Source organism: Pleurodeles waltl, chromosome 2_2 (genome assembly GCF_031143425.1).
Source record: "Pleurodeles waltl isolate 20211129_DDA chromosome 2_2, aPleWal1.hap1.20221129, whole genome shotgun sequence".
Taxonomy (NCBI): domain Eukaryota; kingdom Metazoa; phylum Chordata; class Amphibia; order Caudata; family Salamandridae; genus Pleurodeles; species Pleurodeles waltl.
Window position 1 is genome coordinate 1168660760 of NC_090439.1, and position 472992 is coordinate 1169133751.

The 472992-nt window shown below is 48.1% G+C and overlaps 1 protein-coding gene across 1 annotated transcript; it reads left to right on the top strand.

Annotated features, from left to right (window-relative positions):
• The first annotated feature begins 156705 nt into the window (after positions 1-156705).
• Positions 156706-431544, top strand: CPSF1 (cleavage and polyadenylation specific factor 1). The gene is made up of 38 exons (XM_069221150.1): positions 156706-156809; positions 178471-178666; positions 179483-179510; positions 180183-180316; positions 181389-181469; positions 187832-187983; positions 188722-188868; positions 191310-191449; positions 191727-191837; positions 192848-192941; positions 196565-196652; positions 206810-206932; positions 208286-208340; positions 214227-214318; positions 228948-229022; positions 229570-229650; positions 231760-231849; positions 233239-233340; positions 253210-253351; positions 256923-257101; positions 258548-258684; positions 259732-259906; positions 276686-276892; positions 278921-279010; positions 280211-280357; positions 284678-284830; positions 287795-287911; positions 288889-288979; positions 291411-291495; positions 296979-297120; positions 331914-332066; positions 355796-355972; positions 368323-368389; positions 368524-368571; positions 415195-415350; positions 417643-417772; positions 419609-419747; positions 431270-431544. Exons 2-38 carry the CDS (start codon positions 178523-178525, stop codon positions 431315-431317), a joined length of 4320 nt encoding a protein of 1439 aa, XP_069077251.1. The 5' UTR covers positions 156706-156809; positions 178471-178522; the 3' UTR covers positions 431318-431544.
• Positions 431545-472992: the final 41448 nt, after the last annotated feature.

Sequence of the window (472992 nt, forward strand, 5' to 3'; positions counted from 1 at the left end):
TTGGAATCCAACACTTGCAATTTCCAGACCGTTGTTGACAGCTGTCAAAGTGGAATACACCCGGGTGTTCGAAGAGGAAAAGGAGTCAGCGGAATCCTGCAAGGAGGAGACAGAGCCATAGGTTGAGATAAAGGAAACCAGTAACTGCAAGGCCAGAATGGAAGAACAACTATCCCCTAGGTATCACCTAAGTACATGCATTGTAATCGGAAACACTCACAGGGAGATAGAAGACCAGGCTGCTCTAGGCACATAGGTTGGGATTTACACAAGCTCTCAAGGTATGTTAAAAATCAGGTTACTCTCGGAAATACATTACACTTGAAACGAGGTAAACTCAGAACTAGACTATACGTGGCACAAGGCTAGAGTTACCAACACTCTCAAGGTTGTACTCAATACATTGACTAAACTCAGGAATGAGATTACACATTGTAGGAGGCTGGCCTGGCTTATAGTGGGCAGCAATGGTACTTACACCTTGTGCCAGGTCCAGTTATCCCTTATTAGTAGAGTGTAGTAGTGTTCTAGCAGCTTAGGCTGATAGAGGTAGCTATAGCAGAGCAGCAAAGGCTGAACTAGGAGACATGCAAAGCTCATGCAATACCATTTATATCATATAGGTACTATATCATAAGAAAGACAATACTCATAGTTACTAAAAATAAAGGTACTTTATTTTAGTGACAATGTGCCAAAAATATCTCAGAGGATATACTCCCTTAGGAGGTAAGTAGCATACACAAAATATACACAACAAACCAAATCAGGTAAGTAAAACAGTCAGAAAGTAGTGCAAACACTGTAGAATACAATAGGATGAAATAGGCCTAGGGGCAACACAAACCATATACTAAGAAAGTGGAATGCGAACCACTAATGGACCCCTAGGCTAGTGTAGTGTGTAGAGGGTCGCTGGGAGTGTAAGAAAACACGAAGGGTGTAAAAGATACTCCACCCCAAGACCCTGGAAAGTAGGAGTAAAGTACTACTATTTCCCCAGAAACACCCTAAGGACTTGATAAAGGATTTTGCAAGGACCACAACAGACTGCAAAGCACTGAAGATGGATTCCTGGACCTGAAGACCTGCAAAGGAAGGGGACCAAGTCCAAGAGTCGCTAAAGTGTCCAGGGGGGCAGGAGCCCACTAAACCCCGGTTGTAGGTGCAAATTGTCTGTCTCTGGTTGGAAGAAGCTGCAGGTTTTGCAACAACGAAAGGAGGTAGGAAGTTCTTCTTCACGCAGAAAATGTCCCATGGTGTGCTGGAGGATGCAGAGTTGTTTCCTTGGCAAAATACCACAAACAAGCCTTGCTAGCTGCAAGAGTCATAGTTGGAGAAAAAGTGTGCTGCCCAGGCCCAGGAAGAACCAGGATGTCGCCACTTGGAAGAGGAGACAGAAGGGGCCTTCAGCAACATAGAGAGCCCTCAGACATGAAGGAAGCACCCGCAGAAGTCCTTTAACACGGGTTCAAGAAGTCTGAACACAGTGGTCATCTCAACACTGCAAAGAGAGGTCCCACAACACCGGAGATCAATTCAGGGAGCTGAGCATCACAGGACAATGTGCTGGGGACCTAGGCTCAGCAGTGCATGCAGGATTTCTTGGAAATGTGCACAGAAGCCCATGTAGCAGCAGATCAAGAGGTGCACAGGATTACTGTCTGGAGAGGAGCGACAAGGACTTACCTCCTCCAAATTTGGACGGTTGGACCACTGGACAGTCTGGGTCACTTGGGTCTATCACCTGTGTTCCACGGGCCACGCTCGTCAGGATGAGAGGGGACCCAGAGTACCGGTGAAGCTGAAGTTTGGTGCCTGCTGAAGCAGGGGAAGATTCCATCGACCCACAGGAGATTTTTTCATGGTTTCCAGTGCCGGGTGAAGGCAGGCAGCCCTCAGAGCATGCACCACCAGGAAACAGTAGAGAAAGCCAGCAGGATTAGTCGCTACAATGTCGCTGGTATCCCTCTGGCCACTTTGTTGCAGTTTTGCAGGCGTCCTGGAGCAGTCAGCGGTCGTTCCTTGGCAGAGGTCAAAGAGAGAGGTGTAGAGAAACTCTGGTGAATTCTTGCAAGTCATAATCTGAGGAAAAGCCCACAGGAGAGACCCTAAATAGCCCCTGAGAAGGATTGGCCACCTAGTCAGGTAAGCACCTATCAGGAGGGTCTCTGACGCCACCTGCTGGCACTGGCCACTCCGAGGCCTCCAGAGTGCTCTCGTACCTCTAGAAACAAGATGGCAGAGGTCTGAGACACACTAGAGGAGCTCTGGGCACCATCCCTGGGGTGGTGATGAACAGGGGAGTGGTCACCCCCCTTTCCTTTGTCCAGTTTCGCGCCAGAGCAGGGACTGGGAGTTCCCTAAACTGCTGTACACTGGCTTATGCAAGGAGGGCACCATCTGTGCCCTTCAAAGCAGTTCCAGAGGCTGGGAGAGGCTACCCCTCCCCAGCCCTTAACACCTATTTCCAAAGAGAGAGGGTGTAACTCCCTGCTCTCAGAGGAAATGCTTTGTTCTGCCTTCCTGGGACTGGGCTGCCCAGACCCCAGGAGGGCAGAACCCTGTCTGTGGAGTGGCAGCAGCGGTTGCTGCAGAGAAAACCCCAGAGAGCTGGTTTGGCAGAACCGGGGGTCCTTAGTGGAGCCCCCAGGATGCATGGAATTGGTTCCCCAATACCAGATTTGGAATGGGGGAACAATTCCAGGATCTTAGACATGTTACATGGCCATATTCAGAGTTACCATTGTGAAGCTACATATAGGTATTGACCTATATGTAGCGAAAACACGTGTAATGGTGTCCCCGCACTCACAAAGTCCGGGGAAATGGCCCTGAACTCTGTGGGGGCACCTTTTCTAGTGCAAGGGTGACCTCACACTTAGTAACTTTGCACCTAACTTCAGCAAGTGAAGGTTAGACATATAGGTGACTTATAAGTTACTTAGTTGCAGTGAAAATGGCTGTGAAATAACGTGTGCGTTACTTCACTAAGGCTGCAGTGGCAGTCCTGTGTAAAGGTTTGTCTGAGCTCCCTATGGGTGGCAAAAGAAATGCTGCAGCCCATAGGGATCTCCAGGAACTCCAATACCCTGGGTACCTAGGTACCATATACTAGGGAATTAGAAGGGTGTTCCAGTATGCCAATTGAAATTGGTAAAAGTGGTTGTAAGGAAATGGCTCCCTGTTGCAGTTACCCCCCACGTTTTGCCTGATACTGATGCTGACTTGACTGAGAAGTGTGCTGGGACCCTGCTAACCAGGCCCCAGCACTAGTGTTCTTTCACCTAAAATGTACCATTGTTTCCACAATTGGCACACAGATAAGTGCCTTGTAAAAGGTACCAGTGGTACCAAGGGCCCTGTGACCAGGGAAGGTCCCTAAGGGCTGCAGCATATGTTGTGCCACCCTCAGGGACTCTTCACCTAACACATGCACACTGCCAATGCAGATTGTTTGTGTTGGTGGGGAGAAAAAGGCAAAGTCAACATGACATCCCCCTCAGGATGCCATGCACACAAAATGCTGCCTGTGGCATAGGTAAGTCACCCCTCTAGCAGGCCTTACATCCCTAAGGCAGGGTGCACTATACCACAGATGAGGGCATAGCTGCATGAGCAATATGCCCCTTCAGTGTCTAAGTCTATTCTTAGACAATGTAAGTACAGTGTGGCCATATTAAGTATATGGTCTGGGAGTTTGTCAAAAACGAACTCCACAGCCCCATAATGGCTACACTGAATACTGGGAAGTTTGGTATCAAACGTCTCAGAATAATAAATCCACACTGATGCCAGTGTTGGATTTATTAAAAAATGCACACAGAGGGCATCTTAGAGATGCCCCCTGTATTTTACCCAATTGTTCAGTGCAGGACTGACTGGTCTGTGCCAGCCTGCTGCTGAGAGACGAGTTTCAGACCCCATGTGGTGAGGGCCTTTGTACTCTCTGAGCACAGAAACAAAAACCTGCTCTGGGTGGAGGTGCTTCACACCTCCCCCCTGCAGGAACTGTAACACCTAGCAGTGAGCCTCAAAGGCTCAGGCTTCGTGTTACAATGCCCCAGGGCACTCCAGCTAGTGGAGATGCCTGCCCCCTGGACACAGCCCCCACTTTTGGCAGCAAGTCCTGGGGAGATAATGAGAAAAACAAGGAGGAGTCACCCACCAGTCAGGACAGCCTCTAAGGTGTCCTGAGCTGAGGTGACCCCTGCCTTTAGAAATCCTCCATCTTGATTTTGGAGGATTCCCCCAATAGGAATAGGGATGTGCCCCCCTCCCCTCAGCCACCCTCAAGGACAGTAACCATTGGCTACTGCCCTCCCAGACCTAAACACACCCCTAAATTCAGTGGGCTCCCCAGAACCTAGGAAACTAGATCCCTGTAACCTGTCTCCCCACTTCAAGAAAAACTGCAACAGCGACGCGTCCCCAAGTCCAGCGACCTGCAAAGCCTCAGAGGACTACCCTGCATCTAAAAGGACCAAGAACTTCCGAGGACAGCGGCCCTGTTCCACAAAGACTGCATCTTTGCAACAAAGAAGCAACTTTTAAAGACCACACGTTTCCCGCCGGAAGCGTAAGATTTTCCACTCTGCACCCGACGCCCCGGCTCGTCCTACGGAGAACCAACACTACAGGGAGGACTCCCCGGCGACTACGACCCTGTGAGTAGCCAGAGCTGACTCCCTTGTGCCCCCACAGCCACGTCTGCAGAGGGAATCCAGAGACTCCCCCTGACCGCGACTGCCTGCTTAAAAAAACCTGACGCCTGGGAAACACACTGCACCGCAGCCCCCAGGACCTGAAGGATCCGACCTCCAGTGCAGGAGTGACCCCCAGGTGGCCCTCTCCCTTGCCCAGGTGGCGTTACCCCGAGGATCCCCCCCCTTGCCTGCCTGCATCACTGAAGGGACCACTGGGTCTCCCATTGAAACCTATTGCAAACCTGACGCCTGTTTGCACTCTGCACCCGGCCGCCCCATGCCGCTGAGGGTGTACTTTTTGTGCTGACTTGTGTCCCCCCCGGTGCCCTACAAAACCCCCCATGTCTGCCCTCCGAAGTCACAGGTACTTACCTGCTGGCAGACTGGAACCGGGGCACCTTCTTCTCCATTGAAGCCTATGCGTTTTGGGCACCACTTTGACCTCTGCACCTGACCGGCCCTGAGCTGCTGTTGTGGTAACTTTGGGGTTGCCCTGAACCCCCAACGGTGGGCTACCTTGGACCCAACTTTGAACCCTGTAAGTGCTTTACTTACCTCAAAAACTAACAAATGCTTACTTCCCCCAGGAACTGTTGAATTTTGCAGTGTCCAATTTTAAAATAGCTTATTACCATTTTTGCCAAAACTGTACATGCTATTGTGATGATGCAAAGTTCCTAAGATACCTGAGTGAAATACCTTTCATTTAAAGTATTGTTTGTAAATCTTGAACCTGTGGTTCTTAAAATAAACCAAGAAAATATATGTTTCTATATAAAAACCTATTGGCCTGGAATTGTCTTTGAGTGTGTGTTGCTCATGTATTGCCTATGTGTGTACAACAAATGCTTAACACTACCCTCTGATAAGCCTACTGCTCGGTCACACTACCACAAAATAGAGCATTAGAATTATCTCTTTTTGCCACTATCTTACCTCGAAAGGGAACCCTTGGACTCTGTGCATACTATTTCTTACTTTGAAATAGTATATACAGAGCCAACTTCCTACAGTGGTCACTAGCCCATAGTGACAAATTTGAGGTCAGAGAGAGCATAAGCACTGAGGTTCTGGTTAGCAGAGCCTCAGTGACACAGTTAGGCACTACACAGGCATTTGGGCCACAAACTATGAGCACTGGGCCCTGGCTAGCAGGATTCAAGTGAGACAGGCAAAAGACACTGACACACACTCACAAACAGGCCAAACGTGGGGGTAACCATGCTAGAAAGAGGCTACCTTCCTACACACATGAAACAAGATCATTCTTGGCATAAGGTTGGAGTTACTGACACAAGGTTATACTCTGTACATGACTAAACTCGTAAACAAGGCAATACATGAAACAAGGTTACTTCTCGGCACAAGGTTGGAGTTACTGACACCGCCGAGGTTGTGCATGAAACATTGTTTGGATTCATAGACACTCTCAAGTATGCCAGATGCAAGGTTCTGCTTGATACATAGATTGGAGTCGAGGGTAGTCCAAGTTATGCCAGAAAACATGATTACACTCGGTACATAAGTTGGAGGTATAAGGTTGGTTCAGGCGACAGTCTCTGGCCCATGAGCAACACAGTTCAGAAGCCAAGATTTGAAGAGAGGGTCCAGAGTCAGGATAAGCAAGAAGATAACAGACAGGCCTGCAAATACTACTAAGGATCAGTGCGTACTAACCTAGGGGCAAGTGCTCAGCCTGGACTAGCACTTTAATGGAGTTCAAAGACGGCAGGTGGGTGATTGTAAGAAGTTCAAGAAGATGTGGAATCGTAGCTCATGGAGGGAGACACTCGAGGCGTTGCAGAAATCAGGATCTTAGAGTCATCAAAACAGACATGGAAGACTAATACGCCAGAGGGAAGTTCCAGACTCAATAGAACTTCCATCCCCACGAACAGAGATTGACTGACGCCATACCAACCATTTAGATCACAGCAGCCCTGAGCTCATGGGCGCTGAAAACACAGATAACAGTTCTAATATAGGGAAACATCCCTGTGCTCCCTCCCTCGGCGCTAGATTCTTTGAATGGCACTCCAGGGAATAACTTAGGTATGGGCAACATGCGATGAATGTTATTATAGAACAGCCCCGGCTTGCACCTCCCTGCAGCACATTCCCTCTCGATCCCCGCAGACTCTGCTACTAAGGTGGAACACTGCGGGAATCAAGGGCAAATTAGGGGATCCTGACTGGGGTCATTTTGATGATGGCCACGATATATGTCTATTTCAGGAGACGAGGGCATTAGATCAAGTGAACAGGTGTGGTTACAAAAGCTATAGCGTCCCAGCTATTAAAGCTACTGCTGAACGCCCTTCTGGTGGATTACTAGTATTGGTCAGTTCTACCGTAGCCTATGCAGTTACGCCCCTTTACGTGGATTTCCCATATGATAATCCTCACCCGCCCCAATTCCTAGACCCTCGAGGTACTCAATGTCTCCAATCGAAGTTGCAGCTCAAAGCAGGAATCAAAAACACTGCAGCTACTGGATAGTGAGCTAGGTGACCAATCCAATACCCACCACATATTCATATCAGTGGATATTAATCTTACATTTGAGCCGAATAAGCTGGCATGCCAATTGTCTAGAGATGAAAACTCTTTCTGGGGCATCCGGATCTTGTTTGCCCAATGAGAAGACACCTTTCTAGAGCGGCGCTCCAGGTTGTGCACCTTACCCTATCGCATGGCATCCGGGCATGCAAAGGGCGATCCCCTTCAGACAAACAGCTTGCACCGACATTCAGACGAGGCTTATACTCGAGTACATTTGACTACTTTTTCTTGGACATTAGGGGGGTTATTACAACTTTGGAGGAGGTGTTAATCCGTCCCAAAAGTGACAGTAAAGTGACAGATATACCACCAGCCGTATTACGAGTCCATTATATCCTATGGAACTCGTAATACGGCTGGTGGTATATCCGTCACTTTACTGTCACTTTTGGGACGGATTAACACCTCCTCCAAAGTTGTAATAACCCCCTAGGTGTTGGAGCAAGCTTGATGACATGATGGTGATGGAGCGAGAGGAATGACCATATACCCTTGGTATTAAGGGTCAAAGAATCTTTGACCCCTCTCTCGCCTGGTAGCCTCTGAGCCTGTCTTAATGGCCACTAACACCAGGAAGAACATGGAATGGGAAACAGTGGACTGCACCCGAGGGCATTAGGGCCTTGTATGCAATTCTGGCCACTCACATGGGCAACCCCTACGCCAGCTGGAGGGACAGTAAGGTGATACTAGCAGAGAATAATGTGGCATTCGCTGAGGAATCTCCTCACCAAGGAGTCAAGGGGGTGCCCAAACCCAGCCCAGACCAAGGGCTGGTTCCATAGCCAGTGTAAAAAAGCTAAGGCAAACTTGCTTAAATCTATTGAAGATGGGCATAGGCAGGTTATAAGGGAACACAGGGCCATTTACCAGGCCACTTCGAGAGAAGCCATCCAGTCCAACCCACTGGACACTGCTATAGATAATGACCAGAGGAACTTTTGGGCACTGGTCAGCAGGAGCGATGGGAGGATAGGCAGCCCCGCTGAATCCTCCATTCTACCATGCGACTGGGTGCCCACTTTGGGTGTCTGTACTCTACTGTCCCCGCCCTCATGTCTGGCCCTGTTTATAGGGTCTACGACTGCGCTGATTCACAATCTATTTCTACAGTAGTTTTCACCATGGAAGAAATTGAGCAAGATTTGTTCGCACTTATGCTCAGGAACGCTCCGGATCTAGACAAAATCACTGCTGATGTGTTCAAGTTGGATCCTGGGGTGTGGGTCCCCTCTATTATTGTAGTTTCCAATGCTATTGCAAAGGAGTGGGTGATCCCTCAATCGTGGAAGGGGGTGGAGAATGCGCCCACCTTTAAAAAAGGGGTTCCCAGTCTGCCCTCCAACTATGCCCTATCAGCTTAGTTGACAACTTAAAAAACAATTTGTGCAAGCAGGGGCTGTTTTTTTTTTTAATTGGTGCGAGGAAAACCACATTCCTTCAGGGTTGAAAGCAGGGTTCAGGTTTAAGACCCCCCTCGGTCGACCAGGCCTTCCGCTTTCTTTTGGCAAAGAAGACAGTGGATCTGTCCAAGGCTGACCTTTTTGCGGCATTCACCATCTTCTGCGCTACATTTTATTTTTTGCCCAGAGGAGGCTATGGGAGGTGCTTAGGATGATGGGGGCCCCCCACCAATCTTCTCCAATTGATCCAGCTGCTCCACGAGGGGAACTATCCACAAGTAAGATGCAGAATCAAGAGAGAATTAACCGAGGCCTTCTCTGTAAATCAAGGAGTGCGTAAGGGATATGTCCTTTCCCCAAGGATATTCCTCCAATGTATTAACAACTGCTTTTCGAGGATGACACCTTGCTGCTGTCTAGAACTAGTAAGGGTCTACAAAAGTTGACTGATTGCTTCAATCAGTTTTGTAATGATTTTGGTTTTCAAATGAATACTTCCAAGACCAAATATATGATCTATAACAAGAGAGGCAGAGTTCAGCCCTATAGATGTAGTGATGATGCCAGTAGAGCCATCACCTTTGTGAATCCCTCTGGGGCAGATCTGAAGCTGAAGGGCAGAACTCGCTACTTGTAATGCTTTCCCAGGAGATTGAACTGCAGGAATCTTTGATGACCAAGCCGTAATGGAATGTGAAAGGACGCATCCGTAGGATCTAGTGTTACCATGATCCACCCTCTAGTGAAAGGATCGACTTCTTGACACCCCAAAGGTCTATCCCACATTTTGAACCCTACTGATGACCAGGAGAATCGCTTTCCTCACCAGCAAGGAAAGACTTTCAGACTACAGTGCTTCTTTCTTGACCTGTCTCTCGTAGTGTCTTGAGTAACTCTATCTGAAACCACTCTCTGACAATCCTCAACACCCACGAAGCTGACGTAGAAGCTTCCTGTACATTCATGAAATGTTACCTTCCTTCTCCATCTGGCCAGTCTAGGCCAACTGCAGGATATCTGTGTCTTCACTGGTGGCTGTCCTTTTTGTTCAAGTAGTTTTATTTTATAATTCCTGGTTGGTTGTTTCCTGGCGAACAAAGACAGACACTTACCTTAAGATCTTTTAGATGCCTGATGGAACTAGGCTTTAGAAGATGTTTGTATAGAAGTACTGGAAGAACCTGAAGGTTGTCGTAATGAAGAAGAATGCATCTTCTCTTTAAACAGATGGTGCACCTTTTCCTCTAGTTCTGATGCAAACAACTTAGCTTCTTCAAGAGGCATTCGAGGCACAGCATTCTTCTAAGCAAAATTGAGTATGCCAGTCCTCCCATGTATTCCTTCTGGCTGCCATGATAGTGTCGCATAGGCTCTCATTATTCTAATGAGACTACTGGATTTTGAGCTTCAGAATCGCCTGCGGTGTGGGGAGACCGAGTCTGACCCAGTACAGGTGACGTCTGTCACCCCATTCTGTTTTTTTGCTCTGGCTAACTAGCAGTGCCTCATCTCTACCAGGGAACAGGGATGATTGGGCAGCCGAGCGCATGAAATAACTGACTCCTCAAGGAAATCGTGGTGACTCGGGTCTCATCCGTTTCTCTCAGTTACAATAGTCTCACATACACAATGACAAACAGAGGCAGTATATGTTTCAATAAGGTTTTAATGAAGCGACTGCATCTTAGATAGCAAAGCGTGCACTGCAATAACCAGGATTATACTGCATGACGATTAAAATTGTGACAAGGAGAGTAAAGCATAGAAATAACGCTACCATATTGTCTCTAAAGTCAATAGACTAATTCCTACCTAGGCTATAATAGAGCACAGCATGTTAAGCTCTAATTCTGCCCTTCAGGTTCCCCTGGGAAGACATCATCCCCAATACCTGAGCAAAGGCCTGACGTTTGCATAAGCAGCTGTAGCGAAAAGTTCAGCAATCAGCATACAGTCGTGGTTCTCTGGCTGGAATCTCCCTCTAACGTGTAAGGGACAAGGACGTGTTTTTATAATAAAACAACTGATGTTCTGAGAAAATGTCCCTATGTAAGGATGTGTATTTTTTCATGAATACCAGAGACTAAACTTTTACCATGTTCACCGGCAACCTATGTCACTGCAGCCTTGAACAAAGTGCACAGAGTGAGCAAGAATGTTTTGTTTGAGAACGTAGTGCTGGCCTAGGCAAAAACAGTGAGATAGAGAGAAAATAAAACAAGACCGTAAAAGTGGCTACTGTTAAAATAATAAATTAAGCTGAATAAAATATATCTAGGTTAAAGTGCACAGCGGCAGGCCTAATGTGCTAAAATAACGTGCATGGAGCTATAACTAAAATGGCTACGCAACACCCTCCCCTTGTCGGCTAAAGGTGGTTCAAAGCCTCAAACATAAAGCTAAAAATGTTAATGGTGACAAGTTAAAAGGGCACATGAGCATATAAAAGAACAATTTGAAATGTTTACATGTGGCGTTAAAGGAAGCCGAATTTTCAAGATTCAGTGTCATTTTGAAAATCGCCAATTGGATCCAGTTCCCAATCGATTCCGGGACAATGGAGGACAGGAAATCTTCCACTTCGGCAGGTGTTAAAATTGGGAAGGCGTCCCCGAGAAGGACCAAGGAGCAGTCATGTTCCATAGCCTGAGCCTCAGCCAAGGCAGCAGCATTCCGTGGTGTGGCTTGTATAGCCGCATCCTCCAGATAGGGCAACTCATAAGCAGCTTCCTGCAGCAAACGCGCCCTCAATGTGCATGTCCGGTAATGAACCCTCAGCGAGAACATCAACTGATCAGCGTCCATTGAAAGCAAGTGCTGCGTAGAAAGGCAAACTGTCAGTGCATGTTCGAAAGAGCACCAGTAGCACCAAAACACGGCTGCAGACAATAAAAAAACGGTCTGAATGACAGAGACCAGTCACACTCCAATTACTCCAGGAGTGTTGCTCCAAAGTACTGCATCATGTGATCACGACACAGCTGGGCTGGTGGGAGCACCATCATTCCTTCTTGTTGCGGTGGGACAGCCATTGCGCAAAAAAAGTAGCATCAGCAAAATGCCAACTATTATAGCCAAGGTTACTGGAAATCCCCCCAAAATACTGGAGAACATTGAGTGGATGGCTGATGGTATCAAACCGAATATGGAGGAGAAGGTGTGAAAGAAACCAGAACCAACAGCCTTAAGGAAATTTGCTATTCCAGAAGTAATGGATGCATTAAATATTCGGCCCACGAGTTCACCAAAGTGTCTCGGAAAGTTTGTACTTAAAAGGCACTGTATCTCTGCTGACAACCTTGCCACCTGAAGTGCATAGGTCTCGAGTGCAGATGTGAGGGCCACATGTTTTTGAAACAATAAAGCTTTGAGTCTGCTCAATTTGTCAAAATTCACATTATAAGTAGCAATCTGAGGCCAAATGTCAGCTACCTCTTCCAATTTAGTGGGGGGGGGGGGAAGCACGTTCCCGCAGCATGTAACAATCTTAGAGACCGAAACAACATAAACTATTCCAGGTCACATCCCACAACAGTCTTCACCGTTGAGGAGAACATAGCTGCCGTTTAAAAGCACCTGGAATGCAGGTCTAATCAAGCCAAGTTTGCTGCAAACTCGTTACACGCCCCGTACAAGGACAGCTTTTTACAAACCATTGAATAACTGATAGAAGTCTCGCATTCACTACCGCTGAGAAAGACTTCTTCCCTGCCACAGAGACATTTGTATGAGAAGGGCAGCTCCCACACCTCATGGATGTAACTATCTCCCAGCCATTCATATCTGCCTACCGGAATGTGTTTTAAACAGGATGTGAATTGTAATGTGGAAATGGGCAGATTAATGACCCTGTGTTAACCATTCAGCAGGCGGTATTTCAGCCACAGTAAAAGGCAACCTTTCTACCTTTTCGATGTTTAGTGTGACATAAGTTACTTCTTTCTTAGCCATTAGTTGTTGTTGTCACGTCAAGTTAAATGTAAAAAATATATCCCTTGCGTTGGCGTGTTGCCAGGGAACGCAACCTGCCTTCAATGTTAGAAGTGTCCAACCCAACTGCATAATGGACCTTAGTTGACTCTGTCCATGGTGTTAGGAAGACATATCTGTTTGTATGACATCTATAGCAGAAGAGACGGTGTTATTTAAGGTGTATATCCGGTCGGACAGGGTATTGATTCCATTGTCTACAACAGCTAAGGCCTTCTGTAAATTAGCTTGGTCTATTTGCCTTAACCGGGCAGAGGCTTCTTGTTGGGAAAGCTTTCAAATTTCATTATGTACTTCGTAGAAGAAGTGCTTTCTTCGTTGTTTTCTGGGGCCTAACAAGAAGTCCTGTAAGTCAGTGTTATTAGACAGGAGGCTGAGGAGTTCTCTAACCGCATCAAGGCATGTACCACATTGAAAGAGATGTCAAACAGAAACTCTACCTATCTCAATGTAGTTTCCAAAAAAGTGGAGCATTCTGACCCTCCATAATAATTTTGAGAAACTCATTGAAATCCAATGTTAGAGATTGACATGCGTGGGCCCCATAAATGCCAGCTATCACTGCAAAATAAGTGCCCACATAACTCTTTTTTAAAGCTGAGTCTAGTTTCTTCGCCTTATGGATTCTCTTCTCTTGTAGTGCTTCGCCTTAGCAGACCGGTCACCAGAGACTGCAGTGAGACTGAATCCAATATTATGATAATTCATCTGCTCCAATGGATAGAGCTGGACATAACTCTGGGGACCTTGATCTTGTCTGGGTCTTACCACTCACTTTAAATTCCCTCCAACACATTCTGATGTAGAGGGAGACCCCTGAAGGGGACCACTGAAATCACCCTAAAATGGGCTCACATGAAGTGCTTGATAATACATCAGCTCAAAACCCCATGTTTGGGTGGGTTCTGGATAGAAGACCAGGCATCATGTCTTTATTAATAAAGTTCTCCCTTTGGACTGAGGCTTTGGACTCAGATCTTCTATACCAGCCTCCGAGGAGGATAAAGCATCCTCTGATCCCGACTTCTAGAAGCCGGAGCTGGAGTATGAATGGAAGACACAGCCTCACGGACAACCGTTTTTATTCTGGCCTCAAACAGTCCCCAAAATAATTCACCAGCCTCTGACGTTTCTCCTAGGTGGAGAGGCAGTGTCCGCAGAAGAGGAAGGCGAAGAGGAATCTTTTATATGATTCTTGTTTTTGTGTGTTTTGCTATTATTGAATAATCCCTGCCAAAATCACCTGGAATTTGCATGGAATACTAACCTGGCCAACACTCGCTGATGATACACTCTACAATGCAGGCGTCAGCCCTTGAGAGAAAATGAAAGGTGGCACATGCATGGAGGCTGCACACCATCCAGCCCTGCGCATGTCGTCAGCACTTCTGACTTTGCTGCTTCAGCTCCACAGGAACACTTATCTTCGTCGGTATGTGATAAAGCTTACCTTTTCCCCAGGTAAGGCAATCCCATAGGACCCGGGGGGCTCCATACCTGCATGCGTTGAGCAACTTTCTCCAGTGCCTGGAACAAAGTTGATCCCGGGACCTAATCCCTGCACGGTTTACACCTTTCTGTCCTGTCTGGAGAAAGCAAGCATTGGCAAAGTGTGAGAAAGTAGCCTCTTTCTAGCCTTGTTACCCCCACTTTTGGCCTGTTTGTGAGTATGTGTCAGGGTGTTTTCACTGTCTCACTGGGATCCTGCTAGCCAGGGCCCAGTGCTCATAGTGAAAACCCTATGTTGTAAGTGAGTGTGGTTGTTAAGAGTCACTGGGATCCTGCTAGCCAGGACCCCAGTGCTCATAAGTTTGTGGCCTATATGTATGTGTTCCCTGTGTGGTGCCTAACTGTCTCACTGAGGCTCTGCTAACCAGAACCTCAGTGGTTATGCTCTCTCTGCTTTCCAAATTGTCACTAACAGGCTAGTGACCAATTTCACCAATTCACATTGGCATACTGAAACACCCTTATAATTCCCTAGTATGGTACTGAGGTACCCAGGGTATTGGGGTTCCAGGAGATCCCTATGGGCTGCAGCATTTCTTTTGCCACCCATAGGGAGATCTGGCAATTCTTACACAGGCCTGCCAGTGCAGCCTGAGTGAAATAACGTCCACATTATTTCACAGCCATTTACCACTGCACTTAAATAACTTATAAGTCACCTATATGTCTAACCTTCACCTGGTGAAGGTTGGGTGCAAAGTTACTTAGTGTGAGGGCACCCTGGCACTAGCCAAGGTGCCCCTACATCGTTCAGGGCAAATTCCCCGGACTTTTTGAGTGCGGGGACACCATTACACGCGTGCACTGTACATAGGTCTCTACCTATGTACAGTGTCACAATGGTAACTCAGAACATGGATATGTAATATGTCTAGGATCATGGAATTGGCACCCCAATGGCATTCTGGCATTGGGGGTACAATTCCATGATCCCCCGGGTCGCTAGCACTGAACCTGGGTACTGCCAAACTGCCTTTCCCGGGGTTTCACTGCAGCTGCTGCTGCTGCCAACCCCTCAGACAGGTTTATGCCCTCCTGGGGTCCAGCCAGGCCTGGCCCAGGAAGGCAGAACAAAGGACTTCCTAAGAGAGAGGGCGTTACAACCTCTCCCTTTGGAAATAGGTGTCAGGGCTGGGGAGGAGTAGCCTCCCCCAGCCTCTGGAAATGCTTTGATGGGCACAGATGGTGCCCATCTCTGCATAAGCCAGTCTACACCGGTTCAGGGATCCCCCAGCCCTGCTCTGGCACGAAACTGGACAAAGGAAAGGGGAGTGACCACTCCCCTGACCTGCACCTCCCAGGGGAGGCGCCCAGAGCTCCTTCAGCGTGCCCCAGACCTCTGCCATCTTGGATTCAGAGGTGTGCTGGCACACTGGACTGCTCTGAGTGGCCAGGGCCAGCAAGTGACATCAGAGACTCCTTCTCATAGGCTCTTACCTTTCTTACTAGCCTATCCTCCTTACTAGGTAGCCAAACTTCCTTTTCTGGCTATTTAGGGTCTCTGCTTTGGGGAATTCTTCAGATAACGAATGCACAAGCTCACCAGAGTTCCTCTGCATCTCCCTCTTCACCTTCTGCCAAAGGATCGACCGCTGACTGCTCAGGACGCCTGCAAAACCGCAACAAAGTAGCAAAGACGACTACTGGAACCTTGTATCGCTTCATCCTGCTGGCTTTCTCGCCTGTTTCCTGGTGGTGCATGCTCTGGGGGTAGCCTGCCTCCTTCTTGCACCAGGAGCTCTGAAGAAATCTCCCGTGGGTCAACGGAATCTTCCCCCTGCAACCGCAGGCAACAAAAGACTGCATCACCGGTCTTCTGGGTCCCCTCTCAGCACAACGAGCGTGGTCCCTGGAACTCAGCAACTCTGTCCAAGTGACTTCCACAGTCCAGTGAGTCTTCAGTCCAAGTTTGGTGGAGGTAAGTCCTTGCCTCCCCACGCTAGACTGCATTGCTGGGTACCATGTGATTTGCAGCTGCTCCGGCTCCTGTGCACTCTTCCAGGATTTCCTTTGTGCACAGCCAAGCCTGGGTCCCCGACACTCTAACCTGCAGTGCACAACCTACTGAGTTGTCCTCCGGCGTCGTGGGACTCCCTTTTCTGACTTCGGGTGGACTCCGGTTCACTCCTCTTCCAAGTGCCTGTTCCGGTACTTCTGCGGGTGCTGCCTGCTTCTGTGAGGGCTCCCTGACTTGCTGGGCGCCCCCTCTGTCTCCTCATCCAAGTGGAGACATTCTGGTCCCTCCTGGGCCACAACAGCATCCAAAAACCCTAACCGCGACCCTTGCAGCTAGCAAGGCTTGTTTGCAGTCTTTCTGCGTGGGAACACCTCTGCAAGCTTCTTCACGACGTGGGACATCCATCCTCCAAAGGGGAAGTTCCTAGTCCTCTTCGTTCTTGCAGAACACAAAGCTTCTTCCATCCGGTGGCAGCTTCCTTGCACCCTCAACTGGCATTTCCTGGGCATCTGCCCACTCTCGACACTGTTGTGACTCTTGGACTTGGTCCCCTTGTCTTTCAGGTACTCAGGTCCGGAAATCTACTGTTGTTGCTTTGCTGGTGTTGGTCTTCCTTGCAGAATCCCCCTATCACGACTTCTGTGCTCTCTGGGGGTTGTAGGTGCACTTTACACCTTCCTTTCAGGATCTTGGGGTGGGCTATTTTTCTAACCCTCACTGTTTTCTTACAGTCCCAGCGACCCTCTACAAGCTCACATAGGTTTGGGGTCCATTCGTGGTTAGCATTCCACTTTTGGAGTATATGGTTTGTGTTGCCCCTATACCTATGTGCTCCTATTGCAATCTACTGTAACTTTACATTGCTTGCATTACTTCCTTTTGCTATTACTGCATATTTTTGGTATTGTGTACATATATCTTGTGTATATTTGGCATCCTCATACTGAGGGTACTCACTGAGATACTTTTGGCATATTGTCATAAAAATAAAGTACCTTTATTTTTAGTATATCTGTGTATTGTGTTTTCTTATGATATTGTGCATGTGACACCAGTGGTATAGTAGGAGCTTTGCATGTCTCCTAGTTCAGCCTAAGCTGCTCTGCTATAGCTACCTTCTATCAGCCTAAGCTGCTAGAAACACCTCTTCTACACTAATAAGGGATAACTGGACCTGGTAAAGAGTGTAAGTACCCCTTGGTACCCACTGCAAGCCAGGCCAGCCTCCTACACAAAGCCAATAGGTCCCGCCTATGCAAGAGTTATTGCTTTGTCAATGTGTTTTGGCCATATTGTGCACCAGCGTGGCTGCTGTGCAGCATGGCTAGAAGTGAGTGGCATAGAGGGGAGTGGAGTGTCGTAGAGTGGAGTGTTGCAGAGTGGAGACAAACTGTGGCATGGAGCGGCGTAGAGTGGGGAGGAGGGCTGGGAATGGAGTAGAGAGGAGTGTCATGCAGTGTCATGGAGTGGAGGTGCATAGAGTGGATTACAATGTTGTGGAGTGGCATTAAGTGGGGTATTATAGAGAGGGGCAGAGTGGCCTACAGTGAAGTGGCATAGCGAAAAGTGACATAGAGTGGCATGAGATAGAGTGGACAGTCGTACAGAAAAGTAGAGTGGAGTGTTGTAGCGTAAAGTGGCATATAATGCCCTACAGGGGAGTGGCAGAGAGAGGAGAATGCATGACAGCGCACAAATGATGATGTGTAGAAATGGCATCACCAAGTGTATCGATTTCTTTTGATCGAATTCAAATATTTGTTTACAGCACACCTCACAGTTACAAAAAATGTGCTTCATTTGTGCTTTCATAATTCTGATATTGTCTGAAATATTTGCACAGTAATTTACAGACATTTAAATTTTGCTATGTGCTAGAAAAAAGCCTTTAGTAAGTAGGTAAACTAAACTTGCAGATCGCACAGTACCCATAGCGCTACAAACCCAGAATCTGCGACGGAGGCATGGTGAGAAAATCAAAAGGTAAAAAAACTCTACACAGAATGAAAGGGAGAAACCTCACACCATTTCACACCCCAGATTGTCAGTTAAAGCCTTTCCCTGAAGTCAGTGAAAGAAAAGTAAACACCAAGCTCCATTGGAAGACGGAGCCTGGCGTTTGACTTTGGCCTTTCAATGCACAGCAAATGTGACAAGATAAGAAAACAATGTAAAGTTCCCTTAACAGAAAGTAAGCACTGGTGGAAGGATACAGGGAGTGATCATAAACAGGCTATAATCCACTGGACTTTCTATGAGAGGGACAAAGACATGGTGGCCAGCCTAAAACAAATCATGTCAGCAAACAGAAAGCAAGCAAATGTGAGGTACAAGCCACAAAGCCAATGGTAAGCAATAGGTGGAATGCACTCCTAGATCAGTTTTCAGAAAGTCCCCATTAAGTATTTAGTAATCCATACTTCTGGTAGGCTTCGACATAATAACAAGAACCATGGTTGGAAAGCTGGGGTCAATAATTACATCAAAGTAGGCAAGACTCTTTGGCACATACATTAAAATTGAACTCGTTCTGACCACATTCACCCCAGTCAGCTAGACATGTGTAGGTCAAGTGTAAGTGTATGACCTCTTGTATACTTTAGCATACTTCTCTTGTGTGCTTAAAGCCGTTTCTATTGTTTGCTCCAGTGTCCTTTAAAAATCATTGCTTCCAGTGGTCAGCTCTACCTCCTTTTCACTTTTCCTTCCTCCCAGGAGCAGGGACCAATTACTGTATATTTACGCATTGTTTTTTTTATCTGTTCCTTTGGGGACTTTTTATTTTTTATTTGTTTCCTGCTTGTGTGAATGCGTTGGCTGTGTTTCGCTTTGGCGCCTGTTTCTGCACGGTGGCATGGGAAGGCTCTCCTTTGCAGAGCTTCTCTGTCTGTCTTTTGAATTTAAGCATGTCAATCTTTCTTTTATTAGCATGGCACCCTCTTTAATGTTTAACCCGGCTCTCCCACCACAATCTGGAGGGCTCCAAGGCCAGGCCTGTCCAAGCATCGCATTTTGTGTTAAAAACATTTGTATTTCTTGGTACCCTCACATCTTTGTGTGACGGCAGCCGCACCTTCGACAAATGCAATGTGGTTTTATACATGAAGTGCTTTTCCCAAAGCTGCTTGGTGGGGACTGAACTCCATTCCCCCGCCCCCACACCTCCCCAGAGTCTTTTGCATTTTAAATAATTGTATTAAATTGTTCTGTTGTGGCCTACACAGGGGATGTAGTCATCCTGCATGTTCTTTCAGTTTTTATTATGAGACCTTTTGGCGTACTTGTAAATATAAAAAAAAATAAGAATGAAACCTCAGGGTTAAAAGGGAGGAGGAATAAGAAACAATGGGTGGGGCTGAAGAAACCATAGTAAACAAGCATTTGCAATGCAACGGGTCTCGCAGTTGCTCGAGTTAGAGCTATTAGCGTTGTAAACTCCTAACCGGATTTTTCTATGCCATAAACTAAAAATGAAAAGTAAAACAGTTTCACATAAGCGAGCCGACAGGCGCCATGAGCATGAAGGAGACACACAAAAGGAAACAGCAGTTCGCTCGTAGTCAAACGTATCCACAAAAGTGCAATTATCCATATAAACGGCAAAAGTGCAATTATCGATGTCATGCAAAGCGCTTGACTACTACTCAGTGAGATCTTGGTGTGTAGGAAATAAAAAGAAAAAGTAGTCCAGAAGGCATGAGGAAATCATCGGAAGAGGCATGAGGTAAGAATTTCTTTCACTAATGAAATCAAGCAAATTTTAAAAGGAAGCCCATGTATCAACCAAACCGATGGGCATGGTTAAAAGCCCACAGAGAGATTACAAAAGGGGCCAGAGCTCTTGCGCGCTCCACCCTAAAAATGAGCTGCCTGCCGCCCGCTCCTTGCTGGTTTCCTGCAGTGAGTTAGGAAATGGATGGTGGCCCCGGCTCTGGGGGAGGGGGACGCCGGCTCTGGGGGGAGGAAGACACCGGCTCTCTCTCCTCCCCGAGGCTACATGCATGTTTTTTTATTTTTCACGCTTTTCCTTGTTTTGCCTCCTGTCGCCCGTGCCCTTGCTGTTATTTTGCACACACTTGTTGGTTTTGCAGCAGGGACGCGAGGATGGCTGCATTTGTTTGTGTGTCCACTGCCGCTGCAGTACCTGCTACAAGCGCCTTCCAGCGCCTCATTTTACTTTGCATGGAAGCGGCTGCGCCGAGCCTAGGGTGACGCCTCTGTCCCTTTTACACGAGTCAGGGCAACTAACCCAGGCCAGCCCCTGTCTTCTGTTACATGCCCCGGATGGCTTTCGAGTATTTATGCAGTATTGCCTTTTAATACACGTAGGTCATCATACTCTGGCAAGAGCGCCTGTCTGTGCTGTTCTTTTAAGTGTCTCCTGAGGGGGCAGGGCATGCTCCCGGGTGTGTTCAACCATCCCCTTTCACGAGATTTCCCTGTCTGGGTCTTCTGCTGTGAGCAGTAAATAGTGCCACTGGCACAGAGCTGGCCAGCTGTGATGCTTTTTACATTGAAATCTTGTTGTGATTGCAGTTACTTGTTACACTTCCTGCATTGAAGTGTTTTTGGGGATTCGGATTGGCCCTGCATTAAGGACCCGCCTCTTTTCTCGTCCTGACTGTCATGGCGGAGGCATGCCCGGGGTGGCGGGGCAGCTTTGTGTATTCTTAACGGGGAATCTGAAAAGCAGTCCGCAATTTTATTCAACAGACAGCTCCCTATCCCTCTTGGTTGAGATGGACCTCGGTGAGTAAAGCGGTGTCAGGGGGTCGATCTCCAGGGGTTGAGATAAGTACAAGGGGGGCCCACCAGGCAGTACCAAACTTACACCCTTAGCAGAACAGGGGTGGCCGGATGCAGAGTGTCAACACAGCGTCAGGTGCTCAATGTTAACCAATGGAGACTGGGGGTGACCAAGGATGCGCTGCTCCCAGGTGAGTAAAGAGGTGTCAGGTGTCAATCTCCTGGGCTTGAGGTAGGTACAGGGGGGGTCCACAAGGCAGAACCAAACTTACACCCTCAGCAGCACAGGGCGGCCGGGTACAGAGTGCCAACACAGCGGCAAGCACTCAATGTTAACCAATGGAGACTGCGGGTGATCAAGGATGCGCTGCTCACAATTGAGTAAAGCGGTGTCAGTGGTCAATCTCCTGGGGTTGAGGTAGGTACGGGGGGTCCACAAGGCAGAACCAACCTTACGCCCTCAGCTGCACTGGGGTGGCTGGGTGCAGAATGCCAACACAGCATCAGGCGCCCAATGCAAGTCAATGAGGGAGATCAGTTTTGGAAAAAGGCTGCAGGCTCACTGTAGAAGGCTGAATGAAGAAAGTCCAGAGCTGCCCAGGTAAGTTTGGATGTTGAAGGACTCAGGGACACCGCCGGTCCAACTCTTCAAGGTCCAGGGGCTCCAGATGCAGGGGTGTCCCTTTATGTCAGAAAACAGCTTACTGGGTGGTCAGAGTCAGGGGGAGTCTTAGGATTGAGGCTGCAAGCTTTGAGGCAGAGTATGGCAGGGGTCAACCCATTGTGGACTCTGGCTCAGAATCGCTGGGGAACCTTCACAGAACTGGTGGGGCACTCAGACTCGGCCCATTGGCACCGGGTGCAGAGGTGGGTTGGGGTGCGGTTTCGCAGTTCCTCAGAGCAGAGTTTTTTTTCTTTAAAGTTGGTTTCTTCTTGAACAGGTCCGCTATTCTCTGAAAATCTTGGTCTTTATTGAAGGCAGGCAGTCCTCCCAAGGCTTTGGAGGTGACTGGGCTGCAGGACAGCTCGTCTTTTGGCGCAGGATCGTCGATGGCTGCGGGCAGGCCGGTAGGGCTGGAGGCAAGTCAGTTGGTGTCTGCAGTCTTCTCTGCTGGTGCGACGCTGTAGTGTCTGGCTCTTCTTAGGCCTTCAGGAACCTGAGTTCTAAGGTTCAGGGGTACCACCGAAATACTGAATTTAGGGGTGTTACAGGAGTGCCAGGTGCCAGCCAATGGGATACTCACCTTTAGGGTGTGTACACCCTTCTTATGACCACTTCTTTAGGAAAGTGGAACTAGCCCTAACCCTATTGGCCTAATGCCCTCCACACAAGATGGAGGAATTTGAAAGGTGGTGTCCACTTCAGCTCATCCTCCTCAGGGGTGGGACTGGCATGAAGTGGGCACTCCTCATGAACGGACTAATTTTACCGCCAGTCCTGCCACCAAGAGTGGGGTCAGGAATTGGGGGTTGGTCTTCTCTGCCATTTGGAGAAGCCTAGTTTGCATTCCAAAAGTGGCAAGGCCTTTGAAACTCCCCGCCCTGGAATGTCCATCCTTCCTGGGTGAGATGTTATCACCTCCGCCCAGATCAGGCCTTTGTTGTGAGTCCTCGAGAGCATTGGCTCTCACCTCAGGGGGCCAAAACACTGTCTAAGGTGGCTGCACTGGTTTGCACCAGTCAGTGACCACTCTAGGGGTTAGTAGGTTTTTAGGGGGCACCTCTAAGGTGCCTTCTGTGTGCATATATTAATAAACCCATTACTGGATTCAATGAGGGTTTATTAATACAAGATGTTTGATACCAGACATCCCTATCTTCAGTGAAGCCATCATGTAGCTGGGGAACTCGTAATGGCCAGTGTCCAACACATGTACTTAAAATGGCTTCACTGGTCACTTGCTAGCTCTGAGAATCGACAAAGACAACAGGGGCATAACTGCTCATGCAGCTGTGCCCACACATGTAAGATAAAGCACCCTGAATTAGGGGTGTAAGGCATGCTAGAGGGGTGACTTACATATATTGCATGCAGTTTTAGGGGACATGGCACACAGGCGGAGGGCCATGTCAGGTTTTCATATTATCGCTGCACCAAGACACGCAGGCTGTAATGGCAGCACTGTGTGCAGCTGGTGAGAGGGTTCTTGAGGGTGGCACGATCTGTGCTGCAGCCCTCAGGGGCCTTCTTCAGTGCCCATGCCCTACCTAGGGTACCAGGGACTTACAGTGGCAGATAAAGGGTTCACGAATTGGAAAACGACTGTGCAGTTTTGGGAGAAAGAGATCTGGCACTGGGGGCCTGTTTAGCAGGGAGACAGTGCCCTTTCAGAAAGTTGGGGGTAACCATGTCAAAAGATGCACATTCACACACATGTGCTTTATAGCACCTCACTTATTAGATCTTTTTGTACAAAGGAAATGTTTTACGCAGACAGGGCCGAGGTATTGTGCCTGCAGCCAGACGTGTCATTCCCTTGCGGGGTGTTGCATGTGCCTGTGTGTGTGATCTTAAGCAGCTGGCCAGGGCCTGGGTCTTACACAGTCTAAACTTATCCCATCAGCCTCTAGGAAGCAGTAATTAACTAGGACATTTAAAGCTCTCTTACAGGAGTGCCAGGTGCCAGCCAATGGGATACTCACCTTTAGGGTGTGTACACCCTTCTTATGACCACTTCCTTAGGAAAGTGGAACTAGCCCTAACCCTATTGGCCTAATGCCCTCCACACAAGATGGAGGAATTTGAAAGGTGGTGTCATCAGCAGTCGCACATGTTTACCTGGAAACAAATGTGGAGTCAGACGTAATTGAATTAATAAGCCGGTTTTTTCTTCCCTTTGCCACAGCCCAGCTGAAACAACAACACCAGTCAGACAACTTCTTCACAGCTATGTACCAGATCAGTGCCAGGAAACAGCGTAGGGAGCTGCAGGTGACAAGTGGCAGGGTGACTTCTTGGAGTGTGTAATATTGTTTATAAATCCTGCTCACAGTAATCTTACAAATATTTTAACTAAAGTTCACAGTTATTGTTAGAATTAAATGAGTGCTGGTCTTCAAGTTCGCGGAAACTGTCTTTCATTCTGTTTCTGAGGTTGGCAGAAGAGCTGTCGTGCTTAAAAAATATTGAAAGTTTTGATAATGTAGGTAAGTGACATAGATGTTCAGTAGCATTTTGATCGTCTGAGCCTACAGCTGTACTTTTCCTCTTATAAGTATAGACCTATTAGGTCCAAAATGCAAAGCGCAGTTGTGTAAAACATCAGAACTGGCTGAAGGTGTCACACAATGCCACAACAAACACATCCATGACACATAAATCCACTACACACAACACATTTTAACATCTCATGGTAACATAGCAACCAATTCAACTACACACACTTCTGCTCCACATCATTTCACTCCATGCCACATTATTACAAACCAATAAAATAAACTCCACATATTTTAACTCCACTCCTTGCCACAAAATTCTATTTCACATAATACCACTATGCCACATAATTACACTCCACTCCAAACAATGTAATTACACTCCACACAACAAAACTCAACTCCAGAGAATTCCACTGCACATAATTACAGTCCAACCAACATTTGCACACCACATATCTCCAATAAATTCCAAAACACGTTTACACTCCACAAAATAAATTCAACTTTGAAACATGCCACATAATTCCACACCTTATAATACTACTCCACACCATGCCACATAATACCACTCCGAACCATCCCACATAATTCCACACAACACCACGCAGTTCAGTTCCACACAATTCCGCACTACACAACATAATCACACTCCAAATAATACCACTCAGTGCCACATAATTACACTCCACATATTTACACTTTACCCAATACAACATAAAAACACCCCACATAAATGCACTCTATGCCACAGACCAGCAAACTACATAAATGCACTACACACTATGATACAAAATTCCAATAAGAACACGCAATCCCATGCCACACAATTCAACACCACACATGTCCAATACACACCATATAATTCCACACCAAACTACACATTTCAACTACACAACACACTACATACCTCCAATACACAGCACAGATTTCAACCTAATTCCATTTAACAGCACACTAGATAATTCAACTCCACAACATGCCACTCCACAGCACATAGTACCATTCCGCATAATTAACTCCATAACACACAATCTCACTCTTTATAATTCCACTGCAGGTAATACCATTTAATTACTATACACATAATTGCACAGCACACATGCAACATATTTCCACTACACAACTCCACACCACACCACATAATCCCACACCACACAATTCCACAATAAACAATTCCAATACAACCCAATTCTGCGTTGCACTTCCACCAACTCTGTCATCTCTACCCCACACACCCACTGTCCCCTCATATCTCCTCACACTCCCACTGCCCCTCATCTCGCAGTCCCACTGCCCCTCATCTCGCAGTCCCACTGCACCTCATCTCACACACCCACTGTCCCCTCATATCTTCTCACACTCCCACTGCCCCTCATCTCGCAGTCCCACTGCCCCTCATTTCACACACCCACTGTCCCCTCATATCTCCTCACACTCCCACTGCCCCTCATCTCGCAGTCCCACTGCCCCTCATCTCGCAGTCCCACTGCCCCTCATCTCACACACCCACTGTCCCCTCATATCTCCTCACACTCCCACTGCCCCTCATCTCGCAGTCCCACTGCCCCTCATTTCACACACCCACTGTCCCCTCATATCTCCTCACACTCCCACTGCCCCTCATCTCGCAGTCCCACTGCCCCTCATCTCGCAGTCCCACTGCCCCTCATCTCACACACCCACTGTCCCCTCATATCTCCTCACACTCCCACTGCCCCTCATCTCGCAGTCCCACTGCCCCTCATTTCACACACCCACTGTGCCCTCATATCTCCTCACACTCCCACTGCCCCTCATCTCGCAGTCCCACTGCCCCTCATCTCGCAGTCCCACTGCCCCTCATTTCACACACCCACTGTCCCCTCATATCTCCTCACACTCCCACTGCCGCTCATCTCGCAGTCCCTCTGCCCCTCATCCGTCCCTCCCACCCCCTGCCCCCTCCCCGCACTGCCTGCTCGCACATGCCCCCTTCATGTCCCTCCTGGCGCTCCTGCACGGGTCCACCTCTGCCCCCCCTCTCTCTACTGATGACAAAGATGTCTTCTTTTCCAACTGTGGTGCAAGGGAGTTACCAGCTGAGCTGTGAGGCGTGCGCCCCTCAGGGCAGTCATGTGCAAACGAACGGTGACCTGCAGTCTGGGTTTAACTAAATCCTTCTTTGGAAGGACCTTTTTGCGCATGCGTTAGCAATATATCTGACACTGTGTGTAATACGAGTGTAACATAATGACCTCCATGTTCTCACTGCCCTCCGTCCCAGGCAGAGCCCTCGTTGCACCAACGATACACAAGCCGCTCCTTGCACTGCACCAGCCAAGATTTGATTCCGTGGCTTCCTGAGTCCACCCAGACCTCTGCGTTACATTAACTAATGGAGGGTTCATGGCGTACAATAGTGCGCTGCTCACTGATTAACTTAACTTTTTAAAATGTATTTTTATTTTAAGCTGTAAGTCATTTTATATGTGGTACCTAAAGGGGAAAGGCCCAAAAAACCTAGAGAATATTTTGGTTTTTTTCGTCACACCGTTGACCCCGCCCCCACACTCACTGACCCCGCCCTCATTGCATGCAGCATCACACTTCCCATACTTTTTTGATGCCCTTCGACCGCTGCGTGCAAGTCTTTTTTGCTTCCCCCGTGACCTCCGTCTCCAGAAGTCCCCTTGTTACCACCCTCCAGCAGTGCCCCTCAACTCCCAATAGCCTCTCTCGGAAATACATTCCATTTTTTATAGCGTTACTCATAGTTCACTCACACTCAGTTTTGTAATCTGCTTGGAATACGTTATTTTCTCACCAGCAGGAACATTAATCACCAGAGTTATCTTGACATTTTTATTGTTGCCTGAAAACTGCTGGACATACAAGGAAGTTCACAAGGAGGTCGAGTTCGGGCTGGTAGCACTGTCCTGCCAGGGTGGGGAGAGGTTGCCTATGATGAAGCATGGCACATTATGTGAGTAAGGATTCCTCTTCCAAAAAGATTGTCCGAGCCACCATACCTCTATGCGTTTTGGGCGCCTGGGGAACAACGTCCACAGTGGTTCCCCGAACATGACTTCTTCTGGGAGCCTCTTGGAGCTGCAATGAGGCGTGCGTCGATATGTTCATTCATTACCTCTTCAATTCTTGATGTTGCACTGGCTTTGTTAAGGATGCACATTAGCCTCTCGGCTTTACCATTCTCCTGAGGCTACCTTGATGTTATCCTTCGATGAGGAATGTTGTCAAACATCAATCACTTTTTTAAGTCACTGCCATGAAACATTGGACCATTGTCTGATCTCACCGACCTGGGAAATCCGATCATGGCAAATTATTTTTATAACTTTTCTCTAGTGCAGGGTGGAATCCAGAATGTCCACCAGTGAGAATTTTGAATAGTCGTCAGTTACCACCGGCATGTGGCACCCACCAAGAAGCGACCCAGAGTCAGTACTGAGTTCTTGCCACGGTCCTTCGCTAATGTTGTCTGTCAAAAGTGGTGGCGGTCACTTCACACCAGGAACAGTCTGCCACAAGGTCATCAATGCTGCAGTCCATGCCAGGAAACCATACCTTGCTTCATAATCTAGCTTCCATCTTGTTCACCACTTGTTGCGTTATGTGGGAAGGCGTAGTGTGTATTGTCAAAGAGCGTGAAGGATGGTTCTCAAGGCCCCTGGAGGAGGACGCTATCACTTGTGATACTGAGCTCATTCCTCACTCTCCGCAGGGCTGCAAAATCTTTCTTGCTGCCTTGTCACAGTCGTTCACATTTCTCAGCAAGCCTTTCCTTTGACCTGGTGCATTGAAGACACGAGTCAGCTTGAGTGGCGTCCACTGTTTCTTGCAGACTGAGCACCTGAGGGTAACTTAAGGACTCTACCCACTCTAAACACTCGTCCACATCCCCATTCACACTATCAGAGTCCCGGGACAAATATCCCGCTGGATTAGTGTACCCTCGCTTTTAACCCAGGGTAAACTTTTTTTTCTGCAACTAGAGGATCCATTTATCAATTTTTGAAGGAAAGCCAGGTATTGACTGTGAGAAAGTAGCCTCTTTCTAGCCTTGTTACCCCCACTTTTGGCCTGTTTGTGAGTATCTGTCAGGATGTTTTCACTGTCTCACTGGGATCCTGCTAGCCAGGGCCCAGTGCTCATAGTGAAAACCCTATGTTTTCAGTATGTTTGTTATGTGTCACTGGGACCCTGCTACTCAGGACCCCAGTGCTCATAAGTTTGTGGCCTATATGTATGTGTTCCCTGTGTAGTGCCTAACTGTCTCACTGAGGCTCTGCTAACCAGAACCTCAGTGGTAATGCTCTCTCATTTCTTTCAAAATTGTCACTAACAGGCTAGTGACCAATTGTACCAATTTACATTGGCTTACTGGAACACCCTTATAATTCCCTAGTATATGGTACTGAGGTACCCAGGGTATTGGGGTTCCAGGAGATCCCTATGGGCTGCAGCATTTCTTTTGCCACCCATAGGGAGCTCTGACAATTCTTACACAGGCCTGGCACTGCAGCCTGAGTGAAATAACGTCCACGTTATTTCACAGCCATTTTACACTGCACTTAAGTAACTTATAAGTCACCTATATGTCTAACCTTTACCTGGTAAAGGTTAGGTGCAAAGTTACTTAGTGTGAGGGCACCCTGGCACTAGCCAAGGTGCCCCCACATTGTTCAGAGCCAATTCCCTGAACTTTGTGAGTTCGGGGACACCATTACACGCGTGCACTACATATAGGTCACTACCTATATGTAGCTTCACAATGGTAACTCCGAATATGGCCATGTAACATGCCTAAGATCATGGAATTGCCCCCTCTATGCCATCCTAGCATTATTGGTACAATTCCATGATCCCAGTGGTCTGTAGCACAGACCCTGGTACTGCCAAACTGCCTTTTTAGGGATTTCACTGCAGCTGCTGCTGCTGCCAACCCCTCAGACAGGTTTCTGCCCCCCTGGGGTCAAGCCAGGCTTGTCCCAGGATGGCAGAACAAAGGACTTCCTCTGAGAGAGGGTGTTACACCCTCTCCCTTTGGAAAATGGTGTGAAGGCAGGGGAGGAGTAGCCTCCCCCAGCCTCTGGAAATGCTTTCTTGGGCACAGATGTGCCCAATTCTGCATAAGCCAGTCTACACCGGTTCAGGGACCCCTTAGCCCTGCTCTGGCGCAAAACTGGACAAAGGAAAGGGGAGTGACCACTCCCCTGACCTGCACCTCCCCTGGGAGGTGTCCAGAGCTCCTCCAGTGTGCTCCAAACCTCTGCCATCTTGGAAACAGAGGTGCTGCTGGCACACTGGACTGCTCTGAGTGGCCAGTGCCACCAGGTGACGTCAGCGACTCCTTCTGATAGGCTCCTTCAGGTGTTAGTAGCCTATCCTCTCTCCTAAGTAGCCAAACCCTCTTTTCTGGCTATTTAGGGTCTCTGTCTCTGGGGAAACTTTAGATAACGAATGCAAGAGCTCATCAGAGTTCCTCTGCATCTCTCTCTTCACCTTCTGCCAAGGAATCGACTGCTGACCGCGCTGGAAGCCTGCAACACTGCAACAAAGTAGCAAAGACGACTACTGCAACTCTGTAACGCTGATCCTGCCGCCTTCTCGACTGTTTTCCTGGTGGTGCATGCTGTGGGGGTAGTCTGCCTCCTCTCTGCACTAGAAGCTCCGAAGAAATCTCCCGTGGGTCGACGGAATCTTCCCCCTGCAACCGCAGGCACCAAAAAGCTGCATTACCGGTCTCTTGGGTCTCCTCTCAGCACGACGAGCGAGGTCCCTCGAATCCAGCAACTCTGTCCAAGTGACTCCCACAGTCCAGTGACTCTTCAGTCCAAGTTTGGTGGAGGTAAGTCCTTGCCTCACCTCGCTAGACTGCATTGCTGGGAACCGCGACTTTTGCAGCTACTCCGGCCCCTGTGCACTTCCGGCGGAAATCCTTTGTGCACAGCCAAGCCTGGGTCCACGGCACTCTAACCTGCATTGCACGACTTTCTAAGTTGGTCTCCGGCGACGTGGGACTCCTTTGTGTAACTTCCGGTGAGCACCGTTTCACGCATCCTCGTAGTGCCTGTTTCTGGCACTTCTCCGGGTGCTACCTGCTTCTGAGAGGGCTCCTTGTCTTGCTCGACGTTCCTTCTCTCTCCTGGTCCAATTTGCGACCTCCTGGTCCCTCCTGGGCCGCAGCAGCGTCCAAAAACGCTAACCGCATGATTTGCAGCTAGCAAGGCTTGTTGGCGTTCTTTTGGTGGGAAAACACTTCTGCACGACTCTCCACGGCGAGAGGGATCCGTCCACCAAGGGGGAAGTCTCTAGCCCTTTTTATTTCTGCAGAAACCTCAGCTTCTTCTGTCCAGTAGAAGCTTCTTTGTATCCACAGCTGGCATTTCCTGGGCATATGCCCATCTCCGACTTGCTTGTGACTTTTGGACTTGGTCCCCTTGTTCCACAGGTACCCTAGATTGGAAATCCACAGTTGTTGCATTGTTGGTTTGTGTCTTTCCTGCATTATTCCTCTATCACGACTTCTATGTCTTTGGGGGAACTTTAGTGCACTTTGCACTCACTTTTCAGGGTCTTGGGGAGGGCTAATTTTCTAACTCTCACTATTTTCTAATAGTCCCAGCGACCCTCTACAAGGTCACATAGGTTTGGGGTCCATTCGTGGTTCGCATTCCACTTTTGGAGTATATGGTTTGTGTTGCCCCTATCCCTATGTGTCTCCATTGCATCCTATTGTAACTATACATTGTTTGCACTGTTTTCTAAGACTATACTGCATATTTTTGGTATTGTGTACATATAACTTGTGTATATTTGCTATCCTTATACTGAGGGTACACTCTGAGATACTTTGGCATATTGTCATAAAAATAAAGTACCTTTATTTTTAGTATAACTGTGTATTGTGTTTTCTTATGATATTGTGCAAGTGACACTTGTGGTACTGTAGTAGCTTCACACGTCTCCTAGTTCAGCCTAAGCTGCTCTGCTAAGCTACCATTATCTATCAGCCTAAGCTGCTAGACACCCTATACACTAATAAGGGATAACTGGGCCTGGTGCAAGGTGCAAGTACCCCTTGGTACTCACTACAAGCCAGTCCAGCCTCCTACATTGGTTGTGCAGTGGTGGGATAAGTGCTTTGAGACTACTTACCACTCTTGTCATTGTACTTTTCATAAGAGAAAAATATACAAAACAAGTTCAGTGTGTGTACACATTGCTAAAAAGTTTTGCATTTCCTCTTTTCACTCTTTTCTAAAGTGCTGAAAAGTACTTCTAAACTTTCAAAAAGTTCTTAAAAGTTTTTTTTTTCTGTCTTTCTAAAAAGTTCTGAAAACTTTTTTTTCTTTTTATATCACTTTAACTCTCTCTAAAAATGTCTGGCACAGGCCAAAATGTTGACCTGTTGTAGGAAAGTACCATCTTGCCTGGCATGTTACCCCCATTTTTCACTGTATATATGTTGTTTTAGTTGTATTTGTCACTGGGACCCTGGTAACCCAGGGCCCCAGTGCTCATAAGTGTGCCTGAATGTGTTACCTGTGTAGTGACTAACTGTCTCACTGAGGCTCTGCTAATCAGAACCTCAGTGGTTATGCTCTCTCATTTCTTTCCAAATTGTCACTAACAGGCTAGTGACCATTTTTACCAATTTACATTGGCTAACTGGAACACCATTATAATTCCCTAGTATATGGTACTGAGGTACCCAGGGTATTGGGGTTCCAGGAGATCCCTATGGGCTGCAGCATTTCTTTTGCCACCCATAGGGAGCTCTGACAATTCTTACACAGGCCTGCTACTGCAGCCTGAGTGAAATAACGTCCCCGTTATTTCACAGCCATTTTACACTGCACTTAAGTAACTTATAAGTCACCTATATGTCTAACCTTTACCTGGTAAAGGTTAGGTGCAAAGTTACTTAGTGTGAGGGCACCCTGGCACTAGCCAAGGTGCCCCCACATTGTTCAGAGCCAATTCCCTGAACTTTGTGAGTGCGGGGACACCATTACACGCGTGCACTACATATAGGTCACTACCTATATGTAGCTTCACAATGGTAACTCCGAATATGGCCATGTAACATGTCTATGATCATGGAATTGCCCCCTCTATGCCATCCTGGCATAGTTGGCACAATCCCATGATCCCAGTGGTCTGTAGCACAGACCCTGGTACTGCCAAACTGCCCTTCCTGGGGTTTCACTGCAGCTGCTGCTGCTGCCAACCCCTCAGACAGGCAGCTGCCCTCCTGGGGTCCAGCCAGGCCTGGCCCAGGATGGCAGAACAAAGAACTTCCTCTGAGAGAGGGTGTGACACCCTCTCCCTTTGGAAAATGGTGTGAAGGCAGGGGAGGAGTAGCCTCCCCCAGCCTCTGGAAATGCTTTGTTGGGCACAGATGTGCCCAATTCTGCATAAGCCAGTCTACACCGGTTCAGGGACCCCTTAGCCCCTGCTCTGGCGCGAAACTGGACAAAGGAAAGGGGAGTGACCACTCCCCTGACCTGCACCTCCCCTGGGAGGTGTCCAGAGCTCCTCCAGTGTGCTCCAGACCTCTGCCATCTTGGAAACAGAGGTGCTGCTGGCACACTGGACTGCTCTGAGTGGCCAGTGCCACCAGGTGACGTCAGAGACTCCTGCTGATAGGCTCCTTCAGGTGTTAGTAGCCTTTCCTCTCTCCTAGGTAGCCAAACCCTCTTTTCTGGCTATTTAGGGTCTCTGTCTCTGGGGAAACTTTAGATAACGAATGCACGAGCTCATCCGAGTTCCTCTGCATCTCCCTCTTCACCTTCTGATAAGGAAACGACCGCTGACCGCGCTGGAAGCCTGCAAACCTGCAACATAGTAGCAAAGACGACTACTGCAACTCTGTAACGCTGATCCTGCCGCCTTCTCGACTGTTTTCCTGCTTATGCATGCTGTGGGGGTAGCCTGCCTCCTCTCTGCACCAGAAGCTCCGAAGAAATCTCCCGTGGGTCGACGGAATCTTCCCCCTGCAACCGCAGGCACCAAAAAGCTGCATCACCGGTCCCTTGGGTCTCCTCTCAGCACAACGAGCGATGTCCCTCGAATCCAGCGACTCTGTCCAAGTGACCCCCACAGTCCAGTGACTCTTCAGCCCAAGTTTGGTGGAGGTAAGTCCTTGCCTCACCTCGCTGGGCTGCATTGCTGGGAACCGCGACTTTGCAGCTACTCCGACCCCTGTGCACTTCCGGCGGAAATCCTTCGTGCACAGCCAAGCCTGGGTCCACGGCACTCTAACCTGTATTGCACGACTTTCTAAGTTGGTCTCCGGCGACGTGGGACTCCTTTGTGCAACTTCGGCGAGCACCGTTTCACGCATCCTTTTAGTGCCTGTTTCTGGCACTTCTCCGGGTGCTACCTGCTTCAGTGAGGGCTCTTTGTCTTGCTCGACGTCCCTTCTCTCTTCAGGTCCAATTTGCGACCTCCTGGTCCCTTCTGTGCCCCAGCAGTGTCCAAAAACGCCAAACGCACGATTTGCGTCTAGCAAGGCTTATTCGCGTCCTTCCGGCAGGAAAACACTTCTGCACGACTCTCCAAGGCGAGAGGGATCCGTCCACCAAAGGGGAAGTCTCTAGCCCTTTTCGTTCCTGCAGAAACCTCAGCTTCTTCTGTCCAGTCGAAGCTTCTTTGCACCCGCAGCTGGCATTTCCTGGGCATCTGCCCATCTTCGACTTGCTTGTGACTTTTGGACTTGGTCCCCTTGTTCCACAGGTACCTTAGATTGGAAATCCACAGTTGTTGCATTGCTGGTTTGTGTCTTTCCTGCATTATTCCTCTAACACGACTATTTTGTCCTTAGGGGAACTTTAGTGCACTTTGCACTCACTTTTCAGGGTCTTGGGGAGGGTTATTTTTCTAACTCTCACTATTTTCTAATAGTCCCAGCGACCCTCTACAAGGTCACATAGGTTTGGGGTCCATTCGTGGTTCGCATTCCACTTTTGGAGTATATGGTTTGTGTTGCCCCTATCCCTATGTTTCCCCATTGCATCCTATTGTAACTATACATTGTTTGCACTGTTTTCTAAGACTATACTGCATATTTTTGCTATTGTGTATATATATCTTGTGTATATTTCCTATCCTCTCACTGAGGGTACACTCTAAGATACTTTGGCATATTGTCATAAAAATAAAGTACCTTTATTTTTAGTATAACTGTGTATTGTGTTTTCTTATGATATTGTGCATATGACACTAAGTGGTACTGTAGTAGCTTCACACGTCTCCTAGTTCAGCCTAAGCTGCTCTGCTAAGCTACCATTATCTATCAGCCTAAGCTGCTAGACACCCTATACACTAATAATGGATAACTGGGCCTGGTGCAAGGTGCAAGTACCCCTTGGTACTCACTACAAGCCAGTCCAGCCTCCTACATTGGTTGTGCAGTGGTGGGATAAGTGCTTGAGACTACTTACCACTCTTGTCATTGTACTTTTCATAAGAGAAAAATATACAAAACAAGGTCAGTGTATATACACATAGCCAAAAAGTTTTGCATTTCCTCTTTTCACTCTTTTCTAAGTGCTGAAAAGTACTTCTAAACTTTCAAAAAGTTCTTAAAAGTTAAAAAAGTTCTTTTCTGTCTTTCCAAAAAGTTCTGAAAACTTTTTTCTCTTTTTCTATCACTTTAACTCTCTCTAAAAATGTCTGGCACAGGCCAAAGTGTTGATCTGTCCAAACTTGCATATGACAACCTTAGCTGGAAAAGAGCAAGGAGTCTCTGTATAGCGAGAGGTTTGAGTGTAGGGAAGAATCCTGCCTTGGAACTGTTAATTAACATGCTTAGAGAACAGGATAAGGCCATAGGTGCCCCATCTGTTGAAAAAGTACCTAATAGTTCCCAATCTGATTCAGGGACTCCCCCAGGAAAAGATTCAGGAAAGAAACTTCCTAGCCTGCCCATTACTAGACAATCTAGCATAGATGGTAATGATGATGAGCCACACCAAATAAATAGTGTTGTCTCACATCATAGCAAAAGCATTTATTCTCACCATACTGGTAGTAATGTTTCTGTAAACCAAGCTGTTAAGTTGGCTTCTGTAAGGGACAGGTCTCCTTCTGTTCATTCCCATCATAGCTCTGTTTCTAGAAATGTCCCTCCCACCAACCCTGATGACAGAATGTTAGAGAGGGAACTCAATAAGTTGAGGGTGGAACAAACCAGACTGAAGCTTAAAAAGCAACAGCTGGATTTGGATAGACAGTCTTTTGAATTAGAGAAGGAAAGACAGAAGTTGGGTTTGGAAACCCATGGTGGCAGCAGCAGTATTCCCCATAGTCATCCTGCAAAAGAGCATGATTCCAGGAATCTGCACAAGATAGTTCCCCCTTATAAGGAGGGGGATGACATTAACAAGTGGTTTGCTGCACTTGAGAGGGCCTGTGTTGTACAGGATGTCCCTCAAAGGCAGTGGGCTGCTATCCTATGGCTATCATTTAGTGGAAAAGGTAGGGATAGGCTCCTTACTGTAAAAGAAAATGATGCTAATAATTTCCAAGTTCTTAAGAATGCACTCCTGGATGGTTATGGCTTAACCACTGAACAGTACAGGATAAAGTTCAGAGAGACCAAAAAGGAGTCTTCACAAGACTGGGTTGATTTCATTGACCAGGCAGTGAAGGCCTTGGAGGGGTGGTTACATGGCAGTAAAGTTACTGATTATGACAGCCTGTATAACTTGGTCCTGAGAGAGCATATTCTTAATAATTGTGTGTCTGATTTGTTGCACCAGTACTTGGTGGACTCTGATCTGACCTCTCCCCAAGAATTGGGAAAGAAGGCAGACAAATGGGTCAGAACAAGAGTGAACAGAAAAGTTCATACAGGGGGTGACAAAGATGGCAACAAAAAGAAGGATGGTAAGTCTTCTGACAAGGGTGGGGACAAATCTAAAAATGAGTCTTCATCAGGCCCACAAAAACACTCTGGTGGGGGTGGTGGGTCCAAATCCTCCTTTAATCAGAACAAGGAAAAGAAACCATGGTGCTATTTATGTAAAATAAAAGGCCATTGGACAACAGATCCCAGTTGTCCAAAGAAAGGCACCACAGCTCCTACCACTACAACCCCTACTGCTACACCTAGTGTCCCTACTAATAGCAGTGGTGGTGGGAGCAAACCTACTAATAGCCAATCCAAGGGAGTAGCTGGGCTCACTTTTGGTAATTTAGTTGGGGTTGGTCTGATTAGGGAGACCACAGAGGCTACTTTAGTCTCTGAAGGGGCTATTGATTTAGCCACTTTGGTTGCTTGCCCCCATAACTTGGAGAAGTACAAGCAACTAACCCTAATAAATGGTGTTGAGGTCCAGGCCTACAGGGACACAGGTGCCAGTGTCACAATGGTGATTGAGAAACTGGTGCACCCTGAACAACACATACTTGGACACCAGTACCAAGTAACCGATGCTCACAACATAACACAAAGCCACCCCATGGCTGTTGTAAATCTCAACTGGGGGGGGGTAACTGGTCCAAAGAAAGTTGTGGTAGCTTCAGATTTACCTGTAGACTGTCTATTAGGGAATGATTTGGAGACATCAGCTTGGTCAGATGTGGAGTTGGAGGCCCATGCAGCAATGCTGGGCATCCCAGGGCATATTTTTGCTTTGACAAGGGCTCAGGCCAAAAAGCAAAAAGGACAGGGAAGCTTGGATCCTGGAACAATGGACCAAGTGCTCCCTAAAGCTAGGGCTAGTAGAAGCAAACCACTTCCTACTATCCCTCCCTCTACAGTGGATTCAACTTCTGAGGAAGAAGAATTCCCTCCCTGTGCAGAACCTACACCAGAGGAGCTGGAAGCAGACACTGCTGAGCTTTTGGGTGAAGGGGGGCCTGCCAGGGAGGAGCTGAGTGTGGCACAGCAAACCTGTCCCACATTAGAGGGTCCCAGACAGCAAGCTGTCAAACAGGCTAATGGGGATGTCAGTGACTCTCACAGAGTTTACTGGGAGGACAACCTCTTGTACACTGAGCATAGGGATCCTAAACCTGGAGCTGCCAGGAGATTAGTGATTCCTCAGGAGTACAGAAAGTTCCTCCTAACACTGGCACATGACATTCCCTTAGCTGGGCATCTAGGACAAATGAAAACTTGGGACAGACTGGTTCCCCTGTTTCATTGGCCTAGGATGTCTGAGGACACAAAATAATTTTGCAAGTCCTGTGAAACCTGTCAAGCCAGTGGCAAGACAGGTGGCACCCCAAAGGCTCCCCTTATCCCACTGCCTGTGGTTGGGGTTCCCTTTGAAAGGGTAGGGGTTGACATAGTTGGCCCCCTTGACCCTCCTACTGCTTCAGGCAATAGGTTTATCTTAGTGGTAGTGGACCATGCCACAAGATATCCTGAAGCAATTCCTTTAAGGACCACTACAGCACCTGCAGTGGCAAAGGCCCTCCTGGGAATATTTTCTAGGGTGGGCTTCCCAAAGGAAGTAGTATCAGACAGAGGAAGCAATTTCATGTCTGCATACTTAAAGGCCATGTGGAAGGAGTGTGGTGTAACATACAAGTTCACAACACCCTATCATCCACAAACAAATGGACTGGTGGAGAGATTTAATAAAACTCTCAAAGGCATGATTATGGGACTCCCTGAAAAACTCCGCAGGAGATGGGATATCCTTCTACCATGCCTCCTTTTTGCCTACAGGGAGGTACCCCAGAAAGGAGTGGGCTTCAGCCCCTTTGAACTTCTTTTTGGACACCCTGTTAGGGGTCCACTCACACTTGTAAAGGAGGGTTGGGAACAACCTTTAAAAGCTCCTAAGCAGGATATTGTGGATTATGTACTTGGCCTCAGATCAAGGATGGCTGAGTACATGAAAAAGGCCAGTAAAAACCTTCAGGCCAGCCAAGAGCTCCAGAAGCAATGGCATGATCAGAAGGCTGTTTTGGTTCAGTACCAACCAGGGCAGAAAGTGTGGGTCTTGGAGCCTGTGGCCCCAAGAGCACTCCAAGACAAATGGAGTGGACCCCACACAATTGTTGAAAAGAAGGGTGAAGTCACCTACTTGGTTGACTTAGGCACTGCCAGGAGTCCCCTTAGGGTGCTCCATGTCAACCGCCTGAAACCCTACTATGACAGGGCTGATCTCACCCTGCTCATGGCAACTGATGAGGGACAGGAAGAAGACAGTGATCCTCTACCTGATCTCTTCTCTTCCACAGATCAAGATGCTCTTGTGGAAGGTGTAGTTTTGGCTGATTGTCTTACTGCTGAGCAGAAAGACAATTGCATAAATCTCCTAGGACAATTTTCAGAACTCTTCTCTACTGTGCCAGGCACCACTTCTTGGTGTGAGCACACTATAGATACTGGAGACAGTTTACCTGTCAAAAGTAAGATCTATAGGCAGCCTGACCATGTCAGGGACTGCATAAAGCAAGAAGTTCAGAAAATGTTGGAACTAGGAGTGGTTGAGCACTCTGACAGTCCATGGGGTTCTCCTTTGGTACTGGTAGCAAAACCCAATTCTAAAGATGGAAAGAAAGAAATGCGGTTTTGTGTAGACTATAGAGGTCTCAACTTGGTAACCAAAACTGATGCTCACCCTATACCCAGGGCAGATGAGCTTATAGATACACTGGCATCTGCCAAGTATCTAAGCACTTTTGATTTGACTGCAGGGTATTGGCAGATCAAATTGTCAGAAGATGCTAAACCTAAGACTGCATTTTCTACCATTGGAGGACATTACCAGTTTACTGTAATGCCTTTTGGTTTGAAAAATGCACCTGCCACTTTTCAGAGGTTGGTGAACACAGTCCTGCAAGGGCTGGAAGCTTTCAGTGCAGCATATTTGGACGATATAGCTGTCTTTAGCTCCAGCTGGGATGATCACCTGGTCCACCTATGGAAAGTTTTGGAGGCCCTGCAAAAGGCAGGCCTCACTATCAAGGCTTCAAAGTGCCAGATAGGGCAGGGTAAGGTGGTTTATCTGGGACACCTTGTTGGTGGGGAACAGATTGCACCACTTCAGGGGAAAATCCAAACAATTATTGATTGGGTTCCCCCTACCACTCAGACTCAGGTGAGAGCCTTCCTAGGCCTCACTGGGTACTACAGGAGGTTCATTAAGAACTATGGCTCCATTGCAGCCCCTCTTAATGACCTCACATCCAAGAAAATGCCTAAAAAGGTATTATGGACAGCAAACTGTCAGAAAGCTTTTGAGGAGCTGAAGCAGGCCATGTGCTCTGCACCTGTCCTGAAAAGCCCTTGTTACTCTAAAAAATTCTATGTCCAAACTGATGCATCTGAATTAGGAGTAGGGGCAGTCCTATCACAACTTAATTCTGAGGGCCAGGATCAACCTGTTGCTTTTATTAGTAGAAGGTTGACCCCTAGAGAAAAGCGTTGGTCTGCCATTGAGAGGGAGGCCTTTGCTGTGGTCTGGGCTCTGAAGAAGTTGAGGCCATACCTGTTTGGCACTCACTTCATTGTTCAGACAGACCACAAACCTCTACTTTGGCTAAAACAAATGAAAGGTGAAAATCCTAAATTGTTGAGGTGGTCCATATCCCTACAGGGAATGGACCATACAGTGGAACATAGACCTGGGAGTAGCCACTCCAATGCAGATGGACTCTCCAGATATTTCCACTTAGACAATGAAGACTCATCAGGTCATGGCTAGTCTTATTGTCCTTCGTTTGGGGGGGGGTTGTGTAGGAAAGTACCATCTTGCCTGGCATGTTACCCCCATTTTTCACTGTATATATGTTGTTTTAGTTGTATGTGTCACTGGGACCCTGGTAACCCAGGGCCCTAGTGCTCATAAGTGTGCCTGAATGTGTTACCTGTGTAGTGACTAACTGTCTCACTGAGGCTCTGCTAATCAGAACCTCAGTGGTTATGCTCTCTCATTTCTTTCCAAATTGTCACTAACAGGCTAGTGACCATTTTTACCAATTTACATTGGCTAACTGGAACACCCTTATAATTCCCTAGTATATGGTACTGAGGTACCCAGGGTATTGGGGTTCCAGGAGATCCCTATGGGCTGCAGCATTTCTTTTGCCACCCATAGGGAGCTCTGACAATTCTTACACAGGCCTGCCACTGCAGCCTGAGTGAAATAACGTCCCCGTTATTTCACAGCCATTTTACACTGCACTTAAGTAACTTATAAGTCACCTATATGTCTAACCTTTACCTGGTAAAGGTTAGGTGCAAAGTTACTTAGTGTGAGGGCACCCTGGCACTAGCCAAGGTGCCCCCACATTGTTCAGAGCCAATTCCCTGAACTTTGTGAGTGCGGGGACACCATTACACGCGTGCACTACATATAGGTCACTACCTATATGTAGCTTCACAATGGTAACTCCGAATATGGCCATGTAACATGTCTATGATCATGGAATTGCCCCCTCTATGCCATCCTGGCATAGTTGGCACAATCCCATGATCCCAGTGGTCTGTAGCACAGACCCTGGTACTGCCAAACTGCCCTTCCTGGGGTTTCACTGCAGCTGCTGCTGCTGCCAACCCCTCAGACAGGCAGCTGCCCTCCTGGGGTCCAGCCAGGCCTGGCCCAGGATGGCAGAACAAAGAACTTCCTCTGAGAGAGGGTGTGACACCCTCTCCCTTTGGAAAATGGTGTGAAGGCAGGGGAGGAGTAGCCTCCCCCAGCCTCTGGAAATGCTTTGTTGGGCACAGATGTGCCCAATTCTGCATAAGCCAGTCTACACCGGTTCAGGGACCCCTTAGCCCCTGCTCTGGCGCGAAACTGGACAAAGGAAAGGGGAGTGACCACTCCCCTGACCTGCACCTCCCCTGGGAGGTGTCCAGAGCTCCTCCAGTGTGCTCCAGACCTCTGCCATCTTGGAAACAGAGGTGCTGCTGGCACACTGGACTGCTCTGAGTGGCCAGTGCCACCAGGTGACGTCAGAGACTCCTGCTGATAGGCTCCTTCAGGTGTTAGTAGCCTTTCCTCTCTCCTAGGTAGCCAAACCCTCTTTTCTGGCTATTTAGGGTCTCTCTCTCTGGGGAAACTTTAGATAACGAATGCACGAGCTCATCCGAGTTCCTCTGCATCTCCCTCTTCATCTTCTGATAAGGAAACGACCGCTGACCGCGCTGGAAGCCTGCAAACCTGCAACATAGTAGCAAAGACGACTACTGCAACTCTGTAACGCTGATCCTGCCGCCTTCTCGACTGTTTTCCTGCTTATGCATGCTGTGGGGGTAGCCTGCCTCCTCTCTGCACCAGAAGCTCCGAAGAAATCTCCCGTGGGTCGACGGAATCTTCCCCCTGCAACCGCAGGCACCAAAAAGCTGCATCACCGGTCCCTTGGGTCTCCTCTCAGCACGACGAGCGAGGTCCCTCGAATCCAGCGACTCTGTCCAAGTGACCCCCACAGTCCAGTGACTCTTCAGCCCAAGTTTGGTGGAGGTAAGTCCTTGCCTCACCTCGCTGGGCTGCATTGCTGGGAACCGCGACTTTGCAGCTACTCCGGCCCCTGTGCACTTCCGGTGGAAATCCTTCGTGCACAGCCAAGCCTGGGTCCACGGCACTCTAACCTGCATTGCACGACTTTCTAAGTTGGTCTCCGGCGACGTGGGACTCCTTTGTGCAACTTCGGCGAGCACCATTTCACGCATCCTCGTAGTGCCTGTTTCTGGCACTTTTCCGGGTGCTACCTGCTTCAGTGAGGGTTCTTTGTCTTGCTTGACGTCCCCTCTCTCTTCAGGTCCAATTTGCGACCTCCTGGTCTCTCCTGGGCCCCAGCAGCGTCCAAAAACGCTAAACGCACGATTTGCGTCTAGCAAGGCTTGTTGGCGTTCTTCCGGCGGAAAAACACATCTGCACAACTCTCCAAGGCGAGAGGGATCCGTCCACCAAAGGGGAAGTCTCTAGCCCTTTTCATTCCTGCAGAAACCTCAGCTTCTTCTGTCCAGTCGAAGCTTCTTTGCACCCGCAGCTGGCATTTCCTGGGCATCTGCCCATCTTCGACTTGCTTGTGACTTTTGGACTTGGTCCCCTTGTTCCACAGGTACCCTAGATTGGAAATCCACAGTTGTTGCATTGCTGGTTTGTGTCTTTCCTGCATTATTCCTCTAACACGACTATTTTGTCCTTAGGGGAACTTTAGTGCACTTTGCACTCACTTTTCAGGGTCTTGGGGAGGGTTATTTTTCTAACTCTCACTATTTTCTAATAGTCCCAGCGACCCTCTACAAGGTCACATAGGTTTGGGGTCCATTCGTGGTTCGCATTCCACTTTTGGAGTATATGGTTTGTGTTGCCCCTATCCCTATGTTTCCCCATTGCATCCTATTGTAACTATACATTGTTTGCACTGTTTTCTAAGACTATACTGCATATTTTTGCTATTGTGTATATATATCTTGTGTATATTTCCTATCCTCTCACTGAGGGTACACTCTAAGATACTTTGGCATATTGTCATAAAAATAAAGTACCTTTATTTTTAGTATAACTGTGTATTGTGTTTTCTTATGATATTGTGCATATGACACTAAGTGGTACTGTAGTAGCTTCACACGTCTCCTAGTTCAGCCTAAGCTGCTCTGCTAAGCTACCATTATCTATCAGCCTAAGCTGCTAGACACCCTATACACTAATAAGGGATAACTGGGCCTGGTGCAAGGTGCAAGTACCCCTTGGTACTCACTACAAGCCAGTCCAGCCTCCTACACCTGTCTAAAATTGCATATGATCACCTTAGCTGGAAAGGAGCAAGGAGTCTCTGCATAGAGAGAGGTTTGAGTGTAGGGAAGAATCCTTCCTTAGAACTGTTACTTATCATGCTTAGAGAACAAGATAAGGCTAAAAGTGCCCCATCTGTTGAAAAAGTAGCTAATGGTTCTCAATCTGATCCAGGGACTCCCCCAGGAAAAGATTCAGGAAAGAAACTTCATAGCCTGCCCATTACAAGACAGTCTAGCATAGTTGTTACTGAGGTGGAGTCACATCATACAGATGATGTGCTCTCACATTACACTGTCAGCCAAGCTGTTAGGGTGCCCTCTGTAAGGGACAGGTCTCCTTCTGTTCATTCCCATCATACCTCTGTATCTAGAAATGTCCCTCCCACCAACCCTGATGACAGATTGTTAGAGATGGAACTCAATAAGTTGAGGGTGGAACAAACTAGACTGAAGCTTAAAAAGCAACAGCTGGATTTGGATAGACAGTCTTTAGAAATAGAGAGGGAAAGACAGAAGTTGGGTTTAGAAACCCATGGTGGCAGCAGCAGTATTCCCCATAGTCATCCTGTAAAAGAGCATGATTCCAGGAATCTGCACAAGATAGTTCCCCCTTATAAGGAGGGGGATGACATTAACAAGTGGTTTGCTGCACTTGAGAGGGCCTGTGTTGTACAGGATGTCCCTCAAAGGCAGTGGGCTGCTATCCTATGGCTATCCTTTAGTGGAAAAGGTAGGGATAGGCTCCTTACTGTGAAAGAAAGTGATGCCAATAATTGTACAGTTCTTAAGAATGCACTCCTGGATGGTTATGGCATAACCACTGAACAATACAGGATAAAGTTCAGAGAGACCAAAAAGGAGTCTTCACAAGACTGGGTTGATTTCATTGACCATTCAGTGAAGGCCTTGGAGGGGTGGTTAAATGGCAGTAAGGTTACTGACTTTGAAAGCCTGTATAACTTGATCCTGAGAGAGCATATTCTTAATAATTGTGTGTCTGATTTGTTGCACCAGTACTTGGTGGACTCGGATCTGACCTCTCCCCAAGAATTGGGAAAGAAGGCAGACAAATGGGTCAGAACAAGGGTGAACAGAAAAGTTCATACAGGGGGTGACAAAGATGGCAACAAAAAGAAGGATGGTGAAAAATCTCAAGATAAGCATGGGGATAAGGGTAAAACCAACGATTCCACTTCAAATCTTAAACACTCTTCAGGGGGTGGAGATAAAACAAATTCTTCCTCTTCTTCTCAACCTACACAATTTAAAAAGCCTTGGTGCTTTGTGTGTAAAAATAGAGGCCATAGGCCAGGGGATAAGTCCTGTCCAGGTAAACCCCCTGAGCCTACCACCACTGATACATCAAGCTCTAGTGCCCCTAGCAGTAGTGGTACTAGTGGTGGGACTGCTGGCAACAGTCAAGTTAAGGGTGTAGTTGGGTTCACTTATGGGTCCATAGTAGAAACTGGGGTAGTCACTCCCAAGACAGTTTCTGTCACACCTAGTGGCATTGGCCTTGCCACACTGGCTGCTTGTCCCCTTACAATGGATAAGTACAGGCAGACAGTTTCAATAAATGGTGTTGAGGCCTTGGCCTACAGGGACACAGGTGCCAGTATCACTTTGGTGACTGAGAACCTAGTGCACCCTGATCAACACATCATTGGACAACAGTATAAGATTATTGATGTCCATAACTCCACTAAGTTTCTTCCCTTAGCTATAATTCAGTTTAGTTGGGGTGGAGTTACTGGCCCTAAGCAGGTGGTGGTATCACCTAGCTTACCTGTAGACTGTCTCTTAGGTAATGACCTAGAGGCCTCAGGTTGGGCTGATGTAGAGTTTTATGCCCATGCAGCCATACTGGGCATCCCAGAGGAATTGTTCCCTCTCATTTCTACTTAAATGAAAAAGCAAAGGAGAGAAGGCCTGAAAACTCAGGATCCCTCTCCATCAACAGGTAAAAAGGGTATCACAGTATCCCCTAACCACCCTACCATTCAGGATACCATTCCTGTGGTGGGAGAAACCTCTCCTGGGGTGGCACCTGTTCCAAGGGAATCATCAGTTGGCAAAACTGTACTCCCTGAGGTGGAAGTACCTCTCTGTGGGATAACTAACATTGGTGACAAAAAGAGCACCATTTTAGTTAACATGGAGCATCCCTCCAACCCTCCCAGAGAAACTTTAGTGCAGAAACCCTGCACTGCCTCACAACACTTAGGACAGCATCCCTGCCCTAGTGTGGAGCTCATAGGACAGCATCCCTGCCCTGCTCCAACTCAAGAGAAACAGCATCCCTGTTCTCTCTTCCAGCCATATGGACAAAGTTTTTGCCCAGCTATGGCTTTTCTGAGACAGCATCCCTGTCTAGCATTTCCATCACTACAAATTGGTTCAGTGGACAATTCCCACTGCTCTAAACTAAAACTTACTGATAGAAACTCTGAGAATACATCTTCACATTGTTGCTTAGCTAAAAAACTTCAAACAGGTTGGTTTACATCCCCACAGGGAAGTAACCATATAGTGGATGATAAAGGGAGTAACCAGTCTATTGCAGAGCTACTCTCTACTTATCACCACTTAGACAATAAAGTCTCAACTAGACAAGGTTAGCCTTATTGTCCTTCGTTTGGGGGGGGGGTTGTGTGAGAAAGTAGCCCTTTTCTAGCCTTGTTACCCCCACTTTTGGCCTGTTTGTGAATGTATGTCAGGGTGTTTTCGCTGTCTCACTGGGATCCTGCTAGCCAGGGCCCAGTGCTCATAGTGAAAACCCTATGTTTTCAGTATGTTTGTTATGTGTCACTGGGACCCTGCTAGTCAGGACCCCAGTGCTCATAAGTTTGTGGCCTATATGTATGTGTTCCCTGTGTAGTGCCTAACTGTCTCACTGAGGCTCTGCTAATCAGAACCTCAGTGGTTATGCTCTCTCATTTCTTTCAAAATTGTCACTAACAGGCTAGTGACCAATTTTACCAATTTACATTGGCTTACTGGAACACCCTTATAATTCCCTAGTATATGGTACTGTGGTACCCAGGGTATTGGGGTTCCAGGAGATCCCTATGGGCTGCAGCATTTCTTTTGCCACCCATAGGGAGCTCTGACAATTCTTACACAGGCCTGCCACTGCAGCCTGAGTGAAATAACGTCCACGTTATTTCACAGCCATTTTACACTGCACTTAAGTAACTTATAAGTCACCTATATGTCTAACCTTTACCTGGTAAAGGTTAGGTGCAAAGTTACTTAGTGTGAGGGCACCCTGGCACTAGCCAAGGTGCCCCCACATTGTTCAGAGCCAATTCCCTGAACTTTGTGAGTTCGGGGACACCATTACACGTGTGCACTACATATAGGTCACTACCTATATGTAGCTTCACAATGGTAACTCAGAATATGGCCATGTAACATGTCTAAGATCATGGAATTGCCCCCTCTATGCCATCCTAGCATTATTGGTACAATTCCATGATCCCAGTGGTCTGTAGCACAGACCCTGGTACTGCCAAACTGCCTTTCCTGGGGTTTCACTGCAGCTGCTGCTGCTGCCAACCCCTCAGACAGGTTTCTGCCCCCCTGGGGTCAAGCCAGGCTTGTCCCAGGATGGCAGAACAAAGGACTTCCTCTGAGAGAGGGTGTTACACCCTCTCCCTTTGGAAAATGGTGTGAAGGCATGGGAGGAGTAGCCTCCCCCAGCCTCTGGAAATGCTTTCTTGGGCACAGATGTGCCCAATTCTGCATAAGCCAGTCTACACCGGTTCAGGGACCCCTCAGCCCTGCTCTGGCGCAAAACTGGACAAAGGAAAGGGGAGTGACCACTCCCCTGACTTGCACCTCCCCTGGGAGGTGTCCAGAGCTCCTCCAGTGTGCTCCAAACCTCTGCCATCTTGGAAACAGAGGTGCTGCTGGCACACTGGACTGCTCTGAGTGGCCAGTGCCACCAGAAGACGTCAGAGACTCCTTCTGATAGGCTCCTTCAGGTGTTAGTAGCCTATCCTCTCTCCTAAGTAGCCAAACCCTCTTTTCTGGCTATTTAGGGTCTCTGTCTCTGGGGAAACTTTAGATAACGAATGCATGAGCTCAGCCGAGTTCCTCTGCATCTCCCTCTTCACCTTCTGATAAGGAATCGACCGCTGACCGCGCTGGAAGCCTGCAAACCTGCAACATAGTAGCAAAGACGACTACTGCAACTCTGTAACGCTGATCCTGCCACCTTCTCGACTGTTTTCCTGCTTGTGCATGCTGTGGGGGTAGTCTGCCTCCTCTCTGCACCAGAAGCTCCGAAGAAATCTCCCGTGGGTCGACGGAATCTTCCCCCTGCAACCGCAGGCACCAAAAAGCTGCATTACCGGTCCCTTGGGTCTCCTCTCAGCACGACGAGCGAGGTCCCTCGAATCCAGCGACACCGTCCAAGTGACTCCCACAGTCCAGTGACTCTTCAGCCCAAGTTTGGTGGAGGTAAGTCCTTGCCTCACCTCGCTGGGCTGCATTGCTGGGAACCGCGACTTTGCAGCTACTCCGGCCCCTGTGCACTTCCGGTGGAAATCCTTCGTGCACAGCCAAGCCTGGGTCCACGGCACTCTAACCTGCATTGCACGACTTTCTAAGTTGGTCTCCGGCGACGTGGGACTCCTTTGTGCAACTTCGGCGAGCACCGTTTCACGCATCCTTGTAGTGCCTGTTTCTGGCACTTCTCCGGGAGCTACCTGCTTCAGTGAGGGCACTTTGTCTTGCTCGACGTCCCCTCTCTCTGCAGGTCCAATTTGCGACCTCCTGGTCCCTCCTGGGCCCCAGCAGCGTCCAAAAACGCCAAACGCACGATTTGCGTGTAGCAAGGCTTGTTGGCGTCCATCCGGCGGGAAAACACTTCTGCACAACTCTCCAAGGCGTGGGGGATCCATCCTCCAAAGGGGAAGTCTCTAGCCCTTGTCGTTCCTGCAGTATTCACAGTTCTTCAGCCTAGTAAGAGCTTCTTTGCACCAACCGCTGGCATTTCTTGGGCATCTGCCCATCTCCGAGCTGCTTGTGACTTTTGGACTTGGTCCCCTTGTTCCACAGGTACCCTCAGTCAGGAATCCATCGTTGTTGCATTGCTGATTTGTGTTTTCCTTGCATTTTCCCTCTAACACGACTATTTTGTCCTTAGGGGAACTTTAGTGCACTTTGCACTCACTTTTCAGGGTCTTGGGGAGGGTTATTTTTCTAACTCTCACTATTTTCTAATAGTCCCAGCGACCCTCTACAAGGTCACATAGGTTTGGGGTCCATTCGTGGTTCGCATTCCACTTTTGGAGTATATGGTTTGTGTTGCCCCTATCCCTATGTTTCCCCATTGCATCCTATTGTAACTATACATTGTTTGCACTGTTTTCTAAGACTATACTGCATATTTTTGCTATTGTGTATATATATCTTGTGTATATTTCCTATCCTCTCACTGAGGGTACACTCTAAGATACTTTGGCATATTGTCATAAAAATAAAGTACCTTTATTTTTAGTATAACTGTGTATTGTGTTTTCTTATGATATTGTGCATATGACACTAAGTGGTACTGTAGTAGCTTCACACGTCTCCTAGTTCAGCCTAAGCTGCTCTGCTAAGCTACCATTATCTATCAGCCTAAGCTGCTAGACACCCTATACACTAATAAGGGATAACTGGGCCTGGTGCAAGGTGCAAGTACCCCTTGGTACTCACTACAAGCCAGTCCAGCTTCCTACATTGGTTGTGCAGCGGTGGGATAAGTGCTTTGAGACTACTTACCACTCTTGTCATTGTACTTTTCATAAGAGAAAAATATACAAAACAAGGTCAGTGTATATACACATTGCCAAAAAGTTTTGCATTTCCTCTTTTCACTCTTTTCTAAGTGCTGAAAAGGACTTCTAAACTTTCAAAAAGTTCTTAAAAGTTTAAAAAGTTTTTTTCTGTCTTTCCAAAAAGTTCTGAAAACTTTTTTCTCTTTGTCTATCACTTTAACTCTCTCTAAAAATGTCTGGCACAGGCCAAAAAGTTGAACTGTCCAAACTTGCATATGATCACCTTAGCTGGAAAGGAGCAAGGAGTCTCTGCATAGTGAGAGGTTTGAGTGTAGGGAAGAATCCTTCCTTAGAACTGTTAATTAATATGCTTAGAGTACAGGATAAGGCCATAAGTGCCCAATCTGTAGAAAAAGTAGCTAATGGTTCTCAATCTGATCCAGGGACTCCCCCAGGAAAAGGTTCAGGAAAGAAACTTCTCAGCCTGCCCATTACTAGACAGTCTAGCATAGTTGGTACAGAGGTTGAATCACATCATACTGATGATGTGCTCTCACATTATGCTGGTAGCCAAGCTGTTAGGGTGCCCTTGGTAAGGGACAGGTCTCCTTCTGTTCATTCCCATCATACCTCTGTATCTAGAAATGTCCCTCCCACCCACCCTGATGACAGATTGTTAGAAAGGGAGCTCAATAGATTGAGAGTGGAGCAAACCAGACTGAAGCTCAAGAAGCAACAGCTGGATTTGGATAGACAGTCTTTAGAATTAGAGAAGGAAAGACAGAAGTTGGGTTTAGATACCCATGGTGGCAGCAGCAGTATTCCCCATAGTCATCCTGCAAAAGAGCATGATTCCAGGAATCTGCACAAGATAGTTCCCCCTTATAAGGAGGGGGATGACATTAACAAGTGGTTTGCTGCACTTGAGAGGGCCTGTGCTGTACAGGATGTCCCTCAAAGGCAGTGGGCTGCTATCCAATGGCTATCATTTAGTGGAAAGGGCAGGGATAGACTCCTTACTGTGAAAGAAAGTGATGCCAATAATTTTACAGTTCTTAAGAATGCACTCCTGGATGGTTATGGCTTAACCACTGAACAGTACAGGATGAAGTTCAGAGAGACCAAAAAGGAGTCTTCACAAGACTGGGTTGATTTCATTGACCATTCAGTGAAGGCCTTGGAGGGGTGGTTACATGGCAGTAAAGTTACTGATTATGAAAGCCTGTATAACACAATCCTGAGAGAGCATATACTTAATAATTGTGTGTCTGATTTGTTGCACCAGTACCTGGTAGACTCTGATCTGACCTCTCCCCAAGAATTGGGAAAGAAGGCAGACAAATGGGTCAGAACAAGGGTGAACAGAAAAGTTCATACAGGGGGTGACAAAGATGGCAATAAGAAGAAAGATGGTGAAAAATCTCAAGATAAGCATGGGGATAAGGGTAAAACCAAAGATCCCACTTCAAATCTTAAACACTCTTCAGAGGGTGGGGATAAAACAAATTCTTCCTCTTCTTCCCAACCTGCACACATTAAAAAGCCTTGGTGCTTTGTGTGTAAAAACAGAGGCCATAGGCCAGGGGATAAGTCCTGTCCAGGTAAACCCCCTGAGCCTACCGCCACTAATACATCAAGCTCTAGTGCCCCTAGCAGTAGTGGTACTAGTGGTGGGACTGCTGGCAACAGTCAAGCAAAGGGTGTAGTTGGGTTCACTTATGGGTCCATAGTGGAAACTGATGTAATCAGTCCCAAGACACCTAGTGGCATTGGCCTTGCCACACTGGCTGCTTGTCCCCTTACAATGGATAAGTACAGGCAGACAGTTTCAATAAATGGTGTTGAGGCCTTGGCCTACAGGGACACAGGTGCCAGTTTCACTTTGGTGACTGAAAACCTAGTGCATCCTGAACAACACATCATTGGACAACAGTATAAGATTATTGATGTCCATAACTCCACTAAGTTTCTTCCCTTAGCTATAATTCAGTTTAGTTGGGCTGGAGTTACTGGCCCTAAGCAGGTGGTGGTATCACCTAGCTTACCTGTAGACTGTCTCTTAGGTAATGACCTAGAGGCCTCAGGTTGGGCTGATGTAGAGTTTTATGCCCATGCAGCCATGCTGGGCATCCCTGAGGAATTGTTCCCTCTCATTTCTACTGAAATGAAAAAGCAAAGGAGAGAAGGCCTGAAAACTCAGGATCCCTCTCCATCAACAGGTAAAAAGGGTATCACAGTATCCCCTAACCACCCTACCATTCAGGATACCATTCCTGTGGTGGGAGAAACCTCTCCTGGGGTGGCACCTGTTCCAAGGGAATCATCAGCTGGCATAGCTGGACTCCCTGAGGTAGAAGTACCTCTCTGTGGGATAACTAACATTGGTGACAAAAAGAGCACCATTTTAGTTAACATGGAGCATCCCTCCAACCCTCCCAGAGAAACTTTAGTGCAGAAACCCTGTACTGCCTCACAACACTTAGGACAGCATCCCTGCCCTAGGGTGGAGCTCATAGGACAGCATCCCTGCCCTGCTCCAACTCAAGAGAAACAGCATCCCTGTTCCCTCTTCCAGCCAAATGGACAAAGTTTTTGCCCAGCTATGGCTTTACTGAGACAGCATCCCTGTCTGGCATTTCCATCATTACAAATAGGTTCAGTGGATAATTCCCACTGCTCTAAACTAAAACTTACTGATAGAAACTCTGAAAATACATCTTCACATTGTTGGTTAGCTAAAAAACTTCAAACAGGGTGGTTTACATCCCCACAGGGAAGTAACCATATAGTGGATGATAAAGGGAGTAACCAGTCTATTGCAGAGCTACTCTCTACTTATCACCACTTAGACAATAAAGTCTCAACTGGCCAAGGTTAGCCTTATTGTCCTTCGTTTGGGGGGGGGTTGTGTGAGAAGGTAGCCTCTTTCTAGCCTTGTTACCCCCACTTTTGGCCTGTTTGTGAGTGTATGTCAGGGTGTTTGTCACTGTTTTCACTGTCTTACTGGGATCCTGATAGCCAGGCCTCAGTGCTCATAGTGAAAACACTATGTTTTCAGTATGTTTGTTATGTGTCACTGGGATCCTGCTGGTCAGGACCCCAGTGCTCATAGGGTTGTGGCCTATATGTATGTGTCACTGGGACCCTGTCACACAGGGCCCCAGTGCTCATAGGTGTGCATGTATATGTTCCCTGTGTGGTGCCTAACTGTCTCACTGAGGCTCTGCTAACCAGAACCTCATGATTATGCTCTCTCTTTGCTTTCCAAATTGTCACTAACAGGCTAGTGACCATTTTTACCAATTTACATTGGCTTACTGGAACACCCTTATAATTCCCTAGTATATGGTACTGAGGTACCCAGGGTATTGGGGTTCCAGGAGATCCCTATGGGCTGCAGCATTTCTTTTGCCACCCATAGGGAGCTCTGATAATTCTTACACAGGCCTGCCATTGCAGCCTGAGTGAAATAACGTCCACGTTATTTCACAGCCATTTACCACTGCACTTAAGTAACTTATAAGTCACCTATATGTCTAACCTTTACCTGGTAAAGTTTGGGTGCTAAGTTACTTAGTGTGTGGGCACCCTGGCACTAGCCAAGGTGCCCCACATCGTTCAGGGCAAATTCCCCGGACTTTGTGAGTGCGGGGACACCATTACACGTGTGCACTATACATAGGTCACTACCTATGTATATCGTCACAATGGTAACTCCGAACATGGCCATGTAACATGTCTAAGATCATGGAATTGTCACCCCAATGCCATTTTGGCATTGGGGAGACAATTCCATGATCCCCCGAGTCTCTAGCACAGACCCGGGTACTGCCAAATTGCCTTTCCCGGGGTTTCACTGCAGCTGCTGCTGCTGCCAACCCCTCAGACAGGTTTCTGCCCTCCTGGGGTCCAGCCAGGCTTGGCCCAGGAAGGCAGAACAAAGGACTTCCTCAGAGAGAGGGTGTTACACCCTCTCCCTTTGGAAAAAGGTGTCAGGGCTGGGAGGAGTAGCCTCCCCCAGCCTCTGGAAATGCTTTGATGGGCACAGATGGTGCCCATCTCTGCATAAGCCAGTCTGCACCGGTTCAGGGATCCCCCAGCCCTGCTCTGGCGCGAAACTGGACAAAGGAAAGGGGAGTGACCACTCCCCTGACCTGCACCTCCCAGGGGAGGTGCCCAGAGCTCCTCCAGTGTGCTCCAGACCTCTGCCATCTTGGAAACAGAGGTGCTGCTGGCACACTGGACTGCTCTGAGTGGCCAGTGCCAGCAGGTGATGCCAGAGACTCCTCCTGATAGACTCTTACCTGTGTTGCTAGCCTATCCTCCTTCCTAGGTAGCCAAACCTCCTTTTCTGGCTATTTAGGGTCTCTGCTTTGGGGAATTCTTTAGATAACGAATGCAAGTTCTCATCAGAGTTCCTCTGCATCTCTCTCTTCACCTTCTGCCAAAGGATCGACCTCTGACTGCTAAGGACGCCTGCGAAACCGCAACAAAGTAGCAAAGACGACTACTGCAACCTTGTATCGCTGATCCTGCCGCCTTCTCGACTGTTTCCTGGTGGTGCATGCTCTGGGGGTAGCCTGCCTCCTCCCTGCACTAGGAGCTCTGAAGAAATCTCCCGTGGGTCGACGGAATCTTCCCCCTGCAACCGCAGGCAACGAAAGACTGCATCATCGGTCCTCTGGGTCCCCTCTCAGCACAATGAGCTTGGTCCCTGGAACTCAGCAACTCTGTCCAAGTGACTCCCACAGTCCAGTGACTCTTCAGTCCAAGTTTGGTGGAGGTAAGTCCTTGCCTCCCTACGCTAGACTGCATTGCTGGGTACCGTGTGATTTGCAGCTGCTCCGGCTCCTGTGCACTCTTCCAGGACTTCCTTCATGCACAGCCAAGCCTGGGTCCCCGACACTCTAACCTGCAGTGCACAACCTCCTGAGTTGTCCTCCGACGTCGTGGGACTCCCTTTTGTGTCTTCGGGTGAGCTCTGGTTCACTCCTCTTCGTAGTGCCTGTTCTGGAACTTCTGCAGGTGCTGCCTGCTTCTTCGAGGGCTCCCTGACTTTCTGGGCGCCCCCTCTGTCTCCTCATCCAAGTGGCGTCATCCTGGTCCCTCCTGGGCCACAGCAGCATCCAAGAACCCTAACCGCAACCCTTGCAGCTAGCAAGGCTTGTTTGCGGTCTTTCTGCGTGGGAACACCTCTGCAAGCTTCTTCATGACGTGGGACATCCATCCTCCAAAGGGGAAGTTTCTAGCCCTCATCGTTCTTGCAGAATCCACAGCTTCTACCATCCGGTGGCAGCTCCTTTGCACCCTCAGCTGGCATTTCCTGGGCATCTGCCCTCTGTCGACTTTGTCGCGACTCTTGGACTTGGTCCCCTTGTTCCACAGGTACTCTCGTCTGGAAATCCACTTTGGTTGCTTTGCTGGTGTTGGTCTTCCTTGCAGAATCCCCCTATCACGACTTCTGTGCTCTCTGGGGAATATAGGTGCACTTTACACCTACTTTTCAGGGTCTTGGGGTGGGCTATGTTTCTAACCCTCACTGTTTTCTTACAGCCCCAGTGACCCTCTACAAGCTCACATAGGTTTGGGGTCCATTCGTGGTTCGCATTCCACTTTTGGAGTATATGGTTTGTGTTGCCCCTATACCTATGCACTCCTATTGCAATCTACTGTAACTTTACATTGCTTGCATTACTTCCTTTTGCTATTACTGCATATTTTTGGTATTGTGTACATATAGCTTGTGTATATTTGGCATCCTCATACTGAGGTTACTCACTGAGATACTTTTGGCATATTGTCATAAAAATAAAGTATCTTTATTTTTAGTATATCTGTGTATTGTGTTTTCTTATGATATTGTGCGTTTGACACCAGTGGTATAGTAGGAGCTTTGTATGTCTCCTAGTTCAGCCTAAGCTGCTCTGCTATAGCTACCTTCTATCAGCCTAAGCTGCTAGAAACACCTCTTCTACACTAATAAGGGATAACTGGACCTGGTACAGAGTGTAAGTACCCCTTGGTACCCACTACAAGCCAGGCCAGCCTCCTACAGCCCTAGTACAGTGCACTCCTTGTGCCCAGGGCCTGTAAATTAAATGCTACTAGTGGGCTGCAGCACTGATTGTGCCACCCACATATGTAGCCCCCTAACCATGTCTCAGGGCTGCCATGGCAGGGCCTGTGTATGCAGTTTCACTGCCACTCTAACTTGGCATTTAAAAGTACTTGCCAAACATTAAACTCCCCTTTTTCTACATATAAGTCACCGCAAATGTAGCTCCTAGGCAACCCCTAGGGTAGGGCGCTATGTAGGTAAAAGGTAGGGCACGTACCTGTGTGTTTTATATGTCCCCGTAGTTGAAATCTCCTAAATTTGTTTTCCACTACTTTGAGGCCTGCTCCTTTCATAGGATAGCATTAGGACTACCCTCATATATTGTTTTAGTGGTAGATTCTGATTAGAAAGGGGTAAACAAGTCACATTTGGTATGGCCAGACTGGTAATAAAAATTCCTGCTTATTGGTGAGGTTGGATTTTCTATTACTAGTTTAGAAATGCCACTTTTAGAAGTGAGAATTTCTCTGCACCTAAAATCCTTCTGTGCCTTACAGCCTGTCTCTAATCAACATTTGGTCAGGCTGGTTGACAGCTTCCTTGTGCATTCCACCCAGACAACCACAAACACAGGACACTAAAACACATCTGCATTCATCTGCATACTGAATGGGTCTTCCTGGGCTGTAAGGGTGGAGGGCCTGACACTTACATTTCAAAGGCCAGTGGCCTGCCCTCACACAATGGACTGCCAAACCCCCTAGTGGGACCTTGGCAGACAGACCTGTACTGAAAGGGGACCTTGTGCACTCCAAAACCACTCTTTTAAATCTTCCCCACTTCAAAGGCATTTTGGGGTATATAAACTGGGTCTCTGACCCTACCAACTCAGACACTTCTGGAACTGAACCTGCAACCTGTCAATAGGAACTGCCTAGCTGCCCAAAGGACTCATCTGGACTGCTTTGCTGAGAAGGACTGCTGCCCTGCTGTTGCCCTGCAGCCCTCTGACTTTGCTGAGAAGTGCTCTCCAAGGGCTTGGATGGAGCTTGCCTGCTGTTTTCTGAAGTCTCAGGGCCAAAAAGACTTCATCTCTTCAAGGAAACTCCTTGTGCATCGAAAATTGAAGTACAACCTGCCTGACACGACGCACAGCCTGCCTTGCGATGAGGAAATCGCAGCCCAGACGAACCAGAACAATGCAGCCCTACTTCCCAAGTGAAGATTCGATGCAGCGCCTGCCTTACGACCAGATCGACGCACAGTTGAGCCGGAACAATGCAGCCCGACTTACTGAGTGAATAATCGATGCAGCGCCTGGTGTGCAGCAGAAAATTAGACGCATTGCCAACGGACCGACACAACGCCTGTGACGTCTTCCCACATGGCCAGGATTTTCCCCGCATCATCCCTGGGCGTCAAAAAGATCCCCACATCGCAGTGAAGAACCAAAACTGAGCAGGAAATCGACACAAAGCCCCTAGCAGCGTGGAAAGAAACGGAGCATCGTCTGTGCCGCATTGGAAAATATGACACACACCCTATTTTTCCAAGCATCTCCTCCTCTGCGGTCTTCGTGCATATTTTGACACAAACCAGGTACTTTGTGCAAAAAAGAGACAACCGTTGATTTCTAAGATTTAAGACTTTTTATAACCTTGCAAAAGTGATAACTCAACTTATGCTTTGTCATTTTTTACCTTAATTTAACCAGATAAATATCATATATTTTTCTAAATCTGTGTGGTGTATTTTTGTGGTGTTACTGTATGAATTATTGCACAAATACTTTACGCATTGATTTTAAGTTAAGTGTGACTGCTCAGTGCCAAGCTACCAGAGGGTGGGCACAGGATAATTTGAACTGTGTGTGACTTAACCTGACTAGGATTGTGGTCCCTATTTGGACAAGGGTGTGTACCCCTGCCAACTAGAGGCCCCATTTCTAACACAGCACAACACCTAGCCTAATAGAGCTGGTGTCAATATTCAGCTCCGATTCCTTTGCCAGGTTAAAATGCACCATTGTTGTGTCTTGTAGGAAGCTTCTTTTATGCTGCTGAGTGCCTGCTCCTCTCTCTCATCCCAACACCATATTCCTGACGTCTTGGTGAGTTCCCTCAGTGGGCCAGCAAGGGTGCTCACTTTGGGTTGAATCTCCTACAGTATGTAGAAAGGCCAACGAAAATCCTCACTTCTGATGGTGACGACGACGGGCCCGCTTCTCTGATGTTGATTAGTTTATCCGGGTCAACTCGGGTGCCATCCTCTGAAAATATGTAGCCATAGAACTTCACTCTTTGTTTTAAGAAATGACATTTGTTTTTGTTGAGTGTGAGACCCATATCTGCAATCTGCTGGAGTCTGACTGTGAGTCCCGGTTAATCTTCTTCAATAGACGAGGCATGGACAAGAATGTCATCGCATTTAAAAGGCAATTGAGGCCTGACAGCATTTTCTACACTGAATATTTTCACTATTGCTGAGATCCCAAAGGGGAAAAAACTATATCGGCTGACACCTACATGCATCAACATGGTAGTAATATAGTGACAGCCCCCGCTTAGTTCCAGCTGATGATGACCTCTGTTAAGATCGAGAGTCCAAAACTAATGGGCCCCTTTGAGATCATGAATCGCGTCATGAATCCGTGGCGTTATGTATCTTTCCCATCAAATAGCTTTGTTCAGCAGTCTCATGTCTATGCAGATGAATCAGGATTGTCTGGGCTTGTGAGCCACCCCCATTGGTGAGACCCAGGACATGGGGCCGGATATCTTCTCAATGACCCCTAGGTCCTCTAATTTTAGCAGCTCTGCTTCCATTGCCGTGCTGAGATGGAATTGTATTCTCCAATGTTTGAGGACAACACGGTGGCCAGACTTGTCAATGTGCAGGGATACAGGTGGCGCTCAAAACTTTCCAAGTTCCTGGAACAGTTGCAGAAACTGTGCTAGCACGCTGTTGACATCCCATTGCATGGATCGCTGCAGAAAAGTGAATGAGACTGAGATTTTCTTCTGTGGAGCAACTGAGCAGTGCCTCAGTACCACTGGAGACAACAAAACAGTCAAATGTCCTCTTGGGGGGAATACGTGTGTTGCCACCATAGGCAAATACTGGGGTTTAGCCGGGGAAGTGGCTGCAAGGGACCATATTACTTCTTGTTCATCATGTTAAACAATGCTCCTATGTCTATTAGGGACATTACAAGTGTGCCACCCACTGTGATGCAACAGGTGACCTTGGTCATCCTTGCAAGTCATGGCTCACAATCATGCAAGAGACAAAAACACCTCCTCATCTTCATCTGGATCTGGGCAGTCAAGTGAGTTTGGGTCGTCTCATCCAGGTAGAGTGGGAGCAGGTGTGGATGACTGTAGGAAAGCACCCTTTTTGGCATGGTTAGCCCCCACTTTTTGCCTGGTTTCTGATGTGGCTTTGACTGTTAGTTCACTGGGTCCCTGCTAACCAGGTCTCCAGGGCCAGATCTCTTTCCCCAAAACTGCACAGGTGTGTTGCACAATTGGCACGCACTTTAGCACCACTGTAAGTCCCTGGTAAATGGTACTCCTGGTGCCTAGGGCCTGGGATACTGAGGAATGTCCCTGGGCAGCAGCACCAGTTGTGCCACCCCCAGAGACCCCTCACCAAACCCACACAGTGCTGCCTTTGCAGACTGCTTATATTGGTGCAGGCTACATTGAAAACATGACCTGCCACACAACCCTGTGTGCCAAGTCCCCTATCACTGCATGTGCCAGGTGTAAGTCACCCCTAAGGCAGGGTGCATCAGGGGACATGTGAGGGCATATTTGCATGAGCAGATATGCCCCTGCTATGTCGATTTTGAGACATAGGCCCTCATTCTGACCCTGGCGGTCGGTGATAAAGCGGCGGCCAACCCGCCAACAGGCCGGCGGTCCAAAATATGCAATTCTGACCCTGGCGGGAACCGCCAACACAGCCCGCTGCAATAACACTCCGCCCGCCACGGCGGAACAAACAAACAGCGCGGCGGTCCCCGCCAACAGCCAGGCGGCAGACAATGTACCGCCCACCCTATCACGACCCACCAATCCGCCACCTTTTCCGGGGCGGGAGCACCGCTGATAAAAACACGGCGGAAACAGACTACGAACGGGAAAACGCTCACCTCCACATACTCCACGCGAGATTCAGGCAGTATGGAACCCGAGTTGCAGGTCATCCCCGCACTCCTATACCTGCTCCTGTACCAGGAGCACGCCCGGCAGCGCGGAAGACATCGGTGAGTACTGCACCTACGACACAGGGGAGGGAAAAGATTACCGGCACACACCCACCCACCCACACCCACTACAACACACACATCAATGCATTCCCACAGATCACTGTCACAACCCACAAACCCCCCCCTCCGAAATAATGCAAAGACCAAAAGAAGAGAACTTAAACGGGCAGATATATTGAAATATGGACAGCAGTAATCCCAATAAATAAATAAACTATGTACAAAATATATACAGCTACTAAATGTAGTCCAACCACTGTCCGTGGACCACAGGGGTCCTGAGCAAAGGGGCAAGGCCCAGTCCCACGACAAGAACTCCACGGAGAGAACACTGCAGGGGCATCAGAAAGAAAAAAGGACAGGCACCTCAGGGGGAAGGGAAGGGGGGGCACCTCAGCCACTTGAGTACACGACGCCAGATCCACGAGGGGACTCCATGACCACTGGCCCATCCTGGGGAGAGCAAAGCCACAGTCCATACAGTCCATACAGTGGGTGGCCTGCCCACTGGGCCATCCTGGGGAGAGCAAAGCCACAGTCCATACAGTCCATACAGTGGGTGGCCTGCCCACTGGGCCATCCTGGGGAGAGCAATGCCACAGTCCATACAGTCCATACAGTGGGTGGCCTGCCCACTGGGCCATCCTGGGGAGAGCAAAGCCACAGTCCATACAGTCCATACAGTGGGTGGCCTGCCCACTGGGCCATCCTGGGGAGAGCAATGCCACAGTCCATACAGTCCATACAGTGGGTGGCCTGCCCACTGGGCCATCCTGGGGAGTGCAAAGCCACAGTCCATACAGTCCATAACAGACTCCACTGCCACTGGAGGAGGCATGTTGGCCAGAGGACATCCTGCAGCCCTGCCCGAGACAGATCCTGCCCTGCCACGTCTGCCAAAGGGCCAGCGGTTCTTGCCTTGAAGGGCCCAGTTCAGCGGTTCTTGCCTTGAAGGGCCCAGTTCAGCGGTTCTTGAGACGGCGGTCCCCAGCGGAGCGGTGCTGGAGACGGCGGGGCCCAGTTCAGCGGTTCTTGCCTTGAAGGGCCCAGTTCAGCGGTTCTTGCCTTGAAGGGCCCAGTTCAGCGGTTCTTGAGACGGCGGTCCCCAGCGGAGCGGTGCTGGAGACGGCGGGGCCCAGTTCAGCGGTTCTTGCCTTGAAGGGCCCAGTTCAGCAGTTCTTGAGACGGCGGTCCCCAGCGGAGCGGTGCTGGAGACGGCGGGGCCCAGTTCAGCGGTTCTTGCCTTGAAGGGCCCAGTTCAGCGGTTCTTGCCTTGAAGGGCCCAGTTCAGTGGTTCTTGCCTTGAAGGGCCCAGTTCAGCGGTTCTTGCCTTGAAGGGCCCAGTTCAGCGGTTCATGCCTTGAAGGGCCCAGTTCAGCGGTTCTTGCCTTGAAGGGCCCAGTTCAGCGATTCTTGAGACGGCGGTCCCCAGCGGAGCGGTGCTGGAGACGGCGGGGCCCAGTTCAGCGGTTCTTGCCTTGAAGGGCCCAGTTCAGCGGTTCTTGCCTTGAAGGGCCCAGTTCAGCGGTTCTTGAGACGGCGGTCCACAGCGGAGCGGTGCTGGAGACGGCGGGGCCCAGTTCAGCGGTTCTTGCCTTGAAGGGCCCAGTTCAGCGGTTCTTGAGACGGCGGTCCCCAGCGGAGCGGTGCTGGAGACGGCGGGGCCCAGTTCAGCGGTTCTTGCCTTGAAGGGCCCAGTTCAGCGGTTCTTGCCTTGAAGGGCCCAGTTCAGCGGTTCTTGCCTTGAAGGGCCCAGTTCAGCGGTTCTTGCCTTGAAGGGCCCAGTTCAGCGGTTCATGCCTTGAAGGGCCCAGTTCAGCGGTTCTTGCCTTGAAGGGCCCAGTTCAGCGGTTCTTGAGACGGCGGTCCCCAGCGGAGCGGTGCTGGAGACGGCGGGGCCCAGTTCAGCGGTTCTTGCCTTGAAGGGCCCAGTTCAGCGGTTCTTGCCTTGAAGGGCCCAGTTCAGCGGTTCTTGAGACGGCGGTCCCCAGCGGAGCGGTGCTGGAGACGGCGGGGCCCAGTTCAGCGGTTCTTGCCTTGAAGGGCCCAGTTCAGCGGTTCTTGAGACGGCGGTCCCCAGCGGAGCGGTGCTGGAGACGGCGGGGCCCAGTTCAGCGGTTCTTGCCTTGAAGGGCCCAGTTCAGCGGTTCTTGCCTTGAAGGGCCCAGTTCAGCGGTTCTTGCCTTGAAGGGCCCAGTTCAGCGGTTCTTGCCTTGAAGGGCCCAGTTCAGCGGTTCATGCCTTGAAGGGCCCAGTTCAGCGGTTCTTGCCTTGAAGGGCCCAGTTCAGCGGTTCTTGAGACGGCGGTCCCCAGCGGAGCAGTGCTGGAGACGGCGGGGCCCAGTTCAGCGGTTCTTGCCTTGAAGGGCCCAGTTCAGCAGTTCTTGCCTTGAAGGGCCCAGTTCAGCGGTTCGTGAGACGACGGTCCCCAGCGGAGCGGTGCTGGAGACGGCGGGGCCCAGTTCAGCGGTTCTTGCCTTGAAAGGCCCAGTTCAGCGGTTCATGCCTCGAAGGGCCCAGTTCAGCGGTTCATGCCTTGAAGGGCCCAGTTCAGCGGTTCTTGCCTTGAAGGGCCCAGTTCAGCGGTTCTTGAGACGGTGGTCCCCAGCGGAGCGGTGCTGGAGACGGCGGGGCCCAGTTCAGCGGTTCTTGCCTTGAAGGGCCCAGTTCAGCGGTTCTTGCCTTGAAGGGCCCAGTTCAGCGGTTCTTGCCTTGAAGGGCCCAGTTCAGCGGTTCTTGAGACGGCGGTCCCCAGCGGAGCGGTGCTGGAGACGGCGGGGCCCAGTTCAGCGGTTCTTGCCTTGAAGGGCCCAGTTCAGCGGTTCTTGCCTTGAAGGGCCCAGTTCAGCGGTTCTTGCCTTGAAGGGCCCAGTTCAGCGGTTCTTGAGACGGCGGTCCCCAGCGGAGCGGTGCTGGAGACGGCGGGGCCCAGTTCAGCGGTTCTTGCCTTGAAGGGCCCAGTTCAGCGGTTCTTGCCTTGAAGGGCCCAGTTCAGCAGTTCTTGCCTTGAAGGGCCCAGTTCAGCGGTTCATGCCTTGAAGGGCCCAGTTCAGCGGTTCTTGCCTTGAAGGGCCCAGTTCAGCGGTTCTTGAGACGGCGGTCCCCAGCGGAGCGGTGCTGGAGACGGCGGGGCCCAGTTCAGCGGTTCTTGCCTTGAAGGGCCCAGTTCAGCGGTTCATGCCTTGAAGGGCCCAGTTCAGCGGTTCTTGAGACGGCGGTCCCCAGCGGAGCGGTGCTGGAAACGGCGGACATTCTATGGCCAACTGCTCATTGCCTGGTGGTGCCCTCCTGGGCAGCGGGGATGGTGCTCCTTCAATGCCCACCTGGGCTGTGGGTGGTGGGGCCCTCCTGGCCAGCTGGGCTGGGTCCTCCCTGGGCAGCGGCTATGGGGGTGGTGGGCTCTCCCGGGGCAGCTGTGCCGGTTCCTCCCGGGGCAGCGGCTATGGGGGTTGCGGGCTCCTCCTGGGCAGCTGTGACGGGTCCTCCATGGGCAGCAGGCCTGCTGCCTGACTTCTCCGCCTTGCTGCCCTTGCCCTCCTTAGTCGGGAGTCTGTGGCCCTTTCCTCCCTTTGGAGCTGTGGCTGTTGACGGTGGCTGGCTAGTGTCCTGGGGGGATATCGAATCCGGGCTCCGGCGGCGGCCCTTCCGCCTTCTGCTCCTCTTCCCAGGGGGTGGGCTGGCTGTCCCCTTGCTGCTGGGCGAAGATCCAGACCTGCGGGCTGGTGGGCTCCAATACCCCTGCACCCTTGTCAAGGGGGCTGCAGGGCTGGTGGTGGCTGAGGTGCTCTTTTTACCCCGACGAGAAGGAGGGGGGGGGCTCAGGGTCAGGAAAGAAGGTAGCAGTAGAGAGATAGAGTTTCCTGGGACAATGGATAGTGGTAGGTACAGTGGGTATGGGAGTGGAGGGAGAGGATGTGGTTGTAGGCGAGACAAGTTTGCTGTCTTTGGGTGCAGGTGCAGGAGCGGGAGGCTGTCGTGAGGTGGATGGCTGTTGGGTGGGTGGGTGGCTGCGTTTGTGTGGTGTGGAAGAGGGGGTGACAGACACAGTGGGAGAGGACACAGGGGACGTGTAAATGGCAGTGGGGGTGGTGACTGCACGTGTGCGGACTGTACTGGAGGGTGTGCTGGTGATGGAAACACTGGCTGATGGTGAGGTGAATGAAGGTGTGAGTGTAGACGTCACAGGGAGGGAGGAGGGAGACGAGGAGGTGGGGGTCACAGAGGTGGAAGTGACTGTTGGCATGTCTGCATCGGAATGTTGCTTGTGTGAATGTCTGCGTGATCTGTGGTGCTTGTGTTTGGATGAGCTACTCTTGGGTGTTGAGGTGTGTGCAGGCTGGTCTGATGGTGTGGGTGGGACAGGCAGAGGAACAGGAGACTGGGAGGAGGGAGTTAGTAGAGGGAGGCAGGAGACAGGGACAATGGCTGCCGTCAGTGCTGAGGCCAGAGCCTGGAACGATCGCTGATGGGCAGCCTGACCCGAATGAATGCCCTCCAGGTACGCATTGCTGCGATGAACCTCCCTCTCCACCCCGTGGATGGCATTCAAAAGGGTAGTCTGCCCAACAATGAGCGTTCGGAGGAGGTCAATGACCTCCTCACTGAGGGCAGCGGGGGTAACAGGGGCAGGGCCTGAGGTGCCTGGGGCGAAGGAGATGCCCGGCTTCCTGGCAGAGCGGGCACGGGGCGAACGCTGAGGGGCTGCTGGGAGGGCGGAGATGGTGCGCTGGGTGGCGGCTGTACCTGTAATGGCGGGGGCACGGATGGTGCCACCCCCGCAAGGGAGCTCCCTTCCGAGGACGTGTCCGTGTCGCTGCAGGGTCCAGTCGTCCCCGTTGTGGAGCTCCCCTCGCCCTCCGTCTCACTGGTCCAGTCAGACTCTGTGGCATGGCCCTCCTGGGCCATGTGAGATGCAGCTCCCTCCTGCCCCGATGCCACTTCTCCTCCGCCTGATGATGCTGATGCACACAAGCACAGAAAGACAAACAAAAAGGGGGGGGGAGAGAGAAATAAAGAGATTTTGAGTACATGGATCACCGGTACAGTTAGCGGACATGACAGACACAGATGCCCCCTGCACTAAGTTGCGCACTTGGGGTCCGCTACGCATTCCGTGGTACATGCCCTACACGCCTAGAGTTGACAACTGCACCCATGGATGACACGGCCCAGGGATGGCTGTACTGACACACTACTGAGGGTGGTGGCTGGGGACACAGGGGCTTACGGGGGTGCCCAGCCTACAGATATCGCCCTGGCCTAGGGGGACCCACAGCCCTCCTCCCCCACCCAGACACCTCCACTGCGCGACAACAGAGTAGATAATGCTTGTACTCACCCCCTTGTGTCTGCTGTGCTGCCCTCACACGCCCATCCAAATCAGGGTAGGCCACCGCCAGGATCCGGAACATCAGGGGGGTCAGTTGACGGCAGGCACCCCGCCTACGTTGGGAGGCCATCCCCAGCAGAGACTCGGCGGTCTTCTTGGTCCCGCGGCGGATGTCCTCCCACCTCTTGCGGCAGTGGGTGCCCCGTCGATGGTGGACCCCCAGGGTCCGGACTTCCTTGGCGATGGCACGCCAAATCCCGATCTTCTCATGGGCGCGGACCTATGTGACACGTACAGGGAGGGAGAAATACCACGTTCAAGTTTGTCTGCATTTTCGTTGCCAGTGGCCCAACGCCCCCCATCCCCGCCAGGCCCCCCGCCATGCCCCCCGCCAGGCCCAACATGCCCCCCATCCCCGCCAGGCCCCCCGCCATGCCCCCGCCAGGCCCAACATGCCCCCCATCCCCGCCAGGCCCCCGCCAGGCCCAACACGCCCCCCATCCCCGCCAGGCCCCCGCCATGCCCCCCGCCAGGCCCAACATGCCCCCCATCCCCGCCAGGCCCCCCGCCATGCCCCCGCCAGGCCCAACATGCCCCCCATCCCCGCCAGGCCCCCCGCCAGGCCCCCGCCAGGCCCAATGCCCCCCATCCCCGCCAGGCCCCCCGCCATGCCCCCCGCCAGGCCCAACATGCCCCCCATCCCCGCCAGGCCCCCCGCCATGCCCCCCGCCAGGCCCAACATGCCAGCCAGTGGCCCCAAATCCATATTGAATTAAACTCACTTGTTGGTCTGGAGGACCGTAGAGTAGCGCATACTGGGTGAGGACCCCATCCACAAGTTTCTCCAACTCCTCTCCAGTGAAGGCAGGGGCCCTTTCCCCAGTCACAGCAGCCATTGTCCCTTCCAGACCGAGGTCACAGCAACACTTGCAGTATAGGTCCTCTCCTGTGAAAGTTCAAGTCGCAAGTGGATAAGTAGATAGAAAATGGCGTACCGCCACCGCCGGCGCCCTTCGCCATTGGCTCCTGAAACCCATAGGCTTCAATGTTAACCAATGCGGCTTCGCGCCGCGGTCTTCGACCGCCGACCGCCGCGGTGTGCCACGCCAGCGCCTTGACCTCACATCCCATTGTCACACTTCACAGGTCAGGCAGCCGCCATTTCGAGGGTCCACATGGCTCAATTTCAACTGCGTCACACAGGCCTAGGCCTTGCATAGCCACTCAGACACGCCATTCACTGCATAGAGAATCGTTTACTGTGCAAGCTGTGAGTACGTACCTGTGGGTTGCTTGACTCTGTGCTCCATGTTGTCCTTCCTAGGCACCGTCCGCTGGGTTTGGCGAGGAGACGGATGAATCCACGCGTGTACCGACCGCTGGTGGACCTGTCGACAATGGAAGAACGCCACATTATCCTGACCTACCGGCTTGACCGTGCCACTATACATGAACTGTGTGCCCAGCTGGAGCCCGACCTGATGTCCCCCATCCGCCAACCCACAGGGATTCCCCCTCTGGTGCAGGTCCTGTCAGTACTCCATTTCTTGGCAAGTGGGTCATTTCAGACAACAGTGGGAATTGCTTCTGGGATGTCTCAGCCCATGTTTTCGAAGGTGTTATCCAGAGTGTTGTCTGCCCTGATCAAATACGTGAGGAGCTACATCATTTTCCCTGAGGTGGCCGAATTGGCTACAGTGAAGGGTGATTTCTACGCCCTTGGACATATTCCCAACGTCATTGGTGCCATTGATGGGACCCATGTGGCTTTGGTTCCCCCAAGAGACAGGGAGCAGGTGTACAGGAACAGAAAAAGTTACCATTCCATGAACATCCAGGTGGTGTGTTTGGCTGACCAGTACATCTCGCATGTAAATGCCAAGTTCCCTGGGTCAGTGCATGACGCCTACATCCTGAGGAATAGCAGCATCCCTTACGTGATGGAACAGCTAGAGAGACACCGTGTATGGCTATTGGGGGACTCTGGGTACCCCAACCTGTCGTGGCTACTGACCCCAGTAAGGAATCCCCGGACCAGGGCAGAGGAACGGTACAATGAGGCCCATGGGCGTACTAGGAGGGTGATCGAACGCACCTTTGGCCTCCTAAAGGCCAGGTTTAGGTGCCTGCATATGACAGGTGGATCCCTAATGTACTCACCTAAGAAGGTGTGTCACATCATCGTGGCCTGCTGCATGCTTCACAACCTGGCTTTGCGCCGCCAGGTGCCTTTCCTGCAGGAGGATGGTCGAGACGGTGGTGTAGTGGCAGCTGTGGAACCTGTGGAGAGTGACGAGGAGGAAGACGACGGGGCTGAAACAGACAACAGGGACAGAATCATTGAACAGTACTTCCAATAGGACACAGGTAACAATTCAAACATAATTTAGTAAATGTGAACTACTCTCCTGCATCTCTGCTGCCTGTCTATTTGCCCCAGTGTATGATGACTGAGTTGTGGCTTTTCCCTCCCTATTTCAGATCTGGGGTCCCCACTACGAGTCCTGTGCTTCGTTTCCCCATGGACTACAGCTTTGTGGCAGCTGTTTGTTGACTTCACTATGTACAAGGACATATTTGCACTGTCATGTCAATTACAATACTGTATTTTGAAATCACAGCCAGACTCCAGATAGTTTTGTGCTAAATGGGTGTTTATTTCAGTGCTCAAAATGGGATGGGCGGTTTCAAGTGGGTGGGGGCTATGGTGAAGGAATGTCCATGGCAGAGTCCAGAGTAACAGTCACACAGGTGCATTGTCCAGAGGCCTGTGGAGAGATGGAGCATGGGCAGTTCAAGGATGGACAGGGTGACAATGTGGGACAGTGGGATGACATCAGGTGGTATCCTTTGCTGGCGGGGGTCTTGACATCCTACTCTGTCTTCTTGCGAGATCTCAGGGCCCTCTTGCGGGGTGGTTCTTCTCCTGCAGGAGGTGGGGGTCTGGTGGGCTGCTGTTGTGCGGGGGCCTCCTGTCCACTAGCGCCGGCGGAGGTGGTTGGCTGTTCTTGCTCCAGGCTAGTGGCAGGGGCCCTTTGTTGTTGTTGAGTGTCCGTCCTGGTGTTGATGAGGTCCTGCAGCAGCCCTACCATGGTAACCAGGGTGGAGGTGAGGGCTCTGATGTCCTCCCTGTACCCCCGATAGTGTTCCTCCTGCAGTACCTGGATCTCCTGGAACCGGGCCAGTACCGTCGCCATCGTCTCCTGGGAGCGGTTGTATGCTCCCATGATGGTGGTGAGGGCCTCGTGGAGAGTGGGTTCCCTGGGCCCTTCCCCCCCCTGTCGCACAGCTGCCCTCCGAGTTGCCCTGTTTCCCTGGGCCTCTGCCCCCTGGCCGGTGTGCCCACTACCACTGCCCCCAGGTCCCTGTTGTTGTTGGGGTGGTGGGTTATCCTGGGTGCCCTGTAGTGGTAGACACACCGCAGATTGACGCGCCCTGGAGACAGAGGCATGGGCCCGCTGGGTGGGAGCTGTGCTGGTGTTCCCAAAGGGGTTTGGGTCTGTAGTGGCCTGTGCCTGTGTGAGGGGAACCGACTGTCCAGAGGTCCCCGATGGTCCGGGCTGGTCATCGGTGTCCAGGTCGACAGAGCTGCTGTCATCGCTGACGGCCTCTTGGGTGGGGGGTGTGGAGAATTCTGGGCCCTCCGTGGCGGTGTGTTGACGGTCGGGTCCTGCAGGGGTATAGAGGTATGGTTATAGTTTCAATGTGTGGCATATGGGTGTATCTGTGGGTTCCCGTGTCCCCAAGTGCTGGCATTCGTGTGTGGGGGCTTTGGTGAGGGTGGCTTGTGGGGGGGAGGTGTATATGCATTGGGCATGCTTTGGTGATGGGTGTCCATGCTTAGTGGACGCATGCAGGCCTAGGTTTTGGGATGTGTGGGTTGTGATGGTGAGACATTGGCAGGGAATAGGTGTGCTGGGGGTGGGGGTGGGGATGGTGGTGGGGGTGAGGATGGTGGTGGGGGTGAGGGTGGGGGTGAGGATGGGGGTGGGGGTGAGGGTGGGGTTCGAGGATGGGGGTGAGGGTTGGGGTATGATTTGGCATGCAGGTGGGGGGGAAGCAGTAGTGAAGCTTCAACTTACCAGTATCCATTCCTCCGCCGACTCCTGCGAGGCCGTCAGGATGCAGGATGTTCAAGACTTCCTCCTCCCATGTTGTAAATTGTGGGGGTTGAGGTGGGGGTCCTCCGCCAGTCTTCTGCACGGCGATGTTGTGCCTGGATACCATGGAACGCACCTTCCCCCGTAGGTCGTTCCATCGCTTCCTGATGTCTTCCCGATTTCTGGGGTGCTGTCCCACAGCGTTGACCCTGTCGACAATCCTCTGCCATAGCTCCGTCCTCCGGGCAATGCTGGTGTATTGGACCTGTGTGCCGAATAGCTGGGGCTCTACCCGAACGATTTCCTCCACCCTGAGTTCTTCGTCTGAGAAGCGGGGGTGTCTTTGGGGTGCCATGGAGTGGTGTGTATGATGTGTGGGGTGGAGTATGTGTAGTTAAGTGTGTTGAGTGTGGTGGTGTGTGTTGTTTTGTGTGTGGATATTGTGTGGGTGATGGTGTAGTGTGCCTCTGTGTGATGGTATTCTGTGATCGCTGCTGTGTCTCTCAGTGCTTCTTTCTGAATTTTTGGTCGTAGGGGTTTGTGGGTGATGTGGGTGTGTGTTTTATATTGTATTGTGTGTGTGGGAGTGGTGTGTGTATGTGTATCAGGTGTGTGGAATTCAAATCGGCCAATGTGGCTAAGTTTTGTTCGTTTGTGTGTATTCTGACCGCGGCGGTGTGTACCGCCAATGGAAAACCGCGTTTGAAAGACCGCCGCGTGGATTCGTGGGTCGTAATGGCATGGGCGTATTTCTGTTGGCGTGACGGTGGAGGTTTGGTCACCTCCACTTTTCCGCCGACCGCTGGTCTGGCGGTCTGTTGTGGCTGTCGGATTTTCAGAGGTTTGGCTGCTGCGGGTCAGAATGACCGTGGCGGGTTACCGCGACGCGGCGGAATTATGGAGGATTTCTGACCGGCGGTAGGCGCCTTTTACCGCCGAGGTCAGAATGACCACCATAGTATGTGAACAGGGAAGTCATTTTAGATTCATGTGCTGGGCACTGATCATTACAAGTTTCCTAGCTACATGGAGGCTTCTCTGAACCCTGTGGTGTTTGGTATCAAACATCTCAGAATAATAAACCATCACTGAATCCAGTGAAGGACTTATTAATAAATGCACACAGAGGGCACCTTAAAGGTGCCCCCTGAAAACCTACCAGTTAGTAGTCTGCTGACTGACTGGTCCCGACCAGTTCAGCCACCCCACACGTGTTTCTGGCCCCCCAAGGTGAGAACCAACCCTCTCGAGGGCCTCAGACAAAAGCCTGCACTGGCCGGAGGTATTACCACCTCACCCAGGCAGGATGGACGTTCCAGGGCGGCGAACTTCAAAGGCCTATGCTCCTTTGTAATGCGACCCAGGTCTTTCCAGATGGCAGAGATGACAGACTCATTTGTCCTGACCACACTTTTGGGAGCAGCACAGGCGAGAATATTAGGGAGATTAGGAGGTGTGCCCACTTCATGCCAGTCCCATCCCTAGGGTGAATGAGCTGAGATGGACACCACTTTTCAAATTCCTCCATCTTGTTTGGAAGGAATTAGGCTTTAGGTTTAGGGTTATGCCCACTTCCCAGCAGATGTGGTCATAGCAAGGGTGTAGTCACCCTAAAGATGGGCAGCCCATTGGCTACTGCCTAGCACTCTCTGTAATGCCCCTACATTGAGTATTTAGGTGGCACCCCTGAATCCTAGAACTCTGATCTTCACGACCTAAGAATACAAGGGCAAAGAAGAGTTGCACCTGCAGAAGAGGAAAAAGAAGAAGCAGCTGACCACGCAAGACTGCCTGCTGACCTCAAAGGACTCTGCCCAAAAAGCTGACTCATCCTGCCTTGCATAAAGACACAAGTCTCTCATGAGCAGGAGACCTGCTCTGCAACAAAAACTTAAAGAAAACTACTCTGCCGCTGCTGGAACCCCAAAGACCGGACACCTGAAGTGACCGCTACACCCGATGTCCATGACCCGAGGTTAAGCCAACCAACGGTACCAACGTGGTTCCCCATCTTGGACTCACCCAAGACGCCTGCAGCCTCTGCACACAGGTCCCCTCTCCGGCAGCCTTATGGTGAGAGAAAACCCGACACCTCCAGCAACCACTGCACTTGTCACCCCTGACCCTTTCTGAGGTGGGTCACTGGAACAAACGACATCCCCGGCTTCTAACAGCTCGAGTCCACCCTCGGTCCACCCCTGCCAGACTCCCCTCACCACACAGAACCCCCTGACCGTGAGTGCTCCCAGATGAGAAAACCCGATACCTAAGGACACCCCTGCATACGTCACCCCTGGGCACTGGAGAAAAGGACTAAAGGTGCACATACATCCCCGAGCATCCCAGGTCTACTACCGACCTGCTTGTTGTCCCGACTGGCTTCCTAGCCAGAGCCTGCAGCCTGTTTGTCACAAGGTCCAAATCCCATAGAGAACCGTTGGGCAGCCGACACCTTACTGCATCCGGCTGCCCCAGTGCCACCCGGTGTGACCTGTTGGTGTGGTTCTGATCAGTGCCCAGTATTTACATTTACTCCCCGAGCTCGTCCTCCTAAGTCGCTGTTAACCCTGTGTTTGCTGAACATTGTTTTTCTCTATAGGATAACAATGATAGAGCTCTGAGAATTGCATGATTTCTGCAAATGCAAAGTATTTATGCATAAAAGTCCACTTACCTGATTATGAGGTTCTTGGGTTTGAAACATATACATAAAAATAATTATTTCTTTTCTATATAGGTCTCAAATTTATTTATTGAGTGTGTGTTTCATTTATTGCCTCTTTGAGTACAACACATGTTTAGCACTACCCTCTGATAAACCTAACTGCTCACCCACAATACAACAAGATAGAGCATTAGGCCTATCTACATTTGCCTCTGCAAACCAACTGGGGATCCATTGGACTCTCTGCAAGGTGTACTTCTTTTTAGTTCACAATAAAGAGAGCCAACTTCCTACAATGAAACAATTCGAACCACTTGATGCATGGCCAAGCCTTTGGCAGGGTGCAAGAGGCCCCTCTGCAAACACTGGCATATTAATTTGGGTGTTGACAATTGGTGCACGTCTTGCCTTGCGAAGGTCAGTCTTGCAGTGTATGCATAGCATAGCCATAATAACCACAGTTTTATGTTTCGCCGACATGGCATCCAGCATCTGTGTGCACTGAGTGTGAAGTGATTGGTCTGTCTGTATCGTCACTACCATTTTGACGGGTGTGGGGCTCTCCTGCTCCGCTTTAGACAGGATCACAGAGAGCGCTGTCGACATTTGCTCCGCCCATTTATTGGAGAGTTCTGGGGGGCATGCTAATGTGAGGATAGCTCCTAGTCTGATGCAGAGTTGACTGCATGTGGTGGTTCAGGGCACTAGACGTGCAACCTTGGATTATCTGGGTCCTCACCTCCTTCTGTGGTTCATCGTCGGTGCACATGACACTTGTACGAGTTCACACAGCTGTGCATAGACAGCAGTAATAGATTCACCATCCTGTTGTTGGGTTTGACACAGTTTGACGTCAGGGTTCATTTGTGGGTCAAAATGCTTGTCAAGCGCTGCAACTGCCTTCTCGTCTGCATTTTTGGCACCAGTGTCTAGAAGATTATTGAATGGCTGGAAGATTTCTTCGCAAGTGTAGTGTGGAAGTAGTGATGTCTTTTCTTCGCCGTCGATGTGGCTTTAAAGTAGTTACTCAGTCAGACAATCTGGACACGCCAACAGGTTTCTGCTGACACAGGATCACTGAGTTTGCTGAGCGGTGGAAGTGGGTTGCTAGCCATTCCCCGTTGAATAACATGGGCCACCCACCAGATGGACCCTGGCCACTGTGTTGAGTTGTGTTGCTTGGTGTGCACGGCTTCTGGCTGTGCTGACATCCTGATTCGTGTGACTCATGCTCTGTGCATGGCACAGAACAAGATGCCATTAGCGCCAAAAAGGGTAGCAGGTTGACACTGCCCGTGCCTGGCGTGATGTGGTAGTGTGGGCGTGTCCAGCCTTATGTTTCTTTTGATTTATTTTATAAGGTGACACGTATAGGGTAACCCTCAATTACCCTAAGAGGTCGACACGGACCTTTGAGCTCAGATAGGAGTGAGATGGTTAACAACAATGAGATCAAATCAATAATTATCACTTTTCATATTGGAGTCAGTAATTTATACGCACCAAGACCCATGTGGCCATGAATCTCCACCCCAGTTTATTAAAGTTCAAACCTTTATTGCCCTTTAGATTAACAATGCTAAGATCATGTAAACCAAATGCAAGACCGAATGATGTAAGTACATAAATAACTCAGGCTGACCAAATCTTCCAAAGAATCTTAAACTTGACAGAATATTTCTCATTAAGTATTCAAGAACCATCATGCAGAATAACAACAATAACAGATGCATGAGAGACACAGAATACAGTTAGTTATTGCAGATGAATTATTCATAATTGGTTTACATAGAACAGTCAAATTTAGAATGTGGCATCCTTAACTATTACTCTAATCTGATAAGCATGTTTGGGCTTCATGAAAAAAAACAGAAGACAAAAATTCATTTGGAAAACATCTGATTATGGCGCTAACCAAAAATAGCGGTTGGGTTTCTAAAAGAGAAAACATAAAAATCTACAAGAAAGATAAATGCGTAATTTGGTTGTTCTTCTCCTAAATGGAATCAGCAGGCAGCAAAGGCTTCATCAGTGGAGCACCTTCTGGTCATTTTCATTGGTCGGAAACAATATCCAAAACAGTTCAGTAATGTTTGAACTTATTGCATCTGAACCGTCAGTGGCAGAAAGCAAACACATAGCACATTATTTAATAAAAGATCACAACTGAACACAGCCCCGATCAGAGAGGAACTCAGAGAGAACTGAAGAACTGCACTGATATAACCTTCACATTGGTATATTAAAGTCCTAGAAAGCAATCAGCCAGGCTCCTATTGGCCAGTCTATGGGGGAGTTTGAATCAGAACCAATTTCAACCAATGCACTTTCTCTGTTGTTTCTTTCTCCCATGTTCTTCATTCACGATTGGTTCATCTTCTCCTCACTGCAGTCACCAGTTTCCGTAGTAAAATACACTTGTTGCAAGCTGCACAAAATTACTATTAACTTATTGTTCTCTGCAGCACACAGTATCTCGCAGGAAGGTAAAGTTACAACATAAGGACTTTGCTTTTCCGCAGTGAACAAGTCACACAAGAAGCTTGGAGAAACATTTCAGTGTTAGCATTTTAATCATTGCTGCATTCTGATTAATGTGGGCCTTTTTAAAACAAATAATAAAATGTGCAATGCATAGCATTTCATAATATTTCAACTATTAATCAATTTTAGTATATTTTAATTTTATTTTAATGCATTCAATTATTAACACACAAAATATATTTCATTAGACAGTTATTTTATTATTATGTCGAACTAGATTATGGTTGCCACCACAGTTGGTCATATTTTCCAAAACACATGTTCATTTTAGTCTCACAATTTTATTAATAATGTTTACGCTCCAGCAGTATGCCTGGTGTGCCCGACTAGGCGTGGAACGACGTTCTCAACGTGAGGCACCACGGCACAGTGGCGTGATGCTGATGGCCCGTTGATGCAACGTGTGAGCTGTGGACATGCCATCGAGATGGGTCCAGCAGTGATACAGTTGCCAGTGCCGGGTGAAACAAGACAGCTCCTGGGCCGGCGCACCTTGGGTGCTCAGCTCACTGCTCGCTGATCGAAGGTAGCAACGCCTGTAAACTGATCTGGCTACTTGTGGTATCAGCGCGCTGGCCTTGTGGTGACTCCTGTGGCACAGAATGAATCGGTGGCCACGGTCTCCCTTGTGGCGTCACCAGCGCATGGCAGGGCCATTATGAGGAGGACGTGCTTGGAGCAGGGAGCTCCCTCGCTCCCACCGTAGGCCGTCGCCTCACAGATGCTTGCCTCCAGCGCACGGGACACAGTGGGGCCCAGATAGAGAGCTGTGATTTAAAAAAAAGGGCCCACTGGAGCTTAGGGGCATATGTACGAACACATTTTCCCATTGACACAGAATAGGAAAAACCCTTTGCTACATCTGGCCCTTAGTTTTAAACTAACTTTATTTAATCCCCGCAATGCTGCCCTCTCCGTTGCGGATGACGTGGATGCGTGTGTGCACGCATGTCCCCTCCCCTATGGTAATGGGTGTGTAACGCATCACACTACAGTAAAAGCCACCTTTCTGTCTGTGCATGCTTTTTCAAATGATTGAAGAAGAAGCAGGCAAATGAGTGACAACAAGGCCAACCAATCACATGCAATGGGCGGGCTGTAAGCTGTTTGAGTTCCTGGTAAACCCACAACAAGTCTTCAGCAACCGGCTCAGCTGTCTGGTAGGCTGGCCCTACAACCAGGAAGGGTAGGCAAGAGCAGCCAGAGGTGACTGGCAGGAGTGTGCACGTGGGAGCCCAGCAGAGTTCAAGCAGGCACTACAGATATATAGAGGCAGGTCACACAAAAATCATTTATAAGCCAATATGAAGGTGTGACAACAAGCCTACAAACCTGTAAGCATTGCAGATGAAAGAACTGTTCAAGAAGCCATGAATGTTATTAGTGCTGTAACTAGAAAGTGCCAACCATGTTACATGCTGTAGTCTGCTTGATGCACACAAGTACCTGGTAAAGTAGGCCAACAGTGACACAGCATAATCTCATCTCTAGACAAATCTGATAAAATGGCCTCCTAAGAGGGGAAGGTTTACTGAAATAAAACACAGCAACTCCTCATTCCTCAGTTGCCAGCTTTCGTCCTTGCACAAATTAATAATTGTAGTGCAGCAGTCAAAGAATTACAAGATAAATGCCCAGAACACATCATTATACATATAAACATACCCATTGATAAATAAATAAGTGAAACAAACACTAAAGACAACAGAAGAAAAATAGAACCCATCATCAGAAGGCCTAACTCTTCTTTCACCTAAGCAGAGACGCCAAGCTGAGGGGGATAAAACAGTGTGCGCTGGGAAAATAAACAGAATCAAGGTGACAGGGCCAAGCTGGTGACAACAGGAAGAAATAAAAGACCACTACTTTTTGGCAGAGATAAAGCAAACCAAGAGGTGTCAACATCCGGTCACGAGGCTGCTGAAGGGCTCTACTCAGTGACATTCTGCTGCCTTGAGGCCACTTTTCAAAGTCATACCAAATTATATTGTTCTGTGTCTTTTTTTAACATCCCACTTTAGCATTAATTACTGTTGATATAAAAGAGATGACAAAGCCTGAGTAACATGGATAAAAGTGTGATGGCAAAGCATAAATATGTGTTTAACAGAGGTGAAGAAAGACAGAAAGTTATAAATGTGACCCCAAATCGGATTCACCTATGTGGAATTTGTAAGCTTTCTGGTTTTCAATCAGAACCAATAATAACCTAAAAACACCACTGAAGGGAATTTTGATTTTCAGTAGAAACCTGAAAACACTGTTTTTTGCCATACCTTTACCACTATTGCTCCAACTTGTAGTGCAGGGCCTATCTCTAAGGACTTTTCTGTGAGGGATGCTCCGCCATGACCCTCTTGGACTTTGGTAAGCCACTTACTATGCCCTTGTGGTCATCTGCAGGGTGGTAAGACCACCAGGACCTACTTCCGCTCATATTTTGGGAGCGCGGCTCACATCAAACGCTTCAGCTCATTTTTTACTACATCTTGATGTGTCATGGGTAGCAGATTCACAGCTGAGCTCTCAGCAGTGTCTCGGTGATGGGCAAATTGGACCTCTAAGATGTTATGCTTGTTCACTTAGGGACAGATCTTTGGTTTCTGAAAGCCCAGGTAGGGGCTGTTGAGTAAACTTCGACTTTGGCATCGTCCTGCAAGGTTTGCATCCTCACCCACAGGTGACACAAGTGAACTCAGTTCAATGCACCAGCCCTGAATGTGAAAGACAGGTTGTTGTAGCTCTGCAGAACCCCACCCAATACATTGTTAAAGCAGAGATATTGCTTTTGAGTTACTAACATCCCTGTAACAGGATCACGGGCACCGTTGTAACAGAAACCAACCAGGTGTGTCATTCGCACTATAGCACATGCAGTGCACTATGAAGGATGAATCTGTTTCTTAGTACATCCAAAATGACTACACAGGATATCATAAAAACAGCAAGAGAACATTTTTTGAGCAACATGAATAAAATTAACATTTCTAACATATTTTAAATGTAATTTAAATCCTCACAACCTCAAACCTACTTCTATGCGCTGCACTGAGAAAGCATGGAAAATATAGCAACTTGTGGTCCAGTTTTGCTTTGGGAGCTCAGACGCATTGCATAGCTTGTTGACATCTAGAGCACCGGAACTTGGCTTTCACCAGCACCAGGCAAGATATAGCAACTTTGAAGTGCACTGGTAGTAGATTAGACTTTCCCTGGCTGAATCTCGTATGATATTCTGGGCGAAGGAACACTCCTGACAAGTGGTTGAGTTGCAGCCTTTATATTTAACCCTTATCAGCCATTGGAATTTCTGACATACGTTTAGGAATGGCTGACATTGATTATGTGCATCAAGGTGCGTTTCCCAGACGTTTCCTAATGAACATGTAAGGTGAAAGACTTTCAATTCAAACTACACTGTTTTGGTTATATGTCTGTATTTGTTCTTATTTGACCTTGACGTGGTGATAAGTAGACACTTGTCCTACACCGATGTCGCAGCGGGTGTTATATCTATGCCATTAGCCAAATGACCTGACTCTTTCACAGTTCTTAGACAAGGTAAGACGACATCTGTGTCAGTGGCAGACATGACAGTGATTCTGCAAAAAACGGAGGAAAATGGTGACTTCCGTTACCTAAGATGGATTCGGGGACCACTTAAAAATGGACTCAGACCTTAGGACTTTACATCAAGGGATGGTGGCATCAAAGTTCATTACACATCTGGATGCCTCCAGAGTTAATGCCTCCTCATAAAAGACTGCACCCAACACTCCTGGTCTTAGGCATACATTATGATGGTCTTAAAATCATGTCTATAAGGACCGCATCCTTTCATACATTCGGATTAGGGGCCGTATCATGAACAGCTTCAGTGCCTGTGCAAAGGCCGGTACGGAGACCATCACTGGTTTGGTGAAACTAAGCTACTTTTAGCACATACTGTACCTCAGAAAACCTATGAGTTAGTGTATGAGCTCTACCCTGACCCTGACGAATGCCCCAGACCTTCCAGCTCATTGCGTGGGCAGAAACATGTTGGTCCCTCATTTCTATACTCTATGAGTCATCATTCTCAACTGAGTCCTTACCATAGCTTTGACTCTTACCTACAAACACCTTTATTAAACTACTTCTACTTGAAATAGATGATTTGTAAGGTAATTTTATTTAATTTCTTATCTAGATCCCTGTAATATCCAGTCAGATTTAATCTCAGCACCCCCTCGGCAGTTCTTTTAACAACAAGGTTGAGTCTGTCCAGGGAGTATCATCTTACCTGGGTGGGGCTAGGTGGACAAATGGTGAAGCATGACACTATAATGTGTGTGAGACCACCTAGTCCGTTAAGGGAACTCCCTCCTAAAGACACACCCTCCAGTTACACAATAAAGCCCCCCCCACACCTTTAGTGTTTTGATGAGCTGTACACATGACAGCTCAAAAATATGAATAGACAACCGCTGCTTTGCGCTTCACGGTATGGGTTGCAGGCAGCGCCATTTCTGCGGAGGAACAGGTGCTCAGGCCCTTTCTGATCCTGCACAATGATATAGGATGTATTCATGACACAACCCCAAGATCATTCGCTGGAACTTTCATTACCAATGTCTCCATCTCAAAATGTAGCTTGGAACTTATAGTGCTGAAACAAGACTTGACACCCGGCAACCACAACGTACAAACCATAGGGAATACATTTAATGCAAACATTTTAATGTGATTGTTCCCCCAAAATGCACTAGAGCAAAGCACACTGCACAGAAGACAGAGGAAAAGTGCCTTGTGTGATTGGCACACATTTCCCGCAGGAAGACAGTCCACATTCCCATGTTTGGTAACAATCTAAAGATCCTTATGCTGGCTTTCAAATGAACACAAAAGTCCCATAGACATAACCAGTGAATGTAAACAAACTTAATTCACTGTGTGAACTGCACAAGCAAATAACCCAAAGCATCCTCCAGGTTACGAGGCTTCTTGAGTACCTCAGTCGCTTCTTCCTGCAGCAGCAAAGTTTATTGTCAGCAAATATCCTACAGGTAACAGTATTGTGATTCCTTAGCAGACTTCTATGACTATGTGAAGCAGGAATAGACCCAGTTCCAACAGTCATAATACATTTATTAGTAAAGTTCCTTCTTGGTGTCCCAAGGTGAAGAGCACATCAGTGTGACACTGGCTTGCAATAAGTAGGGACAGAGCACCCCACAATATGTATCTCCTGTCCATCTCTCCGAAGAACAGAGCAGCAGGACGGTGTGTTAAATACCCACTGTTATCCTTTTATCTGCTATAATAATCTTAACGGTGTGCAAACATATCTCCAGTCGTGCACATCCCTGGCGTGGGATAGAACTGGCTGCTGGAAAGAGGGATTTGAGTACTGGGAAATTAGAAAGGCAGATAGGAGAGAGAAATAAGGAAAAGTTATTAGAAGGAGGAGATTCAAGAACTTCGGTTTGAAGAAATTAGTTAGAAACAGCAAAGAAGCTAAGATTAATTAATTGCTAAAAGATATGAAAGAGGAAAGTAAGGAAATAAACACAAATGTCTTTTAAAACACTGGAAAAACACCATCCCTGTGGTCTTCTAAAGGGCAAAAGAGAACAATCACTGATACTGCCGTGATTGGAAACATTGGTAAACACTGGAAAAAACCCACCGGAATTCACAACAAATAGAAACTGAAAACAGGAAAGCCAAGGTATTTGTATACAAGTGGTATTCGTGTAGCGCAGACCTAGCTGAAAAGGTTTCAGAGTGCTGGACAGGTTCAAAGGCGAGCATACAGTCAACGAGTGATAGATGACATACATAGCTGGTTAATGGATATGTATGCACGTATGTCGCCCATTTTCTGTTAGTTTCTAACTTTATTTAAATCAAGCATAAAATTACTATGTTACAATAATTTGCAGGGTGTGTGGTGGTTTTGTAACCCTTTACTCTAAAACATTGCCGAAAGAAGATACACTGTCGATATGTTTGTTTTGTCTGATATAATTTATGTATCACGTAAGAGTGTTTTCAAAGGTTATGTAGCTAGATAATTAGCTCTGTGTCCCTTGTGCTCCACGCAGTCATTATTTATGCGGTGAATCTCAGGTTTTGAGACAGTAAATGGAGTGCTGAGATGCAAGCTCCACCCACAATCATCTGGGCACCATAAGAGCTGGCATTCCTAGTCTTCTTCAGTTTGTTTCCTGTCTTGGGCCAAGGGTGCGACGGTGCAAGGGCACTGTAAGGATAGGCCTTCATCTTGGTTACTGGTCTCTGCAGCCCGGCCAAGTTTCCCAGGTCCATGTGTGATGTGCTGCTCCACTCCAGGTTTTTTCTTTGAATTTTCGGACTTGTAACTTTGTTCATTCCATTATAAAACAGGACTACAAGTCCTGGAATTCAAAGGAAAAAACCTGGAGTGGAGCAGGCAGCATATCACGCATGGACCTGGGTAACTTAGCAGCTATGTCTCTTATCCTACCTGTTTGGGGCTGTTAGAAATGGGGTCTTTGGTTGGCAGTCAGGTTACCCCCTGTCCAAGCAAGGACACTCACTCTAGTCAGGATAAGTGTAGGAAGGTAGCCTCTTTCTAGCCTTGTTACCCCCACCTTTGGCCTGTTTGTGAGTATATGTCAGGGTGTTTTTACTGTCTCACTGGGATCCTGCTAGCCAGGGCCCAGTGCTCATAGTGAAAACCCTATGTTGTCAGTGTGTTTGTTATGTGTCACTGGGACCCTGCTAGCCAGGACCCCAGTGCTCATAAGTTTCTGGCCTATATGTATGTGTTCCCTGTGTGGTGCCTAACTGTCTCACTGAGGCTCTGCTAACCAGAACCTCAGTGGTTATGCTCTCTCTGCTTTGTAAAATTGTCACTGCAGGCTAGTGACTAATTTTACCAATTCACATTGGCATACTGGAACACCCTTATAATTCCCTAGTATATGGTACTGAGGTACCCAGGGTATTGGGGTTCCAGGAGATCCCTATGGGCTGCAGCATTTCTTTTACCACCCATAGGAAGCAAAGACAATTCTTACACAGGACTGCCACTGCAGCTTGAGTGAAATAACGTCCACGTTATTTCACAGCCATTTTACACTGCACTTAAGTAACTTATAAGTCACCTATATGTCTAACCCTCACTTAGTGAAGGTTAGGTGCAAAGTTACTTAGTGTGAGGGCACCCTGGCACTAGCCAAGGTGCTCCCACATTGTTCAGGGCAAATTCCCCAGACTTTGTGAGTGTGGGGACATCATTACACGTGTGCACCACATATAGGTCAATGCCTATCTGTAGCTTCACATTGGTAACTCCAAACATGGCGATGTAACACGTCTAGGATCATGGAATTGTCACCCCACTATATAAATGAAATCTAAAGGGACATTGCTGCTCAGCCTATACTTAATTTGTGCTTGTTGTTTCCGGTGCAGAGCACCAGCACATTTCTTCTGCCTCAATCATTTACTGCGAGCAAAAGACACATATGGGAAAGATAGAGGAAGAGAAAAACGAAAAACAGTCACAAAGGGAGAAAGGAGAAAGCTGCAAGAGTGAGCTGAAGGGGCAGGGAGTGGCTGTAAATGGATTAAAGAGGCCCGAGCGAGGTGGCTTTAGGATTACGCCTCAGCATTCCGTGCTCGCACAATTAATTGCAGCAGCCGCGTGTTTAAGAGGAGAGCTTTGGGCACCGGCACATTTTTATTTTCAAATTAAGCACTGCTTATCAGAAATCTCCTCCGGGGGCGGCTGGAATAAACCACTCTGGCTCTGCTAATGCACTCCTAGCTTCGTCGGCCCTCTGCTGGAGTGGAGCAGAGCCCCGCATCCTCCTCACCTGGGAATACACAGGAAGAAGAGGGTAAAGGGGGGTTCCTCTGCTCTTATGGTTTGCAGCTCGGTGCCACAGGTTGCCAGTGTTGTGACCTCTTTCTGGGACTCTTCCAATCTGAGAAATCCCAGTACATTTCAAAATACCACACGTAAAATGAAAACTGTTGATAGGTAAACACTATTTCTAGTCACACAAATAGCAACTTGGTAAGTTTCAGTTTGAGTTGCTATTTCTGTGATTGAACCGAACTGCACTCTTCCACTCCACACCTCTCCCCTGCAGCTCGCCTAGTGAAGCTGCTTCTGGACAATTCCTGATGCGCAAACACTGGGTACTGGCCAGGACCTGCGCCGCACCGAGCCCTTGTTAGCCTGTACACCAGCCACCCATGTCTAGTCTACAGCAGCTGCCGAGCCTTTGCTAGCCTGCGCACCAGCCAGCCCATGTTGTCTACAGCAGCTGCCGAGCCCTTGTTAGCCTGTGCACCAGCCAACCCACGTCCAGTCTACAGCAGCTGCTGAGCCCTTGTAAGCCTGTGCACCAACCAGCCCACGTTCAGTCTACAGCAGCTGCTAAGCCCTTGTTAGCCTGCCCACCAGCCCGCCCACGTCCAGTCTACAGCAGCTGCCGAACCTTTGTTAGCCTGCGCACCAGCCAGCCCACGTTCAGTCTACAGCAGCTGCCGAGCCCCTCTTAGCCTGTGCACCAGCCAGCCCACGTCCAGAGTACAGCATCTGCCGAGCCCTTGTTAGCCTGCGCACCAGCCAGCCCACATCCATTCTACAGCAGCTGCAGAGCCTTTGTTAGCCTGCGCACCAAGCAGCCAACGTTCAGTCTACAGAAGCTGCCGAGCGCTTGTTAACCTGTGCACCAGCCAGCCCACGTCCAGTCTCCAGCAGCTACAGAGCCCTTGATAGCCTGCGCCGCACAGTGCCTTTGTTAGCCTGCGCACCAGCCAGCCCACGTTGTCTACAGCAGCTGCCGAGCCCTTGTTAGCCTGCGCACCAACCAGCCCACGTTCAGTCTACAGCAGCTGCCGAACCTTTGTTAGCCTGCGCACCAGCCAGCCCACATTCAGTCTACAGCAGCTGCCGAGCCCTTGTTAGCCTGTGCACCAGCCAGCCCACGTCCAGAGTACAGCATCTGCAGAGCCCTTATTAGCCTGCGCACCAGCCAGCCCACGTCCATTCTTCAGCAGCTGCAGAGCCTTTGTTAGCCTGCTCACCAACCAGCCAACGTTCAGTCTACAGCAGCTGCCGAGCCCTTGTTAGCCTGTGCACCAGCCAGCCCACGTCCAGTCTACAGCAGCTGCAGAGCCCTTGTTAGCCTGTGCCGCACCGAGCCCTTGTTAGCCTGCGCACCAGCCAGCCCTCGTCCAGTCTACAGCAGATGCCAAGCCCTTGTTAGCCTGCACACCAGCCAGCCCACGTCCAGTCTACAGCAGCTGCCGAGCCTTTGTTAGCATGGGCACCAGCCAGTCCACGTTCAGTGTACAGCAGCTGCTGAGCCCTTGTACACTGTGCACCAGCCAGCCCACGTTCAGTGTACAGCAGCTGCCGAGCCCTTGTACACTGTGCACCAGCCAGCCCACGTCCAGAGTACAGTAACTGCCGAGCCCTTGTTAGCCTGCGAACCAGCCAGCCCACGTCCAGAGTACAACAGCTGCCGAGCCCTTGTTAGCCAGCGCACTAGCCAGCCCACGTCCAGTCTACAGCAGCTGGCGAGCCCTTGTTACACTGCGCACCAGCCAGCCCACGTGCAGTCTACAGCAATTGCTGAGCCTTTGTTAGCCTGCGCACCAGCCAGCCCACGTCCAGTCTACAGCAGCTGCCGAGCCCTTGTACACTGTGCACCAGCCAGCCCATGTGCAGTCTACAGCAACTGCCGAGCCCTTGTACACTGTGCACCAGCCAGCCCACGTCCAGTCTACAGCAGCTGCCGAGCCTTTGTTACACTGCGCACCAGCCAGCCCACATCCAGTCTACAGCAGCTGCCGAGCCCCTCTTAGCCTGTGCACCAGCCAGCCCACGTCCAGAGAACAGCATATGCCGAGCCCTTGTTAGCCTGCGCACCAGCCTGCCCACCTCCAGTCTACAGCAGCTGCCGAACCTTTGTTAGCCTGAGCACCATCCAGCCCACATTCACTCTACAGCTGCTGCTGAGCCCCTCTTAGCCTGTGCACCAGCCAGCCCACGTCCAGTCCACAGCAGCTGCAGAGCCCTTGTTAGCCTGCACCGCACCGTGCCCTTGTTAGCCTGCGCACCAGCCAGCCCACGTTGTCTACAGGAGCTGCCGAGCCCTTGTTAGCCTGTGCACCAGCCAGCCCATGTCCAGCAGCTGCCGAGCCCTTGTTAGCCTGTGCACCAGCCAGCCAACGTTCAGTCTACAGCAGCTGCCGAACCATTGTTAGCCTGTGCACCAGCCAGCCCACGTTCAGTCTACAGCAGCTGCAGAGCCCTTGTTAGCCTGTGCCGCACCGAGCCCTTGCTAGCCTGTCCACCAGCCAGCCCACGTCCAGAGTACAGCAGCTGCCGAGCCCTTGTTAGCCTGCGCACCAGCCCCCCACGTCCAGTCTACAGCAGCTGCCGAGCCCTTGTTAGCCTGCGCCCTAGCCAGCCCACGTTGTCTACAGCAGCTGCCGAGCCCTTGTTAGCCTGCGCACCAGCCATCCCACGTCCAGTCTATAGCAGCTGCCGAGCCTTTGTTAGCCTGCCCACCAACCAGCCCACGTTCAGTCTACAGCACCTGCTGAGCCCTTGTTAGCCTGCGCACCAGCCAGCCCACGTCCAGTCTACAGCAGCTGCAGAGCCCTTGTTAGCCTGCGCCACACCGAGCCCTTGTTAGCCTGCACACCAGCCACCCACGTCCAGTCTACAGCAGCTGCAGAGCCCTTGTTAGCCTGCGCCACTCCGAGCCCTTGTTAGCCTGCGCCACACCAAGCCCTTGTTAGCCTGCGCACCAACCAGCCCACGTTCAGTCTACAGCAGCTGCCGAGCCCTTGTTAGCCTGCGCACCAGCCAGCCCACGTCCAGTCTACAACAGCTGCAGAGCCCTTGTTAGCCTGTGCCGCACCGAGCCCTTGTTAACCTGCGCACCAGCCAGCCCATGTCCAGTCTACAGCAGCTGCCAAGCCCTTGTTAGCCTGCTCACCAGCCAGCCCACATCCAGTCTACAGCAGCTGCCGAGCCTTTGTTAGCCTGCGCACCAGCCAGCCCACGTTCAGTCTACAGCAGCTGCCGAGCCCTTGTTAGCCTGTGCACCAGCCAGCCCGCGTCCAGTCTACAGCAGCTGCAGAGCCCTTGTTAGCCTGTGCCGCACCAAGCCCTTGTTAGCCTGCGCACCGACCAGCCCACGTCCAGTCTACAGCAGCTGCCGAGCCCTTGTTAGCCTGCGCACCAGCCAGTCAACATCCAGTCTACAGCAGCTGCCGAGCCCTTGTACACTGTGCACCAGGCAGCCTACGTGCAGTCTACAGCAACTGCCGAGCCTTTGTAAGCCCGCGCACCAGCCAGCCCACGTCCAGTCTACAGCAGCTGACGAGCCCTTGTTACACTGCGCACCAGCCAGCCCACGTCCAGTCTACAGCAGCTGCCGAGCCCTTGTACACTGTGCACCAGCAAGCCCACGTCCAGAGTACAACAGCTGCCGAGCTCTTGTTAGCCAGCGCACCAGCCATCCCACGTCCAGTCTACAGCAGCTGCCGAGCCCTTGTTACACTGTGCACCAGCCAGCCCAAGTGCAGTCTACAGCAACTGCCGAGCCCTTGTTAGCCAGCGCACTAGCCAGCCCACGTCCAGTCTACAGCAGCTGGCGAGCCCTTGTTACACTGCGCACCAGCCAGCCCACGTGCAGTCTACAGCAATTGCTGAGCCTTTGTTAGCCTGCGCACCAGCCAGCCCACGTCCAGTCTACAGCAGCTGCCGAGCCCTTGTACACTGTGCACCAGCCAGCCCATGTGCAGTCTACAGCAACTGCCGAGCCCTTGTACACTGTGCACCAGCCAGCCCACGTCCAGTCTACAGCAGCTGCCGAGCCTTTGTTACACTGCGCACCAGCCAGCCCACATCCAGTCTACAGCAGCTGCTGAGCCCCTCTTAGCCTGTGCACCAGCCAGCCCACGTCCAGAGAACAGCATATGCCGAGCCCTTGTTAGCCTGCGCACCAGCCTGCCCACCTCCAGTCTACAGCAGCTGCCGAACCTTTGTTAGCCTGAGCACCATCCAGCCCACATTCACTCTACAGCTGCTGCTGAGCCCCTCTTAGCCTGTGCACCAGCCAGCCCACGTCCAGTCCACAGCAGCTGCAGAGCCCTTGTTAGCCTGCACCGCACCGTGCCCTTGTTAGCCTGCGCACCAGCCAGCCCACGTTGTCTACAGGAGCTGCCGAGCCCTTGTTAGCCTGTGCACCAGCCAGCCCATGTCCAGCAGCTGCCGAGCCCTTGTTAGCCTGTGCACCAGCCAGCCAACGTTCAGTCTACAGCAGCTGCCGAACCATTGTTAGCCTGTGCACCAGCCAGCCCACGTTCAGTCTACAGCAGCTGCAGAGCCCTTGTTAGCCTGCGCCGCACCGAGCCCTTGCTAGCCTGTCCACCAGCCAGCCCACGTCCAGAGTACAGCAGCTGCCGAGCCCTTGTTAGCCTGCGCACCAGCCCCCCACGTCCAGTCTACAGCAGCTGCCGAGCCCTTGTTAGCCTGCGCCCTAGCCAGCCCACGTTGTCTACAGCAGCTGCCGAGCCCTTGTTAGCCTGCGCACCAGCCATCCCACGTCCAGTCTATAGCAGCTGCCGAGCCTTTGTTAGCCTGCCCACCAACCAGCCCACGTTCAGTCTACAGCACCTGCTGAGCCCTTGTTAGCCTGCGCACCAGCCAGCCCACGTCCAGTCTACAGCAGCTGCAGAGCCCTTGTTAGCCTGCGCCACACCGAGCCCTTGTTAGCCTGCACACCAGCCACCCACGTCCAGTCTACAGCAGCTGCAGAGCCCTTGTTAGCCTGCGCCACTCCGAGCCCTTGTTAGCCTGCGCCACACCAAGCCCTTGTTAGCCTGCGCACCAACCAGCCCACGTTCAGTCTACAGCAGCTGCCGAGCCCTTGTTAGCCTGCGCACCAGCCAGCCCACGTCCAGTCTACAACAGCTGCAGAGCCCTTGTTAGCCTGTGCCGCACCGAGCCCTTGTTAACCTGCGCACCAGCCAGCCCATGTCCAGTCTACAGCAGCTGCCAAGCCCTTGTTAGCCTGCTCACCAGCCAGCCCACATCCAGTCTACAGCAGCTGCCGAGCCTTTGTTAGCCTGCGCACCAGCCAGCCCACGTTCAGTCTACAGCAGCTGCCGAGCCCTTGTTAGCCTGTGCACCAGCCAGCCCGCGTCCAGTCTACAGCAGCTGCAGAGCCCTTGTTAGCCTGTGCCGCACCAAGCCCTTGTTAGCCTGCGCACCGACCAGCCCACGTCCAGTCTACAGCAGCTGCCGAGCCCTTGTTAGCCTGCGCACCAGCCAGTCAACATCCAGTCTACAGCAGCTGCCGAGCCCTTGTACACTGTGCACCAGGCAGCCTACGTGCAGTCTACAGCAACTGCCGAGCCTTTGTAAGCCCGCGCACCAGCCAGCCCACGTCCAGTCTACAGCAGCTGACGAGCCCTTGTTACACTGCGCACCAGCCAGCCCACGTCCAGTCTACAGCAGCTGCCGAGCCCTTGTACACTGTGCACCAGCAAGCCCACGTCCAGAGTACAACAGCTGCCGAGCTCTTGTTAGCCAGCGCACCAGCCATCCCACGTCCAGTCTACAGCAGCTGCCGAGCCCTTGTTACACTGTGCACCAGCCAGCCCAAGTGCAGTCTACAGCAACTGCCGAGCCTTTGTAAGCCTGTGCACCAGCCAGCCCACATTCAGTCTACAGCAGCTGCTGAGCCCTTGTACACTGTGCACCAGCCAGCCCACGTCCAGAGTACAGCAGCTGCTGAGCCCTTGTTAGACTGCGCACCAGCCAGCCCACGTCCAGAGTACAGCAGCTGCTGAGCCCTTGTTAGACTGCGCACCAGCCACCCACGTCCAGTCTACAGCAGCTGCTGAGTCCTTGTTAGACTGCGCACCAGCCAGCCCACATGCAGTCTGCAGCAGCTGCCAAGCCCTTGTTACACTACGCACCAGCCAGCCCACGTGCAGTCTACTGCAACTGCAGAGCCTTTGTAAGCCTGGAGACCAGCCAGCCCACGTCCAGTCTACAGCAGCTGCCGAGCTCTTGTACACTGTGCACCAGCCAGCCCACGTCCAGTCTACAGCAGCTGCCAAGCACTTGTAACAATGCGCACCAGCCAGCCCACGTCCAATCTACAGCAGCTGCCGAGCCCTTGTTACACTGTGCACCAGCCAGCCCACGTCCAGAGTACAGCAGCTGCCGAGCCCTTGTACACTGTGCACCAGCCAACCCACGTCCAGTCTACAGCAGCTGCCAAGCCCTTGTAACAATGCGCACCAGCCAGCCCACGTCCAGTCTACAGCAGCTGCCGAGCCCTTGTTACACTGTGCACCAGCCAGCCCACGTCCAGAGTACAGCAGCTGCCGAGCCCTTGTACACTGTGCACCAGCCTGCCCACGTCCAGAGTACAACAGCTGCCGAGCCCTTGTTAGCCAGCGCACCAGCCAGCCCACGTCCAGTCTACAGCAGCTGCCGAGCCCTTGTTACACTGTGCACCAGCCAGCCCACGTCCAGTCTACAGCAGCTGCCGAGCCCTTGTTACACTGCGCACCAGCCAGCCCACGTCCAGTCTACAGCAGCTGCCGAGCCCTTGTACACTGTGCACCAGCAAGCCCACGTCCAGAGTACAACAGCTGCCGAGCCCTTGTTAGCCAGCGCACCAGCCAGCCCACGTCCAGTCTACAGCAGCTGCCAAGCCCTTGTTACACTGTGCACCAGCCAGCCCAAGTGCAGTCTACAGCAACTGCCGAGCCTTTGTAAGCCTGTGCACCAGCCAGCCCACATTCAGTCTACAGCAGCTGCTGAGCCCTTGTACACTGTGCACCAGCCAGCCCACGTCCAGTCTACAGCAGCTGCCGAGCCCTTGTTACACTGTGCACCAGCCAGCCCACGTCCAGTCTACAGCAGCTGCTGAGCCCTTGTACACTGTGCACCAGTAAGCCCACGTCCAGAGTACAACAGCTGCCGAGCCCTTGTTAGCCAGCGCACCAGCCAGCCCACGTCCAGTCTACAGCAGCTGCCAAGCCCTTGTACACTGTGCACCAGCCAGCCCACGTCCAGAGTACAGCAGCTGCCGAGCCCTTGTACACTGTGCACCAGCCTGCCCACGTCCAGAGTACAACAGCTGCTGAGCCCTTGTTAGCCAGCGCACCAGCCAGCCCACGTCCAGTCTACAGCAGCTGCCGAGCCCTTGTTACACTGGGCACCAGCCAGCCCACGTCCAGTCTACAGCAGCTGCCGAGCCCTTGTACACTGTGCACCAGCCAGCCCACGTCCAGAGTACAGCAGCTGCTGAGTCCTTGTTAGACTGCGCACCAGCCAGCCCACGTCCAGTCTACAGCAGCTGCCGAGCTCTTGTTAGCCTGCGCCGCACCGGAGGCTGGAGGAGTGTGAGAAAGTAGGCTCTTTCTAGCACAGTTACCCCCACTTTTGGCCTGTTTGTAAGTGTGTGTCAGTGTGTTGTTACTGTGTCACTGGGACCCTGCTAGCCAGGACCCCAGTGCTCATAGTTTGTGGCCTAAATGTGTTCCCTGTGTGGTGCCTAACTGTGTCACTGAGGCTCTGCTAACCAGAACCTCAGTGCTTACGCTCTCTCTGCTTTTAAATTTGTCACTGTAGGCCAGTGACTTCATTTACCAATTTCTATTGGCATACTGGACCCCCCTTATAAGTCCCTAGTATATGCAACCGAGATACCCAGGGCGTTGGGGTTCCAGGAGATCCCTATGGGCTGCAGCATTTCTTTTGCCACCCATAGGGAGCTCAGACAAACCATTACACACAACTGCCATTGCAGCCTGCGTGAAAGAGTGCAAGCACTATTTCACAGCCATTTTCACTGCACTTAAGTAACTTATAAGTCACCTATATGTCTAACCTTCACTTGCTGAAGATTAGGTGCAAAGTTACTAAATGTGAGAGCACCCTTGCACTAGCAAAGGTGCCCCCACATAGTTCAAGGCCATTTCCTGGGACTTTGTGAGTGTGGGGACGCCATTACACTCGTGCACTATATATAGGTCAATACCTATATGTAGCTTCACAATGGTAACCCCGAATATGGCCATGTAACCTGTCTAAGATCATGGAAATGTCCCCCCATTCCAAATATGGTATTGGGGAGCCATTTCCATGCATCCTGGGGGTTCCACCATGGACCCCTAGTACTGCAAACTAGCTCTCTGAGGCTTGCACTGCCGCTACAGTTGCTACCACCTCACAGGCAGGGTTCTGCCCTCCTGGGGTCTGGGCAGCCCAGTCCAAGGAAGGCAGAACAAAGCATTTCCTCTGAGAGCAGAGTGTTACACCCTCTGCCTTTGGAAATAGGTGTTACAGGCTGGGGAGGGGTAGCCTCCCCCAGCCTCTCGAAATGCTTTGAAGGGCACAGATGGTGCCCTCCTTGCGTAAATCAGTCTACACCAGTTCAGGGATCCTTTCTCCCCTGCTCTGGCGGGAAACTGGACAAAGGAAAGGGGAGTGACCACTCCCGTGTCCATCACCACTCCAGGGGTGGTGCCCAGAGCTCCTCCAGTGTGTACCAGACTTCAGCCATCTTGCTTTGCAAGGTGTGGGGGCACTCTGGAGGGCTCTGAGTGGCCAGTGCCAGCAGGTGACATCAGAGACCCCTCCTGATAGGTCCATACCTGATAAGTTAGCCAATCCCCTCTGAGGGCTATTTAGTTCTCTCCTGTGGGTTCTCTTCAGATTCTGCTTGCAAGTTTCCTTCAGGAATCGTCTGCAACAACTTCAGACTCTTCTGACCTCGGATCAACTGCAGCCTGATCCAAGAAACACTGTAACTGCAACAAAGTGTCTCTAAGAGAAACTTTTCTTCAGCAACTCAGCTCCAAGTCAGCAACTGCAACAGTTTCCACAGTGTGCACGCTCTGGGGACTCCCTGTCTTCATCCTGCACCAGAAGTACTGAATAAATTTCCAGTGGAGTGATGGAGTCACTCCCCTGCTCCAAGCAGGCACCTTCCAAGGCGATGACGGGTACCTTGGGACTCCTCTCACGACAACGAGCGTGCTCCTAAGGACACAGAGGGTGGACATCATCAACATAGACTGTCCTTAGGTCCTGCTGACACAATTTGGAGGAGGTAAGACCTTGCCTTCCCTGAGAACGACGGTACCCCTGTGCAATGTGTCTTCTCTCTCCTGAGGCCTCTGTGCACTCTTTGCAAAATTCCTTCGTGCACCCCCAGCACTCCACCCTGTGACGCTCAACTCGCTGAGTTGTTCTCATGCGGCGTGGGACCTTCTTTTGTTGTGCTGCATCAACCGCTTTTTGCACCTCCCTTGAACCCGGATTCTGCTGGTAAGCAGCCTGTTTCTGCCCCCCAAGGCACCGTTAAAAGGCAGCATGACGGATAAGTATTGTGCTGCATGAGATGAAATCAGAAGGATAGATAGATAGATAGATAGATAGATAGATAGATAGATAGATAGATAGATAGATAGATAGATAGATAGATAGATAGATAGATAGACCGACCTTTGGTTCTTTGGATAAATAGACAGACAGACAGACAGACGCTGCATTACAGCAGCAGAGAATGATTTTACAGGCCTGAAAACACAGCACATACGCCCGCTTCATGACTGGTGTTACCTACGTTATAGACAGTAAAGCAAGATCGTAGTTTACTAGGAAAGACTAAGTGAAAGAACGTGTGAAAAGAAAAAGCGTCATGTACCGCCCTCTTGTGGCAATGTCTATGAACTCTGTCTACTGCACGCAAGTGAGTTGGAATACCAGTACTGTTCAAAGGTAATTGTATAGCGCAGATTCTACCAAGCACGTGCCTATTTTCCACTTGTCAATCATAGATTTACTGGTGCCACCTGGTGCCAATTAAAATTGTAGAAAGACAATGCCCGACCTCCGGACCTTTACACACGTGCTGTGCACTGTCATGGGGGGTCCCAGGGGCTGTGTCCGGTCATAACGGGAGTCTGAATTCCTTGTGTGTCCATGAGGATTCAGGCAACAATAAAAATGTTTAGATAACTCTGGTGAATAATGATCCTGTAGAGCCAGATCAGCATTTGGATTACTGGCAGTTTTCACATCAAGCCAGGCCCTTGAGGAACATTCCCCAAGCTGCATGAGCTGGAGGGACATCAATCCAGGCCCTTGCTGCATGAGCTGGAGGGACATCAATCCAGGCCCTTAATGCATGAGCTCGAGGGACATCAAGCCAGGCCCTTGCTGCATGAGCTCGAGGGGCATCAAGCCAGGCCCTTGCTGCATGAGCTCGAGGGACATCAAGCCAGGCCCTTGAGAAACATTCCCCCAGCTGATGGAAGATTCCCAGTCCACCTCTGCTTGGAGGTTGTACCCGGCTGACTTCCGTTAAAGGGGGGAGAGAAGGGGGGAGGAGGGGAATGAGAGCAGGAAGAGATCTAGGACTCTGACTAGAAGAAGAAATAGGAAAAGAACTACGAAGAAAGGGATTAGGTCTAGGACTAGGAGGCGGAACTATGATTTTGAAGGGGATTAGAAAAGGGCCTGGGATTAGGAACAGAGAGACAACTAATGCGGAGTCGGGGGAGGACTGGGGCGCTTATAGCTGGGACTGGGAAGAGAAAGAAGACTAAAGAGAAATATGGATAGGCAGGGAGCTAGGAACAGAAACAAGACTAGCAATAGAAACAGGGATAGGATGGGAAATAGGGGTAGAAACAGGAATAAAACTAAGATTAGGAATAAGAACAGGAAGGAGGCGATAAATAGATATAGAAACAAGCCTGGGAATAGAAACTGCGATAGCTAGAGACTTACAAACAGAAACAGAAAGAAAACTAAGGTGAATGGAAACTGGGGTAGCTAGAGACCTACAAACAGAAACAGAAAGAAAACTAAGGTGAATGGAAACTGGGATAGCTAGAGACCTACAAACAGAAACAGAAAGAAAACTAAGGTGAATGGAAACTGGGATAGCCAGAGACCTACAAACAGAAACAGAAAGAAAACTAAGGAGAATAGAAACTAGGAGAGCTAGAGACCTACAAACAGAAGCAGAAAGAAAACTAAGGAGAATAGAAACAGGGATAGCTAGAGACCTACAAACAGAAACAGAATGAAAACTAAGGAGAATGGAAACTGGGATAGCTAGGGACCTACAAACAGAAACAGAAAGAAAACTAAGGAGAATGGAAACTGGCATAGCTAGTGACCTACAAACAGAAACAGAAAGAAAACTAAGGAGAATGAAAACTGGGATAGACAGGGACCTACAAACAGAAATAGAAAGAAAACCAAGGAGAATGGAAACTGGGATAGCTAGAGACCTACAAACAGAAACAGAAAGAAAACTAAGGAGAATAGAAACTGGGATAGCTAGAGACCTACAAACAGAAACAGAAAGAAAACTAAAGAGAATATAAACTGGGATACCTAGAGACCTACAAAGAGAAACAGAAAGAAAAATAAGGAGAATATAAACTGGGATACCTAGAGACCTACGAACAGAAACAGAAAGAAAACTAAGGATAAAACAGGCAGTATAGAATAAGCCCGGGACAGAGAGAGGGCTATGATTTGAACTTGGAATAGGAAGAGGACCAGGAGTGGGGTTAGAGATAGGATGAAAAGGAGGAGGGGTAAGAGTAAGATCAAGAGAAGGAGTTTGAGAACCAGGACCACCAGAGGGATAGCAGCAGTAGGACCGGACCCTCAGGAGGATCTACACTAGCGAGACCGCAACCTCGAACACCAGTTGTGGTTTCAGCCGAAGCTGCATGTATCAGTGTGTGAACCTCGTTTCAGAAGCCATGCATCTCATAACTTTCTTCTGCTTCCTGCCCCACACCCCTTGAGAGAGATCTCACTCTTTCAGCTCCTTCAAAGTGCTGCCTTTCATTAACTTACAACCGTGAATTTCTAGGTCACGGCGTGCATCTGCAGCCCAGTGGACGAGGTTCTGCAACCATGGCTGGTCCATGAAGGCAACAAGAAATAACTCAAACAATTAGTATTCGAGATATCACCAAAATGCTCAGCGATATCAATCATTGGTGGAACATGGTTTATGGAATCCTGTAGATACATCGAGACATTGTCCACGCAGAGGACCAGGAGAGCCGGCCACACACGTCTCCCTCTCCTTCAATCCTCAACGCTTCCATGGTCAGTTGAAACAGCAGCAAAGACAGTGGACCATCCTGCCTGGTGCCCCTCTGCTGTGCAAATGTAGCCATGCATCCGTGATTGCAACTATTGGCTTTGGTCTGGTGGGAAGCATTCCAGGTAAGTTATGTGTGGGCCAAAACAGAAGCACTGCGGTAATTCTAGGAGGTGCTCCCAAGCAATGGACTCAAATACACTCTTTGTATCAAGGGTTGTCGCAACTGCATTCCCTCCAATGATCTCTCAAGCATTACTTGGTCTATTCTTCTAGGCTGCAGCAGGTGGGAGCTTCAGGGGTTGATCTCACTTGCTCAGGGTGTACTCGTCTGCTCCTGTGGATGAGCAGCTGAATGACAGCTGTTTTCACAAGCACCTTTAATGCACTGTGTGAGAGCTTTCCTTCGGATCTCTCAGGTTAGTGGGTAATTTATTTTAGGCTTACTGTCCTTTTCCATTGGGGTCCTGCGACACAATACTATTATACCCAAACTAAATGGCCAAGTATTTCCATTTATCACTGGACTCCGTGAGGATGGCAGGCTCAGTTCTTAGTACAGGAGACGGCGTTGGTCATAAGCTCAGGATCACTGCGACATCAGATAACAGCATGTAACTCTGAATCTACTGGTCATAGTAGAGTTTTTCTGGCAGCAGGGCAGCCACATGGGATCAGGAGAACCACTGGGGGCCATGATGGCACCGGTAGCCACTAGACTCTGGCCCGGTGGAAAGGAAAGCTGAAAATTATTTCTTTCCACCCATTCTCTACCGTCCCCCCTGAGACCAAAATAGGTGTCCTCAGGGATCTATGTAATTGCTCCCAGAAAGGTGTGGGGGAGGGGGAGGTTACTCTGACAAGGGACACTTTGCTAGAATAAGAAGACCCAACTTGCTAACTTCTCCCAACTATCAGGTACAACTGATTTCAGAGAGAGGAACAGAGGCGTGTACATAGAGCTGCAACTTCTGAGAAGGAGATTTGTCTCTCGGTGTAAAGGGAACAGTTATCTTATGCAGCACAAACACACGTGGAGTTCAGTGGCTTTACCATTTACTTGTCCAGGCTCCAGGCGCACGTGTGAACCCAATACAGCAAGGTGCGACGCCCCAGACAAGTGTTTTTATTGGAAGTCTTCAAAAGCCAACCAATGATTTTTCCATTGGGTTGGGAATGATGTGCAATCCATCCACAGCAAGATCGTATTCTATATTGAAGTTTAATTCACCATATCAGTGTGTTATGATGTTAGTCCCTCACTTCTGACTTTTCCAGGACCTCAGTCCCACTCTTTAGAACTCTTGTGAGAGTTTAGTTTCTGGTTCTAGGTCTGTGCAGAGACTTTGGGGCATATTTATACTCTGTTTGCGCCGGAATTGCGTAGTTTTTTTTGACGCAATTCCGACGCAAAACTAACTCCATATTTATACTTTGGCGTTAGACGCGTCTAGCGCCAAAGTCCATGGAGTTTGCGTCATTTTTTAGCGTGGACACCTACTTTGCGTTAATGATATGCAAGGTAGGCGTTCCCGTCTAAAAAATTGACTCCGAGGCATGTGCGCCGTATTTACGCTCCCGGGCAAAACTCACGCCCGGGAGTGGGCGGGTAAAAAAAAATGACGTCCAGCCGCTTTTGCGTCGTTTTTTAGCGCCTGGTCAGGGCAGGCGTTAAGGGACCTGTGGGCTCGGAGGGAGCCCAGAGGTGCCCTCCCATGCCCCCAGGGACCCCCCCTGTCAACCTTGCCCACCCCAGGAGGACACCTAAGAAAGGAGGGACCCATCCCAGGGAACATAAGGTAAGTTCAGGTAAGTAATATATATTTTTTTTTTTGTGGCATAGGGGGGCCTGATTTGTGCCCCCCTACATGCCACTATGCCCAATGACCATGCCCAGGGGACAGAAGTCCCCTGGGCATGGCCATTGGGCAAGGGGGCATGACTCCTGTCTTTGCTAAGACAGGAGTCATTTCAATGGGGGTTGGGAGTCGGAAAAAATGGCGCAAATCGGGTTGAGGCGAAAAATTTGCCTCAGCCTGACTTGCCCCATTTTTTGGCGCCCAAGCTCCATATTCCCCTACGCCGGCGCTGCCTGGTGTACGCCATTTTTTGTGACGCACACCAGGCAGCGCCGCCGGCTAACGCCGGCTAACGTCATTGAATAAATATGGCGCCCGCATGGTGCTTCAGAATGGCGTTAGCCGGCGCTAATTTTTTTGACGCAAAACTGCGTTAGCGCAGTTTTGCGTCAAAAAGTATAAATATGGCCCTTTATTTGCTCGGTAAGTGGTGGTCTCCTCTGTGAGTTGAAGTCTGTCTTCACTTGTGTTTGCAGTTTAGTGACTTAGCCCTGGCCTCTGCTGGGAGATGGCAGTTTACTCCCTCATTGTCCTGATAGGAAAGCAAGACTCGCAGTCGTCATGCTTCCATTCAGTTTGCACTGGAATGATGATACTTTACCAAAAATACTCGCTGGTTTTTGTGACTTGTCATTGCCACAAAGTCTTAATACATTCACCTCTACATGTTTTGGAAATATCAGAGACATAAGACTACAAACAACATAACTGGGATGCCACAGTGCAAGATAGGGCTTTCAAGAGTGCAAGAGACAGGAGTTGAGCGAGAGAGAAAGAGGGCTACTCAGGAAAAGAAAATGTGCAACTGAGAAAGTAGCAAACAGCAATGGAGTCAGAAAGCAAGTAAGAGACAGGACTACTGAGTGTTAGACAGTGAACGAAAAGTATTGTAGGAAGCGGTCGTCGAAGCGGGGGGGCGTTCGTGTGCTTCGGCTGGCTGGGGCCATGTGTAGAAAAAACACCTGCAGCGCCCCTGGAGCTCAGAGTGCGCTTAGTGGGGTGTGAGGATGAAGGGGGTGTTAAGGGGGTTGTATATTCTGCAGAGTTTTCTTGGGAGCTCCTTGCAGCCCCAGGCCTCAGCTTCCACCCCTGCATATGTAGAGGTACTGGTTGCACTTACAGCCACGTATACCCATTACTCTGTATTATTCTGCCATCTTTCATTACAAACGTGTGCGTTAGTACTTCATATTTTGCATCTCGTCCACTGGTAATGGCTGGAGGTCAGTACAGGGATAAAGGCCCATATTTATACTTTTTGACGCTAAACTGCGCTAACGCAGTTTAGCGTCAAAAAGTTTTGCGCCGGCTAACGCCATTCTGAAGCGCCATGCGGGCGCCGTATTTATTGAATGGCGTTAGCCGGCGCAAGCAGACCGGCGCTGCCTGGTGTGCGCGAGAAAAACCACGTACACCAGGCAGCGCCGGCGTAGGGGGAAAATGGCGCATGGGCGTCTTAAAATGGGGCAAGTCAGGTTACGTCGAAAAAATCATCGTAACCCGACTTGCGCCATTTATTTTCGACGCCCATCCCCCATCAACATGACTCCTATCATTGTAAAGATAGGAGTCATGCCCCCTTGCCCAATGGCCATGCCCAGGGGACTTCTGTCCCCTGGGCATGGTCATTGGGCATAGTGGCATGTAGGGGGGCACAAATCAGGCCCCCCTATGCCACAAAAAAAAAAAAAAAAAATACTTACCTGAACTTACCTTAATGTCCATGGGATGGGTCCCTCCGTCCTTGGGTGTCCTCCTGGGGTGGGCAAGGGTGGCAGGGGGGGTCCCTGGGGGCAGGGGAGGGCACTCTGGGCTAATTTTGAGCCCACTTGTCCCTTAACGCCATCCCTGACCCAGGCGTTAAAAAGCGGCGCAAAAGCGCCGTTTTTGGCCACGCCCACTCCCGGGCGTCATTTTTGCCTGGGAGTATAAATACCACGTAAAGGCCTGGGAGTCATTTTTTAAGACGGGAACGCCTCCCTTGCATATCATTAACGCAAGGAAGGGGTTCACGCTAAAAAATGACGCACACTCCGGGCACTTTGGCGCCCGAAGCGTCTAACGCCAGAGTATAAATATGGCGTTAGTTGGCGTTAGTTCTGCGTCGAATTTGCGTCGAAAAAAACGACGCAAATTCGGCGCAAACGGAGTATAAATACGGGCCAAAATGTCCTCCTTGCGCTTGTGGTCACTCAGGGGAGACCTCACAAACACAAACCTGCACCCTGGCCTTTGGGTAATATGTGTGCATGAATTTAAGATGCTATAAGTGTTTAGCCTTTTGTGTGGGTGTGGTGAGTAGTTCTGGCTGATGTGATTGAGGCTTCCAGGAGAGGTACACCACCACACATAACGCATGTCCTTCTTTTCTACTATTTATAAAAGCCTACAGTGTTTACTACATTTCTCATATATTCACCAATTTCGTAATTTTACAGCACAATGGAGGCCAACAAATACAACAAGCTGCTAAATAATGTGTGTCGAGACGTGTATCCGCATGCAGCGAGTTCTACGTCGTCTTTCTAAAAATTCCACTTTTCAAGGAAAGTTACATTCATAGTGATTTTGTGTACTTGTATAATGTAAGTAAAATGTGTAACCATACTTGTAAGAAGCGGCAATTAATTAATTAGTTAATCCCTTTTATTGCTACATTGATATGTGTATGAATATATTCATTTGTAAATGGTAAGATATCAAATTATTCTTAGTGGTCAGGTTACTTCAAGGTAAGCTTTACTCCTAATCATTTTCATTTCATTCATAGTTGTTCTATATATGAAAGGGAAAGAAGGCCCAGGTTGTGGTTGGTGCTGATTCGGTGAAGCGTATTTTCAGTGACTTTCATTCATCACTTATGGGAGGTCATTATGATATAAATAAAACCAAAAAGAGTATCAGCACACGGTTTTACTGGCCGAACATGACGATCGATATTGAAGAATGGGTGAGTTATACATTGTAAATACTCAAAAATAAATACTAATGTAAATGTTTTCCTTGTTTTATGAGTGTAATAATGAGTTTACCAAACTATTGTTACAGAAAGTGCCATACTAGCAATCATTGACAATTTTTTTAACAATGTTTCTATAGTCCCATCATTTACTGTCCAATCTAGAATTTCGACATGCACACACAATTCCCCTAACCTTTGCATCTGATGGAGATTTATAGTTCCGCATTCTCTACGTTACATTTTCACCCAGGTGTCAGACCTCCACGGAACATTTTCCTTCGGGGAATACCGTTGCATGTTTTCAGGTGCTATTGGCCCACTCTGCGTATCGTATTATGTTGTAATAGTATTTATATAGCGCTTACTACCCCTGACGAGGTGTCGAAGTGCTTTTCGGTGAGTAGCACGCCACTCCGGAACCCAACAAGAATTAGTGATGGATTAGTATCGGGAAATATGAGTGCAGTTTTAGTATTATTATGAGTTACTTTGAGCCGCGAATATGTGAGTTTGTTAGTTAGATTGACTGGAGTAATGGAGGGGTGGAGGAGGAAAGAATCCAGAAGTGTTTATTGGGAGTTTATGGTAATAGGTTTTAGGCTTGGGATGAGTAAAGGGGGGATGGAGGACGGAAGAGTCTGTTGAAGGGTTAGGGAGATCATAGTAGCAGGGTGAGATAAATGAGGGAGAATTTACTAGGGTTGTTTAGGAGATCACGGCAGTAAAGTGAGGTTTGGTGAGATAGATGTGGAAACAGAGGGAAGAGCTTAGGCAGAGTTATTGAGGAGATGAAAGTAGTAGGATGGATTTGGGATGAGTCAGAGTGGGAATGAAGGATAGATTGATAGAGACATGACATATGGTGATGGGTAGATAAGTGTGATATAAGATGAGAGCAGGGATTCATAAGTATCTAGTATAACAACTTATCTAGGAGCTTGCAATGACCTATGAACATGTTAAGCATAGAATAACATACACACACACATATATATATATATATATATATATATATATATATATATATATATATATATATATATATATACACACACACACACACACACATACATACATACACACATGAATACTCACATATGCACACACATAGGTACATACATTTTGCAATAGTCTGGAGATGAACACCTAGTTATTGTACTATTTTTCCTGGTTGCATTGTTTGTCCTTTTTGATGCTGCTTCACTTGGAACTGGCTCTCGATTTCTCTTGTTGGAAGATGGAGCTTTGCCTCTTGGTCTGCCTAATCTCATTATCGGGTGCTTGCATGATATTTAGGATTTTGACAGTTGACACTAATGCTGGACTACTTTTCCTTGCTCACACCAGCAGTCCTACAGTCCTGTGGTCTTGTTAACACAAGTGGTGGAGAGGCACGGAAACGCTGGGGAAGCAACCAGACACGTTTACTGGTTCAGAGAATATTACTTTGTACCGCCTCCTCTCACTGAGCTCCCTCGCCGGGACTGCTTGTTGCACCACCTTACTCAGGTGGTACAAGGACTCAGGAGGAACGGGGGCACGAGCCCATTAGCGGTGCCGCCTCAACCTCTTGTGCCACTACAGGTGTCAGATCCTGGCAGATCCCAGTTGCTGGATGCTAAATTCTGGCTCACCGGGTGTAGGAAAGTACCATCTTGCCTGGCATGTTACCCCCATTTTTCACTGTATATATGTTGTTTTAGTTGTATGTGTCACTGGGACCCTGGGAACCCAGGGCCCCAGTGCTCATAAGTGTGCCTGAATGTGTTACCTGTGTAGTGACTAACTGTCTCACTGAGGCTCTGCTAATCAGAACTGGTAAAGGTTAGGTGCAAAGTTACTTAGTGTGAGGGCACCCTGGCACTAGCCAAGGTGCCCCCACATTGTTCAGAGCCAATTCACTGAACTTTGTGAGTGCGGGGACACCATTACACGCGTGCACTACATATAGGTCACTACCTATATGTAGCTTCACCATGGTAACTCCGAATATGGCCATGTAACATGTCTATGATCATGGAATTGCCCCCTCTATGCCATCCTGGCATTGTTGGTACAATTCCATGATCCCAGTGGCCTGTAGCACAGACCCTGGTACTGCCAGACTGCCCTTCCTGGGGTTTCACTGCAGCTGCTGCCAACCCCTCAGACAGGCAGCTGCCCTCCTGGGGTCCAGCCAGGCCTGGCCCAGGATGGCAGAACAAAGAACTTCCTCTGAGAGAGGGTGTGACACCCTCTCCCTTTGGAAAATGGTGTGAAGGCAGGGGAGGAGTAGCCTCCCCCAGCCTCTGGAAATGCTTTGTTGGGCACAGATGTGCCCAATTCTGCATAAGCCAGTCTACACCGGTTCAGGGACCCCTTAGCCCCTGCTCTGGCGCGAAACTGGACAAAGGAAAGGGGAGTGACCACTCCCCTGACCTGCACCTCCCCTGGGAGGTGTCCAGAGCTCCTCCAGTGTGCTCCAGACCTCTGCCATCTTGGAAACAGAGGTGCTGCTGGCACACTGGACTGCTCTGAGTGGCCAGTGCCACCAGGTGACGTCAGAGACTCCTGCTGATAGGCTCCTTCAGGTGTTAGTAGCCTTTCCTCTCTCCTAGGTAGCCAAACCCTCTTTTCTGGCTATTTAGGGTCTCTGTCTCTGGGGAAACTTTAGATAACGAATGCATGAGCTCAGCCGAGTTCCTCTGCATCTCCCTCTTCACCTTCTGATAAGGAATCGACCGCTGACCGCGCTGGAAGCCTGCAAACCTGCAACATAGTAGCAAAGACAACTACTGCAACTCTGTAACGCTGATCCTGCCGCCTTCTCGACTGTTTTCCTGCTTGTGCATGCTGTGGGGGTAGCCTGCCTCCTCTCTGCACCAGAAGCTCCGAAGAAATCTCCCGTGGGTCGACGGAATCTTCCCCCTGCAACCGCAGGCACCAAAAGCTGCATTACCGGTCCCTTGGGTCTCCTCTCAGCACGACGAGCGAGGTCCCTCGAATCCAGCGACGCTGTCCAAGTGACCCCCACAGTCCAGTGACTCTTCAGCCCAAGTTTGGTGGAGGTAAGTCCTTGCCTCACCTCGCTGGGCTGCATTGCTGGGAACCGCAACTTTGCAGCTACTCCGGCCCCTGTGCACTTCCGGCGGAAATCCTTCGTGCACAGCCAAGCCTGGGTCCACGGCACTCTAACCTGCATTGCACGACTTTCTAAGTTGGTCTCCGGCGACGTGGGACTCCTTTGTGCAACTTCGGCGAGCACCGTTTCACGCATCCTCGTAGTGCCTGTTTCTGGCACTTCTCCGGGTGCTACCTGCTTCAGTGAGGGCTCTTTGTCTTGCTCGACGTCTCCTCTCTCTGCAGGTCCAATTTGCGACCTCCTGGTCTCTCCTGGGCCCCAGCAGCGTCCAAAAATGCCAAACGCACGATTTGCGTGTAGCAAGGCTTGTTGGCATCCTTCCGGCGGGAAAACACTTCTGCACGACTCTCCAAGGCGAGAGGGATCCGTCCACCAAAGGGGAAGTCTCTCGCCCTTTTCGTTCTTGCAGAAACCTCAGCTTCTTCTGTCCAGTCGAAGCTTCTTTGCACCCGCAGCTGGCATTTCCTGGGCATCTGCCCATCTCCGACTTGCTTGTGACTTTTGGACTTGGTCCCCTTGTTCCACAGGTACCCTAGATTGGAAATCCACAGTTGTTGCATTGCTGGTTTGTGTCTTTCCTGCATTATTCCTCTAACACGACTTCTTTGTCCTTAGGGGAACTTTAGTGCACTTTGCACTCACTTTTCAGGGTCTTGGGGAGGGTTATTTTGCTAACTCTCACTATTTTCTAATAGTCCCAGCGACCCTCTACCAGGTCACATAGGTTTGGGGTCCATTCGTGGTTCGCATTCCACTTCTGGAGTATATGGTTTGTGTTGCCCCTATCCCTATGTCTCCCCATTGCATCCTATTGTAACTATACATTGTTTGCACTGTTTTCTAAGACTATACTGCATATTTTTGCTATTGTGTATATATATCTTGTGTATATTTCCTATCCTCTCACTGAGGGTACACTCTAAGATACTTTGGCATATTGTCATAAAAATAAAGTACCTTTATTTTTAGTATAACTGTGTATTGTGTTTTCTTATGATATTGTGCATATGACACTAGGTGGTACTGTAGTAGCTTCACACGTCTCCTAGTTCAGCCTAAGCTGCTCTGCTAAGCTACCATTATCTATCAGCCTAAGCTGCTAGACACCCTATACACTAATAAGGGATAACTGGGCCTGGTGCAAGGTGCAAGTACCCCTTGGTACTCACTACAAGCCAGTCCAGCCTCCTACATTGGTTGTGCAGTGGTGGGATAAGTGCTTGAGACTACTTACCACTCTTGTCATTGTACTTTTCATAAGAGAAAAATATACAAAACAAGGTCAGTGTATATACACATAGCCAAAAAGTTTTGCATTTCCTCTTTTCACTCTTTTCTAAGTGCTGAAAAGTACTCCTAAACTTTCAAAAAGTTCTTAAAAGTTTAAAAAAGTTTTTTCTGTCTTTCCAAAAAGTTCTGAAAACTTTTTTCTCTTTTTCTATCACTTTAACTCTCTCTAAAAAATGTCTGGCACAGGAAAAAATGTTGAACTGTCCAAACTTGCATATGATCACCTTAGCTGGAAAGGAGCAAGGAGTCTCTGCATAGAGAGAGGTTTGAGTGTAGGGAAGAATCCTTCCTTAGAACTGTTAATTAATATGCTTAGAGTACAGGATAAGGCCATAAGTGCCCAATCTGTAGAAAAAGTAGCTAATGGTTCTCAATCTGATCCAGGGACTCCCCCAGGAAAAGGTTCAGGAAAGAAACTTCTCAGCCTGCCCATTACTAGACAGTCTAGCATAGTTGGTACAGAGGTTGAATCACACCATACTGATGGTGTGCTCTCACATTATGCTGGTAGCCAAGCTGTTAGGGTGCCCTCTGTAAGGGACAGGTCTCCTTCTGTTCATTCCCATCATACCTCTGTATCTAGAAATGTCCCTCCCACCCACCCTGATGACAGATTGTTAGAAAGGGAGCTCAATAGATTGAGAGTGGAACAAACCAGACTGAAGCTCAAGAAGCAACAGCTGGATTTGGATAGACAGTCTTTAGAAATAGAGAGGGAAAGACAGAAGTTGGGTTTAGATACCCATGGTGGCAGCAGCAGTATTCCCCATAGTCATCCTGCAAAAGAGCATGATTCCAGGAATCTGCACAAGATAGTTCCCCCTTATAAGGAGGGGGATGACATTAACAAGTGGTTTGCTGCACTTGAGAGGGCCTGTGCTGTACAGGATGTCCCTCAAAAGCAGTGGGCTGCTATCCTATGGCTATCATTTAGTGGAAAAGGTAGGGATAGGCTCCTTACAGTGAAAGAAAATGATGCCAATAATTTCCAAGTTCTTAAGAATGCACTCCTGGATGGTTATGGCTTAACCACTGAACAGTACAGGATAAAGTTCAGAGAGACCAAAAAGGAGTCTTCACAAGACTGGGTTGATTTCATTGACCAGGCAGTGAAGGCCTTGGAGGGGTGGTTACATGGCAGTAAAGTTACTGATTATGACAGCCTGTATAACTTGATCCTGAGAGAGCATATTCTTAATAATTGTGTGTCTGATTTGTTGCACCAGTACTTGGTGGACTCTGATCTGACCTCTCCCCAAGAATTGGGAAAGAAGGCAGACAAATGGGTCAGAACAAGAGTGAACAGAAAAGTTCATACAGGGGGTGACAAAGATGGCAACAAAAAGAAGGATGGTAAGCCTTCTGACAAAGGTGGGGACAAATCTAAAAATGAGTCTTCATCTACACTCTGGTGGGGGTGGTGGGTCCAAATCCTCCTTTAATCAGAACAAGGAAAAGAAACCATGGTGCTATTTATGTAAAATAAAAGGCCATTGGACAACAGATCCCAGTTGTCCAAAGAAAGGCACCACAGCTCCTACCACTACAACCCCTACTGCTACACCTAGTGTCCCTACTAATAGCAGTGGTGGTGGGAGCAAACCTACTAATAGCCAATCCAAGGGAGTAGCTGGGCTCACTTTTGGTAATTTAGTTGGGGTTGGTCTGATTAGGGAGACCACAGAGGCTACTTTAGTCTCTGAAGGGGCTATTGATTTAGCCACTTTGGTTGCTTGCCCCCATAACTTGGAGAAGTACAAGCAACTAACCCTAATAAATGGTGTTGAGGTCCAGGCCTACAGGGACACAGGTGCCAGTGTCACAATGGTGATTGAGAAACTGGTGCACCCTGAACAACACATACTTGGACACCAGTACCAAGTAACCGATGCTCACAACATAACACAAAGCCACCCCATGGCTGTTGTAAATCTCAACTGGGGGGGGGGTAACTTGTCCAAAGAAAGTTGTGGTAGCTTCAGATTTACCTGTAGACTGTCTATTAGGGAATGATTTAGAGACATCAGCTTGGTCAGATGTGGAGTTGGAGGCCCATGCAGCAATGCTGGGCATTCCAGGGCATATTTTTGCTTTGACAAGGGCTCAGGCCAAAAAGCAAAAAGGACAGGGAAGCTTGGATCCTGGAACAATGGACCAAGTGCTCCCTAAAGCTAGGGCTAGTAGAAGCAAACCACTTCCTACTATCCCTCCCTCTACAGTGGATTCAACTTCTGAGGAAGAAGAATTCCCTCCCTGTGCAGAACCTACACCAGAGGAGCTGGAAGCAGACACTGCTGAGCTTTTGGGTGAAGGGTGGCCTGCCAGGGAGGAGCTGAGTGTGGCACAGCAAACCTGTCCCACATTAGAGGGTATCAGACAGCAAGCTGTCAAACAGGCTAATGGGGATGTCAGTGACTCTCACAGAGTTTACTGGGAGGACAACCTCTTCTACACTGAGCATAGGGATCCTAAACCTGGAGCTGCCAGGAGATTAGTGATTCCTCAGGAGTACAGAAAGTTCCTCCTAACACTGGCACATGACATTCCCTTAGCTGGGCACCTGGGTCAAATGAAAACTTTGGACAGATTGGTACCATTGTTTCATTGGCCTAGGATGTCTGAGGACACAAAGGAATTTTGTAAGTCCTGTGAAACCTGTCAAGCCAGTGGCAAGACAGGTGGCACTCCAAAGGCACCCCTTATCCCACTGCCTGTGGTTGGGGTTCCCTTTGAAAGGGTAGGGGTTGACATAGTTGGCCCCCTTGACCCTCCTACTGCTTCAGGCAATAGGTTTATCTTAGTGGTAGTGGACCATGCCACAAGATATCCTGAAGCTATTCCTTTAAGGACCACTACAGCACCTGCAGTGGCAAAGGCCCTCCTGGGAATATTTTCCAGGGTGGGCTTCCCAAAGGAAGTAGTATGAGACAGGGGAAGCAATGTCATGTCTGCATACTTAAAGGCCATGTGGAAGGAGTGTGGTGTAACTTACAAGTTCACAACACCCTATCATCCACAAACAAATGGACTGGTGGAGAGATTTAATAAAACTCTCAAAGGCATGATTATGGGACTCCCTGAAAAACTCTGCAGGAGATTGGATATCCTTCTACCATGCCTCCTTTTTGCCTACAGGGAGGTACCCCAGAAAGGAGTGGGCTTCAGCCCCTTTGAACTTCTTTTTGGACACCCTGTTAGGGGTCCACTCACACTTGTAAAGGAGGGTTGGGAACAACCTTTAAAAGCTCCTAAGCAGGATATTGTGGATTATGTACTTGGCCTCAGATCAAGGATGGCTGAGTACATGAAAAAGGCCAGTAAAAACCTTCAGGCCAGCCAAGAGCTCCAGAAGCAATGGCATGATCAGAAGGCTGTTTTGGTTCAGTACCAACCAGGGCAGAAAGTGTGGGTCTTGGAGCCTGTGGCCCCAAGAGCACTCCAAGATAAATGGAGTGGACCCCACACAATTGTTGAAAAGAAGGGTGAAGTCACCTACTTGGTTGACTTAGGCACTGCCAGGAGTCCCCTTAGGGTGCTCCATGTCAACCGCCTGAAACCCTACTATGACAGGGCTGATCTCACCCTGCTCATGGCAACTGATGAGGGACAGGAAGAAGACAGTGATCCTCTACCTGATCTCTTCTCTTCCACAGAACAAGATGCTCTTGTGGAAGGTGTAGTTTTGGCTGATTGTCTTACTGCTGAGCAGAAAAACAATTGCATAAATCTCCTAGGACAATTTTCAGAACTCTTCTCTACTGTGCCAGGCACCACTTCTTGGTGTGAGCACACTATAGATACTGGAGACAGTTTACCTGTCAAAAGTAAGATCTATAGGCAGCCTGACCATGTCAGGGACTGCATAAAGCAAGAAGTTCAGAAAATGTTGGAACTAGGAGTGGTTGAACACTCTGACAGTCCATGGGCTTCCCCTGTGGTACTGGTACCAAAACCCAATTCTAAAGATGGAAAGAAAGAAATGCGGTTTTGTGTAGATTATAGAGGTCTCAACTTGGTAACCAAAACTGATGCTCACCCTATACCCAGGGCAGATGAGCTCATAGATACACTGGCATCTGCCAAGTATCTAAGCACTTTTGATTTGACTGCAGGGTATTGGCAGATCAAATTGTCAGAAGATGCTAAACCTAAGACTGCATTTTCTACCATTGGAGGACATTACCAGTTTACTGTAATGCCTTTTGGTTTGAAAAATGCACCTGCCACTTTTCAGAGGTTGGTGAACACAGTCCTGCAAGGGCTGGAAGCTTTCAGTGCAGCATATTTGGACGATATAGCTGTCTTTAGCTCCAGCTGGGATGATCACCTGGTCCACCTATGGAAAGTTTTAGAGGCCCTGCAAAAGGCAGGCCTCACTATCAAGGCTTCAAAGTGCCAGATAGGGCAGGGTAAGGTGGTTTATCTGGGACACCTTGTTGGTGGGGAACAGATTGCACCGCTTCAGGGGAAAATCCAAACTATTATTGATTGGGTTCCCCCTACCACTCAGACTCAGGTGAGAGCCTTCCTAGGCCTCACTGGGTATTACAGGAGGTTCATTAAGAACTATGGCTCCATTGCAGCCCCTCTTAATGACCTCACATCCAAAAAAATGCCTAAAAAGGTATTATGGACAGCAAGCTGTCAGAAAGCTTTTGAGGAGCTGAAGCAGGCCATGTGCTCTGCACCTGTCCTGAAAAGCCCTTGTTACTCTAAAAAATTCTATGTCCAAACTGATGCATCTGAATTAGGAGTAGGGGCAGTCCTATCACAACTTAATTCTGAGGGCCAGGATCAACCTGTTGCTTTTATTAGTAGAAGGTTGACCCCTAGAGAAAAGCGTTGGTCTGCCATTGAGAGGGAGGCCTTTGCTGTGGTCTGGGCTCTGAAGAAGTTGAGGCCATACCTGTTTGGCACTCACTTCATTGTTCAGACAGACCACAAACCTCTACTTTGGCTAAAACAAATGAAAGGTGAAAATCCTAAATTGATGAGGTGGTCCATATCCCTACAGGGAATGGACTATACAGTGGAACATAGACCTGGGAGTAGCCACTCCAATGCAGATGGACTCTCCAGATATTTCCACTTAGACAATGAAGACTCATCAGGTAATGGCTAGTCTTATTGTCCTTCGTTTGGGGGGGGGTTGTGTAGGAAAGTACCATCTTGCCTGGCATGTTACCCCCATTTTTCACTGTATATATGTTGTTTTAGTTGTATGTGTCACTGGGACCCTGGGAACCCAGGGCCCCAGTGCTCATAAGTGTGCCTGAATGTGTTACCTGTGTAGTGACTAACTGTCTCACTGAGGCTCTGCTAATCAGAACCTCAGTGGTTATGCTCTCTCATTTCTTTCCAAATTGTCACTGACAGGCTAGTGACCATTTTTACCAATTTACATTGGCTTACTGGAACACCCTTATAATTCCCTAGTATATGGTACTGAGGTACCCAGGGTATTGGGGTTCCAGGAGATCCCTATGGGCTGCAGCATTTCTTTTGCCACCCATAGGGAGCTCTGACAATTCTTACACAGGCCTGCCACTGCAGCCTGAGTGAAATAACGTCCACGTTATTTCACAGCCATTTTACACTGCACTTAAGTAACTTATAAGTCACCTATATGTCTAACCTTTACCTGGTAAAGGTTAGGTGCAAAGTTACTTAGTGTGAGGGCACCCTGGCACTAGCCAAGGTGCCCCCACATTGTTCAGAGCCAATTCACTGAACTTTGTGAGTGCGGGGACACCATTACACGCGTGCACTACATATAGGTCACTACCTATATGTAGCTTCACCATGGTAACTCCGAATATGGCCATGTAACATGTCTATGATCATGGAATTGCCCCCTCTATGCCATCCTGGCATTGTTGGTACAATTCCATGATCCCAGTGGTCTGTAGCACAGACCCTGGTACTGCCAGACTGCCCTTCCTGGGGTTTCACTGCAGCTGCTGCCAACCCCTCAGACAGGCAGCTGCCCTCCTGGGGTCCAGCCAGGCCTGGCCCAGGATGGCAGAACAAAGAACTTCCTCTGAGAGAGGGTGTGACACCCTCTCCCTTTGGAAAATGGTGTGAAGGCAGGGGAGGAGTAGCCTCCCCCAGCCTCTGGAAATGCTTTGTTGGGCACAGATGTGCCCAATTCTGCATAAGCCAGTCTACACCGGTTCAGGGACCCCTTAGCCCCTGCTCTGGTGCGAAACTGGACAAAGGAAAGGGGAGTGACCACTCCCCTGACCTGCACCTCCCCTGGGAGGTGTCCAGAGCTCCTCCAGTGTGCTCCAGACCTCTGCCATCTTGGAAACAGAGGTGCTGCTGGCACACTGGACTGCTCTGAGTGGCCAGTGCCACCAGGTGACGTCAGAGACTCCTGCTGATAGGCTCCTTCAGGTGTTAGTAGCCTTTCCTCTCTCCTAGGTAGCCAAACCCTCTTTTCTGGCTATTTAGGGTCTCTGTCTCTGGGGAAACTTTAGATAACGAATGCATGAGCTCAGCCGACTTCCTCTGCATCTCCCTCTTCACCTTCTGATAAGGAATCGACCGCTGACCGCGCTGGAAGCCTGCAAACCTGCAACATAGTAGCAAAGACGACTACTGCAACTCTGTAACGCTGATCCTGCCGCCTTCTCGACTGTTTTCCTGCTTGTGCATGCTGTGGGGGTAGCCTGCCTCCTCTCTGCACCAGAAGCTCCGAAGAAATCTCCCGTGGGTCGACGGAATCTTCCCCCTGCAACCGCAGGCACCAAAAGCTGCATTACCGGTCCCTTGGGTCTCCTCTCAGCACGACGAGCAAGGTCCCTCGAATCCAGCGACGCTGTCCAAGTGACCCCCACAGTCCAGTGACTCTTCAGCCCAAGTTTGGTGGAGGTATGTCCTTGCCTCACCTCGCTGGGCTGCATTGCTGGGAACCGCGACTTTGCAGCTACTCCGGCCCCTGTGCACTTCCGGCGGAAATCCTTCGTGCACAGCCAAGCCTGGGTCCACGGCACTCTAACCTGCATTGCACGACTTTCTAAGTTGGTCTCCGGCGACGTGGGACTCCTTTGTGCAACTTCGGCAAGCACCATTTCACGCATCCTCGTAGTGCCTGTTTCCGGCACTTCTCCGGGTGCTACCTGCTTTAGTGAGGGCTCTTTGTCTTGCTCGACATCCCCTCTCTCTGCAGGTCCAATTTGCGACCTCCTGGTCCCTCCTGGGCCCCAGCAGCGTCCAAAAATGTCAAACGCACGATTTGCGTGTAGCAAGGCTTGTTGGCGTCCTTCTGGCGGGAAAACACTTCTGCACGACTCTCCAAGACGAGAGGGATCTGTCCACCAAAGGGGAAGTCCCTAGCCCTTTTCGTTCCTGCAGAAACCTCAGCTTCTTCTGTCCAGTTGAAGCTTCTTTGCACCCGCAGCTGGCATTTCCTGGGCATCTGCCCATCTCCGACTTGCTTGTGACTTTTGGACTTGGTCCCCTTGTTCCACAGGTACCCTAGATTGGAAATCCACAGTTGTTGCATTGCTGGTTTGTGTCTTTCCTGCATTATTCCTCTAACACGACTTCTTTGTCCTTAGGGGAACTTTAGTGCACTTTGCACTCCCTTTTCAGGGTCTTGGGGAGGGTTATTTTGCTAACTCTCACTATTTTCTAATAGTCCCAGCGACCCTCTACCAGGTCACATAGGTTTGGGGTCCATTCGTGGTTCGCATTCCACTTCTGGAGTATATGGTTTGTGTTGCCCCTATCCCTATGTCTCCCCATTGCATCCTATTGTAACTATACATTGTTTGCACTGTTTTCTAAGACTATACTGCATATTTTTGCTATTGTGTATATATATCTTGTGTATATTTCCTATCCTCTCACTGAGGGTACACTCTAAGATACTTTGGCATATTGTCATAAAAATAAAGTACCTTTATTTTTAGTATAACTGTGTATTGTGTTTTCTTATGATATTGTGCATATGACACTAAGTGGTACTGTAGTAGCTTCACACGTCTCCTAGTTCAGCCTAAGCTGCTCTGCTAAGCTACCATTATCTATCAGCCTAAGCTGCTAGACACCCTATACACTAATAAGGGATAACTGGGCCTGGTGCAAGGTGCAAGTACCCCTTGGTACTCACTACAAGCCAGTCCAGCCTCCTACACCGGGGATCTCTTAGCTGCACTTCACCCACTGGTTGCCCTTCTGATTATGCTGCATCTTGCTCTGAGGCTCAAGGCTCGGGCTCAGGGGGGCAACAAGCACACTGGCGGTGCAGACTCACCATTCCTGCGGTAACCCCTTGTTCCTTTGTGTGTGGTGTGGCTCAGGCGACAGGAACGTACAAGCACGCCAGAGGCAACGCCTCACCCTCTTTACAGTGGCCCCTTGTTCCTTTCCTCGTGTGCGCTGTGATGAGAAGACAATGCACCAAAGGATGCACCACCAGATACAGTCCTGTGTGTCTCCTTTGCATCACCTCACACCTCCTCATTGATCGTAAGATCATGAGTTCACACAGGTTACACAATACTCTGCACAGCCTTATAACCATATAAACCTGTACCCTTATTGTCACACCACACAGAGCTCTTGTGCACTTTCAGGTGCTTTCAAGTTGTTTTCAAAATGCTTTCAAAGTGCTTTAAAAAAAAAAAAAAGTTGAGTGCCACTTTCTAAGGAGATATATCATGTCAATAAACAACAGCCAATGTCAGTAGGCCACGAAGGAGGGAGGCTGACCAGGTCACATGCTGCACCCAGACCTGGCTGGGCCACTTCCGTGAGGACTAGATGCCTCAATGAATCGAGAGGCAGACTGGCTTTCTCTCTGCTGCCTTTCCCCGCTCCTCTGGCTCCTTGGAACGCCAATGCCACATCACCAGCGTGTGGCGGTCATGCAGCGGGCTTGCAGTAGTGAGAAAGTGGGCCCGCAGCTGTGGGAGCACGGTAGGAGCATGACCGAGTAGGACTGATCAAAGCCGCGCAGGTCGGTGTAATGGCGGGCCAGGACGACGACGATAGCAGGGCTAAGGCGGGAATCAGGCCAGGTCAGTGAAAAGGCACACAGACCTCTCCTAACCCCTAGCCCCTCAACCCCACCAGCCTGAATTCCCACGCTCCGCATCCTCAAACTCAAACCACCACAGATTCAAGTGGCAGAAACTCCGGAGGCTCCAAACGTGAAGTCCGCACCATGTCTGTACTACTGTTCTGACTCCGCCCCTCTCATGTACGTCTGTGTCCAGCATCGTTTTACATGAGCGTTCTAAATAAATGCTGTAAGCTCGGACTGCGCTACTAACAGTAGCCCCAGCAGAAAAACGCGTACCCACGTCCGCAAAGTTTAAAACACGAGGCCACGCACAATGCTCCCAAAATAGCTCTGTGTAAATGCAAACATCGGTGGAAGCTCCAATGCAAGACTGATGACTTCCTTACATTCAAAATAAAATGTTCACTAAAGAAAACAAATGTTTTGCCAAACCACTCGGAAATCCCAAGTACCATTTCATTGAAGCATCATCTAGCAAAACGTGTTTATGCCAAAAAATACCCACAATGGAAAGGCAGTCCAAACAGCCCCAACAAGACCATGGGAAACATGAACGCAAACAAGCACCGGCAAAGCCAACAGGTCCGACGCCGGTGGTCAGGCCTTTTCATCTTGTCAATGTGTTTTGACATGTCTTTTGTATAAAAAAAAAACATAATTGTTGTGGGAGCTGCTGGGCCCCGGCCAATTACATATATTAGCAGAAGGAAACATTTTTCGGTCGCTTAAAGCACATATTGCCACAGTACTTCCTGGCACTGAACTAAACTACTGTGTACGCTGATATGCTCCTTGTGAAAGACCAGATTGCAATCATTATAATGTAGTGTAACATGGATCTGTAGAGCGTGGGACTCGTCATGTGCGAGTGTATCCAGGTGATGAGTAGGAGCAGGTTCTGCAAGTAGGACAGTGAAGCCACACAATAGATGGATAGAGACAGAATTGTAATAAAAACAAGAGGTCTTGGCTAACACCAGGCCTAATTAGGGGCCAAATTCTTAAAGAAAGACCAACATGCAACAATGGAATATGCTCATGCATCAGTGCAGATTTACAGCTTTCATGAATTCTCAATAATTCAAAACTCAATCCTCAAAACTGATCTACCATACAAAAAAGTCACCCTGAAGCAAAATGTGCCAAGAACCAGAAAAGATGTCAGCAAAACAAGTGACTCAAAAACAGTGAAATAAAAAATGTGAGTATAGGACACTATTTCCTTCACCTGACTGCACTAAACGAAAGTGTCATGTCTTCTTGGTTTAAGCAGGATGGCTTCTCCTTTTCTTGGATGCTGGGAGAATCTCATTTTAGATGTGATACTAAATGGCCATTCGAGTTGCACCTCAAATGCTAGATCAACACTACAAACCCATGACACCCACATGAAGACACTTTAACCTACCCACATGGGTCCTGGCACTGATAAACAAGATTCTGTTTATTGAGAATGTAGCTACCATTTTCTAATCAAAGGATACATTTAATTGCCTTGGCCCTGGGATAAAGGCAAAATGTTTCACTCTCAACCATCAACAAAGAATTTAAAACTCCAGCACCAGCAATGCCCAAATACCTCATTCAGTTTACTGGTTTTACATTGAATGAGTCATTTTAGATTTTCAAATACCTCCCAATACCAAAGTCTTTAGGCTCTTACCAACGAGAGCATAAACTAAGCCACAGACGATACCAAATAAGATACTCTAAATAAAACCCCTAAATGTCAGGTATTTAACATCAACAGAGGCTACTTTTAAGACTTTACAGGTAACACCCTCAAGGTATTGGATCAAGATATTGTGAAGAACTGACTCTAGGGCTTTAAAATTACATTTTGGCATAACTACTCTATGGTTTTTTTTCAAATAACAGGTTTCAGAGCAGAAAAAGGTGATTCACTTTTAAAGGCAGCCCAAACCTCTGACTTTAAAGGCTGAATAAACCAACAAAAGATCTTCAACTGACTGAAAATTATGCAAGATCTTATAATATATATTACATTTAGATTTGTTTTAAACAAGATTGCCACGCCAATTTAATTCTATCTAACATTTTCTCAGTTCCCTTGAGCCACGCTTCATGGGGCATTACAATAATCAGATCGCAATGAAATGGTAATATATGTATCAATATAGTGGTTTTAAATATAAAGCACTATACACTAACCTTTCAAGCAAACATACAATCAATAGAATCTGTATTGACCAGAGGCTCTAGAGTAAGGAAAATGACACTCTTAAAACAGAATCCAAGAAGTTCTAAAACCTTATATCTCAAACTCAGAAGATGTACATAGTTAATTTTAAAGTAAGAAAGGCATAGTTCATTTTATGGATTCAATATTTGTTATTAAGATAGACAGCAGCTATATGAAGGCACTTATTAAAAAAAAAAAAAAAAAAAAAAACCTGTAACAAATTTACACCTGTACCCCAATCACACATCGCAATATGTTAACCAATTTTGGTTATTCACCAAATCCAGCCTGAGGCCTCCGACACCTAGAGGCTTTGCTAGAGCGAGGACATAGAAATAGAAAGAGGGGAGAGTGTTAATATAGAACGTATTTTGAACACAGGACCCCATCATTACTCAGGAATCTATGGCTTATTCAATAATAATCAACTCCTAACCCACATCTGACATAAAACTAAATAAGACAGATGATGAGGATCCAAGGGAACCAAGAATCGCTATTGGTTAAATAATAAAACAAGCATTAGCAAAGCCAATATGTCCGTCATTCGCTGCCGGTCTTTTTGCTTTCTCTTGTGGATATTTTGTCAAGGATTTTGTTATCAATGTTGGAAGAGATTCTGGGCCCTCACCATTTGTTTTAAAACACTGGTTACAACAAAAATAAGTTTTTGGGTGTCAAAGAGCACATTATCTTGGTAGTCACTGGCACCAGAGGAAACCACTTTATGGATGCTTTCCTAACAGCAGAATACTGTCACTCAAGAGTGAAGGTAGCCAGTGGCTGTAGCAGAGAAACCAACTGCCCCAAGCTGTCTGCTATAGTTGGCCGAAGAAAACTATGAATGACATGAGAAACTAATGGACGAAGAGGGCTGGCTGGAGGTCCCTAAAAGTAAGTATACAATATAAATTGTATACTCCGGTACGGATAGGAAATCAAAGCGAGATTGGCGGTATCCGAATAGCTAAGCTTGGTTGGGGGGGGGGTGGAATCCATACGTACTCCATCTGATCATGTACTGTGATTCTAAAACATTGCTGCACCAAAACTTTGCTACTATATTTTCTTTTCAACAGGGTCTTGGTGCTAAATCAATTATGAAATGATGAAATTTGGCTGTCTGCAAAGGTTTTTACAGACAGCACAGCCCTGCCCATATCATTGGTTTTCTTGGCCAGAACGTTGGGATTAACTGACATGCAGTAGATGAGGCAAAGGATTTGATTGTACAGACTGTGTTTTCTAGGAGACAGGCTTGGTTGGGACACAAAGCAATGCAATTTTGTTGCTGATGCATTCTAGTGCTTAATAAATGATCAGGAGAAGTACCTCTCCTATATATGCACATGGCTGCAGTGCGGACGTGCACAGCGCGCCGAAGGCAAGCCCGTCTGCACCAGCCCGCACTCGACCGCAGCTAGCACCAGCCGTTGTGGAAGATGGTGACCGAGAGATTCTCAAGCAGGACCTATACGGCGGCAAGATTAACAAGCATTTGCAATGCACTAGGGTCTCGCATTTGTCGGAGTTACAGCGATTCCCAGTTGTAAACTCCCAATCGGATTTTTCTTGCATTAAAAGAAAAAAACAGCACAATCGCGCTGCTACAGTTCACACATAATAATACCTATCGGCAAAAGTGCAATTATTAACGTAACCGGCAAAAGTGCAATTAACTGTGTAACAAGGTCGATAGTATGCAAAGCGCTCAACTTCTGCCCAGTGAGATCGCGCTGCGAAAATAGAGAAAAAGTAGTCCACAAACCTGAAGGGAAACAGCGAGCCTCGCATGTTTTCTGTACTTGGTCGCTGCGCTCGAGGAGGGCTAATCACCGGAAAAGGCATAACGTATGCGTGCCTTCCACTAACCATAGCAAGCGGATTCTAACAGGCAAGCCAACGTGCCAATGGAAGACACTGACGTGACGTTGATGGGGCTCCGAGCCCTTTTCTAATACCTAAAGCGTCTCGCTAGCGATAAGCATGCGTGAGCGCATGCGACGCAGGCTCGACCCTAAAAAGGTATGAGAGAGCAGACATAGAGGAGTGTTGTCCTTTTTTGTTAGGATGTGTGGATCCTACTTCATGTGGCAAATGCAGGTACAGCCTTTACCCCCTGAACCAGCAGTTCAACAGGAGGGCAGGCTTTAGGAGTCATCCACGGCAATTGAAGGCGGCATGGCATAATGTCTATTCTATGCATAAACACGCTCTGAACATTTATGATCTGCTAAAGGATGATAGTCTGGATGTGCTTTTTTGACAAAAAACTACCCGAATGAGGGCATTTATCCTGATTTGCATTTCACCTTTCATGAGATGTACGTCTATGTTCATCTAGACAGGGTGGGAAAAAGAGGGTCTGGGATTGCTATTGTTTATAAAAGGATTTATAAGTGCAAGCTTTCGAACTAAATGGGTTGATAGGAGCAGAAGCTTTGGGCTTTAGCAACTCCATTGGCGGACAATGTTCCTTTTCTGTAGCATTGGTCTATCATCCTCCGGTTATGCAGGTGATTTTTTATCATCCCTTGATTAAGCATTGGCCCTGAAATTTACTTCTTATGCCAACTTCACCATGCTGGATGATTTCAGCATCCATTTCAGGGGTATGGAATTTAATTTAATCTGTATTTGTCTATGGTACAGGTTGCTACATAATTCTAGTTGTCATGTAAAAAAAACAAAAAACAAATTCACTTCTGTTAAAAAAAAAAAAAAATCACTTGTTTCTTTGCTGCCATGTAATTCAGCAAAAATGTATGTCAGCAATCTCTTTATATAAGAGCTCCGATAGTAGTCCCTCTAACTATGCCAGGGCTCATACTATAGCAGTGGTTGGATTCTAGTTATTCCCGCATTTTGCCTCCTTTACATAGATCTACGTCCTGGGACTAGAGGAGCAGTAAGCAATAGTTCCAGGGTAGGAATGCACTTTGGAGACTGTGCAAACCTAACTTGCTTTTTCCCCAAATCCTTTTCATAATGGTGAGAGCCTGGCAGCTCCCACAACACTAAAGTTTTACAAAAACAATGTCAAAACAAGACATGCATTGACAAAACCAAAAGGCCGACCACCAATTTCATACATAATGGCTGTATCACTGATCACCGACCCTCAGGCCTCCCACAATCTTGCCAAAACTAGTCGCACCCACTTCCCGTCAAGAACAATCTTGGGAACAACAGCACGCATCGACACATCCCAGTAGATGACGCCTCTAGGAAAGGCCACCCAAAACTTCCAGTAGTTTAGTAAAACATATTTTCAACCCCAAGTTGCATTTTTGCAAACATTTAATTTGAAATCAAAGACTCACAAATCCTGCTCCCAAGCCTCCACAAATACTCTCATCCAATCAGATAGCATTCTGGGAGAATCGTACTGAGCCTAACACAGTCAAACCCTGCAAGTAAGTGTACACATTTCTACACTGGGGCCACTTTCAGCAGCGCAGTCCGAGCCCACAACACCTCCTTATAGCGCTCACCCTAATAATAAAGGATTTCCATTAATGAACCATAAATACAAGTTTGAACAGCAGTAACACATGGACACAGATATTACCTCAACCGCAGACAATGCCCTTCCCTGATCAATAAGGTGGTACTGTAAGCAGGTGGCTAAAGTGTTTGTGCTGCAGAGGATTGGATCTACTTGACCCCAAACAATATGTCCTGAGAGTAGGGCTATAGGAATTCCACTCACCTGCCCTTTGGACAAGGCAGAGGACCCTCCAGCTATGTGTCTGGTTGTAACGCTGGCCTCCTTTAATTTGGCTGAAGTTATTACAGGTCCTACTCACAGAGCTGGTCACACTACTGATGGCATATTATTGGATGCATTGCTAAAGTGGGAGACTCCCCTTCCAGTGCCATGGTAGGACCATTTTCTTTTGTTTTTTTCTTGGCAGTTTGACTGCTTAAAGGAACCCCGATCTCCTCTTCCTTGGAGTGAGGACAGGTGTTTGGGTAAGGCGTCTATGACTGATTTAAAGAACACCCATGTTGGAATCAAAACCAGTAATCTCAGACTCCGTTGTGGAGGGTGATAGTGTTATTAGCAATTGGCTTGGGAGGGCATCTGATTCAGTAGATCCGCTTAGAGCTAAAAAAAAAAAAAATATTGAGGTTTCCATGACCCGCTCAGTACACTGGTTTTGCAAAAATTAGCTCTGGAAGGAGCTGCATGCAAAAAACTGTAAAGAATATGGCGGTGTCACTGCTATAAAAGATGTCGGAAAGTAGCATCTTGCCTGGCATGTTACATGCATATTTCACTGTATATATGTTGTTTTAGTCTACGTCTCACTGGGACCCTGCCAGCCAGGGCCCCAGTGCTCATAAGTATATGCCCTGTATGTGTTCCCTGTGTGATGACTAACTGTCTCACTGAGGCTCTGCTAACCAGAACCTCAGTGGTTATACTCTCTCTGCATTCCAAATTGTCACTAACAGGCTAGTGACCAAATTCAACAATTCACATTGGCATACTGGAACACCCTTATAATTCCCTAGTATATGGTACTGAGGTACCCAGGGTATTGGGGTTCCAGGAGATCCCTATGGGCGGCAGCATTTCTTTTGCCACCCATAGGGAGCTCTAACAATTCTTACACAGGCCTGCCACTGCAGCCTGAGTGAAATAACGTCCACGTTATTTCACAGCCATTTACCACTGCACTTAAGTAAGTTATAAGTCACCTATATGTCTAACCTTCACGTGGTGAAGGTTGGGTGCAAAGTTACTTAGTGTGTGGGCACCCTGGCACTAGCCAAGGTGCCCCCACATCGTTCAGGGCAAATTCCCTGGACGTTGTGAGTGCGGGGACACCATTACAAGCGTGCACTATACATAGGTCACTACCTATGCATACCGTCACAATGGTAACTCCGAACATGGCCATGTAACATGGCTAAGATCATGGAATTGTCACCCAATGCTATTCTGGCATTGGGGGGACAATTCCATGCTCCCCCGGGTCTCTAGCACAGTACCCAGGTACTGCTAAACTGCCTTTCCAGGGGTCTCCACTGCAGCAGCTGCTGCTGCCAACCCCTCAGACAGGTTTCTGCCCTCCTGGGGTCCAGCCAGGCTTGGCCCAGGAAGGCAGAACAAAGGACTTCCTCAGAGAGAGGGTGTTACACCCTCTCCCTTTGGAAAAAGGTGTGAAGTCAGGGGAGGAGTAACCTCCCCAAGCCTCTGGAAATGCTTTCATGGGCACAGATGGTGCCCATTTCTGCATAAGCCAATCTACACCGGTTCAGGGACCCCTCAGCCCTGCTCTGGCGCGAAACTGGACAAAGGAAAGGGGAGTGACCACTCCCCTGACCTGCACCTCTCAGGGGAGGTGCCCAGAGCTCCTCCAGTGTGTCCCAGACCTCTGCCATCTTGGATTTAGAGGTGCTGCTGGCACACTGGACTGCTCTGAGTGGCCAGGGCCAGCAGGTGACGTCAGAGACTCCTTCTGATAGGCTCCTTCAGGTGTTGCTAACCTATCCTCTCTCCTAAGTAGCTAAACCCTCTTTTCTGGCTATTTAGGGTCTCTGCTTTGGGGATTTCCTTAGATAACGAATGCAAGAGCTCATCAGAGTTCCTCTGCATCTCTCTCTTCACCTTCTGCCAAGGAATCGACTGCTGACCGCGCTGGAAGCCTGCAAAACTGCAACAAAGTAGCGAAGACGACTACTGCAACTCTGTAACGCTGATCCTGACGCCTTCTCGACTGTTTTCCTGGTGGTGCATGCTGTGGGGGTAGTCTGCCTCCTCTCTGCACTAGAAGCTCCGAAGAAATCTCCCGTGGGTCGACGGAATCTTCCCCCTGCAACCGCAGGCACCAAAGAACTGCATTACTGGAACTCTGGGTCTCCTCTCAGCACGACGAGCGAGGTCCCTTGAATCCAGCAACTCTGTCCAAGTGACTCCCACAGTCCAGTGACTCTTCAGTCTAAGTTTGGTGGAGGTAAGTCCTTGCCTCCCCACGCCAGACTGCATTGCTGGGAACCGCGACTTTTGCAGCTACTCCGGCCTCTGTGCACTTCCGGCGGAAATCCTTTGTGCACAGCCAAGCCTGGGTCCACGGCACTCTAACCTGCATTGCACGACTTTCTAAGTTGTCCTCCGGCGGCGTGGGACTCCTTTGTGCAACTTCGGGTGAGCACCATTTCACTCTTCTTTGAAGTGCCTTTTCTGGCACTTCTGCTTTTGCTGCCTGCTTCTGAGAGGGCTTCTTGTCTTGCTTGACGCCCCCTCTGTCCCCAAACACAATTGGCGACATCCTGGACTTGCTTGTGACTTTTGGACTTGGTCCCCTTGTTCCACAGGTACCCCAGATTGGAAATCCACAGTTGTTGCATTGCTGGTTTGTGTCTTTCCTGCATTATTCCTCTAACACTACTCTTTTGTCCTTAGGGGAACTTTAGTGCACTTTGCACTCACTTTTCAGGGTCTTGGGGAGGGTTATTTTGCTAACTCTCACTATTGTCTAATAGTCCCAGCGACCCTCTACAAGGTCACATAGGTTTGGGGTCCATTCGTGGTTCGCATTCCCCTTTTGGAGTATATGGTTTGTGTTGCCCCTATCCCTATGTTTCCCCATTGCATCCTATTGTAACTATACATTGTTTGCACTGTTTTCTAAGACTACACTGCATATTTTTGCTATTGTGTATATATATCTTGTGTATATTTCCTATCCTCTCACTGAGGGTACACTCTAAGATACTTTGGCATATTGTCATAAAAATAAAGTACCTTTATTTTTAGTATAACTGTGTATTGTGTTTTCTTATGATATTGTGCATATGACACTAAGTGGTACTGTAGTAGCTTCACACGTCTCCTAGTTCAGCCTAAGCTGCTCTGCTAAGCTACCATTATCTATCAGCCTAAGCTGCTAGACACCCTATACACTAATAAGGGATAACTGGGCCTGGTGCAAGGTGCAAGTACCCCTTGGTACTCACTACAAGCCAGTCCAGCCTCCTACACTCCTCTATCAGGAGCTCAAGAGACGGCGGTGATGACCACGGTGAGTACTGCACCTACAACACAGGGGAGGGGGGAGGGAAAAGAGAGTGACACACATACGCAACATGCAACACCCCCACCCCCACCCTAACCCACAACACCATACACACAAATACATACAGCAACATTACATATACACCCCGCACCCCCCCTTCAATAACGCAAGGACAAAAGGAATTGATTTGAATGAATGTAATCAATAAAAATCCAGTACTCAAAACTCTAAATACAGTATATACAATTATGTACACCAACTACATAAGTCCAGATAGTGCACCAATCATTGTCCGTGGACCACTGGGACAAAAGTGCATGGGCGAGGCCCACACTCGATACCTGACTCCAAGCGGAGAGAACACTGGAGGGGCATCAGATTGAAAATAAACAGGCACCTCAGGGCAGGGGGATCGGGGGCACCTCAGCCTGATGAACGCACAACGCCACTGCTCCACGAGGGGGCTCCATGCCCACTGCTGTATTCTGGGGAGTGCAAAGCCACAGTCCCTCAAGTCTTTACAGTGGGTGGTTTGCTCACTGCTTTATCCTGGGGAGTGCAAAGCCACAGTCTCTCAAGTCTTTCCAGTGAGTGGTTTGTCCACTGCTTCATCCTGGGGAGTGCAAAGTCAGTCCCTCAAGTCTTTACAGTGGGTGGTTTGCCCACTGCTTTATCCTGTGGAGTGCAAAGCCACAGTCTCTCAAGTCTTTCCAGTGGGTGGTTTGCCCACTGCTTTATCCTGGGGAGTGCAAAACCACAGTCTCTCAAGTCTTTTCAGTGGGTGGTTTGCCCACTGCTTTATCCTGGGGAGTGCAAAGCCACAGTCTCTCAAGTCTTTCCAGTGGGTGTGTGCCCACTGCTTCATCCTGGGGAGTGCAAAGCCACAGTCTCTCAAGTGGATGTCCTTCTCCACTGGTTCTGGAGGGGGCTTTGTGCCCAGAGTGCTTCATCCTGCCAAGGACAGAGGTAGTGGCTGTCTTTCTCCACTGGTTCTGGAGGGGGCTTTGTGCCCAGAGTGCTTCATCCTGCCAAGGACAGAGGTAGTGGCTGCATCTCTCCACTGAAAGTGATGCATCATTGAAGCTGCCCAGGCTCCTGGAACTCACCACCAGCCTCGGACGACTGACCACTGGGGATGGCAGCCATGTCTGCCGTGGTGCCACTGGCTTAGGATGTTGCGGGGCCACTGGCGGTGCTTGCAGCGGTGTCAGTCGCGGCGGTGCTTGCGGCGGGCTCTGTGGCAGCGGTGCTGGCGGCGGGCTCAGTGGCTGCGGTGCTGGTGGCAGCCTCACTGACAGCGGTGCCGGTGGCGGGCTCTGTGGTGGTGCAGATAACAGTACAGGTGGCGGCCTTCACCACCATACAGGTTGGTGTCGACGTGGACAGAAGGTGTGATACTGGTCCTCAGTCGGTGCCACCATGCCCTCTCCTGACCTGCCGTTCACTTTCTGGACCTTCCCCACCTTGGATGGTGGCACTGCTGTCTTGCCACTATCCCCTTTCAGTTTCCCTGAGCCCTTGGTGGCAGGTGTTTTCGGCTTCTCCCTTTGGGATGTGGACAACTTTTCAAGTTTTGCAGGTGGCGGAATGTCCTTGCCCTCGTTCCGAGGCACACTGGCAGCCCTGATGGTTGGCACACTCCAATATCCCGCAGTTGCTGGCACCACTGTGCCTGGTGATGTGGTGACTGAGGTGCTGGGTTGGGACCTGGAAAGCCTGGCCCTAGGGGACGGGCGAGGGGGGGAGGTGTAGGGAAGAGCTCAATATTAGCCAGGAAAAGTTTTTTAGACACACTGGGACGGGTAGATGGAGGGGTTTTGGGAGTGGAGGAAGAGGTAGTGGTTGTAGGAGGTGTACGTCTGCTGAATTTGGGTGAAGGTGCATGGGCTGGAGGCTGTTGTGAGGTGGATGGCTGTTGGGTGGTTGTGTGCCTGCGTTTGTGTAGTTTGGGAGAAGGGCTCACAGACACACTGGGAGAGGACACAGGGGATGTGTGAATGGTAGTGGGGGTGGTGAGTGCACGTGAGCGGTGTGTGGTGATGGGCGTGCTGGTGATAGAGGTAGTGGCTGAAGATGTAGGGTATACAGGTGTGAGTGGAGACGAAACTGGGAGGGAGGAGGGAGACGTGGAGGAGGGGGACACAGTGCAGGTAGTGGATGTTGGTATGTCTGAATGGGTATGATGCTTGTGTGAGTGCCTGTGGGATGTGTGGTGCTTATGTTTGCCTGAACCACTTTTGTGTGTTGAGGTGTGTGCATGCTGGTCTGATGGTGTGCTTGGGATAGGCTGAGGTACAGGGGATTGGGTCTGGGTGGAGGAAGTTGGAGGGGGGAGGCTGGACACAGGGACAATGGCTGCCATCAGTGCTGAGGCCAGAGCCTGAAATGCTCTCTGTTGGGCTGCCTGGCCAGAATGAATTCCCTCCAGGTATGCATTTGTTTGTTGCAAATGCCTCTCAACACCCTGGATGGCATTCAGAATGGTAGACTGCCCAACAGTGAGGGATGTCAGGAGGTCAATAGCCTCCTCATTGAGGGCAGCATGGCTGACTTGGGCAGGGCCTGAGGTGCCTAGGGCGAAGGAGATGCCCACCCTCCTGGGTGAGCGGGCACGGGACACACACTGAGGGGCTGCTGGGAGGGCGGTGCTGGTAGGGGGGGTGGGGCTGTACCTGTGGATGTGGGGGGCACAGAGGGGTCGCCACCGCAAGGGAGCTCCCATCAGAGGAGGAGTTGCTGTTGCTGCTGTCACCTCCTGTCCCCGCCATGGAGCTCCCCTCGCCCTCTGTCCCACTGGTGGCTTCAGACTCCATTGTCTCGCCCTCCAGGGCCAAGTGGGATGCAGTTCCCACCTGCTCCGGTGCCACTGCTCCTCCGCCAGATGATGCTATTGCACACAAGAACAGGGAGACCACAAAAAGGGGGGGCAAGACAGAAGAAAGACATGTTCAGTGCATGCAATACCACTACCGTTGGCGGACACTACAGACACAGCAGACCTCAGCACTACGCCATGCACTAACAGTTCCTAGATTATTCACAAGGCCGTGGGGTACAAAGCCTATGCCCGATTGCTGCACACATGGAAGTCACAGGAGCCTGACTAGGTGTAGATGGCTCTTACCACTGGTGGGGTTGGGGTGCCACATAGCCTGTCTCACAAGGGACCTTGCCTACAAACTTCGCCCTGTCCTAGGGGAACCCACTGCCCACATCCCCCACCCAGACACCTCGTAATGCGCGCAGAGTCAGGTGAATGTGTCTGTACTCAACCCCTTGTGGCTGCTGTGATGCCCTCAAGTGCCCATCCAACTCCGGATATGACACCGCCAGGATCCAGAACATCAGGGGGGTCATGGTGTGACGGCCACCCCTCCCATGTTGAGAGGCCATCCCCAGCTGGGCCTCCGCTATCTTCTTGCTCCAGGGGCGAATGTCCTCCCATCTTTTCCGGCAGTGGGTGCTCCGTCAGTGGTGGAACCCGAGGGTCCGGACTTCCTTGGCGATGGCACGCTAAATATCCTTCTTCTGGTGGGCGCTGACCTAGAGGAATGTTACAGGGGAAAAGGTAAATCTTTCACCGTCCAGACCGTCATAGTCATTGGCCAACGTTCCCACCCTTGCCTGACGCACATACACTCACCGTCTGCACATGCAGGCCTCAGTCTCCCCCATGTATCTTCCATCCACACCACTCCAAACAGTCATTGCCCATTCAGCATGCTCACAGTGTACTCACCTGTTTGTCTGGAGGACCGTAGAGTAGCGTGTACTGGGGGAGGACCCCATCCACTAACTTCTCCAACTCCTCGGAAGTGAAGGCAGGGGCCCTTTCCCCAGACACATGAGCCATTGTCGATTCCAGACTGAGGTCACAGCAGCACTTGCAGTGTAAGTCCTCTCCTGTTGAAGGTCAGATATCAATTGAGTGAACAGAGAGAAAATGGCGGTCACGTCTGCGGCGGTGCGTACCGTCACTGCCGGCGTACATCGTAATTGGCTCCTGGGACCCATAGGGTCCAATGTTAGCCAATGCAGGATTGCGCCGCGGTCTTCGACCGCCTACCGCAACGGTGTAGAACCCCAGCGCAGTTACCTCATAACCCCTTGTCCCACCTTACAGGTTAGGCAGCCGCCATTTCAGGGGGCCACATGGCAATAATAATAACTGTGTCACACCTATGTAGGCCTTGCATACACACAGTAACAGGCACATTGCAGATTAATAAATGTGTGCTAATGACAATTTGTGAGACCTCAGTGTTGGCTGACTCTCTGCTCGCTGTTCTCGTCCATAGGGCACGTCCGCTGGGGCAGGTGATGAGATGGCGGCATCCTCCGGTGTACAGACCGCTGGTGGACCTGTCGACAATGGAAGTGAGACAAGTAATAGTCACTTACAGACTTGATATGGCAACAATCCATGAACTGTGTGCCCAGTTGGAGCCAGACCTTGATGTCAGCTATCCGCCATCCCACAGGGATCCCCCCTCTAGTGCAGGTCCTGTCAGTACTCCATTTCCTGGCAAGTGTGTCTTTTCAAACAACAGAGGCCATTGCATCAGGGATGTCCCAGATAATGTTCTCCAACGTGTTGTCCAGAGTGTTGTCTGCCCTCCTGAAACACATGCGCAGCTACATAGTTTTCCCTCAGGTGGAGGATTTGCCTACAGTGAAAGGTGACTTCTATGCCCTGGGACATATCCCCAACATCATAGGTGCCATTGATGGGACACATGTAGCCTTAGTACCCACCCGCAGGAGTGAACAGGTTTACAGAAACAGGAAGAGCTACCATTCAATGAATGTACAGATGGTGTGTTTGGCCGACCAGTACATCTCCCATGTGGATTCCAAATTTCCTGGCTCAGTGCATGACGCTTACATTCTGAATAATAGCAGCATCCCTTATGTGATGTGGCAACTCCAGAGGCACTGTGTGTGTCTAATAGGTGAGGACAAGGAGCCTATACCCTGTGAATAGTTGTCTGGGTTTCGGGTTGGCCCTACGGGTTAGTGTGTATCTAACAGTTGTCCCTCGACATTTGCAGGTGACTCTGGGTACCCCAACCTGTCATGGCTACTGACCCCAGTGAGAAATCCCATGACAAGGGCAGAGGAACGCTACAATGAGGCACATGGGCGAACTAGGAGGATTATGGAAAGAACCTTCGGCCTCCTGAAGGCCAGGTTCCGGTGCCTCCATATGACAGGTGGTTCTCTCTACTACTCACCAAAGGTGTGCCACCTCATCGTGGCCTGCTTTATGCTGCACAACCTGGCTTTGCGACGCCAGGTGCCTTTTCTGCAGGAGGATGGTCTAGCTGGAGGTCTTGCGGCAGCTGTGGAGCCTGTGGACAGTGAAGAAGAGGAGGCAGAAGAAGAGGATATCGACAACAGAAACAACGTTATCCAGCAATACTTCCAGTGAGACACAGGTAAGAAGATATCACTGCCTCTCACATCTCATATTATTGTTTGAACTATCATAAGTCTGTCACTTTCACCCAGTGTATGAACCCTGACTTGTCATTTTGCCTTTCCATTTCACAGATGTGGGTCCCACTGTGTGACCTCTGCTGTAATTCCTCATGGACTAGAGCTGTGTTACTTCGGTATGTTGACAATAAAATTGACATTGCTATATTCCATAGTTATTGTAAATACACATTTGTGAAAGCACAGACTGACTCCAGATTGTTTTGTGATTGATGTGTGTTTATTTTTGTGCAAATAAGTGGAGGGGGTTGTAAAATGGTCAGGGGTGATGGTGGAGGAATGTCCATGGCAGAGTCCAGTCTATTTGTTTCACAGATGCATTGTCCAAAGGGGCATAGGAAGTGGAGCTAGGGCAGTTTAAGGATGGACAGGGTGACAAAGTGGGACAGAAGGATGACATTCAGGGTGGTCTCATTTCCTGGTGGGGGTCTTGGCAATGTTCTCTGTCTTGTTCCTGGATCTCAGGGACAGTTTGTGGGGTGGCTCTCTATCTGCAGGGGGTGGGGTGCTGGTGTCGTGGTCCTGTGGCGGTGCCTCCTGTCCACTAGCGTCGGCGGAGGTGGTGGGATGTTCATCATCCAGGCTAGTGTCAGGGGCCCCTTGTTGTGCCACAGTGTCCCTCCTGGTGTTGACAAGGTCCTGCAGTACCCCTTCAATGGTTACCAGGTGGTGTTAATGGACTTGAGTTCCTCCCTGATCCCCAGATAGTGTTCCTCCTGCAGCCGCTGGGTCTCCTGAAACTTGGCCAGTACCGTTGCCATCGTCTCCTGGGACTGATGGTACGCTCCAATGATGTTGGAGAGGGCCTCATGGAGAGTGGGTTCCCTGGGCCTATCCTCCCCCTGTCGCACAGCAGTCCTCCCAGTTCCCCTGTTTTCCTGTGCCTCTGTCCTCTGAACCGTGTGCCCACTGCCACTGCCCCCAGGTCCCTGATTTTCTTGGGGTGGTGTGTTTGCCTGGGTTCCCTGTAGTGGTGGACACACTGCTGCTTGACGTGTCCTGGGGACAGAGGGATGGGCCCACTGGGTGGGTGCTGTGCTGGTGTTTCCTGAGAGGGGAGGCTCTGTGGTGGCTTGTGCCAGTGTCAGGGGAACCAACTGTCCCGAGGTCCCAGATGGGCCGGGCTGGTCATCTTGATCCAGTTGTACAGAGCTGCTGTCATCACTGTGTGGCCTCTTCTGTGGGGGGAGTGGACATGTCTGGAACCTCCTGTCCGGCGACGTTTGGTAGGGGTCCTGCAGGGGTGTAAAGGCATGATTATTGCATCTGTGTGTGCCATTGTGTGCAATGGGTGAGTGCCCCTGTACTCCAGTGCTTGCATTCATGTCTAAGTCCTTGTGTGATATTTGGTTTGGGGTCTGTGTGGGTATCTGTAGTGGACATGCTTTGGGGATGGGTGTCCATGCTTTGGTGTTGCATGCAGGGCTTGGTGTTGGGATGGGTGGTTTGTGATAGTGGGACATATGTGAGGTGTTGGAGTGATGGGGGTGAGGGTGAGGGTGGGGGTATGTGATGGCATGCAGGTAGGGTAGGGGATATAATAGTTAAGAGTTGACTTACCAGAGTCCATTCCTCCTGCTACTCCTGTGAGGCCCTCAGGATGCAGTATTGCCAAGACTTGCTCCTCCCATGTTGTTAGTTGTGGGGGAGGAGGTGGGGGTCCACCGCCAGTCCTCTGTACTGCAATCTGGTGTCTTGAGACCACGGAACGCACCTTCCCCTGTAGGTCGTTCCACCTCTTCCTGATATCATCCCATGTTCTTGGATGCTGTCCCACTGCGTTGACCCTGTCGACGATTCTGTGCCATAGCTCCATCTTCCTAGCAATGGAGGTGTGCTGCACCTGTAATCCAAATAGCTGTGGCTCTACCCGGACGATTTCCTCCACCATGACCCTGAGCTCCTCCTCTGAGAACCTGGGGTGTCGTTGTGGTGCCATGATGTGGTGTAGGTGATGTTTGGGGTGGTGTGTGTTGTGATGTGTGAGGGGATGTGTTTGTGTGTGTTGTCTGAGGTACGTGGATGTTGTGTGAGTGGTGATGTTGTGTGTCTGTGGATGCTTGTGTTGTTTCTAGTGGCGTCTCTCTCTGGCCTTCTTTCGCAATTTTGGTAGTAAGGGTTTGTGGGTGATGTGGGTTTTATATTGGATTGGGGGTGTGGGTGTGGTGTGTGTATGTGTATCAGGTGTGTGTATTTCGAATTGTCCAATGTGGTTGTGTTTTGTAAATGTGTGTGTATTTTGATCGCGGCAGTGTGTACTCCCAATGAAATACCGTGGTTGAAAGACCGCCACGTGGATTCGTGGGTCGTGATAGTGTGGGCGTATTCCTGTTGGCGTGATGGTGGAGGTTTTGTTATCACCAGTTTATCACTGACCTTTGGTGTGGTGGACTTGTGTGGGTGTCTGGATTTTGGCAGATTCTGAGCTGTGGGTCGTAATAGCTGTAGCGGATTCCTGCCGCCGCAGCGGTGTGTTGGTGGTCTTCTGCACGGCGGTAAGCGGGATTTACCGCCAATGTTGTAATGGGGGCCATAGTCTCTTCTTCATACAAGAAGGTAAGGAGCAGCCATATTGCATTCTAGGGAGTGACTGAGCGCGGACACTTTCTTTCACACACACACACACCAGTCCATGACTTCTCTCAGGTCAAGGGCACTTCTCCGACGTCCTGCACTTCCCCGTGGCTTCTGAATTTGTTATGGACACGTCTGTGTCCGACTGTCCTACCAATATTGTCATTCTACCTCCGGCTTTCAAAGCCTTTGCCACTGGTCCGCTTCTGATTAGAGGGGGCATCGCTTGGGATGCTCTGTGCTCACGCATCGGGGCTCACCCAATGTTTTAGGTTGCACTTTTTGAGTATCTTTTGTGGGGGTCGTATTGCCTCATTTTGCTTTGACCCCACCTGCCCCCACACCTGCTGAGCCTTGCTGTTTCAGCCCAACTAGCAGGTGATGGGCCTAAGAGAAATAGGCCCTCATTACAACCCTGGCGGTCGGTGTTAAAGCAGCTGTAGTACCGCCAACAGGCCGGCGGTAAAAAAAATGGGATCACGACCACGGCGGAAACTGCCAACACAGCCAGCCACTTTAACACTCCGACCGCCACGGCGGTATCAACAAATACTGCAGCGGTAACCACCAACAGCCAGGCGGAAAACAATGTACCGCCCACCCCATCACAACCTGCCAATCCGCCAGCTTTTCCAGAGCGGTACCAACACCATCAAAAGCACAGTGGAAACAGGACTTGGAAGGGAAACCACTCACCTCTCAACACTCAACGAAGAACCAGGACGCCAGGCAGCCCGAGCTGCAGGTTCTGCCCATGCTGGTCTACCTCCTCATCTACCAGGAATACGAAAGGCTGCGGCGACAACCTCGGTGAGTACTGCACCTAGTACACAGGCGATGGAGGAGGAAAAAGAGAGTAACACACACACACGCAACACCCCCACCCACACCCTCTGCCACAACACCATACACACAAACACATGCATCAACATTACATTTACACCCTGTAACCCCCTGGAAGAACGCAAGGACCAAAGGAATTGAGTTAAACAGTGATATTTTAGAAATAGGCATATATGTAATAAATAGAAAAACAGTATTTACAAAAATATACAATATGTACATAAGACAGGACATTGTCCATTCTAAATGTCCGTGGGCCACTGGGACAAAAATCATGGGCCAGGCCCACACTTTACTCCCGCCTCAATACGGAGAGAACACTGCAGGGGCATCAGGTTAAAGAACACACAGGCACCTCAGTTGGGGCTGGGGAAGGAGGGGCACCTCAGCCGGAAGATGGAATAACGCCACTGCTCCTCGAGGGGGAACCATGCCCACTGCTTGGTCCTGGGGAGTGCAAAGCCACAGTCTCTCTAGTGGGTGGTTGGCCCACTGCTTGGTCCTGGGGATTGCAAGGCCAAATTCTCACAAGTCTCTCTAGTGGGTGGTTTGCCCACTGCTTGGTCCTGGGGAGTGCAAAGCCACAGTCTCACAAGTCTCTCAAGTGGGTGGTTTGCCCACTGCTTGGTCCTGGGGAGTGCAAGGTCACAGTCTCTCTAGTGGGTGGTTTGCCCACTGCTTGGTCCTGGGGAGTGCAAAGCCACAGTCTCTCTAGTGGGTGGTTTGCCCACTGCTTGGTCCTGGGGAGTGCAAAGCCACAGTCTCTCTAGTGGGTGGTTTGCCCACTGCTTGGTCCTGGGAGTGCAAAGCCACAGTCTCACAAGTCTCTCAAGTGGGTGGTCTACCCACCGCTTGGTCCTGGGCAGTGCAAAGCCACAGTCTCACAAGTCTCTCAAGTGGGTGGTTTGCCCACTGCTTGGTCCTGGGGAATGCAAAGCCACAGTCTCACAAGACTCTCAAGTGGGTGTTTTGCCCACTGCTTGGTCCTGGGAGTGCAAAGCCACAGTCTCTCTAGTGAGTGGTTTGCCCACTGCTTGGTCCTGGGGAGTGCAAAGCCACAGTCTCACAAGTCTCTCAAGTGGGTGGTCTGCCCACTGCTTGGTCCTGGGGAGTGCAAAGCCACAGTCTCTCACGTCTCTCAAGTGGGTGGTTTGCCCACTGCTTAGTCCTGGGGAGTGCAAGGCCACAGTCTCACAAGTCTCTCAAGTGGGTGGTTTGTCCCCTGCTCAGTCCTGCGGAATGCAAGGCCACAGTTTTCCAAGTGGATGCCTTCTTCCACTGGTCCTGGAGGGGGCTTTGTGCCCAGTGTGCTTCATCCTGCCAAGGATAGGGTGAGTGGATGCATATCTCCACTGGTTCTGGAGGGGGGCTTGTGCCCAGTGTGCTTCATCCTGCCACGGATAGGGTGAGTGGATGCATATCTCCACTGATTCTGGAGGGGGCCTTGTGCCCAGTGTGCTTCAATTCTGCCAAGGATAGGGTGAGTGGATGCATATCTCCACTGATTCTGAAGGGGGCCTTGTGCCCAGTGGTGCAACACTTGGGGCATGGCAGTTCACAGTCCCTCACCTGGGTGTCTGAGGCACGAGATTAACATGGAACAGGTTGCATGATAGTCCATGGAGGCAGGGCTAGACTCCATCCTGCGGCGCCTAAGGCTGAAAACTGGTAGTAGTGCCGGTGCTGGTGGGGGTGCTGCCAGTGGTGGTGGGAGGCTCCAGCCCTTCTCCTGCAGCCTCGGACGGCTGCCCACTGGGGCTGCTGCTGCTGGTAGTGGTCCTACTGTCAGCAGCGCAGGTGGCGGTGCTTGCGGCGGGGCCTGCGGAGGTGCTAGCGGTGGTGCAGGTGGTGGTGCTGGCCGTGGTGCAGGTGCTGATGCTGCCAGTGGGGGAGGGCGGCTCTAGCCCTTCTCCTGCAGCCTCGGACAGCTGCCCACTGGGGCTGCTGCTGCTGACAGTAGTGGTGCTAGTGGCGGTGCAGGTGGTGTTGCAGGTGGCGGTGCAGGTGGCAGTGCTAGCGGCGGGGCTGCTGGCGGTGCTGGCCGCGGTGCAGGTGGCAGGGCTGGCGGTTGTGCTGGTAGCCACCAGGCCTTCACCTGCAGCCTCCGACAGCTGAAGTGCCTTGCCTGGTGTTTTCTGCCCCTTCCTCACCTTGGCAGATGGTGGTGTGACCTTGGGTCTGGCAACTGAAGTTTTTGAGGAGGCCTGGCTGGGTGGGACATGCTCTTTGCCCTTGCTGCATGCTGTCCCCCTCTTCACCTTGGCAGGTGGCAGAATGGTTTTGTCATGTGCAGGGGTTGGTGGCACACTGGCTGGGCTGACGGGTGCCCCCTTTGAGCCTCTGTGAGTTGCAGGTACCACAGCAGATGTCGACTTGGTGGCTGAGGTGCTGGCCTGGGTTCTGGACACCCTGGCCCAAGGGGAAGGACAGGGGTAGGGGTAGGGAAGAGGTGAATGTTTGCCAGGACAAGCTTCTTAGAGACACTGGGGTGGGAAGAGGGAGAGGATTTGGGACTGGAGGAAGAGGGAGTGGTTGTAGGAGGTGTCTGCTGAGTTTGGGTGCAGGTGCATGGGCTGGATGCTGTTGTGAGGTGGATGGCTGTTGGGTGGGTGGGTGCTTGCTTTTGTGTACTTTGAGAGGAGAAGTCACAGACACACTGGGAGAGGACACAGGGGACGTGTGCATGGATGTGGGGGTGGTGACTGCCCGTGAGTGGTGTGTTGTGATGGGCGTGCTGGAGGTAGTGGATGAGAATGTAGTACATGCAGGTGTGAGTGGAGACGGTACTGGGAGGGAGTTGGAACGATGAGGAGGAGGGGGACACAGTGGAGGCAGTGTATGTTGGTGTGTATGCATGGGGATGGTGCTTGTGTGAGTGCCTGTGAGATGAAGTGGGGTGCTTGTGTTTGCCTGAGCCACTTTTGTGTGTTGATTTCGGTGAATGCTGGTCTGAAGGTGTGCTTGGGATAGGCTGGTGTTGAGGGGGTTGGGTCTGGGTAGAGGAAGTTGGAGGGGGAGGTTAGAGACAGGTACAAGGGCTGCCATCGGTGCTGAGGCCAGAGCCTGGAATGCTCTCTGTTGGGCTGCCACGCCAGAGTGAATGCCCTCCAGGTATGCGTTTGTTTGTTGCAAATGCCTCTCGACATCCTGGATGGCATTCAGTATGGTTGACTGCCCAACAGTGAGGGATCGCAGGAGGTCAATAGCCTCCTCACTGAGGGCAGCAGAGCTTACTGGGACAGGGCCTGAGGTGCCTGGGGCGAAGGAGATGCCCACCCTCCTGGGTGAGCGGGCACGGGAAACAAGCTGAGGGGCTGCTGGGAGGGCGGTGCTGGTAGGGGTTGGCGGCTGTTGGGGTGGGCACAGAGGTATCCTCCACCGCCAGGGAGCTTCCATCGGAGGAGGAGTCGCTGTCTGTGGTCTCCCCTCCTGTCCCCGTCGTGGTGCTCCCCTCGCCCTCTGTCCCACTGGTGGACTCACCCTAGGTGGATTCGGCCTCCAGGCCCATGTGGGTTGCAGCTCCCACCATCACCAGTGCCCCTGCTCCTCCGCCAGATGATGCTAATGCACACAAGGAAAGGGTGACAAAACAGAAATGGGGGGAGAGACAGAGGATACACTTGGTCAATGCCAGCAACACCACTACCGTTGGTGTCCACAACACACAGGTAGCAGTCCCATGCACTATGCCATGCACTAACAGTTACTAAGATAGTCACCAGCCCATGGGGTACAATGCCTACCGCCATTAGCTGCACACCTGAAACCCACAGGACCCTTCCCAGTAGTAGGTGCCCACTAACAGTATTGGGGTAGGAGTGCTTCAGAGCATGCCCAACAAGGGACCTACCCTGCCATCTTCGCCCTGGCCTAGGGGCACCCAAAGCCCACATCTCTCACCCAGGTAACCCTTAGCGTGTGCAAAGTCAGGATTCAGAATCTGTACTCACCCCCTTGTGGCTGCTGTGATGCCTTCAAGTGCCCATCCAACTCCGGATAGGCCACCGCCAGGATGCGGAACATCAAGGGGGGGTCATGGTGCGACGGGCACCCCTTCCTCGTTGGGAGGCCAGCCCCAACTGGGCCTCCGCCGTCTTCTTTGCCCAGCGGCACAGGTACTCCCACCTTTTGCAGCAGTGGGTGCTCTGCCTGTCAAAGACCCCCAGGGTCCCGTACCTCCTTGGCGATGGCACGCCAAATACCCTTTTTCTGGTGGGCGCTGACCTGCATAGAAAAGACAGCAGAAAAGGGAATTAGTCAACCGTCCGGACCATCACACTCATGGCCCACCAGATCCCTCCCTTCCCTTTACGCACATACATTGACCACCTTACATGCAGCACTCTGGCCAGGACGCCTCTGCCCCCCCACATGTGGCTTACACACACATCACTCCATACATTCAAGGCCCATGCATCATGCTCACAGTGTACCCACCTGTTTGTCTGGAGGACCATAGAGTAATGTGTACTGGAGTAGGAACCCATCCACCAGTTTCCCCAACTCCTCCCCAGTGAAGGCAGGGACCCTTTCCTCAGACACATGAGCCATTGTTGCTTCCAGACACAGGTCACAGCAGCACTTGCAGTGTAGGTCCTCTCCTGTTGAAGGTCAGGTAGCAAGTGAGTGAACAGATAGAAAATGGCGGTTACGTCCGGGGCGGTGTGTACCGTCCCCACCGGCATACTTTCCCATTGGCTCCTGGAACCCATAGGGTCCAATGACAACCAATGCGAAGTTGCACGGCGGTCTTTGACCGCCTACCTCTATGGCGCACAACACCAGTGGAATTACCTCATTTCCACTTGTCCCCCCTCACGGGTCAGGCAGCCGCCATTTCAGGGGGCACAAGGCATGGCACCTAACTGCGTCACGGCAGACACTGGCACATCAACTGACTGTCGGATTCACATACTGGTTCTGTAAAGGAAAAAAATAATCATTACTGCAATAGATGTGTGAATATGACCCTCTGCTCACCATTTACTTTCATAGGCTTCAACCGCTGAGGCTGAATATGAGATGGCGGTATCCTCAGGTGTACAGACCCCTGGTGGACCTTGTGACAATGGAGGACAGACACATTATCATAACCTACAGACTTGATCGGGCCACAATCCAAGAACTGTGTGCCCAATTGGAGCCAGACCTGATGTCGGCTATCTGCCAGCCCACAGGTATCCCCCCTCTAGTGCAGGTCCTGTCAGTGCTCCATTTCCTGGCACGTGGTTCCTTCCAAACAACAGTGGCCATGTCATCAGGGATGTCTCAGCCAATGTTCTCCAACGTGTTGACCAGAGTGTTGTCTGCCCTGCTGAAACACATGCGCAGCTACATCATATTCCCCCAGGTGGATGATTTGGCCACAGTGAAAGCTGACTTTTATGCCCTGGGACATATCCCCAACATCATTGGTGCCACTGATGGTACACATATGGCATTTGTCCCCCCCTTACCTCCCAGGAGAAATGAAAAAGTTTTCAGGAATAGAAAAAGCTATCTCTCTATGAATGTGCAGATGGTGTGTTTGGTGGACAAGTACATCTCCCATGTGAATGCCAAATATCCTGGCTCTGTGCATGATGCCTTTATCTTGAGGAATAGCGGCATACATATGTGATGGGCCAACTCCAAAGGCACTGGGTGTGGCTAATAGGTGAGCCCAAGGTCCCCACACAGTATAAGTAGGTGTCTGGGTATGGGGTTGTCCCTAAGGGTTAGTGTGTGTCTAACAGTTGTCCCTCGATATTTTCAGGTGACTCTCACAGCTACTGACCCCAGTGAGGAATGGCAGGATAAGGGCAGAGGAACATTACAATGAGGCACATGGGCGTACAAGGAGGATTATTTAAAGGACCTTCAGCCTCCTGAAGGCCAGGTTCTGCCGCCGCCATCTGACAGGTGTATTCCTGTACTACTCACCCAAGAAGGTGTGCCAGATCATCGTTGCATGTTGCATGTTGCACAACCTGGCCTTGAGACGCCAGGTGCCTTTTCTGCAGGAGGATGTTGCTGGAGATGGTCTTGTGGCAGCAGTAGAGCCTGTGGACAGTGAGGAAGAGGAGGCAGAGGAAGAAGATATTGACAACAGAAGTAATGTTCTACAGCAGTACTTTCAGTGACACACAGGTAAGACACTGTAACTTCACTTAACTTTTCAGTTTTCAGTTGGACATTGTACATGGCAGCCTGATTTCCCTATGTCTATGGCCACTTACTGTACCCTTCTCTATTTTCAGATCTCTGTGGCCCACTCTGGCTCCTGCTATGTGTACTGGTGCCCACCAAAGGTCATTCCAAAGTATATTTAACTGTACATATGACTTGCAATGCTTTGATAATGTTGAACTAATACATATTTGAATCATTTGACAGACTCCAGATTTGTATTTGTTCCAAAGATGTTTATTTAAGTGCTAATAAGTAGAGGGGGATGTGCAATGGGCTGGGGTGATGGTGGAGGAATGGCCAGTTAGAGTCCAGTCTCTTGGTATCACAGGTGCATTGTCCAATTGGGCATAGAAAGGGGAGTATTGGCAGTTCAAGGTGGACAGGGTGACAGTGTGGGACACAAGGGTGACAAGCAGGAAATTGTAATTTCCTGGCGGGGGTCTTGGCAATGTTCTCTGGCTTCTGCCTGGATCGCAGGGACTGTTTTCGGGGTGGTTCTCCTTCTGCAGGGGGTGGGGTGCTGGTGGCCTGTTGTTCCTGTGGCGGGGCCTCCTGTCCACTAGTGCCAGTGGAGGTGGAGGGCTGTTCTTCGGTGTGGCTAGTGTCAGGGGTCCGTTGTTGTGCCACTGCCTCCCTCATGGTGTTGGCCATGTCAGCCAGCACCCCAGCAATGGTGACCAGGATGGTGTAGATGTGTTTGAGGTCCTCCCTGATCCCCAGGTACTGTCCCTCCTGCAGCCGCTGGGTCTCCTGCAACTTGGCCAGTATCTGGCCAAATGGTCTCCTGGGAATGGTGGTACGCTCCCAGGATATTGGTGAGTGCCTCCTGGAGAGTGGGTTCCCTGGGTCTGTCCTCCCTTGTCGCACAGCAGTCCTCCCAGCTTCCCTGTTGTCCTGTGCCTCTGTCCCCTGAACCGTGTGCCCACTGCCACTGACCCCAGGTCCCTGATCGTGCTGGGTTTCTGGGGTTGCCTGGGGTCCCTGTAGTGATGGACACACTGCTGATTGACGTGTCCTGGGGACAGTGGCATGGGCCCACTGGGTGGTTGCTGTGGTGGTGTTTCCTAAGGGGGGAGGCTCTGTGGTGGGTTGGGACTGTGGCAGGGTAACCGACTGTCCAGGGGTCCCTGATGGGCCAGGTTGGTCATCCTGATCCAGGCGTGCAGAGCTGCTGTCACTGTGGGCCTCTTCTGGGGGGGGACTGGATGTAGCTGGCACCTCCTCTCCATACGTTGAGTAGGGGTCCTGTGGGGATGCAAATGCAGTGTTAGTGTATCTGCGTGTGCCATCTTGTGCATGGGTGTGTTTCCCTGTATGATTGTGATTTCCCTGTCAGCTTTGCCTTGTGTGCATGGTGATTTTGTGGGCTGGGTGAGTCTCTCTACTGGGCATGCTGTGGTGATGGGTGTCCATGAAGGTCTGTGATAGGGGTCCATGCATTGGTGTTACATGCAGGGCTTGGTATTGGGATGAGTGGGTTGTGATAGTGGGGTATGTGTGAGGTGGTGGAGTGATGGGGTGAGTGTAGGGGTAGGAGTTTGTGATGGCATGCAGGTAAGGTGGGGGGGATAAAGTAGTAAAGATTTGACTTACCAGAGTCCAGTCCTCCTGCTACTCCTGCGAGGCCCTCAGGATGCATTATTGTCAAGACTTGCTCCTCCCATGTTGTTAGTTGTGGGGGAAGAAGTGGGGGTCCACCGCCAGTCCTCTGTACGGCTACCCTGTGTCTTCCAACCACGGAACGTACCTTCCCCCGTAGGTCGTTCCACCTCTTCCTGATGTCATCCCTAGTTCTGGGGTGTTGTCCCATGACGTTGACCCTGTCCACGATCCTCCGCGATAGCTCCATCTTCCTTGCAATGGACGTCTGCTGCACCTTGTAGGAGGCTGGCCTGGCTTATAGTGGGTACCTGATGGTACTTACATCTTGTGCCAGGTCCAGTTATCCCTTATTCATAGATTAGTAGTGTTCTAGCAGCTTAGGCTGATAGAGGTAGCTATAGCAGAGCAGCTTAGGCTGAACTAGGAGACATGCAAAGCTCCTACTATGCCACTTATATCATATAGCACTATATCATGAGAATCACAATACTCAGACTTACTAAAAATAAAGGTACTTTATTTTAGTGACAATGTGCCAAAAATATCTCAGAGGATATACTCCCTTAGGAGGTAAGTAAAATACACAAAATATACACACAAAACAAAATCAGGTAAGTAATCAGTTACAAAAGTAGTGCAAACACTGTAGAATTTAATAGGATGGAATAGGCCTAGGGGCAACACAAATCATATACTAAGAAGGTGGAATGCGAACCACTGAGGGACCTCAGGCCTAGTGTAGTGTGTAGAGGGTCGCTAGGAGTGTAAGAAAACTCTAAGGGTGTCCAAGATACCTGTAGGAAGGTAGCCTCTTTCTAGCCTTGTTACCCCCACTTTTGGCCTGTTTGTGAATATATGTGAGGGTGTTTTTACTGTCTCACTGGGATCCTGCTAGCCAGGGCCCAGTGCTCATAGTGAAAACCCTATGTTGTCAGTGTGTTTGATATGTGTCACTGGGATCCTGCTAGTCAGGACCCCAGTGCTCATAGGTTTGTGGCCAATATTTGTTCCCTGTGGATGCCTAACTGTATCACTGGGGCTCTGCTAACTAGAACCTCAGTGTTTATGCTCTCTCTGCTTTTAAAATTGTCACTGCAGGCTAGTGACTAATCTTACCAATTCTCATTGGCACACTGGAACACCCTTATAATTCCCTTGTATATGGTACCTAGGTACCGAGGGTATTGGGATTCCAGGAGATCCCTATGGGCCGCAGCATTTCTTTTGCCACCCATCGGGAGCTCAGACAATTCTTACACAGGACTGCCTCTCCAGCCTGAGTGAAATAATGTCCACCTTATTTCACAGCCATTTTACACTGCACTTAAGTAACTTATAAGTCACCTATATGTCTAACCTTCACTTGGTGAAGGTTAGGTGCCAAGTTACTTAGTGTGTGGGCATCCTGGCACTAACCAAGGTGCTCCTACATAGTTCAGGGCAAATTCCCCGGACTTTGTGAGTGCAGGGACACCATTACACGCGTGCATTACATTTAGGTCAATATCTTTATGTAGCGTCACCATGGTAACTCCAAACATGGCAATGTAACATGTCTAGGATCATGGAATTGTCACCCCAATACCATTCTGGTATTGGGGGGACAATTCCATGCATCCCCGGGTCTCCAGCACAGAGCCCGGGTACTGCCAAACTAACTTTCCGGGGTCTCCACTGCAGCTACTGCTGCTGCCAACCCCTCAGACAGGTTTCTGCCCCCCTGGGGCCTGGGCAGCCTGGTCCCTGGAAGGCAGAACAAAGGATTTCCTCTGAGAGAGGGTGTTACACCCTCTCGCTTGGGAAATAGGTGTGAAGGGCCTGGGAGGAGTAGCCTCTCCTGGCCTCTGGAAATGCTTTGAAGGGCATAGATGGTGCCCTCTCTGCATAAGCCAGTCTACACCAGTTCAGGGATCCCCCCGGCCCTCTTCTGGCGCGAAACTGGACAAAGTAAAGTGGAGTGACCACTCCCCTGCTGGACAAAGTAAAGGGGAGTGACCACTCCCCTGACCAGCACCTCCCAGGGGAGGTGCCCATAGTTCCTCCAGTGTGTCCCAGACCTCTGCCATCTTGGATGCAGAGGTGTGAGGGCACAATGGACAGCTCTGAGTGGCCATTGCCAGCAGGTGACGTCAGAGACCCCTCCTGATAGGTGCTTACCTTTCTCTGTAGCCAATCCTCCTCTGTGGGCTACTTAGGGTCTCTCCTGTGGGTATCGCACCAGATAACGAATGCAAGAGCTCACCAGAGTTCCTCTGCACTTCCCTATTTGACTTCTGCCAAGGATCGACTGCTGACTGCTCCAGGATGCCTGTATAACCACAACAAAGTAGCAAGAAGACTACCAGCAACATTGTAGCACCTCATCCTGCCGGCTTTCTCGACTGTTTCTGGAGGTGCATGCTCTGAGGGTTGTCTGCCTACACCCTGCACTGAAAGCCAAGAAGAAATCTCCTGTGGGTCGACGGAATCTTCTCCCTGCTAACGCAGGCACCAAACTTCTGCATCACTGGTACTCTGGGTCCCCTCGCATCCTGACGAGCGTGGTCCCTGGAACACAGGAGCTGAATCCAAGTGTCCCCGACAGTCCAGTGGCCCTTCTGTCCAAATTTGGTGGAGGTAAGTCCTTGCCTCCCCACGCCAGACAGTAATCCTGTGTACTGCGTGAACTGCAGCTGCTAGGGCTTCTGTGCACTTTTGCAAGACTTCCTTTATGCACAGCACAGCCCAGGTCCCCAGTACTACTTCCTGCATTGCCCAACTCACTGAGTTGACCTCCGACTTCGTGGGACCCTCTTTTGTTGTGCTGAGACGACCGCTGTGCTCAGATTTCTGAACGCCTGTTCAGGTGCTTCTGTGGGTGCTGCCTGCTTCTGCATGGGCTTTCTCTGTTGCTGAGTGTCCCCTCTGTGTCCTCCTCCAAGGGGCAACCTCCTGGTCCTTCCTGGGCCCTGGCAGTGCCCAAAATCCTCAACTGCGACTCTTGCAGCTAGCAAGGCTTGTTTGCGGTCTTTCTGCGTGGAAAGAACTCTGCATCCTCCAGCACGCCGTGGGACATGGTCTGACAAAAGGAGAAGTTCCTGGCACCTTCCGTTGGGTCAGAATCCTTGGCTTCTTCCACCCAGAGGCAGCCCTTTTGCACCATCATCCGGTGTTTAGTGGGCTCCTGCCCCCTCGGACACTTGCGTGACTCTTGGACTTGGTCCCCTTCTTTTGCAGGTCCTCAGGTCCAGGAATCCATCTTCAGTGCTTTGCAGTCAGTTGTTGCCTTTGCAGAATCCCCTATCTCGACTTTACTGTCTTTCTGGGGTATTAGGGTAACTTTACTCCTACTTTTCAGAGTCTTGGGGTGGGGTATCTTGGACACCCTTAGTGTTTTCTTACACTACCAGCGACCCTCTACACACTACACTATTCCTGGGGTCCATTTGTGGTTCGCATTCCACTTTTGGAGTATATGGTTTTTGTTGCCCCTAGGCCTATTCTCTCCTATTGCCTTTTATTGTGTACTACTGTGTTTGCACTACTTTTCTAAGTGTTTTACTTACCTGATTTTGGTCTGTGTGTATATTTTGTGTATTTTACTTACCTCCTAAGGGAGTATATCCTCTGAGATACATTTGGCATATTGTCACTAAAATAAAGTACCTTTATTTTTAGTAACTCTGAGTATTGTGTTTCTTAAGATATAGTACCTATATGATATAAGTGGTATAGTAGGAGCTTTGTATGTCTCCTAGTTCAGCCTAAGCTGCTCTGCTATAGCTACCTCTATCAGCCTAAGCTGCTAGAACACTACTAATCTACTAATAAGGGATAACTGGACCTGGCACAAGGTGTAAGTACCCCAAGGTACCCACTATAAGACAAGGCAGCCTCCTACATAGTATGATTGGCATCATGTGTTTGAATGCACGTTTTCAAACATTAACTTAAGTTATCTGCAGTGAGGAAAACAGTTAAGATAGATGTAGCAAATAGCCACTAAAACTGATTATTTGTGAAAACTAGAGGGGCCACAATTATTTCTCCACCACTGGATGGAGTTGGTATTGTGTGGATTGGTATGGAGAAGTGTACCATTGTGTGGTGTGGGTTTGCAGGTAGTGGCATTGAGTAGCTTAGAGTGTACTAGCGTAGAATAGAGTGATATTATGTGGTGGGAATTGAGGTGGGAAACAGTGTTGCACTCAGCACATTGGAGTGGCACTGTGCTGCATGGAGTTGCATTTAGTGGAGTGCATCAATCCGGAAACACGCAGATCACACATGAGGATGGAATTATGACAATCAAAATATCGATATTCCAGCCAAAAAAATGAAGGGAAAAGGTAAGTAATATCTTTATTGTTTAGTTAATAAAAACCACAACAATCAGCTCATAATATACCATATAAAATTCTCTTAAAATTCCAGAAGCTCTTTTACCATAAAAAACCTATCGTAAAATAAATTTTTATAGGCTGAAGTGCAGAGTGCCAACTTTCAGTTCTAAAAGAATTAAAATTCATTAATCAAGACTGTGTCCCGGGGAGCTGATTCACATCTTTAGTATCGAGGAGCATGCGCTGGGTTTGTATTTAGTGTCTTCATTACAAATTGTACTAATCGTCTCTATATTGCTGTTAAGTCAGTATATAAGTGTCGAACCTCAGCCACCGCCATATTTGCAGCCGCAGGATGAGGTGTATATGTGGCCAACAAAGGCCAGGTAGGACCTTCATTACTTAGTGGACCTAACCTTACTGGTAATATCGTATGGGGTAGGGCACCATCAAGCCAATTATTATGTTCTTGATAAGATAAAGGTGTCTCTAAATATGCGTACGCCCTGTATTGTCCAGGCGCGTTCGCTACTGTATATGTATGGAATGTATTTGTGTTCCCATCAACTGCTGGAAATGTGACCCAAGAGTAAAAAAGTTCTGTTCCATAGGCTGCGTGGGCGTCCACCACAAACGTGACTGGACCATCCTGGGCCGTAAGGCCGTGTGCTACCAAATGTGCTGTGAGCGGATGTCTCATGTTAAGAGCTATTTGTACAACCTGGAGATTCGCCACTAGAAAAGCACCAAGAATTCAAAGAAGGCACGCCAAGATTTTTTTTTTCCTTTTAAGGTTCAAGCTTGAACAACCACCCACTGTAAATAGGGTTACCTATACAGGAGTGGTGGAAGTCCTCAGTACCACGGACGTCTCCGTATACGGAACTGAGGAATCATTATATTATATGAGACCGAGATATACCGGTGGACCCGAAAATTAGAGCCTGACCAAACGTTGGCGGCGCCATGTCACGTAGGCTCTAATTATCCTAATGAGACTACTGGATTTTGAGCGGCAAGATCGTTCACAGTGCGGGGGAGTAAGTCTGACCCACGGTGAAGGACCCTTGTCACTCTAAATCCGGGTTTTGCTCTGGCTAACTAGCAGTGTCTCATCTCTCCCTAAGGAAAGAGACAATTGGGCAGCCGAGCGCATGACATCTTAATACTTCCCAGGGATGTCGTGGTCACTCAGGTCACAACCGGTTCTCTTATACACAGTGCGGTCTCATATATAAATGACAAAGGCAGTTTGAGTTTTAAAGATTGGTTTAATAAAACGACTGCATTTTAGATAGTAAAGCGTGAGCTGCAATAACCAGAACTACACAACACAGTAGGATTAAAATAGTAACGATGAGAGTGAAGCACAAGAATAAGGCTATCATAGTGCAACTAGATTAGGTTCTCTCTAAGTTATATTCTGAGCACAGCATGTAAAGCTCTAAACCTGCCTTTCAGGTTCCCCCGAGAGGACATCAACCCTCATACCTGAGCAAAGGCCTGTAATCTGCATCAGCATCTGCAACGGGGCAGTCAGCATCTAGTTGTAGGTTCCTGGTCGGAATCTCCCTCTGACGTGTACTAGGACTAGAAAGAGTTTTTATAACTAACACGCAGATTTTCTAAGAAAATCTCCCTATGTAAGAATGCGTTTTTCTACGAACACTAAAGACTAAACTTCTACCACGTGTACCGGCAATGTACCAGACTACAGCCTTGACTGAAGCACAGGGTGAGCAAGAATGCATTGTTTGAGAACACAGTGCTGAACTAAGCTAAACAGTGTGATAGAAATAAATAAAAACAAGACTGTAAAACTGATTATTGTAAAATAACAGTGCGAGGCTGAATAAAACGTATCTAGGGCAAAGTGCACAGAGGCCTAATATGTTAACCTAACGTGCATGACGCTATATTAAAAATGGCTACACTACACTCCTGCGATGTTCCAAGACATAATGGTGACTGCCAGCCTTTGGTCTATATCTACTACATTACGTGTGCTAGGTGTAGGAGGCTGGACTGGCTTGTAGTGAGTACCAAGGGGTACTTACACCTTGCACCAGGCCCAGGTATCCCTTATTAGTGTATAGGGTGTCTAGCAGCTTAGGCTGATAGATAATGGTAGCTTAGCAGAGAAGCTTAGGCTGAACTAGGAGACGAGTGAAGCTCCTACAGTACCACTAGTGTCACTTGCACAATATCATAAGAAAACACAATACACAGATATACTAAAAATAAAGGTACTTTATTTTTATGACAATATGCCAAAGTATCTCAGTGAGTACCCTCAGTATGAGGATAGCAAATATACACAAGATATATGCACACAATACCAAAAATATGCAGTATAGTATTAGAAAACAGTGCAAACAATGTATAGTTACAATAGGATGCAATGGGGACACATAGGGATAGGGGTAACACAAACCATATACTCCAAAAGTGGAATGCGAACCACGAATGGACCCCAAACCTATGTGACCTTGTAGAGGGTCGCTGGGACTGTAAGAAAACAGTGAGGGTTAGAAAAATAGCCCACCCCAAGACCCTAAAAAGTGAGTGCAAAGTGCACTAAAGGTCCCCAAAGAGCACAGAAGTCGTGATAGGGGAATTCTGCAGGAAAGACACAAACCAGCAATGCAACAACAATGGATTTCCAGTCGAGGGTACCTGTGGAACAAGGGGACCAAGTCCAAAAGTCACAAGCAAGTCGGAGATGGGCAGATGCCCAGGAAATGCCAACTGTGGGTGCAAAGAAGCTGCTACTGGACAGTAGAAGCTGAGGATTCTGCAGGAACGACAAGGGCTAGAGACTTCCCCTTTGGAGGATGGATCCCCCACGCCTGGAGAGTCGTGCAGAAGTGTTTTCCTGAAGAAAGACCGCCAAAAAGCCTTGCTAGCTGCAAATCGTGCGGTTAGGGTTTTTGGATGCTGCTGTGGCCCAGGAGGGACCAGGATGTCGCCAATTTCGTCTGGGGACAGAGGGGGCGTCGAGCAAGACAAGGAGCCCTCTCAGAGGCAGGCAGCACCCGCAGGAGTGCCAGAACAGGCACTACGAAGTGGAGTGAAACAGTGCTCACCCGAAGTTGCACAAAGGAGTCCCACGCCGCCGGAGGACAACTTAGGAGGTCGTGCAATGCAGGTTAGAGTGCCGTGGACCCAGGCTGGACTGTGCACAGGGGATTTCCACCGGAAGTGCACGGAGGCCGGAGTAGCTGCAAAAGTCGCGGTTCCCAGCAATGCAGTCTGGCGTGGGGATGCAAGGACGTACCTCCACCAAACTTGGACTGAAGAGTCACTGGACTGTGGGAGTCACTTGGACAGAGTTGCTGGATTCAAGGGACCTCGCTCGTCGTGCTGAGAGGAGACCCAGGGTACCAGTGATGCAGTTCTTTGGTGCCTGCGGTTGCAGGGGGGCGATTCCGTCGACCCACAGGACATTTCTTCGGAGCTTCTAGTGCAGAGAGGAGGCAGACTACCCCCACAGCATGCACCACCAGGAAAACAGTCGAGAAGGCGGCAGGATCAGCGTTACAGAGTTGCAGTAGTCGTCTTCGCTACTTTGTTGCAGTTTTGCAGGCTTCCAGCGCGGTCAGCAGTCGATTCCTTGGCAGAAGGTGAAGAGAGAGATGCAGAGGAACTCTGATGAGCTCTTGCATTCGTTATCTAAGGAAATCCCCAAAGCAGAGACCCTAAATAGCCAGAAAAGAGGGTTTGGCTACTTAGGAGAGAAGATAGGCTAGCAACACCTGAAGGAGCCTATCAGAAGGAGTCTCTGATGTCACCTGCTGGCCCTGGCCACTCAGAGCAGTCCAGTGTGCCAGCAGCACCTCTGTTTCCAAGATGGCAGAGGTCTGGAGCACACTGGAGGAGCTCTGGGCACCTCCCAGGGGAGGTGCAGGTCAGGGGAGTGGTCACTCCCCTTTCCTTTGTCCAGTTTCGCGCCAGAGCAGGGCTAAGGGGTCTCTGAACCGGTGTAGACTGGCTTATGCAGAAATGGGCACCATATGTGCCCATGAAAGCATTTCCAGAGGCTGGGGGAGGCTACTCCTCCCCAGCCCTAACACCATTTTCCAAAGGGAGAGGGTGTAACACCCTCTCTCTGAGGAAGTCCTTTGTTCTGCCTTCCTGGGCCAAGCCTGGCTGGACCCCAGGAGGGCAGAAACCTGTCTGAGGGGTTGGCAGCAGCAGCAGCAGCAGCTGCAGTGAAACCCCGGGAAAGGCAGTTTGGCAGTACCCGGGTCTGAGCTACAGACCTGTGGGATCATGGGATTGTGCCAACTATGCCAGGATGGCATAGAGGGGGCAATTCCATGATCATAGACATGTTACATGGCCATATTCGGAGTTACCATTGTGAAGCTACATATAGGTAGTGACCTATATGTAGTGCACGCGTGTAATGGTGTCCCGCACTCACAAAGTCCGGGGAATTGGCCCTGAACAATGTGGGGGCACCTTGGCTAGTGCCAGGGTGCCCACACACTAAGTAACTTAGCACCCAACCTTTACCAGGTAAAGGTTAGACATATAGGTGACTTATAAATTACTTAAGTGCAGTGTAAAATGGCTGTGAAATAACGTGGACGTTATTTCACTCAGGCTGCAGTGGCAGGCCTGTGTAAGAATTGTCAGAGCTCCCTATGGGTGGCAAAAGAAATGCTGCAGCCCATAGGGATCTCCTGGAACCCCAATACCCTGGGTACCTCAGTACCATATACTAGGGAATTATAAGGGTGTTCCAGTATGCCAATGTAAATTGGTAAAATTGGTCACTAGCCTGTTAGTGGCAATTTGAAAGAAATGAGAGAGCATAACCACTGAGGTTCTGATTAGCAGAGCCTCAGTGAGACAGTTAGTCATAACACAGGTAACACATACAGGCACACTTATGAGCAGTGGGGCCCTGGCTGGCAGGGTCCCAGTGACACATACAACTAAAACAACATATCTACAGTGAAAAATGGGGGTAACATGCCAGGCAAGATGGTACTTTCCTACACTAGGTCAATTACTTCTCCTCAGGTTTAAGGTCTGCGCCATCCATCTACATTCATCCTGTACCCCAATCCTTACAGATAGCCAGCCAGTTGAAGTTTCTGAAACATTTTCCTCCCTCTTAGTTTGGCACTGTATGAGTTCCCAAAAAATCTGGACCCCATCGAGGTTCGTGGACCTGTGGCTCCAGTTTTTGGATTACTTTTCCTCTTAAATTTGCCAGTAGGGGAAGAGGATAGCGCAGTCTAGTTGATTGAGATAACCGTACACCCCAGTTTTCAAATTGCTGCTTGACTGCCATAATTGATGTAACAATTTCACTTGTTCTCCACATTGTCAATGTTTGTTCCGGGTCGTTCGGCAAACTGCTGGGGAGGAATTTCACTGATGTTAGATCTGCGGATGTGATCTCCTTAGTTGATGGGAACTCTGCCAGAGGCCTCATGATGTTACCCCTGTTCAGGCTATCTTTCTGGCCCCGTGATTTAAAATACGGGGTTAAAAGAATCTGCCTTGATTCCCTGTCTTTTTCGATAACGTGAGTGAATTGTAATTGTTGGGAGTGACTCGTGTTGCTTTGTGACATTGGTCTGCTTGGCTTATCATCCCCCAGCTGGTTGTTATTTGGGACCCCTTTGTGCATAAGTGATTGCTTGCTTAAGGTGGCATGATTTTCAAGATCTATTTTTCCTATTTGCGTATTTTGAAACGTAACTTTATTCTTTACTCTGCCGTTGTCATTAGAAATTGTGATCTCCCTTGTGGGGTTGTTGTATCTTGGGCTTGATATCAAGTAAATTTCTCTACTGGTAGTATTAATTCCGTAGTGCGAGTCATGTAGTAAGTGAGTTGTTTTGAGGTTCTGACTGTAGGGCTGTACTTTAACCTCATTGCTATTTATGTCTGATTGCTGTTCATGATTCGACCAAGTTCCAGTCATTGTATTAGTAGGAATTGCTATGGTTTGCGCGTCGGCGACTTGGGTGGACAAACCTCTCCAAGGAGGCGTTTTGATGCTTGACAAGATGCCCTGTGGTAAATTTGGGAAGGTTGCTGTAGATTGTGGGGTGGCAATTTGTGCAACGGTAGCGTAAGAGATTGACCTTGGAGGCGTCAATTACTTCTTGTTCCTACCAGACAAATTGATTGCTGATGCCTGTCTGTGGAGCATATTTTGATCTTCGTTTTCCGAAGCTTGATGGTCCTGATGGAACTTTCACTGGTAATTGAGCATTTGGTTGTGTCACCAATTTTTTACTAACCGTGCATTTTTCTGCTCTTGAACCCCCCTGATGAGGACCCTCAACTCTGTAGTGTGCAGGTTTGATTGAACTTGCGGTGTTTGCTGGAGCATGCTATTTTTAGCTGACATTTGCAGAACAGCAAGTAAGAGGCCTACAGTTGGTGGTTGTCCTGAGCCATTGACTACCCCATCCCTTGTGATTTTTATATGATTTGGGGGCTGCGTGCTTTCTAGAAGCCCCGAAACCTGAGTTTGTGATTCCCGGAGCACTGAAAATATGGGGTAAAAATTGTCCTTAACAGCCTTGGCCTGTAGTTGTTTCCTTGCCTTTCTGGCTCGCTTTTTTTGTCTCTTGGATGGGGGTTTCAGTGTTGGGACTGAGTACTCATTTATACATTCAGATTTTGAGACCGCTGTTAGTTCCGACAGTGATGATCCGTCTGATCCATCTATGTGCGTTGGATTAGGGCACTGAGTGATTGCCTCTTTTTTAGCCGGACTGCTTGCCACAAAACCTAACGTCTTTTGGCATGTAACTTTGTCAGCTGACTCACAATTCCTGGGAATGGCTTTGTTGATTTTATTTGTTTTGACTTCCTGTAGAATCTCTATTAAAATATTTGGTTACATACTCAGTTTATCAATTATTGGGCCACAGTTGCAACCAGCTCGCTGGTAATTGCAATTTTGCTCTGTTGGCCGGATGGCCAGCAAGTCCAGCTTGTGACTGATATCCGCAATATGCGTGGCCATTACCTTCATTAGGTCTGTAGGAAGTTGGCTCTGTATGTGCTATTTCAAAGTAAGGAATAGCATGCACAGAGTCCAAGGGTTCCCCTTAGAGGTAAAATAGTGGTAAAAATAGATAATACTAACGCTCTATTTTGTGGTAGTGTGGTCGAGCAGTAGGCTCATCCAAGGAGTAGTGTTAAGCATTTGTTGTACATACACATAGACAATAAATGAGGTACACACACTCAGAGACAAATCCAGCCAATAGGTTTTGTTATAGAAAAATATCTTTTCTTAGTTTATTTTAAGACCCACAGGTTCAAATTTAACATGTAATATCTTGTTTGAAAGGTATTGCAGGTAAGTACATTAGGAACTTTGAATCATTTCAATTGCATGTATACTTTTCAAGTTATTGACAAATAGCTATTTCAAAAGTGGACACAGTGCAATTTTCACAGTTCCTGGGGGAGGTAAGTTTTTGTTAGTTTTACCAGGTAAGTAAGACACTTACAGGGTTCAGTTCTTGGACCAAGGTAGCCCACCGTTGGGGGTTCAGAGCAACCCCAAAGTCACCACACCAGCAGCTCAGGGCCGGTCAGGTGCAGAGTTCAAAGTGGTGCCCAAAACGCATAGGCTAGAATGGAGAGAAGGGGGTGCCCCGGTTCCGGTCTGCTTGCAGGTAAGTACCCGCGTCTTCGGAGGGCAGACCAGGGGGGTTTTGTAGGGCACCGGGGGGGACACAAGCCCACACAGAAATTTCACCCTCAGCAGCGCGGGGGCGGCCGGGTGCAGTGTAGAAACAAGCGTCGGGTTTTCAATGTTAGTCTATGAGAGATCAAGGGATCTCTTCAGCGCTGCAGGCAGGCAAGGGGGGGCTTCCTCGGGGAAACCTCCACTTGGGCAAGGGAGAGGGACTCCTGGGGGTCACTTCTCCAGTGAAAGTCCGGTCCTTCAGGTCCTGGGGGCTGCGGGTGCAGGGTCTTTTCCAGGCGTCGGGACTTAGGTTTCAGAGAGTCGCGGTCAGGGGAAGCCTCGGGATTCCCTCTGCAGGCGGCGCTGTGGGGGCTCAGGGGGGACAGGTTTTGGTACTCACAGTCTTAGAGTAGTCCGGGGGTCCTCCCTGAGGTGTTGGTTCTCCACCAGCCGAGTCGGGGTCGCCGGGTGCAGTGTTGCAAGTCTCACGCTTCTTGCGGGGAGTTGCAGGGTTCTTTAAAGCTGCTTCTGGAAACAAAGTTGCAGTCTTTTTGGAGCAGGTCCGCTGTCCTTGGGAGTTTCTTGTCGTCGTCGAAGCAGGGCAGTCCTCAGAGGATTCAGAGGTCGCTGGTCCCTTTGGAAGGCGTCGCTGGAGCAGAGTTCTTTGGAAGGCAGGAGACAGGCCGGTGAGTTTCTGGAGCCAAGGCAGTTGTTGTCTTCTGGTCTTCCTCTGCAGGGGTTTTCAGCTGGGCAGTCCTTCTTCTTGTTGTTGCAGGAATCTAATTTTCTAGGGTTCAGGGTAGCCCTTAAATACTAAATTTAAGGGCGTGTTTAGGTCTGGGGGGTTAGTAGCCAATGGCTACTAGCCCTGAGGGTGGGTACACCCTCTTTGTGCCTCCTCCCAAGGGGAGGGGGTCACAATCCTAACCCTATTGGGGGAATCCTCCATCTGCAAGATGGAGGATTTCTAAAAGTTAGAGTCACCTCAGCTCAGGACACCTTAGGGGCTGTCCTGACTGGCCAGTGACTCCTCCTTGTTGCTTTCTTTGTTCCCTCCAGCCTTGCCGCCAAAAGTGGGGGCCGTGGCCGGAGGGGGCGGGCAACTCCACTAAGCTGGAGTGCCCTGCTGGGCTGTGACAAAGGGGTGAGCCTTTGAGGCTCACCGCCAGGTGTTACAGCTCCTGCCTGGGGGAGGTGTTAGCATCTCCACCCAGTGCAGGCTTTGTTACTGGCCTCAGAGTGACAAAGGCACTCTCCCCATGGGGCCAGCAACATGTCTCTAGTGTGGCAGGCTGCTGGAACTAGTCAGCCTACACAGACAGTCGGTTAAGTTTCAGGGGGCACCTCTAAGGTGCCCTCTGGGGTGTATTTTGCAATAAAATGTACACTGGCATCAGTGTGCATTTATTGTGCTGAGAAGTTTGATACCAAACTTCCCAGTTTTCAGTGTAGCCATTATGGTGCTGTGGAGTTCGTGTTTGACAAACTCCCAGACCATATACTCTTATGGCTACCCTGCACTTACAATGTCTAAGGTTTTGTTTAGACACTGTAGGGGTACCATGCTCATGCACTGGTACCCTCACCTATGGTATAGTGCACCCTGCCTTAGGGCTGTAAGGCCTGCTAGAGGGGTGACTGACCTATACTTGCATAGGCAGTGAGAGGCTGGCATGGCACCCTGAGGGGAGTGCCATGTCGACTTACTCGTTTTGTTCTCACTAGCACACACAAGCTGGCAAGCAGTGTGTCTGTGCTGAGTGAGAGGTCTCCAGGGTGGCATAAGACATGCTGCAGCCCTTAGAGACCTTCCTTGGCATCAGGGCCCTTGGTACTAGAAGTACCAGTTACAAGGGACTTATCTGGATGCCAGGGTCTGCCAATTGTGGATACAAAAGTACAGGTTAGGGAAAGAACACTGGTGCTGGGGCCTGGTTAGCAGGCCTCAGCACACTTTCAATTGTAAACATAGCATCAGCAAAGGCAAAAAGTCAGGGGGCAACCATGCCAAGGAGGCATTTCCTTACAAGGTCCATTTGTAAATCTAATTTATCTGATTGCATGTCGAGAACCGCAGTTAAGGTATGTAGAGCGTTTAGAAGAGAGGCATGTAGTCGGTAAGATCTCCATCTCGCAGGTAGGGTGACCTGCATGTGCAGAGTTTATGGACAGAATATTTTTTTCCCTACTAATGGACTCCAAGAGGGTATTTTTGATAGATGTGGCAGTCGGATTACTTCTTATCATTGCTTCATCATCTGATTGTAGTTTGGTCAGACCACTAGAAATGTCAGTGATTGAGTTGAGAGTTCTCCCCTGTTGCAACATAGCAGTGCTACTTTTAATGATTCCCACCACCAGAGAATGACCCAAATGCTGGTCCTTAGGACTTAGTAGGACCAAGGTTTTCAAGTCCAATGCTTCACCTAGATCTTTGTTGTTTGTTATAGAGAGAGACTGCAGCCAAGAGTCTTCCAAGCTTCCTGCAGCTACTTCAAAGCCAATGTCCAATCTCTCATTGATCCCCCGGGTGTTGAAATTTAAGCACGGGATAGGGGTCGATTGTTGGCAGGTTTCCACGTACATGATTTTGTTGTGTACCTCTGTCATATTGCCAGCGAGGATTGGAGGTTCTGTATTACTTGAATTGATAGATAGGGCGTGTTGATATTCGCCTAGAAAAGTTTCCCTCTCCAGAGCATGCACCTGAGCCATAGTCACAATTTTTACCTCTTGCAAGTTTTTATGCACTATTGACCTGTTTGCATCCCTGAGGTTGGTTTGTTGTTCTTGGACCGAGCAATCATTATATTCTTCATGTTAGAAACTTCCTGGCAGGGATAATCCACCCCTGATTGTTGAGTCGGATTTGATGGCTCCTCAACCCCAATTGCCCTGGAGGCAATATTTGCAGAACCAATGGGGTTGGAAGACCTTCGTCGGTGTCGGGATTTGAAAAGAAAGCTGCTGCTGGATCTTTGAAAAAATCAGACTTATTAGCAACTCTTAATTTCTTAAAGTAAAGCTGGAAAGGAGTGAGGGGGGCTACTAGCTGGTCCGGTCCACTGCTTTGTAGCCTCTGTGCTGAACGATTTATTGAACAGTTTGCTGGACATTTTGCCTTCCATTGCGCCCTCCTTTGAGTTTTTGAAGGCCTGGTTTTGCCCTCTGCTGGAATCCTCAGTCGTCCCGACCTCATGGTGACTATCTCTTCTCCCAGATTACTGCAAGAGGCACACAGTTTTTCACAGTTTGCTTGAATTTGATACTAGTGATTGAAGGGTTGATGTTTAAGCTTGCAGTAATTGGTGAGCACCCGGGGCACTCACAAGCCGCACCCAACCTAGCGGGCCACTTCTGTGTGGCCCCTGTGCACTCACTCCTCGGCTGTTTACTAGTACAGCTGCGCTCACCTTGCCTGAGGGAATTACTGGAACTACTGGGAGGCTTCTTGACACTTGAATACATTCTAGATTGTCCGGAGGGGGGTGGGGGAGGAACTTTCCACTCTTCCGTTTGCCCTTTTACACTTGTGCCTCACACAACAGCAAGGTCAGGCTTGCTCCCAGTTCTTATGCTTAGGACCACTGAATTAATCTGATCTCCTTCGCCACCACTTCCTTCTTCTGCTCCTTTTCAAGTCTCCTGAGCCCGCGCTGTTCTTTTCCTCCTCTTCTCCGATTCTCCGTCCTCCCTCTAGTACTTGGCACTTTCTGCTCGGCCTCGTAGTTCACTGGCTTGGACGCCAAACACAAGCCACGCCGTATTTTTCCTCCTTCTTTCCTTTTGTGTGATCTTCAGCTTTTTTTCCAACCTTCTGTTGGTTCTTTTGTCACCCTTCAAAGTCCCACTTTTTCCGGGTCGCACAGTGATTACTTCCGGGAAGAACGAGACATCTTTTGTAGAAGGTGGTGGACGCAGCTGAAGTTGCCCCGCCTTTGGTACTGCTGGCTGACCCTCCGTGCTCGCGCTATAGACTAGCCTTCAGGTTTTGCAGCACTTTAAAGTCCAAAGAAAGGCTGAGGTGCACAGAATTTCAAAACCCTCTCACCGAGACCGGGAAGGTAAGTTGTGTGTCTGATGAAGGAGTACACCATGTACGAAGAAGCAATGCCAATTTGCTCGACTTACAGCTAGTAGCATTGTAAACTCCTAACCAGACATTTCTTGCCACGTAAATTGGAAATGAAAAGTAATACAAGGTCGATGTCCAAATAAGTAACCAAACCACCCCAAGGAGGAACAGTCGTAAAGCATTTACCATTAATAACAAAGAACTATGAACGAGCGATGGTGATGTGCATGGCTAAAAGCCCAAATAGATGACAACATGTCAGAAAAGCACCACTTGCACGCTGCTATGCTCGACCTCAAAAGGACTACATGTTAGAACTTGAATACAACACTTTCAAGGCAATGCAGCAGGATAATAAAAATGTGGAGACTAAAAGGTGAAGAGTGTGAAAGAAGCACACACATGCAAGCCAAGACACAACCAACAAGCGTCAAGTGATGGAAATGTACTGTCATATGGCAGGTACATAGTGCAGGTTAGAGTGGAGAAGAGAGGGGAATATAGTAGAATAGAATATACTGAAGTGAAGAATCCTTTGCAAACCTCAACATTTGTCTGAAAAAACATATTTTGCTCACATTTCAGTGATGCAAAGTTTGGAACTCTGAGGGAAGCCACAAACTTCCTTCCACCCAACATTTCCCGAAGTCAATGGTACCTTGCTTGTGTCGGTAGGCCAAGTTCCTGCAACAGGGAAGGCTGCAACTGTAGCGCTAAGTACAACTGAGGTGAGTGTACTAATTGAGCCTGGGCTCTGGAACCATTTATGCACACCTAGAAAACACAGTCAGTTCTAAAGAATAGACACCCAGGGAAGTGCACAGAGGTGTGGCTTGCATGCTTTCCACAAAGTATTTCAACACAGAATACCATGCAAAGGTATAATATTGAATAAAAGCACCTATCACTTGCAATTACTGTGAATTAAACTACATAAATATGCATGGATCCTTAAAGATCTTACCGCCTAGCATTCCCCAAGTTGTCTTGATAAAAACGCTATCCCACATGTGATCCTGGGCTTAGTGCCCATGACAGGAATGGATCACACAAGGGTCAATGGTAGTCCTTGCATGACGGCTGCTGTCGAACCTAGAGCGAGCCATTCGTAATGCATAGATTAGGCACAAGGAAACAAGAGGGTTGTGTTTTTATCATGACAAGTGGAAAAAGAAAAAGTTTGGTAGGGTTCTTGTAGATTCCTGCACATTCTTGTATTTTACGTAAGAGAATAAAGGAAAACTAGTGTTTCAAATGAACGTTTCACCTTCGCAGGGTATGGTGAGTAAGCTAAGTTTGTGGGATCCACAGACACCACACCTCTGTGGACTACCCGGTGTCTATTTTTCAGGAATTTCTGGGTTTGGTAGCTTCCCCTATATGGCGACGGAGCCAAGGACCAAAGGCAGGTGAACATCTTACAAAACCAGCTATTTTTGTGATGGTAATTTGTTCTCTCAACATTACATTTTGAGCCCTCCCCTGTCATGGTCACTTGCACATCCAAACAGGTGAGGAAACGTTCTTCTCTGGAGCCTTTGAGGAACGCTAGGTGGTAGGAAATTTGTGGCTGCCTGCAGATTCCTACACTTTCCCACGCAGAAATCCAGCATATTACTGCATTCACAACAATTTACTGCCACCAGACAAGGCCCCATCACATACATTCTTACACCACAGGACAGAATAATTAAGACCAGGAGCTTCATCCACCACTCTCACAATGTCTTAGGCTTCAGTTGTCAACAGGTATTGCAGTCATCAGCGTTGTGGTGGCTCCCAAGGCACCACATGCAGAGTGGGGGTCCATGACGACATCTGCAGAGCACATGACACACAGGGTTTCAAGCCAGTGGGCATATACACTGTTCCAATGTCACGAAAAAATACTGTGAAAAAAGTGAAGGCCAAAAATGGCCAGAGGAACTCCTTCTCCAGATCCACGTAGCTGCGCAGAAAAGAAGCTGATTCCAGAACATCCGGGGAGGGACTATATTGACTGAGTCAACATCATAACTCTGGAGTTGCACGACGTCCTCTAAATGGACAGAGTTACTGCTGAGGAAAACTTTCCGGATCCAGTCTGACGCCTTGGGGTTATTTGTCTCGATTACACACATTTTATTTTTCCTAATCATTACATGTTAATATATTGTTATATACATCATATTGATATGTTACATAGAAATGTCATATATTAAATGTGATTATACATCTTATTATATATCATATAGTTATTATGAACAAATACAATAATACTTTACACACAGGGATTCATGATAATCAACAATTTTCTTTCACTGTAGAAAAGTGGGAAAAATTGCATCTAACTATAATGTCCATATAACCTGTGTTTTTAAGGTAATTGTTATATTATTCAATAATACAATTTTTCCTTCCACTGTGGGAAGGAAACAGTTACTCAAACACAGGAATGCTTAATCTAATATTACAGTGCATACAAATGCATTTAAAGATACTGCTTGAAGGACTATTAATGCTCCTCGCATTGCGTGTTGGGGGAAAAGGGAGAGGAGGGGGACACGGGCAGACGGGGAGACACACACGTGCAGCTGTATGGCTCTGTCTCCCACTTGATCTCAGGGGGGACTCGCACGGATAGGCAGACAAACACGGTTAGCTTGAACAACGGCGCCTACCGTAGCCACTTCCAAGATGGCCACCGCTCACACATTGACTGCTTATCCCATCTCAAGATGGCCGCGCTTGCCACACTCCGAGCCCGCTTTGTCACTCTCACGCCCGAGCCAATATGGCCGCCACTCCGGTTGCTAGGCACGCCGAACCGGATATCCGGCTGTCGGGCCAGGAACCCGGAGTGCTCCATGCAGGTTTCTCGCCGGAAAGATAAAGTGGCCGGACCCGAACCGGCTGGTGGTGTGAGCGGGAGGTAGGGCGCCGCGTGTGGCCCCGGGGGGTGTGTGCACAGTGCGGGAGGGGGAGAGAGGCCTGATCTCCGCGGCCTGGGCATGGTACGAGGGTCCTCCCCTTTGTGGTGACAGCTTCTGCTTTCCTGCAACCCTTGTCACATCCCTGGCAGCCCCCCTGTCACAGAGGCCCCTGCTCTGCCCTGGAGGCTACTAACCCCAGCCTGGGGCCAGAGGACCCAGCTCTTCCCTGGAGACTACTAACCCCAGCCCCTGCCAGAGGGCCCAGCTCTTCCCTGGAGACTACTAACCCCTGCCAGGGGGCCCAGCTCTGCCCTGGAGACTAACAGCCCCTGCCAGAGGACCCAGCTCTTCCCTGGAGACTACTAACCCCTGCCAGGGGGCCCAGCTCTGCCCTGGAGACTAACAGCCCCTGCCAGAGGGCCCAGCTCTTCCCTGGAGGCTACTAACCCCTGCCCCTGCCAGAGGCCCCTGCTCTGCCCTGGAGGCTACTAACCCCAGCCCCTGCCAGAGGACCCAGCTCTGCCCTGGAGGCTACTAACCCCTGCCCCTGCCAGAGGGCCCAGCTCTGCCCTGGAGGCTACTAACCCCAGCCCCTGCCAGGGGGCCCAGCTCTGCCCTGGAGGCTACTAACCCCTGCCTGGGGCCAGAGGGCCCAGCTCTTCCCTGGAGACTACTAACCCCAGCCCCTGCCAGAGGGCCCAGCTCTGCCCTGGAGGCTACTAACCCCAGCCCCTGCCAGAGGCCCCTGCTCTGCCCTGGAGACTAACAGCCCCTGCCAGAGGGCCCAGCTCTTCCCTGGAGGCTACTAACCCCTGCCAGAGGGCCCAGCTCTTCCCTGGAGACTACTAACCCCTGCCTGGGGCCAGAGGGCCCAGCTCTTCCCTGGAGGCTACTAACCCCAGCCCCTGCCAGAGGACCCAGCTCTGCCCTGGAGGCTACTAACCCCAGCCCCTGCCAGAGGGCCCAGCTCTTCCCTGGAGGCTACTAACCCCAGCCCCTGCCAGAGGGCCCAGCTCTTCCCTGGAGACTACTAACCCCAGCCCCTGCCAGAGGGCCCAGCTCTTCCCTGGAGACTACTAACCCCAGCCCCTGCCAGAGGACCCAGCTCTTCCCTGGAGACTACTAACCCCTGCCTGGGGCCAGAGGGCCCAGCTCTTCCCTGGAGGCTACTAACCCCTGCCTGGGGCCAGAGGCCCCTGCTCTGCCCTGGAGGCTACTAACCCCTGCCCCTGCCAGAGGGCCCAGCTCTGCCCTGGAGACTAACAGCCCCTGCCAGAGGACCCAGCTCTTCCCTGGAGGCTACTAACCCCTGCCCCTGCCAGAGGACCCAGCTCTGCCCTGGAGGCTACTAACCCCAGCCCCTGCCAGAGGACCCAGCTCTTCCCTGGAGGCTACTAACCCCTGCCTGGGGCCAGAGGGCCCAGCTCTTCCCTGGAGACTACTAACCCCAGCCCCTGCCAGAGGGCCCAGCTCTGCCCTGGAGGCTACTAACCCCAGCCCCTGCCAGAGGGCCCAGCTCTTCCCTGGAGACTACTAACCCCAGCCCCTGCCAGAGGGCCCAGCTCTTCCCTGGAGACTACTAACCCCAGCCCCTGCCAGAGGGCCCAGCTCTTCCCTGGAGACTACTAACCCCAGCCCCTGCCAGAGGGCCCAGCTCTTCCCTGGAGACTACTAACCCCAGCCCCTGCCAGAGGGCCCAGCTCTTCCCTGGAGACTACTAACCCCTGCACGGTGCCAGAGGGCCCAGCTCTTCCCTGGAGGCTACTAACCCCTGCCTGGGGCCAGAGGCCCCTGCTCTGCCCTGGAGGCTACTAACCCCTGCCCCTGCCAGAGGGCCCAGCTCTGCCCTGGAGACTAACAGCCCCTGCCAGAGGACCCAGCTCTTCCCTGGAGGCTACTAACCCCTGCCCCTGCCAGAGGACCCAGCTCTGCCCTGGAGGCTACTAACCCCTGCCCCTGCCAGAGGGCCCAGCTCTTCCCTGGAGGCTACTAACCCCAGCCCCTGCCAGAGGACCCAGCTCTTCCCTGGAGGCTACTAACCCCTGCCCCTGCCAGAGGACCCAGCTCTTCCCTGGAGGCTACTAACACCAGCCCCTGCCAGAGGGCCCAGCTCTTCCCTGGAGGCTACTAACCCCTGCCTGGGGCCAGAGGGCCCAGCTCTTCCCTGGAGGCTACTAACCCCAGCCCCTGCCAGAGGGCCCAGCTCTGCCCTGGAGGCTACTAACCCCAGCCCCTGCCAGAGGCCCCTGCTCTGCCCTGGAGGCTACTAACCCCTGCCCCTGCCAGAGGACCCAGCTCTTCCCTGGAGGCTACTAACCCCAGCCCCTGCCAGAGGGCCCAGCTCTGCCCTGGAGGCTACTAACCCCAGCCCCTGCCAGAGGACCCAGCTCTTCCCTGGAGGCTACTAACCCCAGCCCCTGCCAGAGGGCCCAGCTCTGCCCTGGAGGCTACTAACCCCTGCCTGTGGCCAGAGGGCCCAGCTCTTCCCTGGAGGCTACTAACCCCAGCCCCTGCCAGAGGGCCCAGCTCTTCCCTGGAGACTACTAACCCCTGCCTGGGGCCAGAGGGCCCAGCTCTTCCCTGGAGGCTACTAACCCCAGCCCCTGCCAGAGGGCCCAGCTCTTCCCTGGAGGCTACTAACCCCTACCTGTGGCCAGAGGGCCCAGCTCTTCCCTGGAGGCTACTAACCCCAGCCCCTGCCAGAGGGCCCAGCTCTTCCCTGGAGACTACTAACCCCTGCCTGGGGCCAGAGGGCCCAGCTCTTCCCTGGAGGCTACTAACCCCAGCCCCTGCCAGAGGACCCAGCTCTTCCCTGGAGACTACTAACCCCAGCCCCTGCCAGAGGGCCCAGCTCTTCCCTGGAGGCTACTAACCCCTGCCTGTGGCCAGAGGGCCCAGCTCTTCCCTGGAGGCTACTAACCCCAGCCCCTGCCAGAGGGCCCAGCTCTTCCCTGGAGACTACTAACCCCTGCCTGGGGCCAGAGGGCCCAGCTCTTCCCTGGAGACTACTAACCCCAGCCCCTGCCAGAGGGCCCAGCTCTTCCCTGGAGACTACTAACCCCTGCCTGGGGCCAGAGGGCCCAGCTCTTCCCTGGAGGCTACTAACCCCAGCCCCTGCCAGAGGACCCAGCTCTTCCCTGGAGGCTACTAACCCCAGGCCCTGCCAGAGGACCCAGCTCTTCCCTGGAGGCTACTAACCCCAGCCCCTGCCAGAGGGCCCAGCTCTGCCCTGGAGGCTACTAACCCCTGCCAGGGGGCCCAGCTCTGCCCTGGAGGCTACTAACCCCAGCCCCTGCCAGAGGACCCAGCTCTTCCCTGGAGGCTACTAACCCCAGCCCCTGCCAGAGGACCCAGCTCTGCCCTGGAGGCTACTAACCCCAGCCCCTGCCAGAGGACCCAGCTCTTCCCTGGAGGCTACTAACCCCAGCCCCTGCCAGAGGACCCAGCTCTGCCCTGGAGGCTACTAACCCCAGCCCCTGCCAGAGGACCCAGCTCTTCCCTGGAGGCTACTAACCCCTGCCCCTGCCAGAGGACCCAGCTCTGCCCTGGAGGCTACTAACCCCAGCCCCTGCCAGAGGGCCCAGCTCTGCCCTGGAGACTAACAGCCCCTGCCAGAGGGCCCAGCTCTGCCCTGGAGACTAACAGCCCCTGCCAGAGGGCCCAGCTCTTCCCTGGAGGCTACTAACCCCAGCCCCTGCCAGAGGACCCAGCTCTTCCCTGGAGGCTACTAGCCCCTGCCTGGGACCAGAGGGCCCAGCTCTGCCCTGGAGGCTACTAACCCCTGCCTGGGGCCAGCTCTTCCCTGGAGACTACTAACCCCTGCCTGGGGCCAGAGGACCCACCTCTCCCCTGGAGACTACTAACCCCAGCCCCTGCCAGAGGGCCCAGCTCTGCCCTGGAGACTAACAGCCCCTGCCAGAGGGCCCAGCTCTTCCCTGGAGGCTACTAACCCCAGCCCCTGCCACAGGGCCCAGCTCTTCCCTGGAGGCTACTAGCCCCTGCCACAGGGCCCAGCTCTTCCCTGGAGGCTACTAGCCCCTGCCACAGGGCCCAGCTCTTCCCTGGAGACTACTAACCCCTGCCAGAGGGCCCAGCTCTTCCCTGGAGACTACCAGCCCCTGCCAGAGGGCCCAGCTCTTCCCTGGAGACCAATAACCCCTGCCCCTGCCAGAGGGCCCAGCTCTTCCCTGGAGACTACTAACCCCTGCCTGGGGCCAGAGGGCCCAGCTCTTCCCTGGAGGCTACTAACCCCAGCCCCTGCCAGAGGGCCCAGCTCTTCCCTGGAGGCTACTAACCCCTGCCTGGGGCCAGAGGGCCCAGCTCTTCCCTGGAGGCTACTAACCCCTGCCCCTGCCAGAGGACCCAGCTCTTCCCTGGAGGCTACTAACCCCTGCCTGGGGCCAGAGGCCCCTGCTCTGCCCTGGAGGCTACTAACCCCAGCCCCTGCCAGAGGGCCCAGCTCTTCCCTGGAGACTACTAACCCCAGCCCCTGCCAGAGGACCCACCTCTCCCCTGGAGACTACTAACACCAGCCCCTGCCAGAGGGCCCAGCTCTTCCCTGGAGGCTACTAACCCCTGCCTGGGGCCAGAGGCCCCTGCCCTGCCCTGGAGGCTACTAACCCCTGCCAGGGGGCCCAGCTCTGCCCTGGAGACTAACAGCCCCTGCCAGAGGGCCCAGCTCTTCCCTGGAGACTACTAACCCCTGCCTGGGGCCAGAGGGCCCAGCTCTTCCCTGGAGGCTACTAACCCCAGCCCCTGCCAGAGGGCCCACCTCTGCCCTGGAGACTACTAACCCCTGCACGGTGCCAGAGGGCCCAGCTCTTACCTGGAGAAGCCCCTGTTACGGAATGGTTGCAGTCCTTTCTTTGTTACAGTATTGACAGATCTCTTTTAGGGGGCGAAGCTTGTGTGCTGCCCTGTGGACAGGCCAAAAGTCCCCCGTCATGCAGTGGCTTTAGTCCGAGCAGAGCCTCGGCCCCTAGGTTCCAGGGTAGAAACATATTCCATGAAAGTCTTTCCAGTTCACCTATTGCCCACTCAATGTGGAACTGTCTCTTGGCTGTGTAGTCCTGGGAAGAATGTCTCTCTCCTCATGAGTGAGACTAACAATTGGCTCTGAGATTAATTGCTCACACGCAAGAGGCTAAATCGTACACCTGGTGAGAAGGAATGGAACCATAATTAAAATGTAACTTTGAGAAAACCTTTACAATGTTTTAAAACAGATTGAGAAAACAAAAAAAGCCGAAGCACGTCCTCTTACGATGCCAGAGGAGGGTTAATCTTGCTACACCTGCGTTATAGCTATATACTCCACACATTTAATGTTTTAGAACTCATATAGGCATTTGCACGTATTATTAATTTACTGTGCTTTTCGTTTTTTTTTTTTCTGCCTCTTTTAGTTTTTATTGATTTATCATTTATTTTGAGCGTTTTTATCTTTCTACTAAAGTGACTTCCTTTGATGTCTCCAGGGTCAACACTTATTTGGCATCACTTCCTATGATATAATCAGTATGCTAACTAGTTTTTATTCCTGAGAAATTTGAAAACTTGATAACGAATCTCTGAATTCCATCAGTTACAGAGATACTGGTAATTTGACCAGATGTCTTTAATTTAACATTCAAATACACGTTAATTTCAGGGAAGTCCAGACACTGTATACATTGAGTAGACTAACTGTTATAGTTTGACATAGATATTAAGAAGATATAGTTGAGCTAGGATTGATGGAGTACCGCCACAAACAAATTCTGACATAGGGCCTGATTTAGATCTTGGCAGAGGGAAATACTCCGCCACAAACGTCCGCCTATTACTATCCCACTATATCCTATGGAGATCGTAATACTGCAGATAGGTTATCTGGCACGTTTGTGACGGAGCATTCCATCCGCTGAGATCTAAACCAGGCCCAGAGTCTTGATGAGACCCATAACATTGAGACTGGGTCAAAACGTTGTTGGTATGTCTTGTGTTGTATTGTGGATGAGTAACTTTGGGGATCAGGCCTCGAGAAATCTATTCGCCTACTCACTATGTGGGTCAGATTTTATCAGGATGCTGTGTTTTTAAGGCCTACTGGCCCCCCAGGCGAGCTGACAAAGCAGGTCTTTTATTCACTCAGAAAGTGAATGAGCAATAAAAATACCTTTAAATCTTGTTTTTATCTTGTCAAATTTGCGGTGTATTCAAAGACATGGGTCAGATTTCAGCTTAGGTCTTCTTACAATTTGCTGCTTATTTTATCCTGGAGGTTGGTGTGTATTTTTCTTTCTCTGCCTGCAGAGTTAGAGGCTTTTGTAAAGTGACCTGTTTGCTGTACAACAAATCTAAAATGAAAGGCTGTAGGATGTTAGTTGTTTTATGTTCTTGTAGGATCTCAGATTTTTTTTTTAACATACAACATTTAAATAGTTTGTGAATAAACTGTACAAAGCATATTCTTGTAATTGTGATGGAAGCAAAGATTTGAATAGGGAAAAACAAATCGGAACACTTTACTTGGTGATATGAATATTTTTGCTGAAACCAAATTTCCACACATTCATGTTATTACACTCTGGTAGTATCAGTAGAACTACACGTTAGTGGGGCAGTTTGTAGCCATTTCAGTGGAAACTGTGCTGACCGTAAATTGCACCACCACATCATGCTTTATTATTTGTGAACTAAGAGGCAAATAAAGTGCAGTACCTTGTATACTGAGCTGCCTCAAGTTGTAATTTGAATGTATTCATTATAAATTGAACATAAAGATGTTAAGAGGTAAATCACGCGTCACCTGTGCCCTATATAGCACCAGATCCTTATTATGCTTGGAGGAAAAGTTTAGTCTATTAAATCAAACAAAATAATTTTTTCTACAGCAGAAATGCTGAACTCCGAGGTGCTCTCATTTGTGATAGCGAATACAATGTGACTGCAAAATAAAATATCTGCCTAGCATCATATAATTTGAGGCCAATTTACAGGCCAAGCCCATTACAGTTAGGTCGAGAAAATTATTCAAGTCAGTAGACCTGCAAGTCTGGTAACAGTCTTATGATTTTTGAGGCCTGCGGCTACTTGGCACTCTAGAGATCTTTCCCTCTTTTGGATAAAAAAAGCCTTTTATGATTTTAAGTAAATTTGTAAATATTTCTGTCACCATGAGGTTGGTGCATATAATAGAAATTGTTTGAATAGAGTGGTCTGACTTATATTTGATATTCATTTATTGTTGTTTATGCCAAGATACACCAAAGTGAAGTGATTAATTTGTGCCAGCACAGGTTATGAATTTTAACTTTTCAAATGAATCCCACAGGACACTAGTGAACCTTTTCTTGCTGCTACTCTAGTCTTGATTGGCTGTAGAGCGTCTGGTCAAGGCTGATGTTTTCTTGCTGGTGGAAAAGTGGGCTTGAACTCGAGCTATCACTGAAACAAATGACATTCTCGAGAGGCATTCATCAACTCCTTTCTTGAAAATAGAGTATAAGATTCTGTTCCAGGTTCTTGGTGCTCCACCTGAAAAGGATTGGCTAAGAGGTTCTTGGGAATACATGTTTTCTTATGTTTTTTCCAGTAGTGTGGTGCTGGTAGGTGCTGTTGTTGAATGATGCAGACTATCTGCCTTACGGTTGTAGCAAGTCTTTGGTAGGGGTGTTTTCTTATTCCAATAGCCCTTCAGAGTGTGGTGACCCTTTTCTTAATTTGTCTCCAGAATTTCGAAATGTCACTTTATGTGCACACTGTTTAAGTTTGGGTTGCTGACTTTGCGTCCATAGATTAGGATTCAGAGAAGTAACTGATGTACCTTTTGTTTTTGGCCATTAAGCAATTCTGGCATTTTCCTAGTCCACTGCAGGATGGACGCTTTCTTAACCTCTGCGACCCAATGGTAACTGAAGCCTCTTGCAATGCAGGACTGGTTTCAAGATTTTTGACAGAATTTGTTGTTTTCCAGACAGCCCTGTCTAAAATAAACCAGTTTGCATTTATTGGTATAGAGTGGACATATTTTGTGTAGCATTTTATTTGCTGCATGTGTGGTGTGTACTAATTCTGCACACATATTAGATTTTTTTTCTTTTCTGAAACAGAATGACAAAGGTCTTTAAAAAAAAAAAAAAAAAAAAAACTTTTCTGGAGTTTGCAGCTCTTCTTCCGTGGGTCCTAGGTTGACTAGATCTCTTGTACAAAAAGATTTGTTTTTTTATTATTATTGTTGTTACTTGTATCTCTATAGTATCAGACCTAGGTCCTTTTTGAGAGGCCAGAATCAATGGGTGTTATGTGTGGAGTTCACATTAAGTGCAGTAACCTTCATGGTATTTCATTGTCTGTCATTTAGTATCTGAAATCACTTCTGGACCACACCATAGACTGAGAACTCTTTCATTCACAAGCGATGTGCACATGAGATTATTTACATATTCTTGGCAGTAGGACAACTTTACTACACTTTTTTTTGTGCTCCTGAACAATGTAGTTCGGGCCACGAGGATCATTAGCTTAGAAGTGCACGATAACCAAATGGAGGTGCTGCTTCTGGGTCCCTTTATCTATCGACAAGCAGTCTACACATGAGTCTGCCCGCAATGCTTGTAGGCCTTAGTATTCTCTTATCAAGAGAACTTGGGAATACTTTGAGGGCAGACTTCAACTTGTTCCTCTGAGCTCTTTTGGGCTCTTCCCCACTCCCAGTTTTACAAAGTTCTCCCTGTCAGCCCCTCAGAACAACAGTGGGTGGTTTAAATCTTTAGAAGCTAGAATATTGAACTCCCTCTCAGTAGACCCTCCAACTTACCAATTGACTAAAGAGCAGGTGAACGAGACTCTGGCAGCTGCCTAATCTTTGGTGGATTCAGTTTGTATTTTATTTATTTTTATTACATAGCGCTGCAGACCAACGGTCAGTGAGTGCTTCACGAGTGAGAACACTTGTGTAACCAGCATCAGGATAAATTGCTTTTGAGTTTGGGTTTCCTTTATGGTTCTTGAATTCTTGGTGATCAGAGAGAAAGCGGTAAGTTTAGTGCCGTAACCGAGGCCCCTATAAGCCCTGTGGTGCAGGGGTGGGGGGGCGACCACCAGAGGAACACCTCAGCACAGGACTGGTCCTGAGAGTTCCTGAGTAAGTCTTGAGGCGGAACCCCTCCATGTACTTTGCGGGGGGCCCTGAAGTTTCGTTACACCACTGGTAAATTATTGTTCTTGTTTTCAATAGAAATTATGCCTGTATGGTGTATTGTGTAGTAATAATTTGTTTTGGATTATGGCCAGTGTAGGAGGCTGGTCTGGTTTGTAGTGGATACCACAGGTACTTAAACCTTATACCAGGTCCAGTTATCCCTTATTAGTTTAGTGTAGTCATTGTCCTGAATGCAGGCTCTCTAGGGGTAGTGTGGCTTAGTAGCCAAGGCCTAAGTAGGAGACATGGAAAGCTCATGCAATACCACTGTAGTCACACAGTACTTACACACATGAAAGAAAATAATCAGTGTTACAAAAATAAAGGTACTTTATTTTGGTGGCACAAATGCCAAAAATACCATAAAGACTAAGGTAAGTTATACACAAATTATATACACTAGTATTCAGAAATAGCTGTAAAAACAGTTAGAAAACAGTGCACTTGGTGAAAATCACAATAGTTAGAGATGGGCCTGGGGAAACACAAACCATATACTAGGAAAGTGGAATGCGAAAGTCGGTTTCCCACCTAGGCAAGTGTAGTGTGTAAAGGGGCGCTGAGACTGTTAGAAAACACCAAAGGTAAGTACTAGAACCCACCAGAGAGCCCAGGAAAGCAGGAGTAAATCACAGTAACCTTCCTAGAACATACAAGAACACAAGAAAGAAGATTATGCAAAAAACAGAAGAGACTGTAGGACACCATCAATGGCGTTCTGCACCTGAAGACCTGTGGAAGAAGGGGACGAAGTCCAAGAAGCACAGAAGAGTCCAGGGAGAACAGGAGCTCCTGCTTACCCAGATGAAGGCGAAAAAGAAGAACCACTGGTGAAGAACAACAGCCAGTACTGCACTCAAGAAGACTGATGTGGGTTCCTGGTTGGTGCAGATGATATCCCACGCCAGATGGATGATTGCAGTCTGTTTGCGTCACTGTATTCCGCCAACAAGCCTTGGCACACGGAAAGCTCACGGTTAGTGGAAAATGGCACTGCATGGGACTAGGAGGGACCTTGTGGACTTTACCCAGGAGGGGGAGGCAGAGGGGGCTCTCAGCAACTCAGAGAGCCCTCAGAAGATCAGGCAGCGCACACAGGTGTCCCACAGCACGGGGACAAAGAAGGTGCAAAAGGAGGCCCACACAGCACTAAACAAAGGGCTCCCACGCTGCCGTAGAACCATGCAGGAGGCTGTGCGTCGCAGGAAGAAGTGCTGGGGGCCGGAGCTGTACGGTGCACGAAGAAGTTTGTGGAAAGATGCCAACACGCCTTGGCAAAAGCAAAACACGCAGCACACAGGGTACTGTCTTGCATAGGGAGGCAAGCTCTTACCGCCACCAAATTTGGACATCAGGTCCGTTGGGACCACTTCAGTCCACCACCTGTGATGCTGGATTCATGCACTTCGTCAGGAGAGGGGACCCAAGCCACCGGTTGTAGCTGCAGAGTGGTGCCTGCTGAAGCAGGGAAGTGACTCCTTCACTTCAAGGGAGATTCCTTCGTTCTTCTGGTGCAGGCTGAAGACTGGCTGTCCTATGAGGCTGCACAACCGGGAAACAGTTGCAGTTGCTGGTAGGAGCTGAAGAGACAATGTTGCAGAAGTTGTCTTTGCTTCTTTGTTGCAGTTGTAGAGTTCCTGGAGGGTCCGGATGCAGTATCTTCAGTAAGAAGGCAAAGTAAAGGATGCAGAGGATTCCTGCTGTAGTCTTGCAATCTGAATCTGAAAAACCACCCAAGAGAGAGACCCTAAATAGCCCTGAAAGGGGGATTGATCAGCTACACAGATAATCACTTATCAGGGGAGGGCTCTGACGTAAGCTGCTGGCACTGGCCACTCAGATGCTCCCAGAGTTCCCTGCCACCTTGGAATCCAAGATGGCAAAACCCAGGGACCCTCTGGAGGAGCTCTGAGCACCACCCCTGGGGTGGTGATGGACAGGGGAGTGATCACTCCCCTTTCCTTTGTCCAGTTTTGCGCCAGAACAGGGACTTGCGGTCCCTGAACTGGTGTAGACTGGATTATGCGAGGAGGGCACCATCTGAGCCCTTCAAAGCATTTCCAGAGGCTCTTGGAGGCTACCTCTCCCATGCCTATAACACCTATTTTCAAAGGGAGACAGTGTAACACCTCTCTCCCAAAGGATATCCTTTGTTCTGCCTTCCTGGGCTTGAGCTGCTCAAGTAACAGGAGGGCAGAAACCTGTCTGTGAGGAGGCAGTAGCTAGGGCTGCCTGGAAAACCTCAGAAGTCTGTAATGGCAGTTCTGGGGTCCTGTAAGGAGCCCACAGAAATCATGGAATCATACAACCAATGCTTGGAAAAAACTTGGGGTATGATTCCAACATGTATGATACCAAATATGGCCACATTCGGAGTTTCCATTGTGAAACTGGGCATAGGTGGTGACCTATGTTCAGTGCACACTTAAAGTGGCGTCTCCGCACTCTTGAAGTCAGGGAATATGGTCTTGGTGGTCGTGGGGGCACCTCTGCTAGTGCAGGGGTGCCCTCACACACAGGTACTCTGCACCCAGCCTTTAAGGCTGGAAGGACTGCAATAGGGGTGACTTATAAGTGACCTGGTGCAGTGTAAATGGCAATGAAAAGGTGCATGCACCATTTCACACAGGCTGCAATGGCAGTCCTGCAGAGGCCTTTGCATGGCCTTCCTATGGGTGGCAAAAGAAATGCTGTTTTAACTGAAATGTTCACCTAACTATAAATTAAAGTCACTTTAACCTTTGTTTTTCATTGAATTATATTTGTTCTTGTGTGTGTGTGTGTGTGTGTGTGTGTGTGTGTATATGTGTATATGTGTGTGTGAATATATATATATATATATATATATATATATATATATATATATATCTCAAAATAAACAAGTCCCGGAATACCGAGGTGTAGCCAGTGGCGGTCCGACCATGGAACCGGGCAGTCCAAATATAACGGAAGTAATCAAGGCTACGGCTGAAATGCGTGGGGAGGAGTAATCTGCTGATAGTAAAGAATAATTTGCAACTTTCCTTGGGTGTCTGTACCTTTTCCTCCTATTGTGCAAGGATACGCTATTGCATGCATGTATGTATATATATATATATATATATATATATATATGTTTATTACCTAGTGGCAGTCACCACTGGGTAGTTAGAGTTAGGACCTAGTTTCTACATAAAAAGCATTTTTACTTGTTTATATCTTTGGCGTCGCTTGACTAATCTTCACAAAACTTTCAACAACAAAAAATTGCCACTCACGTCAGCGGCCGCCTGGAAAGTTTTGGGGTGATCAATCCAGGGGAACTGAGAAAAGGGGGGTGGGGTAAGTCCCAAAACATGTTTTCCCCATTCATTTTTCCTTAGGGATTTTGAACAGCGATAGCACCAAAACTACTGGACGGAATTACACCACATTTGGCAGAAAGGTAGGGATTGGCCCAGTAAGCAACCTTTTTTGTTTTGGTGTATTTCCGTCAATTAGTTTTAGAGAAATTAAAGAAAATCCATATTTGTGTATATATAAGGACGCAAAGGATTCGGAAACCCTCCCGATCTCGTGCAGAGCTCTGGTTGACTAATTACACTTCAACAACGAAGCCGTTGAGGTGTTGTCAGCCATCTTGGGACTCTGCTGAAGCTGAACTCAAATGTCTGTTTATCTAGCAAAGGTTTTAAACATAGGATCAGCACAGTGCTATCCACACCGAGCTAGATCAGGACAAAGTCTTTTGCTATTTGTACAGCAAAGTGGAGTGGTAAATTGCTTTTGTCATTTTACAGCTTGGCGAGGATGACACTGTGTCAATCCTATGCTTAAAGATTTTGCTGTACAAATGGCAAAAGACTTTGTCCCTATTGAGCTCAGTGTGGATAACACTGTGCTGCTCCTATGCTTAAAACTTTGCAAGATAAGCAGATATTTGAGGTGAGCAAATCTAGAGTGTCGCTAGTGTTGTAGAGTGCTCCTTACTGGAGCTGCTCTCCACCTAAATTTGGGAACTACCCAGAGTTCTCTCTTGTGTTTTGCATAATTTATGAGTCACTCTAACCCTGCAAGGGACTTGTGTTGAGAGATATATATATATATATATATATATATATATATATATATATCACTGAAATAAACCAAAGGTTACAGGGCTGTTATAGCTAGGTTCTGAATTTAGTCATACAAACCTATAGAAATTCAGCAGTTATAGTTGTTCTTTCAAGTAACTATAACTTGCCCCCTATGGTAACTATAACTCGGGCATCATGCCATGCACAGGTTTTCTTAAAAAATGTGACTGCTATTGTTTCATTTATAATTTTAAGGAAGTTCTCATGACTGCTGTAATATCTGGGGTAATTAGCAGTGCAAAGCGAGGGCGCCAGTTATTGTTACCTTAGGACACGAGTGAACAAGCTCTTAATCTTCGGAAGTCATTGTGGCCCTATATATATATATATTTGTTTTCCCTTTAATACCTCAAAAACTACTGAACGGATTTACACCAAATAAGCAAAAGCATATCTGCTTTCCAAAATTTAGCTTTCTGCCAAATTTGGTGTAATTCCATCCAGTGGTTCGGGCTGTAGTCGTGTCTAAGGGTCCTGTGGGAATTAACATGGAAAAATGCAACTTTTTTGTCCCTCCTCCCCACTTTTTCTCGGCCCCACATGATTGATCACCCCAAAACTTTACGTGTGCAACAAGAATTACTGGGGGCACTTTTTTTGGGAAATTTTAGTGAAGATTTGTCAAACGGTGCCAAAGATATAGGCAAGTCAAAAAATGCTTTTTCTATGGAAACATGGCCCTAACTATAACTACCTAGTGGCAAGTGCCACTTGGTAATATAATCACTTAACAGCGGTGTGGAATTTAATAAAATATCTGCTTGTCCATCGAAAAGTTGCTTCTTAAATCTACTTGTCCTGCGAAAAACTCTATTTGTCCCTTAGGTACCATGTAGTGCGGCAACAAATTATGACCGCAGTCTCTTTATGTAAGAGCTCTGATAATAGCCCCTCTGATTATGCTGGGGCTACTACTATAGTATGACTTGAATACTTGCAATTTCAATCCCTACTATACAATTTCCTTATTTTGCCACCTTTCTGATGATCTACATACTTGAGCTGGAGGAAGCAGTAAGCAATAGTTCCAGGGCTGGAAAGGAGTCTGCAAACCTACTAAATTACATGCTTAAGGATTTTCACCAGCTCTTCTCTAATCTTTCCCCTTAGTGAGAAAGGCTGGAAATGTACTTCTGACAATGGCCGAAGTAGAAGTTATTCCAATGTTGGGAAGAAGTTGGTTGGAGGGAAAGTGAACTTGTAAAGGCTCAGTAGATTTTCACATGAGCAAATCTACACATGAATAATTGCTCGGGCTAAAATACAGTTAACAAATATTTTCTAGGAGTATGATTTCCTGGTCAACTTACGTACGATTTTGTGAATTCATGAAAGCCACTAATTCAGAGACATACCAATGGTGCACTTTTGTGACTTAATTTACAAATTGGGTCCCTAATTAGGTTTGGCGTTAATACATTTTTTAAAAATTAAACTTCTATTTCTATCTCTATTGGCTGGCTTTACTCTGAGTGATTGCATTCTTCTCTTCCACAAGGAGCATATTGGCTCGCAAAGTAGTTTTGTTCATTGTCAGGAACTACTGTGGCAATTTGTGACGTAACAAAACTGGAGGTGCCTCAAAGATCATGTAGGGCCCCCCTCCAGACTCACTCAGGGCAGGTGCTGTGCTGAGGGGGCCCCCTGGAGGCTGGTTGTGGGGCCTTTGTTATGCCACTGGTAATGGTTTATTTTTTTAGACCAAAAACATTTTTTTTGCCAGTGTTTGTTACAATGGCGAGGGCCTGGCAGCTCCCACAATAATAAAGTGTTAAAGTCATGGTGAAACAAGACAAGTATTGATGAAACCAAAAGACTCACAAAAATGTTGGATCGGTTGGGTTGCCAGTGTTTGTTTATTTTCATGCTTCCCATAATCTTGTTGAAAATGGTTACACTGATTTTCCATTAGGAATAGGTTTTGGAAATACTAACATGCATCAACACATTTTTACTAAATTACGCTTCAAAAAATTGGCACATAAATGTCATAGTGGTGAAAAAAATAAATTCTGCACATTTTATTCCTAAAGCAAAGAATCATCACTTTTGCTTACAAGCTTCTGCAAACATTTGGATCTAATCGATGAGTAATCTGGGAGCATTATACTTAGCCTCATATTGTTCAACTTTTCAAATGTGTGTACACCTTTATTTTTTTTTTTATTTTTTTATTTTTCTTTTCCTGCAACCACTGTCAGCAGTGCAGTGTGACCTTAAAACGTGTATTTACAGCACTCACCCTAATAATGAAGATTTTCCATGAATGAACCATAAATACAAGTTCTAACAGTATTAACATATGGACACACATTACCTCAACTGCAGACCGTTTCCTTCTGTGTAAGCTGGCAGCCAAAGGGTTTGTGCTGCAGGGTTTTTGGCCTACATGTCCCAAGGACAAAATAAACATGAAAACTTTTTGCCAGTGACCCCAAACAATATGTCCCGGGCGTCGGGCAATAGGAATTCCACATCCCTGCTTAAAAAAGGTTACAGTGGCGTTCTAGTTCGCGTCACATTTTAGGCATTCAAAACCATAGAAATTCACCTGGTATAGTTAGCTATCTCAAACTATAACTTGTGCCCTAAGATAACTATAACTCGTGCCCTCGCCATTAACTTTTTTTCATCAAAATCATTACTGCTAATATTACATTGATATTGTCAATTATGTTATCACAGATGTCATGAGTGCTGTAATTTGTGGGATAATTAGCAGTGCATGGCAAGGGCGCAAGTAATTTTAATTACTATATGTTAATCCAGCCAGGCCCTGTGGCCAACCCCTTATAACCACCCAACCTTGCGCCGCGCTTGGCCTTTGGTCAGGCTCTGTGGCCAACCCCCCTAACCAACCACCCACCCACATGCTGTGCACAGCCTTTGGCCATGCACAGCAGGAGTTGGCTGCAGGTCTGCATGGCCCCCTTCCCCTGTCTGATTTTGGTCCCAGAGACCCCATCCCCCAGGGCCCAGTCTTCAAAAAAATTAAATTTGGGGGGTGGACCCATGCAGCCCCCCTCCCCTGGGCGATCTCGGCCCTGGGGTCCCACCATGTCAACTGGGTGCTCCCCACGGCACCCAGTCACCAGCATTGGGGACCGCAGGGGGAGCCAGAAGGCCCTTGCTGTTCCAACCGGCTCTCCCGTCCTGGGGGAGCAGGTATTGGTGTCACAGACTGGGAGCTGCTAAACATGCAGCTCCCTGTCTGTGAGAGCAATAGTTTTCTCTGTTTCCCTGCCTGCATCTCTGCAGTCATGGAAACAGAGGAAACCTCAGCTTCCAGCAAATGAGAGCTGCTTTACACTTGCTGAAACTGGTGGGTTTGCTGTAACTTGGCAGGAGCTGTCAAAAAGCCAAGTAAGAGCAAACCGCTTTGTCACGGGGGTCGGCACCCTGGAACATAGCAGGAACCGTCCCTGGGGAGTGGTGGTCTCCACGACCATTATTGGCTCCACACGCAGCTCTCCTCCAACATTTTAATTAACCCTAGGGAAGTGGTCCTCTGGGCCAGGAGTCTGCAACGGACCCCCTATCTTATTTAAAATTTTCCCCAGAGAGGTGGCAGTCCCTGGGATTGGGGAGGGGTGTGCCCCCTTCCCTTGCATTTCTTTTTATATTCTTCCCCAGGTAGATGGCGGTCCCTGGGGCTGCGGGGAGGAAGGCTGGGCAGCCCTCCCGCATTTAATTAGGTAGCCCCGGGGAGGTGGCAGTCCCCGGGGCGTTAGGAGGGGATTGCACCCTCCCCATCACATTTAATACTGTTTGGTCTGTGGAGGTGATCACACACATTTTTGACACATTTTTATCTCAGAATGCCCCAGGGAGGTGGCAGTCGTCAGGGCAAATGAAAGTCCAGGGGGGGGGGGTCATTTTTAAAGCCCCCAACGTCCCGGGACCTGGCCCACTTGGGGTCAAAAGAAAAGGGAAAAAAATTCCTGAAAATCAGCAGATATTCCCAACATTTTTAAAAGAATGCTTTTTAGCCGTGGCAGAGTTCATGAAGGACCCCTAGACCAAGGCTTGGTGCTCAGGGTGACCCTACCCAGGCCCCTTTTCTTTTTTGTTGTGGGTCTCGGCTGAAGCAGAGTCCCAAGATGACTGCCAACACTTCCTTGTTGAAATGTTGGCAGCCAATCAGATATCACCACGGGGACAGTTGGCTCTGCTGAGGATCTGCGTCCCTAGGTATCTATATTTTTTTTAAAACTGTTATATCTCCAAAACTACTGAAAGTTTTACACCAGATCACACACAGCACGTTTTCTGGACCAGGAACTAGCTTTCTGTTAAATGTGGTGTAATTCCATTTAGCGGTTAGGGCTGTAGTCGTGTTTGAAAATTTGAAAAATCCCATTGACATGGCATGGGGAAAAAGTGTTTTGGGACCCCCCTTTTTCTTGGTGGATCACCCCAAAACTTTCATATTACCAGTGGTGTTCGCCAATGGGTAGTTATAGCTAGGATCATGTTTCCGTAGGAAATTCCTTTTTGTGTTGCTAATAACTTTGTTGCTGTTTGAGGAATCTCTACGAAATTTTACAAAAAAGTGGTAGTTTTTAATTAGTTTGAATTAGTTTGCACATGAAAGTTTTGGCAAGAGGGAGCTGAGAAAAGGGGATGGCGGGGTCCCAAAATGCATTTTCTCCATTCGTTCTCCGTAAGAAATTTAGACAGCTACAGCCCAAACTGCTGAACGAATTTGCAACAAATTTGGCAGAAAGCTAGATCTTGGTCCAGAAAGACTACTTTTTGTGTTTTAGTTGTAGTTTTGTTGTAGTTCAAAAAGTTACATTTCAAAAAGATAATATATATTCTGCCATGAAGGATCCATAGAGCTGACCGATCTTATCCTGAGCTCTGATTAACTGCAGTAAACATACATACACACAGAGTCTGAATTCGCAGTCCCCAATAATCTACATCCACATTTTATGGGTCTTAAGGGTGTTCTCTTTCTCAGCTCATAATTGGATTCCAGCCTTTGTCCCCCCCCCCACCCCTACTGGGCCAAGTTAATTACTCTGCTCCCCAGCAAAGGGATCAAAGCTTTCCCCCACCAAAAATAAGTAAACTGTGATTGAGTCACTTCCCATGAAAGGAAAGGGTGAGGAGGAAATCTACATTTGACAATTAGCTTCTCATGCTGCACCTGGGATGGGACAATCTAGGCCCACTGAAATAAAGGAAGGAGCCTAGACCTCTGGAACCAACACAGTAGGAGCTAACCTTTTAAAGTTTTAGTGGGAAGGGATCCAGCAGCTTTTTTCAGCTAGGAGCAAAGCAGGGAAGCTCTTACAAAAGAAAACATGAACTCACCATTTGGATCGTCCCAGAATGCTGTGCAGGAGGGTTGGGCCAAGGGTGGAGAGATGTTGTGGAATTGTAGGATTTACCAGGGGAGCCTGGCCCCTAAGTCGTTCCACTCTACCTAAAAACCTCAGCACAATGCAGAGACTGTTGAGAAGATTTTAAACCTAGGAGTGACAACAGCAAAAGGATGCCCAGCTGAAAAGAGAAGCCACCTGTTGACCTGCAAGGATAGACCAAGGACTTTGACCCTAACTGACCCCCCTGACCAGAATACGTCTCTCCAGCGCCAGTTACGATGACCTCCTTGTTCGCTCTGTTGGCCAGTTAAAGGAAAGGACCCAGACTCCAGTGCCACCCAGTTGCCCTTCATAAAGCCATGAGAGACTCGGGCCTGGGAGTGTTGCAAGAACAGTGTTTTGCTGGCTGGCTGTAGCAGGGGAGGAGAAACGAGCCAGACACAGGAGAAGCTGATGTAAGGAGCCAGAAAATCCTGCTTCCCACAAAGAAACACTGCTTAGAAGATCTGCTTGAAAATATTCATGGAGGCTAGGATTTTCCACCTGGAACAAAACAAGCCAAAATGGAACAAAAGTGTCTGGATGGGGCCAGAGATATGCAGCGAGCAGCGAAGCACATGGCTCTCTGCCCAGTATTGGAGAATTCCTCCAAAGAGGCAATGTGCATTTCACCCCTTTACGGGGGTGTCTGTAGGCCTAACCCAGTACTCCTTTCCACCTCCACACCGCGCCCCCAAATCTCACTGAGGTCCTGCGCAAGTATTTGTTTTCTGTCTCAGAGTTACAAGTCGAAAAATGAACTCCCACCTAACATATAGCTGATGTGCAATGGTTATGTTTTTAATCATAGGGAGAATATGTACATTATACTCAAAATAGTCATGGATATGGTTTTAATTTCTCAATTTTTGTTTATGACACATAACATGTTCCATGTTCTCCACTGCCATGAAGAGGTTCCATGCTCAGAACGAAACGTGTTGGCTGTCTAGCTGTTCGAATAACGATTCTGACTAGAATACTGAATAAAGAATGAACAAAGGATTGAGAATACAGCATCTGCTTTTTGACTTTGGAGTGACTAAACTTATGAATTTGTCATGTAGAACATTTGTCTGAGTGTGCACTGTGGGTTGATTTTATATATTTGCCACGTAGCTCCAAGTAAGCTACAAAGGTAGATGGCTCTGTCAGTAGCTGCACCCAGTTTATGCACCAATTTGAACGGACGCAGGCTTGCAGTACCCTGGTTAATCCTAGCTGCTGGTGCAGATCTGTTGGGCAACACGGGGTATGCCCAAGGAGTGGTACTTCTCAACCAGGCCACATCACTACCTACACTTGATATTGATGGTTTATTCTTAGCAGAATCTTTGCCTTTTTATCTGCAGTCCATGATATGCCTACTAGTTCCCTCTGGTAAATCTGGGTAACTGGGTCCCGCATGAGTGTTAAGATGCATGGGGTAGGGATACTCATTTTGTGACCTGCTCCCTGATTGCATGTTGTACACTGCTCATTAAAGTTATCGGGGTCTGTACTGCTGTTTCCCCTTTCTCCCTCTGTGCCCCTCACCCATGCTACTCTCTGTATTTCACATCCACCCCCTAATAGAATTCATAATTTCTTTCAACTGCTGACCTAAAATTGTCAACTTTGGTGTGTGGTGGGGCAGTTGGTGGTGTCCCTGCAACTTGGAACATTCACGTTTGCCCCTTCTGGGGTCTTATTTGGACCTAAGGCCTCCCAATCTAGTCCTGCACAGACCTCAGGGAGACTTACTTGCCTTTACATCCATCACAGGATTGGAAGCCTTTAGGCAGTCTGAGGCAGCATGAAGACAGACCATGCTCCCAGTGAGCAGGTGGAAGACTGGCATCCTAAGTACCTTTGTTTGAACCCCGTATTCCAACATCAAGTGACATTTCTTTAGTCTGCAAAAATCTAGTGTGTTATGCAAACAATAACCTTGAAAGAACTCTCAAGCCATGACCAAAGGAGCCTTCTCTAATAGCTTTCATGAGCTCTGCTCACATATCTGACTTGCATACCATTGTTGTAGTACTCTTTCCATCTTCAAGCAAATTCATGCCAGTGGTTACAATTTTGACTTCCATTATTGCTGGCTGAACCCCATCTGATCTGGTGCTGTCCATTGTAACAAGCGCCGCTGCCCTAAGGGGTAGAATTAACATAGTCCTTCAAATGTGTTATGGGTGTTTCCCTTCCTTCTAACCATCGCTGAGCAGTAAAACATACCCGCTGCATCCGTAGTTTCCTCTGGTCCGTTAAGTTCCAGTAGATCACTATTCGAAAATAACGTTTGATCCATAGTACATCAAGCAAGTCTTTGGGACCCGTCTTGCCAGAACCCAATACATCCCTTTTCTTCTCATCCATGAACTTTTACCTTCCCCAGCCCTCCAGTCTTGTTTGCAGGTGTGACCAGGTAAGGCACAGATAACATGCTGGAAAACAGTTATTATTGGGTTCCGCATATTTCCATCATACAAAGTGTACTTCACTTTTATAGTATGCATAAAGATGGTGTCCAAGCCACTAAAATGCTTAGTTAGGGTGAATACACATCTAGAATCAAGACTGTCTGCCTGTAAACATGTAGGTTGTTGGCCAGGCCTGGACTGTTGGACTAGGGCCTGTGTGTCTGGTGTACAAGGGAGTGAAATTTCGAGAATGGGATGGTGTTCATCTGAGGACAGCTTGGAATGTGTGCCGATCTTATATATTGTGTTCACGTGTAGGGTGAAGTATGTTTCTGTGTGTATGCCTGTGGGTGTATGTGCAGATCACCTGGACACAGCAGTAGATTTCTCAGCTGGAGCATGAGTAAAGTGGACTCCGGACCACAGATTAGTGGGTTGCTGACACCGGTATACATTTGCTCTCTAGATAAGTGCATACTTGTGGGTATGTATACAGGTAGCGTCCAGCTGGAATGTGCGTAGATCCGAATTTGACCACTACTGTCCTACATGGATGTGATATCTGTTCCTTTATTCCCCAGGTGACCTTCCTTTCCCTCTGGCTGGGGCTCCTCGGCACAGCCACCTCCCAAGATGTATGCAGTTTACCGACAGGCTCATCCGCCCACCGGGATTGAGTTCTCCATATACTGCAACTTCTTCTCCAACTCGGAGCGGAACCTGGTGGTGTCTGGAACCTCCCAGCTCTATGTGTATCGCCTGAACCATGATGTCCAGGTATATTTTTTTCTTTCCTCTTCAGGCCGGTGCCTGTCCAATCAGTCCTGGCCCACCTGGATTCTGGTACTCATTAGGTTGGGGAAGGGGTGCAGGAGCTGTAGCAAGTCCGTAGTCATGCCCCAAAGTGGAGAGGTTGTTGAAGCATTTAGCCAATGGATCCCTGGCCAGTGATCAACTTTGTCGCTGTGCAGACATATTATTATTGGGTACTGGAGGTTCTTGGGCTTCTGGAATACCTGGAGCAGGAATTGCAAGTGAAATGTGACTCCTTTTGTCATCAGGGACACTCAATCTATTGACTTGTTTCACATTTGTCTGTAAATAACACTGTTTGAGTACATTTCATCCTCAGTTTAAGGCCAAGTACATATTGACTTGCCCATGAAGGCCGTTTTTGTGTCAGTGTTTCATTGCATGTTTTCAGCCTCTTCCATAGATTTGTATATGACGTTTTTTCCTAGTGTTTTACCATCCTCTGTAGGGAGTTTGTAATCCCACAGATGGTGGTTGTCCTGCTGTGTAAGACTAACACCACTTCACCACTCTGCACACGACAAAGAAGCTCCTTGTGTAAGGCAATCTCTCATTGATTATTATAATTTGGGTCATCGATGTGTTAGAATCCTACGACTGGGCCTTAGACTAAACTAGTGAGACCGGGCACAAAGCACTGCAGATGCAGCGCCTTGAGACCCTCACGGGTAAATAGCTGCGCTCTACAAATCCCTGATTAATTGATTGATTGCTGTTACAAAGATTTTTCCATTGGTAGAGTAAGTTATGCTCATGCTGATTCTTTATGTTTCCTTCCAGAGCTCCAGCAAAGGAGACAAAAGTACAGGTAACATCACCAGGGGGGCTGTATTCTTTGGGGTGTGGTAGAGGGTAGGGGACTGATGGTTCTGTTTGCCCACGCAGCTTTCCCTTATATAACCCCACTTACGTTTGCTTTGACTTTTGCTCTCCTTTTGCGGCTTGGTTTCTGCAGGCTTCCTGAGATCTCCCAATTCAAGCCTGTTTAAGGAGCCATAGAGTGGTGAACAGAACAGTTCCCCCTCTGTTTGAATAGTTTTGGGGCCCCCACTTCCAGCCGTAGACTGATACTGTGCTCAGGGGTGCCTCTCTGAGCCTCCTGCCGAGTTCAGACACTCCTTGTCTTCTGATGATCTTCCCACCTGCCAAGCTAAGGGTCACATGACATGGCCCATGCTGTTGGTGTCGAGCCACTCTCCGTATTCCTAAGGGGGTATCATTTTCTGCTAACTTAAGTAAACCCTAGTGCATGACCGTCTTCAGATCTGTTTCTTTCTGCTCAGTTTTTGCTTTCATCGCTGTCACTTCTTAGACGTTTCTTCTTCTCCTCCTTCAAAACACCCCCTCCTTTGTGGAGTTTTTCTTTCAGTGTCCAGCCATCTCACCTATTGTGTTGTTTATGCCTTAGTTTTAATCTTGTGTAGCACTCTTGGGCAGTGCCCTTGCTGTGGATTCTGACGTTGACTTCTCTTTTGTTTAGATAATAAAGGGCACAAGGAGAAGCTAGAGCTGCAAGCAACTTTCTCCTTCTTTGGAAACATCATGTCTATGGCTAGCGTCCAGCTTGCGGGAGCCAAGAGAGATGCATTGCTGCTGAGCTTCAAGGATGCTAAGGTACTCGGGGACGTTTCAGGTTCCTGCTTGTCAACACTGCTTCGCTTTGGTTGATTGTTATTTCATCCCTTCTTGAGTGCTTCCTATGCCTGATTTTGGAAATCGCTTTAGAGGACCCTCCAGTGCTTCTTGGGATCAGTCTTGGCTGAAATCATCCCTTTATTCCATGACTAGTGTCTGATTCCACAGTACTCTGCCTTTGATGTACAAACCCTCCAGCCACACTTAGTCCTCCCACTACCGAACTTTTATAGAGCCCTGTAACCCATTAATTTTTGCCTCCATGCCTGACTAGAGCGCATGGCCATAGCTCTACCAATCACTCCATCCATCGCAAGCACAGAGGTCTGTGTAATAGGGGACATTTGAAAGTAGTTAACATTTATTTAAGTAAGGGTATATTAATGGCTGGCAACAAATGTAATGAAGTCATAGGCACAATTTAAATGAACTCAAAACCACTTTAATGTCTCAAGTACAATGGTTCCTAGTTCATATGCTGCTAAGAGGGCCAGTTAAGTGCTCACTGGTTCTTTACGCCCTCTTGGTGCAGAGGAACTGGTCTGCAGGTAGACCCCAATATCTGTCTCATTTTGAGGCTTATTCTTCCTGACAGTGTTGCAGGTTTCCTGAGCCCTTCTCCAGTCTTTATCAAGCTACACCAGTCACCTTTATTTTGTTCTTGGGAAGAGAGAGGTGCTGTTTCTTGGCCTTTGGGTGGCTTATTGGTATCAAATTGCCCCTTTAGGGACTGTTCGGTGCAGTAATGATTATGCACTTCCTGGAACCTCTCACTCATGGTGTGTTCTTTTCCGTTCTGTTTCTGTACATTTTGCCCCCCTTCCTTATCATTTATAGCTCCAGGAAACCACAGATTGTCCAGGCACATTATAAATCGGTAACCAATTTCTCCTCTGAATTTTCCACTCCATATTTGAATTTATTTTCCTCTGGCTCCATGGCCAAAATTTGACCCCTTAAACTCAGTGTGCCATTGTTGTGTCCTGTTTTTCCTGTTTTCAATTTTGCTGTCCTAATTTCCTTCTCTTCTAATGCCTACTTTGTGTTACAGCTCTGCGTGGTGGAGTATGACCCGGGCACACATGACCTGAAAACTCTGTCTCTCCATTACTTTGAAGAGCCGGAGATTAGGGTATGTATAACTATTCCTATAGCCCAAGCATTCTTGGGGAGCACAGAGCACTGTACAAATCATTTGATTGACATAGATCTGATATCGAGAGGAGAGTTGGAATGATACAAGATCATATTCAACAGTAAGAGGACATAGGGCGGTGGTGATCTTGTTGCAAGATCATAGAAGTTGGGGGAGTCCTTATCAGTGGTCAATTTGTCACTCTCTGAGGTAGATGGTCTTTAACTCCTTTGTGAATTCCAGGAGTGTGGGAGAAAGTCTGGTGTGTTCATAGATGTTGTTCACTAACGCTTGACTAGCACCTGCTAATGCAAACATCAGCTACTTGGAAATTACTTTATTGCTTCAAGAGATTTACTCTTTTTGTGGCCTGTAGAGACCCTTTTCACCCTCGTTCTCGCAGTTCCTTCTGACCGAGGTTCTCTGAAACTGTAACAGCAGCAATGTCCCCTTGACAATTCCTCGTGATTTCTGCTTTGCTGTGACAATTACTTGTAGGTATATGGGGGATTTCCTTTCTCCACAAGATACTGTGTGGTCTAGGGGTTCCTAATTGATCTATGCTATGAATATCAGAGTAGATGGAGCACAGGATACACCCCATGCTGACTTCCTCAAAGGGCTCTCTAGCCACACAGAGCAAACCTAACCTTCTTGACATCTTTGCCACAATCCCCTCAGACTTGAGAAAGGTTCTTAAATGTCTGGAACAAGCTGACACCAAACTTCAAATGCTCCTTTTCTGGTCCTGCTGCAAGAACTACTACTTGTTTTTTCCACTTAATGGTTATTTAGAATGTTTTTAACTTTTCTGACTTTGAGGACTCTTCTGCAACCGCCATGAATGTGAAGCCGTCTGCACCAGCTGAAAAGGTGTGGGGCTTACAAATAGACGGATCACTTCTAGGTGGTATTTCCTGTGACTGGGAACAATGTCAAATGTATGAGCCACCTGCATAAGATCACAACGGAAGTCCAACAGTGTATTCAAGGTAGCCAGCTCTCAGTTTAGTAACTAGTTATTTGTGTATAACTGTGTGGTTTGGTTAGTAGGACCTTAGTTGTGCATGGGGCGAGGTTACTAGGTCTCCATGCGAGGGGGCGTGATCATGGTACCTTAACAGAAGAAGGCCCTTGTTAGTGCAAATCAATGAAAACACAGTATGTCTGTTAAACATGTTTGTGATGTTGCAATATAAGATAAGACCTACATCTTCAAGCTTCAACATTGTTTAGCTGCTACACGTTGGAGACAAAAGGCCTAATTTAGAGTTTGGTTGATGGTTTAATGTCGGTCAGGGCGACGGAGTACTTTACTCCGTCACACTGACAGACATGTCCACCAAACTGAGAAATGTCCGCTGGCCTGCAGACATCTCTGTGCATTGCCATTAACCACCATTCATGGCGGTTCCTGTCAGTGCTGGGAAGGTTGACAGATGACTCCATCAAAATTGACAAGCTACCAACAAACTTTTCCGAAGTTTAAAAAAAACATTTTTGGGAGTTAGGTTTTTGAAAAAAGTAAAACTAATGGCCTACTACACTGTGGGCGTTTTCTGAATTTTTACTGTCCCTCACTGCCAGGTTCTACTCTCTCTAAATTGCTTGGATGGTTGGATAGCTTAACCCCAAAGCCCGCTTTCCATTAGGCCATCAGAAGAGTATGTTTCACAAGGCTTTGCCGTTGACTTACTGTTGATCCACCTGACTCAAAATCCAGTGGGTGAACAGACAGGTGTAGAGTGTACTTCCCCATCGACCAAACTCTGAATCAGCCCCTAAGTTCATTAATGCCTGTTCTTTCTCAACCATACCATAAACACACGTGCACTAACTCCTATCAACATTATGTCCCTCTTGTGCATTTTCACTAAACTCTGAAAAACTCACAGTACAGACAAACAGTAGTAAATGCCTCCATCCTATGTCTCCTTTTAGGCAAATAAATCTCAAAGTTTTCCGAAGGTGCTAATTAAAGGTTGCAGTTTTCTTCTAATGGCCTTAACTGCCCTTAGAAGCCTCTTATCATGATATTCCTACTGGCAATTGCTGGCCTGCAATTGTGGGCCCAAAGCAAGGACACATACTTAGGAAAAAACCAATTAAGAGTTATTGAACACTGGCAGAATATGAGCAGTGTGATTATTCTCTGTCTGTCACCCTCCTCACCCCTTGCTAGAAAGCCATCACCTAGAAGCAGCAAAATATGCCGCCTGTCTCCATCTGCTGTTTGTCCCTTCCTCAGAGGTAGATTGAACTTGGTACAGCCATTTGGGACCTATAGGGTTGCCAGTGGCTTTAGCCATGCTGTAAAACCTTCAAACACAGGAAACAAGGGGCGAGAGGTACCACTCCTCTTTTGTCCTCCCCCACAAGTAACCTAGCACACAAAAAAGGGAGAGGAGGTAATCTTAGTGTGATTTCACCCTCTGTGGGAAACTAAAAAAAGTTTTAAAATTGCCCTAGTCACTAATAGTTGCATGCTTCATCATTGGGCGTGCTATAATACCTTTGTTCAGAGCAACGTTCGGGCGGAACAAAGGATTTCGTTTGGGTAATTTGGGAAGACAGACATTCAAAGAGATCCACCCTGCACACTATACAATTAAAACTACCTATGGGGTGTCCCTTTCTCCTGTTTACTTCTGGGCACCCTAGGCAGGATTAAAACATATCTCCTATGATGAATTGGGGAAATTAATGCCCCATCATCTATCTGCCGTCAGCATGTTCCAGCCTAGTTTGCACCCCAATGGGCCGTCTGGCCTTCTTCAGGGCTAGGATCCTAAGGCTCAAGCCCACCACACCTCATTCATAAAACAATGTTCACTAAGTGGTGGTGGAGTCTCTTAAGGTGACCTTACTTGCCACTCCTTGTATACATCCCCGGGAATTTCTCAAGTTAATCTCAATTCTGTCTGAAACCGGGGTGGGAGAGGGAGCGTCTGCCTGTAGTCACACAGTCTTCAAGGGACTGACACCGCTCAGTCATGCCACTTGCTGCCCTTCGTTGTACCAGGATGCTGTAGAGCTTCCCTGACGCTGTGCAACATGGCTAAAAAGAGGAATAAAAGTTAATGACTCGGCGGGTCGCTCAAAGTAATGCAAAGGGCATGCTGCTAGAGAGGAGCGCGGATTGGGGGAAGCAAGTGTTCAAAAGAGCGCAACGTGAAGGTGGAGAAGAAACGCACTGGTGAGAAATCAAGCAGTCGAGGATGAGTGCACCACGGGGCAGGGAGAAGCACACAGGTAGAGAAAGAGCAAGACGAGTGCAGTGGAGAGAGGAAGTACTTGAGGAGAGACAGCTGGAAAACATGCACTCTTGTGGACTGCAAAAAGTAGTGCCTCCAAAGTGAGCAGCAGATGGTCTGCGTCTGATGAGGGACAAATACATGAAGAGGAAGTAAAGCCCAAATAACCTAACGAACAAGAAGCAAGCAATAAGGGTGAAAAAGAAACCATCTAATGGTAAGCCCTAGGTGTCTTCTAAGTCTTCTGTGAGTTGCCAGTATGTCTCTCAGACAGCTCATGGTCTGTCTACTTAACGAGACCTAAATGGAAATTGAGCAGTAGGAGGATACAAGTAATGCGTCCATGCGCCAAGGGACGAACAAGCGCACAAAGGGCAAGTAAATCCCTTATAAGCTAACAAATCGAAAGTAGGCAAATGAGGGACAATGATTCCAACTAGTGGTAAGCAGGGGGCAGGATCTAAGCCTACTGTAAGCTGACAGTACATCTTGGAAACAGGGAAGAGCTAAAAAAAAAAAAAAAAAAAAACAGGAAGCTTTTTGTGAGCGCATACTGTATCAGTGAAACCTCTGCTTTCTAGTAGGCTCGCTCTAAAAACAAAATGTGTGGAAAAGGTGGTTAAACAGGAAGTTAAAAGTTTTTAAGTATAGAGAAAGAAATGTGAGAAACTACATGAAAGCTTTGTTTTTGAATGTAAAATGTTAATGTCTGTGTAACAGGAAAGGGTGTACATTTGCCACAGCCTATATGTCCATTCTTAAAGGTCCCGTAAGATCATGTATTAGGTGATGGAAAGGGAAAAAGTACACCAGAGTGAATTCAAAACATATAGTGGTTAAAAAGAAAACAAGAAAAGAAGCCATTGGTTGGTGAAGCAACAAGATGGGTTGCCAGGAGAGGGGGTTGGAGAATTCTCGTTGGAGGCAGGTGGAGCGAAGCATTACAGAGGGTGGATGGCGGGTGAAACCACATCGCTGGCCGCCGGTGAGAGAAGCACCACAGAAGGTACGCGGGGGTCGAACCGCCAAGGAGGGACTGTGGGGGGAGAAACATCACAGAATGTGTGTGGTGGTGAAGTATCACCAAAGTGTGTGGAACGAGAGGCATTGTGAAGGAAAGCAGGCAGGATGAGAAGCAACTCAAGGAACAGATTGAGAGAGCAGAGGCAAAGGCACTCAGGAAACCATTATCTGTAGTGTAACACTTTGGTTAAATAGGAAACACTGGGAACTACATGGTGAAGGGTGATATTTAATGAACACAGAGTGCATTGAAAAGGAAAATGAACAACTAGGGACACTATTTTTTATTATATGGAGGAGACAAGTGAGCGTGCACAGGAGGGGGGTGCAGAAGTACCATAGTGGGCGATCAGGGGAGAAGCTTCTTAAACAGTGAATGGGGGTTGAAACATCACAGAGGACAGGCAGGAGGGGGAGCGCAGAAAGGGAAGAGCACCACACAGGGAGCAAGGAGGTAAGCAAGAGAGAGAAGGAGGAGTGTTTGTTGAGGCTAACAGACAGCAGAGAGCACAGCATGGAGCTGCGGGAAGAAGATCCCCGGCAAGAAAGAAACAGGGAGAATCACACAAGGGTGAGCAAATCATAGGGGTGGGGGGACTAGATGAGGGAGCCAACTGGAAAACATAAACTGTTGAGGACTTTCACAAAAAGAAAAAAGTAGCGTCTGAAAAAGCGAGAAATGTGAGGACACAGTAATGCAGCCATGCTCCGAGGGAGGGACAAACACGAGAAGTGGAATGAAAGCCCACACACCCTAACTAATAAGAGGCAAACAAATGAGAGTGACAATGAAGTCAATAATTGGTAACCAGTAGGTGGGCTCTAAGCCCACTCTAAACTAACAATATATCTCGCAACACAGTGCATGTTCTGTCTAGTAGGCGAGACCTAAAAAGATCTTCTCTGGAAGATCCAGAGAAAAATATTTACTGAGGGCTTACATGACTGACAGAATTTTGGCCACTGTTGTTTAATATGGACTTGCTCTAAAATACTCAGTGTTCACATTATTGTTAGCAATGCAGTGTGTTTTTGGATGTCAGATTTGTTTTGCTGGTCTGTCTCACAATTTTCTCGACATCTTTAATGCTGTATTTAGTGCCATCCATTCAAATAAAACTTTGTTTGTAAAATAAAACAAATACTGCAGGCAAACGGATACTGATGTCTATAGTCTTTTGATTGGTTGAGATGGTCATGGCATTCCGTGGAGGATTTTATTGGGTAATGTTCCTTTTTGTCCCCAGTTCAAACCTGGCTTTGACCATAACTGCTCTGTGTTTTCAGACACTTTCACTTTCTCGATGCGATATTGTTTTAACTCTTTGATCATTCTGAATGTTGAGCTCCGAGTCCCTTTGCTCCTGTGCCCCAGTGAGCTGTGTCGCCCTCTTAGTGCTGATGTATCGATAATAGGTGTGTGGATTATACACTTTTCCCCAGTTGTGCTTTATCACATCACTGGTGGTGATGCTCACATACGCCTTGCAGGTTCCTGGTGCCTTTCAGAGTACTTCCTCATTGTAATTGTTCAAACCTGCCACCCCTCACTATGCCCTCGACATCCCAGCAAGTTCTTATGACTTTCAAGACCTGGGTGTTTGACCCTCCTTACCTGGCACCCATTGAGCTGCCCTGCTTTTCCTGATCATGACTCCTCTCCGTGTGCATACACGTCTCTCTTGGACTCCGATTGGTGTCTGCCCACCTTCCTTGATAAGGACTCTGACGTTACACAGCATGTAAAGTCGTAGTAGGGAGCTGTTCGTGCTTGAGGTTAGATGTGCTGTTCTTATCAGCTCCACATTGAGGACCTCCTTTCTATGGAATGCTTTTCTTTTCTCAGCAGAGTTCTCTCCAGTGGTCAATGTGGTCCTGTAGAAGGATGCCCTAATCACAAAAGTCTCCAGTGTAGAGAGTGGATAGACTTTGGGGCCTTCTTCTGTGCCTGGGACCCCAGTTTGTTCTGAAGTGACTGTGTGTGTGAATTGGTGATTTCAGTAGCATCTGTCGGGTGAGCGGAAGGATAGAGTAACAGTGGTTAAACGCTCACATTCATCTTTGCCCTTGTTTTCCACATAGGATGGCTTTGTGCAGAATGTCCACATCCCTAAAGTACGCGTGGACCCCGATGGACGCTGTGCTGTCATGCTGATCTACGGCACTAGACTGGTAGTGCTGCCCTTCCGGAGAGAGTCTGTGTCCGAGGAACACGAGGGAGTCATGGGAGAAAAGTATGGCCGGATCCTGAATTTGTGCTGTCCTCAGTGATGTTGATCCCTTAGCCTCATTGACTGAGATCTGAATCTAAGCTCTAGTGAATCAAGCAGTGTTAGAAGCAGGCTCCTGGCCTTTGCATGCGTGCACAGCAACTCTCCCCAGGCAAAGTGATGTGTTCAGTGAAACTTCCTGGCCTCTGAAACCAGTTCCACCAAGTTCTGCCACAAATCCTTTTCTTTTTGTCTCGCCCTGCTTTTCTCTCTTGGACCGAAAAGCCCTGTCCTGCTTCTGCTCTGTGTTAAGCCATCTGCGTGTTGCTGTAATGGTTTGGGCACCAGTGCATGGGCAGAGGCCCTTTGTGCCCTGTGTAGAGAACAGTTTTGTAACTACCCTGGTGTAAGTCAGTTGTCTACTATTGGTTAATGCTGTTCCATCAGAGACACGTGCTGCAGTTTGGAAAGGTTTGAGAGAGAGCACCAGGGATGATCTAGAAGGAGACTGAACCTGCTGATGCTTCCCAGAGGAGCCCAGCATAGCCCGAGAGGTGCTCGCTCACCTTAGTGCAGCAGTTATGCTCCTACTCATATTAGCAGGACACACAGGGTGCCACATCTGTAGTTCTGTAGTCATCTACCCAGTGCTTTTAGGAGGATTGTGTAGTTGCTACTCACCCACCCCTCCACTATGTAATAAAGGATCCAGCTCTGTTTCTCAAGTGTCTTATTTAATATATTGACTTTTCACTTTCACAGCCAGAAATCCAGCTTTCTTCCCAGCTATATCATCGATGTCCGTGAGCTGGACGAGAAGCTGCTCAACATCATTGACATGAAGTTCCTGTACGGCTATTACGAGCCCACTCTGCTCATCCTCTTCGAACCCAATCAGACCTGGCCCGGGTATGTACCTTAAACACATTCGACCAAGCCCAAGGCGTGCATCTACTTTAAACCCAACCAGACCTGGCGCGGGTGTGTACCTTAAACCCATTCCCTCAAGCCCATGGTGTGCATCTACTATAAACCCAACCAGACCTGGCGCGGGTGTGTACCTTAAACACATTCCATGAAGCCCATGGTGTGCAACTGCTTTAAACCGAACCAGACCTGGCCCGGGTATGTACCTTAAACCCATTCCATCAAGCCCATGGTGTGCATCTACTTTAAACCCAACCAGACCTGGCCCGGGTGTGTACCTTAAACACATTCCATCAAGCCCATGGTGTGCATCTACTTTAAACCCAACCAGTCCTGGCGCGGGTGTGTACCTTAAACCCATTCCATGAAGCCCATGGTGTGCATCTACTTTAAACCCAACCAGTCCTGGCGCGGGTGTGTACCTTAAACCCATTCCCTCAAGCCCATGGTGTGCATCTACTATAAACCCAACCAGACCTGGCGCGGGTGTGTACCTTAAACACATTCCATGAAGCCCATGGTGTGCATCTACTTTAAACCCAATCAGTCCTGGCCCGGGTATGTACCATAAACCCATTCCATCAAGCCCATGGTGTGCATCTACTTTAAACCCAACCAGTCCTGGCCCGGGTATGTACCATAAACCCATTCCATCAAGCCCATGGTGTGCATCTACTTTAAACCGAACCAGACCTGGCCCGGGTACGTACCTTAAACCCATTCGATCAAGCCCATGGTGTGCATCTACCTTAAACCCAATCGGACCTGGCCCGGGTATGTACCTTAAACCCATTACATCAAGCCCATGGTGTGCATCTGCTTTAAACCGAACCAGACCTGGCCCGGGTATATACCTTAAACCCATTCCATCAAGCCCATGGTGTGCATCTACTATAAACCCAACCAGACCTGGCGCGGGTGTGTACCTTAAACCCATTCCATGAAGCCCATGGTGTGCATCTTCTTTAAACCGAACCAGACCTGGCCCAGGTATGTACCTTAAACACATTCCATCAAGCCCATGGTGTGCAACTACTTTAAACCGAACCAGTCTTGGCGCGGGTATGTACCTTAAATAATTCACATCGAGCCACACTTTTCATTCTCTCTGAACCCACCAGCCCTGGACAGTTATGTACCTTAAATGTATTCTATCAAGTCTTTTTTTTAGACCAACCCTGTCCAAATTGTGGCCACTGCTTTATGTGAGTGTTTGCTGTTCAGTTTCTCACGTGGACAACAAGGTCACTCTATGATGGACCTACAGCCTCTGCCCTCCAGTATTCTGGTGATGCTGAACCGAGTGAGTGAGCATGGTTGAGCTGAGCATCCGCTTATAGCCAAGGGCAGCAACACCTTTGGGTCACATGAGCTGCCTTTGACTGTGCATGGTTAGGGTAGGGATTGTGCACCCCTAGCCTAGTCCTACAACAAAGTGTTCACTGGCCGTGTGCTCGCTCTATCTTTGCTATACAAAAAATCTTTACTGATTGACTTTGTGGCATATGAATGCCTGGCTATGCAAAAACATCTATTGGATCACGTTGTAACCTACTAATGCCTCCATTGAGTCACAGTGTGGCCTGTGAATGCCGGGCCGTACAACAGATCTCTTTTGACTTTTGGATACCGTTTCTTCAAAACAAAGCTTTTTAGACTGGCTTTGTGGTCGATTAATGCCTGACTGTATAACAAATCTTTATTGAAATGGGATATGTGGCCCATAAATGCCAGTTCTTACAACAAATCTTTATCGACTCACATTGTAGCCAATGAATGCCTATTGGTAGAACAAACCTCTGTTGACCCACATTGTGGCACATGAATTTCTGGCTGTACAACACATCTTTATGGGAAACTTTGTGGCCCACGATTGCTTGGCTGTTCAGCAAATCTTGGCCTATAAATGCCTGGCTGTAAAACGAGTTGACTCACATTGTGGCCCTTGAATACTGGCTTATGCAACAAATCTCTATTTACTGACTTTGTGGCCCATGAATTGCTGGATGTATGACCGATCTTTATTGAAGGGCTTAATGGCTCATGAATTACTAAATTGCTGAACAACAGATCTGTGTTGGTTTGTGGCCCACAAATGCCAGACCTTGCAGAAACTGACTTCCTGCCCTATGAATGCATACCAACTCAATACAACTGTATTAAGGAGGTTTGTTTCCTGTGAATGTCTAGCTTTATAGTGTAGTTATGTTGCAGGCACAATACAGAGCTGAAACTACTAATACAGAGATGTGTTGAGGTTAGACCAGTGGCCCATCGAGGCCTATTAAAATAAGGGTTTCCTGAGAGGTTTATATCCCATGTTTAGTACATCAAGAGCATTGAGATAGCATTCTTTCCATGAGTAGGTTATCCTGGGAATCTTTTCAACATATCACTCATTGTTCCTGCTTATTTTTTCTCAGACGGGTAGCAGTGCGCCAGGACACCTGCAGTATTGTGGCCATCTCTTTGAATATCATGCAGAAGGTCCACCCAGTCATCTGGTCCTTGAGCAATCTGCCTTTCGACTGCACCCAGGTCCTGGCGGTGCCAAAGCCCATCGGTGAGTGTGTCTTGGTAGGAGAGAAGATCTGGGTATGTAAAGAGGATGAAGTCTGAGGCTCTGACCATTCATTTCTGAATGAGCTTCTGATTCAATTAAGGGGCCTAAGACCTCTTTATCATCCCTCCTGTCTTCTGCTTCCTTCCATCGCTCTACTAGATTTTTTTTGTACAGATATCACTTGCTTTTGTTTTCTGGTTCCTCCTCTGTATCTCATTATTTAAGTGATCAGAGTTGGTTTATCACAATTTCTCACCTTTCTCCTTCTCTTTTTTAGGTGGTGTTGTGGTCTTTGCTGTGAATTCCATGCTTTACCTGAACCAGAGCATCCCGCCCTATGGAGTGTCTCTTAACAGCATGACAATTGGGACAACAGCTTTCCCATTGAGTAAGCAGCCAGAGAGTCCTTGCAAGGCCCCTGGGGAAGGAGGGCATCTATGTGTGATGAATTAGGGGAGGGCATTAGCTCTGTGTGGATTCAAATCTGATGATCCTGATGTTGCGTCTGTGACTGATACGCACCGGGTTACGTGCATGCTGTGGTGTATGGCACAACTGGCGAGTGAAACTGTGACGAATGAAACTTGATGCGACAAATGAAGCTAGGTCTGACTGTTATACAGTTGTCACTGGCGGTCCGGCTGTGTTTTCTTGCAGACGGTATACACTCTGACGGCTGATGCGCGCTTTTCTGGAGTGATGGACGCATTGCTGGTGGATGAAGCCAACTCCAGCTATTGCTTCAATTTAGTCTGGTGTGACGTAGCGGTTGCTGGTGTACAGTGTACACTCGAGTCAATGCAGTCATTCCTGGTGGATTATGCACACTCGGGTTGATGATGTAAACATTGTGGGTGCGATGATTTCTGTCAAGATGCGAGGATGCAGGAAGTCTCTAATTGTGTGGTATTATGACTATCCTCTGAGGTCAAAATTAAAATTTTATTGGGGAAGCATAGAAAATTGGGCTATATGTACAAATGGGTTTTGCAGTTGCAAACTCTCAGCTGTTAAAAAAAAAAAAAAAAAAAAAACAGTGTTTGAAATTGCAAAGAACATTGGTGTCTTCAGCGATTGTGCCCTTTCTGACAATTATCAGAGAAAACATTTAATGCTGTTGTGTGGTATGCGATTTTGAAATTTGTTGGGATGTACAGAAGTGTTGCTTGGAAGAGCGTTTGCATACATTGTTGGTGAGGGGCTTTTTGTAGAAGAGCCTATGTTGGTGGCTCAGTCAAAGATATGAAAGCAAGGGCTATGTATAAGGTATGTAGAACCCATCTGGCAAAAGTTTGTTAACTGAAAGCAGATGTTGGCATGGAGATTCTTCCCTGGGGTCTTTCTCGCTCCACTCATAACCCTATCACTAACTGCCTATGTCTCTTCTCCCTTTTACAGAAACGCAAGATGGGGTGCGATTTTCTCTCGACTGCTGCACAGCGACCTTCATCTCTTATGACAAAATGGTGATCTCCTTAAAGGGAGGTGAAATGTAAGAGCAGACTCTGACTTTCTAAGGAGGATGGGTTTTGGAGTATAACTTGGCATTCTGTGACGTAGAGCTGTCAACTTCAAATTTGGGAATTTTCATAACATTTTTAGATGACACTGTGCATGGTTAAAGTGTTGATAAGAATTTCAAACCTTCTGTTCACCTTTGTGTCTTGATATCTGTGGATTTAACATGTTCTTAAGGGAGGTTTCGGATCTCATCAGCAAGGTGGCTGTGCAGTTTATCGATCATCTGAAGGTCACAAGTTCTAATCCAGGCAAAGTAAATGTCATCCTTCCTTCCTTGTGAAGCTGGTGAATTGAATGCCATTAATTTGGCCATAGTGATAGTGGTTATTTATGCCACTTAGAAATGCCAGAAGTGCAGCTTAAAGCGCTATATTTAAACACACTATTATTCATTTTATTATTTTGATCATCATAGCGCTTTAAGTGCCTGTACAAGGCACCAGAGCAGTAAATAACTCGTTCTCTGCAAGGAGTTTAAGCATTGCCAGTCTGGTTTCAGCAGTACCCAGCAGAAGATATGTATTTAATTCACTTATTTAGCATTGGTTATTTCACACACAGTTTAAAATTATTGACCCTACAAAACATAACATATCCCCAAATGACCCTTTATCCATATAAAGTCGCCTTTTGAGCACTTCTTAGATTGGGGAAAATAAACAGAAACCGAGTTGAACAGTGTACTTTAGTGACAGAAGAGGATTGCAAGCTGGTTTACCTGGTAGCAAAGAGAGATATTGCCAGACACCAGTGGTCCCTCTCTGAACGACTGGATCGAGGAATGGGTTATTGCGCTAAAGCGGAGGAATAAGTGCACAAATCAAGGGGGTGCTTGTAGAAATATCACAGGATATGGAATATGTGGTGCAGCGATCAATAAACGCTACTTGTATGCACTTGTAATGCAAACTGAGATCTTCAAACAGTCCCTGTTGGTCCTGCACGGGCTTCTGAAATGTGCCATATGTTATACGTTACTTTGTGAGAAAATCAATAAAAACAGTTGTAAAAAATAAAAAAGCGGAAAAGAGGGATACACGTCGTATCCAAGGCCACAGGTGTATATTCCGGAGCCATGTGTTTTGCAAGAATGACTGCAGTATAGCAAAGTTGTAGGAAAATGCCACTGTTGGCATGGTCATCCCCCTCGTTTTGCCTAGTGTTGATGTCTGGTTTGATTGGAAGTGTGCTGGGACCCTGCTAACCAGGCCCCAGCACCAGTGTTCTTTCCCTAAAACTGTACCTTTGTTTCCACATTTGGCACAGCCCTGGCACACAGTTGAGTCCCTTGTAAAAGGTACCCCTGGTACCAAGGGCCCTATGTCCAGGGAAGGTCCCTAAGGGCTGCAGCATGTGTTATGCCACCCTAGGGACCCCTCACTCAGTACATACACACTGCTTTGCAGCTTGTGTGTACTAGTGGGGATAAAAGACAAAGTAGACATAGCACTCCCCTCAAAGTGCCATGCTCACCAACCACTGCCTGTGGCATAGGTAAGTCACCCCTCTAGCAGGCCTTACAGCCCTAAGGCAGCATGCACTATTCCACAGGTGAGGGCATAGCTGCGTGAGCACTATGCCCCTACAGTGTCTAAGTCAATTCTTAGACATTGTAAGTGCAGGGTAGCCATACTGAGTATATAGTCTGGGAGTTTGTCATTATGAACTCCACAGCACCATAATGGCTACACTGAATACTGGGAAGTTTGGTATCTAACATCTCAGCACAATAAACCCACACTGATGACGGTGTGGGATTTATTGAAAAATGCACACAGAGGGTATCCTATAGTATGTTAGCCCAACTGCTAGTGTAAGGCTGACTGGTCTATGCTAGCCTGCCATCCAGACAGATGAGCCCCCACTTTTGGTGGCAAGTCCAGAGGGATAATGAGAAAAACAAGGAGGAGACCCCCCCTCCCCCCCAGCCAGGAAGTGACTCCCTCCTTGAGAAATCCTCCATCTTGCTTTGGAGGATTAGGGCCGATAGGGATAGGGATGTGCCCCCCTACCCAGAGGGAGTGGGCACAAGGAGGGTGTAGCCACCCTCCGGGATAGTAGCCATTAGAAGGACTGCTGAGCTGAAAATGTCGCCGAGAAGAGGAGGAGACAACTGACTCAACCCCAGCCCTACCGGCCCGTCTCCCACTTCAAAAAGCTGCAAGTAAAGAAGCAACACATTCTGCAGGACCAGCAACCCCTGAAAAGACTCCAGGGGACTACCTGCACCACCAAGGACCAAGAAACTCCTGTTGACAGTGGGCCTGTCCAAAAAGAAGACAAAAGAAACCATCTTTAAAGGGTCTCTCACCTCACTCCAGAAGCGTGAGTCCAACTACTCTGCATCCAACACCCCCTGCCTGTGTCCAGAGAAACCAACTAGCCAGAGAGGAACCCCAGGTGACTCCAACTACGTGTTCACCCTGAGCCAACCTCTTGACGCCTGCAGAGGGAATCCCAAGGAGCCCATTGACCACGACTGCCCGGGATGAAGATATCCGTTGCCTGGAGAAGCACTGCACCCGTAGCCCCCAGGCCCGAGAGAAACCGACCACGGGTGCAGCAACGACCAGCAAGTGGCCCTCAACCTTGGCCAGTAGGTGGCTTGCCCAAGAGACCCCCCTGTACTGTGCCTGCAGCGCCTAAGTGACCCCCGGGTCCCTCCATAGAGTTCTTTTGAGAACCCAAAGCCCTGTTTGCACACTGCACCCGGCTGACCCCGTGCTGCTGAAGGTGTGGTTTTTGTGCCTACTTGGGGCCCCTCAAGTACTCCTCCAAATCCCCCTGGTCTGCCGTCCGACAATGCGGGTACTTACCTGCAAGCAGACCGGAACCGGAGTACCCCCTGTCTCCATAAGCGCCCACGTTATTTTGGCTCCTGTTTGACCTCTGCACCTAACCGGCCCTGTTTTGCTGGTGCTGAGTGTTTGGGGTTATCTTGAACCCCCCAACGGTGGGCTACCTATGCTCCAGAGATTGAATCCATAAGTTTGTTACTTACCTCAAAAACTGTAGTTTACTTACCTCCCCCAGGAACTGTTGAAAATTGCAGTGCCACTTTTAAAATAGCTTTTTGTCATTTTAAAGAAAACTGTGTACATTGTTGATTCTATTCAAAGTTCTAAATATTACTGTGCAAAGCACCATTCATTTAATGTGCTTACCTGCTAAATGAATCTTGTGGTTCTAGAAATACATTAACAAAAGAATATTTTTCTATATAAAAACATATTGGCCTGGAGTTAAGTCATTGTGTGTGTGTTTTCCCTTATTGTCTATGTGTGTACAACAAATGCTTAACACTACCCTCTGATAAGCCTACTGCTCGACCACACTACCAGAATGGAGAGCATTAGTATTATCTATTATTGCCTCTGTCAAACCTCTTGGGGAACCCCTGGACTCTGCACACTATATCTCATTTTGTTAGAGTATATACAGAACCAGCTTCCTACAAAAGTGTTCAAGGGTTACCTGGACATATTGTCATGAGCTGCAGGTAAGATTGTTCTGTGGTAACATAAACTGCAGTTTTCGCCATCTTTTTCCACTCTCACTTTTTTTTAATCTTGGTCTCTTTTTCTCTTTCCCTAGCTATGTCTTAACGCTCATCACGGATGGCATGAGAAGTGTACGCTCCTTTTACTTTGACAAGGCTGCTGCCAGCGTCCTCACGACCTGTGTACGTAACCTCTGCTGCATCTATGCCCTCCGTCTGAACCCTTGCCTGTATAATGGGTGAATTAAATTTCTTTGGCAGTGATTGCTGTGTGTACAGCGAGTAAGTGCGTACTGTGTTGTCCAATTCAGTGCTGGGACGTATGATCTACACCCAAAGGGAACAGTTGAAAAACATGGGGAGAATAGTTTAATTAATCTCAGCTACTGATATTTATTCTTTAATGCCCAACTGGAAATCTTTTCTTCCACTGTGTCACATCAGACAGGAAGCAGCCTGATGCTTATGCCTTGGTCCCCAGTAAGAACATTTTAGTTACAACTGCCCCACCACTTCCTCGCTGAACAGAAAACAAGCAGTCCCATAATGGTTACAACCTTACTAAGCCTCATCTGTGACTTGCAGCTCCAGTCCCAGGCAAAGTGAGCTATGGATCCCCACATCTTGAACTACCCTTCTCATTTAGCGCATCACACTGAAAAGTTATAATTTTCTTTATTCTCTCCACCACTATAACTGTGGAGCGCCCTTGTGAAATTGAGCAATGGTGCTCCAGTCAGAGCAAGCCAGTCTGATTTGCTAGGCCCCATCCTCCCGAACAGAACAACGAGCATCCACAGACCAGTTTCAGCCTTGTTCAGCCAGTGAAGTGCAGTTTGTGTCCTAGAGACTAGGGGACCAGAGTCCCTCCATACCTGTCTATAAAGAATGACATATTTTTGCTGTGGTCCCATCATTTATTTCCTTATCAGATTTTGCCGGCTGTAGAACACAGTGCTCTTTACCACTACTAAAGAGCAGCAAAGCACTTTTGTTACCCCCTAAAACCTGCCTTGTGAATTAAAGTGCCCCTTTTGGCCTGTTTACCTTCTCCGTTTGGTCATATTATGTTATCCAGATTTGTAGAGTCACCCAGGAGGATGACCTGCCTCTGAGCAGCTATGAGCCTAGCCATACCTCCAGCCCAGTGCGACTGCTCAGAAAGCAGGTCTTCATCCTCTTGTGGAATTGAAGAGATGAGGAGGAGGCTCTCACGTACAGCAGCATAGCTTTAGGAGTGATGTAGGAGAAGGCTCGACACCATAATGATCAGGATACCTACCATTAGCATGTCACTTAAGTCTTCTTTGGGCTGCAGCATGTATTTACATCACCCATATATACGACAAACACACGTCTTCCTGCAGCAGAACTGTGCTATGGCAGGCTTCAAGCTTAAAGGGGGTGCAGTAACGTTCTCAGTAAGATATGAAAAGAAAAGTGATTTTCCCTTGTAGGAATCCCGTTTTTATTTGTCAATGAGTTGCTCTTGAATTTGCCAGTGTAAGCCCACATGGGTGGGTGACTAATATCTACAAATGTAGCACACTGTATATTTAAAAGAGTGTCTTCTCACTGAAGGCTTGAAAGCGGTTTCAGTATGTAGGGTCATCTACATTTTCCGTTAAACAAGCCTAGGTGTGAGTAAAGTATTTCATTTTATTTCTGCCTGGCCTCAAAATCGGTTTTCATCGTGAAATCAGATATTGGAAATATTGAGGGTAAAATAAATTTTATATAAATAAACGTAGCTTCGGCTAACTGAGCTACCGCCGTCTTAAAACCGATTCTACCTGGTCACACGCCCTTGGCTGGGAGAGTTAACCCCCCGGCTCAGAAGCCCCTGGCTTGCTCTGAACCCAGGGAGAACCGGGTGGTAACTGCTGACCACTTAGGACGCTATCTGGAAGTGGACAGTTGTCACATCAAACAACATCCTTTTCACTGTCTCTGGAGATGCCCGGGAGGGCTTCTGCTTTTCATTCCCACAACCGTCCTAGACAGCTAGACTCCAGTAACAGTTGGGAAGAAACCCATTTTGAATCTTGTTGGAAGGGAGGAGAGCATGTCCAAGGTGCTGACGATGGGGTGGAAGAAGGGCTCCACCATTTTTAAACAGAGGTTCTTGGGTAATTTTACAGTACAGCAAAGAAAAACTGTTACAAAAGGAGATGGAGGACTGAGAGACCATAGAATTGGGTGGCAGAATTTCTCCAGTTACTGGCTAGTGCAGAACATGTGGCAGCTCAACCACTGCATCCTCAGAACATTCCTGGACCTGGAAAAACCCCACCCAAAGAAAGAAAGACTCCGGCTGTAAGTAGAGCACTCGTTCAACGACTCCCCCTGGGCCATGTAGTTGGCCCCTATTTGCCTTCTTCAGGGGCACAAAAAGCAGAAGGCCTCCTGACCCTCAGAGGTGTCTGCTGACCTCCTAGGACTAGATCCTGAAGGAGTCCTGTGTAGTGAGGGATCTTGTGCCTAGAAACCTGCCCTATGGCGCTAGGGACTACAGGACAGGCCAGGAGGAACTCTTCCAGCAGTTAAAGATAAGTGTGACCCGGTTTTCCACTTCCAAAGACCCAGGAAAAGGTGCTGATGCTTGAAAGGAAAGGCATACCACGGCATGCAAGAAAACTAGCTTTGTCCTGCACAGAGTTTTTTATCATGCTGAGAAAAGGTGTACCAGGACCTCACAATAAGTTTATCAGCCCTTCAAAAGCCTAGCCCCACCCGCAGGGTTTTGACTTGCAAAAGAGTGAATTAGAGCAAAGCTAAAATATTAGGCTTGGGCGAGGCAGCAAATCTCTCTGACTGACTAAGTACCCTTGACCGCTACCAAATCCAGATTTGTCCTAGTTGGAGCTTTTCATGCCAAAACCTGTCTTTTCAGTGGGAGCTTAACAGTGACTGACTTTGAGGGACTCTCGCTTCTTACAGCATTGGATGTTTTTCCGCTTCAGAATTCTAATTTCTGTTTCAGAGACTGCCAGACAGTAAAAGTTTTAGCCATGATAACCTGCTTAGTGTATTTAACCTCCACTCAATCATGCTTAGCCTGAAATCACACCTATTTCCCACTAAACCACACCTATGTTCAGTGGCACTTTTGTTTTCGAGGAGCCTTTTGGCTTAAAATAGTAAAAATGTATATCTCCGGCTTTTTCATAACGAACTTTGATGAATTTAGTCTCTTTTTGCCCATTACATCTTTTTCTATTTTTCTGCATTGGATTGGTAGTATTATTAAGCTTTCTTGACTTTGAAATTGTTGTAAGTGATTAATCCGAATGCGCCTTTCTCTGGGGATTGTCTTCTGCTTGTGGCAGAGGTACCGCAGTTGGCAAAGACTCTCTCAGATCTGTGTTTTGACTTAGCCAGATGGTGTTTAATAAGTTGGCAGGGGTCACTTTCTTCCAAATAAGTAACCCAGTGTTCGATGGCATCTGTCGCTGTAGATACACATGTTGTGCATAGCCCGCCATCTGGTGTTGGGTCGGAGTGTTACAAGTTGTTTTTCTTCGAAGAAGTCTTTCGAGTCACGGGACCGAGGGACTCCTCCTCTTTGTCTCCATTGCGCATGGGCGTCGACTCCATCTTCGATTGTTTTCTTTCCGCCATCGGGTTCGGACGTGTTCCTTTCGCTCCGGGTTTCGGAACGGAAAGTTAGCTAAAAAATCTGAAAATTACGTCGGTATTGTTGCGTTCGGGATCGGGTTAGATAGAATCGACACCGAATCGAATCGTGAAGAGCTCTGTTGCCCTTCGGGGTAGTTTTCGATCCCCCGTCGGGGCCTGGTCGGCCCGACCGCGTGTAACATCGACGCTGATGGAACGGACCCCGTTCCGATTCTGTCCTAAATGCCACAACAAATACCCATATACAGACCAACATTTGGTCTGTAACCTGTGCCTGTCGCCCGAGCACAGGGAAGAAACCTGTGAGGCCTGTCGTGCGTTCCGGTCCCGAAAAACGCTCCGTGACCGACGAGCCAGAAGACTGCAGATGGCGTCCACGCCGACAGGACACCGAGAGTTCGAGGAACAAGAAGAAGTGGAAGCCTTCTCGATCCATGAATCGGACTCGGACGAATTCGACGACCACGAAACAGTGAGTAAGACGTCGAAGCTAGCACACAAGAAAACTGACAAGGCCCAGGGGACGCCACTGCCAACAGGCCATGGCTCAACCCATAAAGTCGGTGACCGACCATCGGCACCGAAAAAGGCCGAAATAGTGCCGAGATCGTCCGACTCGGGTCAAGACACAGGCACGAAGCCATCTCGGGACTGAGAAAGTGCTGCCGACAAAGATCGACGCCGAGATAGCGGAGCCGAAGCTGCTCGACGCAGAGACAGCGGCACCGAGGAGGATCGACGCCGAGAGGGTTCGACTCCGAAAAAGAGGAAAGTCGCCTCGGAGCCGAAAAAGAGTACGGACATAGTTTCGGTGCCAAAACGACCCGCAACCGAGCCAAATACCGGTTCCTATTCAGAGGAGCAATCACTGTCCTCTCAAATGCGAAAACATAGATTCGAGGAAGAGTTACAATCCACCGAAGTGGACCACACTCAAAAACGGATTTTTATACAGAGTGGAACAGGGAAGATCAGCACCCTTCCCCCTATTAGGAGAAAAAGGAGACTTGAGTTCCAACAAGAACAAGCACCACAAACAAAACTGGTGAAGAAGGTAACTCCGCCACCCTCTCCTCCACCTGTAACTCACATTTCACCGGCACAGACTCCGTCACATTCACCGGCTCACACCACCATGAGCCAATATGACCAGGACCAGGACGCTTGGGACTTATACGACGCCCCAGTGTCAGACAACAGTCCAGAGGCGTATCCTACAAAGCCCTCACCACCAGAAGACAGCACAGCGTATTCACAAGTGGTGGCTAGAGCAGCAGAGTTCCATAACGTGTCGCTACACTCGGAACCTGTCGAGGATGACTTCCTTTTCAACACCCTCTCCTCCACCCATAGCACCTACCAAAGCCTGCCTATGCTCCCAGGAATGCTAAGGCACGCAAAGCAAATCTTCAAACAGCCTGTCAAGAGTAGAGCAATAACACCAAGGGTGGAAAAGAAATATAAAGCACCTCCCACAGACCCTGCTTTCATCACCTCACAACTGCCACCAGATTCGGTTGTAGTAGGGGCAGCTCGCAAGAGAGCCAACTCTCACACATCGGGCGATGCACCACCCCCAGATAAAGAGAGCCGCAAGTTCGACGCAGCCGGAAAAAGGGTTGCAGTACAAGCTGCAAACCAGTGGCGCATCGCTAACTCTCAAGCGCTCCTAGCGCGATATGACAGAGCCCACTGGGACGAGATGCAACACCTCATTGAGCATCTACCCAAAGATCTACAAAAAAGGGCGAAACAGGTGGTTGAGGAGGGTCAAAACATCTCCAATAACCAAATACGCTCCTCTATGGACTCAGCGGACACAGCTGCGAGAACAATTAACACAGCAGTAACCATAAGAAGGCACGCGTGGCTACGAACATCTGGCTTTAAACCAGAGATACAGCAGGCGGTGCTCAATATGCCATTCAATGAGCAACAATTGTTCGGACCTGAATAGGACACGGCAATTGAGAAGCTAAAAAAGGACACTGACACTGCAAAAGCCATGGGCGCACTCTACTCCCCGCAGAGCAGAGGCACTTTCAGCACCTTCCGCAAAACAACCTTTAGAGGGGGGTTTCGGGGTCAGGCCACACAAGCCAGCACCTCACAATCAACACCGTCCACCTACCAGGGACAGTACCAAAGGGGAGGCTTTCGGGGCCAATACAGAGGACAATTCCCTAGAAACAGGGGAAAATTTCAAAGCCCCAAAACACCTACAACCAAACAGTGATTCACACGTCACTCATCCCCTCCACACAACACCAGTGGGGGGAAGAATAAGTCAGTATTACCAAGCGTGGGAGGAAATAACAACAGACACTTGGGTCTTAGCAATTATCCAACATGGTTATTGCATAGAATTTCTACAAATCCCTCCAAACATACCACCAAGAACACAGAACATATCAAAACAACATTCAGACCTCCTAGAAATAGAAGTTCAAGCATTACTGCAAAAGAACGCAATAGAACTGGTACCAGATACACAAATAAATACAGGGGTTTACTCACTGTACTTTCTAATACCAAAAAAGGACAAAACACTGAGACCCAATCCTAGACCTCAGAACACTTAACACCTACATCAAATCAGATCACTTTCACATGGTCACGCTACAAGAAGTGTTACCATTGCTAAAGCAACAAGACTACATGACAACCTTAGATCTCAAGGATGCGTATTTCCACATACCAATACATCCGTCGCACAGGAAATACCTAAGGTTTGTATTCAAAGGAATACATTACCAATTCAAAGTATTGCCGTTCGGTTTAACAACCGCACCAAGAGTCTTTACAAAATGCCTAGCAGTAGTGGCTGCACACATCAGAAGGCAGCAAATACACGTATTCCCGTATCTAGACGACTGGCTAATCAAGACCGACTCACTGACAAGGTGCTCACACCACACAGATCAGGTCATACAAACCCTCTACAAACTCGGTTTCACCATCAACTATGCAAAATCACACATTCTGCCGTGCAAAGTACAACAATACCTAGGAGCAACAATAGACACAACAAAGGGAATAGCCACTCCAAGTCCACAAAGGGTTCAAAATTTCCCAAAAATTATACAACGCATGTATCCAACACAAAAAATACAGGCAAAGATGATATTACAACTCCTAGGCATGATGTCCTCATGCATAGCCATTGTCCCGAACGCAAGACTGCACATGAGGTCCTTACAACAGTGCCTAGCATCACAATGGTCACAAGCACAGGGTCACCTTCTAGATCTGGTGTTGATAGACCGCCAAACATACCTCTCGCTTCTGTGGTGGAACAGTATAAATTTAAACAAACGGCGGCCTTTCCAAGACCCAGTGCCACAATACGTGATAACAACAGATGCTTCCATGACAGGGTGGGGAGCACACCTCAATCAACACAGCATACAAGGACAATGGGACGTACATCAAACAAAGCTGCATATAAATCACCTCGAACTGCTAGCAGTTTTCCTAGCGTTAAAAGCATTCCAGCCAATCATAACCCACAAATACATTCTTGTCAAAACAGACAACATGACAACAATGTATTATCTAAACAAACAGGGGGGGACACACTCGACACAGCTGTGCCTTCTAGCACAAAAGATATGGCAATGGGCAATTCTCAACCACATTCGCCTAATAGCACAGTTTATTCCAGGAATCCAGAATCAATTGGCAGACAATCTCTCTCGAGATCACCAACAAGTCCACGAATGGGAAATTCACCCCCAAATTCTAAACACTTACTTCAAACTTTGGGGAACACCTCAAGTAGACTTATTTGCAACGAAGGAGAACGCAAAATGCCAAAACTTCGCATCCAGATACCCACACAGGCAGTCTTAAGGCAATGCCCTATGGATGAACTGGTCAGGGATATTTGCATACGCTTTTCCCCCTCTCCCTCTCCTTCCATATCTAGTAAACAAATTGAGTCAAAACAAACTCAAACTCATACTGATAGCACCAACATGGGCAAGGCAACCCTGGTACACAACACTGCTAGACCTATCAGTAGTACCCCACGTCAAATTGCCCAACAGGCCAGATCTGTTAACACAACACAAACAACAGATCAGGCATCCAAATCCAGCATCGCTGAATCTAGCAATCTGGCTCCTGAAATCCTAGAATTCGGACACTTAAACCTTACCCAAGAATGTATGGAAGTCATAAAGCAAGCTAGAAGACCATCCACTAGACACTGCTATGCAAGCAAATGGAAAATGTTTGTTTGCTACTGCCATCATAATCAAATTCAACCATTACACGCATCTCCAAAGGATGTAGTGGGTTACTTACTACACTTACAAAAATCAAACCTGGCTTTCTCTTCCATTAAAATACACCTTGCAGCAATATCTGCATACCTGCAGATTACCCATTCAACTTCACTATTTAGAATACCTGTCATTAAAGCATTTATGGAAGGCCTCAAAAGAATAATACCACCAAGGACACCACCCGTTCCTTCATGGAACCTCAACGTTGTCTTAACAAGACTCATGGGTCCACCTTTTGAACCCATGCATTCTTGCGAAATACAATTCCTAACCTGGAAAGTTGCATTTCTCATCGCCATCACATCTCTAAGAAGAGTAAGTGAAATTCAGGCGTTTACAATACAGGAACCTTTAATCCAACTACACAAAAATAAAGTAGTCCTAAGGACCAATCCTAAATTTTTACCAAAGGTTATTTCACCGTTCCACCTAAATCAAACGGTAGAACTACCAGTGTTCTTCCCACAGCCAGATTCCGTAGCTGAGAGGGCACTACATACATTAGACGTCAAAAGAGCACTAATGTACTACATCGACAGAACAAAAAACATCAGGAAGACTAAACAACTGTTTATTGCATTCCAAAAACCTCATGCAGGAAACCCAATCTCAAAACAGGGTATAGCCAGATGGATAGTTAAGTGCATCCAAATCTGCTACCTTAAAGCAAAAAGACAGCTGCCCATTACACCAAGGGCACACTCAACCAGAAAAAAAGGCGCTACCATGGCCTTCCTAGGGAATATTCCAATGCACGAAATATGTAAGGCAGCCACATGGTCTACGCCTCACACATTTACTAAGCACTACTGTGTAGACGTGCTATCCGCACAACAAGCCACAGTAGGTCAAGCCGTACTAAGAACCTTATTTCAGACTACTTCCACTCCTACAGGCTGAGCCACCGCTTTTGGGGAGATAACTGCTTACTAGTCTATGCACAACATGTGTATCTACAGCGACAGATGCCATCGAACTGAAAATGTCACTTACCCAGTGTACATCTGTTCGTGGCATCAGTCGCTGAAGATTCACATGTGCCCACCCACCTCCCCGGGAGCCTGTAGCCGTTTGGAAGTTATCTTCAACTTTGTACATTTGTAAATATATTATTTAAACCTTAAATAGGTACATACTTATTCACTCCATTGCCTGGGCACTATTACTAACACACACAACTCCTACCTCACCCTCTGCGGGGAAAACAATCGAAGATGGAGTCGACGCCCATGCGCAATGGAACCGAAGTGGGAGGAGTCCCTCGGTCCCGTGACTCGAAAGACTTCTTTGAAGAAAAACAACTTGTAACACTCCGACCCAACACCAGATGGCGGGCTATGCACAATATGTGAATCTTCAGCGACTGATGCCACGAACAGATGTACACTGGGTAAGTGACATTTTCATTCTGCCGCCTGCCACATGTGGCATCACAGTGAAGAACAAAATGTCGATAAGCCAAGGATTACAGATGTGGTCCCTGCGGCCGCAGTGATGTAGGACTCCAGTTGCATCTGATTGCTGAATCCCAGTGACTTTCGAAAATGCAATATTCTGTCATGCCACCTGTTACTGAAACAAGCATGAAACGTGTATAAAGAAATAAATGCCGATCATGCATATAGCTGAGCGCTCTCACGTCAGGTCGTAGGTCGCGGCAGCATCTCAGGACGCAGTGTAGTGACTGATTGTACGTTCATTGTTTGCTTCTGTGTAGCAAGGGTCGCAAACCCAGGGCGTCCAGCCTTCTGTCATTATTCTCTGGGACTTCCTTTGAACCAACACAGCGTGCAGTGACGTCCCTTCCGGTGTGGGGACTGGAGTCTTTTCTTTAGAAGCGTTAAGATTGGAACAGCCCCAGGCAGTGTCCAGGCTTCTTGAGAAGTACCCAAAAGGCACTGGTGGGGGACAGACTGAAGGATATCATGGACTCGCTATTGGGCTGTCCTAAGAGCTTCCTCTGGTTTGTAACTGAAGCCGAGTTTACCTGGATGGAATAAACTCCTGGGCTTTTACAAGAGAACGAGGTGCTCCACCTAATTTAGGGAGATTTGACAGGAACGTCCCAGAATGAGAAATGAAAGCTGTTAACGGGTCTGACCTTGTCTTGGGAATGGCTTCAAATTCAGCAGCAGATGTAGTGATGTCTGACTGTGGAAAGCAGAGGGAGCGTGGAGGTCTGGCCTTGGAATGGAATGTATGTTAGCGCACTGACTGCACACGAGGCAGGTCCTAGGTGAAGGCGGTTCTTGCATGTGGAATGAGGTGGTGCCTTGTTGCCTCTAATGGAGTGAGTCGTGTCATTAGGTCTGGTCTGGGTTTCAGTAGGACTAGACGTTAGATGTGCTTGCATTGTTCACAGTTGGGCACTCCTCCAACACCACTGCTAATTTCTTGTGTTTCTACCCTCAGATGATCACGATGGAGCCAGGTTATTTGTTCTTGGGATCTCGTTTGGGAAATTCTCTCCTCCTGAAATACACCGAAAAGCTTCAGGAATCACAGCCACCAGTTGCCAAAGACGCAAACAAAGCGGTAAGAATCCAGGGCAGTTTGCAAGAAAGAAAACAGTGAGTAATGCAGTGGGGCAGTTCTTCACTAGGGCAGCATGTGTAATATGAGCAGGCAAGCATGCAAAGGAGGAGGTAAGGATCAGGGCAGTTCTTCACTGGTGGAGTGCGCGTAATACCAGCAAACAAGCACGCCAACCAAGGAGTAATAAACTGGGGCAGTTCTTCACCGGGCAGCATGTGTAATATGAGCAGGCAAGCATGCAAAGAAGGAGGTAAGGATCAGGGCAGTTCTTCACTGGTGGAGTGCGTGTAATACCAGCAAACAAGCACGCAAACCAAGGAGTAATAAACTGGGGCAGTTTTTCACTAGGGTAGCATGTGTAATATGAGCAGGCAAGAATGCAAAGAAGGAGGTAAGGATCAGGGCAGTTCTTCACTGGTGGAGTGCGCGTAATACCAGCAAACAAGCATGCAAACCAAGGAGTAATAAACTGGGGCAGTTCTTCACCAGGGAGCATGGATATGAGCAAGCAAGAATGTAAAGGAAGTGGTGAGGGTCCAGGGAAGTTGAACTTCACTTGTGAGAGGGATCAATAGGGGCAGCCAGGGGTGCAAATGAAGGGGTAATGATCTAGGGGGCTTCGTCTTCTCTGGGGCGCAGGCGTAATTTGAGCGGAGAAGAATATGACCAACAGGTAAGGATCCACGGGCAGCTGGCCGTCGCTGGGATGCAGGCTCATCTTGTCCTCGTGCTCAGGTATCCCGGAATTGATGAGTGCCCGCTCCGATCCTCATGTGGTGACTCGCTCACACTCGCTGAACGCTGTTATCATGTTTAATTAAACATGTTGACAACATTTCTGCTTGACATACTGTGAAACAGACACATACGAAATGAATGTAAATCCTGTACCATCATTTACACATGGAGCTGATTGAGGTAGGTGCTTTGTCTAGTTTGATACATCCTCTCGGTTTCATCTGCCATCGCTTTGTGTGTCCTGTTGCACGTCCGAATACCTGTGATCTGCGCATCTTTGTGCACCACTAACTGAGACCAGAAATATAGGAGCAGCCATTGGTCCCATGTGCTGGGTCAGTGAGCTAAGTGCTCATGTCTGAGGCTGAGAAGTAGGATGTGTGTCTCAAGTTAGGATCTCTGCAGGGCCGAATCACCCATCCCTCAGTCATAGGTTGATAAATTGAGTAAATGAAGTTGACTAATTGAAGCACAGATTCTTCTACAAAAGCAGAATCTCTGGTAGTAACTGTAGTTGTAATGAAAACCAGTTTCTATGATTGGAAGATCACTAGTACATTGATGATCTTGTCACCGTGTCATTTTGTAAGAAATAATAGTCCTCTTTCCTTGCAGGAGGAGCCACCAAACAAGAAGAAACGCCTGGACGCAAAGCATACTGGGCGCACAGGTCAGTGTTTGCTTTCTTGAAAGTAAGGAAGGTAGATGCTTTTTAAATCACCTGAGCCTCTTAATAACTTCCGAAGAACTATAGTATGTGCTTAGCGGCTAGGAGAAACCAGGAATCCTAAGTGAGGCAGCAATGGTGGGTTGATTGTATTGTATCTTGGAGATTTAGTAAACCCCCTTGTGACCAGTATGGTTCGCAGGAGGTGGTTGCTGACTGATAGTGGCTGGTAAACTAGGGAACTGGTGACTGCTTCCTATTTTGCATGGGTTCCTGTTCGTCATTTTGCATGCGGGTCTGGAGGATGTGGCGTTCCACTCCAGGCCTGCGTCTGCTTTCTGAAGGCCTTCCAACTCTTGCAAGTGTGAACAAGATCTAGTATTTCAGTGGATAACTAGACCTATTCATAACCAGGAGCCTCACCCCCAAAGGCTGCAGTTTGAGGCAATTATATAAAATGTAGCTCTGTAGCCCTGACAGTGGAGGAGCAAGTTTAGCTGCCACTATTATTATACAGCACCAGTGGGGCAGAAGCTCAGTGGCCTGCCACCCAAATTGTGCACCAGGAGACCCACTTCTTTATATCATGTTTGCATGAGGTACATGTGCAAGTGTAGTTTGTTGCCTGTCCGCAATGATAAATGTAATTTGAGCTGGATTACATCCACATTTTGGCCCATCATAGGTAGACTCTTGTAGTGGGCAGCATTGCTTGGAGTCATTTTGCTGTCTGTACAAATGACAGGCATGTGGGCCCACAATGACTTCTTGAAAGCAATGAGGTTTCATTGTTTACCATCCGGTGTCCAGGTTTGCAGAATGCACCCGTAACCCCCTCTTGATTAACACTTGAAGCAAACATTTTTCTGGTGGAACAGTTCAGATACTGTCACTCTCTTAAGGCTTGCAGTGACTACCCCCAAGTTTGGGCTAGCGAGGCCCATTTCACCTTGCTTGCTGTTCTGCTTTCCTACCTATCTCCTATCGGAGCTTACAGAACCTCTCTGGAATGCACTTCTGAGTTCAAAGAAGACCTTTATTGTTGTTAATTCTCCCCCACCCACAAGTTCTTGAGAGACGAATTAGTAGATTTCAAGCACACGTTTAAAAGTAGTCGCAGCAATGAAAGCAAAATATATCACAGTACTTCTCAGTTGCAATGTACACAGCAAATATATAACATAACTGCAAAGCAAAGCATAAAAGTCAAATTCATCACTGTATGGGCAAGGCGGTAGGGCCTAACTCAGCTTCATCTTTCTGGGGTCTGCAAGTTGATGACTCCGGTCAACTGCGAGAAAGAGATTGTCTGCCCAAACGGGAGACTGGCAACTGACATCTAGCTCCAGCCTGAAGTCAAGCAGATTCGAATCTAACTCACTGTAGCCCAGAGTCATCCTTAAAAGTAAACTCAGTGTGAGATCCGAACAACCCTGGAGAGTGGCCAGTTCTCCTGAGTGTAGGAGGCTGGACTGGCTTGTAGTGAGTACCAAGGGGTACTTGCACCTTGCACCAGGCCCAGTTATCCCTTATTAGTGTATAGGGTGTCTAGCAGCTTAGGCTGATAGATAATGGTAGCTTAGCAGAGCAGCTTAGGCTGAACTAGGAGACGTGTGAAGCTACTACAGTACCACTAGTGTCACTTGCACAATATCATAAGAAAACACAATACACAGATATACTAAAAATAAAGGTACTTTATTTTTATGACAATATGCCAAAGTATCTCAGTGAGTACCCTCAGTATGAGGATAGCAATTATACACAAGTTATATGTACACAATACCAAAAATATGCAGTATAGTCTTAGAAAACAGTGCAAACAATGTATAGTTACAATAGGATGCAATGGGGAAACATAGGGATAGGGGCAACACAAACCATATACTCCAAAAGTGGAATGTGAACCACGAATGGACCCCAAACCTATGTGACCTTGTAGAGGGTCGCTGGGACTATTAGAAAATAGTGAGGGTTAGAAAAATAGCCCACCCCAAGACCCTGAAAAGTGAGTGCAAAGTGCACTGAAGTTCCCCAAAAGACAAAGAAGTCGTGATAGAGGAATAATGCAGGAAAGACACAAACCAACAATGCAACAACTGTGGATTTCCAATCTAGGGTACCTGTGGAACAAGGGGACCAAGTCCAAAAGTCACAAGAAAGTCGGAGATGGGCAGATGCCCAGGAAATGCCAGCTGTGGGTGCAAAGAAGCTTCTAATGGACAGAAGAAGCTGAGGTTTCTGCAGGAACGAAAAGGGCTAGAGACTTCCCCTTTGGTGGATGGATCCCCCTTGCCGTGGAGAGTCGTGCAGAAGTGTTTTCCCGCCGAAAGAACGCCAACAAGCCTTGCTAGCTGCAAATCGTGCGGTTAGCGTTTTTGGACGCAGCTGCGGCCCAGGAGGGACCAGGAGGCCGCAAATTGGACCAGAGAGAGGGTACGCCGAGCAAGACAAGGAGCCCTCTCAACAGCAGGTAGCACCCGGAAAAGTGCCAGAAACAGGCACTACGAGGATGCGTGAAACGGTGCTCGCCGAAGTTGCACAAAGGAGTCCCACGTCGCTGGAGACCAACTTAGAAAGTCGTGCAATGCAGGTTAGAGTGCTGTGGACCCAGGCTTGGCTGTGCACAAAGGATTTCCGCCGGAAGTGCACGGAAGCCGGAGTATTTGCAAAAGACGCAGTTTCCAACAATGCAGTCTGGCGTGGGGAGGCAAGGACTTACCTCCACCAAACTTGGACTGAAGAGTCACTGGACTGTGGGAGTCACTTGGACAGAGTTGCTGGATTCGAGGGACCTCGCTCGTCGTGCTGAGAGGAGACCCAAGGGACCGGTCATGCAGCTTTTTGGTGCCTGCGGTAGCAGGGGGAAGATTCCGTCGACCCACAGGAGATTTCTTCGGAGCTTCTAGTGCAGAGAGGAGGCAGACTACCCCCACAGTATGCACCACCAGGAAAACAGTCGAGAAGGCGGCAGGATCAGCGTTACAGAGTTGCAGTAGTTGTCTTTGCTACTATGTTGCAGTTTTGCAGGCTTCCAGCGCGGTCAGCAGTCGATTCCTTGGCAGAAGGTGAAGAGAGAGATGCAGATGAACTCTGATGAGCTCTTGCATTCGTTATCTAAAGTTTCCCCAGAGACAGAGACCCTAAATAGCCAGAAAAGAGGGTTTGGCTACTTAGGAGAGAGTATAGGCTAGCAACACCTGGAGGAGCCTATCAGAAGGAGTCTCTGACGTCACCTGGTGGCACTGGCCACTCAGAGCAGTCCAGTGTGCTGGCAGCACCTCTGTTTCCAAGATGGCAGAGGTCTGGACCACACTGGAGGAGCTCTGGACACCTCCCAGGGGAGGTACAGGTCAGGGGAGTGGTCACTCCCCTTTCCTTTGTCCAGTTTCGCGCCAGAGCAGGGCTAAGGGGTCCCCTGAACCAGTGTAGACTGGCTTATGCAGAATTGGGCACATCTGTGCCCATGAAAGCATTTCCATAGGCTGGGGGAGGCTACTCCTCCCCTGCCTTCACACCATTTTCCAAAGGGAGAGGGTGTAACACCCTCTCTCAGAGGAAGTCCTTTGTTCTGCCATCCTGGGACAAGCCTGGCTTGACCCCAGGGGGGCAGAAACCTGTCTGAGGGGTTGGCAGCAGCAGCAGCTGCAGTGAAACCCCAGGAAAGGCAGTTTGGCAGTACCAGGGTCTGTGCTACAGACCACTGGGATCATGGGACTATGCCAACTATGCCAGAATGGCATAGAGGGGGCAATTCCATGATCATAGACATGTTACATGGCCATATTCGGAGTTACCATTGTGAAGCTACATATAGGTAGTGACCTATATGTAGTGCACGCGTGTAATGGTGTCCCCGCACTCACAAAGTCCGGGGAATTTGCCCTGAACAATGTGGGGGCACCTTGGCTAGTGCCAGGGTGCCCTCACACTAAGTAACTTTGCACCTAACCTTTACCAGGTAAAGGTTAGACATATAGGTGACTTATAAGTTACTTAAGTGCAGTGTAAAATGGCTGTGAAATAACTTGGACGTTATTTCACTCAGGCTGCAATGGCAGGCCTGTGTAAGAATTGTCAGAGCTCCCTATGGGTGGCAAAAGAAATGCTGCAGCCCATAGGGATCTCCTGGAACCCCAATACCCTGGGTACCTTAGTACTATATACTAGGGAATTATAAGGGTGTTCCAGTATGCCAATGTAAATTGGTAAAATTGGTCACTAGCCTGTTAGTGACAATTTGAAAGAAATGAGAGAGCATAACCACTGAGGTTCTGGTTAGCAGATCCTCAGGGAGACAGTTAGGCATCACACAGGGAACACATACATATAGGCCACAAACTTATGAGCACTGGGGTCCTGACTAGCAGGGTCCCAGTGACACATAACAAACATACTGAAAACATAGGGTTTTCACTATGAGCACTGGGCCCTGGCTAGCAGGATCCCAGTGAGACAGTGAGAACACCCTGACATACACTCACAAACAGGCCAAAAGTGGGGGTAACAAGGCTAGAAAGAGGCTACTTTCTCACACTGAGCCATTCTGCTCTCAGACTGGATTGCGAGGTAAACACAAAATCTACGTGCTCTTATCAGCTAAGGTCTGGTGTGAAGAAAACAGCTTGGTTCATCTTGTGGAAAAACACAGCTTGGAAAAACACAGACATCTGTAATGTCTCAGCTGCAATGTCTAACCCCACGTTAAAGCCAATAGGCAACTAACCTAAACATCAAATGTAATGTCTAATGTCGTGTCAAAGCCAATAGGCAGCTAAGCTGAATATCAAATGTAATGTCTACTGTCATGTCAAAGCCAATAGGCAGCTGAACTGAATACAAAATGCAATGGCTAATGCCATGTCAAAGCCAATAGGCGGCTAAACTGAATACAGAAAGTAATGGCTAATGCCATGTCAAAGCCAATAGGCAGCTGAGCTGAATACAAAATGTAATGGCTAATGCCATGTCAAAGCCAATAGGCGGGTAAACTGAACAAAACATATAATGTGCTACTGGTGAACATTGAGCAACTAATATGTGCAGTGGTGAAACACAAAGTCATTGGTCAAACACAATTAATAGCATCACACTTGCTGAGCGCTCACTGTGTTTTTTGTAATTTAGCTACACTTTTGACTGCTCACATCTTTGAAAATGTAGAACACTCTGCCTCGAATGTAGCATATACTTTGTGACGCGTGCACAGTGACTCCAGGATTTCCCTTAGCTACTGCGGAAGAGATAGGAACTCTTTATAGGGTTCTTATCAAGGGAAGTTAATGTAAGCATTGAATGCAGGAGCAGAATGGTGAGGTGAAACCCTCACTTGGTGGACCAAAAAGTAAACCCAGGCGGCTGGAATAATGTACCCAGATTTAAGCAAAACCTCGTACCGCTATGCAAAGAAGCCAGCATCGCGCTTCTTCCCAGATCTATGATATGCTCTGTTTTATGTTCAGTCTATTCCCTACTCTGGTGAGGGTAGCATGGAATCCAAGGGCTAGTGCCCCATCTTTAATGATGAGAAGCGCTCATGTTTCACTTGAGTGTCCTCAGAAATACCTAGAACAAGGGTCGGTGGATGAGGGACGACACAGGACAGGTTAACAAGATACAGGAAGTCTTCCCACCTTGTAGCGCAGTAGAATGTATGATTCTTATATTTATATTTTGGTACTGGACGTCAGCAGTACTTGTCAATTGTAAGCAGACAAGTTCTACTAAATGACTGCGTTTAGTGTTCAGTCTGTGTACTTGTTCACTTTTCGTCACGTTCTCATCCTCTTCACTGACCTCTAGGTGTATCTCCAGTGCTCTCTGAGCTGCTGCTTATTGGTATAGTTTGCCTCCTCTATCCTCATTGGTTTTCTTTCTATTCTGATGCAGGCGGGAAGGCCATGCTGGATGAAGTTGATGAGATTGAAGTGTATGGCAACGAGGCACAGTCCGGAACCCAGCTGTCCACGTATTCCTTCGAGGTATGTCTGGTGGCTTTGTGCTTACGAGGGCATAGCAGGAGCATCTCCCCAGAATAAGTGTTAAACCATTCCCAACCTGCTCTTCGTTCCTCTTTTTGTCCGCTGGAAGCGCCCACTTCATGCTTTGTTGGCTGTAGATGATATCATGATTGATCGTAGACAAAATCTGAGGAATTTGACACCTTCTCCTCCAAACTAATGGAACCATATTGGAAAAAATATTGAGACATCAGAGTGTTCTTTCCAAAGTACCAGACATATGCAGGCCTTGATGCTTAATGTGTTTTTCTCTGTATCACTTGTGCGGCCCACTTAGCTTATAAAAATAATTAATTTGGGTTCACCAGATGGCCTGTTGCCACCATACTATGTAATCTGGTAAATGTGTCTTTCTGTACGGCATTGCTCCTTCAGGACTGGAGAGAGGCTTGCATTATTTCATTCCTGAAAGCCCTCCTTTGGTACCTCTGTTATGCGTAACTTTACACCTATCGCTCTTCTGCTGTATGACTTCAAGAGGAGAGGTGAATGGCCAGCTGTCCTTCCGAGGAAGCAGGCTTCAGGGCAGACGGTGGCGCCAAAGTCAATATTCAGCATTAACTGCAAATGATACTCCGTCTGCGTGGCAAAGTAGCACTGATGCTTCTTGACTTATCTGTGGCGTTCGCCACCATGTCCCCGACCATTCCTGCATTGCAGTGGGATGGATCTAAAGGTAGCTTTAAAATTGATTCCCTTTTACCATTGGGTCTGCAGTCAGTTGTGCATCATGCCATCCCCCTTTTGATCTGCAGAGTACCACATTTCTCTTCCCTGAACCCAGCTCTTGTCAACCTCTGTGACTCCCTAAGCCATAGTAGTTTGGTCGATAAACCTGTCTTTCGTGTGTCATGCTGATGAAGCCCAGCTCACTATGAGTTTGGCTTGGAAAACGGATCTTGCACACAACATTTTTCCCTGCTGTACCACAGAAGCCTGTTACTGGATGTCACACAGTTGTTTGAAACTGAACTCCAAAGTGTGATGATGAGCTTTCCTTTATGCCTCAGGTGGTTAGTGTCTCTAACTCGCGTTTTTCAACTCAGACTTCCGCAGAAGATTCTGCCGCTTTGCCCAGATCACGCATTATCAAATACTAAAGGCAGTGGTGAGCGAGCTCACATCTTGATTAACCTAATCCCTGTATTTAGGACTTGTAGCCACTGTCACCCATCATTTGCAACTGGTTAAACTGCAGCAGGTGATCTGCTTACTGTGCTATGCAGTGCCTCCATTTGTGGATATCTTAGTAGTTTAGACTAGCTCTGTGTATACAACCGCTGGATGTTCAAGGACATGATGTATGTTCATTCTTCAGCAACTTGAACATCATTCGACTCATCGCTGTCTGTCATGCAGAAAAGCTCTTAAAACCTTACCTCATTTATGGATCTCTAGGGCCAGGGCGCCCTAACAGGTATTTGTACTCTCTAAAAATTCTGTAAATACGCAGGTACTCCGTGCATCTAAGCTGGACGAATACTTGAACTCTAGAAAAAAATAGTAAGAAAAGTGAGTGATTGTTTCTTCTGTCTGCTCAACACCATTTTGGAGTACTCCGTGATCAATACCAAAGTTATTCTAACTGCATCAAGTTCACATGTATGTAAGTATTCGCTGTGCTACTTCCCCTTTCTTTATTAAGCTACAGAGGGTCAGTGGAGTATTTTACTGTTTTTTGGGGCTACATTTTAGGCAGGTCTTTTTATGCTGTGTTTCTTGTTCGGTGCACTATGAATTAGATCTGCCTCTCTCACCTGCCTGGGTTCAACTCGTTTCATCAGAAGCTCTGTTGTGCAGGGATCTGGATTCTGCAGACGTGCAGCTGACAACTAGGTGCCAACAATGCTCAAAAGTACTTTTCCAGAATCAAAGGATTCCCTTGTAGATAGAGTGCATGGCAGGGATGTGGAATTCCAATTGCCCGGGGACATCTTGTTTGGGGTCAAGGGCAACAAGTTTTTATGTTTACTTTGTCCTTGGGACAAGTAGGCCCAACCCTCTGCAGGACAAACCCTTTAGGTGCCTGTTTACAGAGAGTGGAACTCTCTGCAGTTGAGGCAATGTGTTTCCAAAAGATAATGCTGTTCAAACTTGTATTTATGGTTCATTATTTGAAAGTCTTCATTATTAGGGTGAGTGCTGTAAATAAATGATTTAAGCTCACACTTCACTACTGACGTTGGTTCCAGTACAAAACAAAAAAAAGTGTATACACATGTTTGAAAAGTTTAGGCTATGAGGCTAAGTATAATGCTCCCAGAATGCTCTCTGATTAGATGCAAATGAAGTGTCATTTAGTAAAATGTTTTGATGCATGCTAGTATTTCCCAAAAATATTTCTAATGGAAAATCAGTGTAACCATTTTCAACACGATTATGGGAAGCATGAAAATAAACAAACACTGACAAAGCCAACTGATCTGACATATTTTTATAAGTCCTTTAGTTTCATCAATGCGTGTCTTGTTTTGACATGGCTTTTGTAACACTTTATTGTTGTGGGAGCTACCAGGCCCTCAACATTGTAACAAACACTGGCAAAAAAAACCAAAACGTTTTTGAACTCTAAAAGCACATGTTGCCACCAGTGGCATAACAAAGGCCCCGCAGCCGCCCTCCAGGGGACCCCTTCAGCACAGCACCTGCCCTGAGTGAGTCTGAAGAGGGGTTCCTCCATGTTCTTTGCAAAGGGGCACCCTTCAGTTTCGTTACGTCACTGATTGCCACTGTTGTTCCTGACACTGAACAAAACTACTTTGTGTGCCAATATGCTCCTTGTGGAAGAGCAGAATGCGATCACTCACAGTAAAGCCATCCGAAAGAGAGAGAAATAGAAGTTTAATAAAAACAAAATGTCTTGGTTAACACCAGACCTAATTAGGGACCGAGACCCACATGTAGGTAGCTTTTTGCATGTCGCAAACAGCGACTTTCGCTGTTTGCGATGTGCAAAAAGCACATTGCGATGCACAAACCCAGTTTTGCGATTCAGTAACCTGGTTACCGAATCGCAAAACGGGTTTGCAACTCGCAATTAGGAAGGTTGTTTTCCCTTCTTAATTGCGACTCACAGTGCAATGTAGGATTGTTTTGTGACCTCGAACGCGGGCGCAAACCAATCGCAGTTTGCACCCATTTCAAATGGGTGCTAACACTTTCACAAAAGGGAAGGGGTCCCCCTGGGACCCCTTCCCCATTGTGAATGTCACTGTAAACATTTTTTCAGAGCAGGCAGTGTTCCTTTGGACCACTGCCTGCTCTGAAAAAGTAAAATGAAAACGTTTCATTTTTCGTTTTTGTAATGCATCTAGTTTTACTTTAAGGAAAACGGGCTGCAATACAAAAAAAAAAAACTGCTTTATTGAAAAGCAGTCACAGACATGGTGGTCTGCTGTCTCCAGCAGGCCACCAGCCTTGTGAGAGCCGCCATTCGCAAGGGGGTCGCAAATTGCGACACACCTCATGATTATTCATGAGGTGGGCATTTGCGAAGCCCTTGCGAATCACAGATGGTGTCAGGGACACCATCCTACATTCGGATTTGCGACTCGCAATTTGCAGGTCGCAAATCTGAACCTACCTACATGTGGCCCCAAATTCTTAAAGAAAGTCACAAAAGTGCACCCATGGTATATGTCGTACCCCTATAAAATATTTGTGAACTGTATTTTAGCATGGGTAAATACGCATGTGTAGATTTGCTCATGTGAAAATCTGTTGAGCATTTGCAAGTTCATTTTCCCTCCAGCCACTTTCTTCCCAACCCTGGAAGAAGTTCTAATTCTGCCATTGTCAGGAGTAAATGTCCAACCTTTCTTATTATGGGAAAATATTAAAGGGAAGCTGGTGAAAATCTTTAAAACATGCAGGTTAGTAGGTTTGCAGACTCCAAGGCATTCCAGCCCTGGAACTATTGCTTACTGCTTCCTCCAGCCCCAGTATGCAGATCTGCAGAAAGGTGGCAAAATAAGGAAATTGCTACAGTAGGGATTGAAACTGCAAGTATTCAAGCCCTACTATGGTAGTAGCCCTGGCATAATGAGAGAGGCTATTATCAGAGCTCTTACATAATGAGATTGCTGCCATAGTTTGGCCCACACTACATGGCACCAAAGGGACAAGTAGATCTTTTTACAGGAGAAGTAGATTTGAGAAGCAACCTGTCCCCTGGACAAGTAGATCTTTTAATAAATTCCACACCCCTGGCATGGCCATAGCCATTCCTTCATGAGCAAACTGGGCTGTCCACAAAGCTCTCCTTCTGCTTAACCTAGAAGTGCTAAACAGAGGTGTAGGAAGTTGGCTCTGTATGTGCTATTTCAAAGTAAGGAATAGCATGCACAGAGTCCAAGGGTTCCCCTTAGAGGTAAAATAGTGGTAAAAAAATAGATAATACTAATGCTCTATTTTGTGGTAGTGTGGTCGAGCAGTAGGCTTATCCAAGGAGTAGTGTTAAGCATTTGTTGTACATACACATAGACAATAAATGAGGTACACACACTCAGAGACAAATCCAGCCAATAGGTTTTTGTATAGAAAAATATCTTTTCTTAGTTTATTTTAAGAACCACAGGTTCAAATTCTACATGTAATATCTCATTCGAAAGGTATTGCAGGTAAGTACTTTAGGAACTTCAAATCATCAAAATTGCATGTATACTTTTCAAGTTATTCACAAATAGCTGTTTTAAAAGTGGACACTTAGTGCAATTTTCACAGTTCCTAGGGGAGGTAAGTATTTGTTAGGTTAACCAGGTAAGTAAGACACTTACAGGGCTTAGTTCTTGGTCCAAGGTAGCCCACCGTTGGGGGTTCAGAGCAACCCCAAAGTCACCACACCAGCAGCTCAGGGCCGGTCAGGTGCAGAGTTCAAAGTGGTGCCCAAAACGCATAGGCTAGAATGGAGAGAAGGGGGTGCCCTGGTTCCGGTCTGCTTGCAGGCAAGTACCCGCGTCTTCGGAGGGCAGACCAGGGGGGTTTTGTAGGGCACCGGGGGGGACACAAGCCCACACAGAAATTTCACCCTCAGCGGCGCGGGGGCGGCCGGGTGCAGTGTAGAAACAAGCGTCGGGTTCGCAATGTTAGTCTATGAGAGATCTCGGGATCTCTTCAGCGCTGCAGGCAGGCAAGGGGGGGATTCCTCGGGGAAACCTCCACTTGGACAAGGGAGAGGGACTCCTGGGGGTCACTTCTCCAGTGAAAGTCCGGTCCTTCAGGTCCTGGGGGCTGCGGGTGCAGGGTCTCTCCCAGGCGTCGGGACTTTAGGTTCAAAGAGTCGCGGTCAGGGGAAGCCTCGGGATTCCCTCTGCAGGCGGCGCTGTGGGGGCTCAGGGGGGACAGGTTTTGGTACTCACAGTATCAGAGTAGTCCTGGGGTCCCTCCTGAGGTGTCGGATCTCCACCAGCCGAGTCGGGGTCGCCGGGTGCAGTGTTGCAAGTCTCACGCTTCTTGCGGGGAGCTTGCAGGGTTCTTTCAAGGCTGCTGGAAACAAAGTTGCAGCCTTTCTTGGAGCAGGTCCGCTGTCCTCGGGAGTTTCTTGTCTTTTCGAAGCAGGGGCAGTCCTCAGAGGATGTCGAGGTCGCTGGTCCCTTTGGAAGGCGTCGCTGGAGCAGGATCTTTGGAAGGCAGGAGACAGGCCGGTGAGTTTCTGGAGCCAAGGCAGTTGTCGTCTTCTGGTCTTCCGCTGCAGGGGTTTTCAGCTGGGCAGTCCTTCTTCTTGTAGTTGCAGGAATCTAATTTTCTAGGGTTCAGGGTAGCCCTTAAATACTAAATTTAAGGGCGTGTTTAGGTCTGGAGGGTTAGTAGCCAATGGCTACTAGCCCTGAGGGTGGGTACACCCTCTTTGTGCCTCCTCCCAAGGGGAGGGGGTCACAATCCTAACCCTATTGGGGGAATCCTCCATCTGCAAGATGGAGGATTTCTAAAAGTCAGAGTCACCTCAGCTCAGGACACCTTAGGGGCTGTCCTGACTGGCCAGTGACTCCTCCTTGTTTTTCTCATTATCTTCTCCGGCCTTGCCGCCAAAAGTGGGGCCTGGCCGGAGGGGGCGGGCAACTCCACTAGCTGGAGTGTCCTGCTGGGTTGGCACAAAGGAGGTGAGCCTTTGAGGCTCACCGCCAGGTGTGACAATTCCTGCCTGGGGGAGGTGTTAGCATCTCCACCCAGTGCAGGCTTTGTTACTGGCCTCAGAGTGACAAAGGCACTCTCCCCATGGGGCCAGCAACATGTCTCGGTTTGTGGCAGGCTGCTAAAACTAGTCAGCCTACACAGATAGTCGGTTAAGTTTCAGGGGGCACCTCTAAGGTGCCCTCTGGGGTGTATTTTACAATAAAATGTACACTGGCATCAGTGTGCATTTATTGTGCTGAGAAGTTTGATACCAAACTTCCCAGTTTTCAGTGTAGCCATTATGGTGCTGTGGAGTTCGTGTTTGACAAACTCCCAGACCATATACTCTTATGGCTACCCTGCACTTACAATGTCTCAGGTTTTGTTTAGACACTGTAGGGGTACCATGCTCATGCACTGGTACCCTCACCTATGGTATAGTGCACCCTGCCTTAGGGCTGTAAGGCCTGCTAGAGGGGTGTCTTACCTATACTGCATAGGCAGTGAGAGGCTGGCATGGCACCCTGAGGGGAGTGCCATGTCGACTTACTCGTTTTGTCCTCACTAGCACACACAAGCTGGCAAGCAGTGTGTCTGTGCTGAGTGAGAGGTCTCCAGGGTGGCATAAGACATGCTGCAGCCCTTAGAGACCTTCCTTGGCATCAGGGCCCTTGGTACTAGAAGCACCAGTTACAAGGGACTTATCTGGATGCCAGGGTCTGCCAATTGTGGATACAAAAGTACAGGTTAGGGAAAGAACACTGGTGCTGGGGCCTGGTTAGCAGGCCTCAGCACACTTTCAATTGTAAACATAGCATCAGCAAAGGCAAAAAGTCAGGGGGCAACCATGCCAAGGAGGCATTTCCTTACAAGAGGTTATCTAGTTACTTGTCTAGGAATCTACGCCACTGAGAGATCTGCCATTGGCGATCATACCCGGAGTCCGAAGTGATAGTTATGCAGAATATTTCCACTTTTATACTTTCCACAACACTACACACTTAAATGCTGTGACAGCAATGTACCGTTTAAAGCATTCCTCCAGATTCCATGCACCGGGCAACAACCAGAGACCTTTTCAACTATGTACTGCGAAAGGCTAGAAACATAATACAAATCAAGGTGCTTTGCAACCCTGTCAGGGTTATGAAGCACTTGTAAATAACACAGTATAATACTGAGGTCTTTCTTCTCACCCATGTGGATTGAAGACCATCTAGCAATGTTCGGAGTTCGATGGCTAGCTCTTCTATTCCAGATGTCCTGGATTTGAAACGGTGAAATATTTGATCTTTTGCTTCGGTATTGTCCTGCTAGTAGATGTGTTTTCTTTGTTGTACAAAAGTTATCTCCTACAACCATTTCTTTGTCTGAATAGAAATCATTGGTTCATTGTAGTTCTGAAACCTTTGGTGCACAGCAGATTTTGATCCACAAGGTCGAAAGCTGCACAGCGATCAACAAAGCAGTGAAGCTTACCACCTTTATTTATTTATTGTTCTTCCTGCTAAGACCTTAAGAACAAAACTATGGTCAATTGTTGCCCTGTTCCCTAGGGATTGAGTTTTTTGCTGGCAACCAAACTTACAAGACCTTGTAGTACTGTTCTTACAAAACTCTTGGATGTGATGTCCAGCAAAGAAATGGATCTATAATTTGCTAGGTCGGTTTGAATGCCCTTTTTTAATATGGGTTTCAGAATTGCTCCAGAAATCCAGAATGGAGCTGTGTATTGTTAGCCCCAGAGAAAATGGACCTGATTAAAGATGCCTGCCATCAATAATTTGTTTTGAATAAAACTGGAAGGAGGCTGCCCTGCCCGCCTATACAAGATTGTTTTACATTCTCAGTGGCTTTGACCAAAGAGTTGGTTTCCAGCAGTTTTTATAAATCAGGGTCAGAGCTGTAAGTCCCATCTTGTGGACAATCACATGCCTTTTTTTAGGGTTGAGCCTGTGAGAGCATGCGTATCGCTAGCGAGATGCTCTTGTAGTCTGAAAAGGGCTTGAAGCCCACCCGTGGCTTAGCATTTGTTGGCTGCAGCACCCCTCTTCTCTGCAGACTTCTTAATTGGCCAGTGCTGGCCAAAGGTAATTTCTGTTCTGGCAGTGGGGCACTGTGATTGAGGTAGGTACCATTTCTTCTCCTCCCTCCCACTTCCCCGCCTGGTTGTTGTTTCCTGCTTGTGTGTTTTTGTAAAGCGCAACTACTCACCTGTGAGGGTCTCAAGGCGCTGGTGGTGGATCTGGGCTTCATTCGCAGAGCCATGTTTTGAGGTTCTTCCTGAAGATGGTAAGAGATGGGCTTTGTCAGAGGTGCGTAGGCAGGTTGTTCCAGCTCTTAGCTGCGAGGTATGTGAAGGATCTTCCTCCGGCAGGGGTTTTCCGGATGCGTGGGATGGTAGCTAGCGCCTTCAGGGTGGGAGCCAATGGAGGGTCCTAAGGTTTTGGGAGATCTGTTCTTGACGGCAGAGGTTCAGGACGGCATTTTGGATGAGTTGTAGTTTCCTGATATTCTTTGTTGTAGTGTACATTAAACAAGGACACGTTAATTTTTTGGTAGGCACGGGAGATTAATGTGCCCAGAATCAGAGGATGTTGAGCCAAAGTGAGACTCACCTGGTTTTCCAGCTCCAAGGCCAGCAACTGTAGCCATTATGCCACACCCTCACCCTCTAGCAGCGAAGTGAAGGACACAGCCCATGGATGGGCTGCTTCTTAACTTTTTGGTCTATGATCTGTTTATTATTTAAGGCTAATAGTCAAGCATACTACGGCTCCCCAAAACGATTGCATCTGTAAATAGTAGGTTTGTGCCACCCTTTCCTACCATATTTGTAGTGCTGTTGGAATGAATGGACAATCTGCTGGAGTTTTCTTGTATCTTTCTGAAGTTTGTAAAGTTTTTATCAATTATAGGCAACCGGTTATTTGCAGCGGTTCCCAGTTTACACACTTGCGCAGCTTTTCCTCACATACTGACAGCATTTGCTCACCTGCACCAAGATGTTTTCAGCTGGTTGGTGCTGAAAGTGATGTGCTGTTTCTGTGGCATGTTAACTTGGACCTCGCTTTCCTTATGAGTATCTTTCGGGAGTTTGTAAAGGTTTCAATGGTCTCCTGTTCTTACACTTACCATAGTGGCCCCTGAGTTGACAAGGCAAACACCGAGGCCAACGCATCCACATCTCTTGGCCCTACTTCTATTGCTGAGCTGCTGGTGACTGACACTTCACAGCATCCATTGCTCCACAGCTTCCTTTCTGATTGGTTGATCCACAGGTAGACCAGCCCCATTTATCACAAACAACTGGTATGGCAAGGAGCTGCTGATCGCATGCGGGGGATTAGGGACACAGCTGCTGGTGGAGCAGCTGCAGGCACAGTGAGTGTGCTGGGCTCAGTGCGCGTGACACACACATACACACACACTCACTCACCATTCCTCTGCACATGAGTTCTTATGTTCACTCACTGCACTCTAACTCTCCTCCTTATGTAGAGGTGGGCGAGCCATGGCTTGGCGTTAAGAGTCCTTGCAGGAACCTCACCAGGGAAATGTTTAGCAGTTAATTTGTGCAGCAAGCATCATATAAAATTAAGGAAAAACGTCTTCAATATTCCCAAAAAACAAACAACTAGATTGGTTCAACGTGTGAAGAGTCTCATCTTAGCACATCAGATGATATCACTGCATTAAGATCCGTTTATTAAATACAGAGGTGAGCCATTTGTTGTGTGCCGTATCAGCGAGCTATATTCTTATCACACTTGCAGCAAAGTTATAGTGTGGTAAGCCAAACCAGAGAGAGATTTATTTACACACCCTGAACACATTTCAACGTGCTGCGATAAGCAATATAAAGAAAAAGGAGGCACAGAGAAATAAAGTATTTTGATCCAGTATTTCTGGTTTCGCATTGTGCAATTCAACCACTAGATGGGTATCTATTTTATACATCAAGGGTCAATCCTTAATCTTGACTTCTTGGTGCATATATGAAGTTACAGTTTGAGTAGCAGACAGATACCATATGAAAGCTCAGCTCGTTTTGGGGCTGAGGGTTTAAAAGGGTCTCGAGCTGAGCCAGAGCCAAACAACTGGCCTGCGCCTTCAGTAGGTCGCCCACCTCTATGCTTGCTACTGTATCCTGTGGCTACAGGTGCCCTCCAGCCAGTAGTGTGAACTTGTGCCCCAGGCTCCCTCACCTGTTGTGTGGTTGCAACCCTTCACTACTCCGAGACCCTTGACGCTGCCACCTACACCTGAGGAATTCCCAGTTCACCAACTTGAATCACTTCTGTTGGTTCAAATTTCAGTGTGCATGTTTGTAGACTTTCAATATCATGGAAGAAAATCCAGGGCAGGCTGCTGTTAAAAAAAACGCCTGGTGCGCCAAACTTCAACCTCCTGTTGCAAAATGAAACTGGGAATTTTTGTATAGGGTTCCATTGATGTCCAAATCTCTCTCCTGCCACTTGATCCAGTTGAAACACTTTAGAAACCAGATGATATTGAGTTTTTACTGATTGTCCTATATGTCAGGGGACAGCTCCTAATTCTTGGACTTTTTTCATAGTTATTTGTTGTAGGAAAATGGTCCCTGTTGCAGTTACCCCTCACTTTTTGCCTGATAATGATGCTGACTTGACTAAGAAGTGTGCTGGGACCCTCCTAACCAGGCCCCAGCACCAGTGTTCTTTCACAAAAAATGTACCATTGTTTCCACAATTGGCACACCCCTGGCACACAGAGAAGTCCCTTGTAAAATGTACAAGTGGTACCAAGGGCCCTGTTGTGACCAGGGAAGGTCCCTAAGGACTGCAGCATGTGTTGTGCCACCCTAAGGGACCCCTCACCTAACACATGCACACTGCCATTGCAGATTGTGTGTGTTGGTGGTGAGAAAAAGGAAAAGCCGGCATGGCATCCCCCTTAGGGTGCCATGCCCACAACCCACTGCCTGTAGCATAGGTAGGTCACCCCTCTTGCAGGCCTTACAGACCCAAGGCAGGGTGCACTATACCACAGGTGAGGGCATAGATGCATGAGCACTATGCCCCTACAGTGTCTAAGTCCATTCTTAGACATTGTAAGTGCAGGGTAACCATATTAAGTATATGGTCTGGGAATTTGTCAAAACGAACTCCACAGTTGGTATCAAACTTGTCAGAATAAGAAACCCACACTGATGCCAGTGTTGGATTTATTTAAAAATGCACACACAGGGCAGATGCCCCCTGTATTTTATCCAATCCTTGCTTTATATTTTCCTCTTGGGGGACAGATTTATCGTGAATGCTTTAGTTTTCAGGACGTGAGAATTCCATATCAACCATCTTGACTGGATTAATGATGTTGAAGTGTTCCTCGGATAGGAAAGAAAAGCAGGTTATGGTGATTTGATGTCCAGGCCTAGAAGTTGGATGAGCAGAGCTAGCTTCAAGAAAGCGACCATTTAGATTCACTAAATTTTGTTGGGCTAACAACAAAGGTTTTTGCTGTGCTTTTAATGGACGGGCACAAGATTAGACTATTGTGTCGGGTATCTCAGATTCGAAGATTGTTTCAGCAAGCACATTGTCCAGGGGGCTTAGCGGAAGCTTGAGACTGACATCTCCTGAGATAAGAAACATTGCAATGGAGTGCTGAGCTCTTAAGTTGAATAAGTAACTATCCAGTTTTGTTAGCTCGTCTTCAGTTTAAGTGGGATTAGAAGGAATGTAAATGTTTAAATAAACTAATAAATTCCATAGTGCCCCAGGCTGCATACACTCTGAGTACACTGCTAATACCCCTTTGCATTCAGTAACTGGAGAGAAAGATTTCTTATGGTAGTAACTTGCACCAAGGAAACGAGGCCACCTGGACTCTGGCCTGGCCCCTGTGATACAGGTCCCTTTAAAAAAATAGATCATATTTATCATTCTTCTTAGTCAAGGAGTCAGAATGAATGATTGTATTCAACCTGTGGACAGTCCAAATCAATTTAGGGCTGCCCTTTTAGCTAAGGATTGGCGTTCTACTGATTAAAAGTCCGAGTTATTTGGGTCCCTCCAACTAGACCTTCTCAACGACGGACAGCTAGGAGCAGTGTCATCATACATGTAATACATACCATTGTTAACGTGAACAAAGATCCGTTTGCCACATTTCTTGTTCTTACTCAAGGAACCTTTCCGTCTGTGGTGAGTGAAATGCCAAGCAGCCTCGATTAGGCCAACTTGAATGGGTGCAATGCCGCCTGATTCCCCAGAAATGGTGCATCAAGTTTTAGACTGTTTACTCTCTTATAGTAGGAAAGGGCCCCTTCTTTTTGCCTATCTGATGCAATTTTGACGGAAAGTGCATTGGGTTCCTGCTAAGCGGGTCCCTGTCGCCAGATTGCTTTCCCTAAAGCTGTCCATTTGTACCCGAATAGGGCAAAACTTTGACCCCCGTATACGTCCCTTGTAAACGGTACCCCTGGTACCTATGGCATGAGTACCAAAGAAGGTCCCCTACTTCTGCAACATGTATTGTGCCACACTCAGAGACCCCTCACCTAGCACATGCAGACTGCCATTGAGGCTGCGTGTCTTGGCGCAGCTAAAAGTGAAAACATGACATGGCACACAGCCTGTGTGCAGTGCCCCTAACACTTCATGCAGTATATGTAAGTCACTCCTACGGCAGGCATTACATCCCTACAACAGGGTGCATTATATTACACATGAGGACATATCTGCACAAGCAGATATGCTCCCACTATGTCATTGTCGATTCTCAAACTTACTGAGTGAACAGGGAAGACATTTTAAGTTTATGTGCTGGACACTGGTCAGTACGAGTTCTCCAGCTACATGATGGCTTTGCCTAAAATAGGGATGTTTGGTTTCAAGCATCTCGTATTAATAAACACTCGCTGATTCCAGTGATGGATTTATTAATACATGCACCAAGAGGGCACCTTAGAGGTGCCCCCTGAAACCCTACTATAAACCCGTGTGCTGGTTTACTAGTTCTAACTAGCGTGCTACCATCATACACGATTCTGATCCCCAGGGCTGAGAGCCTTTGCTCTCGGGCGAGCAGAAGCAAAGCCTGCTCTGGCAGGGATTGTTAGCACACCCTTCCCTACAAAGAAGCCCACCTCCCTTTATCTGTAGGTCTGGCTTCCTTCAAAGGAGAGGATGCTGGCCCCCTGCCCCAGGGCCCATTTGGCACCTGGGCAGGCAGGAAAATTAGAAGTCAGAGAGGTGTGCCCACCTCTCAGGTCAGTCCCATCCCTAAGGGAAGCTGACTCATATGTACACAATTTTGAAAGTCTTCCATCTTGATAGCAAAACTAGGAACTCTGTGACAGGGTTGTGCACGCTTCCCAAAGGAAGTGGTCACATAGGGGGTGTAGTGGCCCCAGGAGTAAGCAGCCCAGTGTTTCCTCGCCACAGGCCCCCAGAGCCTCCAGAGGGCCTGACCCACTCTTCTCGAGCTTCCGAGCAGGAGAAGTGTTCACAATCAAACATCCAAGCTTGGCTCCTCCCCACGAGCCTCCAGAGGATCTTACCTACTGTGCTCCAGCCTCCAAGCAGCACAAATGTCCCACTCAAACAGCTGAGCTCTGCGCCTCTGCCTGCTATGCTCTGCTCCCACACAGGTGCTCTACTCTTTGCTCCATTTCAGTGTTCAGTTGGTAATGTTAATGATGATAATAAGATCCTGAACACAATTGCATTTCACTTGCTGTCTCTTTAAAGCACTAGAGTGTGTACGCTTGTGCCAGAATGAATCCTATGTAATTTGTTTTTGCAAAGATCCTACAAATTAATTCTCATCGTTCTCTGTCACTAGCCTGTAGATGCCCTATACCCTTGTGGGACAGTCTTTACTATCAGAAATATGCATTTTTCAGACTGGAACAGTTGCTTCAGAGCTGTGCGCATTGAGCCTTCATCTGTTTTTGAGCGATGAGGGGTAGCTCTCTTGACAATGGCCTGGGTCTTTAAAGGTCAGAGTAAGCTGAAGGGTTGTTCTGCTCTGTGATGCATGAAAACAGTTGGGCTTCCTGTAACTTCTCCCAAGAGCATGTTTGCAAGCCCCAATATAGCCAGTGTCACCCCACACTAAGGGATGACCTCGCTTTGTCCTCCTCAGCCACAATGTGCACCCAATTGTCCCTATAGAAGAGAATATTAGTAATTAGCTTTACATTGTCAGTGTTTATTTTTGGTGGATATTGATAAACATTACATTTGATGAGTGTGATCCGTTATTTACTGTTCTTTATAACAGCTGTGTTTTTAATATCATTTAAATAATAAATTGGATGGCAAAAGCTTTGCGTTCTGAATCCCGTTTTGTGATGGCAGACCAATGCATTTTATGTGTCCTAGCATGTCCCTGTTCTGCCTGCAAGAGCTGAAGGAGAGTTTGAAGTGTTCTTATTTTGCTGTTGAAGGGATACTCTGAAATGTCATTTGCTTTAACTTTTCAATTAAAGGTTTGTGACAGCATCCTGAACATCGGTCCATGCACCAATGCATCCATGGGTGAACCAGCTTTCCTTTCGGAAGAAGTAAGTGTTGTTTTTCACCCTTCAGATGGAAATATGTAGCATTTCTACTATCATTCTCCAGGGGGTGGGTGCCTGTATTTTGGAGTAAGCACAGGTTACACAACCTGGTGATATTTATTTTAATTTTTAAAACTCCCTAAATGCAGAGAGACAGATAAACAGATGCCTGCTGGAAGCAAAGGTCTACATGGGATGTGGATTGTGTGCCTGTAGGGTGGGGGCCCACAGCTGTGCTTTCAGATTTTAGTTAGATAAGTAGCTGTACAAACCTGCTCCATTCCCATCCATTCTGGAAAGGAAGCATCTGTGATCCTTTGTTGCATGTTTGTCTTTTTCACTGAGGCATGATCCATTCATCTCTGGTGCCTTCATCTCTCTCTGTACAAATGTTCCCCATTCTCTTTGATGCATCTCTCATCCTTTCTCTCTGGCGCATTTCTCGTCCTTCCTTTCGATGCATTTTTCCTTTCTGTCTCCTAGCCATTGCCTGATGCTTTTCTCTGCCTTACTGTGGCTGCCTAATAATCTTCACATGCTCCCTCTGCAGTTTCAGGAAAGCAATGAGCCTGATTTGGAAATAGTGGTTTGTTCTGGCTACGGGAAGAACGGTGCACTGTCTGTGCTGCAGGTAAGGACCCCATTACTGTACAGCTGTTCCCTCTCCTTGTTGTCTCCTTGTGAATTTGTTTTTAGCCCTCACCGGATTAGAGCGTGCTGCCCCAGCATACTATTCAGATAGACATAATTGAGATGACAGATCCACGTTTTCCCAGAAAGGTTACTCCTTAGGCGTTCCTGTGACATCAGAACCCAGGTTTGTTGTTGCCAAAACAATGAAGAACAGGGGAAGCACACACAGCGAGCTAGAATGGTGGCGAGGTCCCTGGGGAAAATGTCAGACCTGCCCAAAACACACACAAGGGCTTGTCAGCATAGGTGCACAAAACTGTGCAGAGGGCGCTTGTCCCGACAACTGTGCCACCCCACTACCTCAAGATCTGTCTACCTGCTGGCAAAGAATGGTAAGACATTGGGTACTGTACTTGTATGCCACTTTGAGCAGACTCAGGCTAAGCCAGTCACTGATTGCTACATAAAGACAGGGTTGGGTGAGTAAGACTGACACACATTGTGGGAGAATGTTTTTTTTTTCAATCTAGTGGGGCTCTAGAGCGAGGACCCCAGTAGGAATTCTTGATCTTGTGGTAACATGTCCTGATACTGTTCAGTACCTTATGGAAACAGCAGTGCTGGGGCAGAAGGTCAGTATCTGAGGAATGTGGGCTTGGCACTTATTAGGCCCTGTGCCAGCTAGGTATCTGCTCAGGTCTGGTACCAGTGCTACAGCGTCAGCCAAGGTAAACCAGAGCGGCTTCAGAGACCCCTGCAGCCACTTGTAGACACCGTGCAACAACGTCACCTGTGCAGTAGAGGTTTTATATGCAGCGTGGTCAACTGAGGTCCAGTCCCACCCACACTGTGCATGCAGCGTAGTCTGGTTGAGCAAAGTCCCTTCTGGGGTTTGTGGCCCCTGTGTTGAGTAGTATACAATACGTCTGTTGAGCCTCATCCTGCTTCTAAAACTAAACTAACATGGCTTCCAAAGGCTGTCATTCAGGAGATGGCACCCTTGTAGGCTTGATGACATCATGATAAAGCCCTGGCAGAAAAAGCTTTTGAAAAAATAAAATTTAAAGGCCCTTTCACATGCCTCTCAGCGATTAATTCCATTCCACCCCTTGCATGAAGTCCACCCCTTGCATGAAGTCCACCCCTTGCAAGAAGTCCACCCCTTGCAAGAAGTCCACCCCTTGCAAGAAGTCCACCCCTTGCAAGAAGTCCACCCCTTGCAAGAAGTCCACCCCTTGCAAGAAGTCCACCCCTTGCAAGAAGTCCACCCCTTGCAAGAAGTCCACCCCTTGCATGAAGTCCACCCCTTGCATGAAGTCCACCCCTTGCATGAAGTCCACCCCTTGCATGAAGTCCACCCCTTGCAAGAAGTCCACCCCTTGCAAGAAGTCCACCCCTTGCAAGAAGTCCACCCCTTGCAAGAAGTCCACCCCTTGCAAGAAGTCCACCCCTTGCAAGAAGTCCACCCCTTGCAAGAAGTCCACCCCTTGCATGAAGTCCACCCCTTGCAAGAAGTCCACCCCTTGCAAGAAGTCCACCCCTTGCAAGAAGTCCACCCCTTGCAAGAAGTCCACCCCTTGCAAGAAGTCCACCCCTTGCATGAAGTCCACCCCTTGCATGAAGTCCACCCCTTGCATGAAGTCCACCCCTTGCAAGAAGTCCACCCCTTGCAAGAAGTCCACCCCTTGCATGAAGTCCACCCCTTGCAAGAAGTCCACCCCTTGCAAGAAGTCCACCCCTTGCATGAAGTCCACCCCTTGCATGAAGTCCACCCCTTGCATGAAGTCCACCCCTTGCATGAAGTCCACCCCTTGCATGAAGTCCACCCCTTGCATGAAGTCCACCCCTTGCATGAAGTCCACCCCTTGCATGAAGTCCACCCCTTGCAAGAAGTCCACCCCTTGCAAGAAGTCCACCCCTTGCAAGAAGTCCACCCCTTGCAAGAAGTCCACCCCTTGCAAGCTTAATTACAAGGATGTACACTTCATCACTCTTCTCTTCGTTCCCGGTTCCCTAATTCTCTGTGTCCTGATTGACCATCCGCATCACTGATGATATTTTTCATTTGACTGAAACTCTGGTAATTGCCATCTATCTGTCTCCTCAGAAAAGTATCCGGCCCCAGGTAGTCACCACCTTCGAACTCCCAGGCTGCCATGACATGTGGACAGTGATCTCCTCCTCAAAGAAGGACGAGGTAGGTTCCTGCGGCGTTCAGCGGTACAGTTCCAGAGGCTCCAGGCAACCGCCTTTTTCTGGATTTGGTCCTCACTGGAGAAACAACGACTGTTATTTAGGTGTTGCCAAAAACAAATAAAGGAATAATAATTGATTTATGTTGATTTGGTTCTAAATGTTTTAGACATATAAAAATAAATGTAATGGCAAACAAGGATGGCTTTCCTATATACTATTCACTTACTTGTTCTCTATATTCATTAAACTTTCTGCTATTTATATTCCTAACCTAAAGGTACTAAACTTGAAGACTTTCAGTCCTGCCTGATGCTTGAGGATTCTGGGAATTGTAGTCTTGGCCACAGTTACACTCCAGATGTAATGGTGCAGCCATTAACCCCAAACTACACCATTTCAGTCCTAATCAGCTCCTTTGCATTTTGGCATATGCAGTTTTGTTTCCCAATTTCAAAGCAGGACTACAAGTACCAGAATAAAAAGAAATAAACAGGGTTATAGCACAGTTTCAGAGCACAGTAGCAATAAATTATAAACAAAACAAAAAAAAGCCCCAAGATTGGCAAAGTGATGTCAAGTGACTTGAAGTCATCTGTTGATCCTGTCCAAACTCCACCCTCTTGTCGGCGTATGTAAGCTGAGCCATTGTGAATATGAGATAAAGAAAGTGAATAGATTGGCACGTATGCACGTTGTTCATAGTAAATGGTATATCCTGTCCATCTCCAAAGATGCACCTGTTGAGTCTGTGATGTACTAGCCTGTGGTGCTGCTGCAATAGCCTTCCCTCTGATGCCCCTTCAATCAGTCACAGCATTTGTAAGGTGCAGCACTATCACCCCTAAGGGTATCTGGGCGCTGACACTTGAGTAGCAGAGGGCCGTTAATAGCTCAGCATAGCTTCAGCTCAGGTGCAGATGGGTTCTGCGTAAGGGTTGACAAGTCTGATCAGTTGTACAAGCTCACCGCTTCCAGTGGTGAAGCGAAGAGTCTGGGGAAAGCACCGCTTGACGGGGCACCATTTGAATGCCTGCATGTATTCCACAGGCTCTTGCAGCTCTCAAAGACAGCCGCGAGATTGACTCCAAGGTCTGATTTCAAAGCTGCTTGATCAGGGTTACCCGTGCCTGTTCACACTGCACTCTGCCTGGAACACAATGTGGGCATTGTGAGTAGAGATAGACAAACCAAAGACAACTTGAGCAGATTTAAATTGGCTTTAAGAGTCTAGAGTAAGGACAACTTCAAAGCTTAAAGGAGGAAGATCAGCATTTAATCATTTAGAAAATACACAGGAAGCCAGGCAGCTTGTGGAGAAAAAGCAGATTTCATTTTACACTGATGACTGGTTGCACTCTGACCGAGTTGACTGACATTTTTCTCTTTGCAGCAGCGAAAGTCAGAAAGTGAGAAAGAAAGCCCCGCTTCGGAGATGCTGGATGAGAGTAAGAGACATGGATTCCTGATCCTCAGCCGAGACGATTCCACCATGGTAAGAGCACTGTGTGGAGTGTAAACCCCCTGGAAACTCTCAAGTGATGCACCACTGCTGCCTACATGGGCATTCGAGTATCCAGTTACTCTGTGTGCATTGTGTAAATAAGAGTTTTGTCATGCTGTCTAACATCTTCAATCAAACTTTTTAGCCCCTGAAAGTCCTCGGATTACCTTCACTCAGTTTCATGTGGAAGGAAAATGTGCTCTATCAGAATGTGAATCTTGTACAAAGATATCCAGAACAGCTCAGATGCATAGGGAAGACACCAATCTGATATTAAACTCAAAATGACAATAACGGAAGTGAAAGAGTCAGTGATCGAGCCCTCCATTCCAAAGGACTCACAATGATTGAGATTCAAGGAGAGGAAAATCCAGGAAGCAGGGGAGAAGACAATATCAACACTTTTGACACATCACTGTCCGTAAAAGTCTTAGCCCTAACCCTAGAAAGCAGGATCCATCTGGAAGCCAATATCAAACCATCACTGTCGACTATCAAAGACGTTGTCGTCATCAAGACACTGTCTCTCCTCACAGTCTTGTCGCTGTCAAAATACTAGACATCAAGTTTCTTGATGTTGGCTCTTCACTCGACAGATCAGTGTCTACATATACGATGTGGACACCTTCAGTGGAGGAGATTGCAACTATGGCCCTGCTGGCATCCTGACACCAGCTGGGTCTTTCTCATTGTATTCAAACACACGAGAATTCCATCTCCTTTCAGTGCTAAATCTGCTGCTAATAGGGTAGTTACACTGTGCCATCATTTACAGCAGCTTCCATCACAGACACCCCAAGTGGAGTCCTAATGGTGGATGATGTTGCCACCATCCAGGAAGGATTGGCAAGAGGTGAATATAAACTTGGTGTACAAAGAAGTGTTGGCCATTATGGAGTTGCTGCCATCCAGAGCTCCAACAACACCTCTGCTTCCTCTCGTACCAGGGCTGTTGAAGACAATAAAGAAATAAATGTTGTACCTCAGCAATGATGAAATATGCTACTGTTTCACCAAATCTGACTTCGGACCTAGGTGTACAGAAGCCAGATCTTTCTCTAGAAGGCTATGTTTACTCAAGAGTCATAGTGTTGGCAGACCGTAAGCAGCATGTGTTAGCGCTTGAGACACTTGCTCCCCAGAGAGAAAAACCAAAACAGTGCTGCAGGAAAAAATGCAACGGCTTCAAAAATGCTAGTGCTGCAGCACATCCGAGACGGTACAAACAAGCCCTCTGGGAGTCCAAACAAAAACAAGAAAGCAGACCAAAGCAGTGTAGGAAGTTGGCTCTGTATGTGCTATTTCAAAGTAAGGAATAGCATGCACAGAGTGCAAGGGTTCCCCTTAGAGGTAAAATAGTGGTAAAAAGAGATAATACTAATGCTCTATTTTGTGGTAGTGTGGTCGAGCAGTAGGCTTATCCAAGGAGTAGTGTTAAGCATTTGTTGTACATACACATAGACAATAAATGAGGTACACACACTCAGAGACAAATCCAGCCAATAGGTTTTGTTATAGAAAAATATCTTTTCTTAGTTTATTTTAAGAACCACAGGTTCAAATTTTACATGAAATAGCTCATTTGAAAGGTATTGCAGGTAAGTACTCTAGGAACTTTGAATCATTACTTTAGCATGTATACTTTTGTCATAAAACACAATAAGCTGTTTTAAAAGTGGACACTTAGTGCAATTTTCACAGTTCCTGGGGGAGGTAAGATAATGTTAGTTTTAGCAGGTAAGTAAGTCACTTACAGGTTTCAGTTTTTGGTCCAAGGTAGCCCACCGTTGGGGGTTCAGAGCAACCCCAAAGTTATCACACCAGCAGCTCAGGGCCGGTCAGGTGCAAAGGTCAAAGAGGTGCCCAAAACACATAGGCTTCAATGGAGAGAAGGGGGTGCCCCGGTTCCAGTCTACTTGCAGGTAAGTACCCGCGTCTTCGGAGGGCAGACCAGGGGGGTTTTGTAGGGCACCGAGGGGGACACAAGTTAGCACAGAAAGTACACCCTCAGCAGCGCGGGGGCGGCCGGGTGCAGTGTGGGAACAAGCGTCGGGTTTCCTTCAGTTTTCAATGGGAGACCAAGAGGTCTCTTCAGCGATGCAGGCAAGGGGGGGACTCCTCGGGGTAGCCACCACCTGGGCAAGGGAGAGGGCCTCCTGGGGGTCACTTCTGCACAGAAGTTCCGTTCCTTTAGGCGCTGGGGGCTGCGGGTGCAGGGTCTTTTCCAGCCATCGGGAAATGGAGTTAAGACAGTCGCGGTCAGGGGGAGCCTGGGGATTCCCTCTGCAGGCGTCGCTGTGGGGGCTCAGGGGGGACAACTTTGGTTACTCACAGTCGTAGAGTCGCCGGAGGCTCCTCCCTGAGCTGTTTGTTCTCCACCAGTCGAGTCGGGGTCGCCGGGTGCAGTGTTGCAAGTCTCACGCTTCTTGCGGGGAGTTGCAGGGGTCTTTAAATCTGCTCCTTGTAACAAAGTTGCAGTTCTTTTGGAGCAGTGCCGCTGTCCTCGGGAGTTTCTCGTCTTCTTCGAAGCGGGGCAGTCCTCAGAGGATTCAGAGGTCGCTGGTCCCTTTGGAAGGCGTCGCTGGAGCAGAGTTCTTTGGAAGGCAGGAGACAGGCCGGTGAGTTTCTGGAGCCAAGGCAGTTGTTGTCTTCTGGTCTTCCTCTGCAGGGGTTTTCAGCTGGGCAGTCCTTCTTCTTGTTGTTGCAGGAATCTAATTTTCTAGGGTTCAGGGTAGCCCTTAAATACTAAATTTAAGGGCGTGTTTAGGTCTGGGGGGTTAGTAGCCAATGGCTACTAGCCCTGAGGGTGGGTATACCCTCTTTGTGCCTCCTCCCAAGGGGAGGGGGTCACAATCCTAACCCTATTGGGGGAATCCTCCATCTGCAAGATGGAGGATTTCTAAAAGTTGGAGTCACCTCAGCTCAGGACACCTTAGGGGCTGTCCTGACTGGCCAGTGACTCCTCCTTGTTGCTTTCTTTGTTCCCTCCAGCCTTGCCGCCAAAAGTGGGGGCCGTGGCCGGAGGGCCGGGCAACTCCACTAAGCTGGAGTGCCCTGCTGGGCTGTGACAAAGGGGTGAGCCTTTGAGGCTCACCGCCAGGTGTTACAGCTCCTGCCTGGGGGAGGTGTTAGCATCTCCACCCAGTGCAGGCTTTGTTACTGGCCTCAGAGTGACAAGGGCACTCTCCCCATGGGGCCAGCAACATGTCTCTAGTGTGGCAGGCTGCTGGAACTAGTCAGCCTACACAGAAAGTCGGTTAAGTTTCAGGGGGCACCTCTAAGGTGCCCTCTGGGGTGTGTTTTGCACTAAAATGTACACTGGCATCAGTGTGCATTTATTGTGCTGAGAAGTTTGATACCAAACTTCCCAGTTTTCAGTGTAGCCATTATGGTGCTGTGGAGTTCGTGTTTGACAAACTCCCAGACCATATACTCTTATGGCTACCCTGCACTTACAATGTCTCAGGTTTTGTTTAGACACTGTAGGGGTACCATGCTCATGCACTGGTACCCTCACCTATGGTATAGTGCACCCTGCCTTAGGGCTGTAAGGCCTGCTAGAGGGGTGTCTTACCTATACTGCATAGGCAGTGAGAGGCTGGCATGGCACCCTGAGGGGAGTGCCATGTCGACTTACTCGTTTTGTCCTCACTAGCACACACAAGCTGGCAAGCAGTGTGTCTGTGCTGAGTGAGAGGTCTCCAGGGTGGCATAAGACATGCTGCAGCCCTTAGAGACCTTCCTTGGCATCAGGGCCCTTGGTACTAGAAGTACCAGTTACAAGGGACTTATCTGGATGCCAGGGTCTGCCAATTGTGGATACAAAAGTACAGGTTAGGGAAAGAACACTGGTGCTGGGGCCTGGTTAGCAGGCCTCAGCACACTTTCAATTGTAAACATAGCATCAGCAAAGGCAAAAAGTCAGGGGGCAACCATGCCAAGGAGGCATTTCCTTACAGCAGGCCTCAGCACACTTTCAATTCAAAACATAGCATCAGCATAGGCAAAAAGTCAGGGGGTAACCATGCCAAGGAGGCATTTCCTTACAAGCAGGATTTCTGCAAAGTGATCAAAGAGGGCTCCCACTATCAAACCAAGTGATGAGCACAAGCATGGTTACTGCCTTGGGATTTTTGTCTCTGTGACATAAAACTTTAAAGTATGAAGCACATTTAAAGATCTTAAATCTGCACTTTTTGGGCGTCTCTTTGTTTAGGCAGCCTGCTGGAAGAGATGTGCAAGAGAGCACCAAAACAAAAATTCTATAAACTGTTGGGTGAGGGGAACTTAAAGAGGTTTTGCAAGTCCCATGTCTGTCACAAAGACTGCCAACCAGGACAGATAATTCAGTGCCCACAGTGGTATTGCCAGCCTCACCAGCTGTAGTAATAACAGAACCACAAAGGCATCACCATGAAAGGATGAGCACCAGATCGAAATCGGCCAATCAGCCCAATCTTCCAGTTTGGGTAGATGACCACCGTACAACTAACGGCAATGACTTCACCTTTCTAGTCTTGAAAAAAGACCTCAAGAAGGACTACATTAAATAATCCTCTGCTCAGGCAGAGAGATTAGAAGTATGTGGGAGATCTTCAGGATCCATACTTTCCCATTCCAGTAGCAACGAAAGACAGGAAGTGTCTTCAGTTAGTGGTGGGAAAGTCACCTTTCCGGGTTCTCCTTTTCTAATTGAAGTTGGATCCAGTAACTTTTTCCAAGTGTATGGCAGGAATAGCAGCCCACCTACACTTTCAGCAGATCTGGATATGTCCACACCCGGTGAGCTGTCGGATAAAAGCCCCAATCCAGTAGAGTTGAAAAAGGACCTTTATGTCACAATCTCATTATATCAAGTGATCCTTCAAGTCAATTTCCAAAAATAGACCATGAAGCCGGTCCAAACTGTCATATCTCAGAGCCACTCCAGACACACAAGGAGTAGTGTTGTCACCTTTAGAAATCTACAAACCCAACAGTTTGCCAGATTTCCTGAATCTTATGTTCAATGGCCTCTTGCATCATTATTGTCCCAAATGCATGACCATATATAGGACCTCTACAGCGGTGTCTCGAAGATCAATGGACACAACAACAGCATAACTGGGATGGCTCTGCAAAAAGCAGACCTCACTATCAAGGTCTCTAAATGCCAGATAGTGCAGGGGAAGGTTGTATATCTGGGCCACCTAGTAGGTGGAGGCCAGATTCATCCATTGCAGTAGAAGATTCAAACTATTTTGGACTGGATTCTCCCTACCACTCAAACTCAGGTGAGAGCCTTTTTAGGCCTCAGTGGGAATCACAGGAGGTTTCATTAAGAACTATGGCTCCATTGTAGCCCCTCTTATGACCTAAACTCAAAGAGAATGCCCAAGAAAGTCTTATGAACAGGCCAAGTGCTCTGTACCTGTACCTATTTTAAGAAGCCCTGGCTACTCCAAGAAGTTCATAGTTCAGACAGATGCTTCTGAGGTAGGGGCAGTGTTATCACACTGAAGTCCTGGACCAACCTGTAACTTTTATAAGCAGAAGGTTGACCCCCAGGGAAAAGCGTTAGTCAGGCATAGAAAAAGAGCCCTTGCTGTGTTGTGGGCCTTGACAAAGATGAGGCCATACTTGTTTGGCACTCACTTTCTTGTTCAGACAGACCATGTAGGAAAGTACCATCTTGCCTGGCATGTTACCCCCATTTTTCACTGTATATATGTTGTTTTAGTTGTATGTGTCACTGGGACCCTGTTCTCCAGGGCCCCAGTGCTCATAAGTGTGCCTGAATGTGTTACCTGTGTAGTGACTAACTGTCTCCCTGAGGCTCTGCTAATCAGAACCTCATTGGTTATGCTCTCTCATTTCTTTCAAATTGTCACTAACAGCTAGTGACCAATTTTACCAATTCACATTGGCTTACTGGAACACCCTTATAATTCCCTAGTATATGGTACTGAGGTACCCAGGGTATCGGGGTTCCAGGAGATCCATATGGGCTGCAGCATTTCTTTTGCCACCCATAGGGAGCTCTGACAATTCTTACACAGGCCTGCCACTGCAGCCTGAGTGAAATAACGTCCACGTTATTTCACAGCCATTTACACTGCACTTAAGTAACTTTTATAAGTCACCTATATGTCTAACCTTTACCTGGTAAAGGTTAGGTGCAAAGTTACTTAGTGTGAGGGCACCCTGGCACTAGCCAAGGTGCCCCCACATTGTTCAGAGCCAATTCCCTGAACTTTGTGAGTGCGGGGACACCATTACACGCGTGCACTACATATAGGTCAATACCTATATGTAGCTTCACAATGGTAACTCCGAATATGGCCATGTAACATGTCTAAGATCATGGAATTGCCCCCTCTATGCCATCCTGGCATTGTTGGCACAATTCGATGATCCCAGTGGTCTGTAGCACAGACCCTGGTACTGCCAAACTGCCTTTCCTGGGGTTTCACTGCAGCTGCTGCTGCTGCCAACCCCTCAGACAGGTTTCTGCCCCCCTGGGGTCAAGCCAGGCTTGTCCCAGGATGGCAGAACAAAGGACTTCCTTTGTTACACCCTCTCCCTTTGGAAAATGCTGTGAAGGCAGGGGAGGAGTAGCCTCCCCCAGCCTCTGGAAATGCTTTCTTGGGCACAGATGTGCCCAATTCTGCATAAGCCAGTCTACACCGGTTCAGGGACCCCTTAGCCCCTGCTCTGGCGCGAAACTGGACAAAGGAAAGGGGAGTGACCACTCCCCTGACCTGCACCTCCCCTGGGAGGTGTCCAGAGCTCCTCCAGTGTGCTCCAGACCTCTGCCATCTTGGAAACAGAGGTGCTGCTGGCACACTGGACTGCTCTGAGTGGCCAGTGCCACCAGGTGACGTCAGAGACTCCTCCTGATAGGCTCCTTCAGGTGTTAGTAGCCTATCCTCTCTCCTAAGTAGCCAAACCCTCTTTTCTGGCTATTTAGGGTCTCTGTCTCTGGGGAAACTTTAGATAACGAATGCAAGAGCTCATCAGAGTTCCTCTGCATCTCTCTCTTCACCTTCTGCCAAGGAATCGACTGCTGACCGCGCTGGAAGCCTGCAAAACTGCAACATAGTAGCAAAGACGACTACTGCAACTCTGTAACGCTGATCCTGCCGCCTTCTCGACTGTTTTCCTGGTGGTGCATCCTGTGGGGGTAGTCTGCCTCCTCTCTGCACTAGAAGCTCCGAAGAAATCTCCCGTGGGTCGACGGAATCTTCCCCCTGCTACCGCAGGCACCAAAAAGCTGCATGACCGGTCCCTTGGGTCTCCTCTCAGCACGACGAGCGAGGTCCCTCGAATCCAGCAACTCTGTCCAAGTGACTCCCACAGTCCAGTGACTCTTCAGTCCAAGTTTGGTGGAGGTAAGTCCTTGCCTCCCCACGCCAGACTGCATTGTTGGAAACCGCGTCTTTTGCAAATACTCTGGCTCCCGTGCACTTCCGGCGGAAATCCTTTGTGCACAGCCAAGCCTGGGTCCACGGCACTCTAACCTGCATTGCACGACTTTCTAAGTTGGTCTCCGGCGACGTGGGACTCCTTTGTGCAACTTCGGCGAGCACCGTTTCACGCATCCTCGTAGTGCCTGTTTCTGGCACTTCTCCGGGTGCTACCTGCTGCTGAGAGGGATCCTTGTCTTGCTCGACGTCCTCTCTCTCTCCTGGTCCAATTTGCAACCTTCTGGTCCCTCCTGGGCCGCAGCAGCTTCCAAAAACGCTAACCGCACGATTTGCAGCTAGCAAGGCTTGTTGGCGTTCTTTCGGCGGTAAAACACTTCTGCACGACTCACCACGGCAAGAGGGATCCGTCCACCAAAGGGGTAGTCTCTAGCCCTTTTCGTTCCTGCAGAAACCTCAGCTTCTTCTGTCCAGTAGAAGCTTCTTTGCACCCACAGCTGGCATTTCCTGGGCATCTGCCCATCTCCGACTTGCTTGTGACTTTTGGACTTGGTCCCCTTGTTCCACAGGTACCCTAGATTGGAAATCCACAGTTGTTGCATTGTTGGTTTGTGTCTTTCCTGCATTATTCCTCTAACACGACTTCTTTGTCTTTTGGGGAACTTCAGTGCACTTTGCACTCACTTTTCAGGGTCTTGGGGTGGGCTATTTTTCTAACCCTCAGTATTTTCTAATAGTCCCAGCGACCCTCTACAAGGTCACATAGGTTTGGGGTCCATTCGTGGTTCACATTCCACTTTTGGAGTATATGGTTTGTGTTGCCCCTATCCCTATGTGTCCCCATTGCATCCTATTGTAACTATACATTGTTTGCACTGTTTTCTAAGACTATACTGCATATTTTTGGTATTGTGCACATATAACTTGTGTATATTTGCTATCCTCTTACTGAGGGTACACTCTAAGATACTTTGGCATATTGTCATAAAAATAAAGTACCTTTATTTTTTAGTATAACTGTGTATTGTGTTTTCTTATGGTATTGTGCAAGTGACACTTGTGGTACTGTAGTAGCTTCACACGTCTCCTAGTTCAGCCTAAGCTGCTCTGCTAAGCTACCATTATCTATCAGCCTAAGCTGCTAGACACCCTATACACTAATAAGGGATAACTGGGCCTGGTGCAAGGTGCAAGTACCCCTTGGTACTCACTACAAGCCAGTCCAGCCTCCTACATTGGTTGTGCAGCGGTGGGATAAGTGCTTTGAGACTACTTACCACTCTTGTCATTGTACTTTTCATAAGAGAAAAATATACAAAACAAGTTCAGTGTGTGTACACATAGCTAAAAAGTTTTGCCTTTCCTCTTTTCACTCTTTTCTAAAGTGCTGAAAAGTACTTCTAAACTTTCAAAAAGTTCTTAAAAGTTTAAAAAGTTTTTTTTCTGTCTTTCTAAAAAGTTCTGAAAACTTTTTTCTCTTTTTCTATCACTTTAACTCTCTCTAAAAATGTCTGGCTCAGGCCAAAATGTTGATCTGTCCAAACCTGCATATGATCAACTTAGCTGGAAAGGAGCAAGGAGTCTCTGCATAGAGAGAGGTTTGAGTGTAGGGAAGAATCCTTCCTTGGAACTGTTAATTAACATGCTTAGAGAACAGGATAAGGTCATAAGTGCCCCATCTGTTGAAAAAGTAGCTAATGGTTCTCAATCTGATCCAGGGACTCCCCCAGGAAAAGGTTCAGGAAAGAAACTTCTTAGCCTGCCCATTACTAGACAGTCTAGTATAGTTGGTACTGAGGTGGAGTCACATCATACAGATGATGTGCTCTCACATGACACTGTCAGCCAAGCTGTTAGGGTGGCCTCTGTAAGGGACAGGTCTCCTTCTGTTCATTCCCATCACACCTCTGTATCTAGAAATGTCCCTCCCACCAGCCCTGAAGACAGATAGTTAGAAAGGGAACTCAATAAGTTGAGGGTGGAACAAACCAGACTGAAGCTTAAAAAGCAACAGCTGGATTTGGATAGACAGTCCTTAGAAATAGAGAGGGAAAGACAGAAATTGGGTTTTGAAAACCATGGTGGCAGCAGCAGTATTCCCCATAGTCATCCTGTAAAAGAGCATGATTCCAGGAATCTGCATAAGATAGTTCCCCCTTATAAGGAGGGGGATGACATTAGCAAGTGGTTTGCTGCACTTGAGAGGGCCTGTGTTGTACAGGATGTCCCTCAAAGGCAGTGGGGCTGCTATCCTATGGCTATCATTTAGTGGGTGGAAAAGGTAGAGATAGGCTCCTTACTGTGAAAGAAAGTGATGCCAATAATTTCCAAGTTCTTAAGAATGCACTCCTGGATGGTTATGGCTTAACCACTGAACAATACAGGATAAAGTTCAGAGAGACCAAAAAGGAGTCTTCACAAGACTGGGTTGATTTCATTGACCATTCAGTGAAGGCCTTGGAGGGGTGGTTAAATGGCAGTAAGGTTACTGACTTTGAAAGCATGTATAACTTGATCCTGAGAGAGCATATTCTTAATAATTGTGTGTCTGATTTGTTGCACCAGTACTTGGTGGACTCTGATCTGACCTCTCCCCAAGAATTGGGAAAGAAGGCAGACAAATGGGTCAGAACAAGAGTGAACAGAAAAGTTCATACAGGGGGTGACAAAGATGGCAACAAAAAGGATGGTAAGTCTTCTGACAAGGGTGGGGACAAATCTAAAAATGAGTCTTCATCAGGCCCACAAAAACACTCTGGTGGGGGTGGTGGGTCCAAATCCTCCTTTAATCAGAACAAGGAAAAGAAACCATGGTGCTATTTATGTAAAGTAAAAGGCCATTGGGCAACAGATTCCAGTTGTCCAAAGAAAAGCACCAAGCCTCCTACCACTACAACCCCTACTGCTACACCTAGTGTCCCTACTAATAGCAGTGGTGGTGGGAGCAAACCTACTAATAGCCAATCCAAGGGAGTAGCTGGGCTCACTTTTGGTAACTTAGTTGGGGTTGGCCTTGTTAGGGAGGCCACAGAGGCTGTGTTAGTCTCTGAGGGGGCTATTGATTTAGCCACCTTAGCTGCTTGTCCCCTTAATATGGATAAGTACAGGCAGCTACCCCTAATAAATGGTGTTGAGGTTCAGGCCTACAGGGACACTGGTGCCAGTGTGACTATGGTCATAGAGAAACTGGTCCACCCTGAACAACACCTACTTGGTCACCAGTACCAAGTAACCGATGCTCACAACAACACACTTAGCCACCCCATGGCTGTTGTTAATCTCAACTGGGGGGGTGGGGGGGGTTACTGGTCCAAAGAAAGTTGTGGTAGCCTCAGATTTACCTGTAGACTGTCTACTAGGAAATGATTTGGAGACATCAGCTTGGTCAGATGTGGAGTTGGAGGCCCATGCAGCAATGCTGGGCATTCCAGGGCATATTTGTGCTTTAACCAGGGCTCAGGCCAAAAAGCAAAAAGGACAGGGAAGCTTGGATCCTAGAACAATGGACCAAGTGCTCCCTAAAGCTAGGGCTAGTAGAAGCAAACCAATTCCTACTATCCCTCCCTCTACAGTGGATTCAACTTCTGAGGAAGAAGAATTCCCTCCCTGTGCAGAACCTACACCAGAGGAGCTGGAAGCAGACACTGCTGAGCTTTTGGGTGAAGGGGGGCCTGCCAGAGAGGAGCTGAGTGTGGCACAGCAAACCTGTCCCACATTAGAGGGTCTGAGACAGCAAGCTGTCAAACAGGCTAATGGGGATGTCAGTGACTCTCACAGAGTTTACTGGGAGGACAACCTCTTGTACACTGAGCATAGGGATCCTAAACCTGGAGCTGCCAGGAGACTAGTGATTCCTCAGGAGTACAGAAAGTTCCTCCTAACTCTGGCACACGACATTCCCCTAGCTGGGCATCTAGGACAAATGAAAACTTGGGACAGGCTTGTTCCCCTGTTTCATTGGCCTAGGATGTCTGAGGACACAAAAGATTTTTGTAAGTCCTGTGAAACCTGTCAAGCCAGTGGCAAGACAGGTGGCACTCCAAAGGCACCCCTTATTCCACTGCCTGTGGTTGGGGTTCCCTTTGAAAGGGTAGGGGTTGACATAGTTGGCCCCCTTGACCCTCCTACTGCTTCAGGCAATAGATTCATCTTGGTGGTAGTGGACCATGCCACAAGATATCCTGAAGCTATTCCTTTAAGGACCACTACAGCTCCTGCAGTGGCAAAGGCCCTCCTGGGAATATTTTCCAGGGTGGGCTTCCCAAAGGAAGTAGTATCAGACAGGGGAAGCAATTTCATGTCTGCATACTTAATGGCCATGTGGAAGGAGTGTGGTGTAACTTATAAGTTCACAACACCCTATCATCCACAAACAAATGGACTGGTGGAGAGATTTAACAAAACTCTCAAAGGCATGATTATGGGTCTCCCTGAAAAACTCCACAGGAGATGGGATATCCTTCTACCATGCCTCCTTTTTGCCTACAGGGAGGTTCCCCAGAAAGGAGTGGGCTTCAGCCCCTTTGAACTTATTTTTGGACACCCTGTTAGGGGTCCACTCACACTTGTAAAGGAGGGTTGGGAACAACCTTTAAAAGCTCCTAAGCAGGATATTGTGGACTATGTACTTGGCCTCAGATCAAGGATGGCTGAGTATATGAAAAAGGCCAGTAAAAACCTTCAGGCCAGCCAAGAGCTCCAGAAGCAATGGCATGATCAGAAGGCTGTTTTGGTTCAGTACCAACCAGGGCAGAAAGTGTGGGTCTTGGAGCCTGTGGCCCCAAGAGCACTCCAAGATAAATGGAGTGGTCCCCACACAATTGTTGAAAAAAAGGGTGAAGTCACCTATTTAGTTGACTTAGGCACTGCAAGGAGTCTCCTTAGGGTACTCCATGTAAACCGCCTGAAACCCTACTATGACAGGGCTGATCTCACCCTGCTCATGGCAACTGATGAGGGACAGGAAGAAGACAGTGATCCTCTACCTGATCTCTTCTCTTCCACAGAACAAGATGCTCTTGTGGAAGGTGTAGTTTTGGCTGATTGTCTTACTGCTGAGCAGAAAGATAATTGCATAAATCTCCTAGATCAATTCTCTGAACTCTTCTCTACTGTGCCAGGTACCACTTCTTGGTGTGAGCACACTATAGATACTGGAGACAGCTTGCCTGTCAAAAGTAAGATCTATAGGCAGCCTGACCATGTCAGGGACTGCATAAAGCAAGAGGTCCAGAAAATTTTAGAACTGGGAGTGGTTGAGCACTCTGAAAGTCCATGGGCTTCTCCTGTGGTACTTGTACCAAAACCCCATTCCAAAGATGGAAAGAAGGAAATGCGGTTTTGTGTAGACTACAGAGGTCTCAACTTGGTAACCAAAACTGATGCTCACCCTATACCCAGGGCAGATGAGCTCATAGATACACTGGCATCTGCCAAGTATCTAAGCACTTTTGATTTGACTGCAGGGTATTGGCAGATCAAATTGTCAGAAGATGCTAAACCTAAGACTGCATTTTCAACCATTGGAGGACATTACCAGTTCACTGTAATGCCTTTTGGTTTGAAAAATGCACCTGCCACTTTTCAGAGGTTGGTGAACACAGTCCTGCAAGGGCTGGAAGCTTTCAGTGCAGCATATCTGGACGATATAGCTGTCTTTAGCTCCAGCTGGGATGAGCACCTGGTCCACCTATGGAAAGTTTTGGAGGCTCTTCAAAAGGCAGGCCTCACTATCAAGGCTTCAAAGTGCCAGATAGGGCAGGGTAAGGTGGTTTATATGGGACACCTTGTTGATGGGGAACAGATTGCACCACTTCAAGGGAAAATCCAAACAATTATTGATTGGGTTCCCCCTACTACTCAAACTCAGGTGAGAGCCTTCCTAGGCCTCACTGGGTATTATCGGAGGTTCATTAAGAACTATGGCTCCATTGCAGCCCCTCTTAATGACCTCACTTCCAAGAAGATGCCTAAAAAGGTATTATGGACAGCAAACTGTCAGAAAGCTTTTGAGGAGCTGAAGCAGGCCATGTGCTCTGCACCTGTCCTGAAAAGCCCTTGTTACTCTAAAAAAATTATATGTCCAAACTGATGCATCTGAATTAGGAGTAGGGGCAGTCCTATCACAACTAAATTCTGAGGGCCAGGATCAACCTGTTGCTTTTATTAGTAGGAGGTTGACCCCTAGAGAAAAGCTTTGGTCTGCCATAGAGAGGGAGGCCTTTGCTGTGGTCTGGGCTCTGAAGAAGTTGAGGCCATACCTGTTTGGCACTCACTTCATTGTTCAGACAGACCACAAACCTCTACTTTGGCTAAAACAAATGAAAGGTGAAAATCCTAAATTGTTGAGGTGGTCCATATCCCTACAGGGAATGGACTATACAGTGGAACATAGACCTGGGAGTAGCCACTCCAATGCAGATGGACTCTCCAGATATTTCCACTTAGACAATGAAGACTCATCAGGTCATGGCTAGTCTTATTGTCCTTCGTTTGGGGGGGGGGGGGTTGTGTAGGAAAGTACCATCTTGCCTGGCATGTTACCCCCATTTTTCACTGTATATATGTTGTTTTAGTTGTATGTGTCACTGGGACCCTGTTCTCCAGGGCCCCAGTGCTCATAAGTGTGCCTGAATGTGTTACCTGTGTAGTGACTAACTGTCTCACTGAGGCTCTGCTAATCAGAACCTCAGTGGTTATGCTCTCTCATTTCTTTTAAATTGTCACTAACAGGCTAGTGACCAATTTTACCAATTCACATTGGCTTACTGGAACACCCTTATAATTCCCTAGTATATGGTACTGAGGTACCCAGGGTATTGGGGTTCCAGGAGATCCATGTGGGCTGCAGCATTTCTTTTGCCACCCATAGGGAGCTCTGACAATTCTTACACAGGCCTGCCACTGCAGCCTGAGTGAAATAACGTCCACGTTATTTCACAGCCATTTTACACTGCACTTAAGTAACTTATAAGTCACCTATATGTCTAACCTTTACCTGGTAAAGGTTAGGTGCAAAGTTATAGTGTGAGGGCACCCTGGCACTAGCCAAGGTGCCCCCACATTGTTCAGAGCCAATTCCCTGAACTTTGTGAGTGCGGGGACACCATTACACGCGTGCACTACATATAGATCAATACCTATATGTAGCTTCACAATGGTAACTCCGAATATGGCCATGTAACATGTCTAAGATCATGGAATTGCCACCTCTATGCCATCCTGGCATTGTTGGCACAATTCGATGATCCCAGTGGTCTGTAGCACAGACCCTGGTACTGCCAAACTGCCTTTCCTGGGGTTTCACTGCAGCTGCTGCTGCTGCCAACCCCTCAGAGAGGTTTCTGCCCACCTGGGGTCAAGCCAGGCTTGTCCCAGGATGGCAGAACAAAGGACTTCCTCTGAGAGAGGGTGTTACACCCTCTCCCTTTGGAAAATGGTGTGAAGGCAGGGGAGGAGTAGCCTCCCCCAGCCTCTGGAAATGCTTTCTTGGGCACAGATGTGCCCAATTCTGCATAAGCCAGTCTACACCGGTTCAGGGACCCCTTAGCCCCTGCTCTGGCGCGAAACTGGACAAAGGAAAGGGGAGTGACCACTCCCCTGACCTGCACCTCCCCTGGGAGGTGTCCAGAGCTCCTCCAGTGTGCTCCAGACCTCTGCCATCTTGGAAACAGAGGTGCTGCTGGCACACTGGACTGCTCTGAGTGGCCAGTGCCACCAGGTGACGTCAGAGACTCCTCCTGATAGGCTCCTTCAGGTGTTAGTAGCCTATCCTCTCTCCTAAGTAGCCAAACCCTCTTTTCTGGCTATTTAGGGTCTCTGTCTCTGGGGAAACTTTAGATAACGAATGCAAGAGCTCATCAGAGTTCCTCTGCATCTCTCTCTTCACCTTCTGCCAAGGAATCGACTGCTGACCGCGCTGGTAGCCTGCAAAACTGCAACATAGTAGCAAAGACGACTACTGCAACTCTGTAACGCTGATCCTGCCGCCTTCTCAACTGTTTTCCTGGTGGTGCATGCTGTGGGGGTAGTCTGCCTCCTCTCTGCACTAGAAGTTCCGAAGAAATCTCCCGTGGGTCGACGGAATCTTCCCCCTGCTACCGCAGGCACCAAAAAGCTGCATGACCGGTCCCTTGGGTCTCCTCTCAGCACGACGAGCGAGGTCCCTCGAATCCAGCAACTCTGTCCAAGTGACTCCCACAGTCCAGTGACTCTTCAGTCCAAGTTTGGTGGAGGTAAGTCCTTGCCTCCCCACGCCAGACTGCATTGTTGGAAACCGCGTCTTTTGCAAATACTCCGGCTCCCGTGCACTTCCGGCGGAAATCCTTTGTGCACAGCCAAGCCTGGGTCCACGGCACTCTAACCTGCAATGCACGACTTTCTAAGTTGGTCTCCGGCGACGTGGGACTCCTTTGTGCAACTTCGGCGAGCACCGTTTCACGCATCCTCGTAGTGCCTGTTTCTGGCACTTCTCCGGGTGCTACCTGCTGCTGAAAGGGCTCCTTGTCTTGCTCGACGTCCTCTCTCTCTCCTGGTCCAATTTGTGACCTTCTGGTCCCTCCTGGGCCGCAGCAGCTTCCAAAAACGCTAACCGCACGATTTGCAGCTAGCAAGGCTTGTTGGCGTTTTTTCGGCGGGAAAACACTTCTGCACGACTCACCACGGCAAGAGGGATCCGTCCACCAAAGGGGAAGTCTCTAGCCCTTTTCGTTCCTGCAGAAACCTCAGCTTCTTCTGTCCAGTAGAAGCTTCTTTGCACCCACAGCTGGCATTTCCTGGGCATCTGCCCATCTCCGACTTGCTTGTGACTTTTGGACTTGGTCCCCTTGTTCCACAGGTACCCTAGATTGGAAATCCACAGTTGTTGCATTGTTGGTTTGTGTCTTTCCTGCATTATTCCTCTATCACTACTTCTTTGTCTTTTGGGGAACTTCAGTGCACTTTGCACTCACTTTTCAGGGTCTTGGGGTGGGCTATTTTTCTAACCCTCAGTATTTTCTAATATTCCCAGCGACCCTCTACAATGTCACATAGGTTTGGGGTCCATTTGTGGTTCACATTCCACTTTTGGAGTATATGGTTTGTGTTGCCCCATCCCTATGTGTCCCCATTGCATCCTATTGTAACTATACATTGTTTGTTTTCTAAGACTATACTGCATATTTTTGGTATTGTGCACATATAACTTGTGTATATTTGCTATCCTCTTACTGAGGGTACACTCTAAGATACTTTGGCATATTGTCATAAAAATAAAGTACCTTTATTTTTTAGTATAACTGTGTATTGTGTTTTCTTATGATATTGTGCAAGTGACACTTGTGGTACTGTAGTAGCTTCACACGTCTCCTAGTTTAGCCTAAGCTGCTCTGCTAAGCTACCATTATCTATCAGCCTAAGCTGCTAGACACCCTATACACTAATAAGGGATAACTGGGCCTGGTGCAAGGTGCAAGTACCCCTTGGTACTCACTACAAGCCAGTCCAGCCTCCTACAGACCATGAGCCACTTCTTTTGCTCAAACAGATGAAAGGTGAAAATCCCAATCTTTTAAGGTGGTCCATATCCTTACAGTTAATGGACTATACAGTGGAACATGGGTGTGGGAGCAATAAGTTCAACGCAGGTGGACTCTCCAGATATTTCAGCTTAGACAATGAAGAATCAACTGGACAAGGTTATCCTTATTGTCCTTTGTTGGGGGGCAGGGGGTATTGTGTAGGAAAGTACCCTCTTTCTTGGCATAGATTCCCTCATTTTCATGGTCCGTGTGTTTGACTGTGTTCGCTGGGATCCTGCTAACTGGGACCCCAGTGATTATGCTCTCTCCCTTTAAACTTGGTTACTTGAACCACATACACCCCACATTTGGCATACTGGTGCCCCCATGTAAGTCCCTGGTATATGGTACCCAGGTACTCAGGACAGTGGGGGACCAGTGGATCCCTGTGGGCTGCAGCATGTATTATGACATTCATGGTGTAGGAAAATGGCACCCTGTTGCAGTTACCCCCCGCTTTTTGCCTGATATTGATGCTGACTTGAATGAGAAGTGTGCTGGGACACTGCTAACCAGGCCCCAGCACCAGTGTTCTTTCACTTAAAAATGTACCATTGTTCCCACGATTGGCACATCCCTGGCCCACCCTTGTAAAAGGTACCAGTGGTACCAAGGGCCCTGTGACCAGGGAAGGTCCCTAAGGGCTGCAGCATATGTTGTGCCTCCCTAAGGGGCCCCTCACCTAACATATGCACACTGCCATTGCAGATTGTGTGTGTTGGTGGGGAGAAAAAGGCAAAGTCCACATGGCATCCCCCTCAGGATACCATGCACACAAAATACTGCCTGTGGCATAGGTATGTCACCCCTCTAGCAGGCCGTAAAGCCCTATGGCAGGGTGCACTATACCACAGGTGAGGGCATAGCTGCATGAGCAATATGCCTCTACAGTGTCTAAGTCCATTATTAGACATTGTAAGTACAGTGTGGTCATATTAGGTATATGGTCTGGGAGTTTGTCAAAACGAACTCCACAGTTCCATAATGGCTACACTGAACACTGTGAAGTTTGGTATTTATTAAAAAATGCACACAGAGGGCATCTTAGAGATCCCCCTGTATTTTACCCAACCCTTCAGTGCAGGACTGACTGGTCTGTGTCAGCCTGCCCCTGAGACGAGTTTCTGACCCTCTGGGGTGACAGCATGACTCTTTGTCCTGGGACAGCGCACACCAGGTAGGTCTCCGGTTTCTGGACAGTACGACAAATAGTCATGCGAGTCCTAAGGTCTGCTTGTTCCCAAGGAACTCGTTCCCTAGGAGGGGAGGGTTTGCTTGTTTAGGCTTTTCACAGTGTAGTGTTCATGTAAGTAATTTCTACTCTTTAATGACCCATTAGAGGCATATAGCACAGCAGGAAGATTGTTGCAATTACTGGTCCTGGCGAAGCACCACACGATCCGTAGGGACACCAAGGGCGCGAAACATGTTGACCGTATATAAGTATATGACCATAATACTTAAGCTAAAGGAAAGATTGTCCCTACTAGCCTTCTCGTATTTTTGAGAGTGGGGGATCCTCATTCCTTGCCCACTCCTGATTTGTTTTTAATATTGACCAAGGCCCTCAATTTCAATAAAACTCACTGTTAGGAGGTCCTTTAGCCAATTTTATTCTGTTCTTTTTTTCTCTTCTGCTTTTTTGCTTTCCTTAAAGGGTAGGTTTGAATACTTCCCTAACCCTGGTTTTGGCACACGGTGTTATTGAAGATCTCTGGCTAAGTGCCCCCTCTGGGGGCCTGTCAAACATTGCAGCGCCGGTCTGGCGTGGAGCAGGCCCTATGATGAAGCATGACATCCAATGGATGTGTGAGGGCCTGTACTTCTGAGTATCAGAAGTGTCGGAGCTGAACCTGTGCCTTACCATCTGGTGTCTAGGAACTGTGTACTCTTTTTGATGTGCTGAGAATTGACAAAGAGATAGCAGAGGCATATCTGCTCATGCAGATATGCCCTCACTTGTGATATAATACATCCTATTATCGGGCTTTAAGACCTGCTGTAGAAGTGACTTACATATATTGTATGCAGTGTTAGGGGACATGGCGCACAGGCTGTGTGCCATGTTGCGTTTTCACTTTTGTCTGTACCAAGACACGCAGCCTATAATTGCAGCCTGTCATGTGCTTGGTGAGGGGTCCATTAGAGTGGCACAGTTCATGCTACAGCCCTGAGGGACCTCCTTTAGTGCACCTGGCCCTAGGTACCAGAGGTACCATTTACTAGGAACTTACAATGGGTGCTAAGGGTTTTGCACATTGGGGGAAACAACTGTGCAGTTTTTGGAAAGAGCTCGGGCACTGGGAACCTGGTTGCAGGAACCAAGTGCACTTTGTCGAAATCACATCATGTACCAGACAAAAAGTGGTGGGTAGCCATGTCAAAAAGGGACGCTTTCCTACAGTAACCCTGCCCGAATTCAACTGAAAAGCATCAGTGTCATATGTGCTTAACCACGGAGAGACGTAGGTTCTCTAAGTGCATTCTAGGTCAGTGCTTGGAGGTCATTTCACACTATGGCTAAACATATAAACATATATTGTTGTAAAATAACAATTTTACCATATTTACCATTGAAGCTGAGGTAGACCTAAAAATGCAGTCCATTGTAGGCTGCACGAGCGGTCTGACTGCCTTAAGTTGGCTGTGCCGTTTTCACAAGACTGGATGGCTCTATTTTATTTTAAAATACAAGTGAGCAGCTATTCTAATGCACTAATAATAACCATAGGACCTGATTGTTTCTAGTAGCAAAGAGCCTTGCATCTGTTAGTTCAGCAGCGTGCTTTTAATGTAGCATAGTCAATTATTCACAAGGCTGTTGGTGTGCAGCAAGTCCTTGACTTAGAGGACAGTGCAGGTTAAACTAACCCTTGTATGCTTTCTGCTGGCATTAGGTCTTACAGACTGGACAGGAAATCATGGAACTGGATACGAGCGGCTTTACCACGCAGGGGCCCACGGTCTTTGCAGGCAACATCGGTGATAAGAAGTATATTGTGCAAGTGTCACCGCTTGGCATCCGGCTACTGGAAGGAGGTGAGCGACCTACAGTGAACCAACCGAGTTTATGTTCACAAGATGTGTGTCTGTGTGCTCGTGCTGGAGGGTAGGGAGGCAGAATGTCATCAGGACAGGAACCAGGCTTGACAGGGAGAGGTGGTATTGGGTAGTATTGCAGAATAATAAAAACCTAACGTGGTCCAGGAAGAAGGATTTCGGAATAACAGGAACGTGGTGTTGTGCGGAGAGGCAGAATTTCAGCAGGAGAACAGGATTAGAGGACCCTGATGTGATGGGGGCAGTCAGGATCTCAGAACGATTACTCCATCATGGTATAAGAGGCGGGATTTCAGAGGGAGGGCAACCTGGTGTGGTGTGAGGAGACTGCATCGCAGATCGAGATGATCCTACTAGCATGGTACGATAATCTCTGAGGGATAGCAACCTGGTGTGAGGAGGCTGGATCGCAGATCGAGATGATCCTACTAGCATGGTACGAGAGTCTCTGAGAGAGAGCAACCTGGTGTGGTGTGAGGAGGCTGGATCTCAGGTCGAGATGATCCTACTAGCATGGTACGAGAGTATCTGAGGGAGAGTAACCTGGTGTGAGGAGGCTGGATCGCAGATCGAGATGATCCTACTAGCATGGTAGGAGAGTCTCTGAGGGAGAGCAACCTGGTGTGGTGTGAGGAGGCTGGATCGCAGATCAAGATGATCCTACTAGCATGGTATGAGAATCTCTGAGGGAGAGCAACCTGGTGTGGTGTGAGGAGGCTGGATCGCAGATCAAGATGATCCTACTAGCATGGTATGAGAATCTCTGAGGGAGAGCAACCTGGTGTGGTGTGAGGAGGCTGGATCGCAGATCGAGATGATCCTACTAGCATGGCATAAGAGTCTGAGGGAGAGCAACCTGGTGCGGTGTGAGGAGGCTGGATCGCAGTTTGAGATGATCCTACTAGCATGGTACAAGAATCTTTGAGGGAGAGCAACCTGGTGTGGTGTGAGGAGGCTGGATCGCAGATCGAGATGATCCTACTAGCATGGTACGAGAGGCTCTGAGGGAGAGCAACCTGGTGTGGTGTGAGGAGGCTGGATCGTAGATCGAGATGATCCTGCTAGCATGGTACGAGAGGCTCTGAGGGAAAGCAACCTGGTGTGGTGTGAGGAGGCTGGATCGCAGATCGAGATGATCCTACTAGCATGGTACGAGAATCTTTGAGGGAGAGCAACCTGATGTGGTGTGAGGAGGCTGGATCTCAAGTCAAGATGATTCTACTAGCATGGTACGAGAGTCTCTGAGGGAGAGCAACCTGGTGTGGTGTGAGGAGGCTGGATCTCAGGTCGAGATGATCCTACTAGCATGGTACGAGAGTCTCTGGGGGAGAGCAACCGGGTGTGGTGTGAGAAGGGTGGATCGCAGATCGAGATGATCCTACTAGCATGGTACGAGAGACTCTGAGGGAGAGCAACCTGGTGTGGTGTGAGGAGGCTGGATCGTAGATCGAGATGATCCTGCTAGCATGGTACGAGAGGCTCTGAGGGAGAGCAACCTGGTGTGGTGTGAGGAGGCTGGATCGCAGATCGAGATGATCGTACTAGCATGGTACGAGAATCTTTGAGGGAGAGCAACCTGATGTGGTGTGAGGAAGCTGGATCTCAGGTCGAGATGATTCTACTAGCATGGTACGAGAGTCTCTGAGGGAGAGCAACCTGGTGTGGTGTGAGGAGACTGGATCGCAGATCGAGATGATCCTACTAGCATGGTACGAGAATCTCTGAGGGAGAGCAACCTGGTGTGGTGTAAGGAGGTTGGATCGCAGGTCGAGATGATCCTACTAGCATTGTACGAGAATCTCTGAGGGATAGCAACCTGGTGTGGTGTGAGGAGGCTGGATCTCAGGTCGAGATGATCATACTAGCATGATACGAGAGTCTCTGAGGGAGAGCAACCTGGTGTGGTGTGAGAGGCAGGATCTCCAAAATAAAGAGGAATCTGGTGAATAAGTGCATCAGCCGCTTGGAAGAATAGAAGAAGTATATCAAATGAGGCGAATGCAGGTGTAATACAAGAGATGTTGAGCATAAAACATAGACACAAAAGGGATAATTTATAGGTTGGAGCAGTGGCCACAGTTAGTGCATTCTGGAGAATGCAGCTGATCATGATAAAAACAGCAGTAAACATAGACATAAGAGAACAAGTGGCCAATTCGACACAAGGGCAACACGCTCTTCACAGATGATGTGGATGAATGTCCGTACAGTTTGTTTTGTTGTGATCAATGAAAGGTATTTAAACGTTTTGTTTCCTGCGTGTGAGATCTGAATTTAAGAGGGCATTCCAGTGGTTGAGCACATGTTCAGCCGTAAGTGTTAGGTTTTTCAAGGTATATCTATGTGAAAAGGAACAGAACTAAACCACAAAAGTACAATATTGACAGACAAAACATACTGACAAATTTTAAAAGTAAGATTTAGCCAATAATACGTCACTCCATGATGACAAAACACGTGCCACCCAAATGCTAACCCCTGCCACATATCCCAAGACATATCCGTGCACAAAACTTCTCTCATCTCTGAACCCTCCCCCTAGATACTGACACTAGTCTTGAACTCATCCTAAGCCTTAATTGTTAACCTAACCTGCCACCTTAACCCTGGCTCTGATTCCTTATCCTACCTCTTTAGTCTTCTTTATTTGTTACCCCTGTATATCACCCCTAAATCTGGCGTTTCCCTTGCCTTAACCCAACTAAACTGTGAACTCTAAACCTAACCTGACTTCTAACCTGAAGTACCATTCCAGCCTCTACCCTAACCAGAGTGACCGTGTTTACCACTTTTAATAATTGGTACATGTCTCCTCTTTAAACATATTGCTAATGTAAGTTTTTATTTTTTACCTAAATGAGAAAAAAGTAACTTTAGCTTTTTCACGTTTTGGGTTCATTTTTATTTAATATGATTTACTTATTTGTACATGAACTAATTCAGGGTTCATGAGTGCTTTCCCAAGCTCCTTCCACAGCGATGCCTTTGGGTGACCTGGATCAGTGTTCGCCCCTTTGTCCTCAAGACTATGGATGGAGGCTGATACTGGGAATATTTAGGTTCTGTTGTAACACTGATTTATTGTCGGCAGTACTTTCCATACACTGTATGCGAGCATGTTGAAACAGAATCTGTATACACACCCATGATTATGTCCCAGTAGCTCTTCCGATAGCCACCTTTCTTTCGTAGAAGTGATACTTTAATTCTTCTCTTGTCATGATGCTTGTGGAAAGTAATCCGATCATGGTGAAGATATAAACTTGCAACATGGCTGTTGGAAAAAAAAAAATATGTATTTTTCAGTATCCCTACGAACTGCGGGTATTTTGAAAGCTTATAGGTCAGTTCAAGGTAGCGTGCTAGAGAACCATTGCTACAGGCAGTAACTTTACTTGGATTGTTGGTTTCTGCCATAGCTATACTTTGTGATTTTATTTTTTGTTTGTCTGTTCCAGGAGTGTACTGTCACACATTGTCCACATTGTGTAGTGCTATGTAAGAGCTCTTGCTGTGACCATGAGCTGACCACTCTTCTTGACTTTTGCAGTAAACCAGCTGCACTTTGTCCCCGTGGACCTGGGCTCTCCCATCGCTCACTGCTCTGTGGCCGACCCTTACGTGGTGATGTTGAGCGCTGAAGGCCAGATCACTATGCTAGTGCTGAAGAGCGACTCATATGGAGGAAAGACTCACCGCCTGACCATGCAGAAGCCACCGATCCAGGCCGTAAGTCTAGTTCTACAAGCGTTGACTTCTCTTTGTGTGATGTGGGAGGAGAACACATCACATCTATTTTGGGACTCTGTTGATAGACCAGGTTGAACCTGGTCCTACCACTGCAGGCTGACAGCTTTCAGTGTGATGGGCATCTTGTACAGTCAGCTGTGCAAGCCACACGGTTGTGAAGCTCAAGTTACTTCTCCTTCTGATCTGCAGTAAAGCATAAATACCCTGGATTTGTACAACACTCACTTGCATGCACATCATAGAGGTGAACCATGCACCTGTAGTAACCGAAGACTTAAATACATCCGTTTTGAGTTCATTTACAAAGGTTTTTAGAATAAAACAAATATTAGGAAACCTCAGACAACTTAGGGCCATATGTACGAACACTTTTTCCCATAGACACAGAATGGGGAAAAACCTTTGCTACATCTGGCCCATAGTGTCTTTGCTTGGTAAAGACACATGCAGAAGAAAACTTAATTACCTTGAGCATGGAGTTGGTCCTACTTTATGCCCAGCTGTGGAGAGCCCACCAGCAGGCTGATTACCCAGACCTTTGTGAAACCAGCAGCAGAAGATGTGCGTTCATGGACTTGCAGAGTATTTCTTTCAGCCCGTGACCCTACTGGATTTCACCTGCATCTTCAAGGTTATTTCCCAAAAAGCTAATAAGAGTCTTTTGATGAAGACCCTATTGCCTTTGATCTTGGTCTGACCGCTCACTTCCCTTTCCAGGGTAGCAGGAGTTTGGTGTAAAACAAACAAGGAGGCGCCTCCTCTATCCACGTCTGTCAGTTACATAGCAATCCCTTCCAAGATACGTCCATGAACTGTCTCAGGCCGAGGCAGACCGCACACAGTCCTTACACAGAAGCTTTGCCCTAACTGCAGTGGATGTCACGTTTCTCACTGAAAACACATTTTGCTACCTATGTTTTGTGACGCCTTCCTAGGAGAGGCGGGGTCAGTAAAAATATGTGAGGTAGAAGTGTGTTTTGGCTCTGTTATAAGAAACTGGGGTATTAATTGAGGTGATTAGGTACCAATCTCGGGTATTATCCACAGTCCTTGTTAATGTGAGCTCAGCCCCATGGTAGCTGTGGCACAGAGCAGACAGGCCTAACTTGGAGGCAACGTGTAAAGTATCTATGCGGCACTGAAACAGTAATAAAGCTGAACTATAGATAATGGTAAAGAGGTTTTTGCTCTCACAGGGCTGTAGTGTGTGTGCAGCCGCCACGTACTCTGTGTTTCAAGCGTTGCATGTGGTACCTATTTGCTATTGATGTCTTGTAAATACATTTCTGGAGATCTTCCTGATCTCCGCTTTCCAACCCTCAGGTTGTGCTCCCAGTTGTGTGTGTTTCACTGCGTTTGTGGGATTGAGGCCATAAATAAGGAACTTGCAAAGCTGTAACTGTGAATGTTCTATCTCTTTTGCAGCAATCAAAGGTGATAGCACTTTGTGTTTATCGTGATGTCAGTGGCATGTTTACAACGGAGGCGCGTACTTCCACTCCTAAAGATGAGACTCCTGTAAAAAACCATTCGGATGGGGAACCAGCAGTCCTGGACCTGAGGTATGGGCTAGAAAAGCTCCTTAAGTTAATTGATCTACTACTGTGTGATATGCCAGAACCCTGAGATGTATTATACATCATAACCCGAGATGTCTCGTAGACCTGAGGTTTTGGAGTACATGAGCTGGAGATATTTTGAGTCCCAGGCCTGTGGGGTGCCAGAGCCTGCTGGCCTGTGGTGCTCCTGAGCCTCCCTTTGGCCTGTGGTGCTCCTGAGCCTGCCTAAGACCTGTGGAGCGCCAGAGGCTGCTGGCCTGTGGAGCGCCAGAGGCTGCTGGCCTGTGGAGCGCCAGAGGCTGCTGGCCTGTGGAGCTGCCAGAGGCTGCTGGCCTGTGGAGCTGCCAGAGGCTGCTGGCCTGTGGAGCTGCCAGAGGCTGCTGGCCTGTGGAGCTGCCAGAGGCTGCTGGCCTGTGGAGCTGCCAGAGGCTGCTGGCCTGTGGAGCTGCCAGAGGCTGCTGGCCTGTGGAGCTGCCAGAGGCTGCTGGCCTTTCTGGCTCCTTAGCCTGCCTTAAGCTTGTGGGCCGCCAGAGTCCACTGCTGTGTGGAGCTCCTGTGCCTGCCTTAGGCTGTAGGGCTCCTGAGCCAGCCTTAGCCCAGAGGAGCGTCAAAGCCCCTCTGGGCTGTGGTGCTCCTGAGCCTGCCTTAAGCCTGTGGTGCTCCTGAGCCTGCCTTAAGCCTGTGGGGCACCAGAGCCTGCTGGCCTGTGGTGCTCCTGAGTCTGCCATAGGCTTGTGGCATGTGTGGTTTCTCAGCCCAGTTTTCTGTGACTCATCTGCACTTGAGTCATTGAGTTACTGGATGAGAGTGGGAGTGATGCTGTGATTTCTGTTAGAGTAGGTTTATCCTCATTTTTGTGAGCTGTGGATGTCTTTTGTTCAGAGATGTATTGGTCCTCTGTGAGGGCATTCAAGAGGCATTTTTAGGCTAATGTAGGAAATTGAAGTATATTTGCAAGGGTTCTGGTCTGACCTGCTCAGAAGTGATTGACGAACAGCAGAGTTTACAGGTTAGTGGAGCTTTTCTCACTCTGCTCTTGTATAAATCTAGTAACACTGTTGACGATGAGGAGGAGATGCTGTATGGGGACACCGGCACTATCTTCAGCCCTGGCAAGGAGGAACCCCGACGGATCAGCTTTCCTTTAAATGACAAAGAACCGGTCCATTCCAAACTGGAGCCCACCCACTGGTGTGTACTTGTGCGGGAAACAGGCACAATGGAGGTAAGAATCTCACTTTCCAGTCTCCTCCTCTCATCAGGGGATTGCTTCTTACTCTGTTGCGTTCTTTCATTTTTAATGTTCAACAGAGGAGGTTTCTAAACATACCCCCAGTGCATTAGTGGTAACTGAGTTAAAGCTGAATGTTTTCAGCGGTGAGGATTTGAGTAAGTAGTATTGTAGGAAGTTGGCTCTGTATGTGCTATTTCAAAGTAAGGAATAGCATGCACAGAGTCCAAGGGTTCCCCTTAGAGGTAAAATAGTGGTAAAAATAGATAATACTAATGCTCTATTTTGTGGTAGTGTGGTCGAGCAGTAGGCTTATCCAAGGAGTAGTGTTAAGCATTTGTTGTACATACACATAGACAATAAATGAGGTACACACACTCGGAGACAAATCCAGCCAATAGGTTTTGTTATAGAAAAATATCTTTTCTTAGTTTATTTTAAGAACCACAGGTTCAAATTTAACATGTAATATCTTGTTTGAAAGGTATTGCAGGTAAGTACATTAGGAACTTTGAATCATTTCAATTGCATGTATACTTTTCAAGTTATTCACAAATGGCTATTTTAAAAGTGGACACAGTGCAATTTACACAGTTCCTGGGGGAGGTAAGTTTTTGTTAGTTTTACCAGGTAAGTAAGACACTTACAGGGTTCAGTTCTTGGTCCACAGTAGCCCACCGTTGGGGGTTCAGAGCAACCCCAAAGTTACCACACCAGCAGCTCAGGGCCGGTCAGGTGCAGAGTTCAAAGTGGTGCCCAAAACGCATAGGCTTCAATGGAGAGAAGGGGGTGCCCCGGTTCCAGTCTGCCAGCAGGTAAGTACCCGCATCTTCGGGGGGCAGACCAGGGGGGTTTTGTAGGGCACCGGGGGGGACACAAGCCCACACAGAAATTTCACCCTCAGCGGCACGGGGGCGGCCGGGTGCAGTGTTCGAACAAGCGTCGGGTTCGCAATGTAAGTCAATGAGAGATCAAGGGATCTCTTCAGCGCTGCAGGCAGGCAAGGGGGGCTTCCTCGGGGAAACCTCCACTTGGGCAAGGGAGAGGGACTCCTGGGGGTCACTTCTGCAGTGAAAGTCCGGTCCTTCAGGTCCTGGGGGCTGCGGGTGCAGGGTCTTTTCCAGGCGTCGGGACTTAGGTTTCAGAGAGTCGCGGTCAGGGGAAGCCTCGGGATTCCCTCTGCAGGCGGCGCTGTGGGGGCTCAGGGGGGACAGGTTTTGGTACTCACAGTCGTAGAGTAGTCCGGGGGTCCTCCCTGAGGTGTTGGTTCTCCACCAGCCGAGTCGGGGTCGCCGGGTGCAGTGTTGCAAGTCTCACGCTTCTTGCGGGGAGATTGCAGGGTTCTTTAAAGCTGCTCCTTTGGATAAAGTTGCAGTCTTTTTGGAGCAGGTCCGCTGTCCTCGGGAGTTTCTTGTCGTCGTCGAAGCAGGGCAGTCCTCAGAGGATTCAGAGGTCGCTGGTCCCTTTGGAAGGCGTCGCTGGAGCAGAGTTCTTTGGAAGGCAGGAGACAGGCCGGTGAGTTTCTGGAGCCAAGGCAGTTGTTGTCTTCTGGTCTTCCTCTGCAGGGGTTTTCAGCTAGGCAGTCCTTCTTCTTGTTGTTGCAGGAATCTGATTTTCTAGGGTTCAGGGTAGCCCTTAAATACTAAATTTAAGGGCGTGTTTAGGTCTGGGGGGTTAGTAGCCAATGGCTACTAGCCCTGAGGGTGGGTACACCCTCTTTGTGCCTCCTCCCAAGGGGAGGGGGTCACAATCCTAACCCTATTGGGGGAATCCTCCATCTGAAGATGGAGGATTTCTAAAAGTTAGAGTCACCTCAGCTCAGGACACCTTAGGGGCTGTCCTGACTGGCCAGTGACTCCTCCTTGTTGCTTTCTTTGTTCCCTCCAGCCTTGCCGCCAAAAGTGGGGGCCGTGGCCGGAGGGGGCGGGCAACTCCACTAAGCTGGAGTGCCCTGCTGGGCTGTGACAAAGGGGTGAGCCTTTGAGGCTCACCGCCAGGTGTTACAGTTCCTGCCTGGGGGAGGTGTTAGCATCTCCACCCAGTGCAGGCTTTGTTACTGGCCTCAGAGTGACAAAGGCACTCTCCCCATGGGGCCAGCAACATGTCTCTAGTGTGGCAGGCTGATGGAACTAGTCAGCCTACACAGATAGTCGGTTAAGTTTCAGGGGGCACCTCTAAGGTGCCCTCTGGGGTGTATTTTGCAACAAAATGTACACTGGCATCAGTGTGCATTTATTGTGCTGAGAAGTTTGATACCAAACTTCCCAGTTTTCAGTGTAGCCATTATGGTGCTGTGGAGTTCGTGTAAAACAGACTCCCAGACCATATACTCTTATGGCTACCCTGCACTTACAATGTCTAAGGTTTTGCTTAGACACTGTAGGGGTACAGTGCTCATGCACTGGTACCCTCACCTATGGTATAGTGCACCCTGCCTTAGGGCTGTAAGGCCTGCTAGAGGGGTGTCTTACCTATACTGCATAGGCAGTGAGAGGCTGGCATGGCACCCTGAGGGGAGTGCCATGTCGACTTACTCGTTTTGTTCTCACTAGCACACACAAGCTGGCAAGCAGTGTGTCTGTGCTGAGTGAGAGGTCTCCAGGGTGGCATAAGACATGCTGCAGCCCTTAGAGACCTTCCTTGGCATCAGGGCCCTTGGTACTAGAAGTACCAGTTACAAGGGACTTATCTGGATGCCAGGGTCTGCCAATTGTGGATACAAAAGTACAGGTTAGGGAAAGAACACTGGTGCTGGGGCCTGGTTAGCAGGCCTCAGCACACTTTCAATTGTAAACATAGCATCAGCAAAGGCAAAAAGTCAGGGGGCAACCATGCCAAGGAGGCATTTCCTTACAAGTATGAATCCACTCTCTCGAGTGTGGATGATGAAAGCAGAGGTTTATTGCTGTAGATAGGATATGCACTGTGGTCCTGGCTCTCCTGGCAGGCTTGGCACAAACCTTGAGGTAATGTGCTTTAACTTAAAGCTATTCCTACTTTTCCGCTAGTCTTTGGGTGCAGTTTATTTTAGATGCAGTGAAAGGACTTCTTGCAGTCTATCAGTGCTTGTTGGCCCAAGCAGTACCTGGACTGCGCCCCATGATTCAGCGGTTACATTGCATTTCTGGAACAGCCTGTGGCTCTTAGTGCTGAGTCAGCAGATCGCGGTCCCTACTAAGTACAACAGATCCTACTACATCTCATAGATCCATGGCTTCCAGAGGAATTGTGGCACAGGTCTGCTGTGGAGTCACACCCTTTTTGCTGGGTATTGTTAAATTTGCAATTTTACCAGTCACGCTTGCAATGGTAATGACATGCTTGATGGGCACATAGCTTTTAGAAAGTCATGCATGTTCGACGGTTGAAGTTCATACCTTTTTTTTTTTTCCACAAACTTCATTTTGTTTTAAGATATCACAGTCAAGATACATTCAGCAAATGGCCATTGAGACCATATGTGCATCGCAGAATATATTAAGAAAGTCTTTCACAGGTGTTATATACAGGATTAAAATTCCAATTAGTCATTGGTATAAACAACAATAATAAATCCCTCCCACCCATCCCTATAACCAAACATTATCACTTGCAAATGTTGTTACTTTAGGTAGGTTTATAGTACCAAGTTTTAGCAGACATTGGAGCATGATTGATGACACAAAAATGTGCAATATGCAGTACAGTGGGTAACTGGTGCACTCCCGGTGTAGAGTAGTAGGTCATCCAAGTTGCAAATCGTCGTGAGGGTTGGATTGCACTTATGTGTACTTCAGTCAAGGAAATTTCCGAGGAGGGGCAATCGAACCCAAAGCTGCGCTGCCTAGTCGGACAATCTTTACTTCCCATCAGAGGCCTTGACTTGTGCCCAAAACATTTCTAGGAGAGCATCCCATTCAAGAGAGATGGGGGTTCTCTGTAGTCCTCTGTATTCTTCCCGTCTCAATGCGCTACTTTGCTTTTCCAAGTGAAGGACCTCGTCGTGCCACAAAGGCACCTGAGAGGGCACCGTAGGTTTCCAGCACCTGGTTATCAACCGCTTTGCTAATATTGGAGCTAGATCAATGAAACGTAGGGCGACTTTGGAATACTTGGGGGTTGGAAAGAGTCAACAGTCCAGTGACCCGTTATGGTCTAACAAGACCATAGCATGTGGAGGAGGTCCGTGTTCTCTGCAGAGCAACAGAGGTATGTAGAGGAGGCCGAGGGAAACATGTGGGTATTATTATGTGGGCTGAGGTATGCTTTGTGTAAGATGGAAAATAGAATGAACTTAAACCTTGAATTGCGAGAATCTTTAGCTGGGTGTGTCAGCAGAGTAGCCCTTTCTTTATTCGAAAATTCACAGAGCCGGTCTTCTTCCCGCCTGTCTTCAGGTAAGAGAGCGCTATCTGTAGCTGTGTTCGGAGGGTATGGTAAATGCATTGCGCTGGGTGCCTACCATGCCCCATTAAGTGCAGCGCCTGGAGTGGTGCATGTGTATCTGGTTCTTTCCTGTCAGGAGCCCAATGTTGGAAGACCTACCTTTGAATACTTGCATGTATAAGGAACAAATCGCCTGGTAGTCCATGCGTGTGCACGAAGTCTTCATGCAGTATCATCACACCATCCTGAAATAATGAGCCCACTGTTGCTACTCCTTCTTGCTTCCACTGGGCTGGTCTGCTTAACTCCAGAGTACCTGCAAGGGGCCGTATAAGGGGATATTCGTTCACATGGTACCGTACAGGCTGTGTAATTCTTCACCATTTGTTTAGTGGGTCATGGCTATGTGTACTAAAAGAGAGCACCAAGGGGGGACCGTCGCTCCTGGACATAGTAAGCGGATGGGGTGGTGCCCTCGTCCAATCTGTTCCGTGGTATACCCTGTTTCGGCCAAGTTTCGGCCAGACAGCCTGGAGTACAGCCACTAAGTAGGCCTTGAAACAGGGGCTCCTAGGCCGCCGCTGTCTACTGGCAACTGCAGTTTTGTTAGACGAACCCTGCGATGTCCGTAGCCCCTTGAAGTCCCACGAGCATAGTGTTCAGTAGTTTGAATACCGAGGCCGATATTACCACTGGAAGATTGACAGAGTGATATACTAAGCGAGGGAGCATTGCCGTTTTTGGCAGTGCTAAGCGCCCTGCGACTGATGAAGGGAGTGACATCCAGAACGCTACCTGTGAAGCTAGCGAGGTGATGGTGCAGACTATTTTGCCCTCTAGTATGTCCTGTGTGGTCCTTAAGTATCGGAATGAGTGTGTAGCTACGGGTACAGTAATGGTACCGAGCTGTAAAGTGGGTTCTGCGAATGTGGGTGTAAAGTATGCATAAGATTTATTTCCATTAATCTGCAGTCCTCACATTGCCCCAAGTAAGACAATAAGTTGCCCAGACTGGTTATGTTTCATTGTAAAGTTTTCAAATATAGTAACATATTGTCACCATATAAGGACACGGAGTGGGCCACATTGCCTATCGGTATTCCCCAGTTGGCTGTTTCATTTCAGAGTCGCTGCGCAATAGGTTCCAATCGGGAGGTCAAACAGCAGCGGTGACAGTGGGCATCCCTGTCGTGTCCCTCGTGCAATCTGATATGAGGTGGAAATACGAGGTCCCAAAGGATCACGAGCTGCGGAGATGAGTATAGTAGGGTCCCCCACTTAATGTCGTTTTCAGGAATGCCAAGTTTGGTTAAGGTCGCTACCATGTTATCCCATCCCAGCGTGTCAAAGGTCTGACGTATATCTCAACACACGCAGCCGGCTAAGGGATGGTATCCACGAGCAGCGTCCAATACCTGAAATAGGCGACGGATATTAAGGAAGGTACTTCTTCTGGGGTACAAAGCCACACTGATCTGTGTGTAATAATCTCAGTAGTAGCGGGGGGAGCCGGCACACAAGTGATTTACTTACTATTTTATATGCTGTATTCAATAAAGACAAGGGTCTATAGGATTTTAGGCCCTCAGGTGACTTTTCTGGTTTTCATAAAGAGGTTACCAATGTGTAGGAAAGTGCCCCTTTTGGCATGGTTCCCCCCCACTTTTTGCCTGGTATTGATGCTGACTTGACTAAGAGTGTGCTGGGATCCTGCTAACCAGGCGTCAGCACCCGTGTTCTTTCCCTAAAATTGTACCATTGTTCCAACAGTTGGCACCCCCCTGGAACACAGTTAAGTTCCTTGTAAAAGTTACCAGTGGTACTAAGGGCTCTGTGACCAGGGAGGGTCTTCCATGTATTACGCCACCCTAAGGGACCCCTCACTCAGCACATGCACACTGCCATTGCAGCCTGTGTGTGCTGGTGGGGAGAAAAAGATAAAAGTCAACGTGGCACCCCACTCAGGATGCCATACCCACAAACCACTGCCTGTGGCATAGGTAAGTCACCCCTCTAGCAGGCATTACAGCCCTAAGGCAGGGTGCCCTATACCACAGGTGAGGGCATAGCTGCATGAGCACTATGGGGGTCATTCCGACCCTGGCGGAGGGCAGCGGAAGCACCGCCAACAGGCTGGCGGTGCTTCCTGGGCTATTCTGACCGCGGCGGTAAAGCCGCAGTCAGAAAAGGGGAACCAGCGGTTTCCCAGCGGTTTTCCCCGAGCCCAGAGAATCCTCAATGGCACGGGGATTCCGACCCCCTTCCCGCCAGCCTGTTTCTGGCGGTCTTCACCGCCAGAACCAGGATGGCGGGAACGGGTGTCGTGGGGCCCCTGGGGGCCCCTGTGTAAGGAAATGCCTCCTTGGCATGGTTGCCCCCTGACTTTTTGCCTTTGCTGATGCTATGTTTACAATTGAAAGTGTGCTGAGGCCTGCTAACCAGGCCCCAGCACCAGTGTTCTTTCCCTAACCTGTACTTTTGTATCCACAATTGGCAGACCCTGGCATCCAGATAAGTCCCTTGTAACTGGAACTTCTAGTACCAAGGGCCCTGATGCCAAGGAAGGTCTCTAAGGGCTGCAGCATGTCTTATGCCACCCTGGAGACCTCTCACTCAGCACAGACACACTGCTTGCCAGCTTGTGTGTGCTAGTGAGGACAAAACGAGTAAGTCGACATGGCACTCCCCTCAGGGTGCCATGCCAGCCTCTCACTGCCTATGCAGTATAGGTAAGACACCCCTCTAGCAGGCCTTACAGCCCTAAGGCAGGGTGCACTATACCATAGGTGAGGATACCAGTGCATGAGCATGGTACCCCTACAGTGTCTAAACAAAACCTTAGACATTGTAAGTGCAGGATAGCCATAAGAGTATATGGTCTGGGAGTCTGTCAAACACGAACTCCACAGCACCATAATGGCTACACTGAAAACTGGGAAGTTTGGTATCAAACTTCTCAGCACAATAAATGCACACTGATGCCAGTGTACATTTTATTGCAAAATACACCCCAGAGGGCACCTTAGAGGTGCCCCCTGAAACTTAACCGACTGTCTGTGTAGGCTGACTAGTTCCAGCAGCCTGCCACACCAGAGACATGTTGCTGGCCCCATGGGGAGAGTGCCTTTGTCACTCTGAGGCCAGTAACAAAGCCTGCACTGGGTGGAGATGCTAACACCTCCCCCAGGCAGGAGCTGTGACACCTGGCGGTGAGCCTCAAAGGCTCACCCCTTTGTCACAGCCCAGCAGGGCACTCCAGCTTAGTGGAGTTGCCCGCCCCCTCCGGCCACGGCCCCCACTTTTGGCGGCAAGGCTGGAGGGAACAAAGAAAGCAACAAGGAGGAGTCACTGGCCAGTCAGGACAGCCCCTAAGGTGTCCTGAGCTGAAGTGACTCTAACTTTTAGAAATCCTCCATCTTGCAGATGGAGGATTCCCCCAATAGGGTTAGGATTGTGACCCCCTCCCCTTGGGAGGAGGCACAAAGAGGGTGTACCCACCCTCAGGGCTAGTAGCCATTGGCTACTAACCCCCCAGACCTAAACACGCCCTTAAATTTAGTATTTAAGGGCTACCCTGAACCCTAGAAAATTAGATTCCTGCAACTACAAGAAGAAGGACTGCCTAGCTGAAAAACCCCTGCAGAGGAAGACCAGAAGACGACAACTGCCTTGGCTCCAGAAACTCACCGGCCTGTCTCCTGCCTTCCAAAGATCCTGCTCCAGCGACGCCTTCCAAAGGGACCAGCGACCTCGACATCCTCTGAGGACTGCCCCTGCTTCGAAAAGACAAGAAACTCCCGAGGACAGCGGACCTGCTCCAAGAAAAGCTGCAACTTTGTTTCCAGCAGCTTTAAAGAACCCTGCAAGCTCCCCGCAAGAAGCGTGAGACTTGCAACACTGCACCCGGCGACCCCGACTCGGCTGGTGGCGATCCAACACCTCAGGAGGGACCCCAGGACTACTCTAAGACTGTGAGTACAAAAACCTGTCCCCCCTGAGCCCCCACAGCGCCGCCTGCAGAGGGAATCCCGAGGCTTCCCCTGACCGCGACTCTTTGAATCCTAAGTCCCGACACCTGGGAGAGACCCTGCACCCGCAGCCCCCAGGACCTGAAGGACCGGACTTTCACTGGAGGAGTGACCCCCAGGAGTCCCTCTCCCTTGACCAAGTGGAGGTTTCCCCGAGGAACCCCCCCCCCCTTGCCTGCCTGCAGCGCTGAAGAGATCCCTAGATCTCCCATTGACTTCCATTACAAACCCGACGCTTGTTTCTACACTGCACCCGGCCGCCCCCGCGCTGCTGAGGGTGAAATTTCTGTGTGGGCTTGTGTCCCCCCCGGTGCCCTACAAAACCCCCCTGGTCTGCCCTCCGAAGACGCGGGTACTTACCTGCAAGCAGACCGGAACCGGGGCACCCCCTTCTCTCCATTCTAGCCTATGTGTTTTGGGCACCACTTTGAACTCTGCACCTGACCGGCCCTGAGCTGCTGGTGTGGTGACTTTGGGGTTGCTCTGAACCCCCAACGGTGGGCTACCTTGGACCAAGAACTAAGCCCTGTAAGTGTCTTACTTACCTGGTTAACCTAACAAATACTTACCTCCCCTAGGAACTGTGAAAATTGCACTGTGTCCACTTTTAAAACAGCTATTTGTGAATAACTTGAAAAGTATACATGCAATTTTGATGATTTGAAGTTCCTAAAGTACTTACCTGCAATACCTTTCGAATGAGATATTACATGTAGAATTTGAACCTGTGGTTCTTAAAATAAACTAAGAAAAGATATTTTTCTATACAAAAACCTATTGGCTGGATTTGTCTCTGAGTGTGTGTACCTCATTTATTGTCTATGTGTATGTACAACAAATGCTTAACACTACTCCTTGGATAAGCCTACTGCTCGACCACACTACCACAAAATAGAGCATTAGTATTATCTATTTTTACCACTATTTTACCTCTAAGGGGAACCCTTGGACTCTGTGCATGCTATTCCTTACTTTGAAATAGCACATACAGAGCCAACTTCCTACACCCTGCACTGCCCATGCCACTGGCATGGGCAGTGCAGGGGCCCCCTCACAGGGCCCCATACAGATTTTCACTGTCTGCTTAGCAGACAGTGAAAATCGCGACGGGTGCCACTACACCCGTCGCACCCCTGCAACTCCGCCGGCTCCATTCGGAGCCGGCTTCCTCGTTGCAGGGGCTTTCCCGCTGGGCCGGAGGGCAGCCTTTTGGCGGTCGCCCGCCGGCCCAGCGGGAAAGTTGGAATGGCCGCCGCGGTCTTTTGACCGCGGGGCGGTCATTCGGCGGTAACCTCATGGCGGGCGGCGACTGCCGCCCGCCGCGGTCAGAATGACCGCCTATGTCCCTAAAGTGTCTAAGTCAATTCTTAGACATTGTAAGTACAGGGTGGCCATATTAAGTATATGGTCTGGGAGTTTGTCATTACGGACTCCACACCTCCATGATGGCATGTAGGAAAGTACCATCTTGCCTGGCATGTTACCCCCATATTTCACTGTATATATGTTGTTTTAGTTGTATGTGTCACTGGGACCCTGCCAGCCAGGGCCCCAGTGCTCATAAGTGTGCCCTGTATGTGTTACCTGTGTTATGACTAACTGTCTCACTGAGGCTCTGCTAATCAGAACCTCAGTGGTTATGCTCTCTCACTTCTTTCTAAATTGTCACTAACAGGCTAGTGACCAATTTTACCAATTCACATTGGCATACTGGAACACCCTTATAATTCCCTAGTATATGGTACTGAGGTACCCAGGGTATTGGGGTTCCAGGAGATCCCTATGGGCTGCAGCATTTCTTTTGCCACCCATAGGGAGCTCTGACAATTCTTACACAGGCCTGCCACTGCAGCCTGAGTGAAATAACGTCCACGTTATTTCACAGCCATTTACCACTGCACTTAAGTAACTTATAAGTCACCTATATGTCTAACCTTTACCTGGTAAAGGTTAGGTGCAAAGTTACTTAGTGTGAGGGCACTCTGGCACTAGCCAAGGTGCCCCCACATTGTTCAGAGCCAATTCCCCGGACTTTGTGAGTGCGGGGACACCATTACACGCGTGCACTACATATAGGTCACTACCTATATGTAGCTTCACAATGGTAACTCCGAATATGGCCATGTAACATGTCTATGATCATGGAATTGCCCCCTCTATACCATCCTGGCATAGTTGGCACAATCCCATGATCCCAGTGGTCTGTAGCACAGACCCGGGTACTGCCAAACTGCCCTTCCTGGGGTTTCACTGCAGCTGCTGCTGCCAGCCCCTCAGACAGGCAGCTGCCCTCCTGGGGTCCAGCCAGGCCTGGCCCAGGATGGCAGAACAAAGGACTTCCTCTGAGAGAGGGTGTGACACCCTCTCCCTTTGGAAAATGGTGTGAAGGCAGGGGAGGAGTAGCCTCCCCCAGCCTCTGGAAATGCTTTCTTGGGCACAGATGTGCCCAATTCTGCATAAGCCAGTCTACACCGGTTCAGGGACCCCTTAGCCCTGCTCTGGTGCAAAACTGGACAAAGGAAAGGGGAGTGACCACTCCCCTGACCTGTACCTCCCCTGGGAGGTGCCCAGAGCTCCTCCAGTGTGCTCCAGACCTCTGCCATCTTGGAAACAGAGGTGCTGCTGGCACACTGGACTGCTCTGAGTGGCCAGTGCCACCAGGTGACGTCAGAGACTCCTTGTGATAGGCTCCTTCAGGTGTTGCTAGCCTATCCTCTCTCCTAAGTAGCCAAACCCTCTTTTCTGGCTATTTAGGGTCTCTGTCTCTTGGGATTCCTGAGATAACGAATGCAAGAGCTCATCCGAGTTCCTCTGCATCTCTCTCTTCACCTTCTGCCAAGGAATCGACTGCTGACCGCGCTGGAAGCCTGCAAACCTGCAACATAGTAGCAAAGACGACTACTGCAACTCTGTAACGCTGATCCTGCCGCCTTCTCGACTGTTTTCCTGGTGGTGCATGCTGTGGGGGTAGTCTGCCTCCTCTCTGCACTAGAAGCTCCGAAGAAATCTCCCGTGGGTCGACGGAATCTTCCCCCTGCAACCGCAGGCACCAACGAACTGCATCACCGGTCCTCTGGGTCTCCTCTCAGCACGACGAGCGAGGTCCCTTGAACTCAGCAAATCTGTCCAAGTGACTCCCAAGGTCCAGTGACTCTTCAGTCCAAGTTTGGTGGAGGTAAGTCCTTGCCTCCCCACGCCAGACTGCATTGCTGGGAACCGAGTGTTTTGCAGCTACTCCGGCTCCTGTGCCCTTCACGAAGATTTCCTTTGTGCACAGCCAAGCCTGGGTCCACGGCACTCTAACCTGCATTGCACGACCTCCTGAGTTGTCCTCCGGCGGCGTGGGACTCTCTTGTGCAACTTCGGGTGAGCACCGATTCACTCCACTTCGTAGTGCCTGTTCTGGCACTTCTGCGGGTGCTGCCTGCTTCTGAGAGGGCTCCTTGTCTTGTTGGGCGCCCCCTCTGTCCCCTGACGCAATTGGCGACATCCTGGTCCCTCCTGGGCCACAGCAGCACCCAAAAACCCTAACCGCGAGCTTTGCAGCTAGCAAGGCTTATTTACGGTCTTTCCGCAGGAAAACACTTCTGCACGACTCTCCACGGCGTGGGACATCTATCCTCCAAAGGGGAAGTTTCTAGCCCTTGTCGTTCTTGCAGAATCCTCAGCTTCTACTGTCCAGTAGCAGCTTCTTTGCACCCACAGCTGACATTTCCTGGGCATCTGCCCACTCTCGACTTGCTTGTGACTTTTGGACTTGGTCCCCTTGTTCCACAGGAACCCTCGTCTGGAAATCCATCGTTGTTGCATTGCTGGTTTTGGACTTTCCTGCAGAATTCCCCTATCACGACTTCTGTGCTCTTTGGGGAACTTTAGTGCACTTTGCACTCACTTTTCAGGGTCTTGGGGTGGGCTATTTTTCTAACCCTCACTGTTTTCTTACAGTCCCAGCGACCCTCTACAAGGTCACATAGGTTTGGGGTCCATTCGTGGTTCGCATTCCACTTTTGGAGTATATGGTTTGTGTTGCCCCTATCCCTATGTGCCCCCATTGCATCCTATTGGAACTATACATTGTTTGCACTGTTTTCTAATACTATACTGCATATTTTTGGTATTGTGTACATATATCTTGTGTATATTTGCTATCCTCATACTGAGGGTACTCACTGAGATACTTTGGCATATTGTCATAAAAATAAAGTACCTTTATTTTTAGTATATCTGTGTATTGTGTTTTCTTATGATATTGTGCATATGACACTAGTGGTACTGTAGGAGCTTCACTCGTCTCCTAGTTCAGCCTAAGCTGCTCTGCTAAGCTACCTTTTCTATCAGCCTAAGCTGCTAGACACCCCTATACACTAATAAGGGATACCTGGGCCTGGTGCAAGGTGTAAGTACCCCTTGGTACTCACTAGAAGCCAGTCCAGCCTCCTACATGGCATCACTGAAGATCGGGAAGTTTGGTATCAAACTTCACAGCAAAATAAACCCACACTGATGCCAGTGTTGTATTTATGGTACAATACACCCAGAGGGCATCTTAGAGATGCCCTCTGGTCAGATGTGCACTAGATGTTTGGCTAAATTAGTCTGTGCCAGCCTGCCACCGCCAGACAAGTTTCTGACTGAATAGGGTAAGAGCCTTTGTGCTCTGGGTGGAGGTGCTTCACATCTCCCCTCTGCAGGGGCTGTAACGCCTGGCTGTGAGCCTCAAAGGCTCAGGTCTCCTGTTACAGTGCCCCAGGGCACTCTAGCTAGTGGCGATGCTCGCCCTCCGGACAAAGCCCCACCTTTGGTAGCAAGTCTAGCGGGAACATTAGGAAAACAGGGGGTGACCACTTCAGCTAGGACCAGGGGTCCAGAGCTGAAGTGACCCCCTCCTGCAGAATCCTCCATCTTGGTTTGGAGGACAGGGATCAATAGGGTTAGTTCTCTGTCCCCCCCCTCCCCAAAGACCCTGCCACCAAAAGGCGACGCATCCTGCAGGACCAGCGACTTCTTAAAAGCCACAAAAGGACCGCTTGCCCACTAGAGGACCAAGATCTCCCAAGGACAACGGCCCTGTCTAGAAAGGAACTCCAGCAAAGTACTCTAGAACCTCCCTGGATCCGCAAGACCTGTCTATTCTGCATCTGACACCCATGGCCGATGGTCTAGAGGTGGCCTCAGCCAATTCTGACCTAGTGCCCACCCTGACTTACACGACGATGCCTGCAGACTAAATCCAGAGGACTCTCCCCCCCCCCCCGCACCCCCCTCCTGTGAAGGATCCAGACGAAGGTACCCAATGCCAAAAGGTGCCCTGGCCTTGGGGAACTCTGCATCTGGTGCAGCAGACGGCCCTCCTCTTTGTCCAGCCTGTAGTTTTCCTGAACCGACCTCCTGGATCTGGCCTGCAGCCTACTTGTGACCCTTGGGATCCTCCTATTTAAAAGCGTTGGGAGCCCAGTGCTAAGTTTGCACCCTGCACTCGGCCGCCCCTGTGCTGATGATGGTGTGTGTTTGGTGCTGATCTGTGCTACCCCCTCCCCCCCCTCCCAGGTCTGCCCTCCCAAGATGCGGGTACGTACCTGCTGGCCGATCCAATTCAGAGTGCCCCAGTCGTCTTAGGAGTCAATTTTAAATATTGCAAGAACTTTGAACTCTGCGCCCGGCCGACCCCGTGTTGCTGGTGGTGGGTGTTTGGGGTTAACTTGAACCCCAACCTGTGGACATCCTAACCCCCAGAGACTGGAACTGTAAGTCTTGTACTTACCTCGAAACTGTACTAACTTCTTCCCCCCTAGAACTGTGTTTGAATTGCTATTTTCTTTAAAATCGTTTAACTTGTCAAATTGAAACAAAGTGGTGTTGATACATATGCTTGCTACTTACTTGCAAATTTACTTACCTGCTATCAGAATCTTGTGGTTCTAGAAATAAAGTAACACAATATATTTTTGCTATATAAAAACCATTGGCCTGGAGTTAGTCATTGAGTGTGTGTTCCTCATTTGTTGCCTGTGTGTGTACAACAAATGCTTAACACTACCCTCTGATAAGCGTAACTGCTCGACCACACCACCACAAAACAGAGCATTAGTATTATCTATTTTAGCCTCTTTTAAGCCTCTGGGGAACCCCTGGACTCTGTGCACACGATATCTCATTTTGATATAGTATATACAGAGCCAGCTTCCTGCACATGGCTCTCAAGTGGTGGGTGTAAAGAACCTATGTCAAGTGAGGAGTTGTATAATTTCTCTAATTGGGGTGCCAGGCGAGCTGCATAGAAGGAGTAGAATTTGAAAAGTATACTGTATGACACAGGCATTTTGTTACGCACAAGTTCTTTGATCGCCCCATGTATTTCAGCTGCTGATATGGGGGCACTCGGGGCTTCCCGCCCTGCCGCTGCCACCCTAGGTAATGTTGCATGGTGTATAAAAGAGGTGATCTTTGCCGGGTCTGGTGCTGGTGGGACTGCATAAAGTTGTGCATTGTAATCACAAAATGCCTCATTGATAACTAATTGTTTTGGAACTGTCCCTTGGGTGGGTGTATCGATAGAAAGTGCAGGGCATAGGTGTGGTTTCCGGGCAGATCATGCTAGCTAGTAGTGTGCTTGATTTATCTGCCTCAGTGTGTGTATTTTGTGTATAGGCCTTTTAGTCTGTTACGTGTAAATCCAAGAGCTCTGCACGGGCTATCCTAGCCTCTTGTAGCCTGTCAGTAGCCTCGCTGTCATTAACCGCAAGTAACACCCCCCAACGCTTTGCAACGGCTGCACCTATAGCCGTGCCCCTAATCACTACCTTGAAGGCCTCCCATTCAACCAATGAGGATGATGCTGGGGTAGTATTTTCAATGAAGTATGGATTTATGCACGTAGCTAGTGTCTCTCTAAATGCTGCCTCTTCCAGGAGTGTGGGTTGTAAGCGCTATGTGGGGATTGGGGCAAATATTCTTCCTCAAGTTAGTTTTATTTCCAAAGGGTTATGGTCAGACAGTGTCTTTCCTGTGGAATAAGCGATTGAAGATGTGAGGAGCAGAGAAATCTATCCAAGCGGGAGTGTAACTGGTGGGGGTAAGAGTGAAGCGAGTGTTCTCGCTGTCCTACGTTCCTAATCCGCCAGATGTCCGCAAGCCCCCACCTGTCCACCCAGTGTTGTAGCCCTCTAGCCTGCCGGACAGCGCCTGCCCTGGCAGAGGTGGGTGGGAACGACCGAGTGTTGTCTAATACCACATGGAAGTCCCCCCCCAGTACCCATGGGCACATGACCCAGTCCGACAGCGCTGCCGACAAGCGGACCACGAAGACATCCCACCCCATCATAGGTGTACATAGACAGCCTAACCCGATCTGATTCCCCTTTATCAGTACATCACTGACCCTCTAGTGTCCAAGGCTGTCCACCGGGCACAAGCCGACTAGGATGTAGGGAAGAGTTGACCTCTCCACTTGTGACGCAGCTTCAGTGCTCCAGGGGTGATGATTTGTGTTTCTTGTAGGATTCCAATGTGGCTATGACATTATGTAATTGTGCCAACACTGTGCCTTTTGTGGGCAGGCCCCAGATACCTCACATTCAACCATACCTCATTTGTACATAGCAGGTAATTCAGGCCGACGGTAAAAACATTTCCCAGAATATTCTGTCCAGCGATATAACTTTGTTCGACCATATAATAAACAAACAAACAAAGAAGCAATAAAAGTAACGGGCATAAGCACATGAGGCGGGCATAAGTGAGATGGAGAATGGTAACATTGCGGTTCAGAGAGCCCATCCGGACCGGGGGCCATAATGAAGATCTCTTTGCAGCGATACCTTGATTGCATTTTATATCGTTAAGCCAGCATTATAACTAGGATATGCGCTGACCACCACAGAGGGTTTACCTGTGTCATGTTACAGAAGGGCTATATGTATCATAAACACATGTCTAATGCAAACATTTAAACATTATTAACATTGGTTGTAGACCGGGTAAGGAGGGTTCAACATTAACATCATTTAGAAATAATCAAGATTTTAAAGGCTGCAAAAATACACTGGAACTTTCCTCAGGGCGAACAGTCAGATAGCATATTAGCAGTACTCACATCCTTCCGCCCAATAAGCCGTGGGGGGGGGGTTTGTGGGCGACCTGTAATGTAGTTGCTGATGGAAGCCCTGCTTCTTGCCCTTCCTGGACCTGAAGCTCAGACCGCTTGTGATGTAATTCATTTGATTCATGCCCCAGCTTGGTCCCTCTTCCCTGGACTCTTAAATGTATATCAGTTAGGGGTTGGCATCTCCAGAACAGGTTGTAGTTGTTTTACAAATCATTGTGTGTCCTGTATTTTTTTCTAAGTTTTTTTTCCTTCCATTGATTCCCATGTATGCTGCAGATCTATCAGTTGCCCGACTGGCGCTTGGTCTTTCTGGTGAAGAATTTCCCCATGGGCCAGAGAGTGCTTGTGGACAGCTCGTTTGGCCAGCCTTCCGCTCAGAGTGACAGCAAGAAGGAGGAAGTTATGCGGCAGGGGGAGATGCCGCTAGTGAAAGAGGTGCTGCTGGTGGCCCTGGGCAACCGCCACACTCGGCCGTACCTCCTGGTAAGACGACAAGACGACCTTACAGTGCTGCGTCCACGTCCATCTTCAGTCCTGTGATAATCATCGCTCTGTAATGGTGATGACCAGTGCCCAGTATATATATACCCGAGATGGCTTCCCTGTTCACTTCTACCATCTAGTAAATGAACTAGACCAGTGGTTCACAACCTATGGTCCGGGGACACCTGGGGGTCCGCAAAGCCTTCTCAGGGGGTCCGCAGCTGCTTAGAAAAGGAAAAAATATTAACAGATTAGGTCCCCAGCTTTCAATAATGACTCAGTGGGGGGTCCTTGGATTCCAATAATGATTCAGTGGGGGTCCCCGGGTTCCATTAATGATAAAGTGGGGGTCCACAGAAGTCAAAAGGTTGGGAACCACTGAACTAGACAGCACAAGGGCATATCTGCTCATGCAGACATGCCATCGCATGTAGTATAATGCACCCTGCCTTAGGGCAATAAGACCTGCTGTAGGGGTGAATTAAATATATTATGCGCAGTGAATTGGGCACGGCACACAGTTTGTGTGCCATGTCGTGTTTTCACACACATTTTGCACCATGTCACGCGGCCTGCGATGGCGGTCTGCATACAGTTTGTATGGGGGTCCCTTAGGTGGCATAATGCATGCTGCAGCATCCAAGGGGGATCCTCTTTACTACCCGTGATCTAGGTACCAGGTGTGCCTTTAACTAGGGACTTAAAGGCGTGTTAGTGTGTGCCAACTGTACGCATGTAGACCATTTTACTCTTTTAGGGGAAAGACCACTGACACTGGGGCCTGATTACCAGGGACCCGGTGCACTGTCTGAGCCTAACATTAGCATGTAGTTGTGCGGGGGGAGGGTGGAACACCAGCAAAGAGCCTGGTTTCCTAAACTTAGTAATCAATGTGTGCAAATGTAGTCACTTTTATAAGACAAGTGCAGCGGATATGATTTAAAGACCAGTTTCTTAGGGTTTTAGATGGAGAGAGCTTTTTTTCAAGGAAATACTTAAACTTTTTTGACAAAAGAGGAATTTATAGGTCCATGTGTGACTTTGTGGTATGAATTCATTCCTTTTGTGTATTCGTTTTAGATATTTCATATGCTTAGTTGTACTAATAATAAAGTTTACATTGACCATCCCTCCCCTCACTTGTCCTACCACTGGCAAGGGTTTTATGAGAATGGGTTGGAAAAGGTGCCCTTTTAAGCACATTGAGCCTGTAACATCAATCACACCTTGTTGAGATTAAAGGCTACCTCGTTACAGGAGATATTAGGCTTCTTTGCATAAAACCGTTAAATCACAAATTGGCTATATTTATGTATTCAAGTATTTCCATGCCAGCTTCCACATTGCCCCATTGAAGCATGTTGTCGTGCCACTTTCCATAGTGTGCAAGTAAGATGGGTCCGAGCGCACGGTGCTTGTTCAGAGATGTTGGCAACCGATTGAGTCCTAGCTGAGGTGTCATTCTCTTAAGGTTTATAAACTGTTACTGTTGAGTTTGGTAATATTAACACCCACCAGAGTTGCCTTGAGGCAAGTCATCCTCTCAACAAGAGGGTTTTTGCTACAGTATGGCCCAAATTGGTAGTTGGCGTGAAGCATGCCAGGCTTACTTTAAAAAACACAAAATCCACTCGTAACAAAGTGTTAGTGAGTGAGTGGAACACCCTGGGCTGGAATCCACCAAAAGTAGTTTCCCCCAAGATTTCCGTGTCCTTCCTGTAACTGTCCCTGTTGAAACATGGAGGGTAGGTTTTTGTTACCAATCATTTTGGGCATATCTCCATGAAACCTTGAGTGCCTTGAGGCCCTAGCGGGTGATTAGACGCGCTCTACAGGAATCCTGATTGATGGATTTAAGCAGCCTGCAACTTCTTATGTAGGTTAGAGTCACCATCCTCTTACAGCTGAGAACTATTAGAATGGATTGTTTTTCATTGGATATCTTATTATATTTACTCTTGTTTATGAACTCTGTTTGATCTATATTAAAGCTCCTAGCTCCTTGCTCACGTTCTGCTCTGTTCCCAGGTCCACGTTGAGCAGGAGCTCCTGCTGTATGAAGCCTTCTCCCACGACTCTCAGCTCGGGCAGGGCAACCTTAAGGTCCGATTCAAGAAGGTAAGGCCTGACCTCCCTGTCTGGAGCCATTTCAGAGTTTTATCAAGGACGACTGCTTACAATCCCTTCAAATGTGGCCAGTAAGGAGCTGCTCAGGGTGGCCCAGGTGGTTTTTATTTTGGGGCTGGCTTCATTTCATGGCATATGAATGTGCAACACTTACCACTCTCTGGTTACCACATACAGCACTGAAAAGTTGCTACACTTGTTTGAACAAAGCATAGTGTTTGCATAACCTTTTTTAACCCAGTCAAAATAATTTCTTGGCAGTATGAACTTTTCACCAACTAATGTCTGGTTTTGAATAACTGCAGTCTGAGACCATAGTCTTGGGCTTGACAACCAGTTGAGAAAGACATGGTGTAACCAGACAACAGATTTATAGAGTAATCCCTTTATGGGATTACTGCTGCCTCCTTAATAAGCTCACATACTTTAGTTATTACATAAGGTTAAGTCGACATTGTCTTACATTTTCCACATTTACTAGTATCAAAGCACAAGGATCTAGCACGCAGGTGAGTTGTAGCTTAAGTGGTGGAGAGGTTTAGATTTAATTTTCCCCAGAAGCATCACACGTCAGTCCCTGCCACTTGTCAAGCAGAAGATTTATTTTGCTCTAAAAGATACCGCAACCTCCGATTGAACTCTGGTGGAAGAGAAGCCCCTACTTCAGTCTCCAGGAAGTGTTGTAAACTGAAAATGTGATAGTTTATATGATTGAGGATAAAAGAGTATATGTTTTGGAATCACCAGGCATGTGAGGTGAGCACAGACGGGCCAAGGTGTCCATAGAGTCCGTCCAGATGGCAGTGATTAAGGAATTACTGGTGGCAAAGTTATGGCCTCCACAACACAACATTGGATCCACTCTACGACTGAGTTTTTTCTGTAACTCACAGTACTCCAGCAGCAGCAGCCTTCACTCTAGCTTGGTGGTTCCAAAGGAAGTTTGTGTTTCACTGTTATCCCTTTGATCAGCCTCATGATTCTTTAATTGCAGATCCACCTGGGACTGTTCCTCCTCTCCAGCCCCAGGAGATTTGATCTTTATGACTACCTAACAGAGTATATTGTAATTTTCGCTAGTGCCAGTCGAGTATTTATAATGTTACATCCCTATTACATGGAAGCACTCCTCTTTATGTCCATCCCAAGATTCCCTTTGCTTCTCTTTCTCACAATCCTTTCTGCTTCCAGGTCCCTCACAACATTAATTTCCGGGAGAAGAAGACAAAGCAGTCGAAGAAGAAGGCCGAGAGTGCCATGACAACGGAGGAGACTGCCCCCGCGAGAGGAAGGGTGGCGCGCTTTCGATACTTCGAGGATATTCATGGGTACTCTGGGGTGAGTGAGCTGGGACTGGGCCCAGTGTCGGTGAGACTGGTCTCCATAGCATTGGTTGTCTGTTCACAGAGTATTGTTGCATGTTGGAACCCACTGGTGAAGAAGCCATGTTTTCTTGCGTAGACCGAAAGGTTGCGTAATGTTGCTTGTTGATGATGGCATGGGGTTCATTATTAATGTGTGTTAGATGTGAGAGAGAGGAGACTCTTCAGGGACATCTTGTGCAATATTGCATCTTACAACAGTAGCATCTTTGTTTTGTTGGTGTTATTGATTTATGTATTGGGTGTTAAAGGGTGGTGGTTGCGCAAGAACCACTGACCGAAGTTTGTTCTTGCCGCGCAAGCTGAACCTCTCCACCACTGTCCACCCTGTGACCGATTGGTGTTGCGCCGTGGCAGCATCAGCTCTTATGGTTGGGTGCATCTTACAAGCCAGTACTTGATGCATTCGTGACAGACGCATACCAAGCCTTTTACGCCTCTCACCGTCTCATATGAGCCAAGACGAGCTGCTCTTACATTCTTCATTCTTTCATCCGTCGGCTGGAGTTAGCTTCTTCTGAACTCTTATCACTTCTGTCTTATGTTGTCAGCACCAGTTGTTCCCCAGATCCTGGGCTTCCCTTTTCCAAACCATGCAGTACTTGCCACACAGACACGATGGTTGTAGAACCACCTACACGCCCGCCCCTGTGGTGAGGTGAAAGATGCTGAACACTCCTCCTTAGGGCCACGTTTTGCGTGTATATTGGGAACGTCATTGATTTGATGCCTCAGTGAATCTACCTTTGCTCTGTACAACCACAACTTGTGATAACTGTAAGGAAATGCCTCCTTGGCATGGTTGCCCCCTGACTTTTTGCCTTTGCTGATGCTATGTTTACAATTGAAAGTGTGCTGAGGCCTGCTAACCAGGCCCCAGCACCAGTGTTCTTTCCCTAACCTGTACTTTTGTATCCACAATTGGCAGACCCTGGCATCCAGATAAGTCCCTTGTAACTGGTACTTCTAGTACCAAGGGCCCTGATGCCAAGGAAGGTCTCTAAGGGCTGCAGCATGTCTTATGCCACCCTGGAGACCTCTCACTCAGCACAGACACACTGCTTGCCAGCTTGTGTGTGCTGGTGAGGACAAAACGAGTAAGTCGACATGGCACTCCCCTCAGGGTGCCATGCCAGCCTCTCACTGCCTATGCAAGTATAGGTCAGTCACCCCTCTAGCAGGCCTTACAGCCCTAAGGCAGGGTGCACTATACCATAGGTGAGGGTACCAGTGCATGAGCATGGTACCCCTACAGTGTCTAAACAAAACCTTAGACATTGTAAGTGCAGGGTAGCCATAAGAGTATATGGTCTGGGAGTTTGTCAAACACGAACTCCACAGCACCATAATGGCTACACTGAAAACTGGGAAGTTTGGTATCAGACTTCTCAGCACAATAAATGCACACTGATGCCAGTGTACATTTTATTGCAAAATACACCCCAGAGGGCACCTTAGAGGTGCCCCCTGAAACTTAACCGACTGTCTGTGTAGGCTGACTAGTTCCAGCAGCCTGCCACACTAGAGACATGTTGCTGGCCCCATGGGGAGAGTGCCTTTGTCACTCTGAGGCCAGTAACAAAGCCTGCACTGGGTGGAGATGCTAACACCTCCCCCAGGCAGGAACTGTGACACCTGGCGGTGAGCCTCAAAGGCTCACCCCTTTGTCACAGCCCAGCAGGGCACTCCAGCTTAGTGGAGTTGCCCGCCCCCTCCGGCCACGGCCCCCACTTTTGGCGGCAAGGCTGGAGGGAACAAAGAAAGCAACAAGGAGGAGTCACTGGCCAGTCAGGACAGCCCCTAAGGTGTCCTGAGCTGAGGTGACTCTAACTTTTAGAAATCCTCCATCTTGCAGATGGAGGATTCCCCCAATAGGGTTAGGATTGTGACCCCCTCCCCTTGGGAGGAGGCACAAAGAGGGTGTACCCACCCTCAGGGCTAGTAGCCATTGGCTACTAACCCCCCAGACCTAAACACGCCCTTAAATTTAGTATTTAAGGGCTACCCTGAACCCTAGAAAATTAGATTCCTGCAACAACAAGAAGAAGGACTGCCTAGCTGAAAACCCCTGCAGAGGAAGACCAGAAGACAACAACTGCCTTGGCTCCAGAAACTCACCGGCCTGTCTCCTGCCTTCCAAAGATCCTGCTCCAGCGACGCCTTCCAAAGGGACCAGCGACCTCGACATCCTCTGAGGACTGCCCTGCTTCGACGACGACAAGAAACTCCCGAGGACAGCGGACCTGCTCCAAAAAGACTGCAACTTTGTTTCAAGGAGCAGCTTTAAAGACCCTGCAATCTCCCCGCAAGAAGCGTGAGACTTGCAACACTGCACCCGGCGACCCCGACTCGGCTGGTGGAGAACCAACACCTCAGGGAGGACCCCCGGACTACTCTCCGACTGTGAGTACCAAAACCTGTCCCCCCTGAGCCCCCACAGCGCCGCCTGCAGAGGGAATCCCGAGGCTTCCCCTGACCGCGACGCTCTGAAACCTAAGTCCCGACGCCTGGAAAAGACCCTGCACCCGCAGCCCCCAGGACCTGAAGGACCGGACTTTCACTGGAGAAGTGACCCCCAGGAGTCCCTCTCCCTTGCCCAAGTGGAGGTTTCCCCAAGGAAGCCCCCCCTTGCCTGCCTGCAGCGCTGAAGAGATCCGTTGATCTCTCATAGACTAACATTGCAAACCCGACGCTTGTTTCTACACTGCACCCGGCCGCCCCCGCGCTGCTGAGGGTGAAATTTCTGTGTGGGCTTGTGTCCCCCCCCCCGGTGCCCTACAAAACCCCCCTGGTCTGCCCTCCGAAGACGCGGGTACTTACCTGCAAGCAGACCGGAACCGGGGCACCCCCTTCTCTCCATTCTAGCCTATGCGTTTTGGGCACCACTTTGAACTCTGCACCTGACCGGCCCTGAGCTGCTGGTGTGGTGACTTTGGGGTTGCTCTGAACCCCCAACGGTGGGCTACCTTGGACCAAGAACTGAACCCTGTAAGTGTCTTACTTACCTGGTAAAACTAACAAAAACTTACCTCCCCCAGGAACTGTGAAAATTGCACTAAGTGTCCACTTTTAAAATAGCTATTTGTGAATAACTTGAAAAGTATACATGCAATTGAAATGATTCAAAGTTCCTAATGTACTTACCTGCAATACCTTTCAAACAAGATATTACATGTTAAATTTGAACCTGTGGTTCTTAAAATAAACTAAGAAAAGATATTTTTCTATAACAAAACCTATTGGCTGGATTTGTCTCTGAGTGTGTGTACCTCATTTATTGTCTATGTGTATGTACAACAAATGCTTAACACTACTCCTTGGATAAGCCTACTGCTCGACCACACTACCACAAAATAGAGCATTAGTATTATCTCTTTTTACCACTATTTTACCTCTAAGGGGAAACCTTGGACTCTGTGCATGCTATTCCTTACTTTGAAATAGCACATACAGAGCCAACTTCCTACAATAACCCAATCCAGTTTCTTGTAATAAAAATGCACTCTGCGTTACATTACCCAATAAGAGCAGGCGTTCTCCTCACAGGCTCATCAGCCTCTGAGACAAATTGCTGGACATGTAATGCAGACTACCTCACAGCATTAGCACTCACTCCTCAAAACACCAGGCGTGCCCTTCCCTAGACAAACACGTTATGCAGCAACTTCAAATGATGTTGCTTTGAAAATTCACGTGCCCAAGGTAGGTGCGCAAGGCCCAGCCACTCAGGAGATTCCTTGAGGCTCCGCTCCCCTCCATTGGTTGTGTTTTAGGGGATCACCCTCACTCCTGCGTTCCCTCAGTGAATGATGTTTCCCTGTTGTCCTGTGGCTGGGCTCACTGATGCGTACAGGAGAGGCGCAGGTGGTGCACATCTCCGTGGGGACATCTTCGCTCCTGCTCTGAGCTTGACTACATATGTAGAGTGTGTTGTGCGCTGTAGGGCAGGTGAACCTCCTAAACACTTGAGTTCTCCGCGCACTGCGAATCTTCTGACGTCTGAGATACTTGGAACACTTCTCCTCATTGTGGGTGTTACCTGGATTTTAGCGTGTCTGCTACAGGCCTTTCTTTGATTCCTTAGTAAAGAACAGTGTTTCGCAGTGTGTTCTCAATCTGTGCAGTTTGCTGCATTGGATCTTTCATGAATTGATAGGGTTGAATCATCCCTCTTCCTCCGGTGAGAGCCCGAGAGTGGGCGAGCAGCCAGCAGTGAACCCGTTGGGGTACGATGGGGCGGGTTTGGCGTGAGACTAACATGACTTCTCTTTTGTAGGTATTCATCTGCGGTCCCTCTCCTCATTGGCTCCTGGTTACCAACCGCGGTGCTCTGCGGCTGCATCCCATGACGCTGGATGGCACCATAGAATCCTTTGCGCCATTTCACAACGTCAACTGCCCCAAAGGCTTCCTGTACTTCAATCGACAGGTAAGGGGCTGATGCGACACTGCAGAAGCGTTGACCTACCGGGTTGTAAATGTATATGCTGCAATGCACCTTAAACCTAGCAGTGCTGGTGTTTGTTAAAAATAGAATGTTATCTGCAATTTGTGTTGCATTAACATTAGATAATACTTATTCAAACAGTTCACACTCCAAACTGAATAATATCCAAGTGTTTGAATAATGGATATTATTACCCAAGTCGGTGGTGCTCAGCGTATCTGGAAGAGAGACGAGCTAGGTTGGTCTGCCAGGATTCAAAGGTGCGATCAAGGAAAAACACACAAAAGGGGTCCCTGAAGTGATAAGGAGAGAAGTTCAGGGAAATCAACACTAATTCTTAAAGAAGAATGACTCTCCTATCTAATTGATAAACTCAAATCACAGATATATCAAACATAAAATACACAACTTTAATCATATTTCACATTAAATTCTACTATTAAGGTAACATATTCCAACCAAATATACACAGATAACAACACAAATATACATAAACAACAATCAAGACAAGATATAAGACAGATCACAGACCCACTTGTAGAAAAACAAAAAAAAACGAATAAACAAATAAATCTACAATATATAAACAAATATCTACATAAACATATGATACTTCATGTGTACCAGTCTTGTATATTTTATCCAAAATACAATGAATTAATATAAACGATTTTTCCGCAGTCAGAAGGTTTTTCAACAATCGGCGTCTCTATAGATACTGAGACAGTTCAGTGTCCCAGTGCTGTCTAATATCCAAGTTGGTCCAGTGCAAATATATAGATTTCTAAAACTCTGATATTCCAATATCCGCCTTGGTGCCCCATTGCCAACGCGCGTTTCAGTGGATTTTAGTTTCTCATTGAATTTATAATTTCACAGCCACCTTCATCAGGGCATATATATACCAAAAAAAAAAAAACGCACCAAAAGATAGTCTTTCGTCTAAACAAAAACAATACAAAAAATATATCATTTAATAATCTATAACTCTATGTAAACTGTTGTGTTGTAATCTATGATAATTTTTCACATATTCCAATATTACTAAAAATACAAAAAAGAACAATATCCGCTTTCCTACCTTCCTAGAAAGAAAAAATATTAGTAGACCTAGTGATAGAAATACATATAAAAGACACACCACCCACAGTGTAGGAAAGTATCAATGAAACCAACTCCCGCCAAAACCCCAAAAATCAAAAAAGTGCCAAACCTCAAACCTGCAACCCAAACATATTAGCCACCCAAGTGTTTGAGAGAAACTCATGATCAATAGCAATCCATCCAATCCTCTTGTTTATCCTGCCTGTTGGAGTTTCAGCTGATAACATCGGCTTTAAATTCACTTCTTTGTCGCTCTACAATAAAATGGCCAAACGTCCTCACCCAGAGTTTGGTGCTCAGTCGGTGTGTGCGCCATTGACTAAGCAGCACTGATGTCTATGGGAGGGACGGTCCCTAGGAGGACTAGTGTGGCTCCCTAGCTTGTGAATCAACAGCTCTGCACAGTATGCACAGGTGGCCACAGGGTAAGGTGCCAGGAGTCACTGTAAGGGCGTCAACAGTGGAGTGAATATAATGCCATGATAGGCCAGTCCCATGCCCCGTTGTTTAGGCTGATTCTAGTGTTGCCAACCTTAGGTGCACCCCTTATTCTCCCAGCTTTACTCTTTCACCCTTACCCAGGCCTAATCGTGTTTCATGCTGGCCCCAGATGAACAACCCCCTACTCTTTGTGTGTATGGTGTAATATGTACATAGCCATGCTCAGGAATAGCTTGGTGTGTGAAAAGTGCAGAGTTGTGTCTGCTTATCTTGCTGGTTATGAGGTTTTGTTTTCTTGAACCCTTCACATCTTGCTTGAATAATCTGAGAATCATCATCGAGGGTAATGATAACCCCAAGTCCTTGGCCAAACAATAATGGATCAACAAGGGATAAACCACATCTGACTTCTTCCACAATGATACCCGAGTTATCATTGGAAACACATTTCTTTCAAAACAATTTTCCATGCGTCTTTATAAGAGTACCAAATATTTGTGCTGTGTCAACTCTGGGTAAAATATATTTGTCATTCCCACATGAAACACATACCATAAAACATCTAACATTTCAGATTTAAATGACAAAAAATCACAAAATTCCTTGTAATTCCCAGATTAAACAATGTGGTGGTTCCAACCAATTGCATGGATGCAAATCCACCAAAGGTAGTCCAGCAGATGCCAGGGTTTCAGGGCCTCCAAGTGGCCTGGCTGGTACTAGTCTCTCAGATGTATAGGTTTGTAGTCAGAACTCGTTGAGAACTTGTCGACGTGTTTCGCCCATAGAAATATGGCCTCATGAAGACACCGGAAGACAGCGAATACACGTGATTCCTATCAACACATTAAAAGACAATTTTATTTAAAAAAATTACAATTTCACACAGTGTATCTTACTTAAAAAGTCTAAAGGGCCAACAAAGACTAACGCATGGAGAGCAGCCTTCTGAAACCAAGAAAAACTCCACATAATTCTCTTTCTTGCAGTGAATGACAAAGACAAGGGTGCTCGATCGAAACCTTTCTACATACATATACTGCATGCCGACATCTGCAATTAAAAACACAAGTGTACACGAATCATTGGTTGCAGGGATAGTGCAGTTGGTACGAGAAGAGAATTCATTTCGCACTATTTATTAAACGCATCTGTATCACTAAAGTGGTGTTACCAGTTTCTGCTACCCGAAAGTGTACTCTACTGAAATATCCCAAACCTGATCGCGGATGACTCGCTGAAGTATTTTTGAAATCGTTATCAAACTGAGCTACAGGTTTGTGAGTGAGAGCAGCTCCAGGTTCTTCACCGGTGTCGGGTGAATGTATGGATGTTGTTTCTTGTGCATTGTTTGCCACTGAGGCCTCGTGATGATGCTGAGGAAGTGATGTTGCCTTTCAGGGTGAGTTGCGGATCAGCGTGCTGCCTGCCTACCTCTCCTACGACGCGCCCTGGCCCGTGCGGAAGATCCCCCTGCGGTGCACGGTGCACTATGTGTCCTACCATGTGGAGTCCAAGGTGAGCGCTGCGCTGGGGCTCGTGTGGAGCGGGGTCGGGGTTGTGTGCTCTGTGCAGTAAGGTGGAGTTCAGTCCAGATGCAGAAGCTGACTGATGCCGCGCCGTGAACCGGAAGCTGTCCGGTACCAATCCTTCCCCGTTCTTGGACCGCCCCATTGTATTCACTTTTATTGTGACCCTGAGCCCTCCTAACACTTCAAGTACCAGATTTTTAGCTTGTTAACTTAACCTACATTTTTGTACACATTAAACTAACTACCAGGTTGGCTGCCCCCAAGCACTTTTTGCTTAGGCTCTATCATTGCGCCATCTTGATGGTGACCCATTAAACCGTTTCTGATTGAACATTGTCGTTCCAAGTGACAATGAAACCCACCAGTTCATGGTTTTAAATGACAGTGTGCGCAGCTCTGATATGAAGCCCAGGCTAGCGCTCCGATACCAGATCTCGGTGTGCTGCTCCAGCGCTACACACTGGTGTGTGCAACACTGGTATTTTGATACTCGCCCAAGCTGCGGATAGTAGGGCCTAGCGCGAGCCCTTGGCTAGTTTGTGCAGCTTTGATAGTAGAACCCCCCCTGTACTGGATCATAGTGTGTGTACGTTTCGTATACTAGACCCCAGTGTGTGCAGCTCTGCAGACAGAAGCCGTGTGTGATTCTGAGCCTAAGTCTGAGTTGTGTCGCTAGGCCTCAGTATGTGCAGCTTGAACACGAGGCCGCATTGTGAGCAGCGGGTGCTAGACTCCCTGGTGCCATCTCCTGTACAGAACCCGTGTGTGCATTTCTTACATCAGGCCTCAGGGAGTGCACTTCTGATATCAGACCCCTTGGTGTGCAGCTCTGTCGATTGGTGCCTGTGCATGCAGCTTGGACCCTGCCGCCAGTGTTAAGCTCCCGCCCTAAACCCCTTTATATAGCTTTCCACTTGTGTTCAAACTTCCATATCCCAGCTTTGATGCCTGTTCCCTGTGCAGGTGTATGCTGTAGCGACAAGCGTGAACGACCTGTGCACACGGATCCCTAGAATGACCGGAGAGGAGAAGGAGTTCGAGACCATCGAGAAAGGTGAGACGTGGAGACATGTTTGGTGGGTCGGAGTTGAATGTCTTGTACTTTGACATGAGTTGGTCCCACAGATGACTTACTTTCTTTCCCTTGGATTGTGCGGCAGTGAGCCGGAAGGCTGGTGATGCGTCGACAAAGCAGCCCCATTGTTTGTGGTCTCGGAGTGAAGGTCTCAAGCAATGCGCTCTACAGCCCTCAAGCCCTAAATGCAGAATTTGTAACATCTTTGCGTGTGAAACAGTCTGTAGTAGAGTCCATGGGTGTTCCTTTAACACACGATAATGATCATCAAAACGAACATGAGGTGTGTAACTTACTTTCAGTTGTGCACCTTTTGCTGTTTATCGGACCAGTAACAATTCCTATATAGTGCAGGTTAATGGCATTTTAAAGCCGACTCACTTTGGAAAGTGTAATGTTTAAAATGAGCATTAAATGTTTTAATTTGTGAGACGATAATCAAAGTCAAGTAACTTTGGCTTTTCTAGACCCTGAATCACATTGCCCGACATTCGAGGGCGCTGTTGCATTTGCTTCATTCCACAGAAGACTGGTAGAAACTCCTTAGCAAAGCAGTTTTCTAGCCCTGAATCAAACGCAGGCGTCCCCTGCTCGGCCCAGGAGCAGAAGGCACAGAGGCAGTTTCATAAAGCAAAGGGACTTCAAGCAGTTCAGTGGGCGCATCTTTTACTTTTCAAAGTCTGTAGGTGCTGAACTTACAGCCTAGCCGCAGCTGCTGGCAAACACAGGAAGAATACGCATGAAAGCAGTGATGAACTAGATGTAACCCCACATGTATGTGTGCGCTTCCAGGTGTAAACCGATTTAGATGTGTGCACAGCTGCATATATATTTACATTAACACACATAAATATACAGATGCACCTTTACTTTCAATTTTGCAGCATGAATATTTTCTGGATTCACATGCTTTGCATTATTCTGCCATCTAGTGGTTGGGTCCGGATTTTCTACTACTCCACTCCAATTCACCATATTCTGATTTTCTATTGGGTCTGGGTGTTTTTTGTGGAGACGTCTTCAGAGAATTACTGAAAAACTCTGAAGAAAGTTGACCGAGTAGAAACATTCAGAAACAGAACAGCTTCGAATGGCAGAGTAAGTGATGCACACAGCATTATTTGTCTTCCATCAATGGATCGTCAAGAATGCCCGAACGGGAAAGGGGTCCCTGCTCGGCTGATGGAAAAGACGCTGTTTTGTCTGAACTGCCACCATAATTATGCCCAGAAAGACAAACATCCAGTGTGCAATCTTTGTCTGCCTGTCGACCATCGGTGTGACGTCTGTCGCCATACACTTCATGGTAAAAAAGTATCATCATCACTGCGAGATCTCTGCCTTCTAGCAATGATGACGAAAATATTGCTGAAGGCGCCGAAGGAGAAAATTCTGACGGCGATCGAAACCTTGTGGAGATCGGATAGGAGGCGCAGAAAAAGATCCACATGGAAATAAGAGAGCCTCTGATCACGGTAAAATCTCAAGAGTCGAAAAAATCAGACTTGCTGCATCAAAAGGGGGCCTCGGCGTCAAAACGCTTGTCGTCCGTAGGCAGAACCACAAAAGAGAATCCCAGGAAGCCCTCAGACGGGTTTCCAGTGGAGAAAAGGGCTTGAAAAGGCACGAGTCACGTGCCATCGAAGCTCTCAGTCAGAACAGACTGCAGAACAGGCTTCAACATGGGCGTCAAAAAGAAAACAACCTTCAACTAGTCTCGTACACTGGGCCGTTCAAATTGAGAATAAAAGAAAAAGCGCTTTTTGGGTCACAGAAGGAGTCACTATACCTCGTGACTAGAAAGACTTCTTCGAAGAAAGACGAGCTGCACAGTCCAGTTGCAGCACTAGATGGCAGCAGTGTGCAGAGCATGTGAAGCTACAGCAGTAAGTGCCACAGACAGACGCCTGCAGGGTAAGTAACATATTCCTTGTTTAATGCAACCCAGGTAAAGTTCCTTGTTCTCTGTGTATCACGGCCAGGATGCATTAACCCTGAGAATAGAAGTGGATGCTGAGAAGGGAATCGAACACCTCCACCAAGGGACCTAAGTCTTAGCGTTCAGCCAAGTTAAGCAAAGCAGCAACACGAAGAACAACATTTGAAACACATGATTGAGGCAGGAAGGCCTTGGTAGAAGCAGGGAATCCACGCAGCTTAGGTCCCCGTCGGGTTATCTTGCCGCTCAGAGGGAGAGGGAGCACCTAGCAGGCGCATGTTAAGGCGGTGTCATTCGCCTTCAGCGGAGGGAGTGCTTCTGAAACTGAACCCTGCCCTCCGAGGACGGCCATCACTTAGAGTTATGCTTTGTGGCATTTGCAGCATCACTGCCAACCTCTTTGCGATACTCAAATATAGGCTCTGCGCACAGTGAGTTATCAATCTTTAATTCTTCTTTTTCCACTTCCAGATGAACGGTACCTACCTGCCCTGCAAGAGGCTTTCTCTATCCAGCTGATCTCTCCAGTGAGCTGGGAGACGATACCCAACACAAGGTGAGAGCCCCCCGCCCCACCTGTCCGCGCCCCTTATTCCAGGATAGACAGACACAACTCTCATGCACACGGTCTTCCACAGCATCACAGCGCACAGTAACCCCAGGCAGCAGGAGACCTTGCAGAAGGTAGTCTGCACTTACCAAATGAATTTATTAAATAATCACTCATCCAGGGAGTGCACGCAGTATCCTTCCTTACACATCCACGCAATGAAAGCATGGTATGCGCTCCCGGTGGTAAGTGTTCCCCTTTTACTTTTGTAAAGAAGTTTTATTTCCGCATCATTGTTGGCCCTCTTTGGTCCCCAGGGCCTGTTAAGGGGGCACCATGGGCAAAAGCAAACTGATGGGGAAACGGATATTGGCAATAAGCCATGAGAGGGCTCTGTGCTGTGACTGACAATGGGGGTGGTCACCAAACAGATTGACTCTGCGGAGGGACGACCATCTCTGCCAAACCATGTTTTAACAACACAGCAAGATTCCCAAGGATTATGGCCCCTAGTGACCCGGCTGATCTGCCTGCCCCCCTTTATATAGTGCCAATGCTTGTGAACTCCCCACAGGGACCCTAGCGCAGGACACCTTAAATAACCGAGACTGTGGCCCTTCCGCCAAGAGAGAGCACCAAACCAAGCTTCCAGTGAACCGTGGACCCAGCCTGCTACGCCTAGTGACGCGGCCCTTTGGGTGTTCAGGAGGGGTTTACCCTGGATTGGGACATTATTTTAGATGGATTTATTTACCTGATTGTTCAGTGTGTGCTCCCTCTGGTAGAGAGATTAGAGTCTGTTGTAGCTTTGTCTGAGCCGGATACCAATGCTAATACTTCTTCTGCAAGCACAACCCCTCTGGAGAACCCAGTTCCATCAGGGGTCATAGTAGGCCTCAGATGCTGCCTGTGTCCATGGTCCCGAGTATTGTACCTGCTGCTTCTGCCGTCGCATCTCTTCGTCCGTATCTGTTGGAGATACTGTGCCTCCCAGGCTAGCAGTCGGGCTGGGGCGGCCTCCCGGCAAAAAGCATGGATCAATTGCAGATCACCCAGTCTGGCTAGGCGATTCTTTTTCAACTCTAGGCAGTCTTATTTGCCAAACGTGGGTATCAAAATTGTACATATATACCTGGTAGCAAAGATTGACTACCAGGTACCACCACCATCGGAACCCGCAGTGCCCCGGTGGATGGCCCGTAAGGGACCCTGTGCCGCAGGGTGCGGAACAAAGGCTCTTACGCTGGAATTGCACCTTAGGACAAAGCTTACAGACCGTGAGTGGCTAACATTGATTTCTCAGTTTGATGTGATTATATTCCAAGAAACATCCACGTTGTGACCTGTGGATGGCTTTGAGTGTTATATAATCCGGCCCGTCCTTGCCCCTGAATATAGAGCACCAGGGGGTTTATCCACCTTGTTTTGTATATCACACGCCATAGGGTCATTCAGGTTTCAGTTGTGCATCGTGGGATTCAGATCCTATGGGTTATAATTTCTCAAGAGAGTAATTTTTTCTTAGTCAATTTTTACAATTTGGTATGTGACTCAGGATGTCAAATTGAGACCTTGTTCCAAGCATTGTCTATCTTGGAGGCCAGGTCTTGCTCGAAATGTGGTTCTTTTAGTGTTTTCTTAGTAGGAGATTTGAATGCCAAGCATTGCTCGACCCCTGTCATCCTAGACCCCTTCTCAATAGGTGCTGCTGCTTTTGGTCTTGAGACCCCCGCTGCCAGAGGGAGGCACTTGCTTAACGCCCTTAGACAGGCTGGCCTCTGCAATGTGTTGGATGAGAAGTCCTTCATATTGTCGGCACAGCTCTGTAGGTTGGGGAAAGGGGACAACCATTGATTATGTATTTACCTCAAGGGCCTTGGGGCGCTTTTTCAACTCTGGGAAGGTGCACAAATCTTCCTATAATGATCACGATCCTAGTGAGGTTAGGATGGTAATACAGGCTGCTGACCCCCCAACTGTTGCCTCAAGTTTGATAGGCTTGATTTCAAAAGATCAGGGCCGCAGGCTTAAATGGTGCAATATTTCCGACCCTACTTTGCTGGTAACTTTAGTTAGTTCAGATCTTAATATGATCCTAAACTCGTTATTAGCCCACGAGGCCCCTTCCACTCAGGTTTTGGCTGATTTTCGGTGCCTACATTATACCATAAGATCTACTATGCTTGATTTATCTGGGCCACGTGGATCCCCCCTGACTGGTTGCCAGGTTATTCAAGGCTAAGGGAACTGATTTTGCAGAAGCTTGCTGGGCTTGGGTCCCACAAGCTCAGCCTCTTCATACATGAGGAGCTGCATCTCAGTTATGTCACAGACTTCACTCAAAGCGCTCTGCTGCTTCTGCGCTTTCTGTCTGGGGTGGCGCGTACACTGCGTTTCATAGAGAGATAACTCAGATTGCCTCGAGTGTGAAAGCCCATGGCTAGAGTACACTGGAAGTGTTGCTCCATCCTTAGGGCACCTGAGCCGCTTCATAGTCCCCCGGTGATAACCAAAGGAGACAGAAAGCTCGTTGAGGAGCAGTTTTTACAGGAGGCCAAAGAGCACCGAGAAAATATGGCCATTGGAAGTCCACCTGCGAGCTCTGCGGCGCCTGGAAACCAGTGTTTGCCCTAAGCATATCTCTCCTTTGTTAGACACCCGTGGGAGAGATCACTCCTGAGGTTCCAGCTGGGCACAGTTCGATCTAATCTTTGCCCTTCCCCAGGAAGATCTGTCCCTGTGTTGACTGCTCACCCCACACCATCAAGCACCTGGTGTTGCTCTGTGGGTACTATGATCCCCCCAGATAGAGGTATCTGTTGCCTGTTCTTAGAGCAAGCGATTTCTCTCAATGTCGACTTGCCTTTCTCTATGTGCAACTGCTAAATGATCATATGGTTGTGGTGGCGGGTTGCTCCTTTGTGAAGACTGCCCTTTATTGGAACCAAGTGATGCATTGTGGGATTTTCTCATGATAAGATGTATTTTTCTTTGCTTTGTCAGTGATGTTATGAATTTTTTTTTTCTTATCAAGAGGCTTTTTTTCAGCCTGTTTATATTATGTGACGATTTATTTATTTTTTATTTGTGATATTTAGACTGTTTTTTTAGGGTCGAGCCTGCGTTGCATGCGCTCGCGCATGCGTATCACAGTGAGACACTTCAGTTACTAGAAAAGGGCTCGGAGCCCTGTTGACGTCACGTCAGTGACCTTCATTGGTTCATGGGCTTGCCTCATAAAATCTGCTTGCTTTCATTAGTCGAAGGCGCGCATGCGTCATGCCTTTTCTGGTGACTAGCCCTCCTCGAGCGCAGCGACCAAGTACAGAAAACATGCGAGGCTCGCTGTTTTCTGTCTGATCGTGGACTACTTTTTTCTCTATTTTCCACGCTATTTCGCTTGGCAGAAGTCGAGTGCTTTACACATTTAATTTCACTTTTTTGTGTTACCTACATAAAAGCACTTTTGCCGATAGATGAAAAGTTGGGTTAGGAGTTTACAACGCGATCAGCTCTAACATGAGCAAACGCGAAACCCGTTGCATTGCAAATGCTAGTTTTATACTTATAAGCGAAATAAAGATTATTCATTCATTCAAAGCACAGCTCCAGCCACAAGATTCAACGCTCCTTGTTGAAACCACAGACGCAAATTATGTGCCCAGTCTCCAGCTTGGGCGTGTTCTCACACCCAGCCTCTCTCGCAGGGTCAAGACTTTTGAACAATTAGGGGCATCTCTGCCACCACCTAAGCATGCTTTTGCAGTAAGGTTCAATTCAGAGTTCACATTTGCCAGTTATAAAAACATTAACTACAAGTGTGTGATGCTGACAAGTATCCTTACACTTACTAGAGCATTGTTTGAATTACTGCTTCTTCAGCCTAATCGTTGCAGGGGTCCTAAGGAAAGACATTCAGAAACTTCAGAAGATGCAAAATCAAGTATTAAGGTTCTGCCTTTAGCTAAGGAGGTCTGCTCTCATCACTCTGGCCTTGGAAGAGATGTACTGATTCATGGTTGTGCAGAGAGTACTACCCAGAACTCAACACCCCTCACTACTGAAGGGTGAGCCCAATGACCCAGTCTAATCTTCTCAGCAGCCCAGAAAAGCAGGTGGGTCTGAACTTAATGGTTTCCAGGAAGCAAAGAGTAGCTCAGGCTTTGCACAGGACTTGCTGTGAGCAGTGCTTGCACACTGCAGAGTTGTCATTTGATGTGGCATCACCAAGCTTCCAACTTTTTTGCATCTGCTCCTCCACCGATTAACAGACCTCTTCTGGCTGCCAGCGTGTCTCCCTCACTGGCCTTCCTCCCACGTGTATTCTTCTTTCAACGTCGAACTGTTCACTGCACTTCACAGTTGTGCACATGCAACTGGGACCAGTGCTAGAAGTCCCACTAAACTGTAAATGTGACAACCCATTTACAGAAATGCTAGCTCACAATTAACACTGACCTAGAAATATAAGCAGTCATAGAACTGTGCAATAAAGCAACCGTAAACTGATGTCAGTGTCTCATCAGTCGCAGTGTCATGATAAACCTCGAGAAGACCAGTGGTCTGAGAGTTGTTTCTGGGGGTGCAGGTAATTCAAACAAGGTCCAGTGCCAAACTCTGTCAACATCCTTCTCGTCACCTCCAGTAGACAGAATAATTTGCCCCACACAGTCCTATTACCCGTAGGGCCGCACCTCCCTCCAGCAGGCTTGTTCGACTGCTGCGCTATTGCTACTTTTCATCACACATCCCCCACTGAAGTTCACACGCCGGGGTCAAAAGGTCCCACATACTACACTCCACATCTCTGAACGTTTAGTTTCCTGCCTTGAACTAGTAAATGTGTTGACGGAGCACTTTTTTTTTTTTAACCTTATTTTTCATGTTTATCAAGAACAGTACAGCAGTATTGATTAAAACCAAAGTTATGCAAGACCGTGTCAATGAGACAGAAAGACATGAGAACGACCAGTTAGACCCCACACATTTTGTGAGACCCCCAGCTGTCGATCCACCGGGGTGGTGCACACAAGCAATATAGACTCTGATTGCTTCCGTAGGTCTCACTGACTCCAACCGAATCGTAGAAGCATTCTTGCACTTATCACAAGAGACCTGACCCTCCTGGTACCTTCTACCTGTGCCACGATAGTGATCTCTTCCGCCACTTACCCAGCCACGGAAGGGAGTTCTCTTACTACTCCTTAAACCACTGTTGGGTCCCCAATTACTTGTATAATTCCCTTCTTCCAACCTACTACTTCTGCCCTGGTGTACCCAATAGAATTTGTATGCCCTATCTTCGTTCCCTACAGCTTAGGGTAACTCCCTGTCCCCCATAGAAGTTCAAAACTACGAAATCATTTTCAGAACCAGGATTTCCTGACAAAACAAGTGTCATTTCTGCTCTTTTGTGGCTATCGCATTGTCAGCTGCCCTCCTGTCACTGTCTGCATTATTCTCCCATCACTGCCTCCTTTCCTGCCTAGGATTGACCTGGAAGAGTGGGAGCACATGACCTGCATGAAGACGGTGGCCCTGAAAAGTGAGGAGACGGTGTCCGGCTTGAAGGGGTACATTGCTGCTGGGACCTGCCTGATGCAGGGGGAGGAGGTCACCTGCCGGGGGAGGGTGAGTACCATTTACGCAGACGCGTGCACTGCTATATGACGTCCTGTAACAGCTAGCTGTGTATTAACCTTGTGAGATTTGCAAATGCAGCATTTAAATGGCACACTGACATACTAACTCCCATCACACGCAGAGCTGTGTGGACGCTATCATTCTCTTGTAAGGAAGCTCACAAATTAAGTCCTCGTTGCATTGAGGTGAATTCCTTTAAACATTGCTCAGGCCTTCCTAAAGTTAAGACATGTAAAGGCCCAAGATACTTGATGAATTCAACTGAGACATGCTTTAAATATTCTTAATATCAGCACGGGCCAGAGCCAAGTGCGAAACTTTTAATTTACTCTGCAGATTGAAAACTGCCCTTTGCCAGTCCTTACAGCTGAGTTCTTTACATTTCAATCAGAACCTGCAAACAACGACAAAAAATGGAATAGTGTATTTTTAAAGATGATTTCCTTCTCACAGCATCAAGCACCTCTGTAGAAAAAAGGATTTACCTTTAGTAAGCACCTGCTCAGGATGACACATCCGGCTACAGGGAATGATCATCTCGCCCCTTGCAAGAGATCTCCGGATCGGCGGGGGAGTGAGACCGCTGGATGTGCAATAGGTCTTAGAAATGAAAAGCATCAAGTGCTTCTCTTTCATTCCCCTCGACCTGCTCGTTACATTTTGTTTTTCTTAAGAGTGGCAGAGGATCCCAGCATCCCTCCTCTTACCCTTACTCCCCTCAGCTGTTCATCTGAAGCCTTGTTACTGTTTTCTTGTTATCACCGAGATAGCTCTGGGCCCTTCCAGCTCTGGGTGACACTGTGTGGAAGTCTCTGGTTAGCTGCCGGTACCATGAGCCGCTGTAGTTTTATGCACTTTTAACAGGTGTGACCCAGTCATTAGATACTGATTTCTGGACGATTCGGTATGTGGGCAGGAGATCCAGCCAGCAGGTTTGTGGATGAATCCGAGTCGGCTTTTCTGAATCCAAACTCCTCGTTTTTATGCTTGTTGACCATCATCTCCCTCGGTCTTGGGCTGGCTGCAGACAACAGGCTTTTCTCTTCTCATCACTGCCGAGGCTTCCTGTAGCAAGCTTCCTAGGCAATCAAGCTCTTCTCGGAAGAGGGAATCTAATGTCCCTGTTGATCCTTAGCAGGAATCTGGATCTCCCAGCTGTGGTGAAATGTGCAGTTCTCTCTAGGGTCAGATTAGGTGTTGGAAACTGACCTGTTCGACAAAGACCCCCGTTCAGGCCACAGAGATCCGTAGGGTTCAGTAAAGGTAACCCATGCTTATCTTTGGTAGTCAGAGTGACAAGGCAAATATCTGTGGTGGTTTGTGTAGGCGTACTTACAAAACATTACATCCCAGGAGTATGAAATAAATAATTTGCACTTTACATACCAAATGTAATAAAAGATTAAAATGTACTAAGAAAAAACATTACGGAAAATAGTTAGTTTTCAATTGTAAAAAGATCTCACGTTCCAAAGTAATTGAAAATTGAAATAAATTAAATGCATTCCCAGCAAAAACCTGTACTGAAAGTGTTGCATCAAAGTCTATGATTTTTTTTTTTTTTAAACTGCCACCAAGAGGTGGTGTACCTTTAGCATGTTTATCTAGTTTAATAGATGTGGTCAGAAACCTAAGAAAGGTTGCTGGAACCTTAGACAAAATGCTCAGGAGCCCCGGTCAGCCGCAGACATCTGTTATCACCATTACTACATATAGAACTCATATATTTTGGAATTTAACATTCACAAATATGTTGCTCTTCTTCACCAGGTTTTCCAAATCTCCATGGCTTAATCCCGATCACAAAGAGTGAACCTAGTTTTACAGGACCCCATCCTCCAGGAAGCGGCATGTAAGGGCCAAAAAGCCCTGCAGTAGGAATTAAACTTTCAATGTGACATGCTCTCTCTGTGACTGAAAATCTGTCAGTTGAGTCCTGGAGTAATGCTTCTCCAACAGAAGAATTCAGCTGAAAGATCTGAGGAGCAGCAATAATCAAGAGTGCCTTCTGTGTGGTAAAACCTCAAATAATGTGAAAGTGCTGTGTAGGCCTTTTAAAGAAAAAATCAAACTATGTTACCATGCCAGTGACCCCAGTGAGGCAACTCTTCTCTTTGAGGGAAGGGTAGACTTGACCTGTGCTGCTTGGCCCCCTAAAATGCAAAAATCCAGGCAGCATCCCACTGATAAATGGGACCAGAGTAGAGACCATGGGGGGATACTGGTGCTAATGTCACCATGGTGACAGAGCAACTGGTTAACTCAAAACAGTAACCGAGTGGAAGGAGCTTTCCCGTCACCAGTGCTGACAATGTCACAAAGATCCTTCCCATGGCTATAGTATCTTTTGACTGGGGGGAGTAGTAGGGCAAAAGGAACTGGTTGTGTCCTCATCAATCCCTGTAGACTGTTTGCTTGGAAATGATTTATAGACTTCCCCCTGAGCTGAAGTCGAACTGAGGTCTCGTGCAGGAATTCTAGAGATTCCAAACTGGGTTTGTGCAAAAACAAGGGCACAGAGCAAGGCCCAGAGTGAAAAAGAGGTGCTGGATCCTGAAAGAGTGGACCAGCCCCTCCAAGAGAAAAGGCAAGAAGACTGGGGGACCGTCTTCTAAATAGATTCCAAGTCAGAACCCCTCTTCCCAGGAAGCCTTTTAGCCCCAGAAGGAACTGAGCCTGAGGAGCTTGGGCCTATTGGGAGGATGGGCTCCTATACATTGAGACCAGAGACCCTAAACCTGGTACAACCAGGAGAGTGGTAGTGCCACAGAAGTTGAGAGAGCTTCTCCTCCCGTCGGCCCATGATATCCCCTTAGTTGGGCACCTTGGCCAGGATAACATTTGGAATAGATTAGTCAATCACTTGTACTGGCCAGGGATGTTCCAGAAGGTAAAGGACTTTTGTCAGGTCTGTGTCTCCTACCAAGCCAGTGGTAAGACAGGAGGCCGCCTGAAGGACCCCTTAATTCCACTTCCAGTGTTTGGAGTACCATTTGAAAGGGTAGGGATCGACATTGTTGGCCCCCAAGACCTTCAAACCAGCTCAGGGAAAAGATATACTCTGATGGTAGTGGATCATGCCACCAGGTACCCTGAAGCCATTACCCTTAAAACAACCGCTGCCCCGCAGTGGCTAAGGCCCCCCATGGTATCTTTACCAGGGTTGGTTTCCCTAAGGAGGTAGTAGCAGACAGAGGTACAAACTTCATGTCTACATACTTGAAACACATGTAGGAGGAGCATGGAATAACTTACAAGTTCACTGCACTCTACCGCCCAACAAACCAATGGCCTGGTTGAAAAATTTAACCAGGCATTGAAAGGCATTAATAGTGGACTCTCTGAAAAACTCAGACGGAGATAGGAGTTTTGCTTCCATGCCTGCTTTTTGCCTACAGAGAAGTGCCACAGAAGGGAGTGGGGTTCTACCCCTTTGAACTTCCGTTTGGGCATCCTATTTGGGGGGTCCACTGAGTCTGGTAAAGGAAGGATGGGAAAAGCCTCTCAAAGAACCTCAACAAGACATAGTGGGTTATGTGTTTCGCCTTTGCTCTAGGGTGGCTGAGTACATGGAAAAAGCAAGCCAAAATCTTCAGGCCAGCCAAAACACTGCCATGGTTGAGTTCCTACAAGGGCAAAATGTATGGGTATTGGAGCCTGTGGCCCCACAGGGCCCTCCAGGATAAGTGGAGTGGCCCGACTCTGTCCTTAACAGAAAGGGGAGGTCACCTATCTGGTGGACCTTCGTAGTTATAAATATCCCAAAAGGGTTATACGTGTCAACCACCTCAAGCCCTACTGTGGCAGAGCTGATGTGACCATGCTCATGGGCACAGATGAGGGACAGGAAGATGAGAGTGAACCTCTCTCTGATCTCTCCAGCAATCCAAAAGATGTGTCTGTTGCTGGAGTGGTCTTGTCAGACACCCTTATTGACCAACAGCAGGCTGATTGCAGGCAGGTCCTCAATCAATATGCTGAACAATTCATTCTGACCCCTGGTCAGACTAGCTGGTGTACCCATGACGTGGACAGTGGTGACAGGCCTACCTGTCGAAAACAAACTTTACAGGCAGTCTGATCATGTCAGAGAGAGTATCCAAGCTGACGCAAGCTAGATGCTGGACTTGGGTGTCATTGAAACCTCAGAGAGCCTCTGGGCCTGCCTGTAAGGAAATGCCTCCTTGGCATGGTTACCCCCTGACTTTTTGCCTTTGCTGATGCCAAGTTATGATTTGAAAGTGTGCTGAGGCCTGCTAACCAGGCACCAGCACCAGTGTTCTTTCCCTAACCTGTACCTTTGTTTCCACAATGGTACACCCTGGCATCCCGGTAAGTCCCTTGTAACTGGTACCCCTGGTACCAAAGCCCCTGATGCCAGGGAAGGTCTCTAAGGGCTGCAGCATGTCTTATGCCACCCTGGAGACCCCTCACTCAGCACAGACACATTGCTTGCCAGCTTGTGTGTGCTGGTCGGGAGAAAATGACTAAGTCAACATGGCACTCCCCTCAGGGTGCCATCCCAACCTCACACTGCCTATGGCATAGATAAGTCACCCCTATAGCAGGCCTTACAGCCCTAAGGCAGGGTGCACTATACCATAGGTGAGGGCATAGGTGCATGAGCACTATGCCCCTAGAGTGTCTGAGCAAAAGCTTAGACATTGTAAGTGCAGGGTAGCCATAAGAGTATATGGTCTGGAAGTCTGTCATGCACGAACTCCACAGCACCATAATGGCTACACTGAAAACTGGGAAGTTTGGTATCAAACTTCTCAGCACAATAAATGCACGCTGATGACAGTGTAAATTCTTTTGTGAAATACACCCCAGAGGGCATCTTAGAGATGCCCTCTGAAAACATACCCGACTGCCAGTGTGGGCTGACTAGTTTTACCAGCCTGCCACACACCAGACATGTTGCTGGCCACATGGGGAGAGTGCCTTTGTCACTCTGTGGCTAGTAACAAAGCCTGTACTGGGTGGAGGTGCTTCTCACCTCCCCCTGCAGGAACTGTAACACCTGGCGGTGAGCCTCAAAGGCTCACCCCCTCTGTTACAGCACCCCAGGGCACTCCAGCTAGTGGATATGCCCGCCCCCTCCGGCCACGGCCCCACTTTTGGCGGCAAGGTCGGAAGAGATAATGAGAAAAACAAGGAGGAGTCACTGGCCAGTCAGGACAACCCCTAAGGTGTCCTGAGCTGAGGTGACTCTGACTTTTAGAAATCCTCCATCTTGCAGATGGAGGATTCCCCCAATAGGATTAGGGATGTGCCCCCCTCCCCTCAGGGAGGAGGCACAAAGAGGGTGTACCCACCCTCAGGGCTAGTAGCCATTGGCTACTAACCCCCCAGACCTAAACACACACCTATATTTAGTATTTAGGGGCTCCCAGAACCTAGCAAGATAGATTCCTGCAACCTGAAGACGAAGAAGGACTGCTGACCTGAAGCCCTACAGAGAAGACGGAGACACCAACTGCTTTGGCCCCAGCCCTACCGGCCTGTCTCCCCACTTCAAGAGAAACTGCAACAGCGACGCGCTTTCCAGGGTCCAGCGACCTCTGAAGCCTCAGAGGACTACCCTGCATCTAAAAGGACCAAGAACTCCTGAGGACAGCGGCCCTGTTCCACAAAGACTGCAACTTTACAACAAGAAGCAACTTTTAAAGATCACACGTTTCCCACTGGAAGCATGAGACTTTCCACTCTGCACCCTATGCCCCCAGCTCGACCTGCGGAGAACCAACACTACAGGGAGGACTCCCCGGCGACTGCGACCCTGTGAGTAGCCAGAGTTGACCCCCCCCCCTTAGCACCCTCAGCGACGCCTGCAGAGGGAATCCAGAGGCTCCCCCTGAGCCCGATGCCTGGTAAAGACACTGCACCCGCAGCCACCAGGACCTGAAGGATCCGACCTCCAGTGCAGAAGCGACCCCCAGGTGGCCCTCTCCCTTGTCCAGGTGGTGGCTACCCCGAGGAGCCCCCCCCTTGCCTGCCTGCTTCACTGAAGAGACCACTTGGTCTCCCATTGAACTCCATTACAAACCTGACGCCTGTTTGCACACTGCACCCGGCCCCCCGTGCCGCTGAGGGTGTACTTTTTGTGCTGACTTGTGTACCCCCAACCCCCCCCCCCCCCCCCCCCCAGTGCCCTACAAAACCCCCCTGGTCTGCCCTCCGAAGACGTGGGTACTTAACTGCTGGCAGACTGGAACCGGGGCACCCCCTTCTCCATTGAAGCCTATGCGTTTTGGGCGCCACTTTGACCTCTGCACCTGACCGGCCCTGAGCTGCTGGTGTGGTAACTTTGGGGTTGCTCTGAACCTCCAACGGAGGGCTACCTTGGACCCAACTTTGAACCCTGTAGGTGGTTTACTTACCTGCAAAACTAACAAATACTTACCTCCCCCAGGAACTGTTGAAAATTGCAGTGTGTCTAGTTTTAAAATAGCTTATTGCCATTTTTGTGAAAACTGTACATGCTATTTTGCTAATTCAAAGTTCCTAAAGTACCTAAGTGAAATACCTTTCATTTGTAGTATTACTTGTAAATCTTGAACCTGTGGTTCTTAAAATAAACTAAGAAAATATATTTTTCTATACAAAAACCTATTGGCCTGGAATAAGTCTTTGAGTGTGTGTTCCTCATTTATTGCCTGTGTGTGTACAACAAATGCTTAACACTACCCTCTGATAAGCCTACTGCTCGACCACACTACCACAAAATAGAGCATTAGTATTATCTCTTTTTGCCACTATCTTACCTCTAAGGGGAACCCTTGGACTCTGTGCATACTATTCCTTACTTTGAAATAGTACATACAGAGCCAACTTCCTACACTGCCCAGTTGTCTTATTCCCCAAACCTCATTCCAAGTGTTCAAAGAAAGAAATGAGGTTCTGTGTGGGCTATAGGAGTCTCAATGCTGTGACAAAAAGTAATGCTCCTCTAATTCCTAGAGCAGATGAATTAATTGACAGGTTAGGAAAAGCCAAGTATTGAAGTACCTTTGATCTCACATCTGGATACTGGCAGATAGGCCTGGTCCCTGGAGCAAAAGAGAAGTCTGCATTCGCCACTCCAAGTGGGCACTTCCAGTTTACTCTGATGCCCTTTGGACTAAAGAATGCCCCTGCCACTTTCCAGAGGATGGTGATTAAAGTCCTTGCTGGATTGGAATCGTTTAGTTCAGCTTATTTAAGTGATATTACTGTCTACAGCTCCACATAGCAGGATCACCTGATCCACCTTGGGAAGGTCCTTGAGGCTCTGAAAAGTGCAGGCCTCCCTATCAAGGCAAGCAGGTGTCAGATAGGGCAGGGAAAGGTTGTATACTTGGGCCGTCTGGTAGGTGGAGGCCATGTTCAGCCACGCCAACAGAGATCCAGATGTGCCCCCCTACATCTCCCAGCATATCTACCTACCTAGGCAGCTGCAGGTTGTCTTCTCCTGGCCAGAGTCTGCAGCCTATGTCCGAAACCGATCTCCCAGCATTGGATTGCATTGGGCCCCCCACCACTGTGTTGGCACTCTGGACCGGGCCACCCCTGTGCCGCTGAGGGTGTACGATTGGTGCTGCCTCCTTTCCCCCCCACTGCCCTGTATAACAACTGTCTTATACTCCTCGACCACACTCCCACAAATAGGGCACTTCTCTGTACTCTTTGCACAATATAATCACTTACTGGTACATTATATAAAGAGCCAGCTTCCTACACTAAGGTTCTGTGGGGTTTGCTTTGCAGATTCCAAATCATAAAGAGAAGTTTGATAACCCTGTTTGGCTGAGAGCTTTCTCCCTATTGAAATAAGCTTTACAGCTGAAAAAATCCCTCCAAGAAGCATAAAGACATTCCTTGTGTCAGTAAACCCAGCAGCCAATGCCCTCCTGTGCTTTCTGGAAGGGGAGACATCCAGACAGGCACCTGACATTATTATTATTTTAACAGCTTTCTTGCCTGTTCTTATCCTTTTTTCTGAGAAACCCTTTGATTTACCATTGCTACCAATTTCTCTCTGCTCCCTGGCAGACGATAAAAACCTGATTGACCTCATTCTGAGTCCAAGAAAATAATTATTCGTTAATATTCCAAACTTAGGGCCTGATATAGCTATTAGCAGATGGGTTACTCTGTCCAAAAGGTGACGGATATCCCTTCTGCCGAAATCTAAATCCTATAGGAAATAATGGGATTTAAATTTCAGCAGACAGGAAATCTGTCATTGCTGTGACGGTGTAAACCATCCGCCAACATCTAAATCAGGCCCTTAGTGAGTAAAAGTAAACACTTCTATTTCATATAACATTTTAGTGAAGATGCCAAATTAGAATCTATTTGGTTGTGTACATTTGTTGTCCTTTCATTCCAAGTCTGAGAAAATTATTCGCCATAATTTAAAATGTTTAGAGAAATTAATCTCAACTTTAAAGTGAACTTTATCCCACCTTTGCCCTGTAGACCACAGAGGCATTTTCCAGCCACGTTATGCAGAATAATCCCATAATTTGTGCATATCCTGAATCGAATAGGATTTTTGCACAAAATCAGTCAACCTTTGGTATGTAAGTTATTATTTTCTGCCACAAACGTCCGTGCCAACTAAGTAACCTGCCCCATGGCAGGTTGATCCTACAGTACAGGCCTAGATGAAAGGAGTCATGCATGTCATTTACAAAGAGCAGGCAGAGACGGAGTATGACAAACAGACTCTATTGCTGTCGTCTAAATGTAGAAAATGGATTAAGCATGCATTTTACAGGGATATATCAGTTTTTTTGTTGGTGGTGACCTTAAACAAATCATAATAAACCTCTCTGCTCACCACTCTTAGGTTTGTAGCAGGGGTTGTTTCCTCCTGTAGTATGTTTACTAAGCTTAGCAGTATGTTGTTCGTAGCATATTTTGCAGTAGATACACATGCTCTGTATAGCCCCACCCTTTAGTATTGGGCTTGGACATTTTCAAGCTGTTTTTCTTCGAAGAAGGCTTTCAGGTCAAGCAACAGGATACAGAGACCACCTTGACCAACTACTTACTTTGTTTCATTAGGTCCAGACTTGTACTGAGGGAGCTCCGAAACTCAACGTGTTTTCCACATTTCTTTCGGGCCTGCACTGTGAATCTTCGACACTCGGTGTTGTCAAATCTGTGTTGTCAGTATGTTCTCTCAAGAACACTCCTTGAAGACCAATGCCCATTGATAGAATCCCCAAACTCAAAGACCCTAATGCCTTTCCGATGTATCCTCTTGCATCAACACTTGCACACTGGAGAATACAGATCCTCAACAGATAATAGAACATACACCCTTTCAGTACTGCCCTCAGTGCCACACAAACTGCACATGGTTGAATCACAACAAGTTTTGTAATCTCTGCCTTAATCAGTGACTCTTTGTGTGAAGCTTGCCTTTCCTTCAGGTTAAAGAAAACTTTATGGTACCGAAGGGAGAGGTGGTGAGCAGACGTAAAGATGAACCATTAGTCTGCTGCCACTAACACCCCAGTATCTTCTGCCCAAAGGTGAGGATTCTGGCTTTTTGGGCATGTAGCCCCATCAGCTGACACACTGTCCAGAGGCCATGTCCACCAGCACCACTGACCTTGGTGACTTCCAAAACCAGCAGCCCTTGAACGAAAACATCTGCCAGAGTCATAAGTACGGTCAGCTCTAACACTCACTCCAAGCCTCCAAAGAGTCCTCATGCCAAGACATAGCAACACTTCTGAGTTAGTCAGGTGTTGAGCCCCATGTGCAAAACACCACAACCTCCAGGGCCTCTGCCACCTTTGGGCTCTGGTCGGCATTGAGTGAAGGCCTTGGGTCCAAAGAAAGACCTGTCCAAGGGCGCAACCCATCCTGGTTGTTGAATCCCAAGGTCACCTATGAGCCATGACTCATTTGAAGCCAGATGATCCATCTACTCCAACGTCCAGGCCCTCTTCATTGCCTTGATAACGTGCTCTAACAGTTCGGAGCAGCTGATCCTCCAAAGGCTACAGGAGAAGCACAATGCGAGGCAGAGTCACCTCTTTTGTCCATCCCTTTATCGGGAAGTTTTCTACAAAACCACTGCTGAAACCCACTGAGACTCTGGCTCTGAAGAGAAGACTGGCATTTGAGAAGGACCCTGCATGGGACCTCTCCGAATCCCATGGCCGAGAAGCATAGAGACAGGGACACTAGCCCTCCTGCTTATGCTCCACCTCCCCCACTGCCTCCTCTGCCAATGTGAGACATACACCAACTCCACTGCCTTCACCAGAGGGACCCCTACACACCTCTTAAGACCCAGGCCGTCCTTTCAGGACTGCTGATCCTTATGACGCACACTTCAAGCCGTGGCCGACAGATGAACCTTGGGAAGACTATGAAGGAGACCTAGACCATTAGCCCATTCCGGGGATCTATCGTCCAACCCCCACCCCTGTGATGCCATGGCTTATCACGAGGTCAATCAGTGGGCAGATACCTTTCAAAAGGTGGCTCTGCACGTCCACCACAAGGAAGAAGATTCCCTCATCAAGACTCTGTCTAAGTAGGAGTGGAGTGGAGTTTGTGCCTATGCTGACGGGCATGCTCAAGTCCTCTCCTGAGGGTTTCAGGGAACCAATAAAGGCAGCGGTACTAACACCCAGGGTGCAGAAGAAGTATAAGCCAGCCCTCAGTGGTCCATTCTTCATGTACCACCCCACTTTCTCGTTGTGCATACTGCCCGCAAGTGGGCTTCCATTCAAGCCACCGTCCGACAAGGAAAGCAGAAAGCTAGATGCTGTTAGGAGGAGGGTTGCAATAGGAGTGGTTATCACTGGTGCTTAGCAAACTCTGTGGAGCTCCTCTGCCACTGCGTTAGAACCCAGTGGGAGGAAATACCAGAGCTGGCAAAGCATCTTCCTGAGGTGTTTAGCAAAAGGTTAGAAGGAGATGATGTTCAAGGGCAAGACCATCACCAGTGCTGCCATCCATTGCATCATCGATGCTACGGACACATCCTCATTGGGGAGGTCAACAACGGTGTCCTTCTGAAACACTAGGCCTGGCTCCGTATCTGTAGGAAAGTACCATCTTGCCTGGCATGTTACCCCCATCTTTCACTGTATATATGTTGTTTTAGTTGTATGTGTCACTGGGACCCTGGTAACCCAGGGCCCCAGTGCTCATAAGTGTGCCTGAATGTGTTACCTGTGTAGTGACTAACTGTCTCACTGAGGCTCTGCTAATCAGAACCTCAGTGGTTATGCTCTCTCATTTCTTTCCAAATTGTCACTGACAGGCTAGTGACCATTTTTACCAATTTACATTGGCTTACTGGAACACCCTTATAATTCCCTAGTATATGGTACTGAGGTACCCAGGGTATTGGGGTTCCAGGAGATCCCTATGGGCTGCAGCATTTCTTTTGCCACCCATAGGGAGCTCTGACAAATCTTACACAGGCCTGCCACTGCAGCCTGAGTGAAATAACGTCCACGTTATTTCACAGCCATTTTACACTGCACTTAAGTAACTTATAAGTCACCTATATGTCTAACCTTTACCTGGTAAAGGTTAGGTGCAAAGTTACTTAGTGTGAGGGCACCCTGGCACTAGCCAAGGTGCCCCCACATTGTTCAGAGCCAATTCACTGAACTTTGTGAGTGCGGGGACACCATTACACGCGTGCACTACATATAGGTCACTACCTATATGTAGCTTCACCATGGTAACTCCGAATATGGCCATGTAACATGTCTATGATCATGGAATTGCCCCCTCTATGCCATCCCGGCATTGTTGGTACAATTCCATGATCCCAGTGGTCTGTAGCACAGACCCTGGTACTGCCAGACTGCCCTTCCTGGGGTTTCTCTGCAGCTGCTGCCAACCCCTCAGACAGGCAGCTGCCCTCCTGGGGTCCAGCCAGGCCTGGCCCAGGATGGCAGAACAAAGAACTTCCTCTGAGAGAGGGTGTGACACCCTCTCCCTTTGGAAAATGGTGTGAAGGCAGGGGAGGAGTAGCCTCCCCCAGCCTCTTGAAATGCTTTGTTGGGCACAGATGTGCCCAATTCTGCATAAGCCAGTCTACACCGGTTCAGGGACCCCTTAGCCCCTGCTCTGGCGCGAAACTGGACAAAGGAAAGGGGAGTGACCACTCCCCTGACCTGCACCTCCCCTGGGAGGTGTCCAGAGCTCCTCCAGTGTGCTCCAGACCTCTGCCATCTTGGAAACAGAGGTGCTTCTGGCACACTGGACTGCTCTGAGTGGCCAGTGCCACCAGGTGACGTCAGAGACTCCTTGTGATAGGCTCCTTCAGGTGTTAGTAGCCTTTCCTCTCTCCTAGGTAGCCAAACCCTCTTTTCTGGCTATTTAGGGTCTCTGTCTCTGGGGAAACTTTAGATAACGAATGCATGAGCTCAGCCGAGTTCCTCTGCATCTCCCTCTTCACCTTCTGATAAGGAATCGACCGCTGACCGCGCTGGAAGCCTGCAAACCTGCAACATAGTAGCAAAGACGACTACTGCAACTCTGTAACGCTGATCCTGCCGCCTTCTCGACTGTTTTCCTGCTTGTGCATGCTGTGGGGGTAGTCTGCCTCCTCTCTGCACCAGAAGCTCCGAAGAAATCTCCCGTGGGTCGACGGAATCTTCCCCCTGCAACCGCAGGCACCAAAAAGCTGCATTACCGGTCCCTTGGGTCTCCTCTCAGCTTGGGTCTCCTTGGTGGAGGTAAGTCCTTGCCTCACCTCGCTGGGCTGCATTGCTGGGAACCGCGACTTTGCAAGCTACTCCGGCCCCTGTGCACTTCCGGCGGAAATCCTTCGTGCACAGCCAAGCCTGGGTCCACGGCACTCTAACCTGCATTGCACGACTTTCTAAGTTGGTCTCCGGCGACGTGGGACTCCTTTGTGCAACTTCGGCGAGCACCGTTTCACGCATCCTCGTAGTGCCTGTTTCTGGCACTTCTCCGGGTGCTACCTGCTTCAGTGAGGGCTCTTTGTCTTGCTCGACGTCCCCTCTCTCTGCAGGTCCAATTTGCGACCTTCTGGTCCCTCCTGGGCCCCAGCAGCGTCCAAAAACGCCAAACGCACGATTTGCGTGTAGCAAGGCTTGTTGGCGTCCATCCGGCGGGAAAACACTTCTGCACGACTCTCCAAGGCGTGGGGGATCCATCCTCCAAAGGGGAAGTCTCTAGCCCTTGTCGTTCCTGCAGTATTCACAGCTCTTCAGCCTAGTAAGAGCTTCTTTGCACCAACCGCTGGCATTTCTTGGGCATCTGCCCATCTCCGAGCTGCTTGTGACTTCTGGACTTGGTCCCCTTGTTCCACAGGTACCCTCAGTCAGGAATCCATCATTGTTGCATTGCTGATTTGTGTTTTCCTTGCATTCTCCCTCTAACACGACTATTTTGTCCTTAGGGGAACTTTAGTGCACTTTGCACTCACTTTTCAGGGTCTTGGGGAGGGTTATTTTTCTAACTCTCACTATTTTCTAATAGTCCCAGCGACCCTCTACAAGGTCACATAGGTTTGGGGTCCATTCGTGGTTCGCATTCCACTTCTGGAGTATATGGTTTGTGTTGCCCCTATCCCTATGTTTCCCCATTGCATCCTATTGTAACTATACATTGTTTGCACTGTTTTCTAAGACTATACTGCATATTTTTGCTATTGTGTATATATATCTTGTGTATATTTCCTATCCTCTCACTGAGGGTACACTCTAAGATACTTTGGCATATTGTCATAAAAATAAAGAACCTTTATTTTTAGTATAACTGTGTATTGTGTTTTCTTATGATATTGTGCATATGACACTAAGTGGTACTGTAGTAGCTTCACACGTCTCCTAGTTCAGCCTAAGCTGCTCTGCTAAGCTACCATTATCTATCAGCCTAAGCTGCTAGACACCCTATACACTAATAAGGGATAACTGGGCCTGGTGCAAGGTGTAAGTACCCCTTGGTACTCACTACAAACCAGTCCAGCCTCCTACATTGGTTGTGCAGCGGTGGGATAAGTGCTTTGAGACTACTTACCACTCTTGTCATTGTACTTTTCATAAGAGAAAAATATACAAAACAAGATCAGTGTAGATACACATAGCCAAAAAGTTTTGCATTTCCTCTTTTCACTCTTTTCTAAGTGCTGAAAAGTACTTCTAAAACTTTCAAAAAGTTCTTAAAAGTTTAAAAAGTTTTTTCTGTCTTTCCAAAAAGTTCTGAAAACTTTTTTCTCTTTGTCTATCACTTTAACTCTCTCTAAAAAATGTCTGGCACAGGCCAAAAAGTTGAACTGTCCAAACTTGCATATGATCACCTTAGCTGGAAAGGAGCAAGGAGTCTCTGCATAGAGAGAGGTTTAAGTGTAGGGAAGAATCCTTCCTTAGAACTGTTAATTAATATGCTTAGAGTACAGGATAAGGCCATAAGTGCCCAATCTGTAGAAAAAGTAGCTAATGGTTCTCAATCTGATCCAGGGACTCCCCCAGGAAAAGGTTCAGGAAAGAAACTTCTCAGCCTGCCCATTACTAGACAGTCTAGCATAGTTGGTACAGAGGTTGAATCACATCATACTGATGATGTGCTCTCACATTATGCTGGTAGCCAAGCTGTTAGGGTGCCCTTGGTAAGGGACAGGTCTCCTTCTGTTCATTCCCATCATACCTCTGTATCTAGAAATGTCCCTCCCACCCACCCTGATGACAGATTGTTAGAAAGGGAGCTCAATAGATTGAGAGTGGAGCAAACCAGACTGAAGCTCAAGAAGCAACAGCTGGATTTGGATAGACAGTCTTTAGAAATAGAGAGGGAAAGACAGAAGATGGGTTTAGATACCCATGGTGGCAGCAGCAGTATTCCCCATAGTCATCCTGCAAAAGAGCATGATTCCAGGAATCTGCATAAGATAGTTCCCCCTTACAAGGAGGGGGATGACATTAACAAGTGGTTTGCTGCACTTGAGAGGGCCTGTGCTGTACAGGATGTCCCTCAAAAGCAGTGGGCTGCTATCCTATGGCTATCATTTACTGGAAAAGGTAGGGATAGGCTCCTTACTGTAAAAGAAAATGATGCTAACAATTTCCAAGTTCTTAAGAATGCACTCCTGGATGGTTATGGCTTAACCACTGAACAGTACAGGATAAAGTTCAGAGATACCAAAAAGGAGTCTTCACAAGACTGGGTTGATTTCATTGACCAGGCAGTGAAGGCCTTGGAGGGGTGGTTACATGGCAGTAAAGTTACTGATTATGACAGCCTGTATAACTTGATCCTGAGAGAGCATATTCTTAATAATTGTGTGTCTGATTTGTTGCACCAGTACTTGGTGGACTCTGATCTGACCTCTCCCCAAGAATTGGGAAAGAAGGCAGACAAATGGGTCAGAACAAGAGTGAACAGAAAAGTTCATACAGGGGGCGACAAAGATGGCAACAAAAAGAAGGATGGTAAGTCTTCTGACAAGGGTGGGGACAAATCTAAAAATGAGTCTTCATCAGGCCCACAAAAACACTCTGGTGGGGGTGGTGGGTCCAAACCCTCCTTTAATCAGAACAAGGAAAAGAAACCATGGTGCTATTTATGTAAGATAAAAGGCCATTGGACAACAGATCCCAGTTGTCCAAAGAAAGGCACCACAGCTCCTACCACTACAACCCCTACTGCTACACCTAGTGTCCCTACTAATAGCAGTGGTGGTGGGAGCAAACCTACTAATAGCCAATCCAAGGGAGTAGCTGGGCTCACTTTTGGTAATTTAGTTGGGGTTGGTCTGATTAGGGAGACCACAGAGGCTACTTTAGTCTCTGAAGGGGCTATTGACTTAGCCACTTTGGTTGCTTGCCCCCATAACTTGGAGAAGTACAAGCAACTAACCCTAATAAATGGTGTTGAGGTCCAGGCCTACAGGGACACAGGTGCCAGTGTCACAATGGTGATTGAGAAACTGGTGCACCCTGAACAACACATACTTGGACACCAGTACCAAGTAACCGATGCTCACAACATAACACAAAGCCACCCCATGGCTGTTGTAAATCTCAACTGGGGGGGGTATCTGGTCCTAAGAAAGTTGTGGTAGCTTCAGATTTACCTGTAGACTGTCTATTAGGGAATGATTTGGAGACATCAGCTTGGTCAGATGTGGAGTTGGAGGCCCATGCAGCAATGCTGGGCATTCCAGGGCATATTTTTGCTTTGACAAGGGCTCAGGCCAAAAAGCAAAAAGGACAGGGAAGCTTGGATCCTGGAACAATGGACCAAGTGCTCCCTAAAGCTAGGGCTAGTAGAAGCAAACCACTTCCTACTATCCCTCCCTCTACAGTGGATTCTACTTCTGAGGAAGAAGAATTCCCTCCCTGTGCAGAACCTACACCAGAGGAGCTGGAAGCAGACACTGCTGAGCTTTTGGGTGAAGGGGGGCCTGCCAGAGAGGAGCTGAGTGTGGCACAGCAAACCTGTCCCACATTAGAGGGTCTCAGACAGCAAGCTGTCAAACAGGCTAATGGGGATGTCAGTGACTCACACAGAGTTTACTGGGAGGACAACCTCTTGTACACTGAGCATAGGGATCCTAAACCTGGAGCTGCCAGGAGATTAGTGATTCCTCAGGAGTACAGAAAGTTCCTCCTAACACTGGCACATGACATTCCCTTAGCTGGGCACCTGGGTCAAATGAAAACTTGGGACAGATTGGTACCACTGTTTCATTGGCCTAGGATGTCTGAGGACACAAAAGAATTTTGTAAGTCCTGTGAAACCTGTCAAGCCAGTGGCAAGACAGGTGGCACTCCAAAGGCACCCCTTATCCCACTGCCTGTGGTTGGGGTTCCCTTTGAAAGGGTAGGGGTTGACATAGTTGGCCCCCTTGACCCTCCTACTGCTTCAGGCAATAGGTTTATCTTGGTGGTAGTGGACCATGCCACAAGATATCCTGAAGCAATTCCTTTAAGGACCACTACAGCTCCTGCAGTGGCAAAGGCCCTCCTGGGAATATTTTCCAGGGTGGGCTTCCCAAAGGAAGTAGTATCAGACAGAGGAAGCAATTTCATGTCTGCATACTTAAAGGCCATGTGGAAGGAGTGTGGTGTAACTTACAAGTTCACAACACCCTATCATCCACAAACAAATGGACTGGTGGAGAGATTTAATAAAACTCTCAAAGGCATGATTATGGGACTCCCTGAAAAACTCCGCAGGAGATGGGATATCCTTCTACCATGCCTCCTTTTTGCCTACAGGGAGGTACCCCTGAAAGGAGTGGGCTTCAGCCCCTTTGAACTTCTTTTTGGACACCCTGTTAGGGGTCCACTCACACTTGTAAAGGAGGGTTGGGAACAACCTTTAAAAGCTCCTAAGCAGGATATTGTGGATTATGTACTTGGCCTCAGATCAAGGATGGCTGAGTACATGAAAAAGGCCAGTAAAAACCTTCAGGCCAGCCAAGAGCTCCAGAAGCAATGGCATGATCAGAAGGCTGTTTTGGTTCAGTACCAACCAGGGCAGAAAGTGTGGGTCTTGGAGCCTGTGGCCCCAAGAGCACTCCAAGATAAATGGAGTGGACCCCACACAATTGTTGAAAAGAAGGGTGAAGTCACCTACTTGGTTGACTTAGGCACTGCCAGGAGTCCCCTTAGGGTGCTCCATGTCAACCGCCTGAAACCCTACTATGACAGGGCTGATCTCACCCTGCTCATGGCAACAGATGAGGGACAGGAAGAAGACAGTGATCCTCTACCTGATCTCTTCTCTTCCACAGAACAAGATGCTCTTGTGGAAGGTGTAGTTTTGGCTGATTGTCTTACTGCTGAGCAGAAAGATAATTGCCTAAATCTCCTAGGACAATTTTCAGAACTCTTCTCTATTGTGCCAGGCACCACTTCTTGGTGTGAGCACACTATAGATACTGGAGACAGTTTACCTGTCAAAAGTAAGATCTATAGGCAGCCTGACCATGTCAGGGACTGCATAAAGCAAGAAGTTCAGAAGATGTTGGAACTAGGAGTGGTTGAGCACTCTGACAGTCCATGGGCTTCTCCTGTGGTACTGGTACCAAAACCCAATTCTAAAGATGGAAAGAAGGAAATGAGGTTTTGTGTAGACTATAGAGGTCTCAACTTGGTAACCAAAACTGATGCTCACCCTATACCCAGGGCAGATGAGCTCATAGATACACTGGCATCTGCCAAGTATCTAAGCACTTTTGATTTGACTGCAGGGTATTGGCAGATCAAATTGTCAGAAGATGCTAAATCTAAGACTGCATTTTCTACCATTGGAGGACATTACCAGTTTACTGTAATGCCTTTTGGTCTGAAAAATGCACCTGCCACTTTTCAGAGGTTGGTGAACACAGTCCTGCAAGGGCTGGAAGCTTTCAGTGCAGCATATTTGGATGATATAGCTGTCTTTAGCTCCAGCTGGGATGATCACCTGGTCCACCTTTGGAAAGTTTTGGAGGCCCTGCAAAAGGCAGGCCTCACTATCAAGGCTTCAAAGTGCCAGATAGGGCAGGGTAAGGTGGTTTATCTGGGACACCTTGTTGGTGGGGAACAGATTGCACCACTTCAGGGGAAAATCCAAACTATTATTGATTGGGTTCCCCCTACCACTCAGACTCAAGTGAGAGCCTTCCTAGGCCTCACTGGGTATTACAGGAGGTTCATTAAGAACTATGGCTCCATTGCAGCCCCTCTTAATGACCTCACATCCAAGAAAATGCCTAAAAAGGTATTATGGACAGCAAACTGTCAGAAAGCTTTTGAGGAGCTGAAGCAGGCCATGTGCTCTGCACCTGTCCTGAAAAGCCCTTGTTACTCTAAAAAATTCTATGTCCAAACTGATGCATCTGAATTAGGAGTAGGGGCAGTCCTATCACAACTTAATTCTGAGGGCCAGGATCAACCTGTTGCTTTTATTAGTAGAAGGTTGACCCCTAGAGAAAAGCGTTGGTCTGCCATTGAGAGGGAGGCCTTTGCTGTGGTCTGGGCTCTGAAGAAGTTGAGGCCATACCTGTTTGGCACTCACTTCATTGTTCAGAGAGACCACAAACCTCTACTTTGGCTAAAACAAATGAAAGGTGAAAATCCTAAATTGTTGAGGTGGTCCATATCCCTACAGGGAATGGACTATACAGTGGAACATAGACCTGGGAGTAGCCACTCCAATGCAGATGGACTCTCCAGATATTTCCACTTAGACAATGAAGACTCATCAGGTAATGGCTAGTCTTATTGTCCTTCGTTTGGGGGGGGGTTGTGTAGGAAAGTACCATCTTGCCTGGCATGTTACCCCCATCTTTCACTGTATATATGTTGTTTTAGTTGTATGTGTGTAGGAAGTTGGCTCTGTATGTGCTATTTCAAAGTAAGGAATAGCATGCACAGAGTCCAAGGGTTCCCCTTAGAGGTAAAATAGTGGTAAAAAGAGATAATACTAATGCTCTATTTTTGTGGTAGTGTGGTCGAGCAGTAGGCTTATCCAAGGAGTAGTGTTAAGCATTTGTTGTACATACACAAGACAATAAATGAGGTACACACACTCAGAGACAAATCCAGCCAATAGGTTTTTATATAGAAAAATATCTTTTCTTAGTTTATTTTAAGAACCACAGGTTCAAATTCTACATGTAATATCTCATTCGAAAGGTATTGCAGGTAAGTACTTTAGGAACTTCAAATCATCAAAATTGCATGTATACTTTTCAAGTTATTGACAAATAGCTGTTTTAAAAGTGGACACTTAGTGCAATTTTCACAGTTCCTGGGGGAGGTAAGTTTTTGTTAGTTTTACCAGGTAAGTAGGACACTTACAGGGTTCAGTTCTTGGTCCAAGGTAGCCCACCGTTGGGGGTTCAGAGCAACCCCAAAGTCACCACACCAGCAGCTCAGGGCCGGTCAGGTGCAGAGTTCAAAGTGGTGCCCAAAACACATAGGCTAGAATGGAGAGAAGGGGGTGCCCCGGTTCCGGTCTGCTTGCAGGTAAGTACCCGCGTCTTCGGAGGGCAGACCAGGGGGGTTTTGTAGGGCACCGGGGGGGACACAAGTCCACACAGAAATTTCACCCTCAGCAGCGCGGGGGCGGCCGGGTGCAGTGTAGAAACAGGCGTCGGGTTTGTAATGTTAGTCTATGAGAGATCTCGGGATCTCTTCAGCGCTGCAGACAGGCAAGGGGGGGATTCCTCGGGGGAACCTCCACTTGGGCAAGGGAGAGGGACTCCTGGGGGTCACTTCTCCAGTGAAAGTCCGGTCCTTCAGGTCCTGGGGGCTGCGGGTGCAGGGTCTCTCCCAGGCGTCGGGACTTTAGGTTCAAAGAGTTGCGGTCAGGGGAAGCCTCGGGATTCCCTCTGCAGGCGGCGCTGTGGGGGCTCAGGGGGGACAGGTTTTGGTACTCACAGTATCAGAGTAGTCCTGGGGTCCCTCCTGAGGTGTTGGATCGCCACCAGCCGAGTCGGGGTCGCCGGGTGCAGTGTGGCAAGTCTCACGCTTCTTGCGGGGAGCTTGCAGGGTTCTTTAAAGCTGCTGGAAACAAAGTTGCAGCTTTTCTTGGAGCAGGTCCGCTGTCCTCGGGAGTTTCTTGTCTTTTCGAAGCAGGGGCAGTCCTCAGAGGATGTCGAGGTCGCTGGTCCCTTTGGAAGGCGTCGCTGGAGCAGGATCTTTGGAAGGCAGGAGACAGGCCGGTGAGTTTCTGGAGCCAAGGCAGTTGTCGTCTTCTGGTCTTCCGCTGCAGGGGTTTTCAGCTGGGCAGTCCTTCTTCTTGTAGTTGCAGGAATCTACTTTTCTAGGGTTCAGGGTAGCCCTTAAATACTAAATTTAAGGGCGTGTTTAGGTCTGGGGGGTTAGTAGCCAATGGCTACTAGCCCTGAGGGTGGGTACACCCTCTTTGTGCCTCCTCCCAAGGGGAGGGGGTCACAATCCTAACCCTATTGGGGGAATCCTCCATCTGCAAGATGGAGGATTTCTAAAAGTTAGAGTCACCTCAGCTCAGGACACCTTAGGGGCTGTCCTGACTGGCCAGTGACTCCTCCTTGTTATTCTCATTATTTTCTCCGGCCTTGCCGCCAAAAGTGGGGCCTGGCCGGAGGGGGCGGGCAACTCCACTAGCTGGAGTGTCCTGCTGGGTTGGCACAAAGGAGGTGAGCCTTTGAGGCTCACCGCCAGGTGTGACAATTCCTGCCTGGGAGAGGTGTTAGCATCTCCACCCAGTGCAGGCTTTGTTACTGGCCTCAGAGTGACAAAGGCACTCTCCCCATGGGGCCAGCAACATGTCTCGGTTTGTGGCAGGCTGCTAAAACTAGTCAGCCTACACAGATAGTCGGTTAAGTTTCAGGGGGCACCTCTAAGGTGCCCTCTGTGGTGTATTTTACAATAAAATGTACACTGGCATCAGTGTGCATTTATTGTGCTGAGAAGTTTGATACCAAACTTCCCAGTTTTCAGTGTAGCCATTATGGTGCTGTGGAGTTCGTGTTTGACAGACTCCCAGACCATATACTCTTATGGCTACCCTGCACTTACAATGTCTAAGGTTTTATTTAGACACTGTAGGGGTACCATGCTCATGCACTGGTACCCTCACCTATGGTATAGTGCACCCTGCCTTAGGGCTGTAAGGCCTGCTAGAGGGGTGTCTTACCTATACTGCATAGGCAGTGAGAGGCTGGCGTGGCACCCTGAGGGGAGTGCCATGTCGACTTACTCGTTTTGTCCTCACTAGCACACACAAGCTGGCAAGCAGTGTGTCTGTGCTGAGTGAGAGGTCTCCAGGGTGGCATAAGACATGCTGCAGCCCTTAGAGACCTTCCTTGGCATCAGGGCCCTTGGTACTAGAAGTACCAGTTACAAGGGACTTATCTGGATGCCAGGGTCTGCCAATTGTGGATACAAAAGTACAGGTTAGGGAAAGAACACTGGTGCTGGGGCCTGGTTAGCAGGCCTCAGCACACTTTCAATTGTAAACATAGCATCAGCAAAGGCAAAAAGTCAGGGGGCAACCATGCCAAGGAGGCATTTCCTTACAATGTGTCACTGGGACCCTGGTAACCCAGGGCCCCAGTGCTCATAAGTGTGCCTGAATGTGTTACCTGTGTAGTGACTAACTGTCTCACTGAGGCTCTGCTAATCAGAACCTCAGTGGTTATGCTCTCTCATTTCTTTCCAAATTGTCACTGACAGGCTAGTGACCATTTCTACCAATTTACATTGGCTTACTGGAACACCCTTATAATTCCCTAGTATATGGTACTGAGGTACCCAGGGTATTGGGGTTCCAGGAGATCCCTATGGGCTGCAGCATTTCTTTTGCCACCCATAGGGAGCTCTGACAAATCTTACACAGGCCTGCCACTGCAGCCTGAGTGAAATAACGTCCACGTTATTTCACAGCCATTTTTCACTGCACTTAAGTAACTTATAAGTCACCTATATGTCTAACCTTTACCTGGTAACGGTTAGGTGCAAAGTTACTTAGTGTGAGGGCACCCTGGCACTAGCCAAGGTGCCCCCACATTGTTCAGAGCCAATTCACTGAACTTTGTGAGTGCGGGGACACCATTACACGCGTGCACTACATATAGGTCACTACCTATATGTAGCTTCACCATGGTAACTCCGAATATGGCCATGTAACATGTCTATGATCATGGAATTGCCCCCTCTATGCCATCCCGGCATTGTTGGTACAATTCCATGATCCCAGTGGTCTGTAGCACAGACCCTGGTACTGCCAGACTGCCCTTCCTGGGGTTTCTCTGCAGCTGCTGCTGCTGCCAACCCCTCAGACAGGCAGCTGCCCTCCTGGGGACCAGCCAGGCCTGGCCCAGGATGGCAGAACAAAGAACTTCCTCTGAGAGAGGGTGTGACACCCTCTCCCTTTGGAAAATGGTGTGAAGGCAGGGGAGGAGTAGCCTCCCCCAGCCTCTGGAAATGCTTTGTTGGGCACAGATGTGCCCAATTCTGCATAAGCCAGTCTACACCGGTTCAGGGACCCCTTAGCCCCTGCTCTGGCGCGAAACTGGACAAAGGAAAGGGGAGTGACCACTCCCCTGACCTGCACCTCCCCTGGGAGGTGTCCAGAGCTCCTCCAGTGTGCTCCAGACCTCTGCCATCTTGGAAACAGAGGTGCTGCTGGCACACTGGACTGCTCTGAGTGGCCAGTGCCACCAGGTGACGTCAGAGACTCCTTGTGATAGGCTCCTTCAGGTGTTAGTAGCCTTTCCTCTCTCCTAGGTAGCCAAACCCTCTTTTCTGGCTATTTAGGGTCTCTGTCTCTGGGGAAACTTTAGATAACGAATGCATGAGCTCAGCCGAGTTCCTCTGCATCTCCCTCTTCACCTTCTGATAAGGAATCGACCGCTGACCGCGCTGGAAGCCTGCAAACCTGCAACATAGTAGCAAAGACGACTACTGCAACTCTGTAACGCTGATCCTGCCGCCTTCTCGACTGTTTTCCTGCTTGTGCATGCTGTGGGGGTAGTCTGCCTCCTCTCTGCACCAGAAGCTCCGAAGAAATCTCCCGTGGGTCGACGGAATCTTCCCCCTGCAACCGCAGGCACCAAAAAGCTGCATTACCGGTCCCTTGGGTCTCCTCTCAGCACGACGAGCGAGGTCCCTCGAATCCAGCGACACCGTCCAAGTGACCCCCACAGTCCAGTGACTCTTCAGCCCAAGTTTGGTGGAGGTAAGTCCTTGCCTCACCTCGCTGGGCTGCATTGCTGGGAACCGCGACTTTGCAAGCTACTCCGGCCCCTGTGCACTTCCGGCGGAAATCCTTCGTGCACAGCCAAGCCTGGGTCCACGGCACTCTAACCTGCATTGCACGACTTTCTAAGTTGGTCTCCGGCGACGTGGGACTCCTTTGTGCAACTTCGGCAAGCACCGTTTCACGCATCCTCGTAGTGCCTGTTTCTGGCACTTCTCCGGGTGCTACCTGCTTCAGTGAGGGCTCTTTGTCTTGCTCGACGTCCCCTCTCTCTGCAGGTCCAATTTGCGACCTTCTGGTCCCTCCTGGGCCCCAGCAGTGTCCAAAAACGCCAAACGCACGATTTGCGTGTAGCAAGGCTTGTTGGCGTCCATCCGGCGGGAAAACACTTCTGCACGACTCTCCAAGGCGTGGGGGATCCATCCTCCAAAGGGGAAGTCTCTAGCCCTTGTCGTTCCTGCAGTATTCACAGCTCTTCAGCCTAGTAAGAGCTTCTTTGCACCAACCGGTGGCATTTCTTGGGCATCTGCCTATCTCCGAGCTGCTTGTGACTTCTGGACTTGGTCCCCTTGTTCCACAGGTACCCTCAGTCAGGAATCCATCGTTGTTGCATTGCTGATTTGTGTTTTCCTTGCATTCTCCCTCTAACACGACTATTTTGTCCTTAGGGGAACTTTAGTGCACTTTGCACTCACTTTTCAGGGTCTTGGGGAGGGTTATTTTTCTAACTCTCACTATTTTCTAATAGTCCCAGCGACCCTCTACAAGGTCACATAGGTTTGGGGTCCATTCGTGGTTCGCATTCCACTTCTGGAGTATATGGTTTGTGTTGCCCCTATCCCTATGTTTCCCCATTGCATCCTATTGTAACTATACATTGTTTGCACTGTTTTCTAAGACTATACTGCATATTTTTGCTATTGTGTATATATATCTTGTGTATATTTCCTATCCTCTCACTGAGGGTACACTCTAAGATACTTTGGCATATTGTCATAAAAATAAAGTACCTTTATTTTTAGTATAACTGTGTATTGTGTTTTCTTATGATATTGTGCATATGACACTAAGTGGTACTGTAGTAGCTTCACACGTCTCCTAGTTCAGCCTAAGCTGCTCTGCTAAGCTACCATTATCTATCAGCCTAAGCTGCTAGACACCCTATACACTAATAAGGGATAACTGGGCCTGGTGCAAGGTGTAAGTACCCCTTGGTACTCACTACAAACCAGTCCAGCCTCCTACAGTATCTGAGGGCTTAAGTCGGAGGTTTAACACATCTCAACCTGCCCTTCTTTGGGGAGCACCTATTTGGGCCTTAGGTTGATAATATGCTGGACAAGATAAAGGACAACATCCCGTAAACAAACCGCCGATTCCAGAGGCTCCTGTTGGAGTCCGCAGCCTCAAGGAGGGGCCATGGCCACTTCCCTTGATCACACCCACTCATACCAGCTACAGTAGCTGTCTTTCAACTATCAGCATGTACACCAGGGGTGCCCACAGGGGCAACAAGGTCAGGGAGGGGAGGCAGGTTCTACAAAGGGGCCATCACCTATAAGCCCTGACTTGCCTTGCCTCCTCATATCAACAGATATGGGGAGTAGGGGAGGAGATTACTGGATTTCCTCTCCTGCTGGGAGAAAATTACATCAGATCAGTGGGTATGCACTATGGTTCACTATGGCTACTGCCTAGAGATTATCACAACCTCTGCCCACATCCCAACCCACCCACAACCCCTCAGCAAAGAACATCTCAACCTCCCGAAGGAAGTGGTCCAGTCGCTCCTCCACAAGGGGGCCATAGAAAGCGTGCCCCCTCAACACTAAGGCAGGGGTGTCTACTTTCTTTACTTCCCTAAGAAGGATGGTTCCCTCTGGCCAGTCCTGGACCTCAGGCCTGTCAACCAGTACATCTTGTTGGAACTTATCAGCATGAGAGCCCTGAAGGGTTTCATTCCAGTGCTCTGACAAGATGCCTATAGGACGGAGGTAGACCTTAAGGATGCTTTATTTCAGATCCCATTCATCCCGCCGGCCGCCGTTACCTTGAAATTACAAATTCAAAGTGCTGCCATTTGCGTTATCACTGCTCCAAGGGTGTTCATAAAGGGCCTAGCAGTGGTACCCACTCATCTAAGGGGGGGCATTCATGTTTTCACCTACAGTCATGATTGGCTGCTCAAGAGCGCAGGCAAGCGGCAGTACCTAATGTACACTCAAACTGCCATCTCCCTGCTTCACAGCATGAGATTCACTATAAATGCTGCCACGCCTCACCTACACCCCTGCAGGTAAAGTCCTTTCTGGGGTCCATATGCAGTCAGAGGCTAAGGTTACCCCAGTTTGCAGGGGATGGTTGGTATTCAAGCAGCTCCTACCTGTTTTTTCACCCCATCGTCAAAGCAGTCAGAAGAGCCATACACCTCATATGGATGAGGACCTCTTGTATTGCTGTAGTACCCTATGCCAGTCTTCATTGACACCTGTTGCAGGAATGCCTCTCGACTCAATGGTCACAAGTGGAGGGCACCTGGGACGCTCCACGAGTTGGTCTTTCCCAATTACTTTTGGTAAAGGCCAGCATCTGTCGCTCTCTACAATGGTGGTGCAGCAAGAATCTGTTGCAAGGCATGCCGTTCTCAAACTCAGTTCCGCAAGTTACCATTACCATGGGCACCTCTCTCACCAGTTGGTTGGGGCACATCTTGACCATATGAGAATACAGGGGCTGTGCCCCCCTCTCATCCGCCCCATGAAACGCCATGTATTACATTCAGAAGCAGGGCAGCACTTACTTTCCCTTGCTCTCAGCGCCAAAAAGGAGACTCGACATTGGGCTGTGTTCCACCACTTGTACCTTCGGGGAGAGACGGTGATCTGGCAGACCTACTCAGCAAGGTGCATCAGTAAATCGATGAGTGGGAACTCTACCTGTAAGTCCTACTACAGCACTTACAGCGCTGGGGTGACCCTCGCCTAGACCTATTTGCCACTCCCAAAAATGCAAAATGCCCAAACTTTGGCTCCCGGTTTACACAGAACATGGGCAGTGCACCAAGCTTAGAACAGACGGTCAGCGAGGAAGTAATATTTTCCTTCTGCAGCATATCTTTCAGAAGTGCATGCAACTTGGAAAGTGGATAATAAGACTTAAATGTGAGAGGGTGAGTTTATTTTTTAGTTTGCTTCTGAGATGCACTCTTGGTGTCTGTGCCGTGCTGCCAGGGAGCTGTATTACAAGAGGGCCTGTCATGGGGGGGGCGGAGTCTGGCTGCCGTCTGAAATGGCCGCCTCAACATAGAGCTCCGAGACTCGAGGGGATAAGGATTACCCAAACAGCTGTCAAAAAGCCTCCTTGGAGCCAGAATGAAAGGAAATATACATGTGATAACAGCGACATTTCCGAAGTAAGAGATGACAGTTAAAACGGGGTTCTTAATGGAAGCCCTGAAGCCCGGCTAATCACCTGAACATGGCCCCTTAGCTGAGCAAAGAACAACACTTTCTGTCAGGAAACAGAGTCAGCTGCTGAAGAGATAAGAGGCTTTCTTGTGTTTAAACTGGAAGGCTGCACCAGGGGAATTAAATTACTGTTGGCCTTTGGTTGAACTCTCCACACAGCACAGGGAATCCTCTGACAACTCTCAACTCTGAGGTATTTTCTCTTCACTTAACTGTTGTGTGCCCACAGGATTTTATTGTCAGCAGAGTGTGTGGAGCAAATGCAGTTCAGAAAGTGGGTGTTGTACCCCATTCCTGCAGCTGAGAGAGTCTGTGAGAGTTACTCATTCTGTCAGGAAATACAGCCAGTTTCTTAACAGATAAGTGGAATTCCCTTTCTTGAAAGTTGAAAGGCTGCTGTAGGGGAAACATATGGACTTTCACTTCTGAGGTATTTCTCTTCATTTGACAGTTTAGAGTCTGCTACACAATTAAGTAAATGCTGGAATTCCTGTCAGCAGAGGGTGTAAAGTGAATTTGGATGGGCAGGCAAACAATGTGAGCTACTTCTGATGCACTGGATTTCAGGGACACCTGTATGAAAGCATGTAGTCATTATTTTTTTAAATTCTAGAAGTCTGTGGCAAAGACTAATTCTGTCAGGAAACAGCCAGCTGCTGATGAGATAAGTGAAATGCTGCTGTAAGAGAAGCCTCTGACAACTCTCACCTCTGAGGTATTTCTCTTCACTTAACTGTTCAGGATCCATTACGTGATTATGTAAGCGCAGGAATTTCTTGTCTACAGATGCATGGCGTAAATACTGTTTGGCAAGTGAGTGTTGTACACCGTTCCTACAGCTGAGGCAGTTTGTGAAAATTACTCATTCTATCAGGAAACACAGACAGTTTCTGAAGAGATATGTGAAATTCCTTTCCTTGGATGTCGGAAGGCTGCTGTATGAGGAGCATATAAACGTTCACTTCTGAGATATTTCTCTAAATTTGACAATTCAGACTCATCGACGAAATTAAATAAACGCCGGAATTCCTATCAGCAGAGGGGGTAAAGTGAATTTGGGTAGGCAGGTGAAAACTTCACCACATTTCTGATGCACTGTTTCTCAGCGACACCTGCTTGAAAACATATAGCCATAATTTTAAAATCCCAGATGTCTGTCACCATTTACAGTGTTAATATCTACCGACTTTGTGAGTCAATTAGATGATATATTTGATTACTAAGCTGTACTTATTTATTGTCTTCTCTAACATTAAAATATAACAGTATGGCCAATGGCAAATCTAATAGAAAGCCTTTGTTTACACAAATAGTAGGGAACACTGTACCTCCAGGCACGTCTACTACTGTCCCACAAGACATTGCTTCTATGGACCTTATTTTAAAAGAGATCTCTGCCGTGGGACAAAGATTGGGATCTATGGATGTAAAAATTTCAGATCTCGCAACAGAAATGAAGACAATACGGATGGATCTAAACTCTTTTCATACCAAGTGGAAATTTTAGATCAAAGAACCACTTTTTTGGAAGAGAAATTAGATAATGCAGAGTATTGGGGTCCGGATATCTGGCACCTAAAACAAAAAGTTATAGATTTGGAAGACAGGGCCCGAAGAAATAACAGTTTGTATGGAATTCCAGAAAAAATGGAAGTCAATAATGATGTGAAGAACTTGCTACTAACGGTAATACCGCGGCTATTGAACATATCTTTTGAGCATCCCCTTGGGTTGCAGAGAGCTCACACAATTCGATCAAGAACTTCAACTTCAACTCTTAAATCTAGACCTAGATCGATTATAGCATGCCTCTTACATCATGAACAGGTCCGCCAAATATTAACAGCTGCTCGTAAACATGGTCCGTATGACTCGGAAGGCCATAAAGTATTTATTGCTGCAGACTTCTCCACTGAAACCAATGCCAAACGAAAAGCGTTCCTGCAACTTAGGCCAAGACTTCGCAAATGGGATATCAAATATGGTCTTTTAGAACCTGCCACAATGTGGATCACAATGGATGGGAACTCAAGGGATTACAAAGAGCCTGAGGATCTGGTACGCTTCCTGGACAGTTTGGATGACCAACATATGGACTCAACACCACTGAACAAAACATCTATGAATAGTCCGCTTCAATTACAGAATGATCCACAAAGCCATCGCACCGGTAGATTACACGTCCGTACCTTTAAGAAACAGTTTGACAGAGATAAAGCAGTCCACTGCGTAAAGGCACTCACACAGAAAAATCCAGAGATAAATGGAGATCACCTCTAAAGTCACCCACGTCTTTTAATAAAGTAACTGATGCTCAACCTTCCACAATCACTTCTTCCAGGTAGATGAGTATATTTATACATGCTATGTATTAATATAGTGTTATTACTGTTTTACTGCAGTTATTCATTCTGATGGATATGATTCATTTCCTATCCTCATATATTGTTGTTCAATAACCATGTACATTTCCTACTATATTTGTATATGCAGTTTTTCTCTTGGATAGATTTTATAACTCCATGAAGTGGTTTTTCTTATAATCTATTTACCATGAGTGGTTTTCCTTTCCTCCCCTGCAGAGTCTGGGTTTCGAATTGAGGTTTAGACCCACCGACGAAAGATACATATTCTTTGATCTGCAGTGTTCTTTTACATTCTAGCACTTAGAACGGTGTACTTACACCATTTAGAGTTTAGTGTTAACAATATTTTATGATTATAGTTCTACATATTGGTTTCAGGTTTACTATACTCCAGATAGGTTTTTTTTTTCTTTCTTTTTTCCCCCCCTCCAGTAAGTTCTCATTATCACATTGCCATATAATTGATCTACTTCCTTTTCCCTTTTTTAGCATTTTGACTCAGTTTCACACAGTACAAATATACTCTAACATTTTCAGTCAGCATCATGACAACAAGTCCTATGCAAATCGTCTCTCTCAATGTCAATGGCTTTACTAATTACATTAAAAGGAAGAAAATTCTTTCCTATTTAGCCTCCAAACATACTGACATTGCTCTCATCCAGGAGACTCCTCTATCAGATATAGAATCAGAAATATTAAAACGAGATTGGGTAGGCCAGATTCTTTACAGCTGCAAATCCCCTTCTCACATATCAGGAGATGCTACATCCCACACTACTACTAGGAAAAGAGGTGTAGCCATTCTAATACGGAAAACACTGCAATGCCAAATACTTCAGTCATGGTCAGATGAGGATGGTAGATTTGTTTTAGCCAAGCTTAAAGTTGGTAATAATATATTGGGAGTGGGTTCCATTTATGCCCCTGTTGGGACTAAAGCCCCCTTTTTCCTTCATCTAAATAGAATTCTAACAGAAATGGGAATTTCCAGGATAGTTTTGGGAGGCGATTGGAATCTTGCACCAGATGTGATCTTAGACAGAACAGGTCCCCTGGACACAACTCATGGTAGAGACAGAGCCATACTGGGAGACATCAAAGAAGATCATGGTTTGATCGATATCTGGCGTTTACTACATCCATCAGATAAGGGGTTTACATATCACTCGACAGTACATGATTCCCATTCTAGAATAGATTACTTCCTTATTTCACATTCTATTACACCACAAGTACTAGATTGTGATATTTTAGAAATTGCACTGTCAGATCACGCTCCTATCAGTCTCCAGCTTGATTGGGGTCTGAAAAGCCCTTGAAGGAAACCATGGCGATTAAACATATCTCGCTACAAACTACCTGCAGAAAAGTCACAATTACAATCACATTTGACTACTTATATGAAAGATAACAAAGGATCCGTTTCTTCTCCACAAATTTTATGGGCAGCCGCAAAAGCCACTATTAGGGGGCAAATTATGAGGGATTATGCCATAATCAATAAACGCAGAATAGAACAACAGGCCATTTTGGAAAATTATATCAAAACACTGACACATACTCATTTTAGTAATCCAACTGAAGCTTCCAGATGCAGATTGGAGAAAGCTAACATGGAACTTAATACACTATGGGCCTGATTACAACTTTGGAGGAGGTGTTAACCAGTCCCAAAAGTGACGGATATACCACCAGCCGTATTACGAGTTCCATAGGATATAATGGACTCGTAATACGGCTGGTGGTATATCCGTCACTTTACCGTCACTTTTGGGACGGATTAATACCTCCTCCAAAGTTGTAATCAGGCCCTATATACTTCCAAAGCAGAATGTATGCTATATAGACTTAAGGCTCGCAATTACAAACAAGGAGAAAAAGCAGGCCGTTTACTAGCGGCACGATTAAAACAGCGAGAAAATATGACAGCTATTCCAGCTATATATAACCCTGAGGGTAAACTAATAACTGAGACTCAAGCAATAGCTAATACGTCTGCAGATTATTATACCAAGTTGTATAGTTCAGAAGTTGATGATGACCTCAAAGAACAGGAATTATTTGATAAAATAACACTCCCCTGTCTCAATGAACAGGACCGGCTCATACTGACGGGCGAAATAACAAAGGATGAAGATGGTTTTCCTGGGGAATTTTACCGTTGGGTTAAACCAGAAGCAATAGATGCCCTATATGAGGTTTATAAAGAAGCAGAGGAAACTGGTAGTCTCTCCTCACTCTCAAATAAAGCTATCATAACTGTCCTTCCCAAACCTGAGAAAGATCCATTATACTGCAGTAACTATCGTCCGATTTCTCTTCTGAATACAGATTCAAAGCTATTAGCCACCATTCTTGCCAAAAGACTCAAACAAGTTATCTCTAAACTCATACATAATTCTCAAGTTGGATTCATGCCAGGCAGAAACTCTCGTAGCTATCTCTGCACTTTGGCTCACATACTTTGGTTTTCCAAGGATGCTGGAGAAGACAGAGTAGTATTATCCTTAGATGCCGAGAAGGCCTTTGACCGCATTGAATGGAGCTATATGTTCCGTACATTGCATAGGTTGGGATTAGGTAATGATTTTATCTCTAAGGTTAAATGGTTATACAATACACCATCTGCACAAGTGAATTGTGGTGGTTTCCTTTCAAAAACCTTAGTGCAAAGAGGTACCCACCAGGGTTGCCCTTTATCGCCCCTCTTATTTCTTCTTGCACTTGAACCACTGGCTGCAGCAATAAGACAGTGTTCACAAATAGCAGGCATTCCTACACCAGCAGGCATCTCAAAACTACTTCTATACGTGGATGACATATTACTCACACTTACGGATCTATCTACTTCACTCTCGGCACTCATGTCTACTATTTTTCACTTCTCAAACATTTCTGGATACAAAGTCAATTGGAATAAGAGTGAAGCTCTCCCATTGTCCCGGGGCACAACAAAAGCAGCTATCTTAGGCTACAGTTTTCAATGGAATGCGGATCGCCTGAAGTATCTAGGTATTTATATCAACACTGGTTTAGAACGTATGATTCAAGATAACTTAGATCCACTCATTGCTAAAACGAAGTCGGAATATGAAAAATGGTCCCATCTTAACCTGTCCTTTTGGGGTAAAGTCCAGGCAGTGAAAATGATTATAGTGCCTCATTTCACTTTTATGTTTTAGGTATGTTACCTTTGACAGTTAAAATATCAATATTGCGAGACATTGACAAAGGTATTAAAACCTTTATTTGGGGATCTCTGAGACCTAGACTCAAAATCTCCAAACTGATTGCTCACAGGCGATCTGGTGGCCTTAGTTTACCATGCATTGAACATTACTATACAGCCCTCCATTTATCTCAATTGGTTTATCTTTGGCCAATACAGGATGACCCCCCACTATGGGTTCTTATTGAAAAGCAATCTTTCATGCATCTTCAGGTTTGCAAATGTTTTATACTCATAAATCGCTGGCTTTACAAACTTCTAACCCTATTATTCAGTCTATGCTTAACATTTGGATACACTCCCACAGACTCTTTAAGAGTAATCCAAGGCTACATAATAAGGCTCCCAAATGGCATAACGCTGATATTAGAATAGGGAAACAGACAATTTCCAGGGATACATGGGAGAGAGCAGGTATTCTAATGCTGGATCATTTATTCACTTCAGAAGGCGAGCTTAAAACCTTTACAATGCTTCAGATAGAATTTCAACTCCCTAGCTCTCAAAAGGGGAAATACTTACAATTAAAACAAGCTCTACTTAGTAGACTAGGACCATTTCCGTGGATACCTGAGGATTCCCCAGTCGTACAATACTTAAAAACTTGGGGGGAATTGAAAGGAGCGGTCTCTGGATTTTATAATCTCATTGTGCATAAACTACACTCATCACCATTACTAGCACAACTCCACATCAAATGGCAAGGGTTACTTAATGTAGCGTATTCCAATGAGGACTGGACAGATGTTGTTATGAACATGGATAAAGGAATCAGAGAGGCAAGAATGAAAGTTACTCTTTTCAAAATTCTTCATAATTGGTACTGGTCACCACAAAAACTCAAGGCAGCAGGTTTACTACACCATTCTACCTGTTGGAGGTGTCCTCATGAGGACTGTGATATTCTACACATTTTATTTCGATGTCCAGTTTTGACGAAATACTGGTCTTTTATAACTTCCTCTCTACACAGAGCTATACATGTGCCCATTCCTTTAACAGAAAAATTAGTTATATTACATGATGTTACTGATCTCCCAAATCTAACAAACCATACAAGATGATTGATTGCTATTGCACTCACTGTAGCAAAATTTTTTATATTACGACATTGGAGAACACCACAACGTCCTACACATGATGAATGGCTTATTGAAATGTATGACATGGCATCATATGAAAAGCTGATTTACAGATTGCAAGACAATGTTGGGATTTTCATCCAAATTTGGAAACCCTTTCTAGCTAATGCATATTCTTTTAATATTTACACTTAAATGTTTTCTCCTTCTTTGTTTCCTATCTTTATTAAGACATTTTTATTATTGTTTTGAGTCATGGTGTTATTATTAAGACAATTGACACTTCACCCATTAACACTGTTATTTTAAGTAGGACTTACTGCAGGAATATCTCCATTTGACATGTTATACATGTGGATTTGTATGATATTACTATCTCGAATATCTTCTAACAACCTATAATATATGGTTTAATACATTAAAGAAAAAAAGAGGGCCTGGCATGCCTATTTTGAGATAAAACACTTAACTTTTTAAGTTAAGTGCATTACTATCAATACTGAAGTTTAAAAAACATATGGCCAAAAGTAAAAACTGCAGGAACAACCAGAAATATGTAAATCCTCCACACTAACTGATTGCTGTGAGGTCTTTTCAAACATGCTTGTCATTACTGCCTTTCAATTCCTAGTTCTGCATAAGACTACTACTTTTGGAGTTTTTGGGCAAGATCTTTGCAGTGTCACATTCCACCCATGTTTAAAATCCTACATATGTTTTCCTGTAAGAGAGATATCCTCGGATTCCTCCTAAAGCTGGTCTGTAAATGAGAGACATCCTATGACTACACAAGTGCTTCAGTAATTTACAGTAATCCAGCCACACCTACGTAAACTCTCCTGTACTTTATGTATACATCCTAGGACTACATAGGCTCTGATACTTTTTGATAACTGATATTTTTTCTCCACATCCCTCTTGGCTGGCTGTTGTAATATTTTCTTTACTCTTCTCCAAGATTCTCATAATGGACATTATTGAAGTTGTACCAGAGCCAGGACAGCCCTTGACGAAGAACAAGTTTAAAGTCCTGTATGAGAAGGAGCAGAAGGGTCCAGTGACTGCACTGTGCCACTGCAACGGGTACCTGGTGTCTGCCATTGGGCAGAAGGTAGGTGAGACATCCCCCTTCGACCTGTGTGCTGCTTTTAGTTTGTCCTTCTGTGTCCAGCTCCCTTATCCTTCCAGCAGTGCTTTCATGGTTGGCAATTTTAGTACAGTGGTAAACCTGATTAGTTCACCCCGTCTACCCTCTCCCCCTTCCCAGTGTTCATTCTGTAAGTCCTAAGAACTGCTAAGTGCACCCTGAGACAAGTCTGGCTTGGACTGCTAGGTTAGATAAGTAGATGAATGTAATAGTACCTTGGTAGTCTTTTTATCCCTTTCGCTCTACTCTCCAGTACAAATCTTTTCCTTTTCCTGAAGTTGCGTGTTTCCATTTTGTCTCATGGCCTCATGCCTTTATTTGTGCAGTCAGGGACTTGTTTCAAACAGGCTCTCTCTGTTTCCTGAGGTCCTATATTGACAAGTGAAGCCATCCTGTCAGTGATACTCCTGTTTCAGTATATGGTATTTATTCTTTGTGTTTTATGAAAAACAATTCTGCCTCTCCGACAGGAAGGCCGTGTGGAATTTCCTCCATTTTGCCTCTTGCGCACCAAAGTCTGTTAGAGGTTATAATATTGTTTCATCCTATTTGTGTGTTGTCTTCACTTTCCACATGTGAAATGTGATGAAAGGGGACAGATGGATGGGAACGGGCTGGAGAAGGAAGTCCGTTGTACTTGCTGTTGGGGGTTTATTGTACAAATAAATCAATTTATCATCAGCACTTGTGTGGAAACCTTCACTTCAGGATGGCAAAGAGATGGAGTTGGGCTTCTACCATCTCCTGAATCTTAAGTGTTTTCTTGGCTACAGGTTCAGAATAGCCTGTGGTTGGCAAGTATCGGAATTTATGTACTTTTGATACATTGCCAGAGCCAAGCTGTTTCTGCAAGCTCAGGGATCCCAGCATGTGTGGCGTTGTTATCAATACAGAAAATGAAACATTTTACTTACTGTTGACTTCACGCGCTGGCGGAGAAAGTGCCGACTTTAATTGCACGCGCGGATGCTGAGTGTGCAGTGTCTACAGTGGTGCCCCAGAATTCTGAGCGCAAGCTGTATGGTCTTCATCATGCTGTGTGACCCTTACCTGCTGTCATTTTGGAAAAAGTATATCGCACGGATACGGTCTTCTTCAAAGATGTCACAGCACATTGTTTATAGGAACTCTAGGACTGTTTCCTTTGTAACCGCTTCTTAAAATTGATTTGGACGCATTTTGGATAAAATGTGGTGAGTGGTTTTCAATTATTACACTGTCTACTTGACATTCCGTGTTTCAAAAGGGGTATGCCTTGTTTAACTATGTGTGCCCAAATGTTTTGTATACCGACTCCAGGTGAGTCAGCCATTTAGTGGCCTCATTGGAAAGCTTATTCCCTCAATTACATTGCTAATATTACGCAAGACGTAGGAGAAGAATTTACAGTCTTCAAGGAAGAAAAAAGTATTTTACATACTTTGAATCCAGAAGGCTTAAGAATTTATGATCAAATGGAGAGACAACACAGATCTGAAGGTGAAGATGTTTTTTCCAGTGCCATGGATGATCTTGACACTTATTTTACACCTTCGCTGTGCATTTCTATTAGCCATCTTAATTTTTTCCAATCTAAGCAAGGTCCTCTGGAAACCAGGGTTGTGTGGCTGTATTAAAAGAATGGCTATTTTGTGTAAGTTTGGGAATCTTCATGATGATTTTTTTTAGAGCTCAAGTTTGACGCACACCAGTGACTCTGTTGCACAGGGAAGATTGTGGGCAAACTGTGATACCCCCTTGAAATATGTTTTTTAATTTAAAAAAAGGCTGAGCTTTTAAAACGTGTGATGGGATGAGTTACCTAACAAGGAAAACAACAAGCAATAAATCCCTAAATTGGCCATTGGTATTCTTGGGCCAATATAGGATTGGCATTTAATGGTTACTACACCTTTTGTGTTCCACAGTATGTTCTTGGGGTCTCTGGAAATAAGTATTGTGGAAAAGGTTTATGCAGACGGTCTGGTTTGCTTTTTGGATGATGGTTTTCAGAGAGAACGAATACCTAAGTCATCTCCTAGTGATAATGGTCCACAGTTTGTTTCGAGTATGGTGAATTAATATTTGGACAGGAACAAAATTGTAAGCACACTGCAGTTTGTCATCCAGCTGGTAATGTTACTGTTGAGCGCTTCGATGGAGCCTTGATGAGCAGCATACACTTGGCAGTTAAAAGTTGGAAGAATTGGAAGTTGGAAGTGAAGAAATGTGTGTGGGCTTATCACCCTACCCAGTGGATAGCGGCTGCTCACCTTGTAGACTCTTCAAAGGGGGAGACCCTTTTACTAAGGATCTGGTGAGACAGTCTGATGTTTCGTTAGAGGAGGTGAAGAAGAACATCACAAAACTAGATTGTACTGTAAAGCAGAGGGTGTTAGTACACATTGTGTGAAGGAGGTGAAGTTGTCAGTAGGAGATTGTGTCAAAGATCCCAAGAGAAGGGATAATATGTTTCTAGGTCCACATAAGGTACTTGAGTTGTAAAACAGTGCAGCTAAGCCAAGTGAAGGTACAGTTTGGCATTTCAGCAAACCCGCAAAGGCTTGAAGGATTGAAGGGTCAAATGAAGAGTTGGGTAAGGATGGAGGAGGAAGTGTAGCCAACCTTGGTAGATGGATGTAAATGTAAGGGAAGAAACGGGTATGAATGTGCAGGAAAATTCTTGTTGAGGCCTTGGTGTGGGAACCTTAACACCATCTGTAATGAGCAGGGAAATTAAACTGGTGCGTGCCACCAAGGGGGGGCGTTTGATACGTACTCACAAATGGAAGGATTGTGTGGTGGGGTGAGTGTTTATAATAGAACTATTCCAGTATTACGACATGATTATGGAATTTAGTGTTTGCTTTTTTGTTGTTAAGGTGGGAGGTATGTTTTCTTGTTTCATTTAGTTTGTATACCATCATGTTCCACGCTTGGAATGTGATGACGGGGGGACAGATGAAGGTGGCCAAGGCTGGAGGAGGAATGCTGTTGAGATTGCTGTGTCCCTTGTATGTTGCTATGGTTTTATTATACACCTGGGTGAAAACCTTCACTTTGGAAGTGATTCCACCAGTGGGCTCTCCTGTGAGTACAGAATTGCTGTGATCCTTATACGTTGCTAGGGTTTTATTATTAAACAAATAAATCAATTCAACATCAGCACTTGTGTGTGAACCTTGATTTCAGAAATTATTCCACCAGTGGGGTTTTTTGTGAGTACAGAGAAGCGAATTACTATAGTTGATATTTTGAGAATGTTTTCCATTTGTTGATTTATTTCCTGCATGTATTCCTCCTGGATACTTGATTCTAGCCTGTCCATCACCTGTTTTGGTTTGCTGTAACACAGTGGTGTATCAGGGAACTTTCCTAGGCAGAGAGCCCAGAATCTCGAATGTCTGGTTGAGCAATATCTACAAGGACCAGGAGTGCTAGCTTGACTACTTTCAACACCCTTACTTTGTCGATTGCAGGCAGACACTGCACGTCTTCACCCAGTATATGCTTCTCACTAGTGTTGATTGCTTCTGTCCCATTCTATCACTAGAACACAATCACTCATCTTGCCTTTAAAAGCATTTATGACTCACTGCCTGCTGTAGCTATGATGATAAAGGGCTGAACTTCTCAGGACTGAAGTGCACCAACGGTGCTACTTGAGGGCTCGCTTTGGGAATAGCAGAAAGGCCTGGATGTTAAGGCCAAGCTGCTGTGGTCAGTCTCAGTGTGACAGCAGTTCTTGTCTAGTGAATAGTTCCTTATACCTTCACTGAGATGCATTGGCAGAGCTTTCTATGAATCAGTGTTCTGTTACTGTAGTGGATTGAGTGGCATTGGTAGATGTGTTTGAAGCACTGGGATGCCAGGCCTTTGATTTTGTTAACTGCGTGCATTAAAGCACCTAGGGGCAGATGTACAAAACGTTTTGCACATCGCAAACAGTGAATTTCGCTGTTTGCGCCGTACAAAAAGCACATTGCGATGCTGTAGGAAGTTGGCTCTGTATGTGCTATTTCAAAGTAAGGAATAGCATGCACAGAGTCCAAGGGTTCCCCTTAGAGGTAAAATAGTGGTAAAAATAGATAATACTAATGCTCTATTTTGTGGTAGTGTGGTCGAGCAGTAGGCTTATCCAAGGAGTAGTGTTAAGCATTTGTTGTACATACACATAGACAATAAATGAGGTACACACACTCAGAGACAAATCCAGCCAATAGGTTTTTGTATAGAAAAATATCTTTTCTTAGTTTATTTTAAGAACCACAGGTTCAAATTCTACATGTAATATCTCATTCGAAAGGTATTGCAGGTAAGTACTTTAGGAACTTCAAATCATAAAAATTGCATGTATACTTTACAAGTTATTGACAAATAGCTGTTTTAAAAGTGGACACTTAGTGCAATTTTCACAGTTCCTGGGGGAGGTAAGTTTTTGTTAGTTTTACCAGGTAAGTAAGACACTTATAGGGTTCAGTTCTTGGTCCAAGGTAGCCCACCGTTGGGGGTTCAGAGCAACCCCAAAGTCACCACACCAGCAGCTCAGGGCCGGTCAGGTGCAGAGTTCAAAGTGGTGCCCAAAACACATAGGCTAGAATGGAGAGAAGGGGGTGCCCCGGTTCCGGTCTGCTTGCAGGTAAGTACCCGCGTCTTCGGAGGGCAGACCAGGGGGGTTTTGTAGGGCACCGGGGGGGACACAAGTCCACACAGAAATTTCACCCTCAGCAGCGCGGGGGCGGCCGGGTGCAGTGTAGAAACAGGCGTCGGGTTCGCAATGTTAGTCTATGAGAGATCTCGGGATCTCTTCAGCGCTGCAGGCAGGCAAGGGGGGGGTTCCTCGGGGAAACCTCCACTTGGGCAAGGGAGAGGGACTCCTGGGGGTCACTTCTCCAGTGAAAGTCCGGTCCTTCAGGTCCTGGGGGCTGCGGGTGCAGGGTCTCTCCCAGGTGTCGGGACTTAGGATTCAAAGAGTCGCGGTCAGGGGAAGCCTCGGGATTCCCTCTGCAGGCGGCGCTGTGGGGGCTCAGGGGGGACAGGTTTTGGTACTCACAGTATCAGAGTAGTCCTGGGGTCCCGCCTGAGGTGTCGGATCTCCACCAGCCGAGTCGGGGTCGCCGGGTGCAGTGTTGCAAGTCTCACGCTTCTTGCGGGGAGCTTGCAGGGTTCTTTAAAGCTGCTGGAAACAAAGTTGCAGCTTTTCTTGGAGCAGGTCCGCTGTCCTCGGGAGTTTCTTGTCTTTTCGAAGCAGGGGCAGTCCTCAGAGGATGTCGAGGTCGCTGGTCCCTTTGGAAGGCGTCGCTGGAGCAGGATCTTTGGAAGGCAGGAGACAGGCCGGTGAGTTTCTGGAGCCAAGGCAGTTGTCGTCTTCTGGTCTTCCGCTGCAGGGGTTTTCAGCTGGGCAGTCCTTCTTCTTGTAGTTGCAGGAATCTAATTTTCTAGGGTTCAGGGTAGCCCTTAAATACTAAATTTAAGGGCGTGTTTAGGTCTGGGGGGTTAGTAGCCAATGGCTACTAGCCCTGAGGGTGGGTACACCCTCTTTGTGCCTCCTCCCAAGGGGAGGGGGTCACAATCCTAACCCTATTGGGGGAATCCTCCATCTGCAAGATGGAGGATTTCTAAAAGTTAGAGTCACCTCAGCTCAGGACACCTTAGGGGCTGTCCTGACTGGCCAGTGACTCCTCCTTGTTATTCTCATTATTTTCTCCGGCCTTGCCGCCAAAAGTGGGGCCTGGCCGGAGGGGGCGGGCAACTCCACTAGCTGGAGTGTCCTGCTGGGTTGGCACAAAGGAGGTGAGCCTTTGAGGCTCACCGCCAGGTGTGACAATTCCTGCCTGGGAGAGGTGTTAGCATCTCCACCCAGTGCAGGCTTTGTTACTGGCCTCAGAGTGACAAAGGCACTCTCCCCATGGGGCCAGCAACATGTCTCGGTTTGTGGCAGGCTGCTAAAACTAGTCAGCCTACACAGATAGTCGGTTAAGTTTCAGGGGGCACCTCTAAGGTGCCCTCTGTGGTGTATTTTACAATAAAATGTACACTGGCATCAGTGTGCATTTATTGTGCTGAGAAGTTTGATACCAAACTTCCCAGTTTTCAGTGTAGCCATTATGGTGCTGTGGAGTTCGTGTTTGACAGACTCCCAGACCATATACTCTTATGGCTACCCTGCACTTACAATGTCTAAGGTTTTGTTTAGACACTGTAGGGGTACCATGCTCATGCACTGGTACCCTCACCTATGGTATAGTGCACCCTGCCTTAGGGCTGTAAGGCCTGCTAGAGGGGTGTCTTACCTATACTGCATAGGCAGTGAGAGGCTGGCATGGCACCCTGAGGGGAGTGCCATGTCGACTTACTCGTTTTGTCCTCACTAGCACACACAAGCTGGCAAGCAGTGTGTCTGTGCTGAGTGAGAGGTCTCCAGGGTGGCATAAGACATGCTGCAGCCCTTAGAGACCTTCCTTGGCATCAGGGCCCTTGGTACTAGAAGTACCAGTTACAAGGGACTTATCTGGATGCCAGGGTCTGCCAATTGTGGATACAAAAGTACAGGTTAGGGAAAGAACACTGGTGCTGGGGCCTGGTTAGCAGGCCTCAGCACACTTTCAATTGTAAACATAGCATCAGCAAAGGCAAAAAGTCAGGGGGCAACCATGCCAAGGAGGCATTTCCTTACACAACCCCCCCCAAACGAAAGAGGATGAGACTAACCTTTCCCAAGAGAGTCTTCATTTTCTAAGTGGAAGAACCTGGAAAGGCCATCTGCATTGGCATGGGCAGTCCCAGGTCTGTGTTCCACTATAAAGTCCATTCCCTGTAGGGAGATGGACCACCTCAACAGTTTAGGATTTTCACCTTTCATTTGCATCAGCCATTTGAGAGGTCTGTGGTCAGTTTGAACTAGGAAGTGAGTCCCAAAGAGGTATGGTCTCAGCTTCTTCAGGGACCAAACCACAGCAAAGGCCTCCCTCTCAATGGCACTCCAACGCTGCTCCCTGGGGAGTAACCTCCTGCTAATGAAAGCAACAGGCTGGTCAAGGCCATCATCATTTGTTTGGGACAAAACTGCCCCTATCCCATGTTCAGAGGCATCAGTCTGCACAATGAACTGCTTAGAATAATCTGGAGCTTTTAGAACTGGTGCTGAGCACATTGCTTGTTTCAGGGTGTCAAAGGCCTGTTGGCATTCCACAGTCCAGTTCACTTTCTTGGGCATTTTCTTGGAGGTGAGTTCAGTGAGGGCTGTCACAATGGATCCATATCCCTTCACAAACCTCCTATAGTACCCAGTCAAGCCAAGGAATGCCCTGACTTGAGTCTGGGTTTTTGGAGCTACCCAGTCCAGAATAGTCTGGATCTTGGGTTGGAGTGGCTGAACTTGGCCTCCACCTACAAGGTGGCCCAAGTAAACCACAGTTCCCTGCCCTATCTGGCATTTGGATGCCTTGATAGAGAGGCCTGCAGATTGCAGAGCCTTCAAAACCTTCTTCAGGTGGACCAGGTGATCCTACCAGGTGGAGCTAAAGACAGCAATATCATCAAGATAAGCTGTGCTAAAGGACTCCAAGCCAGCAAGGACTTGATTCACCAACCTTTGGAAGGTGGCAGGGGCATTCTTTAAACCAAAGGGCATAACAGTAAACTGATAATGCCCATCAGGTGTGGAGAATGCTGTTTTCTCTTTTGCTCCAGGTGCCATTTTTATTTGCCAGTACCCTGCTGTCAAGTCAAAGGTACTTAAGAATTTGGCAGCACCTAATTTATCTATGAGCTCATCAGCTCTTGGAATTGGATGAGCATCTGTCTTGGTGACAGAATTGAGCCCTCTGTAGTCCACACAAAACCTCATCTCTTTCTTTCCATCTTTGGTGTGAGGTTTGGGGACTAAGACCACTGGGCTAGCCCAGGGGCTGTCAGAGCGCTCAATTACTCCCAATTCCAGCATCTTGTGGACTTCCACCTTGATGCTTTCCTTAACATGGTCAGATTGTCTAAAGATTTTGTTCTTGACAGGCATGCTGTCTCCTGTGTCCACATCATGGGTACACAGGTGTGTCTGACCAGGGGTTAAGGAGAAGAGTTCAGGAAACTGTTGTAGGACTCTCCTACCATCAGCTTGCTGTTGGCCAGAGAGGGTGTCTGAGTAGATCACTCCATCTACTGTGCCATCTTTTGGGTCTGATGACAGAAGATCAGGGAGAGGTTCACTCTCTGCCTCCTGATCCTCATCTGTTACCATCAACAGATTGACATCAGCCCTGTCGTGGAAGAGCTTAAGGCGGTTTACATGGATCACCCTCTTGGGGCTCCTGCTTGTGCCCAGGTCCACCAGGTAGGTGACCTGACTCTTCCTTTCTAGTACTGGGTAAGGGCCACTCCATTTGTCCTGGAGTGCCCTGGGAGCCACAGGCTCCAGAACCCAGACTTTCTGCCCTGGTTGGAACTCAACCAGTGCAGCCTTTTGGTCATACCAAAACTTCTGGAGCTGTTGGCTGGCCTCAAGGTTTTTGGTTGCCTTTTCCATGTACTCTGCCATTCTAGAGCGAAGGCCAAGTACATAGTCCACTATGTCCTGTTTGGGCTCATGGAGAGGTCTCTCCCAGCCTTCTTTAACAAGGGCAAGTGGTCCCCTTACAGGATGACCAAACAGAAGTTCAAAGGGTGAGAATCCTACTCCCTTCTGTGGCACCTCTCTGTAAGCGAAAAGCAGACATGGCAAGAGGACATCCCATCTCCTTTTGAGCTTTTCTGGGAGCCCCATGATCATGCCTTTTAATGTCTTGTTGAATCTCTCAACCAAGCCATTAGTTTGTGGATGGTATGGTGTAGTGAATTTATAAGTCACTCCACACTCATTCCACATGTGCTTTAGGTATGCTGACATGAAGTTGGTACCTCTGTCAGACACCACCTCCTTAGGGAAACCCACTCTGGTAAAGATACCAATGAGGGCCTTGGCTACTGCAGGGGCAGTAGTCGACCTAAGGGGAATAGCTTCAGGATACCTGGTAGCATGATCCACTACTACCAGGATATACATATTTCCTGAGGCTGTGGGAGGTTCTAGTGGACCAACTATGTCCACACCCACTCTTTCAAAGGAAACCCCCACCACTGGAAGTGGAATGAGGGGGGCCTTTGGATGCCCACCTGTCTTACCACTGGCTTGACAGGTGGGGCAGGAGAGGCAAAACTCCTTAACCATGTTGGACATATTGGGCCAGTAGAAGTGGTTGACTAACCTCTCCCACGTCTTGGTTTGTCCCAAATGTCCAGCAAGGGGAATGTCATGGGCCAATGTTAGGATGAACTTCCTGAACAGCTGAGGCACTACCACTCTCCTAGTGGCACCAGGTTTGGGGTCTCTGGCCTCAGTGTACAGGAGTCCATCTTCCCAATAGACCCTATGCGTTCCATTTTTCTTGCCTTTGGACTCTTCAGCAGCTTGCTGCCTAAGGCCTTCAAGAGAGGGACAGGTTTCTTGTCCCTTACACAGCTCCTCCCTTGAGGGTCCCCCTGGGCCTAAGAGCTCAACCTGGTAAGGTTCAAGCTCCAAAGGCTCAGTTCCCTCAGAGGGCAGAACTTCTTCCTGAGAAGAGAGGTTCCCTTTCTTTTGCTGTGTTGTAGTTGGTTTCCCAACTGACTTTCCTGTTCTCTTGGTAGGCTGGGCCATTTTTCCAGACTCCAGCTCTACTTTTTCACCCTGTGCCTTGCACTGTGCTCTTGTTTTCACACACACCAGTTCAGGGATACCCAGCATTGCTGCATGGGTTTTTAGTTCTACCTCAGCCCATGCTGAGGACTCCAGGTCATTTCCAAGCAGACAGTCCACTGGGATATTTGAGGAGACCACCACCTGTTTCAGGCCATTGACCCCTCCCCATTCTAAAGTAACCATTGCCATGGGATGTACTTTTCTCTGATTGTCAGCGTTGGTGACTGTGTAAGTTTTTCCAGTCAGGTATTGGCCAGGGGAAACCAGTTTCTCTGTCACCATGGTGACACTGGCACCTGTATCCCTCAGGCCCTCTATTCTAGTCCCATTAATTAAGAGTTGCTGTCTGTATTTTTGCATGTTAGGCGGCCAGACAGCTAGTGTGGCTAAATCCACCCCACCCTCAGAAACTAGAGTAGCTTCAGTGTGGACCCTGATTTGCTCTGGGCACACTGTTGATCCCACTTGGAGACTAGCCATACCAGTGTTACCTGGATGGGAGTTTGGAGTGGAACCTTTCTTGGGACAGGCCTTGTCTCCAGTTTGGTGTCCATGCTGTTTACAGCTATGACACCAGGCCTTTTTGGGATCAAAGTTTTTACCCTTGTACCCATTGTTTTGTGAAGAGGCTCTGGGCCCACCCTCCTGTGCAGGTTTTTGGGGGCCTGTAGAAGACTCTTTACTATTTTTAGTTTTGGTTGTCTCATCACCCTTCCCCTGGGGAGTCTTTGTGACCCCTTTCTTTTGGTCACCCCCTGTTGAAGTCTTGGACACCCTTGTCTTGACCCAATGGTCCGCCTTCTTTCCCAATTCTTGGGGAGAAATTGGTCCTAGGTCTACCAGATGCTGATGCAGTTTATCATTGAAACAATTACTTAACAGGTGTTCTTTCACAAATAAATTGTACAGCCCATCATAATTACTTACACCACTGCCTTGAATCCAACCATCTAGTGTTTTCACTGAGTAGTCAACAAAGTCAACCCAGGTCTGGCTCGAGGATTTTTGAGCCCCCCTGAACCTAATCCTGTACTCCTCAGTGGAGAATCCAAAGCCCTCAATCAGGGTACCCTTCATGAGGTCATAAGATTCTGCATCTTGTCCAGAGAGTGTGAGGAGTCTATCCCTACACTTTCCTGTGAACATTTCCCAAAGGAGAGCACCCCAGTGAGATCTGTTCACTTTTCTGGTTACACAAGCCCTCTCAAAAGCTGTGAACCATTTGGTGATGTCATCACCATCTTCATATTTAGTTACAATCCCTTTAGGGATTTTCAACATGTCAGGAGAATCTCTGACCCTATTTATATTGCTGCCACCATTGATGGGTCCTAGGCCCATCTCTTGTCTTTCCCTCTCTATGGCTAGGATCTGTCTTTCCAAAGCCAATCTTTTGGCCATCCTGGCTAACTGGATGTCCTCTTCACTGGGGCTATCCTCAGTGATTTCAGAGGTGTTGGTCTCTCCTGTGAGGGAACCAGCATCTCTGACTATTATTTTAGGAGTCAGGGTTTGAGGGACCCTGTCCTCCCTAGATAGGACTGGTAGGGGGGAATTTTCCTCCAAGTCACTATCCTCTTCCTCTGAGTTGCCACCCTCAGAGGGGTTGGCCTTTTCAAACTCTGCCAAAAGCTCCTGGAGCTGTATTTTGGTAGGTTTGGGGCCCATTGTTATTTTCTTTATTTTACAGAGTGACCTTAGCTCCCTCATCTTAAGATGGAGGTAAGGTGTGGTGTCGAGTTCCACCACAGTCACATCTGTGCTAGACATTTTGTTTCTAAAAGTTGGAATACTTTTTAAGAATCTACAACTGGTTCTAGAATCTAATTCAAACTTTTACAAACTTTTAAACTCTAAAAGAAATGCTAAACAGGATCTAACACAAGGCCCTAGCAGGTCTTTTAAGAATTTAGAAAACTTTTCAAATTGCAAAAATCAATTTCTAATGACAATTTTGGAATTTGTCGTGTGATCAGGTATTGGCTGAGTAGTCCAGCAAATGCAAAGTCTTGTACCCCACCGCTGATCCACCAATGTAGGAAGTTGGCTCTGTATGTGCTATTTCAAAGTAAGGAATAGCATGCACAGAGTCCAAGGGTTCCCCTTAGAGGTAAAATAGTGGTAAAAATAGATAATACTAATGCTCTATTTTGTGGTAGTGTGGTCGAGCAGTAGGCTTATCCAAGGAGTAGTGTTAAGCATTTGTTGTACATACACATAGACAATAAATGAGGTACACACACTCAGAGACAAATCCAGCCAATAGGTTTTTGTATAGAAAAATATCTTTTCTTAGTTTATTTTAAGAACCACAGGTTCAAATTCTACATGTAATATCTCATTCGAAAGGTATTGCAGGTAAGTACTTTAGGAACTTCAAATCATAAAAATTGCATGTATACTTTACAAGTTATTGACAAATAGCTGTTTTAAAAGTGGACACTTAGTGCAATTTTCACAGTTCCTGGGGGAGGTAAGTTTTTGTTAGTTTTACCAGGTAAGTAAGACACTTACAGGGTTCAGTTCTTGGTCCAAGGTAGCCCACCGTTGGGGGTTCAGAGCAACCCCAAAGTCACCACACCAGCAGCTCAGGGCCGGTCAGGTGCAGAGTTCAAAGTGGTGCCCAAAACACATAGGCTAGAATGGAGAGAAGGGGGTGCCCCGGTTCCGGTCTGCTTGCAGGTAAGTACCCGCGTCTTCGGAGGGCAGACCAGGGGGGTTTTGTAGGGCACCGGGGGGGACACAAGTCCACACAGAAATTTCACCCTCAGCAGCGCGGGGGCGGCCGGGTGCAGTGTAGAAACAGGCGTCGGGTTCGCAATGTTAGTCTATGAGAGATCTCAGGATCTCTTCAGCGCTGCAGGCAGGCAAGGGGGGGGTTCCTCGGGGAAACCTCCACTTGGGCAAGGGAGAGGGACTCCTGGGGGTCACTTCTCCAGTGAAAGTCCGGTCCTTCAGGTCCTGGGGGCTGCGGGTGCAGGGTCTCTCCCAGGTGTCGGGACTTAGGATTCAAAGAGTCGCGGTCAGGGTAAGCCTCGGGATTCCCTCTGCAGGCGGCGCTGTGGGGGCTCAGGGGGGACAGGTTTTGGTACTCACAGTATCAGAGTAGTCCTGGGGTCCCGCCTGAGGTGTCGGATCTCCACCAGCCGAGTCGGGGTCGCCGGGTGCAGTGTTGCAAGTCTCACGCTTCTTGCGGGGAGCTTGCAGGGTTCTTTAAAGCTGCTGGAAACAAAGTTGCAGCTTTTCTTGGAGCAGGTCCGCTGTCCTCGGGAGTTTCTTGTCTTTTCGAAGCAGGGGCAGTCCTCAGAGGATGTCGAGGTCGCTGGTCCCTTTGGAAGGCGTCGCTGGAGCAGGATCTTTGGAAGGCAGGAGACAGGCCGGTGAGTTTCTGGAGCCAAGGCAGTTGTCGTCTTCTGGTCTTCCGCTGCAGGGGTTTTCAGCTGGGCAGTCCTTCTTCTTGTAGTTGCAGGAATCTAATTTTCTAGGGTTCAGGGTAGCCCTTAAATACTAAATTTAAGGGCGTGTTTAGGTCTGGGGGGTTAGTAGCCAATGGCTACTAGCCCTGAGGGTGGGTACACCCTCTTTGTGCCTCCTCCCAAGGGGAGGGGGTCACAATCCTAACCCTATTGGGGGAATCCTCCATCTGCAAGATGGAGGATTTCTAAAAGTTAGAGTCACCTCAGCTCAGGACACCTTAGGGGCTGTCCTGACTGGCCAGTGACTCCTCCTTGTTATTCTCATTATTTTCTCCGGCCTTGCCGCCAAAAGTGGGGCCTGGCCGGAGGGGGCGGGCAACTCCACTAGCTGGAGTGTCCTGCTGGGTTGGCACAAAGGAGGTGAGCCTTTGAGGCTCACCGCCAGGTGTGACAATTCCTGCCTGGGAGAGGTGTTAGCATCTCCACCCAGTGCAGGCTTTGTTACTGGCCTCAGAGTGACAAAGGCACTCTCCCCATGGGGCCAGCAACATGTCTCGGTTTGTGGCAGGCTGCTAAAACTAGTCAGCCTACACAGATAGTCGGTTAAGTTTCAGGGGGCACCTCTAAGGTGCCCTCTGTGGTGTATTTTACAATAAAATGTACACTGGCATCAGTGTGCATTTATTGTGCTGAGAAGTTTGATACCAAACTTCCCAGTTTTCAGTGTAGCCATTATGGTGCTGTGGAGTTCGTGTTTGACAGACTCCCAGACCATATACTCTTATGGCTACCCTGCACTTACAATGTCTAAGGTTTTGTTTAGACACTGTAGGGGTACCATGCTCATGCACTGGTACCCTCACCTATGGTATAGTGCACCCTGCCTTAGGGCTGTAAGGCCTGCTAGAGGGGTGTCTTACCTATACTGCATAGGCAGTGAGAGGCTGGCATGGCACCCTGAGGGGAGTGCCATGTCGACTTACTCGTTTTGTCCTCACTAGCACACACAAGCTGGCAAGCAGTGTGTCTGTGCTGAGTGAGAGGTCTCCAGGGTGGCATAAGACATGCTGCAGCCCTTAGAGACCTTCCTTGGCATCAGGGCCCTTGGTACTAGAAGTACCAGTTACAAGGGACTTATCTGGATGCCAGGGTCTGCCAATTGTGGATACAAAAGTACAGGTTAGGGAAAGAACACTGGTGCTGGGGCCTGGTTAGCAGGCCTCAGCACACTTTCAATTGTAAACATAGCATCAGCAAAGGCAAAAAGTCAGGGGGCAACCATGCCAAGGAGGCATTTCCTTACAGATGCCCAATCCCCGTTTTGCGAGTTGGTACCCTGGTTACCGATTTACAAAACGGGACTGCGAGTCGCAATTAGGAAGGCGTGTTCCCCTTCCAAATTGCGAGTCGCAGCGCGATGTATTGTTTTGTGACCGCGAATGCGGTCGCAAAACAATCAGTTACCACCAGTGTCACACTGGTGGTAACCCATTGGCAAAAGGGAAGGGGTCCCCAGGGGACCCCTTCCCCTTTGTGAATGGCATGGAAAAAAAAAATTCCGAGCACCAGAGCAAGAATAAACGTTTCATTTTTTAGTTTTTTTAGTTTTGTATTGCATCTCGTTTTCCTTTAACTTAAAAAAAACTGCTTTATTTATTAGCATTCAAAGACATGGTGGTCTGCTGTCTCCAGCAGGCCACCATCACTGTGAGTTCTGCGAGTCTCAAGGGGTCGCAAATTGCGATCCACCTCATTAATATTAATGAGGTGGGCCTTTGCAACCTGCTTGCGAGTCACAGATGGTGTCAAGGACACCATCCTACATTCTGAATTGCGACTCTCAAATTCGGTCTGACTCGCAATTTGCGAGTCGCAATTCAGAATTTTACTACATCTGGCCCCTAGTCTTCAGAGAGAAACTAAACATAACTGTAGGAAGTTGGCTCTGTATGTGCTATTTCAAAGTAAGGAATAGCATGCACAGAGTCCAAGGGTTCCCCTTAGAGGTAAAATAGTGGTAAAAAGAGATAATACTAATGCTCTATTTTGTGGTAGTGTGGTCGAGCAGTAGGCTTATCCAAGGAGTAGTGTTAAGCATTTGTTGTACATACACATAGACAATAAATGAGGTACACACACTCAGAGACAAATCCAGCCAATAGGTTTTGTTTAGAAAAATATCTTTTCTTAGTTTATTTTAAGAACCACAGGTTCAAATTTAACATGTAATATCTTGTTTGAAAGGTATTGCAGGTAAGTACATTAGGAACTTTGAATCATTTCAATTGCATGTATACTTTTCAAGTTATTCACAAATAGCTATTTTAAAAGTGGACACTTAGTGCAATTTTCACAGTTCCTGGGGGAGGTAAGTTTTTGTTAGTTTTACCAGGTAAGTAAGACACTTACAGGGTTCAGTTCTTGGTCCAAGGTAGCCCACCGTTGGGGGTTCAGAGCAACCCCAAAGTTACCACACCAGCAGCTCAGGGCCGGTCAGGTGCAGAGTTCAAAGTGGTGCCCAAAACGCATAGGCTTCAATGGAGAGAAGGGGGTGCCCCGGTTCCAGTCTGCCAACAGGTAAGTACCCGCGTCTTCGGAGGGCAGACCAGGGGGGTTTTGTAGGGCACCGGGGGGGACACAAGCCCACACAGAAATTTCACCCTCAGCGGCGCGGGGGCGGCCGGGTGCAGTGTTAGAACAAGCGTCGGGTTCGCAATGGAAGTCAATGAGAGATCAAGGGATCTCTTCCGCGCTGCAGGCAGGCAAGGGGGGGGCTTCCTCGGGGAAACCTCCACTTGGGCAAGGGAGAGGGACTCCTGGGGGTCACTTCTGCAGTGAAAGTCCGGTCCTTCAGGTTCTGGGGGCTGCGGGTGCAGGGTCCTTTCCAGGCGTCGGGACTTAGGTTTCAGAGAGTCGCGGTCAGGGGAAGCCTCGGGATTCCCTCTGCAGGCGGCGCTGTGGGGGCTCAGGGTGGACAGGTTTTGGTACTCACAGTCGTAGAGTAGTCCGGGGGTCCTCCCTGAGGTGTTGGTTCTCCACCAGCCGAGTCGGGGTCGCCGGGTGCAGTGTTGCAAGTCTCACGCTTCTTGCGGGGAGATTGCAGGGTTCTTTAAAGCTGCTCCTTTGGATAAAGTTGCAGTCTTTTTGGAGCAGGTCCGCTGTCCTCGGGAGTTTCTTGTCGTCGTCGAAGCAGGGCAGTCCTCAGAGGATTCAGAGGTCGCTGGACCCTTTGGAAGGCGTCGCTGGAGCAGAGTTCTTTGGAAGGCAGGAGACAGGCCGGTGAGTTTCTGGAGCCAAGGCAGTTGTTGTCTTCTGGTCTTCCTCTGCAGGGGTTTTTCAGCTAGGCAGTCCTTCTTCTTGTAGTTGCAGGAATCTAGTTTCTAGGTTCAGGGAGAGCCCTTAAATACTAAATTTAAGGGCGTGTTTAGGTCTGGGGGGTTAGTAGCCAATGGCTACTAGCCCTGAGGGTGAGTACACCCTCTTTGTGCCTCCTCCCAAGGGGAGGGGGTCACATCCCTAATCCTATTGGGGGAATCCTCCATCTGCAAGATGGAGGATTTCTAAAAGTCAGAGTCACCTCAGCTCAGGACACCTTAGGGGCTGTCCTGACTGGCCAGTGACTCCTCCTTGTTATTCTCATTATCTCTCCTGGACTTGCCACCAAAAGTGGGGGCTGGGTCCAGGAGGCGGGCATCTCCACTAGCTGGAGTGCCCTGGGGCATTGTAACACGAAGCTTGAGCCTTTGAAGCTCACTGCTAGGTGTTACAGTTCCTGCAGGGGGGAGGTGTGAAGCACCTCCACCCAGAGCAGGCTTTGTTTCTGTCCTCAGAGAGCACAAAGGCTCTCACCGCATGAGGTCAGACACTCGTCTCTCAGCAGCTGGCTGGCACAGACCAGTCAGTCCTGCACTGAACAATTGGGTAAAATACAGGGGGTATCTCTAAGATGCCCTCTGTGTGCATTTTTTAATAAATCCAACACTGGCATCAGTGTGGGTTTATTATTCTGAGAAGTTTGATACTAAACTTCCCAGTATTCAGTGTAGCCATTATGGAGCTGTGGAGTTCGTTTTTGACAGACTCCCAGCCCATATACTCTTATGGCTACCCTGCACTTACAATGTCTAAGGTTTTGCTTAGACACTGTAGGGGCATAGTGCTCATGCACATATGCCCTCACCTGTGCTATAGTGCACCCTGCCTTAGGGCTGTAAGGCCTACTAGAGGGGTGACTTACCTATGCCACAGGCAGTGGGAGGTTGGCATGGCACCCTGAGGGGAGTGCCATGTCGACTTAGTCATTTTCTCCCCATCAGCACACACAAGCTGGCAAGCAGTGTGTCTGTGCTGAGTGAGGGGTCCCTAGGGTGGCATAAGACATGCTGCAGCCCTTAGAGACCTTCCCTGGCATCAGGGCCCTTGGTACCAGAGGTACCAGTTACAAGGGACTTACCTAGGTGCCAGGGTTGTGCCAATTGTGGAAACAATGGTACATTTTAGGTGAAAGAACACTGGTGCTGGGGCCTGGTTAGCAGGGTCCCAGCACACTTCTCAGTCAAGTCAGCATCAGTATCAGGCAAAAAGTGGGGGGTAACTGCAACAGGGAGCCATTTCTTTACAATAACCAACTTGTGCCCGCACTTCTCTGGCCAGAAAGCACATGCAGGTCAATATCTTGGATGCTGCATAATGCCTTAATTCATTTGCCAATGTATACTGAGGAACGATGAAATATGCTACTAGCACAAGAGTACCCGTAGACACAGGTTGCAGATGCTGGTGTAAAAGTGCAGTGGAAGAGCTGTGCGAGTGTCTCGCACTGTTCTGTGACTTACGTATGGTTCCATGTAAGGAAATGCCTCCTTAGCATGGTTACCCCCTGACTTTTTGCCTTTGCTGATGCCAAGTTATGATTTGAAAGTGTGCTGAGGCCTGCTAACCAGGCCCCAGCACCAGTGTTCTTTCCCTAACCTGTACCTTTGTTTCCACAATTGGCACACCCTGGCATCCAGGTAAGTCCCTTGTAACTTGTACCCCTGGTACCAAGGGCCCTGATGCCAGGGAAGGTCTCTAAGGGCTGCAGCTTGTCTTATGCCACCCTGGAGACCCCTCACTCAGCACAGACACACTGCTTGCCAGCTTGTGTGTGCTGGTGGGGAGAAAATGACTAAGTGCCATGCCAACCTCACACTGCCCATGGCATAGATAAGTCACCCCTTTAGCAGGCCTTACAGCCCTAAGGCAGAGTGCACTATATACCATAGGTGAGGGCATAGGTGCATGAGCCCTACGCCCCTACGGTGTCTAAGCAAAACCTTAGACATTGTAAGTGCAGGGTCGTCATAAGAGTATATGGTCTGGGAGTCTGTCAAACACGAACTCCACAGCACCATAATGGCTACACTGAAAACTGGGAAGTTTTGGTATCAAACGTCTCAGCACAATAAATGCACACTAATGCCAGTGTACATTTTATTGTGAAATACACCCCAGAGGGCATCTTAGCGATGCCCCCTGAAAACATACCGACTTCCAGTGTGGGCTGACTAGTTTTACCAGCCTGCCACACACCAGACATGTTGCTGGCCACATGGGGAGAGTGCCTTTGTCACTCTGTGGCTAGTAACAAAGCCTGTACTGGGTGGAGGTGCTTCTCACCTCCCCCTGCAGGAACTGTAACACCTGGCGATGAGCCTCAAAGGCTCACCCCCTTTGTTACAGCACCCCAGGGCACTCCAGCTAGTGGAGATGCCCGCCCCCTCCGGCCACGGCCCCACTTTTGGTGGCAAGGCCGGAGGAGATAATAAGAAAAACAAGGAGGAGTCACTGGCCAGTCATGACAGCCCCTAAGGTGTCTTGAGCTGAGGTGACTCTGACTTTTAGAAATCCTCCATCTTGCAGATGGAGGATTCCCCCAATAGGATTAGGGATGTGCCCCCCCCCCTCTCCTCAGGGAGGAGGCACAAAGAGGGTGTAGCCACCCTCAGGGCTAGTAGCCATTGGCTACTAACCCCCCAGACCTAAACACCCCCATAAATTGAGTATTTAGGGGCCCCCAGAACCTAGCAAGATAGATTCCTGCAACCTAAGACGAAGAAGGACTGCTGACCTGAAAGCCCTGCAGAGAAGACGGAGACACCAACTGCTTTGGCCCCAGCTCTGCCGGCCTTTCTCCCCACTTCAAGAATAACTGCAACAGCGACGCGTTCCACAGGCTCCAGCGACCTCTGAAGCCTCAGAGGACTACCCTGCATCTAAAAGGACCAAGAACTCCCGAGGACAGCGGCTCTGTTCCAAAGAAGAAACATCTTTGCAACAAAGAAGCAACTTTTAAAGACCACACGTTTCCCGCCGGAAGCGTGAGACTTTGCACTCTGCACCCGACGCCCCCGGCTCGACCTGCGGAGAAACAACACTACAGGGAGGACTCCCCAGCGACTGCGACCCTGTGAGTAGCCAGAGTTGACCCCTCTGAGCCCCCCCCAGCGACGCCTGCAGAGGGAATCCAGAGGCTCCCCCTGACCGCGACTGCCTGCTTCAAAGAACCCGACGCCTGGTAAAGACACTGCACCTGCAGCCCCCAGGACCTGAAGGATCCGACCTCAAGTGCAGAAGCGACCCCCAGGTGGCCCTCTCCCTCGCCCAGGTGGTGGCTACCCCGAGGAGCCCTCCCCCCCTTGCCTGCCTGCTTCGCTGAAGAGACCCCTGGGTATCCCATTGAAACCTATTGCAAACCCGACGCCTGTTTGCACTCTGCACCCGGCTGCCCCCGTGCCGCTGAGGGTGTACTTTTTGTGCTGACTTGGGTCCCCCCCGGTGCCCTACAAAAACCCCCTGGTCTGCCCTCCGAAGTCGCGGGTACTTACCTGCTGGCAGACTGGAACCGGGGCACCCCCTTCTCCATTGAAGCCTATGCGTTTTGGGCACCACTTTGACCTCTGCACCTGACCGGCCCTGAGCTGCTGGTGTGGTAACTTTGGGGTTGCTCTGAACCCCCAACGGTGGGCTACCTTGGACCCAACTTTGAACCCTGTAAGTGGTTTACTTACCTGCAAAACTAACAAACACTTACCTCCCCCAGGAACTGTTGAAAATTGCACTGTCTAGTTTTAAAATAGCTTATTGCCATTCTTGTGAAAACTGTACATGCTATTTTGCTAATTCAAAGTTCCTAAAGTACCTAAGTGAAATACCTTTCATTTGAAGTATTGCTTGTAATTCTTGAACCTGTGGTTCTTAAAATAAACTAAGAAAATATATTTTTCTATACAAAAGCCTATTGGCCTGGAATTGTCTTTGAGTGTGTGTTCCTCATTTATTGTTTGTGTATGTACAACAAATGCTTAACACTACTCCTTTGATAAGCCTACTGCTCGACCACACTACCACAAAATAGAGCATTAGAATTATCTCTTTTTGCCACTATCTTACCTCTAAGGGGAACCCTTGAACTCTGTGCATGCTATTTCTCACTTTGAAATAGTACATACAGAGCCAACTTCCTACATCCCAGTATTGGAGTAGAAGTGCTGCTATAACGTTTCTGGTATAAAGACAATGCTGTGTCTGTCCTTCTACTGCTACGGTAGAGGATGCCTGTAGGAAAGGTTGCTGGTGTGACAGAGGACCTTGCAAGTTGATTACGATAAACAGGGTCGCAGCAGTAATCTAACGGGCGATGCGGGGAGCAGGATTATAGCGCTAGACTAAAGAGAACTGTGGTATCACAGCCTAGACTAACAGGAAAACCGTACTACCAGGACCACAGCACTAGACTAGCATGGTAAATACGGTTAGCAGGATCACAGCAATGGACCAACATGGTAAGTACGGTTAGCGGGATCACAGCAGTGGACCAACATGGTAAGTACGGTTAGCGGGATCACAGCAGTGGACTAGCATGGTAAATACGGTTATAGGGATCACAGCAGTGGACTAGCATGGTAAATACGGTTATAGGGATCACAGCAGTGGACTAGCATGGTAAATACGGTTAGCTGGATCACAGCAATGGACCAACATGGTAAATACAGTTAGCGGGATCACAGCAGTGGAATAACATGGGAAATACGGTTAGCGGGATCACAGCAGTGGACTTGCATGGGAAATACGGTTAGCGGGATCACAGCAGTAGACTAACATGGTAAATACGGTTAGCGGGATCACAGCAGTGGACTAGCATGGTAAATACGGTTAGCGGGATCAGAGCAGTGGACTAACATGGGAAAGACAGCGGGATCACAGCAGTGGACTAGCATGGGAAATACGGTTAGCGGGATCACAGCAGTGGACTAGCATGGGAAATACGGTTAGCGGGATCACAGCAGTGGACTAGCATGGTAAATACGGTTAGCGGGATCACAGCAGTGGACTAGCATGGAAAACACGGTTAGCGGGATCACAGCAGTGGGCTACCATGGGAAATACGGTTAGTGGGATCACAGCAGTAGACTAGCATGGAAAACATGGTTAGCAGAATCACAGCAGTAGACTAGCATGAGAAATACGGTTAGCGGGATCACAGCAGTAGACTAGCATGGGAAATACGGTTAGCGGGATCACAGCAGTGGACTAGCATGGGCAATACGGTTAGTGGGATCACAGCAGTGGACTAACATGGGAAATACGGTTAGCGGGATCACAGCAGTAGACTAGCATGAGAAATACAGTTAGCGGGATCACAGCAGTAGACTAGCATGGGAAATACGGTTAGCGGGATCACAGCAGTGGACTAGCATGGGAAATATAGTTAGCAGGATCACAGCAGCGGACTAACATGGGAAGTACGGTTAGCGGGATCACAGCAGTGGACTAACATGGGAACTGCAGGTAGCAGGATCACGAATGGGAACTCTGGATGGCCGGAGAATAGCTGTAGACTCATTTGGGAAGTGTGGCTAGGAGGGCTACTGCAGTAGAATCACAAATAGAAGAATGACTGCACTAGTCTAGCAGGGGAACTCTGTTAGCAGGATCATTCACAGCAGTGCACTAACTGCAAACTCTCAGGTAGTGGGATCAGAGCAGTGGTCTAGTGGGAGCTGCAAGTGGCATGATCACAGCCACAGACTTGCAGGGGATCTATGGGTAGCGGGATTGCAGCAGTAAGCTAACACAGGAACTGTTGGTAGCATGAACACTGCAATAGACACACAGGGGACCTGCAGGTGGCAGGATCAGCCCAGCAGACTAATAGGAACTGAGGAGACCAGGATAACAACAGCAGACTAACATGGAATCTTGTCATGGACTAACAGGGGAACTAGGGTAGCAAGATCACAACGCTGAAGTAATGGGAACTAGAGTACCAGGATCACAGCACTGGACTAACAGGGGAACTAGGGTACCAGGATCACAGCACTGGACTACCAAGGGAACTAGGGTACGAGGATCACAGCAGTAGATGAACAGGGGAACTTCAGGTAATAGGATGACAACACTGGTTTAACAGGGAACTAGGGTCCCAAGTTCACAGCACTGACTAACAGGTGAACCTCAGGTACCGAGTTCCTAGTAGTAGACCAACATTGGAACTACAGGTAGTAGGATCACAGCAGTGAGCTAACATGCAACCTGGATAACTGGATCACTGCAGTGAACTGGAAGGGCAGTTGTGGTTAGAAAAAGAAAAAAAACAGCACTGAACTAACCGGAACTGCACATAGAAGCACTGATGTAGCAGGGGAACTCCGGGTCTGCATTGAAACGCACAGAATAGGGTGACCACCCCACCAGATCATTGTGAACTCTTTCAGGTCCTTTTATTTTGTGTGATAGTCCAATGCATTCTGGGTGTTGAAGTCTTGCTTTGCTTCCATTGAACTAATTAAACTAGCACACCCGAAATCAGTGGTTTGTAGTTGAAAAGATTAGTGCTGCAAACAGTGTCTGTAGTAGCCTGGAAGTATTCACCTTGTTACAGACGGCTGCATCACCAGAATAGTTGGGGAACTGCAATACGTGTGTGTGTGTGTGTGGGAATACACAGCTTTGGAATAGCCGATAGCATCATAGCTGCTTATTCATGTGCCAGGAGTGACCAAGAAGGAAGACACAGGCGTGGTGGAGTAAGGTATTGTAGGGCTTTCGTCTGTTCGGGTTCTGTTGTACTGATGGCACAAGTCCAGACTCAGGTTTATAGAGGTTTCCGATCAGGTGTGAAGGTATGCAAATAGAAGAGTGTCACTGACTGCGATATATATCAATAACAGTGTTACAGCAGAGGGGTCCGGGTCCATGCCGATAAGAGGGATCTGGACTGAGGTGTGCCTCAGGTTACCTGCTACCTTTGCACCTTGAATGGTGTTATACAGTGACACAGGTGAGGTGTTAGGCTTGACAGTAGCATTATGTCACAGATTAGTACTGCATTATATACACGGAGTAGGGTTTCACATTTGAGGATTGACTTGTATTCCGAAGATTAAATCGGTATACAAACAGCAGACTATCTGAGGTGAGGGTTAAGTTGCAAACACCCAGCAGGTGAGGTCTGAGACAGGTGCCAGCAGCGTTGTCATCATACATTACTCTTTTGTCATGTCCTGTATTCCACTGCAGCTTTCTTCTGATTCATCTCCTAGATCTTCCTCTGGAGCTTGAAAGCAAATGACCTGACCGGCATGGCCTTTATCGACACACAGCTGTACATCCACCAGATGATCAGCGTCAAGAACTTCATCCTGGCGGCTGACGTGATGAAGAGCATCTGTCTTCTGCGATACCAAGAGGAGAGCAAGACACTGTCCCTTGTCAGCCGGGTATGTGCTCATCTCTCACTCTGAAATATATTACTCACTGCAGTGAGAGGATTACATGACAGTTCACATCAGATACTTCACCCGTCGCGGGTCCGTCTGTGTAGGTATATAGACCAAGCTGAAGACTGAGATCAAGATGTTGCATGTTTTGAACCTCTTCTTTGTAACCTCTAGAAGATCACCTGATCCGAGACATTGACAGTAGATCATCACACTTCATAAAAACACACACAGTATGCATAAGGTCTACAGTGGTGACATCCTATGCGAACGAAGTTTAGATGCTTGTCTGCTTGAGATTGAACAGTCAGCACGTGGAAAGCACATTTCTTTTTTATGTTTTTCAGGGCTTCACTGCATTACAAGATCTAGCCTGGTGCTGCTTCTGAGAGCCATGATATGTCTTGGCGTAAGCATGGGGTGGGAAAAGTCATAGAATGGAATTACTTTTACTTGAGTGGATATGCGGGTGCCTAAATATCGTGGAAGGCAGTGGAGAGTGCATCAGCTTGTGTTTTTTCATAACTTTATATAAGGTTTTTGGAACAGAGGTCATATCGCCGATTTTCATCCATAGCCATTAGCTCTAAGCTTATACATTTTAGGTCGTAGCCTACCAGACAGCAAAGTTGTCTGATTTGCTAAACACATCTTGGGAACTTTCAGAAAGTTGGCCTAGGAATACATTTCGCTTGTTGATTTCCATTGGCTTTGTGGTTTGTAACTCACACCTTCTTGCTTTTCATTTGCTGGATTTACTTGCTTTAGGTTCTTCAGGTTCAGTTAGTCCCTCCCGTTGCCTAAACTGTGTTTTCTATACCCTTCCTCGAATTCGCTTTCTGTTAACAGGCCTTTAAATCTTGTTCTTATCTCGTCACATTTGCTGTGCTTTCAAAGACCGAGGTAAGATGTCAGGCACAGTCTTCCAAGGGGGCTTGTTTACTTTTATTTCTCTGACTTCAAAGTAAGAGGATTTATGTGACAATATTGCTGTATACTGGGGGGTAGGAAAGAGTTTTTTTTCTAGCATACAACGTTGAAATTTACTATGTAAGTATTTCAAAATATATCAGAATTATGAACGTACAAATGAAGCACATTTTTTATTTCTGAAGTGTGTTTGAAACAATTACTTTAATATGATCAAAACAAATTATTACACCTGGTGATAGAATTTCCACACATTTTTGTCTGTGCACTATATAGTTTTATGAATAAACCTGTATGTCTGAGCGAATGTAATTGTCGTTTCAAATGAAAATGTGTTGTCTGTTATGGCAGTCTGCTACTACACTATGAATACTCCACTCCGCAGCCACTTCACGCTATTCCTCTCTACTCTATGTAAATGTACTCTTTGCCACTCTACCTTTCACCACTGCACTCTACACCACTCCAGTCTAGGCCACACGTATGCACCCTACACAACTCGACTCCACTGTACTGTGAGCCACTCTGCAGCACTTCACTCTACGCCAATCCACTGTACGCTGCTCTAATTTACTCTGCACCACTGCACTCTGCCATTGCACTCTCCACCACTTTACTCTACAACATTACACTGTATGCCATTCTACCCTGCACCACTCCACTCTGTGCCACTTCACTTCACTCTACTCTGCGCCACTCCATTCTATGCCACTGCACTCTGCGCTACTCTAATCTTAACCACCGCACTCTATGTCCATGCACTCGTCGTAAGGACTCTCGTATCTCGGCGAGACCTCTGGATTAGTAGCAGCAGCACCTCTGCTTGTAGGCGACTGAGTCACTCTTACACCACCTGGTAAAGGTGATTTCTGGCATCCTAGCACATTGACTCTGAAAACCTCTCATGGAAATCGCAGTGGATCACGTCCTACCCCTTTCTCTCGTTAGGAATAAGTCTCTTACACACACACAGGCAAGAAGGAAAATGCAGGATCATTTTCAATACATTTATTGAAAAGACTACAATTTGCAATAAAATGCATGAGCTGCAACAATTAGGATAATGATGAATATCAAAATCGGGATTGTGAAATAAGTGATGTAGGGCCATATGTACGAACACATTTTCCCATAGACACAGAATGGGCAAAACCCTTTGATACATCTGGCCCGTAGTATGAACAACCCCAACATATTGCAATAAACATGAATATGCAAACTCCCCTCTAAAGCATATTTTCTACCCTAAAGAGAGCAAGGCATGATAAACCTAATCTGCCTATGCTGTGTTCATGAGAAGTGCCCCAGGCCCCGTTACCTTAGAACAAGGTCGGCCTCCAGTCCCCAAATCAGGCATCGTAGAGACACAAAGGCTGAGGTCTGCTACACACTCTACATCAATGTATTCTACTCTGCATCACTGATCTCTGTGCCACTGCTCTCTACGCCACTCCACACCACATCACTCTGACACTTTACCCTGCAACACTGCACTCTCCGCCACTGAACTCTACCCCACTCTACTCTGCACTACTCCACTGCACTCTATGGCACTAGACTCTACTCAGCACCACTCCAAGCTACCCTAATCTGCACCACTCCGTGCCACTGCACTCCACTACCCACCAGTCTAATCTACGCCACTGCATTCTACAACACTGCATTTTACGCCGCTGAATTCAATGCCACTGCACTCAATGCCATTACACTCTATGCAATTTTACTCTGCAACACTTTACGCCAATCCACTCAACACCAGTCCACTCCAGTGTATGCCACTCTGCACAACTCCACACTGTCACTCCAATACACAACACACACTTTCGCTAAATATACATGACACACTCTGCCACTCCACCCTACAACACTTTACTCCACTCATCGCCTTTTCACTCTGACATTCCACACCACTTTCCTCTATGCCCCGAACTTTTAGCCATGCTGAACAGTAGCTTTGCTTGTGAACCACATGACTCAAACACATTGGCAAAGCCAATATCTATTGCATAGGTGAAACCTATTGGCTTTGCCAATGCTTGTTGAATTACTGAAGCCACATGAATAGAACACTATTTATGTTAAGTGTTTACAATTCAATCCTTTTTTTGTGTGATTATGAAGGGAAGCTTTTTAACAGCTTTCTTTGAACATGGGTTCACTTACGGCATTGTTATATTTTGCTATTTCAGAAGGAAGTTAGGGAGGTAGACTGCCGATCCATGCAGCACCGGTGACATACGACTTGGCCCACCTCTGTGGCTGCCATTACTCTTTGTGCTTCCATACTTTCCTGTTTACTTATTCTATCTCTTACTGTTTGCCATTAACTTTCCATTACATAAATAGTCTACAGTTTAGCCCACCACTAGTTGAGGGAAGGCGGGTTGGGTAGTTTCCAAGAATGCGCCTAGTATGAAGAGTTTACCTGCTGGGGCGGTGAGCGCGTGCACACGATCATCTCCAGCATCTCTGAATAATAGGCTCAGTGTAAGGAAATGTGGTCCCCCTCTCTGAGAGTTTCTTGAGGCCTGCTAACCAGACTTCGACGCCAGTGCCCTGACCCTAAAACGTGTATGTCGAATTGGCTCATGCCAGTTCGGCATTGGCTAACTTACTTGCAAGCCCCTAGTATATATTACTCCAGTGATTGCAACCCTGGTTGTGCCACCCTGGACGTGACCCAAGTAAAACAGATCTCCCAGTCAACCATTACAAACTAGATGTGCAGTTTGTAACTATTACCCTGTCCTTGCCACTGCCAGCAGTGGTAAGCCAAGTCTCCCTCAGCAGCATGTGTAAGTCACCCCATGGCACGCCGGCAAGTCCTAAGAAAGGATGCTGCAGATTTTATGGACAGATTCTGTATTTTGCATGTTCTAACAGTAAAAATTAGAAACTGCTGTGTTTACTGTGGAAAGACTTGATTGCCCCATTGGCGAGTACTGGGATACACGCTGCCTCCTCAGCTGTAATAACTCCTGAATGGTGATACTCCAAGCTGTCAAACAATTTAGGGCATTAAGCCAGATTGGATTCTTCAGCCAAAATTAATTTAATAGGTTGTGGTGTGCAAGTTTGATAAAGTAGCCACTTTGTTGCCTTCAGTCGCCTGTGTCCTTAATGTTTGAACCCCAGACAGCTTTCTGCCCTTTTGGGGAGATGTATTTACGACTCCCAGGAAAGGAGCCAGTAGGGCATGCACTGGAGAGAGGTCTTACCTCCCTCCTGCAGGAAGCCACCCTGGTGTTGGCCCAAAAGGAGAGCTTCAAAGGTGAAGCTGCCTTTGCTATGATTTGTTAGTTAAACTTCATATAGCGAGACAAATCATCTTTGAGGGAGTATCTTGGTACTGAGGCGCAAACCAGGTAAGGTGAAAAAAATTAGAATAGCTAATCTTTTAAGCGATTTTTGCAGTGGGTGAATTGTGAACAACTGCATATGTGCTGGGGGAGTTTGTTCCAATAATGTAGGCCAAGATAATAGAAAGAATGACTGCCATTTTTGACTGTGCAAATACAGTGAGGGCAGAGCATGTGCTGATCTTTGGATCTCAAATTTCTTGTAGGTCGATAATGGTGAAGTTTGTTATGGAGCAGCTCGACTCTAGAATCAACTTCCAGCCTCTTCTAGATCGCTGATCAATCTATTACAGTTCAGAAAGGCCTAGAAAACTAGGCTTTTTCTTAAATAAGTTGAGGCTCATGTTGGCACTCCCTGCTCTTTTCTAGCCATTGTCTTTTGTCTCCCCCTGGTTTTGGTATAGCACCAGGGCACCAGCCAGGGGCAGTTTGCTCTATAAATTCTCTAAACAAATAAAATTAGTGAGCAAGGGCCTTTTCCTGAGAGTGATTTGTGTACCAGGCATAGAAGCTTAAAAACATATTTGCTTCTTGATTGGGAGCCCGTGACAAGCTCTGAAGGTGGGCTCTTAGGGAGTGTGGGGAGGAAGTTTACAGCCCAGGTGTGCTGCAGTATTCTGAACTGCCTGATGTTTTGATAGTAAAGTTTCATTAGCTCCAACCAATTGATCGTTTCTGTAGTTTAGGCAGCTAACTACCAAGGCCTGCGGAAGGGTTTTTCTGGTATGGTGAGGTAGCCATTGATATACCTACCTGAGTAGTTGCATGATACTGAAACAAGACCCACATGTAAACCCAACCTGTTCCTTCATAGTGGGGTTGTCATCTATCAAGATACGTAGATTCTTTACAACCTTTTTTAGGTTATGTGCGGCACCCAATTCAGGCAGCCACCAGTTATCTGTCCAGTAGGTGTGTGCTCTACCGAACAGCAAGATCTTGTTTCTTTTGCTGTTCAGCTGCATGCCATTTTGAGACAATTTTTCTCATGCAGTCTCTGAACTTAGGTTTTATAAGTTCTGGGTTAGGGCCCATAAATATGATCATCTCTGTAATCTGCATTTGAGATGATCTCCAGACCGCAGAATCTTACTATTCTACCTAAGGGGGACACATATACATTAGGAAGCTTGGGGCTCAGGGATGAGCCCTGGGGTACCCCCTTGTCTATAGACATGACACATGATTTAAATGATTCTAAGTTTACTGTCTCTGTTTGATCCCTGAGAAAGCTGTATAACCACCCTAATGCTTTCCTGGTGACAACAATCTCAGAAAGTCTCTGAACCATGATGGAATGTGAGATCAACTAATAACAGCATTTCTGGAATGCCGTCCTCAAGGGGAAAGTCTGATATGGTCTAAAGCCGCTATTGGAGCGGTTCCTGTGCTATGAGAGGCTCTAAAGCCCGTCTGAGTTGTCAAGGATGGAACTGGATTCTAGATAGTTCTGTAGCTGTTGATTCACTAGACTTTGTAGATTTTTGCTGGGAATAAGGAAGAAGAGAAATGGACCTATAATTAGCAGGTTTCAGCAGATCTGCATTAGTTTTTTTTTCAAGATTGGCATCACCTGTCCAGTTTTCCAGGCCTGAGATACAGTGGCAGTGTCCAGAGAAATATTGAACAGTGCTGTGATGTCTGGGAGCAGGGTGTTGGCTAGATGCATCATAATGTGAGAGGGGGCAGGATAAGAAGGAGATCCTGATTCAATTCTGCTCATGGTTTTTAAAGCAAGTGCTGGGGCGATGTGTTCAGAGTGTTCCAAAGCAGAAGAGGGATGTGAAGTGGAGGTAATGACAATAGAAGTATCAACAGAGAGGGAAGGGCAAAGGGTAAGATTCTTATAGATGATTGATATTTTTTCTTCGAAGTGGTGTGCTAACGTTTTGCATAGTTCCTGGGTGGCCTGTACAGATGAGGTGCAAGCCGTGGGCTTCAAAATTTCATCTAGAACTGTAGGAAGCTTGCATTGTGTGTGGTGAGCACCTATGGTGTTATCACCTTATACCGGGTGATAAGTTAGGAGTTGGATTTGGCATAGAAAGCAGTAGAAAATAATGAAATAGCAGAATGCAATGGAAACTCTAGGGGAAAACAAACCGTATACTAAGGAAGTGGAATGTGGGTGTCAGGCCCCCATCCAAGGAAGTGGAATCTGTAGCACCGCGCTGGAGGAACTAGGATCCCCAAAAGGTAAGTACCAGGGTTCCCCCTCAGCGACCAGAAGAGAAGAGATAAGTGCCTGTTTTTTCCCCAAACCCACGGGTAATCTTTGGAAATGGACTGTGCAAGACTGGAAGAAACAAAGGTAGATCCTGACAGAAGAGGACCTGCAAAAGAAGGGGACCAATTCTATTTGAGTTGGAGTGTCCGGTTGGGGCATGTGCCACTACCCACCCTCCTGGAGATGCAGGACCAAGTTGACGGTGGAGTCCAGGAGCCAGCACAGCACATGCAGCACAGGAGCAGAAGAAGAGTTCCAGGAATGATGCAGTCGATGTCCCACGTCGGAAGAAGAGTTGCAGTCAGTCAGTGGTGTGGAAAAAACACCAACAGGCCTTGGCAAGGGCAAGAGTTGCAGATGAAGAGTTGCATAGCTGCCAGGGACCAGGAAGGTCCCGGGCACTCAACCCAAGGAAGGGAGTCCCTGGTGACCCTCAGCAGGGAGGAGAGCCAAAAGACGAGGATGCAGCCCCCACGTGCAACTCACAGGCTGAAGGCACAGGAGTCACAGTGAGGCCCACTCAGCACACCCGGAGAGGAGTCCCATGTCGCTGGAGAGGAGGCAGGAGACTGTGCTTTGCAGGAAAGCAGTGCTTCATTTGTGCTTGTTGTTTCCGGTGCTGAGCACCAGCACTTATTTTTGAGGGCCGGCACTTAGTCTTCTGCCTCAAACATTTGCTGCGAGCAAAGGAGACTTATGGGAAAGACCGAGGAAGAGAAAAACGAAAAAGCGTCACAAAGGTAGGAAGCAGAAAGCTGCTGGAGTGAGCTGAAGGGACCAGGGAGAGGCTTTAAATGGTTTGAAGAGGCCCGAGATGGCTTCAGGATTAGGCTGCCTTAGTATTCTGTGCCGCGTGTTTAAGAGGTGAGTTTTGGGCACCGGCACGTTTTTATTTACAAATTAAGCACTGCAGGAAAGAGTGCTGGAGGCCTGGGCTACCCGGAGCCTGAAGATCCTTTGGAAGGGGAGCCAACAAGCCTTGGTAGCTGGAAGAGTTGCGGTGCTCAGGAGTACTGTCCTGCAAGGAGAGGCAAGGGCTAACCGTCTCCCAAGTTAAACAGCTGGTAGAGAGGACTGAAGGGACCACTCCAGACCACCACCACCTGTTTGCAGGATACACGTAGTTTTACAGGAGAGAAGATCCACACAGCCGGACGTTGTTGCAGTTGGTGCTTGCGGAAGTGACTCCAAGCGAGATTCCTTCTTACTTCTTGTGCAGGCAACAAACTTGTCACCCTTGGCGGGCCCACAGCCAGGGAAATGTTGCAGTTGCTGGAAGGAGCTGGAGAAACAATGTTGCAAAGCGGAGTTATTGCTGGAGTTGCAGATTGTCAATTCCTGGAGGGTCCAGTTACAGTCCAGGTGGTCAGAAGCTGAAGTAAACGATGCAGAGACGTCCTGCTGGAATCTTGCATGTTGAATCGGAGGACCCACCCTGGAGGGAGACCCTAAATAGCCCAGGAAGGGGGATTGGTCACATAGCAGGGTGACCACCTATCAGGAGGGGGCTGTGATGTCACCTGCCTGATATGGCAACTCAGATACTCCCAGGAGCTTCTGCCCACCTTGGATTCAAGATGGCAGAATCAAGTGGCCACCTGGGGGAGCTCTGGGCACCACCCCTGGGGTGGTAATGCACAGGGGAGTGGTCACTCCCCTTTCCATTGTCCAGTTTTGCATCCGAGCAGGGACCGGGGGGGTCTCTGGACTGGTGCAAACCGGTTTATGCAAGTAGGGCACCAAATGTGCCCTTCAAAGCATACCGGTGGCTTGGGGAGGCTACCCCTCCCGAGCCATGTAACACTTATTTCCAAAGGGAGAAGGTGTTGCCTCCCACTCCCAAAGGAATTCCTGGGCTTGAGATGGTCAAGCAGCAGGAGGGCAGAATCCTGTCTGTAGAGTGGCAGTGCATGCTGCCCGGGAAAACCCTGCAAACTGGTAGGAGCAAAGCTTGTGGTCCTCTAAGGAGCCCCCAGAGTGCATGGAATCATACAACCAACTCTGGGAACAGTATTGGTGTATGATTTCAACATGTTTGATACCAAACATGCCCAGGCTCAGAGTTACCATTACGTAGCTGGACATAGGTAGTGACTTAGGTCCAGTACACAGGTAAAATGGCTTCCCTGCATTCACAAAGTCCAGGAAAATGAACCTGAAGTTTGTGAGGACACCTCTGCTCATGCAGGGGTGCCCTCACACATAGATACTTGCACCCTGACATCAGGGTGACTTACAGTGACCTGGTGCAGTGACCTGTAGTGAAATGGTGCATTTCACGCAGGCTGCAATGGCAGACCTGCAGACACATTTTGCATGGGCTCCCATGGGTGGCACTTTACATGCTGCAGCCCATGGGAAACCCCTGGTGCCCCAATGCCCTGGGTACCCAGGTACCATATATTAGGGACTTACATGAGGGCATCAATATGCCAATTGTGGGGTGTTCTAGTCTGGGACAACGAAATTTCGAGAGAGAGAAAACAGTCACTGGGACCCTGGTTAGCAGAATCCCAGTGAACACAGTCAAACCCACACTGACAGAAGGCAAAAAGTGGGGGTAACCATGCTAAAAAGAGGGTACTTTCCTACAGGAACTTTAAATAGCTATTTAGATGAGGTGCCTGCATTGTCTATTCTGTTGATGAGGTATAAATAAGTTCTGGGCAGCTTTGAGTTTTGTATGATAAAAGTGTAAGACTAATTTGTACGAGGTTTTGTCGTGGAGAGATCTGGAGGAGCGCAGCCGTCTGTCGTATTTCCTACACACCGCTTTTTCTTGTTTCAGTTCTTCAGAAAACCAGGAAGAATGAGGCCTCGTGTGATTGGAGCGACTATTTTTAAAAGGGGCAATTTGATCCAAGGTCAGCAATAAAGATTCTTGAAAAATTGTAGGAGCACTAAACATGTCAGATTATTTGGAGATATTCAGGGATTTAGAAGATAGATGAGAAAAGAAGATTCTGAGACTTTTCCGAGGTCCTAATTGTTTTTATGGGAGTCTGTTTCCCTTCCAAGGTGAGCCAAAAGGTTATCATATTGATCTGACCATATAAGTGGAGAATGCGGATGTTTGTTAATAATAGATCTAAAGCGTGCCGGCAATTTGGGCTGGGCCAATGAAGAGTAAATGGGGAATACTTGGGAGAGGGGCAGCCTCATTGTTTAGGTAGATAATCTGGCATCCAGTAAGGAGAGAGGAAACCGGCTGTCACACTTTTTTCAGGGTTGTGTAGCTCCCTTGGTAGCCACACCTCTGGGTTGGGCTAGTTAGCTCCCCACGCCAAGAGAGGATCTGCCGTGCGAGAGCCAGATGCCACACTTAGCAGAAAGTGGTCATTAGGAGGGAGTGAACCTAGTAGCCCATTGTCTAATGAATCCGTCACCCGAGGGCACTTTCTAGGCATAAAAGGGCACCCCTGGCCCCCTGAAATCAGATCTCGTCTGGACTTTAAGAAGGACTGCCCTGCTTCATCCTGAAATGGGCAAATAGAGGCTGCACCGGCATGGATTGCACCTGGTGGCTAGCAAAGGAGAGGGACTGTGCCTGCTGTGTCCTGCTTGTGGAAGAGTAATCTCCAGAGCCCACTCGAAGCAACAGACTCCTGTGATCAGTTGTCTGACCTCATGTTAGCACCACAAGGCCATACCGGATGAAGAAGCCTGCAAATCGTAAAGCCACTGCTTCCTGACTCTGAGAGTTGGGTCCTAGTGTCTGGGGCTACACAAAGTTGCTCACGGGTTCTCTGAACCCAGCAGATTTGTCGGAGTCCAGCTTGGTTTCCCAGAAGGCAAGTTATTGTCAAGATAGACCACAGTGATAACGGGCGACTGTTAGCCCTGTGGCAACTAGATTTCTGCCAGGACTGAGAGACCTTGGAGGGACGGCGACCCCTGTGCCAGGACTGCCTCACCACGCCCATGAACTGAGCAGCAGCCATAGGAAGCCCCCGTCAATGGCACTGCACCTAGAGCATCCTTGAGCAGCTTCAGCATCCTGTATCCCTTGCTTCAGGACCAGCCCATAGGAATCTACAGCAAAGGAATAATAGAGCCTGGAACTCCCCGAAGACTGCCCCTACCCTCGACGTAACTGTTTCTATGAACCTTGCTGGTTCCCATTAGTCGCTTCCTGCCAGAGTTAGGTGTCTAAAGTAACTTTAAATAAGCGCATTGGCAGTTGCCAAAGGTTTCCCTTGAAAAGTTTCTGAATGTGAGATTTGTTGAATTTGCTAATGTTTGTTTGTGGCTAAGTGTAAAGTGCACATTTACTATACTATCTAAAATCTATATTGTAAGCATACCTCACCCCCATGGAGCTGGCGATACCTGCACGCTCGCGGATGATACAGATCAATTACTTTCACATGAGACATCTGTCCCCCTCATGCTCACATCGCATGCTCCCAGACACCCCCTCACTCCTCCAGATGTGCAAGATGTGGGCATGTAACAGAGAACCTAATGCCCTGTGTTGCACCCTTTCAGGGGAGCAGTGGAACAGTAGGTTTCGGGGGTCCTGGAGCACCTGATCGAACTGAACCCCAAGGTTACTGGGGCTCATGGAGGAACTGGTTGGACCGAGGGCAGACCAGACCTTCTTGGGAATGGCGTGCCTAGTAGTCAAAAGGGATATTGCTCAACTGTGGAAAAGTGCTACGGATCCCTCAATGTCAACATGGCGAGCCAGGGTTGACAGGTGCACCCGATAAGAAAAGCCGATGTATGAATTGAGGGGCTGCCCTCAGAAACATGACAAAACCTGTGGAAAGTGGCATGCATATCATGATTTGTTACTGTAAATGGAGTGGTTTCAGTGAATGCGGGGTAGTGTGCTGTTATCAGCCAATGTATTGATCTGTTATCGCTGATACGACAGACATGTGCTCGCTGTTACTGTTTTGCCAAATAAAATAAAATTGGTTATAAAATAAAAAAAATATATCGCCAGAACTCTACAGTAGATCCTTTTCATCGTGGTGTCTAAAAAAAACAGTCTATTTTTATAAACTGGTGTTGAATCGCTTGAGTTTGTCATGTATTTCTTTAGCGGGTGCAGTTTAAATGCTTTAGGCTTGTTCCTCTGTGTAAGCCTGACTGTTCAGAGCCACAGCCAGCCAGGGTTGAGCTGAGGGTTTCACTACGAAATCTGCTGCTCCTAAAGGGGTTGGTAACTGTGTTACACTGTGAGACTGCACAACCACACCTTATAGTACACCCCATTTCCTCACAGTCACTTGTTATGGTTTGGATTTGGTTTAATGTGTCTTTCCAAAATACTTGTACTGTGCTGCATGGTGATACAGTGGCCAAAGAAATTTAAAAAATGCAGGATTATCTGATAAAATGTAGACCTAACAGCAGGAAACAGAATTACAGCAGTACAGCTTCATGGCTTTGCTCTTTAAGTGTCCAAACGGCGGGGATGAATAGTTTAAATCATTTTAATAATTCATTTGGTCTCTCAAAAAAACAAAGAGTGCGCAGAACGGTCATCCCAAAATGAACCAGCCTTGGAGCAAGTTTGTTTTACGCTCCAGAATATGGCCTTGACTTACTGGGAACGTCCTGGATACTGTTTTGTGTGTGAATGATGGAACCTTTATGTTAGCGAAATGAAGACATCTGTCTATCAGTTTAAATGAATAAGTGAATTTTAACAAAACGAGATGACTGGCATTTCCGTTTGACGATCTCTGGGTGAAGCTCAGATTGTGTACGGGATGAAATGTTCTCCTGTCTGTAATTAATCGATTGGTCTGCGGGGCTGCTTGGTGTCTCGCCAAGATGTTCTTGCCCACAGCGTCCTTGACCTCCCCTCTCTCTGTCTGCAGGACGTGAAGCCGCTGGAGGTCTACAGTGTGGAGTTTATGGTCGACAACTCGCAGCTGGGCTTTTTAGGTGAGTGACAAGCAGGCGACTGAGCTGCAGCATGCCCTGTGGACACCACTGTCCACCCCGCTTGGGCACAGCCTTCTGTAAGGAGCCGTGGGTCCGGTGCCCCTTCACTAATGCCTGCTCTCTCTTCTTCTCAGTGTCGGACCGGGACCGAAACCTCATCGTGTACATGTACTTACCACAAGGTGAGAGCACTGCTGGGTGGGATTCTCATTCTCTCATGGAGTGGGAGGTGGATATGTTGTACATATTTTTGAAAGTGAGCTCCTGGTTATGGCCACCAGGAGTTTTGTTAAACTATACAAATGAGCTGTGTCTATGAAAGAATTTTAAAATGTACTCATCAGATTGAAATGGGCATTGTGAACTCCCAAGACGTACAAGAAGCTTGCGTTCTACAGGTCGCTCCATGCAAGGTCTAGGAGAACCGAGCCTCTCCTGATGGATGGCAGGGAAGGGTACATCAACCCACCCTTTTCCATTGATGGAGCGCGAAATGTACATCAACCCAGCTGTTATCCTGATTGATGGCAGGGAAGTGGGCATCAACCCAGCCTCCTCTAGGGATGGAGTGCGAAATGTACATCGACCCAGCTTTTCTCTTAATTGATGGCAGGTAAGTCGGCATCAGCCCAGCCTCTTCTAGTGTAAGAGCAGGAAATGGGCTTCACCCCAGCTGTTTTCCTAGTGATGGAACGGGAAATAGGCATTAACCTAGTTGTTTTCGTAGTGATAGAAGGGGAAGTGTGCATCAACCCTGCCTATTATTCTAGCCATGTATGAGAAAGTGTGCATAAACCAAGCCTAAGCCGCTAGTGATAGAAGGGGAAGTGTGCATCAACCAACCTAATTTCATAGTAATGGGCTGAGAAGTGAATATTAATACAGCCTATCTCAGATCTTTACCTGTTGTAAAAGCATGCAGACCAGACCGCGCACTGCGGCAACCTCACTGGAGCAACCCCTTGCTGCTGTTCACAGTCTCTGTTCTGGGTAAATGTAGCATGACAACCGCTGACTGACCCGTTCAAGGTGTATTCATTTCTTTTGATAAGTTTTCATGATTGAATTCTCCCTTGCCAGGCTGGGGGCCTGTAAGGAAATGCCTCCTTGGCATGGTTACCCCCTGACTTTTTGCCTTTGCTGATGCTATGTTTTGAATTGAAAGTGTGCTGAGGCCTGCTAACCAGACCCCAGCACCAGTGTTCTTTCCCTAACCTGTACTTTTGTTTCCACAATTGGCACACCCTGGCATCCAGGTAAGTCCCTTGTAACTGGTACCCCTGGTACCAAGGGCCCTGATGCCAGGAAAGGTCTTTAAGGGCTGCAGCATGTCTTATGCCACCCTGGAGACCCCTCACTCAGCACAGACACACTGCTTGCCAGCTTGTGTGTGCTGGTGAGAACAAAACGAGTAAGTCAACATGGCACTCCCCTCAGGGTGCCATGCCAGCCTCTCACTGCCTATGCAAGTATAGATAAGTCACCCCTCTAGCAGGCCTTACAGCCCTAAAGCAGGGTGCACTATACCATAGGTGAGGGCACCAGTGCATGAGCACTATGCCCCTACAGTGTCTAAGCAAAACCTTAGACATTGTAAGTGCAGGGTAGCCATAAGAGTATTTGGTCTGGGAGTCTGTTTTACACGAACTCCACAGCACCATAATGGCTACACTGAAAACTGGGAAGTTTGGTATCAGACTTCTCAGCACAATAAATGCACACTGATGCCAGTGTACATTTTATTGTAAAATACACCACAGAGGGCACCTTAGAGGTGCCCCCTGAAACCTTAACCGACTATCTGTGTAGGCTGACTGGTTCCAGCAGCCTGCCACAACCGAGACATGTTGCTGGCCCCACGGGGAGAGTGCCTTTGTCACTCTGAGGCCAGTAACAAAGCCTGCACTGGGTGGAGATGCTAACACCTCCCCCAGGCAGGAGCTGTCACACCTGGCGGTGAGCCTCAAAGGCTCACCCCTTTGTGCCAGCACTACAGGACACTCCAGCTAGTGTGCCCGCCCCCTCCGGCCACGGCCCCCACTTTTGGCGGCAAGGCCGGAGAAAATAATGAGAAAAACAAGGAGTCACTGACCAGTCAGGACAGCCCCTAAGGTGTCCTGAGCTGAAGTGACTCTCACTTTTAGAAATCCTCCATCTTGCAGATGGAGGATTCCCCAATAGGATTAGGGATGTGACCCCCTCCCCTTGGGAGGAGGCACAAAGAGGGTGTACCCACCCTCAGGGCTAGTAGCCATTGGCTACTAATCCCCCAGACCTAAACATGCCCTTAAATTTAGTATTTAAGGGCTCCCCTGAACCTAAGAATTTAGATTCCTGAAACTACAAGAAGAAGAGGACTGCTGAGCTGAAAAACCCCTGCAGAGGAAGAACAGAAGACACCAACTGCTTTGGCCCCAGACTTACCGGCCTGTCTCCTGCCTTCCAAAGAAACCTGCTCCAGCGACGCTTTCCAAGGGACCAGTGACCTCTGAGGACTGCCCGGCTTCAAGAAAGACAAGAAACTCCCAAGGACAGCGGCACTGCTCCAAAAGAACTGCAACTTTGTTTCAAGGAGCAGATTTAAAGACCCCTGCAACTCCCCGCAAGAAGCGTGAGACTTGCAACACTGCACCCGGCGACCCCGACTCGACTGGTGGAGAACCAACACCTCAGGGAGGACCCTCCGGCGACTCCGAGAACGTGAGTAACCAAAGTTGTCCCCCCTGAGCCCCCACAGCGACGCCTGCAGAGAGAATCCCGAGGCTCCCCCTGACCGCGACTGCCTGAACTCCATTTCCCGACGGCTGGAAAAGACCCTGCACCCGCAGCCCCCAGCACCTAAAGGAACGGAACTCCTGTGCAGGAGTGACCCCCAGGAGGCCCTCTCCCTTGCCCAGGTGGTGGCTACCCCGAGGAGCCCCCCCCTTGCCTGCATCGCTGAAGAGACCCCTTGGTCTCTCATAGGAAACCATTGAAAACCCGACGCGTGTTTGCACACTGCACCCGGCCGCCCCCGCGCTGCTGAGGGTGTACTTTTTGTGCTGACTTGTGTCCCCCCCGGTGCCCTACAAAACCCCCCTGGTCTGCCCTCCGAAGACGCGGGTACTTACCTGCTGGCAGACTGGAACCGGAGCACCCCCCTTCTCTCCATTGAAGCCTATGTGTTTTGGGCACCTCTTTGACCTCTGCACCTGACCGGCCCTGAGCTGCTGGTGTGGTGACTTTGGGGTTGCTCTGAACCCCCAACGGTGGGCTACCTTGGACCAAGAACTGAAACCTGTAAGTGACTTACTTACCTGTGAAACCTAACAATACTTTACCTCCCCCAGGAACTGTGAAAATTGCACTGTGTCCACTTTTAACACAGCTTATTGTGTTTTATGTAAAAAGTATACATGCTAATGTAATGATTCAAAGTTCCTAAAGTACTTACCTGCAATACCTTTCCAATGAGATATTACATGTAGAATTTGAACCCGTGGTTCTTAAAATAAACTAAGAAAAGATATTTTTCTATAACAAAACCTATTGGCTGGATTTGTCTCTGAGTGTGTGTTCCTCATTTATTGCCTGTGTGTATGTACAACAAATGCTTAACACTACTCCTTTGATAAGCCTACTGCTCGACCACACTACCACAAAATAGAGCATTAGTATTATCTCTTTTTGCCACTATCTTACCTCTAAGGGGAACCCTTGGACTCTGTGCATGCTATTCCTTACTTTGAAATAGCACATACAGAGCCAACTTCCTACATTGGTGGATCAGCGGTGGGGTACAAGACTTTGCATTTGCTGGACTACTCAGCCAATACCTGATCACACGACAAATTCCAAAAATTGTCATTAGAAATAGATTTTTGCAATTTGAAATTTTTCTAAATTCTTTAAAGTCCTGCTAGGGCCTTGTGTTAGTCCCTGTTAGCATTTCTTTTACAGTTTAAAAGTTTGGTAAAAGTTTGAATTAGATTCTAGAACTAGTTTTAGTTTCTTAAAAAGTATTCCAACTTTTAGAAGCATAATGTCTAGCACAGATGTGAATGTGGTGGAACTCGACACCACACCTTACCTCCATCTACAGATGAGAGAGCTAAGGTCACTCTGTAAACTAAAGAAAATAGCAATGGGCTCCAGACCTTCCAAACTACAGCTCCAGGAGCTGTTGGCAGAGTTTGAAAGAGCCAACCCCTCTTAGGATGGCAACACAGAGGATGAGTATAGTGACTTGGAGGGTGATTCCCCCTCACCAGTCCTATCTAGGGAGAACAGGGCCTCTCAAGCCCTGACTCCACAAATAATAGTCAGAGATGCTGGTTCCCTCACAGGAGGGACCAACAACTCTGAAATCACTGAGGATAACTCCAGTGAAGAGGACATCCAGTTAGCCAGGATGGCCAAAAGATTGGCTTTGGAAAGACAGATCCTAGCCATAGAAAGGGAAAGACAAGAGATGGGCCTAGGACCCATCAATGGTGGCAGCAACATAAATAGGGTCAGAGATTCTCCTGACATGTTGAAAATCCCTAAAGGGATTGTAACTAAATATGAAGATGGTGATGACATCACCAAATGGTTCACAGCTTTTGAGAGGGCTTGTGTAACCAGAAAAGTGAACAAATCTCACTGGGGTGCTCTCCTTTGGGAAATGTTCCCAGGAAAGTGTAGGGATAGACTCCTCACACTCTCTGGAAAAGATGCAGAATCTTATGACCTCATGAAGGGTACCCTGATTGAGGGCTTTGGATTCTCCACTGAGGAGTATAGGATTAGATTCAGGGGGGCTCAAAAATCCTCGAGCCAGACCTGGGTTGACTTTGTAGACTACTCAGTAAAAACACTAGATGGTTGGATTCAAGGCAGTGGTGTAAGTGATTATGATGGGCTGTACAATTTATTTGTGAAAGAACACCTGTTAAGTAATTGTTTCAATGATAAACTGCATCAGCATCTGGTGGACCTAGGACCAATTTCTCCCCAAGAATTGGGAAAGAAGGCGGACCATTGGGTCAAGACCAGGGTGTCCAAAACTTCCACAGGGGGTGACCAAAAGAAAGGGGTCACAAAACCTCCCCAGGGGAAAGGTGGTGAGACAGCCAAAAACAAAAATAGTAAAGAGTCTTCTACAGGCCCCCAAAAACCTGCACAGGAGGGTGGGCCCAGAGCCTCTTCACAAAACAATTCTGGGTACAAGGGTAAAAACTTTGATCCCAAAAAGGCCTGGTGTCGTAGCTGTAGTCAGTCTGGACACCACACTGGAGACAAGGCCTGTCCCAAGAAAAATATCACTTCTAACTCCACTCCAGCTAACACTGGAATGGCTAGTCTCCAAGTGGGATCAACAGTGTGCCCAGAGCAAATCAGGTGTCACACTGAAGCTACATTAGTCTCTGAGGGTGGGGGGGATTTAGCCACACTGGCTGCCTGGCCCCCTAACATGCAAAAATACAGGCAGCAGCTCTTAATTAATGGGACAAGTGTGGAGGGCCTGAGGGATACAGGTGCCAGTGTCACTATGGTGACAGAGAAACTGGTTTCCCCTGGCCAATACCTGGCTGGACAAACTTATCCAGTCACCAACGCTGACAATCAAACTAAAGTACATCCCATGGCAATGGTAACTTTAGAGTGGGGAGGGGTCAATGGCCTGAAACAGGTGGTGGTCTCCACAAATATCCCAGTAGACTGTTTGCTTGGAAATGACCTGGAGTCCTCTGCATGGGCTGAGGTAGAACTGAAAACCCATGCAGCCATGCTGGGTATCCCTGAACTAGTGTGTGTCAAGACAAGGGCACAGTGCAAGGCACAGGGTGAAAAAGTAGAGCTGGAGTTTGGAAGAAAGGCCCAGCCTACCAAGAGAAAAGGAAAGTCAGCTGGGAAACCAGCTGCAACACAAGAAAAAGAGAACCTCTCTTCTCAGGAAGAAGTTCTGCCCTCTGAGGGAACTGAGCCTATGGAGCTGGAACCTTATCAGGTTGAGCTGTTGGGCCCAGGGGGACCCTCAAGGGAAGAGTTGTGTAAGGGACAAGAAACCTGTCCCTCTCTTGAAGGCCTTAGGCAACAAGCTGCTGAAGAGTCCAAAGGCAAGAAAAATGGAACACATAGGGTCTATTGGGAAGATGGACTCATGTACACTGAGGCAAGAGATCCCAAACCTGGTGCCACTAGGAGAGTGGTGGTGCCTCAGGGTTTCAGAGAGTTTATTCTGACCTTAGCCCTTGATATTCCCCTTGCTGGGCATTTGGGACAAACCAAGACGTGGGAGAGGTTAGTCAACCACTTCTACTGGCCCAATATGTCCCAGAAGGTTAAGGAGTTTTGCCTCTCCTGCCCCACCTGTCAAGCCAGTGGTAAGACAGGTGGGCATCCAAAGGCCCCCCTCATTCCACTCCCAGTGGTGGGGGTCCCCTTTGAAAGAGTGGGTGTGGACATAGTTGGTCCACTAGAACCTCCCACAGCCTCAGGAAATATGTACATCCTAGTAGTAGTGGATCATGCTACTAGGTATCCTGAAGCTATTCCCCTTAGGTCGACTACTGCCCCTGCAGTAGCCAAGGCCCTCATTGGTATCTTTACCAGAGTGGGCTTCCCTAAGGAGGTGGTGTCTGACAGAGGTACCAACTTCATGTCAGCATACCTAAAACACATGTGGAATGAGTGTGGAGTGACTTATAAATTCACTACACCATACCATCCACAAACTAATGGCCTTGTTGAGAGATTCAACAAGACATTAAAGGGCATGATCATGGGGCTCCCAGAAAAACTCAAAAGGAGATGGGATGTCCTCCTGCCATGTCTGCTTTTCGCTTACAGAGAGGTGCCTCAGAAGGGAGTAGGGTTCTCACCCTTTGAACTTCTGTTTGGCCACCCTGTAAGGGGACCACTTGCTCTTGTTAAAGAAGGCTGGGAGAGACCTCTTCATGAGCCTAAACAAGACATAGTGGACTATGTACTTGGCCTTCGCTCAAGAATGGCAGAGTACATGGAAAAGGCAAGCAAAAACCTTGAGGCCAGCCAACAGCTCCAGAAGTTTTGGTATGACCAAAAGGCTGCAATGGTTGAATTCCAACCAGGGCAGAAGGTTTGGGTTTTGGAGCCTGTGGCTCCCAGGGCACTTCAGGACAGATGGAGTGGCCCTTACCCAATCCTGGAAAAGAAGAGTCAGGTCACCTACCTGGTGGACCTAGGCACAAGCAGGAGCCCCAAGAGGGTGATCCATGTAAACCGCCTAAAACTCTTCCATGATAGGGCTGATGTAAATCTGTTGATGGTAACAGATGAGGACCAGGAAGCTGAGAGTGAACCTCTCCCTGATCTCCTCTCATCAAACCCTAAAGATGGCTCAGTGGATGGAGTGATCTATTCAGACACCCTCTCTGGCCAACAGCAATCTGACTGTAGGAAGGTCCTACAACAGTTTGCTGAACTCTTTTCCCTAACCCCTGGTCAGACACACCTGTGTACCCATGATGTGGACACAGGATACAGCATGCCTGTCAAAAACAAAATATTTAGACAGTCTGATCAAGTTAAGGAAAGCATCAAGGTGGAAGTCCACAAGATGCTGGAGTTGGGAGTAATTGAGCACTCTGACAGCCCCTGGGCTAGCACAGTGGTCTTAGTACCCAAACCTCACACCAAAGATGGAAAGAGAGAAATTAGGTTTTGTGTGGACTACAGAGGTCTTAATTCTGTCACCAAGACAGATGCCCATCCCATACCTAGAGCTGACGAGCTGATTGACAAATTAGGTGCTGCCAAATTCTTAAGTACCTTTGACTTAACAGCAGGGTACTGGCAAATCAAAATGGCACCTGGAGCAAAAGAGAAAACAGCATTCTCCACACCTGATGGGCATTATCAGTTTACTGTTATGCCCTTTGGTTTAAAGAATGTCCCTGCCACCTTCCAAAGGTTGGTGAATCAAGTCCTTGCTGGGTTGGAGTCCTTTAGTGCAGCTTATCTTGATGATATTGCTGTCTTCAGCTCCAACTGGCAGGATCACCTGGTCCACCTGAAGAAGGTTTTGAAGGCTCTGCAATCAGCAGGCCTCTCTATCAAGGCATCCAAATGCCAGATAGGGCAGGGAACTGTGGTTTACTTGGGACACCTTGTAGGTGGAGGCCAAGTTCAGCCACTCCAGCCTAAGATCCAGACTATTCTGGACTGGGTAGCTCCAAAAACCCAGACTCAAGTCAGGGCATTCCTTGGCTTGACTGGGTACTATAGGAGGTTTGTGAAGGGATATGGATCCATTGTGACAGCCCTCACAGAATTGACCTCCAAGAAAATGCCCAAGAAAGTAAACTGGACTGTAGAATGCCAACAGGCCTTTGACACCCTGAAACAAGCTATGTGCACAGCACCAGTTCTAAAAGCTCCAGATTACTCCAAGCAATTCATTGTGCAAACAGATGCCTCTGAACATGGGATAGGGGCAGTTTTGTCCCAAACAAATGATGATGGCCTTGACCAGCCTGTTGCTTTCATTAGCAGGAGGTTACTCCCCAGGGAGCAGCATTGGAGTGCCATTGAGAGGGAGGCCTTTGCTGTGGTTTGGTCCCTGAAGAAGCTGAGACCATACCTCTTTGGTACTCACTTCCTAGTTCAAACTGACCACAGACCTCTCAGACGGCTGATGCAAGTGAAAGGTGAAAATCCAAAACTGTTGAGGTGGTCCATCTCCCTACAGGGAATGGACTTTATAGTAGAACACAGACCTGGGACTGCCCATGCCAATGCAGATGGCCTTTCCAGGTTCTTCCACTTAGAAAATGAAGACTCTCTTGGGAAAGGTTAGTCTCATCCTCTTTCGTTTGTGTGGGGGGGGTTGTGTAAGGAAATGCCTCCTTGGCATGGTTACCCCCTGACTTTTTGCCTTTGCTGATGCTATGTTTTGAATTGAAAGTGTGCTGAGGCCTGCTAACCAGGCCCCAGCACCAGTGTTCTTTCCCTAACCTGTACTTTTGTATCCACAATTGGCACCCCCTGGCATCCAGATAAGTCCCTTGTAAGTGGTACCCCTGGTACCAAGGGCCCTGATGCCAAGGAAGGTCTCTAAGGGCTGCAGCATGTCTTATGCCACCCTGGAGACCCCTCACTCAGCACAGACACACTGCTTGCCAGCTTGTGTGTGCTGGTGAGAACAAAACGAGTAAGTCAACATGGCACTCCCCTCAGGGTGCCATGCCAGCCTCTCACTGCCTATGCAAGTATAGATAAGTCACCCCTCTAGCAGGCCTTACAGCCCTAAAGCAGGGTGCACTATACCATAGGTGAGGGCACCAGTGCATGAGCACTATGCCCCTACAGTGTCTAAGCAAAACCTTAGACATTGTAAGTGCAGGGTAGCCATAAGAGTATATGGTCTGGGAGTCTGTTTTACACGAACTCCACAGCACCATAATGGCTACACTCAAAACTGGGAAGTTTGGTATCAAACTTCTCAGCACAATAAATGCACACTGATGCCAGTGTACATTTTATTGTAAAATACACCACAGAGGGCACCTTAGAGGTGCCCCCTGAAACCTTAACCGACTATCTGTGTAGGCTGACTGGTTCCAGCAGCCTGCCACAACCGAGACATGTTGCTGGCCCCATGGGGAGAGTGCCTTTGTCACTCTGAGGCCAGTAACAAAGCCTGCACTGGGTGGAGATGCTAACACCTCCCCCAGGCAGGAGCTGTCACACCTGGCGGTAAGCCTCAAAGGCTCACCCCTTTGTGCCAGCACCGCAGGACACTCCAGCTAGTGGAGTTGCCCGCCCCCTCCGGCCACGGCCCCCACTTTTGGCGGCAAGGCCGGAGAAAATAATGAGAAAAACAAGGAGGAGTCACTGACCAGTCAGGACAGCCCCTAAGGTGTCCTGAGCTGAAGTGACTCTAACTTTTAGAAATCCTCCATCTTGCAGATGGAGGATTCCCCAATAGGATTAGGGATGTGACCCCCTCCCCTTGGGAGGAGGCACAAAGAGGGTGTACCCACCCTCAGGGCTAGTAGCCATTGGCTACTAATCCCCCAGACCTAAACACGCCCTTAAATTTAGTATTTAAGGGCTCCCCTGAACCTAAGAATTTAGATTCCTGAAACTACAAGAAGAAGAGGACTGCTGAGCTGAAAAACCCCTGCAGAGGAAGAACAGAAGACACCAACTGCTTTGGCCCCCGACTTACCGGCCTGTCTCCTGCCTTCCAAAGAAACCTGCTCCAGCAACGCTTTCCAAGGGACCAGCGACCTCTGAACCCTCTGAGGACTGCCCGGCTTCAAGAAAGACAAGAAACTCCCGAGGACAGCGGCACTGCTCCAAAAGAACTGCAACTTTGTTTCAAGGAGCAGATTTAAAGACCCCTGCAACTCCCCGCAAGAAGCGTGAGACTTGCAACATTGCACCCGGCGACCCCGACTCGACTGGTGGAGAACCAACACCTCAGGGAGGACCCTCCGGCGACTCCGAGACCGTGAGTAACCAAAGTTGTCCCCCCTGAGCCCCCACAGCGACGCCTGCAGAGGGAATCCCGAGGCTCCCCCTGACCGCGACTGCCTGAACTCCATTTCCCGACGGCTGGAAAAGCCCCTGCACCCGCAGCCCTCCAGCACCTAAAGGAACGGAACTCCTGTGCAGGAGTGACCCCCAGGAGGCCCTCTCCCTTGCCCAGGTGGTGGCTACCCTGAGGTGCCCCCCCCTTGCCTGCCTGCATCGCTGAAGAGACCCCTTGGTCTCTCATAGGAAACCATTGAAAACCCGACGTGTGTTTGCACACTGCACCCGGCCGCCCCCGCGCTGCTGAGGGTGTACTTTTCGTGCTGACTTGTGTCCCCCCCGGTGCCCTACAAAACCCCCCTGGTCTGCCCTCCGAAGACGCGGGTACTTACCTGCTGACAGACTGGAACCGGGGCACCCCCCTTCTCTCCATTGAAGCCTATGTGTTTTGGGCACCTCTTTGACCTCTGCACCTGACCGGCCCTGAGCTGCTGGTGTGGTGACTTTGGGGTAGCTCTGAACCCCCAACGGTGGGCTACCTTGAACCAAGAACTGAAACCTGTAAGTGACTTACTTACCTGTGAAACCTAACAGTTCGATGGCATGTGTAGCTGCAGATACACATGTTGTGCATAGCCCGCCATCTGGTGTTGGGTCGGAGTGTTACAAGTTGTTTTTCTTCGAAGAAGTCTTTCGAGTCACGAGACCGAGGGACTCCTCCTCCTTTGCTTCCATTGCGCATGGGCGTCGACTCCATCTTCGATTGTTTTCTTTCCGCCATCGGGTTCGGACGTGTTCCTTTTCGCTCCGGGTTTCGGAACGGAAAGATAGTTTAAAAATCGGAAAATTACGTCGGTATTGTTGCGTTCGGGATCGGGTTAGATAGAATCGACACCGAATCGAATCGTGAAGAGCTCCGGTAGCCCTTCGGGGTAATTTCGATCCCCCGTCGGGGCCTGGTCGGCCCTACCGCGTGTAACATCGAGGCTGATGGAACGGACCCCGTTCCGATTCTGTCCTAAATGCCACAACAAATACCCATATACAGACCAACATTTGGTTTGTAACGTGTGCCTGTCGCCCGAGCACAAGGAAGAAACTTGTGAGGCCTGTCGTGCGTTTCGATCCTGAAAAACGCTCCGTGACCGGCGAGCCAGAAGATTACAGATGGCGTCCACGCCGACAGGACACCGAGAGTTCGAGGAACAAGGAGAAGAAGAGGAAGCCTTCTCTATCCATGAATCGGACTCAGAGGAATTCGACGTCCACGAAACAGTGAGTAAGACGTCGAAGCCAGCACACAAGAAAACAGACAAGGCCCAGGGGACGCCACTGCCAACAGGCCATGGCTCAACCCATAAAGTCGGTGACCGCCCATTGGCACCGAAAAAGGCCGAACTAGTGCCGAGATCGGCCGACTCGGGTCGAGACACGGGCACACAGCAATCTCGGGACCGAGAAAGTGCTGCCGACAAAGATCGACGCCGAGACAGCGGAGCCGAAGCTGCTCGACGCAGAGACAGCGGCACCGAGGAGGATCGACGCCGAGAAGTTTCGACTCCAAAAAAGAGAAAAGTCGCCTCGGAGCCGAAAACGAGTAAGGACATAGTTTCGGTGCCGAAACGACCGGCAACCGAGCCAACTACCAGCTCCTATTCAGAGGAGCAATCACTGTCCTCTCAATTGCGCAAACATAGATTCGAGGAAGAGATACAATCCACTGAAGTGGACCACACTCAAAAGCGGATCTTCATACAGAGTGGAACAGGGAAGATCAGCACCCTTCCCCCTATTAGGAGAAAAAGGAGACTTGAGTTCCAAACACAGGAACAAGCACCACAAACAAAGGTGGTGAAGAAGGTAACTCCGCCACCCTCTCCTCCACCTGTAACTCACATATCACCGGCACAGACTCCGTCACACTCACCGGCTCACACCACCATGAGCCAATATGACCAGGACGCTTGGGACCTATACGACGCCCCAGTGTCAGACAACAGTCCGGAGGCGTATCCTACCAAGCCCTCACCACCAGAGGACAGCACAGCGTATTCATAGGTGGTAGCTAGGGCAGCAGAGTTCCATAACGTGTCGCTACACTCGGAACCTGTCGAGGATGACTTCCTTTTCAACACCCTCTCCTCCACTCATAGCACCTACCAGAGCCTGCCTATGCTCCCGGGAATGCTAAGGCACGCAAAGCAAATCTTCAAAGAGCCTGTCAAGAGTAGAGCAATAACACCAAGGGTGGAAAAGAAATATAAAGCACCGCCCACAGACCCTGCTTTCATCACCTCACAACTGCCACCAGATTCAGTTGTAGTAGGGGCAGCTCGCAAGAGAGCCAACTCTCACACGTCAGGCGATGCACCACCCCTGGATAAAGAAAGCCGCAAGTTCGACGCAGCCGGAAAAAGGGTTGCAGTACAAGCTGCAAACCAGTGGCGCATCGCTAACTCTCAAGCGCTCCTAGCGCGATATGACAGAGCCCATTGGGACGAGATGCAGCACCTCATCGAGCATCTATCCAAAGATTTACAAAAAAGGGCGAAACAGGTGGTTGAGGAGGGACAAAACATCTCCAATAACCAAATACGCTCCTCTATGGATGCAGCGGACACAGCTGCAAGAACAATTAACACAGCAGTAACCATAAGAAGGCACGCGTGGGTACGAACATCTGGCTTTAAACCGGAGATACAGCAAGCGGTGCTCAATATGCCATTCAATGAGCAACAATTGTTCGGACCTGAAGTGGACACAGCAATTGAGAAGCTAAAAAAGGACACTGACACTGCCAAGGCCATGGGCGCACTCTATTCCCCGCAGGGCAGAGGCACTTTCGGCACCTTCCGCAAGACAACCTTCAGAGGGGGGTTTCGGGGTCAGGCCACACAAGCCAGTATCTCACATTCAACACCGTCTACCTACCAGGGACAGTACCAAAGGGGAGGCTTTCGGGGCCAGTACAGAGGAGGACAATTCCCTAGAAACAGGGGAAAATTTCAAAGCCCAAAAACACCTGCAAGCAAACAGTGACTCACATGTCACTCATCCCCTCCACACAACACCAGTGGGGGGAAGAATAAGTCAGTATTACCAATCTTGGGAGGAAATAACAACAGACACTTGGGTCTTAGCAATTATCCAACATGGTTATTGCATAGAATTTCTCAAAATCCCTCCAAACATACCACCAAAAGCACAGAATATATCAAAACAGCATTCCGACCTTCTGGAAATAGAAGTTCAAGCATTACTGCAAAAGAACGCAATAGAACTGGTACCAGGTACACAAATAAACACAGGAGTTTACTCACTGTATTTTCTAATACCAAAAAAGGACAAAACACTGAGACCAATCCTAGACCTCAGAACACTAAACACCTACATCAAATCAGAACACTTTCACATGGTCACGCTACAAGAAGTGTTACCATTGCTAAAGCAACAAGACTACATGACAACCTTAGATCTCAAAGACGCGTATTTCCACATACCAGTACATCCCTCGCACAGGAAATACCTAAGGTTCGTATTCAAAGGAATACATTACCAATTCAAAGTATTGCCGTTCGGTATAACAACCGCACCAAGAGTCTTTACAAAATGCCTGGCAGTAGTAGCTGCACACATCAGAAGGCAGCAAATACACGTATTCCCGTATCTAGACGATTGGCTAATCAAGACCAACTCACTGACAAAGTGTTCACACCACACAGATCAGGTCATACAAACCCTCGACAAACTCGGTTTCTCCGTCAACTATGCAAAATCACACATTCTGCCGTGCAAAGTACAGCAATACCTAGGAGCAACAATAGACACAACAAGGGGAATAGCCACTCCAAGTCCACAAAGGATTCAAAATTTCCTAAAAGTTATACAAACCATGTATCCAACACAAATAATACAAGCAAAGATGATATTACAACTCCTAGGCATGATGTCCTCATGCATAGCCATTGTCCCGAACGCAAGACTGCACATGAGGCCCTTACAACAGTGCCTAGCATCACAATGGTCACAAGCACAGGGTCACCTTCTAGATCTGGTGTTGATAGACCGCCAAACATACATCTCGCTTCTATGGTGGAACAGTATAAATTTAAACAAAGGGCGGCCTTTCCAAGACCCAGTGCCTCAATACGTGATAACAACAGATGCTTCCATGACAGGGTGGGGAGCATTCCTCAATCAACACAGCATCCAAGGACAATGGGACGTACATCAAACAAAGCTGCATATAAATCACCTCGAACTGCTAGCAGTTTTCCTAGCATTAAAAGCATTCCAACCCATCATAACCCACAAGTACATTCTTGTCAAAACAGACAACATGACAACAATGTATTATCTAAACAAACAGGGGGGACACACTCGACACAGCTGTGCCTTCTGGCACAAAAAATATGGCAATGGGCAATTCACAACCACATTCGCCTAATAGCACAGTTTATTCCAGGGATCCAGAATCAACTTGCAGACAATCTCTCTCGAGATCACCAACAGGTCCACAAATGTGAAATTCACCCCCAAATTCTAAACACTTACTTCAAACTTTGGGGAACACCTCAAATAGACTTATTTGCAACAAAGGAGAACGCAAAATGCCAAAACTTCGCATCCAGATACCCACACAGGCAGTCTCAAGGCAATGCCCTATGGATGAACTGGTCAGGGATATTTGCGTACGCTTTTCCCCCTCTCCCTCTCCTTCCATATCTAGTAAACAAATTGAGTCAAAACAAACTCAAACTCATACTGATAGCACCAACATGGGCAAGGCAACCTTGGTACACAACACTGCTAGACATATCAGTAGTACCCCACGTCAAGTTGCCCAACAGGCCAGATCTGTTAACACAACACAAACACCAGATCAGGCATCCAAACCCAGCATCGCTGAATCTAGCAATCTGGCTCCTGAAATCCTAGAATTCGGACACTTAAACCTCACCCAAGAATGTATGGAAGTCATAAAGCAAGCTAGAAGACCATCCACTAGACACTGCTATGCAAGCAAATGGAAAAGGTTTGTTTGCTACTGCCATCATAATCAAATTCAACCATTACACGCATCTCCAAAGGATGTAGTGGGTTACTTACTACACTTACAAAAATCGAACCTGGCCCTCTCTTCCATTAAAATACACCTCGCAGCAATATCTGCATACCTGCAGATTACCCATTCAACTTCACTATTTAGGATACCTGTCATTAAAGCATTTATGGAAGGCCTCAAAAGAATAATACCACCAAGGACACCACCCGTTCCTTTATGGAACCTCAACATCGTCTTAACAAGACTCATGGGTCCACCTTTTGAACCCATGCATTCTTGCGAAATACAATTCCTAACCTGGAAAGTTTCATTTCTCATCGCCATCACATCTCTAAGAAGAGTAAGTGAAATTCAGGCGTTTACAATACAAGAACCTTTTATCCAAATACACAAAAATAAGGTAGTCCTAAGAACCAATCCTAAATTTCTACCAAAGGTTATTTCACCGTTCCACCTAAATCAAACGGTAGAACTACCAGTGTTCTTCCCACAGCCAGACTCGGTAGCTGAAAGGGCACTACATACATTAGACATCAGAAGAGCACTAATGTACTACATTGACAGAACAAAAGACATCAGAAAAACTAAACAACTGTTTATTGCATTCCAAAAACCTCATACAGGAAACCCAATATCAAAACAGGGTATAGCCAGATGGATAGTTAAGTGCATCCAAATCTGCTACCTTAAAGCAAAAAGGGAGCTGCCTATTATACCAAGGGCACACTCAACCCGAAAGAAAGGCGCTAGCATGGCCTTCCTAGGGAATATTCCAATGCACAAGATATGTAAGGCAGCCACATGGTCTACGCCTCACACATTTACTAAGCACTACTGTGTAGACGTGCTGTCCGCACAACAAGCCACAGTAGGTCAAGCCGTACTAAGAACTTTATTTCAGACTACTTCCACTCCTACAGGCTGAGCCACCGCTTTTGGGGAGATAACTGCTTACTAGTCTATGCACAACATGTGTATCTGCAGCTACACATGCCATCGAACTGAAAATGTCACTTACCCAGTGTACATCTGTTCGTGGCATTAGTCGCTGCAGATTCACATGTGCCCACCCACCTCCCCGGGAGCCTGTAACCGTTTGGAAGTTATCTTCAACTTTGTACATTTGTAAATATATTATTTAAACCTTAATTGGTACATACTTATTCACTCCATTGCATGGGCACTATTACTAACACACACAACTCCTACCTCACCCTCTGCGGGGAAAACAATTGAAGATGGAGTCAACGCCCATGCGCAATGGAAGCAAAGGAGGAGGAGTCCCTCGGTCTCGTGACTCGAAAGACTTCTTCGAAGAAAAACAACTTGTAACACTCCGACCCAACACCAGATGGCGGGCTATGCACAACATGTGAATCTGCAGCGACTAATGCCACGAACAGATGTACACTGGGTAAGTGACATTTTCAATACTTTACCTCCCCCAGGAACTGTGAAAATTGCACTAAGTGTCCACTTTTAAAACAGCTTATTGTGTTTTATGTAAAAAGTATACATGCTAATGTAATGATTCAAAGTTCCTAAAGTACTTACCTGCAATACCTTTCCAATGAGTTATTACATGTAGAATTTGAACCTGTGGTTCTTAAAATAAACTAAGAAAATATATTTTTCTATAACAAAACCTATTGGCTGGATTTGTCTCTGAGTGTGTGTTCCTCATTTATTGCCTGTGTGTACAACAAATGCTTAACACTACTCCTTTGATAAGCCTACTGCTCGACCACACTACCACAAAATAGAGCATTAGTATTATCTCTTTTTGCCACTATCTTACCTCTAAGGGGAACCCTTGGACTTGTGCATGCTATTCCTTACTTTGAAATAGCACATACAGAGCCAACTTCCTACAGGGCCCTTGGAATTAGGTATTAACCTAGCAGTGTATATAGACTCCAAATGACACTGAAAAAGGCTGTGGACTATGTGCTGCCTGTCCACCTCGTTTTGTCACTCAAGCTCTAGCCAATGAGGTGACAGGACCTAGAGATCTGTCTCACCCAGAGCTTGACCTGCCAGATTCTACCACCTTCCTAATGTTAGGGACTCCTCTGGACCGCTGCAACCAGCCTTTTCAACTGAAGGTTTTTAAGGAAAATGCAGTATTCGTTGTCTGTCTGTCGATTCACTTTTTCTTTAAAAAGTCCCTGCTGCACTTCTACTTCATTTTTTGGGGGGTGGGGGGTCGGTGGGAGATTAGGGGTGGGTGGGGGTGTGAGAGAATAAGCATTCTCGAAATAGATCATGTCTGAGATCATTTTCAGGGAAATTTGGATGGAAGGTTGACATGTTTGATGAACCAATCAATCAGGGATTTGTAGAGCGCAGCTATTCACCCGTGAGGGTCTCAAGGCATTGGAGGGGGGAGGCTAAGGATCAGTCAAAGAGCCAGGTCTTGAGGTCCTTCCTGAACCGAGACCGGGTGGAAGACTGTCTGAGGTGGATGGGGAGGGTGTTCCAGGTCTTGGTGGCGATGTGGGAGAAGGATCTTCCCAGGCTGTGGTTTTCCAGGTGCGGGGAACCTTGGCAAGGGCCTAGTCGGTGGAGCGGAGTTGTCTGGCGGGAGTGTAGAAGGAGGAGAGTCTGTGGTTGAGGTAGGCTGGCCCGGTGTCATGTAACACCTTGTAGGCGTGGATCAGGAGCTTGAAGGTGGTTCTCTTGTCTATAGGCAGCCAGTGTAGGTCTCTTAGGAGGGAGGAGGTGTGGCTGTGTCGTGGAGCGTTCTTGATGAAATGGGCAGAGGTGTTCTGGATGCGTTGTAGTCTTCGCTGGGTATTGGTGGTGGAGAGTGTTGCCGTAGTTGAGGCGGCTGCTGACAAGGGCCTCGGTGACTGTCCTGGCTTCGGTGGGAATCTCTTTGGAGTTCTTTCGAAGCATGTGCAGGGTGTGGAAGCAACCCAATGAGACGTCGCTCATCTGTCGGTCTATTGAAAGCGATGAGTCTAAGATGATGCCTAGGTTGCGGGCGTGTCCGGTGGGGGCGTTTCCGAGGGCGGAGGGGCACCACAACTTGTTCCAGGTGGAGGGTGTGGAGCTGAGGATGAGGACTTCTGTTTTGTACAAGTTAAGTTTGAGGCAACTATCTTTCATCCAGGCGACGAATGCTTTCATTCCTTTTTTTGTAGCGATGGTCGGGTTGTTGAGGGAGATGACGTGGAGTGTGTGGCTTCTGATGATGGTGGCTAGTGGGGTCATGTAGAGGTTGAAGAGTGTGGTGGGGGGGAACGCTACAGCTGATTTTGGTGGCTTCTGAGAGAAGGGGAGGGGAGTCGGACCCTCTGTGTTCTGCTGTTGAGGAACGAGGAGAGCCATTGCAGTGCTGAATCTTGAATGCTGGCATTGTGGAGGCTAGTAAGTAGTGTGTCGTGTGAGACTGTGTTGAAGGCGGCAGAAAGGTCCAGGAGGATGAGGGCGACGTTCTTGCCTTGGTCGAGGAGGGTGCTGATGTCTGTGGCGGCGAGGAGGGTGGTGTCGATGCTATGGTTGCTTCTGAATCCTGACTCGGAGGAGTCCAGGATGTTGTTGGTTTCCAGGAAGGCGGTGAGTTGTTTGTTGACTGCCTTCTCAATTACTTTGGCCGGAAAGGGGAGCAGGGAGATGGGCAAATAGTTCTTGAGGTCTGTCGGGTCAGCAGTGGGTTTCTTCAGTAGAGGTTTGATCTCAGTGTGTTGCCAACTCTCTGGGAAGGAGGCCGTCTCGAAGGAGCGGTTGATGGCGTGCCAGAGTTTGGGTGCAATGATGTTGCTGGCTTTGTGGAAGATATGGTGAGGACAGGGGTCGGTGGAAGCTCCTGAGTGGATGGTTGCCATGATGTCGCAGGTCTCTGTATCAGTGATGTTGTTCCAGCAGAGGAGGGTGGGGGGGTATGGTGACACACCAGTTGACGGGCTGGTGGTGAGAGTGTTGGGGGTGCCCTGGGTGGTGAAGCTGTTATAGATTTCTGCGATCTTGCGTTGGAAGTAGTTGGTGAGGTTTTTTTTTTTTTTTTAGAGTTCTTGTGACGGGGGGATGTCGTCGGAGTTGGGGTTGGTGATCTCTTTGACGGTGAAAAGTTGCTTGCTGTTGTGGGTGTTTTTATTGATGCGTTGTTGCTGGGCGAGTCTTTTGGTGGTCCTTTTGAGCTGGTGGTGATGTTTGACAGGGTTTTTAAAGGTTTCGTGATTTGCGAGGGTCTTGTCGGTGTGCCACTTTCTCTCTAGACGTCTGCAGACCAGTTTTGATTCTTTGAGTGCGGCGGTGTACCAGTTTGCATTCTTGGCTGTGCTTCTGTAGTGGGGCATCTTGAGGGGGGCGAGGGTGCTAGCTCAGTCGGTGATCCATTCATGGAGGTTGTGTGTGGCAGTGTTGGCGCCATCGTCAGCTTGTGGGGGTGTTTTGTTGAGGCTGGCGGTGAGCTGGGCTTCAGTGACCTTTTTCAAATTCCTGCGTGGAAGTTGGACACTGTGGAGTCGACAGAGGGGTTTGTTGAAGGTGAAATGAATGCAGTGGTGGTCAGTCCATTGGAGTTCGGTGGTGTGGCTGATGGAGACATGGTTGCTGGCAGAGAAAATGGTGACGAGTGAGTGAGTGAGTGAGTGAGTAGTGATGAGTTGCTTGAGTCCGAGGTGGGCGATGTTTTCGATCAGGGTGGTGGAATTGTTGTTGTTTGGGTTTTCCAGGTGGAAGTTTAGGTCCCCCAGTAGGATGTAGTCCTTAGACACAAGAGCGTGGGTGGAGGCTAGGTCGGCGATGGTATCGCAGAAAGGGGGGGCGGGGCCCAGCAGCCTGCAGATGAGGGTGCCCCGCAGAGTGGTGTTAGGGTTGGTTCTAATCTGGTTTGGTTCTAATCTGGAAGTGGAGGAGTTCCATGTTGGTAGCGGAGTCTTCGGTGCTGGTGGATAGGCATAAGGGACTCTTTGTGGACAATGTTGATGCCTCCACTGGGGCGTTTCATGCTGTCTCTGCGGATGATCTTGTAGCTGTCTTGGATGGTGATGTCTAGAGCCGAGGAGGGGTTGTATCCTGGGCTGAGTGCAATGAGTGCTGCTGGTGTGTAGCGGTGGTGGGTGAGAGGTCCAGGGGTCCTGGCTCTGGTTGCGGATGGGCGCAGACTGGGGCGAGGAGACAGAGAGAGGCGGACGGGCGCAGACTGGGACGATGAGAGAGAGAGAAAATATGAGAGGAGTGAGGGGAAAAATTAGGAAAAGAGCACAGAAAGAGAAAAAGGAACAAAACAGCACACAAAAAAAGGGGGGGGGGAGAGGCAGAGGAGAAAAGCGCTGAAGAAGGAGGCACTGAAAAACAGCACACAAAAAGAAAAGGAGGTGAAAAAAGAGAGGCAGAGGGCAGCACAGCAGAAGAGCAGAGCTCTCCCACAAGGCACCCAGGCACCAAGGATGAGGCGCAGGCAGAAGCCTGCGAGTGAAGGAGGGCCTCGAACTTCTGACAGAGGTCAGAGTTCGAGTCAGGAAGGGCTTCCACTTGCAGGTGGAGCTATGCGGATGCAGGTCACTGAGGTTGAAATGGAAGTCAGTTAGAATCACTCTAATATATGTAGGGTTTGTACAGAAGATAATTGTGTCCTTGTAGAAACGGATGGATGGGTCCTTACTGGACAATGCATGAATCTCTTCTCAGTTGCATTTGTGCTGGCAACAGTACCACTTTCTCAGACAGGAGTTTAACGTCAGTTCTGTGAACTGTTTCAAACGTAAGCTTCATAAGCTGCAAACAATGTTGCTGTGCTCCCACACCGCCAATGAGTGATCTACTGGAATGAAAGATCTGAATAAATGCCACACCATCTCACTGATGCAGTGGCAAAACAACAAAGTCTCCCAGCAACTTATATTTTGAGCCAGAGCTTGCCCGGCTCAGAAAGTATGGTAGAAGTTGATCACACTTCGATGAAACTGGGTATGAGCACTGCTGAGAGCATTATATTCAAAACCTCTTACCTTGTATGTTTTGTATCATGCCTGGTGTTTTTATCTAGGTCGACACTTTTGTTTTTTCATGGCAGGTGCACAGCCTTTGCCACAAAATGTCTCCTCAGGTTTGCAGAATATTTCTGGGCCAGCTCTAAGTGTTCAGGCCCAGGCTGCCAATCTCAGTGGCACTGGGGTGCAACACTGGCCCATTTACTTGAAAGAAAACTCTAGGATGAGTGATGTGTTGGGTACCTAACAACTGTGAATGGTCTGTGAACTACCTGGACTCACAAAGGATATTGGGATTATTGTGCATGGTTCCTTCTCGATTTTGCTGATCTTTTTGAGGATAAGATGCAACTACACTGCCTCACCCTGGCCCCCTCTCAAGCTATCCCCTGTCTCCACTCTCTAACACATCCCAAACCTCCTCCACCTAGGAACTCCAAAATAACCCTCCTTAGACTATTCCCTCCTGTACCCCTCCAGGCTCACACCAAGCCTCACTTTACTACTACGATCTCCCAAACAACCCTACCAAATTCTTGCTCATTCATCTCTCCTTTGACTCATCCCAAACCCCATTTTACTACTATGATCTCCCCAGTCCCTTTCTACTGACTCTTCACTGCTCCATTGCTCCTTTACTCATCACAAATCTCATCTTGCTACTATGATCTCCCAATAAACGCTTCTGGATTCTTCCCTCCATTATTCTGTTCAAATTAGCTAACAGACTTGCATGTCCTCCCCTCCAATTAACTCATATTTCCCTTTGCTAATCCAGCACTAATCCTTCAGTTTCTGGAGTAGCATGCTACTCACTGAAAAGTGCTTTGGCTCTTCTTCAGAGGTAGTAAGCGCTATATAAAAACAATTAGAAATACAAATGTAATGGTGGAAAAGATTAAGCTAGTATCCTATAACCAAGCCATCAGTACTGCATCTACCATTCTCCTAGGTTGCCAGGGTATGCTTGCAAAATACTGCCATTTCCTGCCCATTCTGGTTTTAAAGAAATGTAATTTTGGCGTTCTGGACCGGTAGAGTACCCTTTTGGGTTGTTTCGAGTTCAGCATCAATGTATGGTAGTTGCAGTAGGATCTGCTCACCATCTGCCCAACCATCGATTGCTCCCAGCAGATGCTCTTTTGATAGTTTGATGTTGTATGCAGTGGTACAGAATATTGTTGCTGCCAAGCTTGTTGACATACAATATCCAGAAATGACCAGAGCTGAGGAGCTGCAGATTCTTGAAAGAACCCCCTGAAGCATAGCAGTCAGTTCAACATGTTGCTGTGATATTCCATCTTCTGCCCACCTACCCCAGAGGATAGTTCTTGTAGATCTGCTTCCCACCCATCCACGGGTGGTCATGATCAACAGAAGGTGATTCCTGGGAGACTGACATTGCAGTTCTGCCACCATTGCAGTGCTGCTTTCAGATGTGGTGTTACTCAGACTATCCTGTCTCAGGAGCTGACATTTGCACCCATGGCATATATGAAGCATTTTTAAGGGAGATTTATATTTGTAGACTGAGCCTGTGTTCATTTTATCTAACTCCTTTACTGTGGGAAAGCGTTTTGAGGTTTGCGCCTGAGAAGGAACTGCTTTAGCAAGAGAAGTGTTAAGGATGTCCCCCAATAAATGCAGACTTGTGATCAGAGGCACAGATGACTTTTCCCAGTTGAGTGTCAGGTCCAGGTTGCTGAGAGGAGGATGGCCCATTTGAACTGTTTAAAGATGATCAAAGGATACTGCACTGGGCCCCTGGGTGGGACTCCCGTCTGCTCTCATAAGAACATGGTCGAAGCATAAATTACTATAGCACAGTCATTACATTTCCACAGCACAGACTCGAATGGGAGTTCAATCAAACCACATTAACACTTCACACGTGAGGACTCTCAATCATGAAGGTGTTCACACACGGACACAGAGAGAAACAAGAAACTGAACTCTAAGGCTTTGCAGCTCTCAGAAGAGATGATTTGTAGTATAAAGTACAACATGTCAATACGAGTATACAACGTTGAAAATACCTTAACATGTTCATGGGTGTCCAACACACACTCAAACCACCCTCCTCGATTTAGGTACAGCCTGGTGTGCAGGCTCACAGTGCAGCATAGCACTATGGCCGCCGTAGTGTTACGTTTCCTGCACTCGTATAGCTGCGGCCCCACCAAAAACAGTCTGGGATGCCGCAAATTGAGACACACCCACCCCACCCCCCACAACCCACCCTCCTGGATTTAGGTACAGCCTGGTGTGCAGGCTCACAGTGCAGCATAGCACTATGGCCTCCGTAGTGTTAATCTGCCTGCACTCGTATAGCTGCGGCCCCACCAAACACAGTCTGGGATTCCGCGGATTGAGACACCCCCACCACCACAAATATTTCATCTATGAACATGTTGCTTATACCCTCTACAGTGATGAAGGTACACCTTGCTGTTTTAAGTCCACAAGGAAAAATCTAAACATATACTTGTGGCTTATTTAGGATACCTGTCATTTACTTATTTTTTGGAAGGCCTTAAATGCATTGTACCACAAACCAGCACAACTTCTCTTACATGGCAACTCAAGCCTAGTCTTGAATAGACGCGCAAACCTTCCTTGTGAACCCAAAACAAGTTTAAAAAGTTGATTTGAAAGGTTTCCAGTCCTTCACTTGGAGTTTCCCAAAAGCATGAATTAAACCACAGAGCACAAAGTGTGCTAGGGTTTATGAACAAATCGGGAAAGTATGATATTTGCATTAGTGTGGACTTAGAGAAGGCTTCTCATGTGACAACAACCAGATGCTGGTACCAAATGCTGGTACAAGAGGTGGTCTTTTAGAAGGTTCTTGAAAGTGTGGAGTGAAGGTGAGGTCTGATGTTGGGGAGTCAGGGTATGCAAAGTGAAAAAGGCATTCCCATTGAACACATGGGTGGGAGTTGATGTTTAATTTTTTTTTTCTTTTTAAGCACAAGATTTGAAAACATGTTGGTTGTTTTTTTTCTAACTGTGGATCACTCACTGGCCAAACAATGTTTTGCCTTAGTGTAGTAGGTTTGCCGTGCAGCCCTGGGCTTGCACCAAACGTCACTGGGGGAGCCTATAAGCGAAACATCCCTCAGAAAAGAAATACCCATCCCTTACCAATGGAAGGTCCACGCGCGCAGTACCTTAATGAATGTAGGTTACACCAGTGCTTAATTTGTGCTTGTTGTTTCCGGTGCTGAGCACTGGGCCCTTATTTTTGGGGGCCGGCGCTTAGTCTTCTGCCTTAAGCAATTGCTGGGAGCAAAAGACTCATTTGGGAAAGAAGGAGCGAAAAAAAAAAAAAAAACGAAAAAGAGTGACAATGAGAGAAAGCAGAAAGCTGCAAGAGTGAGCCGAAGAGGTAGGGAGTGGCTTTATATGGATTGAAGAGGCCCGAGGTGGCTTCAGGATTACACCGCCTCAGAATTCCGCGTTCCCACATTTACTTGCAGCAGCCTTGTGTTTAAGAGGAGGGCTTTGGGCACCGGCACCTTTCTATTTACAAATTAAGCACTGGGTTACAGACATACTTAGTTTGTACCTAAGCTGATATTCTTTCCTATGGATGATTGTAACCGCGCAGTCCTCACATTGTGAACATCCCCAGGAGCCAGATGGGATCCGGAGACTCAACCGCCGTGCCTCTCCGCACTATAAAGCGGCACTGCATCAGCGCCATTCCGCTCCGGAAGTGACAAATATAAGTGCCAGTTGCGCTGACATCAGTTGCTTCCTTTCTGCACCTTCAGATGTGGATCTCCTCTTTTTCTTCACTCTATGAATGATTTTTTTGTCCTTTAAAAATGTTCCATTGTACTAGGGAACGTCATCCCTAAGAGTAACGGATGTCGGTAACAGATGCCCACAAGGTGTGACTCTTTTGGTTTTGTTGAGCGATTCCAGGACCTGCAGCGACTGCACTTGGGTGACCACCCGCCCGTAAATTTCACGGACTGCCCCTAATTTCGCCCTGCCATCTGTTGTCCGTGATGAAAGTCTTAACGGACGGCATTTGTCCGTAATTTGAGACTTTCACCAAAAGGACAAGGGAGGGCAAGGCGAAATTATGGGCAAACCAGTTTTCCCAGGTGGATTGAAAGGCAGGGAGTCTCCTGTGCTCTGAGGGAGGGAGGGGCAGACAGATAAGAAAAGGCCTTCTAGCCAGGGTGTCTCATTCCCTAAAGAAATGCTGAAGGGCATTAATTTACTACTGAACAAGGACGTAATGTGACATCTGAATGTAGCATACCAGGAGGCAATCACAAAAAGACCACAGTGAATTAATAGTGCTATGTTAAAAAAAGAGTAAATAAATGCACTGACAACATAGTGATGGATGGCCTCTTTTGGGTGTGTCTGTAAAACTGACATTTGTTCTTGAGTTTTTGTCCTGAATTTTTGTCCTGAATTTTGACCCCTTGTCCTGAATTTTGTACAGTTCTGTTCAGAATTTGCCTCAATGCCAGGTGGTCACCCTAGACTGCACCCAGATGAATCCAAAAAGCATTCTTTAACACAAGGTGACGTTTCATGTGGGGAAGCACCGCAGGGCTCCACGCAGCTTCTGCTCCAGGTCAGCCTTGTGGCAGATAATGTGCGGGGTCGTAGTCGTCAGGTAAGTCCAAGTAAATCATTGGCCATCCAGATAGAACTCTGCCCTTTCCTGCCACAATTGCTGTCTGGAGAGAAGGCGCAAGGGCATCACTGTGCCTCCAGGTCCTGGTCCCGTTGCACTGAGGAGCCGACATCCATAGTTGCCAGATCCACTGGGGACATCGCAGCAGGTCAGAGCCTTTCGAGGATGCATGCTGCACGTCTCTGGCGGGCTTCTGTCGCCTTCGGGCCCCAAGGATCCACCATGGCATCCAGTCAGGTTTCCGCAAGCGGTCCGCCCTCACACCGTCTGTTCTCCTTGATTTGTGTTGGGTTCTACAGCGGTGTTGATGCTGACATCGGGTTCTGTGCGGAATTCTGCAGCAGTCTGCAGACATCAATACTGGCGCCAGTGCTACCGGTGCGGAATGGGAGCTGCAGCCCTCCATGGTCTCAGTGCCCGAGCCAAACCCATCGAGTCCTCGACTGATCGCATGTCCAGATCCAGATGTGGCACACCCAGTACTCAGTCCCTCAGACTCGGATGCTGTTTCTCTACAGAGTGGTCATGCACAGACGATGCACCATATGGCAGGCTCTGGTCAGAGGTAAAGCCAAATGTTGGAGACAAAAGTGCAGAGCATGGGAAGAATGCAACACCCCTCTCCAACCCGCTTCTAATGCTGACACTTGGTACATAGACCTACAGGATGCCAGCGGCTTGGATACCTCACCTAAAACCACTCCTGACGGAGAACCTCATTTAAGCAAAGGACAAATGTGGATTTGTAGGAGAAAATAATAGTGGAGTGTGGTTGTGCTCTGCACTTTTTACTCTTATTTTAACCTGTTTGAACTGTGCTTAAGTTTTTCTTAAAAATGCAGTCATGTTGCAGGTATTCTGCAGAGGATGCCCTGTAAAAAGACAGTTCTTCAACCCTCATTCTTTGGGCGCATTTTCTGCTTTCTACTTATTTACAGTTTCTGCAGTCTCTTTTCTTTCCTCATCTACACATTCATTTAACGCCTACTCTAAGGTGCTGGATCTGAATGATGTCAATTGCGATAGCTGTCTTTCTGCTTCTCTGTCGACGTATCATTGAAACACTTCATTCTCAGCAGACAAAGTTGCCACTTCTGAAGGCTGAAGGTTTATTTGGTCACATAACTGGCATCAGTGATGTTGTTTTATAAATACACATTGTTATGGCCCAAAAGGCTTACCCAACTACAGAATTCGCTCTGACGTGTGAAAACGTCTTTCTGAAGCAGGAAATACTCTCATGGCTCGGTATTTTAATTAAAAAGTCCACTTGCCATCTGTGCTCGAAGGGAGACAAACCAAAAAGGAGGAGCATGTGCAGGACATGCTTTCTGGCTCCAGACCAAACTCCGGAAAACATCCACCTATTGTGGGCTGGCACTGTTTGGTCATGAGAACCATAACAAAACCACATTTTGCTATAAACATCACAACCGCGTGCTGCAGGCCACAGGCACTACCTGTGGTACAAGGTGGGCTGTGAGCACTTTCAGTTTCTCTGCTCCCTTTTGGTTCACTAGTGCTTCTGGGTGTTCATAAAGGCGATGGTGGTGGTAGCTGCCCACCTTCGGTGATCGGGGTGCCAATCTGCCCTTACTTTGAAAAATGGCAGGTGAAGGCGGGCACTCCATAGTCAGTCACAGACAACCTCTAGACATCTTTTAGGCTCTCAGCCAACCTGCATAAGTCACACCTGACTCCTTCCAGATGGTCTCTTCATCGAGGCCATCCTTGATATGGTGCTCTTTCAGGCGTTTCCTTCAGATAGACGAGTCCAGGACAAGATCTGCAGTGGTGGGTGTCAGACCCCAGTTGGACCGGCCGCAAACCGCACTCCCTACCCAACCCAGAATTGAGAATGGAGAGTTATGCATCACTAATAGGCTGGACAGGCCAGGTGGAAGAAGAGGTGGAGATCTCACTCTTGTCTCCAGATGATACCTGCTTGTTGAAGCTGCAGCTTTGTATTGAAGGCCTTCCTGCTGACCATCAAGAGCAGGCTGACTGGTTCTGAAATTCATGTGGTAATGCAACAGGCAGTGTGAACTGTGGTCTTTGGTCCTGTGCTAGGAGACTGCTACCCTGAACTGGCACACTATCTGGCAGGATCTTTACACACCAGGACAGACTAGCTCAGCTGCTGACGTCTAGCGATCATGAATGGCGGATTCACCTGGAGGTGGTGGAGGACATCTTTCAGCAATGTGGAGAACCCTGCCTCAGTCTTTTCGCATCCACTGAGAACGTGCAGTGTCAACGCTTTTGCCCACTGGAGTTCCCAAGAAAGCTCTCCTTCTGAGATGCATGCAGAGGAGCGCAGGACTCTTGTACGCCTTCCTGCAGCCACCTCTCCTGCCCAAAGTTCAAAAGATGATCAGGAATGACTAGAACCAAGTTATCGTAGTGGATCCGGATTGGGCCAAGTGTGTGTTTCCCAGAACTTCTGGAGCTTAGTATCTGTCCTGTGATCAGACTGCTGCTTCGGGAGGACCTTCTGCCGCAGCTGCAGGGCAGGGTCTTACACCAGAGCCTGCACAACCTACACCTCCAGGGGTGGAGATTGAGCAGCAGCAGTTGATCTTCTTCAGCTTTCCTCCGTAAGTTGTCAATGTAATCCTAGCAACCGGGTGCCAGTCAACAAATTCAGTGTATGCTGGGTGCTGGGATAAGTATGTGGCTTGATGCAGCACCTTCTAGATGGACCCAACATAGGCCAAACTGTCGGATGTAGTGCTGTTTGTTATATCTTTAGCCCAGCAAGTTCTTACGGTTACTTGCTAGCATTTTTTTTTTAAATCTTTTTTTACATTTAGCAGACCATCCATCCTTCTTCAAATCACCTGTTTTCAAAGTATGTTTCTGCAAAGCCCATTGTGATGCCGCAGTGGAACTTGAATTTGGTCCTTACTTTCCTCATGTGTGCACCTTTCGAGTCAACGCAGTTGTCTATTGCACCTCCTTATCTTGAAAGTGGCCTTTCTAGCCGTAGTAATACCTGCATGGCATGTTAGTGAGCATCAAGCCCTCTCATTACAGCCTCCTTATAACACTGTTTCCAGATAAAACAACCATGGTCCCCTCGAAGGTGGTGACGCCTTTTCACATCAGGCAAGCCATCACTCTTCTGACCTTTTTTCCTCTGCCTCATCCCTCAAAGGAGGAAGAGAGATTGCATTGCTTGGGGACACCAAGAGAGCACTGAGGTTTACATAAAGTTGTGCCAAAGAATATTAAGTGGAGGATCAGCTGTTTGCATGGTTGTCTAGTGTGAAGAAGTGCAAGGTGATGCAGAAACCGACCATCTGGTAGATTTTCTCTGTTAAGGTCTGCTATCCATTTCTGCATTGACATGTGGAGTGCCCATCCTGGATATCTGTCAGGCTGCTACGTGGGCATCAGTGCACTCGTTCACCAAGCACTATTGCAGTGACAACCAATTCTGATGTGAAGGACATTTCACCTGTTCAGTCCTGTAAACTTTCTGATCAGAGCCATTTCACAGACCCCCAACTTGAGAGTTACTGCTTTGGTATCTTATCACAAGATGATAAATCTGCAGTTTAGAGTATCCATCAGAAGAACTAGTTACCTTCATTTGATAACGCTCTTACTGGTGGATACTTTCTCTAACCACATGTTCTGTTCCACCCTCCCACCACCATTCTGCGAAATGGTCTCCTTTTCCATCTAAAAGAGGTCCAAACTAGGAATCTGCATACTGGCTTGTTTCAGTCTGCTTGCGAGCTCCACATCTGTGGGTTCGGACAGGCTTGTGAAAAAACTGACGTCCGTGTGCATAAATGGTGCCTACATGGGGCTCGGGTTTGTCACTTCCAGACCAGAACAATATTGGTTCACAGCTGCATGGCACCATCTACTGGCACGGAGGAGCACTGCTTTTTGAATGTCCAGATCCAGTGTGGCACCTGGGGATATTTATAAGGTGAGGAATCTGCAGTTAAATTATCCATCAGAGTCAGTATTAGCTTAGGTACAGCAGTTAAATTATCCAACAGAATCACAATATTAGCTTAGGTACAAAGTGTGCATAAACCACCAAAGGTTAGGAATCTGTGGTTAGAGTATCCACCAGAAAGAGCGTTACTGAAGGTAAGTAATTTGTTAATTATCACATAATTTGGCCACTCAAAAATCTGTGCAGTACACTTGGTGTACTTCTCTTATGTTCACACAACATCACATTACACAGAACATTACTACATTAATACAAATGAAGGCGCAGACGGGCAGGTCTCGGGAAAGCAGGTTAAAGGATCTGCTGCCATTCCTAAATTATCCCTCCCCGCATAAGGATATTACTTGTTATTCTGTGCACAGCATGTGGTTGTGTGACAGTCATGTGCCATATAAAACATTCCTGTAACAATAGCTCCGCATCATAGGATTGTCATTATTAGTCCAACGCTAATGGTCTCAAACCTTTTCTATACTGAGAGCAACTGCTGATGAATAAAAAAGAATCCTGAGATACTAATGGCTTTGATCATCGCCGTAATAGTGCCTATCCAAATGTATGTCACAATATTGAGTGACAAAATAACGTCAACCAAAATTTCATATCCAGGTTACCTAAAATCACGAAGGTAGATATACATAAACAAGTATAGATTATGTGTGTTTTTGTTAGAATGCCTCAGTGAGATCTCAATCTTGTCCTTACTTATTGAATGTGTAATCCCTTTGAGCCGATGCACAGTTGTACCTTACGGCTCTTCACCTTCAAGACTCTTTCTTGTTGCCGTAGGGTGAGGGAGCTTCAGGCCCTTTCGTCAAAACCTCAATTTTTGTCTGTACACCCTGACAAAGTGGTGTTGCGCACTAAGGCTTCCTTCCTTCCTAAGGTGGTTTTGCCTTTTCATGTTGGGCAGTCCATCATCCTGCCTACTTTTTACGCTCCCCCACATCCTTCCCATGAGGAGAGACTCCACATTCTGGACCCAAAAAGAGCGTTGGCGCTCTATCTCAATTGTACTAAAGCTTTCCGGGTGGGCGATCAACTCTTTATCGGGTATGTGGGCGCGAAGAAAGGGAAGGCAGTGCAAAAACATACCATCTCTTGATGGGTACTTCTTTGCATCAAGATGTGCTATGCTTTGGCAAAGAAGCAACCTCCTGAGGGCTTGCGCGCTCATTCCACCAGAGCGTCTGCTTCTTCCACTGCGTTAGCACGCAGAGTTCCTGTCCTGGATATCTGCTAGGCAGCTGTGTGGGCGTCCCTGCACACGTTTGCCAAACACAACTGCCTGGACAGCTGGGACGGCTACTTTGGTCGTTCGGTCCTGCAGGACTTTCTAGTATGATATTGGTTCGCAACCCACCTCCGAGGATGGCATTGCTTTGGTTTCTATTCTAAGGTAAGGAATCTGCAACGAGAAGTCTCTATCAGATGTACAAGTTACTTACCATTGGTAATGAAATATCTGGTAGAGACATATTCTAGTTGCAGATTCTTTACCGACCCACCCATTCTCCCCGCTTGCAAACTGATTTTAGGGACAGGGATTCCTCCTTCAGGTCCTTAGCTCTGGCACACCAATCTCAGTGTTCTTAACGGCTCTGCGCTTGGGTGTGGAAAATCGTTAAAAGAAACTGACGTCACTGTGCTGAAGCGGCATCTATGTACTACTCCCGACGTCATCACAGTGACTACGACTCCTGCGGAGTCGACCGACGCACAAGGATATTGCTCGAACAAAAATCTCCGGATCCAGTGTGACACCTGGGGGAAATTCTAAGGTAAGGAATCTGCAACAAAAATATGTCTCTACCAGATATTTCGTTACCGAAGGTAAGTAACTTGTATGTTAAGCAGGACACAGAAACAAATACACAAATGGGAGATTCACCCACAAGTGATCCAGCAGTACTTTCGCATGTGGGGAACACCAGACATAGACCTCCAGATACCCGCACCCTCAATCGAAGGGCAGTGCTCTATGGATCAGCTGGTCAAGGATTTTTGCTTACACTTTTCCCCCTCTCCCACTACTTCCTTTTCTAATCAACAAGATATGTCATACCACCCTCACTATGATACTCATAGCTCCCACGTGGGCACATCAACACTGGTACATAACACTGTTGGATCTGTCTGTACTACCACATCACAAGCTTCCAAACAGACCAGACCTCCTGTTGACTCAAAATAAAGGTCATATCTGGCATCCTAATCCCAGTATACTCAACCTGGCGATTTGGCTCCTGAAGTCATAGAGTTTGGATATCTACAGCTCCATTAGAATATATGGACATTCTAAAAGAAGCACATAACCCTACAACCAGGAAACGCTTCAGTACAGGATATTGTCTGTTATTTGCTTCACTTACAAAAAGCAAATCTTGCATAGACATCTATTAAAATTCATTTAACAGCAATATCAGCCTACTTCCAAAACAGACAGCATACCTCTCTGTTTAGAATTGTTGTCATAAAAGCTTTTATGGAAGGCCTTAAAAGAGTTATTCCACCTAGAGCTCCACCAGCTCCCGCTTGGAATCTTAACATTGTGCTCACAAGGCTTACAGGTCCACCATTTGAACCCATGCATTCTTGATCTCTTCAGTTTCTCTCATGGAAAGTTGCTTTCCTGGTAACAGTTACTTCCTTAAGGAGAGTAAGTGGAATTCAAGCATGCACTTTAGAAGAACTATTCATCCAAATTCATAAACACAAAATAGTACTTAGGACAAATCCCAAATTTCTACCCAAAGTGGTTTCATCATTTTACATCAGTCAGCCAGTGGAATTGCCAGTCTTCTTTCAATAATCACTTTCAGTTGCTGAAAGAGCTCTACATACTCTTGATCTCAAGAGAGCTCTCATGTATTATATAGACAGAAGAAAAGAATTTAGAAAATCTAAACAACTTTTAGTGGCTTTTCAACAGCCTCATTTCAAATTAAAGATTAGCCAGATGGATAGTAAAGTGTATTTGAACTTGCTATCTTAAAGCCAAAAGGCAATGATTAGCAACTCCTAAAGCACATTCTACGAGAAAGTAAGGAGCTTCAAGGGCGTTCTTAGGAAGTATACCAATGGCAGGCATATGCAAAGCAGCCACATGGTCCAATCCACACACATTTACTAAACACTACTGAGTGGATGTCTTATCTCGCCAACAAACAAATGTTGGTCAAGCAGTGCTTAAAACACTATTTCAAACTACTCCAACTCCTACAGGCTAGCCACCGCTTACTTAGGAGGGGACTGCTTTTCAGTCTGTGCGCAGCATGTATATCTGCAGCTACACATGCCATTGAACGGAAAATGTCACTTACCTGGTGTACATCTGTTCGTGGCATGTAGTGCTGCAGATTCACAAGCGCCCTCCCTCCTCCCAGGAAGCCTGTAGCCATTGTAGTACTTTATTATGTAAATATGTGTTCGATGGCACGTGTAGCTGCAGATACACATGCTTTGCACATCCCGCCATCTAGTGTTGGGCTCCGAGTGTTACAAGTTGTTTTTCTTCGAAGAAGTCTTTTCGAGTCACGAGATCGAGGGACTCCTCCCCTTTCGGCTCCATTGTGCATGGGCGTCAACTCCATCTTAGATTGTTGTCTTTCCACCATCGGGTTCGGACGTGTTCCTTTTTGTTCCTCGTTTCGGTTCGCAAAGTTAGTGAAAATCTCAGAAAATTTGACGGTATTGTTTACATTCGGTATCGGGTTAGTTACAACAGATCGAGACCGAATTTTGAAGAGCTCCGGCGGCCCTTCGGGGTTTTCGATTCCCCGGCGGGGCCTGGTCGGCCCGAGCACGTGGGTCTTCAAGGCTAATGGAACGGATCCCATTCCGCTTCTGCCCCGAATGTCACAGCAAGTATCCTTATACAGATCAGCATCTGGTCTGTAATTTGTGTTTGTCTCCAAAACACAAGGAGAATACTTGTGAGGCCTGTCGAGCGTTTCGGTCCAGAAAGACCTTAAGGGACCGAAGAGCAAGAAGACTACAGATGGCGTCGGTGCCGACAGGACAAAAACACATGGAGGAAGAAGAGGAAGCCTTCTCCATCGAGGACTCGGAAGAGGTCGATCCTGAACAGACGCCGAAAACCGTGAGTAAGACGTCGATACACTAAACTCACGCAAAGACCACAAAATCCCAGGGGACGCCACCACCGGCAGGCCATGGCTTAACCCGAAAAATAGGTGACCTAGCATCGGCACCGAAAAAGGGCGTGCATGTGTCGAAGTCATCCGACTCCGGTCGAGATACCGGCACAGAGCAGACTCGACCCCGAGACACCGGGTCAGAGCAATCTCGGCACCGAAACAAGTCGGCACCGAGAGATCACTACGCCGAAAAGCAAAAAAGTGTTGTCGGAACCGAAAAAGGCAGCCGAAAAGGTTTCGGTACCGAAACATCCGGCCTTGGAACCGAAAACAAGTTCCTACACAGAGGAACAAGGCCTGTTCTCACAAATGCAAACACATAGATTTGGACAGGAGCTAGAGACAATGGAGCCAGATTACACACAAAGAAGGCTCCACATTCAAAAGGAGACAGGGAAGATCAGTACTCTCCCTCCAATACGAATGAAACGGAAACTTGCCTTCCAAGAAAAAGACAAGCAGCCACAGGCAAAGGTGGCAAGACAAGTAGCCCCACCACCATCTCCACAACGCTCACCACAACCATCACCGGTAGCCACTCCACCAATGATGCAGTCCCCAACTCATACAGGGATGAGTCAGGATGATCCAGACGCGTGGGATCTTTATGATGCACCAGTGTCAGATAACAGTCCCGACTGTTATCCAGCTAGACCGTCACCACCTGAGGACTCTACCGCCTACACACAGGTGGTGTCAAGAGCAGCGGCGTTTCATAATGTCAGCCTGCATGCAGAGCCAATTGAAGACGACTTTCTATTTAACACACTGTCGTCCACACATAGCCAGTACCAGAGCCTCCCCATGCTACCTGGAATGCTAAAACACTCCAAACAAGTGTTTGAAGAGCCTGTCAAAGGAAGGGCCATAACTCCAAGGGTGGAGAAAAAATATAAACCGCCACCAACAGACCCTGTGTACATCACACAACAGTTAACACCAGACTCAGTGGTAGTAGTTGCAGCACGCAAGAGGGCGAACTCACACACCTCAGGAGATGCACCACCTCCAGACAAAGAGAGTCGTAAGTTCGACGCGGCTGGGAAAAGAGTGGCAGCACAAGCAGCCAACCAATGGCGCATTGCCAACTTACAGGCATTGTTGGCAAGATATGGCAGGGCTCATTGGGACGAAATGCAACATTTTATAGAACATTTGCCCAAGGAGTTCCAAAAAAGAGCGCAACAAGTGGTGGAGGAAGGACAGAGTATCTCGAACAATCAGATACGGCCAGCAATGGATGCAGCAGACACAGCTGCTAGGACTGTAAATACAGCAGTAACAATACGGAGACATGCATGGCTGCGTACATCTGGATTCAAGCCGGAAATACAACAAGCCGTGCTGAATATGCCATTTAACGGACAGCAGTTGTTTGGGCCGGAGGTGGACACTGCTATCGAAAAACTTAGACACTGATACGGCCAAAGCCATGGGCGCACTCTACTCCCCACAGAGCAGAGGCACATTTCGAAAATCACAGTTTTGAGGGGGGTTTCGAGGACAAAGCACTGAACCCACAACCTCACAAACAAGGCCCACTTATCAGAGCCAATACCAGCGGGGAACTTTTCGGAGACAATATAGAGGGGGACTGTTCCCAAAAAGTAGAGGGAAGTTCCAAAGTCCCAAAACTCCACAAAATAAACAGTGACTTCCATGTCACAAATCCCCAACACATAACACCAGTGGGGGGGAGACTAACCAAGTTCTACAAAAACTGGGAGGAAATAACAACAGACACGTGGGTCCTAGCCATTATCCAGCATGGTTATTGCATAGAATTTCTAGAATTCCCTCCAAATGTCCCACCGAAAACACACAACATGTCAAAACAACACATAGATCTTCTACAACTAGAAGTTCAAGCGTTGTTGCAAAAAGATGCAATAGAGTTGGTACCAATTCATCAGAGAGGAAGAGGAGTTTACTCACTGTACTTTCTCATACCCATAAAAGACAAAACTCTAAGACCTATATTAGATCGCAGAACATTAAATATCTACATCAAATCAGATCACTTTCACATGGTGACACTGCAGGACGTAATCCCATTGCTCAAACAACAAGACTACATGACAACACTAGACCTAAAGGATGCGTACTTCCATATACCAATACATCCTTCACACAGAAAGTACTTAAGGTTTGTATTGCAAGGGGTACATTACCAATTCAAAGTGTTGCCATTCGGGATAACAACTGCGCCAAGAGTTTTTACAAAATGCCTGGCAGTAGTGGCTGCTCATATCAGAAGACAGCAAATACATGTGTTCCCGTACCTAGACGATTGGTTAATAAAAACCAACACGCAGGAACGGTGCTCACAACACACAAAGTATGTCATAGAAACCCTTCACAAACTAGGTTTCTCACTCAACTTCAACAAGTCACACCTTCAGCCGTGTCAAATACAACAATACTTAGGAGCAACAATCAACACAACAAAAGGGATTGCCACTCCAAGTCCACAAAGGGTACAGGCATTTCACAATGTAATACAGGCCATGCACCCAAAACAAAAGATACAAGTCAAGATAGTGATGAAACTACTAGGCATGATGTCCTCATGCATAGCCATTGTCCCAAACGCAAGATTGCACATGCAGCCCTTACAACAGTGCTTAGCATCACAATGGTCACAGGCACAGGGTCAACTTCTAGATCTAGTGTTGATAGACCGCCAAACATACACCTCGCTTAAATGGTGGAACACTATAAATTTAAACAAAGGGCGCCATTTCCAAGACCCAGTGCCTCAATACGTAATAACAACGAATGCCTCCATGATAGGGTGGGGAGCACACCTCAACCAACACAGCATCCAAGGACAATGGGACACTCAACAGAGACAGTTTCACATAAATCACTTAGAATTACTGGCAGTATTTCTAGCGTTGAAAGCTTTTCAACCTATAATAATCCACAAACACATTCTTGTCAAAACAGACAACATGACAATGATGTATTATCTGAACAAACAGGGAAGAACACACTCAACACAGTTGTGTCTCCTGGCACAGAAAATTTGGCATTGGGCGATTCACAACCACATTCGCCTAATAGCGCAGTTCATTCCAGGAATTCAGAACCAGTTAGCAGACAATCTCTCTCTGGGATCACCAACAGATCCACGAATGGGAGATTAAACCCCAAATACTAAACACTTACTTCCAAAGATGGGGAACACCACAAATAAATCTATTTGCAACAAAAGAAAACGCAAAATGCCAAAACTTCGCATCCAGGTACCCACAGGCTCAGTCTCCGGGCAATGCGTTATGGATGAGTTGGTCAGGGATATTTGCATACGCTTTTCCCCCCTCTCCCACTCAAACTCATACTAATAGCACCAACTTGGGCAAGACAACCTTGGTACACAACACTACTATACCTTTCAGTAGTGCCTCATGTCAAACTACCGAACAGACCAGATCTGTTAACTCAACACAAACAACAGATCAGACACCCAAATCCAGCATCGCTGAATCTAGCAATTTGGCTCCTGAAGTCTTAGAATTCGGACATCTAGACCTTACACAGGAATGTATGGAGGTCATAAAACAAGCTAGAAAGCCAACCACAAGGCATTGCTATGCAAATAAGTGGAAAAGATTTGTTTATTACTGCCATAATAGACAAATTCAACCCTTACACGCATCTGCTAAAGCATTTGCTAAAGACATCGTCAGCTACCTACTGCACTTAGACAAAAGTCAAAACTAGCTTTCTCATCCATTAAAATACATCTCACAGCAATTTCAGGTTATCTGCAAATTACGCATTCAACTTCACTATTTAGGATACCAGTCATAAAGGCTTTTATGGAGGGCCTGAAAAGAATTATCCCACCAAGAACACCACCAGTTCCTTCGTGGAACCTCAACATTGTCTTAACACGGCTCATGGGTCCACCGTTTAAACCCATGCACTCATGTGAGATACAATATTTAACATGGAAAGTAGCATTTCTAATTGCCATCACATCTCTTAGAAGAGTAAGTGAAATACAGGCATTTACCATACAAGAACCCTTTATTCAGATACACAAGAATAAAGTAGTCTTGCGAACAAATCCTAAGTTCTTACCAAAAGTCATATCACCGTTCCACTTAAATCAAACAGTAGAACTACCAGTGTTCTTTCCAGAACCAGATTCTGTAGCTGAAAGAGCACTACATACATTAGACATCAAAAGAGCATTAATGTACTACATTGACAGAACAAAACATATTCGAAAAACAAAACAACTATTTGTTGCTTTCCAAAAACCTCATACAGGGAATCCAATATCCAAACAAGGCTTTGCCAGATGAATAGTTAAATGCATTCAAACCTGTTATCTCAAAGCAAAAAGAGAACTGCATATCACACCAAAGGCACACTCAACTAGAAAGAAAGGTGCTACCATGGCCTTTCTAGGAAACATTCCAATGACTGAAATATGTAAGGCTGCCACATGGTCTACGCCTCATACGTTCACCAAGCATTACTGTGTGGATGTGTTAACACAACAAGCCACAGTAGGACAAGCAGTACTACGAACTTTATTTCAAACAACTCCAACTCCTACAGGCCGAGCCACCGCTTTTGGGGAGATAACTGCTTACCAGTCTATGCAAAGCATGTGTATCTGCAGCTACACATGCCATCGAACGGAAAATGTCACTTACCCAGTGTACATCTGTTCGTGGCATGATACACTGCAGATTCACATGCGCCCACCTGCCTCCCCGGGAGCCTGTAGCCGTTTGAAGTTGATCTTGAACATTTGTAAATTTATGTTCGGTGGCATGTGTAGCTGCAGATACACATGCTGTGCACAGTCCGCCGTTTGGTGTTGGGCTCGGACTGTTACAAGTTGTTTTTCTTCGAAGAAGTCTTTTCGAGTCACGAGACCGAGGGACTCCTCCCACTTCGGTTCCATTGCGCATGGGCGTCGACTCCATCTTAGATTGTTTTTTTTCCGCCATCGGGTTCGGACGTGTTCCTTTTCGCTCCGTGTTTCGGGTCGGAAAGTTAGTTAGAATCTCTGAAAAAAACATCGGTGTTGTTCCGTTCGGTATCGGGTTAGTTAGATCAAATCGACACCGAATTTGGAAGAGCTCCGGTGGCCCTTCGGGGTAATTTCGATCCCCCGTCGGGGCCTGGTCGGCCCGACCGCGTGAGACTTCAAGACTGATGGAACGGACCCCGTTCCGCTTCTGTCCAAAATGCCATAACAAATATCCATATACGGATCAGCATTTGGTCTGTAACTTGTGCTTGTCCCCCGAGCACAAGGAGGATACGTGTGAGGCCTGTCGAGCGTTTCGGTCCAGAAAGACGCTGAGAGACCGAAGAGCCAGGAGACTACAAATGGCGTCCACGCCCACAGGTCCACATCGGTTCGAGGAGGAAGAAGAAGAAACATTCTCCATCCACGAGTCGGATTCCGAAGAACTCGACGCCGAAGAAACGTCAACCGTGAGTAAGACGTCGAAACAAAAAGCTCACGAAAAGACTGACAAAGCCCAGGGGACGCCACCGCCAACAGGCCATGGCTTAACCCGAAAAGTAGGTGACCGTCCATCGGCACCGAAAAAGGGCGAGCTGGTGTCGAAGTCATCCGACTCCGGTCGAGATACAGGCACGCAGCGATCTCGGGCTCGAGAGAGTGGCGCAGAAAAGATTCGGCACCAAGACAGCGGCACCGAAGTTGGTCGGCACCGAGAGAGCACGACGCAGAAAAGAAAAAAGATTTTGTCGGAGCCGCAAAAATCAGTAGAAAAGGTTTCGGTGCCGAAACATCCGGCATCCGAACCGAGAATTAGTTCCTATTCAGAGGAACAAGGACTGTCCTCTCAAATGAAAAAACACAGATTTGAAGAGGAATTACAAACAATAGAGCCAGATCACACGCAAAGGCGGCTCTTTATTCAAAAAGATACAGGGAAGATCAGCACTCTTCCCCCCAGTCAAGATGAAAAGGAAACTTGCCTTCCAACAAGGAGACAAGCAACCACAAGCAAAGGTGGTAAAGAAAGTAACTCCACCACCTTCTCCACCACCATCAACTCATGCATCACCGGCGCAAACTCCACCATTAACACACTCACCAGCTCATACCACAATGAGCCAGGATGATCCAGATGCATGGGACCTCTACGACGCTCCAGTATCGGACAATAGCCCAGAGTCGTACCCAACTAAACCGTCACCACCTGAGGACAGTACATCATATGCACAGGTGGTCGCTAGGGCAGCCGAATTCCACAATGTATCACTACATTCGGAACCTATTGAGGATGATTTCCTCTTTAACACCCTGTCCTCCACCCATAGCCATTATCAAAGCCTTCCCATGCTCCCAGGAATGCTAAGGCACTCGAAACAAATATTTCAGGAGCCAGTTGAAGGCAGAGCCATAACTCCGAGAGTGGAGAAAAAATATAAGGCACCACCCACAGACCCTATATTTATTACAACACAACTGACACCGGACTCAGTAGTTGTGGGGGCAGCTCGTAAGAGAGCCAACTTGCATACATCAGGCGACGCACCACCTCCGGACAAAGAGAGCCGCAAATTTGATGCAGCGGGAAAAAGGGTTGCAGCACAAGCAGCAAATCAGTGGCGTATCGCCAACTCGCAAGCACTCTTGGCGAGATACGACAGGGCTCATTGGGATGAAATGCAACATTTCATCGAACACCTACCCAAAGAGTTCCAAAAAAGAGCGCAACAGGTGGTGGAAGAGGGACAAAGTATCTCGAACAATCAGATACGGTCTTCCATGGATGCAGCGGATACAGCTGCAAGGACAATAAACACTGCAGTCACAATAAGGAGGCACGCATGGCTGCGCACATCTGGGTTCAAACCTGAAATACAACAGGCTGTGCTCAATATGCCGTTTAATGAACAGCAATTGTTTGGGCCGGAGGTGGACACTGCCATTGAAAAACTAAAAAAGGACACCGATACAGCCAAAGCCATGGGCACACTGTACTCCCCGCAGAGCAGAGGCACATTTCGGAAGACACCTTTTAGGGGAGGGTTTCGAGGTCAACCCACAGAAACCAACAACTCACAAACAAGACCACCTACCTACCAGGGACAATATCAAAGGGGAGGTTTTCGGGGACAATACAGAGGAGGCCAATTCCCAAGAAATCGGGGAAAATTTCAAGGTCCCAAAACTCCTCAAAATAAACAGTGACTCACAAGTCACACAACCCCTTCACACAACACCAGTGGGGGGAAGACTAAGCCAGTTCTACAAATCTTGGGAGGAAATAACAACAGACACTTGGGTATTAGCAATTATCCAACATGGTTATTGCATAGAATTTCTCCAATTCCCTCCAAACGTCCCACCGAAAACACACAATATGTCAAAACAGCATATAGATCTTCTAGGACTAGAAGTTCAAGCATTACTGCAAAAGGACGCAATAGAATTAGTACCAAGTCTACAGAAAAACACAGGAGTTTACTCACTGTACTTTCTAATACCAAAAAAGGACAAAACTCTGAGACCAATACTAGATCTCAGAACACTAAATACCTACATCAAATCAGACCACTTTCACATGGTCACATTACAAGACGTAATCCCACTGCTCAAACAGCAAGACTACATGACAACATTGGACCTAAAAGATGCGTATTTCCATATACCGATACATCCTTCACACAGGAAATACCTAAGGTTCGTATTCAAAGGAATACATTACCAATTCAAAGTGTTGCCATTCGGAATAACAACTGCGCCAAGAGTCTTTACAAAATGCCTAGCAGTAGTAGCTGCACATATCAGAAGGCAGCAAATACACGTGTTCCCTTACTTAGACGACTGGTTAATCAAAACCAACACGCTAACAAAGTGTTCACATCACACAAAGTATGTCATACAGACCCTTCACAAGCTGGGTTTCTCCATCAACTATGCAAAGTCACACCTTTTGCCGTGCGAAACACAGCAATACTTAGGAGCAACAATCAACACAACAGAAGGGATAGCCACTCCAAGTCCACAAAGGGTTCAAACATTTCACAAGGTAATAGAGGCCATGTATCCAACACAAAAGATACAAGCAAAAATGGTATTAAAACTCCTAGGCATGATGTCTTCATGCATAGCCATTGTCCCAAACGCAAGGTTGCACATGCGGCCCTTACAACAGTGCCTAGCATCACAATGGTCACATGCACAGGGTCAACTTCTAGATCTGGTGTTGATAGACCGCCAAACATACATCTCGCTTCTATGGTGGAACAGTACAAATTTAAACAAAGGGCGGCCTTTCCAAGACCCAGTGCCACAATACGTCATAACAACGGATGCTTCCATTACAGGGTGGGGAGCACACCTCAATCAACACAGCATCCAAGGACAATGGGACATACATCAAAGGCAGTTTCACATAAATCACCTAGAACTGTTAGCAGTATTTCTAGCGCTGAAAGCATTTCAGCCCATGATAACCCACAAATACATTCTTGTCAAAACAGACAACATGACCACAATGTATTATTTAAACAAACGGGGGGGACACACTCAACACAGTTGTGTCTCCTAACACAAAAAATATGGCATTGGGCGATTCACAACCACATTCGGCTAATAGCACAATTTATTCCAGGGATCCAAAACCAGCTAGCAGACAATCTCTCTCGGGATCACCAACAAATCCACGAATGGGAAATTCACCCCCAAATACTGAACACTTACTTTCAAATTTGGGGAACACCCCAAATAGACCTATTTGCAACAAAAGAAAACACAAAATGCCAAAACTTCGCATCCAGGTACCCACACCACCAATCCCAAGGCAATGCTCTATGGATGAATTGGTCAGGGATATTTGCGTACGCTTTTCCCCCTCTCCCTCTCCTTCCATATCTAGTAAACAGATTGAGTCAAAACAAACTCAAACTCATACTAATAGCACCAACATGGGCAAGACAACCTTCGTACACAACACTACTAGACCTGTCAGTAGTACCTCATGTCAAGCTACCCAACAGACCAGATCTGTTAACACAACACAAACAACAGATCAGGCATCCAAACCCAGCATCGCTGAAACTAGCAATTTGGCTCCTGAAATCCTAGAATTCGGACACTTAGACCTCACACAGGAATGTATGGAGGTCATAAAACAAGCTAGAAGACCTTCCACTAGACACTGCAATGCAAATAAATGGAAAAGATTTGTTTGTTACTGCCATAACAATCAAATTCAACCATTACACGCACCTCCAAAAGATGTAGTAGGATATTTACTACATTTGCAAAAATCAAATCTAGCTTTTTCTTCCATAAAGATACATCTCACCGTAATATCTGCTTACCTGCAGATTAGTCATTCAACTTCACTATTCAGAATACCAGTCATTAAAGCGTTTATGGACGGCCTAAAGAGAATTATACCACCAAGGACACCACCTGTTCCTTCATGGAACCTCAACATTGTCTTAACAAGACTCATGGGTCCACCTTTCGAGCCCATGCATTCTTGTGAAATGCAATACTTAACGTGGAAAGTTGCATTTCTCATTGCCGTCACATCTCTTAGAAGAGTGAGTGAGATTCAGGCATTTACCATACAAGAACCATTTATTCAAATACATAAAAATAAGATAGTTCTAAGAACAAATCCAAAATTCTTACCAAAGGTTGTCTCACCGTTCCACTTAAATCAAACAGTAGAATTATCAGTGTTCTTCCCACAGCCAGATTCCGTAGATGAAAGAGCACTACATACATTAGACATCAAAAGAGCACTAATGTACTACATTGACAGAACAAAACTAATTAGGAAGACAAAACAACTATTTATTGCCTTTCAAAAACCTCATACAGGAAATCCTATTTCAAAACAAGGCATTGCTAGATGGATAGTTAGGTGCATTCAAACCTGCTATCTTAAAGCAAAGAGAAAGCTGCCTATTACACCAAAGGCACACTCAACCAGATAGAAAGGTGCTACTATGGCCTTTCTAGGAAATATTCCAATGAACGAAATATGTAAGGCAGCAACATGGTTTACGCCTCATACATTTACTAAGCACTACTGTGTAGATGTGTTATCTGCACAACAAGCCACAGTAGGTCAAGCTGTACTAAAAACTTGATTTCAAACTACTTCAACTCCTACAGGCTGAACCACCGCTTTTGGGGAGATAACTGCTTACTAGTCTATGCACAGCATGTGTATCTGCAGCTACACATGCCACCGAACGGAAAATGTCACTTACCCAGTGTACATCTGTTCGTTGCATTAGTCGCTGCAGATTCACATGCGCCCACCCGCCTCCCCGGGAGCCTGTAGCCGTTTAGAAGTAGATCTTCAACATTTGTACATTTGTAAATATATTACTTTAACCTTCATTTTGTACATACGTATTCATTCTATTGCATGGGCACTATTACTAGCATACACAACTCCTACCTCACCCTCTGCGGGGAAAACAATCTAAGATGGAGTCGACGCCCATGCGCAATGGAACCGAAGTGGGAGGAGTCCCTCGGTGTCGTGACTCGAAAAGACTTCTTCGAAGAAAAACAACTTGTAACACTCCGAGCCCAACACCAGACGGCGGACTGTGCACAGCATGTGAATCTGCAGCGACTAATGCCACGAACAGATGTACACTGGGTAAGTGACATTTTCCAAATATATCGCTTTAAACCACATTATGTACATACATTTTTATTCCATTGCATGGGCACTATTACTATAATACACAACTAACTCCTACCTCACCCTCTGTGGGGAAAACAATTTAAGATGGAGTCGACGCCCATGCGCAATGGAGCCGAAAGGGGAGGAGTCCCTCGATCTCGTGACTCGAAAAGACTTCTTCGAAGAAAAACAACTTGTAACACTCCGAGCCCAACACTAGATGGCGGGATGTGCAAAGCATGTGAATCTGCAGCGTATCATGCCACGAACAGATGTACACTGGGTAAGTGACATTTTCCATATACATTGCATGGACATCTTCTTTACTTACTATATGTGTACACATACAATTCATCACTCCTTACTTTACCCTCCTGCGGGAAAACAAACAAAGGACTCGATGCCCATGCGCACTATCACCGAGAGGAGGAGTCACTCGATCTCGTGACTTGAAAAAGCTTCTTCAAAGAAAAACAACTTGTAACACTCAGACCCAACACTAGATGGCGATATATGCACAGCATGTGTATCTGCAGCACTACATGCCACAAACAGATGTACACTAGGTAAGTGACATTTTCCATATATATCTTCAAGATAAATAGATGTGGTGCTACAATATAACTATACTTACTTATAAATACCTACCTTCATAATGCTTCAGTTGTCAATATTCTGGATATAATATTTTGGGAGAACGATATTTAAAATGTAATATTGTGATAGAACATTGACTATACCAACGCATAAGACTGGGATATCGATAGCAACTTCAGGAAGAGCTTTATGATTGTTGAAATACAACCACAGCAGGAACTGTAAGTTTTCATTCAAAGAGCAACTTTAAAAATGTTTTGAATTTTCAATAATTTTGTTTTCAAACATCAGCATATCACTATCAAAATACACATTTTTCCATCAAATGTCCTCTTTTTTGGGTAAAAACACTCCAAGAACATTTTATCTTTTTCACACACGCTGTACGACTGATAGTTGGCCTTGAAAAGTGACAGGTCTCCATGTGGCTTTGCAAAATTGAAGGTGGAGTCATGCTGCAAGGCCAGCAGGCTGTCGCAGAATGTGTTTGTGTGTAAGCGTATGGCCCTACCGTTTATTTGGCCGACTACCACTGTAACGATTCAGAGATGTGTTTTGGGAATGTAGACAGATGTGTAGCCACATCTGAAATGTAAAGAGCCAAAAGCTGCCTAGCAACCTGATAGGCTTACATTGTAAACCTGGAAATTTAGACTTCTGTCCCTTTAAGGCTCCAGGTGCCTTGACTACTCATGACGCATTGAACTGGGGTTTATTTGGAATGCATTGAACTGGGATTTGCCTCCTTGAGTCGAAAAATTTGAAAAAGGAGGATACCTTGACAGAAAAGTAAAATACAGGCTCATCAATTAAAAGGCACACCATTAGACACTCGCCAGTGGAAGCTAGCTAGCTGTTTCCAGCAGTCCTATTCAAGAGCGTTGCGACTAGCTGGGTCCACTACTGGCCCCAGGATTCCATTTGATTGGACTGTGCTTTTAATCATAAACCAGTGACATGACTCAGAGTTACCATTGACTTTACCAGATCTTGAATGAATTACTTCATTGGTGGAGGAAGTCACAGCAGTTTATGTATGTCCAGAGTAAGTTTCGCCTTAATAGGCTTGCAACATCACAGCCGCTTTGCTTTAAAGCTTTCCTCTGTTGTAGGCAGTGACTGACCATTGAGAATCTGGTGCCACAGAGGAATTTCTAGCAAGATGGTATTTTGTTTTTAAAGCCTGCATCCATTGCTCTGTTGGAAATGACCAAGTGCCTAGTCCTTAATGCAAATTCTTTGTTTTCCAGCCAAAGAGAGTTTTGGGGGAATGCGTCTCTTGCGAAGAGCAGATTTCCATGTTGGCTCACACGTCAACACCTTCTGGAGAACACCTTGTCGTGGAGCCTTGGATGGGCCCAGCAAGAAGTCTATTGTCTGGGAGAACAAGCAAATAACATGGTTTGGTAAGTCTTTGCATGTCTTACATCAGGGTATGGGAAAGATTTCCTGGTCTCTAATTGTCACATGTGCTACTCCGCGACCCTCTGTCACCAAGTGGTAAGGATCCTGATGGATGTTTGGGAGTATTGGTTCCTCTCTTCTTTGCAGCAGGAAGTTGTTGTTAATGCAAATCCCTCCCTGCATCCTAATGTACCAATAGTAGATGTTCTTTACATCTGTTAGTGTAATTCTGTGCCTGCTTGTCATGATAGGGGTGCAGGTACAGCCTGGCAGTGTTTTGTGTAGGGCATCCCTGCCTCCTTGCTATTGGGCAATGGCAGGGGTTTCTGGAGGTCCATTCTTGCTTCTTGGTGGCAGTGATTTGGTCTGTACATGGTTCTTCTGCTGGGGTAGAGGCAGGAGAGGCAAGGAAAGTTTACGGAACATTGAGGTGTGATCAGGTGGCTGAACATAGGAGCTTGTCAGTGTAGTTTAATTCAATATCTCTTTGTTGTGCCATGTTTGAGTTCCTCCTTACTTGTCTTCAGAGAGTGGGTAGTTTGAAATTCCTCAGAATAAATGTTTCTGCTGTGCTTCTCTTCTCCACTTCCATGGTGCTCTGCTCCATGTTCACTTCTGTGTACTCTCCTCCACTTTCATGCTGCTCTGCTCCATGTTCACTTCTGTGGAGCTGTGCTTCTCTCCTCCACTTCCATGCTGCTCTGCTCCATGTTCACTTCTGTGGAGCTGTGTTTCTCTCCTCCACTTCCATGCTGCTCTGCTCCATGTTCACTTTTGTGAAGCTGTGCTTCTCTCCTCCACTTCCATGCTGCTCTGCTCCATGTTCACTTCTGTGGAGCTGTGCTTCTCTCCTCCACTTCCATGCTGCTCTGCTCCATGTTCACTTCTGTGGAGCTGTGCTTCTCTCCTCCACTTCCATGCTGCTCTGCTCCATATTCACTTCTGTGGAGCTGTGCTTCTCTTCTCCACTTCCATGCTGCTCTGCTCCATGTTCACTTCTGTGGAGCTGTGCTTCTCTCCTCCACTTTCATGCTGCTCTGTTTCATGTTCACTTTTGTGGAGCTGTGCTTCTCTTCTCCACTTCCATGCTGCTCTGCTCCATGTTCATTTCTGTGGAGCTGTGCTTCTCTTCTCCACTTCCATGCTGCTCTGCTCCATGTTCACTTCTGTGGAGCTGTGCTTCTCTCCTCCACTTCCATGCTGCTCTGCTCCATGTTCACTTCTGTGGAGCTGTGCTTCTCTCCTCCACTTCCATGGTGCTCTGCTCCATGTTCACTTCTGTGGAGCTGTGCTTCGCTGCTCTGCTCCATGTTCACTTCTGTGGAGCTGTGCTTCTCTCCTCCACTTCCATGCTGCTCTGCTCCATGTTCACTTCTGTGGAGCTGTGCTTCTCTCCTCCACTTCCATGGTGCTCCGTTTCATGTTCACTTCTGAGTAGCTGTGCTTCTCTCCTCCACTTCCATGCTGCTCTGCTCCATGTTCACTTCTGTGGAGCTGTGCTTCTCTCCTCCACTTTCATGGTGCTCTGTTTCATGTTCACTTCTGTGGAGCTGTGCTTCTCTCCTCCAATTCCATGCTGCTCTGCTCCATGTTCACTTCTGTGTAGCTCTGCTTCTTATCTCTCCTTTTGCAAAGCTCCACCTCTCTTCTACACATCCGGAATGCTGCCCATGTAAGGAAAGCTCAGCCTGTCTTATCCACTTTTCTCTGTCAGACTCTCATTTTCATCTCTGCCTAGCTTGTCCCCCTCTGTAAATCCCACCTCTCTTCTCTATTTTCCAAGCTCTTGCCTCGTGTTCTCCATGCATGGTAAGCTCTGCCTGTCCTCCCCACTTTTATTATGCTTTCCTCGCGTGTGTGGAGTTTGCCAGTCCTGTCCTTGTGTGTGAAGCTCTTTCTTGCCTTCTTCACCACTGTAAACTTTGTCTTATGTTTACCTTTCGTGCCATTTCTTCATGTATTGTGCCTCATTTGTCATTACTCAAGATCTCTTGGCTCTTCTATCTTTTACTGCTTGGTGTGTATTCCTTTCCTCTATAAAGCTTTGCCCTTTTGTCGATTACAGTAAACCTCTTTCAGACCATAAAATGTCCAGTTGTTATGTCCAACTTTACTAGTTTGCTGTGGTAAAACTGAGTCTCCTAATCCCCTTTCATCAGTTGGTTTGTTCTGGTCCTTCTGCTCTCGCTAGTTCTCTGTAGAGTGAGAGAAAAAGGCAGCGTAGTCCTATGGCTCCCTTTGTGCTGGCCTAGTGTGATGTCTCCAGTATGTCTGAATTCAGTCTTTGTTCACAGCTACCCTGGATGGAGGTGTGGGGCTGCTCCTACCCATGCAGGAGAAGACGTACCGACGACTGCTCATGTTACAGAACGCCTTGACTACCATGTTACCACATCATGCTGGGCTGAATCCTAAAGCATTCAGGTAAAGACCATCAGACTTACAATGACCTGCTAATAGTGCTACTGGACTGCAGTTAGGGATGGGGGCCCACTGGCATGTTGTAACTGGTAACCGTGCTTCCGGACTGCGCGTATCAAGGGAGGAGGGATGGGACTCGCGAGTTTGCTGTAATGGGTAACCAGCTAACTGTGTTACTGGGCAGTGGCTGTCCAAGCGGATGTAATGTGCTAGCTGTGTTTCTGGACTGCAGGTGTCAAGAAGGAGGGTAAGACCTCCTGGGTCTGTTGTAAATAGTAAGCCACTAACCGTGTTTACTGACAGCGATTGTCCAGGAGGAGGGATGGAACTGGCAGATCTACTGTAGTTGTTATCCTGCAAAACATGCTTCAGGACCGCAGGTTGTCAAGGAGTAGGGATGAGACGCTGCTCTAATGTAATATGTAGTGAGATACAAGAGCAAGCAAGGAGATCAAGGCGGCAAAAACATGGAAAGATAGAGGGACGAGCAGTCAAGAACAGGCAAGGATACAGAGGCGAGCAGGCAAGGACATCCAGGTGAGAAGAACAGGGAAGGATACAGAGAGGCAAGAGCGGAGAAGGGATACATGGAGGGAAGAACAGGGAAAGATACGGAGAGGCAAGAGCAGAGAAAGGGATACATGGAGGAAATAACAGGGAAAGATACGGAGCGGCAAGAGTGGAGAAGGGATACATGGAGGGAAGTACAGGGAAAGATACGGAGCGGCAAGAGTGGAGAAGGGATACATGGAGGGAAGAACAGGGAAAGATACGGAGAGGCAAGAGCGGAGAAGGGATACATGGAGGGAAGAACAGGGAAAGATACGGAGAGGCAAGAGCGGAGAAGGGATACATGGAGGGAAGAACAGGGAAAGATACGGAGAGGCAAGAGCGGAGAAGGGATACATGGAGGGAAGAACAGGGAAAGATAGGGAGAGGCAAGAGCGAGAAGGGATACATGGAGGGAAGAACAGGGAAAGATGCGGAGAAGGGATACATGGAGGGAAGAACAGGGAAAGATACAGAGAGGCAAGAGCGGAGAAGGGGTACATGGAGGTAAGAACAGGGAAGGATAGGGAGAGGCAAGAGCGGAGAAGGGATACAAGGAGGGAAGAACAGGGAAAGATACGGAGAGGCAAGAGCGGAGAAGGGATACATGGAGGGAAGAACAGGGAAAGATACGGAGAGGCAAGAGCGGAAAAGGGATACATGGAGGGAGGAACAGGGAAAGATAGGGAGAGGCAAGAGCGGAGACGGGATACATGGAGGGAATAACAGGGAAAGATACAGAGAAGCAAGAGCGGAGAAGGGATACACGGAGGGAAGAACAGAGAAAGATACGGAGAGGCAAGAGCGGAGAAGGGAAACATGGAGGGAAGAACAGGGAAAGATACGGAGAGGCAAGAGCGGAGAAGGGATACATGGAGGGAAGAACAGGGAAGATGCGGAGCGGCAGGAGCGGAGAAGGGATATCTAGACTCGACACCAGGCAAAAGCAGAGAAGGATGCAGAGACCACAACAGGCAAGCGGTTCATGTGGCAAGAATTGGCAAGGAATACAGCAAGGAAGAAGACTACTAAACAAAAGCAGTGCAAAGTTTGGGGTAAACATGGAGTGGGAAGTTAAGGGATTATGAGGAAATGGTGGGCACAGATGAGGATCACTGTAACAATTTAAATACAGTCCTTCTCTATTTCAGTGTAAAGTCTTTGTGTATCGTTTACAGTGCAAAGGGTGTCTTTCTGTGCCTTTCAATTTAAAGGTAGTCTCTATTCCAGTGTAAGTGCATTACTTCTGTCTATTTCAATATAACAGTAGTATGTCTGCGTGTTTTCCAGAATGCTTCACATGGACCGACGCATCCTGCAGAACGCAGTGCGAAATATCCTGGACGGTGAACTACTAAATCGATACCTCTATCTGAGCACCATGGAGCGCACCGAACTTGCCAAGAAAATTGGGACTACCCCCGACATAGTGAGTGCTGCACACTTAACGTGAAATGCCACCTTGGCACTGTAATGCATTCAGTTGACTAGTATTTCCAGAAAATATATGCAGCTGGAACAGGGACAACTGCACTTGAGGCCAAGGGAAGCGAAGAATTGAGAGCTCAGTCGAGGGGTTAAGTTGGGGCTGGATGGAAGAGGTGTGTTTGAGTTAATGTTATGGAAAGAAGAAATGGTCCTGTTGAGATCTTTGATTCAGGAACTGGTTTTGTTGTACAATGCCCTGATCTGAGGTAGGAAAAGTGACACAGTTTGATCTGATGTTGCATTGATGGTGTTATATAACTGTTTTTTGAGATGTGCAATTAGGGTGTCTTTATCCCTTTGTAGGTGTAGCACAGCACTTTGAACTGGTTTGTTTGGTTCTTGGGGGGCGTGGGGCGGTGCAGTGGACAGCTTGAGAGATTAGATATGTTCTGACCAGAGCAGTGGAAATTCTTCCAGAAGCACAAAGCGATAGCCGTGCAGTGGTCTGTCCATTCATTTGTGTTGTTGGACCCTAGAGACTCACTTGTGTCAGATGGAGAGGATGTGACCCTGTGAAGGACATGAAAGGAACATCAGATGTTTCTGAGAGAGCAGAGTTTGTACATGTGAGTTCTGATGGTTAGGATTACAAGTAAACAAAACCCAGTAAGCACTTCCCCCTCCATCGCATGACAAAAGTGCACAAGTGATAACCTGCTAACTTCAGTGGTAATCTTTTAGCTTCTCTTTCCAGGGAGTACATGGCAGAGTGTGGGTGTGAAGTCAACAAGTGAAAGGATTGCTTTCCTGGTTATGGAAACTCCAAATCGAAGTGAAACAAGTAGTTGATGGTCCCTGCAGCAAGCCTGGCTCTGTTGCTTGGGCAGGAAACTGAAGAACCTCCCCGTGCCCTATTCTAATAGTCTGGCTCCCTACTAGCCCCATATCTGAAGTCCACAACATTAGAATGGTACTCATCTTAAATCTCGCATTCATCCGAGAAACATGCTTCTCCATTATGGGTAACATCGGTGAATTCGCGAACATCTGGAAACTTAAGCACTACTCTACATGCTGGTAGGTGGCACAGTGCTCCTCAGTGTAGGAGGCTGGCCTGGCTTGTAGTGGGTACCAGAGGTACTTCAAGCTTGTGCCAGGTCCAGTTATCCCTTATTAGTGTAGAAGAGGTGTTTCTAGCAGCTTAAGCTGATATAAGGTAGCTATGGCAAAGCAGCTTAGGCTGAACTAGGAGACATGTAAAGCTCCTACTATACCACTTGTATCATATGCACAATATCATAAGAAAACACAATACACAGATATACTAAAAATAAAGGTACTTTATTTTTATGACAGTATGCCAAAAGTATCTCAGTGAGTACCCTCAGTAAGAGGGTAAGTTATATACACAAGATATATGTACACAAACCAAAATTAGGTAAATAATAGCAAGAAAAGTAATGCAAACAGTGTAGAATTACAATAGATTGCAATAGAAGCACATAGGTATAGGGGCAACAAAAACCATATACTCCAAAAGTGGATTGCGAACCACGAATGGACCCCAGACCTATGTGAGCTTGTAGAGGGTCGCTGAGACTGTAAGAAAACAGTGAGGGTTAGAAAAATACCCTACCCCAAGACCTTGAAAAGTAGGTGTAAAGTGGACCTATTACCCCCAGAGAGCACAGAAGTCGTGATAGGGGGATTCTGCAGGAAGAACAAACACCAGCAGTGCAACAACAGTGGATTTCCGGACCTGAGTACCTGTAAGACAAGGGGACCAAGTCCAATAGTCACGACAGTGTCGAGAGAGGGCAGGAGCCCAGGAAATGCCAGCTGAAGATGCAAGGAAGCTGCCACCGGGTGGAAGAAGCTTGGAGTTCTGCAAGAAAGAAGAGGACTAGGGACTTTTCCTTTGGAAGACGGATGTCCCACATCGCAATGAAGCTTGCAGAGGTGTTCCCCCGCAGAAAGACCGCAAACAAGCCTTGCTAGCTGCAAGGGTCGCGGTAGAGGTTTTTGGGTGCTGCTGTGGCCCAGGAGGGACCAGGATGTCGCCACTTGGAGGAGGAGACAGAGTGGGTGCCCAGCAACTCAGGGAGCCCTCACAGAAGAAGGCAGCACCCATAGAAGTACCCCAACAGGCATTTAGAAGAAAAGTGAACAGGAGTCCACACAAAGTCACAAAAGGGAGTCCCACGACGACGGAGGACAACTCAGAAGGTTGTGCACTGCAGGATGGAGTGCCGGGGACCCAGGCTTGACTGTGCACAAAGGAAATCCTGGAAGAGTGCACAGGAGCCGGAGCAGCTGCAAATCACGCAGTACACAGATTTGCAGTCAGGCGTGGGGAGGCAAGGACTTACCTCCACCAAACTTGGACTGAAGAGTCACTGGACTGTGGGAGTCACTTGGACAGAGTTGCTGTGTTCCAGGGACCACGCTCGTCAGGATGAGAGGGGACCCAGAGGACCAGTGTTGCAGTCTTTTGGTGCCTGCGTTAGCAGGGGGAAGATTCCATCGACCCACAGGAGATTTCTTCGGAGCTTCTGGTGCAGGGTGAAGGCAGGCTACCCCCAGAGCATGCACCACCTGGAAACAGTCGAGAAAGCTGGCAGGATTAGGTGCTACAATCTTGCTACTTTGTTGCGGTTTTGCAGGTGTCCTGGAGCAGTCCGCAGTCGATCCTTTGGTAGAAGGTGAAGCGGGAGATGCAGAGGAACTCTGGTGAGCTCTCGCATTCGTTATCTGAAGAATTCCCCAAAGCAGAGACCCTAAATAGCCAGAAAGGGAGGTTTGGCTACCAAGGAAGGAGGATTGGCTACCAAGAGAGGTAAGAGTCTATCAGAAGGAGCCTCTGATGTCACCTGCTGGCACTGGCCACTCAGAGCAGTCCAGTGTGCCCCCAACACCTCTGTTTCCAAGATGGCAGAGGTCTGGGACACACTGGAGGAGCTCTGGGCACCTCCCCTGGGAGGTGCAGGCCAGGGGAGTGGTCACTCCCCTTTCCTTTGTCCAGTTTCGCACCAGAGCAGGGCTGGGGGATCCCTGAACCGGTGTAGACTGGCTTATGCAGAGATGGACACCATCTGTGCCCATCAAAGCATTTCCAGAGGCTGGGGGAGGCTACTCCTCCCCAGCCCTTCACACCTATTTCCAAAGGGAGAGGGTGTAACACCCTCTCTCAGAGGAAATCCTTTGTTCTGCCTTCCTGGGCCAGGGCTGCCTGGACCCCAGGAGGGCAGAAACCTGTCTGAGGGGTTGGCAGCAGCAACAGCTGCAGTGGAGACTCCGGAAAGGCAGTTTGGCAGTATCCGGGTTCCGTGCTAGAGACCCGGGGGATCATTGAATTGTTCCCCCAATACCAGAATGGTATTGGGGTGACCATTCCATGATCTTAGACATGTTACATGGCCATGTTCGGAGTTACCATTGTGACGCTATACATAGGTAGTGACCTATGCATAGTGCACGTGTGTAATGGTGTCCCCGCACTCACAAAGTCTGGGGAATTTTCCCTGAACGATGTGGGGGCACCTTGGCTAGTGCCAGCGTGCCCACACACTAAGTAACTTTGCACCAAACCTTCACCAGGTGAAGGTTAGACATATAGGTGACTTATAAGTTACTTAAGTGCAGTGGTAAATGGCTGTGAAATAACGTGGACGTTATTTCACGCAGGCTGCACTGGCAGGCCTGTGTAAGAATTGTCAGAACTCCCTATGGGTGGCAAAAGAAATGCTGCAGCCCATAGGGATCTCCTGGAACCTCAATACCCTGTGTACCTCAGTACCATATACAAGGGAATGATATGGGTGTACCAGTATGCCAATGTGAATTGGTAAATTTAGTGGCTAGCTTGTTAGTGACAAATTTGGAAAGCAGAGAGAGCATAACCACTGAGGTTCTGGATAGCAGAGTCTCAGTGAGGCAGTTAGGCATCACACAGGGAACACATACAGGGCACATACTTATGAGCACTGGGGCCCTGCCTGGCAGGGTCCCAGTGACACATAGACTAAAAGAACATATATACAGTGAAATATGGGGGTAACATGCCAGGCAAGATGGTACTTTCCTACACTCAGCACCACCGTTCCGCTCCAGACATGACGAGAAGGGCTGCATATAGGCTCGACCCAGGTGCTTTTTTTCCACACCTTCAGATGAAGATTCAGAGCTCTAATCCTCTCGTTTTTTATGAATTTCTTTGACTAAAAATGTTTTATTTTTACCAGTGTATAAGTGAATTAGGTTACCTCCCAGAACAACAGGGTTTAAACCTTGTAAACCTTGTAGAGACTGATGCAAACAAATGGAGGGACAGATCCCCACAAGGTTTGCCTTTGGTGCCTGAAGTCTGAACATGACTCTAGGGCCTATGACAACTGTGCCCAGATGAACCCAAATGCCTTACAGGACCACTAGGCACCAAACACCAGACGACTGCCCCATGACCGGGCAAAGTAGAAAAGGAGGTGCCCTTCCCACCCCTGAATCAATTCCCACAGCACACCCTCTTCGAAGTCTCTGGGTAAGTCAAAGGAGAAGCACAAACAGTCCAAGCTGGAATCTGCCCCTTTACAGCCATTCTCAGACTCCACAGAAGATGTAAGGGTGTCCACTTGCAACCAGATAACACCCAAGGTTCTAATGAGCAGATTCCGAATCTGGTCCTGATGCAACCTGACGTCGCAGTTGACAGTGGTTTTTAGGAAGTCCATTCTGTGCATATCTGGCAAGCTTCTGATACCTTCTGGTGCATCTTTTGGGCCCAAGGATCATTTGGGGTCCTGCCGGAGGTTTCGTCCTCGGTGCTGCTTATGACCCTCTAACCTGCTTGGAGTTCCTCCCCGACTTCGGTTCCGGTGCCACTCCTTGAACTGGTTCCATTAACATAGACACACCGTTACTGACGGCACCAGTGGAGGGTCAACTACCCATAGTGGTTTCTGACTCTGCCGGCTTCGTCTCGACCGAGGTTGCATTCCAGTTCCACTGGTCGCAGCCAATTGGAAATCCTTCTGACTCTGACCCAATGCCTTTATAATGCAGCAGAGCTCATACATTACACAAGCGTTATGGTTCGGATTCTAACATTAATGGTAACTATGATGAAGGGGATGAATTTGTTCCACAGTATGAGGACAGTTGGTATGAAGAACTACAGGGTGCTAGTGGTCCAAATACCTCCCAGACACCAGACCTCTCTCTCCCTGGTCCTGTCAGAGAGGACAGTGCTTCTTTCTCTTTTGTTATGAGAAGGGGTTCAGAGGACTGTGATCTGCTGCTCTCTACAATGGAAGTATAGACGATAGTCCTCTAGGAGGTTCTCCTGCTTGGTCAGGCACTTACTGAATATCCCCTGCCATTTAGTGAAGTTCTTACAGATACCCTCTTGGATTCTTGGACAAAATCATGTTCTGGGCCATGAGTCAAAAGTCAGAGCTACCCAGATGTAGCTCTTTGCCACACACCAGCATCTGCCATCCTGGCCTTCCTAACTCAGCTCCCAAAGCAGTCGTACAGGCTTCCACCAGTAGAGTAAACCCAAATGCTTTTCCTACAACCCCTCCTGACCCAAAATCCAAATGCACTTGCCAAAGCTCTCTATGTATGTTCTTCTCTGCCAGCCTTACCTTACGTTCTGCCAATGCCAGCTGCCTCTTGAAATGCTACTCCATGCTTTTTGGGACATAGTAGTTCAAATCCGACCACCAGTTCTGGATGACCTATAGCCCTCTTTAGCCCAAACCATCCAGGACGGCCAGGGTTGTGACAAAATTTGTTATTTGGTCTTTTCTGAGCACAACCAAATGCTTGGTTCCAGCAATCCTGTCCAAGAAATAAGGTATATGAACTTCCCAGGGGATATCCAGGCATCCTTGATAGACATGCCATTTGATGGCTCTCGCCTTTTCAGTGAGAAAGTGGACTCTGCCCGGGAACGCGTTTAAAAAGTCTCACCACAGCATGTTGCTTTGGGGTGTCTTCCCTTCCCAACACTTCAACCCCTTTCGGGGACAAGCCAGGGTTTTAAAAAAATTGTCAGTGCCAGACCCCGCTACTCGCACAACACACTTCTCGGCCTTTTCTTGACCGAGGTTCCCAGAGACAACGATCAGGGCCAACATGAAACTCAGTACCCCGCCCCTCCACCAACCACAATAACAAAAACACTTCAATTTGCCCTTTTTGACAATTGGCAGGATTTGACATTTCCTTCAAGGATGCTAAGACATCACTTTGGACAGATAGATCCTCCAAATGGTACAGAGGGGCTATGTCCTCCCATTTCTTGAACCCCCATCAGCACTGCTGCTGGAGGATCCCATGTCCGTTTTGCAACAGGAAGTGCAGGGCCTTTGCTTAAAGATTTTGGCTTCTGAATGCTCCAGCCTCATTAGTAGGAACCGGGTGTTACCCTTGTTACTTCCTTGTGCCGAAAAAGGATTGAGGTCTTTGTCCTATTTTAGATTTCCGCAGGGTCCTGCACCCAGGCCTTTCCAATCTGTACCTTCATGTGTGGAGATTGAGTTTGTGGGAGCTAGCTGCCTCCGGCGGTTGTTGATGTTATTCCAGGTGGTTATCTACAAACTTGGTGTATGCCTGTCGCTGTGACAAGTTTGTGGCTTGGTGCAGCACCAGCCATATTGACCCACTACAAGCTAAACTGTCTGAAGTGTTGTTTGTTTTGACATTGGCCCAGCAATAACCTGCATTAGACACTGTTAAATGTGTTGGCTCTGTTAGCTTTGTGATGGTTGCTGGATCAGCCTTCCTTGTTCACGTCACCTATTGTGCTGAGGTTGCTCGAAGGAGCAGTACTTGTTTCCAGTAACACTTTTTGTGATGTCACAGTGGGACTTAAATCTAGTCCTTAGAATCCTCATGTTGGACCCCTTTTGAGCCAATTCATAGTTGTCCACTGTAAGGAAATGCCTCCTTGGCATGGTTACCCCCTGACTTTTTCGCCTTTGCTGATGCTAAGTTATGATTTGAAAGTGTGCTGAGGCCTGCTAACCAGGACCCAGCACCAGTGTTCTTTCCCTAAACTGTACCTTTGTCTCCACAACTGGCACACCTCTGGCACTCAGGTAAGTCCCTTGTAACTGGTACCCCTGGTACCAAGGGCCCTGATGCCAGGGAAGGTTTCTAAGGGCTGCAGCATGTCTTATGCCACCCTAGGGACCCCTCACTCAGCACATACACACTGCTTCACAGCTTGTGTGCTGGTGGGGAGAAAATGACTAAGTCGACATGGCACTCCCCTCAGAGTGCCATGCCAACATCACACTGCCTGTGGCATAGGTAAGTCACCCCTCTAGCAGGCCTTACAGCCCTAAGGCAGGGTGCACTATACCACAGGTGAGGGCATAGGTTCATGAGCACTATGCCCCTACAGTGTCTAAGCCAAACCTTAGACATTGTAAGTGCAGGGTAGCCATAAAAGTATATGGTCTGGGAGTCTGTCCCTCACGAACTCCACAGCACCATAATGGCTACACTGAAAACTGGGAAGTTTGGTATCAAATTCTCAGCACAATAAATGCACACTGATTCCAGTGTGCAATTTATTGTAAAATACACCCAGAGGTATGCCCCCTGAAAACATACCCAACTTCCAGTGTAGGCTGACTAGTTTCTGCCAGCCTGCCACACACCCGACATGTTGCTGGCCACATGGGGAGAGTGCCTTTGTCACTCTGTCGCCAGGAACAAAGCCTGTACTGGGTGGAGGTGCGTCTCACCTCCCCCTGCAGGAACTGTAACACCTGGCGGTAAAACTCAAAGGCTCACCCCTTTTTGTTACAGTGCCAAAGGGCATCCCAACTAGTGAAGATGCCTGCCCCCCCGGCCACTGCCCCCACTTTTGGCAGCAAGGCTGGAAGAGATAATTAGAAAAACAAGGAGGAGTCACCCACCAGTCAGGACAGCCCCTAAGGTGTTCTGAGCTGAGGTGACTCTTACTTTTAGAAATCCTCCATCTTGTGGATAGAGGATTCCCCCAATAGGATTAGGGATGTGCCTCCCTCCCCTTAGGGAGGAGGCACACAGAGGGTGTAGCCACCCTCAAGGACAGTAGCCATTGGTTGCTGCCCTCCCCGACCTAAACACACCCCTAAATTCAGTATTTAGGGGCTCCCCAGAACCAAGGAAATCAGATTCCTGCAACCTTAACAAGAAGAAGGACTGCTGACCTGAAGCCCTGCAGTGAAGACGGAGACGACAACTGCTTTGGCCCCAGCCCTACCGGCCTGTCTCTAAACTTCGAAGAAACTGCAACAGCGACGCATCCAACAGGGACCAGCGACCTCTGAAGCCTCAGAGGACTGCCCTGCAACCAAGGACCAAGAAACTCCCGTGAACAGCGGCCCTGTTCAACAACCTGCAACTTTCTTGCAACAAAGAACCAACTTTAAAGACTTCACGTTTCCCGCCGGAAGCGTGAGACATTCCACTCTGCACCCGACGCCCCCGGCTCGACCTGCGGAAAACAAACACTTAAGGGAGGACTCCCCGGCGACTGCGAGCCTGTGAGTAGCCAGAGACGACCCCCCTGAGCCCCCACAGCGACGCCTGCAGAGGAAATCCAGAAGCTCCACCTGACCGCGACTGCCTGTAACAAGGGACCTGACGCCTGGAACCAACACTGCAACCGCAGCCCCCAGGACCTGAAGGAACCGAACTCCAGTGCAGGAGAGGCCCCCAGGAGACCCTCTGCCTAGCCCAGGTTGTGGCAACCCCGAGGAGCCCCCCCCCGTGCCTGCCTGCATCGTTGAAGAGACCCCTGGGTCTCCCCATTGCTTTCAATACAAAACCCGACGCCTGTTTGCACTCTGCACCCGGCCGCCCCCGTGCCACTGCGGGTGTACTTTCTGTGCCTACTTGTGTCCCCCCGGTGCCCTCCAAAATCACCCTGGTCTGCCCTCCGAGGACACGGGTACTTACCTGCTGGAAAACTGGAACCGGGGCACTCCTGTTCTCCGTTGAAGCCTATGTGTTTTGGGCACCTCTTTGCTCTCTGCACCTGACTGGCCCTGAGCTGCTGGTGTGGTAACTTTGGGGTTGCCTTGAACCCCCAACGGTGGGCTACCTTGGACACAACTTTGAACCCTGTGTTTTTTACTTACCTGTGAACTTAACATTTACTTACCTCCCCCAGGAACTGTTGATTTTTGCACTGTGTCCACTTTTAAAATAGCTTATTGCCATTTTTGTCAAAACTGTCCGTGCTATTGTGATTATACCTGAGTGAAATACCTTTCATTTGAAGTATTACTTGTAAATCTTGAACCTGTGGTTCTTAAAATAAACTAAGAAAATATATTTTTCTATATAAAAACCTATTGGCCTGTAATTGTCTTTGAGTGTGTGTTCCTCCTTTTTTGCCTGTGTGTGTACAACAAATGCTTAACACTACCCCCTGATAAGCCTACTGCTTGACCACACTACCACAAAATAGAGCATTAGAATTGTCTCTTTTTGCCACTATCTTACTTCTAAGGGGAACCCTTTGACTCTGTGCACACTATTTCTTACTTTGAAATAATATATACAGAGCCAACTTCCTACATCCACTGTGTCTGTTAGTATTAAAAACTATCTTTTTAGTTGACATAACATCAGATTGGCATGTGAGCGAGCTTCAAGCACTCACCGTCCGCTCAGCTTATACTCCATTTTTTCCTGACAAATTGGTTTTGAGGACACAAGCAGTATTTCTGCCTAAAGTGGTAACAGCCTTTCATGTCTGATAGGCTGTCACCCTTCTGGTGTCTTTTTCCGCCTTCTCACCCCTCAGAATAAGGGGGAGAGACTGCATTGGATGGATTCCAAGAGAGCCCTCAGTTTTTATACTGAATGTGCCAGGAACCACTGAGTTGAGGGTTATCTCTTTGTGAGTGTCTCGGGGGGAAAGAAGGACAAGGCAGTGCAGAGGAGAACTATCTCTAGATGGATAGCACTTTGCATTACAGTGTGCTATGCTTTGGTGACAAGGCTGTCCCCTGAGGGGTTGCGAGCTGATTCCACTTCAGCTAAGGCTGCTGATTGATACAGGTGTGCGCTTTGCAGAGGACCACTGGATCTACATGGGGCAGTGTCTTCTTAAGTCAGTCACAGGACCATCATTACTGTAGAGCTTCAAGTGGACAAACAGGACTCCCTCTAGGCACCTAACTAGCGTTAGTGAAGTTGAACAGTCAAGCGTGACTTGGAGATGCGGGAGGGGTTAGTAACTCGCAAACAGCGTGACACTGTAAATAAATTGCACTCATCATCAAATTCCAGGCAGTGCAGTAGCTCCAAAGAAAAATAGAGTTTTTATTTACCGGTAAGTCAAAATGTCAGATACAAATACGATCCTGTTGACTAACAAAAGGTGCTAGCACATTCAGAGATCACAGTAAGACTGCAAATATTTTTATAGTATTTATGCTCTAGGTTTTCTATCTTGTGGCCACTGTTTCTTCATAGGTCTGTATTCAAGTGGATGTGGTGGACTTTGAAGCTCTTTGTTTTCATTGCAGTGCTTATTAACTATTTGTTAAAGCGACAGGTATCCTAGACGTGCATAGTACACTACACCAACCTTGCCATATTAGGTCTTCCTCTAGTCAGTCCTTCTGGGTTTTACACTAGACAACTCAGCGCTTAGAAGCACCACCTGCTGAGTTTCCAGTTAAAATTGTGAAAAGCCTTGTGCGAAAGCCCCACCTTCGAAACACAACAAGGGGTCCCGCACAAGCAGCGGTCTGCCCCACCATCCAAACACAAGGGTTCCACCCCAAACACAAGCAATGGTGTGCCCCGCCATCCATACACAAGGATCCCACCCAAACACAACTAGGTTCTCTCCCAAACAGCAGTCTGTCCCACCATCCGAACACAAGGGTCCCACCCAAACACAAGTGATGGTGAGCCCCACCATGCCAACACAACACAAGGTTCCCACTCAAACACAAGAATGATGTGTCTCACTATGCAGATCAAGTTTTGTAAAGCGCAGCTACTCACCAGTGAGGGTCTCAAGGTGCTGGTGGGGGGAGGAGGGTGAGAGGGGCCTCATCTGAAGAGCCACGTCTTGAGGTTCCAAACACAACACATGGGCCCCCCCACAAACTTAAGCAATGATGTGCCCCACAAGGCACACAAAACACAAGGGTCCCACCCAAACACAAGCAGTGGTGTGCCCCACCATGCACTCTCAACGTAAAGGTCCCACCCAAACACAAGCCATGATGTGCCCCGGAATCCAAACACAACTAGAGTCCCACTCAAACACAGCACAAGCAGTGGTGTGCCCCACCGTGCACTCTCAACATAAAGGTCCCACCCAAACACAAGCAGTGGTGTGCACCACCATCCAAACACAACACAAGGGCCCCTTCTTAACTTACCCTGCAGTGCGCTGGGAGCCCCGCACCATGGAGGTACTTTTCAGATTTTTGAAAGCTTCACTACTGTCTTTCCTCCTCCATCCATCTGACCACCAGTTTGCTTTCCTTCTCTCTCCAGATCCTGGATGATTTATTAGATATTGACCGAGTCACGGCTCACTTCTGAAGGAGGACCGGTGTCCTCGTTGACAGAGGACTAATGCTGCCACCTGTTTCCTGCTGCCGATAGCAGGATCCGCAGGCTGCTCCCAGAAGGGAAGGCTGTGGATTTCTGCCTTGTATAGTTTATATGTCAGTGTTGTTTTGTTTCTAATCTTATCAGGTTTTATATGAAGATCACAAAGAATATTTGTATGCAAAATGTAAAACAAAATGAAAAAAATTGTAAATATATTTTTTGTGCCATGGTTTTCTTTTACATCAAGGGTGCAAAGAAAATGATAATGTGTTCACTGGTTCTGTACAGTGAATAGGATGTTGCGGGTTTCTGTGGTATTGGAGGTCAGAAAACCTGACTGTGTACCTAGAAATAAGAGTACTTCCTTCATTATACTACGTTATATTTAAGATGTACCAATGAAGCATCTTCAGTCTGCCCTCCATTGAATACCACCTCAAATCATCTATGACCAGATGCCTGAAGTCTAAGACGATTGGCCAACCGGCAGCCGACACACCAGCTTCTCACAGCTCGGGCAATAACTAATGGATGTGGTGACTGCCCTCAAAAAAGGATAGAATTGCTGCGGACATAGTAGATATCACTTTTTGAGAAGGTTAGAGATGTTCGACTCCCTTCCCATTGCCTTGATTTGTGGAACTGCAAGAATATATGTGCGCTGTCGCCCCCTTGATCGCATTCTTGGCAGTCTGGTGATCGTTCCCCCGGCTCTATTCTCTTATTGCAGTTTGTTCTCCATCACATGATCTTTATTTTTGTTGTGTTGACCTGGTGTTTCGTGTTATTGTGTTCATTTGTTGTGACATGGTATTTTGCTGAGTTGTGTTTTATTGTGTTGGGTGGCGTGGCGTGATATTGGTGTTTGTTGTGTTGCTTTGGTGAATTTTTTTTTATTTTTTTATAATAAGCTGTATTGGTTTTCAGTAACTGATTACAGTTGCATTGAAACAGTACCACATGTAGAATACGCTACATAAAGCGTCATGACATGTTTGACTTCCCAGACTTGTTAAGCGTATGTATCATTGCATATTTCAAGTGGGGTTATGTAAATACATATATTTGTGTCTAACGTTGGGTGCAATTTCCCCATAAGTTCAAGACATACTGTTATTTGAAGGGAGGGGAGGTCTATCAGTTTTGCTAGCATCTTCTCCCAGTCTGCTAAATCTTCTTATAATTTGTTATATCTCCATGAAGTTTTCATATGTTGTTGATATGGTGTTCATCCCTAAGGTTACTACTTCCATATTGCGTAACTCCACAAAGCTTGTGAGGCTGGTCACTGCTTTCCACATCAGTTACCTCATTTGTGACTTGGAAGTCCCTGATCTCCCACTTCACCCCGAGTCTGGGCGGACGCGAGTGTCTATACATCTAAGACCATCCAGCAGAAAGACTTCTGACTTGAACCTACTCGTTTTTATTCTGAAACCCTTTCTAGTTTTAGTTCAGTTAGTGTTGGGTTTTTTAAATGGAAGACAACATTATCAGAATTCAGCAACACCATGATTTGTTAGTCCAATTTGTATGCCCCGTTGGGTCATGGCAGTGCACAATTTACATGAAAGGGGTTCTATGAGACACCAAGCATGGGAGAGAACGAAGAACCATGCTGTGTCCACCCTTCTGATATCCATCGCTAACTGCGCCCGCTCACCGTGGGCCTTTCGCACCACATTTGACCCAGGTAACAAAAGTTAGGCCACAATCCTGTTTTTTCCATGACTAGATATAGCTGTGTTGAAGCTCTGTTTTATATATGTAACACCACCAGGGAGTACTCCTCCTATGCAGTCAGTGAATCTATGAGATACACGTTAATAATTTATTTAATGCATTGTCTTCTGCTATGTTGTGTTGTTATGTTGCCTTTTTCATGTGTGCTTTTGAGTGTTTTGCTGAGGTGTCATCTTCTTGCAGTGTTGTTTTATCTTGTGTTGCCTTTTTCAGGACTGGTATTAGCCAATACCTTATATAACCAATACTATCTATCTACGTGTCTTACTTATAGAGGCTTTCAGGCAGCCCTGTTCATCCAGTGCTCATTCACCCTTTTCTATAGCATGAGGCAATGGGGTCAGTCCACTGCAGTCATTGGGTAACTTCACTTTAAGTGAGTGTTCTGTTTTCGCAAATAGCTCAAACACATAGTTTCCTTCAGTGCCAGAGATTACTAAGAAAACACCTCCTAAAGGTGCCCTTCGACGGACAGCATCTCTTCTGACCCCAAGTCGATTAGGTGCTAGAAAAGATCAAGAAGGACATGGCCAGAGCTGTGAGGGCCCTCCAAACACCGGCTTCTTTCACCACTCATAGTATCGCAGCAACTCCCACCCCAGAAACTTCCAACACCTTCCCCAGACAACAGCAGCAGACTCCCTCACAGGGTTACCACAGGGGAGGCTACAAGGGAAAATGGCAAAGGCAGAGGAAAGGGCACAGCCCTAAAAGGGGCCATCCCACCCCCCCAAAACGTGCTGCTCTTTAAGCTCCCACCCAGAAACATACAACACCTGTCGGTGAAAGATTACAGGGGTTTCTGCACTGATGGGCGAAGATCACTTCCGACCAGTGGGTTCTAGACATCATACAAGAGGGGTACTGTTTAGAGCTCTCTCTCTCAAAAAAAAAAAAAAAAAAACACACACCCTCCCCCCCTCCCTACACACACACACACCCACCACACCCCCCCCCCTCCTTCAAGACTGCCATTGATCTGAACGACACCTACTTGCATATAGTCATCCGACCTGCTCATCGAAGATACCTGCGATTTGTGGTGAGTGGCCAGCATAATCAGTGCAAAGTGCTACCTTTTGGGGGTCACCACACCCCCAGAGTGTTTACTAAGTGTCTTGCCGTGATAGCTGCTCACCTCAGACGGAGCGACATCAATGTATTCCCTTATCTGAAAGATTGGCTGACCCAAGAGCGTCGCACAGACAATGCTCGATTCCAAGTGCTGCTGCCTCTTTTCCAGCCAGATCGCCAGGTAACAGTCAGGACAGTAATGCACCTACTTCATATGATGGCAACCTGCAATGCCATAGTTCCACATGCAAGGCTAGACATGCATCTGTATCAACAGTGCCTGGAGGCATGATGGTTTCAGGCGGACACCCACTGGGAAGACCTAGTGTTGATTTGGTGCCTTACTCATAGCTCTCTGCAGTGGTGGAATGCAAACAATCTTTTGCAGGTACAGCCCTTCCTAAACCCAGTTCCACAGGAGACCATCACCACTGATGCCTCACTCACTGGCGCTGGGGGGACGTATCACTATCCAAGAGGTGCGAGCACATGAATACCAGGGGTTGCACATCAATCTTCTGGAATTGTTAGCTATCCTACTGGTCTTCGGGCATTCCTTCCTAGTTCTGATCTGCATGGACAACACGCCTGCCATGTTCTACCTGCCAAAACAGAGGTGGGGGACACACTTGCTTCAGTTGTCTACATTACGTCAGGGCATTTGGTGATTCAGTACATTTGTGGGATGGACAACAAACTGTCAGGCCTTCTCAGCAGGACGCATCAACAAGTCCACGAATGGGAACTCCACCCCAAGTTCTACTCCCATACTTACATGGTTCCCAGAGATAGACCTGTTCGTCATCGCCCAAAACGCCCAAGCTTAGCTTCCAGGTACCCAGTCATTGAGCAATACACTGTGGATGAACTGGTCGGGGATATTTGCTTACGCTTTTCCACCTCTCCCACTTTTCACATTTGTGGTTCGGTAGCCCAGGCAGGCATCCCTCACTCTGCTCCTCCCAAGAGAAAACTGGCCTTCAAGGAAGCCCTTAAGCCCTTAACCCACCACTGCAGTGGGCACCCAGGAAGCCTGGATGCCATGAACGTGGCACCTCTCCTCCACATGCTCTGCCCCTCCACCTCCTTTTTCTCCTCCTCCTTTGCCTTCCTCTTCACCCTCACCCACTTTCACCTCTACATCTTTATATCTATCACCTCATTCTCCTCACCTCATTCTGAGTTTGGTGAAGACAGCCCTGGGTGTCCCTATGACCCTTATGACATGCCCATGGACCCACTCCCACATGACAACCCATGGAATGACTGACGTTGACCCCCTGGGATACCAACCCTGACCTACCCTGCTAAGCCATCCCCACCACACAACAAACACTACCTCATATCATGAGGTCCTACAGAGAGCAGCCACCTACCACAAGGTGGAAATGCATTAGCAGCAGGAGGATGACGACTTCCTGATGGTATACTCTCCTCCACCCAAAGATCCAGGCATTATCTTCTCATGATGAAAGGGTTGCTTATGCCTGCTCCCAATATTTTTAAGGAACGAGTGAAGGCTCAAGTTAGCACCCTTAGGGTTCACAAAAAAATACACAGCATCCCCTTCTGACTCTCCCTACATTAGGAGCAAATTTGCCCTGATTTCCTGGTGGTAAACACTGCCCCTAAGCGTGCCAAAGCCCAGGGCATGGATGATGCACTGCTTCCCAACAGGGAAAGTAAAAAGACAGATGCTGCAGGGAAGTATGTCGCTGCTTAGTCTGCTACGCATTGGTGTATCACCAATTCCATAGGTTTATTTTCCAGATATGACAGGATACACTGGGACGAAATGGAGGAGTTGCTTCAAAATCTCCCGGACTACTACAGGAAAAGGGGGCAAGAGATTGTGGCAGAGGGGACACTCTTGGAGTAACTATGAACTTTACAAGCGTCAATCATTCATATTTAGTGTGCCCTTCACACAGCAGATGCTGCTACATAAGGGACTAACTTGAGTGTCCTGATTTGCGGAGTCTTTCTGGCTTGAAGTAGGTGTTAAAGCAGCATCTGGTCTACCTCCCCTTCGATGCGGAGCACCTCTTTGGACCTCAGGTTGACCAGAAGCTGGAGAAGATATAGAAGGGCACAAAGCCTGCAGAGGCCATGGGGGCACTACTGACACCCTCCGCCTGTGGCTCCTTTCACTGCTTCTAATACTGTGGAGGGGCTAAAACCATTTGGATGGAGATGACCTCGGACCAGTGAGTTTTCAACATCAGCCGAGGGAAATTGTCTAGAGCACACACAAACCCACAACACATCCAGCGCCCCTGCAACCACAAACTCTCTGGAACATCAGCATCTTCGACACAATGCATGCACTTCTCAGCAAAGTGCTGCCCTTTGTGGGGTAACCAGAGCCCCCAGGGTGTTCGCAAAGTCCCTTGATGTAGTTATTGTAGCGTCCTCCCCAGTTTAGGAGCATGCAAAGACCCCACCCCACACGGAGCTCATGTTTAGATGTCTTTATTCCTCCGCATACAAACACATTAAATCAGTGATTACGTCGTATCAGTTAATAACCACACCTTAACACCACCCACAAGTTGCGCCATCCCTCCTCTAAGTCTGCCCAGAACCACAAGGGTCCTAGCACACCTAGTTTCAAAACTACATCTCCCTCCCTCGTTAAACAAAGTACAAGCAGAAGTAATATCAGTTCTCTACGATGAGTCGTTGAGGCTCTTGCACTAGTCGACCAGATCTTGTAGTGTGAGGTGATGAAACTTCACTCTACTGTGGCACCAAAAGTGCAGCGTGTGATGCTTGATCTTTACTGTAAGGTGGAGTCACCTCATTGAAGATTGCCGAAGTTGACAAACATCGAGGTAGGTGTCTGAAACGTGATGAGTTCCGTGTGGTTGTTTTTGCCGGGATGTTGGGCTGTCGCCATGTGTCACTTGCAAGACACCATCTTCAGAGGTTCACCATCAAACGGAGTGTCTGTTTTCCGCTTTTTCTTTTGTTTAACTAAGATCCAGTCATCTTTATCCAAGATTATTCCCTGAGCTCTGCAACACCGATCAGCATACGCTTTCATCTCTGAGAAGTGTCCATTGTCTGAACCCTATCGGCATCCAAGGGACGATCCACTGTGGCAGCTCGGTTTGAATAGCTCTCCCAAACAGTAGGGGAGCAGGACTCTCACCCGTTGTGGAGTGAGGAGGTGAGCGATAAGCATGGAGAGCTTGGCGCAAGGCTTGTCTCAGTTCAGTGTCCTCCATCGCCGAATTACTGTTTTTTGAGAGTGGGCATGAATTATTCGAAAATGCCATTGTCTTGAGGCCACAGAAGCATGTTCTTCTGATGCTTGATGTAGGAAAGGCCCCTCTTTCTGGCATGGTTACCCTCCCCCTTTTTGCCTGATGTCAGTGTGCTTAGACTGTTCTCATTGGTATCCTGCTAACCAGGAGCCCAATGATTGTGCTCTCCCCTCCAAATGTAGTTGCTTTAGTACTTCTTACACCCCACAATTGGCATACTGGTGTACCCCTGTAAGTCCCTAGTATATTGTAACTAGGTACCCAGGACATTGGTACACCAGGGGTCCCCCATATGCCACCCCATGGGAGCCTATGCAAACTGTGTTGCAGGCCTCCCATTTGCAGCCTGTGTGGAAAGATGGATACACCCTTTCACCGCTGCTCACTACACCACGTCACCGTGAGTCACCCCTATTGTAGGCGCTTTCAGCTGAAAGGGCATGAGCAGAGGTGCCCCTAAAAACTCTTGTTCCAATTCCCTGGACTTTGTGTGTGTGGGGAAGCCATTTTAGCTATGTACTGACGATTGGTCACTACCTACATAATGGTAACTCTGAACCTAGGCATGTTTGGTATCAAACATGTCGGAATCCAGTATTGGTGGCACGATTCCATGCACTCTGGGGGCTCCTTAGAGGACCCCCCCCCACCTTCCCTCCCACATACTGCTCCTACCAGTATTTTAGGGTATTCCATCCTACTGCTTGACCAGTTCAAGCCAGGGAAGGAAAAACAAAGCATTTCCTGTAGGAGAGGGGTGCAACCTCCTCTCCTTTGGAAATAGGTGTTACAGGGCTGGGGAGGGATAGCCTCCCCATGCCACTGGTTTGCTTTGATAGGCACATTTGGTGCCCTCCTTGCGTAATCCACTTTGCACCAGTCCAGGGACCCCCAGTCCCTGCTCTAGTGCTAAAATGCACTAAGGAAAGGGGAGTGACCACTCCCCTGTCTATCACCACCCCAGGGGTGGTCCCCAGAGCTCCTCCAAGAGGCCACTTCTTTCTGCCATCTTGAAAACAAGATGTGCAGAGGCCCCTGGGAGCATCTGACTGGTCACAGTAGTTAGCTGACGTCAGTGACCCCCTCTGATAGGTGGTCACCTCTGAAGCTGACCAAGCCCCTTTCTGGGCTATTTAGGGACTCCATTTTGGGTGGGTCCCCAGATTTGTTGTGCAAGATTCCACCAGGACTCCTCTGCAAAGAACTCTTCGGCTCCTGGACACCGGAACCGCTGCTGGACTTCACAGGAACTGAACAAGACTGCAACACCAAGACACCCTTGCAACATTGTATCCGCGGCATCTGTCAGCAACTTGCAACATTTCCATGGCTGTGCATTCTCTGGGGTTGGCAAGGCTTCGGCTGCACCAAAGAAGCAATAAGAAATCTCCCTTGGAGTCGAGGAGTCACTCCCTTGCATCTACAGGCACCTAAGGCAACGATGTCTGGCTGCTGGGATCTGTTGTCCTTTGGACTTGCGAAGATTCTCCAACTCAGGTGGTGGTTCTGAGGGGTTCTCTGGGTCCCCTCTGCCTTCTGACCAACTTTGCAGACTGTGAGCCCTTGCTTCTTCCTCCTGCTTCTTCGACTGTTGCAGCAACAAAGGCTTGTTGACTCCTGCTCCGAGAGATCTTCAGGCTCCAAGTAGCCCCACCCCCAGCACTCCACCGCGGCAAGGACAGTCTCCTCTCTGCTGCCCCAGTGACGTGGAACTCCTCTTCAGGTGTGCTGACTGGGCCTCACTGCAACTTACTGTGCCTGCTGCCAGCGGGTTGCTCGTCCGGGCTCCAACTGCTTCTGCTGGCTCTCCTGTATTCTCAGTGTCAGCCCGGACTCCCCTCCAAGGGTAGGGTCCCCAGGATGCTGCTGGTCCTCTTCAGCTCTGCAAATCTCCAACAGCTCCAGTTGGATTTGCTTGAGGGTGGTCCTCTGACCCATGTGCAATCCAGCGACAGACAAAGGACAGCTCCTACGTGTCTTCAGCGACTTCTCTGCAGCTCCTGGACCCCACAGCTGGACTTCCTTCATCACCGTCAACCCAGATCTTCACCCACAGAAGGGTGGACACTCCTGTGTGGACTGGACTCTGTCCCCTTCTTTTGCAGGTCTCCTTCATCCAGAATCCATTCTTGGGTTCTGTACAAGGCTGGCCTGGCTTGTAGTGGGTACCAGAGGTACTTACACCTTGTGCCAGGTCCAGTTATCCCTTATTAGTGTAGAAGAGGTGTTTCTAGCAGCTTAGACTGATAGAAGGTAGCTATGGCAAAGCAGCTTAGGCTGGACTAGGAGACATGCAAAGCTCCTTCTATACCACTTATATCATATGCACAATATCATAAGAAAACACAATACACAGAGTTACTAAAAATAAAGGTACTTTATTTTTATGACAGTACGCCAAAAGTATCTCAGTGAGTATCCTTAGTAAGAAGATAAGATATATACACACAAGTTATATGTACACAAACCCAAATCAGGTAAGTAAGAGCAAGAAAAGTAATGCAAACAGTGTAGAATTACAATAGGTTGCAATAGGAGCACATAGGTATAGGGGCAACACAAACCATATACTCCAAAAGTGGAATGCGAACCACGAATGGACCCCAAACCTATGTGAGCTTGTAGAGGGTCACCGGGACTGTAAGAAAACAGTGAGGGTTAGAAAAATACCCCACCCCAAGACCCTGAAAAGTATGATTAAAGTACACCTACTACCCCAAAAGAGCACAATAGTCGTGATAGGGGGATTCTGCAAGAACAACAAACACCAACAGTGCACTGACAACGGATTTCGGGACCTGAGTACCTGTAAGACAAGGGGACCAAGTCCAATAGTCGAGACAGTGTCGGGGGGGTCAGGAGCCCAGGAAACCCCAGCTGAAGGTGCAAGATAGCTGCCACCGGTTGGAAGAAGCTTGGAGTTCTGCAAGAAAGAAGAGGACTAGGAACTTCTCCTTTGGAAGACGGATGCCCCACGTCGCAATGAAGCTTGCAGAGGTGTTCCCATGCAGAAAGACTGCAAACAAGCCTTGCTAGCTACAAGGGTCGCGGTAGAGGTTTTTGGGTGCTGCTGAGGACCAGGAAGGACCAGGATGTCGCCTTTTGGAGGAGGAGACAGAGGGGGCGCTCAGCAACTCAGAGAGCCTTCACAAAAGCAGGCAGCACCCGCAGAAGTACCCCAACAGGCACTTGGAAGAAGAGTGAACTGGAGTCCACGTGAAGTTACAAAAGGGAGTCCCACGATGCCAGAGGACACCTCAGAAGGTTGTGCACTGTAGGACGGAGTGCTGGGGACCCATGCTTGGCTGTGCACAAAGGAAATCCTAGAAGAGTGCACAGGAGCCAGAGCAGCTGCAAATCACGCGGTACACAGCTTTGCAGTCTAGCGTGGGGAGGCAAGGACTTACCTCCACCAAACTTGGACTGAAGAGTCACTGGACTGTGGGAGTCACTTGGACAGAGTTTCTGTGTTCCCAGGACCATGCTCGTCTGGATGAGAGGGGACCCAGAGGACCAGTGTTGCAGTCTTTTGGTGCCTGTGTTAGCAGGGGGAAGATTCCGTCGACCCACAGATTTCTTCGGAGCTTCTGGTGCAGAGTGAAGGCAGGCTACCCCCAGAGCATGCACAACCAGGAAACAGTCGAGAAAGCCGGCAGGATTGGGCACTACAATGTTGCTGGTAGTCGTCTTGCTACTTTGTTGTGGTTTTGCAGGCGTCCTGAGCAGTCAACGGTCGATTCTTGGTAGAAGGTGAAGAGGGAGATGCAGAGGAACTGTGGTGAGCTCTTGCATTCGTTATCTGAAGAATTCCCCAAAGCAGAGACCCTAAATAGCCAGAAAAGGAGGTTTGGCTACCTAGGAATGAGAATTGGCTACCAAGAAAGGTAAGAGCCTATCAGAAGGAGCCTCTGACGTCACCTGCTGGCCCTGGCCACTCAGAGCAGTCCAGTGTGCCCCCAACACCTCTGTTTCCAAGATGGCAGAGGTCTGGGCACCTCCCCTGGGAGGTACTGATCAGGGGAGTGGTCACTCCCCTTTCCTTTGTCCAGTTTCACGCCAGAGCAGGGCTGAGGGAGCCCTGAACCGGTCTAGACTGGCTTATGCAGAGATGGGCACCATCTGTGCCCATCAAAGCATTTCCAGAGGCTGGGGGAGGCTACTCCTCTCCAGCCCTTCACACCTATTTCCAAAGGGAGAGGGTGTCACACCCTCTCTCAGAGGAAATCCTTTGTTCTGCCTTCCTGGGCCAGGGCTGCCCGGACCCCAGGAGGGCAGAAACCTGTCTGAGGGGTTGGCAGCAGCTGCAGTGGAGACCCCGGAAAGGCAGTTTGGCAGTAACCGGGTTCTGTGCTAGAGACCCAGGGGATCATGGAATTGTCCCCCCAATACCAGAATGGTTTTGGGGTGACAATTCCATGATCTTAGACATGTTACATGGCCATGTTCGGAGTTACCATTGTGAGGCTATACATAGGTAGTGACCTATGTATAGTGCACGCGTGTAATGGTGTCCCCGCACTCACAAAGCCCGGGGAATTTACCCTGAACGATGTGGGGGCACCTTGGATAGTGGCAGGGTGCCCACACACTAAGTAACTTGACACCTAACCTTCACCAGGTGAAGGTTAGACATATAGGTGACATAAGTTACTTATGTGCAGTGGTAAATGCCTGTGAAATAATGTGGACGTTATTTCACTCAGGCTGCAGGGGCAGGCCTGTGTAAGAATTGTCAGAGCTCCCTATGGGTGGCAAAATAAATGCTGCAGCCCATAGTGATCTCCTGGAACCCCAATACCCTAGGTACCTCAGTACCATATACAAGGGAATTATATGGGTGTACCAGTATGCCAATGTGAATTGGTAAATTTAGTCACTAGCCTGTTAGTGACAAATTTGGAAAGCAGAGAGAGCATAACCACTGAGGTTCTGGTTAGCAGAGCCTCAGTGAGACAGTTATCATCACACAGGGAACACATACAGGGCACATACTTATGAGAACTGGGGCCCTGCCTGGCAGGGTCCCAGTGACACATAGACTAAAACAACATATATACAGTGAAATATGGGGGTAACATGACAGGCAAGATGGTACTTTCCTACACAACCCCCTCTCCCCCCAAATGAAGGACAATAAGACTAGCCATGACCTGATGAGTCTTCATTGTCTAAGTGGAAATATCTGGAGAGTCCATCTGCATTGGAGTGGGTACTCCCAGGTCTATGTTCCACTGTATAGTCCATTCCCTGTAGAGATAAGGACCACCTTAACAATTTAGGGTTTTCACCTTTCATTTGTTTTAGCCAAAGTAGAGGTTTGTGGTCTGTATGAACAATAAAGTGAGTGCCAAACAGGTATGGTCTCCACCTTTTCAGTGCCCAGACCACATCAAAGGCCTCCCTCTCTATGGCAGACCAACGCTTTTCTCTAGGGGTCAACCTTCTGCTGATAAAAGCAACTGGTTGATCCTGGCCCTCAGAATTCAGTTGTGATAAGACTGCCCCTACCCCTAATTCAGATGCATCAGTCTGAACAATAAATTTCTTGGAGTAACATGGGCTTTTTAGGACAGGTGCAGAGCACATGGCCTGTTTGAGCTCCTCAAAAGCTTTCTGACAGCTAGCTGTCCATAATACCTTTTTAGGCATTTTCTTACTAGTGAGATCATTAAGAGGGGCTACTATGGAGCCATAGTCTTACATTAATCTCCTGTAATAGACCCAGGTGACAGCCTTCTTAGGCCTCACAGGGTGAGTTGTAGGGGGAACCCAATCTATGTTTGTCTGTAGTTTCCCCTGCAGTGGTACAATCTGTTCTCCACCTACCAGGTATCCCAGATAAACCACCTTTCCCTGCCCTATCTGGCACTTTGAGGCCTTGATAGTGAGGCCTGCCTTTTGCAGGGCCTCCAAAACTTTCCAAAGGTAGACCAGGTGCTCATCCCAGGTGGAGCTAAAGACAGCAATATCATCGAGATATGCTGCACTAAAAGCCTCCAACCCTTGCAGGACTGTATTCACCAACCTCTGAAAAGTGGCAGGTGCATTTTTCAAACCAAAAAAGGCATCAGTGTAAATTGGTAGTGCCCTCCTATAGTTGTAAATGCAGTTTTGGGTTTAGCATCCTCAGCCAATTTGATCTGCCAATACCCTGCAGTCAAATCAAAGGTGCTAAGATACTTGGCAGATGCCAGTGTATCAATGAGGTCATCTGCCCTGGGTATAGGGTGAGCATCAGTTTTTGTTACCTGATTGAGACCTCTGTAGTCTACACAAAATCTCATCTCCCTTTTTCCATCTTTTGAGTGAGGCTTTGGTACAAGCACCACAGGACTCGTCCATGGGTTTTCAGAAGGTTCAATCACTCCCAGATCAAGCATTTTCTATACCTCTTGTTTTATGCAGTCCCTGACATGGTCAGGGTGCCTATAAACCTTACTCTTGACAGGCAGGCTGGCACCAGTATCAACTGTGTATTCACACCAGGATGTTGTACCTGGCACAATTGAAAAGAGGTCAAAAAATTGTCCAAGGAGATTTATGCAGTTGTCTTTCTGTTCAGCAGTCAGACAATCTGGCAAAACTACTCCCTCCACTAAAGCACCAGTTTCTGTGGTGGAAAAGAGATCAGGGAGAGGGTCACTCTCTTCTTCCTGTCCCTGGCCTGTTGCCATGAGCAGGGTGAGATCAGCCCTGTCATAGTAGGGTTTTAGGCGGTTGACATGAATCACCCTAAGGGGACTCCTGGCAGTGCCCAGGTCTACCAGATAGGTAACCTCACCCTTTTTCTCAACAATTAGATGGGGTCCACTCCATTTGTCCTGGAGTGTACTTGGGGCCACAGGCTCCAATACCCACAGCTTCTAACCTGGTTGGTACTGTATCAGAACAGACTTCTGGTCATGCCATTGCATTTGCAGCTCCAGGCTGGCCTGAAGGTTTTTACTGGCCTTTTCATGTACTCAGCCATTCTGGATCTTAGGCCAAGTACATAGTCCACTATGTCCTGTTTGGGAGCTTTTAAAGGTTGTTCCCAACCCTCCTTCACAAGAGTGAGTGGACCTCTTACAGGGTGTCCAAAGAGGAGTTCAAAGGGGATGAAGCCCACTCCTTTCTGGGGTACCTCCCTGTAAGGAAAAAGGAGGCAAGGTAACAGGACATCCCATCTCCTCTTGGGTTTTTCAGGGAGTCCCATTATCATACCTTTGAGAGTTTTATTAAACCTCTCTACCAGTCCATTAGTCTGTGGGTGATAGGGAGTGGTGAACTTGTAGGTAACGCCACACTCCTTCCACATGGCCTTTAAGTATGCAGACATGAAGTTGCTACCCCTGTCTGATAAACCTCTTTAGGGAAACCCACCCTGGAAAAGATTCCCAGGAGGGCCTTTGCCACTGCAGGAGCTGTAGTGGTCCTTAGAGGAATTGCTTCAGGATATCTTGTGGCATGGTCCACAACAACCAAGGTAAACCTATTGGCTGAAGCAGTAGGAGGGTCAAGGGGGGCCAACTATGTCAACCCATACCCTTTCAAAGGGCACCCCAACCACAGGTAGTGGAATTAGGGGAGCCTTTGGAGTGCCACCAGTCTTGCCACTCGCTTGGAAGGTCACACAAGACTTGCAAAAATCTTTTGTGTCCTCTGACATTCTAGGCCAGTGAAACAAGGGGACAAGTCTTTCCCATGTTTTGATCAAGCCCAAATGCCCAGCCAAAGGAATGTCACGTGCAAGAGTTAGGAGGAACTCTCTGTATTGCAGGAGAATGACCAATCTCCTGGCTGCTGCAGGTTTTGGGTCCCTTGCCTCAATGTACAAGCGGTTGACCTCCCAGTAAACTCTATGTGAGTCACTGACATCCCCATTTTGCTGCTTGACAGCTTGCTGTCTGAGACCCTCTAATGTGGGACAGGTTTGCTGTGCCACACTCAGCTCTTCCCGGGCAGACACCCCTCCACCCAAAAGCTTAACAGTGTCTGCTGCCAGCTCATCTGGTGAAGGTTCTGCACAGGGAGGAAATTCTTCTTCCTCAGAAGGAGAATCATCTGTAGAAGGAAATATAGTGGGTAGGGATTTACCCTTGCTACCCCAAGCTTTAGGGAGCACTTGGTCCATTGTTCCAGGATCCAAGTTACCCTGTCCTTTTTGCTTTTTGGCCTGAGCCCTAGTTAAAGCAAAAATATGCCCAGGAATGCCCAGCATTGCTGCATGAGCCTCCAACTCCACTTCTGCCCAAGTGTAGGAGGCTGGACTGGCTTGTAGTGAGTACCAAGGGGTACTTGCACCTTGCACCAGGCCCAGTTATCCCTTATTAGTGTATAGGGTGTCTAGCAGCATAGGCTGATGGATAATGGTAGCTTAGCAGAGCAGCTTAGGCTGAACTAGGAGACAAGTGAAGCTCCTACAGTACCACTAGTGTCACTTGCACAATATCATAAGAAAACACAATACACAGATATACTAAAAATAAAGGTACTTTATTTTTATGACAATATGCCAAAGTATCTCAGTGAGTACCCTCAGTATGAGGATAGCAATTATACACAAGTTATATGTACACAATACCAAAAATATGCAGTATAGTCTTAGAAAACAGTGCAAACAATGTATAGTTACAATAGGATGCAATGGGGACACATAGGGATAGGGGCAACACAAACCATATACTCCAAAAGTGCAACCACGAATGGACCCCAAACCTAAGTGACCTTGTAGAGGGTCGCTGGAACTATTAGAAAATAGTAAGGGTTAGAAAATTAGCCCTCCCCAAGACCCTGAAAAGTGAGTGCAAAGTGCACTAAAGTTCCCCAAAGGACAAAGAAGTCGTGATAGGGGAATTCTGCAGGAAAGACACAAACCAGCAATGCAACAACGATGGATTTCCAAACGACGGTACCTGTGGAACAAGGGGACCAAGTCCAAAAGTCACAAGCAAGTCGGAGATGGGCAGATGCCCAAGAAATGCCAACGGTGGATGCAAAGAAGCTGCTACTGGACAGTAGAAACTTAGGATTCTGCAGGAACGACAAGGGCTAGAAACTTCGCCTTTGGAGGATGGATCCCCCACGCCGTGGAGAGTCGTGCAGAAGTGTTTTCCCGTGCAAATACAGCCAACAAGCCTTGCTAGCTGCAAATTGTGCGAAAAGGGTTTTTGGACGCTGCTGTGGCCCAGGAGGGACCAGGATGTCGCCATTTGCGTCTGGGGACAGAGGGGACGTCGAGCAAGACAAGGAGCCCTCTCAGCAGCAGGTAGCACCCGCAGAAGTGCCAGAAACAGGCACTACAAGGATGCGTGAAACGGTGCTCGCCGAAGTTGCACAAAGGAGTCCCACGTCGCCGGAGACCAACTTAGAATGTGCAATGCAGGTTAGAGTGCCGTGGACCCAGGCTTGGCTGTGCACAAAGGATTTCCGCCGGAAGTGCACGGAAGCCGGAGTAGCTACAAAAGTCGCGGTTCCCAGCAATGCAGTCTGGCGTGGGGAGGCAAGGACTTACCTCCACCAAACTTGGACTGAAGAGTCACTGGACTGTGGGAGTCACTTGGACAGAGTTGCTGGATTCAAGGGACCTCGCTCGTCATGCTGAGAGGAGACCCAGGGGACTGGTAATGCAGTTCTTTGGTGCCTGCGGTTGCAGGGGGAAGATTCCGTCGACCCACAGGAGATTTCTTCTGAGCTTCTAGTGCAGAGAGGAGGCAGACTACCCCCACAGCATGCACCACCAGGAAAACAGTCGAGAAGGCGGCAGGATCAGCGTTACAGAGTTGCAGTAGTCGTCTTAGCTTTGTTGCAGTTTTGCAGGCTTCCAGCGCGGTCAGCAGTCAATTCCTTGGCAGAAGGTGAAGAGAGAGATGCAGAGGAACTCTGATGAGCTCTTGCATTCGTTATCTAAGGAATCCCAGGAGACAGAGACCCTAAATAGCCAGAAAAGAGGGTTTGGCTACCTAGGAGAGAGGCTAGGCTAGCAACACCTGAAGGAGCCTATCAGAAGGAGTCTCTGACGTCACCTGGTGGCACTGGCCACTCAGAGCAGTCCAGTGTGCCAGCAGCACCTCTGTTTCCAAGATGGCAGAGGTCTGGAGCACACTGGAGGAGCTCTGGACACCTCCCAGGGGAGGTGCAGGTCAGGGGAGTGGTCACTCCCCTTTCCTTTGTCCAGTTTCGCGCCAGAGAAGGGCTAAGGGGTCCCTGAACCGGTGTAGACTGGCTTATGCAGAAATGGGCACAAATGTGCCCATGAAAGCATTTCCAGAGGCTGGGGGAGGCTACTCCTCCCCTGCCTTCACACCATTTTCCAAAGGGAGAGGGTGTAACACCCTCTCTCAGAGGAAGTCCTTTGTTCTGCCATCCTGGGACAAGCCTGGCTTGACCCCAGGGGGGCAGAAACCTGTCTGAGGGGTTGGCAGCTGCAGTGAAACCCCTGAAAAGGCAGTTTGGCAGTACCCGGGTCTGAGCTACAGACCCGTGGGATCATGGGATTGTACCAACAATGCCAGGATGGCATAGAGGGGGCAATTCCATGATCTTAGACATGTTACATGGCCATATTCTAAGTTACCATTGTGAAGCTACACATAGGTAGTGACCTATGTGTAGTGCACGCATGTAATGGTGTCCCCGCACTCACAAAGTCCGGGGAATTGGCCCTGAACAATGTGGGGGCATCTTGACTAGTGCCAGGGTGCCCTCACACTAAGTAACTTTGCACCTAACCTTTACCAGGTAAAGGTTAGACATATAGGTGACTTATAAGTTACATAAGTGCAGTGAAAATGGCTGTGAAATAATGTATGCATTATTTCACTCAGGCTGCAGTGGCAGGCCTGTGTAAGAATTGTCAGAGCTCCCTATGGGTGGCAAAAGAAATGCTGCAGCCCTTAGGGATCTCCTGGAACCTCAATACCCTGGGTACCTCAGTACCATATACTAGGGAATTATAGGGGTGTTCCAGTAAGCCAATGTAAATTGTTAAAATTGGTCACTAGCCTGTTAGTGACAATTTGAAAGAAATGAGAGAGCATAACCACTGAGGTTCTGGATAGCAGAGCCCCAGTGAGACAGTTAGTCACTACACAGGTAACACAGTCAGGCAAACTTATGAGCACTGGGGCCCTGGCTGGCAGGGTCCCAGTGACACATACAACTAAAACAACATATATACAGTGAAAAATGGGGGTAACATGCCAGGCAAGATGGTACTTTCCTACACAACCCCCCCCCCCCCCCCCCCCCCCAAACGAAGGACAATAAGACTAGTCATTCCCTGATGGGTCTTCATTGTCTAAGTGGAAATATTTGGAGAGTCCATCTGCATTGGAGTGGCTACTCCCAGGTCTATGTTCCACTGTATAGTCCATTCCCTGTAGGGATATGGACCACCTCAACAATTTAGGATTTTCACCTTTCATTTGTTTTAGCCAAAGTAGAGGTTTGTGGTCTGTCTGAACAATGAAGTGAGTGTCAAACAGGTATGGCCTCAACTTCTTCAGTGCCCAGACCACAGCAAAGGCCTCCCTCTCAATGGCAGACCAACGCTTTTCTCTAGGGGTCAACCTCCTACTAATAAAAGCAACAGGTTGATCCTGGCCCTCAGAATTAAGTTGTGATAGGACTGCCCCTACTCCTAATTCAGATGCATCAGTTTGGACATAGAATGTTTTAGAGTAACAAGGGCTTTTCAGGACAGGTGCAGAGCACATGGCCTGCTTCAGCTCCTCAAAAGCTTTCTGACAGTTTGCTGTCCATAATACCTTTTTAGGCATTTTCTTGGATGTGAGGTCATTAAGAGGAGCTGCAATGGAGCCATAGTTCTTAATGAACCTCCTGTAATACCCAGTGAGGCCTAGGAAGGCTCTCACCTGAGTCTGAGTAGTAGGGGGAACCCAATCAATAATTGTTTGGATTTTCCCCTGAAGTGGTGCAATCTGTTCCCCACCAATAAGGTGTTTCAGATAAACCACCTTACCCTGCCCTATCTGGCACTTTGAAGTCTTGATAGTGAGGCCTGCCATTTGCAGGGCCTCCAAAACTTTCCATAGGTGGACCAGGTGATCATACCAACTAGAGCTAAAGACAGCTATATCGTCCAAATATGCTGCACTAAAAGCTTCCAGCCCTTGCAGGACTGTGTTCACCAACCTTTGAAAAGTGGCAGGTGCATTTTTCAAACCAAAAGGCATTACTGTAAATTGGTAATGGCCTCCAATGATTGAAAATGCAGTTTTAGCTTTAGCATCTTCTGATAATTTGATCTGCCAATACCCTGCAGTCAAATCAAAAGTGCTTAGATACTTGTCAGATGCCAGTGTATCTATGAGCTCATCTGCCCTGGGTATAGGGTGAGCGTCAGTTTTGGTTACCTGGTTGAGACCTCTGTAATCTACACAAAACCGCATTTCCTTCTTTCCATCTTTGGAATGAGGTTTTGGTACAAGTACCACAGGAGAAGCCCATGGACTTTCAGAGTGCTCAACCACTCCTAGTTCTAACATTTTCTGCACCTCTTGCTTTATGCAGTCTCTGACATGGTCAGGCTGCCTATAGATCTTACTTTTGACAGGCAAGCTGTCTCCAGTATCTATAGTGTGCTCACACCAAGAAGTGGTACCTGGCACAGTAGAGAAGAGTTCAGAGAATTGATCTAGGAGATTTATGCAGTGGTCTTTCTGCTCAGCAGTAAGACAATCTGCAAGTACAACACCTTCCACTAGAGCATCTTGTTCTGTGGAAGAGAAGAGATCAGGTAGAGGATCACTGTCTTCTTCCTGTCCCTCATCAGTTGCCATGAGCAGGGTGAGATCAGCCCTGTCATAGTAGGGTTTCAGGCGATTGACATGGAGCACCCTAAGGGGACTCCTGGCAGTGCCTAAGTCAACTAAGTAGGTGACTTCACCCTTCTTTTCAACAATTGTGTGGGGTCCACTCCATTTATCTTGGAGTGCTCTTGGGGCCACAGGCTCCAAGACCCACACTTTCTGTCCTGGTTGGTACTGAACCAAAACAGCCTTCTGGTCATGCCATTGCTTCTGGAGCTCATGGCTGGCCTGAAGGTTTTTACTGGCCTTTTTCATGTACTCAGCCATCCTTGATCTGAGGCCAAGTACATAATCCACAATATCTTGTTTTGGAGCTTTTAAAGGTTGTTCCCAACCCTCCTTGACAAGTGTGAGTGGACCCCTAACAGGGTGTCCAAAAAGAAGTTCAAAGGGGCTGAAGCCCACTCCTTTCTGGGGTACCTCCCTGTAGGCAAAAAGGAGGCATGGTAACAGGATATCCCATCTCCTGCGGAGTTTTTCAGGGAGACCCATGATCATGCCTTTGAGAGTTTTATTAAATCTCTCCACCAGTCCATTTGTTTGTGGATGATAGGGTGTAGTGAACTTGTATGTTACACCACACTCCTTCCACATGGCCTTCAAGTAAGCAGACATGAAATTGCTTCCTCTGTCTGATACTACCTCTTTTGGGAAGCCCACCCTGGAAAAGATTCCCAGGAGGGCCTTTGCCACTGCAGGAGCTGTAGTGGTCCGAAGAGGAATTGCTTCAGGGTATCTTGTGGCATGGTCCACTACCACCAAGATAAACCTATTGCCTGAAGCAGTAGGAGGGTCAAGGGGGCCAACTATGTCAACCCCTACCCTTTCAAAGGGAACCCCAACCACAGGCAGTGGAATAAGGGGTGCCTTTGGAGTGCCACCTGTTTTGCCACTGGCTTGACAGGTTTCACAGGACTTACAAAAATCTTTTGTGTCCTCAGACATTCTAGGCCAATGAAACAAGGGAACAAGCCTGTCCCATGTTTTCATTTGTCCTAGATGCCCAGCTAGGGGAATGTCGTGAGCCAGTGTTAGGAGGAACTTTCTGTACTCCTGAGGAATCACGAATCTCCTGGCAGGTCCAGGTTTAGGATCCATTGCCTCAGTGTACAAGAGGTTGTCCTCCCAGTAAACTCTGTGAGAGTCACTGACATCCCCATTAGCCTGTTTGACAGCTTGCTGTCTTAGACCCTCTAATGTGGGACAGGTCTGCTGTGCCACACTCAGCTCCTCTCTGGCAGGCCCCCCTTCACCCAAAAGCTCAGCAGTGTCTGCTTCAAGCTCCTCTGGTGTAGGATCTGCACAGGGAGGGAATTCGTCTTCCTCAGAAGTAGAATCCACTGTAGAGGGAGGGATAGTAGGTAGTGCTTTACTTCTACTAACCCTAGCTTTAGGGAGCACTTGGTCCATTGTTCCAGGATCCAAGCTTCCCTGTCCTTTTTGCTTTTTGGCCTGAGCCCTGGTTAAAGCAAAAATGTGCCCTGGGATGCCCAGTATTGCTGCATGGGCCTCCAACTCCACATCTGACCAAGCTGATGTCTCCAAATCATTTCCTAGTAGACAGTCTACAGGTAAATCTGAGGCAACCACAACTTTCTTTGAACCAGTAACCGCCCCCCCCTCCCCAGTTGAGATTCACAACAGCCATGGGGTGGCTAAGTGTGTTGTTGTGAGCATCGGTTACTTGGTACTGGTGACCAAGTAGGTGTTGTTCAGGGTGGACCAGTTGCTCAATTACCATAGTAACACTGGCACCAGTGTCCCTGTAGGCCTGAACCTCAACACCATTTATTAGGGGTAGTTGCTTGTACTTATCCATGTTAAGGGGACAAGCAACCAAGGTGGCTAAATCAATAGCCCCCTCAGAGACTAACACAGCCTCTGTGGTCTCCCTAACAAGACCAACCCCAACTACATTGCCAATAGTGAGCCCAGCAACACCCTTGGATTGGCTATTAGTAGGTTTGCTCCCACCACCACTGCTATTACTAGGGACACTAGAATTTGCAGCAGGGGTTTGGAAGTGGGAGGTTTGGTGTTTTTCTTTGGACAACTGGAATCAGTTGGCCAATGGCCTTTGACTTTACACAAATAACACCAAGGCTTTTTAGGCTGGTTATTGGAAGAGGATTTGGACCCACCACCCCCACCAGAGGATTTTTGTGGGCCTGATGAAGACTCAGTATTTTTACCTTTGTCCCCACCCTTGTCAGAAGACTTACCATCCTTCTTCTTGCCATCCGTGTCCCTCCCTGTATGAACTTTTCTGTTCACCCTTCTTCTGACCCACTTGTCTGCCTTCTTTCCCAATTCTTGGGGAGAGGTCAGATCCGAGACCACTAGGTACTGGTGCAACAAGTCAGACCCACAGTTATTCAGAATATGCTCTCTCAGAATAAGATTATACAGGCTTTCATAGTCAGATACTTTACTGCCATGTAACCACCCCTCCAAGGCCTTCACTGAACAGTCCACAAAGTCTGTCCAGTCTTGAGAGGACTCTTTCCTGGTATCTGTAAGCTTAATCCTGTATTGTTCAGTGGTTAAGCCAAATCCATCCAAGAATGCATCATTGAAAACTGTAAAATTGTTAGCTTCACTTTCTCTAACAGTAAGGAGCCTATCCCTACCCTTTCCAGTGAAAGATAGCCACAAAATAGCAGCCCATTGCCTTTGAGGGATCCCCTGTACCATACAGACCCTCTCAAGTGCAGCAAACTACTTGTTTATGTCATCCCCCTCCTTGTAAGGGGGGACTATCTTGTGCAGATTCCTTCAATCATGCTCTCTAACAGGATTACTATCAGGAATACTGCTGCTGCCACCATGGGGTCCTAACCCCAACCTCTGTCTTTCCTTCTCAATGTCTAGGGATTCCATATCTAAGGCCAGCTGTTGCTGTTTAAGATTCAGTCTGGTCTCTTCATCCCTCAACTTTTTGAGTTCCCTTTCTAACAAGTTATCCTCAGGGTGGGTGGGTTGGGAATGCTTTGACACAGAAGACAAGTTGGAAACTACAGGGGGCGGGGGATCTGTCCCTAACTGACTGAACCCTTGAAACTTGGCCTCTAGGAATAAAGGCTTCCCTACGGGGAGGGGAACCTCCATTACTACCAACATTACTGGGTGTCCTGCTAAGGGGCAGACCCTGTTCAGAACCCTCCCCACCTTCCTCGAGGTGTTCCCCTGAGTCAGACTGGGAACCTTCTATTAACCTCTCATCTGATGTGCCTGCTTGGGACTCATCATTCACAATAAGCATGTTATATAGAAACTCTTTTGTAGGGTACTTTCCTATCACTAAACCCCTATCTAAGCAGATACTCCTTAGGCTCTTGTAATTCAAATTGTCATAAGTTGTATTGACAGTTTTAAGAGCTGAATCCACCACAGACATGATAGCAACATTTTTAGAGATAGTGAAAAGGAAGAAAAAGTTTCAGAACTTTTTAAAGAACAGAGAAAAAAACTTGTTCTAACTTTTAGAAGTTTTAAGAAACTTTTCAGAACTTTGTAAAAAGTTTGAGAGAAGAAAAGCAAAACTTTTTGGTTAAGTGTACATACACTGAACTGTTTTGTATATGATTCTCTTATGGAAAGTACACAATGACAAAGTGGTAAGTAGTTACAAGTACTTATCCCACCACTGCACAACCAATGTAGGAGGCTGGCCTGGCTTGTAGTGGGTACCAGAGGTACTTACACCTTGTGCCAGGTCCAGTTAGCCCTTATTAGTGTAGAAGAGGTGTTTCTAGCAGCTTAGGCTGATAGAAGGTAGCAATGGCAAAGCAGCTTAGGCTGAACTAGGAGACATGTAAAGCTCCTACTATACAACTTCTTTCATATGCACAATATCATAAGAAAACACAATACACAGAGTTACTAAAAATAAAGGTACTTTATTTTTAGGAAAATATGCCAAAAGTATCTCAGTGAGTACCCTCAGTAAGAAGGTAATATATATATATATACACAAGTTATATGTACACAGACCAAAATTAGGTAAGTAATAGCAAGAAAAGCAATGCAAACAGTGTAGAATTACAATAGACTGCAATAGGAGCATGTAGGTATAGGGGCAACAAAAACCATATACTCCAAAAGTGGAATGCGAACCACAAATGGACCCCAGACCTATGTGAGCTTGTAGAGGGTCGCTGGGACTGTAAGAAAACAGTGAGGGTTAGAAAAATAGCCCACCCCAAGACCCTGAAAAGTAGGAGTAAAGTGCACCTACTACCCCCAGAGAGCACAGAAGTTGTGATAGTGGGATTCTGAAGGAAGAACAAACACCAGCAGTGCACTGACAACGGTTTCCGGACCTGAGTACCTGTAAGACAAGGGGACCAAGTCCAATAGTCGCAACAGTGTCGAGAGGGGGCAGGAGCCCAGGAAATGCCAGCTGAAGGTGCAAGGAAGCTGCCACCGGTTGGAAGAAGCTTGGAGTTTTGCAAGAAAGAAGAGGACTAGGAACTTCTCCTTTGGAAGACTGATGTCCCACGTCGCGATGAAGCTTGCAGAGGTGTTCCCACGCAGAAAGACCGCAAACAAGCCTTGCTAGCTGCAAGGGTCGTGGTAGAGGTTTTTGGGTGCTGCTGTGCCCCAGGAGGGACCAGGATGTCGCCACTTGGAGGAGGAGACAGAGGGGGTGCTCAGCAACTCAGAGAGCCTTCACAGAAGCAGGCAGCACCCGCAGAAGTACCCCCAACAGGCACTTAGTAGAAAAGTGAACGGGAGTCCACGCAAAGTCACAAAAGGGAGTCCCACGACGCCAGAGGACAACTCAGAAGGTTGTGCACTGCAGGACGGAGTGCTGGGCACCCAGGCTTGCTGTGCACGAAGGAAATCCTGGAAGAGTGCACAGGAGCCGGAGCAGCTGCAAATCACGCGGTACACAGCTTTGCAGTCTAGCGTGGGGAGGCAAGGACTTACCTCCACCAAACTTGGACTGAAGAGTCACTGGACTGTGGGAGTCACTTGGACAGAGTTGCTGTGTTCCAGGGACCACGCTCATCAGGATGAGAGGGGACCCAGACGACCAGTGTTGCAGTCTTTTGGTGCCTGCTTTAGCAGGGGGAAGATTCCGTCGACCCACTGGAGATTTCTTCTGAGCTTCTGGTGCAGGGTGAAGGCAGGCTACCCCCAGAGCATGCACCACCTGGAAACAGTCGAGAAAACCGGCAGGGTTAGGCGCTACTTTGTTGCAGTTTTGCAGGCATCCTGGAGCAGTCAGCGGTCGCTCCTTTGGTAGAAGGTGAAGAGGGAGATGCAGAGGAACTCTGGTGAGCTCTTGCATTCGTTATCGAAAGAATTCCCCAAAGCAGCGACCCTAAATAGCCAGAAAAGGAGGTTTGGCTACCAAGGAAGGAGGATTGGCTACCAAGAGAGGTAAGAGCCTATTAGAAAGAGCCTCTGACGTCACCTGCTGGCACTGGCCACTCAGAGCAGTCCAGTGTGCCCGCAACACCTCTGTTTCCAAGATGGCAGAGGTCTGGGACACACTGGAGGAGCCCTGGGCACCTCCCCTGGGAGGTACTGGTCAGGGGAGTGGTCACTCCCCTTTCCTTTGTCCAGTTTTGCGCCAGAGCAGGGCTGGGGGATCCCTGAACCGGTGTAGACTGGCTTATGCAGAGATGGGCACCATCTGTGCCCATCAAAGCATTTCCAGAGGCTGGGGGAGGCTACTCCTCCCCAGCCCTTCACACCTATTTCCAAAGGGAGAGGGTGTAACACCCTCTTTCAGAGGAAATTCTTTGTTCTGCCTTCCTGGGCCAGGGCTGCCTGGACCCCAGGAGGGCAGAAACCGGTCTGAGGGGTTGGCAGCAGCAGCTGCAGTGCCGACCCCGGAAAGGCAGGTTTGGGAGTACCCGGGTTCTGTGCTAGAGACCCGGGGGATCATGGTATTGTCCCCCCAATACCAGAATGCTATTTGGGTGACAATTCCATGATCTTAGACATGTTACATGGCCATGTTCGGAGTTACCATTGTGAAGCTATACATAGGTAGTGACCTATGTGTAGTGCACGCGTGTAATGGTGTCCCCGCAATCACAAAGTTCGGGGAATTTGCCCTGAACTATGTGGGGGCACCTTGGCTAGTGCCAGGGTGCCCACACACTAAGTTTTGCACCCAACCTTCACCAGGTGAAGGTTAGACATATAGGTGACTTATAAGTTACTTATTTGCAGTGGTAAATGGCTGTGAAATAACGTGGACGTTATTTCACGCAGGCTGCAGTGGCAGGCCTGTGCAAGAATTGTCAGAGCTCCCTATGGGTGGCAAAAGAAATGCTGCAGCCCATAGGCATCTCCTGGAACCCCAATACCCTGGGTACCTCAGTACCATATACAAGGGAATTATATGGGTGTACCAGTATGCCAATGTGAATTGGTAAATGTAGTCACTAGCCTGTAATGACAAATTTGGAAAGCAGAGAGAGCATAAACACTGAGGTTCTGGTTAGCAGAGCCTCAGTGATACAGTTAGGCACCACACAGGGAACACATATAGGCCCCAAACGTATGAGCACTGGGGTCCTGGCTAGCAGAATCCCAGTGAGACAGTGAAAACACCTTGACATATACTCACAAACAGGCCAAAAGTGGGGGGGTAACAAGGCTAGAGAGGCTACCTTCCTACAGGTTCCACCAGCCTGGTCCTGCTTTTGCAATATTCCATTTACGAGGCCCCCATGTTAGCCTATAGGACGACCAGGTTACTTACCTCTCCTGGTCGTCTTCAAGATACGTACCTCTGCGGTTCCACTCTCTCGCAGCTCTTAAATAACTCCTTCATATCCTCTGGTGGGGGACCCATTCTCACATTCCACTTGTTTAGTATATGGTTTGGCTCACCCTATAGGGTTGTTGTATTTCCCCTATACTCACCTGTGTTTTTTTTGTGTGTACTTACCTCCAGAGGGGGATTTGCCTATAGTAATCTAGTTTGGTGTTCCTGTAATAAAGTACCTTTATTTTTGCAACACTGTGTGTTTCCTTTCATGTGTGATAAGTTACTGTTTGACCACTGTGTTATTGCAAGTGCTTAACACTCCTCCTTGATAAGTCTTGGCTGCTCACCAGAGTTACCAAAAGAAAGCCCTGGCCATCTGGACACGGTAACACTATCTATTAAGGGTTGCCTGGACCCAGTATAAGGAGTAACACCATAGGTGTCTACCACACATTGGGCCACCCTCCTACACTTTATATTCAGTTTGACAAGAAACTCCTTGAACTTTTGACTGTTGAAGGGTGGGCCATTGTCTGGTTTAAGAATGCCAGGTATTACCTGCGAAGATGTTGTTCAGTTGCTCAATAACCTTGCCGCAAGTGGTCTGACTGCATTTCCTCCACTAACTGAAAACGTGAATAGTCATCCATGACTACCATAAGATGATGTCCATTCCCCAAGGGCCCAAAGAAATCAACAGCAACTCTTTCCCAAGCGTGGGTATGAAGGTCAGACATGGGCAATGAATGTTGGGTCACTTTAAGTGAAAGAAAATTCCAAAGATGGCACTCTTTCAGTTCCCACTCAACATGTTCATCTAAGCGCCGGGGACCACAAATCCTCTTCTCCCATACTGCCACCCCCACCTTGCTAATGTCTTTTTTTTTTTTTTTTTTTACACTATTCCCCCTCACTCTTTGCGCCAGCTTGCAGGATTCCATAAATTTGGCACCCGGCTGGTGCTCTGGAATGACATAAGCCGGCGCTATACTTTTTGGACGCAAGACCCTACCAGCCTGTCTGCAACCTTCAATGGACTCTGCACCAAAAGAAGATTCGTCCTGCAGCTGAACCCCCAGATACCCAGGAGGGCTACCAGCCTTCAACAACCACTCCCGTGAGCAGCAGACCAGCTCCCCAACCAACTTTAAAGAAAGGACTCTGCAGTCTCCAGAAACTGCAAAGACCTAACACCTGAAGTCATCACTGCGCACCCCCCCCCCTCCCCGGTTACTTGGTGTCAACAAGTTTCCCCAGCTCCCCCGAGTCAGAGTCCACTGTGGTTTCACCACTCCTAGACTCCTCAAAGTCCCTCCAGCCTCTGTGGTGACAGAAACCAGACACCTAAAACAACCCCTGCACCTGTCGCCCGATGTGAAGTGGGTTCCCTGGTGTCAACGGTGTTCCCCCAGCCATCCTGTGCTCGAGTCCACTGTGGTTTCACTCCTGAACTCTACGACACCTGCAGCCACAGACCACAGGATCCCTCAACTGCAAGTAGTCCTGGACACAGAAACCAGATGCCACCAGACACCCCTGCATCCAGCACTCCTGGGCCTTGGAGAAAGAGGACCAAAGGTGCACCTATGTCCCTGAGCACCCCACGTTTGTTACCTATCTATTGGTTACCCCCCGACTGGCTTCCTGGCCAGAGCCTGCAGCTTTTTTCCCCAAGGAAACCAATACCTCTTGAAATACATTTGAAACCCGACACCATACTACACCTCTGCACCCAGCCACCCTAGTGCTGCCCGGAGTGACCTGTTGGTGTGGTCCTAACCCTTGCCCAATACTTAAGTCTCTGAGATTGGTCTCATAAGTCGTCGTAAAGTACCTGTTTGCTGGCTTTGTTTTCCTCCCATAGGTTCACATTGAAGAACTCAAAAATTGCACTGTGTCCATTTTTGTAAGTGAAAAGTATTTATGCTTAAAAACATGCTTACCACGTAACAAATTTCTTGGTTTCAAAATAAGTAAGTGTGTGTGTGTATATATATATATGTATATATGTGTGTATATATATATATGTGTGTATATATATATATGGAAAATGTCACTTACCCAGTGTACATCTGTTCGTGGCATGCGACGCTGCAGATTCACATGCTGTGCACATCCCGCCATCTAGTGTTGGGCTCGGAGTGTTAAGAGTTGTTTTTCTTCGAAGAAGTCTTTTTCAAGTCACGAGATCGAGGGACTCCTCCCCTTTCGGCTCCATTGCGCATGGGCGTCGACTCCATCTTAGATTGTTTTCCCCGCAGAGGGTGAGGTATGTAGTAATAGTGCCCATGCAATGGAGTAAATATGTATGTACATAATGTGGTTAAAAGTGATATATTTACAAATGTTCAAGACTAATTTTTTCTCAACTTAAAAACGGCTACAGGCTCCCGGGGAGGTGGGAGGGCGCATGTGAATCTGCAGCGTCTCATGCCACGAACAGATGTACACTGGGTAAGTGACATTTTCCGTTCGATGGCATGTGTAGCTGCAGATACACATGCTCTGCATAGACTAGTAAGCAGTTATCTCCCCAAAAGCGGTGGTTCAGCCTGTAGGAGTTGAAGTTGTTTGAAATAAAGTCCGTAATACTGCTTGTCCTACTGTGGCTTGTTGTGTTGTTAACACATCCACGCAGTAATGCTTGGTAAATGTATGATGCGTAGACCATGTGGCTGCCTTACATATTTCGTTCATTGGAATGTTTCCTAGAAAGGCCATGGTAGCACCTTTCTTTCTAGTTGAGTGCGCCTTTGGTGTAATAGGCAGTTCTCTTTTTGCTTTTATATAACAGGTTTGAATACATTTAACTATCCATCTGGCAATGCCTTGTTTGGATATTGGATTACCTGTATGAGGTTTTTGGAAAGCAACAAAAAATTGTTTTGTTTTGCAAATTTGTTTTGTTCTATCAATGTAGTATATTAGTGCCCTTTTGATGTCTAATGTATGTACTGCTCTCTCAGCTACAGAATCTGGTTCTGGAAAGAACACTGGGAATTCCACTGTTTGATTTAAGTGGAACGGTGATATGACTTTAGGTAAGAATTTAGGATTTGTTTGTAGAACTACTTTATGTTTGTGTATCTGAATAAAGGGTTCTTGTATGTTAAAGGCTTGTATTTCACTTACTCTTCTGAGAGATGTGATAGCTATTAGAAATGCTACTTTCCATGTTAAGTTCTGTATCTCACATGAGTGCATGGTTTCAAAAGGTGGACCCATGAGTCGATAATCTTTTTCAGACCCTCCATAAATGCTTTTATGACTGGGATTCTGAATAATGAAGTTGAGTGCGTAATTTGCAGATAAGCTGAAATTGCAGTGAGATGTATTTTAATAGATGAAAAAGCTAACTTGGACTTTTGTAAGTGTAGTAGGTAGCTTGCGATGTTTTTAGCAGATGCATGTAATGGTTGAATTTTATTATTATGGCAGTAATAAACAAATATTTTCCACTTATTTGCGTAGCAATGTCTTGTGGTTGGTTTCCTAACTTGTTTTATGACCTCCATACATTCTTGTGTAAGGTCTAGGTGTCCGAATTCTAGGATTTCAGGAGCCAAATTGCTAGATTCAGCGATGCTGGATTCGGGTGTCTGATCTGTTGTTTGTGTTGAGTTAACAGATCTGGCCTGTTTGGCAGTTTGATATGAGGCACTACTGAGAGGTCTAGTAGTGTTGTGTACCAAGGTTGTCGTGCCCAAGTTGGTGCTATTAGTATGAGTTTGAGTATGTTTTGACTCAATTTGTTTACTAGATACGGAAAGAGTGGGAGAGAGGGAAAAGCGTATGCAAATATCCCTGACCAACTCATCCATAACGCATTGCCTCGAGAGTGAGCCTGTGGGTACCTGGATGCGAAGTTTTGGCATTTTGCGTTTTCTTTTGTTGCAAATAGGTCTATTTGCGGTGTTCCCCATCTTTGGAAGTAAGTCTTTAGTATTTGGGGATGAATTTCCCATTCGTGGATCTGTTGGGGATCCCGAGAGAGATTGTCGGCTAACTGATTTTGAATTCCCGGTATGAACTGCGCTATTAGGCGAATGTGGTTGTGAATCGCCCAATGCAATATCTTTTGTGCTAAGAGACCCAACTGTGTTGAGTGTGTCCCTCCCTGTTTGTTCAGATAATACATTGTTGTCATGTTGTCTGTTTTGACAAGAATGTGTTTGTGGGTTATTATAGGTTGAAATGCTTTCAACCCTAGAAATACTGCTAGTAGTTCTAAGTGATTTATATGATGCTGTCTCTGCTGAGTGTCCCATTGTCCTTGGATGCTGTGTTGGTTGAGGTGTGCTCCCCACCCTATCATGGAAGCATCTGTTGTGATGACGTATTGAGGCACTGGGTCTTGAAAAGGCCGCCCTGTGTTTAAGTTTGTAGTGTTCCACCATTGAAGCGAGGTGTATGTTTGGCGGTCTATCAACACTAGATCTTGAAGTTGACCCTGTGCTTGTGACCATTGTGATGCTAGGCACTGTTGTAAGGGCTGCATGTGTAATCTTGCGTTTTGGTCAATGGCTATGCATGAGGACATCATGCCTAGTAGGTTCATCGCTAGTTTTACTTGGAACTTTCGTTTTGGGTGCATGGCCTGTATTACGTTTTGGAATGCCTGTACCCTTTGTGGACTTGGAGTGGCAATCCCTTTTGTTGTGTTGATTGTTGCTCCTAAGTACTGTTGTTTTTGACACGGCTGTAGGTGTTATTTGTTGTAGTTGAGTGAGAAACCTAGCTTGTGAAGGGTTTCTATGACATACTTTGTGTGTTGTGAGCACCGTTCTTGCATATTGGTTTTGATTAACCAATCGTCTAGGTACGGGAACACATGCATTTGCTGCCTTCTGATATGGGCTGCCACTAAAGCCAGGCATTTTGTAAAAACTCTTGGTGCAGTTGTTATTCCGAATGGTAACACTTTGAACTGGTAATGTACCCCTTGGATTACAAACCTTAAGTACTTTCTGTGGGAAGGATGTATAGGTATATGGAAATACACATCCTTGAGGTCTAGTGTTGTCATGTAGTCTTGTTGTTTGAGCAATGGGATTACGTCTTGCAGTGTCACCATGTGAAAGTGATCTGATTTGATGTAAATGTTTAATGTTCTGAGATCTAGTATAGGTCTTAGAGTTTTGTCTTTTTTGGGTATGAGAAAGTACAGAGAGTAAACTCCTGTTCCTTTCTGATGATTTGGTACTAGTTCTATTGCATATTTTTGCAACAACGCTTGGACCTCCAGTTGTAATAGATCCATGTGTTGTTTGAACATGTTGTGTGTTCTCTGCGGTACATTTGGAGGGAATTGTAGAAATTCTATGCAATAACCAGGTTGGATAATGGCTAGGACCCACGTGTCCGTTGTTATTTCCTCCCAGTTTTTGTAAAAATTGGTTAGTCTCCCCTCCACTGCTGTTATGTGTTGGGGATTTGTGACACCGAAGTCACTGCTTATTCTGTGGTGTTTTGGGACTCTGGAACTTCCCTCTAGTTTTAGGGAAATGTCCCCCTCTGTATTGTCCCCGAAAACTTCCCCTCTGATATTGACTCTGGTAAGTGGGTCTTGTTTGTGAGGTTGAGGGTTCTGTGCTCTGTCCCCGAAACACCCCTCTAAACTGTGATTTACGAAATGTGCCTCTGCTCTGTGGAGAGTAGAGTGCGCCCATGGCTTTGGCCGGATGTGTACTTTTTAAAGTTTTGATAGCAGTGTCCACCTCCGGCCCAAAAAACTGCTGTCCGTTAAAAGGCATTTTCAGCACCGCTTGTTGAATTTCCGGCTTGAATCCTGAGGTGCGTAGCCATGCGTGTCTCCGTATGGTGACCGCTGTATTTACAGTCCTAGCAGCTGTGTCAGCTGCATCCATTGCTGACTGTATCTGATTGTTAGAGATACTCTGGCCTTCTTCCACCACTTGTTGTGCCCACTTTTGGAACTCTTTGGGTAGGTGTTCTATGAAATGTTGCATTTCGTCCCAATGAGCCCTATCATATCTAGCCAGCAAGGCCTGTGAATTGGCAATGCGCCATTGGTTGGCTGCCTGTGCAGCGACCCTTTTCCCTGCTGCGTCGAACTTGCGACTTTCTTTGTCTGGTGATGGTGCATCTCCCGAAGTGTGTGAGTTCTCTCTTTTGCGAGCTGCCCCTACTACCACTGAGTCCGGTGTTAATTGCTGCGTGATGTACACAGGGTCTGTTGGTGGTGGTTTGTACTTTTTCTCCCCCCTTGGAGTAATGGCCCTGCCTTTCACAGGCTCCTGAAACACTTGCTTGGAGTGTTTTAGCATTCCCGGTAACATAGGGAGACTCTGGTACTGGCTATGTGTGGACGACAGTGTATTAAATAGAAAGTCCTCTTCTATTGGTTCTGCGTGCAGGGTGACATTGTGAAACGCAGCTGCTCTTGACACCACTTGTGTGTAGTCAGTACTGTCCTCCGGTGGTGACAGTCTCGCTGGATAACAGTCGGGACTGTTATCTGATATAGGCGCATCATAAAGATTCCATGCGTCCGGCTCATCCTGACTCATTCCTGTATGAGTTGGAGACTGCATCATTGGTGGGGTGGCTACCGGTGATGGTTGTGGTGATGGTGGTGGAGTTATTTGTTTTGCCACCTTTGCTTGTGGTTGCTTGTCTTTCTCTTGGAAGGCAAGTTTTCTTTTAATTCGGATTGGAGGGAGAGTACTGATTTTCCCTGTGTCCTTTTGAATGTGGAGCCTCCTTTGAGTGTAATCTGGCTCCCCTGCCTCTAGTTCCTGTCCGAATCTGTGTCCTTGCATCTGTGAGGACATGCCCTGTTCCTCGGTGTAGGAACTGGATTTCGGCTCCGAGGCCGGATGTTTCGGTATCAAAACCTTTTCGACCGTCTTTTTGGGCTCCGAAGACACTTTTTTGCCTTTCGGTGTTCCGATCTCTCGGTGCCGACTCATTTCGGTGCCGCCCTCTCGGTGTTGAGCTTGCTCTGCCCCGGTGTCAAGTCTGTTCCGTGCCGGTATCTCGACCGGAGTCGGATGACTTCGACACATGCGTGCCCTTTTTCGGTGCCGATGGCCCGTCACCTAATTTTCAGGTTAAGCCATGGCCTGTTGGCGGTGGCGTCCCCTGGGCTTTAGTGAATTTTCCGTGAGTTTTGGGCAGTGACGTCTTACTCACGGTTCTCGGTGTCTGTTCTGGATCGACCTCGTCCGAATCCGCGATGGAGAAGGTTTCTTCTTCTTCCAAGTTTTGTTGTCCTGTCGGCGCCGACGCCATTTGTAGTCTTCTTGCTCTTCGGTCTCCTAACGTTTTCCTCAACCGAAACGCCCGACAGGCTTCGCAGGTATCCTCTTTGTGTTCGGGAGACAAACACAAATTACAGACCAAATGCTGAACTGTGTAAGGATACCTGTTGTGACATTCGGGGCAGAAGTGGAATGGGGTCCGTTCCATTAGCCTTGAAGACGCACAAGGTCGGGCCGACCAGGCCCCGCCGGGGAATCGAAAACCCCGAAGGGCCACCGGTGCTCTTCAAAATTCGGTGTCGATCTGTTGTAACTAACCCGATACCGAACGCAAACAATACCGTCGAATTTTTCCGAGATTTAACTAACTTTCCGATCTGAAACACAGAGCGAAGAGGAACACGTCCGAACCCGATGGCGGAAAGAAAACAATCTAAGATGGAGTCGACGCCCATGCGCAATGGAGCCAAAAGGGGAGGAGTCCCTCGATCTCGTGACTCGAAAAAGACTTCTTCGAAGAAAAACAACTTGTAACACTCTGAGCCCAACACTAGATGGCGGGATGTGCACAGCATGTGTATCTGCAGCTACACATGCCATCGAATATATATATATATATATATATATATATATATATATATATATATATATATATATATATAAAATCCACTGGACTTTTTGCACTGTGTACTTTTTTTGAGTTCACCATATAGAGAGCCAGCTTCCTACCAAGACCATATGAGGGCTGGAGCATAGCTTCAATTCCATGTGTCAACTTTGATTGAATCAAGCGTATGTGACACTCACAAGTAATCTGCTTGGTCGTTGTACTCACTCAGGGAGAGCAGCCTTGTTTCTTCAGGGCACGTATCCCCTTAGTCGTCACCAGCCCAGGAGCAAGCAAAGACCACGCCACACACAGAGATTGTTTAGATGTCTTTATTCCTCTGCAGACAGTTACATACTAACTTATTGATTATGTCATATCCATTAATAACCACACCTTAACACTGCCCAGTAGGTTGCGCAATCTCTCCTCTCTATACCCACCCAGAACCACAAGGGTCCTAGGGCACTTACGGGCATATTTTTACTTTTTCATGCAAAATTGCACTAATGCCCAAGTTAGGCCCCCCTATGGCACTTTGAAATAAAAATACTTACCTGGGATGGGGTCCCCCTCCACCCTCTGGCGCCCCTCTGGTGTGGGTGGAGGTGTCCCTGGAGCTAGGGAAGGGCACCTGTGGGCCCATTCCATGGTCTCTGCCGATGGAAATAGGTTCACAGGTCCCCTAATGTCTGCCCTGACTCAAGCATTAAATAATGGTACTATGCAAGCTTAGCACCATTATTTAAGGCCCTCTTCCCCCCTGTGTGTAATTTTAGTGCGGGGGGATAAATATGGCGCTACGGCCATATCGTCATTTTTTGCACAGGAACGCCAACCTTGCACCTCATTGACAAGGTCGTTTCCCGCAAGCAAAAAATTATGTTAACTCCAACTTTGGCGCTAGACAGGTCTAGCACCAAAGTATAAATTTGGAGTTAGATATGTGCCGAATTTGCGTAAAAAAAAAAAAAAAAAAAAGACAAATTCGGTGCAAAGCAAGTATAAATAGGGGGATTAATCTCACAACATTACAATAGCCACTCACCTGATAAGTCACAGTGTCCACGTCTTCCCTTACTTAAACAACTAGCTGACCAGGAGTGCAATGAAACAGCAGTGCCGAGCAAACACAAGTCACCAAACATTTCTTACACAGCCTAGGCTTTACCATGAATACCACGAAGTCTCATTCTCAGCCCCTTCAGAGCCAACCCTTCCTAGGGATCATACACAACTCTGTCACAGGAAAAGCATATCCCAAACCCACAAGGATCCAAGCTTTCCAAATGCTGCTCTCTCTTTCTCAGCTAGATCGTCGACTAACGGTTCGAAAGCTGATGCGCTGCATCAGCGTGATGGCCTTCTGCACGGCTATAGTTCCAAATGCCAGGGTACAAACGCACCTGTTGCAGGAGTTCCTAGCAGCGCAGTGGTCACAAGCAGAGGGTAATTGGGAAGATCTTGTGTTATCGTAGGCTGTACTCATCACTCTCTGCAGTGGTGGAATTGGAGGAAAAGTACCTCTTTGACATTGCCACCTCCACTTTCTGCTCTCTAGTACTGATGCTTTTTGATTGGAAGTGCACTGTGTCCTTGCTAACCAGGCCCCAGTGCCTTTTCCCTAAAGGGATACTACATGTCCTATATGTAAGTTACCCCTAGAGCAGGCCTTAGGCCCCTAAGGCAGGGTGCGTTATATTACATGTGAGGGCACATCTGCATGAACAGAAGTACCCTCGTAAGCAAAAAAGGTGAGCAAAAGAACGATGGATTAAACCCAGATCTGTGACTGGGGGTGAGTGTTTGACAATGTTCAGCATTCCGTCCATCACTTGTTGTTTTTGCTTTGTCGCCCTAAGTGGGAAGGGTATGCCCAGACGTGGGTCCCGTGCTTCCCATGCCACTGGATTCAAGCTAGCCTGGCTGATGAGGGGTGAAACCCCGAAACCGGTCCCAGGATGCTTGTTTCCGGTCCAGTGAGGACCTGGCTTGGCAGTTCGGGCTGGACTGTTTCCATGAGGAACAGGGTCAAGACTGATTTGCATATGGCTGGGTCCAAACTGGGGTGGCATGGTGAGCAAAAGAACGATGGATTAAACCCAGATCTGTGACTGGGGGTGAGTGTTTGACAATGTTCAGCATTCCGTCCATCACTTGTTGTTTTTGCTTTGTCGCCCTAAGTGGGAAGGGTATGCCCAGACGTGGGTCCCGTGCTTCCCATGCCACTGGATTCAAGCTAGCCTGGCTGATGAGGGGTGAAACCCCAAAACCGGTCCCAGGATGCTTGTTTCCGGTCCAGTGAGGACCTGGCTTGGCAGTTCGGGCTGGACTGTTTCCATGAGGAACAGGGTCAAGACTGATTTGCATATGGCTGGGTCCAAACTGGGGTGGCATGGTGAGCAAAAGAACGATGGATTAAACCCAGATCTGTGACTGGGGGTGAGTGTTTGACAATGTTCAGCATTCCGTCCATCACTTGTTGTTTTTGCTTTGTAACCTCGTAACGCCTAGTTCTATTGTTAGGCATTGAAAGTGCTCAGGAAGACATTGAGAAAAGGTACTGGGTATTCGTCACTATGAGTTACCCAGCTACAAGATAGCTGCACTGAAAATAGTGGAGTTTGGTATCAAACACCTCATCTTGGTAAATCTGTACTGATGCCAATATCAGATTTACTAGGGTATGCACCCAGGGGTCACCTAAAAGGTGCCGGGCTGACTGTTATCTTCCAACACAGATGGGTTTCTGACTCCCCCTTCAAGGGATAACCCGTGCTCTGAAAGGTCAGGAACAATGCCTGCTTGGCGGAAGGTGTTCTCACCTCCTCCAGCAGGATGGCTAGCGTTTTAGTATATCGAGGCCAGAGACTTGAAAGCTTCTACCACCTTTGATATGCGACAACAGCTTCACCCTAAACCTGGGGAACACCACCCACTGCCATGCGGCCCATTTGGCATCCCAGCAGCCGGGAAAATAGATATGCATATATACCCTCAAGGTGGGCTACCTGAAGTGGACAGCCAACAAATGGCTTCACCTTCTTGTTTTTGGTGAAAATAGAGACGTCTGGATCAGGATTATTCCCACTCCCCCGTGGAAGTGGTCACATAGGGGGTGTAATGACCCTAGTGGTAGGAAGCCTATTGGCTACTACCATGTATTCCCCTAAACACTCCTAAATTGAGGATATAAGTATCCCCACCCCGAAAACACCAGACAGATTCAACTTCCTGGAAACTGAAGAAGGACAAAGAGGACACAGCAAGAACCAAGGATCAGCACAGAAACTGGCGCATTAATAATTGCAAAGACCCAACTCATCCTGCAGCTTTGCTTTCTCCCCAAAACTTGGAGGACCACCCAGCACTTCAACCACCAACAATCATCTCCCTTGGGATGGAGGAGCCATCCACATACATATGCAGGCACTTGACTGCATCTGCCCCGGTCACAGTGTTGTTGCCATTGGACCCACGGAGGAAGCAACTTTATCAGGAGGAGGTCTTCATGGCTCTAGGAAGTCAGCCCTGTTTCTCTGCTGAGTTTTGAGATGCTAGACCCTCCAGAAGCCCCCCCCCGTACCAATACCATGAGTACTGGAGCACTTGCACCCGCCAAGGCTTGCTCTTCAGGCAGCCTGGACACCACCACCACCGTGGAAACCTTTTTGCATGATGAGGGACTTCCAGGCTGAAGAGACCCATGACCAGAGTGGCCGTGCTGGCTAGTTTTTCCCACCTCTACAGGCAACCAACAACCGTGTGAGCCTCACCCTTGGTCAGCCAGCCAAGCACCTCTGCACTCAAGCCCCCAGCCTGTGGTTTGCAACTTCTGACTGCATCCCCCTTGGTTTAGGGGTCCCCACAACCTGAGATTCCCTCTGGGTTCAGCCATATTGTCCCCAAATCCCCATTGAAGCCTCTTTGTTTCAGGTCCCCATGACATTAGTGGTGTAGCGCTTGAGGCTACCATCCCGACCAGCATCTCTGCATCGACACACACCAGGTCAGGTAAAAGGAAATTGCTGGTGGTACTTGGGGCCTGGACCCTCAAGCACCTTAAACCCCAAAATGCAAGTACAGTTTTGCTACATGTGTTTCTCTTCCCAAAGATTAACATTGGAGACTTTGAGGTGCATGCCTCAAAACCGTTTGAACTATTTTTCTATTTTCTTTTAAAAACAAAATCTCTGAAAGTACTTAAGTTATTCTGAAATCTCATAAGCCTAAGCTGCTCGGGCACGCTACCACAAATAGCACTTGAGATTATTATAGTAAGACATTGGCACACTACACAAAAAAAAAAAACAGCTTCAACATTAAATGGTGGGATACAAGACTTGCATTTGCTGATACCACTTAGGTAATAGGTGATTCCACTAAGAATTCCACAATGGACGCTAGTTAATATATATTTTTTTTTTTTAAATGTGTCAATTTCTTGGATTTATTTTTTCTAAATTTACTAATTTGGAACTGTCAGGCCTTCAATTGCATTTGAAATTTGAAAAAGCTCTAATCAGTAAGGCCTTTACAATGTTTCTAGAATAGTTTGCAGTTTTCTAAAAAGGCCCCAGCTGTGGTAAACTTGTCTGGCTCAGAGGATACAGTGCAGGAACTCAAACTGACCCCTTATCTGCAGCTTAGTATGCACCTGTTAAGGGCCATCTGTGGCTCAAACCATGCAAAAGCAAGCCTCCAGGAGGCCCTTGCAGAATTGTATGCAGCCCAGTTGCAAAAGGATACTGTCACCTGGGAGGAGGACAATGACAACAGTTACCAAGGGGGTATTTCCCCCCCCCCCCTCTCCTCCCAACTTAACCAGAGAGGATACATACCAAAACCTCTATCCTATCTATGAACCTAGAGTGCCTTCCCCTTCTGGGGGCAGATCAGGCAATTCCAGGCGCACAGAAGAACTAGACAAGGAATATGTATATATTGCAAGATTAGCCAAAAGAGTAGCCCATGAAACCAACATCCTGGACATAGAAAGAAAAAGAGCTCAGATGGGTCTAGCACCCATGGATGGTGGCAGCAACAAAATAAATAGGGACTCCCCCTGCCCGGCCCCACCCCCCCACCCCCCCAACACACACACAAAAAAAAAATCAGAGTGGGCTGTCCCCAAATATGTTAATGGTGAGGACATTATAAAATGGTTTCCTGCTTTTTTTTTATTTTTAAAGACTGGAACATCTTTATTCTTATATATGAAGAGTTCACAGCAAGACTACAATATTTCTTAGTATCAGAGCCAGCCCACTGAGGCATGTGGGCAAGAGGTGGGGTGGGGGAGGGACGGGGACGGGGACGGGGGGGGGGGGGGGGGGGGGGAACAGGGCACTGAGATCCACCAAGGTAGTACAGTTGATACCATGTTAACATAAAGTCCCCCCCCTCTACATCTCAGTGATGGCATTGAAGTTGTTCCCAGCATTGGGGTCTGTTTAGGAGCACGGGGAGGATCTCAGTGTATCATCAGTATGCATCATCTCTAGGTACGTTACCAAGGGGTACCAAATGTTTTGAGGGTGTGAACCAGCTGACATCAAGTCCCAGTAAGTCTGTAGCTTTTTCCCGCAATAAACCGCATCCCGGGTGCCATTCAGTTTTCTGGGGAACACGGTTCCCCTCCCCCTCACATAGCAATCCTGTGCTTTGCCAGTAGCAGGAGCATACATGCTTGATTCCTTTCTGCATCGGGATATCCTTAATGTAACCGACCAAGGGGGAGTGGAGGGATCTGCAAGTTTACTGCTTTGTCAATAACATAAAAAATGTCCTGCCAAAAAGACTGCAATTCGGGGCAGGACCAAGCCAACTGCAGGAAGTCCACCACAAGGGCAGAGCAGCGCTGACAGTGTGTCCGTCCGAAGGCCCAGTCTATGCATGCTTGCCATGGCGTAGTAGAGACGGTGCAGAAATGTAAAGTGGATCTGACATAGCCTGTAGGAGACAGAGTGCATATGTGTGTGTGTGTGCAGCAGTATTTCCATTTATCATCCGAGAGAGGGTGTGTAAGGAAATGCCTCCTTGGCATGGTTACCCCTACTTTTTGCCTTTTGCTGATTCCAGTTATGATTGAGTGTGTGCTGGGACTCTGCTAACCAGGCCCCAGCACCAGTGTTCTTTCCCTAAACTGTACCTTTGTTCCCACAATTGACACAGCTCTGGCACACAGATAAGTCCCTTGTAAATGGTACCCCTGGTACCAAGGGCCCTGATGCCAGGGAAGGTCTCTAAGGGCTGCAGCATGTATTATGCCACCCCGGGGACCCCTCACTCAGCACATGCACACTGCCTCACAGCTTGTGTGTGCTGGTGGGGAGAAAATGATCACCTCGACATGCCAACCACCCTCCGAGTGCCATGCCAACCTCACACTGCCGGTGGCATAGGTACCCCTCAAAGCAGGCCTTACAGCCTTAAGGCAGGGTGCACTATACCACAGGTGAGGGCATATGTGCATGAGCACTATGCCCCTGCAGTGTCTAAGCCAAACCTCAGACATTGCAAGTGCAGGGTAGCCATAAGAGTATATGGTCTTGGAGTTTGTTAAACAGGAACTCCACAGTTCCATAATGGCTACACTGGAATCTGGGAAGTTTGGTATCAAACTTCTCAGCACAATAAATGCACACTGATGCCAGTGTGGAATTTATTGTAAAATACACCCAGAGGGCATCTTAGAGATGCCCCCTGAATACGAGTCTGACTCTTAGTGCTAGGCTGACCAGTTTCTGCCAGCCTGCCACAACCAGACGAGTTGCTGGCCACATGGGGAGAGTGCCTTTGCCACTCTGTGGCAAGGAACAAAGCATGTACTGGGTGGAGGTGCTTCTCACCTCCCCCTGCAGGAACGGTAACACCTGGCGGTGAGCCTCAAAGGCTCATGGCTTTTGTTACTGCACCCCAGCTAGTGGAGATGCCCGCCCCTCCGGCCACTGCCCCCACTTATTTTGCGGCAAAGCTGGAGGAAATAATGAAAAAAACAAGGAGGAGTCACCCACCAGTCAGGACAGCCCCTAAGGTGTCCTGAGCTGAGGTGACCCCTACCTTTAGAAATCCTCCATCTTAAGTTTGAAGGATTCTCCCAATAGGATTAGGGATGTGCCCCCCTCTGCTCAGGGAGGAGGCACAAAGAGGGTGTAGCCACCCTCCAGGACAGTAGCCATTGGCTACTGCCCCCCAGACCTAAACACACCCCTAAATGTAGTATTTAGGGGAACCCAGGAAATCAAATTACTGCAACCTGAAACAAGAAGATTTCTGCAACATGAAACAAGGACTGCTGACCTGAAAGGCCTGCAGAGGACGACGGAGACGACAACTGCTTTGGCCCCAACCCTACCGGCCTGTCTCCTGACTCGAAGAAAACTACAACAGCGACGCATCTGACAGGGACCGGCGACCTCTGAAGCCTCAGAGGAACTGCCCTGAACCAAAGGACCAAGAAACACCCGTAAGCAGCGGCTCTGCTCAACAACAGCAACATCTTTTGCAACAAAGAAGCAATTTCTAAAGAACTCACTCTTCCCACCGGAAGCATGAGACGTCACCCTCTGCACTCGACACCCCCGGCTCGAGCTCCAGAGAACCAACACCACAGGGAGGACTCCCAGGCGACTGCGACCCCGTGAGTAGCCCAAGACGACCCCCCTGGACCCCTACAGCAACGCATGCAGAGAGAATCCAGAGGCTCCCCCTGACCGCGACTGCCTGTACAAGGAACCTGACGCCTGGACCAAGTACTGCACCTGCAGCCCCCCTGGACCAGAAGGAACCGAATCTCAGTGCAGGAGTGACCCTCAGGTGGCCCTCTGCCTAGCCCAGAAGGTGGATGGCCCGAGAAGCCCCGTGCCCTGCCTGCACCGCTAGAGTGACCCCCCGGGTCCCTCCATTGCTTACAATTGAAAACCAGACGCCTGCTTTGCACACTGCACCCGGCAGCCCCTGGGGATGTGCCTACTTCTGTCTCCCCCCCCCCCCCCCCCCCAACCCCCCTGGTCTGCCCTCCGAAGACAGACTGGAACAGGAGCACCCCTGTTCTTCATAGGCGCCTATGTATTTTGGGCACCTCTTTTTCCTCTGCACCTGACCGGCCCTGCGCTGCTGGTGTGGTTACTTTGGGGTTGCCTTGAACCCCTAACAGTGGGCTTTTCTCCTCCCTCCGTTGTTGTTGATGAGAGAGGATTT

Coding starts and splice junctions, on each gene's coding strand:
- CPSF1 (XM_069221150.1), top strand. CDS start 178,523: ATGTATGCAGTTTACCGACAGGCTCATCCGCCCACCGGGATTGAGTTC. Junction 231,850..233,238: donor CCTCCTCAAAGAAGGACGAG/GTAGGTTCCTGC, acceptor TTCTCTTTGCAG/CAGCGAAAGTCAGAAAGTGA. Junction 233,341..253,209: donor GCCGAGACGATTCCACCATG/GTAAGAGCACTG, acceptor TGCTGGCATTAG/GTCTTACAGACTGGACAGGA.